General features: G+C 40.5%; 5 protein-coding genes and 2 non-coding genes across 25 annotated transcripts; 4 read left to right on the top strand and 3 right to left on the bottom strand.

Annotated features, from left to right (window-relative positions):
- Positions 1–32,770: 32,770 nt before the first annotated feature.
- On the bottom strand, positions 32,771–141,791 carry NIN (ninein). Of its 10 annotated transcripts, XM_050796859.1 has the most exons (32): positions 141,632–141,764; positions 141,097–141,150; positions 132,602–132,805; positions 118,271–118,352; positions 107,729–107,818; positions 105,962–106,131; positions 92,370–92,409; positions 90,313–90,503; positions 85,948–86,094; positions 85,299–85,466; positions 84,364–84,500; positions 83,884–84,024; positions 83,423–83,597; positions 79,800–79,910; positions 79,328–79,417; positions 77,037–77,175; positions 75,041–75,162; positions 73,104–73,606; positions 69,737–71,878; positions 68,032–68,157; positions 67,854–67,923; positions 65,828–66,043; positions 61,275–61,388; positions 57,463–57,585; positions 56,635–56,748; positions 54,801–54,947; positions 52,213–52,392; positions 51,047–51,190; positions 48,443–48,544; positions 42,470–42,670; positions 38,896–39,009; positions 32,771–36,638 (listed from the first exon to the last, which is right to left on the bottom strand). In XM_050796859.1, exons 3-32 carry the CDS (start codon positions 132,782–132,784, stop codon positions 36,429–36,431), a joined length of 6,492 nt encoding a protein of 2,163 aa, XP_050652816.1. In that variant the 5' UTR covers positions 132,785–132,805; positions 141,097–141,150; positions 141,632–141,764; the 3' UTR covers positions 32,771–36,428. The 10 variants fall into 10 exon arrangements, with proteins under 10 accessions (XP_050652816.1, XP_050652812.1, XP_050652819.1 ...); XM_050796855.1 differs by lacking the exon at positions 107,729–107,818 and having other exon boundaries at positions 141,632–141,791; XM_050796862.1 differs by lacking the exon at positions 69,737–71,878 and having other exon boundaries at positions 141,632–141,699.
- A 13,497-nt stretch (positions 141,792–155,288) lies between these two features.
- On the top strand, positions 155,289–155,370 carry LOC126960435 (small nucleolar RNA U83B). The gene has a single exon (XR_007727982.1). It is a non-coding gene; the product is annotated as a small nucleolar RNA U83B (small nucleolar RNA).
- A 27,491-nt stretch (positions 155,371–182,861) lies between these two features.
- On the top strand, positions 182,862–213,362 carry ABHD12B (abhydrolase domain containing 12B). Its single transcript, XM_050796959.1, has 13 exons — positions 182,862–182,973; positions 188,685–188,812; positions 189,674–189,776; positions 191,379–191,498; positions 194,787–194,817; positions 198,448–198,493; positions 198,600–198,729; positions 199,474–199,511; positions 201,808–201,887; positions 210,162–210,244; positions 211,775–211,853; positions 212,463–212,581; positions 212,732–213,362. The coding sequence occupies exons 1-13, from the start codon at positions 182,870–182,872 to the stop codon at positions 212,757–212,759; spliced, it is 1,089 nt and encodes a 362-aa protein (XP_050652916.1). The 5' UTR covers positions 182,862–182,869; the 3' UTR covers positions 212,760–213,362.
- Positions 213,363–213,611: 249 nt separating this feature from the next.
- Positions 213,612–255,628, bottom strand: PYGL (glycogen phosphorylase L). Its single transcript, XM_050796873.1, has 20 exons — positions 255,078–255,628; positions 247,678–247,779; positions 245,022–245,100; positions 241,616–241,719; positions 234,455–234,586; positions 231,727–231,838; positions 231,311–231,393; positions 225,212–225,355; positions 224,888–224,980; positions 224,068–224,214; positions 223,577–223,740; positions 222,925–223,039; positions 221,391–221,492; positions 220,511–220,658; positions 220,333–220,391; positions 220,086–220,227; positions 218,283–218,490; positions 217,214–217,348; positions 216,659–216,725; positions 213,612–213,947 (listed from the first exon to the last, which is right to left on the bottom strand). The coding sequence occupies exons 1-20, from the start codon at positions 255,318–255,320 to the stop codon at positions 213,783–213,785; spliced, it is 2,544 nt and encodes an 847-aa protein (XP_050652830.1). The 5' UTR covers positions 255,321–255,628; the 3' UTR covers positions 213,612–213,782.
- On the top strand, positions 229,352–562,110 carry TMX1 (thioredoxin related transmembrane protein 1). Of its 2 annotated transcripts, XM_050796936.1 has the most exons (9): positions 229,352–229,355; positions 546,321–546,487; positions 549,908–550,023; positions 551,356–551,401; positions 553,163–553,291; positions 555,390–555,435; positions 555,531–555,632; positions 555,756–555,828; positions 560,396–562,110. In XM_050796936.1, the coding sequence occupies exons 2-9, from the start codon at positions 546,336–546,338 to the stop codon at positions 560,572–560,574; spliced, it is 843 nt and encodes a 280-aa protein (XP_050652893.1). In that variant the 5' UTR covers positions 229,352–229,355; positions 546,321–546,335; the 3' UTR covers positions 560,575–562,110. The 2 variants fall into 2 exon arrangements, with proteins under 2 accessions (XP_050652893.1, XP_050652892.1); XM_050796935.1 differs by lacking the exon at positions 229,352–229,355 and having other exon boundaries at positions 546,193–546,487.
- On the bottom strand, positions 281,790–546,114 carry TRIM9 (tripartite motif containing 9). Of its 9 annotated transcripts, none has more exons than XM_050796881.1 (14): positions 545,956–546,114; positions 399,070–401,190; positions 332,521–332,616; positions 330,083–330,205; positions 317,478–317,588; positions 316,192–316,345; positions 307,818–307,975; positions 304,908–305,046; positions 292,522–292,710; positions 289,950–289,991; positions 289,509–289,532; positions 288,366–288,669; positions 285,948–286,110; positions 281,790–283,873 (listed from the first exon to the last, which is right to left on the bottom strand). In XM_050796881.1, exons 2-14 carry the CDS (start codon positions 399,889–399,891, stop codon positions 283,811–283,813), a joined length of 2,388 nt encoding a protein of 795 aa, XP_050652838.1. In that variant the 5' UTR covers positions 399,892–401,190; positions 545,956–546,114; the 3' UTR covers positions 281,790–283,810. The 9 variants fall into 9 exon arrangements, with proteins under 9 accessions (XP_050652838.1, XP_050652840.1, XP_050652839.1 ...); XM_050796883.1 differs by having other exon boundaries at positions 288,420–288,669; XM_050796882.1 differs by having other exon boundaries at positions 307,818–307,963.
- On the top strand, positions 550,141–550,275 carry LOC126960358 (small nucleolar RNA SNORA70). Its single transcript, XR_007727919.1, has one exon. It is a non-coding gene; the product is annotated as a small nucleolar RNA SNORA70 (small nucleolar RNA).
- Positions 562,111–576,716: the final 14,606 nt, after the last annotated feature.

Below are 576,716 nucleotides of genomic sequence, written 5' to 3'. Positions count from 1 at the left end.
GTTCTAACACATTATCAGATCTAAGAGTTTTTGAAGGTATTTTTAGTTTTTAAAAATATGATTATGTCATCTGCAAAGAAGAATAAGTTGATTTCCTCTTTCCCAACTTGGATGCCTTTTATTTATTTCTCTTGCCTGGTTGCTCTGGCTAGGATTTCCTGTACCATGTTTAATAGGAGTGGTGAAAGTGGACATCCTTGTTCCAGTTTTTAGAGTGAAGGCTTCCAGCTTTTCTTAGTTCAGTATGATTTTGGCTATGGGTAGTCATATATGACCTTTATTATGTTGAAATATGTTTTTTATACCTAGTTTGTTGAGAATTCTTATTAAGGTATGTGGAATTTTATGAAATGCTCTTTCTGCATCTATTAAGATGATCAGATAGTTTTTTTCCTTATTCTCTTGATGTGATGTACCATGTTTGATTTGTGTATGTTGAACCACACTTGCATTCCTGGGATAAATCCTACTTGATCATGGTGTTTGATGTGCTGGGGTTTTGTTTGCTAGTATTTTGTTGAGGATCATTGAATCTATGTTCCTCAAGGATACTAGCCTACAGTTTTCTTTTTTGTTGTTGTATCATTGTCTGTTTTTTTGTACTGGGGCAATGTTGGGCTTGTAAAATGAGTTGGGGAGAACTCCCTCTTCAATCTTTTAGAATAGTTTGAGAAGAATTAGTATTGGTTTTTTGTAAGTTTGGTAGAATTTGGTAGTGAAGACATCTGGTCCTAGACTTTTCTCTGTTGAGAGACTTTTTATTACTGTTCCAATCTTGGTTGGTTGTATGTCCAGGAATTCATTTCTTGTGGGTTTTCCAGTTTGTTGGTATATAGCTGTTCATCATAGTGTCTGATCTTTTTTATATCTGTGGTATCAGTTGTTGTTTTTTTTTTTTTCTACAAGTATGTTTAAGACATCTGGCCGGGCGCGGTGGCTCATGCCTGCACTACCAGCACTTTGGGAGGCCAAGGCGGGCAGATCACGAGGTGAGGATATCGAGACCATCCTGACCAACATGGTGAAAACCCGTCTCTACTAAAAAATACAAAAAAAAAAAAAAAAGCCAGGCTTGCCCGCGGGCACCTGTAGTCCCAGTTACCCAGGAGGCTGAGGCAGGAGAATGGCGTGAACCCAGGAGGCGGAGCTTGCAGTGAGCAGAGAGTGTGCCACTGCACTCCATCCTGGGCAACACAGCGAGACTCCATCTAAAAAAAAGGAACAAGATGACCCAACTTCAAATTGTATTACAGAGATACAGTAACTAAAATGGCATGGTACTAGCATAAAAACAGATACACAGACCAGCCAGGCATGGTGGCTCAGGCCTGTAATCCCCACACTTTGAGAGGTGGAGACAGGGAGATCACAAGGTCAGGAGATTGAGACCACCCTGGCTAACACAGTGAAACCCCATCTCTACTAAAAATACAAAAAATTAGCTGGGTGTGGTGGCGGGCGCCTTGTTTGTTCTTATTATCAAAAGAAACATGATAAATGCCCATGAGGATGTGGAGGAAAGGGACCAGAACAAGACTCCATCTCAAAAAAAGAAAAAAAAAGACAGCTTTATTCTAGTTTTAGGATGAAACTTGAAACAAGTATTTCTGTTAGAAAGGATAAATTGTGCAATATTCAGATGAGTGAATAACCATTACAATGAGTAAACAGTGTCTTAATGCAAACAATATGGATTAATCTTATAAGCATCATGTCACATAAAAGAAGCAATGCAAAATAATGCATTTCACAGTTGCTAACATGAAAAGTAAAGGAATTATAAAAACTAGGCTAATTACTTTCATTTTTAAAAATCTATTTTTATTTTTGTGGGCACATAGATATATTTATGGGGTACATAAGATATTTTGATACAGGCATGCAATGTGAAATAAGTATATCATGGAGAATGGGGTATCGATCCCCTCAAGCATTTATCTTTTGAGCAATCCAACTACACTCTTTAAGTTTTCTTAAAATGTACAATTAAGTTATTATTGGCTATAGTCACCCCATTGTGCTATCAAATAGTAGGTCTTATTCATTCTTTCAATGTTTTTGTACCTATTAACCATCCCGACCTTCCCCCAACCCCCACTTCCCTCCTAGCCTCTGGTAACCATCCTTCTCCTCTCTATCTCCATGAGTTCAATTGTTTTGTTTGTTGGATCCCACAAATAAGTGAGTATATGCAATGTTTGTCTTTCTGTGCCTAGTTTATTTTATTCAACATAATGATTTCCAGTTCCATCCAGGTTGTGGCAAATGACAGGGTCTCATTCTTTTTAAGACGTATATATTGTGTATATGTACTACATTTTCTTTATCTGTTTATCTGTTGATGGACACTGAGGTTGCTTCTAAATCTTGGCTATTGTAAACAGTGCTGCAACAAACATGGGAGTGCAGATATCTATTCGATATACTGATCTCCTTTCTTTTGGGTGTATATCAAAGAGTAAGATTGCTGGATCGTATGGCAGGTATATTATTAGTTTTTTGAGGAACCTCCAAACTGTTCTCCATAGTGACCGTATTAATTTACATTCCTACCAACAGTGTACGCGGGTTTCCTTTTCTTTACATCCCCGTTAACATTTGTTATTGCCTCTCTTTTGGATATAAGCCATTTTAACTGGGGTGAGATGATATCACATAATAGTTTTGATTTGCATTTCTCTGATCAGTGATGTTGAGCACCTTTTTTATGCCTGTTTCCCATTTGCATATCTTTTTTTTTTTTTTTAGATGGAGTTTTGCTCTTGTCTCCCAGGCTGGAGTGCAATGACGCGATCTCAGCTCGCTGCAACCTCTGCCTCCCGGGTTCAAGCAATCCTCCTGCCTCAGCCTCTCGAGTAGCTGGGGTTACAGGCATCCACCACAACACTCAGTTATTTTTTCTTTTCTTTTTCTGTTTTTTGGTAGAGACAGGGTTTCACCATGTTGGCCAGGCTGGTCTCGAACTCCTGACCTCAGGTGGTCCACCCGCCTTGGCCAAGTGCTGGGATTATGGTGAGCCACTGCCTTGGCCACCATTTGTAATCTTTTGAGAAATGTCTATCCAAATCTTTTGCCCATCTTCTGATTGGATTATTAGATTTTTTTTCCCCTATGGAGTTGTTTGAGCTTCTTAAATATTCTGGTTATTAATAGCTTGTCAGCTAGGTAGTTTGCAAATATTTTCTCCCATTCTGTGGGTTATCTCTTCACTTTGATTGTATCCTTTGCCGTGCAGAAGCTTTTCAACTTGATGTGATCCCATTTGTCTATCTTTGCTTTGGTTGCCTGTACCTGTGGGGTATTGTTCAATAAATTTTTGCCCAGATCAATGTCCTAGAGATTTTCCCCAATGTTTTCTTGTAGGAGTTTCATAGTTTGAGATCCTAGATTTAAGTCTTTGATCCATTTTGACTTTTTGTATATGGTGAGATATAGGGGTCTAGTTTCATTATTCTGCATATGGATAATCAGTTTTTCTAGCACCATTTATTGAAGAGGCTGCCTTTTCCCTAATGTATGTTCTTAGCATGTTTTTAAAAAACAAGTTCACTGTATGTGTATGGATCTGTTTCTGGTTTCTCTATGCTGTTCCATTGGTCTATGTCTCTCTCCTTTTTTTTTTTTTTTTTTTTTTTTTTGCTATGGAGTCTGGCTCTGTTGCCCAGGATGGAGTGGAGTGGCACAATCTCAGTTCACTGCAACCTCTACCTCCCGGGTTCAAGCAATTCTCCTGCCTCAGCCTCCCTAGTTGCTGGGACTACAGGTGCCTGCCACCATGCCTGGCTAATTTTTTGTATTTTCACCGTGTTAGCCAGGGTGGTCTCAATCTCCTGACCTCGTGATCCGCCTGCCTCCGCCTCCCAAAGTGCGGGGATTACAGGCATGAGCCACCATGCCCGGCTGGTCTATGTATCTGTTTTTATGCCAGTACCATGCCGTTTTAGTTATCATATCTCTGTAATACAATTTGAAGTTGGGTAATGTTGTTCCTCCAGTTCCTCACCCCTCCTCCATCTTAGGATAAGTATTGCATTAAATCTGTAGCTTTCTTTGGGTAGTATGGACATTTTAACAATATTGATTATTCCAATCCATCAACACAAAATATTTTTTCATTTTTTTGGTGTCCTCTTCAATTTTTTTCATGAGTGTTTTATAGTTTTCATTAGAGATTTTTCACTTCTTTTGGTTAATTCCTAGGTATTTACTTTTATGTGTAGCTATTGTAGATAGTTTCTTTGATTTCTTTTTCCACATTGTTTGCTGTTGTCACATAGAAATGCTACTTTTGTATCCTATAACTTTACTGAATTTATCAGTTCTAGTAGTTTTCTTGTTTCTACTAGTTTTTTCCAAATATAAGATCATATCTGCAAACAAGGATAGTTTGATTTCTTTTCAATTTGGATGCACTTTATATGGTTCTCTTGTCTGATTGCTCTAGCTATGATTTTCAGTACTATGTTAAATAACAGTGGTGACAATGGGCATCATGTCATGTTCCAGATATTAAAGGAAAGTCTTTCAGTCTTTCTCCATTCAGTATGATTCTAGCTGTAGATCTATCATATATGGCTTTTATTATGTTGAGCTATGTTCTTTCCTCAGCTTTTTGGGGGTTCTTATGAAGGGATGTTGAATTTTATCAAATGCTCTTTCAGCATCAATGAAATGATCATATATGGTTTTTATCTTTCATTCTGTTATGATGTTTCACATCGATTTGCATATGTTGAGCCATCCTTGCATCCCAGGGATAAATCCCTGTGCCATGATGAATAATCTAATATATCATTGATTTCAGTTTGCTAGTATTTTGTTGAAGATTTTTGCATCAATATTCAGAGATATTGGTCTGTAGTTTTCTCTTTTCGATGTGTCTTCATCTGGTTTTGGCATCAGGTTAATACTGGCCGTGTAGTACTCCCTGTATTTTTTGGAATTGAGTAGGACTGGTCTTTAAATGTTTGATAGAATGCAGCAGTGAAGCTGTCGGTTCCCAGGTTTTCTTTGCTGGGAGACTTTATTATAGCTTCAAACTTGTTACTTGTTACTGGTCTGTTCAGGTTTTGGAGTTCTTCATGATTCAATCTTGGAAGGTTGTATGTGTCTAGGAATTTGTCTGTTGTAGATTTGCCAATTTATTGGCATATAGTTGCTCACAGTAGCCACTAATGATCCTTTGGATTTCTGCAGTATCAGTCTTAATGTCTCCATTTTCATTTCTGACTTTGTGTCTTCTTTTTTTTTTTTTTTTTTTTTTCCAGTCTGGCTAAGGTTTGTTTTTGTTTTACTTTTCAAAAAAAAAAAAAACAACTTTTGTTGCATTTATCTTTTGTATTGTTTTGTTTCAATTTTATTTCTGCTTGATCTTTATTTTTCAAATTTTGGGTTTGGTTTGCTCTTGCTTTTCTGTTTCTTTAAGATACATTGTTAGATCGTCTGTTTGAAGTTTTTCCTCTTTTTTGATGTAGAACTTACAGCTATAAACTTCCCTCTTAGTACTGCTTTTGCTGTATCCCATAGGTTTTGGTATGTTGTTTCCATTATCATTTGTTTCAAGATTTTTTTCAATTTCCTTCTTAATTTCTTCATTGACCCACTGGTCATTTAGGATGATACTGTTTAATTTCCATATATTTGTATACTTTGCAAAATTCTTCTTGTTCTAGTCTTATTCCATTGCGGTCAGAGAAGATGTTTGATATTTCGATTTTTTGAATGTTTTCAGACTTGTGACCTAATAAATATATGGTCTATCCATGAGAATGATCCATATGCTGAGGAAAAGCATGTATATTCTGCAGCCATTGGATGGCATGTTCTGTAAAGTTCTATTGGATCATTTAGTCTATAGTGCAGATTAAGACTGTTTCTCTGATTTTTTTTTTTTTTTTTCTGTCTGGATGATCTATCCAAGGCTGAAAGGGGGGTGTTGATCTCCAACTATTATTATATTGGGCCCTATCTTCTCTAGCTTTAATGTTTGCTTTATATATCTGGGTGCTCCAGTGTTGGGTGTCTATATATTTAAAATTATTATATCCTCTAGTTGAATTCACCCCTCTATCGTTATACAGTGACCTTCTTTATCTCTTCTTGTAGTTTTGGTCTCTCTCTCTCTCTCTCTTTTTTTTTTTTTTTTCCTTTAAGACAGTCTCGCTCTGTGGCCCAGGCTGGAGTGCAGTGGCGCAGTCTCGGCTCACTGTAAGCTCCGCCTTCTGAGTTCATGCCATTCTCCTGCCTCAGCCTCCCGAGTAGCTGGAACTACAGGCACCCGTCACCACGCCCGGCTAATTTTTTTTGTATTTTTATTAGAGACACGGTTACACTGTGTTAACCAGGATGGTCTTGATCTCCTGACCGCTTGATCCACCCACCTTGGCCTCCCAAAGTGCTGGGATTACAGGCGTGATGCACTGCGCTCGGCCCTAGTTTTGGTCTTAAAATCTACTTTGTCTGATAAGTATGGCAACTCCTGCTCTTTTTAAGGTTCCATTAACATGGAATATCTTTCTCCATCCCTTTATTTTTCAGTCTATGTGTATCTTTATAGGTGAAGTGTTTCCTGTAGGCAACAGATTTGTTTTTTCATCCATTCAGCCATTCTACATATTTTGATTGGAGAGTTTAATCCAATTGCATTCAATGCTACTATTGATAAGTAAACACTTACTCCTGCCATTTTATTTGTTTTCTGGTTATTTTGTGATCTTATTTTCCTTCCTCTTTCCTTCCTTTCTTCCTTTAGTGAAGGTGATTTTCTCTGGTGATATGATTTAGTTTCTTGCTTTATTTTTCTTTTTCTTTTTTAATTTATTTAAAAATACATATAGCTTATTGCTTTCTGCTCCTGTCAGACATAACTTACCTGAAGTTTTTTGCTTTTTATATTTTGTGTATCCATTATATATTTTTTGGTTTGAGATTACCATGAGGCTTGCAAATAGTATCTTATAACCCATTATTTTAACCTGATAACAACAACACTGCACAAACAAGCATGCAAAAATAAAACTAATAGAAATTCTACACCTTAACTCCATTCCCTGCTTTTTAACTTTTTGTTTCTATGTATCTTATTATACTGACTATGTCTTGAAGAGTTGTTCTACTTATTTTCAATTGGTTCATTGTTTAATCTTCCTACTTAGGATAAGAGTAGTTTACACACCAGTTACAGTATATAATCTGTGTTTTTTTTTTTCTGTCTACTTACTATTATGAGTGAGTTTTATGCCTTCAGGTGATTACTTATTGCTCATTAATATCTTTTACTTTCTGGTTGAAGTACTCCCTTTAGCATTTCTTGTAGGGCAGATCTGGTGTTGATGAAATCCCTCAGCTTTTGTTTGTCTGTGAAAGTCTTTTTTCCTTCATGTTTGAAAGATGTTTTCACTGGATATAGTATTCCAGGGTAAAAGTTTTTTTCCTTCAGCACTTTAGCTGTCATGCCACACTCTCCTGGCCTGTAATGTTTCCACTGAAGACTCTGCTGCCAGATGTACTGGAGCTCCATTGTATATTATTTGTTTCTTTTCTCCCACTGCTTTTAGGATCCTTTCTTTATCCTTGACCTTTGGGAGTTTGATTATTACATACCTTGAGGTAGTTGTCTTTAGACACTAAGTCTGCTTGGTGTTCTATAACCTTCTTGTACTTGGATATTGATATTTTTAGGTTTGGGAAGTTCTGTTATTATCACGTCGAATCAATTTTCTACCCATATATTTTACTCTACATCTTTAAAGTCAATAACTAGATTTGCCCTTTTTAAGGCTGTTTTCTAGATCCTGTAGGCATGCTTCATTGTTTTTTATTCTTACTTTTGTCTCCTGTATATTTTCAAATAGGCTGTATTCAAGCTCATTAATTCTTTCTTCTGCTTAATCAATTCTGCTATTAAAAGGACTCTAGGCTGGGTGCGGTGGCTCATGCCTGTAATCTCAGCACTTTGGGAGTCCAAGGCAGGTGGATCACATGAGGGCAAGAGTTCGAGACCAGCCTGGCCATCATGGTGAAACCCTGTCTCTACTAAAAATACTAAAGTTAGCTGGGTGTGGTAGTGCACGCCTATAGTCCTAGCTACTTGGGAGGCTGAGGAGGGAGAATCGCTTGAACCTCGAAGCAGAGGTTGCATTGAGCCAAGATCATACCACAGCATTTTAGCCTGGGCAACAGAGCAAGACTCTGTCTTAAAAAAAAAAAAATCTAAAGTATTCTTCAGTATGCCAATTGCATTTTTCAGCTCCAGAATTTCTGCTTTTCTAATTGTTTCAATCTCTTTATTAAATTTATCTGAGAATTCTGAATTCCTTCTGTGTTGCCTTGAATTTGTTTCCTCAACACAGCTATTTTGAATTCTATTTGAAAGGTCACATATCCCCTTCTCCAGGATTGGTTCCTGGTGCCTTATTTAGCTCATTTGGTAAGGTGATGTTTTCCTGGATGGTATTGCTACCTATTAGATGTTCTTTGGTGGCCAGGCATTGAAGAGTTCAGTGTTTATTGTAGTCTTCATTGGTCTGGGCTTATTTGTACCTGCCCTTCTTGGGAAGGCTTTCCAGATATTTGAAAGGACTTGGGTGTTGGGATCTAAGCTGTGTCTGCTTTAAAGGGCACCCCAAGCCCAGTAACACTGATTCTTGAAGACTTATAGAAATATCACCTTTATGGTCTTGGACAAGATCCAGGAGAATTCTCTGGATTACCAGGCAGAGGCTCTTGTTCTCTTCCTTTACTTTTTCCCAAACGGAGTCTCTGTCTGTTCTGAGCCACCTTAATCTGAAGGTAGAATGGCACAAGCATTCCTGTGGCCACCACCACTTTGACTGTGCCAGGTCAGACCCAAAGCCAGGATAGCACTGGGTCTTGCCCAAGGCCTGCTGTAACCCACTCCCTGGCTACTGCCTATGTTTGCTCAAGGCCCTGGGGCTCTATAATCAGCCAGTGGTAAAGCCAGCCAGGCCTGTGTCCTTCCCTTCAGGGAAGCAATGTTGCCTGGGCCCTGAGTGGGTCCAGTGATACCATCTGGGAGTTGGGGACTAGAGTCACAACTTATTCTACCTGGTGTTCTATTGCACTGCGCTTAGCTGGATAGTAGTCTTTCCCACTCTTTCCTCCCCTTTCAAACATAGAAGAGCCTCTCCCCATGGCCCCCACCACAGGTCCATGAGGAATACTGCCAGACTATAGCTGGGACTCTTCAGTTAGCTTGTGGTGAATGCTGCCTGGCCTGGGACCCACCCGTCAGGGCAATGGACTCCCTTCTGGCCCAGGGCAGGACCAGAAATGCTGTCCAAGAGTCAAGTTCTAGAATCGGGGACCCCAAGAGCCTACTTGGTGCTCTGCCCCTCTGTGGCCGTGCTGGTATTTAAGGTACAAAACCAAGTCCCTCTTACTTTTCCCTCTACTTTTCTCAAGCAGAAGTTTTGTCCCATAGCCACCACAGCCAGGAATGTGCTGAGTTTCATCTCAAGCCAGAGAGTTTTAGGGGTTCACCCAAGGCCTCATCATAGTACCTGGGTAGTACTGCTGGTTATTCAGGCCCAAGGGCTCTTCAGTTAGCAGGTGATGAATGCTGTCAGGACTGGGTCCTTTCCTTCAAGGCAGTGTGTTCCCTTCTTGCCTGGCTTGTGTCTAGAAATGTCCTCTAGGAGCTAGAGCCTAGAACGGGGGCCTCACAACTCTGCCCAGTGCCTTGTCCTGCCGTGGCTGAGATGGTATCCAAGATGCAAGACAAAATTCTCCCCTACTTTTCCCTCTCCTGTCCTTAAGTGGAAGGAAGGGGCCTCTTTTGGAGCCACAAGCTGTGTAGCCTGGGGATGAGAGGGGGTGATACCAGCATTCCATTAGCCATCCTAGCTGGTCTTCTAATATGTCACATGTCCCCCCAGTTCACTGTCCCTGGGCCTAGTTCATCACTAGGACTCACCTAAGGGTTGCAGTCCTTATGTCCTCAACTGCCTTTCAAGTTCGCCTGGAGACAGAGCACTATAGCCCTCGTGGCAAGGTTTGCAGGAACTCAAGTTCCTACCACTGGGATCAGTGATTCCCTCCCCTGGCTAGGGGTATTTAAATGCTCCCTCTGTGGGCAGGTGTCAGCTGAGTTTGGTCCAGTTTTCCTTTCTGCTCTAACAGGACAGCACTGAGTTCAATGCCTCACAATTGCTGTGTTCTCCTTCCCGACTTGCCCAGAAGTGCTCTCTGCACCACACCAGCTGCCAGGGTTGGAGGGAAGGGTGGCATCGGCTATTTGGGACTGCTTTTTCTGTCTCTTCAGAGCCTCTTGCAGTGATGAAGTTAGAACTAGGTATTATGAGGGCTAACCTGATTTTTGGTTCTTATGAAGGTGGTTTTTTTTTTCTTTTTTTTTTTTCTGTGTAGATAGTTGTTAAATTGGTGTCTTTGTTGTGGAATGATTGGAGCCTTCTATTCTGCCATCTTGCTCTGCCTTTCTGTGATCTAGGCTAATACTTTTAGCAGGAAAAGAGTTTTGAATCAAGAGAAGTGAGATGGAACCTGGTAGTACTCCTACCTCCTTAAAAAAAACTGGGGTGATTAATTTTATACTATTTGTTAAATCTTATGCTTAAGTTTTATGTACTTTTTCTGTGTGAATATTACATTTTACAAAGAAAAAGTTAAACATCTATCTGCTGCATTATTTAGCCCGTCAGAGTTAACCGTTAAGTCTCATTGTGATGCTCTCAAGGGAAGAAACTATATCCCTCATTATCCCTTTTCTCTCTCTCCCTTTCTCCCTCTCTCCTTGAACATATTTTATTTACAGAACATATTTTATTTTATTTAAATACAGAACATATTTTATTACTGTACAGTTAATGTACAGATTAAACTCTATACACTGTCCTGTAATCTAATTCCCACTTGTAGGTCTCTTGAGGCACATTCCATATCAGTACATACAAATCTACTTTTTGAAAATTATTACTATATTAAATTTTTACATAGAGATAGCATGATTTAACCACTTCTGCATATGGGCATTTTAGTTGTACCGGGTATTTTTATATCAAATAATGTTGCCATTAATATAGTTTTAAATAAAGTTTGATGCTTTACCAATGTATTTAAAGGGTTTGCACACAAAGTGTACTAATTTTATATTGTGACAAATGTCAATTTGGTGTCTGAAAAGGTGGTACCAATACACTTTCCTGACAAGAAAGGATAAAACCTATGAGATTTTTCAGAAAATTTCCTTGAAACTTTTCATGTTTATAAATACCAAACATTTTAGATTTTCAAACTGATGAATAAATCCATTTTAAAATCAAAATATTTTTATAAAACACTTTTTGCATTAACTATGAAAGCAATACAAAAACATTTCTTAAAATACAGTAAGACAGTTATCTCACAATATCCAATTACAGAGAACCATTGTAAAGCTTAGGAGAATACCACAGGCAGAATCTCTCTGAGAGTAAATAAATAAATATAATAGCGCCTAAGGAGAGACAGCTAGGTAAGAATATTACAGTGAAATGGGATGGTGTGCTGTTTTTAATGATTAAATCTAGACTGTTGTCTTTGAACCCAATAGAAGATAAAAATTTTAGTAGAAATTAAAGGATTTAAGGTACAGATGAACGTGTTATTTTTCTCACCTAAGATACACTAGTTCCTAAAAGATGCTCAGATTTATAATATTATTAAAATATTAAGGTAATTAAGTAATATTTAACTAGTTTTCAATACTCAACAAGATCTATGATTCCTTTAGGTGAAAGATGAGAATAATGGTATTCTAATGCTTTTCCTAGATCTCTGCTATCCATAACCTATGTTCTTATTAGGAATTGACAAGGTTCAAACCATTTTTGTTATACTTTTTTTTTGTTTTTGAGACAGAGTTTTGCTCTTGTCGCCCAAGCTGGAATGCAGTGGCGCGATCTCGGCTCACTGCAACTTCCACCTCCCGGGTTCAAGTGATTCTCCTACCTCAGCCTCCCGAGTAGCTGGGATTACAGCCAAGTGCCACCACACCCAGCTAGTTTTTGTATTTTTAGTAGAGATAGGGTTTCACAATGTTGGCCAGGATGATTTCAATCTCTTGACCTCATGATATGCCTGCCTCGGCCTCCCAAAGTGCTGGGGTTACAGGCATAGGCCACTGCGCCTGGCCCCTACTTTATACTTATGATAAAGACTTTGAGGGGACTTAACTATCTGATTAAATAATTTTGTACATACCACTAATCTTTTTTACCATGGTGTCTTCATTCTTTAGGCCCTTGTTTGAATTCATCTTTTGGATGCTTGTATTTTATTAAGCAGTGTTTTGCAATATTTTACTGTAAATAATCCTACTTGTATTTAAGGGAATATTAAAAGCTGCAGCACATATGGGCCAACAGAATCTAACATTATAGTTGTAAATTTCTCAATAGCAAGAGAAAACTGCAACGAAAATAACTTGGGCTGGGCACGGTGGCTCACACCTGGAATCCCAGCACTCTGGGAGACCAAGACAAGCAGATCATGAGGTCAGGAGATTGAGACCATTCTGGCTAACAAGGTGAAACCCTGTCTCTACTAAAAATACAAAAAACTAGCCAGGCGTGGTGGCAGGTGCCTATAGTCGCAGCTACTCGGGAGGCTGAGGCAGGAGAATTGCCTGAACCTGGGAGGCAGAGGTTACAGTGAGCGGAGATCGTGCCACTGCATTCCGGCCTGGGAGACAGAGCAAGACTTGAAACGTTTAAGGTTGATCATTCTATCTATATTTGCAAGAGTTAAAAATATCTTTTTAATAGGCAGAATACTCACTTTTATACATATTTGGGTTCCTGGCTTGTCCATTAAAAGAAATAAAACCAAAATTATATGTATTGAAGCATAACATAAAACTGTCATACTATTTGTTGACATTATTATGTATACAGAATATCCAAAAGCATCTGTGGGTAATTATTTTAGAACAAATCAGTGTTGTAAGTTTTGTTGGGGACAACTGTGGTATCAGTTTTAATGTCTCCGTTTTCATTTCTGATTTTATTTGTGTCTTCTGTTTCTTTCTTGGTTGATTTAGTTAACAGCTTGGTTGACTTTATCTTTTCAAAAAAACCAAGTTTTCATTTTGTCCTTTTTGTATTGGTTTTTAAGTTTTTTCATTTCGTTCTCCTCTGACCTTGTTTCTTTTCTAATTTGGGGTTTGGTTTTTCCTGCTTTTCTAGTTCTATGGGGTGTATATTGTTTATTTGAAATCATCTTTCTTTTTTGACATAGGGGTTTACTGCTATAATCTTTCCTCTTAACACTGCTTTTGGTGTACCCTATAGGTTATGGTATATTGTGTTTCAACTTTCACTTGATTCAATAAGCTTTATTTCCTACTTAATTTCTTTCTTGACCCAATGGTCATTCAGGAGCATGTTTTAATTTTCATGTGTGTGTATAGTTTCCAAAGTTTCCCTTGTATTTTTTTTCTCATAGAGACAAGGTCTCACTCTATCACCCAGGCTAGAGTACAGAAGCACTATCGTAGCTCACTCTAGCTTCAAACTCCTAGACTCAAGCAATCCTCCCACCGCAGCCTCCCAAAATGCTGGAATTGTAGGAGTGAACCACTGTGTCTGGCTTGATGACAACTTTTTTTTTTTAATTAGTTGACTTGTTTCATGTTGTAACATATGACCTATCCTGGAGAATGTACTACATGCTGATATATTCTATATCTGTTAGATGAAATGTTTTGTAATTGTTAGTTTGGGCTAATGTGCAGTTTAAATGTAATGTTTCTCTGTTAATCTTCTGTCTAGATCTAATACTGAGAGTGGGGCATTGAAGTCCCCAACTACTGAGTCAGAGTCTCTCTCTCTCCCTTTAGACTTAATATATTTACAAATCTGGGTGCTCCAGTGCTGGGTGCATATATGGTTAGAATTGTATCTTCTTGTTGACTTGATCCCTTTATCATATAATGGTCTCCTTTATCTTTTTTTACTGTTTTTAATTTAGTCTGTTTTACTTAAGTATACTGGTCCTACCCACTTTGGGTTTCTATTTGCACGGAATACTTTTTTCCATTCCTTCACTTTCAGTGTACATTTGTCTTTATATGTGAGATGTATCTCTTGTGGGCAGCATATAATTGGGTCATTTAAAGTCCATTTATCCCATCTTTATCTTTTTTGTTGTGTTGTTTCTGAGACAGTGTTTTGCTCTGTCACCCAGGCTGGAGTGTAGTGCCATGATCTCAGCTCACTGCAGCCTTGACCTCCTGGACTCAAGGAATCCTCACACCTCAGTCTCCCAAGTAACTGGGATTACAGGTGCATGCCACTATACCCAGCTAACTTATTAAATAATTTTTATTTTTTGTAGAGACAAAGTCTCAGTATGTTGCCCAGGTTGGTCTTGAACTCCTGAGCTGAAGGGATCCTCCCACATTGGCCTCCCAAAGTACTAGGATAATGGGTGTGAGGTCCTGCAGCTGGCCTCCCTCTATATTTAAGTAGAAAGTTTAATTTGTTTACCTTCAAGGTCGTTATTTATACATGAAGATTATTCCTATCATTTTCTTTATTTTTTTGCATAGCTTTTGTTCCTTTCTTTCTCTTATTTATCATTGTGGTTTGGTGGCTGTGTATAGTGGCAACATTTGAGTCCTCACTTTTCCTTACTTATGTGTTTGTTCTACTAGCGGGTTTTCTACTTTTGTGTCTTAATGATAGTAGATATTGTCCTTTTGCTTCCAGGTGTTAGGACTACCTTAAGTACTTCCTCTAGGACTACTCTAGGGGTGATGAATTCACTTAGCTTTTGCTTGTCTGAGAAATACTTTATTTCTCCAACTATGAAGGATAACTCTTCTGGGTATATTATCTTTGGCTGGCAATTTTCTTTCAGCACATCGAATATCTTATCCCATTCTCTCATGGCCTGTAAGGTTTCTGTTGAGAAATTTGCTGTTAGTCTGATTGGAGTTCTAAGTCACTAGATGCTTTTTCCCCCCTTTCTAAGAATTATCTTTTTATTTGGCTTTCTTTAGACAGTTTGACTAAAATGTGCCATGAGGACAACTGTTTTGAATTCTATTTGCAGATCTCTGAGCTTCTTATATCTGGATATCTAAATCTTTTACTAACCTTGGAAGCTTTCAGCTGTTATTTCATTAAATAGGCTTTCTATCTCCACCTTCTGAAATACCAACAATTTGAATATTTGGTTGCTTTATGGTGTCACATATATCATGTAGGCTTTGTTTTACTTTGCCTGCCTGGATTATCTTAAGATATCTGTCTGCAAGTTTTGAAATTCTTTCATCTGCTTGATCTAGTCCATTGTTGGAGCTTTCAAATTTTTATTTCATTCAATGAATTCTTCTGTTCCATAATTTGTTTGGTTCTTCTTAATGATATCTCTCTTCAGTAGATTTCTCACTCATATCCTGAATTGTTTTCCTTATTCCTTTGCATTGTTTAATCTGTGTTCTCTTGTATCTCACTGAACTTTTAATTCTTTTAAAATTTTTATCTGGTATTCATAAATATCTTTCTCACTAGAATCTGTTACTGGATGTATTAGTTGATTTTCCTGCTATTGATGAAGACATACCTGGTACTGTGTAATTTATACAGGAAAAAGGGTTTAATGGTCTTAGAGTTCCACGTGGCTGGGGAAGCCTCACAATCATGGCAAAAGGCAAGGAAGAACAAGTCACTTCTTACATGCATGGCAACAGGTAAAGAGAGAGGTTGTACAGGGAAACTTTGCCTTATAAAGCTATCAGATCTCGTGAGATTTATTCACTATCACAAGAACAGCACGGGAAAGACCTGTTCCCACCATTCAGTTACCTCCCACTGGGTCCTTCCCATAACATGTGAGAATTCAGGATGAGATTTGGGTGGGGACTCGGCCAAACCATATCATTCCACCCCTGGCCCCTCCCAAATCTAATGTCCTCACATTCAAAACCAATCATACCTTCCCAACAGCCTCCCAAAGTCTTAACTCATTTCAGCATTAACTCAGAAGTCCACAGTTGAAAGTCCCATCCAAGACAAGGCAAGTCTCTTCTGCCTGTGACTCTCTAAAATCAAAATCAAATTAGTTACTTCCTATACACAATGGGGGTACAGGCATTGGGTAAATACAGTCATTCCAAATGGGAAAAATTGGCCAAAGCAAAGGGGCAACAGGCCCCATGCAAGTCTGAAATCCAGTGGGGCAGTAAAGTTTTAAAGCTCCAAAATGACCTTTTTTGATTCCATGTCTCACGTCCAGGTCATGCTGATGCAAGAGGTAGATTCCCATAGTCTTGGGCAGCTCCCTTCTGGCTACTTTCATTGGCGGCATTGAATGTCTGCACTTTTCCAGGCACATGGTGCAAGCTGTCAGTGGATCTACCATTCTGGAGTCTGGAGGATGGTGGCCCTCTTTTCACAGCTCCACTTGATGGTACCCTAGTAGGGACTCTGTGTGGGGACTCTGACCCCATGTAGCCATTCCATACCGCCCTAGTGGTAGCAGAGATTCTCCATGAGAGCCCTGCCCCTGCAGCAAACTTCTGCCTGGACATCCAGGCATTTCCATACGTCCTCTGAAATCTAGGCAAAGGTTCCCCTACCCCAATTCTTGACTTTTGTGCACTTGCAGCCTCAACACCATGTGGCAGCTGCCAAGGCTTGAGGCTTGCACCCTCTGAAGCCATATCCCAAGCTCTACATTGGCCCCTTTCAGCCACAGCAGGAGCAGCTGGATGCAGGGCGCCAAGTCCCTAGGCTGCACATAGCATGGGGACCCTGGGCCTGGGCCACTAAACCACTTTTTCTTCCTAGGCCTCCAGGCCTGTGATGGGAGGGGCTGCCATGAAGTCCTCTGACATGCCCTGGAGACATTTTCCCCATTGTCTTGGGGATTAACATCCAGCTCCTCGTTATGCAAATTTCTACAGCCAGCTTGGATTTCTCCTCAGAAAATTAAATTTTCTTTTCTATTGCATTGTCAGACTGAAATTTTCCAAACTTTTATGCTCTGCTTCCCTTCTAAAACTGATTGCCTTTAACAGCACCCAAGTCACCTCTTGAATGCCTTGCTGCTTAGAAATTTATTTTGCCAGATACCCTAAATTATCTCAATTCAAAGCTCCACAAATCTCTAGGGCAGGGGCAAAATGCCACCAGTCTCTTTGCTAAAACATAGCAAGAGTCACCGGCCGGGCACGGTGGCTCATAACTGTAATCCCAGCACTTTGGGAGGCCGAGGAAGGCAGGTCATATGAGGTTGGGAGTTCAAGACCAGCCTGACCAACATGGAGAAACCCTGTCTCTACTAAAGGAAAAAAAATACAAAATTAGCCAGGCGTGGTGGTGCATGCCTGTAATCCCAGCTACTTGGGAGGCTGAGGTAGGAGAATCTCTTGAACCCAGGAGGCAGAGATTGCGGTGAGCCAAGATCACACCATTGCATTCCAGCCTGGGCAACAAGAGTGAAACTCCATCTCAGAAAAAAAAAAAAAAAAAAAAGGTCACTTTTGCTCCGGTTCCCAGCAAGTTCCTCATTTCCATCTGAGACCACTTCAGCCTGGAACTTATTGTTCATATTGCTGTCAGCATTTTTGTCAAAGTCATTCAACAAGTCTCTAGGAAGTTTGAAATTTTCCCACGTCTTCCTGTCTTCTTCTTGAGCCCTCTAAACTGTTCCAACCTCTGCCTGTTGCCCAGTTCCAAAGTTGCTTCCACATTTTTGGATATCTTTTCAGCAGTCCTCCACTCTACTGGTACCAATTTACTGTATTAGTTCATTTTCATGCTGCTGATAAAGACATACCCGACACTGGGTAATCTATACAGGAGAAAGGGCGTAATGGACTTACAGTTCCACGTGGCTGGGGAAGCCTCACAATCATGGGGAAAGGCAAGGAGGAACAAGTCACATCTTACATGGATGGCAGCAGGCAAAGAGCTTGTACAGGGAAACTCCACCTTATAGAGCCATCAGATCTTGTGAGACTTATTCACTATCACGAGAACAGCATGGGAAAGACCTGCCCTCAGGATTCAGTTACCTCCCACAGGGTCCCTCCCACAACATGTAGGAATTTAGGATGAGATTTGAGTGGGGACACAGCCTAAACCATAACACTGGAGAATTTTTTTTTTTTTTTAATTTTCTTAAAAATTTAGGTTCAGGGGTTACATGTGCAAGAATTATTGTGTTGCTTTGGAGGTATCATATTTCCTTTTTCATATTTTTTGTCTTTATGTTGATATCTGTGCATCTTATACAATGGTCACATCTTCCAATTTTTTGAATTTGTTTTTGGAGGAGAGAACTTTCTTCTGAAGATGTATCTATGGTGTTGGTGGGATAAAGCACTTTGGTTTTGATTCTAGGTGCATGCGGTAGCGTGGTCTCTGTATGAGTTCTTCAGCTGTAAATAGCAATGGTTTCCAATTTCCTCAGTGGAGGTTATGGTGATTTTTGCTAGGAATAGGAATGCCAGGTAGGCCAGTCCACAGGCCTCGATGGTGGCAGTGGTGGACTGAACATGCCTGTTTTTGGGCCTCAGGGTCCAAACATTGGCATTGGTATTAGTGGATACAGGTAAGTTGATTCTTGGGTCTCCATGTGGCCTGCTCAGATGCCACTAGTGGTAGTGGTAGGCTGGGCAGGTAGGTAGGTAGACAGATTCCTGGGTAACAGGTGTGACATGGGCAATGACAGTAACAGTAGTGGGATTACCTCTCTGGTTCCCAAGTGGTTCGTGCTGGTGTTGGTGATGGCTAGGTGGGCTAGTTTCCAGGCCTGCAGGTGGCATGTGTATGTGAGTACCAGCTGTGGTGGTAACAGAAGATTGGATGGGCCAAGTCTGTGGCCCCTGGGAAGAGTACTTATTTGCCAATGGTGATGGATAGGGCTGGGTGATGCCCTAGACTTCTGCACAGAGTGTTTGGTCCTGGGGATATGGAGCAGAGCCAGTCTAAGCAGACCTGCCCTCTGGCTTCTGTGTGGTATGTGTGAGCACTGGCTGTGGTAGGCAGATGTGGGGTGATCCCCAGGTTCCTAGCAGAATGCCTGAGTTGGGGCAGCAGCAGATGTACTGCAGCCCTGTTACAGGGGAAGGGGAGGGCAGGGTTGCTTTCAAGGGCAGCAGCTGTAGGCAGGTGGCTGAGGAGTGTTTCCACCCCAAGTGGCAGTCTCAGGTGAGGTATCCTATATTCAGAGTGCTTGTAAATGTGTTGCAGCTCTGCTGCTCAGGGAAATGAGGTCACTACCAATAGCTTGCACTTCATGCTTCACCCCACAGTGGCAGGCAGAAGCTGTGGGTAGTGGGGAGACTATCCTCAGGATGTATGAATATGCTGTATCCCCACTGATGGGGGCCATGGGGTCACTGCCAGTGGCTCATTTTTAGTCCCGGCAGCAGCAGCCAGCTACAGTGGGGTGGCAACTGCAGGTGGGGGGATATAGGTGGGGCTCCAGGGATGTGGAGATGCAGGGGCTGTTAGACCTTAAGGCAGAATGCAGTCTGGGGTCTGGGCTCCCAAAATGGCACTGTGCTGTAGCTACTTAGGACTGCAGGGTGGGTGGTGTGTGGAACCCAGCATTAGCTCCCTCTCTGCAGCAATGCCATCTCAGTCTCCAGGCAGCTTTCTACATTAGTCCTTGGTTCCATGCAGAGTTAGAAGAGGCTCTCCCATGGTCAGGAATGCAGGAGTCTGAAGTGGGAATGTGGACTGCTGAGGGTCCCTCATTTTCCCTTTCCCTGCACTGAGGAGTCTTTGCAGGCTCCCAGCCATCCTGGCTGAGCAGGCTGTCTTGCTTTATCTCTCTCTCTCTCTCTCTTTTTTTTTTTTTTTTTTTTTTTGATGGAGTCTGGCTCTGTCGCCCAGGCTGGAGTGCAGTGGCGCGATCTCGGCTCACTGCAACTTCCGCCTCCCGGGTTCACACCATTCTCTTGCCTCAGCCTCCCGAGTAGCTGGGACTACAGGCGCCCGCCGCCACACCCGGCTAATTTTTTGTATTTAGTGGAGACGGGGTTTCACTGTGTTAGCCAGGATGATCTCGATCTGACCTCGTGATCCACCCGCCTCGGCCTCCAAAAGTGCTGCTATTACAGGTGTGAGCCACCGCGCCTGGCCTTTTTCTCCTTTCTTAAGGTAAAGCCTGTGGTTATTGGTTTGAGACCTTTCTTCTTTTCTAATATAGATGCTTAGTGGTATAAAATGTTCTATAAGTAATACTTTAAAAGCATATTGATTTTGAAATGCTTTTGATTCAGTTCAACATAGTTTAGTTTCCCTTTAGGGTTTTTTTTTTTCCTGAACCAATGAGATTTGAAATGTCTTCATTAGTTTTTAAATCCTTGTGGGTATTTTCTAGCAATATTCTTGTTCATGAATTTTAATTTGATTTAATAGTGGTCAGAGAATGTACTTTGTATGACTTGAATCCTTCTATTTTTAACTTTAGGTTTGGCGGTACATATGAAGGTTTTTTGCTGTTGCTGTTGTTTTTTTTTTTTGAAATGGAGTCTCACTCTGTCACCCAGTATAGAGTGCAGTGGCACAATCATCTCAGCTCCATATGAAGGTTTTTTACACAAGTAAACTCATGTCACACGGGTTTGTTGTACAGATTATTTCATCACCCAGGAACTAAGCCCAGTACCCAATAATTACCTTTTCTGTTCCTCTCCCTCTTCCACCTTCCACTCTCAAGGAGACCCCAGTGTCTGTTTTCTTCTTTCTGTCCGTGTGTTCTCATCATTTAGCTCCCACTTATAAGGGAAGAAATGTGGGATTTTGTTTTCTGTTCCTGAGTTAGTTTGCTGAGGATAATGGTCTGCAGCTCCATCCATGTTCCCATAAAAGACATGATCTTGTTCTTTTATGGTTGCATAGTATTCCATAGTATGTATATATACTGCATTTTCTTTTTTGTTGTTTTGTTTTGAGACGGAGTTATGCTCTTGTTGCCCAGGCTGGGGTGCAGTGGTATGATATCGGCTCACTGCAACCTCTGCCTCCTGGGTTCAAGCAATTCTCCTGCCTCAGCCTCCTGAGTAGCTGGGATTATAGGTGCCTGCCACCATCCTGGCTAATTTTTGTATTTTTAATAGAGATGGGGTTTCACCATGCTGGCCAGGCTGGTCTTGAACTCCTGACCTCAGGTGATTCACCTGCCTCGGCCTCCCAAAGTGCTGGGATTACACATATGAGCCACCATGCCAGGCCTGTACTACATTTTCTTTATCCAATCTGACATTGATAGGCATTTAGGTTGTGTATTAGTCTGCTCTCATTCTGCTATATAGAACATATCCGAAATTGGGTGATTTTTAAAGGAAAGAAGTTTAATTGACTCGGTTCCACATGGCTGTGGAGGCCTCAGGAAACTTATAATCATTGCAGAAGGGGAAGCAAGCACATCCTCCTTCATATGGTGGCAGGACAGAGAAGTGCAGCACGAAGAGGGGAAAACTCCTCATAAAACCATCAGATCTCATGAGAACTCACTATCACGAGAGCAGCATGGGGTAACTGCCCCTATGGTTCAATTACCTCTCACCGGGTCCCTCCCACGACATGTGGGGATTTTGGGAACTATAACCCAAAATGAGATTTGGGTGGGAACACAGCCAAACCATACCAGATTGATTCCATGTCTTTGCTATTGTGAGTAGTGCTGCAGTGAACATTTGCGTGCACATGTCTTTATGGTAGAATGATTTATATTCCTCTGGGTATATACCCAGGAATGGGTCTGCTGGGTCAAATGGTAGTTCCACTTTTAGCTCTTTGAGGAACCACCATACTGCTTTACACAATGGGTGAACTAATTTGCCCTCCCACCAACAGTGTATAAGTGTTGCCTTTTCTCTGTAACTTTGCCAGCATCTGATATTTTTTGACTTTTAATAATAGCCATTCTGACTGATGTAAGATGGTATCTCATTGTGGTTTTGATTTGCATTTCTCTAATGATCAGTGATAGTGAGCTTTCTTTCATATGCATGTTGGCCACATGTATGTCCTCTTTTGAAGAGCATCTGTTCATATTCTTTGCCCACTTTTTAATGAAGTTATTTCTCTTGTAATTTAAGTTCTTTATAGAGGCTGGATATTTAGACCTTTGTCAGATGCACAGTTTGCAAATGCCTTCTCCTATTCTGTAAGTTAGCTGTTCTGTTTATTCTGCTGGGCAGAAGCTCTTAAGTTTAATTAATCCCACTTGACAACTTTTGCTTTTGTTGCAATTGCTTTTGTTTTTGTCATAAAATCTTTGCCCATTCCTGTGTCTGGGATGGCATTGCCTAGGTTGCCTTCCAGGTTTTTTTTTTTTTTTTTTTTTTAATAGTTTTGAGTTTTACATTAAAGTCTTTAGTTCATCTTGAGTTAATATTTGTATATGGTGTAAGGAAGGGGTGCAGCTTTGGTCTTCTGCATATGGCCAGCCAGTTATCCCAGCACCATTTATTGAATAGGGAGTCTTTTCCCTCATTGCTTGTTTTTGTCAGCTTTGTCAAAAATCAGGTGGTTGTAGGTGTGCGACCTTGCTTCTGGGCTTTCTATTCTGTTCCATTGATCTATGTGCTTTTTTTTTTTTTTTTTTTTTTTTTGGTACCAGCACCATGTTGTTTTGGTTACTGTAGCCGTTTATTATAGTTTGAAGTTAGTGATGTGATTCCTCCAGGTTTGTTCTTTTTCCTTAGGATTGCCTTGGTTATTTGGGCTCTCTTTTGGTTTCATATGAATTTTAAAATGGTTTTTCCTAGTTCTGTGAAGAATGTTATTGGTAGTTTGATAGGAATAGCATTGAATCTGTAAGTTGCTTTGAGCAATATGGCCATTTACATGATATTCTTCCTATCTATGAGCATGGGATGTTTTTACATTCACCTGACTTCTATGAGCAGTGTTTTATAATTCTCATCGTAGAGACCTTTCAAACCTCCCTGGTTAGCTGCATTCCTAGGTATTTTATCTTTTGTGGCAATTGTGAGTGGAATTGCCTTTCTGGTTTGGTTCTTGGCTTGGCTTTTGTTGGTGTATAGGAATGCTAGTGATTTTTATACATTGATTTTTTTTTTTTCTTTTGTATCCTGAAACTTTGAAGTCATTTATCAGCTAAAGGAGCTTTTGGGCTGAGATGATGCAGTTCTCTAGTTATTGAATCATGTTGTCTGCAACAGAGATAGTTTGACTTCCTCTCTTCCTATTTGGATTCCCTCTATTACTTTCTCTAGCCTGATTGCTCTGACTAGGACTTCCAATACTATGTTGAATAGGAGGGGTGAAGGAGGGCATCCTTGTCTTGTGCAGGTTTTTAAGAGGAATGCTTCCAGCTTTTGTCTATTCAGTACAATGTTGGCTGTGGGTTTTTCATAGATGGCTCTTATTATGTTGAGGTATGCTCCTTGAATACCTGGTTTATTGAGAGTTTTTAATATGAAGAGGTGTCGAATTTTATCAAAAGCCTTTTACGTGTCTATTGAGATGATCATGTGGGTTTTGTCGTTAGTTCTATTTATGTGATGAGTCACATTCATTGATTTGTGCATTTTGAACCAAACTTGCATCCTGAGGATGAAGCCTATGTGATCATGATGTATTTGCTTTTTGATGTGCTGCTGGATTTGGTTTGCCAGTATTTCATTGAGGATTTTTGCATCAATGTTCATCAAGGATATTGGCCTGAAGTTTTCTTTCTTTGTTGTTGTTGTGTCTGTGCCTGTTTTTGTATCAGGATGATGCTGGCCTCATAGAATGAGCTGGGAAGAGAACCCCCTCCTGAATTTTTTGAAATCGTTTTCTCTAGGAATGCTACCAGCTCTTTCTACATCTGGTAGAATTCAGTTATGAGTCTATCAGGTCCTGGGCTTTGGTTGGTAGGCTATTTATTGCTGATGCCATTTCAGAGCTCATGATTGGTCTGTTCAGGAAATCGGTTTCTTCCTGGTTCAGTCTTAGAGGCTGTATGTGTCCAGGAATGTATCCATCTCTTCCAGGTTTTCTAGTTTGTGTGTATAGAGGTGTTTATAGTAGTTTCTGATGGTTATTTCTATTTCTGTGAGGTCAGTGGTAACATTCCCTTCATCATTTCTAATTGCATTTATTCAGATCTTCTCTCTTTTCTTTATTAATATAGCAAGTGGTCTATCCGTCTTACTAACTTGTTAAAAAACCACCTCCTGGATTCATTAATTGATCTTTTGGATTTTTTTTGTTTTGTTTTTGTATCTTGATTTCCTACAGTTCAGCTCTGATTTTGGTTATTTCTTGTCTCCTGCTAGCTTTGGGGTTGATTTCTTCTTCTCTTAGTCTGTCAGTTGTAATGTTAGATTGTTAATTTGAGATGTTTCTAACTTTTTTTTTTTTTTTGAGACAGTTTCGTTCTTGTTGCCCAGGCTGGAGTGCAAACAGCATGATCTCGGCTCACTGCAACCTCTGCTTCCGGGGTTCAAGTGATTCTCCTACCTCAGCCTCCCAAGTAGCTAGGATTACAGGCATGCCCCACCACACCCAGCTAATTTTGTATTTTTAGTAGAGACAGGGTTTCTCCATGTTGCTCTGGCTGGTCTGGAACTCCTGACCTTAGGTGATCTGCCTGCCTCAGCCTCCCAAAGTTCTGGGATTACAGGCATGAGCCACTGCGCCCAGTCATGTATATGTATTTCAAAATACATTGTACAGGATATATATGCACAATTTTTATTTGTCAATTTAAAAAAGAATGGAGACTTGAGGACACGGGGTGTTCTTAAAGAGGGGTGTGACATTCAGTGTTGTTTTAGAAGAATCCTGTTTGGAGGCTGTGTGGAGAGCAGGTTGGAGTGGGGCAACTTTAAGAGGTTCATGGTGACCTTGGCAAGTGCAGATTTGATGAAATGATGGGGCAGGGGCAGGGAAAGGCAATCCCAAATCTTGAACTTTCAGGTCATTGACTTTTTTTTCTAATGTCTTGTGATCTTTTTCCTTTACCCACTTCACCATTATGTGAACTACCTCAGAATTGCTTATTTTAAATATCCTACTTTTTGACCATCATTTAAGAAAAAATATTTCCAACAAACCTACTTTAGCATCTCCACTTCAAAAAATCTTTACTCCCAAACACTGACCCTACCACTTTTCATACACGTCAAGCACCTGCCCACATCCGACTCTGGTTCTTGCTGCCTTCTTTGTTGAGCTTAATCTGTGCTCTTCCCCTAAACCTCTACCCAATGTACCCCCAATCCTCTTGCCATTTTCTCCTTTTATTGTGAATATCGTATATGTCATTCCCCCTTTCCATTGGTACCTTCTCACAGCATTTAAACTGAAGTCTCTCCTATCTCCAACAATAGTCAGCCGGGTGTGGTGGTTCATGCCTGTAACCCTAGTGCTTTGGGAGGCTGACGCGGGAGGATTACTTGAGGCCAGGAGTTTGAGACCAGGCTGGGCAACATAGCAAGACCCTGCTTCTACAAAAGTGCTTAACTTATTTATATATTTTTGAGACAGTCTCACTCTGTTGCCCAGGCTGGAGTGCAGTGGTGCAGTCTTTGCTCTTTGCAGCCTCTGCCTCCCAGGTTCTGGTGATTATCTTGCCTCAGCCTCCTGAGTAGCTGGGACTACAGGCACACGCCACCATGACTGGCTAATTTATTTTTGTATTTTTACTAGAGATGGGGTTTTGCCATGTTGGTCAGGCTGGTCTCGAAATCCTAACCTCAAATGATCCTCCTGCCTCAGCCTCCCAACTTGCTGGAATTACAGGTGTGAGCCACTGCTCCTGGCTCAAAAACTTATTTGGATGTTGTAGTGGGTGCCTATAGTTACAGATACTTGGGAGGCTGAGGTGGCAGACTCATTTGAGCCTGGGAGTTTGAGCCTGCAGTGAGCTGTGATTATGCCACTATACTCCAGCCAGGGTAACAGAGTGAGACTCCATCTCTAAAACAAAACACAACCATTACATAACCCCAGTCTTCCTTTCAGGCCATACTCCCCCTATCTCCCACCCTTCCTCCTTCCTTTCACAGCCCTGCTTCTCAAAAGAATTGTCAACCTTTGCTGCCTCAACTGTTTTTTTTTTTTTTTTTTTTTTTTTTTTTTTTTTTTTTGAGACAGAGTCTTGCTCTGTTGCCTAGGCTGGAGTACAGTGGTGCGATCTCCACTCACTGCAACCCTGCCTCCTGGGTTCAAGAGATTCTCCTGCTTCAGCCTCCCGTGTAGCTGGGACTATAGGCACCTGCCACCATGCCCTGCTAATTTTTGTATTTTTAGTAGAGACGGGGTTTCACCGTATTGGCCAGGCTGGTCTTGAACTCCTGACCTAATGATTCACCCGCCTTGGCCTCCCAAAGTTCTGGGATTACAGGCATGAGCCTCTGCGCCTCGTCTGCTGCCTCAACTCTTTACCTCCTCTGGACTCTTGTTTATGTAGAGACTGAAGTCACCGATTATAATGACAAATAGTTGTTGAAGATGATTTAGGTGCTAAACTCTTCAACAAATAGGGTAAAATGTGGCAGTAGCTAAAAGGTCAGTAGTTGGGGACACTTTACAATCTTTAAGAGGAGGACCGTTCAATCATGAGTATTGGACAGCTTATTGACACCAGCGTGAAGATCTCAAAGCCAGATTTATATTGATTTAAGAAAACTAATGTGGGCCAGGCGCAGTGGCTCACGCCTGTAATCCCAGCACTTTGGGAAGGCAAGGCGTGTGGATCATGAGGTCAGGAGATCGAGACTACCCTGGCCAACATGGTGAAACCCCGTCTCTACTAAAAATACAAAAATTAGCTGTGTATGGTGGCATGCACCTGTAGTCCCAGCTACTCAGGAGGCTGAGGCAGAAGAGTCACTTGAATCCAGGAGGCAGAGGTTGCAGTGAGCCAAGATCATGCCACTGCACTCCAGCCTGGTGACAGAGCAAGACTCCATCTCCAAAACAAAACCCCAAACTAGTGGGATATTTCTTCTACGAGAGTTGTGGAGCAAACCATATGTATGTGTGCATATATGTGCATACTATCACTTCTATAACATTGTGTGTATATGTTGTAAGCATAAAACTATGTCTAGAAAGGAGTTCGCAAGTGTTAACAGTGATTACCACTAGGGCCTAGGATTTGAGTAATCTTTACTTTTTTTTTTTTTTTTTTTTTTTTTTTTAGAAAAAAGCTTCAATATTCTTTGAAAATGTATATCATTCTTGAATTCAGGAAGATGTAAAATGATTTTACATTTTTGGGGAAGCTTTTAATGGATTGTTTTAAAGTGACCCTAGTTCTTACCTTGCCTCCATTTTAAACTGCATGTCTAGTAAGAGGGAGAATAGAAATAAAGAAGGGTCAGTGGCTCATGCCTGTAATCCCAGCACTTTGGGAGGCTGAAGTGGGTGGATCATGGGGTCAAGAGATTGAGACCATCCTGGCCAACATTGTGAAACTGTCTCTACTAAAAAATTAAAAAATTAGCCAGGCATGGTGGCGCGCGCCTGTAGTGCCAGCTACTCAGAAAGCTGAGGCAGGAGAATCGCGTGAACCCAGGAGGAGGAGGTTGTAGTGAGACGAGATTGCACCACTGCACTCCTGCCTGGGTGACAGTGCGAGACTGTTTCAAAAAAAAAAAAAAAAAAAAAGGGTGATGGGAAGTGACTTAATCTTCACGTATGGTTGGATCCTTAGGTTCAAGCAGGTAGCTGAAAATCAATTGTAGGAAGACACATCACAGCTAGGCACAAACCCAAGTGCAGAGACCCCTCCTACTGCATGCAGTCAGAACATGAACCTGCTTTTAAGTTTTTGCTTCTCCTAGAAAAAGTGAGAATATTGCAATTTGTTGAATAGCAAAAATTAAACAATTGTAGCAATATGTCAGATAACTTAAGCTTCTCCAGCAAAAAAAAAAAAAAATTGTAAAAGCAATGTCTAATTCGTTACATTGTCTTTACAAACCATTCATTAGTTTATGTCATGAGCTTGCATCTGTTATGGTCAGAGTTTAGTTAGATTGTGAATTATAGGCTTGAAATAGAGATGTATTCTTTTAATTGCTGGAATCCAGCACTTGACTTTTCTCATGCTGAAAGATGATTTTTCCTTATTTAGAAAATTTCCTCAGGCCTTTGCTAAAATATTTTTAAAGCTTTGGTCCTTTAATAAAGAATAAAGAAAAGAGGCCAGGTGCAGTGGCTCATGCCTGTAATCTTGGTGCTTTGGGAGGCCAAGGCAGGAGGATTGCTTGAGGCCAGGAGTTTGAGACCAGCCTGGGTAACATAGTGAGAGTCTGTCTCTACAAAAATTTTAAAAATTAGCTGGGCATGGTAGTGCATACTACTGGAGGCTTAGTGGGAGAATTGCTCAAGTCTGGGAGTTTGAGGCTGAAGTTAGCTGCAATTGTACCACTGTACCCCAGCCTGGGTGACAGAGTGAGACACTGTCTCAAAAAAAAAAAAAAAAAACAAAAAAAAACAAAAAAAAAAACTGAGAAGAACACTATTAAATCATATACAGAAAACAATTAGCATACATATTCTCCTATGAGTGTTACTTCAGGAAGACAAACTTAAAATAGAAATGTACAGTCTTCCATTCACATAATGAATATTTGAGCACCAATTTTGTTTCCAGCATCAAGTTGGGAACTGGGAATAATACCATGCTGAATAAGACATCAGTTCTCATCTTGAGAAAATCTTAGTCTAGTGGAGGTCAGAATGGTCAGTAGGCAGTTACTTATAGAGTAGTACCTGTTTCAACTGGGAATTCACAGGGTGCTTCCATGAGCACAGAGGGGCTGCCACACCAGTATTTGAGGGTAAGGAAGACAACTTGGAAAAGTTCCATAGAACTTCTTTTTTTTTTTTTTTTTTTTTTTTTTTTTTTTGAGACAGAGTCTCGCTCTGTCGCCCAGGCTGGAGTGCAGTGGCCGGATCTCAGCTCACTGCAAGCTCCGCCTCCCGGGTTCCTGCCATTCTCCTGCCTCAGCCTCCCGAGTAGCTGGGACTACAGGCGCCCGCCACTTCGCCCGGCTAGTTTTTTGTATTTTTTTAGTAGAGACGGGGTTTCACCGTGTTAGCCAGGATGGTCTCGATCTCCTGACCTCGTGATCCGCCCGTCTCAGCCTCCCAAAGTGCTGGGATTACAGGCTTGAGCCACCGCGCCCGGCTAGAACTTCTTTAATTTATGCATAACCTTAGTATAAAATTTAAATCCTTACTTTGACCTTCACTGGCAATATTTTAAGTAAGTTGCTACCAGGTCATGCCACTTAAGTAAGATATGGTGGGTGGCATTTATTATACCTACTGTGACTTGCATGGACACTGTTGAACCTTTACATGTGGTATCTGGAGAATACATAGGAATCAGGACAAAGGGGTGGGGAGAGAGCAAGGACAAAAGAAGGAATGATATGAGAAATAGTGCTGAGTGACCACACTTATCACTAGACAGCACTGAATATGGTGCTTATTTTCTTTTTCTTTTCTTTTCTTTTTTTTTTTTGCAGATGAAGTCTCATTCTGTCACCCAGGCTGGAGTGCAATGGTGCGATCTTGGCTCACTGCAACTTCCGCCTCCCGGGTTCAAGCGATTCTCCTGACTCAGCCTCCTGAGTAGCTGGGATTACAGGCACGTGCCACCATGCCTGGCTAATTTTTGTATTTTTAGTAGAGATGGGGTTTCACTATGTTAGTCAGGATGGTCTCAAATCTCCTAACCTTGTCATCCACCTGCCTTGGCCTCCCAAAGTGCTGGGATTACAGGCATGAGCCACTGTACCCGGCCAGTGCTGAACTTTTCATAATAAACTATAGGTGTATGGTTAGGCTAGCATAAATGGTTTCTAGTGAGTTTTTGCTCGGAATACCATCTATTCTTCAGAGTAGCTACGAGGGCAAGGAAGGTTAAGGTGCTTGATACCACACAGTATATTTTTTTATCCATAACACTTCAAACATTTTAATTGGAAATCATTTCAAACTTACAAATAGGGTTACAATGATAATACAAATAATCTTTGCTTCATTGTCTTATTTCTCTCACATTCTCCCTCACACATGTGTGCACATGCCTGGGCAATTTTGTTTCTGAATCATTTAAGAATAATTTGCGTACATCGGCCGGGCACGGTGGCTCACGCCTGTAATCCTAGCACTTTGGGAGGCTGAGATGGGTGGATCACGAGGTCAGGAGATCGAGACCATTCTGGCTAACAGAGTGAAATCCCGTCTCTACTAAAAATACAAAAAAAAAGCCGGGCGTGGTGGCAGGCACCTGTAGTCCCAGCTACTCAGGAGGCTGAGGCAGGAGAATGGCGTGAACCCAGGAGGCAGAGCTTGCAGTGAGCCCAGATCATGCCACTGCCCTCCAGCCTGGGGGACAGAGCGAGACTCCTCTCAAAAAAGAATAAGTTGCATATATCGTAGTCTCTATTCCTAAATACACCAGTGTATACTTTTGTAGAAGATACTTTTACATAAACACAGTAACTAACTTCAGTAGTTTAATATTGATATAATATTCTTTTCTAAGCTACTATCCATACTCCAATTTTGTCAGTTAATTCAATGTCCTTTAGAGCAGTGGTCCCCAACCTCTTTGGCACCAGGGACTGGTTCTGTGGAAGACAATTTCCCACGGACCAGGGTTGAAAGGGGACGGATGGTTTTGGGATGATTCAAATGCATTATGTTTATTGTGCACCTTATTTCTATTATTACATTGTAATATATAATGAAATAATTATATAATTCACCATAATGTAGACTTAGAGGGAGCTCTGAGCTTGTTTTCCTGCAACTAGACGGTCCCATCTGGGGGTTATGGGAGACAGTGACAGATCATCAGGCATTAATTAGATTCTCCTAAGGAGTGCGCAACCTAGATCCCTTGCATGTGCAGTTCACAATAAGGTTTGCATTCCTATGAGAATCTAATGCCACGGCTGATCTGACAGGAGGCAGAGCTCAGGCGGTAATGGGAGATATGGGGAATGGCTGTAAATACAGATGAAGTTTTGCTTGGTCACCGGCTGCTCACCTCCTGCTGTGTGGCCTGGTTCCTAATGCCCAGGAGGCTGGGGACCACCTGCTTTACATTTTCTTCTCTGACACAGAATCTAGTCTAAGATTAGGTACTACATTTAGTTATCGTGTCTACTTAGACTCCTTTAATTTGGAACATTGCCACATTTTTTTTTTTTTGACATTGACAGTTTTAAAGAGTCCCTTTTATTATTCATAGTACTTTAATACTAGATAACCTCTTAGTACCTGGCACAGGGTCAGTACTTACTTATTGCTTGATCTTGAAGACAGATATGCCTTCAAACAGGAAAGAAAAAGGATTGGTAAATGTTCATCTGGGCTGTAAGCACTGTTAAGAGCTGCCTACTTTGCCTTAACTAGTAAAGCATATCTCATGTAATCATTTTTCAGAATTAAATATTATTTTAACGTAAGGATATTCTGCTCTATTTTACATTGTTGCCTACTCACTACAACATTTCACTGATTTAGTTATACAGTTCTCTGCTTTGGAATTTTAACTTTATTTGGAATTTTAAAAAGTCTTTGTCAAAACTAGCCATGTCTCCTGTTTTGCAAGTGAAGCAACCAAACAAAGAATAGAAAGCTCTTCTGGGTGAAATTTAACCTTTTGATCAGGAGATTATATAATAGACATTTCAAAATTTAGGTGAGAATTCCAGTCTTATGGCCAAAACATAACATTATGGGGAAAATGGGTATCAAGTACATATTAGAAAATTACTATTTGTGATTTTGCACAGTAAATAAGACTACAAAACACACAGACTGCACAAATCTCAGTGAAGTGCAGAATTATGTTGAATTCTAGGTTTAGGACCTTACACATTTGACACTAATCCTATCTCGGTGCTCATAGCACCGAGTCCGTCAACACTTGATTGTCTTCCGTATGGATGCAGATTTTCTGATCTTCTTTTCTGTATAAATCTTATCACTTTACCGCAAACAGATGGCAGGAATGTTTTACACAGTACCTTTCAGAGTGCAGTATACATGGCTGCCATTGAACTAATACTGATAAAATGTTCTGCCAGAAGTAGGAATTGATACAAGTATTGCAACTCAGACAAACCTGAGCCCCTAGTCCCAAGTCCCCTACTTACCTGGCAGTGTGGCCTCGAGTGTGCTAAGCTCTATTTTTCTCATCCATAAAATGGGAATACTGGTAGTTTCTGCCACGAAAAGGCAGTGTGAAGTTGGTATAAAAGCTTTGAAATTCAATACAACAGGGCTCACGAGATGGGTCTAGTTTGGGCAACATTTCCAATTCTACATTTCGGTGTTCAGCATATTAACATGCTTTTAAGTTGTTTATGAGTTTCCAACTATGTATATCTCATCATTCATGAGCTGCTCAATTAAAGTCTGAGCCATCCATAAAGATGGCAAGGTGAAATAAAGCCACCTTTGAAGCACCCAAAATCACAAATGGGGCCTTGCCAAGGTTAAGTCATGATTCTGCAGGTAAACTATGCACCGCCACAGTATACAGGGACCCCAAGCTGGCTGGTGTGAAAGTCATCCTTCTAGAATAGAAATGGAATCTCAGTGCTCTAAGTCCTACACAAATCACTTGAGGAATCTCTTTAAAATGAAGATTCTGATTTAGTAGGTCTGGAGTGCGGGCTGAGATTCTGCATTTGTAGAATGTGTTTGGTGAAATATTTTGATATCATTCTAAAGACCAATGAAAAATACACTGAAACTTCATTTAAAAAGTCAGGGTATATAGAAAACAAAAGGCATGTTTGCAAAATTATTTATTTACATTTTAAGCTCACATTAAAATCTTTCTAGGATAGAATGGCTAAGATGAAATATACAAAGCTGATATAAACACATAACTCATTAATCTTTATCTGAACAGAAATATAGAGATGGCTTTAGATAATCTGTTTTCTTCACAAAACCAATGTTCCCTTAAGTCATGCCATGATAATGTCTCCCCATTAAGAACTTGTATTGTCCAAAACAGCTGAGAAGCAAAAAGCTAACTTTGATTTGTTAAACAGCTATTCATATGCCACAAAACCAAAACTACTTCACAGTACTGACAGGTCCAAATAGGTCCAAACTGATGATTTTTAAATGAGTGCTTTGGTTAATTAGGCTTTGACTTGGTTTTTGGCATTACTTGTATAATTATATCATTCCAATGCATCATTACAGGTAATCCATTCAAAACATGACTTGCTTAATACTATCACAAAGCACTTAGCCTTGCCTTGATTGGAAATACCTTTAAGATGCTGACAATAGCAACAATTTCTCTTTTTTTTCACTCAGCAAAAAAAAGAAATCACATAAATCACAAAATAAAAAATTCATTTCTCGCATGTTAAAAAAGCAAAGTCTGCCATAAACCCTTATTCTTGAGAGAAGAAATAGTTTCTCATATCTGCCCTGGGTATTAGTGCATTATTAAAATACTAGACCTGTAATATCGCTTCCTATGCCTTGAAAGTCTATGACTTCATGATCTACTTATGTAAAATATGCAATGCATTGAAGTTTCTGGGAAGAATTCACATTTAAAACAGTTTCAAAACTCTGGATTTAGTAAGAATTTTAGAAAAATAAATAAAACACTGTGGTTCTACCTCTCCCCTTCTACTCTCCCTTCACAAATCTGAGCTTAAGTGCAGGCTTCTAAAGAACAGATGAGAGCAAGATAGGATGAGAAGTGGGTTTTACTATCCACATTTTCCTTTTCTTAGTGTAACGTGTTATCACAAAGGCAAACTTGATTCCCTTTCCTTGAAACGAAGATCCCATCTTCTAAGACGATCTTAAATAATTGTTCTTAAATAAAAAGGCTTAAAAATCAGTGCTTTTAATAAGCAACTAAATGCCTATAATACATATAACTTAATATTTTGAAGAGTGCTATTGTAAAGTTTGAAACAACATCTAAACGTAACTTTAAGTTTACATTTAATTCTTTAAAAGGTCTTTTAAAAGCTATAAGCTGTATTACAAATTGCCAACTAAATTATAAATTGCCACTCACCTTCTCAAAAATTGTTGCACAAATGTATACATTTAAGGTATCTGTATGGGAAAAACCTCAATATGAGAAATATCAATCTCATAAGTGGGGTAAAACGAGAAATTAAGCACCTAGATGTTGGTTAAATTCACTTTCATTTGAGCAGCATTTTGATTTTGAATAGAGATTCTAAATGTAGTCTAAACTTTCCAGAAAGTCATATTTACATTCATTGTACATTTTATATACACATAAATACAAATTTATAGGAAATACACAAATTAACCTACACCTCTCATCGTGTAAAAGACAAAAATTAAAAATACAACAACTGTGATCACATGCTAAGGCCAGCTATCTGGGAAATATTATTGTTCAGTTCCGACAGCAAAAACCTTGAGTAACTTGGCGCATATCACAAATACACTACAGATACTTAGTTTATGTCTGTCCTTAGCCTAGGCCAATCCATAGTTTTAAGTGAAACAATTTTCTGTGAAAGCTAATGCCATACAAGTAGTTAAACACCTACTAGAAATGTTTGCCCGGCAGAAGAAAGATCTAAAGAATGCATGATAGCAGATGTCAAATATTTTGAAGTATAATAATAGGGAAGGATTAAAATTAACTCTATATCCAGGGGGAAGTCAGGGCTTTCTGACAAGAGCTGTGCAAAAATTCAAAGGTCTGCTTCATCAGTGTGAACTCCCAGTCCCACAAAAAACAGTGCCTTGTCAAGGCTCTTGTAGTGAGGCCTCCTGGGTTGACTGGTGAGACTCATAAGCCCCAAGAAACCCTGAAATTCCCTGATGGAAATTATTTTGTTGAGATTGAGTTTCTGACACGATGACTTCTTGGGCAGTTTGCTGTCTCTTGTGTTCCTGCCCATAAAGCAGTGCTTGATTTTGCTGTTACACCTTTTGTAAATAGATGGGCTTGGCCCTCCAGGAATATATCAAAGCGAACTTTTTGGATTATTGTCTCATGAAAACAAGCAGGTTGTTGTGATGAGCTTGGATAGTGCCCTGCACCTAGTAAGTATTCCACCAACTGCTAGCGGAAGTGGCTAGAAGCAGAGATTATAATTGGAAGAAAAAAAAGGTTACCGAATCTAAAATGTGTAACTGTTCTATAAAGTTTTGATCTTGAGCATGAGTGGAAAGTCCTATTTGGCACTCCTTGACCTCAGGTGGCATGCCAATGATTATCACAGTAAAATTCTTAGAATCTGATTTGAGGTATAGAAGGAATAAGAAACACGGAAAATTTTGACCTATATTAAATAAACTCTTCTGTAAGTCAGGTTTTATAACCCTAAAATCAAGGCCTTTTTTCCCCCAGAATATTAAATTTACTAAAAACGTAGAAATAAAAATTCTACTATGGCTGTAAATATATAAGACAAATAAATGAGGTCACATGGTTTATACATTTCAGATTCTTAGAGAGGCCCTACAGTAGTTCAGGAAGACAGTTTACAGTATTGTTCCCTGAGTTCTTGAGGCAACCTCAAGTAAGTTCATGAACTCCAAGACTTGAGAGACAGAAAACCTACATGGTCTGCTTATCCCTCTTTTCTAAGAGTAGCTATTTACTCCAAAGTGGTTTGTTCAGTGCTTTCCCTATAGTTCAACTGCTTTAATTATGTGGCTTTATCCATTTCTTAGAAGACCAGCTCCCCAAATGAAACCTCTAAGAGAAAGAAGAAAAGGCTGTTTAAAGCAAGTAAGCTTTAACATTAGTTAAGAGTGCAATTGAGTAAATCAGTTCTAAATCTATAATACAAAAAGAGTGGTAATACTGCCACAGGTATTAGAAGGTTAGAATTCTACAGATTTGGGTTTGTCTGACCTCAGTGGTTAACAAGTCCTGCCTCCTAACCAAACAATGACACTCTACCAATTAATTGTCTACCAATTAAAAGAACCAAAACTATTACAATAACTTTCCAGTATTTAAATATGTAAGAACACCTACATTTGGTTTTAAAATACAGTTTATAACAACCATTCTCATCAGATCTCAAACTTCAAATATCTAGACTTTACACATAGATTCGTAGTAATGATTTAAAAAAAAAAAAAAAAAAAAAAACCCAAACCACAAAAACTCATTCAAAACTGGTATTTTTTAGGTTCTTGAATTGTTTTCATACGTCCACATTCTTGGTGGCTATTAGAATTTTAAAATAAACTCAAATCTTGGGAATAATTTAAGTAGTGAAATATGTGAGTATTTATTTTCAAACTCCCGTAAGTGTCTATTTAGAAAAACTAATTATGATAAATGGAAACTCCAGTTCTGTTGCTTAATTTTAACTTTAAGCCAATAAAGGTTAAAAAAGTTGAGAACCTACTGAAATGTTCCATCTATTTCAGTAAAGTGCACAAATATGAGTGTACCCTTTGGTTTGGCTATGACCTCAAAGGAGGTGTAGAAGTCAGTGGCGCTGGTGTCAGATTCCTAACTATATTACTGAGGCTGGCAATCTTCTCCTCCAGGAGGTAATTTTTCTTCTCTGCTGTTTTCTGTCGCTGTTCAGTCATTTCCAGAGCTTTCAACAACTGGGCATTTTCAACATACAAGTCCTTCACCATTGCGTCTGCCTTAGTGTTCTTGCAGAGCTAGAAACAGAACCAGAAACATCTTGACTCCATTTCTGTAACTCTTCTTAAACCTTCAGTTTAAGGTCGGACATAAGGACTGTTGTTTTATAAAGGCAAATCACTTCTTCTAATTATTTTATTTTACAATATAGCTTCAACATCAGACTTGGCATCACGGATACCGTTGGAGCAAATCCACTTTTTCCAAGCTATTTCTTTGCATAAGATGTTGATGTAGGTTACTAATAGAACAGATTGATATTAGAGGGCACCAAAACAAAAGGTTTTTTTCTACCTAAATGGGCATTATTTCTTTATTTATTCTTTAAAAACATAAAATACGTTTAAAACTTAAATTCCTGAGGTGTCAGCTGTGGACTGTTTAACTCTGCTTGTAACAGATGCTTGAACTTCCCATTCATAACTACAACTCACTGATTATCTAAAAATATAGCTCACGTATTATAACAGAGATAAGATTTGGGCAGTTACTTTTCCTGAAATGTCTTTGTTTTGTTTTGTTTTGCATGGGGCTTTGTCTAGTCTAATCTTTATAGTTAGAATATATGGTCTAGGTTGGGGTGGGAAAACTTGTTAGCAGCCTTGGGATACTTTCATTGTTGTTCTGGTTAATATTTTCCATACCCCCTTCCCATGTTACCTTTTAAGTGTTCATTTTACACCCAATTTCAAATAAGGCGTCTAAAAGCATAAAGGTTTATGAGAATAAAGAGTAGTTAAAGAGTAACTTAACCACCCATTAGGGCAGGGAGAAGGATGACAGCACTCTCAAGCTCAGAACCTAGATGTTTGGCAGGCATCACATAACATTTCAGAAACTATTCTCTGTTGAACTTCCCAAATACGACTTTTTTTTTCCTTCCTCCCTCCCTTCCTTTCCTTAAAAAAACACTTCGATATTTCTTCATCACCAATAGAATAAAAATCAAGCTCCGTGGCTCAGCACTGGAGGCCTACTGTCCTGTTCCCCCTTCCTCTCCAGTCTCTCCTCCTGCCTCTCCCAGGACAGTGTGAACTGGCAATGCTGAAGTGTTCATACGTGTCCACACCCCACATGTGGTCATAACTCCATGACGTTCCCACAGCCTAGGATGCCCTTCCCCACACTTTCTTAACTGGGTGAAATCTTAACTCTCAAGATGCAGATTACGAGGTCTTCAGGAAGCTTTCTTTAAACTTCCGGGTTGGATCAAATATCTCTTCTCTTGTGTTCCCCTCTACTGAAAACAGGATGGATCCCACTTACTTCTGAACCTACCATTTGGCCAAATGTTTGGCACCTTGTAAGTGCATTCTATATGGGCAGCGACTGTTGTATCCATGTGCCCACGGCAGGACCTGGCCCACAGTAACTATGTGCTGAATGCTTGAATACGTAAAGAACTGAGTGGATAAATGCTTACTAAATGGGACTTTTTCTTCCCTGTGTATTAAGACTCAGAGCAACAGAAAGTTCCTGTCTACAGCTGAATTCAGACCCTCTGTTGGGGTTATTCTTAGGTTTTAAGTATCTAAAGAACTAGGTTGGGCAATTTCTGCCCCCCACCCAACATGTTCATCTCAATTTCCAGAGAGGCTATAACACTGTCCCAGAGGGTAGTACTTTCTGCTTGTCTCTTCAGTGGAAGCACAACTAATTTCTAAACACCAAAGCCATATCTGCCACCAGCAGGTGAAAAGGAGCAGGCTGTTTAGTGGTCCTGGAATCTGGGGTCTAGACTCTAATTCAAACTACATCTTTTTGGAGTCACTGTAGCAATAAGATACTTTTTGAGGTTTTCATAAGCTGTTGGGAACAGGAAAGCTAAGGTTCCATTGATTACCCCCCTATTTTTTTTTTTTAACCAATATCATTTTTCAATTTAAACAGGAGTATTTCCTGTCTCGGGCAGAGAAAAATCTATTGATTCACATGGACCTAAAGCATGTGAATGGATATGCTTTAGGTCCATGTGAATCAATATGTATTTTTTGATCTTTAAAATCTTAGATCCATGTGAATCATGTTAGCAAAGATTTACACTTTTAAATTGTGGACAAACATGCCTTAAACAGAGCTTTGGGAAAAATACACAGTTCATATTTTTGGGGCGGTATGAGGGACAGGAAATCCTAAGTTCTTGTAGACATTTATAATAGAATTTGCCTTTATTAGACAACGTAAGTTAATGAGTTAATGGCAATAAAGGGATGTAAAACTGGCATTAAAGCTGGAATGTGAGGTGGGTGAACAGAGATGACCAGGGAGGCTCACTTGTTCCTTGAGCTGATTCACTTTCTCTTGAAGAAGCCTTTTCACTAGTTTCAGTTTCTGTTCAACTTCTATCATTCGTTCTTCCATGACAGTTACCAGTTGTTCCTGGTTTCCCTGAAGGGAAGAAAAGTATATTATTCGAAAATCATGTCACACTGAAAACAAAACATTGGTTTATTTTCCCCACAAGATGCCTAAAGAAAAGACAGCAAATGTTTTGCCTTTGTAACAGGAAGGATGGATTCTCATGAAATGAGAGTTTTGAGCCCTGCATGGATTGCACAGGTCAGAAAAGTAACTCTATCAGAGAAAGAATCAGATTTAAAATACAAAAGAATCTTACCTGTGTTACCATCATCCCCCTGATATAAAGCAAAATTCTTAAAACCCAGAATTTAATACCTGTGTGTACTTCTAGTAAAATGGAAATCCAAAGTAACTTAAAAGACAGTTATCAACTTCCCATCTGTGATTTGGGACTTTGCAATGTTGTGGGCCTCTCAATACCAAAACAAGCACGGAATAGATTCAGGGTTTCCCAACATTTCCAATAGCTTGCAATATGCATGTCTGTTTTTCCTTTGGTGTGGCTGATAACTGTGAGGGTGGTTTTCTTTCTTCATAATAATCAGCCTCTTCCTGCCAATTTTTCTAGTCATCTGTTTCCCACTTGTAAACATGAAGCACACACCTGGATTGGAGGATGAGTTTACTACCAGAGCAGACTGAAAATTAAAAATCTCCTCACACAACAGTGATGGGTTAAGGAGTAAGTGGGTTTTGGAGAGGAGAGAGGCCTAGAATGCAACCCCCATCCCTCTGCAGTCCACCCAAATGTCCCTATAAGGAATTGCAAATTTAAAAAAGGTGTTAACAGCTGATGGTAGTTAAGAAATACTTTAAAAGACATGCAGAATGACCAAACATGAGTGAAAGGCTACCATCTGTTTGGATACTAAGTAATAACACTTAATCATAAAAGAAACCCTAAATCATTGTAGTAACTATCCTGAGGATAAAAACTGCAATAGGCAAAGGTCTAATGCAGGAAGTAAGTTACAAAAAATTGGGCCTGGAGGAAATCTAGCTTTTAAAAAGGCCTATATTTTAAAAAATAGCTTTTTAAAGTTCAAACATATAAATATAAAATGTCTGATGTCTATTTGCCCAACAACAAAGCAAAACAAAAAAACTTAAGAGATAATTCAAAGAAGAGTTGGCAAAAGAGTAGAAAAACAGGAAAAACAAAGGCAGTCATATACTTAAAATTTATTTTATTGTTTCATCAAAAATTTCCTGTCAAAAACATTTATACATCTTATATAAAACAGTATAAATACCCCTGATTTTCTTCAAATTCCATATATAAAAGTAGTACCTTTTGTTAAAAATAGTTACAACATATGGAATGAGAAAATATATAGACTACATCCTTTCAAGAATCTTAAATCCACACTCTTTAAAGGGTATAAATAAAATGATTTGTAACAAGTTGATGTTTGTGAATTTGATTCACAAGATCTGTCATTTCTACATAAATAAATAAGAGACATAATACTGCAAAGGTTTAACAGTAAAAATAATAATTTAAAAGAGCACTTAATTCCAACACAGCTTATGTCTCTGTGTGTGGTGTGTGTGCATGGGTGGGTGTGTGCATCTGTCTGCCATGGTAAGAAATGCCATCGATAGCAGCCCAGTTTTCACAGGTGCCCAATCCTTCTGTAGGAATCTGCATGCACTGCTCGCTGCTCCGGTAGCAAGGCCTAGAGAAAGAAGGCAAGTGGTACACTTCACCCTCATGTCAGGAGGAGTTTTTAGGGGGAGTCTAAATTCACACATTTCTAATGCAAACAATTGTTAAAAGCATACACATTAACACTACACAGGCAAGCAAAGCAACACAAAATGCAGAAGAGATCACATCACTCCACACACAGAAACGTGCAGATTTAACAATATTCTGTATTCTTAAAATTAGTGTCAGCTCAGCAGCGGGAAGTGAGCCTGCAGTAGCATTCTGGTGGGAGTAATAAGCAGTCCACCCTGTCATCTGGTTGGAGGATTTTTTTTTTTCTTTCAAAAATCTTAGTGTTTGTCTAATCCTGAAGGAATTGGAGGAAAAGGATATTTTTTTTAACATTGGTGGGTGGATTGGAAACAGCAGGCTTTGAAAATAGTGTGTACGAGAGCAATGAGTAGAATCCTGGAGGATCATTTGGTCAGAAGGTCCACTAAAAACCAAGATCAAAGTTTTGTAGTTCAATTATATACTGGAGAGTTAAAGCATCTAACACTCTACCATCACAATTTAAGAACTTTAATATTGGGAAGTTGAAGAAGTGTGTATAAAGCTTCCAAAAACAGATTTTAAAGCTCATAAGACAAAGACCTTCTGAAGTGTATTAGAAATACAGCATAGGTATGGATGTAGAGGGAAAAGTTTATTAGAACTGACAAGTGGTAGGAGTACTTAGTAATTAAGCATAGATGGATACTAGTAGAAACAGAACTGTTCCTATGTAGAGTTCCAGGGCTAATGTGACTTTGCAAAGTCACGCTGAGGGGATTCAAATAAGAGATGGGAAATTCCTTATCAAGCAAGGTATCTGAGAGGCAAGGTATCTGAACACACAAGCACATGCAAACCAGGAAGCATTAACGCAGAATTCCACAAAGAAGGACTTTCTGTTTTATTGCTAATTCTGAATTAACTAAATGGGCAAGCCCCAAGAGTTAAGAAACTTCTGAGAAAGGATGATGAATGAGGCACTACAGAGAAATAACTATGAATACTTGAAAATCTAAGTAATATAAGATTGGATGTGGTGGTGAGCTGGGATCATGCTAATGCAAACAATGAGAAGACTTTTATTTTCTTAAATAGTTTTATGAACTATGTCAACTAGAAAGATGTCACTGACTACATACTCTATTTGTTGTGAAAAGTCCTCACTTGTGATTTTCATGGGATGCAGCAGGCTGCAGGGCTCCGGCACAGGGAAGCTCAGTATACTTTGTTAGTAGGGCATATCCTAGCCACATTTAAATTTTGTAATATTTTTGGCATGGGATGGGAACCTTAGGCCAATTGCACACTATGTTTAAGTGATGCTGATACTTCATTGTCTATTACAAATGGGCAAAGGAGACCCAGAACACTAAATGACTCAGCTTAGAAGCTGAGAATTCAAAAGTAGCACTGCACAGCCCAAAAAACAGCACTGCAGTTCTGTGGATTTGTCATACAGGTGAAATATAACTCTCTGAAAGAAGATTTAGGGTTGTGATTTTGTTTTGTTTTTTAAATTTAAGAGATGGAGTCTTGCTATGATGCCCAGGCTGGAGGACAGTGGCTATTCACAGGCATGATCGTAGCTCACTGCAGCCTTAAACCTCTGGCCTCAAGCGATCCTCCTGTCTCGGCCTCCCAAGTAGCTGGGACTACAGGTGTGTGCCATCAGATTTAGGTTCTTTCTCTCCACCTTTGAACTGGTATAACTTTCAAATAAACAGGTAAAATTAACAGGTGATTAACAGGTGATCTACTACTAGAGAAGAGAGCGCTTCACACCTGTGGTGTGTTGGTTTCGGAGGTCCTGTTTTCAAGTTCCTCCTGCAGGTGCTGGTTTATCCTTTCTGCCTGCAGCAGCTGGTGTTGAAGCTGCAGAAACTGCTCCCTGGGTACCATCGGACAGGCTTGCTGCTGGAGCAGCTGCAAATCCCAAGCATGAGGGGACGGGCTAGGCGTCGCAGTGAACCTCAGGTGCTGCATCTGAAGGACAAGGGCAAAATCCTGGTCAGTTGAGTCCCTTCAATCCCAGAGCTGCCCTTGATGGTGTCAGGCAGTGAGGAATGAAGACTATGAATTCATTAATAACCTCAGATCCACTGAAACTTGGAAACAGGACAGTATATGGGCCTGAGGAAATGAGAAAAGCTATTTCACTTAGCAGAGAATATGCTTAATAAGTAGCCTTTCTTAAAAGTTTTAGGCTTAAAAAAAAAGCCCTTCCCAACTCTGGAGTGATATTAAGGGCATGATGTACATAATGCATCTGAATTCTATTTCATTCTTTCTTAAACTGGAAAAATTACCTCTCCCCCCTTTTAAAAACTGGGGTTGGAGAAAGTGGTTATGCTTTAGGGTTTTACCGCTTTACTTACCATTCATAAAGATTCTTAAATGTTCAATGACTACATTTTTTTCCAACCCCAAGTTAGCAATTTTTTTTGAAGAACCTCATCTTGCATCTAAAATTATTTTAACCTACCTTTAGTTTATCAATATGTAGTTATACCCTTAGATTAAACAGCACAAGACAGACAATTCTGGGGCATAAAGCAATAATATCCTAGAACATCTGGGAACTGGAGAACATGGAGTGGAAGAATTCAAGACAATGAGGAAATGTGTACCAACATGCCAGTCAAAGTGGGGGAGAGGAAAGGGAGGAGGATGCACGGCATTTTGGCCAGTGAGGCAGGCCACCTCACATCTATAAATATGCAGAGCATGCAACAAACATGACCAAGTACTAAATTCAAGAAGCGGCACCTCCAGGCTTGTGAGAAAGGTGGAAAAGAACCTCTAAGACTCGGCTATAACTAAATGTTACCATGAAATGTCAGAGCCACTATCCATTTCCTTATATCTAAATTTCTAGGTGGGGACAGGGGCACTGCCCACTTTGAGATACTTCTAGTTGTAGATTCAGAAAATCACTTTATTTTTATGATTAAAATTATGGAGAATTATCCCATAATTTTATATCAGTGGGATAATTTTCTTCATACATAATGCTTTAAATACTGAGGAAAAGTTTGATGTAAACAGACATACCATTAAAACAAAATGAATACTGGCTCTTAGCTTAAGTACTTATTAATTGTTATAATCAATAGAAATGATAACATGAGCAAGGGGTTTAATGAGATGGCTCCATGCTACGAAAGTTCATTGTAAGTGAATGTTCTACCTTCACACACTATCTCAGGCAGAGAACTGCACCCTTCTCTGCTACTTCCAACCACTGAGTTCTAGGTACAGGTTAGCCACAGACAAAACAAAAAGAAGAGAAAATTACAGGAGTTATAAAAAGAGAAAAGTATGAGTTATAAAAAGAGAAAGAACAGTACTAATTAGGTCTATTATACATGAATAAGAGCATATGAAAGACCAACATTTACATTTTTCTGTATATAAATTTTACAGACATTAAAATGTCCTACAATTCTAATTCTGCAAGTGCATCTTCACTTACTATATCCTATTTGTGCCTCTCCCAATATAATGATGTAGAAGATTCCAGGTCTGGGCCAGGTGCGGTGGTCCACACCTGTAATCCCAACACTTTGGGAGGCCAAGGTGGGTGGATCACTTGAGGTCAGGAGTTCAAGACCAGCCTGGCCAACATGGTGAAACCCCATCTCTACCAAAAGTACGAAAATTAGCCAGGCGTGGTGGCATGTTGCCTTTGGTCCCAGCTATTCGGGAGGCTGAGACAGGAGAATTGCTTGAACCTGGGAGGCAGAGATTGCAGTGAGCCAAGATCACACGAATGTACTTCAGCCTAGGTGACAGAGTGAGATTCCGTCTCAAAAAAAAAAAAAAAAAAAAAAAAAATGCTGGGTGTGGTGGCTCACGCCTGTAATCCCAGCACTTTGTGGGGCCAAGGTGGGTGGATCATGAGGTCAGGAGATGGAGACCATCCTGGCAACTTGGTAAAACCCTGTCTCTACTAAAAATACAACCGGGAATGGTGGTGGGCGCCTATAATCCCAGCTACTTGGGAGGCTGAGGCAGGAAAATTGCTTGAATCTGGGAAGCGTAGGTTGCAATGAGCTGAAATCGTGCCACTGCATTCCCACCTGGTGACAGAGCCAGATTCTGTTTAAAAATAAATAAAAAAGATTATTCCAGGTCCAGTATGGAACGGATCTGACGTTAAAATCTCTTGCCACTTCGAGATGCAGAAAGAAGTATAAACTATAAACCATTTTTGTTAAGTGTCTGAAATGTTGGCTATCAGAGAGGTACACAACAGACTCGAGAACTGCTGATACAGTCTGTAACCCTTCTGTTGAATGTTCAAAACGAATTTATTGAACCGCTCACATTGAAAAAGTCCTGAAGTAGGAGTCAAATTCTAGCCCTAATTTTCCCTTTTCCTAGTCTAGTGACCTGTGATCTTTAATTACAGTGGGGGGGATGTGTTATATTAGAACCGTGACTGTTAAACTAGTATATAGAGATGAGGAGCGACTACTTCCCTCAAGGGAGTGAACATGTCAGGTCAGAACCATGAAGACAGCTTTGCTCAAATCCCGATTCCAGAGATTCTGATGCAGAAACCTGTCCCTGCCCAGCCCTCCACGTGGTGCATTGCTCCAATCAGGTGAGAATCCCTGCCAGAGTGAGAAGGAAGGTACCTATCCCTCAGGTGAGCTGGGACACACTGTACACCCCCCAAATTAACCTGCTCTATAGATATCACACTATAAATAAAAATCCAATTTGTAGGGCTGGAGAGGGGGAATGGTTAATGCTTAATAGCTACAGCTTCTGTTTGGTGTGATGAACAGGTTTTGGAAGTAGTGGTAATGGTTGTAGGATGTTGTGAATTTAATGAATGCCACTGAATTGTACATTTTTAAATGGTTAAAATGGCAAATTCTATGTTAGTTATGTTTATCACAGGTTAAAAATTAATATACTAAAAACCATTGAATTGTACACCTGAAATATGTGAACTACATAGTATGTGAATTATACCTAAATAACACTGTTTTTGTTTGTTTGTTTTGAGATGGAGTCTTGCTCTGTCACCCAGGCTGGAATGCAGTGGTGTGATCTCGGCTCACTGCAACCTCTACCTCCTGGGTTCAAGCGATTCTCCTACCTCAGCCTCCCGAGTAGATGGGACTACAGGTGCCCGCCACCGCACCCGGCCAATAACACTGTTTTTAAAAACTCCAATCTGGAGTAATAGAGGAGAGATCGGAGAACTCCCAACACTTTGGGAGGCTGAGGTGGGAGGATTGCTTGAGCCCAAGAATTAAAGGCTGCAGTGAGCTGTGATCACACCACTGTACTCTAGCCTGGGTGACAGAATCTCAAAAAAATATCCCATTTGTATAAATCTATAGTGTTTTTTTGAGATGGAGTCTTGCTCTGTCACCCAGGCTGGAGTGCGGTGGCGTGATCTTGGCTCATTGCAACCTCTGCCTCCCAGGTTCAAGCAATTCTCCTGCCTCAGCCTCCTGAGTAGCTGGGACTACAGGCGCGTGCCCCCACACCCAGCTAATTTTTGTATTTTTAGTAGAGATGGGGTTTCACCATGTTAGCCAGGTTGGTCTCGAACTCCTGACCTTGTGATCCACCTGCCTCAGCCTCCCAAAGTGCTGGAATTACAGGCATGAACCACCGCACCCAGCCAATAATTTGGTTCCATTTCCTAATGAAAGCTTCATTTGAATAAGCAGGTATGAGATGTTCTTTTCAGTGTTCAAATAGAAAAATCCATGCTTTTTCCTTAGCTATTTGGCTCTAGTGTCAAGACCACTTAATTTTCCTCCTCTGTTAGCAAATATTTACTACTAGGTCAGAAAAAAACATGGGAAAATTGCTTATGATGGCTAATACTGTCAACGGGTGCCTGGTAAGACAGGGGAACAGGCGGGAGAACTGGCCTCTTGGCAGAGCCTCTGGAAAGGCTCTCCGGTGACTAAGTACATACTGCTACTTTTCAGTTTGATACTAGACAATATGGGCTTAGTTTTAGACATCTTATTCCTCAGAGTATATAATTATATTTCATGAGAAAAGCACATCCACATCTAAGTACAGCCCACAGCTCAGTTTTGAATGCATTCATTTTATTGCTGTTAAAAAAAAGAAAAAATGGTTTAGATTTCACTAAAGTTTCATGAATTTCCCCTTTAGCTGACAGATCAGAGAACACAAAATTGACAAACTTCACCGGTGATTTAAATGTTAGTGCTATATGTATGCCCATATTTCACATTAAAAATCAGTGCTTGGTGCTTGGTTTTTAAAAGCTACCTTTGCATGTGGCCAGCTTCATAAAAGAAAAAAATAGCTCCATTTCTTCTTTTTCCTCTTCTTTTTTTGAGATGGAGTCTGGCTTTGTTGCCCAGGCTGGAGTGCAGTTGCGTGATCTCGGCTCACTGCAACCTCTGCCTCCCCGGTTCAAGCAGTTCTCCTGCCTCAGCCTCCTGAGTAGCTAGCATCACAGGCGCCCACCACCATGCCCAGCTAATTTTTTTGTATTTTTAGTGGAGATGGGGTATCACCATGTTGGCCAGGCTGGTCTCGAACTCCTGACCTCAGGTGATCCACCTGCCTCAGCCTCCCAAAGTGCTGAGATTATATGCGTGAGCCTCTGTGCCTGGCCCCATTTCTTCTTATAATTCTGGATTTAAAAATATGTGTATACATAGTACTTTTTAAGAGCACAAAAAGAATTTCTACATGTTCTTCTCTGCCTTACGTAAGTCTTATAGTTCACTAAATGTTAGATTGACTAATTTCATCTACCCAAGGTATATCAATGAAATCCTTAAGAAGGATTTATACATAAGTTTGTTTTCTGAATACTTAGTTTAATTATAGGATATAACAATCTAGAAGACTGGAACCCAAAGTCCAAGCTGACAAGTTAGTTTTACAAATCCAGTTTTTTCTTTCTCTTTCTTTTTGAGACAGGGTCTCTCTCTGTTGCTCAGGCTGGAGTGCAGTGGCGCGATCTCGGCTCACTGCTACCTCCAACTCCTGTGCTCAAGCAATCCTCCTGCCTCAGCCTCTCAAGTAGCTGGGACTACAGGTATATACCACCACACCTGGCTAATTTTTGTATTTTTGTATTTTTTTTTTTGTAGAGACAGGGTTTCGCCATGTTGCCCAGGCTGGTCTTGAACTTCTGGACTTAAGCCATTTGACTGCCTCAGCCTCCCAAAGTGCTGAGATTACAGGTGTGAGCTACCATGCCTGGCCACAAATACATTTTCATAGTTATTAGATGTACCTCTCACAAGGCACTGCTGAGTTCTAAATGTAGTAATGAAGAATAGCAGCACTTGAAATTAAAACTTCCAAATGTTAATGCTCTCAAATTTCCCGCATAGATTTCCCAACTGAAGAGAGTGCTAGAGACCAATCATGTCTATAAAATACTGCAATATAGGAGGGATCAGGGGAACTGGCATAAACACGGTGATGGCAAGAGTGCTCAGGGCCCCGTGGCTAATCAGAGAGTCCCTGCAACCTGGATTTGCAGAGGTACAGGTCTTTGCATTTTAGGTCATCATTATTACTTCCTCTGAAAAGCAGTATGGCTTCCTATGACAGTATAATTAAGCAAAGTTGTCTATAAAACTTGGTAAGACAGACCAAAGAATTCAACTTGGCAGGGTACTTAGATTTTCACAACGGGAATTCAATGCCATGTCTAGTCTCTCCCAACAAATGGCTCATTCATGGATTAAAATATTCTTCATAGCTAAGGCCATCTGCTGAGAAACTTACCTCCATGAGCTGCTCATCCAGTTTTACTTGTTTCTTTTTCAGGCCTTCATTTTCTAAATGAATTGTTTCCAATTCTTGTTCAAGGGAATTCATCTGACTGACCTATTTAAAAAAACAAAATATTCCCTTTACACAAAAACAAAAACACTTGAGTTGCTCTATTTTGACAAATCTGTGGTTGTCAGAAATCTCAACTCTTGGAAGAAATCCAAGTTAATTCAGTGACAGAAAACAAATAATACAATTCAGTGTGCTGCTTACATTTAAGTGATCTAGTTTTAATCACCTGTCCTCACAGAGAATAGATTCCTTAAGGCAGCTGGCTTTTAAACTTGGATGCCACCCACTGTAAGAAATACATTTTATCTTACAGCACAGTACACACCCCCACACATATGCACAGTACATAGGTACATATCACTGAAATATCCTTACCATGGACCATGTACTCTGATATTTTGTATATTTTATTAATAAAAAATGCTGGTTTCCATAAAGTTAATTTCATAATCCTCTACTATGGATCTGCAGTGGGAAAAATACTGTCTTAAGGCAAAGTTAAAGGCTTAAAATTGAGAGTACATAAAACCTGATTTATATAACTTTTCAATTTTAAAGATTTCATGAGTGCTTTTTATTTTTATTTTTTTTGAGATGGAGTTCACTCTGTTACCCAGGCTGGAGTGCAGTGGCATAATCTCAGCTCACTGCAACCTTCGCTTCCCAGGTTCAAGCGATTCTCCTACCTCAGCCTCCCGAGTAGCTGGGACTGCAAGTGTGCACCACTGTGCGCAGCTAATTTTTGTGTTTTTTTTAAGAGATGGGGTTTCACCATGTTGGTGAGGCTGGTCTCGAACTCCTGACCTCATGATCCGCCCACCTTGGCCTCCCAAAGTGCTGGGATAACAGGTGTGAGCCACTGCATCCAGCCTCACTTTTATAACTCTTACTACAGGAAGAACCTAGTGAGCTACAGGACACTAAGTCAGAATATTGCTCAGTAAAAAACATACAACACTATCTTAGAAAGCTGATTTTGCTTCTATCAAAAGGAGCTGAAGAGAACAGCAAGAATTGTGAAGCAGAAGTGTAGTCTTCCAGGTCCGTTTTAAAATTCAATATAAATTAAAAGCCTATCACAGACTTTTTTCTCCCTAATGAGCAGCTAAATGAAACCCATTTTCTTTCTGCAAAGTTTCCTTGAATGTACCTGAAATTAAATGACATTTCGGCTTTAGAGCACAACCAGACCTTCTTACTGCAAATGGTCATAACTTTCACAAAAAACAAATTTTATGAATATTTTATAATGAAGTATTTTTCTCAGATTTCTAAACAAACCATATTTTTTTAATAAAGAGGTAATAGTGAAAACTGAGTTTCAGTTTAGAAAAAGAAAACAACTCTGAGAAGTCTGGTCTAGAACTCTAACTTCATGGGACAAATTACAGAAAGCAAACTGAGTGGCACTACAGAGGGTGTGACCATGGGGTAGCCAGCCTCCAAGAGCCCCAAAGAGCCCCACCTCCGGGTATTCACACCCTTATACAGTCCCCTCCCACACTATACTAGGGTTAGTCTGCGTGACAAATACAATGCAGCAGAAATGTTGGTATGTCACTTGCAGGCTTAGATCATACAAGGGACCACAGCTTCTGTCTTGGTCTTTTGGTCTCAGTGTCTGTTTCATCACTTCTTCTGGGGGAAGCCAGATGCTATGCCCTAAGAAAAGGCCCAGGTAGTGAAGAGCTGAGGTCTCAGGCAAGCAGCCAGCAAAGAACAGGAGCCTCTTGCTAACAGTTGCATGAATGAGCTTGGAAAGTAGATCCTCTAGCCCCAGTGAAGCCTTCAGGCAACTGCAGGCCTGGCCAACATCTAGACTGCATCCTCATGACAGCCTTGAGTTGGACCACCCAGCTAAGCTGCTTCTGAATTCCTAACTTGTAGATAAAGACAACAAACATTGTTTTAATTTGTTACATAACAATAAAATGTACAGCCCATATTAAGATGTTTCTAATATTCGGGTGATATTTTGCCAACTTATAAAGCTTCTAATACTAATAAAGATGATTAACTGCCTTCTTTAAGAAAAGTTAAATTGTTTTTCTTTTCTTTTTTTTTTTTGAGACAGTCTCGCTCTGTCACCCAGGCTGGAGTGCACTGGTGCAATCTTGGCTCACTGCAACCTCTGCCTCCCCGGTTCCAGCAATTCTTCTGCCTCAGCCTCCCGAGTAGCTAGGACTACAGGCACGTGCCACCACGCCCGGTGAATTTTTGTATTTTTTAGTAGAGATGGGTTTTACCATGTTGGCCAGGCTGGTCTCAAACTTCTGACCTCGTGATCTGCCCACATCGGCCTCCCAAAGTGCTGAGATTACAGGTGTGAGCCACTGCACCCAGCCAAATTGTTGTTTTTTTCAACCATTATTCAATCAAAAAGAACTATGATGCTATTTTGACAAGAGAACATCAGCATAAAGGGATATATGCCAAAATATGCCATCATAATCATTTCCTTAGAAGTACACCTGAGAAGAAACACACTTAGGAACATATTATAGTGAGAACACAGACGCACGCCATATAGTCTCAAAAACTCACCTTCCTGTTAGTAGGAGATCGTTCTTTCTGAAACTGATCACACTCTCTCTTTAAGCTCAATTTTTCTTGCTCTGTGGGTTTCATGGTACCTGATGGGTTTAGATGTTTTTGGTGCTTGGGAAGATTGGATTCCAGTTGACGGACCTAAAAAGAACAAATGTAAGAGGAAGAAATGCTAATACAATCACCCAGCCAGCAAAAACAAACATAGGGAAAGTTTTAATTCAGTACGTGAGTCCTGTTATAACTTTCTTTTTCAGTCAAGCCTGTAAATACTCGAAGCTAGCTTTTCTGGATTTCAAAAGACCCTTTCTAGGTAAGTCTGCTTAGGTCTACAAACCCAACACTGTAGGAACAAGACAGGGAAGAGGAGACTTCTGGGTCTACTAACTCTCCAGGAGTCAACAGTGTATGTGATGTGGCTGCCAGGAAAGCAGGCACAGCAGTCCCAGGCCCGTTTTTTTCTGACATGAACACTACTTTTAGGAGAGAATGGGCTGACAGTCCCATCTGCTCTTATTGGACTGTTCACATCTAAAACAGTTCTATGAGGACATGAACCATGTCTGTCCGGCTCACCACTGCAGCGTCAGTGATAGCAGTTTCTGGCATGGAGTAGATGTTCTAAATAAATATCTGCGACTCTTCAGAGTTCCTCCTCAAAAGAGGTGTTAAGCATAGGTTAAATATCATTGGGAGACTATGCACCAGAGGTAAGGAATTCCAGCACCAAGTTGGTGGTTGGAAAAGACCTTTAAAGATGATTTTAACCTTGAAATGCTGTCTTTTAAAGGAGGCACCTTTTTCTCTTGTGAGGAGTTATTTAGACCTGCAAGATCTGAGTCTGGTTTTACCATTTTTGTACACTAGTCTTGGTGGCTGGCCAATGTGAAGAATACATGGTTCACATAATTTCCATGAGTCTACATTTTGGATATGAAGATTAAAGTCAAATATATTTTAATATAAAACTGCTGTAATATTTTATAAACATCAGGATAAAATTATATGTGAGTAAATGATAAATTACACATTCTTAATAAGTCTGCTATAGCAAGATACTCAAATCCGTACCTTAGAACCATTCCAATCATATCCAACATTCATTTTCATATCAAACTAGTCATTTTCAAACATATGCCATGATGTGCAGCTTCTCAAGTTACCTTCTCCCGAGAGTGCGTAAGCTCTGCTTTGGTGTTCTGTACCACGGTCTGGAGCCTCTCATTCTCTTGCCAAAGCAGCTGCTGTTCCTCATTCATCAGATGATCCAACTTGTCCCAGGACAGCCTTTTCTGCTGGTTATGGAGCCCTGATGGATGAGTAGCTGTTTCTGGGGCCCAGCTCTTAAGAGAATTGTAGAGTGTAAGCCTTAAAAACAAGCTATTGGGTAATTTCTGTTTTGAGACAGGTGTCATATTTACCCAATGACAGTGACTCCTAGTAAGTACCTTTCAATTGTCCCCTCAGTCTTCTAATGAAAGTATGTGTATGTATATATAAATATGAATAAAACAATATTCTTGAAGTTTGATTTTAAAAAAAAGGTTTGGAGAGTCTCTGTTTAAAATGGTCTTTGTCAAAACAGCCATGCCATTTCCAATAGTGAATATGACTGAAGGGCAAGGTCCAGTTCCATAAAGGACTCAAGTGTATCGAGATTGGTGGCTTAAAAGTTGCTTCATTCTGGCCGAGCGCGGTGGCTCACGCCTGTAATCCCAGCACTTTGGGAGGCTGAGGTGGGCAGATCACAAGGTCAGGAGATCGAGACCATCCTGGCTAATAGCGTGAAACCCCATCTCTACTAAAAATACAAAAAAATTAGCCGGGCATGGTGGCGGGCACCTATTGTCCCAGCTACTCGGGAGGCTGAGGCAGCAGAATGGCGTGAACCCGGGAGGCGGAGGTTGCAGTGAGCCGAGATCGTGCCACTGCACTTCACCCTGGGCAACAGAGTGAGACTGTCTCAAAAAAAAAAATAGATAAAAATAAAAAAAGTTGCTTCATTCTTAAGAAGTTATCTTTGAGCCCAGAAGATATTCATTTGATTCACAGAGGACATAAAGAGAAAGCTGAGATGCACTGCTAACTCGAAAGCTTTCACAAGCTAAACTCTACTTTCATTTTCACATATGCAATCATATCCTTTTTTTAGAATTCAAAGCACATATTGTCCATGTAATTAACATCTGAATTCAGAAATGTGCTTTCAGCTACCAAAGTGATTTTTTGGATCTTGAAAATGATTTAAAAAATAAAAAAGATAACACAAATAGATAAGCCTCTTGCCTTTTAAACCAAACATGAAAAAAAAAAAAAGGGTACAATCTCATTTTGAGAAAGTCAACCCAGAAGTAATTTCAAAAATGGAAACTTTTTTGAGACAGAGTCTCACTCTGTCACCCAGGCTGGAGTGTAGTGGCGCAATCTCAGCTCACTGCAACCTCCACCTGCCGGGCTCAAGCAATTCTTATGCCTCAGCCTTCCCAGCAGCTGGGATTGGGGGGGCGTGTACTACCACACCTGGCTAATTTTTTTTTTTTTTTTTTGAGACAAAGTCTAGCTCTGTTGCTTAGGCTTGAGTGCACTGGCACGATCTTGGCTCACTGTAACCTCTGCCTTCCAGGTTCAAGCGATTCTCCTGCCTTAGCCTCCCAAGTAGCTGGGATTACAGGCACCTGCCACCATGCCCAGCTAATTTTTGTATTTTTAGTAGAGATGGGGTTTCACCGTGTTGGGCAGGCTGGTCTTGAACTCCTGACCTTGTGATCCGTCCGCCTAGGCCTCCCAAAGTGCTGGGATTACAAGCATGAGCCACCACGCCCCGGCCATTTTTGTATTTGTAGCAGAGACAGGATTTTGCCATGTTGGTCAGGCTGGTCTTGAACTCCTGGCCTCAAGTGGTCTGCCTGCCTCGGCCTCCCAAAGTGCTGGAATTACAGGCATGAGCCACCACGCCCAGCCCAAAACAACTATCTTAATTTTTTACAAAAATTTCACCAAGAGAATTAGTGTCTACTTTTTTTGTGGGACAAAATCTTGACATCTACCCCAAAACTGATATCTATAACATTGTTCTTAATTTATTTGCACACAGATTAGGCAGCATTGTGACTTACTAAAATGAGACACTTTCTACCACACCACCATAATGTGTCAGCCAGCTAACGCTTTAATCAGTTCTTCCTGGACTTTCTCGTGCCACAGCAACCTATCTGTAGCAATGAATTATCTCCTGAAATAATTCTAATACTATTGTTTTATGCCTTTTTAGCAAGTCTGCGTATATGTTCCAGATTGATTTCTTTCAATGTTTTTCTTCACTTGATTTTTTTTAAGGTCACACAAATACTTTTATCTACCATTTAACAAAATGTTTTAGTTTTGTTATTACAAAACTCAATTCAGTCATGGTCTTCTGACTTGCTCAATACAAAAAAAGACCTGTTTTATATCATTATGGTTTCATCTATATGAAGTTTAGAAAAAAGCATCCCTAAACTACAGTGGCAGAGGGTACAAAAGTGGTTCCCTTGGGGTTACCAACTAGAGGGAACGAGAGAGAGCCTGTTGGGTGCTGGAAATGTTCTGCCTTTTTATCTAAGTGATGGTTATACAAACACATACATACAGATACATAAAATATGCATATTTATATATACATGCATATACATATAATAACCAAGTTGTAGACTTAAGATGTGTATGCTTTACTGTAAATAACTTATACCTAAATAAAAAAAGAACAAATCACCTTGCCACCAGCATTCTGAAGTTGCTTATGCAAAGACATCAGTTCTTGTTTTAAAGCCTCCTTTTCCTGCTGAGTCACTCGCAGGTCAGATTTCATCTGGGACATTTGCAGGTTTACATTCTGCAGGGTGTCTTCTAAATTCTGAACCTGTATCATGAGAATGATCTTTTACCACTACACAAACTTGTGGTTTCACCTCTAGCATGTTCAGGAATGAATAAGGACAAAAGAACTTTCAGGTCCCTTTGTTTCTCTTTACTAAATCAGTAGCTCAGGGGAAACCTAGGATAGTATGTATATTTACAGGATGTTAAATTATATTTAGGACAATGATGAACTATGTCTGGAGCAAGGTATTGCTGATAGTCATCTGGTAGATTACTAAATGGTATCTTACAGAACCAATGGGTACCAACTGGTATCACAAAAGATGGTTTCACTGAATTTTGTAGAAATTATGTTTTAGCCTGAGATGTTGGACTATAAAGGGCCCTCTTAGTTGAAAATAAAAATGTATACTTGCAGACTCCTATTCTAGGCTAGGCATGGTGGCTCACACCTGGAATGCCAGCACTTTGGGAGGCCAAGGCAGGAGGATCGCTTGAGCCCAGGAGTTTGAAACTAGTCTAGGCAAGATGGCAAGATCCCCATCCCTACAAAAATAAAAAGCCGAGTGTGGTGGCGTGCGCCTGTAGTCCCAGCTACCTGGAAGGCTGAGGTGGGAGAATCCTTTGAGCCCAGGAGTTTGAGGTGGCAGTGAGCGGTGATCCGGCCTGGGATACAAAGGGAGACCTCATCTCTTTTTTTTTTTTTTTTTTTTTTTTTTGGAGACAAAGTCTTGCTCTGTTGCCCGGGCTGGATGGAGTGCAGTGGCGTGATCTCGGCTCACTGCAACCTCCACCTCCCGGGAGCCATTCTCCTGCCTCAGCCTCCCAAGTAGCTGGGACTACAGGCGCCCACCACCACGCCTGGCTAATTCTGTGTATTTTTAGTAGAGACGGGGTTTCACTGTGTTAGCCAGGATGGTCTCGATCTCCTGACCTCATGATCCTCCTGCCTCAGCCTCCCAAAGTGCTGGGATGACAGGCATGAGCCACTGCGCCTGGCTGAGACATCACCTCTTAAAGAAGAATCCTATTTTACGCTAATATCGCATATAAATTCCAATTTGAAAAATTTAAATTCATAAAAGGAATGTTGATACAGATCTTTAAAATAGGGTATACACTGCCTTAGAAGTCCTATTTATAAATTAGGAACAAGCAGTCACTTTTACGCACTATTCTGAAGCCTTCATAATTAATAAACTTTGAGGGAAATATTATTTAAATTATGCCACAATATATTTGAAATATTTAAATCATTTTGTCACACTACATTTACTTTTTTTTTTTTTGAGATGGAGTGTCGCTCTGTTGTCTAGGCTGAAGTGTAGTAGTGTGATCTCAGCTCACTGCAGCCTCCGCCTCCTAGGTTCAAACAATTCTCCTGCCTCAGCCTTCAGAGTAGCTGGGACTACAGGCACGTGACACCACAACTGGCTTTTAAAAAAATTTTTTAGTAGAGATGAGGTTTCACCATGTTGGTCAGGCTAGTCTCAAACTCCTGACCTCAAGTGATCTCCCCACCTCGGCCTCCCAAAGTGCTGGGATAACAGGTGTGAGCCACCACGCCCAGCCTTGCCACGCTATAAACACATCAAACATTGGTCAAATTGAATCATTTGGAACCCTCTTACGCTACTTGCACCTGGAGCATTCTTTTTCCTGGGATTTTTGGTGGAAGATCTAGGAGAATACTAACTGTGAAGATGAAACAAGAATTGTCCACATACCTTTTCCTGAGAAGCCACCAGCTGTGACTTTAAGCTCGCACTCTCATGTTCCCAGGATTTCTGTTCCTGCTTCATCGTCTCAATTCTGTGCTCTAAAAGACTTGATTTTGCCAACTGTTTCAGGAAGGGGAAAAGAGGTAAGAGGGCATTTTTGCAAACATAGCTAGCCTTAATTTATATGCCTGCACTTACACTGTCAAGAATAAGCACCATCTATTTATGTGGGGGAGCAGGGCAAGGTCAAAGGAAATGGTCTTCCTGGCTCCAAATCAAGACAAACCAAAGACTGTTTTACACGTCTAATTTTGAGGAGTTGCTTCTTTTTGGAAATTTCCTATTTTTCTTTTCTATTGCTTCATGGTTTGAGGGTGGAAGATGGTAAGCTGGAAGGCTATTAAAAATCTCAAGAGCACACCACAGGAAGAAAACACAGAATATCTATTAAGGTAAGTGGGGGAAAAAGGTGGTGGTTTTGGATTTGCTAAGGAAGATACAAGAGAAAAAAAGTGTTTGTCTATAAAATTGACCTCAGATTATTAAACACATATTTATATTATAACAAAATAGTATAAAGTAGCACTGTGATATGATAATGAGCCAAATTTTATATTATCGAGTTTAATAATATAATTAGTAAACAACTAATTTAGACTCCATCAGTCTTGGCTGCAGGAAGTCTAGGGTCACAGAATGCCAAAGAAATGTTGCTCCAGGACACTCTGGAACAACAGACTACCACAGAAGGCCCCTGTGCCACTGTTCACAGAGAAAGGTTCATTATGGTGTGTATTGTATACGATGATGGCAAAGTCTTATTATTTTTACTACCTTATCAATACAGCTATTTAATTCCTCACTCAGAGCTTCCTTTTCTTTCAGCAGTTTTTCATTGTAGCTTAGAACACTAGAGACTTTTTGCTGGAAGTCAGAGAGATCGGGACATCTGTGCAGCTGTAAGAGATAAACAAATGAGCCATCCCATCATATCTCATGGCTGTAAGTACAAAGGGGTGCTTCTCAATAAGGCATTTTCACAGCTGCTGCTATTTGCCTATCTGTAGATATTTCAGAGGACATAAACTCTAGCAGAGACTATAATAAACTTCAAGGATTCCCTTCTGGCTTCTCTCTGCTCCCCAGCTGACTGTTGAAATGTCTGCTTAGGTAGATTCAACCAGACAGACATTGTTAAATAATGATCCTAGCTCTCCATTTTACCTTCAGGGTAAAATAACATACTGCCATTCTGTCATCAATTTAACACATGTAGCATATTACATTTTCCTCATGCTTTTAACTAGAAAAATGTTTTTCAAAAAATCAGTCAAGACTATAGAATTGGGCTGTGGGGGTGGCTCACACCTGTAATCCCAGCACTTTGGGAAGCCAAGGTGGGGAGGATCACTTGACGTCAAGAGTTTGAGGTCAGCCTGGTGAACATGGTGAAACCTCGTCTTTATTAAAAATACAAAAATTAGCCAGACATGGTGGTGCACGCCTGTAATCCCAGCCACTTGGGAGGCTGAGGCAGGAGAATTGCTTGAACCTGGGAGGTGGAGGCTGCAGTGAGCCGAGATGACTGCACTCCAGGCTGCATGACAGAGACCTGTCTCCAAAACAAAAGCACCCTAGAATTGGCACGGACCACATACAGGGTATGTGGCAAAACCCAAAGGCAAGTTTAAAGATAAAACCGTGTTTTCAGCTTGTTCCCTGTACTCTTCCTTTCAGAAGATGCCTACGCTGACTGGCCAGTAAAATGTTGTTGGTGTGAACACACTGGCTTTTCCTCTCTACTTCATGAAATCAAGACAAACCAAATACTGTTTTTATTCCTTTTCAACATCAATGCTGGTACTAATCTCATTTTGGGCTGGATACTTCTTCGTCAGGAGTTGGGGGTCAGGGGACATTCTGGACATTGTAGGATGTTTCACAGCGTCTCTGGCTTTATTCACAAGATGCCAGTAACCCCCCAGCTTCCAGTTGTGAAAATAAAAAATGTGCCCAGACGCTGATAAATGTTCTGGGGTGGGAGAGCAATCCTCACCCCCTCACCCTGTTGAGAACTCATGCTTTAAAGAAGCTATTTCTTATACTTAACCCTTTCCCATAGTTCATAGGTTTTTAACTTTCCTCTATTTCACTTGGCTGTTCAATTCTTTATTATTATGATTTTACGACCATCTTTCTACTTCCTGAACCTGAAATTCTTTCACATTTAGCTGTAGGAATAGACCTTCAGGGATGAATCTTGTCTTCAACTGGTGACAAATCCAGCACAGCTTACAAATCTGAACAAGTCAGAAGGATATAGGAAAATGTATTCTGAAATGCCTGGGCACTGGTTTAATAAAGGACCTTCTACTTTATCCACTGCCTTGCCTCCCCACCCTCCAGACACCCATAAAGCTTGATACCACTTTGGATGTCTGTAGACTGGCATGTGACTTCTGCTAATGCTATTTGTGTTTCCTTTCAGTGCAACAAATAACACACATAGATGTGCTTTGTGAACTCTGAATCACAGTAGCATACACAGTGACACATGCCTTCTAGGTCCACGTTGTATAACAGCAATGATAGGCTGATACTACCCTATTCTTGGCATCCAAAAGGATCCAGGTGCCTGATAAAACAGCTTTCTACCAAAAGCAGACCAGGCTATTTCTTCATCTCACTATACCAATGCCTCTGTTTAAAAAAATAAAATACATAAATAAATGAAAAGATGCTGATGACGTCCTCATCATGTTATTTTTCTCCTAGCTCTGCTCCTTTCCTTCTGTTCTCCAGCTTAGCAAAGCCACAAAGCACACATTTCCCATACTATGAATTTGAAACCAATCATTATCATCTAAAGGCTGAACAACAGATAGGCTTTCAAAAAGTCAAGGAAAAAAGGATGCTCAAGTTAATTAGGATAAAGTTGGTAATAACAGCCTTGGAATACTTCACCCCACAGAAAGGCCCTATGAGTTTTAACTTCTGTTATGTTTATCTGGACAGGCAACTTCTCTAGTCACAGCAGAACATGCATTTTGCATAGCAGTAGTTGACTTGAAAAGGTTCTTATAAAGCATTTATTACCAGTACTGTACTAGGCATTATGAAAGACACACATACCCCGAGGGTTTATAATGCTATTAAGAAAGCCAGACTCATAGGAGTCAATCAGATCCACATAAACATAACACCAGATGGTACAGACTCAATGTTTCCACATTCAGGAAAGGACAACTTTGTGCTTACAGGCTGAAGAGACAGATGTAAGACAGAAAATTTTATATGAGTGCCATCATCTGATGCTGAAGTAAACAAATGGAACAACTAAATTTTCCTACTATAAATCAGTATTGTTCCAATTGAAAGACTCCTGTAAATACTGAAAATTAGGACAATGTTTAGGACACAATTTTTTTTCCAACAATGCATTTCTCCATGGGAGGACATAATTTTTAAGTTGAGATCTCTTTCATATTTTCATATTTAAAAATAAGCCTTTTTTCTTATTTATTTTTTTTTGAGACAGAGTGTTCTGTCGCCCAGGCTGGAGTGCAGGGGCACAGCAGCGCAATCTCAGCTCACTGGAGGCTTGACTTCCTGACTTCAGGTGATCCTCCCATCTCAGCCTCCTGAGTAGCTGGGACTACAGGTGCACACCACTACGCCCAGCTAATTTTTTGTAGAGATGTGGTTTTGTCCTGTTGCCCAGGCTGGTCTCAAATTCCTGGCCTCAAGTGATCTGCCCACCTTGGCCTCCCAAAGTATTGGGGTGACAGGCATGAGCCACTGTGCCTGGTCTAAAGTTAAGCCTTTGAAACTTTGAAATAGGCTTCTGAAAGCCAAATTCCTAAGTGAGACTGCATGCCATCATGCTCTAGAACTGATGCCTCAGTTGCTACAGAAAAAGGCAGAAGGACCGGCTTCATCAGTGTCTCACAAATCAGTGTGAACAGAATTAGAAAAGTTATAAGCAAGATAGTCCCCCTCCTTTTAGACAAACATATGTTACTTTATCTATAACCTGACTGAGTGAAAGAACAACAATTTCTTAAACTGAAGTGGTTGGGATTCATTCATGATAATAGAATTTTAGAGTGGGCCGGATACAGTGGCTCACACCTGTAATCCCAGCACTTTAGGGGCTGACGTGGATGGATTGCTTGAGCCCAGGAGTTCGAGACCAGTCTGGCCAACATGGCAAAACCCCACCTCTACTAAAAACACAGAAATTATCTGGGTGTGGTGGCGGGCACCTGTAATCCCAGCTGCTCGGGAGGCTGAGGCACGAGAATTGCTTGAGCCTGGGAGCCAGAGGTTGCAGTGAGCTGAGATTGCACCACTGCACTCCACCCTAGGCAACAGAGGGAAGAAGGAAACTGTCTTAAAAAAAAGGGGGGGGGATTTTAGAGTGTACAACATATATAAGTTAGATGCATGGATAATTAGCAATAGCCTTTACAAATCTGATTTTGCCCTTTAGGTCCTCAACTTTGCCAAGCAGCAAGTCCTCAGCTACCAAGCTAGTTGATAGGACTCGGTACAAAAGACAACTGGTGGCTAGAAATACCAGCCCACCAGGAGCCCACCAGGTACATATTGTTCTGTGAACCCCCCTAAGCTGCACACAGCCTTACCTGTTTCATTTTCTCCAGTTCATCTTTGAGAAGGAGGTTTTCCTGTTCCACAATATGGGTCTGTATTTTAATTTCAGAGAGTTCTGCCTCTAGAGAAGACACTAAAGTGGAGGACTAAGAGAAAAATAAAAAAGTCAAATAACAGACATACATATTTAGACTGGGGAAACTTACTAAGTTCATTAAAGGCCACAGGAAGGAAATAATATGAACTCAATGACACTGTTTTATGACCATTTTTTATCCTTATACGTAAAAGACTTTCCACTTAAACGGCATGGAAAATTCAACACCACTTCATGCTAAAAACTCTCAATAAACTAGGTACTGATGGAACGTATCTCCAAATAATAAGAGCTATTTATGACAAACCCACAGCCAATATCATACTGAATGGGTAAAAGCTGGAAGCATTCCCTTTGAAAACTGGCACAAGACAAGGATGCCCTCTCTCACCACTCCTATTCAACACAGTGTTGGAAGTTCTGGCCAGGAATTTCTTTCTCAGTCAGGCAAGAGAAAGAAATGAAGGGTATTCAAATAGGAAGAGAGGAAGTCAAATTGTCTGTTTGCAGATGACATGATTGTATATTTAGAAAACCCCATTGTCTCAGCTCAAATCTCCTTAAGCTGATAAGCGACTTCAGCAAAGTCTCAGGATACAAAATCAATGTGCAAAAATCACAAGCATTCCTATATGCCAATAATAGTCAAATCATGAGTGAACTTCCATTCACAATTGCTACCAAGAGAATAAAAATACCTAGGAATCCAACTTACAAGGGACATGAAGGTCCGCTTCAATGAGAACTACAAACCACTGCTCAAGGAAATAAAAGAGGACACAAACAAATGGAAAAACATTCCATGCTCATGGATAGGAAGAAACAATATCATGAAAATGGTCATACTGCCCAAAGTAATTTATAGATTCAATGCTGTTTCTATCAAGCTACCATAGACTTTCTTCACAGAATTAGAAAAAACTACTTTAAATTTCATATGGAACCAAAAAGCCCATATAGCCACAACAATCCTAAGCAAAAAGAACAAAGCTGGGGGCATCACGCTACCTGACTTCAAACTCTACTACAAGGCTACAGTAACCAAAACAGCATGGTACTGGTACCAAAACAGATATATAGACCAATGGAACAGAATAGAGACCTCAGAAATAACGCCACACATCTACCACCATCTGATCTTTGACAAACCTGACAAAAGCAATGGGGAAAGGATTCCCTATTTAATAAATGGTGTTGGGAAAACTGGCTAGCCATATGCAGAAAACTGAAACTGGAACGCTTCTTTATACCTTATACAAAAATCAACTCAAGATGGATTAAAGACTTAAACAAAAGACCTAAAACCCTAACAACCCTAGAAGAAAACCTAGGCAATACCATTCAGGACATAGGTATGGACAAAGACTTCATGATTTCTAAGGTAAGTTTTGCATGTTTCTACACTGTAAAATTACTGTCTTTTTCTTGGAGGAGATACTTTGAGGCTATACAAATCCTGTTTCTCCTCAAACTTCTGCTTATTAATTCTAGCATCTATCAATGCATGTTGTCTACAACTTTTATTACTGGGGTGTTTGCCTAATGATGGTTTTCTATTTTCTTCATTTATTGGAATTAGAGCTGTTGTCTTCCCTCCCCGCTTAATTTTTTTATATCGATATGGACTCATATTTATTTATTCAGTTTTTTTGGTGGCTAGACAAGGTCTCACTCTGCTGCCCAGGCTGAAGTGCAGTGGTGCAGTCTTGGCTCACTGCAGCCTCAACCTCCCGGGCTCAAGCAATTCTCCCGCCTCAGCCTCCTGAATAGCTGGGACTATAGGGGCATGCCACCATGCCCCGCTAATTTTTTTTTTATTCTTTGTAGAGATGGGGTTTCACCATGTTGGCCAGGCTGGCTGCAAACTCCTGGGCTCAAGTGATCCACCTGCCTTGACCCCACAAAGTGCTGGGACTACAGGCATGAGCCACTATACCCTGGCTGGTATTTATTGTAGTCTATGTTTATTTCATAATTATTTTATTGTATACTATCATTTATTTTGGTGATCAAATTGTTCCAGCTTTGGCCATTAGGAGCCCCTTCAGCTAGGGGCCTGTGCCCTTTTGACATGTCCTGTCTTTTTTTCAAAGAAACACCTTTTTCCTTCTGGCCCCATGAGATGTTCCAGGCTTATCCTGTATTTTCTCTGCCCCAGCCCTAGAATCATTTTTCCAAGGAACCCTGGTTCCTTTTATAAGAGAATGGTGCTTACTTAGTAACCAAGATCTGGGCAATCCATGCATATATACACATCTATGTTTCTGTATCTATCTAGCTTTTTATATATGTTAGAAACCATGAATTTATACAAATAGATCTCAATCTAACATCAGAGGGCTCATCTTAGCATTCCCCATTGCCCCCCTTGCAACTTCTTCTCCAACAGTGAGAAATCTAGTTCTTATTGCTCACAACCTATTTACTTATTTGTTCAATTCTAGTAATACATATAGTTTCAGAATTACTAACCCATACCTCTCATGAGAATCCTGTTTACTGACTAGATTATCATAGCATGTAGGTACAGTTCATCTTGTCTTTAGCCCGGATAGTATCCAGTCAAGATACTAATTTCTGAATTACTTAAGATGATTGTTTTCTTCCCCAGTGTGGTTATATTATCCATTTATAATACAGTTAGGCTCATCTGTTCATGTATGTGCTCCCTTTGGGTTTCTTCCTCCACCACTACCATATTGATTAGTTTTACTTGTGTACTTATTTTGGGGGTAAGTGAAGAGTATGTGAAACATCATTGTGGTTCTAAGAGCTATATGAAAAGATAAACTCAGAGAAGTGTCACTGGCCTTTCTTGTCCCTTCTAGCGCATTCTCATTCCTCTGTTCCATCCCTTTCCCATCCGTCCTTTTTAGTTTCTGGTTTATCATTCTTATGTTTCTTTTGCACAAATGAGCAGACATGTATTTTTAATATCCCTTTCTAATACACACAAAGGCATTCTATAGATAACTTTTTTGCACTTTTTTTTCACTTAACAGTATGTCTTGGAAATCATTTCATATAAATAGGGATTTCTTTTCTTCCTTTAACAGCTACACAATATTACTTCATGGTATGGACATACCCCCCACATTTATTCACCTCTTCTCCTACATATCAGCATCTATGTTGTTTCCACAATTTTGCAATTGGAAACAGTGCTGCGGTGAGTAACCCTCTGCGTACGAGTTTTCATATTGTTGGGATAGATTCCTAGAAGTGAGATTTCCAGGGCAAAAGCTAGGTACACATGTAATTTTGTTAGGTATTGTCAAATTCACCTACAAAAAGGCAGATCAGTTTGCATTCTCCCAGCAAAGTATGAAAGAGTATGTTTCCCCACAGCCTTGCCCACAGAGCATGCTGTCATATTTTAAAACTGATGCCGGTCTTACAGGTGAGAAATTATACAACAGTGTTGTTTTAATTTGCGTTTCTCTACTTATGAGTGATTCTGAACATTTTTCCATAGATTTGAGGGCCATTTTAATCATTTTATTTTATTATTTAGAGATAGGGTCTCACCCAGGCTAGAGTGTAGTGGTGCAGCCTCAAGCTCCTGGGCTCAAGGCATCCTCCGGCCTCAGCTTCCTGAGTAGCTAGGACCACAGGTGTGCGCCACTGCACCTAGCCAATTTTTAAACTTTTTTTAGAGATGGAGTCTTGCTATGTTGTCAAGGCTGGTATTGAACTCCTAGGCTCAAGCTATTCTCCTGCCTTGGCCTCCCAAAGTGCTGGGATGACAGGTGTGAGCCACCACGCCTGGCCCATTTTTATCTTCTGTGTGTGATTTATTTGTTCGTATGTTTCTCCCATTTTGCTATCAAATTTTTGGTCCCATGTCCCTCTATTTTTAAGAGTTCTTTACTAATAGGGATATTAGGCCTTTTTACTGTGGTATATGTTGTGAATATTTTCTCCTAGTTTGTCAGTTGTCTTCTAACTTTGTTTATGGTATTTTATTGCCATGTAAATATTTTTTTAACATATAAGCAATTTTTTCTTTTATTGCCTCTGGTTTTTGAGTTACAGTTAAATAGCCTTTCTTTACACCAGGGTTAAAGACAAATTCACCTATATTTTCTTCAAGTATTTGTATAGTTTAATTTTTTTATATTTAGTCTCCCAATCCAATTAAGTTTATCCTTGTGCATGGAATGAAATACAGGTCTAATTTTATCTGCTTCCAAATGTCTACTCAGTTGTTCGGGCACCATTAATGAAAAAGTCCATCTTTACCCCAGTGGGTTGAGAAGCGGCCTTGGCTATATACTATGTTTCCATTTGTATTTGGGTCTAATTCTAGCCTTTCTATTCCACTTATCTACTTGTCTGTTCATGTGCCAGGACCATACTGTTTTAATTACTAAGGCTTTATGTTTAAGGAAGTTTAATACAAACATTTCTTCTATTTCTTGGGATTTCCTCAAAAAAAAAAAAAAAAAAAAAAAAAAAAAAAAGCTGCCGGATGGCTACAGACCATACCTGCACTTTACAACGTTCCAGTTCTTCTTTCAGATTAAACTTCTCTTGTTCCTGTTCCTCCAATGCACTGTTTCCTGGCTCTTTTTCCTTCTGGCATAGCATTTCTGTTAGACGTTGATTAAGTTCTTGCAGTTTTTCCTGGTTTTGAGAGTTCTTTTGGCTAAGTTCTGTATTTTCCAAATCCAACTGTTGGTTTTTGATTTGTAATTCTGAAATCTAATTAAAATTAAAATAAGTTTTTAAAACTTGTTACCCTACTTGTGCTAAAAAAAAACAGATCTAGAGACATAATTGTCTTTTCCCTCTCTATGTAAAGTTTAAAATATATATATATATATTTCAAAACAGAAATAATACACACTCATTATTACAAATTCAATCCATTCAGAAGTGTATGAAGAAGTGAGACACTCAGTCTAACCCCACTCTACAGGGGAGCCCATTGTCCACAGCTGGATACGTGTCCCTCCAGATCATTTTCTATGCATATACAGAACCCATACACACATACAGATTCTTTTCTTCTCTTTAGCAAAAATTTGGAAATTTTATGTTTGGACAGCTTTCTTTTTCTACTTATAATATCTTAAAGACTCTTTCCAGGCCAGGCACGGTGGCTCACGCCTGTAATCCCAGCACTTCAGGACGCCGAGGCAGGCGGATCACCTGAGGTCAGGAGTTTAAGACCAGCCTGGACAATATGATGAAACCCCATCTCTACAAAAATACAAAAATTAGCCGGGCGTGGTGGCGTGTGCCTGTAATCCCAGCTACTCAGGAGGCTGAGACAAGAGAATCGCTTGAACCCAGGGGGCAGAAGTTGCAGTGGGCTGAGATCGCGCCATTGCACTCCAGCCTGGGCAACAAGAGTGAAACTCCGTCTCAAAAAAAAAGACTCTTTCCAAGTCAGTGTGCTCAGCAGCCACCACATACTCTACTTTTGATTGGCTATAGGATATTCCATGTAGTAAGATATTCCATAATGCATTTATCTGTTCCCACATTGATAAAGTTTTTAAAATCATTATTTCTTTTAAATGGATCTTTTAGAAAATCCATTTATACATGGTAGCATTTTGTATTTAGAATTATTTTTTAGAAGTAGGATTGCTAGGTTAGAAGATCTGTATACATACATATGTTCATTACTGTTTCAACAGATACCTCCAATATGTCTTCCTCACAGTGCTACCACCTTATAATCCTAACAACAATGCATGGGCACAGTCATTTCCTCACATCCTTTTAAATACTAGATTACTTTTTGCTAATTCAATAGGTTAAAAAAGAAACACACTGAATTTGCACTTCTCTAATCACTAATAAGGCTAACCATCTTTTGTATTTTTTTTTTTTCCTGTGACTTGACCATTCACATAGACTGCCTATATTTCAACTGGATTTTCCCATTTATTTGTAAGAGTCCAAAATACATTTTGGATGTTAACACCTTGTCTATTTCAAGTGCTGAAAATACTCTTTCCCAATATGTCCTTGTCTTTTGACTGCTTCAGACAGATTCTTAAACGGCCTTCCCTTTTTATAACTGCATGTTGTAAGATTACACAAATTGAGCACTGAATGGCACCAGCTATCTAAATAAATTGTAATTCTGTGAAATGATATGCTGATTAGCTGGCATTCTGTATATGTGAAATTCTGTCCCTTAACTTTCTGCTTTCAATCATGAAGAAAAAGGGAGGGCTAACATTAACTGAAACTGCACAAAGGCTAGAGCTAATATTTCGTAGGTATGGTTTTAGAGGTATCACCTCCCCAACTCTGCTGATTATAAAGCTTTATTAAGCACTTAGGGCCTAGAATAATATATACATTATTTAACATAAAACAGGAAGCTAAGTTTAGAGTTAGTATGAGGTAAGTTTCCATTTTCAAATTCAGAATTTACAACCTTCCCATCATTAGCTATACGTTATTCATTACCGTGTGCTGTAAATTTATAAATTTCAAAAAAAGGGAAAATTTTGGAGTCAAAAAACATTGAGAAATATTAAGTATTCCTTACCTGTTTCTTTAAATTTTCAACTATCTTCTGAACTGCAGCATTTTCTTGTTTTACAGTTTCCGTCTTTTGCCTAAAGGAATGATGAAAATAAAATTTAACGGTTAGACTTTAAAAGTTGATGTAAAAGAATTTTAGTCTTTGCAAAAATGTCTTAGGAAAATGTAAGTATATGTCTTACCACATTTCTTCCTGAGATCCATTTAATTTCCCTAATTTCAGGTTAGAAATGCTATCTTCTTCATTTAAAGTAGTAATTTCATTTCTCAAAATAGAATTTTCCTGTTGAAGCTTTTCAGATTCATATCTGAAGCACAGAGATTGAAAAAAATAGTTACAAGGCAGTCATCTGGCATCTTTGGAAAATATTTTCTAGTAACTTCCAAAAGGATGAGTATTCAATGCCAGTTAAAGAGAAAAGTCTAAATTAGTAGTCTCTTAGTACTTGGAAATCAAGTTATGACATATTGACACATTTCTTTTGGGAAGTAAGAATTTCACTAAAAGATGTTAGAGAAGTGTAACTAAAAAAACCTTAAGCCTGGAGAAATGAATCGAGACTCAATGCTCATTCTGGTTGTTGATTTTTCTCAATGGCAAGCATATTGCTTTGAGCAAATGACTTCATTTATCTCAGTCTCAAGTCCTACCTGTTCTGAATACACATAAGCCACGTTACAAAGCTATATTAGCTTAGTTTTAGGCCCCTGGGTACCTAGGGAAAGAAAATTCTCTATGTAAATCAAAGGGCCATAATGAAATATGTACACTGTTTACTTCGTGATTTTATTCATCTCATTATATTCTGATTTTTAGGACTAAAAATGGTCTGAAGAAGAGGAAAAACTATATTCAGAATTAAATTATTCCAGAGACATTTCAAACATCCTTTAATAGTTTACAAGTTTTTTGTTTTTTTTTAAACAAATTTGCTGGAAGACTATGCAATTATATTTTACAATGTCAAGTGGACAGTGGTTCAAATTAGTTCTACCTTTATCTCTGCTTTTCAAGCATATTTATTAGAATCTGGAGGCTCCTCAAATTATATGTTCTAAGATAAATTTCCACTGTTTTGTTTTGTCTCTTTTTTTTTTTTTTTTAAGAGACAGGGTCTTACTCTGTCACCCAGTCTGGAGTGCAATGGCATGATCATGGTTCACTGCAGCTTTGACCTCTCAAGCTCAAGCAACCCAACCCGCCCACCTCAGCCTCCCAAGTAGCCAGGACCACAGGTGTGCACCACCACACCCAGCAAACATTTATTTTATTTTTCTGTGGAGGCAGTCTTGCTATGTTCCCTAGGCTCATCTGGAAACTCCTGGCCTCAAGAAATCCTCTTGCCTTGGCCTCCCAAAGAGTTGAGATTGCAGACGTAAGCCGTGGTGCCTGGCCATTTGCACTGTTTATGGGTTATCAGCATGTGCTTCAAGTGATATGAGTACAAAACTATAAAGACAGAACATTTTTTCTATATTAGCATAAGAAATGAGTTCTTATCTACTAAGTTAATAATACACAAAAAGTCATTCATTTGTATATAATGTGTTTCCTCAAAATGAGGAAAGTAACACTTAGCCAAATGAAGTAAGTGCTAGAAAAAAGTTAAAGAGGTACATTGAGGATGCATGTGGTTAAATAGCAAACACTGGCCATTGTGAACTTTCACACCCCATATGAACATTTGTTTGCTACAGAGGAAGGGAATGCCTCCTAAACAAGGTTATTTTATTTGTTAATACGGCACAGAAGCAGAAGGAAGTCTAGAGAGTACTGCTCTCTTCTTGAAGACTAATAGGTTAGTTTCTCTAGACACAGCAAGCAACGGAAGTTAGATCTGGTGAGGCTCTGTGGGATTCGTGACGTCTAGAAGGTACATACATTACCTCAGAAGTTCAACTTTTTGCTGCATCTCACTGCAGGTGATCTGCAAGTCATGCATCATGGCCTTCAGCTCTTCCTCCTTTTCTCCTTGAGAAAGTACATCTTTTTGCTTAACTAAAATAGTGACTCTCTCCTTCAACTTCCTAGTCAGCTCCTGTAGCTTTGTTTTCTCCAGTTCTAACTCTGCTATTGTGGCCTGACGCTGAAAATGTTTGTCTTGAAAGCCTAGGAGAGTAGTGTTTTCCTCCAGTATAACTTGATTCTGTACTCTTGGCCTTTCTTGATGTGTCTGAATTGTTCCATGTAACCAGGCAATTTCATGTGCTTTTACTTTTTCCAAGAGCTGTGTATTCCCCTGCTCAAGGTACTGGTTTTCTTGCTTACATTCTTCTATGACATGATGTACACTCCTAACCCTGGGCACACACTCTTCCAGTGTCTGATTGAGCTGGAGTATATTTGCATCAGGTTCGACTTCCAGGTTCTCTAAACTGGCTTCCCATAAGCAGCAGTCACACCGCTGGACCATGCTTTCCTGCAGCTTCTCAATCTTTCCTTGAAGTCTCAAAACCAGAACATTCAGCTCCTCATTTTCTATTTTGACCTCATCGTAACTCTTTTCCAGGCTAAGGAATGTTTCAGTGACCTCCTCCATTTTCTTCAGCTCATCCTGCAACCTGAAAACTTCTGCAGTGAGTTCTTTGTTATTTTCTAGTGCCTCATCATAGCGTGTCTCCATCATTCTCAGCTCTTCCTGAAGGCAGTCATTTTCTTGGCTCACATCTTCATACAACAGCTTATATTTGGGAGAAGCCTCAGGGATTCTCTCAAGCATCTTTAGTTTCTTTTTTAGCACAGAAACATCAAAAAGTAGGTCCTGTTTCTTTTCAGAAGCTCGATCACAGTCCGCACATAACATCATTAGCTGTTCCTGAAGCTGACTAATCTGATTCTTCAGCTCCCAGGATTCAGTCCTCGTCTCTTCACTGTTTTCAAGCTCGGAAAAACCCTCTACTGAAGCTTCAGACTCCTCTATTTTGACTTCCTTCCTCTGAACAGAGCTCGTCCCTGTACTTCCCAGGTCCCGGACCTCATCATCTTCCAGGTCACTTAGGACATGCCGCCTGGTCACACCTTCTACTTGCTTCGTTCGATTTTGCTGCAAAAACGGCTCTGTTTGTTCCGCAGTATCTCCAAAAAACTCAGTAGCTGGTTCATCCAAACAAGAAGACATTACTAACCCTGGCTCTAACTTTTGTAGCCTCTGTTGCAATCTGGAAATTTCAGTAGCCATTTTCACATTTTCCTTTACTGCCTGTTCATGAGCTCTCTGTAGACTTAAGAGGACGTCCCCATTTTCTTCCAACAGCTGCTCTCCTTGCTGAAGCAGGGACAGGGCTCCATCTCCTTCCACCTCCTCCTCTCCTATCACCTGGGAACCACTCTGAAGCGTGGAGAGAGGAGATGCTGCCTGCTGCATTTCCTTTATTTTACTCTTAAGTCTGGAGATTTCTGTGCTCATCTCAGCTCTTTCTCGATCTGCTTTCTCACAGGTTGTTTTGTGAATGTTCTCCATGGCCAGAAGCTTAGACATCATTTCCTGCCTTTCCTGGTCATGTTCCATTTCTAGTCTTTCCAGCCGCTGGCTGGCCAACTGCTCCGAGGCCCCTGCCTGGCACAGGGCCTCCTCGCGCTCCCTCAGTTCTCGCTCGTGACTGCTCTTCAGCTCGAGAATCTGGTCGGACAGCAGGCTTTGCTGGGTTTCAGATACATTCCTTAGGTCTTCCAGGTCTTGGAGTAGCTGCTCTCTTTCGACAACCATGCTGTTCAAATGTTCTTCGTATGTTTTCTCCAGCATCTCTCTCTCCTGCGTTAGGACCAGAGAAGTTGCTTTCTCTCTCTTAAGAGTCTCTTTCAGCAGCTCCTGGGCTTCCGCACACTCCTGGGTGAGCTCGTCCTTCTCAAACTCCCACTGGGATTTCTCCTCGCGCTGCTGTTCCCGGAGGTCCTTCAGCTCTTGGCGGTAGCGCCCTTCCAGGCTTTGCAGAGCGCTTTCACACCTCTCAGTGACTTTCTGACAATCAGACTGAAACTGGGCTTCTATCTGAGAGGTTCTTCTATTACACTCTGTTTCCATTTTTTCCCTAAATATAGTCAACATACAGCATTATTGAAACTGCCGCCAACTCCAGAAGCAAACAAAAACCATTTTCCCATGCACTGAGAAAGCTGCTAAGCAAACAACTGACATACTCCCTAAAAACGGTCTTAACTTACTCCTGTGTGATTCATTTATACTGGAAAGGGATCTCATTTCTGAAAGCTAAGACTGGCAGCCATAATTCATTTAAAAGACTTACCTCTCTCTGGAGCTAGGGGGAAATCTTAGAAACTAATTTCTCTGGCATACTCCCGGATGTATTTGTTTATGGATTTTTAAACCAAAGACAAAAGACCAAATGCATATTAATCTAATCCGTAACTTGGGAAATATATACCATTCCTTCATGTTAATTAAGCATGCATTATAGGATATCAGTCACATAAATGACACATATTAACAAATTCATTCTGCTTTTGCTTCTTATTTAACAAAGTAGCACCAAGTCAATCAGGATGTGATGAAACAAAGTCCTCAAACAAACCTGGGACTTCACATGAGGAAGGTAAGCACGAAGTGCTGTTTCTTAACTCTGGTAGGAAATGTAATCTTGCCTGGGGTCCAGTTTAGCTTTTCTCAGAAAGCAACATGATTGAACTAGGAAGGAGCCACTTTTGGGATAATCTTATCCTCCTCTTGAGCCTTATAAGATACAATAAATCTGAATACAAGGAATACTTTCCTCTTTTACAAACATAACAAAATAAAAACAGTTCCAATCATCCCAAGGTAGGTTCACATCAAAACAATGGCAAAAGTAGTAAAAAATATTTAAAAGAATCTACTCAATCAATGGGCTACTATGCCTTCTGATTTCTCCAAGTCTCTTAAGCGACTGGCACTTTTTTTTTTTTTTTGACACGGAGTCTCGCTTTGTCGCCCAGGCTGGAGTGTAGTGGCACGATCTCAGCTCACTGCAAGCTCCGCCTCCTGGGTTCATGCCATTCTCCTGCCTCAGCCTCCCAAGTAGGTAGGACTACAGGTGCCCACCACCACGCCCAGCTAATTTTTTTTGTATCTTTAGTAAAGACGGGGTTTCACCGTGCTAGCCAGGATGGTCTTGATCTCCTGACCTCATGATCCCCCCACCTCGGCCTCCCAAAGTGCTGGGATTACAGGCGTGAGCCACTGCGCCCAGCTGCAACTGGCACTTCTAATGCCCTGAGGGATGGCAGCACAGGTAGCTCCGTTTCCCTTCACTTTCTTACCTTCCCTCCTGAAGCTCCTTTTGGTGCTTTTCCAAGAGCTCTTTTCTTAACTCCTCTTTCTCAAGAGTGTGCTTCTCTACCAGGCTCGTCAGCTGCTCCTGGTGAAACCGCTCTAGTTCCTGAGTCAAGCCTCTCACCTTCTCTTCTGTCCAGGCGCGACTCTGAAGGCCTTCCCTCTCCTGCTCAAAGCTTGCTTGAGCCTGCGCCAGTCTAGCCTTGAGCTCCATCTCATGTTCCAGCCTCAGCTTCTCCTGCAGGTGAGTCTTTTCCTCCTCAAGCTTCGCTTGCAGTTGTTTCTTCTCCTCCTCATGCCTGCAAGTGGCCTCATGATGTGCCTCCTTGAGTACTGCTGCTTGCCCCTGAAGTTCAGCAATTTCATTTTTAAGGTCACTTATTTGTTTTTCCAAGGTGTGCATTTCATTCTCGTGCCTTTGCTTCATGTTCTCCTGTGCCTTCTTGCAGCTGACAATGGTTTCATCCAGCTGCTTTTCATAATGGTGCACCTGAAGGCAGAGAGTGACAGCACCACAAGATTACTCAGCTCAAGGCCACTGAAAGAACAGTGATGGAGCAGCAAGTACTTTTTTTTTTTTTTTCCTACAAGACATTTCTCATTTCCTGATCTTGTTTTAAAGTAACTGAATTCAACGCTTTAAGTAAGATATTTAAGTCAGGCATGGTTTACATATCTCTTTGAATTGGCTGAATTTTATTAGTCTCTGAACAGCTCTATTAAGAACTGAGCAGCCATTACACATAGCTACCCTCTGTCTTCCCGTGCATCCTTTCCAACTGTAAACTTAAGTCTTGAAACACATATTTTTTGAGACAGGCTCTCACTGTGTCACCCAAGCTAGAGTACAATGGCATGATTATGGCTCACTGCAACCTTCCATCTCCTGGGCTCAAGCAATGCTCCCACCTCAGCCTCCTGAGTAGCTGGGACTACAGGCACACACCACCTTGACCTGCTAAATTTTTTTTTTTTTTTTTTTTTTTTTTAGAGATGGGGTCTCACCATGTTGCCCAGACTGGCCTTGAACTCCTAGGCTCAAGTGGTCTGCCCACCTCGACCTCCCAAAATGTTGGGATTACAGACGTGAGCCACTGTATCCAGCTGTGTCTTAAAATATTTAATTAAATTCAAATATTTATTGAACACCTATCAGGTACTTGCAGGCCTCAGAACATAATACTCTGGGTAAGACATGGTCCCTGCTATCCAGGAGAAACCAGTCTAGACATGGATATGACAACTATAAGTATAGTAGGCGGCAGAAAATAAAAGGTATAGAAAAAACAGCTACCATGTAACCCAGGGATTCAGTGGAGGGAAAAATCACATTTTAGTTGGAGAAATTCAAGAATGGCTTCATGCAAGAGGCAGCATTAGATATAAATCCTGAAGGGTAAGTAGACTTTCAAGAGGCAGAAAGAAACTAATGTCAGCATAGTTTGTAACAGCACAAGCAAAAGAGGACAGAGTTTGATGGACAACTGGGAATTACCCAGTTCAGCTGGAGGATAAGGTAACTCAAAAGAATGGTGTAAGAGAAAACTGGAAACGTAAGTTGAAGCCTCATGGTAAAGAGTTTAGAGGCCAAGGTTCAGAACTTGTACCTAATTTAGTAGGCAATGCAACATCAAAGGGCTGTTTTTGGTTTCATTGAGATGTTTTTAAAAAATAAATTGAGAGATAATATAATGGGTTTCAAGCTTCAAGTTCCACGATTGCCAGGGCTGAAGATATTACATTTTGGAGAAACTCTCCAGAAAACAAAGGGCCTGGCTATCACCCTACAAAACCATCCTGAGCATGTGGGTTCCCAACATAGAATGTGCTGCTCTATGAGAAAAAGGAATTGGAAATGCCCTACACACATAAGGCTGTCAGAGCCAAAAGAAATTAGAGAAGTGGATTGGTGGGAAGGACTTACTTTATCTTCGAGTTCCAGTCTGAGGCAGCATATGTCCCTGTGATGTTGTTCTTTCATCTGTTCAATGACCAGCTCTGCCTCAATGCTCATATTCAATGGATTGCATTCTTCAGAACCGAGCCCTGAAAACACATGGGACGCATTGATCCTGCAGCAGGTTCTTTCAATAACACAATGTGGCATCTGAGGAGGGACATCCAGTTTAACTAAGGAATTGTTTTCAGCCTGAACTGCCATAGATGTGAACTAATAGGAAATCAGGAAAGTAGGAAATTAACAGAGGCCAAGAGAAGTCTTTTCTCTTTTCAAGCATTAGGGCAAACAAGAAGAAATGAAGGTGAACAGATTCTTTCAGCTACAGGCAGTGGAAAAAACCTTAATAGAATCCATCTCTTAGAACAGTAGGTGGTGGTGGGGGTGGAAATTGTTGCTTAAACGTGGCTACCTCCTAATGAAACTGCTGCAAATTGAGGTAATAGCATGAGGTAGTTTGATCAAACCAACCAGACTCCTACCCATCCAACAAATACTGAATGACGATGTGGCAGGAAAATGAATGGCCAGCATACTAGTTGTTATGCCCTGAGGAGTTAGCTTCATGGGTTACACTATCCACAACCTATCACCCAAAATTACAGAAGACTGGCTATTTCCTATGAATTTCCTGGAGTGTGGGTAGATCCCCATTTTAAATTATCAGCTAAATTTTTTAAAAATAGGGCATAGGTTAGGAACCAGGATACAGGCAGTTGTGGGTAGAAATTCTTAACTCACGCATAAGCTCATCTCTGCAACTGCCCATGATGATGACTAAGAATGACACTAAAAATGCGAAGCATAAGTTGGGGGCTGAGCTTGTATATAGAAGAAAAGATTATGACTAATCTCTTAAGGCAGTGGGACCCAAAATAGCTTTGCATGTGGGGATACACAGGCAGATGGGAGAAAGGAACTTTCTTGGGTATAGGTCTAGCAGCTGCAACTGGCAGTCTTGCTTTGGGTCTTCCCTTCATATTTGATGGCATATTCCCAACTGAGAAGTAACACTCAGGGTGTGAGCCACACCACGATGGTACAGCTTCTTGTCCCCATGAGGAACAACCCTAACACTTGGCCATCTATGGAAAAGTCCATAACAGCTGCCGAGATATATCATATTGTGAGATCCTCAGACTAGAATGAGCTAAGAATCAGAAGGGAGGTATTAAGGCCTCTTCGTCCCCTCCCTCCCCAATCTGTTAATTATTCTGCAGTAAGAGGAGGAAAAACAACATGTGTAAGAATGACACTCCTATCCCAAGTAGCACTGGGGAAAGTTATTTATAACAGAATGACTGATTATGAGCTTTCTTTGAAATTTAAACTCAACATCCCCAAGAAAAGAGGCAGGCTATCGGGAGAGAGGAAAGGAACTCATTGTTAATGTGGGAGGCTCCCAAACTCTGCCTTCCAAACTTGCCACTCAAAATCTTCCTCAAAGGCCCAGGAGGCCAGTCTGTAATTTATCTTCTTCGTTCTGCTGAGGTAATACAGACATTCAACACAGCCAGTATAAGAAAACCAGCTTTGGATTCTGTAGTTTCTGGCTGGCCTGCTCTCCAAAGCCGTCTTCATACGAGTGAGGCACTCTCCTCGAAGGGGACAGCAATAGCTCAGTGTCTGAATTCTAATACTCCCAAGGCCTGGATTCCCAGATTTGCAGCCAGTTTTTTGTTTGTTTTGTTAAACAAAGCAAATACCCTTGTGGTTTGATTCTTCCATTCCTTTGTTGATGCATATCAAAATCAGATGGAAATGTTCTCATAAAAACTTCAAGGACAAATGAAAAACCAGACCACAAGTGAAACAGCTCAAGAAAAAAGTATGGCCAAATTCTTTTTTTTTTTTTCTTCTTTTTTCAAGTTGCCAAAGTTTTGCACTTTTATATTGAACCATGGTTCTAAAAACAAGGGTAAAGGGTAAAGTCTTTATCTACAGCCTGTCTGAATGTGTTTACCCTGGTCGGGCTCAATGCCACCGCTGTTAGCATCAAGTTCTTCTGACAGTGAGTTCTTCAAGGGAAGCCTGAGCACTCTGCCTTGTGCACGATATTCTTCCAGCTCAGACTGGAGTTCGTCTACTTGGTCTTGTAATACCTAGGGTTTATAAACCAACACAGGTCTTAGATGTGACACCAAAAGCAAGCAACAACAACAACAAAAACGATAAATTGGATATCATCAAAACAAAATATTTTGTGCTTCAAAGGACACCATCAAGAAAGTAGAAATGTTTTGCAAATTACGTATCTGATAAGGGACTTGTAACTAGAATACACAAAAACTATTATAACTCAATAATAAGAGACAATTTTAAAAATGAGCAAATGATCTGAATTGATATTTCTCCAATGATGATATACAGATGACTAATAAATACATGTAAAAGATGCTCAATATCATTACCTATCAGGGAAATACAAATCAAAGCCACAATAAGATAATATTTCACACTCACTAGGGTGGTGAGAATAAAAAAGACATACAATAATGACTGCTGGTGAAGAAGTGGAGAAATTGGAACTATCATACTAGTGGGAATATAAAATAGTGGAAGAAGAAGTTTAGCAGTTCCTCAAAAGGTTAAACATCGGGTTACCATATAACCTAGCAATTCTCCTCCTAGGTATATGCCCACACAAAAACTTGCACACAAATTTTCATAGCTGTGTTATTCCTAATAGCCAAAACCCACCAAATGTCCATTAACCGGTGAATGAATAAACAAAATGTGGTATATATACACAATGGAATATTATTCAAGAAATGAAGAACTGATACATGCTACAACATGGATGAACTTTAAAAACATTATGTTAAATGAAGGAAGCGGTCACAAGGGCTAATATTGTAAGATTCCATTTATATGAAATGTATGGAATATGCAAATCTGTAGAGACAGAAAGTACACTAATAATTGCCTAGGGCTGGGGGACTTGGGAGAGATTATGGCTAAGTGGAGCAGGGGTTTCTTCCTGAGGAGATGAAAATGTTCTAAAATTGAATGTGGTGATGTTTGCACAATTCTGTCCATACAGTAAAAGACTGAATTTATACTTTCAATGGGTAAAACATATAGTATACAAAGTTGTTAAGAAAACAAGTGGATGAGGCTGGGCACGGTGGCTCATGCCTGAATCCCAGCCCTTTGGGAGGCTGAAATGGGCGAATCATTTGAGGTCAGGAGTTCAAGACCAGCCTGGCCAACATGGTGAAACCCTGTCTCTACTAAAAAAAAAAAAAAAAAAAAAAAAAAAAAAATTAGCCAGGTGTTGTGGCAGGCGCCCGTAATCCCAGCTACTTGGGAGGCTGAGGCAGGAGAATCGCTTGAACCCAGGAGGTGGAGGTTACAGTGAGACGAGATCACACCACTGTACTCCAGCCTGGGTGATAGAGCTAGATTCCGTCTTTAAAGAAAAAAGAAAGAAAGAAAACAAGTGGATGAACTGGGAGAATTTCTGAAGGTAGAGCTGACAGATTTTACTGATTAATTCATTATAGTTAAAGACATTTAGAAAATACCTCTATTTAATTAGAACCAAGAGCTAAAATTTAATTATAAAAGCAGCAGAAATGTTTCTTTCCTTAAACGTGTACATATATTTCCTGAAAAGGAGTAACTTCATAATATGATTGTTTTCCTCATCTCTGCATAATTAAACTTTTTAATCTAAGTAGCCGGAACTCAGTTATATTTGTCTCATTAAAATAAACACGTATTGCTGGTTTAAGAAAAAAATTCAAATTTCTAACTTTAAGGGAATTTTTTTTAAGTCAGAGATTCTTGCTATTTGTAAAAATGTTTCCGTCCCTCCTGGCAGAAATTGGGAATGATTTACTAGCTAAGACTTGAGATGTTTCTGCTTCATTTGCATTTTATAAATAAATGGAGTAAAAAAATGTATTAAGGAAAAAAAAAAACCCACAGGACAAAACCAAATCACATCAGATTAGGTCTGCAATGATCAATCAGGAAAGGCTAATTTTTGAATAATAATATTAATAGCTAACATATGTAAGTGCTTACTCTATCCTTGGCTCTGCTCTAAGCACTTTACATATACTCACTTATGGAATTTTTGCTACAACCTTTTTTGGTGGGTACTTTTATTTTTACCATTTTATGCATGAGGAATTGAAGTACCCACAGATTAAGTGACTTGCTTAGGGTGACAAAGCTAGGGAACGGTGAAGCTGGGGTCTGAACCCAGGCACTCCTGCACTTACTCGATTCTCTTTGTCTACCTACCCTGCACTGCTGCTCATATTCATTTCTCATCTGTGTCAGTCTCTCTTCTTGCAGGAAGAACTCAGCACTGCTGGGATCGAGGTCACCAAACTAGAAGGGGAAAAGGGCAGAGCTGTCATTTTTCCCGAGTGCCCTTCTTTGACCCAACACAGCAAAGGCCCAGTTTCTGGTATTCACCCAGTCTCTTGAGTATGATAGGAATGCGACATTTAAACACAAACACCACCAACTGGGTGATGGGGAGAACGCACTAGAGTGACGTGTTCAATGAACACAGGGATCATTTCTCAGTGCCAGGCATGTTCTCCTTCATAACCAACTTAGTAAATTATATCCTTGCAAAAGTTAGAGCATCCTTTAGCTATCCCAGTAATTCCCTAATAAAAATGTTCTGGTGGCATTGCTTCTGTTCTTTTGAGTAAACTACATAAAGTAGGCTGCCTATCAGGAAATAAGATTTGAACAGGTTTACCTTTTCTGCTAACACATTTTCCAAATTTCGCTGAAGTTTGTTCGTCAGATTCTCATATTCTCCCAACTTCTCTGCATTTTCCAGAAGCTCATTTTCCAGACGACTGTTTTCCTGAACAAGCATGGGGAAATTAAATGCGGCACAGATTAAGAAATTAGCAAACTGTGGTACCATTCTATATACAGCATAAATCAGCACTGTAGATTAAAGATGTTTATCCATCTTAAGAGTTGTAGTAGACTACAGGAGGCAAAAGTAAATATAAAAAGGTTGATATCTATTTTATAACAACAAAATAAGTTTGCCCTTTTGTTTTTGACCACATAGAACTGTGCTGTCCAAAACAGGTAGCTGCTAGCAGCCACACTGGGTACTGAGCCCTTGAAGTGTGTCTAGTACAAACTGTAAGTTTAAAATAGACACCAGACTTTGAATAGCCCCAAAATGGAAACTAGCTCAGTAATATTTTTTGTATACTGATTGTGTATCAAAATGATAATGTTTTAGAGATAACTGGATTAAACAAGATTATTTGAAATTAGTTTCACCTGTTTCTTTTCACCTTTCAATGTGGTTACTTGCAAACTGAAGTTATAATGTAAGCCACATATGTGTATCTATTGGACAGCATTGCAGTAGGATATGAAAATATTCTCCAGCCTGGGTGACAGAGCAAGACTCCGTCTCAAAAAAAAAAAAAAAAAAAAAAAAATCTCAATATATAGTAATGACAAATGAAAGAAAATGATTACAAAATACCTTGTTCAGCTGCCAGCAAAAGAGAACTCAGAAAAAGTACAAAAAGTAGAGTAACTCTAGGCCAGGCATGGTGGCTCACGCCTGTAATCCCAGCACTTTGGGAGGCAGAGGCGGGCGGATCACGAGGTCAGGAGATCAAGACCATCCTGGTTAACACGGTTAAACCCCGTCTCTACTAAAAATACAAAAAATTAGCTGGGTGTAGTGGCGGGAGCCTGTAGTCCCAGCTACTTGGGAGGCTGTGGCAGAAGAATGGCGTGAACATGGGAGGCGGACCTTGCAGTGAGCAGAGATCACGCCACTGCACTCCAGCCTGGGTGACAGAGCGAGACTCCATCTCAAAAAAAAAAAAAACAGTAGAGTAACTCTATAATCAATTTATTGATATTATGATTTGGTATATATTTAATGTATAAATTTATTTTGGTTTAAAGATGTAAAAACTGTACATATACATTGCTCATAATTTGTATATGTTTATATTATAATAAAATAACACATCGACTAAAACCCACAAAAGTTTTTTTTTTAAACTTAAAAGGATCTGTATATATAGTATTTTTAAGGAAGATTTCCAACCACATTTGCTAACACACACAGACAGACATGCCATTTGACATTTTTCTTTTCCCGTGTTAAAGGCTGATTGGAAGAACATCATTTTTTAAGTACATTTTGCCAAAAGAATACAGAGCCAGTATATTTTTAGTATATTCTAGTTCATACCCTCATACAGCAATATAAGTAAAAAATAATGTACTTGGAGCATTTAAAAAATACCACCTTCCCCTAAAATGCCAGTTCTATAACATTAATCTTTCAAAGTACGTCTAAATGGAGAGGCTAGAACAATATGGAGTAATCTGTGTGTATCAGGAAGTGCTGGTGCTCTGGAGATTGACAAATCAGATACTATTGCTATCTTGGGGAGGGAGGCAGATGTGGATACAACTCCGTATGACCCAACAGGAAATGTGCTATCTCTTGGCAAGAAACAAGTAAATGTAATGGGAATGAAAAGGTGATTTGGCCTGCAGTGTTGGGGAAAGCCATGAAGGAGCATAAATGTGCTCTGCCCTCTGGGGCACAGAGAAAACTGAGGTAGGGGCAGTGGGGTGGAGGAGGGCATGGCACTGGGACTTTCTGGCAGCAGCTCAAGTTTGAAAGGTATGAGGACGAGCTGCCTTTCAGGAGCCTTGACTGTTAACACATTGTTTTTGTTGCTTTTTTGCAAAGGGTGGTAACAGCGTGATTGTAACTGATCTTTATTTGAGTAACTGGTAGCCATATGGAGGTGGAAGAAATGGAAGAAAGAACTGTTCAGGATACACATTAATTAGCTGAGACATCATGATGAATTCTGAACCTAATCAGAGGCTGGGGAAATGCAGAGGAAGGAGATAAATCTGAGAGTCACTTCAGAGCATCAATGTAACTTACAGACTGATGAGTAATGATGAGGGAAGATGACGAAGAATTTTAGCTTCTGAGACTTACACCTCATGGTGTTGATGTTGATTAGGGAGAAATTCACGAGATGAAATAGTTGGATGGCTAGGGAGTGATAATTAGCTCAGTTTTTGATGTATGGAGTTTCAAGAACCTTTCATGATAGCAGTAACAGCAAACATTTCGTACGTACTTATTATTTCCCAGACACTGTATGTGCATCATCTCATTTAGTCCCCACATCAATGCGATAGGGTAGGTATTATTATGGTGCCCATCAGGCTGAGGAACCTGATCTAAGTTTTCAGTAAGTGGTGGTACCCAGATCTGAACCAGGCAGCCTGACTCCAGAGCCCCTGCACCTTATTATCTGGTGTAAGAGTCCGGTAAAGAGAAGGATCACTTCTTTCACTGAGGCACAGGAAAGAGGGGAGGATGTTTGAGCGACAAGGCACATTTGGAGGCCAAGGTGGGAGGATCACTTTAGGCCAGGGTTCGATACCAGCCTAGGCATCATAATGAGACCCCGTTTCTATAAATTTTTTTTTTTTGGATGTAGTCTTGCTGTGTCACCCAGGCTGGAGTCCAGTGGCACAATCTCTGCTCACTGCAACCTCTGCCACCCAGGTTCAAGCAATTCTCCTGCCTCAGCCTCCCGAGTAGCTGTGATTACAGGCATGCACCACCACGCCCTGCTAATTTTTTGTATTTTTAGTAGAGACAGGATTTCACAATGTTGGCCAGGCTGGTCTCGAATTCCTGACCTCAAGTGATCCACCCGCCTAGACCTCCCAAAGTGCTGGGGTTACAAAACACATTTTTAATTAGCTGAGCATAATAACATGAGCCTATAGTCCCAGCGACTTGGCAGGCTGAGGCTGGAGGATCACTTGGGGCCAGGAGTTTGAGGCTGTGGTAAGCTATAACTGCACCACCGCGCTCCAGTCTGGGTGACAGAGTGAGACCCCATCTCAAAACAGAGAGAAGAAAAGGCACATTTGGAGGCCGGGAGACACAGGCATCCATGCAGCAGGAGGCAAGACCATCTGCTGAGAATGAGGGGGGCGGGCAGGCGAGGAGACAGGAATCTGAGTGTGAGGGCCAGGTTTGGAGTAGCAGCGGGAGGAACAAAGGGGTCAGCCAGGTGCCAAACAGCCCTGAAGACCTAGTGAACCCGCAGTGGGAGAGAAAAACAAGATATGCTAATCAATACCGTGAGCAAAGCAGCAGCCTGGGTAGCCCTGCTGAAATCCAGATTTTAGCAGCGCCCTGCCAAGTCTGGGTGAAGACTCAGCTGGGCAAACTTAGAGGATTTTTGGACTGAACCCTGTGCAAACATTCCACTTCCAAAGCTGTAGTTTTCCACGTGGTGTTCCCAGCAGGGATGCAGACCACAGAACTAATAAGATGATTACCTTTAAAGAGAGGGCAAGGCGGTCCCGGATATAGTTCTCTTCTGTTTTTGCCTTTTCAATTTCCTGTTCAAGTTCTAAACGCTGCTTGCCTGCCTGCTGCAGGATTTGCTCTCTCTCTTTTCGGAGTTCATTTTTTAAGGCTGCTATTCGCTCCTTGTACTCTTCATCCAGTTTCCTGTAAGGAAGAAAAATGGACAAGCTGCCATCACGTCTTTCAGAGGTCCCAGTATCGATCTACCAAAAATGGAAACACAGAGGCACAGAGATGAAAAGCACCTGGATAAAATGTCTAGTGTACCCAGCTTTCCCTTAGGGCTTGACACATCTGAGTCACTCCAGCCAGGTGTGGCCAACAGGCTGGCCAGCAGAGTCCCCAGTGCACTGTTCTGCCCCTGCAGCTGCAGGCGCCACTGCGCTGGGCTAGGGTGGTGGGTGAGGAGGAGCCTCACTGCTGGCCTCACCTGAGGTTGTACTCATTCCGCCGCTCTATGGCCGCATGGTGATCATCCACCTCCGAGGCCATTAAAGACTTGAGCTTCTCGGCCTTGTCCAGATCTGATCGTAGCTTCTCTTTTTCTCTGACCACCTGATCAACTCGTTCCCTAGGATCATAAGTACACTGAGTTAATGGGAAACTGTTTCTAAGCAACAAGTAGACCCAGAAAAGCTCTCATCTGGCTTGCATCAATGCAGAAGCAAAACCAAGACAACCAAAACCCTCCCAAAGCAAAAAGGCATTCCACCTTTCCCTTCAAAAGCCCACACGTCAATCTAAGTTCTCCTTAATTTTTCTATAGTTTAAGGAAGATGTGTGCAGCAGTTGGATAGAAGATGAGCGCCATTTGCATACAGAATAGAAGGATGTCTATCCAAGGCATCTGAATGACATGCTGGACAAGTAGGAAAGGGAATGGGGCAGGCGAACCTTCTGCTCAACTCACAACAAATGCCGGATTTCAGCCTTAAAGCTGGCCAGAGCCGCCTGGTGAATGCTGTTCTTGGTGACCAAAAGTTCATTTTCAAGGGCCAGTGTTAATTCTGTCAAGTTGATGTTTCCATCGAGGCTGAAATCCAAGGCCTAGAAATCAGAGCAAGGCATAAATTCAAAAACGAATCACTTATTCCATCCTCTGAAAGCAGAAAACGTGAAGGCTATACAAACTCTGAGAGCTGACAATGATCCAGAAACTAGACAATTCCATTGCTTTAGTGATTGCTTAGGAACAGCCATCAGTCTAGAACATAGTTAAGTTTTCTCTAAGGAAAGCATAACATGGTTATTTGTGCTAAAAAGAAAATTATCTTGGCCAGGTGCAGTGGCTCACACCCATAATCCCAGCTCTTTGGGAGGCCGAGGCATGTGGATCATTTGAGGTCAGGAGTTCAAGAGCATCCTGGCCAACATGGTGAAACCCCGTTTCTACTAAAAATACAAAAATTAGCCAGGCATGGTGGTGTGCGCTTGTAGTCCCAGCTACTTGGGAGGCTGAGGCAGGAGAATCGCTTGAACCCCAGGACGTAGAGGTTGCAGTGAGCTGAGATCACGCCATTACACTCCAGCCCAGGTGACAAAGCAAGACTCCATCTCAAAAAAACAAAACAAAACAAACAACAACAAAACCATCTGGCCCTGTAAATAAACGCAATTGTAAGAGTACTTCTCATGTCAATAATCTGGGGATTAAAAACATGGAAAATACTTAACAAAAGGCTCCTAGTTAAAAGGGCTAAAAAAAGTTACCTCTTATCTTTGAGACCTTGTGAACAGATGTACCATTAGGGAGAAATAAAATCAAATCACAGTTTTCAAAAAAAAAAATTGAAAATTTTCAACCCTTCTTCGGTTTGTCATTTTTCTCAATTTTAGCTGCCACACCTTCAGGATCTCCTGGCTGTTCTCAATGCCCTCTTCTTGCCAGGTGTCGAGTATTCTCTCCACAGATGCATGGCCCATCCCATCATCCAGGCAGGAGAAGACCCGAAAGCCAATGGTACTCGTCATTGCTGATGGGGTTGTGGTACGTCGTCCACTCTCATCAAAAGACTGGAAGGAGGAAGAGACTTAAGTAAGCCTGGCTTGATTCCAGGTATTTCAACAAGATATTGGTCAGTCCTGACCACGATGGGTAGAAGGCATGTTCCTCTAATTTACCGTGCCAGGAAAAAAGTCGTGCAGCGTCTCTGATCTCTGTTCCCAAGTGAGTCAAGCCTACAGAGCTTAGCAAGACCAACTGTTTTGGTAGAGAGTTCTATGACATAGACGAGATACATCCCTAATTAACACCAGGTTTCTTCTGACCCAGAGCTGACATGACAAGGCATAATTAGTGGTCTTCCCATTGTAATTTATGGTCATTTCTCAAACCCAACCTTCCCTTCCTAATGGTTAAGGCTTTGTAATTCTTCTTTTGCTTCCCTCTCTTTCTTTAGTATTTTGTTTCAGACAACAGATTAATTTATTAGACATTACTCAAATGGGTTCTAACTTTTATTCACAAAGAAAGCACTTTTGCTTATTTTTTTACCTGCATGGAAAGGTGCCTTTTTAGTTGTCTATATGGAGTAGATGCTGATGGTGTAAGGGATTTTCCATTTTTAAACAAACCATAGAAAAAATCTTCTACACTCATGGTACCGTCAGGATCCAGATTATGGAATACTTCCTCGAGCATCTAGAAAAGAGTCACCACATATTTTAAATACTTCGTTGAAAACAACACAAGACCCAAAGTATACTTCTGGCCAATAGTAATCAGCACCATGGTTGGTCCCAGGACTCCAGAAATATAATTATGCCCCTTTATCCTCATTTTACTGATTTCCATTTCGAGTAATGATATGCCCTCGTCCTTCACACAAACTAAATAAAAGTCAATTTCCAACATCTTCATAATCTTATGCAGTTTAGCAATGAACTATATTCTCTTTTACTCACACTCCTACAATAGGCAGTCTTTAATGTTGTTACACATTATTCTTACAAATTTAAAAAAATTACCTAAATAATACAAAGATACAGCTTTCTGGCTAGGCATGGTGGCTCATGCCTGTAATCCCAGCACTTTGGGAGGCCGAGGCAGGTGGATCACGAGGTCAGGAGATCGAGACCATCCTGGCTAACATGGTGACACCCTGTCTCTACTAAAAATACAAAAATTAGCTGGGCGTGGTGGCGGGTGCCTATAGTCCCAGCTGCTTGGGAGGCTGAGGCAGGAGAATGGCATGAACCCGTGAGGCGGAGTTTTCAATGAGCCGAGATCACGCCACTGCACTCCAGCCTGAGCAACAGAGCGAGACTGTCTTAAAAACAAAACAAAAAAAAAAGATACAGCTTCCCAGTGTCATAACAGCAGAAAGTGGTTAGACATCTGTTACACCTTTACACTGTGGTGACCCTCGGTGATATTTTCTTTATGTTGAATTTTTGAAACTGGTATGCTAACACAGCAGAATTTGGTCTGGGACAGATTACAATGATCTGATTACAATTCAGATTTGGGTTCTGAAATCCATAACCTGGAGTTTAGAACCTTACTTGTAACCATACTGAGTGTGTTGGCTTTTTGCTTTAATGTTTTAGCGCAGGAGAAACAAAGATTTTATGTGTGTGCAATAGATGGGTTCCAAGAGATGTAAAGGCAAGGGAGTTTTGACTGGCTAGTCTGCACTCTCGAATGGTAATCAAATAGCCCCTATCCTGTAATAGGGAAGGGAAGATTGGGCTACAGCCCCATCTAGAAGTTTGCCTGGGAATGGCTGGTTCCCTAGCTCCACAGAGGAATGGGAAGGTGAACAGAGAAACGTGAATCATTGAAGGCACAGAACGAGGAGAAAAGGCAAAACCCTCCCACTAGCAGTCAGATTCTTCTTTATTCTGGGGGCTAAAATGTTTCTACAGGAACGTGCCTCCAATGTACAAAACGGAAATCTCTTGGAGAGCTTGTTAAAATGAAGACTCTAATATAGTAAGTCTGGTGGTGGGGATTCAGATGCAGCATTTTTAACAAGCTTGCAGTTGAGGCCCACGCCACTGAGCAGTAAGGAGACAGAATAAGCAACAAATTGCTCTTGTTGCATTTGAGCCTATAACTGGACTCATTCTAACACAGACCTAAATTCTCTGCAACACATTCTCAAAATTTTAATATTCATTTTGTAAATCTGGACTACTGCTAGGATTTACACAATCTCATTATTGTTGATTTCATTCTTCGTGTAAGGGCTTGAGGCAATTCTTTTATCTCAAATGTTTTTTCCCCCCAATTCATATCCAATAGGAAACATCAGTTTCCATTCTTGCTTTCATACTACTTCCTCTGGAGGGAACTCTAAAACAAGAAAACCATTCTAAGGAGTGGAAACGTTTGCAAGAAGCAACAATCCTAAAAGAGGATCAAATCAATGGAGAGATATTTGGGGCAAGATTCTGAGGTTGCCAAGATCCCTTAACTTTTCTATCCTATTCTTATCAACCAAAATAATACTCTCCTAGAGGACAAGGCTTTCAGGACCATCATACCAGAAATTACAGTCAAGTCCAGGTGTGTTCACTGAAGTTAACAAGGTTAAAAGTTTGGCTCTAACCTTAGATCCACACTGCTTGACCTGTGACATTAGCCAAATCAGTGCACCACTTCCAGACTGCCTAAAGACCTTGCACCTGGGAAGTCCTTCCAGTTATTTTAGGTGGTGGAGTGGGCAAGTGATGAATAAAACAGTGTGGATTCAGAAGACTGGGGGGGCTAGGCAGAAAACAATGCTGGTTAAATGGGCAACTGGGGCACGCTCTACACATCGAGCAGGAGCTGTCTCTGGAACTGTGAGGACATTCTAATTCCCCAGGATACATGGACCAGGTCTTTGGATGGTTGGTTTATGGAAGTGTAAGTTGGAAAATAATCACAAACCCACACACTCAAAGAGGGCCGGAAAATGATGTCAATGAATGAGGCGAGATGGGTTTAAGACATCAGAAAGTAGTGAGTGCTGGGAAACTGAACACAGGCGTGCATGTTCTCTCCAAAGGAGCTGGCTGCATCTTACTGTCCACAAAATGGAGCCAAATCTTTGGATTTTGAGAAAAATCTCCTGATTTTTTTTTTCAATGTAGCAAAAAGTTCAATTTTAAGAACACTGGGCATGACAAATAAAATAGGATTGGGGCCAGATTTGGCATCAAGCATGCTAGTTTGCATCTCTGCCCCGTCACTGTTCTTGCTTTTGGAAAAGAGTGTGCTAGTTACAGGCATAAGACAGTGACTCTACTTCCCCTTCATCAAAGCAGGGAACAGCCATGATTTCACTCTCTCTACCTATAAAATGAGAGGTGACTAAATCTAAAATGGCTTTCAGTTGTAAAATTTTAGGATTCCAAGTAAATGAGATCATCTTGAACTTCCAGCTCCTCTGTGGTTTAGAGCTAGTAATACTAAGTACTACAGTATTTCACTATTTTTCTTTAGCAGGAAAAACACTAAGCAAAAGCTGTATTCACACTGCTTGTCCTCAGGCCAGAGGAAAATAACTAAATGTGCTATTTCTTTTCCTGAGCTTTGGAAACTCCACCACAGAAGAAAATGCAGCTTTCCACAAATGGCTACAATTTATTCCAAGAATTGGTTTTAGATAAATAATCCAAGTTTGTGCAATATTTTTTGGCAAAAACAACCCAAGATTCTGCATACTGCACTGATTTACAATTCAGGAGAATAAATTTAATTTTATGACTCAATAGTCACCAATGAAAAATAAATGACCACTGAGCCATTAAAAAGGTAAACAAAGGGTATATAATGGTCAAATACACACGGAAGAAGGGGAAAACAACAACAAAAAATTTCTGTAAGTCAGGCTACTTGGAAGCTTTTGATAATAAAGCAAAAGCTATTATTTGTTTAGAAAAATACCACTAAACAAATATTTCTATTATTTGTTTAGAAAAATAATACCACTTACCTCCTGAGCAAGCAGAAAGCATGGTTTCAAATATCATCATAATCAAAGATTCCCAAAGCGACAACTGTAGCCCTAACCTAACTCTCTCCAGGACTTATTTTCAGCTCGTTGAAAGGCACATCTTAGAATTATTTCTGTTCTTATGTTTCACGGCTATTCATGCACCCAGTCCTACCAGTTCCTCTCTTAATTTTTTAGAAAACATAAAGCTCAGAGTTTTCCCAAAGAAGAGTCTTTTGGGGGCTCCTTCAAAACTCTTCTTAGTACTTTCAAAACAACCAATCTACCCTTTACCATTTTCTCATTACTAGAATATTGTGATGGCTGCTGGCTGCTCTCACCCAAGGCTCTCTTCATGCCAATATGTAAAAGCAGTTTAGCTCCTCGTCAGCAAGCAAGATTTTTCTCTATATTGCTCAATCTGCTTAAGAACTCAGGGATGATATTGAGATGTTCTTTCCAAAAACTTAAATTTATCCTTCTGGCCTACAAAATACTCCCCCAACTCAAATCTACTGAAATCCTTGCTTAATTCTTCCTCCACATGTTTCCCACATTTTACTCTGCGAATGGCACCTCTACAAATACATGTGACATCATGGCTACACAGAGCTAGTGCCTGACAGTTTCACATGGGGTGACCTGCCTAGCACAGTGAGTTTGCAATAGCTGGGTAAGTGTCAGCCCTTGTCAGTTTTTCTTTTCCACAACACAACAAGAGCTCCTCAATGACAGAATCTGTATGAATGACTTCTTAGGAAAAATGACTTCTTAGGAAAAAAATCTTTATGAATGACTTCTTAGGAAAAAAATCTTTATGAATGACTTCATAGGAAAAAACAAGCTGCAGAGCGCCACACCACAGCTGTTCCTAGCCTGTGGCCAGCTACGCTTTTACCATCACTATTATTCCTGAATTACACTGCAAGGCTCACCTCTCCATCCACACTCTGTAAACCGTACTGCTCACAGATGGAGACCAGCTTCTTCCGGTTCAGGTGACCATCACGGGTAATCCCCAAATCTTCACAAACTTCTTGCAGTTTCTCTTCTATCCAGTCTTGGGGAGGCGAAGATCCACTCTGTGAAGCATTCAAGTCATCTGGGTTCCAAAACCTTAACTGGCCTGAGAGAGAAGCAAATGTTGCACGGTTTCCAAAGGAATTACAAAGAGAGAGTGCCTATTCTTAAAGAAAACTGTGCTTTCTGAAAATCAATATTATATGAAAAAGACAATAAATGTCAATTCCATTTTGATTTGGTCCTGAAGCTCCCATGAAACAGAATCAATGGTTCTAAGGCTGCAACTAGAGTAAATGGGTACTTTTTGGCTCCCTGACAGTCATTACTGTGTAATAAATATAATCTCCTGTGCACTATTGCAAAGTTCTAGGTTTGTTTTATTTCAATACTGAGCACATCACAAGCTTAGGCCACAGTGATCATAAGAGAAGGCTGGTTGAGGGCCATTATCGAGAACTCTATAAGCTCGATCTCAGCTATAGCTACCAGAATGTATTACCTCCACTTTCTTTCCAGTCTAAGTACTACAGCATCTTTTACTGAAAAGAAAATAATCTCATGATAAAAGTCTCAAGATGGCCTGGCGCGGTGGCTCACACCTGTAATCCCAGCACTTGGGAGGCCAAGGGGGGTGGATCATGAGGTCAGGAGATGGAGACCATCCTGGCTACGGTGAAACACCGTCTCTACTAAAAATACAAAAAAATTAGCCGGGCGTGGTGGCGGGTGCCTGTAGTCCCAGCTACTTGGGAGGCTGAGGCAGGAGAATGGCATGAACCTGGGAGGCAGAGCTTGCAGTGAGCCGAGATCCGGCCACTGCACTCCACCTGGGCGACAGAGCAAGACTCCATCTCAAAAAAAAAAAAAAAAAAAAAAGTGTCAAGATTAGCCTGTTCCCAAATCTTTACATATGAATATTCTGACATACAGAAACCAACAGTTCAACTGAAAAAAAAAAAAAAAAATCAATGGTTGCAAGCTGTAAGTTCCCAGTTATCTATACATTAAGGCAAATTTCATTTGAAGACTTAAGGATCAAACTACTTATTTAAAAATCAAAACTGCTTATTTATTCTCTATTAAAAGCCCTCACTTGTAAATTTTGCTTTACACATTAGAGATTCTGTAAAGTCATTACTTAAACATGAGATAATTACTGGCACAATTTTGTGTGCTTGGAAGAACCTCAGAGGGTTGAAAGGCATATTTAGTGCTACTCCCACTCTTTACTGACAGGAATTAAGCCCATTACTGCGGTGGCGTTTCAACCTAGAGAACAGGTTGTAATTACACTTAAGTACAGTTAATCCACAGAGGGTTGTGAAGTGGGCTGAGGTTCTGTTAGCTGAACCACAGTGCCATCTTGTGGCCAGAGGATCAACGTGTTCTGATGCTTCTGAAACACATTTGAAACTTGTCAAAGGATGCATTTTTAAATTAACTAATTAATTTACATTGTTATTTTTATTTTTTGAGACAGAGTCTCTTCTACCTCAGCCTTCTGCGTAGCTGGGATGACAGGCACGTGCTAACCACACCTGGCTATTTTTAGTAGAGACGGGGTTCGCCATGTTGCCCAGGCTGGTCATGAACTCCTGGGCTCAAGTGATCCTCCTGTCTTAGCCTCCCAAAGTGCTAGGATTACAGGCGTGAGCCACTGTGCCTGGCCAAAGGATGCATTTTAATAGGTCACTATTTAGGACTGTTATAAAATTAATCTGAAAGTCTGTGTAACAGAGAAATTAGCCCGTAAGTGAAATTATGTATCTCAGTTACCATCTCTTGCACGATATTAAATGCTAGGATTTTAAAACTAAAAGCTATCAATTGTGAATACATTTTTTTGTTGCTGTTTTTCTTAATGTTAATTCCCAGCTGGCCTCCAGCACAAGAGATCAGAAAGACAGGGTGTGGAGAGCACCTGGCAGCCCTTCCCTTCCAGGCACGTCCTGACACACTCGGCTCTTACCTTCCGCTTCATACTCCTCACTGCGTTGCGTCTTCCAGTGCTAGAGGAGGCAAGAGAAGATTAGTGTGCTTTATAACTTATTCAGAAAGAACTATCCTAGCTTTTCCTAGAGCAGATCACTCTCTGGCTCTGAAATCATCATCTAAGTGAGTCACATAATTTCAGGACTCTCTAGTGTATCCATCTAGATGAGTTCTCTTCAGTTAACCAGCCAGTCAGGATGAGACTCCTAAGAAACACCACACAGCCTTCTGCAGCATTTCACCAATGATTTGTCCTCATTTACTAGGTCACTTATTCAACAGCAAAACCTATCACAACCAATTAAACCCAGCCAAAGCAAATATCCAGTATCATCAACCAACAAGTATCTGTACACATGCATTTATGAATTTATTCTTCAATAAATGTGTACTGAGTGCTTCTTTTTGTGCTAGGTACTGTGCTAAGTCTTGGTAATACAACCACAAACAACCATGAACAGGACAAACATATTTCCTGCCTCAAGAAGTTTATATGCTAATGAAGACAAGCAGACAAGAAAACAGGAAATACAACAGGGTAGTATTTTAAGCGCTATGACAAGGAAGTTCAGGATGCTATGTGGCTACACAGATGGGATACTTTAGACTTGGTAGATCGGGAAGAAGCAATGTCTAAACTGAGACCTGAAGGATAAACTGCAGAGAGCCAAATGAAAAGAAGGGGACAGTTGTTATTTGCTGAAGCAAGAAGGCAAGAATGAGCCTGGTTTATCTGTGGCATAGTGAGGAGAGAGATGCAACTTAAAATAAGTAGGCTAGAGAAAGTGTAAGTAAAATGTACATTATCAGTAAATTACATTAAAGGCAGTTCAATTTATCTGAATTGGACCATTTTGCCACCTTATCATGCTTCATTACTCCTGCCTCTTCTCCAAAGTCACAGCATACAGTTGTAATTTGTGTACTGCACAAAAGTGACCTGCTAAGGGCACAGGTCAGGACCAAAATTCAGCCCTTGCTCCGCTGGCTGGGGACGGTACAGGTCGTCTTTTGACCAGTTGCAACAAGTAGGTCCACGGTGGCTGTGGCTTCCAGCAAATGGCTTTATCCTCTCCAGCAAACTGCCTAAGACTCATCACTGTTACGGGGGGTTACTACAACCATCAAAGAAAACCCTGCTAGAAAAGGTGAATCGCCCTTTCCAAATGCGGCTGCTGTCATAGCAGTGATCCAGCTTTATGAATGAAGCTGCCTTTGATAACAAATAACCAGCACATTTTCTGGGTAGCTGACCTGTACAAGATTACTTGATTTCTTAGCATCCGAAAATAAACTCGACAGGAAAGTCAGCCTAATTAATACCTGTCTCTAGAACTTGGATTCCTCATGACAGACGGTATGCCACGTAAAATTTTTAGATGAAATGTTGTTTTCCAGTAGTTCATTCAAGTTAATATGAGTCGAAATTCTTCTTTCAGGCAACCTACCCTCATCTACTTTATTCTCCACACTCAATAGTGGTAGTTCTCTCCTCTTAAATGAGGTCCAACCACCTATCATGGTTTCACAGGTCCATGCTTTACTTAGATACTTAAGATAGTACCAATTCAGAGAGTTCATTTAATTTGACCATACCAAACTGACAATGCTGAGATGGGTTACTGCGGACAAACGGAAGACACCAAAAGGCCATAACTGAAAATGCTGAAGTTCACTACAATTCATGCAGATTACAATGGAAAGTCACTAATAAACACGGTATCAATGAAAAAGGAATTAGGAATTAGGACACGGTGTGATTTTTGCTTGTGATAACGATTTCATCAGCTCACTGAGCCTACATTTCTACATAAAGACGCCTCTCCAATCCAGTGGGTGTCTGAGGCATGGTGGGGATGGGGAGTGAATGGTAAAGTCAACAGTCCTTCATAAATTTTCTTATATTCTCATTTCTGGTCAGAATTAAATTGTTTTTGCATAAGAAAATTTAAAAGAACAAAATCATCCTGCCTGTCTGTCCCTCCACATTTATTTCCCTGTTCAACACAGCAGACAATTTAAATGCTCATACTACTCTGGCATCCAAAATTATGAAAATTCATTATTTAGCATAGCAGTTGGAAACACCCCAGAACTAAATCCACTAATTCCACCTATGACTAATAAAATAGGGTTTTATGGTCTCAGAACCATTGGTCAAAACCTACCAAATCTCAAACGGGATGATTTCTAACAGCAGAAACAAATGGGAGAAATGGCAGGAGAATGTTATCACTGGCCCCAAAACATAAAGAGAGTCCCAGTTGGAATATACAGCTGTAAAAATGCAACATACACACCTTCGAAAAATCCTTGTCATTACTAAAGCATTGGCTCATTTACTTCTCAGTTCATCTGAAAATAGTGAGCACAGAATTCAGAGATTCAGAGAAGATGCTCCAATATACTGTTTCCAACATCTTATGAGTCTATGGGACTGGGTGCCTATGTCTGATTCACTCTCTGGGACAGCACTTCCCTGCTGCCTTCTTCCCTGGATTCTTACTCCTAACTAATAAGGGATCGAGTACAGGGGCCACTGCGTAGACTTAGGAGCCAGAGTGCCTGGTGCTGAATCATGGCTTCCCTATCAGGTTGGCCTTAGGCAAGCTTCTGACGACTTCTGCCTCAGGTTCTCTGTCTCTAAAATGGGAACGAAGTAGTATGTATTTCATGGAGTTATGGTAAAGTGCTTAGAATTGTGCCTGGCACATAGTAAGCTCTATACAATTTTGTTATTTTTATTGGACATATGTTTATATGATACATGCAGAATTTATTTTAATTTCCATTTTTTAAACTTAACGTATTCAATTGGGTCGGCCTGGGGAGGTATCTGTCATTCATATACATTTGTAAGAAAAATGCTAAGTCTTCCCAGCAGAGAAGCAAGAAACACAGACAATTCACATAAGAGGCTACATAATTAAAAAAAAAAAAACAAAAAAAAAAAAAACGTGTGGGAAGGTTCATCTCAACAGCAATCAAAGAAAGATTAAAACCAAGAAGTCATTTTGTTCCCACAAAAAGGTCATTTTGTTCCCATTAAATTAGCAAAGTATTTAAGATATGACTTCTACTGTCATCAAGGTTATGATTTAAAATAGGTCTGTTTATATGTCATGGGTAGCACTGTATGGTTATTACTTTTAGTAACGTAATGGCTTTATGTATCAAAAGCAATAAAAATGTTCATACTTTTTGGTCCAATAATTTCACTTGGTATTCAAAGACAATAAAATCGAGGAAGAAAAGCCATATGTGTAAATATGTACATCACAGCACTTTTTGTAACAAGAAAGTGTTAAAAACAATTTAAATATTCAACAACAGCCTAAAGTGTAATGATACATTATAATGTAGCCATTAAAAGCATAATTAAAAAACCATATACGAACATGGAAAAGCATCTTATGAAACGTTAAATGAAAGACCATTACAACAATGCTATCTATACAATGAAAAAATATTTATACAATTAGACAAAGGCTGGGAGGAAACGGAGATAATAAAAACAGATGCATCTTGGTTGAAGGATCATGGGAAACAATTTCCTTTTATTCTTTTACTGTTATAAATGTTGTTTATGCAACAGAAACAGGTACAACTCTCACTATTTATTTGCCCACTAAGTTTTCACTACATTCATTTCCTGTGACTTGGGGGTGGGATAAAGGGAAGCTCCCTCCTTTGGGTAAATATTGCTCTGCAGCATCTGCAACATCTCCCCATATTATGACAGATGAGGGGTTTGGTGGGAAGCCCAGGTGCTGCTCAGGCTGGTGAATGTTGGATGCCAAAGCCTCCTAAATTTAGCAGACTGCGGCAAGATCAGAGACACTCAACTGTGACCTGCCTTGTGCACTGAGACCATCCCAAAGAGACATTCTTGAGGAGGTCCAACCCAAAAGTGTCAGATATGGCACAGCCTTCAAAAGCCCAGACAGCATCCTCATCTTCAATGATTTCACACGAAATCTTAAGGCAAGTGGGGGTGGAGGTTGGGGGAAAAGGATAAACATGGTTTTTGTTTGGTTTTGTTTTTAAGACAGAGTCTCACTCTGTACTGCAGCTTCAACCTCCCAAGCTCAGGTGATCCTCTGGCCCTCCCCGCCGACCCACCTACAGGTGTCTGCTACCACACCAGGCTCATTTTTGTACTTTTTTTTGTAGAGATGGGGTTCTGCCATGTTGCCCAGGCTGGTCTTGAACTCCTGGACTCAAGTGACCCAGCCACCTCAGCCTCCCAAAGTGTTGGGATTACAAGTGTGAGTCACCGCACCGAGTCACTTTAAACATGTTTTAAAGTCTTCTGGGAGTAGCGGTATCCCAAGAATTCCTTTGTAAGAAACACAGATCCAGCCAGGACCACCCTGCTAAAAGGAGAAACAGGCTTATACTAATGGCTACATTTTCATTCCAAGACCACCTCAGTTGGAGATGGGGCTTACCACACAGATATGAGGAATTCTGTGCTTCTTCCTACCTAGTCTCCACCAAGGATCTGTTCCCTTAATCAGAGGGAGAAAAGCACAGGGTGGTTGAGCATTTGTTATTAAATTGCTATTTCAGGGGGGTGGGTGGGGGAAGATTCAATTCATTCACAGCTCATTTATTTTCATTCTCACTGCCTGGAGCCAGTAGTTCCAATTAAAACGCAGGGAGAGAAGGAGGTTAGAAGGCTGGGAGGTATTAAATCATTCGGTTACTGGAACACCACCAGTAAAGGGAAGCATCATTCTGGAAGAGGGTCCTTCAATTGCTGATGGCTTTCGCAGCACAGTGGAAGCCTGGCAGGTGGCCTGTAGACACAGATCTGCCATGAGCACTAGAAGGACGATTATCACAAAAATCTTTGGAAAAGTAGAGGGGAAAGCAAGGGACAATGGCTGAGATGTGTTCACAAGACTGAATTCATAAGATTTATTTATTCCCTTGAAATGTATGTAGCCTCTCACTGAAGAATGGCTATTAATACACATAAAAATCATCCTGTGGGACTTCAGTTTCTCCCTACTCTGGAGGCACAGTTGTGGACAAAGAAGCAAAAGGTTTGGCAGAGACACTGTCTGGGTTGTTTGGCTCTACCACTTTCCGTGACCCCTCAGTACCTTACAAAGGGAGGAGGACACTCCAGTGCATCCAAAGGGACATGCAGCCATATGCTTGGCACTTAGGAAACCTTAGCTATTATTATTATTTCAGTCAGAAAAAATGATGTGTTTAGGGGTTTAGACTGCAGAGCCACACTTGAGTTCAATTTCAGCTCTACCACTTACTCGTGGTGTGACCTTGGCCAAGTTACTTAACCTCTGTATGCCTCAGTTTCCTCATGAGTACATGAATAACAACACGTACCTCTGACGGTGTGCTTCACATTTGGAAAGCACTTACAACAGTTCCCGGTAAGTGCCAAGCATTTGTTAATAAATATTACAATTACTATTCTTACTACTTGGATGTGTAAAACTAGGACAAGGGCAGAAGAAACAGCAGACAGACCAGTGCCAGCTTTAAAGAACAAACCCAGAAGAGACTCTCTTTAAAAGCTAGAGCCTTGATATGTTAATTGGTTTGATTTAGTTATTTCACAATATATCCATATATCAAAACATCATGTTGTACACTGTATACGTACATAACTTTTATAATCATCCTTTAATAAAGTTAAGGAAATCCCCCAGAACTACAGCTTTGAGCATGATGATTGTGATGAGGCGATGAATTTCCAATTCAACTTAGGATCAGGGCTTCCCCTGGGGCCCCTCCCTGCAGACAGTGTCCCCTAGGCAGCCACGGCTGGCAGGGGCTGCCTTGTCCTTCCTCATTACCATGCCAGTGTACTGGCCAACAGACCCATTGAGAGTAGGCAGAGGGGAGAAGGTCAGAGGTTGTCCAGCCCCAAAATGGCTGCTCACAAGACAGTCCCCACGCCCTCAGGCAGACAAAGGGAGTCCCCCCAAACCCACTCTGTGGGCCATGCATCTCAATGTCATGCTGGCCATTGTAGCCAGCTCTTGCGTTGTCCTACAGCTGGACAAGGGTGCTCTGCACACGGCGGCTGCACAGGCGGCACTGATTTTTGGAATGCTTTCTTTGGAGGGACATCTGCTTTGCTGGACTGCAGAGCAGATGGCCCGAGCCTCCTGGATCTCCAGCTTCCAGTCCCAAGGCCGGGCCAGCATCTGCAGCCTGTGGTCCTGGTGTGGCCCCTGCCCACAATAGCCCAGCCGCCACCCCCACCAGCCATCTGCTCCAGCGCAGACCTTTGCATCTCGCAGAATGTACGGCTAATTAAAACCATTACGGGGGCAGACGTGGGCCATTCTTTCCCAGCAGAGGTTGCCGAGCTGATCTCAGCAGCCTCAGAGCCTGGGGTAGAGTTTTTTTTTCCTTTGGAAAGGAGAAAGCCCTGTAAACCCGGACAGAAGAGGAAGGAAATGTACTAGAGTAACACAGCTCCCCAAACAAACTGAGCTGTAGTGTGCATTTAGAAGAGCAGCACATTTAGCTAAGCACAGGAAGTCTCTGAAAAAAACCAGAAATCAGTTTAAGAAGAGTGCTCATTAAAGAAACTTTAAGACTTTTTAAAAAATACAGCATCTATGGCGTATTTCACTGACAGTCCTAAGTATTTACAAAGCCTGTGCTCTGAGCTGGGTAGTGGAAGCTGAGTGTGCCTGGCAGGGCTGGCTATTGTTTCTGCAGGGACACACTTCCTGGGACTGTGGTTCATTTTCCACTATGCCACCTTTGAAGGCAAAGGCAATGGAGAGCCTGACAGCCCAGCTCCCAATCTCTCCATTCTGAACTCCGGGACAAGCTCCTAAGGCCAGGGTTGTCACGACTAGAATGCAAATCAGTGCCTTTATCTTTTAAGGCAATTAACTGCTACAAGTGCATGCAGGGAATAACAGGAATTAATACGATTTTTAAATGCACATACATTTAGATGAGTCCTATTACAAATTCACACACATTTAGATAAGTCCTGCCACACTGAAGGCTAAAAGGCCTTTGGTACCGCTGGTTCAAGGAAATGCTGAATTTAAGAGTTTGGGCCTTAAGCCTCTTCTCCTACCAAGCAAGGTTGGGGACTAGTTTTGGTTCACTGGATTTTAAAGTCCTTAAAGGAAAGAGATTAAAAAAATACCTTTCCTGCTCCTCAGAGCTGCTCAGTAAGTAACGAATACTACTTTTCTGTTGGAAAATATTTAATGATATGTAGGACAGAAAATGTTACTGTCATCACGAAAATTAATTCCTGATTTCTTGCCTATTTTAGTTTCTAGTTAGAAAATAAATACTAGAAATTTTTGATTTGGAAGGAGGTGGGGCTGGGGTCTGGTCTCCAAGAGAATTGCGCTGGGATCAAGTCAGCAAGGCTTACCAGGACACCAAAGCCTAAAAGTGTGTGTCAGAAAAAAAGACATTTTATAAGCTTTGAAGGGGCTTCTATCACTTTCAAATGATCTACAATTGCATCTTGAATGAATGTTTCATCTCTGGGAATAGCCATATGATCTGATAAGACTTAAGACAATGAAGGAAAAGACTGGAATTCCATTAAAAAAAAAAAAAAAGTCTATCCTGAAGACATCATAGCCTTTGGTAGAATAAATGGCATCAGCAATAAAACTGCTTGCTTTGTCAAAGACCGGAACAGAAAATTTAACAAGGGAGTAATAGGAAAATAGGTGCATTTCAGCTACAAAAGATCTTAGCAGAACTTCTCTTGGTTATTAAGTTTACTCCAGAATTAAATATTGACTCTGTACGATGTAAATGAATAATTCATAAACTGCCAAGTTATGCATACATGAAAATGAACATAAGGGAAAAGATAAGTCAGTTTCACACTTCTTGAAGAAGTTTCATTTTATGTAGGGTAGTAAAATCAGTTTGTCTTTTTTTAAGCTTTTTAACAACCACCTCCCCATCCTCCTACCCTCATAGTCCCAACACAAAGACTGGATTTGCTTGTAGTGCAGTAATCAGCTTTAACTTTTCTCTCAGGTCCTCACTTAAACCACACTGTGCAAGCCAATGGTTTTGGCTTACACTACTATTGTCTACAGTTGGAAAAATGACTGTATAACACCCCTTGCTGTTGATAAGAATCTTACTAGACCCGATTTATTCCCTGTGGAGGAAAACAGTTAACAAGGTGTACCCTGTTTTCAACCAGGGCAGAAAGCAAAGTGGCCCTGCCCCAATTGTATTAATTGCACAACCTTTTCTACCAGGTCTGAGTAATCGAGAACAGAACTGAGAATTAGTTTAGTTTAGTTTTGTTTTCCCTTCCACCTACCCTCAGAAGAAACATGAGCATAAAATTCAAGGACAGTTCAGTAGCTATTAATATACAAGGCAAAAAATGTACTCTTCTGACTCTCATTTGTTTCTTAACGAAGTAAAGCAAAAACAGTGACAACCAAAATCTTCTCATTAATCACACCGTAGGTTGGAATCAAGAAGGTACCCTTTGTTAGTCTGGATTAATTCAGAATAGAAATGGCCAACTGAATTGACTTGAGCGAAAATGATCCCATAAAAAAAGAAAAATCACCACTTTCTTTTCAATGTCACCCAAGATGAGAGGTCAGACTCCCAAGGGATCCATTTGCCAGATAAACACGTGAAATTGGAAGTCGAACCCTCATGGTAGCCTGATGGTGGGACCTACCTGTCACTTATGAATTAGCACATTCTGCTTTGGGATTTCCAAATGAAATTCTGAAATGCGTATTTTAGTGCTGAAAATCTGGCTATGTTACAGCAGCCTTTCCCTACAGAGTAGCTTTATTGCCTTGTAAACTAAACTTGGTAGAAGAGATATGCTTAATAGCTAGGTTATATATTTTCTGTTTCAGCAGGAAAGAATCAAAGTGCCCAATAGAAGCATGGGGTGGGGGAAGGGACGGAAACTACTAAAATGTTTACAATTTATGTTGGGGCTGTAACGTATACAAACTAAAACAAAAGTAAAACATTGATCAAAAGCAACTTGTAACAAGATGTATTTTCATACATTCTACTCAGGAGAGGAGGCCAAGGTGGCAGAACATTTGCTACCCCCTAGTGCCAACATGGGCTCTCCCACCCGTGCTACCACATCACAGTGGGCACTCTGAATAGGCACCAGATGAGCTCCAAGTCCCTGGTAAGTAATGAAGCCTGAAGCTTCACAGTGGACTTACATTAAATATAAACTTAGTTGCTTCAAAGCAATCTCTATAATAGCCTCCCTCTCACATGCCTGTATTTCTAGATGCTTTCTTGAGTGGGAGATGAAGGGTAGAGTTGTAAGTAGACTGCAGTGAATGATTCTCAGTAATCACTGAGGATGACCCGTAATTTGGATTATGCTTATGGGCAACAGGAGAAGGCCCTCCAAATAAGGACACAGAGAAAACATTGTGAACCACTAACCCAAGAGCCTAGGAAGGAATTCTGGCTGACCTGTAGCAACCTCCCCTACTATGAAATCACCTTAGAGGGCAAAAAAGGAGAAATTATTATTTTATCTTTTCAGATGACTGTCTGCTCACTAATTCCTATAGGATGAGTTCCTAGAAGGAAGCCAGCCCCTTTGGGGACAGTTTTCATAGGAATTGTGACACTGTTCCATTCCACTGCCCACCCCTCCACAATCCTCAGAAAAATAAAATTATTCTTTGATGCAACCTAGAGCTAAAATTAGTCTTCTCTTGAGTAGCAACAGTCAGATTTCCCTCTCTTTAACTTCGGATGATGGGTTTAGGCCCTTTTATTGTCTTCATCACAAACAGAAAAAGTCATTTTAGGAAAAATGAGGCATATCTGAGAGCAGGGGAAACTGAAGTCCAAAAGTGAGCTGAGAATCCCTCCTTTCCCTAAGCTGGGATCCCAAAGTCAAAGGAAAATTGCAATCAAAACAAAGAAGGCCTGGCTCCAACTCCCCATCTTATTACTCCTTATGAAATAGTCACATCAAAGGAGACTCGACCCCAGTCCCTCCTTCCACATTGCCCAGTAGCCCCAAGATTAAGTATGAGCCCAAGTTGGGAGCCCAAATTCCCAACAGCCTCAAAGAGGGGAGACAGAAGGGCTTTCAGCAACCAAAAGGGAGAAAAAAGCAGCCAGTAGTAAAATAAAGAACTGTCAGAGGCCGGGCGTGGTGGCTCACACCTATAATCCCAGCACTTTGGGAGGCGAGGCAGGTGGATCATGAGGTCACGAGTTCAAGACCAGCCTGGCCAAGATGGTGAAACCCCGTCTCTACTACAAATACAAAAATTAGCCAGGTGTGGTGGCACGTGCCTGTAACCCCAGCTACTAGGGAGGCTGAGGCGGAGAATTGCTTGAACCTGGGAGGCGGAGGTTGCAGTGAGCCGAGATTGTGCCACTGCACTCCAGCTTGGGCGACAGAGTGAGACTCCATCTCAAGAAAAAAACAAAACAAAACAAAAACAAGAACTGTCAGATTCAGAACTCATTATAAGAGGAGGAAATCGATTCCACACATCATTGAGAATTTTTTTCCTCCCTACACTCTGCAGCTGGGGGCCACTCTAGAACAGGGAAGATCACTGGGTCTCCTAAGAGACCTGCACAGCTTCTGTAGAAGGAACAGAGGTTTCTAGAGCAATCTTGTGCTGCCCGTTGCATGAACTTCTGAAGGCCAACAGAATGGCCCTCAACTGCTAAGCCTAATATGGAAAGTGGCCAGAAACAGGAATGCTGTCTTGCCATAATAGTAAGTAGCAAGACTGACGCATTGACAAGGCTGTACCACAAGATTCCTGCACACACGGCAGTGAAGGCAGCGAGTGTGACCCATGACCATAGCTGCTGGGCAAAGCTGGGCTTTGCCCTTTTAACTGCCAACAGGAACATCGAAAATGTCTTGTGTGAAGCTATTAACTTTTTTTTTTTTTTTTGAGACAGGGTCTTGCTCTGTCACCCAGGCTGGAGTGCAGTGGCATGATCTCGGCTCACTGCAACCTCTGTCTCCTGGGTTCAAGCGATCCTTCCACCTCAGCCTCCCCAGTAGCTGGGACCAAAGGGCATGCACCACCATGCTCAGCTAACTTTTTTAAGTTTCGTAGATACAAGGTTTCTTTATGTTGCCCAGGCTGGTCTTGAACGCCTGGGCTCAAGTGATCCTCCTGCCTCAGCCTCCCAAAGTGCTGGTAGGCATGAGCCACCATGCCCAGCACTGAAACTTAATTTTTTAAAGAGATGAAGTGATTTGAAAACTGACAGGCACAATTCAGCTTACAAAACACTTTATTTTTAGGCAAGAAAGCAGCTGGATGGGCTTTGGTTTGAGTTTACTTTTGGTAACAAAAAAAGGTGTGATACAAAGGTATTATCTTGTATTCCTACAGGCATTGCTCTGGTGTGGGATATAACAGAATAGCAAAGTTGAGTCAGTTGGAGTCCTTGCTGAGAACAGAAATCCAGAGAAATGACCAGCTCTAGGCCCCTATTTGCAGTTCTGTTGATGGAGGGTGGTGAACGCTACAGCTACTGTGTATAGCATCAAGAGGTCATATCTAAGAGGTTTCTGGAGGAGTTAAGGGAAGTTGTAAGTACATCAAGGGTGACATGATTGTCCCAAAATACCCTTTAACTGAGACATAAGCCACAAGATTTTGCCCAGGCTCAGACCTCAACTCTTATCTTTATTTATACATGAAACCAAAGTCTCACTTTAAAAATAGTAAATCTCCCTGGGCACCAGTAGATAACATATAACAAGGATATAAGAAATATGTTGCCAGCAACAAAGCTCTGCCCAACAGCTTTCTGGGTATTCCTAGATGAGGACTAGAAACTCATGTCAAAAAATAAGTAAGCATTTACTTTCTTAGTACCAAATAATAATACCTTGGGGAGTGAAATAGTTGGGGAAATGAGATATTAAACTTGAAAGTGATTTCCAAATAACGAAAATCTACCCCCTAAAGGACTGAGACATTTGAACCATTTTTTTCATAAAGATGTACATTCCACACCACTCAGGGTTATAGAACAGACTTTATGATACTTTTCCTGACAATAAGAAAATTATTACGAATGCTGTACTAACTGAAGTATGTAAATTACTTGCATCCCTGAGATTATATATGTAAAATTTTTGTGCGTATGAGTATATGTGTTTTACTGGGGAAAGACCCCATCTCAATTCGCAAAGAGACCCAAGAAAGCAGAAGGACTCCTGAAACTGTTCTCAGCTTTTTCTGCTTTTGGCTTTTTCTATTTTCAGCTGTCACTTCTCATCCACACTACTCTTATACCACTTTTGTGGGGTTTTTTTCCCCTCTTCTCTCTTCTAGTTGCTTTTCTCCCTCTCTTCTCAATAACATTTCTGCCACTGCTGCTTCACTTATGGTGAAGGACAAGTGTCATTTGTTTTTTAAAAAAATGATGCAGACCTCTGATCAGCAGACTGGTCATGTGTCCTTACAAATATCCATATTTTTTGCCAACATTTTGGCTCAACACTTGGACTCTTTTTAGTTACTTTTGGATTTTGGGGTATTCTGGAAAGTTGAGGAGGACACCGGATGTCTGATTGCTGGGGCCATTGTTGGGAGCAAGCTTCCTGTAGATTTCAGTAAGCTGAACATAGATGTTAGACTGCAGTGAACACACAGGTGTGCGTGCACAAACACACACACACACAGACACACACACACATACACACACAGAGTCCACTGACAATCTACAGACCACTTTCAGAAAGTTAAGGTGCTTTGTTTCTTTTCCAATTTATATTAGTATCTGAAATATCTGCAGCCCCAGTCTGAGCTGGGATTTGCAAGAAATATTTACAGCTTGCTCAGCATGGCATTTTCAATCATGCTCTATAAATGGGATGCTGGTAAATGAGCCATAAAGAAAGAATAAAGAAAATGTTACTGAACCTCCTTTATTGGTAGATTATGGCAATATGCAAAATGAAAAGATGGAGAATGAGGGAGGCTGGCAACTCTCCGCATGCTGGAGAACGAGACAGGCCTGGGTGCAAGGAAACCAGCAGGAAGAACCATGGCAACTGCTGGGCACTGGAAAGCACCCCTGGCTCAGCATCTTGAGGCAGAAACCAAGTGTTCGAGCTGCTTTATCACACTACGAAAGATAAGATGCAGGCTCTCAAAATGCCTGAACACATTGCTTTCATTTCCTGCTATAGATGCTGTTTTATAGTTTGGGGCAAGGGTAGGGGAGGAGCTGGTTCACCTTTTAAATAGCTAAAAATGATCATGCTATAGAGGAGAGAGATATTCAAGAACTAGAAGTGGGAGACCCCAGATGATGTGGACATACCTGAACTCTAAATGTATACATGACGCATGCACAGAAATGTCAGCTCTCCAAAAGCTGAAACGAGGTAAAAACATTCAAAAGATAGAAACATTATATGTGTCCAAAAGGCAAGTAATAAGATTAGCAAGGAGTTGGTAACTGAGAAAAGCCCACATCGAGCCATCAACCCCCTCAGCTCTCCTGTCTCTGTCCTGCACTGACGTGGGGCTCCACACTCGTGATCCAGATGAACGTGCACGCCCAGCTCCTTACCTCACTGCAGTCACTGGCTGGGATGTGTGAAGGCCGCGCTTCTTCATCCAGTGGCTCAATCACTGTCACTTCGGCAAACTCCTCCACGGACTCTTGGAACTCGGGCAAGGACCTTCGTCCATAACGCTTCCCACCTCTAACATATTTGGGCTGAGCTTCTAGTGAGCAGTCTGAGTGAGGAGACAAGAGTTGAGGCCACATGACATCAGAATCTCAGTTCTTAGCTGCCACTCACAGCCATTGGACACAGCCTCTTATACCAGCCTCAAAATAGACCACCACTGTTTGCCAGTTGTGGTGGCTGTGGGTGTATATGAACCATCAGGTCAGATGCAGAACACGCCTTCTAATTCTGAATGATTTATGGGACCATGAGTATATATCTGCACATGATGGGAGCCATCCAACAATGGCAGCAAGGGATCTGACTTAATAGTAGAGGATTAAGGTCAGGAAAAGGTGAGGGGTCACATTTGTTCTTCTGTTTATTAAGCTGGGTTTTCCAGCAGGGTGGGGAGACATCATATTAACAAAGAATCACCTTGGAGGAAGTCTTAGAAAATGGTAATACAACGGACACCAAATCAGCACTGTAAACTTAGTATCCACATCAATTAGTCTGAAACACCCTCCCTTACCTTAGTGATTCCGCTGTTAACCATTCCACTCTCTGATCTATTAGACAAGCAGGATAACAGAACAAAGAAACGGACACAGCACATTCTAAGTAATTAATGACAGCTAGTTACTTATATGATACCCGGCATCAAGATCTCATTGTAAAATTAAAAGCAGTGAAATAAAATAGCAAATGTGAAACCACGGTAAAAAAAAAAAAAAAAAAAAAACCTGTATTGTTTTATCTCTTTGTAAGCATCGGTGTTGTACAAAATAAAAAGGAATGTGCATGAGGAGCGAGTCATCTCTTGACCTTAAAGAAGGACTTCAGCATTTTGACATCACAGGTCTCAGGTTCAACATTCACCACCTTCCCTGTCACCATCACCACCACTGCTGGATCACCACTGCTGGATCATCACTGCCATCACCACCACCACCACCACCACCACCACCACCTCCACCGCCACAACTACAAGCTAAGCTTTTTCCACAATTGGAGCTTTAAAGCAATAAAATAAATACTTCACTCTATTCAAATGCTATCTCGGATATAGATTTTTTAGCACCTTGTACAGCATTAGAATAAAATGTTTCATTAAAGTACAAAAGATGGCAATGCTTTGATTTCTGTTGTCTGATTGTCCACACAGACATACTCTCTTGAGAACAGATATGTATTCTGTTTGAACATGAGTCTTAGCAAGGTATGTCTGAACTCAGACATGTAGACTTTTAAATGAGATTATGTACACATATTATAAAAACGACAACAGTTGATTAGATAAGAACTAAAAGAATGACTGTTCCTTTACCACCATTGAAACCATGTTGGGGTTCAGCCATTACTTTACAGTTTCCCAGGGAGGACTGGCGACCCTCTTTGACTAACCACCTCCCCGCCATGTCCTTCCACTGGGACAAGCTCAGATTTCACTAACTTCACAAATGTGGCCAGACACATCCTGAAAATGCTCAGCAAAGCTCAGAGTGAAGTATTTATGCTAGCTGTATCATTTCCAGTGATATTTATATCCAGCTTTTAAAAAGTCCCAGTCAAGTCATTTTATTAGGTCGAGTGATTCTCTTACAGGAAGTGTTTAAGCATACAAAATTTATACTGAAAATTGCATGCATATTTGAAGGTACCTTTTATCAGAAGACAGTGTGTCAGCTTGTGACCATTCAGGAGCGGCCCAGACACCCGAGCTACTTGTTGGCAGCTGACACCCACAGATGCTAGTCAGATAAGAGGCAATGCAGAACCATCCTTAATTTATTACCTATTCTTAAATTTTGGTGGCAGACAACAAGATACACCATTAGTGACCATAGGGTTTGGCAAAGATTAAAAGAAACACTTAGAACCTTGGATAATGAACCACGGTATTTTCCCAGTGTAAGAACAAAGTCGTATCCTGGGGATGGAAGTGGTGAAGGAGCTCTTACTGCATGCTGCACTTCATCAGCGGTAAAAAAAAAAAAAAAAAAAAAAGCAGTGGGACAACACAACTATCTTTTAAAAATCCATCGTGATCTAATCCCAAACCTACCAGTGGATGAAATGGTTCCCTAGTTGTTTACTATTCACTACCCCATGTAGTGCATAGTGTAGATGCAGTGGCGGATTCAAAACAGCTCTTTTTCTAAGCAATAAAAGGTAATAGATTGTGAGCCAACAGGGACCCTATGGAGTTTTGGTTTATTTACTCATTTATTTTTGCATTGCCAGGCATTAAAACGTTTATTTCATTATCTTATTTAATATAATAACCAATTTGAGCAAACTTTAAGTTAATATCCTTCATAGAATACACAAACATGATAAAGTCAATTTCTAGAGACATCTACTAAACTGTGTAACCTTTCTGGAATAAAGACATTAGCACACACAAAGAAAAATGCGTTAAAGTTTCTCATTACCACACATGTGACCAATAACGAAGTGGATTAATCACACCATTTAAAAAATAGTCACCTCGTAGAATGACACACTCACACATCCCTCTCCCATTTAGAACATCCACCTCACTGCACTTAACATGATACGAAGGGAACAGAGATGGCAAAGGTAAGGATGTCCAGAGAGAACATTCATGATCCCATGAATGTTCTTTCCCATTTTCCATTTCTCCTATTAGCCCTTCCTGGGTTAAGCATTGAAAACACTGTTTCTCCTTATCAGTCTCAACCAGAGATTTAGAACTGAAAAGCAACAGTTCACGGAACCATGCGGACTCTAAGACACGCTTACCCACTCAAGTTAAAGAATGCCTTGAGCCTTTCTGACCATGCCTAATGGAAGAGATCCAAAACTGCAACCCTGGGGCTAAGTTTACTTACTTTATGAGCACATCCAGATGGAACCTTTATTTTTCAGGGTGTCATTCTGGAACAATCTTACCTATGTCAGATAACATGGAGGCTTTTGGTTTATTAAGAAATGAAATTATCGACATCACAGAGCTTCCTTTAACACAGGTGAGAGTAACTGCTCCAATCACCACCTCCAAGAAGGGACATGAAATGCCTGGCCAGTATGGCGAAACTCCGACTCTACTAAAAATACAAAAATTAGCCAGGTGTGGTGGCTTGTGCCTGTAGTCCCAGATATTTGGGAGGCTGAGGCAGGAGAATCGGTTGAACCTAGGAGGCAGAGGCTGCAGTGAGCTGAGATTGTGCCACTGCACTCCAGCCTGGGCAACAGGGCGAGACTCCATCTCAAAAACAGAAACAAAACAAAACAAAAAGAAATGCTACCAAAGCAAAGTATAAAGGACTGCCATGCTTTCAGTGTTTCAGTGTTTGAGTTCCTTGAAAGTATATTTATGATTCTCCCTGGACTGTCAAAATTCTGAGCCATTTTTCCTTCTTTCCCATTTTCCATTTCTCCTATTTGGCATCACTACAAAAATTAAAATGGGCTTCAAAGGAAAGCAGACAAGCCCGGCTTGCCTAGAGCTGTCTCAGACCCCATCCCTGGAAAGCTTATTATGAGACACACCAATCAGAAGAAGGTGGCTTTGAGGCAGTCCAACCTGACCTAGTTTAATGGTCTAGGTTTTATTCCACAAACCAAATGTTTGGTTATGAGCAGGGGACAACAGAGAAACCTTGTTTCAGTCCTCTGCTGGAGTGATGTGGAAGTGAGTGACAGTCTCTACAGAGCACGTAGGAAAAACATCTGATCCAGGAGTTAAAAAGATGAAGAAAATACTATTCCTTCTGCCCTTGGAAACGACAATTGGGATGCTCACATGCCACATTTGTTATCTCACATCTCATCTGTCCCGAGAAGGGAAACTCCAGAGCTGTGATAATGTTCCCCTTCCAAATCAGGATAAACCACCATGCACATGTATGATGCTTGACCAGAGGTCTTGCACTCATAATAAAAAGAAAGTTAAAATGTGGTGTCAGGGAAAATGACCACTCTGAGTAGATAAGCCAGCTGAAGCCAGGGGAAATAACCAACAGCCGCCTCATTCCTTGCCCAATTCCTTTCCCACTAGCAGTGTGGAGGGGAGAAACACAGCCTCCCCTACTCCAGGTTTCAAGCAACACAGAGTACACTTTTTAAAGCTCTCCCCTAAAACTGACCACTGCATCAGATCACCACATCTGCATCAGATGTGATACAGGTCACTGCTTAAAATGCTCAGCTCTCCTGAAACCACTGCATGAACGGCCAAAGACAAAGCAATGAGGAGCTAAGAGAAGCTAAAATCATTATGCAAAACCTGAACACTAGATATCCAATTGAATGCTTTCTTTGCAAAAAACACAAGCTCAGGACCTGGAATGAAGCAGCCATAGCTGCTTCCTGGAAGTTAAAGGAGATTTTTCAAAGATGCTCCCCAGTGTTAGGCAGATTCGTTTAACGCATAAGCGTATTTACCAAACACCTGCCATAGGCAAAACATTATGTTGTCCCTGTTGAGGAATAAGATGGATATTTTATCACTTTTTTGGAATAAAAAAAATTCCCTGTTCCCAAAATGACCTGAGGCCATTTCCAAGGTTGAAGAAGAAAACCCTGTCCTTAGGGTGCTGGTATTCTCATTTTGGAATTGCTCGCATAGGACTTTGCTTTCTATGTCCCTTCCTGACCCATTTAGCGAGCCTGGGAAATCATTCCCAGAGACACCACCCCCATCCAAAGAACCTCAGCACAGGAGGCCCATGTTCATGTTACATTGCTGCTGAGCTCACAGGAGTGCTGAAATCGTTTGAAAAGGAAAGGTAAAAAAGGAAGCATGCGCAAACCTCAAGGACAGCATCCCCAAGAAGCTTTCTCGGGAAAAGGCAGTCATGCAGCAAATGAGCCTCACCCAGCCCCATTCTGCATCCCACCTCCTTGCCTTTGCTGAATGCACCATCACACAGGGATTACACAGTGAAAACGCAAACCCACGCCTGATTTTAAATAAGAGAAGGGAAGAGAATCCAAGGCAAGACTAAGACCAAGAAAAACACAGACAGAGACCAATGGAGACTGACAGAGAGAGACAGATATGGAGAGAGAATGAGACAGAGACTGAGACCAAGAGAGGGAAAGAAGTGGGTGGGGAAACAGGAGATAATAGGGACCTAGAGGCCTAAGGAGGGGTAGGGAAGGGGAGCGAGAGATATAGATGTGGGAGGACCACCAGGAAGGGAAAGGGTGGAGTAGGAGACTGAGGAGGAGGAGGGGAGAGGTGAGCTGGAGTGGAACAAGAGAAACAAGTAGAAACAAGGGAGTGGGGAGGGGAATGTCTCAAGGATGGGAAGGGAGAAGAGGAGGCCAAGAAAGGTTAAACATTAAAAAGCCATCAGCAAAAGCTTTCTGACATGATCTGCCATTCCTTTTGCTTCCCAGTGCACTCCCTGCCTCTAGGGCCATCACCAGTAAGCAGCCTCACCACACTTCTGTGTGCACTAAGCCCTTTCCAAGGTAGCTGCTTGGAAGGGCATTAGCACCTCCCTCCCCAACTACTCTCTCCTGGAAACTCCACACAAGATACACACACACACACACACACATATATCTCAGACACAACTCCCAAGTAAACTGTTTCATTATCAAAATTCTCACCAGTCCTATTTAATTTTAAATGATATGAGCATGTCTTGCACATATACAATATTTTTAAGTTGCCTTTTACCCTTAGTAAATTTACCACATAAATAAGTATTCTTTCATAGCACAGTTTAATAGCTACTTAGTCACTGATTACATAGATTGATCATGATTTGCGTATGAATACACTGTCCAATTTCTTCACTCGCTTTATACAGGCTGAGTATCCACTATCTGAAAGGCTTGCGATCGGAAAGAAGTGTTTCAGATTTCAGACTTTTTCAGATTTTAGAAAATCTCAAGTGTATCAGTTGAACATCCCAAATCTCAAACTCTGAAATCTGAAATGCTCCAATGAGCATTTCTTTTGAGTATCACGTTGGTGCTTAAAGTTTTGGATTTTGGAGCATTTCATATTTTTGGATTAGGGATGCCCGACATATATATTTTGTCACTATTTTAAATGACTAACCTTATACACACATTTTTATGTACATCTATAATTATGTACATAGCATAAAATCTGAGAGTAGCATGGATTAGCCAAAAGCGTTATTATAGTTCTTGGTGCCTATTATCTTATGTAATCCTAGAAAGGTTCTATCATTTTACAAAACATCAGTAGGCATAGGTGTTTCCAATTTCAGGATTATAAACACAATCCTAATATCCTCTTTTGTTGTTGTTGTTGGCACTGGTGGTGGTAATGGTTTGCTTTTGGTTTTTTTTGAAATGGAGTTTCGTTCTTGTTGCCTAAGCTGGAGTGCATTGGTGCAATCTCAGCTCACTGCAACCTCCGCCTCCTGGGTTCAAGCGATTCTCCTGCCTCAGCCTCCTGAGTAGCTGGGATTACAAGTGTGCACCACCACTCCCAGCTAATTTTTGTATTCTTTAGTGGAGACGGGGTTTCATCATGTTGGTCACATTGGTCTTGAACTTCTGACCTCGTGATCCGCCCGCCTCGACCTCCCAAAGTGCTGGGATTACAGGCGTCAGCCACTGCACCCGGTCTTTTTTTTTGAGACAGTCTCACTCTGTCACCCAGGCTGGAGTGCAGTGGCACCATCTCAGCTCACTGCAACCTCTGCCTTCCGGGTTCAAGTGATTCTCCTGCCTCAGCCTCCCGAGTAGCTGAGATTGCATGCCCCTGCCACCATGTCCAGCTAATTTTTGTATTTTTAGTAGAGACGGGGTTTCACCATGTTGGTCAGGCTGATTTCGAACTCCTGACCACAGGTGATCCACCTATCTCAGCCTCTCAAAGTGCTGGGATTATAGGTGTGAGCCAACGTGCCCAGCCTGTTTTGCTTTTAATTCTTGGAGAAAACTTCTGGTCCTCACTGTTAGCATTTCATTGACGCCAACAGAACAGGGACTAAGTTATTACTTATCTTACTTAACCAAGAGAGGACAACAGAACAAGCCTTTGGGCCATCTGTGTGTAATACCGCCTAAAATCAGGGACTTCAGCCCGACTTCAGTGCCTACCCCAAGGCCTCTGAACATAGTTATAAACACGACTCTTCAATCACCGAAATCAACAGCTAGCCCAGTGACAGGCTATAAGACCTGATTCAAGGCACAATTGCTGAGTAAGTGAAAAAATGTCTGTTAACTGTATGTATCACTTCTTCAAAATATAAAGAAAATAATTACAATTGTGGCAGTCCTTGAAATTAGGAAGGTCTGTTACAATAAAACAATCATCTGCACCAAAACAATGCCTGGTCCTATTTTTTAATGAGTTGGCTTTTTCAAACCTGAGTTTTTGCCACAAATAAACAAAGAGACGTTTCCAATGAATCACATCAAGGAAGAAAGGGCTTCCTGCATTATGCTAACATCTACTAAAGAACAGAAATCTAATGCAAGATGCATCAAACGAGGACAAAATCTCTGGAGACAGGATCCAGCTGGCATGTTGATGCCATGTAGCTTGGAGCTTCTGCCAGCATTTCCATTACAAAAATCCTATAATCCAAAGCCACGGCAAATTGAATAAAAAGCTAATAATTAAGTTGTTGCCCCTCTCCTATTCCAGAAAAACAATTTAAAAATTAAATTGTACACATAGATATGAGAGAATTATGCCACTGGCAATGCTAATCAGTTTGGAATTTACAAAAGACTCCCTACATCCCAATTCATTTTTCTGCCTTTATTTGAATTTCAATATTTTTCACTGTGTTGTTGTTATTATAAAAATTGCTTTTTAGGGGAAAAACTCTAAGAGTCTTAGAATTATAAATATCTGAGTTAAAAAGATGCTGAAAATAATCTAGTCCATATCTCCTGATTCTAAAAATAAAGAACTGTACCTTGGAGGAGTTACAAATGGCAGAGCCCAAGACTATGGAAATAACAACTTCATTTCATCTCCTCTCAAATCCCATGGAGCTTTGTTTCCATAGAATTTGTATACAATTGCCTTTTATTAGGAGGCTATAAAAACATGAGATATACTATGCACTTGTCCTTAGGAAGAAGAACTTTATAGTTTCAATGAATGTTAAGTAAAATCTTACAGAAACACAAGGCTAGCATTTTTCACAGATATGGATAATGCCATTTAGATATTAAGAGGCGACACAATCAAATCTTGGAGCTGAAAGGGATTTTATGTATTTTTTCAGCACAACCACTTTCACATACGAGGTGACCAAAGACCACTAAGGTCATGATATATAAGATCATCTGATTAGAGGGACAGAACCAGCATTTCCTAACTCCTCACTCAAGGGTGGCTCTATTAAATCAAGCTGACTTTTCTATATTAGAGTCTGGTACAATATCTGATATTTATAAAAAGCTTTGGTGTTATAAAATATCAATTCATGACCCTCTTGGTTTCCAAGGCTGTGCACTATGGCCCCCCTATTATTTTCAGTCTCCTTCTATAGTGTAAAGGTAACCTTTTATCTCAAAGACTACCATCTCCATTGATTTCAAAAAGGCAAGACAAAAATAACACAGACCTGCCCGGGCGCAGTGACTCACACCTGTAATCCCATCACTTTGGGAGGCCGAGGCGGGTGGATCACAAGGTCAGGAGTTCAAGACCAGCATGGCCAAAATGGTGAAACCCCATCTCTACTAAAAATACAAAAAAATTAGCCGGGCGTGGTGGTGGGCGCTTGTAATCCCAGCTACCCAGGAGGCTGAGGCACAGAATTGCTTGAACCCGGGAGGCGGAGGTTACAGTGAGCCAAGATCGCACCACTGCACTCCAGCCTGGGCGATAGAAAAACAAAAACACAGACCTGGTCCCTTCTAAGATGAGCTAAGCATGACCAGCCAAATAATGCAGAGGACACACGCATCCCTGTCATCCCTAACGATCAGGTGAAACTTGCTTTTTGTGCATTCCTCCTTGCTGCCTCTGGCCACTTGTCAGACCCTTTTGGCCAGGTTGCAGTGACTGAGGACTGGCTCACCCATCTGAAAGCTAAAATCCTCAACCTAAAGCCTCCTTGAATCACATCCCTTGGTGATATAGTGTAAGCACCCTCCTCGCCACTAGCTGTAAGACTTCAATTAAGCTACGTACCTCTTTGGGCCTCTATTTGCTCATGGATGAAATGGCAGGGTTCTCTCCAGCCCTAAACATGCTATGATCTATGATTTAAGGGATAGTTACTTCCATAAAGGGAGAGAGAGACGTAAATGAAGGTGGCCTCTTGATGTACTGCATTCAAATCCTGATCCTACTTCCTCTGTCTCTGCCCAGCCAAACCAGTCTGCCTGCAGCAGGGCAGAGTCACATTTTTTTTTTTTTTTTTTTTTTTTGAGATGGAGTCTCACTCTGTCACCCAGGATGAAGTGCAGAGGTGTGATTTTGGTTCACTGCAACCTCTGCCTCCTGGGTTCACGCAATTCTCCTGCATCAGCCTTCTGAGTAGCTGGTACTACAGGTGCCTGCCACCACACCTGGCTAATTTTTTGTATTTTCAGTAGAGATGGGGTTTCATCATGTTGGCCAGGCTGGTCTCGAACTTCTGACCTCAAATGATCTGCCCGCCTCGGCTTCCTAAAGTGCTGGGATTAGAGGCGTGAGCCACCATGCCTGGCTAAGAGTCACATTTTAGAGTGGGTGGAAGAATGTCTGAGTGGAAAGAATTGCATGATCCCCACGAACAACTGGAGGGGCCAAGGAGAAATTGGCAAAAGACAGAAAAAGCAGAGATGCTCAGGAACAAAGCAGGGAATGTGGGAGGAAAAGCTGACTCATGTCTCAAAGCGCAGGCTCAATCCTAGATTTTATCCTGCCAGGACAAATGTTAGGGAAGTCATAAATGCTACAAGAAATGCTATCAATAAGTACTTTTCTGCTGCATTACATTGACGTGGGGCAGTTTTGAGACGAAGACTTACTGCCTACTCAAAGGATGGAGCACACAGCAAAACTAGAAAAATCCCTTCCATGTGTCGTCCTGGAAGACTTGTCCAAATTATGATCTTTGCCTGCATAGCAGTGAGGCAGACACATAACTATGAAACCACCATCTGGAGCTAGATTTATCAATTTTACTTCCTGGCTGTGACCAAGCTCAACCAGCCATTGTCTAGCTCAAGGATGTCCAATCTTTTGGCTTCCCTGGGCCACACTGGAAGAATAATTGTCTTGGGCCACACATAAAATACACTAACACTAACGATAGCTGATGAGCTAGAAAAAAAAATAAAGGTCCATGCATAAATGTATAATGTTTTAAGAAAGTTTACAAATTTGTGTTGGGCCGCATTCAAAACTGTCCCGGGCCACATGCAGCCCGTGGGCCGTGGGTTGGACAAGCTTGGTCTAGCCTATCCTACTGCTTGGATCCCAGCAATGTACAACTCTGGGTGAGGACTCTTCACATCTGTAGTCACTATAAATCTGTATATTTATTATGATAAGTTTCTTGCAGGTGACAGCGACAGTACGGGTTTTGAAGAAATGGCAGCAGGAGGATCATGTGGATTAGCAGCAGGATGGCTGGTTCCAAATCCACATAAAAGCACATTATCAGGACACAGAATCCTGAATTTATGCTTATATGACCTATGCTCATGTTAGCTAATATCTACCCTGGTGGTGATATCACCATAGCTCTATTCAGGCCCCCCAGATGTCTCAGGCCCCCCAGATGTTGCACCATTGTTATCAACATGACAGACAACCTTAAAAAAGTGAAAACACTAATAAAATGAGACCACATGAAAAAACAAAAGTCCATGTTCTAGCAGTGGTCACCTGTGGAAACGCCAATGTTTGTCTGGAAAATTTCAAGAATGCAATAACCTCCCTCAGGCTCACTGGGGGCTTCTAAAGAGCTCTATCAAGGGTCAGAGTTAAGAATAACATTGCTAGGGGTGTCACCATTACCGAAAAAGGGGGACACTCAATCCAGAATCTAAAACATTGCTAAAGGTAGGGTCCATCCACACAACACAAATCTAGAGCACTTCAGAGGGCAGGATGAAGAACTAGATCACCCAGTAAGGGTGAGAAATGAGTTTCCATCTGTGCCTCACCTAAATAGGTCACACCGAATGACTCCTTGTAGTGACAAAATGTTAACGATTTATCCTCAGTTTCAAAACTGGACATATTTTTGATGTTCTCTTTTTTAAAGTAGGGTTTATTGAGGCATAATTTACACAGAGTAAATTTAATCCTTTTATTGCACAAGTCTCTGGGTTGGAAAAACTCACACAATCCTGTAACTACTAGCACCATGAAGATATAAAAGTTTCATTGTCCCCCAGATTCCTTCATGCCCCTTTGTAGTCAACTCCTATCCCTACCCCGGCAACCACTAATTTGATAAAACCAGACTGTACTGTAATACAAATTTCCACAGTGTTTAGACTCCCCTTTATACATCTACCATATTTCATTGATTTGAAGACACCCCCCTACACACACACCAGAAACTCTGAAATGAAAATTTACCATTAATGTCATTTTACATTACAATTGGCAACAATTTTTGTTTTTAGATACAGGAAATAACAATGTGTCTTACAACCTATGGTGCTTAGAAGAAAATCAGTGAAATACAATATTAAGTCTTTTATTTTGAAACGTTCATTGAATACTTACTACATGCTAAGCATTCTTCTAGGCACTGGGAATACAAAAATGAACAGCATGGTCCTCAAGGAATTATCACTTGAGAGGAGGAGACAGATAATTATAATGTAATATGATAATGTCTATAGTAGAGCATTATCCACTCACTACGACTAAGTAAAATTATCTCTACACTGGCCACTCTTCTACCTTCGGGAAAAAATTTCCCCAAATCATATCCTTCCACTTAAAAGGAAATAAGGATGAAAGCAGTTACCATTCAGCTTCACTCTACTCATTCCAAGAATGAGTTATTGCCACACCATCTGACATATTGCCTAGAAACAATCCAATTATTTTCTCCATAATACTATGCTGCTGTAGTAGAGAAGTCTCATTTTAGTGTTCAACAGCTGCAAAGCTTTTGATAATATTGAAGAGAAGTCACTGAAAATAACTGCTCAATCTGTGAAAGGCAGATGTCCCCAATCCTTCATAAACATGCTTCAAGGTCCCCAGATTCTTCCCTGGATAACTTTTAAAGGGGAATGCAGAGAAGAAGAGTGAGTGCCCTTACCTGGTTCTTGAAAGTGTTCTTCATTTGATAGAGTTCTGGACAAGATGAGTATTAATGCTTCTTTAAATTGGTCAAAATGTACCTAAAAAAATAAAAATAGATTTAAAGTAATTTCCACAGCTCTAAGCATGCAAACCTATCTACAAGGTACCAGAACTGTTTTCTTCCCATCCTGACAGCCTTGAAATGAGTCAGAACCCAATTTGTTGCCTTTTTCATTTCTCTAAAGACAGAAGGGAAAATAGGCTGATCATTTTGACACCTAGTGCCATAAACACTCATATCAATATTTATTCACCCCCAAGGAAAAAAGTTATATAGCAAAATCCTCTTTATACACCTAGAAAAAGATATATTTTAAACTCTTAGTTCCTTTTATTTTTCTGAACAAGACCAGAAGAGAAAGATGTTAGGCTAGACATTAGAAAAGCCTTCCCAAGCAAATGATCCAATGTAATGGTGTCCCAAAGACGCGGCCATATCTTGAGATATTCTAGAAGGGAGTAAGCTGTCTTTTGAGGATGACTTGAATACAGTCTTCCTTGGGGGAAGGTATATAATATTTATTTCCCAAGACCCCTATGACTCCATAAATAAGCAAAAATCAATAGCAGATGCACAAAGGATAACAGAATCTTAAGAAGTATTTCCCTGAATTCTTAAAAAATAGAGTTATCTTGATTGAAGTTGGAAAGAACCTGAGTTTTATTTAAGTAAATAGTCAGAACTAGGATATGACTTTGTTGAAAAGGTAAAAGCATTTTCTTTATGGCCAAGGATATTCTATAACTTAAATGTATGTAATCTCACCTTGGGTCTTCTCATCACAATTCTAGTTTGATAATGTGGCACCTATTGACACAGAACCCCCATGTAAATGCAAAATTGGTAAATTTGTAATTTGTACTGTTACAGGACGGGTCTCTTTGGATGTCATGACAAAACACTGCCCAGAGGTTTAATATAGGTGACAGATAAACTTCCAAATCAAATTTACAAAAGCAGCAAATTTCATTAGTTATTGAAACAGTGGACAAAAAATCATATCATGTCTTATCTGTGCAAATCAAAACAAGAGAGGAATCCATTGAGATTTATATGTCATGAAATTGTATCTGCTTGCAATTTACCACATTCTCCCCAAAATATATGTGATTTCTCTACTATGTTAGTTTTGATTGATTGGAATTACTGAAATCATTAGATTATATTGCATATATTTAAGGTGTACAACTTGATGGCATGATATATGTATACAATGTGAAATAATTACCACATTCAAGCTAATTAAAATATACATCACCTCACATAGTTACCTTTATACAGACTTAAAAAATCTACATAACCTAAGGAGCCAGAGCAGAAGCCTGTCAAGGAAAACCAGGCACCTGCTAAAGATCCAGGGAGGTACAATCCTTGAAAGGGTAAAAGATTGCGGAAAGGCAGGCTACATTAATTAGGTTTCACATTCAAACAGCCTGGGGGATGGAGGGGAGGTCAGGTCCTGCTACTGTCCCAGAGTCAAAAATAGGCTCCAGTTAACATGGGCAAGGCCAGCTTCCCAATCAGCCAGTTCACAAACATCACACACTCAAGAGCTCTGGCACTCAGGGCCACTTGACAGGCATCTATCAATTTCCACAGAATCATTCATTCTTCTCAGAGCAGCCAGAAGCAGGGTTAGGAGGACACACAAAGGCTCTACAGCCAGGTGGGTCCAGGCTCTAATCCTAGCTCTTCCTTCACTGCCTGATGTGAATTGGCGATGTTACAAAGCCTCTCCAAGCTTTAGTTTGTCTGTCTGGAAAACTGGGGACATCTAACAACTGATATTTATTATTCATTCAATAAATATTTATTGAGCAGCTGCTCTATGCCAGGCACTGTACTTGGCCCTGGTGACACAGTAGTGAATGAGAGTGACAAGTTCCTGTGCCACGATGCTCACAGTCTCAGGAAATGTCACAGAGAGTCCAGGCAGCTGCTAAGAGCACTGCACGTATTTTATGGTATTTATAATACTGCCTCCCTGTGTTAGGAAGATAAAATGAGAATTGGGTAAAGTATCAAGAATGTCCTGGGACTGTAAGATACCCAGCAAGTGGTAGTTAATAGTACCAATAGGTATAGTAATAAGGGTGATTGACTCTTCCCATCACTTTTATAAAGAATCAGGGCCATGGCCGGGCACAGTGGCTCACACCTGTAATCCCAGCATTTTGGGAGGCCAAGACAGGTGGATCACTTGAGGCCAGGAGTTTGAGACCCGCCTGGCCAACATGGTGAAACCCTGTCTCCACCAAAAATACAAAAATTAGCTGGGCATGGTGGCGCACACCTGTAATCTCAGCTACTTGTGAGGCTGAGGCAGGAGAATCGCTTGAACTCAGGAGGCGTAGGTTGCTGTGAGCCGAGGTCGAGCCACTGCACTCCAGTCTGAGTGACAAGAGCAAAACTATCTCAAAAGAAAAAAAAAAAAAAAAAAAATCAGGGTCGTATTTTCAAGCAAAGCTAATGGCTATGAGAGAGACCGAGATAGCCAAGGGTGAGTTGTTGGGGCAGCAGCAGGGAGGTCCGAGGGCCTGCCTTCTCCTCCGGGATCTGTGGAGTTGCCCAGCATCAGAGAAACTGATCCAGTTTGCTATATTTAGGGACCTGTAACTCTAGGTTTCTTCTCTCTTTTAAGGATATTAATGGAGGGGACATATTAATGGATATGAATGAAATGTAAGTCTCTCCTTGCTAGAGTTACAAGTTGAACATAAAGAAGGTTCTCTTTCAAAAGGAAGGTGTTTGGAGGATTTCAGATCCTTTACACTTGACTCTGTGGGTCTCCCCGGGTCTTCTAAAGGTGTAAGTTTTGATGGAGGCCGTTGGAAATCACCTTCCTGAATTTGGTCCTGACATAGTTCAATTCATTGTTCGAAGGTCACTCAGTAGTCCATGTACCTCAATTTTACTTTCCCTGACAAATGACAAAGACATCTATAATCTGGAATTGATTCTAATACACTTCCAGCTTTACATGAGGCCTAAGTACACCTTAAATATGGTATGACAAATACACAAGCTTTTGAGACAGTAAAACCTTCATTTATGTGGAGTTTATTTCACAGCCTCACCTATCTAGAGTACAGCAGACAACCAGGAAAGAAACACAGGGGGTCAAAAGCTGAGGGAGGTGCCATAAAGCCCAGGCACTCTTCCCATAGAAAATGCCACAGGACCAGCTCAGTATTTCTACATTCCTACTCTACCTGATTATTATAAACTGCATAATCCTGCTTCCCAACTCACTAGATTGGAAGCAGCAAATAAAAGACAGGGGCACTCCAAGCTAAAAGTACAAGGAGTAATTATTAACATATTAGCCAGGTATGGTGGCGTGCACCTGTCATCCCAGCTACTTGGGAGGCTGAAATCGGAGAACTGCTTGAGGCCAGGAGTTTGAGACCAGCCTGATAACATAGCAAGACTCCATCTCAAAACATAAAAATAAAAAGAAGCAATTATTGACATATTGAGATTGAAGAAAGACATTAACTATCCTCCTTCAAACAAAAATAAAGTATAATACTTCTTATACTTTACAAACATATTTTTAAAACTCTATTAAAAACTACATAAACTATAAAAAAAGACAACATGTGTATTCAAAAACTTATTAGGGCTGGGGTTGTTTGGTGTTGGGGCATGTATCCATGCTTAGTGTTGAGGCAAGGATTCATTAAGTGAATCCTGAAGCTATTACTTTTTTTTTTTTTCAGATGGAGTCTTGCTCTTGTTGCTCAGGCTGGAGTGCAGTGGCGCAATCTTGGCTCACTGCAACCTCCGCCTCCTGGGTTCAAGCAATTCTCCTGCCTCAGCCTCCGGAGTAGCTGGGATTACAGGTGCCCGCCACTACACCTGGCTAATTTTTTGTATTTTCACTAGAGACAGGGTTTCACCATGTTATCCAGGCTGGTCTCGAACTCCTGACCTCAGATGACCCACCCGCCACGGCCTCCCACAGTGTTGGGATTACAGGCGTGAGCCAACGCGCTCAGCCTTGAGGGTATTACTCTTATAACACAGAAGAAAAACTCATGGGTCAGGAGATTCGAAATGATCATGAACAATCTAATTGTGTTTAATACACTCTTGTATATGATAAAACTAAAATTTTGAATCCCCAGTGGTCAACCTTTTTTGTTTTTGGTCTACCATTAAATGGGGTAAAAGATCCAGCTATTAAACAATTTTATGGGCTTTTGCGGTGGTTCACACCTGTAATCCCAGCACTTTGGGAGGCTGAAGTGGGCAGGTTGCCTGAGCTCAGGAGTTTGAGACCAGCCTTAGCAACACGGTGAAATTCTATCTCTACTAAAAAAAATTGAAAAAAAAAAAAATAGCTGGGCGTGGTGGCAGGTGCCTGTAGTCCCAGCTACTCGGGAGGCTGAGGCAGGAGAATCGCTTAAACCCAGGAGGTGGAGATTGCAGTGAGCTGAGATAGCACCACTGCACTCCAGCTTGGGTGAAAGAGCGAGACTCTGTCTCTGAAAAAAAAAAAAGTTTTTTTTTTATGAATGTGGGTCATGGATAATGCTAGATGAATGACAGTATTATCATAGGTTCAGTCTTTCCTAGACATTTTGTCATTTGAATCTCACCATATCCATGTGACACAGTCAAGGCAGAGACCCTACCTCAAAATTGAAAGGTGAGAGGTAGAGAAGGCATGCACCAGGCCTCTGACCGGACTCATCAGAGCCCAGCAAGCCTGCCTGGCTCAGGCCCACTTCCCTCTTGGTCTGACCCCTCAGGGAAATCCCTTGCTGCTGGAAGTCAAATCCTCAACTTCACACGAAGCCACCAGGTGTAAAGCACACACCAGGTATAAGGCAGGATCAGGAGATACATGATCAAGAAGACATATAACCTCTGCCCTCAAGGAGTTTATCAGTTACCCCATAGATTCCAGAAAGTGGAAGGGTAGAATGGGGAAAAAGAGAGGAAGGTTTATTAGTAACTACAAGATAGAAGCTGGTATATGCCTGAGAGAGACAAAAGCTGGTAGTGGCCTCTGATAAACAAGCATGTCCTACTTGGCCAATACGGAGGAAAAGAGGGACAGTTTTGCAACGCTTGAATTCTCTAAAATCTTCACAGACAGAGATTAAAGGTTTCCAAAATTTACTTATGATGTAGTAAATCGGCCTCATTTTAGATGAAAAGGGGCTCTACAAAAGATTAAACAGGATTATTAACTCAGAGGCTCTTCATAGCCCAATAACGTCTACTTGGTTGAATTCCTCTTTTCCCAACAAAAAGTCCGAAAATTCACACACCACACAGCAGCTGGTCCAAACCATTAGAGCAGCTTAAGTCTTGCATTGATCTTTATTTTCCTTCTTGCAAGTGTAGACACTGGGCCCTTGGATTTAAATAGCAGTAAATGCCTCATCTTTCAAAGAGATAGTTCTGTTGTGGAGGAGGCTACTGCTATTTTCCATCAATGCTCATGAACACTGATGTGGTGGAAAAGCCCCTTAGGGCACAATCCAGAACTGAAATGTTGATGAACGCCCCCCACCGGTGGGCTAACTATGTTCAGTAACTGCAAAGTTTTAAGTACCATTTTTCTCCTCCAAGGCAGCTTTACTACTGCATTTTGTTAAAAATTAGAAATCTTCACACATATACAATACAATTAAGTCTCACAAGGTAACAAGTTTCCGAGTTGTGTATACACTGGTTGGTACCTCTTCATTTGAATAATAATTGCTGCCATTCATTTTGCAAGCATTCCTCTACCTTGTATGCCTCAAAGGGCAGTTTGCAGCAATGGGGAAACTACACGACTGATGAAAACCACACATGACATTTAAACTAAATTAAGAGGAAGACCGGTCAAGTCTGATATTTTCTGTCATGTGTCACCACCTCTTGGGAGAAATTTACCTCATCACTTTTCCTCTCCACATTTCACAGGAATGCTTTTTTTAGAAATGCAGTTTGCTTTTTTTAAAAAAAGAACTTAAGCATCACACAAGAAACAACTTCAAACCATACACACACACAAACCCTGTAACAGGAAGTGGAACAAGGAAACTAATGTTGCATAAACCCATCTCGTGCAATCGTGGAGATCAAATGCAGTTTCCTCATGTGTGCAGGCACTACTGGAAATAGACCCCAGGTGGGAGAACTCAAGCTAGCTCTAAACCAGGTGAGTTTATGAAACGACACAAAGGTCTATGTAACTAATACAAACTTAGTAGGTTTGTCTTTACTAATATAAAGAGAAATTAATGAAAGAAGATTCAAAACATTGTGTTAATTGAAATGGCTACAGAAATATGGACTTATCAGAAGTCAATGCACAGGAAAGTGCTTACAGTATTATGCAAAGAGAAATGACATAGGCTAAAAAAGAGGCAGTTTCGTAATGAAAGATACACCTCTATTTTATTCTAAATCAAGTATTCAGGTTATTGTAACTTGAATTGTTAACTTAATTTTACTGTATTTAATATTCATCTATTAAATTGTAATATTATAACAATATTCATTTACTGCAGATAATGTAGAAAGAGGCAAAGGCTATTTTAAAAGGTAGGTTTATAAAACCTAAAGCAACTATATGAAGCTGTACTCCAAGACTGATCCAAGGAATCCTATTTACAGATGGAAATGAATTCAAACCACCACCATGCAAGAGGAACTTCTAGCAAATCTACTTTTCACTCTAACCATGTTTCCCGGTAAATCATTACTAGGGAGTCACTATTTATCAAAGAGTCATTCTAGGTGTGTAGAGGGTAGGAGAAAGGAGCATACAGCCAGATACAGCAAGTTAACTGTGTCCTTGGCTCTATGATAAGCCTTTGATACACACAAATCTCAGTCCACCTTCATCACATTCTTGTAAGAGAAATAGTCTTCCCATTATACTGATGAAAAAACTGAGGCTCAGAGTATTTAAGATAACATGTTCATATGGTTAAAAAGTGGCAAGAGCCAAATAGCCAAGACAATCCTAAGCAAAAAGAACAAACCTGGAGGCATCATGCTACCCACTTCAAACTGTACTACGAAGTTTCAGTAACCAAAACAGCATGGTTCTGATAGAAAAACAGACACATAGACCAATGGAACAGAATAGAAAACTCAGAAATAAGACTGCACACCTACAACCATCTGATTTTTGACAAACCTGACAAAAAAAGCAGTGGGGAAATGATTCCCTATTTAACAAATGGTGCTAGGAGAACTGGCTAGCTATATGCAAAAAATTGAAACTGGACCCCTTCCTTACACGTTATACAAAAATTAACTCAAGGTAGATTAAAGATTTAAATGTAAAACCCAAAACTATAAAAACCCTAGAAGAAAATCTAGGCAACACCATTCAGGACATAGGCATGGGCAAAGATTTCATGACAAAAACGCCAAAAGCAATTGCAACTAAGCAAAAATTGACAAATGAGATCTAATTAAACTAAAGAGCTTCTGCATAGCGAAATAATCTATCATCAGAGTGAACAGACAACCTACAGAATGGGAGAAAATTTTTGTAATCTATCCATCTGACAAAAGTCTAATATCCAGAGTTTACAAAGAACTTAAACACATTTACAAGAAAAAAACAAACAACCCCATTAAAAAGTGGGCAAAGGACATGAACAGGCACTTCTCAAATGTAGACATTCACACAGCCAACAAACATGAAAAAAAGCTCAACATCACTGATCATTAGAGAAACGCAATGAGATGCCATCTTACACCAGTCAGAATGGCAATCAATAAATAGTCCAGAAACAATAGATGCTGGTGAGGTTGTGGAGAAAAAGGAACACTTTTATGTTGCTGGTGGGAGCGTAAATTAGTTCAACCATTGTGGAAGATAGTGTGGTGATTCCTCAAAGATCTAGAGGCAGGAATACCATTAGACCCAGGAATCCCATTACTAAGTATATACCCAAAGGAATATAAGTCATTATATTATAAAGATATATGCATGCATATGTTCATTGCAGCACTATTCACAGCAGTAAAGACATTGAATCAACCCAAATGCCCATCAGTGATAGACTGGATAAAGAAAATATGGTACATATATACCATGGAATACTATGCAGCCACAAAAAGGGACAAAATCGGCCTGGCATAGTGGCTGAGGCCTGTAATCCCAGCACTTTGGGAGGCCAAGGTGGGCGGATCATGAGGAGTTCGAGACCAGCCTGGCCAACATGGAGAAAGCCCATCTCTACTAAAGACACAAAAAAATTAGCTGGGCGTGGTGGCACGCACCTGTAATCCCAGCTACTCAGGAGGATGAAGCAGAATCGCTGGAACCCAGGAGGTAGAGGCTGCAGTGAGCTGAGATCGCACTATTGCACTACAGTCTGGGGCGACAGGGCAAGACACCATGTCAAAAAAACAAAACAAAACAAAAACGCACAAAATCATGTCCTTTGCAAGACATGGATGGAGCTGGGAGCCGTTATCCTCAGCAAACTAAAGCAGGAACAGAAAACCAAACATCGCATATTCTCACTAATAAGTGGGAGGTGAACAATGAAAACACAGGGACTAATTGGTAGGGATTGGGGGGCAGGCGGGGAACAGCACACACTGGACCTGTGAGGTGTGGGGGAGGGAGAGCATCAGGAAAAATTGCTAATGGATGCCAGGCTTAATACGTGGGCGATGGGTTGATCTGTGCAGCAAACCACCATGGCACACATTTACCTATGTAACAAACCTGCACATCCTGCACATGTACCCCAGAGCTTAAAAGTTAAAGGGAAAGCAAATGTGACAAGAAGGGGAACCTGAATCCAGGACTGACTTCAAAGCCTGTGCTCTAACTATATACTATCCTCATGTGGTGTTGGTAGTGTTTGGGGAGCAGGGTGAGGGAATGGAGATTCACTTTTGCAAATTTGGAGTTTGAGGAAATTGTGGAGATACATATTCAAATGCAGGGGCTGGGAAATCTAGGATCCTATCCTGGTACTGACTCAAATGAGTCATCTGACCTTGGAAAAGCCAAGGTTTCTCTGTCAGACAGATGAACTCTGAGGTCTAAAATCTGAGGCAGATACTGAAGAACTTTAAGTCCCCTCTGTCCAGACAGGAAGCTACTCATAAAAGTATCCATGAAATAATGATGAAATCTAATGAGCGTCCCTAATCGTAGAAATAAGACATTCTGAAACCAGGTCGGTAGAAGAGAATGGTCATTTAGCACTTGTTCCTGCCGTTCTGAGTCCAGGCCTTCCCAGCAGTTCTCCCTTTTGATCTCTGTCACACTAAACATCTCTGACAGACACAGCGATGTACTGTACACAAACACACACTTAATGCTGCAATGAGTTTGATGAGAAAGCATTAATACAGAGTCAAAGCAAGTTGAGCAGTCTCCTAATCAGGTCTTCTTGTCTATAAATGGGAAACCACAGACCCTTAGGAGTTCAAAGTTAGAGATTAGATCCAAGTCTACATATGCAAAAAACCTCCTCCTAGCTATCTTTTCTCTCCCACAGCATAGGCCATTTCCCTCCGCGGGTTTAAGTCTCCCTAGCCTCCCTTCCACAAGTCAGAGACAACCAGTCTGACTTTTGTTTGAGTTATATAATGACAACCCCATCAGCAGGACCACTATTACAAACTAATGGCAGTTAATATTGAATGTAATTTTGCATACAGAGAACAAGTCCAAAGAAGCACTACAAGAAAGTTCTTCTCCATTTTCGATTTACACTTCAAATGATTAAAATGTATATAAGAAAAAGAAATCTTAAAAAGCTTTCGAGTTGGAAACAAATCCACCACCTGAAATTAATCAAGAAATTTATCAAAGAACTTCAAACCCTTTCAGAAATGTAAGAGAATTGAGTTATATATATTTGTACAGCTATTAAATTTTAATACTAAAAATTTCAACACGTCTTTGATTACCAAAGTCGATATATCTATGGTACTCTAGAAACCAATGGTGATTTCTGCTGCCTGGAGGCTTATTCTCACTTTAAAGTGTGCCAGGGACATAACGTATTTCAGCATCCAAATTCATTTTAAGAATATAGCAATGAAACTCTTCAGAACTTCAGGGGGCTGTTTTGTCTCAAAGTTGGTATATTGTGTAAGGAAAGAATGTTTTTTTTGAAACGGAGTCTCGCTCTGTCGCCAGGCTGGAGAATAATGGCGCCATCTCGGTTCACTGCAACCTTCGCCTCCCAAGCAAGCGATTCTCCTGCCTCAGCCTCCCGAGTAGCTGGGATTACCGGCGCCCACTGCCACGCCGGCTAATTTTTTGTATTTTTAGTAGAGACGGGGCTTCACTGTGTTGCCCAGGCTGCTCTCGAACTCCTGAGCTCAGGCAATCCACCCGCCTCAGCCTTCCAAAGTGCTGGGATTACAGGCGTGAGTCACCGTGCCTGGCCAAGAATGCATTTTTAAAACTGGATATGGCCAGGCGCGGTGGCTCATGCCTGTAATCCCAGCACTTTGGGAGGCCGAGACGGGCGGATCACGAGGTCAGGAGATCGAGACCATCCTGGCTAACACGGTGAAACCCCGTCTCTACTAAAAATATTAGCCGGGTGTGGTGGCAGGTGCCTGTAGTCCCAGCTATTCGGGAGGCTGAGGCAGGAGAATGACATGAACCCGGGAGGCGGAGCTGGCAGTGAGCCAAGATTGCGCCACTGCACAGTGGCCGGGGTGGCCTGGGTGACAGCGAGACTGTCTATAAAAAACAACAACAACAACAACAACAAAAAATAAACAAAGAAAAACACTGGATATAACTAAATATTTCAACAAAACCAAGGCAAATTAGCTTCATGTCCTGATTTCTAATAAAGGAGATAGAGAGGTATGCAGAAACACTTCATTTAAGCATCTACAACTAATATGATTGCTTGGATAAAACTTGGTTCATGGTTCCCTTAGATTTTCGTAGTATTTGCTCCCCATGCTACTCATTTGTCATATATATTACCCGACTAGATTGTAAGTTTTTCAGTGTCTTGAGGAGCCCCTTGGGATGAGGCCTCACCTAGCTGACAGGTGCTTAACTGATGACAGAGATATGATGGAACTCTTTTCATAATCTAGTGGTAAACACATATTGGCAATATCCCTTTTCCTTCAAATCAGGGATCCACAAGCTTTAAGCATTTCAAACACCTGTACAGTAACCACCTTGCTCAGGTGAATATGGTTTCAAGCTATAAAGCAAGACAAATGAATCGAAACATAATTTGGAGGGAAATGACCTATCAGTAAAAAACATAGAAATGGCAAGTTGATTTAAGAGTGAGACTTTCATTAACAACTGTTAAACATTAGGCCTTAAAAAAAACCAAGTTCTTGAAGATGGGTTGTAAAATGTAAAAATAAATACACAATGTTTGTATTCCTGGTTGAGCGAGACAATGCTTTTCATCGTACTTCTTTTTCAAGAAAAAAAGGAGTAATTTAGCCCAAGTCCAATAGAGGTAAGGTGGATTTGTATTTGATTTAAAAATTATATTCATTAAGATAATTCAGCCTAAGTCCCATAGAGGAAACTTGGAAGTTGTATTTGATTTAAAAATTATATTCATTAAGATTTAAAAGACAAAATTAAAGCCAGAAGCATCCAGGAAGTTGATGGATACTAATGCAGCCAAAAGCCAACTTAATGGAAAACTGTAGTTTACGGTAAATGTAAATATAAATAACTTAGACCCTGATATCGTTTGGCTGTGTTCCCACCCAAAGGTCATCTTGAATTATAGCTCCCGTAATTCCCATGTGTTGTGGGAGGGAGCTGGGGGGAGATCATTGAACCATGGGGGTGGTCTCCCCCATGCTGTTCTTGGGGTAGTGAATAAGTCTCACGAGAGCTGATGGTTTTATAAGGGGTTTTCCCTTTTGCTCGGCTCTCATTCTCTCTTGCCTGCCACCACATTAGGTGTTTCTCTCCTCCTCTCATTCTCTCTCACCTTCCCTATGATTGTGAGTCCTCCCCAGCCACATGGAACTGGAAATCCCTTAAACCTCTTTTTCTTTATAAATTACCCAGTCTCGGGTATGTCTTTATCAGCAGTGTGAAAATGGGCTAATACAGACCCCATGCCATAAGACTACAGGAATGCCTCACAGGCAGGACATACACAATACATATTTGTTGAATTAATGAATAGATTAATATATACAGATTTGTTATGCTACCATTTCTTTCTTTCTTTTTAATTAAACCAAGCTGCTAACCCTTATAAATTTTTCTAAAGAAATATCTTCTAAAGAGAAGAAAGATGACTGGCAGTAAAAAACACTTATAATTTTACAACTATAATCCCTACTGTATGCATCATGAAAATGATAATACTTGGATGACTCCAGTGAATCCTATGGTATTTTATCTTATAATTTAAAATTATAGACCATATAGAGTATCTTAATAGCATATGGCCAAGTTTGTGTGATCATCTGAGGAGAATAATTTGGTTTCATTAAAAAATGCAAATTTAACAGTAGTGCATTAACTCATGCCAACCCCCGACTCTCAAGACCATCACCAGGGACCTCCCGCATGAAATCAATATGCATCCATCTATTTAACTTTTATCACTGGCTCACTAAGTAAATATCACACTATAGGCCACTTAAGTTTTCATTATTCAGGCAAATAGCAAGCGTCAAAAGCAGGCTGGTAGTGTCAAGTTGTTAACAAATCAATCGATAACTATTCCCTGTTTGAGTCTACCAAATGAAGGTAAAGATGTGCAACATCTGGAGAGCAAACTGTTGACCTGCTGCCAAGGTGCAGTCTGTTTACGGCGTGGCATTCCATACTTACGCAGACTCTAAGAACACCACTCAAGGAAACCTTAGTTGTATCATGCCTTTTCAGGCTTCAACGAGCATTAAAACAGATCAGCCCATTGATACTATCCTTTAGACATCAAAAGTACTGAGATCCCCAAGGACCATACCGGGAGATGCCAGTTTTTTTGCTCCCCACAGGGTCTAAGACTGAGGCAGAACTGGAAACTATGTGACTGCATGACATGCGGAGGAGCAAATGGTTCAATCTTCAAAGCTTCATTTTAAGATTATTAAAGGAAGATTTTTAGCTTTTTATGGGGACCACATGTATTTATAGACAGCTAACCCTCCCTCCCCCATAAGAGGCCAAGAATGGCTCCAGTTTTTGCAAAGAATTCACATTTTTTTCCAAGTGTGAGTCCCATTTAACATCACATTCATGTGCCAAGTGCCTGAGAATATCATCTTTTGCACACTAATTTCAGGATGATGGCTACTCCTGTCTGTCTTAGGTTACAGAAAGCCAATATACGGTACTATATCTGAAGTCACTTACCTCCCTTGTCAGCTAAAAGACAGCGAAAATGAAATGAAGAAAAGGAAGTTCAGTCATTAGAATAAAGTTAAGCCTCACGACTGCTTCCTCAATTTATACGTGATAAAAACCAGAATGAAGCAACAGAGTGTAAAAAGTGTCGTCCATCTTTCTCTCTAATCATTCTAAAATCCAACAGCAAGAGATCTGACTCAAAGCCATATAAACAAAGCTATTGATACTAAATAGCTATTAATTATAAACAAGGCAAAAAATAAAAGCTATTAGTTATAATTATGAGAATGGAAGGCAATCTCAGGTCATGGCAGATCAAATATCCACCACTGGCAAGAAGAAAAAAAAGACCCTCTCTCGCTCCTTACTCATATCTGTGACTTGATCTATGGTAATAACATGACTATTTGTCGTCAAACACAGAGGCTAACACTGGCATGCACACACACATCCCTGCTGGAAGCAAGTCATGCTGGGTTTTAAAGGAACCTGCGCTGCATTTATTTACCCTGCTGTCTTATTTCCTGAGTAGAAGGTTTAATTAATGCTTCACCCAGAAATAATCCACAGAAGAAATAGCTTCATTGGGAGTAAAAGTCATAACAATAGCTTTCTTACTGCATTTTCTTTCTCTTCAATGGAAATCTCACCCTCCTCCTTTCTGTCCCAGTGATGAATGTGGAGTCAATAAAATAAACTACAAAGAACAAGACAAAAGTTGGAAAACATCCTTTCATTATCTCTTTTTCTTTATCTAAGATGCTCACTGTACACCATAACTCCAGAGCACAAATTAAAGCAGGCCCTTGTCACCCTAGCAAACTGGGCTGTGATGCCACGTCCATTACATTCTTCTTTTTATCATGTAACAGCCAGGATGCTAGAAACAAGTTGCAACATGTGTGGTCTGCCCCACCCCCAGCACCCTGGCAGAAACCGCACCCCACTTCCCACAGCCCATGTTCTTCCCCAGACCTTACCCTTCCCAAGAGGTTGTCCTGAAGTAACGTCTGCTGCAGCACTGGGGCCACCTCCTCCAAGCTCAACATGTGGCAAAGGTCGGTGAGTTCTTCCTGCCCCAGGGACCCTGTGCCCGTCGTGTCAAAACTGTCAAACAGCTCCTTGAGTCGGGCCTCATGCTGGTCCTGCTCCACCTCATCCATCCCATAGCCCACAGCGCTCACCTGTGCAGGACAGAGACAAGGACAGGTTGTGGCAGCCTCTCCAGTCCTGCTGTGGTCACCCCCTGGCACATTCCCCTTCTCTGTACCCCACCAGTCCCCAGGGAATGCTCAGGAATACCCAGTTTCTGATGCACCCCACAGCAAGACCTCTGGTCTCTGCAGGACCAGCCCTAGCCAGTGACACTCCCACATGCACTCACACCAGGGCCACATACACAGGGCTAGATCGCACTGGGAGCAACATTACCAGAATGATGGGGTCATGTACAGTAGGAGACACCCTCCTCTCTTGCCTGGTTCTCAGGCGGACAGCCAGACTGCCAAACTCAAGGCTGAAGGTAGTTCTCTCCCAGCTCTTCTAGCCCAGGATTTTAAGAAGGTGAAAAGCCACTTAGACCACAAGACTATTCAAGTGAACTAACTGTTAGCAACAGCAGACTGTATGGTCAGAACTTCCATGCTAGCTGGCAAGCTTTAGATAACCTGCCCCAATGTTGCAACTGATCAGCGTGGCCAAGCTGATTTGTTCTACTTCATTCAGCGTAGATGGCCCCCATCATAGCTAGACTGGAGGGCTGCAGCAAGAGGCTATGCTACAAAACCACCTCCCTGTTTACATGAAACCAAATGCCTTTTACACGAGTTCCTCAAAAAGCAACTCAATTAACTTCACTGGTGCAATTACATGAGGTGTGACGGGAAGAATATTCCCTGAAGATTGCTTTAGTCCCAGCGAGTTTTAGGTAATGCTTAGTTGCCTAGAAAAAAGGGAGGACACTATTTCAACCTTTCAGACAGTGAGGTTTAAAGGAGCCACAGACTGGTTTATATGAATCATACAGCATCTCAGGGAACCTCCACTCACTAGAGCATCTCACCTCTTTATGCCTGGTTAACCTGTCTTCCGTCTCTCTCACCTACCCATACTCCAGGCTTTCCACTTTGCCACCTTCCTTAGGATCAGTAAAAAATTGGAGACATCAAAAACTGAGTCATTTTTGTTAAAAATATACATCATAAAATTCCAAGGAGCTCGTATTTTACAAATGAAATCTTTTTTTATTTTTCTTTGCATGACAATTCATTTTTAATGTGCTGGATTTTCCGATGGAAGCCTGAAACCTGCACATCTGAAGGTGCCTTCACCATGACGCAATGGATGCCAAACACAAAACACACCCTTGGGACGGTGACCTCAGCCATCTGCAACAAGGCTCTCCGAACCAGTCCCTTGACTATAAAAAAGCAGCAGCTTTCACTAACCAAGCGTCTTTAATCCAAGTCAACTAAGAGAAAACTAACTTAGAGGTGATCATCCGTACAGCAGATCATTACAACACGAAAAACGTAAGCTAAGATGTTGAACACAGCCAGAACTGAAAATAAAAGAGCTTTCTAAAACAAATCAGCGTTGCTCTAGGTTGTATTTGCTTTCTTTCCATAGACAGCTGTTCAAAACTTGACAAGCTAGAACAGAGCCATGATCTTGCCAGGGGTTTCAGCAGAACTGGGTGGACACAGAAGATAAATGTGAACAGCTCTGCCACACAGCTCAGTTTTTACTGGGGCCACTCATTAAAGTAAAGCAACATGGCACAATTTTGGTCCAGGTTCCTGGTCTTGGACAGGTCTCTTCTAATTATCAGTTTTTCTGTTACTAAGGTGCTGCAAGCTCTGGCTGTCTTCCCAGGATTGGTCTGCTGGGTTAACTAACCACTATGTAAATGTTTTCAAAATAAGTTGAGAGTGTTATATAAACATCAAAGCCTCAGAAAAGAAATACCAAGTTGTTATGCAAAGCCACAGGAGTTAAGAATTTAGACAAGGCCAACACTTGGCTAACGAGATTCACTTAGAGTTCACCAGTTAATTGTCAACTAAGAGCTGCTGAGAATCCCCAAGGTGCTCCGGGATTTTCAGTGTTGGTAGCTCTCAGTCTCACTCTGAGTTTTACAGTCCCCTGGGCTGTTATCTGACCGATTTCATAAAAGCAAGACTCTTCTTTTGCTTGATTTTGCATATATGTTTAAAAACTCAAAAGTGAAAGAATTCTAACACTTCCCTTTTTAAAAATTACTTTTAAGGGGCGGGGATTTGTCCAATGAAAGAGAGGAATAAAACACTTATGTACTGAGAAGTCCTGATCTTATCCACGGTGTCGAATTTGATATACTATCATGACCGACTCTTTGGGAGGTCATTGGATTTTCACTAAATCAAACCTCTTTCATTTTATGGCAGCTTTCTTTTCTTTATCTCTTCATTTCATCTCCTTCCTTCTCAAAACACTGTGCTTGACTGAAGGGGAGAAAAGCACCACTCCTGTGGAACAAATGCTCACGCTGAAACATCCAGGAGATGTTACTCATGGTGAAAAGTTGTCAGTGGTACAGAAGGCATTTTTACTGGTTGATATTATTTCCCAAATGTTCATCAGTAATTTCATGTGCAAGAATTTTTTTTTTCTCCCCACTTGGCAGAAAGTTCTTTAATGATAAGCTCCACGTTCCTATTTCTTTTACATCTTCCCCCAAATGCATAGTAAAGTCAGTCTGTTCTTCACGCCAGGGATTCAGCAAATATCATGGATTGACTTCCTGTATGGATCACTCCTTGAGAGGAAACGTACCCTTAATAAGGTCTACAGAAGTGGGCATATGAAAACTTTGGAATGTCTATTTCTTCCACCAACACACCTCCACTTCCTCCACCCTATCCTTTCTCAAAGGCATTTTCAGCCTTAGACATAAGCAAGAAGTAGAAAGCCAACACCAACTGCCAATCTGTACCGTGCAGCGCTGTCTGAAGTTTAATTCCATAGGCTAGTAATTAAGTAAATGGATTCACAAACTTTGGCTGCATTGTCTTGCTATGGGATGGAACTTTGGAGGAGAATCTATACTAAAACTTTTCTCAGGTCCCCTCGATTACAGCATGAGAATAACAATGTGCATCTGGAAGGTTTGTTCTGAGAGTTAAATGTGGCAAGCAAGCGAGAGTGGCTAATCCCAGAGAAAGCTGATACAAGAGGGAATTTAAGATAACCAAGAGAATATCTGCAGCTGCAAAGGAGTGGTAAACTGAAGAGGAGGTAACAAGTGAATCATCTACAGATCAACCTCCAAAGAAGCAAAGCAGGAGATGTGAAATGCTGTAGAACAGACTGAGAATGGGCAGGGAGTGTACTATGTACATAAACATCATTATATTACTAAATGATAACGGCAGCAGGTAATGTTCAGAGCTTCCTCTATCTTTAAAAGCAGGTTATTGATAAATTTAACATCAAATAAAAGCAGAAAGCTGAACTGTAATTCGGAATTACTTCTGAACATTTACTATGAGTCTGGCCTAAACTAAGTACTTTATGTATATTATCTCATTTAATCCTCCCAATTCTTAGAAGTAGATATTCTCATTTTCTCCTGCAAGATGTAGAAATTGGGGCTTGACAAAATTAAGCAACTGTCCAAGGATACAGCACTAATCTCCTTGAACAAAATGGAGGTGGAGCCAAGATTTGAACGCTCAATTATATTATCCCTCAATCCTACACATGCACATAGAACACATGAATGAGACCTCTGAAATGATGCCATTGGCAAACCACTCATCTCCACCTTTATGTGTCAGCCGGTTGAACAGTACTAAGCAGCAGAAATCCCCACAGAACACTCCATGGCCACAAACTCTTCCAAATTGGAATTGAGAAGCAGAGTTCCTTCCTCCCCACCTCCCTCGATCCATTTATTGAATAATTATAGCCTACAAGGCACCAGGGATATACAAATAGAACACATATCCCCTTTTTTTTCTAAAGCAGCTTTGGGATTTAGGGCATGAAAGAAATAAATTCTTATATAAAAATGATCATGAAGCGTCCCATATCTTCAATAATGGGCATTGTCTAGGAATTGATAATTTGTAAATTACTTCCCCTAAATAAATACTTAAGTATGTATAATCTGTGCAATCCAATGCTTTTCAGAGTCAAACCCTAACTGGTACCCACCAGAAGCAGGAATCTTACTCAGAGATTAAGAAAGTTACATTTTGAGTGAGAAATTCTCCAAATTGCAAAGAAGAACTCCAGTGTTATGAAGCCTGCCATAATAAACCTGGGCCTCTCCTCAACATCTACCTTTCCAATCAAATTGTTAGAAGGCTTTATGACTCTTTTGGAATGAAAAAACCAGTATGGGCAATATTTTGGAGTTCTAACTGGGGATGGTTAAATACGAAGCAGATGCACAGAACCATTAATCAAAACATTTACCACTCAATAACCACCCATCATGACAATTATTCTGAGCATTTTCCTTCCAAATAACTCAAAATAAGGCTGCCAAAATGCTGCCGACTCTGACAGTAGTGTTCATTACCCCAGCTGATGAAATCACAGTGCCAAATAGGACTGCAAACGAAATAGGTGGAGGTGTGACCAGAATCATGAGTGGATATGTGGATTTATGAACTTTTCAGTGTTCAACCAAGCTCCTTCTCACAAGAAAGGAGCTTGTGAGAATGACACCCCAGCTAAAGGGGATGTCTGTTCTGGGCCAGAGGAAGTAAAAAGGGGACAAAGTCTTGCAAGTGAACACCAAATAATAAATATGCACAATGCCAGAGCCCCTAGCCCAGGCCTTTTATTTCCCCTCCAGATGGTTCAGCAGCTGAAGAGCTGTGCGGAATGTCTGCATGTCCCCTCGGCTCAGCTGCTTTCCTTGAGAGGGCATCATAATAGATGCTTTTGGACCTGTGTGCAGACATAGCTGTTGGGGGTCCACAGACCAGGCAGTGACAACCAGCGACTCATTTACTTACTCTACAGCTGATGTGATGAACACCAACAAACCCCACTTGGGCAAAACTCTCCATTTATGCCTCTAGCTTTCACCATTTGGCAACTTGGAGCCTAATAACGCCAATGATCAAATTAAAGTGTTTCTTTTTATTCTCTCTTTTCCGCAAATACTTTAATTGGCTGCAAAGATTTTCAGGCTCACCATATTGGACTAATTTCAGTATAAAGGAAAGAGTGACAAGGATAAATTCAAGTTTAGTAAAAGCTCAATAGAAAAAGCAGTTGCAGCCATTTATGAGTTTATATAGGAGAATACTTCTGCCAAAAACTAGTGCTGCTTAGCAGCAAACTGATTACTGTCAGAATGCCTCCTCTCTGCTCAGACGGTGTCTCACTCCTAACTGGATACCAAAAGCACAACAATATCACTCTGAATGAAATCATGGTATAAAAATATAACACAAAAGCTTAAATGCACAGGAAAAAAGTCACATTAAATAAATTTGAAAAAATGCCCAGGAATGGTGGCTCACGCCTGTAATCCCAGCAATTTGGGAGGCTCAGGCGGGTGGATCACGAGGTCAGGAGATCGGGGCCATCCTGCCTAACATGGTGAAACCCCATCTCTACTAAAAATAAAAAAAAAAAAAAAAAAAAAAAGCCAGGTGCGGTGGCACGTGCCTATAATTCCAGCTACTCAGGAGGCTGAGGCACAAGAGTCGCTTGAACCCAGGAGGCGGAGGTTACAGTGAGCTGAGATCCCACCATTGCACTCCAGCCCAGGAGACAGTGAGAGACTCCATGTCAAAAAAAAAAGAAAAAGAAAAATAACAACCTTTGTCAACTACACTATAATATTTAACTAAGGGAATCCTACTAGCATTTATTCAAAAATGTAAGCAAGCTTTATTATTTTGCTATTCTGAAGGATGTAATAAACCCATGCTTTTGTTCAAGCTAATAACTGGTAGATTACCCCATCAAATAACTCAGGTTAGCTGCAGGAAAAAAAAACCCATTAGCCTCGCACAATGTGCATTCAATAACCTGTAATCAACTACTAAGTAAATTACAGAAGCAGAAAACAGAGCTTTGTTACTTTAAAAATAAAAAAAAAGAGTTTGTTACTTAAAAAAAAAAAAAGAGAAAGCTTATAACAACTTCCACTTCTTGAGCCATATTGACTCACGTTAATTTAGGATGCCTGAGGCTATGAGTATGGTACCCTGAGGTGTAACTGAAGGTGATCTCTTCTCACGTCTATGAACAATATTTTCCCAACTTTGTTTTTAAAGTGAGCATTAGGGTATAGATAGATGCTTTGTAATTTTTCCTTCCAAAAGCTTGAATAAATGGTTAATTGCTGACTTAAATTGCAATAAAGAAGTGTCCTAATTTCAAACAAGGATGCTCACTTTCAGAATCTCATAATCTTTTCAAAATTCTATTTTATTCATAAATAGGATAAAAATCTTCTTGCAAGCTTCACTAAGTCTCTCCATAAGCCCCTGCCCAACAGATGCAAGTTCAATAGCCAGAATTCAACCCAGATAATTTATTGGCTTACAAATGAATTGGCATCTATAAAAATAAGCTTTCTAAAAAGGCTTTACGCTGTTTAAATCCTTCGAAAATGCTCTAAGCTTGCCCACCCTTTATCAATGTAAGACTGATAAAATGTATGTTCCTTATCATAAAATGGAAGCATCAAGATTGTTGAAATGTTAGTTTAGAAAGTCATTTGCAGTGACATTTAAAACAATTTATTTAAACATTTGACTCATTATAAGAATACTGCCTATTAAATTAAGATTGGCTGTTCAGAATTCACTGGAGCCCTATTCTCCCCCTCTGTGACAGTTAACATCTTTTGATATTAAGGGTCATTACACATCTAAAATTAAAAAGAAATAAGAAAAAAGAACCCCACGCCATTCTGAGCAAGTGCCTGTTAAAATGACTGATCCTCGACATTTTAATGCAAAGACTGTGAGTATGATGGCTTCCTCTCTGTTGCCCCCTGTGAAGCCTTTCTCTGTATTGGCAATAACTTTGCCGATGTCCAACCCTGTGGAACGTTCATATGACCTACCTTTTCCCCACTCTGCAGAATGCTTCCCTCTAAAGAATCACCAGAGAATAGGGAAAATAAACAAATCTGCAAACAAATTCCCAGGCAGTCCACATCACCTCCCAAAGGACACTGACAACAGCTGAAGAGACCACAACACACAAACTCGTTTTTCAGCCAGCCTGTAATGTTCCTCCTATACACACTCTGGAAATCCTCACAGCTCCCTTCAACTCCAGAGCAGCAGCCACCAATATTCCAGGTCAGCCACCTGTATAATATGCTCACCACGAGAGAAGACTCAAGGTAAAATTAAACTGACAGAAAAAAGCAATGTTCCTTGTTAGATCATCAAGCCTCCGGAAGCATGCAAACATATGTGTACGTTACGGTGTTTAAGGCGACCCAACTGAGAAACGTCGTGGTTCCAGGGGCTTCCCTCATGTGTCAGGATGGACTTTATCAGGATTCTCATCCTACAAAGCTACCACGTCAGTCACAAAAGACAACTACGCAATCTGTTTCGATGTAATAAATTCAGGAGTTGAGCTGTATGGCAAGCCCATCTTAGAAGTCCTCAATGCCAGGAGAGGATCTGTTCTAGTTAGGTGCAAAAAGCAGATCTCATAATATCCAAGTTGTCTGGAAACATGATATATGGCAGGGTAGTCTTTCCAGCTCCCATTTTGTTGGTGCCTTCACCTCGGGTTGTCAGGGCTGGGGTTAGGGAAAATGCCTCTTTCCGTCTCTATCTCTTAACTTCGCAGCGAGAGCTGCAAGCAGAGACTGTTCTCATCACCTAGTGTCCTGTCAGGGGCCGCTTCGGTAGCTGCAGAAGCCTAGCCGCTGGAGGCTTCCTTCCCGGACACTCCACACCTCCAGGCCACACCTTTTAGGCAATAACCAAACGTCATTTTGTTCTTTCCCCTTCTCCTAGGCATTACACCGGGAAACTGTTTACGCGCATCGACCCCACACACCTTCCAAAATCTCCACTTTCCGGGCTCCAAGCAGCTCTCTGCTACCCAGACAGCCCAGGCTAACACCTCGGGTTTCCCCACGCAGCTTCCTCTTCAGCGTCTCAATCACAAGACTGTGCGGGCGGCACATGCCAACGGAACCACCACCCCTTCTGCTCCCTCCGGGACTCAAGTCTGCTCTCGGACAGCGCACAGAAGCGGCTTTCAGCTCCGGGCAGGCGGCCGGGGCTTCAGGGGTACTGGGGGTGCCCAAACTCAGGGGTGCCGCCGGACGGGGAAGCGGAGGTGCGGCCACAGGACGGGCGCGCCTCCCAAGTCCCTAGCCACCTGCGATGCGTCCTCAACTCGCCTGCCCATCGCCACCACCAGAAACCTCAGACACCCTATTGTGTGGACAGGCAGCGCGCTCCCCCCCGGCCCCGCCGCCCTCGCCTACCTTCTGTCGGTCTCTCCGGAGCGCCAGCACAGCCGGCCGCCCGCCTCCAGCGCTCTGCAAAGCGAAGGAGGACGCTTTGTTAGGGCTGGAGAAGCGGGACAATACTTCGCAGCCGGCGCCGCGGTTCCGGGCGGGTGTCCTTCAAAAGGACGCGAATGGGGACCCGCGCGAGCGTCATTTCCATATGTAAGGGGCCAGGGCTTACAAAAGCGCTGCTCTCGGGGGCCGCGGGCTGCAGCGCGCATCCTCCCCACCCCCGCCGGCCCGCCCCCCGCCCGCGCCTCCGGGACCGGCCCCTCCTCCCGCCTACGGAGCCGCCCCGTCCCCGCCTCGTCCTCCCGCCTGGCCGCCGCTTCCTCCCGGCCCGCAGGGATTGCGCTCGCCCAGGCCCCGGACCCCAAATGGGAAGCCCCCGCGTGATCTGGTGCCCAGTACGCTCCGGGCGCTCAGGGCCTCGCCGACGGCGCGGGAGCAGCGCGAGGCCTCCGTGCACCCCCAGGCCGTGGGTCCGGGTCCCCGGGGTTGCGCCACTTACTGCTTCCCGGTGCTCAGGCGCCCCGCGCCGCCGCGGGAACCATGGCCGCTGGCGCACTCCGGGCTCGGCGGCGGCGGCGGCGGGACGGCCGCGCCCAGCGCGCTCGGCTGCCGGCTCGGCCGCGGCCACCCGGAGCTCTGGACGCTGGGGAGGAAGGGCCCGGCCCGCGCGGGGAGGAGGAGTCAGGGCGACGCCGGTCCCGGCGCTGCTCCTCCTCTGCGGCCCGCGCGGCTCCGGCAGCTGAGGGAGGAGCAGGCGGCGCCGCCTGGGCCCTCGCGGACGCGCCCTCCCTCTCCGAGTGCCCGCCTCCGAGATCTGAAGTTAGAAACGCCGGGGCTCCTGGTGCGGGTGGAGGAGGCTGGCGCCCCGAGGTCGCCGCCGAGCTGGGGCTGGCGCTGCCACCCTCGCCTCCTGCCTGTCCGCCTCCCTTTCTTTCCCAACACGCCTGCACTCACCCGCACCGCTGACACTCGGGCAGCAACGTCTCAGCGCAGAGGAAGGGCCCCCGCCTTCAGCCAGCGGGACTTTAAGGGGGGGATCCCTGTGCCTCTTTTGCTCTCGGGCGGCCCTGGATTTCCCAGCCCTCGGGTGTCCACTGGCCGTCAACATTGGAAAGGGTGTTCAGGCGGAAGGGCTCTAGAAGTGACTCGGTGTCCTGTAGAGCGAGCGCGACCCTCCTGCCGGGTCTACACTGGCTTCCGCACCTGCCCACCACGTCCTCACAGGCTGCCACCCCTGTGCAGACTTCTCCGGGTGAAGCTAACCCTCGGTCGCAAGCCACACAGGACGGAAACTCCTTAGAGTTGATGGTTCGCAGCCCAACAGTTGCTCGATATTTACCGCCTCCTACCCCTACCCCAGAGTCTCCGTTCTCACTCCCCCATCCCTACACTTCTGATCTCATTGCAGTCAAATAGGATCCCAAGTTCAGGCCATGGTTCTCTTTGAGTTGCAGTGTTAAATGTATTGCCCTTGAAGGATCCGCCTGATGGATTACAACCCTCAAGTGTGGTTATTTTAGCAAGAAACTGGTGATAGCTCCGAGAGAGCAAGCAATAGACAAGAGGAAACCAGCATTCCTTGAGAATCCAGTGTGCTAGAAACTCGACAGAAATTATCTTACCTAATTCTCACATCACCCTTAGGAGGCAGACATTATTTTGCAGATGAGGAAAATGGATCTCGCAGAAGTCAAAGAGCTTCCTCAGGATCACACAGCAGGAACTCCACAGAATTGAGATTCAAAACCAGATCACATATGTGGCAAAATTGCATAGAACTGAATATATACTCACAAATGAGAGCACGTGAAACTCTCATGAAATTTGAATAAGACATTTGGACTACACTAATGTCCATTTCCTGGTTGTAATATTGTTCTACAGTTATGCAAAATGATACCATTGAGAAAAATTGAGTGAAGCGTCTATAGGGGATCTCTATTATTTCTTACAACTTCATGCGAATTTACAGTTATCTCAAAAAAATTTTTTAAATTTTAAACAGATCAATCTTATTCAAAAGACCAGGCTCACTTCTTTCAACACGGCATGTAAGTGTGCCTGCAGAATAAAAGAGAGTTATGCTCCTCTCTCCTTTTTAAACACTCTTGAATAAGTACACACACACACACAAACACACACACTCATATACTGTATGCATGGTTCAGTCATCCAGTAATAATTATACAACACACACACACACACACACGCACGCACGCAGTTCATTAAGAGGATAGCTAACCTGTTACCAGAATACTTACATAGAGATCATCTTGTAAGACAGACAATAATGCTCACTGGGCACTAAAAGAGCCAACAATCTTGGAAGGTAAGAATGAAGAGGTGTCTTTTTTGTTTCACCTAATCTCTGCCATGGAATCGTCATCCTACTGGTTACCTCTCCAAGCATCACTTTTTAACTGGCAAGAATCCTTAAGGATGATATTGCTCATTAGTTTAAAGCAGTGATTCTTGGGGGTCGGGGGATATTGGAAGTGGCATTCACTCCCTGTGCAGGAAGATCAGAATTGCTGGGGGTTGTGTAATTTGAAAAACACAAGATGCGCTTTCTTGAGAGGAGTAAGTGGGTTGGAGTTAGCGCTGGGACTGGGAACTGGGATCACCTCCAGCCTTGCTACAAAGAAGGGAAAGCATGGAACATGGTTACTGCATGGTGTGGGTTGGCAAGAGCAACCCTACCAAGAAAGATCATTTATTCAACACAATGGGCCTGCAATTTGGTTTGCGTTGAGCAAATGGTTAGTCTTAGTCCAGACTGGAGTCACAGGGAAAAAAACCAGAAACTTCCTTTAGAGCTCATCACTTGATCTTTTCTCTATTAAACACAAAATGACAGCAGAAGTAGCAACCAGGCTCCAATTCTACATTATAACCAATATAAGATTTAAAAAAAGTAAATGTTTATTCAGAGTTATTACCCTTTACAAACAAAACTTCACTCTTATCTGTTGCAGCTTATCTGCCTCTGATTTTTACTCTCACTTTACAAAGAAACTTGATCAAGGACCCAGGATCCTTGAAGTATTTGAACATGAAGTTTTTGAAGGGTTTTCTGCCATATTTCACAGGACTGAACTGGCTTTCTCAGATGGTTAAAGCTCTAAAACGTTAACTAAAGAATAATCCAGGGAAGAGAAAGTTACTCTTTGTCTCTTTTCTTTCTTTTTATTTATGTATTTTATTTATTTATTTATTTATTTGAGACAAAATCTCACTGTGTCGCCCAGGCTGGAGTGCAGTGGTGCAATCTTGTCTCACTGCAACCTCTACCTCCTGGGTTCAAGCGATTCTCCTGATTCATCCTCCCAAGTAGCTGGGATTACAGGTGTGCACAGTCACATCTGGCTAATTTTTGAATTTTTAGTAGAGACAAGGTTTCACTATGTTGGTCAAGCTGGTCTTGAACTCCTGACCTCAAGTGATCCTGCCTCGACCTCCCAAAGTGCTGGGATTACAGGCGTGAGCCACTGCGCCTGGCCTACTCTTTGTTTCTTCTTGAAGTAATTTTGAAATTAGCAGTTTAGAGTCAAGACGACAAATGAGAGAGAGAGAGAGAGAGAGTCAGGCTTTGTAAACTTACTGGAACCTGAAAAGTTATTTTTTTTTTCTTAGTCAAAAAAAGGCTCTAACCAAACATGGTCTACCCTCTTCCAAGTCACAGTTGGGTATAAACTATTTTTCATTCACAGAGTAGTCAAACAGCCTGTCACTCATGTAGCAGCTCCTGGCTCCTTTCAAACTTCTTTAATCGATATCTTTCTTATTTCTGTGACCATTTGAACTCAGCAGGACAGTTTTCAGGCAAGTTGCAGAGCTGTGTCAAGGACAGCCAAATTGTTAAAGTAGATGATCAGTTATAGTCTAGTCCAGGAACTCACTGTGTGAAAGAAAGGGACATCAGTGATCCCCCCAAGGCCCTAAGAAAGATGAATGAGGAAAGGAAAAAGGGAGAAATTTGAGTTCCAGACATACAAGTCAAGGACTAAGAGTTCCAGCAGCAAAATGTTGGTGGTTAAGAACCCAGGAAGAAAGAAGGAAAGTATAGAAAAGGGAAGGGAAGGTGACAGAAGGCAAACTGATTTACACTTTTGCCCCTGGGGGACACTTATTAGAAATTAGGATTATCTCTTCATTTTCCTTATGAAGAAAATGAAGGAAGAGGAAAGCAGGATTCCATACAATTTATTTTTTTAAAGTAAGCATTGATTGCCTACCCTGTGCCTAATACTGTCCTGAAAGTCACACGATGTTCAAAATAAACATCAGGTTGGGCGTGACAGCTCACACCTGTAATCCCAACATTTCTGGAGGCTGAGGTGGGTGGATGCCTTGAGCCCAGGAGTTCAAGACCAGCCTGGGCAACACGGTGAGACCCCCCTTCTCTACTCTCCTTTTTTTTATTAGCCAGGCTGGGTAGCACATGCCTCTGGTCCCAACTTCTCAAGAGGCTGATATAGGAGGATCAATTGAGCCCAGGAGGTCAAGGCTGCAGTGAACAATGATTATACCACTGCACTTTAGCCTGGTGACAGAGAGAGACCCTGTCTCAAACAAAACAAAATGAAGCAAAAATCAACCCTGGTTCTTGCCCTTGAGGAATGTATTCTCCTTTTGGAAGGTAAAAATATGCACTCATGAGACAGTAAGGGAATGATGTTAGGTGGCATTGGAGTCTAATTACGTTCTCCAGTTGGGGGACATACACACGCTACAGCAAGGCAGAGAAGAGAGCAATGATTTCCCTAAAACATGGCTTCTATTTGAGCATTCTGAACATTGCTTTTCACATCAGGTCCTAGATCTTTTTCCCGACATTGAAGGTCCTTCCTGATCAATGGAAGGTCAATGGAAGGTCCTTCCAATACAATGTATGTATCCTCAGTGTCTGCAGGAAACCTACCCTCCCTCCACTCTGCTCATGTGGACCTTCTAATCTTCCCTCTGCTGCTCTTTCAGCCCAGATCATCAGTCCTAATGTGTATTGAATGCCTTGTGTCTGTTCATTATTTGGCCCAGCAATTGAAGCATAGCAGGAAGTGGTTTTTGCACGTGTCTTTTGGATCCCATGGGCTGAGCACTTAGGTACTTTCCAAATACTTGGCATTCATGTAGAGAAGAGATGTTGCATATGTATACATGGGATGGGCGGGTGGGGGGTTAATCTTTACTTTTGGAATTATCCCTTTTCATGTGGCTGGATGCAGGCAATGGTGTACTGTTCTGAAGACTGTAAGTGCCAAAGGACTGCCACTCTAGCTTCATTTGAAGGGGGGAGGAAATGAAATGTTAGTTTAAGAAGCATTCGCATTCCCTCCCTCTACACTCTTTTTTTTAAATTTTATTTTTATTTATTTTTGTTTTATTTTTGAGGATGGAGTCTTACTCTGTCACCCAGGCGGGAGGGCAGTGGTGGCATAATCTCAGCCCCTCCACTGCAACCTCTGCCTCCCGGGTTCAAGCAATTCTCCTGTCAGCCTACGGGATAGCTGGGACTACAAGCACGCGCCACCATGCCCAGCTAATTTTTGTGTTTTTAGTAGACATGAGGTTTCACCATGTTGGCTAGGTTGATCTTGAACTCCTGACCTCAGCTGATTGGCCCACCTCGGCATCCCAAAGTGCTGAGATTACAGGAGTGAACCACCATGCCCGGCCCCTCCCTCATACACTCTTAAACACTAAACCAATATGACATAAAATCTTTACGTTTTTATTAGAAGAGTTTTGAATGGAAAATGAAACATTTTTCCCCAAGCAAGACTACTTTGAATCTCTAGAATTTGATGTGCACACAAAAGAAATGGCAACCCAGAAACATACATGTTAAAACATTTCTGTTCAGTAGAAATATAATGTGAGCCACAAATTGTAGTTCAAAATTTTCTAGTAGCCACATTTAAAAGAGTAAAAACATGTAAAATTAATTTTTAGATTTTTATTTAACCCAATATACCCCCAAAACACAATCACTTCAACATGTAATCAACAAAAAAGTAATAATGGGATATTTTACATTTGTTTTTGTTCTAAGCCTTTGAAACCTGGTGTGTGCCTGACACTTGCGGCACATCTCAGTTCAGACCAGCCACACGGGGCTAGTGGCTGCCACAAATGCAGTGTCAGAACAAGAAGAGGATTCAGAATCTGTCCAACCCAATTCCATTACTGTTAAAAGAAAGCTGTGTTCAGGAAGCTTTGGTGCCTTGCTCAGGATCACACCAGGGATCACACACCCCTAGGCCTGACCTGTCCACCTCAGCACTCGCCTCCTGAGAGGGCTTATGACTGACTCAGACAGCTGCCATGGAATGAAACCCAGTGTTTACTAACATTTTAAAACAATCACCATCCTCTAAGTCCATTGGGCCCTCAAAATATGCTTAGACATAAAATTTCTGAAGAAAATAGCCCAATTTATGATATTTTATTTTATTTGTTTTTTCTTTTCTTTCTTTTTTTTTTTTTTTTTAGACGGAGTCTCATTCCGATGCCTAGTCTGGAGTGCAGTGGCGCAATCTTGGCTCTCTGCAACCTCTGCCTCCCAGGTTCAAGCGATTCTCCTGCCTCAGCCTCCCAAGTAGCTGGGACTACAGGAGCATGCCACCTTGCCCAGCTAATTTTTGTTGCTGTTGTTGTTGTAGTTGTTATGGAGTTTCGCTCTTGTTGTCCAGGCTGGAATGCAATGGCGCGATCTGGGCTCACTGCAACCTCCGCCTCCTGGGTTCAAGCGATTCTCCTGCCTCAGCCTCCTGTAATTTTTGTATTTTTAGGTAGAGACAGGGTTTCGCCATGTTGGCCAGACTGGTCTCAAACTCCTGACCTCAGGTGATCCACCCACCTCAGCATCCCAAAGTGCTGGGATTACAGGCATAAGCTACCACGCCTGGCCCCAATATATACTATTTTAATACTTAGAAATGACAACCCCGTAGGCCATTTGTTAAAGCGCACCCCACATGTTTTCGACTCAGCTGTATTGGCGTTTGAAGGGTACCCAGCAGAGAGAGGGTTGGAGGCCAAGGAGGCAGTAACTGCTGGGCCTTGCCTGTCCTCCAGGGATGCGTGGGAGGGGTGCTTCTCTGTCTTCCATCCTCCATCCCACCCACATTGGCTCCTGCCAGCATCCCAAGGACCCATGCTGTCTGCCATGATTAATCTCAAAGGCCTTAAAATAACTGAGTGACCTTTTTTTCTCCACTCTGCACACTTTGTAATGCCTTATATTCTGAATCAAGCCAAAGCCAAAATCCAAGAAAAGTGACCATTTCAAAAACAAAATGAGCCCGCTAGGAAGAGACCCTTACTTTCAATAATGAGAACACTGGGGAGTAAACCGAATAATGAGGACATTGTTGCACCTGCACCGATGAGAAAGCAATTAGATAGGGCATTACAAAAGGCAACATAAAGATCTTTGATTTGCATTTTGTCAGCTGTGAGAGAATGGGTGTAATTCTCTAAAGATGTAGTTTAGACCTCTGTACTAAAATACTGAGGTCAAAGTGATGATAAATCTTATGGCAGTGGGGTCTGTGAGTCATATCTCACTCTACATAAATTGTCTTAGAGGCTGAAGTGCTGGGGCTATGCTGATACCCAAATGCCATACTCACACTTTAATAAAAATCTATTTTGTCACTTGATTTTTGATGTTCCCTTCTCACACATCATGCAGCCTATCTCTGGGTCCCTCAATATGCAAACAAATAATATAGAAGGAAACAAGGGCAGCAGAGAGAAAAGTGATGTTTATTCAGGTGTATCTGGTCACAGGTCAAGATCAAGAACCAGCCAAACTGTGTGTGTGTGTGTGTGTGTGTGTGGTGTGTGTGTGTTTGGGGGTGTGTGTGTGGTGTGTGTGTGTTTGAGTGTGTGTTTGGGTGTGTGTGGTGTGTGTGTGTTTTGGTGTGTGTGTTTGAGTGTGTGTGTTCGAGTGTGAGTGTGTGTTTGGGTGTGTGTGTTTGGGTGTGTGTGTGGGTGGTGTGTGTGTGGGTGGTGTGTGTGTGGGTGGTGTGTGTGTATTTGGATGTGTGTGTGTTTGGGTGTGTGTGGTGTGTGTGTTTGGGTGTGTGTGTTTGAGTGTGTGTGTTTGGGTGTGTGTGTGTTTGGGTGTGTTTAGGGGTGTGTGTGTGTGTTGGGGGGGGTGTGTGTAAGATAGGTAGGCAAGTGTGCTGGAAAGCTTGTTTGTCCCATCAGATCCTCTGCCTACTCTTCTCCACCTGCTGTATTCCCCAAGAGGCGAACCTAGATATACTACATTAGCAGGCTCCCTCAAGCCCTAGTTCCCATTATGTTCAGCTGATGGGGTAGCGCTGACAAAAGATTGGAGGCAAGATGGAGCATAAGGTTGGTGCTTACTCCCTGTAGGGTCTCTGCAGGCTGGCTGCAACCCATAAAGTCACAGCTCCTGTCTCACAGCCTCTCCACACATCTCTGTCACCAGCTTGCAAAGCCACACTCTCCTTTTGCCAGTGAGGCCTAAAGTTGGCAATGGCACCTCCTGCTCCTAGCTTTCAGGTGGGCACTTATCCTTGTTTCTCTGAACCCAGTCCACACCTTTGTAAATAGTCCCTTTATTACTAACCTTTCTCCAAATACCTACTTTGACTTTATCCACTATTTCCTTCTGAGACTTTGATTGATAAAGTGGGTATGCATATGTTCCTTGTTCTAGAAAGAATTTCTGTTTTCTTTATTAGCAGGATATTCCTTGAACTTTTCCATTACCCAGAATCATCACAGGTCAGTTTCCCAGAAGCAGGTCCTGAGAAGAGGATTTGTACATGAGTTATATGAAAGATGTGTTAGAGGAGAGACCTCCAAGGGGGTACATGGGAAGGCAGGAGCAACACAGGGAAAGAAGGAGGGAAAAAAGCCAAGTGCAGGTATTATTCAGGCAGAGTCCCAGTCTCAGCCTATTGCTGACTGGAGCTCTGGAGCGTATACTACACCTCAGAGTTTTCCCACACTTGATTCGGGGGAGCTGGGCTTTCAGTTTCCTGTACCAGTAACTCATTGGCTGTGGGCACCTCATGGCCACAGTAAGCTCCCAGGCACTTTCAGTTCTCTGTGCAAACAGGTGAAACTCCAGTAGTTCAAGGGCAACCCTCTGAAGATAGTTGCAGAAGCTCATCATTAGAAAGCAAAACACACTGAAGCTGGGGTGTGGGCACACAGAACCAGCAAAAGGTATTCCAGGGCATCCGGGCAGAGCAACATCAATTTATGCCTCACATATATCTCCTGGAATTCGAAAGTATTTAGGGAGGAGAGATACACTGAATATCAGTTGACTATCAATTAATTATCAATTAACAATAGAATTATTGGTAGACAGGAAAGCCTTATCTCTGATGCTAAGGGAACACACCCTTTGAAAAAGCACTGCATATTAATCAAATGGTATTTGCTCCAATGGACTTAGTTAATATACTTTTAGTAAAAATCAAATCAGGGTCCATAGACTTTTTAAAAGACAGAGGCATCTTTGTTGGAATTTTAGGTACCAGATGCAGGTATGTTCCATGGTATGTGTGCATGTGGTTGGTGGTGGTGGCAGCAGAGAGGGAGGGTATGAACACTTGCCATTTTCCTCTGAATCTTCTAACGCTTGGAAATTTGTCATAGAAGATTTTCTCATCTGCAGTTCAAACACTTTTCAGCAGGAATTTAGCTGAAGTTGAAATCACCATCTGGCATCTCATATTGAACCAGGTTCTTTGTGTGCCAAGAGCTTCTTCTTTTGGCAATGACGTTGACTGTGATCTTTCAAAAATGTTTCTTGGGTTGGCATTCTTGACTGAACAGAACAAGCAGCCTGTCTTGGAATTTAGGAAGAGATGTGCTGAGCAAGTTTTTGCCCCAGGAATAAAAGTGCGAGGTGAAAAGTTGAAGATTTGAGGTTTTGAAACTCCAGAATTCACATGTTTTATTGTCGTTGACCTAAAATCAGCTAGGGAAAAAAATTTCTGTGAAACGATTAGTAGAAGCAAAATGTTGCACAAGGAATATTCCATTTGAATCAATAAATCCTATTTAAGCAATTTCCAGGTGCAAAGTGATATCCTACCTGCTGTAGGGACACAAGGATGACTAAGAGGCAGTGTTTGCTCCTAAGTGCTTCAGCATCCACTGGCTGGAGGAGGCAGCGGATGACAGTGCGTGATTAGGTGGATACAAGGCACACTATACCAAGAAGCATAGCTGACATCGTCAGCCTCCTCCCAGGTACTCTGGGATTTCTCTAACCATTTCTGTGTGTTCCTCCATCCACTTTGGAGTGCTTTTGCTGCCACTGGCCTGCACCTGTGACTCTGTTTTGGTGGCTGCCCTTGGGCTGCTGTGTACAAATGCATGCAGAGAGCAAGAAGTGCTTGGGAACTGAATCCCTAGCTAGTGACTGCTCAGTATGGGAGAAAGCAAGCTCAGCTCCCTTGTCTTAGAGAAGGACATCAATTAATGTCCAGAGTTCCCCTATGGAATTGAGCTGGGCTACTCGCCTTGGGACTTTCACCAAATTTCTCACCCTTGCTTGATCTCTTTCTCTTCTCTGTCTTACCTCCCTCATTCACTTGCCAGACTCTTTGGGGAGCATTTCCTTAACAAAACCCTTCCCTACAAATCCTCCTCTCATGAACTGCTTCTGGGAACCCAATAAGGGGCATAATAGGAATCTGAACAAAATGCTATGGGAGCACAGAAAGGAGGGATTAATTCTGCCTGGAGAACAAGGAAGTTTCCGTAAACGGAGAGAGCATTTGAGCAAGGCCTTGAAACATAATTTGGAATTTGCCAGACAGATAGAATGAAGAAATGTCATGATAAATCTGGGGGAAATACATTAATGAAGGAATAATCAAAGTAATGATGGGGAGTGATAGGAGATGAGGTTGCTAGAGTTGGTTGGGATGAACTGAGGAAGAGTCTTCAATGACATTAAAGAGTTTGACTTTTAAAGTCTTAAAAAATGGCAATAGTGAGCCATTGTAGGTTTTTGGGCAGGGGAGAAATATGATAAATCTTTTGGGAAAACAGTTGAGCAAAAATACAAAAGATGGATTGGAGAATAAGAGACAAATAGTGGAAGCCAGTTTGAGGGTCATTGCAATATTCTAAGAGGGGATGATGAAGGCCTGACTTAGAGTCCTTGACATGAGAATGAAAAGAAAATGACAGCTCTAGAGATTGAACAATTGGACTTGGCAGCTAACTGGACATATGAGGCAATAACGTGAGAAGTCAAAAGTGGCTGAGGTGTTTGTCTGGATCACGGTGGATAATGGTGCCATTAACCAAGAAAGAAGCCAGGAGGAGAAAATCAGGCTGAAGAAAAGTCAATGAGTTCATTTTTGGAAAAAAAAAAAAAAAAATAAAAAAAACCCAATGGCTCAAATACATTTGAATGGAATCAAAGTAATCTGAGAATGAAGAACAAACAAAAAAAGTCAGAATGTTTGGATACTCTTGACGTTCTTGTTCAATTTTAGAACAAAAGCCTGGGCACGGTGGCTCATGCCTGTAATCCCAGTACTTTGGGAGGCTGAGGCAGGAGGATTGCTTGAGCCAGGAGTTTGAGTTCACCCTGAGCAACATAGCGAGACCTCATCTCTATAGGAAAAAAACAAAATTAGCCAGGTGTGGTGGTGCATTGTGGTCCCAGCTACTTGGGAGGCTGAGGTGGGAGGATCCTGTGAGTCCATGAGGTTGAGGCTGCAGTGAGCAGAATTGTGCCACTGCACTCCAGCCTGGGTGACAGAATGAGACGCTGTCTCTTAAAAAAAAAAAAAATTAGAACAAAAAGATACTTTTAAAAATTAGCTTTCTAGACAGGAATCAAAACGACAAAATTAACAACAGAAACTCAGACATCCTTTAGGAATAGGAACACTTAGAATTCTGAATGCAATGCTTCAGTTTCATCACGACTGTACTTTGCTTACTGAAACTAGAGTAAGGAGTCTGTATGGTCTAAAGATTGAATCTGAAATGTTAAGTCTGTATGGCTGTTTGAAGCAATCTTTGAAAGCAGAGCCCTATGACAATAGTGCTGAAATCAAGGAGAAAAAATAGTGCTTTTAGTGTGTACAGACTATTATCTGGGTAATGTAACCAGTTTTTTGTAGAGAGGCTTTGACAGTAGTCATTTCCTAACCTTTAATCATTGCTGTTCATTTGCTTATGGCTATGGCTCTAATTTTTCTTTTTTTCTTTTTGAGACAGTCTTTTTTTTTTTTTTTTTTTTTTTTTTTTTTTTGAGATAGAGTCTCTGTCACCCAGGCTGGAGAGCAGTGGCACAATCTCAGCTCACCGCAACCTCCACCTCCCAGGTTCAAGTGATTCTCCTGCCTCAGCCTCCTCAGTAGCTGGGATTACAGGCGTGCACCACCATGCCTGGTTAATTTTTGTATTTGTAGTAGAGACAGGGTTTCACCATGTTGGCCAGGCTGGCCTCGAACTCCTGACCTCAAGTGATCTGCCTGCCTTGGCCTCCCAAAGTGCCGAGATTACAGGCATGAGCCACCGCACCCAGCCTGCATTGATTTTTATAAAAATCAATATGCCCATGTGGGAATTGGCATCCCTGCATTGCATTGACATTTTAAGCAGCACACAATTAGAAGAAAAAGCACAAGTCCAAATTGTTAAAAAATGTTTTAGTTTGAGGAAAAGTCTACTTCATACAAGACACATTGTTTCAAAAGCCAAATGAATTAGGGCCCGCAGAGAGGACTTGCTACTCTGTAACAATGTTACATTTAAATTCTCTTTGAGAACACTTAATACTTAGAGCCTCTACCACTTCCTCCTATCCTAGGCAAGAGGTAGATTTCAGAAGTAAAGCTGTGCATGAAAATAATGGAGGGAGAGAAGATAGGAAAAATAGAAAGCAAGATGAAGAGGTCATTGGTTGTGTTTATTCGTGCAGTCTCTTCCTTCCTTTCTTTCATCCTTCCCCCCGCCTCTCCCTTCCTCTGCCACTCCCAGGAATTATTGAATACATACTGTGTGCCAGGGACTGTACTAGAAGCTAGAGATACCGCACTAAACAAGTGAGACATACACGCTCTCTACCCTCATGGAATATAAGTCTATCATACTTGATTTCAGATTCTATGTGTAAATAAAAGATTATCACTTTTTCTTCACCCTTGTTCTCTCTCTCCCCTTCCTATTATGTATTAAAGCATATTGGGTTCACCCATTTGTTGGGCAAATGTCCTAAACATAACCCAATTAGGCTGCCTTCATTTGAAACCCAACTCTCCCACTTAACAGTTACGTACCTTTGGTCAAGGACTTAACTTGTTGACTTTCCATCTCTTCCTTTATAAAACATACATAATAATAACACATGCCTCATAGGATGTTGTGAATATTAAAGAGTCAGTTCATTTAGAACTTAGAATGGGCTCTCGGACACAGTGAGTTATCAATTCATTTTAGCCACTACTGTTTCATATTATGCACAGGAATAAAAAGATGAAACAGATTATATTTTCAAGGAGCTTACAATCTTGCAGGTGGAGACAGACAGGTACACAGATAAAGGCAATAAAGCATGGTAAGTGTGGTGGGTGAAATGATGAAGAATGGAGACTCTAGTCAGGGGGCCACAGAGAAGGGAGTGGTGAATTCTTTTGGTCAACTCTTTTGAGACGGATGTAATATCAACCCAAAGTAGTTTCTTATTTCCCTGACCCTTTGGTAAATGATCCTTCCCTATTAAATGCCTGTTTTGACTGCTTTATTTGCCCATAGTTGTTCCACTGTAAATTAATTACGTAAGCACAAATGAAGGCTTTTCACTAATGGACATTGTGGTCCCTCTTTATTTACACTCTGCAAAAAGGACCTTCCCAAAATTGGTGAAATAAGGTTACATTTACCTGATTCTTATGCTCAGCGCTACATTCTTACAGAAAACAGAGTTGCTCCTACAAAGGGAATATAGGTCTTTTCTTACCCCAGAAGGTAGTCAAGGTAGTCTTATTCCTTTTGCCAACGACTGGCTAAGTCATGAACATACGATTTCATTGCGGCTAATGGGACCCAAAAGGAAGTAAGCTGGGGTTCTGAGAAGGATTTTCTCAAAACTGCAGGAGTAGTTTTGTGATGAGCCACGTGATTAACTGTGATGAGTTTTGGGATGAGGCCGTGGAATAAGTGCTGGGCACAGTGCTTGAACCAGACTGTGGAAATACTAATTTATTTTACTTTTACTATTTATTTATTTATTTATTATTTTTTATTTATTTTAGAGACTGGGTCTTACTCTGTTGCCCAGACTGCAGTGCAGTGGCCCTATCACAGCTCACTGCAGCCTGGAATCCTAGGCTCCAGCCGTCTTCTCACCTCCGTCTCCCAAAGTGCTGGAATTATGGGCATGAACCAATACTCCTGGCTAATTTTTAAATTAAAAACAAAAAACAAAACAATATGAGACTAATGCAGGAAACACTGCTACCCTTCTCTGGATATCACTGGTCTACCCATGATGCCTGGCACTGCTGCAGCCATCTTGTAACTATGAAGGGAGATATTGCTGCCATCTTAAGGATGGTAAAGTAGAAAGATGGAAGTAAAGTGCATCCCTGAAGGCATCTTTGAGATGCCAAATTTACCTCCTTGGGCCTTGATCCACCTCCAGACTTTTTGTTGTGTCAGAAAATAACCCCTCAATTATTTAAGCCACTTTTAGATGGTGTTTTTGCTTTCAGACAAATCTTTCCTACAGAAACCTGTATTATTGTCTCCAAATATTTGGGGCACTTCCTTGCAGGAAGATTGTACATGCTCTCCCTTTTAAGCCCAGGCTTGGCCATGTGACTTGTTCTGACCAATAAAACATGAGCAGTGTGATGGGATATTTCCAGGTAAAAGTTTCAAAAGTCAATATGTGGTTTGACATGCTTCCTTTCCCCTGGCCCTGTGATCAGGGAAGCATGCTGAGGTGAAGCCTCCTTCAGCCTTGTTTCTCAATGACTATAATAAGCAGGGCCTTCTTGTCCCTCCCACAACGGACATGTGGAATAGACAAGAAATAAACTTGATCATTGTTGCTGCTTAAATGTGTTGTTCTTGTTATCACAGATAAACGCAGTCTATATTGACTAGTAGACATCCTGAAAGCTGTAGTACTAAAAACAATGAAGTGAAGGCAAGAGCTTGAGATGCAGGGCCTTAACCCTGAGTTGCCAGGAAACTGATTGGGAGCAGTATATGTCAATGACTAAACAGATATTGGAAAGGACAGACTCATCTCTACCCACCCCATACACTTCCTGGTTAGTGAAATGAGCCTTGGAACAGTAAGTAATTTAATCCAAATAATGCTTTGAAAATGTCTTCACTTCAATGCATTATTCAGAGTAAATTAATCACAACTTATTAAGTGTCTCTTTCGTATCTCTGACAGTCACCTCATCACTGTGCCCCACCAACTTTTTTTTTTTGTAATGACCTTTCTATGCATTACCTTAACAACCTACTCAACAGACACCTACCTAGGGGCTTTTGGTAATGGCTCGTGATCACGTAGCTGAAATTCTGTTGCACGAATATAAAATGAGGGTGATGCGTCAGTGGTTGGGACAGGGGAGTGATGATGATGAGATATGATAGCTAATATTTTATATAAATATTAGCTTGTTGTATACCAGGTTTTATTCTAAACACGTTGTATATAGTAATTCCCTTAGTCCTCACCTATAACGAGGCTGGCATTATGATTATCTCTCTTTTATGGATGAGGAAACAGAGGTGCAGAGATATTAAATACCTTGCCCAAGGTAATGCAACTAAAATGTAGTGACACTCAGATTCCATTCCAGGCAATTTGGCTCCAGAGTTGTGTTTTAACTCTGATGATTAACTAAGCAGGGAGAGAGTTGTTCCTGGGGCAGCAGTTCTTGGAGAAGCAGTTCTCAGAGGGGCCAGAAGTTAACAGTCACATTGAGCTCCACCTGACTTAAATCCTACCTGGGTGTTGTCTCACAATTTGCAAAACATGTCTATGAACTGTTTTCCTCAGCCATAGGCTCTGTTCTCTGAGAGTGGTGAAGAGTTAAGTAAATGAATCATGTAAAAGTCCTACTATTGAGCTGGGCCCTGATAACCATCGACTGCATGTCACTGGGGCTGCTGGAGGTTTATAGAGTAGACCCTCAGAGGTGCAGAAGTCTTGGGCATGCAAAGAGTCATGCACAAGTTTGAAAATAATTTCTCTAGGAGCCTGTAGGAGGGTATGAACCGTAAGGCCTGGGAACAGTTAGCTAGAGAGTTACTTCTGGGCTTTGCAGACACAGCAGTGACTGAGATGCACTTGGTGCCCTGGAATGGATGACTGGGTAAGCCATTTGGACCAATCATGATTTAAGAAGAGTAAGCCAGGCGCGGTGGCTCACGGCTGTAGTTCCAGCCCTTTGGGAGGCCAAGGCAGTTGGATCACAAGGTCAGGAGTTCAAAACCAGCCTGGCCAACATGACGAAACCCCTTCTCTACTGAAAATACAAAAAATTGTCTGGGTGCCGTGGCTCATGCCTATAATCCCAGCACTTTGGGAGGCCGAGGCAAGCGGATCATGAGGTCAGGAGATTGAGACCATCCTGGCTAACATGGTGAAACCCCGTCTCTACTAAAAATACAAAAAAAAAGATTAGCCAGGTATGGTGGCAGGCACCTGTAGTCCCAGCTACTCAGGAGGCTGAGGCAGGAGAATGGCGTGAACCTGGAAGGCAGAGCTTGCAGTGAGCTGAGATCATGCCACTGCACTCCAGTCTGGGCAACAGAGCGAGATTCCGTCTCAAAAAAAAAAAAAAAAAAAAAATTAGCTGGCTGTCGTGTTGTACTCCTATAATCCCAGCTACTCAGGATGCTGAGGCAGGAGACTCGCTTGAACCCGGGAGGTTGCAGTGAGTCAAGATTGCGCCATTGCACTGTAGCCTGGGTGACAGGATGAGCCTCCATATCAAAAAAAAAAAAAAAAAAAAAAAAAAAGCAAAAATTAGGTGGGCATGGTGAAATGCACCTGTAGTCCCAGCTACTCGGGAGTCTGAGGCAGGAGAATCGCTTGAATCCAGGAGATGGAGGTTGCAATGAGCCGAGATCGTGCCACTGCACTCCAGCCTGGGCGACAGAGTAAGACTCCGTGTCAAAAAAAAAAAAAAAAAAAAAAGGGTGAGGGGAATTTTTCTGAGGCACAAGATGGGTATGTGGATGTACATATGAGTAGGGAAGTAAGGGCAAGGGGCTTGGATCTAAAGTTGTTTTGCAAAAGCTTTGAAAATGTAGCTCAAGAGGGATAATATTTAGGCAAAATGAAATGATCTACCAGCAAGTCATATAGGTTGTATCTCTAAAATATATTTTATATCTGAACACTTTTCACCATCTCCACGGTGAGCACTGCCAGCACCTTACCTAAGTGACTACCTTACAGTCACCATAGTGTCTCCTTAGACTCCTGTGTTAGTCTCCTAACTGGTCTCCCTGCTTCCATTCTTGTCCCTTCCTTTACGGCAAAAAGTCAAACTTTTTTCTCTACTCAAACTCAACACAGAACACTTCTGTGTGTCACAATGATGTGTGAATTTTTCCCCACCAACAACCAATTCTCCAATAGCAGCTGAGTGTCCTACAATTCAGTTCAATTCTGCTGCTAACTGGAGTTAGCGCAGATCTCCAAGTTCATGGCACAAATCCACAAGACTGCCCCCACTTCAGATGCCAATTGCAAGTCATAGGTTGCCACGTTCTCCACAACTTCTGCCCAGCTTGGCTGCAAATCAGAGGCCCCTATGACCCCCTTCTTGGGTTCAATAATTTGTAAGAGCAGCTCATAGAACCCAGGAAAACAGCTTACTTACTATTGCCTATTTATTACAAAGGATATTTTAAAGGATAAAATGAGCAACCAGACGAAGACTTACATGGGCAAAGTTCAGAAGCGTCCTGGGTGCAGGAGCTTCTGTCCCTGTGGAGCTGGGGTGCGTTACCTTCTCAGCAAGCGGATGGGTTCACCCACCTGGAAACTTGCCCAACCTCCTAGTTCAAGGATTTTTATGGAGGATTCATCACGAAGGCATGATGGATTATTAACTCAATCTCCATCCCTTCTCCCTTTCCTAGAGTCTGAAGGGTAGGGCTGAAAGTTGCAAGCATCTAATCATGGCTTAGACCTTCCAGTGACCAGCCCTCATGCAGAGGCCAGCAAGAGTCACTTCATTAGAACAAAAGACTGTCCTGTTACCCAGGAAATTCCAAGGGATCCAAGGGATTAGGAACGCTGTGTCAGGAAATTACAAGGGTTTTAGAAGCTCTGTACCAGGAACTAAAAGCAGAAAGTGTGTGTGTGTGCATGTGTGTGTACATATATTATTATTATTATTTTTTTTTTGTAGAGCTGAGGTCTTGCTCTGTGACTCAGGCTGGACTTCTGGGCTCAAGTGATCCTCCCTCTCAGCCTCATGAGTAGCTGGGACTACGGGCATGTGCCACCATGCCTGGATCAAATATATGTATTTTTATTATGTACACTGCCTCTTCCATTTGCCTCATGGTAGACAGAGTGATCTTTTAAAAATGCACTCAGTTCTTGTGGCTTCTTCTCCTTAAAATAAAACCCTAATTCTTTGCTACATAATCTGGCCCTGCCTCACTCCTTGATCTCATCTCTCACTAGCCCCACTCCTGCCTTTTGCCTACACTGTAGTCCCAAGCTCCTTCCTGCTTTAGGGTCTCTGTGTTCTCTGGTCCTTCTTTTGCCTGGAATACTCTGTCCGCGCATCCCCCCACTACCACTCTCAGCTCTTTGCAAGGCTAGCTTCTTCCCCCACTCTGGTCTTGATCCAGATACCACCTTTTCCAATTTCCTGACCACCTTGTTCCCTTTCTCCCCACAACTCTCTCTCGGCCTCTATCCATCCCACTGGCAGATTTTGTTTTCTTCATAGCACTCATCACTATCTGAAATTGTCTTTGTTCATTTGCTTGTTTATGAGTTCGCTTACAGTCTTCTCTATTTGACTAAATAGCCTTTGTTTGCCTGATTCGTGGCTATACCCATCACCTAGAAAAGTTCCCAAATGCATAGATGCTTCATAAATTAAGAATAAGTAGGCCGGGCGCGGTGGCTCAAGCCTGTAATCCCAGCACTTTGGGAGGCCGAGGCGGGCGGATCACAAGGTCAGGAGATCGAGACCACAGTGAAACCCCGTCTCTACTAAAAATACAAAAAATTAGCTGGGCGCGGTGGCGGGCGCCTGTAGTCCCAGCTACTCAGGAGGCTGAGGCAGGAGAATGGCGGGAACCCGGGAGGCGGAGCTTGCAGTGAGCCGAGATCGCGCCACTGCACTCCAGCCTGGGCAACAGCGTGAGACTCCGTCTCAAAAAAAAAAAAAAAAAAAAAAAAAAAAAAGAATAAGTAATTTAGGCCGGGTGTAGTGGTTCACACCTGTAATGCCAGCACTTTGGGAGGCCAAGGTGGGTGGATTACCTGAGGTCAGGAGTTCGAGACCAGCCTGGCTGACATGGTGAAACCCCATTTCTACTAAAAACAAAATACAAAAATTAACCAGGTGTGGTGGCACATGCCTGTAATCCTAGCTACTCAGGAGGCTGAGGCACAAGAATCACTTGAACCTGGGAGGTGGAGGTTGCAGTGAGCCGAGACTGCACCACTGCACTCCAGCCTGGCCAACAAAGCAAGAGTCTGTCTGGAGAAAAAAGAAAAAAAGGCCGGGTGTAGTGGCTCATGCTGTAATTCCAGCACTTTGGGAGGCCGAGGCGGGGGGATCACGAGGTCAAGAGACCGAGACCATCCTGGCTAACACAATGAAACCCTGTCTCTACTAAAAATACAAAAAATTAGCTGGGCGTGGTGGCAGGCACCTGTATTCCTAGCTACTCAGGAGGCTGAGGCAGAAGAATCGCTTGAACCCGGAAGGTGGAGGTTGCAGTGAGCCAAGATTGTGCGACCGCACTCCAGCCTGGGCAACAGGAAGATACTCCGTCTCGGAAAAAACAAAAAAAAAAGAAATAGCAATTTACATTTAATTTCCATCAGTAATAGATTTCAAGCAGGTTACTTACATGTCCCAGTGGAAAAGAGATAAAGGAGAAAAAATAATTTTATTTACATGTAATTGAATTTTGATGCATTCTTTGGATTGTGCGAATAGAATAGTGATATTTGAACATAATTTTGTGAGGTTAATCTACCCCTAGAAAACCTGAAATTACATATGGCTCAAAATAAATTAGTTTTTCATAGAAAATATAAAACCCAGGAGCCACTATGGATAGGTTCCTATGTTAAAATACTATGAAAATATAAAATTAAATATTATGAAAATGTAAACTACAATGTTTCTATAATAAAGAACTTATAGTTAGTAAGGGTAGAGAATACAATGTCCAAATCTAGCTCTCTCTCTATATATATACATCATCAAGTATGTATGTATACAATGATAATATACAATTGTATATATGGCATTGTATACATACACACTTACTAGTTTTTTTGAAAAACTTAATGGTACAGAGTGTTTATTTGGAGTCCAGTAATATATTAACAATATGTGAGCATTAGTTGCATTTGCTGATTTGTCTTATTTCTGTATTTAATTCAGCATTTTTATATTTTAAGATTCTTAATGGAGGTTCCTCTGGGATATACTCATTTTCTAGTTCACATATGACTAAATGTGGTCATATTTGCTGATTGTGTGAAGAAGTAAATATTAATTCTGACTGGTTTTGAAATAAGAGCCCTTGGGGCATCTCTTCTTCTTCCTTCCATTTTTAGATACCTCTGTTAGAGGCTTTAACACTTGGGTGGAAGTGTTTTTAAAGGAGCTTATGAAGATTTGGAAAAGATTTTATTTTTAATATCCCAGATTGCATCCTCTGCATTGGGTTGGTTTTGTTACATGTGCTCCATCTGTCTCAGAGATATGGAAAACTCAGTAGAGGAAAAATGGAAAGGGCAAAATTGTTTCCCTTGTTTCATAAAATTTCTGAAAATTATTTCATATGTAAGCTCTAGTGCATGGATTCCTTCACTTCCAACGTCCACAGCACTACCCAGGTGCCTGTCTACCTGCCAAACGAGATGCATTGGCTCCAGGCGCTTGTGCCTTCCAAAGCAGGGACAGGGGATATTGCTTAGTTGTTTCCTGGTCGGAAAGTCCACAGGATAGAAAGCCTTTTACCCAGCCACTACTTTGAAAGAGTTCAGTAAGGCTTCTTATCACTGCAGGTGAATTTAATGAAATGCACATATTGGTTCTTTTGTTACGAATTTCCTCAAAGGAGAATATAATCAATTTACTTGCAGTTGATTTGGGATTTATGATCTCTTTCTTCAATGTTTCAAGCTAAGTACTGGATTTTTTAAAATATGAAAAATAATTTCTCTCCCTATCCCAGCTATACTTGACAGTGAAAAAAATTGAAATTTTGCTTCTCACTACATATTGCATGTAATTTCAACCTCCTATTATGTTTTTTTTTTTAAGTGACCAGAGAACAAAAAACCACTGATGTTTTTTGTTTCTCTGAAAATCAGCTGGTTGTATCTAATTGGAGCTCAATGGATCAGGTGTCTGGGAGATTTAAGTGCTTTTTTCCACCCTACTGTTGTTTACCATTATGTTTATGTATTTATTGAGTGTCTTGTAGCCTTGCAATGTGAACTTCTGGAGACTAAAGATCTTCTATGATGTATGCAGCACTGAATAAGATATATGGATTCTTCAGTATTATCTCAAAAGGGACTTTAATCTGGAGCTATAAAATTCACACTTTTTTGGTATGTGTTGAATTGCAGATGATTCTTTGAAGAGAATCAACCTTTAACAAGCCTAACTCACAATCTCCAACTTTATGAACCTACCAAACTGAGGTGATGTTACTATCCTGGTTTGTTACTTTTAGGAGGATTACTATTTAGAATCTTTTCTTTTCTTTTCTTTTCTCTTTTTTCACTCTGTCGCTCAGGCTGGAGTCCGGTGGCACAATCTCAGCTCACTGCAACCTCCACCTCCCAGGTTCAAATGATTCTCCTGCCTCAGCCTCTTGAGTAGCTGGGATTACAGGTGACCACCACCAAGCACAGCTAATTTTTGTATTTTTTAGTAGAGACGGGGTTTCACCATGTTGTCCAGGCTGGTCTCGAACTCCTGACCTCAAATGATCCACCCGCCTTGGTCTCCCAAAGTGCTGTGATTACAGGTGTGAGCCACTATGTCCTGCCTAGAATTACTATAAACAGAGTATTTTCAATCAAAAGCAGATTGTTGGAGAAGGTGACATTTAAAGCTGGCGTTACGGTTTGTAGGTTTTACAAATCATGGCTCCAGCTCATAAATGTACACATTAGTGCCTATTCCACATAATATCAAATGTTCTCATGTCCTGTGACTCATCTTAGAGCTCTACTCACTTGTCATCAATATCTCCTATCCTGTTACAAGACCTGGTCATCACCTATAATTGCTTCTCCTCTGAAATCTTGAACTTTGAAATTCCACTCTGTCCTCAACCCCATACCCTTTCCCTCCCCTACACCTTCATCCTACCAACCTTCAGTATTTTTTTTTTTTTTGAGACAGAGTCTTGCTCTGTTGCCCAGGCTGGAGTGCAGTGATGTGATCTAAGCTCACTGCAACTTCTGCCTCCTGGGTCCAAGCAATTCTCACGCCTCGGCCTCCCAAGTAGCTGGGATTGCAGGTGCCCGCTACCATGCTCAGCTAAATTTTGTATTTTTAGTAGAGACTGGGTTTCTCCATATTGGTCAGGCTGGTCTCGAACTCCTGATCTCAAGTGATCTACCTGCCTCGGCCTCCCAAAGTGCTGGGATTACAAGTGTGAGCTACTGTGCCCGACCAAGCTTCAGTCTTAACAAAGCATCTGACCTTCAGCCTTCCCATTGAATGACCTCCAGAGCTCTTGGCTTGAAGGACACTTGTTTGATTTGCTGGCACAGCCCACCAACAAATCCTCAATCTTGGATCCACCTACCCACCTGTTTTCCTTGGCTCTTTATATTACTGGAAAAAAAATCACCTACTTATACAGTCAGGTGCTCATATACATTTTTAATTTCGAACCTCAACTGAACAGCCAAGATCATCTGAAAGTTTTTGATTATCCTTAGTTGGCTTTCTGTACAACTTGCCTGATCTGAAATACGTGGGACTATGAATCACTGACACTTAGGACTGAGCTAACTACCTTCTTAAAAAGTATTTTCTCCCTGGATTTCATGTGAACCAGACTGTTCCCATTTTTTGGTGTGTGTTTTACCCCTCTTATTTTTATTTTCTTTTGCAGTTTTCAGGAAGTAAATAGGTTACTTTCTGGGAGGAGAAGTAAAGCATTTAAGGGAATCACAGCTGGGTGCGGTGGCTCATCCTTCTAATCCCAGCACTTTGGGAGGTTGAGGTGGGCGGATGGATTGAGCCCAGGAGTTTGAGACCAGCCTGGGCAACATGGTGAAACCACCCCACCCCCGCGCTCTCTCTCTCTATGTATATATAGCCAGACATGGTGGCGTGCCTCCTTGGGAGGCTGAGGTGGGAGGATCACCAGAGCCCAGGGAGGCAGAGGCTGCAGTGAGCCCTGATGGTACCACTGGACTCCAGTCTGGGTGACAGAGTGAGACCCTGTCTCAAAGAAGGAGGAGGAGGAGGAGGAGAAGGAGGATGAAGAGGAGCGAGGAAGAGAGAATCACAAAAGATTTACTACATACCTATGATGTGCCAAGCACTGTTCAGGTGCTGGTGATTCAGCAGTGAGCAAAACAAACAGCTCTGTCCTCATAGTCTATATTTTAGTAACAAGGGGTCGATAATGGGCAAATCAGTAAGATGTGTGCTATGTTAGAAGGTGATAGGTGAGACTGTAGAGTCCTGGAATGGTGGTGGAGGCTGTGGGGTTGCTGTGGAAAGTGTATGAGATGCTAGCTTAAGCCAGGCTGCCTGGGTTCAAATTCCAGGTCCAACACTTACTACATGTGTGACCCTGGGCAAGTCAGCTGGCCTTCTCTATCTATAAAATGATGATTATCATAACACCAACATCTTAAGGTTGTTATAAGGATTAAATAACTTAATAACATACAAAGCATTTCCCTTGGTAGGTGCTATGTAACTGTCAGCTACCTTATTTTAAGCCGTGGTTTCACCGTGGCCAACACATCCATAACTGGTGTCCTAGAGGCAGAGGTGGACTCACTGTGAAGGTAGAGCCCCTCACGTGCCAGGCCCCTTCCAGGTCTCTGACAGGGGCCCTCACACTGTGTTCATGTGGTGCTTTAGTCAAGTTTGCAAAAGTAAGATATTTTAACCACAAATTGTTAAGATGCCATCTGTTTCCTTATGTTAGTGGCATTGAGGTGGCCATGGGCATTTGGGGATCCAGCTAAGAGGAAGTTGAGTTGGAGACACTTAGTTTGGGTTTAGTGTGGGAATGTCCGTGTGGTTTGTTCACTTCCCTGCCGATTTCGGCTACAGCTGGTCATGCTGGTGTTGAAACAGCCCCCAGGACTCCCGTGTCCACTGTGCTGCAAGGCAGGACATGGTGATGGTAATGTGTCCCACAGAGCCTCGCAGCAGAGGCATGTGGGTAGACAGGAAAACCAGGCTCCAAATGTGCAGAGCAAGAAGTTAGTCTTTGGAAAACTCTGATAATTCTCTGGCATACAAAATTGTAAGTGGGCTGGGCATGGTGGCTCACTCCTATAATCCTAGCATTTTGGGAGGCCAAGACAGGTGGATTGCTTGAGGTCAGGAATTCAAGAGCAGCCTGAGCAACATAGCAAGATCCTGTCTCTACAAAAACATTAAAAATTAGCCAGTCATGGTGGCCTGCACCTACAGTTTTAGCTACTCAGGAGGCTGACTTGAGCCCGAGAGTTTGAGGATGCAGCGAGCCATTATTGTGCCACTGCATTATAGGCTAGGTGACAGAGTGAGATGCTATAGCTAAAAAGAAAATTGAAAACAAAAAATAATCAATAGGAGGATTTGGCTCTCAGGTCACAGTCAAAGCAGAAGGTCTTTCCCTCTCAGGAACACATTAGAGAAAGCAGAATTTATGACTATAAATGCATGGTTATGGGCTAAATGTTTTTGCTCTTCCCCCAACCCCCGCTTCGTATGTTGAAGCCCGAAGCCCCAGTGTGATGGTGTTTGGAGACAAGGCTGTTGGGAGGTGACTCTGTTTAGATGAGGCCATGAGCGATGGGTCCTCATGTGGAAAGAAATCAGGGAGCCTACTCTCTCTCTCCCTTCCATGTGAAGATATAAGCAAGAAGGTGTCTGTCTACAAGCCAGGAATGGGGCCCTCACCAGAACTCCACCCTGATCTTGAACTTTCAAGTCTTTAAAACTGTGGGAAATAAACATCTGTTGCTTAAGCCACCCAGTGTATGGTATTTTGCTATAGCAGCCTAAGCTAAGACACACATACATTCTTTCTTCCTTTTCTTTTTCCTTTTTCTTTCTTTCTTTCTTTTTTTTTTTTTTTTTTTTTTTTTTGAGATGGAGTCTTGCTCTTGTTGCCCAGGCTAGAGTGCAGTGGCATGATCTGAACTCACTACAACCTCCTCCGCCTCCCGGGTTCAAGTAATTCTCCTGCCTCAGCCTCATGAGTAGCTGGGATTACAGGTGCCCGCCACTACGCCCAGCTATTTTTTTGTAGTTTTGGTAGAGACCAGGTTTCACCATGTTGGCCAGGCTGGTCTCGAACTCCTGATCTCAAGTGATCTGCCTGCCTCGGCCTCCCAAAGTGCTGGGATTATAGGCACGAGCCACCACGCCTGGCCCATTTTTTCTTTCTTAATGGGAATCATGTGAAATAGAATTATAGCATTTCTACAAGCAGCAAGAAGGTCTGTGTGTGAAGTTGCAAGCTGGGACTACAGGTATGTGCTACTATGCCTGGTTAATTTTTAAATTTTTTTTTAGAGGCATCATCTTGCTGTGTTGCCCAGGCTAGTCCTGAGTTCTTGGGCTCAAACAATCTCCTGCCTTGGCCTCCCAAAATGCTGGGATTACAGGTGTGAGCCGCCACACCTAGTAGTGATGAACATAAATGATACCTGAAAATATCTGCAACAACTGAAATGTGAGGTGAAAATATGATGTGAAAAATATGTGATTTCTATTGAAGACAAAGTCATAGATATTGCTAACATTACTATAGTCATGTCTTAACATTAGTAATTGAAGAAGATGATAAACTTTAGTAGGAAGGAAATGAAAATAAAGATACAATGCTTTTCCTACACAAGTGTACAGACCCCTGAGCTCTGGCCAGGTGAAGAACACCTGTTTTAAAGTGATCGCTGGCAATCACCTCCCCTTTTCCATTCCTCCTGCCACTGACCTAATTAGAGTCCCATCTCCATGTGGACTCACCACAGCCACCCAAACTGAGTCCTCCCCTTTCTCCTAAGCCTGCTGTTATTCCACTGTTCCCTGTATACTCGAGAGGAGCTGCTGCCACCCACTCATCTACACCAGAAACTGAGCATCAGGCTTCCCTCTTCACATCCTGTTTGGATGGAGCCCTGACTCCTCAATGGAGCTCAGGTTTGCCACCCTCTCCACCCACCTCCAGTGCCTGCCTTCTTCGTTATGACTACACCAGCCTCCACACTGCTATCCTCGCCCGGCCTCACCAATCCTTCTTGCAAAGGTACAGACCTATCTAGAACCCAGATTGGATCAGGTTGCATGGCTGTTTTCATCCTCCTGGCTGTCTTCGGGATGAAATTCAGGCTCCTCAGTGTGGCATGGCTTTCTGTCCACCTTTCCAACCCAGCTCCTGCAACTCCGTGTTCCAGCCATCCCTCCTTTCTTAAGTTATCCAAACTGCAGGATGATCGAGGGGTTAAAAGTGGGGGCTCGAGAGCCAGCGTGCCTCAGTTCAAATCCCAGCTCCATCAGTCACTTGATGGCCTTGGTAACGTCCCTCGGCTCCTCTGTGCCTCGGGGACCTCAGCTTCAGCATGGGAGTTATGAGAGCACTGGCCATGCAGGGCTGTGGGGATTCAGTGACATACCACATGAGAACCGTGCAGGGCAGGGCCGTGATGTATAGAAAAGCTCAGCACAGGGGCCTTGCTATGAGTTCCTGTTTCCCTGGAGAAATAGCCTTTTCCTGGTCTCTGCTCACCTAATGAGTCCTTTAAGATGCAGGCATCTCCCCATCCTGAGAACTTTCTCTGACCTGGGCTGGGCTGAGCTGGGCTGGCTGCTCTGGACTTCATTGCTCACCTGCCCAACTCACTACAGACTCGTCACTTACCTGTGTCCCGAGTTGAACATGTCATCCTCCAGGCAGGGAATGTGGCACCCTCATTCATAACCCAGATGCCGCCTAGAGCCAGAAATTTACTTCTCACAGTTTTGGAGATTGGGAAGTCCAAGATCAAGGTTCTGGCAGATGTGCCTGGTGAGGGCCCGCTTTCTCATAGATGGAGCTTCTCTCTGTGTCCTCACGGGATGGAAGGGGCCAACGAGCTTCCTCCTGCCTCTTTTATAAGGGCATTAACCCCATTCATGAGGGACCTGATCACCTTCTAATACCATCACCTCTGGGGTTAGGCTTTCAGCATGTGAATTTTGGGGAGACACAAACACTCAGACTACAGCAGAGGCTGAATGGAAAGAAAGAATACAAATCAAAGGACAAAAGTGCTAACGAAAATAAAGAACAACTAGTTCTCTTCCCCTCTCTGGACAATTTGCTTTTCAGAGTATTGTAAATACATGGACTTATCTTACTGTTTCTCTGAGTGGTCCTGTCTGTAGTGAGTCCTTTCCTGGCCAATTCTTGGGCCTGATAGCATCAGTCTTCTGAAAAAGAGAGGGAAAAAAGTCATGGGGGAGGGGGGATGGGCAGAGGAAGGAAACTCTCAGCCTGCTCCTCAAAAGTAGGTCTTTAGGGACACTATAGCCGCTTCAAACTCTTTTAGCTAAAGGGACCACAGCAGTGGGAGCAAGAACTTATATATATATATACACACACACACACACACACACACACACACACACACATATATACACACACACACACACATACACACACACACACACACATATATATATTATTTTATTTTATTTTTTGAGACACAGTCTCACTCTGTTGCCCAGGCTGGAGTGCAGTGGCACGATCTCAGCTCACTGCAACCTCCGTCTCCTGGGTTCAAGCAATTCTCCTGCTTCAGCCTCCCCAGGAACTGGGACTACAGGCGTGTGCCACCATGCCCAGCTAATTTTTTGTATTTTTAGTAGAAATGGAGTTTCACAGTGTTAGCCAGGATGGTCTTGATCTCCTGACCTCCTGATCCATCCGCCTTGGCCTCCCAAAGTGCTGGGATTACAGGTCTGAGCCACCGTGCCCGGCCCAACTTAAGTATATTTTTAAGAACAGAGAAAACCCACTTGCTGTGTCGAGTCCTGGCTGAGGCATGTCCAACATAGCAATGGTCCTGACTTCAGTTAGAGCTGTTCTCTTTCCTTTATTTTTTACATTACAAAATAATTCATTTCTAGCCTGGCATGGTGGCTTACACCTGTAGTCCCAGCTACTGGGGAGGCCAAGGCAGAAGGATCAGTTGAGCCCAGGAATTCTAAGTGACAAAGAGCTATGACTGCACCACTGCACTTCAGCCTGGGCAACAGAGACCCCCATCTTAAAAAAAATAAAAGATACAAAATTAAAGAAATAAACACAATAAATTTATTTCTTGGGAAAAGATTAAACAATACAAAAGGGCCGAAAAGAAAAAGCAAAAATGCCTCATTTCCCTGATCCTAGTACCCAGTGATAGTCCCTGTCTCAGTGTGGATTTTAAATACACATATGGAGGGTCAAAGTTACATATCCAGTATGGCATCAGAAACGTAAAATTATGCCTAGATTTGTCTAGAGAGTCGAGCTGGATGGAAATGCTACAATAAATGCACATTTCTTTTGTAGTGGAAGAAATAAGCCATCTAGAATATAATACATACAAGTAACTCCTTTGATCAGGAAGGGGCTGAGGTTCAGGAGTGGCTGTGCAATTTGACTCCTGGCTCTGAGCTTTCTCACTGGCTACTCAACAGGTCAGTGCCAGGTAAAGTGTCCCACACCCAGACAGAGGGGTAACCAACCACCCAATGCAATGGGACCGCCCCTCCAGGGGGCCCTGGATTGTTTGGTTTTAAAATGCCTGAGTTGGAATTGCATGCTGGGATGGGTGGAAGCAAGCTGTCCCAGGGCTGAGCAGGAAGGGCCCAGAAGCCTGTCCGGGAGCTCACCCCTCCCCAGCCCTTCTCTTTAAAGCCACCATCATTCTTCCAACTTGTCAAGCCACACCAAGGCCAAGTGAAGCCCAGCACCTGTAGGCTAGGGCTTTGGAAAGCAGAGGCAACAGCTGTGCGAGGGAAAAAGCTCCGGGCGGGAGGGCAGCCCTGGCTGAGTCTAAAAATAAAACCCGGCCTGACAGCCTGACAAAGGGCCTCTTGTCAGGCGCAGCAAGAGGGGCTGTCCTGGCCGCCCTTGTGAGGCTGTTCTGGGGCCACGTGGGGAGTCCCTCCCTTTCTGCCTCTGGGGTGTCATTCTCCAACAGCCTCTTCAGGTGGACCGGCCTGTCCTCAGTGAACAAGCCGCCTCAGCTGGGGTTTAAAGAGGGATCGGCCGCACCACTGAACTCCAGCCTCAGCGACATAGCGAGACGCCGTCTCAAAAAAAAAAAAAAAAAAAAAAAAAGGTGGATCGGCTGAGGTACCTTTGTGTACAGACTGTCCTGTCTGCAGTGAAACTGAAACCGGGTACCGGCCCATCTTGCTCTTCCCAGATGGGCGATCCGCCTGTGCCATACTAGAACAGCAGCTCCAGATAGGCAGGGATGAAACACATCCGTCTTTGGGAAGGACGAAGGAGTGCCGCTCTGTTTCCCCGTTTTATAAAAAGGAGCCCTTAGAACCGATTTGCTCTCACAGTGTTGTCAGCTCCAGGCCAAAGTGGGCTACCCACAAAAGCAGTCCTTTTACCCTCCGCACCGCACAGAGCTCGTTTTCGCACAGAGCCTGTGGGGTGGGAATATCCCGCCTGTGCCCCCCGGGTTTCAACTCGGGCTGGTCAGGAGAAAGTTTCTCAGCTTCAAAATGATCAAATTCCTCAACGGATTGAAAAAAAAAAAAATTGTCAATAGAAAAAACAAAAACATCAGGGAAATTAGAACATGAAGCACTAATGAGGAGCAGGAAACATCTGCTAGAAGGAATTCCTCTAGTATTTAATTTTAAAGCTTTTAAAAATGTGTATCTTTTTGGTGTAAATGATTTTAAAGCAGAGCTAACCGGCATCTCAATCTCTAGATTCAAACTTTCTGGCTCCAAGGTGTCACCATTGTTTGTGCTCCTCATCAGCTCACTGCTGCCCCCGCGTGTCTGATCTAAAAATCACAACACAGAGCTCGTTCTCAATTTTATGCTTTGCAAATAAATGGAGAAAAGTCCCATCTCCCCTCCCCGCCCCCAACCTATTAGCTCCCATGACAACAAACGGTATAGAATGAAAGCAATGTTTTGGCTTGTTAGTGACAGCTGCATAACCCAGGTGAATTTTCAACAAGTCTTTCATTCCAGAAGATATCATTAGATTACTCAATTTTTTTTCTTTCTTTCTTTTTTTTTTCCCAATTCATTGAGCCTTTGGTGAAGGGATAAATTTAATTCTTAGAGGGAGTGGTTATGATTATATTAGTGACGTCTTATTAATGCTATGCTCTTCCTGAGAAACCACATGAGTTACTTATTGACCTGAATTAGAGTTTGTTTTATAACATTAAATAAAAACCCTGTATTTAGGATGAAAGTTTGCTTTCAATCACAAAGAGTCTGTGATGTGAGAGAATTTCTGACACAAGGCTCAAACATTCACCAAAGGGCAGCCTCTTTGTGTTCACCTGGCACCTTTGTCTGTAGTGAGCAGATTGGATCACTGTTTTGATGTGAAACTAGGCTGCCTCTGTGATTTCTACTGAGCACCAATTTTTCCTATTTCTTGCTCATCTATGTAGTTTATCTGAGTCACTTTTTGCTTTATAAAAACTGGGACCACACAGAATATCATGCTGCTCTAGATGGAATTTGGAAAGTGCTTTCCATCCTGGATAGATCGGGGGGCCTGCTCCTTTATGCAGAGATGACACAGTCTCCTCTTCAACATTACCTACATGGAAGAAATGGCCACTTGTTCCCAATACTCACACCAGAATCTTCCTATACTTTAGTGAGACTTCCCAAAGTCATCCACTAAAACCCGAGTGCCATTTATGGATCTTAATGATCTTTCACTGTTCAATCCAGAAATACCTCTGGAAGAGAGGGCTGAGGCTTTATCTCCTACCAAAGCAATCAAACAAGTCTGGTTAAAGTCAGTGCCCACATAGGACCTATGGGGGCAGATTCTCTTAGATCCAACCCCAAGTCTACTCCCAAAGGAAAGCTGTGAAGGGCATGGTCTGAATGGGCAGCCGATGTTACTGTAAGAACACCACTTGGTAGAATGTTCACCCTGTCTTGGAATTCCTTCAGTCACCTGTGTGAGGTTCCTGTGAACTAGGTTAAGACCAGCTTTATCACTCTGGAAGGTAAGGCAGAGACTATGGGTCACAGAATGAGATACAGTCCAGTATTTCTTGGCTATTGGCATTGCTCTGACAAAGTGTATTTCTAGTAACATTCCAGGTTCTGCACATCTACAGACATTTAACCCTAAGAGGCAAGGTGCCTGTCAATGTCTGGAAAGGTAGCTGACAACCTTGGCAGCAGGGACTTGAGAATTTCTACATAGGAGGAGTGCTGAGGTGACTGATTGGATGACAGGGCTGGAGAGAATCCCTTGAGGTTGCATTTGCATTCAAGCACACTCTTTTCAATTGTGTATTTATTACGGGCTGCTCTGAGGGTCGCTATTGGAGCTGCTCATTGGAACTGTCATTGAAGAGAATTCAGTTGGTCATTCTTTCAGTTTTTCAATCAATAGACTCATTCTAAGCATAGAAACATGGTGTGAAGCGTTTATTCAGCCTAGGTTGAAGTCTGTTCAACAGACCAGAGGATCCATGGTTGTGTAACAGTTTTAGAAATCTCAGAGTAGGGAGACGCCTGCAATGCCTGCAAGTTTTCAGGCTTGTCAGTTCAGCCTGGAGGGGCCCCCTTCCCTAAGTACTCTCAGGAGGGAAGAAGCAGAGGTCCTGGAGTCCAAGTCTGCCTTAACCTTATGTCTTTGCCTTTGCCACTGACCTCTGCCATGTCCATTCTCCTGACCACCATCCAGTCGGGACCATGCTACTAAATTGCTGTATGTGTGTCTGTAGAGGAGTAGAGGTGAGTGAGGACCTAGTGGGAGTTATTGAAGCTATAGAATAAATATAGCATATCTTCTTGGATTGTTGGTTTTACTCAAAGCTTAGTAACATGTACACTTTTGTTAAAAGAAATGACAATATATCATAGAGTGTGAATTTGTTGGGATTAAATTCGGCTATAAGTAACAGAAAAATCCAAAGTAACAGTGGCTTAAGAAAATGGACATTTCTATTTTTTTCATACTGACAAGTTTGAGAGGGCTGGTGTGGTCATCCACAGGGTCAAAGACACAGCTCCTCTGTCTTATTGTTTTGCATTGAGTAGCTTCCATACTCAAAGATATCTCCCGGGACAAGATAACTTGCCAGAGAAGGAGGCTTTAAATTTGTGTTCCAGACTGCAGGAAGGAGGGAAGGATGTACCTTCAGGGAGACTTCTGAGAAGCCATATATATCACTTCCTTTATGTCACATGGCTACAACTATTTGCAAGAGAGAGTTGGAGAAGTGGCCTTTATTGGAGACAGGTGTTTGCCACCTGAAATTTGATAGTCCTATGGCTGTAAAAGAAGGGAAATGAATGTTGGGGTAATTTAAACAAAGTCTCAGGTGATGCTGATGCAGCTGATCCAAGGACCATACTTTGAGTAGCAAGGGACATGATCTTGCATGATCTGGCTCCTGGCTATATCTGCAACCTTGTCTCCTTTTGCTCCCCCTGTCAGTCCCAATGCTTCAGCCACACCAGCTTTCTTGATGGGTCTTGATTACTTCCAGCTTGTACCCTACCTGGGAGTCCTTGAACTTGCTATTACTTCTGGCTGGAACCCCATTCTTTTTTTCTTTTTCTTTTTTTTTTTTTTTTTTTTGATGGAGTCTAGCTCTTTCGCCCAGCCTGGAGTGCGGTGGCTCAATCTTAGCCCACTGCAACCTCTGTTTCCCGGGTTCAAGCGATTCTCCTGCCTCAGCCTCCTGAGCAGCTGGGATTACAGGCACACCCCACCGTGCCCAGCTAATTTTTGTATTTTAGTAGAGACGGGGTTTCATCGTATTGGCCAGAATGGTTTTGATCTTCTGATCTCATGATCCGCCCACCTCGGCCTCCCAAAGTGCTGGGATTATAGGTGCGAGCCACCACATCTGGCTGGAACCTCACTCTTAAGTCTTGCCATTAAGATCTCAGATGAAGTAGTTTCTCTATTATATGATTTGGTTTTGGTAGCACTAATCTGAATTTCTATTATTTATTTATTTGCATCGTTGCTTTTTGTCTCCCCCTCTAAAACATCAGCATAATGAGAGGAGGAAAATTATTTGTCTTGGTCAACTTTGAATCTCCAACACTTAGAAGAGTATTTAGCACATGTGCTCAATATATGTTTGTAGAATAAATGAGCAATAATAAATAGTCTTTCTAATGATAATATTAGTTCCTGAGATCAGGGGCCACGACTTTTCCCTTTCCTCTACAAGGCTTCATATGATGGAATATGGACAGCTGGCATTTGATGAATGCTTGCTGAGTGGGGATTGCACAAGAGAAGGACTACCTGTCTAATCTCTAGATGGGTCAGGGGTGGGGTGGGGTAGAATCGCACCTTTACACATGACATGATGACTATGCTAAGCACAGAACTTGCCTCTGGGTGGGGGAGGTGAGAACAGGGCAGCAGATCCCAGACCAGGCCAGCTTAGTGCACCTTTCAGCCCTTCCTGCTTTCTTTCCTGGCATCCCGCAGTTCAGAATTGTATAGGTGCAAACTAGAGAATGCCAGAGTGGCCTATGGAGAATGTATGTGATGGAGTTTCGTGGACTGGCTGCAGTACAGATTGAAGTTTTTCAATTATTTACAAAATATGTATTGAGTACCTGCTTTGTACCACACATTATGCTCCGCGCTGGAGATACACACAGCCTGTATGTGTGAAATTTTGTTCCAAACTTAACAAGCAACACCAAAGACAAAAAGGATTCCTGATTTAGATAGTGCAAGACTATCGAATTGCATGTGAAACACTGTAGCTCTTCTGCTGAAAAATTTTTTAAGTGGTCACCTCGCAAAGCTACCTGACACTCACCTCCGGATTAATGAGCTGATATTTGCTAAGTGACTTGTGATTACCGGGTTGGGAGGACTCCTTTGGGAGTTCCCATCCTCTTTGACACTTAGCAGGCAGGAGAAGGAAGAACATTATCCACCCCCACTCTCACACACTCCTTTGTCTCTTGCTCTGCAAGGAGGGGTATGAGTCTCCTCCTGGTATCAATTTTTAATTGCTTTTGGTAGGCGGTGAAGTAGAACAGGATAACTGCATGGACTCCTAGGTATATTTGTGTATCTATTCGTATTTATTAGTAATTAAACTTCTATATTGGTCTATAAGCCATAATGTTGATGAGTGTCTTTGTAAATGAATGCATGCAAATACGCCCAGGAGCCTGACAAAGAGAGTATCAAATACATTCATTAATAAATAATACCAATACTGTGCATTTGTAGGCTGAATTTTTTTTTAACTTCAAAGAAGAGCTTTCATATCTATGATCTCATCTCACACTACATATGATTATTTTAAAACTCCTCTCTAGGGGCAGGTTGTTCCTTGCATGCTAAGTCAGGCCATGTGAAGATAATGAAGTCCCGCCTCGGGCTACCGGACACCATTCGTACCATCAGGCCAGCCTGTCCAAGTCTCCTGGGGTCTTTGCCTGCTTGTTTAAAAACTAAAGGCCAAGATGAAAAAGTACACTAATTTCAAGCTGTGCTGGGAGCACATATACACTCGGACCTGAGCAGGGGAACTGAGGAAATGAAGCTGCTTTCAGGACCATCTTCGGAGATTCTCTAAACGATGAGGAACAGATTAATTCAAACTGATGGCAAGGATTCAGAAAGCCCAAAATTACAGGCCTGTCATCTTTTAGGACTGAAAGCCAGTTCCTGTTTACTTTATCTACAGCTGTGACTTTTTTCCTGTCTTCACAATTTCTTCATGTGCGCTTCTATTAACAGGAAGATATTTTTACATCATCTTGCTGATCTTGTATAATAGCTTCTCCTGTCGAACTTCAATAGGCTAAAAATTCAGTGTCATTATTTATCCTAAGGCTGAAGAACTACACATCTTGGAAACGCCCTTACTCTGAATTTATTAGAGGGGCATTTAAAAAAATAAGGAGAAGTCAAGAAAATAAACAATCCGTGATTGGGAGCCACTCTCTGCCTCTCTGTCTCCATAATCCTAAACCAGCTGCTGTGTTACCACATCACAAACATTCAGGCTTGTGTCCACTGTAAAGATTGCTTCAGAATTTTCTACCTGGATGTCTGTATATCCAGATATGAGGTGACTGGACACTGTAGGTGGTGGTAAATTCTTCCACCCTGATTACTCATGAAGCAGAAATAATTAGTGCCTACCTAACCTTTGAGTAACTATTTGAATTCTACTATTTTTAAGGGTAAGTGGAAGAACTAGTAACCCAGTTTATAACTACCAGTTGGCATGACCACCTTTGCCTCAAAGACCTGCACCTTGGGATGCTGTGATAGTTTTAGTTTCTTGCCAAGTACCAGTGCTATTTGATAGTCTCACCTTGCCTGCTCTTTTGTATAAGTGTAGCCCATTCTGTGCATTGCACGCAGTTGGTACTCAATAAATACTGAATGAATGCAGCTTATCACTCATCATTTGGTCTGTTTCAGTCTCAGTTTCCTCTATGTAAAGTGAGATTATTAGCAAATGAAAGCTTATGTATCTTCTAGCTTTAACATTCTATGGGACTCTCTGGATAGCCATTTTTAATTACCTCCTATCTCCAAGGCTGTTTCTAAGCAACACAATAGTACTTCCCTGGAATCCTTGCCTGACCTCTTCAGCCCACACGGGTGTTTCTCACTGGGCCTTCTTATTATCTGGTGGTACCCCTCAGGTTGTTATTTAGCTTTTCATATATGTAGGTCCTTCCCTTGCAATTAGAGTGTAGGCTTCCAAAGCCAGATACTATATAAAATATACAAATAAAGACATATCACCCGAAGGCTTAATCTTAATGTTTTCTAGAGGGAATACTGGGCTTCAGAAAACAGAAGAATCAAGATAAATGTCAAGTTTGTGGTTAGGGAAATTTGGTGTATGATGATTCTGTTCTTCAAGATAGGAAATTCTGCAAGTGGTACAGGTCTGGAGAAAGAAGGAGAGCACAAGACTTTAGTGAAGTGCCACATTCTATACCTTTTTCTGGGAGACTCTCAAAGATCATTAAACAAGAAAAGATTTTGAGATATGAAATCTTGGCCAAATGAACATATTATTACTGTGTTTAGCCCAGAGCTTCCCAAATGATTAAACACAGTGTTGATCTAAAGAAAGAAACTGAGGCAAAATTAATATAGGTGGCGAGTTTATTTGGGCCAAGGTTGAGGAGTGCAGCCTGGGAAACAAAGGAAGTGCAAAGGACGAATAAGGAGAGGGGGCAGTTATAAAAGTTGTTTGCCGGCAATTCTCATTGATTTGTGATTAGCTATACATTGTTGAACTCTAGGGTAGGAGTTACAGTGTCCAGCATGTGGGATTGTTAGGTTAATTTATGGCTACTTGACATCACTCAGTGTAGAGCCCACATAGCAAAAAGAGATTACTTAGCTCAAGGGAGGAGTGAGAGGTGACTGCTGTCACATTTCAATGCCTCACTGGGCCTGATAATTCAAAGGGGCTCACACTTCTCAGATAAAAAGTTTCCTTTATTTCCCAATAGTTTTAAAATTTTTTATTTTTATTTTTTATTGAGACAGAGTCTTGCTCTGACACCCAGGCTAGAGTACAGTGGCATAATCTCGACTCACTGCAACCTCCGCCTCCTGGGTTCTGGCAATTCTCCCACCTCAGCCTCCTGAGTAGCTGGGATTACAGGCATGTGCCACCATGCCTGGCCAATTTTTTTATTTTTAGTAGAGATGGAGTTTTGCTATGTTGACCAGGCTGGTCTTGAACCCCTGACCTCAAGTGATCCGCCGCCTCAGCCTCTGGAAATGCTGGGATTACAGGTGTGAGCCACTGTGCCTGGCCTCTTTCCCAGTGGATTTTGGAAATGCTGGTGTATACAACACAAGAAGAGAAGCAGAGCTAGGAAGGAACCCTGAGAACAGCTAACTTTTGAGGAGTGGCTGGAGGAATTTGGAAAGGAATACCCAGAGAGGTAGGAGGGAGTTGTAACTGCTGGGGTGTAATCCCAGCTCAGTTATTCCATAGACGTTAGGAAAACCAAGTCTCATGTCTTACTGTAGAACCGCAAGGACCCTATGAGCCATGTCTAGGAATGTGGAGACCTCTTTGGAAGAAATAGTGTACCCAATGTACTCAAGCACTTCCAGTTTCGACTGAAAGGGGCCCCATGACATTATCACTTTCTCTTCTCAAAGAAACCACTCCTTTAGCTAAAAGGAAACCCATATTAACACTCTCAATTTTAAGCACATGAGAATAATCCAACAGCTTCTCTTGATGCTATAATGAATTGTTTTAAATTAGATCTAATATAGAGGAAGACAATCCAAAACTTTAACAACATAGAAAAATAAATATTCTGAGTGAGTGAGTTACATCATTCTTTCACTATCATCTGGGACTAGACTCAAACTTCCCTTTAATAGTTTATTTCAATCTCAACAATATTAGATTAAAAAAAATTCCTACCTGTGCTTGGAAAGCGAGAAAGGGTGAAAAAGGTATATGATGCTTATGCTGGTGGGATTGTATAATGGGGTAGCCACTTTGGAAAACAATTTGGCAGTTCCTCAAAAAAATTAAACATAGAGTTACCTATATGACCTAGCAATTTCACTCCTAGCTGTACAATAAAGAGATATGAAAACATATGTCCACACAAAAACTTGTATGCAAATATTTATAACAGCATTATTTACAATAGACAAAAGGTAGAAACAACCCAAATGTCCATCAACTGATGAGTGGATAAGCACAATGTGGTATATCCATACAAAGGAATATTATTCAGCCACCAAAATGAAGTATCCATTGAGATAGCACATGGATGAACCTTGAAAACATTATACTGAGTTAAAGAAGCCAGACACAAAATGCAACATATTGTTTGATTCATTTATATGAAATGTCCAGAATAGGCAAATATATAGAGCCGGAAAGTACAGTAGTGATTGCTTAGGGCAGGTGTAGGGAAGAATGGTGATTGCTAATAGGTATAGGATTTCTTTTGGGGGGTGGTGATAAAAATGTTCTAAAGTTATTGTAAATAGTAGTGATAGATGCACAACTCTGTGAATATACTAAAATTACTGAGTTGTATACTTTAAAATGGTGAATTTATAGTGTGTGAATTATATGTCTCAATAATGCTTTATTTAAAATAAAAGAAAACACAAGGGCGATGCATACTTTCTTTTCAAGATATCTAGTTCTTCAACACCCAACTGCCTTATTACCAGCAGTTTACATTCACAGCTATGCAGCAGCTGAGAGGTGGTCAGTCTTATTCCCCATTCCCTGTTTTTCCAGAATAATTTTAGGTGGTCAAATTAATCTATCTCCAATCAAGACTTATTTTTCTGCTAGTGCAAATAACATTCAACTGTTGGTTTCTGATGTATTTGTACCATCAGCTTTGTCTTAACATGTATACAACATGACATAGGACATGTTCATTTATACAGTTTATCTGTACATTTCTTAGGTCACTTTTCTAAAAGTCAGGTTTGTTGAGGTTATTCAGTTAAATTCACCTGTGAGTTATATGCGTTTTGGTGGATATTTATAGTAACCACCACCACACTTGAGATGTTGACTATTCCCATCACTCTAAAATGTCTCTTCACACCCCTTTGTAGTCAACCTTCTCTCCCCATCTCCAGTCTCTGCCATCCCCTTATCTAATCTGTACCCTTAAGACACTTTTCATTTCCTGTTCTGTGTTCTCATGGTTCATCCTGAGATGAATCTCTACCAGCTGGGATCCTGGTTTGTATCCCTACAGTGCCCAATGTGGTACCTGGCACCTAAAAGGTGCTCAGTAAATGATCGCTGGATAACTGAACGAATATTTTGTTTTTCAGGTTCTATCAAATCATATTGGAGACTTCGTTCTCTGATTTCCAGGATGTGTCATTTGAAAGGGGCTATTTATGTTGGGAAAGGCCTTCTTTTAAAGTCTTATGCAACCTTTCAAAAAATGGGCCATAGTGATTTCCGACTTCAGAGATTTTTGCTGAGCATTTCAAACACATCCTTAGACTTGGGGCTTACAACTTTCTTTGTTCGTCTAGCACGTAGATGGAAATATCCTCTCTCAACCTGAGCAAGTAGATGGAAATAGACCCTGGGACCATGTGCAGCTGTTCTTCTCTCCTCCTACCTCTCCTCCCCATCTTTGATCCCTCCATCTCCACATGGCATGGCCCCAGAGTCGCATTCAGAGCTTTCCTGAACAAGTTCGGTGAGATTCCAGACCAAGCTTATGAAGAACTCCAGGGGTAGAATCGACATCTGCTTGAAGCTTTCTCATCATGCAGGGTGTGGATCTGTGAAAACCCACCTGTTGCTGGCTCATCAGTCAGGCTTGGATCCTACCGGTCCTTCCTGAGCTAATTCCTCTTCTATCTTGATGTGTGTGAATCAGAAACTGAGCATTCCAGCCAGGTGTGGTGACACAGACCTGTAATCCCAGCACTTTGGGAGGCTGAAGTGGGGGAATTGTTTGAGGCCAGGAGTTTGATAGCCTGGGCAACATAGTGAGATCTCATCTCTATACACACATGTGCCTCCACCCGTGCATGCACACACACACATGCACACACACGTGCATGCACGCCAGGCATTGTGGTGCATGCTTGTAGTCCCAGCTACTTGGGAGGCTGGAGTGGAAGGATTGTGTGAGCCCAGGAGTTGAAGCGAGTTCAAGTACAGTGAGCTATGATTGCACCACTGTACTCCAGCCTCAGTGACAGGGTAAGACCCTGACAGAAAGAAAGAAAGAAAGAAAGAAAGAAAGAAAGAAAGAAAGAAAGAAAGAAAGAAAGAAAGAAAGAAAGAAAGAAAGAAAGAAAGAAAAAGAAAGAAGGAAGGAAGGAAGGAAGGAAGGAAGGAAGGAAGGAAGGAAGGAAGGAAGGAGAGAAAGAAAGAAAGAAAGAGAAAATAAACATTCCCAGAGCAAGTATAAGAGTATAACAGGCAGTGAACAAAATCCCTCTTTGCCCTGACAGTTCCATGAAATGAACTAGTCCTCAAAGAAAACTGCCCTTTCGTGAGAAGCGTGGGTATTTTCCCCCAGACCATCCTACTGTCTTCAAGCAGATGGGTTTCCATGCACTCTCTGGCGCTGACAGCCCCCTGCTGTGCCCTCTGAACACAGGCACTACAAAAAACCCATTCCACCTCTTAAGATTTGCACCTTGCCTCCAAGATGAAGCCTTGATGCTGGCATCCGAATGTATCCAAATAAAACCTCATTCTCTTTCTTCCTCCTTTGTTTCCACACGTGCGTGCCGTGGCTTCCCTAGAGCAGCTGTGGTAGACAGTTCCTGCTCCCAGGAGACAGCTGCACATTGTAAACATGCACCAAGATGTAAACCTGTACCAAGGTCAAAGTTTCAAGGTGTGAACTCCTTGGTACAATGGTGAGGTTTTGTTACATGCTGGTACGTAAACAAAATACCAAAAAGGTCTTAATTTTTTGCTACATAGAATAATTGTGTTCATAACCCCACATGGACAGACACATCATTAGTTAAAGGGAGCCAAAGAAATTATTTCTATAATAAGGGTGACAGGGTGGAGGCTGTGAGGATGTTGGGGGTGGATGGGGAATTGGAGACAGGGAGGCTTCAGAAAAAGAGAAAAAGAAAAAAGTGGGATCTAAGTAGGGGAAAGCTTATAGTCTTCGTGAAAATCAAAAGCTGTGGCTGTCAAACTTTTGTGTTAGTACCATGGTGAAAACATATTTTACTGGGTTGTGCGCGCCTCCCGCCCGCGCGCACACACAGATGTATGATGGAAATCAATCTAAAATAAAATGTTGCATAGCTAGCTATAAGCGTAGGATCTCTCTCTCTCTCTCTCTCTCTCTCTCTCTCTCTCTCTCTCTGTGTGTGTGTGTGTGTGTGTGTGTGTGTGTGTGTGTGTGGACGCGAACAGCGGGCGGATCCGGGCGGAGCGCACCCTGGGGCTGAGTCTCTGGCGTCCCACCAGCCGGCCTGACCGCGCGTGGGAGGAGGGCGGGCGCAACGCCGCCGGGGCTGGAAGGTCGCGGGCGGCTGCTCCGGGCTGCAGCTCCCGCGGCGGTGGCGGCGGCTCTGGACACTGCACGGGATGGACGCGCAGGACTGCCAGGCTGCCGCGACGCTCGAGCCGCCCGGGCCCCCAGCCCATGGCTGCGTGGCCGCCTGGTGGGACATGGTCGACCGCAACCTGCGGTGAGTACGCGCCAGGTCCACCTCTGGCCGTGCCCCGACGGCTCGGGCTGCGCGGGAATGGGGCAGGGGGCGAGGGTGCGGCCGAGGCCTAATCCCCTCTGCCGGCCCGGGCCCAAGGCCCGGCACTGTGGCTCCCGGGGGACCTCGGCGGCCACCTGCGAACTCTAGGGCTCTTTGATTGCCCTCAGTATCCTCAGCCTCAGTCCCAACCTGGACCAGCGATACTCTCAGGTTTGGTATTTCAGGAAGTTATAACTTTTGGGGGCGTCTGAAATACAGATGTCAGGGAGATGGCTGGATTCCTATACCAATCTCTATTATCTGACCATTTAGCTAACATACAAGATGGATCTGAATGACACTAGTAATAGTGACAATAGTAATACATGTTGTAATCTTGGACGGGGTTCTCTTAGGTCAAGGGCCTATCTGTGTAGGTGGAAAAGGATGAGAAAATCCCTACCTAGTTCCCTGAGTGTGAACTCCCTGGCACGTATTTAAAGAACACACCTCCAGTATGCTAAAGACGTATACAGTGTGTTGAAACCATAACTTGGTATTACCTGTACCAAGTTCTTACGTTGTTTAAATCTGAAATGTATCAGTGGGTGTTTTGGTTTTTGTTTCCGTTTTGTTTCTCTCATGGATCCTCAGTTTAAACAGTAATCTTAAATTACCGGAATCCACCAGCAACATATTGCCAATCTTGTTCGCAATGAAGCCAAGTATTGGTTGGGGATCCTGGACCCAGGATATGTGGGTATTTCATTTAGTTTTGTTGGTGTGGGAAGGTATTGGCATTTTCACTTCCCTCTTTCTATTCCTTTTGTTTAATTTGTGCTGATTATAAAATATCCAAAAATAATATCCAGACACAGGAGACCTCACTTTGGAGTGCCCAGACAGAGAGAGTGATGAGGACAAACAGGGATCTTTTCTCTCTCTCTCTTTTTTTTTTTTTTTTTTTTTTGAGGGTTTCACTCTGTTGCCCAGGCTGGAGTGCAGTGGCACAATCTTGGCTCATTCCCAGGGCTCAAGCGATCCTCCCAGGTCAGCCTCCCCAGTAGCTGGGACTACAGGTGCCTGCCACCACACCGAGCTAATTTTTGTATTTTTTGTAGATATGGGTTTTCACTGCATTGCCCAGGTTGGTCTCAAACTCCTGGAGCTCACAGGTTCCACCTGCCTTGGCACCCCAAAGTGTTGGGATTACAGGTGTGAACCACTGCACCTGGCCTCTTTTCTATTCTTTTTTATTCTTGTTGCAGACAACAGAGTGCTGGCAGCTCTGCAGGGGCCCAGTCACGTAGAACCCATGCCTTCCAGCTCTGTGATGGATCTGAACACCTGGCAGAATGTCCTGATTGCACTTGTCAACTGCATATTAACAGGACTTCTCTCCCAGAGGTGGGGATTCTGGGAAAGTTGACATCTAATGTTTCTCACTTTGACGATCTCTGTGGAATTGATGGCCGATTATTTAACATTTATTTGGCAGTAAATGGCATTTATTAGGCAGAGAATCAAAGTTGCACTTCACATTCATAGAGAGTAACCCACTTTGTTGATAATGGAGTGGGAGATGGGGAGTTGGGGACTATCTATTACTTGCCTTACTAACTGGTGAAAAAAGTCTCAAGAGACACTTCCTGAATAAAATACTAGCGCATGTCTTCATCTGAGCAGAAGATTATCGGTCTAATGTAAGATGTGCTGAGGCTGAGGCCCACACCCATTTCCACCATCCCAAGTCCTCTTTGATTCTTGGAGCCGGGTTCGTTTAGATGAGCAAACCTTCATGGAGGGCTTGTCATGCCCCTGGCCCTGATCATGGCCCGGGAACTAGTGGGATGTGTTGTGAGACCTAAGAAGAACATTTTTTCATATGATTTTTTCAATGGCCATTTTTTTAATGCCTTGGGAATCTAGTTATTTATATTATAAAATTTTTTATCAAATCCATTTGCTGCTTAAGGTGGATGGGCCAAGGAGAGTAAGTCTCCACCTTACAACTGGTTTTCTTTAAATTAGAAAAATGGGGCCAGGTGTGGTGGCTCATGCTTGTAATCCCAGAACTTTTGGAGGCCAACGTGGGTGGATCACGAGGTCAGGAGATCGAGACCATCCTGGCTAACACAGGGAAACCCCGTCTCTACTAAAAATACAAAAAATTAGCCAGGCGTGGTGGAACACACCTGTAGTCCCAGCTACTCTGGAGGCAGGAGAATTGCTTGAACCTGGGAGGTGGAGGTTGGAGTAAGCCAAGATCATACCACTGCACTCCAGCCTGGGTGACAGAGTGAGACTCCATCTCAAAAAAAATAATAATAACAATAATAATAAAAACAAAAGTGGAAAAAGTGCTCCAGAAGGAAGCTGGGGGAAACCAAAGGTTTATTTTCCTCCTCATTTCCCCCTATTCCACCCCAAGTCATTACAATCCTAGATAGTGCTCAGGAAATGTCCATGAGTAGGCTGATAAATGTATTCATTCTTTCCACAGGGTTGGTTCTTTATGATCTATTGGACACTATTCTAGTCTTGGTCACACAGCAGTAAATAAAACAGACAAAAGTCCTTGCTCTGTGGAGCTTACATTGATTCATTTGCAATTCTAAGTAAAAAAAAAAAAAAAGAAAATGAAGTCCTTGCTCTTTCCTCCAAAGCTACCAATAAATGTTGCCTCCATTTCCCTCACAAAATAAATGCACTTTCTTTCCATTTTCAACCTACGCGTCAACAAATATTTACTGAGCTCAGCCCTGGGCTGGACAGAGTGAAGTGTAAAGGAAGCATTCTATGCCATGTTGTTCTTGTTGTCTGTGGCCTGATAGAGTGGGGAAGATAGGGCTAATAATGGGAAAGCCATCAGAGAACAATTCAAGGCCAGCTGAGGCCCCGTTATTATTTGTGAGAGGAAAGACAAGAGAGGAGAGGTCACCATAGGATGATGTCTCCAGGAGACTTTGACAAGAAAGAGATACTTCCGCGGCCATGAAGGAAGAGGGTATTTGGTTGGGAGGGTGTCTCCTGGTGGTTGGTGACAAACAAATGTCGACTGAATGAATTGGCACATAGGTTGAAGGTACATGTCTTAATATTTGAAATAGTAAATGTAGTTAGATTTGGGCTTCCCAAAGTTGGTTTGCAGAAACCTCTGAGCATGAGTGATTCACCCTGTAGCAGCTCAGACTCCACCAGCTTCCACCAGTAAGAATCATACAGTGAGGTTCTGAGGCCCCTGCGGGATGCTGTGCAGTTACAGCTGCAGCTGATCAAAGGGCAAGCAAAAGAACACCAAAGCACCAAGGTGGCCGTTTGATGTGGCTGGCCGTTAGTGGGGATTGGGCTGAAACTGCATCCTCTGCTCAAATAAGGTCTATTAGCCACTGGTGACTTTTGATCCCCTACTGATCTAGGGGAAGTCAAATTGACAACCCCTTAGTTAAAAGAAGCTGCTTTGCATTATTGATGCTCGGAGGATCTGGTCACTCTGTTCTCTTCCTGCAGTGCATCTCAGAGAAGTGCCTCGAGCTATTTGAGAGAAGAATTCTGTATGAATTATTCCTTAAAAACAGACACACATTTCCCTCTACTGCCTCTGCTTCCCAAGCAGACTTTCAAAACATAACTTAGCGGGAGACTACCCTGCCTACCTTCAAAAGACAGCTTAGTGGGAGACTAACAGGCAGGGTGGAGGTGAGTGAGGGGAGCTTAGAGGGAAGCCAGCAGGAGCCAGCGGCTGGAAGGAGGCACAGTTCAGCCTCAGGTTCAATTCTGTCCATTTGGGCTTGATCTGTGGCTCAAAGTGGCTTCTCTGGGTTTTGATTTCTTATCTCTAAAATCAGAACAACAATGTCCTCTCCTTCCTGCCGCCTTCATGGCGGGGGTGGTGGGGTGCTATTTTAAGGTATTATGAAACAATCATTTTCATTTCTTTCTTTCTGATTTTATGAGTAGGCAATTGCCTGTGTATGATGTATTTGAAAAATCTATCCATTACCCTTAGCCCACATATCTTTTCCACTTCTTGCAGAACTGCTGGAAATTCATCAGAGATTCATTATCTTCTCTCTTTGTGTCTCTTCCAAACACATATAAGTGCTCTGATTTTTAATTCATTAACACTTTGGGGGAGTTAAGTTTTTTAGAGGTCTTTCTTTGATGACTTTGTTATCAGAGGGCTCCTGAGAATACAGGAGCAGGAAGGAGGAAAGAAGAAAGGACCGGACCCTGGGAGGGCTAAGGGGCAGAAAGAGATCTTAAAACAAGATTGTCTACCAGCAGAATTTTGCCAGAGGTCAGCCTTGTTCCTGGGGTTCATTTCTGCTTACATGGATGTCACCAGGACTGTGACATCCTGGAGATCCTTACAGGACTATGGGATCAGACAGACTTGGGTATGTGCGGCTCTGTCATTCATTGGCTTGCGACCTTGGAAAGATTAGTTAACTTTCCAGTCTCATTTGCAAAGCAAAGGTAATAATTATCTTCCAAAAATACCTCTGGTCTGGCAGAGAAATCAGGGCAGGGGGAGACAATTTATCAAAAAGGCTTTCTAGCCTCTCGACCTTACCATTTGATTATGTTAAACAGTCTTAACAATGACCTCTCACGACATGGAAACGGACTTATTTAATGGCTAATGTGGGCAAAAACTGGAAGCAGGAGGTGATGACATTGACCTCCTGTATCCCTCATTTCTCTAAGACCCTCACAAGAGAGGTGGCTTGAGACAGAGGTGTCCTTAGTGACCCCTCATGGACAAATCGTCACTTGTGTGCTGACAGCTCCTGATTGGGTGGTTTGTGTCACAGGGAACAATAGCGTAGGCAAGATGTGCACGCGCCCATCCCACTCCCTGACCAAGCTCCAGCCCTGTGCCTCATGGGTCCCTCTCTTCCAGGGATCTCATCTCAGAAGTGGGGTCTTCTAACACTGGTTCATTTCTCCTAAGATGCGGCCAGAATATAGAGGATCTAAGGATTATTCCCTCACTGCCTGAGACTAATGATAAGAATAGCTAACACATATAGTGCAGAATTGTGATATAATTAAAAACTGTGGCAGCTGTTAAACTGTCTGAATCCTGTTTACTGGTGACTTTGGGGTCCAGTCTCAGCCTTCTATGGGGCTACAGTAAGGGACCAAACCTGGCTGTGGTGCAAACATTTCCCTTCCCCTCCTGTCCCTGCCGTGTCCTGGCTTTTTCAGCTGCTGGTTGGGGCCCTGCCTTATTGCTCTTCTTACCTGGTTTCCCCTTAGTCCCAGTCTTGACATGCAGTATAGATAATTCCATGTCATTGTGTAAAAAGATTTTGCTTAAATACCAACTGTCCTGGATGGAATTCCCACTGTTAGTCTCTGAAATTTGGGGGCAGATCACCTGAGGTCAGGAGTTCGAGACCAGCCTGGCCAACATGGTGATACCCTGTCTCTACTACAACAATTAGCCAGGCCTGATGGCGGGTGCCTGTAATGCCAGCTACTCAGGAGGCTCAGGCAGGAGAATTGCTTGAACCCAGGAGGCAGAGGTTGCAGTGAGCTGAGATCATGCCATTGCACTCCAGCCTGGGCAACAAGAGCAAAACTCTGTCCAAAAAAAGAAAAAAAAAAAAAAAAAAAAAAAAAAAAGAAAGAGAAAGAAAAAGAAAAAACCAAGACAAATGGATTAATTTCGAAAACCTTGTGTGTTTCCCAATATCTTGCAGATCTTTTCCACACTCCTGTTCAACGCTCGGACGAAAAATTGCTGCTCTGTATGACAGTTTTACTAGTAAATCCTTAAAAGAACATGTTTTCCCTCCTCTGATAGACATGTTAATTTATTTTAATTTTTGTAAGTATGGACCTTCCATAAATTTGCCTATATATTTTTTTTTCCCCAAATAAAGACCTCACTATCCTTAAAGTTGTGACGTAGTGAAAAGACATGTCAGCTGTAAAATTGTGGCTAGACTGAAATGGTCTGAAACTTATTTAATATTGACTTTGAAGTCTAGCAGGAATCCCTGCAAACTGTTGGAAGTAAAGAGAGATGCATGGCCTTGTGGGTGAGGGTTCCATTCAAGAGCTGACTTCAAATTAATTCATTGTTAATATGGTTACCTAACTGCTTACTGTATTCTCTGCCTTTCCCCTTCCTCTTCTTATCTGCATCCCTTAAAGATGAGAGAGAGAGAGAATAGTGCTGAGGTAAGGAATCTATTTTTCCTCTGTTTTTTTTTTTTTTTTTTCCTGCTGAGCTATGTGTTAGTCAATTTAACACAGTCCTTCTAGTTCTTACCTGCTTGCCTCCTGGTGTGTGTGAATTCTGGACATTTCTTGCCTGTTGACTGATGACTAGGTTTCACTGAAGTATCAGAATACTTATTATTTTCTTCTAGGCCTTTTTACCTTCTTAGGAGAATGGTCTCCTCTGCTTTTAGCCAGAGACAAGGATAAGGATTGAATCACTCTGTTTCTGTATTATGAGCTACCACACTGATGCTATTTTAAAATCTAGCTTTTGGGTTTTTGTTTTTTCCCCTCTTCTGCAGGCTAGTCCTAGCTGATAAAGTAAAATACTCTGCTAGGAGTTTAGTGTAGTAGCTTGCAACTTAGAAGCCTGTTAACCTATGTAGGCTAATTCCTTTCTTTGATTGTGATTAAAAGGCATGGAATTTGATTCTTGGAGTTGATAATGATTTTTACTTTCCAGTCAAAGCCCCATTTCTTGTGGATTTAAAGAAACCAGAGTTAAAGATTCCTCACACAGTGAACTTCTACCTGAGAGTTGAACCTGGGGTGATGCTAGGGATCTGGTGAGTGCACGGATGGGACACTGGGTTGCTTGATGGGACAGGTTTTCCTGTTAGGACGCAGAGGAGCAGTGCTGTGTTCCCCGCCCATGGAGAGGTCAGTGCTCCTGGAGGTACCTGGAGGCTGTTTTCTATACCTTCCTCTTCTGTTGATTTGCTTGATTTTGCTTTCTAAGAATTTTGCTTTGGAGTATAGACTTTTAAGTGTTGCCTTGGCTTCTGGCCTCACCCACCCCTTCTGCCTTATTCCATACCACCTTTGCCTTCATGCCTTCAAGTCCAGACACACTGCCTTCCCAGGACATGCTCTGCCCTCAAGGCTTCCTTCTATTTCTCAGCTCCCTGCCTTCCCTCTTCTTGCCTTGCTAACTGTCTACTCATCTATTGGATCTTACTTCAGTTGGTAATTTTCAGGAAAGCCTTTCCTCACTGCCCATTTTAGGTATGTGCTGCCATGGCCACCCATGCTTGTCCCTTTTGACAATTATTCCCATTGTCATGAAATAAATGTTTGTGTGATGATTTGGTTAATATTTGTCTTCCTTACAAGACTATAACTTCAGCAGGTGATAGACTTTGTTGGTGGGTTTTCATTGCTTAGCACAATGCTTGGCACATAAAGGACATTCAGTAAATATGTCAGATGAGGTCATGAACATTCTATTGTCTTACAATGCTAACCTTAACATTTCTTCTGTTTAGTTGTAATACTCATTCTTGGCTGCCAAGTTTCCAGTGATCTGTTTTCTATTTCATCTCCCTGAGTTCAAACCTTTGATCATAAAATGTTTAGGAACCAACACGTAACTTCTTCCTATTCTGCAGGGTACAGTTCATCCAATAGTGCTGGAATTTAGAAATCTTTTTATTCTTTGCTTTTGCCCCACTGGTCCTTGGTTTGGTGAGTCAGCTACCTCGTCAAGATCAGCTCATCCAGCAGGCAGCAGTGCCTGCATTCTGAGTACAGAGGCCCTGGGGATGATGGCAGACTTTCTGCCCTTAAATGATGGAGAGGACAGAAAATTTGTCACCCTTAGCCAGTTCCCCACATCCCATGGTGACATGTCATATGGCAGTGTTCACATTTGCAGCATTTGTTGGTTTAACAAAGTGGAGAAAATGGAACTCACGCAGACATTTAAAATCACAAGGTTACTTGGTTTCTGGAGCAAAATGGTTTAGTGTTTTAGTTCTTTTCTCTTACATAAACGGGTTTCTTTTTAAATTATTTCCTACTTGTCTCTTCAGCCAAATTCACGGCAGATGGTAAATATCTATTATCTTTTACTTGTTTCCCTTTTTTAAAAAACAATTTCAATGTACCTAAGAACAGCAGTCTTGGAAAATTAGCAGGTGCAGAAGTCAGAAGAACTAAAACAGTAAGTCATTAAAAGGCGTCTCTGTGCATGGGGACATGGGGTAGGGCCGTAGTGGTTCTCATCATAAGACATTTTGTGGTGTTAGATTTTTATTTTTACCATGTGCATATATTACTCAGATAAAAAATTAAAATATATGTATATATATCATAAGGAGAGCTTCAGCCTTTGGCAAGGATAGATAATTCCTCTTTCTACATTTGTTTAAACCTCCCTTGCTCTTCAGGCACACAGTCCCCAGCTGCCGGGAGGAGGAAGCCAAAGGGAAGGACCGTTGCTGGTACGAAGCAGCCCTTCGCGATGGGAACCCAATCGTTGTTTATCTTCATGGCAGTGCAGAACACAGGTCAGTGGCTCTGCTTACGTGTTTTTTTTTTTCAAGAGATTGAGCGCATTTCAGCCCCACGGGGGAATGAAGAAGGACAGGGCTCTGTTTTTAACTCTGTAGGCATGCCTTCACATATTTCTTTTCCTTTGTTGAAATCTGAGGGTGTTCTGGCAATAAGCTTCGCTTGAAAAGATTATTCTATATATAGAATAATGTGGATCCCTAATTAAGAAGGAGAAAAGAATAACTCTTCCAAAAGTTGGATGTTGATTTTAAAGAAAGTGATGATTCTTTCGCTCCCTAAGAGTGTCTGAAATGATGGATTTAACCCATGAATGACGGGAAAGGGAATAGGCACGCATTATGGGGGAGAGGAAGAGCCATTTCCAGATGAGAGATTTTTCAGAACACTACAGGGGAGAGTCCTCTATTTAACTTTAATGTTACTAGCTGAAAATATGACTCCTCAAGAGAGGTCACATGGAATTCTGACCACAGGTACTGGGGACCGTCTGACTAATTCTAATCTAGAATAGCCATACCTCAGCCCATTCTCTGTAGTCCCAACCTCGCTTTGTAATAAAGAACATCTCCCAGGAGTCTGGCTCCCCTTTGATGTGCTGTCAGAGCCCTTCTGGGCCTGTGTAATTATGCTGGGTGATGATCACCCGCTGTGACTGTGCCCCTTCAGCTTGGGGCAGGTGCGATGTACCTCGGAAACCCACAGATCTCCTCCACGTGGGGAGGAGCACCTGCTTGTGACTCCCTTCCTCCTCGTCTTTTTCTGGCAGGTGACTCGCCTTTCTCAAGACTCGCCTTTTCTCAAGAGACTTTCTTGATGTGTACATTTTAGAGCCACATTTACTGAAATTTCCTGTGAAACCCAGCATTTTTTTTTTTTTTTTTTTTTTTTTTTGAGACAGAGTCTTACTCTGTCACCCAGGCTGGAGTGCAGTGGTGCAATCTTGGCTCATAGCAAGCTCCGCTTCCCGGGTTCACACCATTCTCCTACCTCAGCCTCCTAAGTGGCTGAGACTACGCTGGAGGTGCCTGCCACCATGCTGGGCTAATTTTTTTGTATTTTTAGTAGAGATGGGGTTTCACTGTGTTAGCCAGGATGGTCTCGATCTCCTGACCTCGTGATCCGCCCGCCTCGGACTCCCAAAGTGCTGGGATTACAGGTGTGAGTCATCGTGCCAGGCCCGAAACCCAGCATTTTTACATAGTTTAACTTTGTATTGATTTTGTAAACTTGGGCATGATGTTACAATGTATTTATTTAAAGGACCTTGTGGATCACACAGCATTTCTGCCCCTCTGTGTAAATCCATAAGTGCCCTCAATGAGCCCAGATTTCCTGGCTCTGGGATCAGACGCAGCTTGCTTTTGTTCTCTGTCCAGAAGTTCAGCTTTCTATCAGCAGTCCTGAGCTGCAAGTAATGAGTACCAGACAGTACTCTCCTCAAATGGGAGATTACAGGGAACCTGTCGAGGCATCAAAAGCAGTGGCTCTAGACTTGAGATCTGTGGAAGCCCCAGAAGGCCCATGAACTCCTCTCCACAATTGTACATAAAATTTGAAGTATGGGTACATTTTTTCCTGGGAAATGGGTTCATAGCCTTAACTAGAAGTTCAAAAGGCTCCATTACATATACATACATATACATACATACATTACATATACATACATATACACACATACATTACATATACATACATATACATACATTCTATCTTAGCCAATGTAATGGCTCTAAGATAGAACTCAAATAAATGACTTTTAAGAATTCTCTGCCTTTTGATGAGTAGTTGCCAGGGCTTGGCGGGTTAGGGAGGAAGGAATAGGCAGAGCACAGAGGATTTCTAGGGCAGTGGAAATCTTCTGGATGACATTACAATGGTGGATACATGTCGTTATACATTGGTCAAAATCCATAGAATATCCAACACCAAGAGTGAACCCCAATGTAAACCAGGTAATTTGGATGATAATAATGTATCCATGTAGGTTAATTGATTGGAACAAGTGTACCACTGTGGTGCTTCGGATGTTTATAGGGAGAGAAGGTTGTGTGTGAGTGAGGACAGGGGTTATATGGGAACTCTGCATTTTGTGTTCAATTTTGTGGTGAACCTAAAACTGTTTTAAAAATAAATTTTATTAATTTTTAAAAAAAATAAACAGGTCACAAAGACCATCAGGCTTCTTCCTGAAAATACAGGTCCAATCTTATTCTGACAAATGTTACACAGAAATCTCAGTCACAATAAAGATTACAACTACTAACTTCTTATTCACAAACTTAAAATAACATCTACAATACAATTAAATTTAAAAATTCTGGAAAGAACCTTGTACTTCATCATAATAAAATTGAATTTGTGAGCCGGGCATGGTGGCTGATGCCTGTAATCCCAGCACTTTGGGAGGCCGAGGTGAGTGGATTACGAGGTCAGCAGTTCAAGACCAACCTGGCCAAGATGGTGAAACCCCATCTCTACTAAAAATACAGAAATTAGCCGGGCATGGTGGCAGGCACCTGTAATCTCAGCTACTCGGGAGGCTGAGGCAGGAGAATCGCTTGAACCTGGGAGGCAGAGGTTGCAGTGAGCCGAGATCATGCCACTGCACTCCAGCCTGGGTGACAGTGAGACTCTGTCTCAAGAAAATAAAATAAAATAAAATAAATAAAATCGAATTTGTGGTTGCATTAGTATGGCGACATAATAAAAGTCTCTGTCTTTTGAATGATCTTTGATGCTTGCTTATTAATGTGGTTAACATAAAGCAGACTATTTTTGGGGAAAAATAATTTTGGTGCCTACAGGGCTGTGAGCCTCTCCCCTTCACTTCGTCTTGCACTTAAATGGCAGAGTGGACAGGGTATAGGCAAATCTTAGTCTAGTGCAGCCTGACGACATCATCCCTTGTTCTGAAAGTCACTTTCTGGAAACTATTTTCCTTTAGCTTCTAAGAGTATTCTTAGAAATAAGTTTTACTGTGTAGAAGTGAAAAAAGGTGGATTATCAGCGCTTCATCAAATGCTTGCATTGAGAAGCGCTACAAAGATCTGGCCAGACCTCACCGAGAGGAACGCCGGCCCAGTGGGGAGCCATTGATCATTCACCCTGACACATCTGAGCTGGCTCTGACACCAGAAAGCATTCCCCCTTCTCCTAGTTATTTATTCCTCCAACCTGAAAGGGAAAGGCGTGAGCTCAGATACCAGCAGCAGACAGTGATTGTTATTGAACTTGTCAACATCATTCCTAATTCTTGCTTTTTTTTTAAACTTCCTTCACAGGGCAGCTTCTCACAGACTGAAGCTAGTAAAGGTATGTCTGAAGCGGCCTCAAAGCACCCATTTCATAAGTCCTCATGAATGCTGTTCGATAGTCATAAGATTGTCCTCAGGCCCTCCGTGTGGTTGTCTTTTGAGAGGTCTCCAGGGTACTGGTCAGGGTGGGTTGTGGTGTCTGGGGCTCAAAGTCCCACCGGTGGACTTCTGCTCCTACACTGATCAAAACAGAACTGAGCTTCTCTAGGTCCCTAAGTACCTTCGTCAACTTAATAATCTCATTGCCAAATGGAGGCGAAGGCATTTTTATTTGCTTTCTCTGAGGGCTGGGGGATGGGTTGAGAGAGCTTTGTTGTTGTTGCTGTTGTTTTTGAGATTCTGTTGCCCAGGCTGGAGTACAGTGGTGCAATCTCCACTTACTGCAACCTCCGCCTCCCAGGCTCAAGTGATTCTCCTGCCTCAGCCTCCAGAGTAGCTGGGATTACAGGCGCCAACCACCACGTCCGGCTAATTTTGTATTTTTTAGTAGAGACAGGGTTTCACCATGTTGGCCAGGCTGGGCTCGAACTCGTGACCTCAGGTGATCCACCCACCTCGGCCTCCCAAAGTGCTGGGATTATAGGCGTGAGCCACCTCACCCGGCTGACATTTTTATTTGCTTTCTCCGAGGGCTGGGGGTTGGGTTGAGAGAGTATTATTAAGGTGCACAATGGTCACTCCTTTTAAAAGAAGCAACCTTTTTAGTTTCTACTGGTTATAGGCTAAAGACACAGAATGTCTGCTCTTAAAAGTCATTCAAGGCTGGGTGCAGTGGTTCACGCCTATAATCCCAACACTTTGGGAGGCTGAGACCGGGAGTTCAAGACCAAGGTCTCAACTTCATGAGACCCTGTCTCTACAAAAAAATTTAAAATTCACCGGATGTGGTGGTACTTGCCTGCAATTCCAGCTACTCAGGAGGCTGAGGCGAGAGGATTACTCGAGACTGGGAGTTTGAGCCTGCAATAAGCTAGGATTGTGCCACCACGCTGCAGCCTGAACGACAGAGTGAGGAGACCCTGACTCAAAAAAGAAGTCATTGAAACCCTGGCTTCAGCCCATGTAAGGCTTTGTAGAGTAGCATCGTGGCCACACTTGCTCTCCTCACTCCCTGCTGCATGACTCTGGCTTGTTGGGACAGCCCCTGTGTTTCCAGGCATGCAGAAGATGGCAGGCTTTCCACTTAGCCATATCTACCTCAGAACTGGTTGAGCAAGCTGCCTGTTTATCCTCTTCCACCCTCTGGTTAGGTCATCTTCGCTGCAGGTGACCGGCTGTTGACCACAGGGACTTGGTCTCTCCTCCCACATGCTGGCTCCCATCTCGGAGTTCTTTCCTGGTCAAACGATATTAGTGGGGCCCAGAATCCTGGCAGTACCAGTATCTCCAGTGCTTTCTTCATCCTCCCTCCCCTGTGCAGACAGGAAGCTCCTCTCCTGTCCCCTCCCCTCATCCCCTTGTGGAGCAGCAGGGGTCTGGGTGCAGCGTTACCCAGGAGGACCATGTTTATTCATTTTTAGTTTTGCTTTCCCCTCTGCACCTTGCCCTTTGCATTCCCCACATGGAACGCGGTAAAGCTGATGCACATGAGAATGTGCGTGCTTTTCCCCTCCCACTCAGAGCTGTCTCAATGTTCCCAGAAAGGAGAAGAGCTGTGGGTGTGAAATGCAGACCGGTGATCCTTGTGGTAGTTAGGATGGGTGGGGGAGGAGAACGGCTGGTACGGCAGGATTTTGCCCTCAGGCAGATTGTGGGTAGCAAATGCCACTGTCATCATTCCCCAACAGGACCAAACTTCCTTAGCCCTTCCTTCCCTCCTCTGGAGAGGAGATTAAAAAAAAATAAATTTTCATTATTAAATTTTCATTCATTCATGTATTCATCATGGCAACAGACTAATACAGCTGTTTTCATTTATTTGCATTCCCACCTAGTTTTTATGTCTCTTTATAAAAAGCTTTTGTTACTATGATTGTATCTATATGCACTTTTATGTTGTGCTCTTTTACTTCAAACTATTTTGTAGACATTCTTCCGTGTTTTCACAGTCATGATAGTTATCCAGTTTAAAGGCTATATCATTCTCAGTTATATTTATAAGCAATTGTTTACTTAACTATTCCACTGCTGTTGTATATAAGATTTTTTTTCTTCCTAACTAGTATTGTTTCAGAAAACTCTAAGCACCTAGCTTTTTCTTCTTTCGCGTCTTTTTCTAGAGATGAATTCTTAGGAGTAGGGTGTGCTGCTGGTATTGTTCTTGGGTTGTGTTGCCTAGTGGTCCTTCAACACGTGCTGCAACACACATGGATATTCCCATTTTCTTGGATGCTTAGCCGCCATGTGCCTTGGCTAACTTTTTTGGAGGGAATGTAACAGATATGTAAAAGCTACATTTAGCTCCTCATTATTAATTCAATTTGTGTTTACAAGTTCCTAATGAGGTTTTGCTACCGGATCTAAGATGCAGTAGGAGAAGCACAGTATTTGGACAGAGGAAGACCCAGGAGTGAATCTTGGTTTTAATTCTAGCGAATTGGACGATCTTAAATAAGTTACTTAAACTCCACAAGACGCAGTTTATCTGTAAAATGGGGATAATGTCTACTTTACAGTACAGTTGTGAAGATTAAATAAAGTTTCAAAAGTGTCGGCACAGTAAAATTTTGTCCTTTTTTATCTCTCTTTTCTTTATCTATCATTGTATTTCTTCTTATTTATTTATTTATTTATTTATTTATTGTTTTTTGAGACGGAGTCTCTGTCGCCCAGGCTGGCATGCAGTGGTGCGATCTTGGTTGCTCACTGCAACCTTAGCCTCCTAGGTTCAAGTGATTCTCCTGCCTCAGCCTCCCTGGTATCTGGGATTACAGGCCTGCACCACCATACCCAACAATCATTGTATTTCATTTCATGACAAATTATGTTTTCATAGTATCTCCTTCTTTACCTACTAAAAGCTTGGCAGTGGTCTCATATATTAGAGTGATCTCTTTATTTTTTTATTGAAATTAACTCTTTTTTCATATTTAATATAAATAGCTTCCACTTTTTGATTGCCTCTACTACAACTCTGTGTAGAGTTCTTATTCTCAAGGAATTTTAAAAAAAAGACATTCGTAGACCTAAAGGCGACTATTATTGTTTCTCAGTTTTCAGAACAATATTTACATATGTAAATGTTAAATAACTTGGCCAAGGTCACACAGCAGGTAAGCGGCAGAGCCAGCGTGAGACCCTGCGTGTCTGACCCTGCTCAGCCTTCCTGCTCTCCATCTCTCCCACTGAGCCTTGGCTTCTCAAGTTGGAAGTTAAACACCAGACTTCAAAAATACATCTTTCCCCACCTGTTAAACTAGTGTATATGCTTTGAATGTACAGATACCTAGAGCATCCTAACTTTAGAGAGTTTCTGACAGTGCAACAAACTTTCTTTTTAATCTTCATCTAATATAAAATACTAGCTGTTTCTCTAGGTTCTGCAGTTAAAAAATAAATACTAATGAACAAGTTAAAATTACCTTTGAAAGAGCCCTCCTTGTGATGTGATATGGATGGATATAGGGAGGAGAAACCTTTTCTGTTTACATCTTCTAATTAAAGTGATAACAGCTCCTTTGTTACCTAGGTGCTGAGTGATGGTGGCTTTCATGTCTTGTCTGTTGACTACAGAGGTATGTGTTAAGAACAGTGTACAAAGATTTTTCAATAAGTGGGGGGCCTCTGATGACCCCTCATTTTGAAGGCAGTGATACTGTGTTTGCCTTTTCTTGCTGCCAGGATTTGGGGACTCTACGGGTAAGCCCACAGAGGAGGGACTGACTACGGATGCCATTCGTGTCTATGAGTGGACCAAGGCAAGAAGTGGCATCACTCCCGTGTGTCTCTGGGGCCACTCTCTGGGTACAGGGTAAGTGAGATCTGCAAATGTGTCCTGAGGCAGGTCCTGGAGGCTTTAGTGTCCTATCAAAGGCAGCAGCCAGTAGTGGAAGGAGCACTGAGCCAGAAGACAGGGACTCTTTGCTGATCACTTTCACACTCTAGAAGTGGCTGAAGATCTTGCCACCTCACCATGCTGTTTGTAAAACAACAGAAGGTCCCTTCAGCTGTATGGTTATCTATTACATTGAAGTCCAAGTCTTTCTGAGGGTTTTAAAGAAAAGGATCCTTGGCCAGACGGGGTGGCTCACACCTGTAATTCTAGCACTTTGGGAGGCTGAGGTGGGCCGATCACTTGAGGCCAGGAGTTCAAGACCAGCCTGGCCAACATGGCCAAACCCCGTCTCTACTAAAAGTACCAAGAATTAGCTGGGCTTGATGGTACATGCCTGTAATCCCAGCTACTCAGGAAGCTGAGGCAGGAGAATCACTTGAGCCCAGGGAGGTGGAGGTTGCAGTGAGCTGAGATTATACCACTTCACTCCAGCCGGGGTGACAGAGTGAGACTGTCTCCCCCGCCAAAAAAAAGAAAGAAAGAAAATGACCTTTAATATAGGGCCTGTGGAAACCTTTGACATAGTGTGCAAATTTTGTATCTATATGCATTTTTCTAACCAGAGAGCCCAGAGCTTTTATCAGATGTTCATACCAGAAGTTGCATTTGTACTGTTAAGTTATTGCTTAACATAATGTCCTAATTCTCATTGCTTTACAGAGTTGCAACAAATGCTGCAAAAGTGTTAGAAGAAAAAGGTAATATAAAATGCTTAAGTGGTATAATTTCCTATCTGAAGATGGGAAAGTAAAAACAGTCAAGAGACTATTGTGTACACTTTGAACATACAGACACCAAAAGCATCCCAACTTTAGATGGTTTCTGGCAGTGCAATGGACTTTCTTTTTTATCTCCATTTAATATAAAATAATAGCTGTGTTTTCAGGTTCTGCAGTTAAAAATAAATATGAAGGAACAAGTTAAAATCACCTTTGAAAGAGTCCTCCTTGGCCAGTGTGGTGGCTCACGCCTGTAATCCCAGAACTTTGGGAGACTGAGGCGGACGGATCACGAGGTCAGGAGATCGAGCCCAGCCTGGCCAAGATGGTGAAACCCTGTCTCTACTAAAAATACAAAAATTTGCTGGGCACAGTGGTGGGTGCCTGTTATCCCAGCTACTCGGGAGGTTGAGGCAGGAGAATTGCTTGAACCCAGGAGGCAGAAGTTGCAGTGAGCCGAGATTGCCACTGCATTTTAGCAAGAATCTGTCTCAAAAAAAAAAAAAAAAAAAAGAGTCCTCCTGGTGATATGATATTAATTTAAATTACAGGATAAAAAATACTGTATCATTAAATGATACACAGAACTGGCTTTCTGCAGTCCTTCTTAGTAATATTTATGTCAGGGTTTCTCAAAGTGATCTAACTGTTTGTATCAGAATCTTCGACCATAGCTGATTTGAAGAATTAGAATCTCTGTGAACAGAGTCAAGTCATTTTTAAAAAATTAAAATTAGAATTTACTCCATATATAGAGATGCTATATAAATGCAAATATTCATTACCCTAATGCCATACAGTTTACATATTTACATTACAATTATCTGCTTTTGTGTGTGTGTGTTTTCCTCATCTTTGTATGGCTATTTTTGATTAAGTGCTACACATGGTTTATGGAAAATCATAGAAATGATTTGAGGCTTGAAGTGATATTATCTTCTTCCAGATATAATTTACTCTTCCCCTGAAAGGCAGTTATGGTAGGGACAGATCACCTCAATCTAATTAGAGATTGAGCTGATCTGAAGCTGGTCTTCAGTCTTTATGATGGCAGGTCTATTTCTAGTTCACATTACTCCTAGAGTGTAGTTCTTTGAGATCATAACCAAAAACTTGAGAAATGTACTTAGGTCCTCCTTCTTGTCAGATCCTGAACTCTAATTTCTGTCGTTTGGATTTTGTGAGAATGCTGAAAGTTTTGTCTTGTTTCTGATCCTCTCAGCCACAATTATTACTTTCAACTGAGTTGAGGGAAAAGGCAGCTGAAACTCTCTGGACTTCTCTCTTTTAGTATTGGTTCTGTAGTTTCTCACTGATCAGTAACTCTAACATCCATTCAAACATATATGTATACATACCTTAACCAACCATACCTTTTCTAATTGTTCTCAGAGGCAGTGTTGACCAAAACAACCCAGTCAACCTCTGGCACATTCTTAGCAATGGACTGCAGAACACTGTCTTCCTGTAGTACTTTTCTTTCTTTCTTTCTTTTCTCTTTCTTTCTTTTCTTTCTTTCCCTCCCTCCCTCCCTCCCTCCCTCCCCCTCCCTCCCTCCCTCCCTCCCTCCCTCCCTCCCTCCCTCCCTCCCTCCTTCCTTCCTTCCTTCCTTCCTTCCTTCCTTCCTTCCTTCCTTCCTTCCTTCCTTCCTTCCTTCCTTCCTTCCTTTGACGGAGTCTTGCTCTGTTGCCAGGCTAGAATGCAGTGACGCAATCTCGGCTCACTGCAACCTCCGCCTCCCGGGTTCAAGCAACTCTCCTGCCTCAGCCTCCTGAGTAGCTGGGACTACAGGTGTGCGCCACCACGTCCAACTAATTTTTGTATTTTTAGTAGAGATGGGGTTTCATCATGTTGTCCAGGATGGTCTCAATCTCTTGACCTCGTGATCTGCTCGCCTCGGCCTCCCAAAGTGCTGGAATTACAAGCGTTAGCCACTGTGCCCGGCCTTTCTTTCATTAGTTATCCAAGCCACGATGACCTGGTTGTGTTCATAGAAGAAGGTAGTGGTTTTCAATTATCATCATGTGCACAGAAACCTGTTGGGGAGGGGAGGGTGGAAGCGTGTTAAAATGCACATTCTCAGCCCTCATCCTGGAGAATCTGACTCATAAATATGAGGTGGGGTCCAGGAATTTGCATTATTAATAACCTTCACAAATAATTTTGGTGCACGTAGCTCATGTACAAGATCTTGAAGACCCCTTATCTAGGAAAGATGGTATTTGAATAGGGGAGGTACTGATTCCTTTCTTTCTTTCTTTCTTTAATTTTCAAGGATGCCCAGTTGATGCTATTGTCTTGGAAGCTCCATTTACCAACATGTGGGTTGCAAGTATCAATTATCCTTTGTTAAAGGTGAGACTCTGGTTCATCTTTACAAGGGATCAAAGCAGGCTATTTTGATACAGTGTAGGCTATTTCTACATGTCTATGTTTATTAACAGTCTTCCTTTTCTTAAGTAGTTTTATATGTTTTTAAGTCATTCTAATCTGAGACAGTTTATTAACCAGTTACCACAGAAGGGAACCCATGGCTTTCGGGTTTGATATTTCTTTTATTTTCTTCTAACGATATCTCTTTTATAATTTTATAGTAGATAGACTTGCCTTAAGTTTATTCTTTATTTTTATTTTCTTCTTAAAAGTGAAAGCAAACATTTCATGCATCATTTTTGAGCCCTATGAATGTCACTTATATATCTTTCATAACTTTATCGTAAGAAACTTTCTAGAGAATTTAAGGAAGCTGCCAAATACTTTTACACAGTATCCCAGAAAAAGAGAACAAACTTTCTAAGAAAATAAGTACAAAGGCTGGGCATGGTGGCTCCCGCCTGTAATCCCAGCAATTTGGGAGGCTGAGGCGGGCAGATCACAAGGTCAAGAGATCGAGACCATCCTGGCCAACATGGTGAAACCCTATCTCTACTAAAAATACAAGAATTAGCTGGGCACGGTGGTGCATGCCTGTAGTCCCAGCTGCTCGAGAGGCTGAGGCAGGAGAATCACTTGAACCTGGGAGGCGGAGGTTGCAGTGAGCCCAGATGATGCCATTGCACTCCAGCCTGGCCACAGAGTGAGACTCCATCTTAAAAAAAAAAAAAAAAAAAGTACAAAGAATTGGGCCACAAGACACAAGATGCAGTTTAAAAATATCTATTGTTGGCTGGGTGAGGTGGCTCACGCCTGTAATCCCAGCACTTTGGGAGGCCGAGGCGGGCAGATCATGAGGTCAAGAGATTGAGACCATCCTGGACAACATGGTGAAACCCTGTCTCTGCTAAAAATACAAAAATTAGCTGGGCATGGTGGCACACACCTGTAGTCCCAGCTACTCAGGAGGCTGAGGCAGGAGAGTCGCTTGAACCTGGGAGGTGGAGGCTGCAGTGAGCTGAGATCACACCACTACACTCCAGCCTGGTGACAGAGCGAGACTTTGTTTCAAAGAAAAAAAAAATCTGTTTTGTAGACTACCCTAACTTTATAATCTTATTCTATATCTAATGCTCAATTGTTTATAGTTGTACATCCATATAAATGTTAGCAAATGAGAGAGGGGGAGAGAGAGAGAGAGAAAGTCTTATAATATGTTTTGATATCTGGTTGTATAAGTTCCTCAGCTTGGTCTTCTTATTCAAGATTGTCTTGGCTATTCTTAACCCTTTCCATTTCTGTATACATTTTGAAATACACTTATGTTCTACAGAAAACTTGCTGGGACTTTGGGATTGCATTGGATCTATTTGGGGGACTTGAGATCAATTTGGTGGACTTGGTATCCTTCTAATATTGAGTCTTCAAATTCATGAGTATTGTGTTTTATTTATTATTTATTTATTTAATTTTACATTTATTTCTCATCTAGGTTTTGTTTAGTTTCAGTTTTAGGTCATATTCTCCTAGAAGCAAAGCCTGAGACAGAGATTTGGTGTGTTTGATTTATTGAGGAAATGTTCTTCAGGAAAAGAATCCCAAAGGGAATGAGGGTAGTAGCACTGGAAAGGGGAAGAGCAGAACAAGGACGTGACCTCAAGCAAAGTCTAGCTTTGGCCTGATTCAGGCGGGGTGCTAAGCTTTGAGGTAAAGGGCCTGCTGTTTCTGCCATCCCCTAGGGTAGGCAGTGGAGGAGGGGCGGGAGGATGGCGTAACCTTTTAGGAGTGATGGCTTCTGTTATCTAAGAATAAGGAGAAGCAGGCAACACTCACAGCAGAAGTTTATTAATTTTGTCAGTCTTTTCAAAGAACCAACTTTGACTTTGTTCATCTTCTGTGTTATGTGGTTTCTATATTTTTAATTTCTGGTTTTACCTGTATTATTCCCTTTCTCATATGTTCTTTGGATTTAATTTGTTACTATTTAAAAATTTCTTCAGATAGTACTTAATACCATCTAATAATTTATTTTTACTATTTTTTTCTAATTTATGCACTAAGGCATACTTCACCTAAACCACACTTCAGCTGCATCCAAATTTTGAAGTGTGTTCTAATTATCATTAAGTTCCAAATACTTTATAATATTATTGTGATTTCCTCCTTGACTATATGGATTATTTAGAAGTATGATTTATAACTTCTATGCATTTGGGCATTTGATTATTTTTTTAGTGATTTTTACCTTAATTATCTCAAGATCCAAGAATATTCTGTGAATGATTTTAGTCTTTTGAAATTTGTTGAGACTCGCTTTATGTACTAATGTACGGTCAATTTTGGCAAATTTTCCATATGCTTGAAAAGAATGTGTTCTGCTGTTTTTCATGCAGTGTTCTATGTATGTCAATTAAATCGGGATTATTAATCGTGTTCAAATTTTGTCTATTGTTACTGATTTTTTGGACTGCTTGTTTTTTCAGTTACTCAAAGAGGATTATTAAAATACCTCATCTTGATTGTGGAATTGTTTATTCCTATTTTAGTACTGTCAATTTTGTTTTAGTTTTTTTGAGGTTATGTTGTTAGGTAAATATGCCTAATAATATTATGATTTAGTTTAGTTTTTTTTTTTGAAATGGAGTTTCACTCTTGTCGCCCAGACTGGAGTGCAGGGATGTGATCTCAGCTCACAACAACCTCTGCCTCCTGAGTTCAAGCTACTCTCCTGCCCCAGCCTCCCAAGTAGCTGAGATTACAGGCATGTGCCACCACACGTGGTTAATTTTTTGTATTTTTAGTAGAGACAGGATTTCACCATGTTGGTCAGGCTAGTCTTAAACTCTTGACTCAGGTGATACACCTGCCTCAGCTTCCCAAAGTGCTGGGATTACAGGCAATAGCCACCATGCCCAGCCTATGATTTAGTTTTCATATCTTCCAGGTGGATTCTCATTTTCATCATAAAATGTTCACTCTTTTTGTGATCGATATTGCTTCTTGACTTAAAGTCAACTTTGTCGAGATATATTTGTATATCTTTGTTTTGATTAGTGTTTGCATGATATATGTTTTTCTATTACTTGATCTCAACTTTTCTAAATTCTTGCATTTAATATATATCTCTTGTAAGTGCCATATAGTAGGCTTTTGATTTCTGACATAATAAACTTTATTAATTGTAGTATTTAGTCTATTTATATTTTATGTAACCATTATATATTGAGGTTCAAATATACTTTCTTATTATGTTCTTTTTTGTGTCATCTGTTCTGTGTTCTTTTGCCTCTAGTTTCTTGCTTTCCTTTGACTTGGCAGCTCTGTCTCAAAGAGAAATATGGTATCAGGCTCACCTCTCTGATCACCCCTTCTCTCTAGGATCTAAATGTTTCCAGGTCTCACTGCCTTGGTAGCTCTCTGACACCTTCAAGAAGAGTTTTAAAGAAATATTTTGTCCAATTTTTCTAGTTGTCTTTGGTGAAAGGTTTAGTCTGTAACAATTCTTCTATTACTAGAAGAGGTAAATTTCCCCATTCTTTCAAATTTGAGATTTAATTTAAAATGTCATAAACTTTAGTTTAATAGGTACTCTAAGGTCTAGAAGTTTAATAGGTACTCTAAGGTCTAGAAGTATAACAGTCCTGTGTATTTCAGTCTTAAAGATTGATGGCTCTAGTGTCAGAGCCATCTGATTTCCAGGATTGTTGTTTAATAGCTGTGTAAACTTACTTTTAATGCTTTGACTACCTCATCTGTAAAATGGGGTAATTATAGTCTATTCAAGATTGCTGTGATAATTAAGTGAATTAATATATGAAACACATCTACAGTTGTGCCTGGCAGAGAGTGAGCCCTCAGTGGATGTCAGCTTTTTTTTTTTTTTTTAATGCTCAGTAGAATGCCGTAACTGATCATTAGTGAATAAGAAGGTGTAAATGGAGTGAGACATACAGATGTAGTAAAAGGCATGTGTTCTCAACCTCAAGAGGCTTTCTGTTTAGTTGGGTAGACAGGACACAAATAGGAGGTATAAAGTAACAGCAGGGATTTCTATGGGTCTCTTTGGAATCAGTTTTGTTACTCAGAATCGAAAGGCAGCATGATGTTGTGGAAAAGAGCATGGGTTGTGGAGCCACTCAGACTTGGGTTCAAATCTGTCCTTGGCCACATACCCTTTATAACCTTGGTAAGTTGTTTCTCGCTCTCTAAGTTTTCCCATTTTTTTACTAAGGGGTTGATGACGCCTACTGCACAGGGTCGTTGTGAAGATTGAATTAAGGAAGATAATGTATGTGAAGTTCCCAGCTGCTAGTAAGCACTAGACAAATACTTGTTCCTTTCTGTCCCCTTCCTGTTACAAATTAGGCTAAGGTGTTATGTATGGCAGGAAAAGACAGGGAGAATTCAAGATAGGGAGAATTACAGAAGAGAGAGGCTTTGCTCACAGGTGTGGCCAGTGAAGACTTCACAGCGTATGGACCTAAGCTGCTTTCTTGAAGGTGAGGGAAAGCAGTTAGGAAACAGCGCAAGGAACAGGTGCATGTGAACGCAGACCCCTGGCAGGAATGGGGCAGTTCTATGTCATAAACGGCCTGAGAGTTAATAGAGGGCTTCCACACAAGCCTTTCATACTCGTTATTCTTTTAAATCCTCACGGCAACTCTGTGAGTTTGTCATCACTGCTTCCACTTAGAGATGAGACAAATGGAGACTTAGAGGCTTGCCTAATTGTCACGTCTTATAAGAAGAAGAAATGAGACTCAAACCTACATCTTCTAATTACAAGCAGTTAGACTGGAAGTGAGCAGGGTTTGGAATGAAAGACTGTGACCAGATGTGGATGGGCTTGCAGGTTAGCTGGGAGTTGTTGTTTTCAGTAGATAGTGTGACATGCCCAAAGCTTTGTAACAGAAGATTTAATATAACTGGTAATTTAAGGATGTTTATCTGGTGGTATTACAGAAGAGAGAGGAAGGTAGGAAGACCAATTAGGAGAGCCCATTGCCATGATCTAGGCTGGAGGGGAAGGTATAACCTGTGAGTCTGAAAGGGCACTCCAGGGTGAGAGGGAATGAGGAATAATGAGAGTAGATTGACCTGGGTTTGCTTTCTTCCTACTCTTTCAGAATTTAAGATGAATTGCTGAAGGACTTCTCTTATTGAATTATCCTCAGGGGATTCTTAGTTCAGGGGGTGAGAGTACCAGAAGACAAAAGAGAAAACAAAACAAGAAATCTTGCCCTTGGCATGGAAGAGGAGGGAGAAGAAAGAGAAGGAAAGGCAGTGTCAGGAAGTCCAGAGCACACCTGAATGCAGTTCAGTTGCTGTGAGACCAGGCCAAAAAGTTCAGGCCAGACAAATCCCACAGAACCAAGGAGATTCCAGCCGGGCGCGGTGGCTCATGCCTATAATCCCAGCACTTTGGGAGGCCGAGGCGGATGGATCACCTGAGGTCAGGAGTTCAAGACCAGCCTGGCCAACATGGCGAGACCGTGTGTGTACTAAAAATACAAAAATTAGCTGGGCATGGTGGCAGGTGCCTGTAATCCCAGCTACTTGGGAGACTGAGGCAGGAGAATCGCTTGAACCCAGGAGGTAAAGGTTGTGGTAAGCCGAGATCGTGCCATTGCACTCTGGCCTGGGCAACAAGAGCGAAACTCCGTCTCAAAAGAACAAAACAAAACTATACAAAACACCAAGGAGATTTCTGGGGAATAGCAGGCCTAAGTCAAAACTATGAAGCAGAAATTTGTGTTTAGTGGTACTGGCTCACCTATTTTATACCCATTTCCTTACCACAGTCCCTAAAATGACATGAATTACTTCCTAAAATCAGAAAAATTATAAGTTTATTCTATTTAGAAAGTCTCTATTCAATTATTACAGTTCATAGTAGGAGACTATTAACAAATGACATTATAGCCATGGGGCAAGTTTTAATTTCTTTTTCTTTTTAAAAAATTGTGAAGCAGAAGTTTGTATTTATTGGGGTCAACCTCCCTATTCTGTGTGTATTTCCTTCCCTTGGCCATGTCCCATTTACTACCCAGTCTACCCCTCCTCTCTCAGGCACAACATGAAAATGTATAATACTTTGCTTATTTTTCCCCTTTGCAAATTTATTGCAAATGTAATCCCAGCACTTTGGGAGGCCGAGGCAGGCAGATCATTTGAGGTCAGGAGTTTGAGACCAGCCTAGCCAATATGGAGAAACACCGTCTCTACTAAAAATATAAAAATTACCTGGGCGTGGTGGTGCATGCCCGTAGTCCCAGCTACTTGGGTGGCTGAGGCAGGAGAATTGCTTGAACCCAGGAGGCAGAGGTTGCAGGGAGCCAAGATTGTGCCACTGCACTCCAGCCTTGGTGACAGAGTGAGACTCTATCTTAAAAAAAAAAAAAAAAAAAAAAAAAGATTTAAAATCTGGGCCAGGCATGGTGGCTCATGTCTGTAATCCCAGCACTTTGGATGGTCAAGACCAGAAGATGGTTTTGAGCCCAGGAGTTCAAGATTAGTCTAGGCAACATGGCAAAACCCCTTCTCTACAAAAAATTAGTCAGCTGTGGTGGCACATCCCTGTAGTCCCAGCTACTATGGAGGCTGAGGTGGGAGGATTGCTTGAACCTAGGAGTTCAAGGGCTGCAGTGAGCCATGATTGTGCCACTGCACCCACTCCAGTCTAGGCAGCAGAGTGAGACCCTGTCTCAAAATAAAGAAACAAATAAATAAAATAAATAATACCTGAAGTTCAATCATTCTAACATGAAAATGACAGATAATAACAAAGTGTACACCAGGGATATTTGCATAATAGACTCATTTTGTCTTTAGCAAATATTTATCAAGTATCTATTATGTACCAGGAACTTTTCTAGTTTCTGAGGATACCACAGGGAATAAGAGAGTTGTGGTCCATTTGCCTATGAAGTTCATATTGTTGGTGGAGAAATAGATAGAAGATAAATACATTTTTAAAAACCCAATAGTGAGAAGTGCTGTGACAGCACCAAAATAATGTGATGGAGAATGACTGGGTGGTGGGGGCAAGGTTTGATAGCTGGTTATGGAAAACAGCTCTAAAGAAATAGCATCTGAGCTGAGACCTGCCTGAGATGAAGCCAGCTGATAGGAAAATCTAGAGATCTCAGGCTGGGGTAAAAGTAAAGACAAGGGCCTTGAGCTGGGATCAGGCCTGACATGTTCCAGAAGCAGAAGCCAGGAGGTAGACAGGAAGGGCCTTAGTGATAGGAGATGAGGCTGGAGAGGGAGGCAGGCAGCTGCCGGATTCTGCAAGGCTTTGGAGGCCAAGGTGATATGTTCAGGTTTAATCCAATTGCCTTTGGAGGGTGTTAAGCAAAAGAGGACTATGATCTGATTTGCACGTTAAAATAGTCATTCTAGCTTTCCTGTGGGAACTGGATTGTGGTAGGGTGATTGCAGCTTAGTATAAGCAAGAGATGAAGGGTGGCTTAGGCTAAGTGATAGTGGGGATGGGGAGAAATGAATGGGTTTGGGATACAGTTTTGGAGGTAGGATTCAAAGTTTGTGAGAAAGGTGCAATATTGCTCAGGGTTTCTATCCTTTACTCCTTCTTTCCAGATGAAATGGATGTTTCTGGGGCATATAAACTAACTTACATGTTGACTATGTGAGTCAAAACATTTGTAAAAGTGGTTTTAGCTAGTATTCTATTTCTTGGATTTTGCTATTAAACAACAAATTTAGTATGTCTAGAATAAGCGTTGTTGTATCTGGAATCCTGCAGTCATTGTTAAAACCTAGAATGTCTTTTGAGGCATTGGCAAATTAAATCATATTTAAAAGTTTATAGTGTTCAAATTCTCTCAAATCAATTTGCCATGTATTGTGTATTTTCATCAGAATTTTTGACTAATCAGAATATTCTGTCCACCAACTAAACCAGTTACGTTCACAGTAGAAGCAATTTTTAGGTTTTGCATACCACTGCTTCTATATAGAAAAGTAAGAGTTAGTGATGCCATTTGTAGGAAGTGAAAACAAAATGTTGACGATGATGATCTATGATGGCAGGATTATGTGTTTCTTCTACGTTCCTTTCTTTTTTTCCAAATTCCCGACGTGCATTACTTTTTGAATCATAGAAGTTTTTTGTTAAGTTTATCATATTTAGAGAGTCACTACTCTCTGTGTTACTCTGGTTCATAGCGAAAGACTATATAACAAATGGCATAGCTATGGGGCAAATATTAATTTTTTTTTCTTTTTTAAAAATAGATTTACCGGAATGTTCCAGGATTTTTACGTACATTTATGGATGCCATGAGAAAAGACAAAATAGTCTTTCCTAACGATGAAAAGTAAGTTAATGATGAAAAGATGTGCATTATTACTGTATCTAAAGGATTCTAGGGGAAGCTATCATGTGACTTACTGGATGGTGACATGAGACATCCTGAATATCATTCTTATTCTTAGAATATTGTTCTGTGCTTCTTAGATGGGCACTAAGATTTGGGTAAAGTATCTATGAATTTTTAGTATTTGCTATTTTCCTCATGTCTAGTTCAATGATTTCACCAATTCAGTACTATCTCTAAATTCATACAGGAAGTTGTATATCTATGGCCTATCAAGCCCTTTTAAAGGGCTGAGAGTATTAGCGTATGCCTATAATTCCAGCACTCTGGGAGGCTGAGGTGAGAGGATAGCTTGAGCCCAGAAGTTTGAAACCAGCCTGGGCAACATAGGGAGACACCATCTCTACCAAAAAGTTAAAAATTAGCCAGGTGTGGGGGCACATGCCTGTCATCCCAACTACATGTGGGGCTGAAGCAGAAGGATCACTTGAACCTGGGAGGTTGAGGTTGCAGTCAGCTGTGATTGTGCCACTGTACTCCAGCCTGTGTGACAGAGTGACATCCTGTAAACAAACCAACATACAACTCCCCCCCAAAACAAAACAAAATGAAACAAAACAAAACAAAACCTTTTAAAGGTCCTCTAGGATCTAGCCTAACATTTCTTGAGGCATCTCTGACTTCTAGGCCCTTTTCCCCATATAACGAAAACTCATCTACCATCTACCTTACTAACGTGACAGCAAATCCAATGACTAGAATTTATCAAGTTAGCCTGTCACAGTTAGAGAATTTAAGAAAGGTTCCAAATAGACAGTTGTTGTCAATACTTTTTTCTATGTCAACACACTTGAGAAAATCCAACATTCTCAGGGGTGTCAGTGAGTCACTGTGGCAGAGATGGATGGGTATCAGGATTTTGGGGGGACAGGGAAGCATTGTTTGAGAAAGTAGCTGGAGCGGGAGACAAGACATTCTTCATGCCATAGCCCTTTTGAATTAGCAAACTAGGGGGTTGACCAGGAAGCTAATCAGACCTGTTAACTGCGTGTCCATTCTCTACATTTATGGAGAAAAGTAAACAAGTTGCTACAAAGAGGTCTCTGAATCTGTCATAATTTTTGTTTTATTGAGGTTTTGAGTTTCGTTTTCTTTTTTAGTCTTTTAATAAAATATTTCAGATGTTACAAAATAAGGTGGAGTAAAGAAGAATATAAGGTTCTTCTTACACTGTACAAAATCAATCTTTCAGTGTTTTTTTTTTTAGTATTTCTAAAAATCATGCAGAAGTAAATTAATTAAACAGCCAATTAAATTGCATGAGTAAATGAGAGAGAGGGAAACTTACATGGAGAAAAAAAGCTACTATGTGAAATTTTAAATGTATGATATTGTTATTCTTTGGAAGGAAGGAAAGATATTTCTTGTAATTTAGACAGACCTTGTGTTTTGCTAAAGCTTTAACTTAGAAGAGGCAAAATCTCGATGTATAATTCTTTAACTGAATGCTTTTCTTCTACTTGTCCCTAGTGTTAAATTCCTTTCTTCTCCTCTTCTCATCTTACATGGAGAGGATGACAGGACAGTGCCTTTGGAATATGCGAAAAAGGTAAACTAAGAGCTCAATGCTGACTGAAATATACTATACTTATTTCGTCATTTTTTTCATTCAGCCAAATTTTGATTAGAGCTGAAAGGAGGGTCTCTGACATTACGGGAGATTCTCTACCCCACTAAATAGCCTCCATAGGTTTATACAATGGGCATCAGTGTCCTTGGCTCCTTAGCTCGAAGGAGTGTTTGTGGCAGAGCCTGGCTCCTCATCTGAGTTGTGTGGAGCTGCAGGTGTAGGGTATCCCAGGCTGCTATGGGAACCTCCGTGTTGTCTATTGCAATGGCTCTAAAATGGAAGATGCAGACTTTTTCCTTTTAAACAAACTTCTACTAGAGTGGGTCCATAGGAATTGCTTGTCATTTTGCAGTGGGGTTCAAGCAGGGAAGGATGAGGTTTTATCAGTAGTCTATATTAGCTGAGCAGCATTCAGATCTTTAGCTGTAGAGACAGCCAACTGGGGATACGGAGAGTTCTTGCGTCTCTGACTTAATGGAACAAACTCCCCAAGTTGGCTGTTTCTGTACACTTTTAGGAAAATTGGACTAGAAAATCTACAGCTTTGAATGGCAAGCTTTTGAGTCTCTGTCTTTCTGTTCCTGGCAGCTCTATGAAATTGCACACAATGCATACAGGAACAAAGAGAGGGTCAAGATGGTTATCTTTCCTCCTGGCTTCCAACACAACCTGCTTTGTAAAAGCCCCACACTGTTAATAACCGTGAGGTAAGAGTTGCTTTGCTAAATGTGAGTATGTTGCCCTTCAAGGCAATTAGGGCTGCTCTGGCTTACTTAGGCCACAACACGAAAATGTATAATATTTTGCTTATTTAGGTAGGGAAAGTGTGTGAGCTGATCTGGGTCCTTTTTCTACAGAGATTTCCTGAGCAAGCAGTGGTCATGAGTCTGGGAGGAGTGGAAATCTTCAATGAAGACTTCGTCCAAACACCACCTGTGATGCGTATTGTTTTAAGTAAAATTGTACTGGGCTGGTCGGATGAGCTGAAGCCATTGACTTCTCTACAAATCACTTGCCATTTTAACAACAGAAATCACGAATGTTAGGCAGTATGGAATGTTCTTGTTTAGTTTATCATAATCTACTTTGTAAAACATGCTGAAATCTCACTGTGGAGAACCAAAATTTGGTAAAATCTAGATCCTATCTAAAAATATGTAGTTATCAAACATCCTATGGATATTTGTGAATAAGGTAGTTGCAATGGTCCGAATGTCTGGGCTTGTCCCCTAAATTATGTTAAAACCTAATCACCAATGTGATGGTTAATAGGAGGTGGGGCTGAGCTCTCATGAATGAGATTAGTGCCCTTATAAATTATGACCAAAAGAGCTCTTCACTCCTCCTACCGTTTGAAGATACAGTGAGAAGGCTTCATCTGTGAACCATAAAGTAGCCCTCATCAGACACTGAATTGGCCAGTGCCTTGCTCTTGGATTTTCCAGCCCCCAGAACTGTGAGAAATAAATTTCTATTGTTTATAAGCTACCCAGTTTATGCCATTTTGTTGTAGCAGCCCACAGGGACTAAGACATTGGTGTTTGGTTTGGACTCAGATAGCAGTGTAAGAAAGTTGCTTCTATGTAGTTACGTTTTTTGTATTTTAGTTTAGTTCATTTAAATGGTATTTGAAAGTTCTAAGGAGTTTTATAATTTTATGGCTAGTTTTGGGGTAAATCCTAGCAGTAGCAAAGCATCACTAGATTTGCTATAAAATAAGTTTTGGCACTCATGTATCCCTTGGAAATTGATACTTTATTTTTAAACTCTATTACATATAATTTCCCTCCCCATTCCCAGAGATACTCAACTATTATAGATTATTAGCTAACAAAACAAAAACCAGTGAATGTTGTAAAAATGTTCAAGTTCAGTAAGAAGCTATGTTTTCTAGAGACATTTTAGAATTCAATTTCCATTGACTTTGTTAGATTCATTGGATAGTGAAATCTTTAGATCTGAAGGTTCCACGTTCCAGATGTTCTGGGCATATTCTTTAATTGTTCGATCACTGGAGAATTTCCCAGAGGCAGCTATATTTTTGAGTACCATCGTGTTCCAGGCCTTTGGATTCTGTAAACAACATATGCATGTATAGCTCAGAGTCCCAGTGCCAAGCGAGCTTTATAACAAACATCAGCCAAGCACATCTAAACACATTTCATGAGGAAAAATGACAGGAATAAATTATAGTAAATTATAAATATTCTTGTTGAGAGGTAGAATAGAATGCACTTTTCTCATATTTAGAGTATTTTTCTCTTAGGAGTGAAAAAAAAGTATTTTTCACTCTAAGAGAAACCGTGGATGTACATTGCCTAGTTGGCAATTCCTGCTATGGTTACAATGTTTTGGCATGTAAGCCTTATTCCCCATGCTTTCTTATGAATGAAGATACTTCCCTTTAAACTATAGGGAAGGAATTCATTGTTTGCTAAATGCCATGTGAAGAGACTTACCCTGTGGCTCACAGAGTTTGAAAAACACTACTCTAAAATGTTAGCTACAATGCAGGCAAACAATTCAATGAGAGGCTTTATTGACCTACTTAGCTTTTCTTGTTCTTTCGGAAGGTATGCACCCTAGTAGGCTTACAATGAGTCCCAAACACTCCACTGGGGCTTCAAAACAGGGTCAATTGAGGCTTTATCCTTATAAAAATATATCAACATCTCATAAATTTTATATAAAAGAATATTATAAGGAGGAATTTATTTTATAGCCTCTTAATTTTGTAAAGAACTCTAAAAGTGTATTGGAAGTGAACAGAACATTATTCAAAATTGTTATCAATGCATTATAGATGCTTATGAGAAATACTAAAACTACCATCATTCCTTAAGGTACAGCAAAACAGCATCTGAGATTTGTTTATTCAGAGTTTGGAAACTTCCTATAATAAGAGGAGGATAAAAGCTTTCTCTCTTCATTTTCTTTAACTATTTAAATGGATAATGAATAGACTTCCCAGCCATACGGGTCATGTTTACTAAGTCTCAACAATACAATAATTGTTAAGAGTAAAAAGCTGCAATTTGCACTAATGAACAAGAAAGACTGAATCAAATGCTGGGCTTCTAGATGAGCATCCTTTGGATTTGGGCCATAATTTTAACAGAGGAGACATTCACATTTGTCCTTGCCCTTGTTCACATTTTTCTTTCCTCCACTGTTTTATTGCTCTATTTTGAGGTGGCCATTCTCTTCCCTGTGTCTTTGCATTGTTGGGGCCTGTATGTGGCTTTTCTCTCCAATGTACAGGAGGCAGGTAGTGAACCCCTGAGTTTAGCTCTAGCACTACCCTGCTTTTTTGTAGCCATTAACTTGAACTTATTCTGGTCTATATGCCATTGGGGGACTGGCCATTATTCTATTAAAAGATAAGGGCCATAAAGCAACACAGGCCTTGAATGATCCTTTTAAAAACCCCAATGGGACATTTAGGATGACTGTAGGAACTACCCTGTTATCTGCCTTGGGAAAGGAATAGAAAGAAATGTTAGTGAAACCCACCCTGGAGTCTTGGCACAGAGCTAGCGCCCTCCTGTATCCATTCCTCTGGGGTATCTGAAATTCACTAAAAGTCTCTCCTATCAGAGATGATCAACCTTTTTACATATTTACAAAACATAGCTAGAGAGGTGTTTGATAAAGCATATAACTTTGCATGGAGGCTTATTCACATGGCTGTACCCATCCCTTTTTACTTTCCTCAGTATAGTATTGTCTTCCTTATTTTTCTCCTTTCTTTTTTTAAAAATTCAAATATGAACCCCTTTCTCTTTCTACTCATTTATATTTTGTTGATGCAGCCCCCTCCACGAGAAATCTAGAAGAGGTACTTATTTTACAACTTTCAAAGAATAGGGGTCAGTGCTTACCTTAATAAACCATGGTTTAGCCTTAGAATCATCATGGCAGGTTTTTCAAATATGGATGGTGACCCCACCCACTACTGGGAAAGAATCTCTCAGTGCGGGGGCTGGCATCTGTACTATGATGAAGCTACCTTGGTGATTCTGATGTGTACCTCTGGTTAAGAACCTCGATGTTCAAACAGGCTCCTTGAGTGAGGGGAGGGAGGGAGAGACCTCGACTTTGCTCATGCTATGTTCTCAGTGCCAGCACAGTGCCTGGCATAAAAAAGACGCCTAATGCCCCTCTGAGGACTTATTTCCTTAGCTTCCAGGACATGCCTGCTACAGAGTGGGTGCTCAATAAATATTGAATTATTTGTGACTTTTAAAAAACTTGGATATTAAAAAATTTACAACTGGCTGGGCATGGTGGCTCACGCCTGTAATCCCAGCACTTTGGGAGGCAGAGATGGGTGAATCACCTGAGGTCAGGAGTTCTAGACCAGCCCAGCCAACAAGGTGAAACCCCATCTCCACTAAAAATACAAAAATTAGCTGAGTGTGGTGGCATGTGCCTGTAATCCCAGCTACTTGGGAGGCTGAGAGGTGAAGGTTGCAGTGAGTCAAGATCACGCCACTGCACTCCCGTCTGGGTGACAGAGCGAGATCTGTCTCAAAAAAAAAAAAAAAAAAAAAAAAAAAAAAAATTACAACAACTGCTGCTGAAATGTCAAATCTTAACCTTGGCCTGAACTTGGGAAAAGTCAAGGTTTGTTGTTGTTGTTGTTGTTTTATTATATTTTATTTTATTGTTGTTGTTGTTTGATTGCTTAATGGGGACCTGCTATTTAGATTTAATTTAAAAACACACATTTTAATGAATCATAGTACACTGGTTTTCTTTATAAATCTTGGCAATTTACTCACCATGTACAGCTGACTCACTTTATCTTGACACTTGACATAGGCTTCATAGTCTGCAAAGACTTTAAACCTTTTATATTGTGATTGGAAGGGAAAAAAAAAACAGTCAAAAGCTTCATTAACAGATATTCGCTAAGATTCCATGTAAAATCATCTTTTGCTTGATATCAGCCATGGCTGGTTTACCAAATTCATATTTCTGTTTGTAAGAATTTTAACCAGCCCTCAACCTTCTTATGGTTCTTCTCACATGTGAGAATGTCATCACTTGGATGCATTTGCAAGTTGGGAATATCAGTGGAAGGAGAAAAACAGAACCGGATTTGTGTGTGTTATTCTTAAACCTTACTGGCATCGTTGGTGGGGAATATCTAACTTTTTTCCCAAGCCTAGATTACCTGAGCAGATCATGCTAATCTATGCTAATCTACATGAGTGGGTTTAAGTTGGTTTAAGATTGGTTTAAGATTTTCTTGTTGGTTTTAGAGTTGGTTGGCTTAAGATTTTCTTGTCCCCCTTTCATGATCCAAATAGCACCATCTTCTTATGGGAACTCACCTGTCATGATAAAATAGCATGTTGATGATATCTTTGAAGAGGTCAGGCTGCTTGGGAGAAAAAAAGCCATTGTCAATTTGATCGATGACCAGCTTCAGCTCTGGAAGTGCCTCATAATATTCTTTTGCCTCATACCTGTGGGGTAGGGGTGGGTGGGTGATAAGAAAAAGGCTCTGTTATTGTGTATGATTAACAACACACTAGACACTGCATTCACTGTGAAAAAATGCATTCAGAAATACTAGCATTCAAATAAGTCATTATAGATTTCACCATGAGTATATATAACTTTTAACTAGATCTGTAAGTTTTTCTCTTTGTAAATTTGATTCCTTATAACCAAAGACACTAAGAACAATAGATAATGAAAACTCTAGTCAAAGAGCAAGAGTCTAATGTGGTAGAATACAGCGAGGTCCATTTCAAAGCAGACTTTATGGCTCTAAATGAACATTGTATTAAGTGGATCAGTTGCTTTTCGGATCCACAGATTCTCAAAAGTTATTGCTACTGAGTGAAACTGACTTCCAAGGGTCAGGAATTATATTCAACATCCTCCAAATGTTGATTCTTTGGGCAGTACTCTTTATTTTGTGCTTGAACTCAGGTTAATAAACCCATCCAGATATTAAATGAAAATAAATGTTTCCAAGTACTTCCGTACACCCATATCCATTCTCTATCACATTTTAGTCCATTTCTTTGATATCTTAAAGGAGCACTAGATCGTGATTTAAATTATAGGTCACCCTTCCAACTAGAAACTAGTTCATCTTTTGAGCAAAGTGAAAATCATACATATGGAGGAAAGAATAGCTCTTTGAGGCCAGCTCTGCAATGGCCAATAACAAATAGCAACTCCTCCGTGTGTCTGTCCTTTTACTTGCTGGGTTTAATAATATGAATCTGTGGCCAGGAGGCTCTCCTGCCTCATCGTGGGAGATGTTCTGCTGCCACCTCGTATGTGATCCAACCTCAATGGGATACCTGTGTGGGCAGGAAGCCCTCTGAGGTCACATACCTTCTTGGGCCGGGGGAGGTGACCAGCAAAGAGAAGCTATTCTCTCACCCTTTCTTGTCCAAAGCAGCCACATCATCTACCCTCATGCCAAAGATGAACAGGTTCTCTTCCCCGGCTTCCTCTGCCATTTCCACGTTGGCCCCATCCATGGTCCCGATGGTTAGGGCCCCATTTAGCATGAACTTCATGTTGCCTGTCCCCGAGGCTTCGGTGCCTGCAGTGGAAATCTGCTCTGACAGATCTGTGGCTGGAATGACTGCAAGAAAGGCAAGTTAATATTAGTAATTTTGTCTCTCTAGATCCGCTTATATTGTATTGAAGCATTTATTAAGTTGGGCTGTTTTGATAATTAAAGTAATACATGCACATCAAGATAAACATTCAAATGGTCTAGAAGGCAGATCACACTCTTTCCCTTTGACTCGGGCAACCACTTTTGTCCATTTTATATGTTGATATTTCTTTCTCAAGCTATAAACTTTGAAGAGTATCTACTGACTGCTACAAACATTGATACTACATTCCTCTTCTTTTATTCCTTCCAATTTTTGTTATGGTTTTATTTCTTCTACTTTATAAAATACATCGAAATTTTTCTTTTTTTCTTTCTTTTTTTTTTGGTACAGGGTCTCACTCTGTCACCCAGGCTGGAGTGCAGTGGTGTGATTATAGCTCACTGCAGCCTTGACCTCCTAGGCTCAAGCAATCTTCCTGCCCTAGCCTCCCGAGTAGTTGCAACTACAGGCAAGCGCCACCATGTCCAGCTAATTTTTAAAATTTTTTGTAGGTATGGGGTCTCCCTATGTTGCCCAGACTGAACGTCTCTTTCTTGATTCAGAGTGTCTCTCCAGGACTCCTCTTTGGCAACTTGAGGAGATTGGATGGTCTGCATTCCTTCTACTTCTCACTTCCTTCCTTCCACTTTCACTGCGGGGGAAATAAGCCACACATAATTGAGGTATGCCTGGGGCTAGACATCAAGCCTCTGACCTTTCAGACTGATTTGAGCTGCCTGAAGCACTTCCTTTGACTACAAAGGTCAGGACCACTTTTCTGCTTTACTCTGAGAGCTTATTTGTGGATTAGATGTATCTTCTTTTGCATCCCTAGGAACCTGGCTCTTTTCTTTTCACGCAGACAGTTCTTAAACAGTAACATCAGAGGACCTAAAAACACCACGAAAAGAAAAAGCTCCCTTTCTACCTTTTCAGTTTGGGAAGTGGGTGAATACACAGTTGGGCATTTGCATGTGGATGGTGCTCTGTGAGCTTGTGACCCAAATAACCAAAGGTCCCAGTGGAAGAGAAAGGGACACTGGCTTCTTGCCCATCTGGCTGTCCCCATGTGGGAGCATCATGCTTGATGCTGGAGTGCCCATGTGAGGCACATCTAAGCCTTGTGCTTTGGCAGCCTGACGTCTGCCCTCATTATTGCTACAAGAGCAAGTGACAGCCCTTCTTCTCACAGGGTGACCAAAGGAATATCTGAGGACTGGGGAATTGGTGTTCTCTTGCAAAACTGGGGCTGGGAACTGAAGACCTTTCCCCTATTTTATAGAGTGGGTTCTGAATGACGTGAAAACCTCAGGGCTGCCTCCCCCAGCACCTAGCTCTCGCTGGCTTGGAAGAAAATGTACTTGCAAGTATAATCCTGTGATATTGACTCCAGGACATCAATTTCATTGTGACTTGGGTCACTTTAAAACCTCTTACCTTAGGCCCTTATTCTGCACAAGAGTGACACCTTTTATCCTAAGTTACTAGTTCCTGGAGGTTGGCTGCCCCATCTTTGATACCATGTAATCTCTAGAGTTTGCCCTGGTCCCTGCATGTTTTGCAATGAGGGTAGTACCTTTTTCAGCAAGAGATACTCTGTAGTTCTCTAAGAAGATGACTTTCAACTTGCTTCCAACCATGGGGTCATTGTTCACCACATCTGCCACTGAAGTGATCAGCTTTATGATCATTTTGGCCATGTGATATCCTGGGGCAGCCTTGGGGAAGAAGGTCAAACGCGTTGACAGAAGGCAGCCATGATGAAGTAGAAGAATGGCAAGAGATTAGAGCCCTCAAGTCCCCACTGAATAGAATCAACTTACTTTACCACCAATGATAACTGTCCTTGGCACGAATAACTTCTTAGGGTCTTTCTTAATGCCTGAAAAAGATGGAGAAGTGGATGGAATGGAAGACAGCTGATGGTCAGGGCAGTGAGACCTACGCTGAGGCTGCTGCTTCCACCTGCAAGAGGGCTTGTTGGCTACAGGACTGACTCACGGTTGTACATCGTGATCACGTGCAGACAGTTCAAGAGCTGTCGCTTGTACTCATGTATCCTCTTCACCTGGACGTCAAACATGGAGGATGGGTTGATCTTCACTTTGTACTCCTTCTCCAGGAACTGAGAAAACTTCAGCTTATTCTCCTGTTGAGACAGTGCATGGTGCCAGAGAGCTCTTTTGGTTTAGAAGCATTGGGTCGTCCGGTGTTTCTTTTTTTTTGAGATGGAGTCTCACTCTTATGCCCAGGCTGGAGTACAGTGGCATGATCTCAGATCACCGCAGCCTCTACCTCTCACATTCAAGCGACTATCCTGTCAGGGATTACAGGTATACGCCCCTACTGCCTGGCTAATTTTTGTACATTTAGTAGAGATGGGGTTTCACCATGTTGGCCAGAGTGGTCTTGAACACCTGACCTCAGGTGATTTACCCTCCTTGGCCTCCCAAGTGCTAGGGTTACAGGGATGAGCCACTGCATCTGGCTGGGTAGTCTGTTTTTAAAAACTACAGGATAGGCCGGACATGGTGGCTCATGGCTGTAATCTCAGCACTTTAAGAGGCCGAGGTGGGCGGATCATTTGAGGTCAGGAGTTCGAGACCAGCCTAGCCAACATAGTGAAACCCCGTCTCTACTAAAAATACAAAAATTAGCCAGGCGTGGTGGTGGGCGCCTGTCATCCCACCTGCTCAGGAGGCTGGGGCAGGAGAATGGCTTGAACCCGGGAGGCGGAGGTTGCAGTGAGCCGAGGTCGTACCACTGCACTCCAGCCTGGGCGACAGAGTGAGACTCTGTCTCAAAAAATCAACAAACAAAAACTACAGGATAAACTCTCCAAGTGAGCACCTGGGAGGGGACCCACACCTGGAAGGCTCACCTGCTTCACTTTGGCGAGTTCCCGGAGGAAGATATCATCACCCAGGAAGCTGTGGAGCTTCGTCAGCTGGCTCAGGTCTTTCACATAGTCTTCTCCAATTTTCTTTCAATTCAAAGGAAAAGGTGACTTCAATTTGGGGATGGTAATCAAGTCCACATGGGCAGTTTCTGTCAGTATTTCTCTCCGTCACCTACCACAGTGTGGTTCACGCATCACACAGAACATGGGATAGTTTGACTCAGAGAAGAGGCTCTAAAGTCTATGTGGGAAGAACACTTTTGATAGTATCTTAAATGTAGTTTCAGTGGTTTGTAAAAATTATTTTTATTTTTATTTCATTTTTTTGGAGACAGGATCTCACCGTGTCACCCAGACTGGAGTGCAATGTCATGATAATAGCTCACTGTAGCCTTGACCTCCTGGGCTCAAGCAATCCTCTTGCCTCAGCTTCCGAGTAGCTAGGATTACAGGTGCATGCCACCACAACTGGCTAATTTTTTTATTTTTGTAGAGATGGGTGGTGGTGGGAGGGGGGTCTCATGTTGCCCAGGCTAGTTTCAAACTCCTGGTCTCAAGTGAGTCTCCTGCCTAGGCCTCCCAAAGCACTGGGATTACATGCATGAGCCATCACATCCGGCCAGCTTCACTGGTATTAAAGTGTTAAAAACAGGAAGTCTACTTAAAAGAGTGACCAGGAACCCAGGTTCTGTTAGTTATTTATATGAGCTTTATTATCCTCTTTTACTAGAGAAAACCATCTTCTTTGGGGGTGTCCTATGAATACTGTTAGCTGCAACTAGCTACATAATTTGCAGTACCTTTTGTTCCAAAATTAAGAATTTCAAGATGACGGCTGGGTGTGATGGCTCATGCCTGTATTCCCAGCACTTTGGGAGGTCAAGGGAGAGTGGATCACCTGAGGTCGGGAGTTCGAGACCAGTCTGGCCAACATGGTAAAACCCCGTCTCTACTAAAAATACAAAAATTAGCTGGGCATGGTGATGTGTGCCTGTAATCCCAGCTACCTGGGAGGCTGAGGCAGGAGAATCGCTTGAACTCGGGAGGTGGAGGTTGCCATGAGCAGAGATTGCACCACTGTACTCCAGCCTGGGCGACAGAGTGAAACTCTGTCTCAATAATAATATTAATAATAATAATAAATAAATAAATAATAACTTTGGCTGGGCGGTGAAACTTCGTCTCTACTAAAAATACAAAAAATTAGCCAGGCGTGGTGGTGGACGCCTGTAGTCCCAGCTACTTGGGAGGCTGAGGCAGGAGAATGGTGTGAACCCAGGAGGCGGAGATTGCAGTGAGCCGAGATGGCGCCACTGCACTCCAGCCTGGGTAATAATAATAATTTCAAGATGACTACAGCAGATAATTAAACCCAGCATGGAGCCCTGTATGACTGCACAAGCCACATGCTGAAGAAGCCGGCCCTGCTGCAGACTGGATTTACAAGTTACAAGTATAGTCACATGCCTCTTGCATTTGAGTCAGGCCTCCTTTCCCCTCAGCACTTCCCAGTTACCTCTGCTATGAGCTCTGCAAGTCCTGGGTTGCAGAGTAGGAGCCAGCGCCTCGGAGTGATCCCATTGGTTTTATTCTGAAACTTGTCAGGTTCTAGTTCACTAAAGTCCTTGAATCTGGAGACAGAGTAGACACATCACTGAATTTGGCTGAAACGGCAAAGGGTCCTGCACACTGGATAAAGTTTGGAATTATATTCAAGAAGCCAAGTGCAGGCTTAGAAAGGTTAAATAAAGGTGGAGGGACAGGCTGACAGTAGCTATGGCTGTCATTTAAATAGAAATTCATTTGCAACTCAAAAGAATTACCAGAAAAATTCCAAATCTAGTCACTTCCATCTGACTTCTTTACACTGACATATATACCACACTTTCAGTAGAATAGTTTTTTGGTATTTTTTTGTTTTTGTTTGTTTATTTGTTTTGGCTCCTATGTCTAGAATTAAGATGACTCTGAGAGGAAAGCATTTTTTTCTTTCCTTTTCTTTTTTTTTAGAGAAGAGTTTTTTTTTTTTTTTTTTTTTGTATAGAAGAAAATACTTTTAAACATTTGAACAAGGCCTTTCCTCATCCCTAAGTGCAACCCTGCATTTAGTAGCATCATTCCATTAATAGATCAGTGTCAGACCCACTGTCAGAGTAATGGAGGCTCACACTTTAGTCTTCACGATGTCTGAGTGGATTTTAGCCACGCCATTCACAGTGTGGGAACCCACAATGCAGAGATGGGCCATGTTGATCCTTTTGCTTCCTTCCTCTTCTATCAGAGACATCCTTCTCAGACGGTCCACATCTTTAGGAAACAAGGCCACAATTTTCTAGCCAAAGGAAGAGAAAGCCCTTGCTGGTCACTCAGGTTTAAAGCAACATTGGGATAACGTTGTTCATGTCTTAAGCAACATCTTTGGTGTACTCAATATAAATTTCACTTCCACGGGGAGGGGGTGAGTTAGTTCTACGGAGGTGCCATCTCTCCATTTCAGCACTTTCAAAAAGCTGCCTTTGCCGGAGCCCCACTGGGACTCAAGTACTTTTGCTGTATCAATGATCGAAAGATGTTTGGTAAGAGGGAACACTGTAGCCATCTGTAACACCTTAAGACCTTACGCTCATGAAAAGAAAAAAAATCTCTCAAAATGACTTACATCTAAATGCTTCTGATTTATCTCATAAATGATTTCCAAATGTCGAGGGAGCAGCTTCTCCACCAGGTCCACGGGCCAGCGCTCCAGGGCTTCTGGGAGCACTGTGTGGTTGGTGTAGGCGAAGGTCTTCTGGGTGAGCTCCCAAGCCTGGGGGAAAGGAAGGAGTCAGCTGCTTGCCCTGAAGGCGGGCACCCCACTGCACAGGCCAAACCCTTCTTCAACCCTGCCCTGCCTGCAACAGGACAATTCCAAGTGTGCATAGTCAGACACACTCAATTCCACTAAGTTCCCGAATAGTCCAGATAATGGAAACATGTTCTGGGTGTGAGGGGGAAGTCATTTGTAAAGCTACCTGATGAAACTTAAGACAGCATTCCGATCAATCTATCTACTATCCTTACATGTCTTTCATTTATTAAATACACAAAAACTGAGGGATAAAACCATAAGCAGTGCTCTTAGCAAGTACAAAGTATGTAAAATGCTGACTTCTAAAACATTGGGGATACTCAATTAGCTGTCTTCTGAGGTTAGAGAACTTAATTTTTAATCTTTTTCCACACAAAAATGGTAAACAATATAAGCCTTAATACAGCTACTGATTTGTGTCCCATTAGGAATGTACTCATTTATTTTATAGTCTTACTCCCTGTAAAACTCTAAGGATGGAGAAATGTCAGCATCAGGGAAAATATACCTTTAACTGTTGAAAGTTAGCAACAATAACTTACTTTGAAAAACTAAAAAGGGAGTTTTTGGCAGTCTTTCACCTGCAGCCATTCTGGTTAATTAAAGGAAAAAGAAGCCAAACTATCCAGACCTTGGACCAGGGCAGTTTTTCAATATCCACAAAAATCCTCATCAGCTCAGGGATGGCGAGTGCAGGGTGAGTGTCATTCAGCTGGATGGCCACCTGGGTGGGGAAAGACATCAATGTGAAGGCAACGGATGGCTCAGGGTCTGGCTTCCTTGTCCTAACACATCTAGAGAAAGCACTGGATGATATGCCCACCTTCTATGAAATGCTTGATGCACACTATTCCTGCTCAACGTTTTTAGCACTGAGAGAGAGGAATTAATCTGATAGGAAATCCCAGTCAGTCCCTCAGTGGACCCCACTTGCATCCACAGACTAAATACTTGCCTGATCCGGGAAGGCATCAAACACAGTTCCTGCACCACGGGTGGAGCCAAACTTGGAAGCTTTGAAACGGCGGATGATATCTTGCAAGGTTGCAGCCACCACAAAGTATTCCTGCTTCAATCTTAGCTCCTTCCCTTCAAAAAACTTCAAGCCAGAGAGATAGAATGAAAGTGGTTCATATTATAGGTGTGGCCAAAATGTGACTGGTGTCTCTTGCCCTGGGAACTTTAGGACTAAGGCCCACTGGACATCTGCTGAGGGGTGGTGGTTTGAATGCCAAACTGTGAGCCTTTGCTCTTTCCTGAGACCCCATGAAAATGGCACTAAAAGGATTCTCTAAAGGCATACAGATAAAAGATAAAGAGGTTGGGATAAAGACAATAGCAACAACCTTTTAGAGGCTGAAAACCAGATGCATGAATGGTAAGTGATTCAGAAGACCTAAGACAGCCACATCCTGACCTGGTAGTGGGGAAAAGCCAAAAGGCAACTCAGTGTGTACATTGGAGCCCCTCAAGGCTCAGGAATTGGTAGTACCAAGTACTTTCGGAAGTAGGGAAGAAGATGAAGGAAAAGGTTAATGACAGCCTAAGGACACTTGGCCTCCGACCTTATCTCCAGTTCCTGCAGCTGAACACAACCAGCACAATGTCCATGACCGCCTTCCTCACTGCAGTCACATTCCTGGCAGGCAATGTATCAGGAAGCACTGGCAGCCGTGGACCGTGTGGAGAACCACGACTGGCTGAGAATGCCCTACACGACTGCGAGACAGGATTGCAGCCAGGCCATGGTGTGCAGGGTGGAGGCCTTAGAGGCCACGATGGCGGCCACCTTCCAAGTTCCTCCCACATAAATTTGCTGTCAGTCAGCAAAACCGTGTAAATGTCACCAATAAACGGTCCTAACCCTGAGCCATTACCCTTCAATTTTTATAGATCATGGAGCTGCCCTGTCTTTACCTGGTCACAGAATTAAAAACTGTAGCTTCTATTAAAAATGTAAGCCTTCACTAATATCCAAAATCTACAAGGAATTCAAACAAATCAGCAAGAAAAAAAAATAATCCCATGAAAAAGTGGCAAAGGACATGAATAGACAATTCTCAAAAGAAGATATACAAACAGCCAAGAGGCATATGAAAAAATGCTCAATATCACTAATTATCAGGGAGATGCAAATTAAAATCACAATGAGATACCACCTTACTCCTGCAAGAACGGCCATAATTAAAAAGTCAAAAAACAATAGGTGTTGGTGTGGATGTGGTGAAAAGGGAACACTTTCTACACTGCTGGTGGGAATGTAAATTACTACAGCTACTATGTTAAACAGTATGGAGATTCCTCAAAGAACTAAAAGTAGAACTACCATTTGATCCAGCAATCCCACTACTGGACATCTAGCCAAAGGAAAAGAAGTCATTATATGAAAAAGACACACGCACGCACACACGTTTATGGCAGCACAATTCGCAGTTACAAAGATATGGAATCAGTCTAGGTGCCCATCAACCAATGAGTGGATAAAGAATATGTGATATATATATATATATATATACACACACACACACATATATACACACACACACATATACCATGGAATACTACTCAGCCACAAAAAGGAACAAAATAATGTCTTTTGCAGCAACTTCGATGAAGCTGGAAGCTATTATTCTAAGTGAAAGTAACTTAGGAATGGAAACCCGAATATTGCATGTTCTCACTTGTAAGTGGGAGCTTAAGCTATGAGGATGCAAAGGTAAGAGAATGATGTAATGGACTTTGGGGACTTGAGGGATAAAAGGCAATTTATTGGGTGTATACTGCTCAGGTAACAGGTGTGTAAAATCTCAGAAATTACCACTAAATAACTTATCCATGTAACCAAAACTACATGTACCCCTAAAACTATTAAAATTAAAATTTTTTAAATGATGAGCACCCCACCCCCCAAATGTAAGCCTTGGACTAAAGTCTTATTAAAACAAATGAATATGAGCATAGAGGTCTGCATATAGAATATCTGGGGCTCTAAACTCCCTAATACTTAAAAGTATAATCACTGACCTAGGCCAGTGATTCTATGTCACTGACCTATGTCACAGTTTCCTTTTTTTAGTCTGATAGGAATATATCAGTGATTTCCTTGATCACAGATAATATAAAACAAATATATGTGTATATATAATAAAAATATTATATTAAAATATATTAAACATATATATTAATATAATATTTATATTTATATTTTTGAGACAGGGTCTGGCTCTGTTGCCCAAGCTAGAGTGCAGTGACGTGATGTTGGCTCACTGCAACCTCTGCCTCCCAGTCTCCAGCAATCCTCTTACTTCAGCTTCCTGAGTAGCTGGGACTACAGGCATGCACCACCATGCCTGGCTATTTTTTTTTTTTTTTTTTTTGAGATGGAGTCTCACTCTGTCGCCCAGGCTGGAGTGCAGTGGCGTGATCTGATTCCAGCTCACAGCAGCCTCTGCCTCTCGGGTTCAAGTGATTCTCCTGCCTCAGCCTCCCAAGTAGCTGGGATTACAGGCATGCGCTACCATGCCTGGCTAATTTTTGTACTTTTTGTAGAGACGGGGTTTCACCATATTGCCCAGACTGGCCTCGAACTCCTGAGTTCAAGCAATCTGCCCATGTCAGCCTCCTAAAGTGTTGGGATTACAGGCATGAGCCACTGCACCAGGCCATAAAGCATATTTTGAATGAAGGCTGCAATAAGCTACAAACTATGATTTGAGGTCTTTGCTTAAGTATGAGATACTTGATGGAGGCTTTATTGCAACATTAGTTAGTGTACCTCCTGTCAAGAATAATTGCCTAAACTTAAATGGAAATATGAGTCTTTTTCAGTTAAACACATTCCTAGAATTAGCATTTTCCTCTGGGATTTAGCTATTAAAAGGGGATATTTAAATGAACTAAAAAGTATTTATCAGAAAAAAAGACTAAGTTAATAGAATAAGTAAAGTGAACATATTGAGAGGAAATGTATATAACTGGGCATAGTATGGGCTAAATTAGGGAAAATTCATCAGAAAACCAAGCAAGCAAAGAAATTAAAATTATTAATTCCAGGATAAGTTAAACATTTTAAGAAAAGGAAAAGTAATCATTATATGAGGACATACATATGCACAGATCAGCTGTCTGTAGCATTACATAGTCATAATAATGTAAATGCTGATTAAGGAGTTAGTGGAAATTATGATGCAAGCATGTTGAGAGAATTGGGGATGGGAAGTATGTGTTCATGTGGTGAGGGTGGGAGTACATGTGAGGATGTGAGCTAGATTCTCATCTTCAATGGTGGGGAGTCAACAAACAATTGTAAAAAAGAAAAAAAAATCAACAAGTAGCAATAACTGCATGTTATTCAGAAATATGGAAGTAAGTACCCAGAAAATCAATTATGTGTATATACAACTTTGATAAAAATTAGAAGTCTGGATTAAAAATTAAAAGTCATTAATAGAAAACTGTCTGGATTGATAGTACAGGTTGAGCATCTCTAATCTGGAAATCCAAAATCTGAAACTTTTTGAGTACTCATGTGACACAGCCAAGTGGAAAATTCTACCCCTGACCTCATGTGACAGGTCATAATCAACACAGAGTCAAAACTTTGTTTCATGCACAAAATTACTAAAAATATTGTACAAAATTGCTTCAGACTGTGTGCATAATGTGTATAATGTGTATATGAAACATAAATGGATTTTGTGTTTTTCCTTGGGTCTCATCCTCAAGATATCTCATTATATATGCAAATATTCCAAAATCTGAAAACATCTGAATTCTGAAACACTACTGGTCCCAAGCATTTTGGATAAGGCATACTCAACCTGTACCAACGGAAATTTATAGGTGGTAGAATTAGGAACCAGCTTTTATTTTATTCTTGGTACTTTTTATGTTACTCGTATATTTTTTCTAATGACATGTATCATTGTAAAAGTTATGAAGTCATTATTCTAAAACATAATAAATAGCACTATGGAATCCACCTCTAATAAACTGTAACATTTATTGAGCCAGGAAAGTTTTAAGGTCCTAGAAATAAAATGATTAATTATGCACAGTCCTTGACTTGAAGAAGTTCAAATTAGTAGGCAAAGGGGGGGTATAAACAAGGCTATAAATATAATGTGATGATTTTTTTAAAAAAAATTAACTTAAGCTAAATATACAGTATTTTGAGAACCTGGGTGATCAGGTAATTCTTAACCTAAGCCCTAAAAGATGAGTAGGAATGTGTCAGAATTGACACACAGGGTCAGAATATTCCCTGCAAACAACGGATGCCGTGCAAGGCATGGAGGTGGGAAGGAACAGGGTCAATAGTCCTGCACAGCTGGGGCCTATTGTTGGGGCAAAATCATGGAAGATGCATCAGGGGACTGGTAACCACATCAATGAAGAACTTAGGTAACATGACTAAGATTCTGTCCTTCTCTTATAGGTGATCCAAAGTCTTTCAAGAGTTTTAAGCAGGGAACAGATATCTCAAAGCTGCAGAGTGAAGAAAGGTGCAGGCTTCCTGGAAGAGAAACTAATGTTTGGACTAGGGCTATGGCCAAGTTGAGAAGAATGAATTTGTTATTGTAATCACAATAAAAAGGATTTATCAGCTCACTCTTAAAAACAAACAAACAAAAACATGATCCTGAGAGCTCCCTTTTACCCAACAAATCTAGTCAACTTTTTGCCCCGTGCTAACTTCGTATATATTGTCAGTTACTGCAGATGATTATTTCCCAGTACAATTAGCTTTGGTCCTTACTGAAGACAGGAAGACGAATTTCAAGCCCCTGCAGCCTGGGTTTAGGTTGGCAGTATGGTCCCAGACTTGGAAGAATTCTTACTTTGACCCTGACATAGAATAACTTTTTGCTTTTGGGTTAGAGATTTCTCTGAAATGTACTGAGGCCACAATGTTTTCCACAAAGGAATAATAACATATACCATTAGGTTCCTAAAAATGCTTCAGCAAAATCCATGTAATCATCTTCCCTTCTGAGGGATTATGATGTAACAGCAGGTGGACATCTGGCATTAAGGACTATTCATGTCCTAGTCCCCCCAGGATCCTTGTTTTCTGCCATCTTTGTAAAGCAGAGTGCTAATTTTATTGCTTCTGAGAAAACTTTAAAAAAATCATTACAGCTTCCTGAAAAGGATTTTACCCATAGAGAAGTTTAGAGTTACGTATATTTAAAACAACTAAGAATCAATAGCAGTTACCTGAGATCCAGTTCCAAGCTCTGTGTGTGTGTGTGTGTGTGTGTGTGTGTGTGTGTGTGTGTGTTGAAACGGAGTTTCACTCTGTCACCCAGGCCGGAGTGCAGTGGTGCAGTCTTGGCTCACTACAATCTCTGTCTCCTAGGCTCAAGCGATTTTCCTGCATGTTGGCCAGGCTGGTCTTGAACTTCTGACCTCAAATGATCTGCCCGCCTCAGTCTCCCAAAGTGCTGGGATTACAGGCATGAGCCATTGCACCCAGCCCCAAGTATTTTTTCTTAACCAAGCTATATTTATAATAAAATTAGAATAATTGAATTGACGACAAGAAAAAGATACAAAAGAAAAAGATACAAGTCAGTGGCAGGAGAAACAGGTGTTTGTTCATGGGACTACCCCAGGGTATCTGACTCCATCCAGCATCAGGGCAGAGGACCAGAAAGGGCCTAGTCAGTGAGAGAAGAGGAGAGGCAGGAAATCTTCACTGTCTTCTGACTTTGCAGATAAACTTTCTATCTGGAAAGGAAGTAGTGCTTCACCAGTGATTTACTTCATCTCTTATATCCAGGTTTTGTTTCAAAATACATCTCTAGAACTTCCCCGTTAGTGATAGGGTCACTAATCAAGGGCAAAATATAAATTCTGATTTCATGAACTATACAGATTTGCTTTCCTTACTTGGTTGGGAGGGGAAATCTAGACAATTCAGGAAGAAATATGGAGCTTCTTCTGCACATGGAAAAACATTGATATTAAATGTGTTTTATAGGTTACTGAACAGGCTCTTGTGAAATAAGCTGCTCCTGTTGCCACTAAGAAAGCAACCTTGATCACTCACATTGTCATTGGGATAGAGGACCCGGGAGATGTTCTCGGCCAGGTTTCGGTCCAGCACAGCCTGAATGTAGTCTCCAACATTAACTAGGGGAAAGTTAGAGAAACAATAAATAGAGAAACCAGCCATTGTTGGAAACCTCTTGATCTCACTGGCTCTGTGCTGTGTGTCATGTGGGATTCCTAAAATTCCTAAAAATCCCAAAGGATTTCAACACACCATCATGCTGGACTTCACATGAGAATTGCTTGAAAAATGCCCTCCCTACTTCCTCCATACAACACCTGCTTAGTCACTGAAGTTCAGATCAGAAACTCAAGGCTTTTTTGTTTGTTTGTTTCAAGCTCAATTTGGTTCTAACTAGCAATCAAAAAGATTAAGCACACGCATAAAGAAACCAAGATCTGTGCTGTACTCACAGTCTCTGAGGTTAAAGTCATTCGGTGCCCGAGCAGACCAGAGGCGCATGGTGTTGACAGTGTTGTTCATGTAGCCGGGCACCGGGGTGTCATATGGCAGAGCCAGGACCACCTGTAGGATTAAACAGAAACAGCTGCTCATTGTTTCCCAAGTGTGATGACATAGGTTGAACATGGGGCTGAGAGACTGCAATGGAATTCTATTCCTGGCTCCATCACCAACTCAAATTGTGTGAGGCCTAAATGGAGAAGAGGGTCCCAGGGCTGCAAAGGGTATTAGAGGAACATGTGGTTCCTCCCCCACCTGGTACAATCTAGTGACTGGAACTATCCACACTGACGGTCCTTTATACTGTTTCTATGTTGACTCTCCATGTGTCCTTGCCCTGATATAAATGCAGTGGAATGGAATGATATGGTATTGGTATTCAAAAAAGTTTATCTTTCATGTTTCATATCAAGCCATTGCTCTAATAATAATAAAATATGATATGCAAACAAAGTGACAATGTGAATCTGTACCCACCAAAAAATAGCACTTAGAATACATTTTGCATAGGTTTTTCAGTGATCTGATTTCAAATATGATGAAAATCAATGGAATAGGAAATTTATGAAGCTATAACATCTCATATAATATTTAAAATGCTGTGCTAGATTTTTAAAGTTGCATAAGGAGTTATTTTAGTGATTCCTATAGTGATCTGCCAAATCAACTGATAATTAGCTGAGTTGAGTCTAAGAGGTAAGTTTTGGAAAATCTAGCTTGATCTTTGTGACAGTCACCGAAATAGAGAAGAGGAAGATGAATTATGTTTCACAGTGCATCGAAAATTCATGTGAGAAATGATTCATTTTTATTCCCTGCCTCATCAGAGTCAAGCTTGAAGGAAGGAGAATGACAGAATAATTGAACTGGAGGATGCTGGATCTTATTTAGTGCAACCCACTTATTTTGGACATGAGGGAGCTGAAGCTGAGAGAGAAGTGACTTGTCCAAGGTCACAGTCATGGCAGCATTGAAACCTAAACACGCATCTCTTTAATTTGGTCTGCCAAATTGTGAATGAATGAAGCATTCTAGTCCATATCAATCACATATATTCAGTCATGCTTTCATGATCACCGTGACCTCAAAGTAATAAATTACCCCCATTTAAATATCTTTCATTAATATATAAAGTCTCTGGACTTTTAAAGCAAGTTGTAATCAATCAGGGAAAGTCATTTGCAGGCTGAGATTGAGTCTCGGTTCAAACAAGAGTTTGACCTTTCTGACCCTTGAAGCATAATTAAGGCAGCCCAGGAAGTGCACAGCTTAGATCTTCTTTCAGAGAACCTCAAAGAGAACTTGCTCCCTCAGAGCTCACACCAAGGCTGTGCTCTCTGGGATGCTCCATGTGGCTGGGACACTAGGGCCGGGACTTCTCTAATGGGCAATCTTTAGTCTCAGGCTCCATCAGCCTGGCCACTTGCTCAGAGTGGCACTGTGGTCTGAGGCTCTCCATGAGAATCCTCTTTCTTTGCACTTCACTTTTCACAGGTGGCACACCCGTGTCACAGTCTGAAGACTTCCTCATCCTGCTCCGTCTCCTCTTTATCTTTCATAGCGTTCCCCCAGTATGTCACTTGCACTTCTTCTCTCTGGTGTCTGTTTCCTAGAGGACCTAAACTGACACATGACTGTGTCATTTGACTTTATTGGAAGCCATCCCATGCATGCACAGAGCACATGTGGCCTCATGCTCTGAGGTCACTGGGTACCAGTTTGGGATTAATTCATGTGATTACTTCAATCTATGAAGCTAAGTTGCATGACTTGGGCCAGCTCACTTATATTACCTCTGTCCCCTAACCTTGCCTCTGTGGGCCCAGAAACACACACTCTCTCTAATTGAATTTCTCGATACTTTATGAAAATATCTAGAGGTGCTTTGTAAATACACGTTAGCTCAGCAGTGGGACCCACAGTGTAAATAAAATGCTTCCAGGATTGATTGTGTAAACTGCATACTTTTATTTTTATTTTATTTTATTTTTTATTTTTTTGAGATGGAGTCTCATTTTGTTGCCCAGGCTGGAGTGCAGTGACATGATCTTGGCTCACTGCAACCTCCGCCTCCTGGGTTCAAGCGATTCTCCTGCCTCAGCCTCCCAAGTAGCTGGGACTACAGGCATAGGCCACGACGCCTGGCTAATTTTTGTATTTTTAGTAGAGATAGGGTTTCACCATGTTGGCCAGGCTGGTCTTGAACTCCTGACCTCAGGTGACCTGCCCGCCTCGGCCGCCCGAAGTGCTGGGATTACAGGTGTGATCCACTGCGCCCAGCCAGGAATGACATTTAAAATTATTCAATTTTGCTATCAACACCTTAATATAAAACCAAAGAGGTAAGCATGCTGGTTACTATAGAACTGACAATTTTCTGGTGCCAAAAAAAAAACCACCAAAAAACAAAAAACAAACAAACAAACAATGATTTTCTGACAAAGTTGATTGCAAAATGACCCTTGTAAAAGTCACTCCTCTCTTGGTCTCAGCTCCCTTGTCTCGAAAATGAGTGGGTTGCACTAAGAGAAGTAGCAGATTTATTTACAAAAACATATTCTATTACTCAATACACAACATGCCCTATACTCAATATCACACTGTATGCTACATAGTCAATGTATTATCTGCTGAACTAAATACTATACAAAATGCTGGCTATGCGAGCACTCTGAATACCTGAGTGTCAATCCACTTGGTCCCAGTATTGGTGTGTTCTACTTTTCCATAGAAGTGCACAGGCAGCATGAATTCTGGGCGGGACTTCTCCCAAGGGTTTCCATATCTGAGCCAATCATCTGCTTCTTCTACCTGCAAAAGGATACAGTATTGCTTAGAATTTATTTGTGAGGAAATGTGAACCTAGCCCTTCAATTATATTAAGTTTAAAACATCTTTAACTGAAACAACTTATGAATACTGAGTACTCTTTTATAATTGTTTTATAGCCTACAATTAACAATAATAATACTTGTTAATACAGCTCTAAATATTTTATATGTATGACTGCATTTAATCCTCACATTATATCAACCATATAGGAGGGAACTATGATTCCTCTTTTAAAGATGAGGAATTGTAACTGCTCAAGGTCAAACAGTAAACGGTACAGATAAGATCTCAAGGTCAAACAGTAAATGACAGAGATAAGATCTGCGCTTAGGTCTCTGTGTTCCACAGCCTGTGTCTGAACATCTGTGAATCCAATTGTCCAGCTTCAGCTAAAGACAGAGGCCTTCCGGGGATGTTTACCATTGGATACCTGGGCCTGTCGAGTCCTACACAATGGGTTCAGTCAAGATTCTTGTGGCTCGAATATACAGAATCAGTTAGAAAATGCTACTTACAGAACACTCTTTTAATCAAGCTTATTGATACAGGTACAGAACATTATTGCATTACGTAGTCTTTGCTTATATTAATCCTTATGTAATTTTGATTTGATAATGAACTATAGATTATAGTTTATTTTGAAAATAACATATTCTAAGAAGTAATGAACTTATTTTATTGACAATTTCAATATTTTCCTAGGTATTTATGTCAATGTATAACAAAATATTTCTTATATACAATTTTAAACTATGGTTTCTATTTAGGATATCCTGGATATCAAATACATTTTCATTTGCAACAAACAAACAAACACATCAAAATAAGAACACCACCACCACCAAACACATTGGAGGGGGATGTATTTTTAAAGTAAATTATTAACCTTTAAAATATTACACATACAGTTGTGGATTGCTTAACGACAGGGATACATTCTGAAAAATGTGTTGTTAGGCAATGTTGTCATTGTGCAAACATCACAGAGTGCACTTATACAAACGCAGATGGTGTTGCCTACTACACACCTGAGCTATATGGTATGGCCTCCTGCTCCTAGACTACAAACCTGTACAGCACGTTACTGTACTGAATACTGTAGGCAATGGTAACACGATGGTAAGTGTTTGTGTATCTAAACATATCCAAACATAGAAATGGTACAGTAAAAATTCAGTATAAGACATAAGAAATGGTACACCTGTAGAAGGCAGCTCCATTACCATCTTACGGGACCACCATTGCATATGTGCTCTATTGTTGACTGAAATGTCGTTATGTGGTGCATGACTATACGTTAAAAAATGGAATTGTGTTCTGGCCAGAAGGGGGTAAAAAAAAAGCAGCTTTGTCAATGAGATCATCTCCGAGATGGTTATTTTACCTATTTGATTCCTCATATCCACCTCTTAGAAAACTCAGCTGTAGTTTTAAAAGATATTGCTTAAGAATTAAACACAATGTTGGACATCTCATGATCACCTAAACATGAGTGTAATGCCTGTTTCAGGAACAGTGTGAAGAGAAAAAAATAAACACTAAAGATTATTGTCAACAGCTAGACAAATGAATACACGTTCACTTATTCAAACTTTGATAATGACTTTTTATCAAGAAAGCTGGTAAGCTTCCCACTAATATTAACTACCAGCATCATGATGAATGGAAATGGGACTCATAGCAACAACATCTTTAGTTAGGAGAGCTAGGAGTTAGCCACTGGAGGAAGGAGGAGGTATCAGATGCAAGATGAAGCCTAGGGAAGGCTGGAGAGAGACCTGAGCTCATCAGAAAGTCACATCTTCTTAAAATTTTAATAAAGAAACAATTGAGGTTTGCCAATTGACAAGAAGCTTGTTAAAGAGTCCATTAACTTGGCCAGGTGTGGTGGCAACTCCTGTAATCGCAGCACTTTGGGAGGCCAAGGTGGGCGCATCATGAGGTCAGGAGTTTGAGACCAGCCTGGCCAACATGGTGAAACCCTGTCTCTACTAAAAATTCAAAAATTAGCTGGACATGGTGGCAGGCACCTGTAATCCTAGCTACTCAGGAGGCTGAGGCAGGAGAATCACTTGAACCCGGGAGGCAGAGGTTGCAGTGAGCAGAGATTGTGCCAACGCACTCCAGCCTGGGCTACAGAGCGAGATTCCATCTCAAAAAAAAAAAAAAAAAGTCCATTAGCACAAGCTTCATAACTAGAAACGCTATAATAAGTAAAATGATAACATCAACAAAGAATCAAAACACCCTGACTTACAAAATACTTTGTTCTGCACTTAGGCAAGGGCCAATTTTGGGTTTTAAAATACTGAGCAATGTGAACACTGCTTCCTGTAACAGGAAAGAACCTTGTTTCAGCACACAGGGCTGTTGTAAAACCCATCTGAAAGCATTATATGAAATAGGAGGACGATGAGGCAGAAACAGTTTTCCTCTGAAAACTCATGACCGTGGGAGAACTGATGACATTTTTTTTTTTGCTGAGAAATGCAGCAGGATCATATACTGTCCTGCCCCCAAGAAGCCTGAAGTGCTCAGATAAGAGAGGATGGGCTCTGAACTTCCTCCTGTGGGTTCACTCCTTGACTCCTGTGGAAGTCAGAGGTTGCATTTACTCTTTTTATTTTTATTTTTATTTTTTTGAGACACAGTTTTGCTCTGTCACCCAGGCTGGAGTCCAGTGGCACAATCTTGGCTCGCTGCAACCTCTGCCTCCCAGATTCAAGTGATTCTCCTGCCTCATCCTCCCAAGTAGCTGGGATTACAGGTGCCCACCACCACACACAGCTAATTTTTGTATTTTTAGTAGAGATGGGGTTTCACCATGTTGGCCAGGCTGATCTTGAACTCCTGACCTCAAGTGATCCGCCTGCCTCGGCCTCCCAAAGTGCTGGGATTACAGGCGTGAGACACTGCGCCCGGCCACATGACATTCTTAATGCCATCAAATATTGGTTGAATTTTTTTCCTGCCAAATAATGATTGGTTTTAGCTTTATGGGGCTAACAACTTGGAGACTTTATTTTCTTGCTGTTCTTTATTGTGAATCTCTCACTGATTCAGTAAAGAATCGGTGAATAATTATATCAATTTTATAAGATTTGTATATAAGGTAGATTGAGAAACAAATGTTTCATAACAATAAGTTGATCTGAGGAGATCTGAGGAGAAGGAGAGAACTATCCCTTGCTGCCTCCACTAAATCCACAGAAGCTGCCATATGGTGATAAACCTTCTCTCTACCTTGCTTTCTTCCAATGAATTGACAAATTGATCTGTAAATTTAGGTTTCCATGTAGCCAGTGATCCCCAAAATGCACTAACATGCTAATCATATGAAGGGGTAGAGGTGGGGGGCCAAGATGGGAGAACTTTCATCTACATCCAAGTGAGCTGTCAGAGCTGTTTCATCGCAGAGGCTGCACAGGGCTGAAGAAAGCAAGTGCGGATCTGTGGAGTAAAAGAGCCAACCTGGGTGCAGGTGGCAGATGGACTAGGCATTTTTTTAGAGGAATGACTCAATGGAACCTGTCCCAGCCAGCAGGGATGGAGAGGTCAGCCCAGGAGACTCTGTTGACCGAATTCTAAGAAATGCTCTTCACCTGTGGGATATAGAGTCCACAAAGAACCAGTGAACAGACATCAGGAAAGCCCATGAACTTGGCTTTCTGATGTTATAAATAGCTGATAAATGTTTCTGTGGCACACCAAGAATTCCACAATGATAATTAGAAGCTTTGCTGAGTAACGTGAATCGTGCATGACTGGCTATCACGAACTAGGTGTGGGTTCTAAGAGGCAAGAGAAGGGCTGCAGAAGCCACCTGGATCCAGCTCCGAGATACATACTGTGAGCGCCTTTCCACCTAGGGCTTTGGTGTGATTGTGAAACTTCTGTGAGGTTGTTACAATCGTCTTTCTCCCCACTTCCTCCTCAGGGCCAGCAATTTTCATAGAGGACTATTACTGCACTCCCCATGAGAGTAGATGGTAAATATAGAATTTTAGCAATACAATTATTTTCCTCAGGGGGTTCATGATGAACACTCTACGACTGCAAATCTTCCTTGAAGAGACTTAAAAATTAAAAGCCCATCAACCTTTAAAAATCTTCCCAGCATGTGGAATTTTCATTAGTCTTCTTCAAATCTGCCTTTGTAAGAACAGTGTTACGTATGAGTGGGGGCATGACTGTACTCCGAAGAGGCCTGCTGCTTTCTTGACAGATGCTTTTTGTTTTTTATGGAAATAATTTCTTTTTTATGGTATGATATATTTTATGTTTGACAGTTAAAATCCCATTCCAGTAAACAATGGAGGTGCTAAGTAAAATCACATACTCTCCTGATTCAATTTCAAGTCATAATGAAAGAAGAAATGATGGTTGATAAGATTAGCTTTGGATTTTATTTTATGTTATTTTATTTGTTTATTTTTTTGAGACAGGGTCTCACTCACTCGCCCAGACAGGAGTGCAGTGGCACTATCTCAGCTCACTGCAACCTCCGCCTCCCAGGCTCAAGCGATTCTCCTGCCTCAGCCCCCAAGTAGCTGGGATTACAGGCATGCACCACTATCTCATGGCTAATTTTTGTATTTTTAGTAGAGACGGGAGTTTCACCATGTTGACCAGGCTGGTCTTGAACTCCTGACTTCAAATGATCCACCCACCTCGGCCTCCCAAAATGTTGGGATTACAGGCGTGAGCCACTGCACCTGGCCAGCTTTGCAATATTTTGAATGAGCAAAACCTATTTGGTCTTTCTTTATTTTTCTTTTTAAAGAACACTGGAATACACGCTTTCTTGGTCTGATAGGAGAGAAAGATAGTTTCCTGGAATAAAGATCATTTAAAAAGAGCAAAGGCAGGTGTGATAATAGTGGTCCTTCATAAAATGTAAGGGGAAAATATACCTGAGACAAAAAAATATTGAGATTTCTTTCCTGAGCTTCTTTTAAATCTTCCATCTGACAGTAGTTAAGAGATAAGAAATGAGATCCTTGGAGATTCTGGAGTATAGTGAGTAGCACACAGTATCCTTTTCAAAGGCTAAAATTAGATACCATGTGTTGTTTGGTTAGATTGTGTCAAAGTTTTGGTTGTCCTGGAAATGCCTGCTAAACTAGGCTCTCAGCATGGAACTCTAGGTTACTCCATTGGGGAGAGGAACAACTTATTTCATTTTTATAACTTTTAATGATTACAAAATACACATTACTTATAGAATATAAAACATGTAGAAGAGTAAATAGAAGATAGTACATATATTTCTTACAGAAAATGGATATGTAGAAGAGTACATAGAAGACAGTAGAAGTTGCCCGTCTTCCAGAGATAACTTCTGTTGAAGCTTTGATGTATTTTTTTCTAGCACTTTTCCTTTATCTTTCTGGCCTCTTCTGGATAGCTGAGGTTATATCACCCTTACAACTCTATATCCTCTACTTATAGCTAACACCAATGATTTCCTATTTTGTTAAAATTAATCAAAACTATAATATGAATGGCTTCACTAATATTTTATTATAGAATACCACAATTTATTAAAGTGTCCTCCTTTTCTTAGACAAAATTAGCATTTTATTGTGTGCTTACTAATATTAGCATTTTATTGTGTGCCAGATATTTTACATGTTTTTATAATAATTCTGTAGAGTTTGTATCTCCATTTTGTCATTGAGAAAACTGAGGTTCAGGGAAGTTTGGTAACCTAATTGAGGCAGCATACCTTATAAAAGTAATCAGGTCTTCTAAGTTGATATTAGGTCTCAAATGAGAAATTGGGACCCAGGCTTCTCTTCTATAAGATGCTGCCTCTCAGCTTTTATTTGTTTGCGGGTAGCTAAACAGCAATGGTCCTTAGCAAAATGTGGAAGTTTGTCTTCTACTCTATCCCCAGTATTCTCCTGAGCCTTTTTCCTTGGCATATTCTCTCATCAAACCAAATTTTTTAGTTCTTCCCTTCCTTGGCTCACAAAGAATCCAAATACTGAGGGAGGGAAAGAGGGCAGTGGTGACACTAAACTCATCCTCATTGGGCCATCTTCCTTTCTCCTGGCATCAGCCTAGGTCTCTGCATCCAGTCCCTGAGCGTTCTCTTGTTGGACTCATCTCATAAGTGTGGGAAAGGCTCAGAGAGCTCAGGGTTTTTGGAAACTGAAGATATATATTTCTGTCAATGGTATATATATGAGACAAAAATAGGGAGAGAGAAAGCCTAAATTACACTTAGTATCAGCAAAAACTGTCCACACTAGGGCAATTGTAGACTCAAACAATTACTAGAGATTAAAAAAAAAAAAGTACCTAACAATCTGGTTTTCTTATATAAAGTAAAAGTAGTGTCATTTGGATAGATTTGTACAAATTTCTATGGAGCAATGTAATTATACATCTTAAATGCGTGCCAGATTTATTTGCTATAACAGTTAACAACACTGTCTGATTTCATCTTATAAAAAAATCAGGACACTTGGCTTGTATCTTGTAACCTTGGCATGTTAAGGAAGGCAAGACTCTGAGTGTAGAAGAGAATACTGAATGTGGTCCTGGGAATCTGGGGATATGGACATGTATCTGCCAGCAGTGTGATCTGAGTAACTTTACTTCCTCAGAGACTCAGTGTTGTCACCTACAAAATGGCATCGTGCTTCCTACCATCAAGGGTTCTTGGCTGAGATCATGAGTCAAAGATGTGCCCTCCATAAGTTCATACATTTTAGTGGTCCACATTCAGGCAGTCAGTGATAAATATTTCAGAGCACCCTGAGAGTCAGCCACTGCACTCGGTGCCATGGATCTGGTGATGAGTGATACTGGAAGGTTCTCTGTTCTTGGGAAACTTACATCCTGAAGCGGGAAGATGGATAGATAGAACTCACTGATACCAACCAAATGCCGGAGAAATTAGTACAGCTCTATGTTAAAGGTCCATATATTATAAATCATCCAGAACACCATGAAAGAGAAGTACCTTAATAACAAAATTTAAAAAGATAGCTCACACACCTGCCATCCATCTCGGATCTTCTGATTGAAAATCCCGTATTCATACCGAATGCCATATCCATAGGCTGCAAGTCCCAGGGTTGCCATGGAATCCAAGAAGCAGGCTACATTCAACAGAGCACAGGCAAAAGATAGAGTCACTAAGCTGAGTCAAAATTTCCAGTCTTTCCCTAAAACACATGGTAGCCACAAAACATTGCTATATGAAGAACCACATTTGTATTCTAAAGCAGAGATACTACTGCACAATGGGTATTGATTTTTTTAAAAATAACTCATTTCTAATTATAAAATTAATACCATACAAAAGTTAGAAAATGTAAAAAATGTATAAAGAAGAAAATGTCATCTATAACCTCACCATCTAGAAATAACCACTGTGTACATTTTGTTTGAGAACAGATAAGGAAGCCAGCCTGCACGAGATAATGTCGATTATTGTTCCCACACTGCCTTTTCTAAGGGAAGCTCTCTCTATCCTCCCCTAAGACTCACCCCATTGGAAAAGACAGTCCCAGGAGAGTATAACTTACATATGTCCCATTCCCTTCCAGCACCTGACTGACAAGATATTCTGTGGCCAGCTCTGTTTCTTCCGGGCTCATGGAATTCTACTGTTGTTCAGATATTAGGTGATCATATGCTTCAGGGAGGCTGAACCAGGAAGTGAATCTTGCTCGATTGTTCTAATCTACTAAGCCAATCATAGCAATTGTATTTCCTTCTCCATGAGCATACAACGACATTCAATCAGATGAGAGGTGCTAGAAAGTCTGTTGGGTATAGAATTCTGGGAAATATTTTCCCTGCTGCCATTATCTTTTTTCCATGAGGGGAAAGACAAAAGGACCAGAGATGTGGAGTCCTGCCGTACTCCTGCTGCTGAACAAACCAGTCTTGGCATGGCCTAACCTCTGGAGTTCTTGTTATGTGATAACACATGTCCTTGTTGACTGAACCATTTTTGCTGGATTTTCTGTTATTTGATGACAGGGCATCTGATCCAGAACAGTGAACCAACAGGCTGGGTAAGGATCTGTCTTGTGGTTGGGTGAGAACTAAGGCGTTACACTAATCAGATTGTCCCTCCCAGGAATTTAAGCTGAGAAATGTACAGAGAATGAGGAAGTGTACAGTAGGAATCAAAACTGACAAGAATATTGAAAGCTGTAGATCAAACAGAAAGGGACTGAATGAGGTTGGTGGTACAGCCCTTAAAACAGAGATCCACAAACACAAATGGTCTAGGCTTTCAAGTTTTTCTAACATTGCCAGTCCCTATGCTCACATACGGCCTGGCTCTGCTCCCATTCCTGTTCTCTTTGAGCTGTGGCTCTTCAGCTTTTCCTGAGTCGTGATCAGATTATCCTTAGAGGGGGTCCCAACTTAGATGAGATCATCTAATGAGAATTCTCAGCTTCATCAGCCTCTTCACTCTGACTTTATCAGTCAACTTAAGGAGCGATGCCATGAATGTCGGGCACAGAGTTAACCTAGCCAACGAAGACTGAGGGCTCGGGCTTCACATAAAAGGTAGGCAGGCTGGTTCTTATTCTTAGATGTGCATTTCATCAGCACTGCTGGCCTTCCTGCAGCCCCATAGAAAGCCTACTAAATTGTCAGATAATTCACTTCACGGGAAGGTGGCAAGTATCCCACAGGCATTGTTTTATTTTGTTTTGCACATTATTAATGGCAATGTTAAAGCACACTGTGACTAATGTACTAAGGATGAAAAAAAATGAAACAGATGCAAACGGATTTCTAGTAATTTGAGTGTATGCAAAATCAGAAGATTTTTGAACAATTTCTAAAAGAGAGGAGATAATTATTTTTCATAGAATACAATCTGATACATGTGTGGTAGTACATTTTTATTATTAAATTTAAATTTCACAGATAATACATTAATGCATCTTCTTAAAAATATTAAGTTACAGACAAAAAAATTTATTATGCCAGCATCCCCTTTGATCCCTATCCCAGTTCTGCACTCCTCCCTACAGGAGGTCATAGGGAACAGTTTAGTATTTAGAATTCCAGACCTTTTATTCTACATATTCACATTATATACCTATGTGCACACACACATATACACACCCATGCACACACATATATGTCTGGAATATATATCTTCCAGATATTTTTCCTACATATTTACACACACACACACACACACATTCACAGAAAATATTTAATTTTTAAAAAACATAAATGGTATCACACTGTATGGCTTTAATGCAATTTGATTTCTCTTTTAATTTGGATATCTATCTAGGAAAGTACATCTAGGTCAATTTTGTTCTTCAACAATCGGTGTAGTACTTTTATAAACTATACTGTAACAATTATTTTCCCCACATGTCTTCTTACGTGTGTTCTTCTTTAGGGTAGATATCAAGTAGAAGTACTAGGTTATAGAGATGGGTATTTTCTAAATTAATGGAGCTGGTATTATATTTTTAGTGCTTTCCTATATATTTGCTGAAAAATTATTCCCTGAAAAAAGCAAAGAACTCAAATTGTATCTATACTCAAAAAGGACATTAATTAAAAACCATACCAATAATATTAGTGTATCATTGCCCACTAGTCAATCAAGCAGTCAAGTGCACAAGGCAAGACAATGGTTGACCAACCGGGGTCATGCCTCTGACCTGGAGTCTACCACTGAAAAAATAAAATAAAATAAAACAACGGCAACTTAACTCAGGTCATGCCACACAAGGATGTGAGTTGAGAATCTTTGAACAAATAACAGTGAAGTAAAGGTGCTACTTTTGACCTAGATGTACTTTCCTGGATAGATCTCCAAATTAAAAAAGAAATCACATTGTATTAAAGCCATACAGTGTGATTATGTTTCTTAAAAATTAAATGTTTTCTGTGAATATATATATATGTGTGTGTGTGTGTGTGTGTAAATATGTAGAAAAAAGGTCTGGAAGATATATATTCCAGACGTTTATGCTTGTGTGTGTGTGTGTGTGTACAAATGTATATAATGTGCATGAATATGTAGAAAAAAAGGTCTGGAATTCTAAATACTAAACTGTTCCCTAGGACCCCCTATAGGGAGGAGTGCAGAACTGGGGTAGTGATCAAAGTGGACGCTAGCATAATAAATTTTTTAGTATGTCAACATTTAACATACCCTTAAGTACATAGGAAGGATCTGGTTAACTGAGTTTTAAGCAGTGTCTCTTTTGTTCAAGTTCCCGTCTCTACTATTTGTGTAGAATTGATCAAACCAAAGTGCGAACTCAAGAACAAATACATCTACAACCAGGTCATACCTTGCCCTTCTTCTAGGAAGCCTGTCTGGTTCTTCCAGGCATGGTGATGCATGGCATCTTAGATGTCTTCAATCGGCCAGACAATATAACACACTCACAATGTCACTTACCAGCAAGTCTCCCAAGACCACCATTGCCAAGTCCAGCATCTTCTTCAATTTCTTCTAACTCTTCTATATCCAGTCCAAGCTGGTAATGCAGGGAAAACAGTATTGGAAGCAGATACAAATTCAGGCCATTCAGAGGGACAGCCATTTCCTACAGCTCTGGGTAAAGGTTTTCAGGTTTAGCTGTGTACTTAAACTAGCGTCAGCTCCCTTGAAGGTTGTTCTGGCATCAGATACTGACTGCAGAGGCAAACTGTATGAGACGGTGCAGCTGCAGCATGGAGGAGAGTGTAGGCTCTAAAAGTCCATTATTGACTCTGTTACTTCCTATATGACCCCGGGCAAGCTACTAACTCTATGCCTCAATTTTCCTATTTAAAAAAAGTGGAGGCTAACAGTACCTACCTCATTGATGATTGCTGTGAATTAAATAACATTATACAAACAAAGCATTTGGAACTATTCTTGGGCAGATATCCCTCAATAAATGTTAGCTATTATCATTGAAAACATTTTTTTTCTGTGTGTGTACAGTAGGGTTAAAACCTCAGAAACAGTCCAGTACCAAGCTGATATTAGTTGGACTGAGGGGTTTTGAAAATGACCAAAAGGCCTGAGGTCAGACGTTCCTGAATGGACTAAAGTTCATCTTTTCATGACCACAGCATATTTACTCAGTAGGGTCAAAAGTTGTTAACTCAAAACCAGCTATTGAGTCACTGCCCCGGAGACCTGGGGCCTGACAGCAGGCAGGGAAACTGCAGTCCTGCAATCCAGCTGGATGGGGTAAAATCCTTTACTTTTCCCTGGGGTAGATAACAGGCTGTGGGAAGTCAAGCAGCATCTGTGAATTTGGACATGGATGGGACTGATTGCCAGCCAGCTCCCTGCCCCAAAGTGCTGGGGATCACATAGCAGAGTCCACAGCGCCACTGTGCACTCGGGACAGAGCTCTGCAGCCCTGGAGATCACACTGCATTGCTCATTTTACAATGAAAGAATTGTTGGTCAGGCAAATGACTTGTTCTATGCTTACTAGATGCAAATCTAGCCCAGGCATGGCTAAAGGTGGTCTGTTGTGAAACAACTGGGTTCTTATCTGAAAGTTAGGCAACCCATGAAACCGGCTATTTTTTTAAATGGAAAAATAATTTGCACATTTAAAAACATATGTGGAATACGTACCAATGCTTGAAGTTGTGCCCCAGTTTCCATGGAGCCACCTATTTGGATCCCTACCTTTATACCAAAAGTTACTTTCTCACATAGGTCTTGACAACTGTATCTTACGAGTTCAACCATGGTTATGCTTCTGTTCAGTGTTAAAGGGGCTTTCAAATTTGCTCTCTGCAGATTAGAGCTTACTAGGTTCCTCATGTAAGCCAACTGCTGGTGCTAACACTCAGCATTTTTAAATTCTAAAAATGTAAGTCTACAGTGTGATACAGGCCGGCACGGTGGCTCACGCTTGTAATTCCAGCATTTTGGGAGGCCAAGGCAGGTGGATCACCTGAGGTCAGGAGTTCGAGACCAGCTTGGCCAAAATGGCGAAACCCCATCTTTACTAAAAATACAAAAATGAGCTGGGCATGGTTGTGCATGCCTGTAATCCCAGCTACTCAGGAGGCTGAGGCTGGGAGGTGGAGGTTGCAGGAAGCCGAGATTGTGCCACTGCACTCCAGCCTGCGTAACAGAATGAGACTCTGTCTCAAAAAAAAAAAAAAAAGTATGATACAAATTTTGAGCAAGTAGACATGGATCACGTCACCCCGCCTGGCTATAGGCTACTCCAAGGGAGGGATGTTATTTTCAGCTGATATTAGGGGAAGGAGAGGGAAGGGACATGGAGAGGACCTGCAGGGGTTCCTTCCCAGGAAATACTCCACCTAACCACATACGTGTGGGTTAGGTATGACCTGGTTGTAGATGTGTTTGTTCTTGAGCGAAGGACACATGAGGGGACAATCCTATGGCAAAGGAAAGGAACAGGTTGAACAGTCTCTCATTTAGAATTTGTCTTTGCAAATACACATTTCTCCTTTCAACCACATTAAAAAGGTTAAGGACTACCTGTTTTGGGTGTGACGGTGCCTGAAGCTCAGGAAAGAAAAAGTTAAATATATTCATGAAAACAACTTAGTACATTAGGGTTAATACTTCAAGCTCCTCCTTTAAGGAGGAAGTGTATTTTACCTCTCATTAAGCAACAGAGAAAGTATGACAACAGAATTTTTAAAGCTGATCATTTTCACAAATTGCCTTGATACATGAATAACAAAGTTTGATCATTTCTTAAAAATGAGATAGAAGCCCAAAGTAAAGCTTGTGATTCTGATAGCAGAAGACTCAAGTACTTTTAAAAGGCTTGTTCAGACATTAATTTCTGAAATGTAATTTGTGGGGAATGCTGTCAAAGACTTTGATTGCAAAAGAAAATTCTCATGAGTCATAATGAGTTCTCTAACTTCTTTTTCTGGTTGTTCCTCTTAAATGAGAGATGACCAGTGATGTATATTTCTAAAAGTTTGTAATAGCCACATCTATAGAGGTGATTTTTCACTCTTATTTCACTTTATTTTTCTGTTTAATGTCCCCAAGTTTCCTGAAGTGCACATGAAATTTAAAGAGACAGGATGAGAGAAATCTAGGAACAATGTACCTGGTAAATGGCTTCATCACAGGCATTTTGCAGACCGAGGTTGATCATGGTGTTCTGTAATGTTCGGCCCATGTAAAATTCCAGAGAGAGGTAATAAACCCTCTGAAATAAAGAAAAGAAAGATAATGTTTCTTCTAAGAGATCAACCTTACTTAACATAAAAACACAAAGTCATGTGTTAGGTCACCAATAATAAACAAATAGGCAGGACTATGTCACCACAGGTTCAAATGAGACTCCTGTCAGAGGTGTTTGAGCCAAAGCGACTCCATTTTGAATAGGAGCTGGGTAAAATAAGGCTGAGACCTACTGGGCTGCATTCTCAGAAGGTCTGACATTCTAAGTCACAGGATGAAATAGGAGGTCCGCACAAGATACAGGTCACAAAAACCTTGCTGATAAAAGGTTTTCTTTGCCTCCTTTTTAATGATTCCAAATTAGCATGGACTTAAGATATTTAAAAATATTTCAAAATCTTTTCTTTTCTTTTTTAAAGACAAAGTCTTGCTCTGTCACCAGGCTAAAGTTCAATGGTCCAATATCGGCTCACTGCAACGTCCACCTCCTGGGTTCAAGCGATTCTCCTGCCTCAGCCTCCGGAGGAGCTGGGACTACAGGCATGCGCCACCATGCCCGGCTAATTTTTGTATTTTTAGTAGAGATGGAATTTCTACTAAGGCCAGGATGGTCTCCATCTTTGACCTCGTGATCTGCCCGCCTTGGCCTCCCAAAGTGCTGGGATTACAGGCGTGAGCCACAGCACTCGGCCTCAAAGTCTTTCTTAAAGACTTCTTTCTTGGTAAAGAAGACAGCCAAAACCCACCAAAACCAAGATGGCAACGATAGTGACCTCTGATTATCCTCACTACTCATTATACACTAATTATAATGCATTAGCATGCTTAAAAAAACACTCCTACCAGTGCCATGACAGTTTACAAATGCCAAGGCAACGTCAGGAAGTTACCCCACGCAATCTAAAAGGGGGAGAAACCCTCAGTTCCAGGAATTGCCCACCCTTTTCCCAGAAAATTTATGACTAATCCACCCCTTGTTTAGCATATAAACAATAAATAACCATAAAAATAGCCAATCAGCAGCCCTCAGGGCTACCCTGCCTAAGGAAGAGGCATTCTTTATTCCTTTACTTAATTTTTTTTTTTTTTTTGACACAGGGTTTCACTCTTGTCACCCAGGCTGGAGTGCAATGGCACTATCTCAGCTCACCGCAACCTCTGCCTCCCGGGTTCAAGTGATTCTCCTGCCTCAGCCTCCCAAATAGCCAGGATTACAGGCATGTGCCGACCACGCCCGGCTAATTTTTTATATTTTTAGTAGAGATGGGGGTTTCTCCCTGTTGGTCAGGCTGGTCTCGAACTCGTTACCTCAGGTGATCCGCCCACCTCAGCCTCCCTAAGTGCTGGGATTACAGGCGTGAGCCACTGTGCCTGGCCCCTTTACTTTCTTAATAAACTTGCTTTCAGTTTACTCTATGGATTTGCCTCAAATTCTTGTGTGAGATACAAGAACCCTCTCTTGGGGTCTGGGATGGTGACTCCTTTCCGGTCACACTCCTATAAAGATATATGAAGGTCTAAATAAAAGTGTTACTGACACCAGGTTTTGACAAAGCACTATTTTTGGCAAAGTAATTCAGTATCTTTTACCCTCAGGGAGAAAAAAAGCAAACTCATCTAACTAACTAGATTCAACGTTTTGTGTTTTTCCCCTCCTGTTCATGAGCCTCATGAATAAAGCATAGGTTTTGGACAAACAGAAGTCAGACTGCCATAGCTCACCATTCATTAATAAAATATTTATTGGGCACCTCAGTGGGTTCTGGTAAGGTGGGTTGGCCATGACTACCTCAAGTCATCCAAGAAACACAAAGATTAACTCCCACACACCCCATGGCTAGAAAATATTCCTCCTTGACTGATTACTGCAAGAAATTTTACAATTTATTTATTTATTTATTTATTTATTTAGACAGAGTCTCCCTCTGTTGCCCAGGCTGGAGTGCAGTGGCATGATCTTGGCTCACTGCAACCTCTCTCTCCCAGGTTCAAGCAATTCTCCCTGCCTCAGCCTCCTGAGTAGCTGGGACTACAGGCAGCTGCCACCATGCCCAGCTAATTTTTGTATTTTTAGTAGAAATGGGATTTTGTCATGCTGGCCAGGCTGGTCTTGAACTCCCGACCTCAGGTAATCTGCTTGCCTCGGCCTCCCAAAGTGCTGGGATTACAGGCGAAAGTCAAGCGCCCGGCCTACAATTAATTTTAGAATCAAATTTTTCTATAAGATCTATTTACTGGCAAATTCCTTATGTACAAGAAGATACCTAAGGTTTACTGGTGTTTGTTCTTATTGAAATTGGAAATTTCTCTATTGACTTAGACATTATTTGCTTTTGACATGGTAAAAGTCAGGCAAATACCATCAGATTTGAAGGTGAGAGGTACAACGGTCAGACCTGCTGAAAACTTTCTTTATATACAAGCACAGTTTACTAATCAAAAAAATAAAATAGAACCAGTGAGTAACTTCATGGTCTCCTTTTACAATATCTTACTCTCCATATCATTTATCCTCTGCTTCTCTACTAGACACAAAACAAAACGGCAAAAATCTGTAAATGCACCAATATAGTTACCTCAAATTTTAGGGATTGCCCCATTTCTGTAAGATAAGAAGTAAAAAAAGAAAAAAACAGAATTTGACCCATTAAAAAAAATTGTGAACAGAATTCAGTATAATAAAGGCCTATTATCATATTTAACACACTAGTTACACATAAATATTTAAAACAAAATATTATTTGAAAATGTCAACTTGGAAATTTCATTCTTTCCCATTTTCCTTTTATGAACAATTGAATTCTAAATTTCACAACAAATAGTCAACATCCATGTCCTAACGGGCCACCTAACACTGCTTTCCAGAACACATCATCTTCGTTTCCATCCAAGCTGTTTGAATGTCTATAATGCTGTTACTAGAACCCTCACCAGCTATTAGATGCCTTCAAATGATTGGATGAAAGTACATTTCTGGGGCAGACATAGGCAATGGCTGGTGCTCTAGTACATGATGACTGCTGTCACAGGAAATAGTATTTTAAGCCACAAATACCCATTTGCATAATATTACCCAGTTAAAAAAAATCCTTCCCTGTGTGTATTTTCATTATCTCTATAACCATGATGTTTTGCCTTTTTCTTTTAAATAATCTATAAAAAGCTTGTTTATATAGTATATGTTCCACACTTGCAACTGTGAGGTCATACCCCCAGGAATAAGGACTACATCTGTATTAAGTTTCTTTGCCTCCCTTTTAATGATTCCACATTAGTACCAAGTTAAGTCTTCTTAAAAATACTTCAAAGTCTTTCTTGAGAAATATGTGGTTGCTCAAAATAAGGCAAATGAGAAAATACTTCCTTGCATGACAGGCTTTATAAGGAAGGAATGTACGGTGATTCCCTGTTTTCTCATAAATAACTTTTTGGAGGTAATCTCTCCTTATATTTGGGAATACATAAGACCTTAAAAAATAGATCTTTGCCATCCTCTTAATTAATGGTCTCTAAACATTTGTTACATATGCCTAATAGTAAAATATATGAGCATCTCCAATATACCTTATAAATTACAAGCATGTACTATGATTACTAGTATTTTATGTAAAAGTGGGTATTTTCAAAAGCCTTGTAAAATAAAATAAAGAAGATATAACAAATATTTTTAAAATATGTTTTATTTTTATCCCCAGCATTAGTCAGAGGGCCTGGGTACTTCTGGGAAGACCTCTGGAACACCGGTCAATAAACTTGAGACTTGCAGGTCAGGCAAGAGTTGACATAGAAATGTGGTAGGAAAGACACTGCAAGTGAGTTGGGGGCCCCGCAGTGGGGATTGGTTTGTTGCGAGAGCAAGGTGGGTACAGAGGGTAATGGAAGATAACAAGGGAAGAACAGGCCCACCTGGACGGAGAAGGGCTTTTGAATACTTGCTTAAGGACTATGGCAGGCAAGAGGAGCCAATGAGAACTGAGCAGGGGGCAAGATGTGTTGCTTCAGGAAGCTTAAGCAAACTACAACGCACAAAATGAGATGGGATGGTATACTCCAATGCCTTCAGGAACTAGGCAGAGAAAATAAATGTGTAACTGAGGTCACATAAAGCAAAGAAGAGTACCGGGCTAAGAAAAGGAGTGTGCAAGTCCTCCCCATAGGTGCTAAAAATTAAACTCCTGAAAAACGTCTTGGCCAACAAAATATGTCTGCTATCCTTATTCAGCCTCAGGCTGCCAGTTTTACCTCTTCTAGAAAGGAAAATAACCACGTAGAAGTCTGCTACAACAAATGGGTAGCTAGAGCCTCACCAAGGCAGGAAGAGAGAAGGGAGGAGAGCAGGTCATTCAGGGGAACCTACAGAAATCAACAGAAATTGGCAAACAGTTGAACGCCAAAAAGTGAGACTAAAGTTCGTGTCTGGATTGTCAAGATGGCAATGGCATTAAAATAAAAAACACAGAGGCCAGGCGTGGTGGCTCACGCCTGTAATCCCAGCACTTTGGGAGGTCGAGGTGGCCAGATCACGAGGTCAGGAATTCGAGACCAGCCTGGCCAACATGCTGGAATCCTGTCTCTACTAAAAATACAAAAATTAGCTGGGCATGGTGGCGCACACCTGTAATCCCAGCTACTCGGAGGCTGAGGCCGGAGCATCGCTCGAACCCGAGAGGCGGAGGTTGCAGTGAGCTGAGATTGCACCATTGCACTCCAGCCTCGGTGACAGAGAGAGACTCCACCTGAAAACAAAACAAAACAAAACACAGAAGATGGGGCAGGATTGGGAGAAATAATGGTTTGAGTTTTTAACATGCTGAGTTTGAGGAAATAGGAAGATATCTAAGTATGTTCACTAAACACTTAGAAATGTACGCATAGAGTTTGAAAAGGAATTCAAACTTGGGATCCATATTTGGGATTCATCTGCACAGTTATTAGAGAGCAAGGGAGGTGGGAAAGGAGCACACACCTACTGGCTCTAATTTATGAGGGGAGGAACCATCCTGTTTAGACAGACGACTGTGATGGAGTAGATATTTGATGAACACGTGTGGAATGAAACATGTTCATTGTTGTATCCCCAGTGTATCACTATCAGAATACCTGGTTTATACACATCAGAATTCCTGGCTTATATCTGCACTCACGTAGAAAAGGAGAGCCCAGTAAAGAAACTAGCCAGAGAACCAGGAAAACCATAAAGCACAGCATAAGCCAGTGAAGGAAAAACATACAAGACTCTCTGGTGCTCTACGATGCTAAATGCTACAGAGGCGTGAGTGTGTGTTTCTAATATATGCTCAGTGTCCCACCCTTCCGCTTAAAATTGTTAAAAATAATTTTTAATGAGAGGCGCAGTATAGTGTACTTAGTAGCATTCCCTTTGTGTAAATATTTTTTTTTTTTTTTTTGAGACGGAATCTCGCTCTGTCGCCAGGGCTGGAGTGCAGTGGCCGGATCTCAGCTCACTGCAAGCTCCGCCTGCCGGGTTTACGCCATTCTCCTGCCTCAGCCTCCCGAGTAGCTGGGACTACAGGCGCCCGCCACCGCGCCTGGCTAGTTTTTTGTATATTTTAGTAGAGATGGAGTTTCACCGTGTTAGCCAGGATGGTCTCAATCTCCTGACCTCGTGATCCGCCCGTCTCGGCCTCCCAAAGTGCTGGGATTACAGGCTTGAGCCACCACGCCCGGCCTGTGTAAATAAATTTTTAAAAGATAGTGGCTGGGTGCGGTGGCTCACACCTGGAATCCCAGCACTTTGGGAGGCCAAGGCTGGAGGATCACTTGAAGCCAGGAGTTTGAGAGCAGCTTGGCCAACATGGTGAAACCTCCTCTCTACTAAAAATACAAACTTAGCCAGGTGTAGTGGCAGGGGCCTGTAATCCCATCTACTCAAGAGGCTGAGGCAGGAGAATCGCTTCAACCCTGGAGGCTAAGGATGCAGTGAGCCAAGATGGCGTCACTGCCCTCCAGCCTGAGCGACAGAGCGAGACTGTCTCAAACAAGACAAAACAAAACAAAACAACAAAAGAGTAAATATATGTATACATAAAGTGTTTTCTAAGGTGCATTTGAATTTTTAAGGATACATTTTAGCAGTTGCTACCTTGGTGGAGGCCTAGGTCTTTGGGGTGAAGAAGAGTTACTTTCCATTTGAAAGCTGTTACAGCTGCGATTTCTTACTATGAGAATTTACATTCATTTCCTTTCTTAAAAATTCTTACGGGGTTTCTTGGGCATTGGGATTATAGTCCATTTTTTTTTCACACCTTTACATATTTAAAAAGTTCTAATAAACGTTTATATATATTTCTCACTGCCCCTGGGATGTATCCCAATATTTTATTCTTTCCAATATGTCTCCACTTGGCTTCTCCAGTTTCCTCTCCCAATACAGACTCACACCCGCCCTCACTCCAGCCTGCACACAATCCCTTTCCCTGCCATGTCGTCCCCAGTCCTTCCCAACTGCCTCTCGCCCTCTTCGCAAACTGTCAGGCAGAGAGTTTGTCCCTCTGTAGGTCCAAAATCACCCTAGGGAGGTCTCTGCTCCCGTCCCCACGCCGTGGATGGAAGTGGTCCCTGACCAGCCTTCCTCAGCAGCTCTGGGGGCAGGCCTCGGGGGTGGAGGGGCTAAGGGTGGGGGGAGTGTGTGTCTTCGGGGAGTACGAGTCCAGGGCACTGCCTGGCCCTGGGCCTTCTTCGCGCAGTACTCACGGAAGTGCGGGAGCTCGGAACGCGACTCACAAGAATGGGTGGGCGGAGCTCTGCGCTTGGAGCGGGACCCTGCCCCTCCTCTGCCCCACACTTAAGCAGCCACTCCGAGAGGCCTGAAACTTACGACCTTTTCCCAGTTCGGTATTTGTCTCCCCTCCCTAAACACCAAGCTCCAGCAAAGCAGGACTTTTGTCCCTTTTGTTTAGGGCTGAGTGTGCAGGGCAGAGAACAGTGTCCCGCACACAGGACAAGAGGCGCCCGTCACCTCTTGATTAAATGCTGAGAGTCAAACTTCCAAAAGTTTGTGAAGGGACAGGCAAGAGGGGCCTGGGCTTCTGCCCACCTGGCGGTTTCTAGGGGCGGACCGCACAGTGTTTGGGCGGGGCGCTGGCGGTGGCACCTCGGGGACATGAGTGCGGCGTCGGTGGGGAGGCCGAATCTGTCCCCCAGGCTGCCCGCCCACAGCCTAGACACGTCTCCTCTGGACTTTCGGGCAAGGACCGGGTGCAAGGGACCGCTCTGAGGGGTCCTCCACCTCGTCGCTCCCGACCGCGACCGCAGACTCCGAGTCCGGGCTGGATCCCGGCCCGTCCGCCCGCCCCCGGGTACCTTGGGACACTTGTCGTAGTAGTGCTGCTGTGTGCGGATCCAGCGCCCCACCAGGTGGTCGCGCACCGTGTGCGCCAGCGCGAAGTAGTAGTCGCGGGGGGTGGCCACGTTGCGGTCCTTGACCAGCGTGAAGTGCAGGTGCCGGTTGAAGCCCTTCTTCAGCTCTGCCACGTTCTCCACGCCCACGATGCCGCGGATGCTGATCTGCCGCCGCTTCTCCTGGTCAGTCAGGGGCTTCGCCATGGCTGGGGCGGCGGGCAGCGCAGAAAGCTGGATGTGCGGCCGGAGGCGCGGGACTGCCGGGCAGGGGTGGAGTCGGCCCTGCAGCGCCTGCCGCTTTCAAGGCGCACGAAAGTTTGGGGCCCGCCCCCTCGGGCGGTGCTGCACTCCCTTGGCGTCCTGGCTCCCGATCCAGGCCGGAGGGCAGAGGAAGTGCCCGGCCCCTCCTGGGGCTTTGGCGCCGCGGGTGGGCTCGGGGGTGGGAGCCGAGGTCCAAGCGCCGGCGAGACCCCTGCCAGCCCGGGACCTGGGTTCGGGGGCTCCCTTCTGGATCTCCAAAATCTGCGGAGGCAGCGTTTGTCCCGCCTCTCCCTTCTAGAGTGTGGAGACACAGGAAGACGTCTCTGTAGGGAAGCACGTCGTTGGCAGACTGCTGTTTTGCAGATGTTTATTTGTTATGCCATTATGACTGTTAGGATTTCTCACCTGGAGTGGCTTCCGCCATAAGCGCCGGGATCTAGAAGGACGGCACGTTTGACTTCTGTTGTCCCAACCTCCCTTGCCAGCCCTTGGCACCGCCCCAGCTTGGATCCTCAGGGCGCCTCTGTTGTTTTCATTCATTTTTTTGAGGACTCCAGGGTTCAGGTTTCTTGACTCCTAGACCCAAGTTCACCCTGCGGGTAGGCACCCTGTCGCTCTTCCTTAGAGGTAGGTTAGTAAGAATCAGAGCAGGTGAGATGAAGCTCTAGGCTCATTATGCGGCAGGGGCTTTTACCTTAGGCTTCTTCTAATCATCTTTTAACCGCAGTGGAGGGTGTGGGGGGGAAAACAGAAGGGTATGTGTGTGGAAAATGAAGGGATTACTCACTGGACTAGTTGCCTTGTTTACAAAAAACAACCCAGTCTGTGTTACTGTGCTGTACAGGCTGATCTTTGCACCTCCAGTTTGGGTGGTATTTGTTTGAATATGCATGTTTATGTATGTTTAAACCTTGGCAAAGGCAAACACTTGGCATTTTAGGATGTCAGAGGTTTTTTCTTCCTCATTAAGTAGTATTAATATATTATTTTAGAAAGAGTCCATTGCCAGAATGAAGTTTTCTTTTTTCTTTTCCTTTTCTTTTCTTCTTCTTCTTCTTTTTTTTTTTTTTTTTTTTTTTTTTTTTGAGATGGAGTCTCGCTCTCTCTCCCAGTTTGGAGTGCTGTGGCGCTATCGATCTCGGCTCACTGCAAGCTCCGCCTCCCGGGTTCACGCCATTCTCCTGCCTCAGCCTCTCGAGTAGTTGGGACCACAGGCGCCCGCCCCCTCGCCCAGCTAATTTTTTGTATTTTTAGTACAAACGGGGTTTCACCGTGTTAGCCAGGATGGTCTCGATCTCCTGACCTCGTGATCCGCCCGTCTCGGTCTCCCAAAGCGCTGGGATTACAGGCGTGAGCCACCGCGCCCGGCCAAGTTTTCTAGAAAAATCTTAGTATACCGATATTAATATGTTTTGCTTTTTATATTGAACCAAAGTTGATTATTTTGAATTCATACATGGTGGTGGGGAGGGGGTGATGGATTAATTGATTCAGACCAAATGTGACCCTCACCATACAAGTGAAAGTTCAAATCTCATAGGTCTGACAAAATTTCCTGAATCCTTGTCTTCCCAGATTCTGAAGTTTGGACTTGAGCCTTTGGGGCAGAGACTGAATTGGGCCTTGTGCAACTCTTGCAATACCGATGACCTGCAAAGGAAAGTATTTATAGAAGAGATGAGCATGAGAGTTTGGATCTGGATGGGGCCAGAAATACCCTGAATTAAGAGTGGGAAGGGGGGCCCATCAAAATCATTGATCTTAAAAATAAGTAAGGCCTGTGGGGTAAAATTTGAAATAAAGCAGAAAGATAAGTTTTTTTTGATAATTATATAACTTTAAAAAGTGTTTATCAGCTTTGAATACCCCCAAGAAGGTCACAGCATTAAGCCAGTTATGGGTCATTCGGACATAGCTGTGAAATTAGTCACTCAACTTTAACAGCTGGATGAAAAAATAGGGTAGCGCCTGGGATGAGAGAATGCCAGGTCTGAGTAGGTCTTCCTCCCAAAAAGGTCTCTGAGCAGGAGAAGGCATCATAATGTCTGCGCACTGGGGAGTGAATAATTAGGGGGCACACAAGAAGGGATGAAAGACACCAAAAGCAAGCTCACTCGGTTTCATAGTTTTGCTTAAGACAGTTTCAAATAGATGGCTCCCAGCTCCACTGCCTACTTTCCTGTACTAAATTCTTGTTGGAAACTCAGGGTAATGATGAACTAATGAACACATTATTTTCTTGATTCGCTATCCAGTCGATGAGCCTGCACCCCCAACTTGAACATTTCTCTAAGCAGAAAAATCATGAACTGTAGAATGCTCAATATATAGAATATGGGGAAGAACCATACATCTCCATGTTAAAAAGAACATGATGGAACCAGGTGATTTAGGGTGCTCCATAGACCCGGTATCAAATGACAATAAATTACATTGCAAGGCCGGGCGCAGTGGCTCACGCCTGTAATCCCAGCACGTTGGGAGGCCCAGAGGGGCGGATCACGAGGTCAGGAGATCGAGACCATCCTGGCGAACATGGTGAAACCCCGTCTCTACTAAAAATACAAAAAAATTAGCCCGGCGAGGTGGCAGGCCCCTGTAGTCCCAGCTACTCGGAGGCTGAGGCAGGAGAATGGCGTGAACCCGGGAGGCGGAGCTTGCAGTGAGCCGAGATCCCGCCACCGCACCCCAGCCTGGGCGTCTGAGCAAGACTCCGTCTCAAAATAAATAAATAAATAAATAAATAAATAAATAACATTGCAAGACAGTTATTCCCCTTTCACTTTTCTTTAAGTCTTTCTGGAAAGTCTTTTGTGTCAACATGTTAGCATTTTTTAATCTATATTTTTTAACAGAATGCAGGTCCAGACTCTAAACGTTCTTAAAGTTTTAGCATCTAACTAGAATTTAATACAATTATCTTCCATTTATGGTAAATGATACTTTTTCAGTTGACATTCTGATATAAATTTTGTTTCATCTGCTTGTTCTGTGCTAGTCTAGGACACTGAGGCCTTGAGAGGGTAAGTTACTTGACTAAGAAAATTACTATCTTTAAAAACCTTTCCTTTAGCCTCTCTTGACCAGAAAGAACCAGAAACTATGGATCCCTGAAAAAGTATCAGATTTCAGTGGCTCACATGTTTATAGCAGCCTTACTCACAATGGCCTATATTATTCCTGCTTCTCATCCACTGCTTCCCCATGGCTGCTGTAACAAAGTGGCATTTGTAGATAGCTGAACAAACTGTCCAGAACTCACAGACAAGTGTAAGTTTCCCACTGTTGGAAATACAAAAGAACATGAGAAAGTAGTGTGTTAGTTTGGGTCTTCAGAGAAGCAGAAGCTAAGGCAGGATTAAACATGTTAGAGTTTTTATTGGGGTAAATGCTTGTGGGAGGGAAAAATAGAGAGTGCTAGCCAGAGACAGCATCAGACTGTGATGCAAGTGTGACCCAGAGTGAAGGGGAGAGAGATGGAAGGGTAGAAGGGCATATTTCAGACAGCCCTGTAGTCCCAGGAAGATCCAGCAGCGCCACTGGGCAGTTCTGGAGCACATCTGCTGTCAGGAGACCACGGTACTCTGCTCAGTCACTGGTGGGAGCATTCCCCAGGAGGCATGGCCTTTGCAGGGCTATCTGGAGCCCCGGGTCGGTTATGCTTCCTGAAGCTTGGGGCGTCTGTGAGGTCTTTTCTAGTGACCACCACAGAAAGAGATGAGATAAACAAATATAGGTTAATATCCACTGTGTTTCAAAGCAGGGCCTATTGTGGTGGCATACCACTTTCAGATTCATCAAAGTGGCTACTAGCATTTTCCAAGGGCTCAGGCAAAGCTCATAATGTGCATTACCTCATTTAATCTTCTCGTCAGCTCTGTGGGACAAGTTCTGTTTTTCTTTCCATTTCACAGATGAGGAAATCGAGGCTTAGAGAAGGTGAGTAGCTTGCTCAAGATCACCTCAGTAAGTGATGGAAGAGGTTTTCAAGTCCCTTAATGTTGTTTCTCCTCCCCTGAAACAGGATTTGTGATCTGTTAAGTAAACCTCTGCCTCCCAGGTTCAAGTGATTCTCCTGCCCCAACCTCTCGATTAGCTGGGATTACAGGCATGTGCCACCATGTCTGGCTAATTTTTTGTATTTTTAGTAGAGATGGGGTTTCACCATGTTGGTCAGGCTGGTCTGAAACTCCTGACCTCAGGTAATTCACCAGCCTCGGCCTCACAAAGTACTGGGATTATAGGCGTGAGCCACCGTGCCTGGCCTGTTTTGTACTGTTTATTGGTTTTTGACCTTCTAATCATTCTGCAATCCAGGGAAATGCCAGAGGTCCACAGTGGCCCCATGGAGAGGTCACTTACACTCTGGAGAGGGGTGGTGTAAAAAATGGGCTGAACTTTACGCTCAGCGAGGGAATTTGAGTACACTGCACTCAGCATATTTAATGTATGAATCTGTTAACCAAGGTTGTTATCTAGGCTCCACTGTTTCAAATATTTAGAAAGACGACTGAGAACCCAGATTTATTTTACTTTTGAATTCCCTTAGTGTCTGCAGAAAATGCAGCTGACTGCATTGCCATCTCTATAATTGGCTATGACAGTGACCATTTACTCATTACCTGAGTATATTTGGCTTGTCTCGAAACAAGTGGATGTTCCTGACACTTTCAGGTCCTGTCATATTTGATCTGCTCATTGATATAGTAGTTTGAATTCTTAGGCATAGTCCAGTGGGAGTTCCTGAACAGATGGAAATACTTCCAGCCTATCTTCTTCTTCTCCCTCAAATCACTGACAGCCTTCATATGCCTATTGTAGAATATGCTGAGATTGGAGAATCACTTACTGCCTTGATTTCAACTTCTGCAAAGTAAAGACAAAGCTCTCTGTCCTTCTCACTCTGTAAAATGGCTAAGCTTGGCTGGGTGCAGTGGCACATGCCTGTAATCCCAGCACTTTGGGAGGCCAAAGCAGGCGAATCATGAGGTCAGGAGTTCGAGACCAGCCTGGCCAACATGGTGAAACCCCATCTCTACTAAAAATACAAAAAATTCACTGGGCATAGTGGTGGGTGCCTGTAATCCCAGCTACTCGGGGGGCTGGAGAATTGCTTGAACCCTGGAGGTGGAGATTGCAGTGAGCCGAGATCGCACCACTGTACTCCAGCCCAGGCAATAGAGTAAGACTCCGTCTCAAAAAAAAAAAAAAAAAAAGATGGTTAAGCTCAAAAAGATATGAGTGGAGAAGGTGGAGAAGTGCCAGGAAATGGAAAAAGCATTATTAAGATGGAAACTTCTGGGTTAGGATTATGTTTTGACATATTAACCAGTGTTTTGATTTTCTCCTGATGGTTTACTTTTTCACTATCTCCCTCCCACTTGAGGTGCTTATAATCTCTGAGGAAGATGTGAGCCTTCCTGGTTTTGAACTCCAAGTTAACATTCAGGAGACACATTAAGCAGTAATGGGAAGATGACACGGAGGTGTGGGGAGTAGAGACGTCACTGGTCTTGGAGTCAGGATCCTGGAGCTGGCTTCCTCGATCAGGTAGCAGAAGTCCCAGGCAGGCTGAGTATCCGAGAAGTGCGCAGGACTTTGCTCTGCTTCCTGAGAAGAGCCCAACGAGGAAGTGACTGCCTGGAGGGTCTCGGTAGTCAGGTCTTGGACAAGGTGCACAAAGGCTCCTCATCCCCAGGGAGGCGCAGGGCAGCTATTGGCCGAATCCCCAGAGCTGAAGACTGATTCAGAGAAGACTGATTCAGAGAACACCCAAGGGAGAGGTATCAAGGCTAGAGGCTTCCCTCCACCAGCTCCTGCCACCAGGGCCTTAGCACAGGGAACCCCTGTTGAGGGGTCCTCGGTTGAATAGACTGGTTGACTGAATTTGAGATCAAATTTCTTCCCTGGAGGAATGAGACCCTACATTAGAAGTTAAACTGAAACTGATACAGGCCAGGGCGAGGTGGCTCACAGCTATAGTCCCAGCACTTTGGGAGGCTGAGGCCGGAGGATTGCTTGAGGCCAGGAGTTTGAGACCACCCTCGGCAACATGGCAAAACCCCAACTCTACTAAAAATACAAAAATTAGCCAGGTGTTGTGGTGCACGCCTGTAGTCCTAGCTATTTGGGAAGCTGAGGCATGAGAATCGCTTGAATCTGGGAGGCAGAGATTGTAGTGAGCTGAGATGGTGCCACTGCAGTCACTCTAGCCTGGTAACAGAACAAGACTCTGCCTCAAAACAAAACAAAACAAAACAAAACAAAACAAAACAAAAAAGAAGTTAAACTAATACAAAAAATATAAAGCTGCATTCCTTGCACATCTGAGCTTATACACTATTTGTATTTGCTTTGCCCACTGGAGTTATTACTAATGCAATAAGACATGTTCCAGAAAAAGCTTTCACCTTTTTTTTTTTTTTTTTTTTTTTGAGATGGAGTTTTGCTGTTGTCACCCAGGCTGTAGTGCAATGACACGATCTCCACTCACTACAACCTCTGCCTCCCGGGTTCAAGTGATTCTCCTGCCTCAGCCTCCTGAGTAGCTGGGATTACAGGCACATGCCATCACACCCAGCTAATTTTTGTATTTTTAGTAGAGATGGGGTTTCACCATGTTGGCCAGGCTGGTCTTGAAGTCCTGACCTCAGATTATCCACCAACTCAGCCTCCCAAAGTGCTGGGATTACAGGTGTGAGCCACCGTGCCTGGCCAAGCTTTCACCTCTGTATGGGAACAAATGAGGAGAGTGATTCTGCACAATTTTGCAAAGCGATATGAACAAATCCTGACCAAGGAAAGGAAGTGCAAAGTGTGCTAAGCACAGGGTTTCAGCAGATAACCGTGATGCGATGTGCACAACGGACAGCCTCTTTGCTGCCTTGTCTCAGGGCCTTTGTCATGCAAACCCTCCACTGAGCCCACATTTTGACTTGCCCTTTGTACATGATTGATTAATTGCAGGCGTTAAGTATATAAAACATATAGACTTCTATAAAAATATTATTGATTTTTAGAGTTTTGTTCCCTTTTGGGGATAAACCTAAGGAATCACAGACCCCAAGTTCTCAGATGCCAAATACTTTAACTTCTCTAAGCTGTTTATCCATCGTTAAAGTTCTAACTAGTAAGGTGCTTAGATAGTGAAAGATAACATGTGTTAGCTTAAAACATACAAAAATACAGGAAGAAAATAACTTCCCTTTCACTTAATATTTCCTAGGATGGACGCTGGGAGTCTGATGATATACTGAAGGCTGATCTCATATACAAATGAGGGCTTTTCTTTTTGCAGTTCTTGTTGTATTAAATAGATTATAGTTCATTGAGCATAGCTTTGCATAGCATAACCTACCTCTGTTTTTCAAATTCAATGTTTCTAATTTATTGATTTATTAGGAAAATATTTGTTAAGTACCTACTATGAGTCCAGCATTGTGCTGGACACTTACAGTGAACTAAATTGACTGTAGAATAACAAAACACCTTGTCTTCCCAGGATCCTATCTTCTGAGAACCACCCTCTTCTCTTTATCTTCCTGCTTCTGGTCTTACCTTTAAGTACAAGCCCGTATACTTACTGTGGGAATGGCTGTTTTACACCCTGACCCAGTTTTTACAACCATGACTATAGGACTTCTGTGGCGTCATGAAAGAAGAACTGGGTATTAGCCAACTTGGAATATCAACAATGCGATCACTGAATGGGTACTCACTGTATACAAGGTACTGTGCTCGCTGCTAATGGTATAAAAAATTCAGTTCATGGCATCTGCCTTACCCAGAACCTTTAAACTAGCTCAAGGCATCATATTCGCATGAAGTTACAAGGCAGACTATGCTAAAGAAAAAACAAGTAGCCCAGATCTTAGATGGTAGCTGAGGTCACAGGAAGAAAAGAATGTCTTGCATTTGTCTAGAAGGCAAATGATAACAGCCATTTCTCTATCTTCCTAGAAGTTCCATTTCCTTCTCCACCTTATTGAATGATAGTTTCTCAGTCTTGGAGTCATCATACGTTTCCAGCTTAAGATGAAAATGTAAAGTTTCTCCCCACTCAGAATTTTCATTTTGTGTTTTTTTTAGGGAGTCGATGTGTGAACTGCAGAGACGGACTGATACCAGCAGGTGGAGGAATTCACCATTTGAACACATCACAGGCTAGTGAATGGTTCAGCAGGATGTGACTACAATTTTAATCACTGCTTCATTTCCCTTTCTTTGTTCCAGATATTTATGCAGCAAAACCCTGTGAGAAGATGAGCCATAATCTGAAGAAGATAAATAAAAATGGATTATTTTTATCACTCTAGACAGAGCATAAAGAGATGGCATTTTCTCCGTTTTAAAATCTCAGATGTACATACATTGAAATCTAAATAAAAAATTATTCTGATAAATTGGAGAAATTTAAAAATTATAAAGAAGTATGGAGTTTCAACATTCTTAGATTTAAAGAACACCTAGCCAGGCGCGGTGGCTCAAGCCTGTAATCCCAGCACTTTGGGAGGCCAAGACGGGGGGATCACGAGGTCAGGAGATCGAGACCATCCTGGCTAACACGGTGAAACCCAGTCTCTACTAAAAAATACAAAAAAATAGCCGGGCAAGGTGGTGGGCGCCTGTAGTCCCAGCTACTCGGGAGGCTGAGGCAGGAGAATGGCGTAAACCCGGGAGGCGGAGCTTGCAGTGAGCTGAGATCCGGCCACTGCACTCCAGCCTGGGCGACAGAGCGAGACTCCATCTCAAAACAAACAAACAAAAAAAGAACACTCAAAGTTTGATGTGCTAGAGACTTGGGCCTCCCAGTGAACCACGAGCTTACAGGATTAGGGTCATGAAGTAGAGGGAGCTGCGCTGGCGTCCAGCAGAGGGTTTCAGGCCTGTCTGGGCACATCTGTGAACCGGTGAGACAGGCCTGGGTGAACTCTATGTGCGTAGGGGAGGTGGAGCCATCTGGGAAAGACATCAGGTCACACCCACTGCTGGGATTTAGATGTATGCGGGCATGTTTAGCAAGCTGTGAGGGCTGAGGAGCTTCCTGGGTGAGAACTCACCCTAAGGGCAGGAGTCTGCTGATTCACTTCACCCAGGAAGAAGCCTTAGTTGTCAGAAGGGGGGAGTAAGTCTGACTATGGCACGGTAGCAGTTTCTGGATTCTGTTCCCTGGTCCGGCTACCTAGAAGCCTGTATACCCTGTGGATGTAGAGGGCTGTCAGCAAACCCTGAATTTTCTCACCAAGCTTTATAGAAAATACTCAGACTCAGAAACAGTGTCATACCTTCTAACTGGAAGAAGTGAGTCATTCTTTTGTATCTTAGAGGAGGATCTGGATGAACTGTGATGACCAGTGGGGCAGGGCGTAGCCAGCAGGACTGGGAGCAGCACATAGAGACACCTCCTGGAGACTCCCAGAAATACAGGACATTATATGCCAGGTTGGCCCCTCAGCCCTGAGTAGCTGGGACTACAGGCGCCCGCCACCACGCCCGGCTAATTTTTTGTATTTTTGGTAGAGACGGGGTTTCACCGTGTTAGCCAAGATGGTCTCAATCTCCTGACCTCGTGATCTGCCTGTCTCGACCTCCCAAAGCACAATTTTATATATCCATTTTGCTGCTGATGGACATTTGGGTTGCACCCAGTTTGGGGTTATTATGAACAAAGCTGCCATAAACATGTTTGTATGTGTTTTTTTTGTTGTTTTTTTTTTTTTGAGACGGAGTCTTGCTCTGTCGCCCAGGCTGGAGTGCAATGGCCGGATCTCAGCTCACTGCAAGCTCCGCCTCCCGGGTTCACGCCATTCTCCTGCCTCAGCCTCCGGAGTAGCTGGGACTACAGGCGCCCGCCACCTCGCCCGGCTAGTTTTTGTATTTTTTTTTAATAGAGACGGGGTTTCACCATGTTAGCCAGGAGTGGTCTTGATCTTGTGACCTCGTGATCCGCCCGTCTTGGCCTCCCAAAGTGCTGAGATTACAGGCTTGAGCCACCGCGCCCGGCCGTTTGTATGTGTTTTGTTTTGTTTCAAGACAGTCTTATTCTTTTGCCCAGGCTAGAGTACAGTGGTGTGATCTCAGCTCACTGCAGCCTCCACCTCCCAGGTTCAAGCAATTCTCATGCCTCAGATTCCTCAGTAACTGAGATTATAGGCATGCACCACCACACCCAGCTAATTTTTTGTATTTTTAGTGGCGATGGGGTTTTACTGAATTGCCCAGGCTGGTCTTGAACTCCTGGGCTCAAGCAATCCACCCACCTTGGCCTCCCAAAGTGTTGGGATTACAGGCATGAGCTACCGTGCCCGGCCTGTGTATGTTCTTTATTGCATGCATATCCTCATTTCTGTTGGAAATATAACTGCTAGATGTGACATATAAGTTTTAAGGCATTTTCTTCTGTATGTGAAAAATGTTGTTTGAGTACAGATGTACTGTTCTTTGGAAGTAAAGTATTTGAAGCAATGAAGAAAGCGAATTTGACTAGAAATCCAGAAAGAAAGAGTTGACATTATTTATAGTGGCTGGGTACTGATACTTTTATTTATGTATTTATGTTATTTATTAATGTCGAATCTTGATTAGTTATCATAAGTTATAATAAGTGGTAACAAGGCAAACCATTTCATTGCTCGTGCTGGATTTAAAAACTTACAGCGTAGTTTTTTACTGCTATCTAGAATCTTTTTAGAATGCCTCATCCTGCAAACTAATTATTAATATTAACCTCAGGACAATAGGCTTGGAAAGTAATTTTTAATTAAAAAAAATTTCTTCCTATCTGTGCAGATGGTTAAAAGCTGATTGTGGCACTCATAGTTTGTAGCATTTACCACTAGAAACCAGGAAAAATCAGTGAATCTTCTAATTTTTTATTTTTAGCTAATAAGTTGGCAAATTTATTGTAAGCATTGACCACTGTGTTTCATGAGCTTAAGCTATGAAGACTGTATGAAAAGGAGCAACACTAAGTCTGAGTCGTAAGAAACAAATGCTTTGTGATGTGGGCCTCACTCAGAATGTCTGTGGCTAAAAATATCCCTGCGGGGGTCAAAGTTATCCAGTGGATCTTGGCTCAACCCTGCGGATTGGGCATCTAATCTACAGGAGCATCGTTTAGCAGATTTCTTGGAAACTACTATTTGTTTTATTTATTTTCTAATAATAAAAATAGAATGTGTTTATTCTAGAAAATTTGGAAAGCGTATACAAATAGAAATAAAAATTGTACGTAATAACGTCATCCTTTGTTAATATTTTGGAGTTTTTCAGTTTTAAAAGTGCCTTTCTTTTTTTTTCTTAACATAGCTCATTTGTTCAACCCATATGTTTCTGAGAACTTCTTGTGTATAAATGGCAAAACTGAACAGAACTAGAAATTCTGCAATCCTTTATAGGGTCTCCAAGACCATAACTTATACAACAGAATCAAGAACAACTCTAAGGTCAGTGGTGGTGATGGAGAAGCTGCAGAGGGGGATCTCTGGGTGACTGTAACATAAAAGTGCTAACATAGCAGCCCCGAGACAGCAGACCTTAGAAAGGCCTACTTGCAAGGTTGACCCACGGCCAGCATCTGGGAACTTGGCTTTCAGGAGTCTTCCTACCATTCTGAGATTGATAAGGATGGTTTACTGTGCCTAGACTATTTGTACAAACCATATGGTTTATGCTGAATACCATTGTCCTGCTGGAAGTCTGAAATTTTATATGTGCTAGGCAGAGGGTTTCTATGACCAGTCCCCAATAAAAACCGTAGGCTCTGAATCTAATGAGCTTCTCTAGTAGAGAGCACTTTGCATATGTTGCCACATGTTGTTGCTGGAGGAGTTAAGTGCATCCTGTGCCATTTTACTGGGAGGATCCTGGAAGCTTATGTCTGATTTCCTTTGGGCTTTGCCCCATGTGCTGATTTTGCTTTGTATTGAATTTTGCTTTTGCTGGTTTTGCTTTGTATCCTCTCACTGCAAGAAACTGTAACTGTGAATACTTTTACTTCTGAGTCCTTTGAGTCCTTCTAGCGAATCATCAAACATGAGGGTGGTCTTGGGGGCCCTTGAAACAATGACCCACTAGGAAATTAAGTTGTCAGATGAGTCATTACCTCTACTTCACAAAGGCCGATAAAGTAAACTTTTTTAGGATAAAGTTGGGCATACAACTCTTTGAGTAGAAAAAATATTAAAGGAAATGTGTTGTTTGGGCGTTGGTTTATTCACAATCAACTCTGCCCATATTGGCTTACTCTCCAATCCCCAAATCACTTACTCTCAATCATACAAGCACTTCTCACTTAAGACTGGCACTGGTTTAGGCTGGGTGCAGTGGCTCACGCCTGTAATCACAGCAGATCATGAGGTCAGGAGTTCAAGACCAGCCTGGCCAACATGGGGAAACACCGTCTCTACTAAAAATACAAAAATTAGCCAGGTGTGGTGGTGCACACCTGTAGTCCCAGCTACTCAGGAGGCTGAGGCAGAAGAATCGCTCGAACCCAGGAGGCGGAGGTTGCAGTGAGCCGAGATTGCGCCACTGTACTCCAATCTGGGTGACAGAGCGAGATTCCATCTAAAAATAAATAAATAAAATTTAAAAAGACTGACATTGGTCTATATAAATTAAGGAAGCCTTTTCAAAAACTTGGCAGGGAGGGAGGTAATAGAAGAGAATAATCTCGCAGAGCAGGAAATGCCTTCAGATAGGATATCAGACATCATTGCAGCAAAAGTCCATTAGACAAACACTGTCCAAGGGAATTCGTTATTGGCTGTTTCTTTCCTTGGGTCTTATTCTGCTTCCATGTTTCTGGTGACCATTGTTTTGGAGCAGAATGGCTTTTACCATGTCCTATTGTCTTGAGAACTCCAACTGCAATCTCTGAGCTTGTCAGGAGTAAAAAGGAGTCCCTTAAAATGAAACCAACCAGGCCTGGCGCAGTGGCTCACGCCTGCAATCCCAGCACTTTGGGAGGCAAAAATAAGTGGCTCGTTTGAGCCCAGGAGTTCAAGACTAGCCTGGCCAACATGGCGAAACCCTGTCTCTACTAAATATACAAAAAAATTAGCTTGGTGTGGTGGCGGGTGCCTATAATCCCAGTTACTCGGGAGGTTGAGGTATCCGAATCACTTGTACCCGCGAGGCAGAGGTTGCAATGAGCCGAAATTGCGCCACTGCACTCCAGCCTGGGTGACAGAGCGAGACTCTGTCTCAAAAAAAAAAAAAAAAAAAAAAAAAAGAAAAAAGAAAGAGAAAAGAATAAAGAAAACAACCGGCCCCCATTCCCAGATGCTATCTACACAAAGTTGAAATACTGCACAGAACAATTTAGTTCCACATTCTCTCAGTCATCTCTGCTGGGCTGGGCTAGGGTTTTCCTTTTGCATAATCAAAGTTTCCATGAAAGCATTTTAACAACAAAATTGGGTGGGGAGAAGAAAATAAGCAGTTTTTCTCTGAAAACACCCTTCTAGTGTCCTCAATGCAGCAATGGCTGGAGCTTAAAAATTCCTGTCCTTCTAGCCATCTTACTCTCAGCTCCCTCTCTTTTGTTCTGCTACACTGAGAAGCATAATTTTTGTTCTCAAGAATGTGAACAAAATGCCCTGAACATGGCTGGCCTTTGAAGATCTTGCATTTCAGCCCTCAGATGCAGCATCACCTCCGCAGCGTGGTGTATCCACTGCCTCCAGCTGTGGTGTCACTGAGACGGACGGTCTTCACAGGATATGAAAAGAGAAGGCAGGGTGCCCTCTTCGCTGCAGCAGATATTCTCATAGCTGCCTGGGTATTATTTTGTGCAGGCTTACATTTCTGAGCTGGCTTCTGATACTGGAGTGACCCAAGCTCCCCTCTCTCTCCTTCCCAGGTGACCATGCTTCTCTGTCCCAGAGGGTGCAGCCTGTTTATTTCAACAAATTTCCTTTGCATCTTGGCCACAGTTGTGTTTCGCAGTCCAGCCTCCTTTATGCTGACATTGACCTAAATGCTTTTTAGGCACTAGTAGGGACATAAGTGACTTTATTTTAAATGCTAATCTGCTGACTAACCCCAAGTCTGGGAATACCTCCAAAATGAATAGGTGATATATTACTGTTTATGTAGGAACACTTATTCATTGTAAGTTTCCCTCAAAACAATCCTTGATAATGTTGCAGAAATCATAGACTGTGATGCTCATAGCCACCTACACATTCCTTCTAGAGTACAGATACTTTTCCCTCAAGAAACACATCCTGGGTCTGGGCGGTTGCAGTGCAGAGATTTACCTGTCTTGTAGCCAGCTGCCTAAGACCAAGCTTCTGTTTGTATGTTCCCCCCAATAAATGACTTTATTTTATTTTTATTTTTTGAGACAGAGTCTCACTTCATCACCCAGGCTGGAGAGCAGTGGTGCGATCTCAGCTCACTGCCACCTCTGCCTCCTGGGTCCAAGCGATTCTCCTGCTTCAGCCTTCTGAGTAGCTGGGACTACAGGCATGTGCCATCATGCCCAGCTAATTTTTTTACCTTTATAGAGTTGGGTTTCCTCATGTTGGCCAAGCTGGTCTCAAACTCCTGACCTCAAGTGATCCGCCCACCTCGGCCTCCCAAAGTGCTGGGATCACAGGCGTGAACCACCATAACCAGCCCCAATAAATCACTTTATATCAACAGACTGAATTTGTCTGCCTCATTCTTTGGCGTCTTGGCTCCTTCGGAATTTGGGGTCCACTTTGCATTTATGACCCTTTCATATATGCACTGTCAAATGGTTGACAGGATTTCTAATGCTATTGAAACTTTTAAATTTTAAGACGCTCTTATGGGTTTCTTAGTGGGAAGTTGTAAGAAATTGTATTAGAGATTATTATGTTGATCAGCAATGACCTGAACATTGAAGACTGGGAAATTTTATTGAGGAAACAGAAGAGATTGAGCTGAGGATGGCTCTGGAGGCGTGGGGTGAGCTGTAGTATCGGAAGCTTTCCACACTTCTGATACTGTATTCCTGGTGAGAATTGTTGGGCACAGAAAGTAAAGTGAGGGGGTGCCAGAGAGGTACCAGAGAGGTACTTGGGAGCTTTGCCTGAGGTTGGCCTTGTTCACTGTCCTCCAGGACACTTGGTGGGGACTAAGACCCTACAGAGAAGAGTCTCTTTTATACCATCTTGGTGATCCTCTGGGAGGGCCAGGGCCAGGGCCAGCTTGCAGGGAGACCAGTTCTCTATCAAAATTTCTCCAGGTCCTGGATATAAACCATTTCCATGTATTCCAGAAAATGGGGGAGAAAGGCTGATTTCCCTCTCCTCCAAAGCCACTCTTTGATCCCAGTTGATAACATCTTCTTTAAGCCGTACATGCCAGTGTAGTGAGCAGATGGAGCTGAGAAACATTGCTCAGTATTAGGTATTAGAGGTGTGTGCATGGGCGGTTGTGGTTGGTTTGTTCATGTGCACATGGAACAGCTTACAGGGAACAATAGGTACATGGAGTCATATTGAAGAAGACATGGTCTCTGCCTCCAGGTAACGCATATTCACAAAAAGTACTGCTAAACAAAATTTAAAACTTGAAAATCATTCAAATCTATGTTTGAGGATCCACAAAACACACATAAGACTGGAATTTTAATTTGTTACTCCAAATCCCAAGTGGAACAACTTTGCATGTGAGGACGGAAGGGAGTTGAGTAGCTCGCTGGGGAATGTGTGGATTTGTGCTTCTCTGCTGTGTGGAAAGTATGGTTAAGAGTGAAGGCCCCAGGGCCGGGCATGGTGGCTCACTCCTGTAATCCCAGCACTCTGGGAGGCTGAGGTGGGTGGATCACCTGAGGTCAGGAGTTCAAGACCAGCCTGGCCAGCATGGCGAAACCCTGTCTCTACTAAAAATACACAAATTAGTAGGGCATGGTGGCAGGTGTCTGTGATCCCAGCTACTTGGTAGGCTGAGGCAGGAGAACTGCTTGACCCCGGGAGGCAGAGGTTGCAGTGAGCTGAGATCGTGCCACTGCACTCCAGTCTGGGCGATGGAGTAAGACTCGGTCTCAAAAAAAAAAAAAAAGTGAAGGCCCTAGAACCAACATGTAAGGGTTTAAATCCCAGCTCTGTCAGTTACCAGCTATGTGGCCTTGGGCAAATACAGAAACGTTAATTGCTATAGTTTCCTAATTTTTACAATGGGGGATAATGGTAATCCAACTACATGACACTGTTGTATACATTAAATGAGTTAATAAATATGAAATGCTTCAAATAGTGCCTGACACACTGAGCACTTCCGTAACACTGGCGGTTACTATTATTATCTGCCCTAAGAAGTATTGGTGGGAACTATATTCAAGGACTATAAATCTTTTTAAGTTACTCAAAATCAAAACCCGTTGTAAATAATTTTACCTCTCCACATCCTCACTGTGAACGTAATAGCAACGTATGTTTAATTATATACTGACCATTCTCCATTGCAAGGATAAACTTAACAGCTTAAACAAAAGGAATCTCCGTGAGCTCCTCCTGCACTAGACACAGTATATTTTCTAACTTACTCCTCACAACCACCTTAGGATGCAGATATTATTATCTCCAATTTATGATAGACTAAAACTATTGTTTAACGTTAATTAACTTGTCTAAGCTCACATCTAGTAGGTGATTGGTCTCGGCTGGGAACTGGGTTTTTGTGACCCCAGAGTCCACGAGACAGATTTTCAGGTGAATAAGATTCAAATAATTAAAAAATTTGTAAAACCAGTTGTGTGGATCTTTATGTCAGAAAAAAATTCCCAGCTCAGTTTCTGGTAGCTTAGAGGCAATAATTTCTTGTGTTCGTTGCTTGGGAAAGATGTGTCAAGTAAAATTGGCTGTGGTCCCAGTTTCTACTGAGTTGTGGAAGCTATGTTGTTTTTTGAGCTAGATCAGTTGTGAGCGTTTGACATTCTGAGACATAAAGTCAATATAGAAGAGAACCTCCCCTCTCGCTGTTTATTCTCTGCTACCATTGTAAATGTCTCCCAGCTTTCTGCCATTTCCAAAACATTTACTTTTGTTAAAAAAAAATCCCAGAAATTAAAGGCCCAGACTAAACAGCATTCATTCATTTAAAACATTACATAGATATAACCTGTCACTTTACTTTGCTTAAACCCGATGGCTTCCTGCTACACTTGGAATAAGCCCAAATACTTCATCATGGTGCAGGGGACCTTGCTCATTTTGCTGCCAAGCATCCATCCCTAGTTTTCTAGATATAGCACTCAAATTGGGTTCAGTGGCTGGAATTCTAAGCGGTGATGTCCTGCCCTCCCTCAGCTAGGAGGCAGACCCAGGACCCAAGCAAAATCAGACACCATCTTTCTGGAATTAAATCTTGAGCAGTGAGACAATAAAATGAGGACGAGCTGGAGCTTTTGCGCTCCCTTGGCAGTCTCTGATAAGACCCAATGTTCATCAGTTCCCACTACCTTGATCCCCAGAGCTGCCCTGGTTCCCATCTTTCTGAGCTACCCCATGTCTTTCTCACATATTCCTTCTATGCCTTTAGGTCAGCCACAGTCAGGTTGGGTGTTTTTGTAGCTAAAGATTCCTACCTGGCACACCTGCCTGGCAGGGCCTCCCTGCGGTGGTCCCTCAGTGTCTGTGGGGGCATTGGTTCCAGGACCTCCTGAGATACTGAAATTCACAGATACTCAAGTCCCTGATATAAAATGGTGTAGCATTTGCATATAACCTCAGCAGGCTGGGCTCTCCACCCTCCTTCCTCTCACTGCACCTCACCCTCACTAACTCTTTGACTTACTGGGGTTGTTCCCACCTCAAGGCCTTTACCCTTTTCCTTGGTCCTGGCTTCTTCAACCCAAATATCACCCCTTTAGAGAGGTGATGGCTGACTTTTCCATATCTCTCTATCTCATAGCCTGTTGGATTTCCTGTGTTCTATTTATTAATACTTAAAATGATCTTGATCTTTGTTTACTTATTATTTGCATTTCCCTATTAGAATATCAGCTGTAAGAACATAGGGACCTTGTCTTTTTTATTCACTGGTATTCCTAGTAATAGCATTGTTATAACAGTATTTAGCACTTAATAGGTGCTCATTAAATATTAATTGAATGAATGAGTGTGTTGTCTGTGGTACATCCTATGTGTAGCAATCATATGTCATATAACCTACTGGTTAAGAGCCTGTGTCCGGGAGTCAGACTGTTCGGGTTCAAATCCTGGCTGTCATACTTGTGTACTGTGTGACTTTGGGCAAGTTGCTTAACCTCTTGTGCTTCAGTTTCTTCATTTCTAAAATGGTAATAATAAAAATGCATACGTAAGATGAAGGGTAAGTAAGATGAATCACTAAAAGCCCTTGGTACCTTGCCTGGAAAACAATAAGATTCAATATTTGGCAACTTATTAGAGCACAGTCATCTCTCTGTATCCATGAAGCCTTGGTTTCAGGACCCCCCTGGGATACCAAAATTCACAGATAGTTAAGTCTCTGATATAAAATGGTGTAGCATTTGCATATAATATATGCAAATCCTCCTATATACTTTAAATCTCTAGATTACTTACAATACTTAATGCAGTGTAAATGCTTTTAAATAGTAGTTATGCTGTATTGCTTTTATTTGTATTATTTTTCTTGTTTTTTTATTTCCTTCTCAATATTTTCAACCCAAGCTTGTTTGAATGCACCCATGTGGAACCTGCGGATATAATGAGTGATTGGATTTCTCAATTGTAAGAAGTTCTAGTTAGAGATTGTACGATGCTCCACCAGTTTAATAGTAGCTCTTTTGACAGGGCGCCGTTGCTCAAACCTGTAATCCCAGCACTTTGGGAGGCCGAGGCGGGCAGATAACCTGAGGTCAAGAGTTCAAGACCAGCCTGGCCAACATGGTGAAACCCGGTCTCCTAAAAATAAAAAACTTAGCCTGGCATGGTGGCGCGCACCTGTAGTCCCAGCTACTCAGGAGGCTGAGGCAGGATAATTGCTTGAACCTGGGAGGTGGAGGTTGCAGTAAGCCAAGATCACACCACTACACTTCAGCCTGAGCAACAAGAGCGAAACTCCCTCTCAAAAAAAAAAAAAAAAAAAAAAAAAAAAAAAAAAAAGTAGCTCTTTTGGAGAAAACCAAAGCCAAGTTCAACATTTAATGTACACCACTTTGAAAAACTCTACTCACAATAGCATGCATTATCTGCCAAAATACATGCCACTTTGCTCTTCAGACTAACAAACACAATTGGGGACCCAAATACCTCTCTGTCAAGCAGGGCCACTGTCAGTTATATGTAATGTAATGATTACCCTTGCACGAGATCTGGACCTTGTTACCATATTTGTGAGGCTGCAGAATAATTTAAAGAATGCAGTGGGATTATGTGTGTTGTTTTTTCTTTTCTTTTTTTTTTTTTTTTTGCATTTCTCTTTTGGCTATTTTGTTTGTATTGCTACTGTTAACTGAATTATAAATAATAGGAAGTAAAGAGCTTCTGGGAAGTAGCTGGAAGCTTTTGACAGATTTAGACATCTGAATGATAGTTCTTGACATATCAGTTGGCCCCAAGAACTTTTCCTAGATTTAAAAAATTTGTGATTTGTTGTCAGCATCTTGACAATTTTATTAATTATATTATCCAGTGTATAACTATTATTTCAATTGTATATTATCCAGTGAATGATTATTAATTTTATGCATGTACAATATATTTTTTCATTTCTATACTGCATTATAATGGAATATTTTAAAAGACCTTTTAAGTGATAATTAAGATGTAAATTTAAGTTTATCAGCTATCAAAGGAAATAACTCAACAGAAGTTAACAGAATGACGAAATTGTCAGCTGGTGTAATGCCTCTGTGACATAGCTGAATTTCTACTCTGCCCTAACACTGCTTTAAGAAACAGGATGCCTGCAATAAAAAGTTCCCTTTGTAACCAGAACAGTTGAGACTGGTTAGAACCAAAATAGCTGAGCAAATGACTTCAAAAAGAACTCAGGCTTCATTATAATCTCATTTCCATGCTTAAACGACACTCTGACCAGCACCATAAAGTGGACAATTGCTAGGACAATGACCAGAAGAAGTTATAAAAGGACAGAAAAGAAGGAAGGAACTCCAGTTCTGGGAAGTTCACTGGCCATTTCCAGAAAAGACCTGAATCTTCCTCTTTTCATTTTTCTTTTTCTTTCTTTCTTTTTTTTTTTTTTTTGAGACAGAGTATTGCTATGTTGCCCAGGCTGGAGTGCAGTGGCTCCATCTCGGCTCACTGCAACCTCCTCCTCCCGGCTTCAAGTGATTCTTCTGCCCCAGCCCCCAGAGTAGCTGGGATTACAGGTGTGCGCCACCATGCCCGGCTAATTTTTGTATTTTTAGTAAAGATGGGGTTTCACCGTATTGGCCAGGCTGGTCTGGAACTCCTGACCTCGTGATCCATCCGCCTCGGCCTCCCAAAGTGCTGGGATTACAGGTGTGAGCCACCATGCCCGGTCCCTCTTTTCATTTTTAATGTCCATCCACTTTGTTAGAGAAACTATTTTCACCCCTCACCCCTCACTAGTCATGAAGTTGATTTGTGAGCCATGCTTCCACTTCTTAATTCAGGGCCATCGAATAAAGTCTGCTCTACTTGACGATTTTATTTTTGTGTATTGGCTTCATGACACTGAACATGGAAAGACTTCACATTTTGGGGCATCGACGTTGTTGGTTATAAGATGATGCCCCCCATCTTATTGTTTTTCCGAATGTGTAAGCAATAACAACTTTGCTGAGTATACACTACTCGCTCATTCCTTACCTCTGGGCTTTCAGCCCTAGGCACGCATTCGAATCACCTTACAAAATTCCAGATTCTCAGGTTGCATCTTAGACCAATTAAATTAGTAACCTGGCATCAGTATTCTTAAAGTTCCCTAGATGATTTCAGTGTGCAGTGGAGGCTGAGAACCACCACTCTATCCATGGCTGATGCGTTTCTTTTGACATATGTTTTAAGATGTTTCTTGATTTGTGAGATGTTAAGGTGCAAAAAACAAAACAAAACAAAACAAAAAGCCTGCTGGACCTGGTGGTTCACGCCTTTAATCCCAGCATTTTGGAAGCCTGAGGCAGGAAGATCCCTTGAGATGAGGAGTTCAAGACCAGACTGGGCAACATAGCAAGATTCCATCCCTACAAAATTTTTTAAAATTAGCCAGTAGTGGTGTGTGCCTGTATGTGCCAGGTATGTGCCTGTAGTCCCAGCTACTCAAGAGGCTGAGTCAGGAGGATGCCTTCAGCCCAGAAGTTTGAGGCTGCAGTGAACTGTGATCACTGCAGTGAACTGTCATCATGCCACAGTGCCCCAGCCTGAGTGACAAGGCGAGACCCTGTCTCTCAAAAGAAAAACACAAAACACAATGCTTGCATCTGAGAAATAAGAAAATTGTAATTGCTATTATGATTCTAGCTCTAGAAGGAGTCAGACCATGAAAAACATCAGATTGGGTCAGATCAATTTTGTGGGACAACTGATGTTCCTTAGTTGTTCTCCTTTTACAGTGTCTTTGACATTGTTTACTAGGAATGTACCCCAGTTATTATAAAGCTTCCTTTGGTTACTGCCAGACACCCGGCAAGAGCTTAGAAATGAAGCTTGATGCCTAAAGGAAAAAAAAAAAGGTAAAAAAGGGAAACAAAACAAAACAAAAAGCATGGTGTGTGATGCATGTGAATCGCCTGGTCACTGGGTGCGCCTGTGTATCCTGTACTCTTTTGGTCCCTGATTTCACATCCCAACTCCCCTTGGAGTTTGAGACCAGCCTGACCAACATGGAGACAATCCACCTCTATCAAAAATACAAAATTAGCTGGGCTTGGTGGCACATGCCTGTAGTCCCAGCTACTCGGGAGGCTGAGGCAGGAGAATCGCTTGAACCCAGGAGGCAGAGGTTGCAGTGAACCCAGATCGTGCCATTGCACTCCACCCTGGGCAACAAGAACAAAACTGCGTCTCAAAAAAAAAAAAAAAAAAAAAAAAAAAAAAAAAAAAAGAAAAGAAAAAAGGAAAAAAAAAAAGACTCAGTGTTTCATCTGATTCCTCGGGATTCTTTCTTTCCCCATCCCTAAGCAAGGAGGGCAGGTGCTCAGATTCTCTTAATATCAAAGCAAAGTGTCCCCTTAACTAGGATGATAGCTAGCTTAGCCTTAGCATATGTGTTAATTCTTGGCATGCCTTGAAATCTTGAAGATGTAGAATTTGATAGTGGCATGGAGGTTTGGCTGGACCTCAGAAATTTTAAAGACTGAGTGATTTCTTTCCTATAAAGAAATTTGTGGTTTTCTGCTGGTATATCAGGTCTCAGTACAACACTACACCTAGATAAAGTTTGCATATTCTGCAAAGCCTCTTATTTCTGCCAAAATGCCAACGATAAAATCAACCTCTTGAGAAGCTACAATTAACCTTCATCTAGTCATTTCAAGCCTGCCCAACCAATAAGCCTGCAGACTTACTTCTTCACATCTGACAGAAAGAGTGCCCGCCAGGCAATTAGGAAAATATATTGAGATCACATATGAAAATCAGCATTACAAAAGGAACAATTAGGATCCTCATTTACTGCAGGTGATTTGCTCATTATAAACTAATTAAACTACTAGGTTGAAAATGCAGTTCAGAAACAGAGAGTAGAGTAGTTCATATTTAATATCTCCATCTTTCCTTAAAAATTGTTTGTTAAATGGCAGCCTAACAGTAAATCAATAAAGTCCATAAATCTTTGGTTCTAGAAGTGGGTTTAGATAAGATAAAGATGGGTCCATTTAATTAGGGAAGAAAACAGAAGGCTATGAGGTATGAACAAGGATAATACAGGAGGGTTTAGAATATACAATATAAGTTAGAGAGGAGCTTTAGAAAATTGAGAAGCTTATTGCATCTGGACAGGTTTAGGGAAATAGGAGCAGACTATTATGGGTAATTTGAGGGAGGCTGGAAGTAGAGAACTCATTAGACTCCCAGTCTCACATGGCCCCACAGTGACCGCATTACAACACAGCCCTGGCAAAGGATGGCATCCTGCCTGATGGGGCCTGAGGCAACGCTCCTGCACTGTCCATACACTTTGCTTCCCACTGAGTGATACTTGAATGTTGTCATGGAATTTTTCTTTTTGTATTAAGATATAATTTACATGTCATGTAATTCACCTTCTTAAAGTATATATTTCAGTGGTTTTTAGTAGATTCACAAGATTACGCAACCACCACCACTATCTAATTCTGTACTGGAAATTTGATAAAATGTTGATCCTTTTTCTTTTTTCCCAGTGGCCCACACATCTGTTTCTATAGTTTCTCTTCACACAGCTATGGTAGGGTGAAGAAGTAACAAATTGAAAGGCCTAGACTGAGGTTTCTGTACATCTATTTAGTTGCTTTTTTTGTTCACTCATATTTAGTACTCCAAATTCTGTGTTTATCCAAAAAGTTGGTTCTTCAGATAAACACAATATTTAGGTAGCCTCAGTTGTATGTGATGTATTATGCCAGATCCAAGCTTCCCTAAGCACCAGCCTTAGTGGAAATGGCCAGCACATATTTTGAGAAATACATACAGGTATCTTTAGTGTGCTCATATAAATAATAAGGTAGTGTGACCAGAGAATTTGTTTGTTTATTATAGTTCCCTTGATTCATAGTCAGAAATCTGGATTCAATAGCAAGCCCTCCTTTCTTCTCAGTGAGTTGAGTAGATAGGCAAAAGATTAATGCCCACAGTAGAGGGAGGAATAAAGGGACCTCATTTCTAGAAAATAAAATGATTTCTTGCAAATCACTTAATCACTCCTATAAGGAAATATGGGGAATCAGAAGTTCCATTAACTTTAGTACCACGAGAAGAGTAAAACATAAGTAATGTGTTCCATTAGGTAGTAAACAAGAGCAGAAAACCAGAAGAGAGAGAGAGAGAAGAGACCAACAGAGGAAGAAGAAAAAAGTATCATGGTAGAGTGGAAATGATGGTGCCAGCGGCCCACCTGGAGCCACTGCTTCAAAGGCTCTGGCTGCAGGGGGCAAGGTGAGCCTGGGGCTGTGTGCTCGTCGGAGCCAGTAGGGGCCGGGAACAGGCGACAGCCCTGCTCTCTACTGAGTTGGCAGGGCGAAAGCCCCATGCTACCAGGCGCAGCTACAGCAGCCCAGCCATAACTCTGGACCTGGGCATCCCTGTGCTCTTGGGGCCTGGGAAACTCCCCTCTACCCATGGGCTTAGAAGTACCTGCTCCTGCTCCCTGGCCTCTCCTTGCTCCTGGTGCCCACTCCGGGCTGGAGCAAAGTTGTGGTCAAGCCCGGGTGCTGTCGGAACCGCCCCTAGGTGTGCGTGTGCACCAGCCTTCTGACGCCTCCGCCCCCTCTGGACTTTGGGTGCTGATGAGCATGGGAGGAAGGCTGAGGTGGAGCTGAAGACAGCTCAGTGCAGGCCTGCAGGCACCCCTCAGCACGAACATCCTGGGTACTGTGGAAGGAATGTTGATGGCGGCAGGAGACAGTCATGCTCCTGGACAGAAAAGGGCAGGTCCCCGGTGAAACTGCTGCCTTCAAGCAAGGGATGGCCTGAAGCCTGGGGGCCAGGCTGCCAGTTTTGGGGCAAGTCCGTGGCCCAGAGTAAGAACTGATGATGCTTTTTCCAGGCCCTTCCATTGCTGCCTATGGATCGATCAGTACACACTTCCTTCCTTCTGAGCCCATAAAAACCCTGGGCTCAGCCAGACGTTGACACTACCAGCAGAAAGGAGTTACCCACTCTGGGTCTCCTCTCTGCTGGGGTCTGCACAGACATCAAGGTCACCTGTCTGTGGAGGGAGCTACCCACTTCAGGTCTCCTGAGAGCTGTTCTGTCACTCAGTGAAGCTCCTCTCTGCCTTGCTCACCCTCCAGTTGTCCATGTACCTCATTCTTCCTGGGTACAGGACAAGAACTTGGGACCTGCTGAATGGTGGGACTGAAAGAGCTGTAACACAAACAGGGCTGAAACCCTCAGCCACCACCCTCAGCTTGCCATGTTGCAGGTGATGAGAAGGAGAGAAGAGGTGTGGCTCTTCTGGGAGCCCATACTCCGGTGTCACAGCCGGAGCCAGGGCTGTGACACCCTCCTTGGGGCTCTGTGGTTCCTGGTGTCTCCAAGCTTCTGGATGCCACCACATACCCTTCAGCCAGATGCATGTTCCTGTAGTGGAGGCTGTGTGCAGTACATCTGGTCCAGCCTTAGCCTTTTACAGAGCCAACATCTGTGCCAGAGCTTGGAGCTGCCTGCCCTCCCGCAGCAATCGGCATGCCTGGCTGTGTGCAGTGGCCAGACCCAGAGTTCACTTGCCCACACATCCCTTGCCATTCTGTGGCTGACTCACCCTTGGCAGGTGTGGAATCCAGGCTGGTAGTGTGAGCCGAGCGCAACCTGCCAGGCTGAGTGGGCAGAACGAGCCCAGCAGGTGCAGGCAGTACTCAGACAGAAGGCACTGCCAGCCACAGAGGTTTTTGGCTGGTGAAGTGACACCCCAAGGATTCTATGACAGAAAGAGGAATGTGCAGAAACTGGAATGAACAGAGAGCAGTAGCAGCTACCAACTGTGTACTCTTCCACTCTGTGAGGTTATAACTCAGACCATATATTTGTAGGTAATGTTTTACCTTTAATCAAGAAACAAAGCGTTCTTTTTAGTGGCTAACAACGTTAGGTAGATGAATAATGTTGTAATTATTTAAAAACAATGGTATTGTTTAACCATTCAAAGAAATGTTAAAGGAGCTAGGTTTGAAAGTTAGTGAAACTCTGTTTTGCAGTACTATAAAATTGCAAGCCAAATTTGTGGCTTTTAAAAAATAAAGTAGACCAGGAACGTTGGCTTACGCCTGTAATCCCAGCACTTTGGGAGGCTGAGACGGGCGGATCACAAGGTCAAGAGATCAACACCATCCTGGCCAACATGGTGAAACCCCGTCTCTACTAAAAATACAAAAAAATTAGCTCGGCGTGGTGGCATGTGCCTGTAGTCCCAGCTACTTGGGAGGCTGAGGCAGGAGAATTGCTTGAACCCGGGAGGTGGGATGGTGGGATTGCAGTGAGCCAAGATTGTGCCACTGCACTCCAGCCTGGTGACAGAGCGAGACTCCGTCTAAAAAAAAAAAAAAAAAAAAAAAAAAAGAAGTAAATCCCCAGTGCTTGTAGGCAGACCCCAAACATCTCCACTGGACATTTCACATGAGGTTAAATTTCAGATGAGTAAAACCAAAAAGCAGTGCCATATGCCCAAGGAAACAGGGGAAAGAACACAAGCCCTCCAGAGCTCTGGCGGCCTTTCCAGTGAGACTGTGCTGAAGAAACATCGCTCTGACAAAGGTGAACTGTCATCCCCAGTAGAAAAAAACTAAGACATTCTAGAGACATTTTGTTCTCTCATAAAAATCATTTATTGGCACACCAGAAATGACAATTTTTTCTAGTATAGTAGTTGTATGCATCTGTAATTGCAATTCAGTGTAAACTACATGTTACAAGTCACTAGAAATCTAATTAGCAGGATGAATTTAATAAAGAACAAGAGGAATTATGAGTCTACCACGGCCCAGCCATCGAGTCTCATTGGAGAGTAAATCAAATATCAAACTAGTGTTGTCCTGCAACAGTTTTTCTGTAGCCACAAGAAAAACCAAGACACACATAAACAGGATAGCACCCATTCCATAAATTAGGTACACTTAACTAGAAAAAGATTGTAACTGATAGAAATAATCTAAATAAAGTAAGCACAAAAGTAAATAATTAGCTATTTACATATATTCCTTTTTGCCAAAATTTTGTTAGCTTTCCCATCCTATCTCTTCCCTTCTATTTGTTATTCTAGGTTTGTCATGGTGAATTTCTTGGCTCACTGAAAAATATTTAGACAACTAATTAGAACTTCTTTCTGGGTCCTACCTTTCCTAAAACTTCACGTCAAACTAACGAATTTCAAGGGTAACCTATGTAAGTCTATCTCTATATAGAAGTAAGATGCATTATTATTCTGCTATCAGTCATAGTAATGACATACAACCCCACGTTTTTCCAAACATTATTTGGACTACTCCAGAAAATTAGGCTGTGAATGGCAGCAGAGTGGATGGATTTTTCATTCAGAACAGGCACAGATAGTCTAATGGAGACAAGCATGTTTATCCTGAGAATGTGAATGCTGTGGACTGCAACTCAAGATCCCCCATTACTGAGAATGGGTCCTTTGCCCTCTGGTCACTCTTTATTTTTTCAGCTCTCAATTTTTAAGGCATGGTATCATAACAGCATCAGCCAATAAGAATGCTGACATCATTTCTACCAAGAAGGGCTCTGCGATGAGTGGCAGCAGGTACCATAATTAAATAGCGCAGCTGAAAGGGCATTGAGTTGGTACATTTCTGGTGCTATGCCCAGAATGTGTGGATTTTTAGCATCATTCTAGGAAGCCTGAAAGATCTTGCCCATGAGCCTCTTTGACCCTTGCCCATTTCCCTTCTAGTACATATGACAATTTGTAATTATTTTATTTTTGCTTTTTCTCCTACTGGAATATAAGCTCTGAAGGGCAGAGACTACACCTGTCTGTTCACCACTGTGTCCCCACAGTGTCTAGAACATAATGTTCTAGTGTCTTGAACAGTGCCTGGTCAATAGTAGGTTCTCAATTAAAAGCTTGTATTAAATAAACGAACCAAATCATTGAGTCCCCTGGTTTGCCTGTGTCTTAGAGACTTTCCAGTTTTATACAATGGCCAGGGTTTCTGGCCTATCCTAATTACAGGGCCATCCTAATGATCCTACCCTGATGTGAACCTGTGTAGCAGATATTTTTGTGCTTCAATGAGTAGTAAAACTTCTCGGTGATAGATTCACTCTCCCAAAGCTGAGCTCTGCAGAGCTAACACTACAGGAGAGGTAACAGGGCAAGAACATTTTAGGAGATAAGCTGTATGCTACAAATTCAGCTCATTCTTCCCTACCTCCCCCATAACCTCATTGTTTGATAGAAAGCTTAAGAAAAAAAGTTAGCAGGAGAATTTTCTCCTGGCAGTGCATGTCCAGTAAGTCACCAAAAACCTGATCAGAAAAGCAAGAAAATATAACTCACCTACATAAAAAATTAAGTTAAATAAAAGCAAAATCTGGGAGTGGGAACCAAGTGACGTGGTGGACTGTCTAGGTCTTTTGTTGGTTAGAATTGTTGGACATGGAAGCAGAAGCAGGCATGACAGCAGAGGAGAGGTTGAAAGGGAAAAAGGCAGAGCTGTGGGTGTGAAGACTGTAGAGGACCAGCTTTTCTCTCCTCCTTCTCCCGCTCCTGCCAACTCTGCACCCCACCACGACTGGCTGAGCTCCTTGCTGTGGTTCTCGCAGGCGGAGGTAAGAACAGGCAGCTGGCGCCTCCACGGCACATCCTTAGGCGATTGATGCTCTGCTGGAGTAGAAGTCGGGGACTGGGAGCCCGGTGTGCAGCGTGACCTGGGGAATGAGACTGTGAGTCCTGAGACACATCATGCATCCCCCTGTCCCTTTACACAGTGCACTGTGGGTGTGTCCCTAACTCAAAAAGTGTTCTGTTTGCTTCTCTTTAAACATCTAGGCTACTGGGCAGTAAAGGGAATTCAAGAAGAATCCTGCCTATGGTAAGAGGCTGCTCACCATGGCGGGCTCTCAAATCCTGGTGACATTTGATTATATGGTTCTCAGTCACCTGCCTCTTTTAAAGGATTCCGGGGAGATTGTGTTCCTTACAACTGAAGACATAGGCTTGGTTTTCAGGTAGTGGAGCCTGCTGGCCACACAACAGTGACCACTGCCAAATCCATGGAGAGAGGACCGATTCGCAGAGACAGGACCGATTCGCAGACCCTTCCCTTATTACTTGTCCACTAGTTATTCCCATTAGGGCAAACATTTCTTTCTGGGGTTGCAGATGATTGCCAGTTGTGAAAAAACATGACATTATACTATTTCACCAATTTCTGTATATCCCCAAACCTCAGTGGATAGCTATGGATACAACAAGAACCATTTCATGCAGTTCTTGTCCCTGTCTTCTCCAGCCCAAGAGTCTTTATCAATAGATAATCAAAAGGTCCTGAAAACCCCTGAAGAGTATCTAGTATAAAATTCTTTGAAAGGGAAATGGCTCATGTGAAAATCCCTGAATGAGGTCTTTCTGAGACTCGCTTCTAGGGTAATTTATGGTTTTCCTTAAAGTGTGGAGGCTGAACTCTGAAAGATTAGATTCCAGCCTTCCAGAAAACCCCATCTCCTTGCAGGAAGAGAGAAGGGCAGGGGCTGCTAGTTTGCAATCAGTGTTACTGCACATACTGAAACACAACGACGAATTTTTATAAATAGTTTCCAAGGCTGGTACTGGGTAGGGCAAAAGTCATCTGTAGTGTTGTAATTCTCAAGCCCTATCTTAAGACAACCATTTGTGGAATGAGGCTCATAGTTGCTGATTAGAGGCCCAGCTCAGGAGGGAAGTGAAACCCTAAGCCCTGACAGCGGCTGGCAGGGCACAGCTCTTCCTCCATGCATGGCTCCGGTCCCCCTCTGGCCCCAGGCCAAGGGTCTCTCCACCATTCCTTGCCCAGGCAAGGACCCTCATGCCTTAGAAACTGTGCACAGGCTATTCCCTCAGTCTGGAAGGCTCCATGCAACTCACTCCCTCACTCCTTTAAGGCTCAGCTCACCGGTAACTGCAATAAGCCCTGCCTACACTGACCATCCTATTTAAGACTGCGGCTGCCCGCCCCAACCCCAGCACTCATGAACCCTTTACCCTACCATTGGTCTTTTCTCCACTGCACTAATCACCTTCCGACACACCATCTGATTAACATTGTGATTATGTTGACTTTTTATTGTCTATCTCCTATCACTAGGATGTAAGTTCTATGAAGGCAAGAGTTTTATCTGTTTTGTTTTGTTTTTTTTTTTTCACTGATGTATCCCAAACACTTATAACTGTGCCTGGCACATTAAAGGCATTCTATAGATATTTCCTGAATGAATAAGAAGCTGTTGTTTTATTCTATAATAAATAATAATTAACTAACTTGTAGGTAGGGACTATGTTTTCTACCCCTTAGGACCTAACAGAGCCAAACAAGAGTGCAGAGAAGATGCTCAGATTTTCTGATAACGATACTAAAGTGTCAGTCTTACAACCTCACCTCTTCCCAGGCACTCCTGGAGCTTTAAGTCATTCCATTTGTTTTCATGCCAGTTGGTTAAAGGCTTTCATTTCTACTTAGAGGTGAAACTAGAGCTACAGGGATGACCATTAGCCAACCATGAAGAGAACTCCAGTTTCCTATGTGCTATTAACCACTCTGTGTCCAAGTATAAAGAAGATGATTATGTTTGGCGTGGAATAATAGCAGTTGTCAAGGCTGATCCCTTTCTCTCCTCCTCTCCTTCATGTCTTGGTCTGGGCCTTACGCTGTCAGCTTCCCTCTCTCCGGTTGGACTGTACGGCCCTGGGCAGCCTTTGAACTAGCAGCCAGCAACAGCTGTTTAACCTCAGGGGCAGGGTGCTTACCTGCACGTTCCTGTTCAGGCTGACCGCAGGGAAGAACAGGCCCTCCACGTTATCAAATGCTATGGGACCTTGTTGTTCATCGTTGATAAAAAATGTCAAGTTTTTTCTATTTAAGTCGAGGAGGACCCCAATTGTGGCCCCTTTTGCGATCCCTCCCTCAGTTCTGTAGGAAAAGAAAAAAATGGGGGTTCACTTGCTTGTGGTCACTCTAGAAGCTCCCCGCTTTTGTGTGGTGAAACCAGTGTCTTGCAACCTGTTTATAATCATCACTACCCCAAAACCTTTTCCTTAATCATCCCTCGCACATAAATTTTAATACTGCAGATATACTGTATACCTGTTGGTACTGTACTGTGTGTATATCTGTGCTTTATATATAAAAAGAGTATGATTTTTTGCTCCCTCCCGCCACCATCAATTTTCACTTCCTAGGGGGAGATATCCGCCCTTGTGAGTTGCTCTGCTGTTGCTGAGCGTGAACTCATTCATTAGGGTCTCTACTACTGAGTCACAGCGGTAGAAAACCAAACATTCAAGACCAGGAAAAAGTCGCCTTTGGGCTATCAGAGCTCTGACTCTAGGAATGTTGCACACTTTGTATAAATGGTGTAAATTAAATATCATTCAATACAAAGTGACTTAATTTGAAAGTCAAAATAAAGAAGCACTTTGGTTGCACCTAAACCACATGCATGAGAAATTGGATTTGGGGCCTTATGTTATCCATTAAACAGAAAAACTCATTCCAGAAGGATAGTAATTTTTTCGCTTGTTGCATTTGAATTAAGAACTCAGAGGCTGTCTGTGAAATGACAGCGCTGAAAAATAGGCTTCCTCTCTGTGCAGTGAAATAATTACACTCTGAGATGCAGTGATTTTAAGGAACCTGCATACAAATGCCATTTTACAAAGAATTGTGTCTTATGCTTCAACTGATGGTTTCACAAAATGCCATTAAACATGGATGATCAGATTTGTCTTTCCTGTTTTCTTGAGATCTAGCAATATTGAACTTCATTCTCATCTCAGCAGAGCACAGGAATTTGTGTCATTCATTTCCTCTTGCGTGCAGGATACAGACTGTACATAGTCATTAAAAGACAGGTTACAACTTGCCTCTTGTTAATTCACAGGTTTAACAATGAAAGCACAAGTGACAAGCAGTTTGCATGCAAGCAGATGTGTTTAGCATTAAGAATGTTTTTCTCTGCACAGTGTGATGGTTATGTCATTATTCACTCCTGCACTTCAAAAAGATGCTAAAAGGGAAAAAGTAAGTGTGGCATTTGGGTGATAGCACTGGGAATCTATTGACAGCGAGTTCCCCAAAATGCCAATCACTGAAGATAACCACTTATCTACATCCAGTAGGATTTGCTTTCATGGTGAAATGGTGTGTGTGTTCACTTCAAGTGACAGCGAATAATACTCACTTGAGCTATAGAAACTATCCAAGGGAAAAGGAGGCTTTAGGAGTCTACAGGCTGGAGAAGGGTCAGTGACGAGCATACAGAAAAAGATAAAACAGTGGAGTCCAATTATCCTACCACTGTCTGACTTGCTTTCCCTTTGATCTGGTTGAACACTACTGTATTTTTTTTTTTTTTTTTTTCAGAGACACTAATGAGAATGTATCCTGGGGAAATCTTGGAGCATAAGGTGGACCAGGGTCCACATTAGAAATTTCTCTGCCTAGGAAATTTGTGAAAAATACATTTGAAGAACACAATCAAATGAGAAAGGAAATCCATTATAGTATGTGTTCAATTATAATTATCTATATTTTGGTGGTAGAAGAAAACTTCAAGGAGATTACTATATTTCCTTTCCTTAGCAAACTGGGTGCTCTGAATTAATACAGTAATAAGAGAGTTCTCTTTAAGTAAAAAGTCATTCAAATTGGCACCCATAAGCTTTAGTTTAATGAATCGTAATAAGAACAATGGCTACTATTTTCAGGTGCTTCCAATGTAAGGCATTTTCACATATTTCATTTAGTCTTCAGAAGATTCCCACATGGAAAAATTTTATTATACGAATTTGATGGATTTGGAAACTGAGGTTCAAAAAAACGAAGTAATTTGTCCAAAAGTGCTTTTCTGATAAGTTGTAGGTCTGCCTGTTTCAGCATCCTGGATTGTTTTCTTATAATGGATATCTATCGGGATTCTTAGTTTCCAGCCATGGGTGAAATACAGCAATGAAGAGATTAGGAAAGTACTCAAGTCTCTATCATCATACAAAAAGTAACCCACCAGCATGGACTCAGCTGAGGCTCATAGACTGCCTGTGCTACTTAATGTAGACCACCTGCTTGATTTCCTTAATATGGTCTATGTAATAGGTTTTTGAACTGGGGCTCTCACTCCTGATCAGAAGCCAACGTGAAGAAGGCTTGGTTTGGGGGCTGCAGGGTACCTGTTGGTGTGCGAGTTGTTGTGCATGAACCAGCTCCGGTTATTGTCCACATACATTGCCCAAGCTTTGTCGTCCTTTCCTAACATCACATCCTTCATCACGTCCATGCGAGCCACGCCAAAGGCAGGATCGGGGTGGTTGTCATAGCGATCCACCGTGAGCTCCCAGTAGTGAACGCCCTTGGAGAAGCCAGTCTTCCCTAGCACCACCCGGTCATCATAGCTACTGCAGGTCACTGTCAGGTTGTCATTGGAGAGGATGATGTCCGAGTGCGCCGAGCCAGGGTCGAAAGCAAACCAGGCCACTGGGAACAACAGAAGGGAATCAGGTTATTAAGACAGACCCAACAAGCTCAGCACCATAACATACTCCTGGGCGGGTGAGGAGCGTTGTGTAGCGTTTTCATGCTGCCATGCAGGAAGGAGGCGTCCAGGGCCAGGGCAGACAGGGGCACGTCCTGGGAGTTGGTACTCTCTGCACCAGAAGCAGACGGAGGACACACGACCGATTCAGCAGGGGTTACCTGGCTCAGACTGCACTCCCAACCAGGTGATCCGGGAGTGAAGTGGCATCGATTTTGGAAGGTGCAAGTCCCTTCACCTGGTGACTGGCAGAACAGTGCACCAGAGACATAAAGGGAGAGGGGATGCGCTAAGATGCCTGTGTAACCCCTGAGGCGGGGAGGCTAGGAGCTAGAGTCCTAGATGGAGGAGGGATAAAACACATGGAGTGAAATCAGGAAATATCCCTTCGGCAGAAGTGCTAACATCTAGTTGCTTTGAAGTTTTCCTTGGCTCTAGTGAAAGCTCATAAGCTGCGAAGCTATAAGCAACATAAATTAATTTTCATGAGTGATTGTGACTCTATGTAGGACAGGTTGCTGTCTGCATAACTTAAAAAACACAGTTTGCGTGCTACTCCTGAAACTAATACACGTCAGAAATTTTGCTGGAGCAGTAGGTATTTCGGACATTAGGTGCAGATAGAATGATGTCTTTGTACACATTGTTACGCCCCAAGTTCTAAATGCCACCTATACATATCACACTCGAGAGATGTAATTGCTGATTTATTGAATCTGTGAGACACCTCACATGCACTTTGATCTTTTCTATTGGGTAACAGAATAAGGTTATTGCATACCTGCCAACAGCTTTTTAATGTCAACTGTTGTCATTCCAAGTGAAAGGCATGGGGGAGAGAGATAGGAAGCAAAATTGACATGGATAAGAAAACGTGTCTCTCCTGACAGACTAGTACCCCAAAAGGACTCAATTTAAAACATCACATATACTAAACAGGTGCTCTCTGACTTGTACCTTTACCCACATTTAGTGCTCATAAAGAGTGCTGTGCATTGATGTATAAGAAAACCGGGGAAAAAGTAAGCTTTGAGGCATCACATTAAAAACTACAGGCATCTTTTCCATTTTTTAAGAGTTTGAGAAACTGCTATAATAGGGTTAGAATGACAACTAGACAATTTTATTGATATAAGACAAGCTGCCGCTATTTATTTTGTGAAGGAAATTGAGCACATCAATCACGTAAGTAAAAGATAACAATTACAATAGGTATACTTGCCTAATTGAGAGTAAGGTGCAGATTGTGTCTCAAAATTGCATCCTACAAAGAGATACTACACATCAACGCTATGAAACAACAACCAGGTTGATAAAAATTACTTGTATACACTTAAAAAGCACCAGTTGAATATAGATACCAGAGGCCTGATCCATGAAAAAACAAAGCCCTTTTTATATTACTTTGTTGGGTAAAAAACTGCCTCTCTGCACTTCTAAAATGAAAAGCACATCTTTTTACCATTTAATAAATCCTCCTCCAGTTGATCCTGAACTCTGTAGCTGAATTTTTCATCTTTCCAAGTTCAATCTTTTCCTCTAAAGTTCCCACAGTAAGAAGGCTAGTTTTAAAAATGAGGAAAATGTGCTTAATTGAAATGGAGAAATCACTGGATTTTGATAAAACTCTGCTCTCACTATTCTAGGCACTTCTGACTCTGGTTATGCCAAAAGGTCTTCATTGTGACTTGAGCCCAAATTAAATATAACTAAATGTGTAATGTAATCCATTTGTTAATATATACATCTTATTATTAATAATTATTAAAAATGATAGGACAAATGTGTTAAAACTACCTCCTCTCCTTCTTAGGAGAGAAGATCCTTCTCACCTGAGGGAGGGGAGGTGGGATGGTAGAAGTGGGTGTGGTCTCAGAGATACATTAGAATCCCCTGTGGAACCTTTTCAACCATCTCCCTTCCCTAAGATTTGGATACCTGTACCCCATGAGAAACTACATTGGGTGGAGGAAGACTGCCTAGTCTTAAAATGTTCAAAGCTGTGTGATCTACAATTTCTAGTGGTGTCGAGGACTGATCTAGAAAATGTGGTTTTGATGAACACTGGGGGATAAAGAAAGGATCATTTAATTTATTTTTCTATCTAGTAAGGCCTTTATATGCTAATTCCTAAAACATTTGCAGGATAATGTGCTGACTTAAAAGAATTTTACAAGAATTAAAAAAGCAACTTACTATAAAAAAGGACTAATGGTTGAGTTAAAAACAAAATACAAAAATTATGATCTTATTTTTGGTTAGTTTGCTTTTCTCTGGGATGAATTCACATGGAAGAGAATCATTTCCTCCCATCTCATGGCTGATTTTTATGTTTCGTTTCTATCAATTATCACTTCAATTCCTATTCATGTGTTAGAGCATAATGAGTATGGAACACCTGGAGTTTTAAAACTGACTCTCATATTCAACTTTGGAAATAAGTTTGTAGAATCTGAATTAGGGCTTTAAAAACTTTTAAATGAATCATGCCTTGTGCAACTCTTTTTTTCAAAACAAATATTCTGAAATCTTTTTACACTATTTAAACACATTATCACACATTTAAGATTCAACAATACAACTAGAATAATGCTCTTAAATACACCCATCAAATATCCCAAAACTCACATTTCATTTTATTCTTGAGACAATATACATTACAAAGACTGTAACAATATTTCAGTACATTAGACACAAGGGAAAAGAGTTTCATAACAAAGCATGTTGGGAAGCCATAGTGCACAGAAAAACAATAAGAAACATAAAAGCACAAAGAAAAATGTCATTTTAAAGAGAGCTTGAAGTCCCTGCATCCTTTTTGCACTGTCATGCTGTGGCCTTCTTCATTCCAGAATGTGGGATGAGCAAAAAGAATAAAATAAAAAACAAAAGAAACCTTTGGAAATGTGAAATGTGCATCATGTGTATCCATGATTACAATATAGTCCTGAAGAGATCATATAGGTCTGCATCTTAGATATTTTAAGATTCTATTTGCTAGGCAGTGTTCGCTACAAAGGAACATGAGTCTAGCTTTGCTGCAATCAGCCTTAGGCTCTGTCACAACTGGCTTGGCTGTGGGAAACTTCCAGGAGGCCAGACTTTTTGATTACTCAGATCTTTGGTCATTAGGCATTAGGAGTTAAGGGTTTCTAATTCAGCCAGCAGTGATCCCACCCCGTTGCTAGGAAAACACTCAGCCAGGAGCCCCACTGTCCTAGCAGTGAGCACAGGCTTTTGCAGAGAATGCTTTCACTTTCCGCTCTTTGGATTGCCTGCTTTATAGGATGCTTTCTGCTGTTGGTGTGTTTTTACTTTTATTTTACTTTGTCAATAAAGATCTCTTGAGTCTATGTTTAATCAGACCACTCCAGGCTGGATGCACTGATCCAGTCTCCCAGACACCGCTGGTTTCCTGGATACAGAAGGGCTGCAAACATTACTGCCACGGCCTCCACTCAGCCAGCACCTGTGCCGTGCTATGCCACTGCATGTGATGACAGAGCGGGTTATCCATGGTGGTACCAGCTTGTGCAAAAAGAGTAACTTCACTCATCACTTTCCGATGCCGTTATACATAGACCACAGCTCCATGGTTGCTCCTTGCACCACACAAACAAGAACACCACAAAGCTCCACCATCCCGATGCTCCTCATACTGGAAGCAGGCCACAGACACAGAGACTAGCTCATCCCCCTCACCACAAACATGAATGGCAAGAACAAAACACGCATTTCAGAGATGCCTTCAAGGCACAGAGATCAAGGGGAAAGGTCTGAGGAGCTCAGCTCACCCGGTGCATTGAGAGACTGTAAAGAGGAATGCAAGCTCAGCTGGTGGGGTGAGGATCGGAAATCAAAGTAGGATCTCCCAGGGAAGCTGGGTTGTAGATTAAGGGTGGAGGAGAAAGGACTCATTCTACGGAGCGGCAATCTTTCCGAAGGCACTGGAAAAGGGAGGGTCTGTTCTTCTGAATCTGTGTCTAAATGTAAGATCAATGCAAACTAGAGATCAGAAGTCTGCTATGTCCCGGTGCATGGTTCCCCAAGACCTGCCTTAACAATGCATTCATACAAAGCCTCATCTTTCCCACAGGGTGCCACACTCAGGCATTTACAAAGCCAATGTGCCTGGGGGCAGGGAGGGAATTTGCGGCAGATCAGGACCCAAGACCAGAGGACACCTCCAACATCATAGGCGATTGTTGTCATTTTCTCCCAATTTTTAGTGGTAGAAAATTGGAAGGTTTCCTTTTAATTAAATAAAATATTTTTAGTGAATGTACAAAATGTAAAGGCAAATTTTACCTATTGATGACCAAGGGGATATTATTTTACCTTCAGTTGTCCTGGGAGTTACTACCTACTCAACAATGGTCTCTTAAAAGGTTTCTATTTAAGAGATGGGGATTTTTTACAAACTGTTTCCTATTCCATATTTTCCCCTTTCTCTCCTAATGTGTATTTTTCTGTTAGATGGATGAGCTGATTTTTCTACACTAGCACACTCCAGACTCTGTCTTTGAATAGGGGAGGAAATGTGGGGTGGTCTAAGGAAGACAGGACTGGACAAGTAAGCAGGGAAGGAGCCTTACCTTTGTTTCTGAATTAGGATCAGACTCTAGGGATGTCACTTGACCATCTTTGTTTCTCTAATGATAAACAGACTGTAGGCAGTGGTGAGGTGCACTGGTGGCAAAATGTCTGTTTCTGTTCAGATGGTCAGGTTTGGCCTGAAGATCATTATTATATCAGACTAAAGACTTAACAATTACTTGATCCGGTTTTAGAAGGGCATGAGTTAGTTTCTCTAAATTACTAAAATTGCTCCTTTCTATTTTGTCAAACAATAGCTGGTTCTATGCATGGTGTGGTCTAGTCAGAGATGGATCTTTCACCAATTGAAGCCTTCTTAATATTCAGTCTAATAGCAATAATTTAGGAAATACAGATGGTAGGAAGGTAATATTCTATGTCCACAATCACAAAGGAACTTTCTTCTCATTGAAATAATAATTTCGTTTTTGTGACCAGAGGGTATTTCTGTGAATGTTTTTCTGGTTTGAATCAGTTACCAGCAATTCTTTGCTGGACATACACTTCTATCAAAATGCTACTCTGCATGTTCAAGCAAAAATAACCGGAGTGTGTATGTGTGTAGAACATGATCCTATGTGAAGAACTCAGAACGAGGGCGTTGGCAAGTTTTAATTTAATACCTCCAAGAGTCAGCCTCTGCACTCACAACACTAAAGTTAGCTTTTCAGGCTTTAGACTTATCTGTGGGGGGATGACTTTTAAAAAATAAAAGTATAAACCAGATCTCCCAGAAAAGGAATTGCTATTTATGGAGTTAAGACTTTGTGTTCCCACTAAGAATACATTTAAGTTTTCTTCTACCTAAACTTCATACGGTTTGAATGACTTAATATCATGTATTATCATTTCTTTCTTCAGATATGATAAATCAAAAATTATTTGTTGTGATCATCTTAAGGGGAAATTAGCCTTTGAGTGTAATAGAAAAATTGAAAATACAACACCCAAGCGCCACAAACCGGCATGGGCTTCTTTTAAGGAGCTAAGGCATTTACAACCATATTTATGTCAATACAAGATTTTATTTATTTATTTATTTATTATGCATTATTTATTATTTTTTGAGACAGGGTCTCACTCTGTTGTCCAGGCAGGAATGCAATGCCACGATCTCAGCTCATTGCAACCTCTGCTTCCTGGATCAAGTGATTCTTCAACCTCAGCCTCCAGAGTAGCAGAGACTACAGGCGTGAGCCATCATGCCCAGCTAATTTTTCTAGTTTTTGTAGAAATGGGGTTTTGCCATGTTGTCCAGGCTGGTCTTGAACTCCTGAGTTCAAAGCGATCTGCCTGCCTCGGCCTCCCAAAGTGCTGAGATTATGGGCGTGAGCTACTGCACCCGGCCTAAAAAATTTTTTTATTAACAAGAATTTGCTTGGAAATGTATTTTTCACTAGGTGTGACAGTCAATTCATTATATTGAAAATATTTGTTGCTTTACAATTTAATGGAAAGGACATATAAAATAAGATGAATTTCAGAGTGTATTGAATTCCCAAGCAGTTATCTGAAAACCAGTGAAGAGATGTTTACTGAACGCAGACCTTGGGGAGTGTATCCAAACCCATCATAAATTGTACTCACCTTTTCTATTCTCAGCACCAAGAAGAACTTAGAGGAGGTGATGGCACCCCTTTGTAGGGTGGGGAGTGAGGGTAGCTATGGTTGTTCACGGGATTAGTAACTCGACACTAAGATAGTTATGGCTCTTCCTATCCTTCCATTTGGATCCACTGTTTACTGATGACCCAATTTTCCTTGACTCCTCTCACTCTTGAATTATGCCCTCTAATCAGGCAAGTTTATTTAACATCCATATTGAACAACCATTTCATTTTTGTTTTTGAGTTTTTTCCCCATCTATGACCTCCCATTCCCTACCAGCTGGGCTTTTACCGTATTTTCTCTAAGTAGCTCTTAACAACAACAAAAAATCCTACCTTGCAATGAGAACTTTCCAAATGAATTACAAGAGAGATACATTTTCCAACTGATCCCAGCTTGATTAAACAAGCAATTCTCCCCTCATACCCTTCCCCATGGGCGTGTAGTGCACACGCTGGGTCAGCTGCCTATAAGTCATCTATACCACTCCACATTACCTTAGATTTCAGAAGTCTTAGAGAGAAGACACTTAATATCAGAGGAGCTGCCATCAAGCTTCCCCTTGAAGTTCCCTGGGATGAGGAACTCATTGCTTCCAGCCAGCTCCCTCTAGTTGGCAGTTATTGCTTATATTGATCTAGACATACCTCTTTGGGAGCTCCACTCTCCAATTGTAGCGTTACTATCTGGGGCCACATGGAACAGATCACTAGTTCTTCAAGTATTTGAGGCCAGTCACCAATCCTCTTTAAATCTTCCCTTTTCTGGGCTAAATAGAGTCAATGTCCAACCATTTCACTATGTATGGATTCCAAATCCTTTACTCTCCTGGTCATGCCCTCTGGACATGTTCAAAGGCATGAATCAAAGACAATATGACAACATTGAGAAGAGTATTGCCACTCCCTGGTTTAGCCAAATCACACTTAACTCACATTGAATGTGCACACACCTACTTAAGTGTGTATTCTGCGTTATGCCCATGGGATGCAGGAAGAATGCACACACTACTTCCTCACCTCCCCTTCAAAACACAACTATCACAATATGGAGAAGGCTTCTCAGCCATTCATATTCTATTAGTAAAGACAAAGAGGAATGAGGTTGTCATTTTTTTTCACAATACATGATACAAAGCTATGTTTCAGGTCACAGCTAATATGCAGGATAGTAATTATTATTAATTTTTAACTTTATAGTTCATTAGAGAAAAATGAGGAGCTCCTGAAGAGACTTTTAACATCACATCATGTTTCATCACATGCAGGGATCCCGTGTGGTTGCCGAGCTTTGCTGAGTGAAAGCAGTTTAGCAGGAAAGAGCAATGGAAAACAGTATGTCAGTGGCTGAATGTGGTGACTCTAGGCATAACTATAACTCTAGGATGGGACTGTGTTCATAATGAATACGTATCAAGACATGCTTTCCATCAACTCTGTCAATGACCATCGTTTTCCTCTTGCTCTTTCCTGGACTTCTTTCCCTTCCCCGCTAGGACTGGCTGGAGTCTGGAGTTAAGGTCTAGATAAGGGCAGAGACCTGTGCTTAAAAAAAGCAATCAAGAATCAACAAAGCAGATTGGCCGGAGACCACTTGTATTGTTGACTGAGAATATCTAGGTGATGTACTCCTGTTTGGCCACCATATATTTCTTTTGTTTCTTTATTTCTTTTTTAGAGACAGGGTCTCATTTGGTCACCCAGACTAGAGTGTACTGTGTAGTGGTGATCACAGCTCACTGCAGCCTTGAACTCCTGGACCCAAGGGATCCTCCTCCCTCAGACTCCTGAGTAGCTGGAACTACAGGTGCATGCCACTACACCTGGCCAATTTTAAATTTTTTTTGTAGAGACAAAGTCTTTTTATGTTGCCCAGGCTGGTCTCAAACCACTGGCCTCAGGCAGTCCTCCCACCTCAGCCTCCCTAAAGTGTTGAGATTACAGGCGTGAGCCATGGCACCCAGCCCGTATATTTCTTTCATTTGTTCATTAGCCAACGCTATTGAACACCTATCATGTGCCAGACAGTGTAGTAGAATTGAGCAGTTGGGAAACATAAAGTTGGCAGGAGACTCAACCATAAGAAAAACAATAATTTAGAGAAAATCAGTGTTATATATTATTGATTGGTTTTTACACTTCTGGGGGTGGAATTTCTTGACTGACTCCAAGTACAGAGTACTAAAGATTTTTGCAGATGTTGTAGAAGATTTGAAAAGGTAGTCTTTGGGGTGTTATTTTTGGAATCTAAAGAGAAAAAGCAAATAGATTGTGGTTGCTTATGATAGTGTATACTAATCCAGCATCCTTTGTGTCTGGGAGAAGTCTGGGTTGTCCTCTTGTCTGTAGTGAACAACTCTGTAATTTAAGCAGTCCTTGAACACAGGTCCAATAAGATGGTTGTATTTTGGAGCACGGTAAGGCAAGACATGTCACTAAGAATTGTACAGTGTTAAAAGATGAGTTTCAACTCAATTATAAACCAGCTGTAAAGTAATTTGCTTTTGTTGGGAAGATTTTAAAAGAGACAAATGAATGAAGAATGGGGCTGTTTTCGTAAATGGTCTTATAAGCAGCCAAAGTCACAATTACGTCCAACTGGTACATAATTTATAATAAAAGGTGGTATTTTAAGCTTTCTTAAGTGTGGCATTAATTGCAATTGAGAAGTGAGAAACAAATCTGTTTTGAAAACTGTCTTTTAGAAGAATGAAACAGCCTTTGCCACCCCAAGGACAGCGGCATACTTCATCACCAGGTTCTCCATTCCAATTTAGAATACAATGGCATTATTTATAAGGAACTATCATCAGGAGAACTGAAAATTCCTGTATTTCAATTAGATACAGAGGATTCCAAAGGACTAAAATGCTTTCCAGAGTATCAGTTGCAAAGCACACTTCCCAGAACCAAAAATGGGGTTCTGAATCTAATTCAGTCCTATGGAAAAATGCAAGAAATTCCCTGGGATATCATGCATGTGTCAAAATTTAAAAGAACAAAGTATCTCTCTTTTCTGGGCTCTGAAACCTATCATTATGCCTCTCACCTTGGATTTTGTAAAATTTACCCAAATATGGTCAGGTATGATTACCTACCTTGAGAACTTTGTCCTGGAAATGCATGTTCTTCTAACTATTTTTGGAGAGGCCCAGATGCTCTGGGTCAGGAAAAGCAGAGACAGAAAAACCATCTTTCAGTAGACCAGATACATTTCCTTATGTGATCCTTTATCAATCATTTTCTATTAGTGTTGAATTTTCAGTATCATAGGCATAACTTTAAGACTCATCATGACCCTTGGAGGAGGCAGGAGGTATCTAATGCTGCTTCATAGCATTTTCTGAAACAACTTTCAACAGTAATTTTAGAGAGAGAAGCCACAGAGGTACTAATTGTAAAGACTTAGAGGTCCTCAGCTCTAAGTCCGTGGTTTTAGAGATGACAAAACTGAAGTTCAGAGAGGCTAAGGGACATATCCAAGTTACACCACGGCTGTGGAGAGATACAATAGAGACTCAGGTAGGATCAATTCCTGGCGGATAAAATTTTGGGGTGATGAGACTATTGCCGCTCCTTTGTAACCCAGAAATATACAAAAGGTAAAGTTTATGCCACTGGCCCCAGAGCACATTCCAGTGGTCTCAGTGGGGACCAAGGTTTGTGTAGAGGACCTAATAAACCTCAACTGTGTTAAGGATAAATCTTTTCTTCTCTAAATAGAGTGGTTAGTTTATGTAGTGGTTAGGGATTGGAAAGGCACACACATCACTGTCCTCCTTGGAACTTTGGCCAGAGGGATTAGATGGGCTGAGGTGTTGCCTGTAGTTGTTCTTCTGACAGGTTCTTTGTTGCTCACAAGGTCACAGCATTTCTGTAGGTCTCAGCACATCAGGGTGCAGTACTTATGCTGGATCAAAATCACTATTAAATATGGGCAAAGGAGCTGGGTACAGTGGCTCATGCCTGTAATCACAGCACTTTGGGAGGCCAAGGCATGAGGATCACTTGAGGCCAGGAGTTTGAGACCAGGCTGGGCAACATCGTGAGACCCTGTCTCTAAGGAAAAAAAAAAAAAAAGCCAGGTGTGGTGGCATGCCTATAGAGCCAGTTACTTGGGGGGCTGATGCAGGAGGATCACTTGAGCCCAGGAGGTCAAGGTTACAGTGAGCTACGATCGTGTCACTGTACTTCAGCTGGGTGACAGAGTGAGACTGTCTCTGGAAAGATAAATGAATGAATGAATAAATAAATAAATAAGTAATTGCAAAAAGATTCTGGACAGATGCATCTGAGGCCAATTTGCATTCAGACAAATGGAAGCATAATTCTTTTTTTTTTTTTTGAGACGGAGTCTCACTCTGTCCCCCTGGCTGGAGTGCAGTGGCGCGATCTCAGCTCACTGCAAGCTCCGCCTCCTGGGATCATGCCATTCTCCTGCCTCATCCTCCTGAATAGCTGGGACTACAGGCGCCCGCCACCGCGCCCAGCTAATATTTTGTATTTTTAGTAGAGACGAGTTTTCACCGTGGTCTCAATCTCCCGACCTTGTGATCCGCCCGCCTCGGCCTCCCAAAGTGCTGGGATTACAGGCTGGAAGCATAATTCTATATTCTGTCTGCACCATTAAATCTTTTCTGGGTAGTTTCCTTTGATGCACAGAAGAAGGAGCCACCACACTGAAAGGGGCAGTGTGATGCTGAGAGTCTAATCAGGGAGAAAGACATTTTAATCTTTATGAGTAACATTGTCTAGGCCCACTTTTTAGAAAGCAATTTTTAAGATGTAGTTTCAAGAATCCCAACCTATTTGTCATTAGATAAAACAATCCTGAAAAATGCTGGGCAGATGGCTTGAGAGCCAGCCTTCTTTTCTTGAATTATTGCTGACTACCTTCTCTCCACTTTCCCTCCCAGTTAGGACAGGCAGGGCTGGAAAGCTTCTGTGAATAAACGGCTCTGTCATGTCAACCCAAGCAGGGCTCTGAGTGCCAGACCTCATTTGGTAGTAACTTTCAAAGGCCTCAGAGATGTAGCTCTGATATTCCTTTTCCTTCCTGGGCAAATCTTGTCACTGCCAGCCAAGAGCATCCACTGGTACCAGTGGGCGAAGGGCCTCTCTAGGTGACCTGCTCACCTGGGATGGGAGGGAGCTGGAGGAAATTTCTGCAAAGACATGAAAATGGGCACAGGACCTGATAAAGAGCTTGGATATGATGCTAGAAATGATGGCCACTCCCACATCTTCTTAAAGCTGGAATGCTACTGTTTTCAAAAAAACTTTTTTTTTTTTTTTGAGATGGAGTTTCACTGGAGTTTCACTTTTGTGGCTCAGGCTGGAGTGGAATGGTGTGATCTTGGCTCACCGCAACTTCTGCCTCCCAGATTCAAGCGATTCTCCTGCCTCAGCCTCCCAAGTAGCTGGGATTATAGGCGCCCACCACCACACCCAGCTAATTTTGTATTTTTAGTAGAGATGGGGTTTCTCCATGTTGGTCAGGCTGGTCTCGAACTCCTCACCTCAGGAGATCCGCCCAACATGTTGCAAGTACTAAAGTCCTACTTCTAGCTGGGATTTCTGGATGAGCACTTGAGGCAGCTACCCAGTGCTGCTTCATTTTGACAAGGTATTTTCAGTCACCTTGCAGACAGACTTTGGATAGTTTTCCCTCTCTTTCCATTTGGTTGAGTGCAAATAGCACTTTTCTAATGTTAGCATCACAGTGGACTGTGCTGAGCACTGGGGGCTTAAAGTCCTGGATCTAACATATTATTATACTTAATCTCTCAGCAGCTCAGTTTCCCATAAGTAGAGAAAGATGACGAAAATAATACCTTCCTCATAAAGTATAGTACTAAGAATAATGGGCCATCTAAAAATATTCACATCCGAATCCCCAGAACCTGTGAATACGTTATTATCCATGGCAAAGGGGACACTGCAGAGGTGATTACACTAAGGATTTTGAGATGGGGGAATTATACTGGATTATCCAGGTGGGCCCAAGGTAATCACAAGGGTCCTTATCAAAGGCAGCTAGGGGCTACATGGTGGCTCATGCCTGTCATCCCACTACTTGGGGAGGCCAATGGAGGAGGATCACTTGAGGCCAGGAGTTTGAGACCAATCTGGGCAACACAGCAAGACCCCACATCTACAAAAAATTTTAAAAATTAGCCAGACTTGGTGGCACATGCCTGTAGTCCTAACTACTCAGGAGGCTGAGATAGGAAGATCCCTTGAGCCCAGGTGTAGGAGGCTGCAGTGAGCTATGACTGTGCCACTGCACTGCAGCCTGGGTGACAGAGTGTGACCTTGTCTCAAAAAAAAAGGAAGGTAGAAAGGTCAGAAAGAGATTGGAAGATGCTACATGTCTGGCTTTATAGCCACAAAGTCTATTTAAATAGACTAAATAGATAGAATTTGTCCTACAAAGTCAAATGTCTAGCCCCTACCTAAATAGACTTTGTAGGCAGAATCTATTTAGGTAGGAAGAGGGAAACTAGAGAAAAATAAACAGAAAATGTCTCATCCTGTTCTCAACCCTGTATGATTTTTTTAAACAGGAGTACAGCTTGTCTCACACATAGCATAAACCTCAGAACTCTGAGTATTAAGATGGTCTTGTTGTATAACGTTTTCAACAGATACTCTTTTGCAGATGGTTTCGAAGACTGTGGCACAGCCATGATGGCTATTAGATGAATTAATTTAAAGATATACATGGCCAAGTTTTGGGGTTTGAGGGCCTTATTTTAAAATTTCATTAAAATTCTTAATTGCTTACAGTTATATTTCATCTTAAGTCAGTATAATTTAGTTTAGATATGCAACTGGCATTTTTTCCATGGGTGTCTTTGATACATCTCCAGGAACTTTGCTTTCAGAGAACTAACCACAGTTGAACTCATATAATAATGCATTCTCCTTTCCTTTTCTCTCTCTCTCTCTCTTTTTTTTTAAGATGGGGTCTCACTATGTTGCCCAGGCTAGATTCAAACTCCTGGGCTCACAGGATCCTCCCGTCTCAACCTCCCAAGTATCTGGGATTACAGGCATGAGCTATGGCACCTGACTCCTTTCCTTTTCTCTTAATAGTACGTTCTTTATAATTTCCATTGAATTTAATTTGTACTGTTTTCCTAATTCTCCTATAAAAGTTTTATCTTCCTGCTAATCCTTTTTCCCTTTTTTTTTCAGTGTTTATCACAATGTGTAAGAATGGAACTATTTATATGTTTATTTCTCTAAGGCTTGTCTCTTTTTCTAGCTTGTAAACTCCAGGACAGCAGGGATAACATCTGTTCAACACTCTATACCCACAGCCTAGCGCACAGTGGTCACTTATCAAGCACTGCCCAATAAATAGACAGATAAATTTGCTTTTGAAGAAAAATACCAATCAGAATTTATAGTAATGTAGACATTTGACCTCCCCTGCATAATGTTGCCTTTAGATCCATAGGTTTTGTGAAAGCTCACAGAGTACAGATTATAAATGATGAGCAATTTAAACCTCAGACTAAATCCATGTCATTACAAGTTAGACTTGTTACTGCATATGAAATTTTACCCTTCTGTGATACAGAATTTTTGTTTTGAAGTTTGAAAAGGGATTAACTCTTGCTAAGAAGAAGGTGACAGATTTTGTTACACTAGAAAGCCAGAATGCACCACCCCACCACCCCCAATACCAGCAAAGAAAAAAAAATCTCTAAAGCAAACCTTTCCGGAAACTGTAGGAAATAAGATTAATAAAGTGTAAGTGCAGTGAATGTACCAAAACTCTGTTAATAGCATTTTTCTCACTGATTTCTAAAAAGCAAACGAAAAAGAGATAATTATTTAATCCTATAGGCTTTCTCTATTGTTACAGATCGATCAAACCTTTTTTTTTTTTTTAAATAAGCTATTCACTACATCTTTTCTTGCTTTCTAAATCTTGTCTCACTGGATGTATTAGAATGAGGGAGAAACAAATAGAACAAACCAAAGTTATGGAGAAAGTATGTGTGTGAACTTTATTTCATTATGAGAAAATTACTTCTGTGCAGTAACAGAGAATACTGATATCTATATGATGATAGGCTTTTCTTTGTATTCAGATACATACCTTATATTTGTACACAATATATAAAATTCATGGAGGAAATTAATTTCTACAGTACAGTTTCTTTGTTGGAAGAGAACTTGTTCCGTTTGTTTCATCTAGAAAATGACCCCCAGTTCTGTGACTGTGGTACCAAGGATCGCAGTTCCAATCCTGTAATTTATTAAATTAGACACCATAATCTTATGAACATTAAGATAAACTGAGGCGCTACATCCTCCTGCAGGATGAAACGAGAGACATAAGTGCTCAGGCTGTTATGCTAATAACTGATTTTTAGCAGAATAGTATGATTCCCATGATGTATTATGAATAGAAATAGTTTTCCCGTAGATCTGATAACACATATTAGCAACATTGCTACAAATTTCTCTCTGCTCTGCAGGCATGCACTTCACTCTTCAATCAAACCACCTTGTACACACATGGGAAATGAGGCCATCACCAGCAAGGGCCTTCTGCATTGCATCTAGGAAAGACTCTCGGAGGGCTTTAGCAGTTAGCATGGTATTTTGAGAAAAGAGGCAACTGCTCTCAAACTGATAGGTCCTCCCTGAGAGAAGTTGCTAAAATGATAATTCTGGGGGAAGCTGTAGCTGCCACATCACTGTACTCCAAACAGGAACAGGTCATGTGGGCATTTTCCCTCAGCATATCCTTCTCTTGGAATAGCATCATTTAGACTGACAACTGCTCCCCAAAGCACTGTTTTCATGGCTAGGGGCCTTTCATCCTTGCTGTGGGATTCGAAATTGTGCTTGTTTTTAACCATGTGAAGCATTTTAGGGTGACCGGCACATGTTGAGGTTTGTGGGAAGTGGGAGAAAACACCACCATAGTTCTTTTAGCTAACATCTTGAACTTGAACAAAATCAACATAATTAGTTCTACAGAGGGAAGTTATGGAGAATCCTGGTGAAGTGGCGGGTGACTTCTTTGATTAAAATGACACCCCAAAGTGTCAGAATGCTTCGGCACCAGCCACAAATACCTCTTTGTAGGTTTAATTTCATGTGTCTTGCTTACTCTTAACATGAAAATGTTAAAAGCCTCAGAGGTTGTATCTGGTCATCAAATTCAAGCCTCTTATCTGAGACACATTACATGTCTCTGATGACCAAAATATTTAAAATATAGCTAAGAAGCAAAAATTCTCTAGAGATGAACTTTGTACGGTGGCTCTAGGCAGCCTAGCCAAGATTGGAGGGGCTGGCAAAGATGAAAATGGTGGGTAATGCGAAGTTGCTGGTCTCTTCCTGTTTGGTGCCACAGGAAGTCTCAATCCTGGTGCTGACAGCCTCAGTTTTAGGTATGAAACGGAGGCGGTCTAAGTGGGTAAGCCAGGAGCGGCCAACAGACTCTCTCTGAACAGCTCTAGCACCCCACACCCATTTGAAACACATTCAGTCATACAAATCCACAGCTGGAAAGAACCTAGGTCCCACCCTCAGAACAAGCAAGTACTACAGAGTAACTTAGAATAATCTGGGCAAAACTGGCACATGATGTGTATCGGTGGAGAATGGGAGCCTGCTCTAGAGCCTAGATACATTCGTCTTACACACCGGGGGCACATTCAGGCCTTCATTTTTCAGCTTCTTCAACTGCAGCTTAGTTAAGAGTGTTATCAAAGGAAGCCGCCGGCCCAAGCCATTTGAACTGCCGATGTGGAATCTTTGGTTTGATCACATCCACATACCATAGGCTCTCTAAAGGCAGGAGAGGAACAGCGGCTCTGTGCAGAATGCAGAGCGAGTCATGGAAACACTGCAGGAATGTGGGCAGTGGTGGGGTTACCTCCGGGCTTGCCAGCCACTTTAGATGCCACGCAGTTCTCGCTCTGAGGGATACTGCTGAAGGGCCTTACCCTCAGACGTTTGGAGGACCAGGGTCTTGCTGTACGGGCTGACTCCTGTTTTGTTGAAGGCCTTGACCCGAGCGTTGTATGTGCTGTTGAAGTGAAGACCATCCACAGTGCACATCGTCTCCTTCCCCACATACACCTCCTGAGAGTCAGCAAAGAACAGGACAGCACTTAGCCTGCAACCTTTTGAGGGGGGAAGAAGGCAGTGTCGCTCAGTGGTTAGGAGCAAGAGCCCTGGTGTCATTCTAATCTGGATTTGAATCCTGTGAGATATTGGGCCACTTAATTTACCTTTTTAGCCTCAGTCTCCTAATCTGTAAAATGAGATAACAATATCCACCTTATGAGGTTGGTGTGAGGATTACTTAATGTTGTATATGCAGATTAGCACCATGCCTTGTATTTAGCATGGGCCAGGCAGCTAATGAATGGTCGTTATTAGCAGCTAGGGCTTAAAAAAAATAAAACTGAGAGCTTATAGTTCAGATTACACTTACTAACTTGGCATTGATACAGTATATGACCCCTACTGAGCTCCTTATCCATAGTATGGTTTGTAAAAAACATGTTTGAAACCATGAAAACAGGAAGGTGGTCTCTGTCCTATGTTTAGAACTCCTCTGATGACTTCAGAACTGTCACAAAGATTACACTCCAAGCCACAGGGGGATAGATTTTCATCACAGTACAGAGGGAAGGCGGAGGAAACAGGGAAAGGAGGAAGAATGACATTTCAAAGGCTTAAAATAAATCCTAGCATAATGTGTCTTTAGCATAGGTTAGGCATTTGCCTCCCTCTTCAGCTGTACACACTGCAAAATTATGCTGATGTAATGAATAAAAATAATTTGCATTCAAAGCACAGCCTTAAAATGACAACTCTCTGGTAGGATACTAAGAAGACCGGGGTCTTGGATCGCCCATCAATTCATTACTCCTGCTGGAATAACAAAAATCAGAATATTATGCCCTCTCATTCAGTGCATCTCAAACTTTACGTGCATATGAATCACCTGAGGATCTTGTAAAAATGCAGTTGCTGATCCAGTAGGTGTCTGGGGTGGGGTCTGGGATTTTGCATTTTTAACAAGTTCCCAGGTGAAACCAATGCTGCTGGGGGAGGACCGCACTTTGAGTAGAGGAAAAAGTCAAGACAAAATAAGAGAATTAATTTATTTAAAGAATTGGGAAAACCAGGAGAGTTACTTTCCCAGGAGAAAAAAAAAAGATAATAAATGGCAAAGAAACGCTCTGAAAATGACACAGGAACTGAAAAGGCAAAGTCAGGAATGAGAAACTGACAAATAGACAGGATTTTACACACATACAACACACGCTGCAAAAGACATGAAATGGAACCTGAGGCCCTTATCTTGGAAAGAAAGAAATTAGATTTTATCATGCCAATAAATCAACATATATGTAAATAAGGCTTCTCTATCAAAAGAGAGAACCTTTGTCCTTGAGAACTGTAGAAGACACGGTCCCTGCTCTCAAGTACTTAAACTTACTGGGGATCAAAAACACATTCAGGAAAAGGGGGCCTTGAGAGGCTTTGCTCTTGAAAGCTAGTGGCCCAGGTTTGGCCATGGGTGACCAGAAGAAAGCCTCATCCTCATGGGCCTGAGGTTTTTTTAGAAAGGGGTCTCCTCTTCTTCAGTGCAGGAACTGGCCTCAGTCCCCAGAAGGGCTGCTCCCTTGGGAAGCTCCAAGCATCAGAACTTCCAGGCAAGACTAGGGCGGAGAGGATGGAAAGTAAGGTGGCAGGGAAAGGATGCATGAGAATGAAACTCTGTATGAGAGAGAAGCAGACACATGCCGACAGGTGGTGGCACATGAATCATCAACCTGGAGGTACCACAGCCGTGTCTTACCAGGAGGCCATTCTGTCCTGCCTTCAGAGGGCAGCATGAGCTTCTCAATGGGGATAGGGCTCCCTTGCCTTGGGAAGGTAGCAATCTTCTAGTACCAGTTCTATCTGGTGAAAGGCCCAGAATAAAACTACAGAACTGGGGAAACCTTTGCTAGAAAGGCTTCTTAGAATAGGGAAGCTGTAACAGGAGATCATGTCAATTAAGAGGAATGCCAGTCAAAGACATTAGAAGCTGTGGATTGTAGAAATAAATCTTGGACAACGGTTAATTATATTATTAGCAATAAACAATGATGGTAATAATAATAGCTAATAATGCACACTTGCCATGTTTTAGGCAGCACGCTAAGAATTTTGTATGAATTATCTAATGGACTCTTAGCAACAAGGCATGAGATTCACGCTATTGTTATCATCCCTCTCGTTAATAAATGAGGACCTGAAGACTCAAAGGGGTGATAATTAGGCATTGTCCACATAGCTAGGGTGGAGGAGACCAACTTGAATGCAGGCAGTGTGACTCCAGTACTGCATGTCCTGTCTCTCTTTTTTTTTTTTTTTTTTTTGAGACGGAGTCTCGCTCTGTCGCCCGGGCTGGAGTGCAGTGGCCAGATCTCAGCTCACTGCAAGCTCCGACTCCCGGGTTTACGCCATTCTCCTGCCTCAGCCTCCCAAGTAGCTGGGACTACAGGCGCCCGCCACCTCGCCCGGCTAGTTTTTTGTATTTTTTAGTAGAGACGGGGTTTCACTGTGTTAGCCAGGATGGTCTCGATCTCCTGACCTCGTGATCCGCCTGTCTCGGCCTCCCAAAGTGCTGGGATTACAGGCTTGAGCCACCGCGCCCGGCCTGCATGTCCTGTCTCTTAAGAAGGGTAGGGCAGTTTCAGAGACTGCTCCATCCACCTTCATGGTAGAGGGAGAAAGCAAGCTTCAGGTATGGCCTGTCCCTGGGAGAGACGGGGAAGCCTGAGACTCCCTGGCAGGTCCTCTGACAGATCACTGGTTTGGGTTAACAAGTACGTAGTGGGCTCTCTACTGACCCGGAACTGACCACCGTTGCCATCATCCAGCTCCAGAATGTATCCATCGGCGGGCACCGTGGACAGAGGTGGCTGTTTCCAGGACAATGTAGCGCTGTTGTTGTGGGTACAACATTCCTCCAGCTGTAGGATAGGGGTTGCTGGGACTGGAGAGGAAGCTAAACAGAAATTAGTGTAACTGGCTTCTGTTAAGCTGCAGATATTCCAGTATCTTAGAATGACAAACATCCCCCTGATAAACACGTGGTTAGAAGTAGCCAGCCTGGGGTGCACAAGGGAACTGAACAGAATCCTTCACAGAGTCCCCAGGAGTCAGACTGGCTCCTGATTTGCGGTTAGGCCATTTCCTAAGCACACAGTGGCCCTTCCCACCTTCATTGTGGCTGTTGGAGGGGAGACAGGCTGATTCACAGAACTGCTCTGTTCTCATCCCCTTGAGCACTGAAGACATTATCCCTAAAGGAAATGTCTACATGGAGGCTGGGTTTCCAGTCCAACTCACTAAAGCCCATTTAACTCATAATGTGCCTGAAGCTGTGCTAATTATTTTATCATAAAACTTATTCTGAGATTTAAACCCAAGTTAATAAACCAGAGACTGCCTATTCTGAGAAATAGCTCTGAAACCACTACATTTCCAATATTCTATCATTTTTTTTAAAACCAGTGATTCTACTCCAGGTCTTGTGCACATAAGTAGCTACAACAGTGGATTTTTGAAAATTTGGTTCCCAGTGAGATCACAGTGATCTTTCCATTTCAAAACTTCCGAGGAACCTGACGTCATTATCTCAAGGTAGCTATACCTCAAAAACAGCACTAGGTCAAGTCGACTCATTTTCAGGTATAGCACACCCACTGTGAGCCTGGCATGCGGACTAGGGGCCTGGAGCATGACGAGGAGGCTCAAGATGTGTTTGCAGCCACGTGAGAGTCTGTCGTGCTGTTATGAGTCATAACAGCCCCCTCCACATTTTATACTGTGACTCTTTTCTAGTACTTAAAACTGCAAATTAGTTGAGCCTTCAGACACACATAGAAATATTAGTTACTGAATAATCCCAGTTCTTCATATATAAACTTAATATATGCACTTGGGAACCATGGTTTATTTTTATTTTATTTATTTATTTATTTTGAGACAGAGTCTTGCTCTGTTGCCCAGGCTGGAGGGCAGTGGCGAGATCTCAGCTCACTGTAAGCTCTGCCTCCCGGGTTCACACCATTCTTCTGTCTCAGCCTCCTGAGGAGCTGGGACTACAGGCGCCCGCCACCATGCCCGGCTAATGTTTGTGTGTGTGTGTGTGTGTGTGTGTGTGTGTTTTTAGTAGAGATGGGGTTTCACCGTGTTAGCCAGGATGGTCTCAATCTCCTGACCTCATGATCCACCCACCTCAGCCTCCCAAAGTGCTGGGATTACAGGTGTGAGCCACCGCACCTGGCTGGGAGCCATGTTTTTACTAACTGTTTAAAAAATTTTTTTCAGCACCAAAACATTGATTTATTATTGTTATTATGTTAGCACTTTAATAACAGGAGAGAACAGCTTGGACCATATCCAGGGACATTTAGATGAACAAATGTTCATCATGGAACACCTGGTATGCTGTACCAAAACTGGACTCTGTGTCTTGTGCACTGAATTAAATCTATGCCTTGTCAGTCATCCCAACCAAAACAGTGTTTAATTTTACAGCAGTTTAGAAAACAGGTTCTATGGTAGATAATCTAGAAAACAAAAGCAGCGACTGTAACATATGAAATGCAAAGGTGAAGCTGATCAATTGTCTTATACTTAAGAAAAGACTGTAGACATTACAATAAAATCATGTCTGAGCTACTAAATCAAACACAGCTAAATCAAAATTCGTGCCTGTTAAAACTGCAGGCAATCGGTTTAGGAGAAGAAATCATGTTTCAAGTTTCAATGGCACAGGATTTGGGTGAAATCTCATCAAAGAGCTACAGCTACTACAGGCTCAGAAGCCCCAGAAATCCATATTTGGAGGAAAGGAAATAAACTCATTGTCTTGCTCACTAAATAAACTACAGGACTGGTTGGAAAGAGATGGACACAGAAGACATAACTCCTTTCAATGAGAGTATCTAAATATAAATAGGCATCACCCAGGAGTTGTAACTACAGGATTAATTTTAGGTCATTTTAACTACTAGGGACTTTCCTTTTTATTTAAAATTTGTTTCCTTTATTAAAATGCATTTTTAACATATTTACTATGGAAGAAAAATATAACAGGTTTAGGGAAACCATTCTTCAAAGGGCTTGTGGAGACATGAATGATTCCCCCCGGGGGGTATTTATTCTTAACTGTCCTTATTAGTTAGTGCCCACCATGAAACGATTCCTTATGCTCTTATTTCATTAGCTCCATATTAGTCTTTCTTTTTCCCTTTGTTCATGTTTCAGGCAAGTCTGCATTTCATCAGTTACAAAAATCAAAGAATAAGATCACAGATGGTTTCAACTTAAATCATGCAAATGCTTACAACGTCTCTGATAAGAAACTCAAATGTACCTGTGTAGCCATAGGTATAATTAAAAGAGTAACTGAAATACATGATGTCATGTGTAATTAAAACATCAGAACTTAATTTATAAGTCCTTGGTGGATACAGTTTAAAAGACCAAAAGGATATAAAAAAGGCTAGACTCAATAATCTTCAGATCTTGATATTGTCCCAGATTTAGACAAATTAGCAAATGGACAAAAAGGCAAAGGGAGTGGAGAGGAAAAAAAAACACAGAACTAACCCAGAGATATTTGCATCTGTCTAAATTTATTCCTCCATGTGCTGAGAATCAGTTTTCCCTTTTCCTTATTTACCCCCAGTGATGCTGTACATAAAAGGTAAATGTGCCAAAATTACAGCCTCATTAGCAGAGACTCAGGCTGACATTCTAGAAAAATATATTTTATAGTGGGTGTTACGTTATCCTATTTAACTTCATTAGGCACAAAATCAATGGTCTACTAGAAATCCAAAGTACTTTCCAATTAATCTATCTTTTATGATTCGGAAAAGGATAGCATTACTGTTTCTGCACTAAAATCTAAGGAAGAGCATTGTATTTTACTGAAACTCCTGTTATTGGGGCTTTCCTAGCTATCTTGATTTTTACATTTCATGATCATTCTGGGGCAGCTGTTGTTCTCTCCTTAAGAATGAATTTCTCCTGACCTGATCAGGGTTCTAGCATTCATCCTTCTTTTAGCCTGTAAAATCAAGCTTTAGGCTAAAAATTCTCCTCTTAAAATACAAGGGGGCAGCTATTCTTACTAACTTCCTTGAAGAGGTCTGGCGGAGCTGCGGTTCAAAATTAAATTTTCCAGCATCATCTTCTTATACCAATGTTTTCAAATGTCTTCCCTTTTTATTTCAAATTCTATCTCACATTTTGTTTATTTATTTATTTATTTTTCACGAATCCTTCAGATTGTGAACACTCACAACCATCCAGAATTCCTCTGTGAAAGTACACAGGAGTGTGGTGGGGAGAAGTGAGAAGAGAAGCTGGGCTCCCGACCTCAACAGGGAACACTAATCATCAGGGATGCTTTCAAGCACTTTACTGAATGCTAGAGAATGTGGTGAGAGGTTTACAGGTATTCACTCATTTAATTTTCACAACAATCCTAGAAAGAAGATATTGCTACTATCTTTATTGTGCAGCTGAGGAAATGGAAGCACAGTAAGGTTTTATAGCTAGTAAGTGGCAGGACTGGCATCTGAAACCAAGCAGCCTGGCTCTGGAGGCTGTATGCTTAGCATTGCATCATACTGCCCCTCTCCAGTCTAGTGTCTAGAAATAGTGTACTGGAGGAAAGCCTCCATGTCTAATTCCCATAGTTTCTTTCTGTTTCCTATAATGTGAACAATAAAGATTCCCCAAATAAAGATTCTACCTTCACAACTATGGTGGTTGGGAATGCAATTTTACTGCGTTATCTTCTCTGAAGGCTCATTTGTAGACTGGCATTCCTCTTTACGTGGCTGAACAATACAAATGGCATCTGAGAAAAGTTTAGACTTTAGAAGAACTACAAGCTGTTTCTGGAAAGCTATTATCGGTACACTGTTAAAGATAACCCTGAACGCATGTTTTGAGTCCGTGCATTTCAGGCTATCAGCACGAACAGATTACCTGCAAGCGTGTGTGCTCATTCCTTCCCCGCTAACCCTCTGGCAGCTTTCCCCCTATGATTTATAGGAGACTCTATTCAGATCACACTGTCCTTGCCCATGACCTTGGTGCATACTCAGGGCTTATATTCAACTTGTGTCAATAAAAATAAATACACCCTTACGTGAGTAGAGACACTTAAAGGGATTAACAGCCAGTGGTCTATGTGCTAAAAAGGCTTGGTGAACTGTTAGGTCATTGTTTCATCCTGGTTCAGAATGAACAAACTGGCATTTCATTTCAGTACCATGACTCATGAATTTTGGGATTCTTTGTGTACTTAGACAATTTTGGGTTAATATTTATTGGGGGAGGAAGTAGGTATCTGAAATCTATTCTCAACCAAACAGTAAAGCCCTTGGCTGACTAAGAAGAGACTTAAAATTTCCTTCCTATAACCTGGAAAAGAGCTGATTATACAACCTTAGAATTAAGTGGAAAATATTTTTTAAATTACTCTCTAATAAAAATAAAAGACAAAGCTTAATATGTTGTTTTCTATAAAAGAAAAGTCTAAAAGATCAAACGCCACTTCCAGTATTCTGGAAAGAGGGTAAGATGATTTTCTAATCAAAATAAAACCAGAAAATGTGCCATTACAATTTAGGGATATTTGAAAAAAGGTACCAAATAGATCTCCATTGCTTGAGGGTGGTGTGGAATCAGAATGGGCCAGTTAAATCCTTAGCTAACAAGAGAGTAAAACTTTAGATAGTGCATTGTTGCTGAATAGCAGCTGGTCTGAGTGTAAATATGTAAAAGCCAACTGTAAACCTATTTTCTTTGGTATCAACAACAATGGCAACAACAATGGCATCTATGATGAGCTTTTGAAACCAGAGATGTTTGATAAAATTCTGAGTCAAGAAGTAAACAGATCTTTTAGTTATCATTTTGAGTCAGATCTTTAAATGCATACTTTAAGTGAATTTGAAAATATTTTAACTTCCTCCTGTAATCAACTTAGCACAATTGGAAAATATATATTGAATTACACATGTTGTTAGTTTCATAAAGGACAGATTACGGCCGGGCGCGGTGGCTCACGCCTGTGATCCCAGCACTTTGGGAGGCCGAGGCGGGCGGATCACAAGGTCAGGAGATCGAGACCACGGTGAAACCCCGTCTCTACTAAAAATACAAAAAATTAGCCGGGCGCGGTGGCGGGCGCCTGTAGTCCCAGCTACTCAGGAGGCTGAGGCAGGAGAATGGCGTAAACCCAGGAGGCGGAGCTTGCAGTGAGCCGAGATCGCGCCACTGCACTCCAGCCTGGGCGACAGAGCGAGACTCCGTCTCAAAAAAAAAAAAAAAAAAAAAAAAAAAAAAAAAGGACAGATTACTTTAACACCACTCCAAATGCTACGGTCTTTGAGGTGCAGTTTCTTGACATATTTTTTACTGACGAGTTGTGAAAGTGCAGTTTATTAAACTGACTAAGAATATCTTTAAAAAAAATGAAAAGATTAACACCACAACAGGAAGAGTTGTGTATATATTAACAGATATTACAGAGGCCAATAGAAGTCTGAACTCCAGCCAATCAAGTTCTATTGTGTCATGACCTTTGGCTTTTTCTTTCCATCACAAGCATCTGACAGATGAAAATTATTCAGATTCTAAAGAAGACTAGGCTCTCACTGAATTAATTAAACTCAGTGAGCACAAAGCAAAGCATATAAATTAACCAGGCAGAGTGATAATAATCAGAAGTAAATTAAATTAGACAAAGTGTTAAAAAGAAAATGAGAATGGAAGACTATAATCCAGTATTACACCAAATGGCCTGTTAGGTTAACTTCATGAATCATTGTTCTGGTTGTTGTGTGGTTTCAGATGGATTTGCGCTGGGAGAGTGTTCTGCGTTTTGGCCCTGAGAGTACTTGGTATTCTCCGCTGTGTGTGCAGACTTGAACAGACTGGACAAACAGCCTTGTCCCTCTTACTTTTGTGTGCAGTCCTAAGTGGCCAAGTGACAGTGCTTTAGAAATGTGGTCTGTGATGCAGAGAGCATGAACTCGCAGTTCCCATACCCAGTGAAGGGCCTGTTCACTCCAGCTCAATCTTTACCATCCTGCCAACTGGCCTGGACTCCACCGTGGGCAGATGGACATGACTCAGGAGGGCAATGAATGGGGGAGGAGAGGGTTTTGACAGCTGATTAAAGCATTTCAAAGCCCTGAGGCTTTTATCCTCTAACTGCCCCCTCCTCCTGCCCCTCACCAAGGCTAATTGGGTTAGCTCATTTTTTCCTCTACCACCAAAAGTCTTTCTATTGCTCTTTTGTGACATATTTTTTCCTCCAAGTTACTTGTGACATACCTTTCAGGGATTTTTATCTCACTGAAAGAATTGAGAACAGAGAGAGGCTGATCCAGGGGGATTTATCTGGGGCTCTATATTTTATTAAGGATGGGTTTATTTTACAGGCTACCACATTGGTATTAAAAATATTTTTTTAAACAGCAAGAAAGAATTGCTGCAACAAAAATGTAGATTTGTTAATATTAAGAGATGAATTCACTTATTCTTTGAAGAAGCTGCTCAGTGTGCAACCAGCTTTACAGCACAAACTAGAAGTTGTAGGAGCTGATTCTCTACCCATGCTCCCTGACTTTGAATCCTGGCCTTGCCACTCACTAGCTGTGTGAGCTCAGACAAGTAACCAGTCTTCCTGTGCCCCAGTTTCTTCAACTGTCTACTAGGGTTACGAGAATAAAATGAGCTATACGTAAAACACTTCGGAGAATGTCTGGTTTGGTTAGCACTCAATAAATGTTAAACATTTTTCTTACTGTAACAAAGCATACTTATTTCCAATCTATGCACTACTTCAAAAATTTATGAAGACATCTTCCCAAGGCAACACATATTAAACCCAAAAAAAGGAGAAAGTTCAAAATAAAAGAGAGCAAAAATCCATTAAAAGGCTGAGAGACGTATACGTACCAAGTACAGGAACACATTTAACTGCCTGATGTGGACCCTAAGTAGATAGCCCTAAAACTTACTGATTTATATAATCTCTCTTTGATAAAAGGATGCAGGTATATTTTTCTTAAGAAACAAAACTTTTAAAGCACTGAATGCTAAGAGTCATTTACTACGTGGATGCTTAAATCAGGAGTTGCAAAGAGCAAATCAATTTCAATTAAAAAAATCAGCAAATGACAAAACTATAGAGATGGAGAAAAGATTAGGGGTTGCCAGAGATTAGGGGTGGTGGAGGGGAGGGGTATGACTTTAGAGGTGTGACAGGAGGGAGATCTTCGTGGTGATGAAACAGTTCTGTATCCCGATGCAGTGGTGATTATATGAATCTGTACATAGGATAAGATGGCATAGAACTATACACACACACTTTTCAGTGTCAACTTCCTGGCTTCGATATTATATTATAGCTACAAGATGTAACCATCAACGGAAGCTGGGTAGAGGGTGAATAAAACTTCTTACTATTTTCGTAACTTCTTGTGTATTTCAAAACAAAAAGTTAAAAAGAAATATTTTTCAAATGGGTATTACTTACACTGCCATAAAAATGCTGTTGCATGGTTGGCTTGATCTGTTATTTTTCTTTGAAAGAGTTGTTTTCCTTAAAATATTTTCAGTCCCCACCCAAAATCTCAAAGAGATCTTGCCATATCCCTTAATCATATAATCTAATTTTAAAGTTTATATCAAATTTCCATTTTCCTTCCAGGCTTGCGTTTTTCTGCCAGTATTGGCAGGCCAACTGTGATCCTCTCAAATTCCCACTGATCCATGCTCAACCATTTGCTTACTATCTCTATCCATGTGGAAGCAGTCATTTCAATTCTGGACTCCTCCGATTTATATCAATATTTCTGGATTCCTTTCTGTACCAAGATTTTATTTATGTATAGTGATGATCTCTTTCTCTCTCTGCCTTCCTCTTTTCATGTCAGCTGTTCTCTGGTGCTGAACACTTGAAATCTCTTAAGACTCTCAAAGAGGCAAGCATTGAGTTGATCTGAATTTATCCAGCTTGCTGAAAGGTAGGTCACACATTTATAAAGAGACATTTTCATTACATAAGTTAGGAGCCACTCCAGATTCTTGTAACATTAGCCAAAGGGGTACTGATCCTGCTTCAAGCACCAGCATCCACTCAGGATGTTGCTTTCTGACTTGGGGGATGCAAGGACATACCTTTCACCTGCACGAAGTCGAGCTGGTGGATGGATTGCAGCAGAGGGCTGTTGTCCAGACTCAAGTCAAAGTCCGTGGTCATCCTTGGAGTGAGTGTGCCTTTACCCCACTGATCCTCAGTCAGGTGCACTCTCCTTATGAGGGCGTCAGAAATCTAATCAGATAAAAAAGACCACAGCCTAAGAAATACACCACCACAGTCAAAACACAACACTGCCCCTTGGCTCTCCAGGAGCGTTACTCCCAAAATGCCTTGAGAACTCATATCTTGACAGCTTCAGTGCAGTTGGTGAGGAACACCCCATTAGGACTAGGGTGACTCATAATTTATCAAGCAAATCTGAACACTTTCGTGAGTCGGGGGGCACTATAAGAAATTAGAAGGTGTTAACTGATTTAATAGACAAATCTGAATATATGATCATGCTATTTATGATAGATTTACTAAATGCCAACAACTTTAAAGGATGATATGTTGGAAACTAGTTAATTTCTATTAGAATCAGTAGCTCAACCCTTCTAATTTAAAGTGTGGGTATCCTATCAAGACTTGGAAATGAGTTTCATAAAATAGTTTAGTGAGGGTGCAGATGGAATTTCTCACAATTTAAGCACATCATCTTCATGTGATTATCACTGTATTCTTTGGTAGAAAGCTCTTTCATTTCTTATATTCAATCTCTCTCTGTCACTCTTGGCCAGTTTAGTAGAGTGTGACTTGGAAGAGATCTACATGTTCCTTAACAAAACGTTCCTTATAATTGGGATCAAAGCTTAAGTAAAATCCAGCTTACACCATAGCATCTCACTAAAACAATTAACACTGAAGAATAAGAAATCTCTGCATTTGAGAAATCACTGACTTTCTGGCCAGTAGAAGGTGTCAAGAAGGTAGACATCTTACAAACTTAGACACTTAGACATCTGACAAAACTGTCCAAGAGATATTAATGAATAAGGACCGAATTCTTGGGCAAGGCAATAACTCCACTTCGAAAGAACTTACAGATAATTATGTTTTCATGATTAAACACAAGAATAAAAAGAAGCAAAAAAGAAAAAAAAGGCCATGCACCTCTCAAACTTGTAGTACATGGTAGCAGTGACTTCCGGGAAGTCAGTGGAGTTTATTTAGCAGGCACTTCCGTGTACACTGCAGTGTGAAGGTAGGTTCTGTTACTGAGGGACCCAGGCCCAGCCAGGGCTGTTGGAAGTCTGACTTAAGCATCCTAGACTATGTCCTATGGGACATTTAGAATCTGAAGCAGAAACTAGTTAACTCTTACCTGCAAAAAGCCACTAGGATCATTTTCCTTAATCACTTCCAAGCAGTACTCCATGAGACCTGTGGTCTGGCGCAATTTCACTGTGCAGTGAGAGATCTGATCTCGAACTACCTAGGATTAAAAAGACAACAGAGCAGTCCAAGATGGCAGAGGGTAGAAGAGAAGCAAACTGGACCATTGGAAAGCTTCTTCAAACCAGAATCCATTCCATCCTGGAATGGAACTAAATTTATGAGAATATTTTCTGGGAATGTCTGCTGTGGATAAGGACTCTGGAAGACAGATGTGATAAGATTCTCAAAGGAAATTGGTAACAGGATCCATCAGAAGGGAAGGCAGGTAGATTTTAGAACCCTAGATCTGGTGACCTTGGTGCATCAACGAACACCTTCCAAAGGTCCCCCTGCCCTGCGCTTTTCTGTGAAGCTAACTCTCCTGTGCGGTTTGCCGGGGGACTGTGGAGGAGCTATAGCTCCCCAAGATGTGGCTGCAGCTGTGCTTGGTGACACTGTCCACCTTCAGTGCCCTCTACGTTACTTTTGAAGAGCAGACATCACCATCTGAACCCAATTCCTTTCCCTTCCTGCCCCTCCACACAGCCAATTGTTCTGCATCTTTTTCCCTGCGCGGTTGGTGGGGGGATCTGGAGGGCCAAGGTGGAGCTTGGGAGAGAGAATGAGCTAATGACAAGCTGGAGAGAGAAGACGGATGCATAATTAAGTTTTAAGAATAACTCACTGAAACCACTGCCTCTTTCAGAGAGCAATTGTAAAGGCTGCTCATTTGCCAAGCTGAGTCTGCTTTAACCTAAATAGGCATCTCTCTGAGCAAGCGGTTTTTGCTTCTAAGAAGCTGTCTGTGCTTAGTGATGAATGCATGACATTCCTTGAAAAGTTTTCTTCTTCAGAGGCATTTGTCATATGTGTCCGCTGCTCAGTAACCCAAATCTTGAATGCCTATATGGTTTTTTTTATTTCCAAAGATGGGGTCCTGCCATGTCGCCCAAGCTGGTCTTGAATTCCTGGGCTCAAGCAATCCTCCTACCTTAGCCTCCAAGTAGCTGGGACTACACTGCACCTATCTTTAAATGGTTTTCGAAGTGTAAAATTGAAGAAGGGTTTTCCAGGAGCCATAATTACTCACATCCTCAATATTTATACTACTTTGCAAAAGCCTAAAAAATATCTAGTATTTTGGATTGTATGGATAATAGCCAAAAGAGAATCTAATAATAATTATTTAAAAATGTTCCTTGTTCCTTCTTTTCATTTTTGGTTATAAATTTATTTTCCATTAAAGATTATTTCATCCACTTTCCAAAACAAACAGGAAATAGATGAGAAAAAGCAAATACTCTTATCATTCTAATGTAAATTTTTAAAGTACTTTGACATTTCTTTTTAGTTTTTCTCTGGAACCAGACTTATCGTTGCAGTCCTTGTATATGACAATTTTACCTTCCCTTTCCCCCAATTTAATACTGTATCACAGGCATTTTTCATGTTGCCACCATCAATGGTTACCAAAATATCCCATTGAATGGGTAATCTTAATTTGCTTAATCATTCCTGTTCTCTTATTATTGGACATTTAATTTCTATCTAATATTTTGACAACTCATTCATTCACTATTTCTGATTTTTTGTTCCTAATGTTTTACTGTAGCAAAATATACACAGCATGACATTTTCCTTGTAACCATTTTCAAGTATGTAATTCTGTGGCATTAAGTACTGTCACACTACTGTGGAACTATCACCACCATCAATCTCCAGAACTTTTTCATCTTCCCAAATTGAAACTCTGAACCCATTAAACAACATCCCCATTTCCCCTTCCTCCCAGCCCCTGGCAACCACCATTCTACTTCCTTTCTCTATGAATTTCACTATGCTAAGAAACCCTTACATAAGTGCAATCATATAATATTTGTCCTTTTGTGACTGGCTTATTTCACTTAGCATAATGTCTTTGAGATTCAACCATGTTGTAGCATGTGTCAAAATTTTCATCTTAAGAGCAAATAACACTTCGATGTATGTATACCATATTTTCTTTATCCATTCACCCATTGATGAATACTTTTGGCTACTGTGAATAAAGTTATTATAAACATGAGTGTACAAATATCTTTGTAAATCTCTGCTTTCACTTCTTTGCGGTATTATACCCCGAGGTGGAGTTGCTGGATTGTGTGGTAATGCTACGTTAAGTTTTTGAAGAATCACCGTACCATTTTCCATGGCAGCTGTACCATTTTACATTCTCACAGCAATGCACAAGGATTTCAATTTCTCCACATCCTCACGCACACTTATTATTTTCTGATTTTTTAAAAATACAGCCATTGTAAATGTGTAAAGTGGTATCTCATTGTGGTTTCAATTTGCATTTCCCTAATGATTGGTGATGCTGAGCATCTTTTCATATATTTATTGGCCATTTGTGTAGCCTCACTGCTAATCAGGTCTTTGTACATTTTTAAAATTGGGTGTTGTTGTTGTTGAGTTGTAGGAGTTCCTTATATATTCTGGATATCAATCTCTTATCAGATATATGATTTTCAAATATTTCTTACTGTTGCGTGGGTTGCCTTTTCACTGCTTGTGTCCTGTGAGACATAAATATTTCCAACTTACTTATATTTTGTTTCCTTTGCTTTTGGTGTCATATCTGAGAAATCATTGCCAATTCCAGTGTCCCAAAGGTTTCCCCCTGTGTTTTATCCCAAGAGTTTATAGTTTTAGGTTTTGTATTTAGTTCTTTGATCTATTATGAGGTAATTTTTGGATATGGAGTTAAGTAAGTGTCTAACTTCATTTTTTTTTTTTTTTTTTTTTTGGCATGTGGATATCCAATTTTCCCCACACCAATGATTAAAAACACTGCCTTTTTCCCATTGGCACCCTTGTGAAAAATTATCTGAGCCAGTATGTAAGAGTTTATTTCTGGATTCTATTCTATTACAGTGGGTCTATATATGTGTCTTTAGCCAGCATCCACTATTTTGATCATTGCAGCTTTATAATAAGTTTTGAAGTTAGGAAATGTAAGAACTTCAAGTTTGTCCTTCTTTTTCAAGATTGTTTTGGCTATTTACATCGCCCAATTTTCTGATAGATGATTTGTTACTGCTTTTTAACTTTTAATAATAATTAAAAAGGAAAATAAAATGTAGGATTTAAAAATCTCTTTATTGCCACTGGTGAAAGGAACCAACTTTGATGGAAAGATTATTTTTGTGAGTTTTGGGGGGATCAAATTTAAAATTCACTAGTTGATTTATTTTCTTCTGACATCCAGTATGCCTGACAACCACCACCACCATGGTCTGGGCTCAATAAATACAAATTATTTTATTTTTTTATTCAGAAAATAACAGGAAGATTAAGCTTCCATTTCTTGGGGAGGAAAACCCCACAAGTAAAACACTTAAAAATTAAAGAGAGGTGACCTACAGCTAATATGCTATTCCCCTCTGCCGTGTGAGGCTGAACTAACTTGTTTCCAGGATGACATTTTTATATTTTGGTAGCCAGTGTATTGGTGCTGCTAGGTAGCAGACACCTCCACAGCCATCATTTCATTATCCAAATGATATCTGCCCTTGACTACTGCCCTGGAAGTCTGAATAACAAGGACAGATCAAATCTGAGCACTATAACCCAGAGTCAGTCTGCTCTTGAGATAAAATAGACTGAATGGTGGTGTTTCCTTTCCAGAGAATTCAGTTCAATGATGTATTAATGTACTGAAATAAATACATTACTCAGTCCTTATAAAATTCCATGTTTGCTTCTATAAATTTCCTTATCAAGTATGGTTTATTGGGTGCTGAAGGAGCTATCTGAGTGTTGGGGCTCTCTGCTGACTCTTAAGAAGCTTAATTGTTGCACTGCCAAAGAGCCGGGTTTCAGCAGGGGTTTGTCCTTGGCTCCTGCATTCTATGACTCAAGCTCCTTGGAAGGACTCAATATTCTTGAGTTCCTGGCTCTCAACCCCTCACTCTTGCTACAGTTGATTTTGGTCCACCTTTTTACATTTTAATCAACCATTCACAATGATCACAATAGCCTGTGATAAAATCACTGCTAAAAATTGAACTATAGGGTTCCCAAAGAAGCATTTTGGGTGCCCTGTAATTAACTTAGAGTTCCTGAATTAATTTAGCAAGATTTCCCACATTATAGAAATCAGCCGGATTATCTTAAATCAGATCTTTTAAGAGTATAAATACTTTCTCTCTAGCTGTCTTTATCAACTCTCTTACTTGCTACCTTCTTCAACCTGCGTTATTCATGCCACATTTTGTGATCATTTATTTCTACACTGAGTTTTTCATAGAAAATGATTCCTGGAAGCCAGGCCACCTCACTGTTGTCTTTGAATGACACATTTCTGTGCTTTGGCTCTGACGTGCCAGCGAACCCCTTGGCATCATGTGTGCAGCGGGCTGGATTCAAGAGGTCCTTTTCTCAGGGACAGAGCAAGTTGCAGAAATGACACAAATAGGGCCTGGGAGAACAGTTTTCCTGTTTTCATCTGCACTAAAGCCTAAACCAGCTCCCACAGGACAGTGAATTAATCTGTAGTCCACAGTTTCAGAGAAGGCTTTTAAAATTTTATCAGCAGAGCAACCATCTGTTCTGGATGGCAAATGCCTACTGATCATTTGAACAGTTTTATTTTGTTAAGTGGCAAATTTATAAGGTCATTTCTTGGGTCAGGATATGACACTGATACTTATTTGTTAAAGGAGAGTCTGAAGGACAGTTGTGTCCCTTTGAATTCTTGACATTGTCAGTAGCACAGAGCAACCCAGGAGAGAGTATACAACAAGTTTTGTCCTGCCTGTCCACAATTACATTTCCATCACTAACAGACCAATCTCCTTCCTCCAGGCAGTTCATACGACACAACCAGAAGCAAGACCTGAGGTTAATTAAGGGGAATTTCATTCTTAACCCAACCATGACCTTCCTCCACCTCCATTTACCTCTCCATTTTACATGTGGTTCTTTTAACATTTTTCTTTATTTATCCTTTTTAAATAAATGCTTTTTTTCTTTCTTTTCTTTTCTTTCTTTCTTTTTTTTTTTTTTTGAGAAAGGTCTCACTCTGTCACCCAGGCTGGAGTGCAGTGGCACACTCACAGTTTACCACAGCCTCAACCTCCTGGGCTCAAGTGATCCTCCCACCTCAGTCTCCCTAGTAGCTGGGACTACAGGCACATGCCATCACACCTGGCTAATGTGTATATTTTTGGTAGATATGGGGTTTTGCCATGTCATCCAGGCTGCTCTTGGGCTCAAGTGATCCTCTTGCCTTGGCCCCCCAAAGTGTTGGGATTACAGGGGTGAGCCACCGCACCTGGCCAATGCTTTTTCCTATAGTACTCTCTCTCATCATAGGCTTTGTTGGGATATCACTAATGAACTACAGCCTAAGTAAACACTAACATTCTTTCTCTATTTCAAAAAGTTCTTTCTTAAATATAAGCTGTGCCTTCCCATTATAGTTTAAAACAATTTCCCCTAAGCATAAGGTAATCCTTTAATCCTTTTCGTTTAAGGTCCAGTACAGTTGTGTTCTCAGTATCTGTGGGGGATTGATTCCACGATTCCCTGAGGATGCCAAAATCCACAGATGCTCAAGTCCCTGATATAAAATGGCATAGTATGGGCACATAACCTATGCACATCCTTCTATACACTTTAAATCATCTCTAGATTATTTGTAATACCTAATACAATGTAAATAGGTATTATGTTGTATTGTTTAGGGCAGGGGTCCCCAACCCCCGGGCCATGGACTGGCACTGGTCTGTGGCCTGTTAGGAACTGGGCTGCACAGCAGAAGGTGAGTGGCGGGCCACCTCCTTTCAAATCAGCAGCGGCATTAGATTCTCATAGGAGCAGGAATCCTACTGTGAACTGTGCATGCAAGGGATCTAGGTTGCCCGCTCCTTATGAGAATCTAATGCCTGATGATCTGAGGTGAAACAGTTTCATCCCCAAACCATTCCCCCCACCCCCCACCCCCCTGCAGCTCTCTCTCTATTAATAATAACATCATATTATTAATAACATTAATTATGTTAATTAACACAATATTAATTATATTATTACTAATAACATAACATTAATGATACTATGACATTTTATATCAGGGATTTGAGTATCTGTGGATTTTGGCATCTGCAGGGAATTGTGGAATCAATCCCCCACAGATACTAAGGAGACAATTGTACTCCATGGAAGACAATTGTCTTCCATGAAACTGGTCCCTAGTGCTGAAGAGGTTGGGAACCACTGGTTTAAGGAATAATAAGGAAAAGTCTATACATGTTCAAGAGAGACTTTTGTTGTCAAACATTTTCAATCCATTGTTGGTTGAATTCATGGATGCAAAACCCATGGATATGGAGGGCTGACTGTACTTTTAAGATGCAAGCTTGAAGAGTTTGTTCTCCATGGGTCCTTTTGATCAGGAGGGAGTTTCTATGGGTCCTGTCGTGTCCTAAAGCATGATGACCAACTGATGCTTTGAATTAACTGTGTGAATTAAAGGTGAAGTGCTTTGGCTGTTAGATCTTTCTGGTAAAATAAAGAATTCTCCTATTTTTTTTCCAAGAGTAGAACATTATCTACCATATCATTGTCACATTCACTAAAACTTACAGCATTTAACTTAAGAAAGAGCATCTTAAATTTCTCACATGCCACCACTCTCCCCCATAGTTTAAGGCAAATATTTTCCCCATTCTCTGGATACCACCTTCTATACTAATGTTATTAATTTACCCACACTGGCAACTCATCATTTCAAAGGCAAGTCTGAGGCTTTGAGTTTTTAATCAAGAAAAGGATCATTTAGGCCTTTAAATAAAACACACACCTGTTTTTAGGAAGTCTTGAGGTTTTTAACAGTAAAGCTGTGAAATTTCTGTTCTAGAAGTGTGAATATCATCAATGCTTTATCAATAAACATGGAGTGAAATATGCAAAGCATGCTCTTAATGTATAGAATACTGTATCCCCGTACAGAGAAGTTAATGAAAGAAGAAATTCAAGACATTGGGAGAGAGAAGCATATTGGGCAGTCCCAACCACACAGGAGAACATTTACCACTGAAGGCGCGTTGCAATAAGAGTGAAGCAGTATGATGTGTTGTAGGATGTGAAGTGTAGCAAAGTATAGTGGATTACTCCATCCTCCTCAAAGTATGAGTTAGGTGCCTTCTGGAGGTAAGAGGTGTCACCCGTATCTGGGTTGAGGCAAAGAGTACTAAGGAAGTTCTGAGACTGACTTTGATTGGCATTGCCAAAGTGAGTAGGGAGCTGTTCAGGGGTGTGACCCCTAACTAAGAGGAACTCCAGCTGTGTGTGGAGCTTCCTCGTGATTCCATGGGTAGCCTGGGAACCCTATCCCATACAGTCTCTCTTGTGATTTTTGCTCCTACATGGTGGGAAGCAGAAGACTGCAAAATAATGCCAAATGAAACTCTGAAAGGAATTCATCATTCATGATGGGCTTGTAATCAATCATAATTGTGGTTAAATAATTAGAATTGGTTTCTACAGACTTCTGCTGAGGGCAACAGAAGGCTTCAAGTTGTTCCAGTGTGCCTAATTTTTCCAAATGTCTTCATTGTAATGGAATAACTGAGTTATTTGCCATTAGTTTTACAGGGATTGAGGTGGTTCTTGGCTTGAATTAGTTGCTTTTTCTTTCTAGTAATGACTGTAGCCAGTCAAATGGTATATATTTTTAATTTTTTTGTGAGCTGGAATTGTCTTCCTTCCTTCCTTCCTTTCTTTCTCCCTCTCTCTTTCCCTCCCTCCCTTTTTTCTTTCCCTCTTTCTTTCCTTCCTCCCTCCCCCTTTCCTTCCTTTCCTTTCCTTTCTTTTCCTTTCTTTTCCTTTCCCTTCCTTCCCTTTTTTCTTTCCCTCTTTCTTTCCTTCCTCCCTCCACCTTTCCTTCCTTTCCTTTCTTTTCCTTTCCCTTCCCTCCCTCCCTCCCTCCCTCCCTTCCTTCCTTCCTTCCTTCCTTCCTCTCTCTCTTTCTTTCTTTTCTTTCTTTCTTTCCTCTCTCTCATCTGAATCAAAGGATGATTTGCCTGTTATAAAACAATGACAAAATAGCTGCAGTAAGCAGTTCATATGCCAATAATATCCATAATGTAAATTTGTGTTCTTAATATGCAATATAATTAATTTTTGGCAAACATAATGGGATCATAACAGGCAATACATGATAAATAATAACAAAGATAATGGTGAAAATAATGATAATTATTTTAACAAAATGCAAAGGTTACATTAGGCCTCAAAATCAAGCATTCTACAGGTAACTACAATTGGCATACGGAGGTCCTCAGTAAATATTAATATGAAGACTGTGTAACACGGTAAGCTTTATCATCAGCCCTCAGCATCCTTGCTGAATAATTTTGTTGGTATGTTAAATTTACCAACCACACATGGTAACTGAAAACTAGAATTTTTCCCCAGAATCATTTGGAATAACTGTAACATTTTTTTTAAAGATCTTTCAGGATCTTAGTGTTCAAAGGTAATCAAGAAAATACATATCGCCTCTTACTATTCAATGTGTGAATTCATTCTAAAATATTAGAGAGCACACATTTAAGACAATTTCAGAGTTACGCCAAATTGTGAATGTTACATAAACAAAAATAATTTCTAGATATGTCTTTGGGCTTATCAAGAGAAAGTGGCATATGTAAAGTTTCTGAAGAAAGCATAGATCTCATTAATGGCACAATTTAGTTTAAGTGTTGTCATAAATCCCCTGTGAGGAGCACAGATAGGAAATTTAAGGCTTTCTTCAGCTACAGCAGACCTGGGAAGGATGTTAACACAATGGACAGACCAAGACAAAACACCCGGGGGTCCAGTGTGCTCTGCTGACTGTTGGAATATTGCCCAAGTAGCTCCAAATAAGAGTTAGTAATATTTTTCTTGGAAGCTCAAAAACACTTCTTCCCTCAGTAGCTTTCTGACATTCGCATTAGTTCACTACATTTGGAAAACAGATATTTGGTTCCCAGCATTTTATCAAACCACAGAGTAGGATTAACTATAATTTACATTTCAAACCGTTTTCCTCAAACATGCCCACATCTGCATATGTCTCAGAAGCTGTTTTGTTTTTGTTAGCTCACCAAACTTTGTGAACTATTTTATACAATGATCAATTACGAATTCATGCCACTAAAGAATCTCCCAGGTTCATGGATAATAACACCAGTGTATGGGCTAATTCTAGACTATGGACTATGGTATCATAGAAAACAAGCCCCTGGAAACTTTTCTTCAGTGTGTTGAACGAAACCATATTTCCAGTCATTCTCTCTCGATCACAACATAATAGTTAATACACATTAAAGATCGTGCTAAGTGCTTTGCAATGCCCTGTGAGGTACCACTTCTAGCCTTATTTTACAGACAGATGAAATAAATTTTTGAGTCAAAGACTTGCTCAAGGTGAGAAACCTAGTAAGTGAGAAAGTGTGTCCTCTCACTCCAGCCTCTATGACACAGAACATGGGCTCTTTACTACTCAGTTCCATCTTACTTCAGAACCAGAACTATTAAATCTGTTCAAGCAATCAGTGCTTTCAGAGAGGGACATGAGTAGATTATAAAGACTGTGTAAATACACACTCACTTTCCAGCATCCTTAGTTTTTTGGATTGCTCTAGGAGAGAGATGCCAGAAAAATACACACACAATTCCTCTCTTTGTCAGGAAAAAGCAGGCCCTCAGAGAACTCAGCCAAAGGGAAGCGGAAGAACATAAGATTACCCCTGCAGGACAGTGAGTGATGGGTTAGCCAACAAAGATAGAAAGAAGTACTGTGCTTGGCAAGTGATGTCTATAAAAGGCCAGTGTTTTCTCACAAACCTGAGTAGCAACAGAAGTGACAAGAAAGGGAAAAGGCAGGGGGAGAGAAGGAGAGCGAGCGAGCCGTGGAGGCCTGTATCAGTGGTCATGACGGTGTGAGTGGCACTGGTGGCTGTTTTTGGAAGCAATGACAGATATAATCAGCTGAAAACAGCAGAGAAACAAATCACTCGTGACAGAAGACAGAACAGCTTTGCTGCTGTGGGGGATGGCCAGCCACCTGTCTCTGGTTTCTGCAGTCCTTTGAGGTCTGGGCAGGAAACTCCAGCCTGGGCAGGGTGGAATGAGGGCAGGCAGCTGCCTCTGCTCAGCAGCCCCCAAATGCATCCGCATGCCCTGCCGGGGCAGCCCAGCCAGTACAGATGGACCATCAGAGGAGGGAAGAGGACATAGTCACGCGATGTGGCATCCCAGGGATGCGTGAAAGCCATTCCTGGGCAATGACATCTGCAGCTACAGCACAGTCCTTAACTGATTTTCTCACAGTCCTGTTCTGCAGAGGCAGCACGGAGCAGGAGGGCAAAGGGGGCTTCTCATGCCTTCTGCCATTCTTTGATAGGGATAAATGATGCATTCTCAATCGTCAAAAAATTCCCCCTTCCCTCCAGATTGCTGCCTTTATGTCTCTCCCATATAGAAAAACTGGAGTTGCCCTACCATCACCATGGGACTGTCCCAAACTGTTCACCATATTCTTTTAAAAAGTGCCGGGAAGTGTTTTCGATGTTTCAAAAAAGACATTTCCATTAAGAAAAAAGTTAAAATGTTATGGCTAGGTACTTAAATAGTTGGTCCACTATTTAGTGGGGCAAACTGTTCAGTTTCATTTCCCAAAGACATTTGTGGTTTTATTTTATACAGTTCTATGTGATTCAAATGATATTTTGAGGACTGCTATAACAATAAAAGTTTGGGTTTCTGAAGGGTGCTCAAATTGAAGGGCTACAGTGACAGTTTTTTAGCCATGTTAGGCCAGGTGCTGGATACAGAAAACATCCATTGGTCCTCAGGCCTAACCGGATGGACCAAGACCACAGTGCACATGTGCTAATCACCCTCTTCTTCCCTGACAGCTTTGCCGATTCCTGCAGGTAGGAATGTAAGTGGTCATTAACACACACTTCCTATAATTTGGACTGCTCAGGTGCCAGCTCTTGTTACTCTGTGACCATTTTAGCTGCATGTAATTTTGCCCTGTCACAACTTCTGTGACATTGGGCACCTCTCTGTGACCATTTTAGCTGCAAGTAATTTTGCCCTGTCACAACTTCTGTGACATTGGGCACCTCTCTCCTGGAAGCCCACTCTCTACCTGTGTTGGGGTCAGCTGTGGGTATAACTTATCTCTTCCATTGAACTGTAAACTCCATAAGGGCAGGACTCCTTCTGAGCCACCTTCATTTCCCTCCCTCCTCCTGCTCCCCTGCCCAGCACTATGAGCATATGGTCAGACCTCATTTCCCCCTTCATCCTAAGCCATGCCAACACTGCACACTACATACCCACCACCCGCCAGTAGCCACTCTGAGGCCTGCTGGCCACATGTGTGGGCCTCAGCTGATTGTCTACTGCTGGACCCCTTCTGGTTGGCTCTTCTCATCCACTCATCCTTCCTCTCACATCTTGTTGCCCTGCACCAATGGGGCGATAGATGGAATATCAGATGTCTCCTAGAGGACCAGTCCTGCCAATAGGGTCCCATTCTTATAGCCAATTGATTCCACCGTGTCATGACAAAATTCTGTGCAGCTTCCAACTATAAAGTTCACTTGAGAAGTTAAGACAAATCATGTTGATTTTCTAGAAAGTACAGATTCTATTTCTCAATTCAAAAGTATATTTTTGCCTCTGTATGGTCACTCTATCTAAAATTTCCACCCCCATCCCCAGTACACACTATCCTCTTATTCTACTTTTAAAATTTTTCTTAGCACTTTTTTACTAATGTACTCCACATTTTACTTACTTATTGCTATGGTTTCAATATATCCTCCAAAACCCATGTTGAAATTTAATTGCCATTATAAAAGTATTAAGAGGTGGAGCCTTTAAGGAGTGATTAGGACATGAGGCCCCTGCCTTCATGAATGGATGAATGCTATTATCTTGGGGGAGGGTTAATTATCATGGGAGTGGGCTCCCACTTAAAGGTTGAAGTTTGGCCCTTATTCTCTTGTTTCCCATGCTCGCCTGTCCTTCTGCCTTATGCCATGGGACGATGCAGCATGAAGGCCCTCACCAGAAGCCAACACCATGCTTTTGGACTTCCCCGCCTCCAGAACCAAGAGCTAAATATAATTCAATTATTTATAATCACCCAGTCTGTGGGATTCTGTTATACCAACATAAAATGGAGGAAGACACTTATTTATTATTTATCCCTCCTGATAGAATGTAAGTTGCATAAAGGCAAGAATTTTGATTTATTTATTATTCCTATGTCCACAGCAGTTCCTGGCTGAGAAAAGTCACTCAACGAACATTATTTGGGTAAATGAAGGAGTAAGCAGTGAATGAAGAGATGTGCCTGCTCCTTTCTGGCCAGACCACTGGCTACCCAAGGCTGTGGGCATCCTCTCCTTCTGTCCATGGGAAGGAATTCTCCCAGCCTGTCCATCATGCCTCCCAGGAGCCTGGCTTGTTGGCTTTATGCTCTTCCCATGATGCAGTACTTACCTTCAGCTTGTGCTCATGCTCCTTGTTGACGCGGGCCAGCAGCTGGGCTTTTCTTCTGTTGAGGGCATCGATGAGGGCATCGCATTGGGCCACCAGACAGGCTTCAAACTCCACACTGTTCTCCTGTGTAATAGAGCACATTTCTCAACTGCAAGGTGCTGGGTGCCTCAGGCTGCCAGAGAAAACAGAGCTCCCCCATCCTGCTGAAGGGAATGAAAAGGAACTCTGTCCACAATGCACATTTGGTAATTTTTTAAAAAATAACTGGACAAACTTTATTCTACACTGGTCATGTTTTGCTTTAAATTTAGATTAAAAGGATAAATATTTATCGCTTAAATTTATCAAAAGGAAGTCATCTCCACAATTTGAATTATATTAAGTAAAACAAAGCTATAGTTTATAGAGTTGTGTATGAATGCTTTTGAAGGCCACATATGTCCAGCTACGTATGATGGAAGCTGGCATTCAAAAAGGCAATGAGGAGGGAGTGGGGCATTGCTGAGGTATGAGAAATCATTAAATTCAAAGGAATAAAGAAGAAAAAGGATGGCACTGGTCTTCAATGTTAACAATAATCCAATGAGAACAGAAGTTTATAAGATACAAGAATAATGGGTAAAAGTACTTGCCCCTTTCATTAAGGAAAGCAAATAGTAGGCAGACAAAAACAATCAATGTGTGTAACAGGGATCACCCTGCCATAAAAATCAGATATGACCCAACACCTTGCAGGAGAAAGGCAACTTCATGCTAAATGAATTATAGCTTCCCTTTGATGTTTAAATTAAATGCTGGATATAACATTTTTATTTGATTTAAATCTGTACATGCCATAAACATTTATTTCAAGCAATTCTTTCGATGAGTTATACTCTGTTATTAAGGATAAGCCTTTCAATGAGTAACATATGCAATTGTGATTCTTAAACCATAATCTGAAAAAAAAGTAATTTACAGTAAATGAAAGCTAAATACTCACATATACATTAGTAGTACTTAAAAAGCACCACCCAGTTGAGGAAACTGTAAACTTTTGGGGGCTGGCAAGGAAGGCACAAATTTAATTTATTTAAGGCACAAATTTTAATTTATTACCAAAGTCATAAAGAACTGTGTCTCTTTATGTAATAATCAACTGGTAGGCATTTAGTAATTGTTTTCAAATGCAAGGTCTTCGTATAAGGAATGTGTTAGTAATTGCTTGAGCAATGCTAAATTTTGGCTTTCAGGGCAATTGCTTTTGAACTCTCAGAGAAGGCCCTTGGAAAACATCATTTAAGAGCTCTCTGTGCCACATGAAGGGTAATATTGGAGGGTGGGGTGAGGGCAAACCTTCCCCTTGTAAGCTCTGTCACTGATTTAGAGCAGAAAGAAAGCTTTGCTCTGATGAAGAGGCCTGGGCAGAAGCAAGCCTGGGGCTGCACATTTTATGCCAGCAGAGTAAAGAAAGAACTGATTGATAAACTCTATTGCTTTGGAAAACAGAAGGAAGTATACAAAACTGCTAGGCTGTTAGGGAATCAAAAGTTTAACATGGGCATGTGTGCCAAAAAAAGGCAAAGAAATTAGTGTGTAATTCTTTGAAAGGGTGGCTTACATTTAAAAATCCATTTCTGCCTTGACATGGTTAAATATGAACTTAGTCAACTTACTGGAGGCCAGGTTATTTCTGTGAGACAAACCTCAAAACATAAGAATGCTAAACAGTACACAGGGTCATTATTTTAGTGTTTCATACAGTCTATGGTTTTTCTCCTTCAGCTATAGTGGAGAATTTATGAGCTCTTAAATGCTGGTTGAACTGCTGGTCATTGTGTCTAGATAAAGCAATCTGAAATTGGAGTTGCCAGGGGATCGTGGTTGAAAAATATTTAAATGTCTAAGCAGAGGAGAAGCATTATTGTGTGTCAGGGAAGAAGAAAAGAAGAAAGAAAGGCAGAAAGGGAGGAAGAAAAAAAGAGGAAGAAGGAACAAGGGAGGAATGAAAAAGAAAACAAAGGAAGGCAGGAAGGAAATAAAGGAAGGAAGAAAAAAAGAGAAAACCGTGACCTGTTACCATTAAATGATACAATTATTACAAGGTGTTTTGGAAACCTACAGGGCTTTACCAACTTAGCAATAAGGATCCTGAATTTACAAAGAAACAGGCCTCTTTCTGAATATTCAGTAGTAGAGAATTAGGACCTCAGTGTGGAAGACAGGAACCAGTTGGAAAATCAGGCTGTGTTTCCGGCTTGTTGGCAAAAAGCAACTACCTTAAGAAGGGGTATCTTTGAAGCTGATCTCTGTGTGTGTTTGTATGTAAAGAACAACAACAACAACAAAGTAGGAATTTTCCCACAACACATAAAAGTCAAAAAGGAGAAGGAAACTCTCCCGCCACACAGTTACGTATTAACCCACGGGTTTCCTTGTGTCCCAGGTAACACCCGTACCTGGATCTGCTGGACCATGTTGCGGAGCTGCACCAGAAACTCCTTGGCTTCTTTGGCCCTGTCTGACAGTCCGTTCAGCGCCTGGGAGAGCTGGCTCTGCAAAGACAAAGAAGGAAGCCATGAAGCTATAATCACAGGAAGCAGCAACAAGGCCACACAGGTGTTTTCAGTGAGACTCAAAACTGGAGAGTCATCAGCCTCCTCAGATTCCTCTTGTCTGACGTTAGACCTTTTTGCTGGCATTTGTATGGGTAGATTCCGGTGTCCAAACTCCCTGGGCTCCTGAGTAGTTTCTCCTTGGAAGCAGTGAACACTTCTGGCCACAGCAGTCAAAGGCCCTCACCAGCCAATATCAACCTAGAATTTCTTCATCTCCTTCACTGATTAACTAAGCAATCATTTATTGAATACATATTATTTGCTAAGGACTAAAAAAGAAAAACAAAATAGTGAGTCAGATGATCTAATTCTTATCAACGTTACTTAGCACCAAGGGCTATTGGTCTGGGATTAGGGCAGAAAGAATGAAGAGAGTCAATAACAGGATGAAGGAAGGGGTAGGTATTGGTGTGATCCTCTGTGATCACTTAAATATAATCACAAATTCAAAGGGCAGGACGACATTCCACTCCCGCCTCACCCATGTCCTCTTCCTTCTCCCAAGTACAGCCCTACTGCCCTAGCACATTTGTGTCCTTTCCACACTAGCCTCCTACACCAAGGCTTACTCTCTTTCTTTCTTCCCACACCACCCCATCCATATGAGGAGGCAGTTCTGCTGGGTTGGCAAGGTGTCCAGGTAGGTACTTGCTCTTCCAGCCTCCTCGTCTGCTGGGGTGGCTGTGGTACACAATCCTGATGGACGAGACCTCAGTGGAAGTCTGCTGGGGACTGAAGGGGTCTGGGAAAGCTTTTGTGTTTCTGCTGATACGGAACCACTGTGATTGATGCAGCCTCTCCCCTGTGGTTCCTGACTTTAGGATGGATGTAATGTCTTCTGGCTCACATGAGGAGAAGGCCAATAGGGTATGGGTGGAGGGATGGGAGGGGAAGGAGCCGGGTTCTGACGACATCTTTGAGCAGCTGAGCCAGCACCTGAAACCTTCACCACTAGCTTTCTTGTTATGCGAGAACAATTAACTCCTATTTAAGTCACTGTTCTGGAGTTTTCTATTGCTAGCAGGAATTTATATCAAGTATCACTGTACTTGATACAAATTCCTTCCCCTCCTAGCAGTCTGGGTCTACCCTTCCGTACCTCAGGTACAGAGACAGACTCCCTTTCCTGCACTGCCTTCTTTGCAAACTAAAGCCTATTCTCCTTGCCAACACAATGATTCATCTACCCTTTCCTTTCTGTAAAAGGACAGAACCTTAAAATTATATCTCTTGGTGCTGTGAATGCTTTTCTCTTATATTTGTCTTTTAAATACAAAGTTGGACACTGACTGTCTAAAAATATGCACACCAAATGCTTGGTTGAGGCAATGTAGGATGGTAGAAAGAACATAGGCTTTGAAAGGTTGCAGATTCTTGCTCTATCCCCTACTAAGTGTGACCTTGAGAAAGTTACCTTTGTCTGAATTACTCCAATGGAAAAGATGGAAAGAATAGTAATACTTTGTAGTTGGGTTATGGTAAGGGTTGAATGCATTAATCAATGTGAAAGCTCCTGCTAGTTAAAGGAATAATTCTGAATTCAGAAATGCCGCCAGTTACTGGCTGTTCAACCCTTTATACATAGTTTTACCTCATCCATAAAATGAGAGGAAGAGTACTATTCTTGGGTTTTGTGGGCATTGCATAAGATACTATATCTAAAGCCCAGAACTCTACTACCCTACTGGTGCACAGTGCATGATGCTTGCTGATTGTTAACTCTTTTTTTTTTTTTTTTTTTTTTTGAGACAGAGTCTCACTCTCTCACCCAGGCTGAAGTGCAATTGTGCGATCTTGGCTCACTGCAATCTCTGCCTCCCGGGTTCAAGCAATTCTCCTGCCTCAGCCTCCTGAATAGCTAGGATTACAGCAGTGCACCACCACACCGAGTGAATTTGGGTTTCTCCATGTTGGCCAGGCTGGTCTCGAACTCCTGACCTCAGGTGATCTGCCCATCTCGACCTCCCAAAGTGCTGGGATTACAGGTGTGAACCACCGCGCCTGACCAGCTGTTAACTCTTATTTGCTTTCTTCATTCTTGCTCACACAAACACCTGCTGACTGGGGGGATTCGCAGGACAGATTCCTGGAACATGGTCTATTGGAGAACATTTTTGATCACCTGTACTTGGCTCTGTGTATTCAGGCTCCAAGAGGCAAGACCAACACAAGTAAGATAAAGCTCAAAGTGAGCCTACAGCTGCAAAATTCTTTATGATTGGGTCTCAGCTACAACACTATTTGCAGTAAAAGTTTCTCCTCAATAACTATTAATATTTCCAGGAGCCCAAGGGATAAAAGAGGGAAAATGGGTCTCATTTGGAAGAGCAGGCAATAACATGAGATACATATTTTAAAGAAAAAAATTTTTTTCATTGTTACTTTAGAACTCATATCTTTTTTTTCCTGAATGAGTAAAAGTTTGCTGGACTACCATAGTTTTCTTCCTCTTTTTATTATAACCTATGTTTAGTAACCACACTTAGATGTTTCAGTACAGAAGCAAAATTGACTTGGTTACACAGAAGCAAGGCTGCCTGGCATCTTGTATTCCAACCTTGCAATTAATTGTGTCTGTATAAGTCAGACTTGATACCCATAAAGATTTTTTGACCAGGTGCTGCTGTATACTTAGAAATACAATTATTCCTAGTAGTAGACAAAGAGTTCTGGTCCCATTTAGTCCCAGGATTTTATATGACAAAGCAATAAGTGAACTGCATAAATCAATTTATTTCCAATTTCCTCTTTGTGTTTATGTTCAGTCCCAAGAATGCCTTCTACCTGGCTGTTGATTGTTCTGGTATTTGATAAACAATTGCATTATAAGATAAAGATCTAGAAATCATTCTCTTAAGCTTTGTCCACTTGTAGAAACTGAGGAGACAATGAAAAATCCTGGAAGACTATCAGTAGAAAGTGCTCTTATTGTAAGGATTTATATGCACATTGTTTTTATAGGATGGTGTTTTGATCACATTTATAAGCTCCATCTGATGTAGAAGAACATTATTATTGACTGATTTTGTTTCCCAGATGCATTTAAATTCCTACTCTGTGCTAACAAAGATGTTCTGTATTCAGGACCACAGAGCAGCGCTGGAAATTTATGACCAGAACAATGAAGATGCAAATATGTAGTACGTGTTTTCATCACGGCATCTTTGGCGGTACAAGCAGTCATTTAAGGGAGAAAAGTACAGTTCTAAAGCTGTTTATAATGCCTAAGCAGTGACATTCAGATGTCTTGGATATTCATTTTCTAGGTACTGAAAAGGTGTCACGATCTGAAGGTGAGTGAGAGGAGAAAAATGACGCAGCTGAAGCCCTGATCTCGTCAAGTTGTTCTCGGCTGGGAGCATGCTGAGGATCACCGAGGTCTCCCAGAAAGATGACAAGTTGTTCAAGCCTGAAGGAGAGAAACAAAGAACTCTGCCTCCTCCTTCCCTCCTTGTGTGGCTTTCACTCTCAGCTTCCACCCTGACCCTGGCTCCCCTTGCCTCCCCAGGAGGGAGAGATCAGGCACTTACCCTGGGAGAGACTGTGGAGGACGTTTCAGGACCTACTTCTCACTCTCAGCAAATGGGTAATGCAATTCAATCCATCCCGCCCAGCGCCTCACTTGCCCAAGCTGCTGAGCATGCTCAGGCAGAAGACAGTGTCTTCTTTCCATTTCCCACTGTAAACACTCTTCACCTGGCCTTTTCCCCTCAATTCACCATGAATATTGGATAGAGATAAACTGGGACAAATGAAAAGAAGCTTTCTGGCTGTCTGGGATCTGAAGTTACAGGCTCAGGATGGGTCAAAAAGGGTCACTGGAAGAGTTGGTACAGAACAGATGAGGCGGCAAACAAGCACCGGCAGCTTGATGGCCCAGAAAACGACCCAGCTGTCTCCCTGGGCGTGGAGCACCTTCTGGTGCTGTATCACAGTGCACGCCATTCAGGCACCGCAACACCGCTGGGCCCAGGAGCCAAAGCCCACTCCCGCTCCTTCCCAGGTTCAAAGGTAAACACAACACTCACGAAAACAGTGACCATTGATGTAGTGGGACTTTGAGGGAAGGCTGCCCAGGAGAATAACAGTTTTTCTAATGAAATATTGATCTCTGAGTCACATTACTCAGTGATTACTCATTGCCGGTTACTCAGTACATTACTGACATGGCACAATTAAAAAGTGTAAGAAAGAAATTCTAATAATTCTAATACATTGGTCATTTCTTATGAGCCAGGAACTCTGATGAGTGCTTTCAGTGCAATCCCAATCACCTCCCTGCCATTTTGCAGAGGTGCCAAGAGGATACCCCTGAGTGAAGGTTTCACCATTCACTTACGGAACAGCTGGAACACAAACCCTCATGTGATGGCAAACTCATGCTCTTTGCTCCAGCCTCCCAAAAAAAGAGAATTCTCTCACCCTCACAGGCCAAAACAATTGTTTAATGGTTTAATCCATGGTGAGGGCATGTACAACCAGAGAAGGTGAGTGGATGACTATGATTGATTATGAGGGGGTCTGATTATGCTTAGCAGCCAGATAGTATGGACATTACAGCATGACTAGTTAGCCTATGAAACGTTCAACTTTTTTCCTGCATGAAGTTTTCTGGTGAATTTGAAAAAGTCCCCTGACTGAGAGAGGAGTCTCATGGAGAAGGGAAAAAGCTTTGAATTCAGGTCCACTGCCAACTTTTTCAACTACTGGCCTAAGATCTTGGGCAGAAATTGGGTGAAGTGGGAATGAAGTAAAGGAAGGAGACCTCACAGAGTGACTGGTACTTGGGGAACCATCAAGCTGAGCTGCCCAAGGGGCCTGATTCCCCTTCTAGGAAAAATTTCTATTCCTTCTGCCTGCACCTTTAGTGCCTGCAAGAATGGATCCCTTCTCTGCTTTCTCTGGTGCTGGAAGATCCTGGATATATCCCAACCCCAGTTCACTACAGTCAGATGGACAGGAGTCCTCCAAGACCAGCTGGTCTGGAGATGTCAACTTATCTCTAAGCCCAGCAAAGAGCTGGGGCAGTGAACAGGCTATGATTTGCAAAAGAGTAGCTGGGCCTGGGAATGGAAGCACACAGTATAGGGACAAAGGGTGTGTGTGTGTATGAGTGTGCATATGCATGTGAGTGTGTGAAAGTCTATGTATATGTGGGTAAGAATGTGAGTTTATGAGTGTATAAGTGTGTAAGAATGTGTATGCGTATATATGTGATTGTATGTGAGATACGCCATCAGTGGAGTATGGTGAGGCTCTTGGCTTTGGGCAAGGCTGGTATCAGAGGAATCTTATGGGTAGGGATTTGCTCCATTAAACTGTTGCTTACTGTTAATTGGTTGTAAGAAAGATTCAAGGCTGGCCGCGGTGGCTCATGCTTGTAATCCCAGCACTTTGGGAGGCAGAGACAAGCGGATCATTTGAGGCCAGGGGTTCAAGATCAGCCTGGCCAACATGGTGAAACTTTGTCTCTACTAAAAATACAAAAAATTATCCAGGCATGGTGGCGGGCACCTGTAATTCCAGCTACTCAGTAGGCCTAGGCTTGAGACTCACTTGAACCCGAGAGGCAGAAGTTGCAGTGAGCTGGGATTGCACCATTGCACTCCAGCCTGGGCAACAAGAATGAAACTGCTTCAAAAAAAAGAAAGGAAGGAAGGAAGGAAGATTCTATCCTTGACCAAGTTATAGCCAGGGTCCTCTGGGCCCTCTTCTCACTTAGGCCTCAACCTTGGCCTATAAAGACTTGAAGAAACACTGACACAGTTTCTAACAGATCAAGGCTGAATTCCTAAGATGACCGCAGCCTCCCTTAAAGTACCTGCCTGAAAAAATCCAAGGCTGCCAAAAGAATTTGATGTTGTTCCATTGAACACCTGAAGAAAGGGACTCTATCTGCCAGTCTCTGTGAGGGGGTAGGGGTCTAACTTCAATAAGCAGACGTTAGCAAACCCAGATGGATTTCATACAGACCAATTTTCTCCTTCCTCATTTTTGGAATTTTTTCACTTCTGTGACTCTGAGCCCCTGCCCAATCCCTTTCCTATTCCCTCATTCCTCTGGTAAAGTGCCCAGTTACCTCTGTACAAATCGAAGTTGAGTTCAGTTCATGATGTACTCTTTTCCCTGTTGCAACAATATACTGATTAAAATCTGTCCTTTTTATGCATTAAAATCTGTCCTTACCACTTTAACTAGTGTCCAACTAGTTAGTGACAGTTGCTACCCCTGCCTCTGACCCAGGGAGAGCGGGGCAATCTCTGGGCAATGAGCTGACCCTTCAGCAGGCAAAAGTTACCTTGAAGGATAAGTGAGGTAGCACATCACTAAGGATGCAAATGTTGATAGATTACACTAGGAATTGCTCTTGTCCACAGGGAACTAACTGCCTTACTCAAAGCTACGTCCCCTTCTGGGGATGTCCCATGGCAAGTAAATGGCTGGGGCCCCCTTGTTTCAATTTTGGGACAACCCTGAAGAACCATCCCAGATCTAGAACTTCTAGTTGGATTGGTTGAGGTCACTGCAGGTTAGCTTCAGCCTCAGTTCAATCCTGGCTTCCTCACTTCCAGGTGAATCTACCAAGAGCACTCAACAACTAACCATCTCTCAAGAGTCTGTGTCCAGGGAACCCAATCTAAAATATTAAGTTTCAGTTTCCTCGTCTGCAACATGGGGATAATAACAGAACCTACATCATAGGACTACCATGAGGATTACATGAAATCACATATATAAAGTTCTACACAATGTCTAGCATATTGTTAAAATTCAATAAGTAGTACAGGTTGAATATCCCTGTTTTGAAAATCCAAAATCTGAAATATTTCAATGAAGTTTTCCTTTGAGCATCTTGTCAGCATTCAAAAAGTTGGGAATTTTGGAGCACTTCAGATTTTAGATTTTTGGATTAGTGATCCTCCACTGGTAAGTAAAATGTAAATATACCAGAATCTGCAAAACTCAAAGTCTGAAACACTACTGGTCCTAATCATTTTGGATAAGAGATACTCAACCAATGTTACTTTTATTTATTTATTTTTGAGATGGAGTCTTGCTCTCTTGCCCAGGCTGAAGTGCAGTGGTATGATCTCAGCTCACTGCAACTTCCGCCTCCCAGGTTCAAGAGATTCTCCTGCCTCAGCCTCTTGAGAAGCTGGGACTACAGGTGTGTGCCACCGCACCCAGCTAATTTTTGTATTTTTAGCAGAGACGAGGTTTCACCATATTGGTCATGCTGGTCTTGAACTCCTGACCTTGTGATCTGCCTGCCTCGGCCTCCCAAAGGGCTGGGATAACAGGTGTGAGCCACTGTACCTGGCCCAATGATATTTTTGTAGTAAGAATAAAGTTAAAATATACATACATAAATCAGTAAAACACTCTTGTCATACCACATCTTGACTTAGGGTTTGGTCAACTACAATTATTCAAACAGTGAGGTAGACTGTAGTATTGTTCAGAACAATTTGCTCTGGCCCCATTTTGTCACATGACTTGCAGTGCCTCCTGCAGATGGAGCATGTGTCCCTACCCCCTTGTCATCCTTGGCCATATGGCTTGCTTTTTAGCCTAAAGAGGCACTGTGATTTTCTGCTAGCTCTTTTGCTCTTCCTCTTTGTCACAAGAATCAGTGGTGTGCTGATAAACCAGCTCTCAAAAAACAAAAATCAAAACAAATTTTTATTTGTAGAAATCATCTATTTATTTTAGAATATTATAGATCCAGCAGATAAATAATAAACAAGAATACAGGTTATCTGGATAATCCAATTAACAAGTTCAGTTGTATTTATATGAATGTGTTCCAAAGGTTTATATTATGCATATTCTCTTTATATTATATATAGAAGAGAATACACCCCTTGAATGTTTACCAAAAGCTATCATATACATGTATCTGTCCACAAAATAAGTATAAATGCTAAAGAATAGAGATTCTGTGAACTAGATGCTCTGACCATAATCTATTAAAACTGGTAATCCATGACTTTTCACTTCCTATTCAACAGGCCACCTGAATTTTCTGAATTGTTTTCCAGTTTTTGCTTCTAAGGCTTCTTGGTGGTAAAGCCCACCTTGATTACAAACAGTCATCAACAGCGAGAAAATCCACATTTGTTTAACACACACTTAGATAGCACTCTATGTGCCAGGACCACTTCTAAGTGCTTCACAAATAAACCCTGTGAGAATTTAGGCCTTAATTAGGAAAAAAGCAATAAGAAGTTTTTGAAAAAGGGTCCCTTCTCCCCCACATACTGATAACTTTAAGAGGTAAAAATTTAAACATGAGATTCCATTCTTTGCTTATCAGATTACAAAAACAAAACACAAATGAAAATATTCAGAGTGACACACAGGAAAGAAGTACTCTCATCACTTTCAGCAGGAGTGTGCATTGGATTGACCACTCAGAGGGACATTTTGGGAGTAGGATTTTTTAAAATCCTCTATTTTGAAAGTTTAATGCAGTTTCACTTCGGGAAACAGGAATAATCAAGAATGTTTTCAAATCTTTGCTACATGAATTTCATTTCAACTCTTTGCAACAAGAAGGAAACAAATTATTCTAAAATAGGAGATTAATTAAATAAATTATAGAGAACTATACAGTGACTTACACTACAGTTTAGCAGTTAATAGCATGAATTCTGGCCCCAAACTATCTAGGTCTGAATCTCTGCTGTGTTTCTTAACAGATTCGTGACTTTGGACCACTTAACTTTCCTTTCCTTAACTTTCCTTGTCCTATTCTATCACCTATAAAAATTTTGAATAATAATAGTATGCATCTTGCTGGATTGTATATGTATAAAGCCTGGCAGGCCGTCCTGGCACATAGTAAGTGTTATCTGAGTATTATATAGCTATTGAAAGGGGGTAGTAACGTATTTAGTCATATGGGAAAATATTTATAACACATTAAGTGAAAAGAACAGCAAGATAGCAATAGATATATGACATGACTCAAATTTTGTTGCCATACGTTATATAGAGACATGCATTATCTCCATATAAATGTATAAGATATTTCAAAGGATACACATTAAGAGTTAATTATCAAGGCTATTCGTAGTGTATCTCTGGTGAAATTGAGGGCTTTTTTTCTTCTTTTTAAAGTTCTTTTGATTTTCTGATTTTTCTGAAATGAGAATGTTCTGCTTGTGAAATAAAGAATAAAAAGTCATTTCTTAAATAAAAAAGTCTTATTGACTATACAGATCTAAGTGGAAACTTGAGGGGTGAATAAGTCTATCCTTTCTTAGCACTAATATTTGAGTCTTTGAAAGAGTGCAGTCAAATCATTTTTACATGAAAAATATCTGATTTTTCACTTTAATACACACATTTCTAATAGCATGTTTTAAATTATTTAGTGAAAAAACACTACTTGTAGAACTGAAATTTTCTATCTAGAGAATTGAGAATAATTGGATCTCAAAACTGTTTTTCTTATCTTAAAACTGTTCCCTGGTAGTTTCAGATAAAGGAGAAAGCTATACCACCTGGAAGAACATGGTGGCCCAGAGTGGACGTGAAGGCAGCCAGAGAGATGTGTAGAGAAAACAGCTTTCTGGAAAAAGGACTCCTAGAGTGCTGGTTAGGGCTCCTCGAAAAGTGAGGGTAGCATGTGCAAAAAGGAGATCTCTTCTGTAGTCCATCTCTGGAATGTAAAATCCAATATTTACACAAAGGCTTAGCCCAAGGAAGGCATATTTTTGATCCTCAGTTGTAAATTCGTGGTAACTGCCTAACAACGCACATATAATGGTTTAGAATACCCACAGGAAAGCATATTCTCTGACGGAGCCTTGCGCAGAGTGCTAGTGACTTCACAGCCTGTATCTCTGCCACCGTATTAAAGTTTCATGCCTTCAGTCACAATTGCTTGCAAGAATTCTATGGCTTCCAGCACTCCAGGTAAAAGCCAGAGGCTTCGCAAATCAATTTTCCCCCAATAAATGATGAATATTGTGTGAGGCAACAGTTCCTTTTTGCCGTGCCCTAAGGCAAAAAGTGGCTCTTCCATCTCATTGCAGTAAAAACCTGCCATGTTGATGAGCCAGCCCACAGCACAAAAGAGCCAACATCTTTTCCATGTTAGCAATGTCATGTTGGTAGCGTAAAATCAACTATGCATTTACACCACAGACACTGGAAAACATTACAAATAAAAATTTGTTTTTGCTTTTTTTGAGAGCCGGTTTGTCAGCACACCACTGTATATACTTCATGCTTGTCTGACCCGCCTTATTTTGTTATTGTCCGTTTTGTTTTGTTTTAGGCTTTTAGCAGCTTGAAGCCATAGATTTTAGTTTCTGTCTCTAGTAATAAGTGGAAAAGGGGAATGGGAAAAGGGGCTTTACTGGCCCAACCAGAAACAGAAACTAAGAACCCATGCCAGTATTCCCTTCCTTGGACACCCCTAAATCATCTCTGGATTACTTATAATGCCTAATACAATGTAAGTACTATGTAAATAATTGCTATACTATACTATTTAGGGAATAATGACAAAGAAAAAAGTCTTGACATGATCAGTACAGGCTCAATTATTTTTTTCTCAAGTATTTTCGATCCAGTGTTGGTTGAATCTGTTTCTGCAGAACCGATGCATACAGAGGGCTGACTGTGTATCCTCTCTCCCACTTTCTGGTATAACTGCCCATCATTTATTTTAAAACTAGATTTGTTTTTAACTTAATCTGACAGTTTTCCCCTTATCACAGGGAAATTTGGACTATCTACATTTATTGTGTTAACTGACGTAGTTGGCTTTATTCCATCCACATTGTATATATTCCTAGTTGTAATAAATCATTTTTTTCTTTTTACCTTTTACAGATTTATCATATTTCCTTTAATAACTTAATCCCAAATCGCCAGTTAATTCGGATATTTTGCTATGCTTCTCCATTTTGCAAACTGTTACCTTACTATCTTTCATCCCATGTAAACTAAGATTTGTCCATGATTAAGTCAAAATTAAATAACTTTGATTCCCCATCACCTCACTACATTCCTCAAAATGCTTTACTTACTATTTACTATCTCTTGGAAATTAAGAAGCACCATTCTAAATAACTCTGAGATTAAATAGGAAATTAAATTTATAAATTATCTAGATATTAATACAGACAGCCACTTTATAAAAATATATTGCTTTTTAATATGATTGTGTAGGTCAGCTAGGAAACCCAAGCACTCTTTGTAACATGGTTCCCACTAGGAATACTACTCTTAGATGGAATTTGGGAAAACAGGAAAAATTATTTCCCTTTTCCTTATCCTGCATGCATGACCTAAACCCTTGATAAAACAAAAACAAAAACAGAAAACCTTCCAACCTCTCATACACTTTAAAAGTTAGCTCACAATGGTGATCAGATCAGAAAAGAAAGAGGGGGCTTTTTTTGCACTTAAGTGCATACATCCAGGATGGCTCTGGTGGACTGTTGTGAAGTTCTGAATGTCCAATAATTTTAGGGTGTCTTTATTCCAGTATTAAGTTAGAAATTTCATTTGGAAATTATTAATTAATAATGAAATTTCTAACTTATTACTGGAACAAAGACACAGAGTCTCTTTGGCTCTTTAAAAAAATTTTTTTTCAAGAACATAAAAGCAACTCCTGTATCTAAGATTAAAGTCACAAATTGCCTTTAAACTTTACTGGAAGGTGAATACAACCAGCAGCGTTACCATCTATTCCTTAGCCTGCAGGATGCCTCGGGAGGGTAAAAGCCGTACTTGTTACACGTACACCATTCAGCAGCATTAGTACATGTTCACTTCAAGGGAGCACCTGTGGGTCAGCAGCATCACTGAGAGTCAGGCTCAGCCAATGGAATCAGGGTGACGGGGTTCAATCACCTGCATGTGAATTCTGCTTCTTGATGCCGTAGACAAAATAATGGTCCTCTACAATGTCCATGCCCGAATCCCCAGAACCGGTGATTTTGTAGATGTGATTAAAGTTACAGACCTTGAGATGGAGAGATTATCCTGGATTATCTAGGTGAGCCCAATTTAATGACATGAGTCCTTAAAAGCAGAGGAACTTTCCTGACTGTGGTCCAAGGGAGATGTGATGACAGAAGAAGGATCAGAGAGAAGCCACATTGCTGGTTTTGAAAACGGAGGAAGGAAATGGATTTTCCTTTAAAGCATCCGGAAAGGAACTCAGCTCTGTTTGTTGGACTTCTGATCTATAGGAGTGTAAAATCTATGTTGTTTTAAGTTGCTAAGTTTTTGGTACTGTTTCATGGCAGCAATAGAAACCTAACACACCTGAGAAGGCAGTCGGTTAAGAGCTGAATGCTTACCACCTTTGGCGGTGGTCGGATTGCTTCACTCGATATTTTGTAAACCTGTTCTGAATATGCATCTCCTGGTCTCCTTTTGAGTTAGAGAGAGGAAAGCCTTAGAGGAAAGGCAAAATGACCACAAAGAATAAAAAGAATCTGGTCCACTGCAACAATGTGAACACATTTCAAGGTTAAGAAACAAGAATGGGGTATTCAGTCTTTTCATCCACATGTGAAGTATGTAAAGCATCTGACCACCTGATAAACTAGGAATTCTGTGAGACTGAGCTGGTTCAACAGCCCTTCCTGCCAATCACCAAGAGTGAAGCTTCTCTATCAGTCTGCAATAAACTACTAAGTTTTAATAACGTCTTAAAAGTAGGGACAGGGAGGAGATTTTAAGTTTCTTCAGAGAAAGTGGCTATTGTTCAGTTTAGAAGCCAAAAGTGATGTATGTTTTGGATACTAAAGTGGTTCATTCCAGCTTAACTGTTCAGATCATCAGTTAATGTCTTCCCTGAAATATCAGCTTATTTAAACTTTTACTTACATTAGAAAAAGCTACAGTTTTCTCAAAGGCAAGAGGTCATTAGAAATGACTAGGAAATGTTAATCATGAGATCTGAATTTAGAAGGCCTTACCAGGCCTTTACAACACTGATGCAAAGATTGACACAGCTTCTTAAAAACAAAGGGGGCACAAGTGAGAGACCACTACCCAGTAGTGGACTGACAATTTGGAGTGCTGGTGAGGACATGGAACATCTGGAGCCTCACATGTTGCTAGTGAGAGAGTTAAAATGGTAATACCAATTGGGAAAACTGGCTCTTCCCAATAAAGTTAAACATATCCCAACTCTATATGATAGCATATGTCCACAAAAGACTTGCATACAATGTTCATAATAGTTTTATTTATAATAGCTCCAAGCCGGAAACAGCTCAGATGTCTACCAACAGTAACATGCATAAATAAACCGTGTGTATTCATGCAATTCAATACTGCTCAGCAACAAAAAAGTGGAAGCTAATGATACACGCAAAACGTGAATGTTTTTAAAAACACTGTGTTGAGCAAAAGAAGCCACACAGCCAAATAGTACGTGCTGTATTTAAATGAGGTTCAAGAACAGTTTCACGGCGATGGAAGTCAGGAAAGTGGTGACCTTTGGAGGCAGCAGGTTGACTGGCAAGTGTCATGAGGGGATTCTCTGAGGTATGGAATGGCCTATCTCTTGATCTGAGTGGTGGTTAGATGAATAATTTTTTTTTAAATTTATGCAACTGTAAACCTCAGAATTGTGTATTTTATTATAAATTATATTTTTAAATAAACTTTTATATATATAACAGGATCAAGTATATGAGGATAAAGTCTCTTTATTAAGACCTCCACTGTGTAAGAAAAAGTAAATATCTCCTCGGATGGTTTTATATTTTCAGTTGGACCTCTGAATTTAAACAGATATCCACAAAATCCTCAAGCCACTTATAACTGACCAATAGAAATAGTTGAGCGAATTTTTTAAATATTTGATACTGGGACGCCTCACTCAGAGGCTATTACTGCATTTGCTGAAGACTCTACCATCTCTCATGCCCCTCTCCTCTGGTTATGTTGTCAGCTTTTCTTCTACTGCCTGTACCCGGCAGCACCCCACATCTAGTCCCACGATAACTGCTCACTCTGGTCTGTGTGCCCTCCCACGATAGCACAATTTTATCTATGCCTACTTTGAGAAGTGGCAGTTCCTCAGAGGGAGTAGGAGTGACTGGAGCCCTGAAGTGAGGGATTGGACAACATGTACCCTCTGCTCATACTTTCACCCACTCTGAGAAGTGTCCTGCTTTTTAGAAAGGTTCAAATGCCATAAGGCTTGTAGTACACATCTCCCCTTTCTAGTCAACTCACGATGCCGTAAGTTTTTACGAACTTGTGAGTAGATGTGCGTGGTTTCTTTACTTTGATTAAGAGTTTGAGAAGCGTGTAATCCTTTCATATTAATGATGAACCACAGATTCCTTCTCTGATAGTACTAACGTTACATTTACAAAGCCTGAATTTAAATGACCCTTAACTCTTCTGCTTACTACCACTGCTTCAATTATTCTGAAAATAAAATACAATCTTATTCTAATATCTGATCATTTTCACTGGCAAAAGAGAAACTCTCTGAGAGATCTCAAATAGCTTCTATAATAGATTTAGGTTTTTTCATACCTAGTGTTGAAAGGCTTATTATGATTCAGTATTTATAGGTCAATTTCCTTCCGCTACAAAATTAGTAATGACTGTCAATATTATTAAGAAAAAAGAATTTAAGCCACATCTGATTTCTTTTCACCCTTTCCCTCAGCATCATTGTCAATCCATTTCCACACAGTGAATTGCAGCTCCAGCCTAGTGAAAATAGGAATGGTTTCCATGACAACAGTTTTCTCTCTGCTAGTTAGAATCTAAGATTTGACTCCCATGAAAATAAATCTCACCATGAGAATTAGTTGATTTTGTAAACGACAAAATAACTGTGAAATCATTTCCAAAGAAAAGGCTGTGATAAGCTTGCACACGCAAGGGCGGGTTACACAAGGTGATTGCTGAAGCTGCCGCTAACATCACACACCCAGAACGAAGTGCAGGGAAATGCCTGCTTTGAGCTGCAGCCCACTCTGCTCCTCACCCAAGTGTGAGCCCACAACCTGGCCCTCTTATGAATGTCAACGATGTTTCAATCCCAGGTGTAGGGAATAGGTTTTAAAGCATCTCATAGCAAATGACAAGGATTAACCCCCAACTGCCTTTCGTCTGATTTCCAGCGACATTAGTCCCTTGAAAAGATGAGAGTCCCAGAGCAGTTCTTAAGCCAGCCAGTATGGGAATTTAATTTCTCATTATTTATTTCTCTGTTAAGATTAGGTGCTGCTATTGTACAATAACACTTGTTTCTCTTTACTATTATTTCTTCTTCTTAGTAATCTGTCTTATTTTATTGCTTAAAAATACATAGAACCATTTTGTCTTAAAAAATTTTAAAGCCTAATATGATGTTAAGTCTTTCAAATAATGTTTAATAAATATGTTTTCCCAGTAACATTTATGTAAAGAATAATGCCTACTTGTAAGAAAAAATTGCTATCAATCTAGGGGTATAAAATTAATAAACTGAATTCCATGTAACCTTGTATCCCCGAATCCATTAAGCCAGGGTTTTCTTCTGAACAATATGGCTCACTGCTGGAGCAGGAAGCTCTGTCGGAGTGAGGTGGCGTCCTCAGCACAGGTCTGAGAGGGGGATGAGTGCACAGTTTTCAATAAGGATGTGAATATTCAAGACCATGATGCAGGCCCTCTGCAAAATGCAAACTTGATAGCTAAATCAACTCCCTCACTCCAGCATGATGATGCATTATGCTAAGTGAGCTGGTTTTTCAAAGCCGTTGCAAGTATGTGACAGAAATCACTCAAGACCCAGCCTGTCATTGTCCCTACCCAGCAGAAGATAGTTATGGCAAAATCTGGTAAAGCCTGCATCTCCATTTGGGGCGCTTCCCTTGTCCCCTTAGCCTATCCTCTGGTGCCAGTCTCCTCTTCCTTCCTCCTCGCAAAGCTTAGGAAGGATCTGAAACCTGTCACTTAAGAATGATTGGCCAAATATTCCATTCTCCTTCCAGGGAAATTCATTCACATTAAAATTTTAGCTAAACCAAAGATTTCCATTTTAAATCTTTTATTTCTAGTTGTAAAGTGAAATACTTTGTCTGTAGTTAAAGAAGTAATTTTCCTTAATGCTGAGAAGAGTGGGAACAGTTTTGGTCAGGAAAGGGGACCTTAAAATGACATTAATTTTATACTGATGGTTACAAAGGTAAACCTGATATTATCTTTTTAAGGTGAAGTCTCTCTTTTCCCATCCCTTACATTGAACATCTTCCTTGGGGGAAGAGAATTCCTCTAAGGTCACTGGAGGCTTTGTCCTATTTGCAGGTAGGGGTGGAGGAACTGGTGTCCCTTCTTCATGAGCTTTGCCCAGGACCCCAAGACTAACCTACTCTGGTACAGACCTGCCTCCTGGCAGTTCCTCTTATTGCAGATCCATTCTCAGCCTTCTCTGGGTAAACACAACCTCCCCTGCCTCCTTTAATCTTCGTTGTACTCTGTTCTAGGAATACAGGTATATAAATATATACATACACATACATGTCTCTATATATCTATTCCTGGCATAAAATGTTATCCAAGCTGGTGGTTAATAATGTTCATAGCATAACTTGCTTATAAGAGGTCCTAAAATGTATACATGATATATCTTATAGTGTTTCTTCCTCTGAATTTCTAAGAATGGTGTTACTGGAGTGCTTCGGTTTTGTGACAATCGTTTTCCCAAATGTCTTATACTTAGAATATCACCTTTTCCTCATTTCTGTTATATAGTTTGAATGACAGAACCCAGATATGCTAATGGCCAATTAACTGGAGTTATGTATAAAAAGAGGAGAGGAAGAAGGAAAAATGGGGAAGGAAAGAAAGCCCAGAGTGTATAGACTCTATGGCCTTGTGAGCAGAGGGTCACTGAGACATGAAGCTGGAGGAAGGAGTTTCCAAAGGGGGTTGGCAGGGAATAGTGGGAACAATGGAGGGAAGAGAAAGGTCAAGAGATACATAGAGGATGGAGAACAAATTGGAATCAAGTATTAGGCCAGCTGGGGTAGTGCTGAAATGCCTGTTGGCCCCATAAACACACTTGAGCAGTTCTATCTAAGGCCTGTCTATGGCCCAGAAAGCTAATTAGTGTGTCCTCACCTAGGGCCAACTCTGAGGGACTACGGAAGAGTGATGCCACAGAAGTTTACATAAAATTTGAACAGGAAATCAAATATTAGGATTCATGACCTAGAGTACTTTTATCCCTTTTTATGAGATATGCACAAAGTTAACAGAACTGTGCAGCTCACTAATTATATGAATACTTTTTAGTTCTCTAGCAGCAGAATGAAACTGAGAAGAGGTGGTAGCTGAGATATGTGTCAATGTAGGAATTTTCCAGAATTTCCTTTCTAAAGGCATAGGGCACTGTTCTAACTTTGGTCCTGTTTGGTTTAACATTTTTATTTTAATGCAGTATAGAAAGCTTAAAGCTCAAGAGGCCAAATACATGTGCATATATTTAAATTATTATTATAATATTAAATCTGGTCATATTGATTCTTACTGAATCAATGCATATATTTAAGTTAAATGACATATTTAGGATCCAAAGAGATTCTGGTAGATTGCAGCAATGGTCTAAACTGAATCAGCTTACATGTTCTGTCCTTGAGGAAATTAAATTAAAAAATTTTTTAATTTGTTTTTAATTTTTAAAAATTTTAAAAATCTGTACAACATGTGATTTTACAGAAACATGTAAGAAGATTTAGTGATTTCAGACAGCAGATTCAACAGGGGTCCACAGAGTGATATGGATGCAGAAAAAAATGAGGTTGCACTGATGAAGGAAATATCCTTTGGAAGGGTCAACAACCCAAATTGTTCCAGGGGCTACCAACTGCCTTCTAAATATCCAGGAAGAAAGGCGTCTCTTCTTCCATCCTAACCCATCCTATATTATTCCAAGCAGTAATGTACCTGGCTAAAAATAATTTCTGAACCTCCTCTGCAGCTAGGATTAGCCACTGAGATGTAGCTGATGTTTTTGAGAGGGGTTTCTGAGAAAGTTCTTTAAAGGAAACTTACTCAGATGGGTGGTGTTGGTGCCATTTTGCCCTTTCCCTCATTTTGTTCTTTCTACTGTCTGGGTCATGGCCTTAACGACTGGAACTCAAGCAGCCATTTTGAACCATGAGGCAACTCAGAGAGTGGAAACTTCAGGCCAAGGATGGCGGACCAGAAAGAAGTAATCTAAGTTCTGAATGACAGTGCAGCCACTGTATGCTGACTGCCTTTCTTTGTATTTATATTATGTGAGTGAAGAATAAATCTTGATTTTAAGCCAACTTTGTTTTGTTATATGGCTAAACCTAATCTAACTTGCACGAGAGGCCAGTAAAAAAATGAGTGAGATGGGCTAGATAAATAACTGTCACTACCACCACTCCCTATCATCTCCACTAAGTGAGAGTTTCTGTTGGCAGTCATTTTTGTTTTGTTTTTTTCTTTTAAGAAAGAACAATCCAGGCTATCCTAACATTAGCCTAATATTATAGCTGTAGTATATAGGGTTGGTGAGGACGGTGTTGAACTGGAAAGTTTGTCTAAGAGGGCAGTTGGTTCTCAACTTCTGTTGATTGTCATGTGAAAATATGGAAAAAAATTTAAATACTGCATAGTCTGACATTGTTGGGAGCTATTCAAGACTCATCTGTGGGCTTGCTTCAGCCTGCAAGCCACCAGCAGCTCAGCTGGTGAGACTCCTTCCCCTGTGAGCATCACATCTGGTCCTGGCGATCCTCCTCTGAGAGGAACTGAGAGATATGGGACAGAGTGAGATATCAGAGTCGTCTCTAAATATTTGAAGAACACAAAATTTATCTTGTGTGTCCCTGTGAGGGTGGCACTCAGACACATAAAACAATCTTTTTTATGACAAGACAGATTTCATTTTAGTGTAAAATAGAACTTTCACCTTTTAGAGCTCCCAGGATGGGCTGCCTGAAGAGGGGCTGAGTCACCTGACCCTGGAGGTTAGGGACAGGATGTCAAGTTTCAGCTGGAGCATTGTAGAGGGCATTTAAGACCTCGCTGGTGTGGGTTACCTGGAAGGTCCCTTCCAACTGGATGTCCTATGATTCAAGGAATAATGTAGCAAAAATCCACATTGGTAAAGAGTAAATGTGAGGTTATTATCGTTATTGTTGCATTGTTTGCTTTGTCTTTAATACCTTCATTAAAAGTGAAAGGGCAGATCTAGTAATTTGGATGTTTGTCAGAAAAAGGAAATTCAATGGCCCTGATCAGATTCTTCTGCGAGCTTGTTTCTAACAAATAGGTCCATTATTTGTAATAAATAATTTTTTCATTCACCTTTCTTTGGTCATTAAAGGCAGACCCCAATTCAAGTGCCAAGAAGCAACAGTATGCGCAAGGAGGCATGTTCATGGATTGTTTGTAATGGTGAAGAAAATCCACTTCAATTCCATCAACAGAAAAAAAAAAAAGATAATAAATTGGAGAATACCCAAACAGCAGTTACAACAAATGAACCAGTGCAACACACAATGACATAATGTATAATACTTGAAAATATAAAGTTCATTGGAAAAAAAAGCAAATTGCAATATGATAGAGAGGTAAAAATGCAGGCTTTGGAATGACCACATTTTAGAAATGGAGGACAGTTTAGTAGTAGCCAGGGATTAGGGATAGGGACAGTGGTGATGGGGTGGGGGCTGGACCAGGTTGGGTGGGCTAGAGAGAAGTAGGTGTGGTTACCATAGGGAAATACAAGGGATACTTATGGGGCTGGGCCTAGTTATTACCTTGACTGTGTGGTGGCTACACAAACTTATACAGGTGATAGAATTGTTTTGAACTCTCTCTCAACACACACGTGCAAATGGGTACAAGGAAAATTGGGAAATGGGAATAAAATCAGCGTACTTTATCAATGTCAGTATCCGGCAATACTATCATACTGTACTATGGTTTTGCAAAACGCTACCATTGGGAGAAACTGGGAAAAGTGTCGAAGGGATTTCGGTACATTAATTCTTACAATGGCATATGAATCTACAGTCATCTGAATTCAAAAAGAAAGAAACACCACTTCAAATGTGAAAAGCCTGGAAAATATTCTTGGTCTTCCATTCTATAACAGAGAATTTAAAAAATTTCATTCTCACAGAAGAACAAGGTGAATTTCATTAATAAAATGACTTTAAAAGTCAAGAATAAAGAATGCAGACTTTGGAACCAGACTCCTGAAACTAAATTCTGGCTTTCCCATGTATTACCCGTGAAACCTTGGGCAAATTAAAAACTCTATACCTTCGTTTCCTTCTTAGTAAAATGGAATAACATTAGAAGCCACATTATGGAGTTGTGAGGATTAACTGGCTCAATATATGTATGATGTTTTCAACAGTGCTTAGCACATCTTAAATGCCAGGAAAACCGTTGGCTCTTATTATACGAACATTATAAAGTTTGAAACAGGTGATACTAGAATATGGAAACATGTATGTACAGTAAGACTATAAAGAAATGCATAGGAGTGATAAATATAAACTCAAGATAGAGTCACCTCTGAGGATGGGGACGGGGAGTGTCATTTGTCTGCATAGTGTATTGTTTCTCAAGTCCTGTGATGGTATGTGCCTCTGCTTGAGCTGGGGTTGGCACTTGTGTTTACCCTGAAGGTCCTATGTGGCTTTAAATTTCTGGGCCTTTTCACATTCAGTCTCTTTTTTCCTAGAATTCCCTTTCCCTGTCTTCTCAGCAACTCCAATGTCATCTTTCAAGTCCTAGCTCAAGCATTACCTCCTCTGAAACTCTGCCCCTGACTTGCCCCGCCCCAGGTAAGACAGTCAGTTATCATGCTGACAGCATCTTCATCCACCTGGGCCATAGCATTCATCCCACCATGGCTGTTTCCCACTGGAGCTCCTTGAGGACAAGGACAGGTATGTTGACCCATAGGTGACGTTTGAGGAGTGAACACAGAGCTTAGAAAACCATTCGGTGCAGGACTGTAGGACTGATTTGTTCCCAGAGATATTATAAAGTTAGAAACCAAGAGAGGACACTCTGCAGCAAGTTATTTGACTTACCTCTGATGTAAATGTTCATGATGCACCTAACACTTGCAAGGCAGTGATCCAGACTCTGCAGTACAAAGATAAGTAGGATAAGGGCACATATTCAAGGGAGGTTTGGTCTAGTGCAGGAAAGAAATGCATATAACAATTTGTATCAAGTAAAAAAAAATGGCCAATGAAGAAGTGCCCACCCAATGCTATGGGTAATGCATCTTAGAAAACAAAAACAAAGCTTTCAATTGGGGGAACACACAGCTTTTTAACACAAATTTATACTTCATTCACATGAAAAGAACAATCCATTTTTAGTATATATATTCTCATATAGTTTATATTTTTAGAAATCTCCTTAGCAGTGAGCTGAGATCGCACCACTGCACTCCAGTCTGGGCGACACTGTGAGACCCTGTCTCAAAAAAAAAAAAAAAAAAAAAAACTATCCCCTTACCAAATCTGTTAAGTGCATAGTGAATGCCCTCATTTAGGTACCTAAAAGTAATGTTTTTGTCTCTAATTAATAGCTTGCTCCAAGGTGCCATTTCTTAAATTTTACTCATGCAAGACTGTTCTTAATGTTAGAACAATGAATATACAGCTACACCAAGTTAAACCCCCACTGTCTGAAAGTGCAGAGGTTTTCAAGGTTAAACAGTTTCCTAGAAGCTTCGGGAAAACTCAGTGCCTAGGCAATCTCTGCCTTGTGAATGTCTATCTGTATAGCTTTAGAGGCTGTACTGATACCATGCAGCTCTGTTCCTGAGACCAGTCCTGACAGTTCTCAGCTTACAGACCCTGTGGATAGGAGTCACATTCACTGTGATGGTCTAAGAAAAGACAGTGAGCATGGTATCAGGATGCTGAATGAGCGTTTCTTTATGCTTTCTTCCTGATGGAGTACAGTTAAGAAAGTTCATGCGTTTGTCTGCCTGTCCATCCATCAAATCCTGAATGTGTCCTAGTGAAAGTCATTGGTTAGTTACTAGGGACATAAAGGCCAATACGACCCAGACTCTGCCCTCAAGAAGCTGGGGATCCAGAAGAGGGGACAGGCACATAAACAAATAAAAGAGCTACTGTGCTTTGATAGGTGTGTGTCTAGGGTGCTGTGTAATCAATGAAAGGAAGCACCTGGTTCTACTTTAGGTGAGGTGGTTTAACAAAACATCCCATCTCGGCCTTATCATTTACATGAACATAGTTTAGTGTAAGCATCATTGTGGGCCTTTCTTGCTCTTTTTGAGAAGGAGTCTTGCTCGGTCACCCAGGATGGAGTGCAGAAGCGTGATCCCGGTTCACTGCAGCCTCTGTCTCCCAGGTTTAAGTGATTATCTTGCCTCAGTCTCCCGAGTAGCTGGGACTACAGGTGTGCACCACCACACCTGGCTAATTTTTTTTGTATGTTTAGTAGAGATGGGGTTTCGCCATGTTGACCAGGCTGGTCTTACTTTGTTTTGCAGATTGAAAAGATTATACTAGGTCTCACTGTGACTTGCAGTACTGTGAATGCTTCTTAGCAGTTAGGGTCTGTGCGTGCTGTGGAGTCTTGCCCTACCTAATCCTTTCAGGCACATCTATTACAGGGCTGCCACAATTGCTCAGCACAATTTGGGAATGGCCTTCAGAAAGAGTTACCATCCATTTGTTTGTTCATTCCTTCATTCAACAAATATATGTATGTGTAAGTGTAATAGTATATAATATAGGCCGGGCACGGTGGCTCATGCCTGTAATCCCAGCACTTTAGAAGGCTGAGAGGGGTGGATCACAGGGTCAAGAGTTCAAGACCAGCCTGGCCAAAATGGTGAAACCCTGTCTCTACTAAAACTTCAAAAATTAGCCAGGTATGATGGTGGGAGCCTGTAATCCCAGCTACTTGGGAGGCTGAGGCAGAGAATTGTTTGAACCTGGGAGGCGGAGGTTGTAGTGAGCTGAGACTGCACCACTGTACTCCAGCTTGGGTGACAGCACAAGACTCTGTCTCAAAAAAAAAAAGTGTATATATATTATATATTGTACATATATATTGTATATATAATACATAGTATATATAGTTAAATATAATTATATAATTATTTATAATAATCTGGGCAGAGGAAATGACTCTGGTATGTGTAAAAGGTGACAAAAAATGTGTGGCTGGAGGGGTTGGGTATATTAAGAGTGGAAAGAAGGGAATTCACAGTGACAAGCTAAATCGCATAGGGATTTGTAGGCAAGAAATTTTGGAAGTAAATATGCAGAGCCATGAGACAGTCTTTAGTTGGGGATTGATAATGATCTGATTTACTAGTTACATATAAAGAGTTATTGGATGACTACATGGCCATAGGACACCCTTCTTACAGAAGACTCAATTTTCCAAAGATGGCCATACCTATGTATTTATCCCTTTCCAAATGTGCCTGATATGGTTTGGCTGTGTCCTCACCCAAATCTCATCTTGGATTGTAGTTCCCACAATTCTCATGTGTTGTTGGAGGGACCCGGTGAGAGATAATTGAATCATGGAAGCAGTTTTCCCCATACTGTTCTCATGATAGTGAATGAGTCTCACGAGATCTGATGGTTTTATAAGGGGAAACCCCTTTTGCTTGGTTCTCATTCTCTCTGCCTGCCACCATGTAAGACATGCCTTTCACCTTCCACCATGATTGTGAGGCCTCCTCAACTACGTGGAACTCTGAGTCCATTAAACCCCTTTTTCTTTATAAAATTACCCAGTCTTGTGTATGTCTTTATCAGCAGCATGACAACAGACTAATACAATGTCTTTAAAAATGTGACCCTCCAACAGGAGAGGGTCTATGTTCCCTCTCCTTGAAACTGGGCAGGGGCTTGGGACTGTCCCAACCAAAAGAATATGACAGATATGATCCTATGTGCCTTCTGAAGCCAGGTCATACATAACAAGAATACAGCTTCTGGCTGGCTTCTTTTCCCTCACTCTCTGTTTTTCCCTCCATCCCCCCTCCACCCCTCTTCCTTTCCCTCTCCTTTTCTCCCTTCCATTTTTTTCTCCTTGGATGCTCCCCATTGGATCTCAGCCAGCACCAACCACCTTGCCAGCCACATTAGTGAGCCACCTTGGAAAGAGATTCTACAACCCTACTCAAGCCTTCAGATAACTATAGTGGTGACTGATATCTGAATGCAACCTCACGGGGGACTCTGACAGAACCACCAAGCCAAGCCAAGCTGCTGCTGATTCCTGAGCACAGAAACTGTGAGAGATAATGAGTTGTTTTTAGTTATTAAGTGTCTGAGATCTAGATAATAGGAAGGCTTTGTAGCTCAGGATAAGGATCTTAGATTTAACTCTAAGCATGATGGAAAGTCATTGGAGAATTTTAGTAAGGAATTCATATGTTCTGGTTCACCAGTTACAAAAAAAAATATCATACTCAGATAACTATAGGAAACCTTCATTGTTCCTGAAAATTTCATATATATTTTGTCATTGCAAGAAAGGAAGGGAACAGTGAGGGGGGGGAGGAGAGAAAGAGAGCTCAAAAGACACAGATTGAAAAGAGAGCAAGGAAGGAAGAGATGAGACAAAGAAGCAGGAGCAGTTATTCTTCATTCCCTCTCTCTTTGGCCTGCCCAAGGACCTGCCCAAGAGAAGAGAAGAGAAGAGAGGAGACGAGACGAGACGAGACGAGACGAGACGAGACGAGACGAGACGAGACGAGAAGAGAGAAAAGAAAGGAATAGTCGAACCATCCAGACTTAGTGTCTTTTATATGACAGGCACAATGATCCAGCTACTAGATTCCATTAATATCATTATCTGACTTAACATTAAATTAATTCTCTCAATATGTATTTTTCCAAAATCATTAATATGGGAAAAAAGACCTATAAAGAAATGTTGTAAAGCAAACTACTAACTCCCCATCACTTGAAGGGACTCCTTAAAAATAACAAAAGAGTCAAGGTCTGTGAACATAATAAGAAATTACTTTACAGTTAGTAACACCTCTTCAAAAACCTTTTTACCTCCTATTGTATGTCTGCAGGAATTCCTCTTCTGCTGGGAATTAAATTTGATTATCAACAACCCCAGCCATTGAGTTATTTATTTTTGGCTATTGTTGCTATTAGCATCATTTAATTTATGTTTAACCCCTATGGATTTGATGCTAAGTGGGAAGGACACAGTGATCCTGATTGCCTGAAGCAGCACAGTCTGCCTGACATTTCATCTTTTCAGTGATATGAGCCCCTGATTTAAAGTAGGAATTCTGATGCAGGCAGAGGTGGCCAAGATTCTATAACATTCAGTTTAGCTGCTGGCACTCTGCATGCAGACCTCATGACTTACACAGATTCCTTGTTAGCCCCCTCTTTTTGACTCCAGATATAGACGTCATTGCCCATAAACCACTAGTTGTTGAGAGTTAAGAGTTCAGTAGGTCTCCTTAATTTACTGGTGCACTCTACAAACCCCATACCTCATTGCTGGCACTGATGGAGAAAATTTCCCATTAGGCCAAGCACGGTGGGAGGCTGCGGTGGACAGATCACTTGAGCTCAGGAGTTTGAGACCAGCCTGGGCAACATGGTGAAACCCTATCTCTACAAAAACATACAAGGAAAACAGCCAGGTGTGGTGGTGGGCAACTGTAGTCTCAGCTACTACAGAGGCTGAGGTGGGAAGATCATTTGAGTCCAGGAGTTGGAGATTACAGTGAGCTGAGATTGCACCACCACCTTCCAGCCTGGGCAACAGAGAAAGAGACCCTGTCTCAAAAAAAAAGAAAAAAGAAAAAGAAAACTTGTCATTTTACCATCTGCAGAGTAAAAACAAAAGAAAAACTCAAAAAGAATCTTAAAAAATGTCTTACACAGAGCACTTTTATTTCATATTTATGAAATGTTTTATTAATGATAATAAAATGAGTTTTATTTTAGGCCCTCTCACAGTATTTATCAAACCTTAAGAGTTCTAAGATCAATCAGTGCACGCTCGTGATAGGAGATGCTTCAACTCAAATGCAGAACAGTTCATTCAACACTAAGTTTGTATCAGTTTATAGTTCACACTCTGAGAATGTCTCAGACACACAAGCTCAACTATAAAACTGATCAGAACAGGTATTCTTATGGATGGTAAGAATTATAAATTATTGCCCAAAAGTAAAGACTAATTGACCATAAAATGAAAAGGAAATATATTATGGGTAAGAGTGAATCTACAATGGTTTTGCTGTCTTAAAATCACTAATAAAGCATATTATCAGTTTAATCAGCTATCCTCTCTAAAGATAGATGAGTGGCCAACATTAACTTTTAAAATTGATTATCTTAAAACTTAGTAACTGAAGTCCAGAGGCTATCACAGAATTAATCTTTCTCTAGAAATCATTTTGACATCATTAAAAAGTTTAAAAAATATTTTAGAGACAAGATGTCACCAGGTTGGCCTGGAGCTCCTGGGCTCAATCCTCCAACCTCAGTCTCCCCAGTAGCTCGGACTATAGGTGTATAGCACTACGCCCAGTCATTGATATCATTTGACAGCATGATTTATGACTCATACAGAGGAGAAATAATTTAATCCTATTTATACTCACTTTGTTGTTGTTATTGTTGTCCAGGCTGGAGTATAGTGGCTCCATTTTGGTTCACTGCAATCTCTGCCTCTTGGGCTCAAGCCATACTCCCACCTCAGCCACCCGAGTAGCTGGGACTACAGGCATGCGCCACCATGCCCAGCTATTTTTTGTAGTTTTTGGTTAAAGATGGGGTGTCATTATGTTGCCTAGGCTAGTCTTGAACTCCTGGACTCAAGCAATCCGCCTGCCTCAGCCTGCCAAAGTGCTGAGATTGCAGGTATGAGCCACTGTAGCCGGCCAATACCCTTTTGTTTTGTTTTGTTTTGTTTTGTTTTAAGAAGGAGTCTCGCTCTGTAGCCAAGTTGGAGTGCAGTAGCACGACCCACTGCAAACTCCGCCTCCCGGGTTCAAACTATTCTCCTGCCTCAGCCTGCCGAGTAGCTGGGACTACACGCGCATGCCACTACGCCCAGCTAATTTTTGTATTTTTGGTAGAGATGGGTCTTGACCTCGTGATCCACCGGCCTCGGCCTCCCAAAGTGCTGGGATTACAGGTGTGAGCCACTGTGTCTGGCGTCTTTTTCTGAGACGGAGTCTTGCCCTGTTGCCCAGGGTGGAATGCAGTGGTGCTATCTCGGATCACTGCAACCTCCGCTTCCCGGATTCAAGTGATTCTCCTGCCTCAGCCTCCCGAGTAGCTGGGACTACAGGCGCGCGCCACCATGCCCAGCTAATTTTTCCATTTTTAGTAGAGACAGGTTTCATCATGATGGCCAGTATGGTCTTGATCTTGACCTCGTGATCCGTCCGCCTCAGCCTCCCAAAGTGCTGGGATTACAGGCTTAAGCCACTGCGCCAAGCCCCAAACTCATTTTTATATTCATTTGGTTTATTACTTTGAAGTTATGATATTGTTATTTCATTAAATCTAAAAGTCATCAACTGTAAGGCACACCATTATTTTATATTCCAATAAGAAATAAAAGCATGACCAACTGAAGCATGAAACAGTGTTTTCTTATCACATTGATTACAAGGAATATCCTTGTATTCCACATTGATTGCAAAGATTATAAAATGTGTGTGGTAGGTAGAATAATGGCACCCCAAACATCATGTGCACATCCTAATCCCTGGAACCCATAAACAGGTTACATGGCAAAAGAGAATTAAGGTTGCAAGTGGAATTAAGGTTGCTAACCAGTAAACAGGGAGACTATCACAATGTAATCACAAGGCTCTTAAAAGTGGTAGAGGGAGGCAGAAGAGAGTCAGGAGGAGATGCGACTATGGAAGAATGGTCAGAGAGAAACAAGTTTGCTGACTTTGAGGATGGAGGAAGAGGCTATGAGCCAAGAAATGTGGGTGCCTTCTAGAAGGTGGAAAAGGCAGGAAAATGGATTGTCTCCTAGAGCATTCACCTCTACTGACACCTCGATTTTAGCCCAGCAAGACCCATGTCAGACTTCTAGCCTACAGAATTGTAAAACAGGATAAATTTGTGTTTGTTCAAGCTACTAAGTTTCTGTGATTTGTTATGACAGGCATAAGGAAACGAATACAATGTACATTTTAGAACCCACGAATACAATATAACTTGCACAAATTTGAAGTTACAATATTTATGTTTTACTAGATATATAAATTCATAACCTTTATTAAGCTATTATTCATATAAATGTTTTAGACAATCTTGAAAAAATGTAATAATGCAATCCTCTGCCATAGAAGACAACCTTCATTGGAATATATAAATTCAGATAAGTATGTCCAAAAACTAACCTCACTACTCAACACTCCACCCATGTCTCTGATGTTTAGTTCACTTCTATTTATCACAGATGTACAAAAGCAAACCTCTATAATGGTACAAAAATTATGTATATGGATTAATAATCTTTCATAAGAAATTAGAATAATAAGAAATGCAAATATTCTAAAACTTTCAAAGCCTCTGTAACCAGACCAGAAATTAGTCTATAATCAGCAATTCTTTATCCTGCAAGATAATGAAAAATATTAATTGGTATTTATTTGTTTTTCGAATTAAAAAAATAAATTCATTGTGTTAGCCTTGGGTCCAACCCACTAGACTGTAAGTCTATACAAACATATAGTTTGCAACTATACTACTAAATACAAAGGTGAATTTCTAAAAAAAAACAAATGAAAAAAGCAAATTCATCATGAAATAATCCCCAGTGGCAGATATGCTATACTCTAGATCCCAGATCTCATAATCTCAAATATAAAACCTGACATTCAACAAATGAGTCCAGCATTTTCTAGGCCGTTTGGAAATGTCACTTCAAATGTGCACAGTGAGCTATCCATCAGAGGGCAACCACTCTGAATACAAAATGAATGAACAAGGCAGGCGATTTGCATCAACAGTTCAGCAAATCATCTAAGAAAGCTATTCTTTTGCTATTCTTAGGCCATTATCCTTACTCCCAGTTTCACAATTCCAGGATCATAATTGCAACTGGCCCAAGATCTTGATTTTTCTAACAGTTTTTCTTATATCTTTGTTTTCTCTATCATTGCCATCTTGTCACACAAATACAATTTGCTGGAACCTTTCCCTTATCTTCCCTCAAATCAAAGGTCACTGTTTCCAGCTTCTGGAATCACGAGGCAGATATTTATTAAGGCAAAACAGAGATTTCAGGCAATATCTTGTACCTGTTAATATTCATCTGATTAGTTTTAGCTTCTGCCCATCAGAAAAAAGATTGAATAAATGAACCCATCTCCCATTCATTAACAAAATCATACTGGAGCCTTCTTTTTAAAGCATTCATTTGGGTAGCCAGCATAGGGCCTCAGACATATTATATCTGCATGGCCACAGATGCTGTATTCTCAGCTCTCCAATTCTTATTTTCATCACCCTAAATCCCCACAATCCTTTGGTAGACATTGCTGCTCACCATTTCAATGAGAAGCAGATTATCTGAGTGGCTATTGAAGCAAATGACTGAGCTAATGAATTGTTCTATTACTGCTATTAGCCTGATTATTATGAGTGCTGCTTTTTACAGAATTAAAATGTTGCTTTTGTCTTCTAAAATAATCCAAATTACCAAAGTAATTTACAGATATTTCCTTAATTTTCTTCAAGAAGGTTATAATGGAAGTAATATTATGTCCTCTTGTACATAAAAGGATTTGTTTTCTGGAAGTCACCATAATTAGTATTATTAAAACTTGAGTTTCCTATCTTTTATAGTATATTATATCTGCTAAAATAAAAGACACTAAATTGAAAATACTTTTTTGTCATTCAGCAATTTTCTAAAAATTTTTAATCTTTAAAATCTGCTTGCCAACTATTTATGGTCTACCCAAAATATGAAATACATGGGCAAAAATATTACTGTACATTATAAATTTCAGAAGCTATGAAAATCACGTTTTATTTTCTTCTCTATTTTTGTGGTAAAAATCAAAATCATGGCCTTTTAATCTGAATGTATTCCTCTTTCTCTAGTAATGTAGCCTATTGACTAGAAAAGTAGGTCAAGCTTATAAAATCCGTATGTTTTGATTTTTGAGATGAAAACATTCAATAAGAAACAGGAGGTAAGTGGAAAAGATGTCTACGAACCAAGTCTATACACAAGTTTATCCACTAAAGATCAATTAAAGACAATTTATTGAAAGGATAGACTTTTGGGCTCTTATTCCAAGTCAGTTTACTCTGATTTTAAATTAAATTCTAACAAACATCATTATTTAGCTTCTAAGTCTTCAACTATTGAAAATAGTACTTCTATAAACAGATTATAGTAAGAACAACAACTGACAGCCTATCAGTAAACAGATTGAAAAACAAATGAAAAATTAAAAGTCCATGGTAATCTAGCAGCCTAAGCCAGCATTAGTCAATCTCCCAGAGTAGTCCTGAGAGCCGCCCTGCATTACAGGATGGCACAATCGTGGAACTCAGAGCCAAAACCAAAGTTCATTCCAGACATGACCCCTTATTATCCAAACATCCTTGAGCTAGTTACTCAGGTGATGTGAGGCTCACATCTACAGAATACAAAGAGGTATTTCTGCCTTGCATACTCTAACGACATTCTTGGTTGGGAAGCCTAAATGAGATCTAGTAGATATTAGCTAGGTTACTGATTAAGCTACTTGAGAATTGTCTTCACCCAGAATAAAGACTGCATTTCCTAGCTCCTCTTCAGCTGGGTGTGGCCCTGAAACTGACTTCTGGCCATTGAGATGTGGAGTGGGGAGTGGTACACGCATCCTCCAGGCCATACCCTCCCATCACCTGTTCCCACTGTGGTAGTGAGAAGGCCACTGGGGTGGTACATTGGAGAGCCACCCTGGGCCAGAGGATGGCCCCAAGACCACAGCTGCCTAGACCTCCAAGGATGGCTTCAACAGAACAGATATACTCAGCTGTCTTTTATGTGAAAGAAAGAAATTTCTATTATGTTTAAGCCCCTTCAATTCAGCTGCATATGGTGTGACTCACTCTATCACACTAATTCAAAATGACAAACGCTCTGAAGATTACGGATGGGATTTGTTATAAGCTTTTGGAAGAATAAGAAAAATATTGCTGATTCTTAAACTTAATGAGTTATATTCTTAGCTCTCCACATACAAGCAAGAATTCTCATGTAATATTTTGCATTTTTCTTCAGGGACTATAGAAGGCAAGAAGGGTGCAGAATCTTGGGTTGCCTACACAGGTTTCTCTAAGTTCTCTAGGGCAAGTTAGGGAATAAGCCTGTAAAGGAAGAGCTAATGAAAAGGAGGCTTAGTCTGCCAGGCCTACGACCAACCCCAATACCAGCACAAGCTTCCCTGCTTTGCCCACCTCCACAATGGTCCTGGGAAATCAGTTCTTTCCTCCAACGAGGGAAACAGTGAAACACAGATCAGAAAACAGAGGAAGGGCAGAGATTTTTCATTCCCCCAAACAGCACTTCGATAACTTGCCCTCATGTTACTATGGTTACCACATGACTTCTGAATTAGTTTCTACAAAAACAGCAATTGTGGAAGCAGATAGGCCAGCATTTACCCAGGTGCCTTCATTAATAATAGGAAATGCAGGCCATCTGTTAAAATATATAGATGATACGGTAGTCTATTCTTTCAACATTTACTTTTTTTTTCTATTGTTCACCAATTTTCAAATTGGAAGCATAGCATTGGGAGCACAATGAAGAGAATGGAAAAAAAAAAAAAAAAAAAAAAAAAACCTGCTTGACCGGGCACAGTGGCTCACGTCTGTAATCCCAGCACTTTGGGAGGCCGAGGCAGGTGAATCACGAGGTCAGGAGTTCAAGACCAGCCTGACCAATAGGGTGAAACCCCATCTATACTAAAAGTACAAAAATTAGCCGGGCGTGTGGCGCACACCTGTAGTCCCAGCTACTCGGGAGGTTGAGGCAGGAAAATTGCTTGAACCTGGGAGGCAGAGGTTGCAGTAAGCCAAGATCGTGCCACTGCACTCCAGCCTGGGCGACAGAGCAAGACTCTGTCTCAAAAAACAAACAAAAAAACAAACAAAAAACAAAACAAAACAAAAAAAACCCCTAAAACAAAACAAAACAAAAACCTGCTCTATTCTTCTACTAGGAATATCTGACCATCAGTGAAACTTCTTTAGAATACTGGCTACTACCAAGGCCCTAAAACCAGGTTCCAAATAATGCATTAAGTGGAAAATGTGATGCAAATTGTTTTTTAAAAAAGTGTTTTAAGGTTCTTGTAGGTCATTCATTCCAAAAGTAGATTCCACAAAACTGGGAGTCACAGATGAATCACCTCTTACCTGGAACACTTCAGAATTTATAATAGGCTTTCTAGTTTCCTGGTGTTTCTTTCCACAAACTGTAGTTGGCTTCTAGGATAATATTTCAGAAACAGCATTTTCATCGTATTATTTACCTGGTGAGAATCTAAATATTCTTATTTTGTAATTGGTCACTTCTTACCACCTTAGCCTAGCTGTCAAAGTCTTACATCAGCCTATCTTCCTATGACCATTTAGCTAACCCTTTACTCCCTCAGTATTCCTTAGGGCAGCATCCTAACATTCTCTCTGTATGTCATAATTTTCTTATATTTATACAACCACACAGTATGTATTTTGTGTCAGCTGCTGTCACTCCACATAACGTATTTGAGACTCATTCTTATTTATTCTCTTATAAAAGCAGATTCATTCTAATATGATTACATATACCATGAGAGCATTTGTATTGCTGAATAGTATTCCATTAACTTTACAAAAAATTATCAGTTTTCCAAAAATCATTTTATTCTCCCACTAGCAATGGTAGAAAATTCTAGTTACTTCACATCGTTTCTAACATTTGCTACTGTGAGTCTTTTTCATTTTAATAAGTTATATAAAATGGCATCATATTATGGGTCTAATTTGCATTTACTTGATAAGCAATGATGCTGAGTACATGTTCATGTCCTTAATGGCATTCCTACATTTTTTGTGAAGTGCCTGCTCAAGTGTTTTGTCATTTTAAAAAATTGGACTGTTGGCTGGGAGTGGTGGCTCATGTCTGTAATCCCAGCACTTTGGGAGGCTGCCATAGGTGGATCACCTGAGGTCAGGAGTTTGAGACCAGCCTGGCCAACCTAGTGAAACCCTGTCTCTACTAAAAGTATAAAATTAGCTGGGCGTGGTGGCAGGCACCTGTCATTCCAGTTACTCGGGAAGCTGAGGCAGGAGAAACACTTGAACCCACGAGGTGGAGGTTGCAGTGAGCAGAGATCGCACCATTGCATTGCAGCCTGGGTGACAGAGCGAGACTCTGTTCCAAAAAAAAAAAAATGGATTGTTGGCTTTTTATTATAAGAATATACATATTGATTTTAAGTCCTCTGATACATGTAAAATGTTTTCTTAGTCTGTATCTTGATGCTTTTTAAGCTGTAATTTCTTTTTTGTGTGTGTGGTTAGCACCTTTCGTGTCCTGTAAGAAATTTTTGCTCATTCCAAACAGAAAATACATTCCCCTATATTTTCTTCTAGGAGCTCAATGGTTGTAGCTTATACTTTTAGGCCTATGATCCAATAAAAATTAATGTTTGTATATAAATTGATACAGTGGTTGAGGTTCTTTTGTTTTTTATTATGTATTTATTTATTTTTACAAACACAATCCAGTTGTTTTAGCAACATTTATCCTACTCAGGGTTCTGTAAGCTTTTTGGATCTGTGAGTTGAAGTAACTCTTCATCTTTGGAAAATTCCCAGGCATCATATCTTCAAATATTTCTTCTGTCTTATGCCCCCTCCCCCACTATTACGGGACTCCAGTGATATGTATGTTAGGCCATATGATATTATCCCACACACGTCAGACCCTCTATTCTTTTGTCTTCACTTTTCTTTCCTCTTACTGCTTCAGATTATTTCTGAAGTGCTTTAGATTATTTCTTCTTCAAGTTCATTGATTCTTTCTGCTGCTATATCCAGTCTGATATTAAGCCCAATAAATAAATTCTTTATTTATGATATTGTGCTTTTCATTTCTAGTATTTACATTGGTTCTTTTTATGGTTCCTCTCTCTGCTGAAATCACTCAACTGTTTATGCATGTTATCCAACTTTTCTACAACGTCCTTTAATATGCTTACTATATTTATTTTGAAATCCCTGTCTGATAATACCAACATCTGGGCCATCTTTGGGCATGCTGTGCAGACTGCTTCGGTCTTGATGAGGTGGTCAAATTTTTCTCAAATTTTTGTATGTCTCACACCTTTTTATTGTATACCAGAAATTGCACCGTAAAGAACAACAAAAGTGCCAGTTTCACTCATGGTGGAGTAGCCTTTATTGAAATTACCCTCATATAAGTATCAATTATAAACCCTGGGGAATATATATAGATATTTGAAGGCATTGGAGAGCAACCCAAATCGGGCATAAATGAAAGAAATGATATGTAGATCTACATTTATAGGGATTTTTTTGGGAGAAGGGATATCAAGGATAGCCAGGAAAACCTGAAGATTTACTGGCCAGTGGTGAGGGAAGGCAGAATTTTAGCTGCAAGACTGGCTAGAAATTGAGAGGGGAATCCTTCAAATCTATATTTAAATTCCACCTGAAATGTCTGGCTAATCCCTGAACTGTGGATGCATGGGAGAGACTCCAAGGAGCTCAGCAGAAAGAAACAGCTGTTAACAGTAAAATAAATAAGCAGAGATATCTGCATCTGCCCAGTGAAGAGAAGTTAGAGTTTGAGTCCCATCAGTATGAATTACTTTATAGATACCTTGGAATTTCCAAAATTCACCCTAACAAAGTAGAACACTAAGCCACCATGAGATATGTGGAGAAACAGAAAATGAAATCCATAGTTTCAAAGAAAAAAGGAAGAAAAATCAAGCAAGAGAAACACCCTGAGATGAGCCAGATGTTGGAATTAGCAGGGAAAGGCTTCAAAAGAGCTATGTAAAGATGTTCAATGACTTAAAGGAAAAAATGATCATCATGTATGAACAGATGGGGAATTTCAATGAAGAAATGAAAGCTATAAAAAAGGCATCAAATGGAGATACTAGAACAGAAAAGTATATCTACAATAAACATCAATTTAATGGGCTTAACAATATACTGGAGTAGGCAGAATAAAAAATTCTGAAGGCATCAAAAATAATTATTCAAACTGAAGAGAAAAAAAGTTTAAAAATGAACAGAGATCCAGTGGCCTGCAAAAAATAATCAATCAGCCTAATATACATTTAATTAGAGTAGAACAAAGAAGGGAAAGCAAGAATCATGCAGAAAAAAATATTTGAAGAGATTGTAGTAAAAATGCTCCCAAATTTGGTTCAAAATCATAAATCCAAGAAGTTCACTGCACTCCAAGCAGAATCAAATTTTCAAAAAACAGCAGAACTACACACACATGATAGTCAGTCATAAAAACTAAAGATAAAGATAATATTATGAAATTAGTCACAAAAAGACACATATATAGGGGAGTGACACTACAAGTAACAGCTGACTTCTCACCAAAAACAAAAAAGGAAAGTTGGTAATGGAATCAAATTTTTTAAATATAAAAATAAAAATAAAACTCAGAATTTTACATCCAAAAAAATATCCTTCAAAAATTAAGGGAAAAGAAATACATTTTTAGATAAACAGAAGCTAAGACAATTTGTTTCCAGGAGACTTATACGCCTGGAATATACTACAGGAAATGTAGTATACTACATTTACTACAGGAAATGTTAACAGGAGTATTTACATATACTACATTATACTACAGGAAATGTTAACAGGAGTATTTTTAGGGTCAAGTGGATTGAAACAAGATTGCAACTTGAAACCACAGAAAGGAATAAAGACCATCTGAAATGGGCATAAATATATATATGTGTGTGTGTGTGTGTGTAATATATAAAAGATTGTATACTTTCTCTCCTTAATTTATTTAAAAGGCATATGATTATTAAAGGCAAAAATTATAGCACTATATTATGGAACTTATAACATATGAAGATTTAATATATATGATAATAACAGCACAAAGTTAAAGGTGGGAGAAAGAACTGAATGGTTGCAAGGTTCTGATATTTGATGTGAATGTTAGCTGTAGGCAGACTGTGATCAATTAAGAACATATAATAGACTGTGTATCTTGACTATGATCAATTAAGAACATATAATCTCTAGGGCAGCTAGAATAAATACTGTAATATGTAAAATACTGTAATACATAAAAGTTGTAACTAAAAACTCAATAGATAAATTATAATTAAATAGTAAAAATTACAAACAAGCAATAAGCAGGTGGAATAAATGGAAAAATGGCAGACTTAAATCCAACCTTAGCAATAATTATATTAAATTCAAAAGTCTAACTACCCCAATTAAAAGGTAAAGACTAGCAGACTGAATAAATAAGTCCCAACTATAATTACCTATAAAAAGTGTATTTTAAATATAAAGAATCAAAAGTTAAAAGTAAAGGGAAGAAAAAGGAAAGGATATAATGATATAATAAAGACTAGAAATCAATGAAATTGAGAACAATAGAGAAATATTTCAAAGTTGGTAGTAGATTTTCTGAAAAATACTAACCAAGAAACAAAAAGAAAATACACAAACTGCTAACAAGAATGGATATCATTCTTGTTATAAGAATGGATATAACAAGAGAGGATATCACACACACAAAAATCCTATAGATATTAAAAGGATAATAATATTATTAATAGCTTTATTACAATGAAATCAACAACAGCCTAGATTTTAGAAAGGCCAAATTCTTGCAATATAATGAACCAAATGGAGACAAGAAGCAATACAACATCTGAATATCCGATATCTATTAAAATATTGAAATCATTATAAAAAGGCTTCTCATAAATAAAGCTTAAGGCACAGATGATTTTACTGGTGAACTCTGACTGGTCCCTCACGTTGGGCCACTGCAGCAGGCTTTATGATCCAGCCAGCTGGCTTTATAGTCCTTTGAAACCTAGGGTATCAAGAAGTTAAGAAATTCTTCTCAATAATATTAACAATATAAAAAATAGCTCAACATTTTGTGGGCTAGTTTCCTCAGAGCTTTGTGTTACAGTAGGATCCATAAATTTAATCCATAGGATTATGTATATGAATCCTTATGTGTATATGTACACGTGGGCACGCGCATATTGCTTCAATATGTGTGAAATGTTCTAGGAAAATGAAATCAGCCTCTTTAAGAAGTCAATTTTGAAATGGTTGAATGTCAACAATGGTGGAAAACCTGGTGTTGACTACATTTTACTGGCTGCTTGGTAATTTCAGTTGCTCTTTAGAGAGAAGGCTTTGGTAAAACCAATAGTCCAGAAAACTCTTCTTGATGGATAATGGATGCTTAAGAAGGTCCAGAAAGTGCAGTGTATGGGGCAGTCACAATATGTCATCTTCCAGCCAAAATCTAGCTACATGGAACACAAAGTCAAGGTTCATTTCTGAAAAGGGACAGGGAAAAATAAAGACAAACCCTGAACTAAGTGGAAGAAGTAAGGACATGCATTTCTGCCCTCCTTTGACAAGTGTAGACAGTCTAACTGCTGAGTTGAGATGAAGGCTAGATTTAAGCTGATGAGGGCTTTTAACACCAAAGCTGCTGTAGAGACCTGGAGCTGGGATTCACTTCATGAGCATCAGATTTTAAGACAGCATTCAAATAAGTGGCTGCTATATTGTTCTGGCAGGGAAAACAGTTTGATTAAATAGCAATCATTTCGCATTAGCTTGGCTCCTTTAAGCTGCTATGCCTTTCAGAGTAACACATAAGGCCCATTTGAAGGGGTGCTTTGACATTTATAAGTGAGTTTACACAACCGAAATGATCCAAAGAGTTTGTTAAAGTGAAGGGTAAAGAATTTTGAATCTTTCCTGATTTTTCTGAGACGTTATCCCCAGCATCAAACATAGGGCCTGTGCCATCAACTTCTCTGTCACTTATTGATTCTTTTCATTGGCATGCAAGCAGGCTTGAGCATCTCTTCCTTTTAGAAGGAAGGCAGGCAGGAAGGAAGGGAGGGAGGGAGGGAGGAAGTGGAGGAGAGGGGGAGGGGGAGGGGGACAATTTTCCTTTTCACCATATCTCTTCCAGTTACTGCCCCATTTCTCTGTTCTTGATGGCAAAACACCTTTAAAGGCCTGACTAAACGTAGTCTCTGTGTTTCATTGTTCATTCTCTCTTCAACCAATTCCCATCAGACTTTTATTCCTGTTGCTTCACTGAACCACTCTTGGAAAGGTTCTCATTCATCTCCATCTTGGCAAACCCAAAGGTCAGTGCTTTGTCTTTGTCTCATACAACTTCCCAGCAGTCCTTTGCACAGAGAACATTCTGCTCTTCTTCAAACTCCTTCACTAGGTCCTGGAACACCACATTCCTGATTTTCCATCCTGTGTCACTGGCTGTTGCTTCTCAGTATCTTCACTGGTTCCTCACTTGGCTCAACCTCTACACTCTTTCCAACATGCTCTTATCCCATGGCTTCAAATCATGTATATGAATTGTTAAAAGACAAAATGACAAATCTAGTTTAAAGATCTTAACTGGCTTTTAGTCACGATTCTGGAATTGGACAGCTCTCCAAACCAGAGCACGTTCAAAGCACTTCAGTCTGCTGCGTGGTCAGACAGCACTTATGGATAGAAAATGGAATGAGGTGCAGAAAACGGAAGTGAGGTATAGAGATAGCTCCACTGGTTGCAGCTTGGCATTTGCCTTATTTGAACACAGTTTGAACAGGTGGCCGCCTGCGATTGACTGAAGCTCTGCTGTTGTGATTGGCTGAGACTTAGCTATTTATTACAAAAGTATACTCTTAAATTAGGCTTTCAGTTAGTTTACATACTAAATTAGGCTGCAGTTCCTTACATAAGGACTCATGTATGGAGGCGTCCACCGGCCAAATTTAGTTTAATTTAACAGGACTGATGACTTCCAAATTTATCACCCACATCTGACTTCTTCCTTGAGCTGTAGACCAGGGCATTAGATTTTGTACTCTTCATCTTCACCTGTATGTCTATGAGCACCTCAAATTTAACTTGGACAAAAAGGAACTATTAATATTTCCTCCCTCACCATGTTAAGCCAGTTCCCTCCCCAATATTCTTCATCTTAATACATAGTGCTATTATTTAGCCCGTTTCTGAGGCTCCCTTGTAGTAGTCATCCTTGATTTCTCTCTTTTGTACCGTAAGTTTCTTCCAAATATAAGAGTTTCTTACCATCTCCACTTCTAAAATCCTAGTCCTAGCCACCATCACCTCTCTCCTGGACCACTGCAACAGCCTACTAACTTCTACATTCTGTTATTGCCCTGACAGCCAGAGTACTCTTTTAAAAATGCAAATCAGATGACATCATTCTCTTGCTTAAGACACTCCCATGGCCTCCTACTACAACTAAAATAACATTCAAACCCTTTGCCAGGATGTACGTAATTAGACCCCCATCTACCTCTCTGGCCTTATCTCTTATCACATCTCCTACCTCCCACTTTGCTGTAGCCCACTGGGCTTCTTTCATTCCTGCCTAAGGATCTTTGCATGTGCTATTTCATCTGTCCGGCTGGCCCTTCCTGCAGATCTTCACATAGGGCTGCCCCTTCTCATCACCATTTAGGCTCAGTTCAGTGTTCCTTCTCAGAGAGGCTTCCCCTGACCACCTGAGACAAAGCAACCTCCTTACCACCTCCTTCTAATCACTCTCCATTCCATTTTATCATTTACTTTTCCTCACAGCAGCAGCCCTTACCTGAAAATATTCTGTTTATTTTATTTTGTGTTATGTCTATTTCTTCCAACATAATTAAGCCCCAAGACAGCAGAGAAAGTCTTGTGTATTGTATGCCAAATTCCTAAAAATTACCGACACATGGCAGACATTCAATTGACACTTGCTGAATACATGAATTAAAGTTTTCAAACTTTAATGTGCATCGAAATCACCTAGAGAGCTTGTTAAAACACAGGTTGCTGGACCCCAAACCCAGAATTTCTGATTCATAGGTCTGGAGTGGCTCCCAAGTCTTCGTATTTTTAACAAGTTCCCAGGTGATGGTCTGCAGACCACATCTTGAGAACCACTGAACTAATATTTATTAATTGCCAAGTATCTTCTTAACACTATGCCAGGACCATGGGGACGAAAAAAAAGTAAACACCTGTGTCTGGCCCCCAGTAAGCTCACACTCAAAGCAGAAAAATAAATAGTATATGTACATGGTGTGCACCAAAAACAAAAATAAAAACAAAAACAAAAAACAAACCCAAATCAATATACGTGAAGTGTCAAGTAGGCAGCACAGATGATAAAATCTGTAAGATCTCACAAGGGGAAGATACAATAAGAATAAATATCACACGACATTTATTAAGAGCTGCCTGAGTGCCTGCAATGTGCCAAGTACTTTCTGTGGAAAACATCAGTTAATTCTCACCATAACCTTGTAGATGTTATTTTTATCCCCATTTTGCATATGACAAAAATGGGGCTCAGAAAGGTTAAGGAACTTCTTAGGAATTTTAATATCAGTGTGCATATCTTGGAGCCTAAGCTCTTGGCCAGACACTGTTTTGCCACTATGGGTGGGTTATGAGTTGAGAAGAATAAGGATGGAAAGTTGGGTAGAATTAGAAGAGGAGAGGTGATGAGACCAGCGCATGTTGCAGAACCAAGGTTTAAACCAGGCACCTGGCACTCTAGAGCACCTGTTTGTTCTACTGCCATGATATCTCTTCCGATAAGCTCCTGCATGAACTGTTGGATGCTTAGCAATGATTTGTTAAGTGAAGCATTAATTAACATTTTTGAAAGAAAGTCGGGATGGTATGAGGTTAACAACATGATTTTTTAAAAGTGTCTTGAAATATCATTTGGCAATGATTGGTCTGATAGAATATAGAAGAGGGAGACGAGTGTGGGGTGCCAGTTAGGAGATTATTTCAATAGTATAGGTGAGAGGACATAGGGGACTATGGTAAGGCTTTTAATAAGAATAAAGGAAGAACTGAATGTGAGAACTAATGGATTCTAGAAATGGAATCGGTCTGAGAGAGTTGGGCTTTCTTCCAAGTGCGTGAATCGACCTTTCTTAGATCAATTCCATTTCCAGAGCCCATGCAGCAGTCTCCAGCAGTCCCAGGAAGAGAGAAAGATGAGTCATAAAGTGCCCTTAAGTGGTTCATCTGTGTTAATCTAGACCACTGGTTCTCAACTGGAGGTGATTTTCCTCCTAGAGGACACTGACAATGTCTACAGGCATTTTTAGTTGTCACAACTCAGAGGTGAGTGGTGTGGTGGAGGGATGGATACACAGTTATCTAGAGGCCAGGGATACAGTTCAACATCCTACAATGCATAGGGTGGCCCCCTAGAACAAAGAATTGCCCATCCCCAAATGTCAACAGTGCTGAGATTGAGAAACCCTGCTGTAGGCCGCACTGAGAAACTGCAAACCCGAGGCCCTCAGGACAAGCCAGGCACAGTGAAGGCATGTGTTCGATTTGTTTCATGGCATTGTTGGTGTTTTTAATTTAAAGCAACACTTAAAATCAGGAGAGGTCATATTGGAATGATCCAAATGTCAGTTTTCTCTTGGAAGATCTGCCAATCCTATGCCTATACTGGACCAAGGCTACACTGGACTATAACTGACCCCATATTCCTTGGTTTGCCAGTCTATGCCATTTGCTGCCCAATTACCGAGAGCAATCTTCAGCTGCCATTTATCTTTGTTCTTATCTTTCCCAAGGTAGGAAAATACAGTCAATCTCTATTATTTGTGTATTCTGTATTTGCAAATTTGCAAACTTGCTAAAATTTATTTCTAATTTCCAAATCAATACTTACTGCACTTTCATGGTCATTCACAGAATGGCAAAAAATGAGTTGTCCAATACATACCTTCATAGCTGAGGTTGATTAGGGTGATGCTCCTTGTTTCAGCTCTAATTCAATAAACAAGCCTACTTTTCATGGTATATTCGGTGTCATATTTTTGCATTTTGGTGCTTTTTGGTGGTGCATTTGCTGCTTAAATGGCCCCAAACACAATCCTTAAATGCTGTCTAGCACTCCTAAGTGCAAGAAGGCTGCAATGCTTGTGGAGAAAATATATGCATTAGATAAACATTGTTCAAGCATGAGTTACAGTGCTGATGGCTGTGAGTTCAATGGTAATGAATGAAGAATATATATTAAATAAGGTATCTTTAAACAGAAACACAGATAAAACAAGTTTATGCATTGATTGGTTGACAAAAATTCTGTGACCAGAGACTCACAGGAAGCTAACCCTCTATTTCCCCTAGAAGCAATATTCAGTATTCATTAATTCAGTGTTCTTGGTGACTTAATAGAACATAACTACAGGTTGAGTATGCATTATCTAAAATGCTTGGGACTGGCTGGAAGTGTTTCAGATTTCTTTTTTTCTTTTTTACCTGGATTTTGGAATATTTGCATTATACTGGTTCAGCATCTCTAATCTGAAAATCTGAACTCTGAAATGCTTCAATGAGCATTATCTCTGAGTGTCATATTGGTGCTCAAAAAGTTCCAGATTTTGTAGCATTTTGGATTAAGAATACTCACCCTGTACTGGGAATAACAAAGATTGACTAAATATCTTTTACAGAAGTGGATAAACCAAAGACAGACTGAGGGCCACATGTTATTAGAAAAATGGCACTGTGTATTTGTTTCTGAAGGTAAAAACTATTCCTGTTATTCCTGTGGACCAAATACGCACACCTTACTTGTATCATCTCGCCCCTGTAGGCATTTGACTCACATTCCTAAACGTTTTCTTTCTTTCTTTCTCTCTCTGTCTCTGTCTCTGTCTCTGTCTCTGTCTCTCTCTCTCTCTCTCTCCCCCTGTCTCTCTCTCTCTCTCTCCCTGTCTCTCTCTCTCTCTCTCCCTGTCTCTCTCTCTCTCTCTCTCTCTCCCCCCACCCCACCAACTTTCTTTCTTTTTTGGTGGAGATGGGAAGCATGCAGAACCAGACAAAACAATGAGTCAGAGATTCAACAGACCAGGGACTACCATATAAGACAATGTAAATGACCCTGGAAAAAGGAATACATTTACATTTCGGGGTTTTGGTGGACTGATGGGGAAGACAAAATAAGAATCCTGTCGCCTAAGAAAGCGGAGGTGGCCAGGCATCCCAGCATTTTGGGAGGCCAAGGTGGGAGGATCACCTGAGGTCAGGAGTTCAAAACCAGCCTGGAAAACATGGCAAAACCCTATCGCTACTAAAAATAGAAAATTAGCCAGGCATGGTGGCATATGCCTGTAATACCAGTTACTCAGGAGGCTGAGGCAGGAGAATTGCTTGAACCTGGGAGGCGGAGGCTGCAGTGAGCCGAGACCACGTCATTGCATTCCAGCCTGGGCAACAAGAGTGAAACTCCATCTCAAATAAATAAATAAATAAATAAAAGACAAGAAAAGAAAAGAAAGTGGAGACAAATCGATTTCATTTGAAATGCCAACTCTGATACCTAGGTACTAGTTGCTCAGTTTGCTGTGATAAACATTCTGAGCTGCAGCTGGGTACAGCGGTTTACCCCTGTAATCCCACCACTTTGGGAGGCCAAGGTGGTAGGATCACTTGAGCTCAGGAGTTCAGGGCCAGCCTGGGCAACATGGCGAGACTTTGTCTCTACTAAAATAAAAAAAAAAAGATTTTAGCCAGGCGTGGTGGTGTTTGCCTGTAGCCCCAGCTACTCAGGAGGCTGAGGTGGGAGGATTGCTTGAGAGCGGGAGGTCAAGGCTGCAGTGAGCTGCGGTCACACCACTGCACTCCATCCTGGGTGACAGAGCGAGCCCCATCTCAATAAATAAATAAATAAATAAATAAATAAATAAATAAATAATTTTTTAAAAAGAATTCTGAGCTGTATTTAGGTCACACCTGGAGTCAGTGGGAAAAGTGCCATGACTGACAGTGCTGTTTGCCATGGGCCCAGAAGAGAGGGGTGGTAAGGTGCTATATACATTTGCCAATCCTGGACTCAGCAGCGTGAGGGAGCAGCATGAAGGGGAGGCACAAGGGAAGTAAAAGGAAGGGAAGGGAAATTTTCCTTCCTTCCCAGTGTTTTCTGGGCTGCCCATGCTGTGGGCAGTGAAAAGGCACACGTGGCAGGATTGGGCCACCTGGGCTTCAGGGAAATCTGTCAGAGCCTTCAGGAGGTTTCAGGAATAGCCTCAGTTCTTTCTGGAACATTCCAGGAAATTCATTACTTTTTTTTCCATAGGGAGACTTAAGTCTGTCTCCTGAAATAGTAGTCTTAATACTTTATGTTATTATTTTATTACATTAAAAAAAAAAAAACACTGAAGGAAGGGAAAGCAATTATTCTTCTGTGAAAATCCAGCCATCCAATGAGAGTTCCTAAACCTCTGAAATGTGAACTGTCCTTTAAAGTAGTCTACTTTCTTGCATAGAATCAGTTACAGATTAACAGACTGCATCCAGGTATCTAAATATGAATTTTTAAAGTAAGACAGCTTACACAATACACAGGGGGAATTCAATTTTAGTGGATAAGGTTTTTAAAAAGAGACTTACCAATAAAAAACAAGGTTTTTCTATTGAGAAAATGGAAAGGAAAAAGAATAATCACTCCTCGAAACTTTCTAAAATTCATATTTAATATGAAATCACAATTACTTTCTTGAGGTTGTTGAGTTTCAATTTACTACTTTTTTTTTTTTTTTACTTAGAGACTATTTGAATAGCTCTTACTTTCATTTAAGAAAGAATTGTTCTCTTTTGAAAATCTATTTGCATTTGTACTGTTTGCACTTAAGAACCTCTCTCCCTAAATTGCTTTATAATATTTCTAAATGAAGTTCTGAAATATGCACAATATCTGATAACAATTTGATAGAGAGCAATGTACGGTGTAAGAGACGATTTGCACTGAGAAAAAAATTACAAGGGAAAGCAGAAGTGATAAACTGTTCCTGATTAGTACCTCTGGCTCTCAAGACAAAACCACAAGGAAAAGGCAGCTTATTTCAGAATTAAGGTTGTTTTTTTTTGTTCTGTTTTGTTTTTTTTGTTTTTTTGTATTTGTGGATAAAGAAGAAATTTAAAAGACAATGAGTTTAAAAGGGCAGTCAACTCAATGGAAAAGCGGGTAAATGACTTAGCAGACACCACACCAAAGATGATATTCAAATGACCAGAAAATATAAACACATGCTTAATACCATTAGTTATCACAACACTGTGATACCACTGTATACCCGCCAGGATAGGTAAAATGAAAAGGCAAATAATAGCAAGTGCTGGTGAGAATGAGGAGTACTACTGGGAGAGATGTACCATGGCACCACCATCATCTGCTAACTTTTGCAGCATATACTAACAGAGCATTTGTGTACCCGAGCACCCAGTGATTGCCCTCTTAAGGATACAACCAACAGAAATGTTTACATTTATGTACCAAAAGACAGGTGCTATAATGTGTATAGCTGCACTACTCTTAGTAGCTCAAACGTGGAAACTATCAAAAGGCTCACCAATGACAGAATGGATAAATTGTGAAACATTCATAAAAATGGAATATTATACAACAGTCAGAATGATCTAAAGCTATATGTAACAATATGAGTGAATCCAAAAAACATATCTTTGAGCAAGAGAAGACATGCATAAAAGTGCATACTGTATGATGACATTTATATGAAATAGAAAAACAGGCAAAGTTACCATGCTGCTAGAAGGTTATCCTTGGCAGGGGTGTGGTGTGGGTGCTGTGGACTGGAAGGGAGCATGCAGGGAGCTTCTGGAGGCTGATGATATTCTGATATTCTGTTTTTCTGATTTATTGCTAATTACACAGGTGTGGTCAGTTTGTGGAAACTCATTGAAATGTACATTCATGATTTCTTCACTAAAAATTTCTGTAACATATCTTTTCTTGTTGTTTTTTGCAGCTGCAGGCTTACATCATTTTAGAAATAATTTTAGAAAACTTGGAATTTGGCAGTTCCTCCCATCGGATATAAAGCCAAAGAACTGACAACATGCATTGGTACACTGGGACTGGCTTGTACTGACATCCAGACTTCAAGGTCAGCAACCTCAGGTAGGTAGCCTGAAGTCAGCCATGGAGAGTGCTACAAATCAGAGCTTTCCATGTTTGCCAGCACACCACTGAATAGCAAGAGAGACAAAAACAAAACAACCACTGAACAATAGTAATGATGATAACAACGAAACCAAACATCTGCGTTTAAAACTCTAATAGTCGGGTGCGGTGGCTTACATCTGTCATCCCAGCACTTTGGGAGGCTGAGGCAGGAGGATCACTTGAGCCCAGGAGTTCAAGACCAGCCTGGGCAATATAGCAAGACTCCATCTCTACAAAAAAAAAAAAGAAAAAAAAGTAATGGAAAAAAATTCAAATTCAAATAATAATAACAGTATGTAAATAATGCTATGTAAAAATCTAACAACCACTTGAAATTGAAGAATTGGGCATCTAAAATGAATAATACTTTCTTCCCCCAAGAAGTTTAGCACCAAACTGGCTCTTGCCCTGAGATAAGGAATTTCAGACCAGGCTGACAAACCAACTCAGTCCTCAAAATCCTTCTCTTGCAGAATGAGAAGGCACAAGTGTATTTACCCATATTCGTCCATTTTGTTTTCACCTTTCATCTCCCTCAATCAAATCTTATTTCTTATTTTAGGAAGTAAATAGTCCAAAATGGCCTTTTAATTACTCCTTGACCCTTCCACCCCACCCTGCCCTTTTCTTTCCCAGCAAGGAAATGACAATGAATGTGGCCTATAGACGAGGGTGATTACAGACCCACCAGTGGGTTGTTCCACCCAGGATGGGGAGGCAGAGCTCAAAGCTGGTCAGTGTGTGTTCTCCTGTCTCCACTTAGCTGTCATTCCGCCCTGTGCTTTTCTGCCTCCCTCTTTCAAGGGGCCAACAGGGCTGTGGAGCCCCCAGGGCACTTCCAAGGCCCAGGTAAAATAAGGGGAATGAAAGATGCTGCAGCTGCATGGTTCATCTCCTTTTGATCTCACAATGTTCAAGCCCCAACTGAGAAGCTTGAAAGAGGAGGGAATTTAAAGTGTCTCTTCACAAAGGCACAAGCAACAGGCAGCGGACATTTTTATCTAAAGAGACTCTTGTCAGGAACTGAGTCAGAGAAACATCAGTAAGTTTAGATCCTAATTAAATTTGCCGCTAACTGGGACCTTAGCTCTCACATGTAATCCTGCATTCTTATTTTATACACGAGAAGTTGGAGGTGCAGAGGAGTTAAGTGGGTCGCCCAAGGAGGTAGGCACAGGATCCAAACAGAGGCCTCAAACTCTGCATCTCCAAGTTTGTCTACCCTTTTTGGCCACTGCTATTTTAGGTTCCTTGATGGAGCCCCACCCCCACTCCTACTTCACGTTAATGTTTCTGAAATTGGGATGTACTTTACAATTATTTCATGTAATTCTTTTTCTTGTTTATTGCTTTTTCTTAAAAAAAGCTTTTAAAGCCTGTTAGTAACTCCTTGATGTACTGGAATCTAGGCAATGTGGATTTGCAACATGTATGTACATTTGAAAATTATACACCAAAGTTTTTTTTATTAAAAATATCTCTAGGACATTTAAAATCCAATCTAGTTTACACAAAGTTTTCAGGAACTCATCCCCACTGAGGGCTGCATTTTGGAAGCACTGCTGTGCAGCTTGCTGCTTGTCCACCATTTTTTCCTTATTTTTCCTGCTCTCCTTGAAGTTACGGGCTGAATTCTTTGCAGACTCCCAGAGGGGAGAGTCAGAAGGCCTTGAAATAAAATGGAATTAAAAGTGGCAGTGGGGATGCCTGAGCTACTTTACTTCTCAAAACTTCCCAAGGCAGGGAATGGGTCTGATTGATCTGAATTTCTCATTGCTCTTGGCCACCTTCTGACTAACCCAACTTCTGCCTTTGTTTGGTGTAAAACCCACTGAATGCAAAAAATCTGTTGTGGGTTCTCTGTGTAAGAGAACACAGGAATTCAACAAATGTTTCACTAAATACATTTTTATTTATTATTTAAAATTTTTTTTTCCACTGCTGTATTCCCAATACCTACAAGAGTACTGGAGCACCAATACAAATGACTAAATGACCTTTGAATAATAAAAGCTATTGTTATTAAATACCTGTGAATGCTGGGCAACTTTTCAAAGACAATCTCATTGATTCTGCTCTATAACTATAGGAGGTGATGTGTTGCCTATTTCACAGATGAGGAAACCGAGGTACAGACAGGATAAATAACTGACCAAAGACACACTCAAGGGGAAGAAGTTGAGGTTTTCAGGCTCCAAAGCCTGGGTTCTTTCTCAGAATGTACTGGTCCCCCTTTTCCAAAGAATAATAGGTCCTCAAGTTGAGGGGTGACTCTAAGGGACTGTCAACTCCTTGCTAGAGATTTTGTCTCTCAGACTTCCTTTCCTCCATTCCTTCATCTTTGCCTGCTCTGTGAAAGGCACTGTGTCTTTGGCTGCTTGACTTTCCCTCGTTCCCAGGGGAGGGACCTACATGTGAGGGGAAGCAGCCATAAGCATTTCAGCTACTCTCTCCATGCTTCAGGTACCCTTTCTATCTGTATAGATACAGAATCATAGTAAAAACTTGGGTTTACTACAAAAGACTTTCTCACACATTCATTCTGCCATCCAGTCCTCATCACCACCCTGGGTCTAGTCAGAAATTCCATTTAACATGTGCCAAAAACTCACATTAATTAGGAGGTTATTCTGGCCAGGCTCTGTGTTAAGGGCTTTGTGTCTATCATTCCTCTCATCCTTGCAAAAATCCTTGATGGATGGTCTGATTATCTCAATTTTCCAGATGAGAAAATTAAAGCACAGAGAGGTCAAGCAACTAACCCAAGTTCACAGCTTACCATCGTCCGTCCCCCTATGAGATACAGGTCCCTATTCCTAAGCCCTCAATTGTGTTGCCTGAATAGCAGTAGACCCCGGAACAGAATCTAGTTTTCCTGACCCTATACCAATAAACTGCCCAATGCCATTTGGGCAGTCCCCACTACGGTTTTATTAGGAGATGGCCTCTTCAGACGCACTCTAGTCCTTTGGCTTCAACTCTCATTTTAGCGCACGCTATAAATAGCTTAATAGAGACTGGTTAAGCCCTCTCTGCCATGCTCATTCTATTTCCTGTTCCTCCTATTTTATTGTCTGTTAACTTGAATTTCTGCTGTGCATCTTGAATTCTCCTAACTTATGTACAGTGTCAAAATGCTTGTCATCCTTTACAGTCAGCCAACAAGCACTGATTTGGCTACAGTGTAATGGCATATATATTCAACTGCTTTTAGGAGCTGGGAGGATGCAGCCTCATGTTTCCCACAGGTGACACAGTGGCCAAGATAGGGTGTTTTAAGGTTTGAGGTAAGGTGATCATGAGCTGTCAAACTTTAGTCCTGGTCCTCAGTCTCACCTCCAATTCTTTTTTTTTTTTTTTTTTGAGACAGAGTCTTGCTCTGTTGCCGAGGGTGGAGTGCAGTGTCGCAATCTTGGCTCACTGCAACCTCTGCCTCCTGGGTTCAAGCAATTCTCCTGCCTCAGCCTCCCCGAGTAGCTGGGATTACAGGTGCACACCACCATGCCCGGCTAATTTTTGTATATTTAGTAGAGACAGGGTTTCGCCATGTTGACTATCCTGGTCTCAAACTCCTGTCCTCATGTGATCTGCCCGCCTCGGCCTTCCAAATTGCTGGGATTACAGGCATGAGTCACCACTCCCAGCTGTCCTAAACCAATTCCAATGAGTCTCCCTGTTAAATCAACATTCCTGGTGGAAAAGACACTGATATGAAATCACATCTCACAGCATAGTTCAAACAGGAAGTCTTTCAGCAACAGCTGTTCCATACTTTGGTTTCAATACATTATAAAAACCAGTTTGTCTCAGAGGCATCATGGAATTACAATAGTCACACACCATTATCTGTGTAATGATTATCCATTCTTCTTTCTGGGCATATAAAAGCATTTTGGATATGCAATCATACTAGAAATCTCCCTCACTGTGTGAATGTCCCAATTGAGCAACCAAGTAAACCTGAAGCTCTGTGCTGCTGAACAGCTCATGGTCTTATCAATGGTCTTATCAGATGAGCCAGTGGTCTAATCACCAGTATCCTGAACTTGAATCAGCAACAGTAAGGGCCTCACTCAGCCTATGTCAGGCCTTGAGATAGTTACAGTGAGGATGGAGCTCTAAATACGGATCTTCTAAATTCGTTAACATGGCTGGGAAGATAAAAGAACAGTAGGACAGGAAGGAATGTAGTGGGTATATTGTGCCACTGATAAATATGATTTAATACCTAAAGAAAATTATGAGATATGAACAAACACTAAATGAAATTAATTTTCAAATCCAATATTTATACAAATTTTACAGAAATCTTTTCAGATATACTAATTAAATAATTTCTCCAAAAACACTCTTGGATTCACAATAGCCAAGATATGGAAACAACCTAAGTGTACACCAACAGACAAACAGATAAAATACGGTATGTATATATGTATAAATACATATATACACAATGGAATGCCATTCAGCCCTAAAAAAGAAGAAGATCCTGCCACTTGCCACAACGTGGCTTATGCTAAGTAAATGAGGAAATTATGCTATGTGAAGTAAGCCAGACACAGACAGAAAAATATTGTATGATATTTACTGTACAACATACAATGATATTGTATGATATTTTAAAGTATTACTTATGTGGAATCTAAAAAAGCCTAATATACAGAGATAGAGAATAAAATAGTGGTTACCACAGTGGGGAGAAAATGAGGGAGATGTAGGTCTGATAATGCAAAGGAGGAGATATATAGGATAAACAGGCCTAGAGATCGAATGTATAACATGAGGACTGTAGTTAATAATATTGTATTGTATTAGGGATTTTTGTTAAAGAAGTAGATTTTAACTGCTCTTGTCACACACAAAAAAGTAACTATGTGAGATGATAGATATGTTAGTCTGCTTTACTATAGTAACCATTTTTCTATCTGTATCCCATAACATCATGTTGTAAACCTCAAATATGCACAATACAATTTATTTTAAAGTAAAACAAAATAAAAATGCTCGTTTAATTTTTGATGGCGCTTTCACAATAATCTTTTGTACATATAGTTTCAGAAAACTTAATAATAGGCACTAATCCAAAAGCCATCATAACATGCAAATTAAATAATGTGAATGGAAAATTGATGACTTTGTTCTCAAAAAAGGGAATAGACGACTGTAGAGAGTGAAACTGTAATAATAATTGAACTATTTGGCTCCACTCAGAAGAGAATAATTAGCCAATCTTTGGCTAGTCTCCAAATTGAATAATAATCTGTGACCTACTAATTCACTCCTTCCCTGTTTTACAGATGGAATTTATAAATTATTCTTTACTTCCTGCCCTCAGTGTAAGTAGAACTTCCAGGTTCTACTAAGTATCTGACCTATTTCATTTCCATGTTGGCTATATGTCAATGGATTCTGTGTTTACATAGAGTTTAATCATTTTATGGCATGTTTCAAAAAAAAAGAATTATGTGAGTGCATTTTTTATATAGCCCAGATGTGTATGTTGTAATCTTATTTTAACATTACAGGTTATTGGGCAAGTGCATTACAATAATCTATTGTTAGGATCAGTGCCAGCCCTAAAGCTGCTACACATGAGGTATAATTCAAGGAACCGTCAGCACTGGGATCTTCACTGGGAAAGACGCCAGGGCTGGGCAAGTCAATGTCAGGCTGGAGTAAAGGGTGCACACACCAGGTGGGCTAGGTAAAGAGACTTCCTCAGTTTGTGGTCAACGACTTAGAGCTAGATGAAAAGACTGTACACAATGGTCAGAACAAGCCATAGAGATGACCAGGAGGGAAGTCACATACCTTGGAACCAAAGCCGTGCTTGCAGACAGGAAGGCAGAAACTAGAAGATATACAGGACACTACGGAGGGAGAAGGAAAGAGTGGAGAGTGGTAGTGGTAAGATGCCAAAAAAGCTAGCAAGTAGTGCAAATGAATGGGGAGGGGAGAATTTTGCCTCATCCCAGAAACTTCTTTTGTGCTTTTTGCTAGGGCAGGAACCAACCAGACAGCCAATCCAAGGGAACAGTCATACTGCTATGTGTTTTCTGTGTGAGAGGCACAGCAAAACCTAACATCAACAATTTTTTTTTTCTTTTCTAGACTCATGTGGGAACTTCTATCAACAGATTGATCTTTGGGGCAAAGGTAATGTCTATTGAAAGCCAATGTTAAAAAAGAGAATATATTACTTATAATAAGGGAAAATTCATGTAATAGTATAGACATATATAATGTCCCCTTAAAGAGAGAAAACAAAGTCAATGTAAACTTTGATAGTTGTAATGTGGAATATAGAAAAAAATGTGATTATGCATATCTGAGGGCATGGAAGAGTCCCCAAAAGGGAGAATAGGTGTTTCAATTGAGCTTCATTGAACACACACACACACACAGACAGACATGTACACATACAGAGAAACAACTAAAAAATCGGTCTTTGGATGTTCAGAATTCTTAATGTAAATAATAATAAAAAAAGATTTTTCGGCAATATGTACTGTGTCATTTGGGTGATTTAATGTTCTGGGATTTTTCTAACTTTGAAGAGGGTTGAGTAAATGATATTCAAGATCCAGTGTCCCAGTTCTATCCATTTATAACTCTCAAATTTAGGGGAAGAACTCACCTTTTCGACACCTGGAAGTGACTTTTTGGAATACTGCCATGGTAACCCTTAGTAACAAGAGTCATAGACCACAAGAACCTCATGATATTATACTGAGGTAGACTCCATTTCCAAAGCCAGGAGAAGTGGAAGTTGGGTAAGGAGGATGAGGAACAGCTGCTATATCCAGGGACCCTGATAAAGAAATGTTTTCCTCCTGCTTTTGGACTTTTCCATGTTTCCTGTTTGTTAAAGCCAATCTAGATGGCCTTTATCCAAGTTCTGTCTCAGAATTGGCTTATTTTGAGATATGATGCAAATAATTTGCAGTAGGTCCTCATAGGCCAGTCTTGATAAGATTTCCTCCCACGCAGGTCTATGTCTGCTTTTTCCCTCCTGTGAGTGTCTGAGAATTGAGAGGCTCACACCTATGTCTCTTCCATTTTAAAAGTGAATAAGTATGCAGCATAAAGAACTCTCATAACTCAACAATAAAAGACAACCCAATTAAATGACAGCAAAGACTTTAAATAGACATTTCTGTTAAAAAAGACATAAAATAGTCAATAAGCACATGAAAAGATTCTCAACATCACTAGTCATTAGAGAAATGCAAATCAAAACCACAAGACTTCACCTCATATCCACTAGAATATAATAAAAAGGACAGACAATTACAAGTGTTACTGAGGATGTGGAGAAACTGGAACACTCATACACTGCTGGTGGGGATGTAAGATGGTACAGCTTCTTTGGAAAACAGCTGGACAGGTCCTCAAATTTTTAAACATGAAGTTAGCGTATAATTCAACAATTCCACTCCTGGGTATGTACTTCAGTGACTCCAATTCTCTGACACCAGTAGGCATCCTACAATTCAATCCTATTCTGACACAAACTACCAGAGTTAGACTCCACAGCTTTAAAGGATCAGTCCCACAGGATTGCCCTCACTTCGGATTCCAGTTGCAAGTCCTGGGTCCCCAGGCTACCTGAACTTCTTTCTGACTTGACTGCAACCTTGGATCATCCCCTTCTCAGGTTTGATAATTCACTACAATGACTCACAGAACTCAGGAGAACACTTTGCTTATATTTACTGGTTCATCACAGAGGATACAACTCAGGAACAGCCAAATGGTAGAGATGCATAGAGTAAGGTACTGGGGGAAGGGTTGCGCTTCCATACCCTCTCTGTGTGCCACTCTCCCAGCACCTCCACGTGTTGTCTAACCTGGAAACTTTCCAAATCTTGTTGTTAAAGAGTTTTTATAGAACTCAATCTCCAGCCACCCTCCCTGCCCTAGGGGTCAGAGGTCAATGGGTGGTGCTGAAAGTTCCCACCCCTAGAGCTCATATTTGGTCTTTCCGGTGACCAAAAGATTCTCAACATCATTAGTCATTAGAGAAATGCAAGAGTTCACATTTGGGCTTCCCGGTGACCAGCCCCCATCCTGAAGCGACCTGGGGGCCCACCCTGATCACCTCTGGTCAAAAGACACTTCTAACTCAGGAAATCCCAAGGGTTTTAGGAGCTCTGAGCCAGGAACCAAGGACAAAGACCAAACATATTTTTTACTATATCCCAATACTCAAGGTAATTGAAAACATGACCACACAAAAAACTTGTATGTGAATGTTCATAGTAGCATTATTAATAATAGCCAAAAAGTGGAAGTAACCCAAATGTCCATCAACTGATGAATGGATAAACAAAATGTGCTATATCCAACACAATAGGATACTATTATAGGATAATTAGTCATAAAAAAGAATGATGTACTGAGGCATGCTACAAGGTGGATGAACTTTAAAAACATTATGTGAAGTAAAAGAAGCCAGATGCAAAAGGCCACATATTTTATGATTTCATTTATATGAAATACCCTGATTACACAAATCCACAGAGTCAGAAAGTACACTAGTGGTTGCCAGGAGTTGTGGGGGTTGAGTGGTGACTTAATAGTTGAGGTTTCTTTTTGGGATGATAAAAATATTCTGGAATTAGATTCTGTACTGGTTGCACAACTCTGTGAATGAATCTAATAAAAACTATTGAATTACATACTTTAAAAAGGTAAATTTTATGGTATGTGAGTTACATCTCCAGGAAAAAAAAAAAGTGACATGTAGTCCCCATATAAGAGCAAGCAACCTCAACTTTGTCAGGAGGAGTGTGACCAACCTATATGTAGCATCTCTTCTGTGCAGTAATGGTGGGTATAGTGGTTAAGACACAGAATATGGAGTCTGGCTCTTTAAGGGGAAAGCTTGGTCTTGGCACTTGGGAACTGTGACTTTGGGTTTCTTAGTTTCTTAGTCTCAGTTTCCTCATCTGTAAAATGAGAATAGTAATGGTTCTTGCCTCATAGAGTTGTGGGAATTCCCTCCCTTATCACACAGAAATTACTTAGATTAGTGCCTAGACCACTGCGTACTTGAAATATAACAGATTCCTACATCTTGCTTCCTTTGATAGACTAGAACTTGATACTTTTCTTCATGAAGTGAATCTTTGTCTAGTTTTCTAATACCTAGGTTTTGAAATACGTATGGGGTTTATGTAGTTTATTTGAAATCCTTAGTTTTTTAAATTAATTAATTAATTTATTTATTTATCTAGAGACAGGGTCTCACTTTGTCACTCAGGCTGCAGTGCATTGGTGTAATCATGGCTCACTGTAATCTCGAACTCCTGGGCTCAAGTGATCCTCCTGCCTCAGGAGGATCCTCAGTAGCTGGGACTACAGGCATGCGCCACCATGCCCAGCTAATTAAAAAAATTTTTTTTTATGGACCAGGTCTCAGTATGTTGCCCAGGCTGGTCTCAAACTTCTTCCGCCTCGGCCTCCCAAAGCACTGCGATTACAGGCGTGAGGTACCATGCCCAGCCGAGATCTCTGGTTTTAAAATACTTTGCAGCAACATTCTTCACACGTCTGTGGAGTTAAGATGCTTGCATTCATTGACTCCTAGTCAAAAAGTAGGAGAAGGAAATCTTTGAGTTACAAAATGGGGAGAGATGATGAATTCAGATCTGGGCATCCTGAATGTGAGGGAGTTGAGAAACATACCCAAGTGGAGATGCCAGCGAGCTTTAGGGTTCAATGCAAAATGTTTGATTAATGGCTATGACTTCAATAACAAAAAATGTGAACTTGTGACATTTTGAAATACATTTTAACCAAAATAGTATTTAGTGTGGTACAATGGACTTGAGAGTTAAACAGGGGCTAGGTTCAAGCCCTGCCTTTGTCAAGCTATATGATTCTAGGCCATCAATCAATCCCTTGAAAATAATAATAGCAATCTCAAAATGTTGTGTTAATATCACATCAAATAATGAATGGCAAGTAAACAAAAATTGAGGATATTCTAAATGCTAGAAGCATTCATTTTCTTTTTAGCTTGATAGTATTTAAAAATATATGTGAAATATTTATGTACTGATTTGACAATTAATACCAACACTTTTAGTAAGAGTCTTTATATCTAAATAGCAACAGCTTACTATCAATTCAAACTTTTCCACACTTTTTAAAATACGTAGTGACCAGAGCAACCAGAAATCCATGTCCTAGTTCAGGTGTAAATATGCCATTTTTGAATTCTTGCTTATTGAGCTTGGTGAGGCCAGTCTGGAAATTCAGTGCTCACACAAGTTTCTATATTCCATATTTCTTGATCCTTAAAGTAAAAAGTGGAGAAAATTCCATTTAATACTGAATAATGTTTTACTTCCATCCATGATAGATTCACTTCCATAATGGCAGAAGGCAACCGGATGACACAAGGTAGCGTGTAAACATCATTCAGCTTCATACTGCATTGATTATGTGCTGAAAGCTGTTTATCATATTTCCTTGCTAAGTCTTGGCAGATGACTGGTGGTCAATAAAATCAATAATAACTGTTTGTTAAAAGCACCATAGATTTATCTATGCCATGTTAGACTTACTAGATTGGATGAATGTCCAGTTTTACATATGATTTTATGTGACTAATGCTCTTGGGATAACATTATTCCAAGATAATGGGACAGCATAAGTGACACCATTTTATTAGTTTTATGAATTGATGTGCTTCATGAATGCATAAATATCAGCAGTGCTATGTAATGGACTATACATATCTGTAGTAAAATAAGCTGTTGAGTATTTGCACTGATGAAAAGAAACTAAAGTACAGACAATCAAAAGAGGTAGACTATGTCATAGAGTCATATGGCTTTGGATGAGTTGGGCTTACAGTTGAGCCTGTGTAAAATTGACCATCCAAGAATTTGCTCCCTACAAAATCACAAAGCCTGTTATAAAGACCTGCTCTAGACAGAAAGTGTTTAATTCCCCATATTGCCATTTACTCCTCTCTGCAAACTGCTGTGTTCAGAGACTAATAATGCCTTAGACTGACAGAGAGTGCGGGCCAGAACAGTGTATTCTCTCAAGCTCTCCTGGACCATGGGAGTGAGTGATGAATATTTGGTGCCACACAGTTACTTCTTAAAGTGCAGGCTGCAAGCAAAGTAAGAGTAAGAGGAGATGAGCAAAAACCTCAATAAAGCTGAACTGATGCTTCCCGGCTAGAAAGTCAGCGTCGCATGAATAAATCAGCGGTGGATGAGAATTAACCATCTATGTGTACTCCTGACAGAAGGTGGCTATTCCCGCACCAAAGAACAATGTTTCTATTTCCAAAGCCAGCTCTTTAAAAGGAACAGTTTCTTCTTTGATCAGAACTGTTAATATAAAACACACAGTTCTGCTTCTGTGCAAGGCTTATGAAAAACAATTTTATTTGGCAGTGTTTAACTCCATTCTTACACAATATCCTCTTCTAGTTCACATATTCCTTTTTATACTTACGGTGAAAGCTGCATCAGCTTTCCATTCTGAACTGGAATACGCATATTTTCTCTTAATCACATAGGCGAAAGGTACAAGAAAAAACTGAAAATAAACAGATACTTGCTTACAGATTTAAACTGTGTTTTATTTTTGTGTTTTCAAAAATGGACTTATAAATGTTTAGATCTGTAGAAATAAAGATACTTAATGCCTATGGACTTTTATTTTGAAAATCTACATATTAGTTTATGAGTTTTTTTGCCGTAATTATTAATATCTACTTATTCGTTTGTGGTTTTTTATGTCTGTAAATGTTGAGATGCATTATTTTGTTAGAAGAAGGAAAACGCTCCATGGCTAAGCTGGTAGAATCTTACTGCCTACTTGTTACTTAGTTCTGACAGGCAGGATGAACCCCCTACAAGGTAATTAGGCCTGTACCTCCGGTGATCTGGTCTCTGGAATATTCAACATACTTGTCACCTCTTTCCTTCTGCACCAGAATTTCTTTTCTAAATTTATTTTGTCACAAGGAATCTTAGGAGAAAAATGACTCAATTTCTCAGTAATTTTCATACACGAGAACTGAAGGAGTCCAGCTATCTGTTATGTCATTGAAGTTTTTGTAAGTTCATAAAACTGTGCTTTATAGGTAAACTTCCTGGGCTTATCAGAAAGTGAACAGAACAGCAGTTAAACATGTGAGCTGTAGAGTCAGACAGCCAGGATTCAAACCCTGACCCTGCCAATTACAATGGGTGTGACTTCATAATCTTCCTGTGTCCCAGTTTTCTCACAGGAAGATGTGTGGATTATGAAGACTAAATGAGAAAATGCTGTAAAAATCTTAGAGCAGTGCCTGGCATGTAGTAAGTGCCCAGTACATTTTAGCAAAAAGTATAAAATATAGGATTTAAAATTTAATGATTACTGTCAGGCTAATTTGAGAAATTTGAAATACCGGGTTATATTGCTAGTTATTAGTCTTCCTCTACTGATTATTTTCTTCATTGAACCAACGTTTATCTAACTTCTACTAAGTACAGAAACAGAGTGAAAGAAGGTAGATAAGAAACAGTCTATGGCATTGAGTTATTAGGGCTCAGTGGAAGATTTCTCACAGGAGCAGTTATAATAGAGTGGCAGGATGCTCAGGGTTACAGCATAGCTATGGGCGCTATGGAGGAGGCTGAGGAGAACAGGTGATAGGGCTGGGAAAAGAGTCTGGGACCAAACTGTGAAGAGGAAGCGGATTGAGATGAACAGATCTGTTTTGGATAATCAGGTACAAACAGGAATTGAAACCACGGAGTGGATGAGTTTCTTGAGACAGGTGTGTTGAAGATTGGCGGGGAGGGGGAGTAAATGATGTTTATTTATTCATGACTAGACACTCAAAAAAAGTTTTATTGCTTTTTCAGCTTAAACTGAATCAGCCAAAATGAAGAAAACTCCCTCTCTACAGTTATTTAATAAAAAGAATGTCTGCAATTAAACACAGCTGGGGTGGGGGGAGGTGGCGGGCATTGCTGGTGCAGGTGTAATTCTGGTGGGTGGGGTAGCAGCATCAGATTCCCCATTGGCAGGCTGGTCTGGTCAGCTGTGGAAGCTGACTCATCTCAACTGGGTGTGGCCAGGTTAGTTGGTCTGGTGATCTGAAGGTCTGGTCTAAGAAACTGGGGGAGGGCAAGCCTAGTGGACAGGAAGGGAGGGGCTCTATGGAGAAGGTCAGAGGGTGTCAAGGAGAAGGTAGCTAAGCGGGCAGATGGGACTGTGACTAGACCCATGGCCAACATGCTGCACTTTAGGCCTGGATAGTTTAAAAAGAAGGCAAAACCAGGGCCAAACAAAAGTGAAATGATGTCAATTTCCCTGACACAGATGCAGTTAGAAAAAAAGAAAACCTGCTGTTAAATATATTTTGCTTGGGTTTTCTTGGGTAATCTCACTTGGAGTTAGTTCTCAGTTTAGGATAGAGGCCCAGTTTAGGGTTGTGAGAACAGCACAGGGGAATGATTTTGGCTTTGAGATGTCCTTTGGGCTGAATTAGATATGCTGCTTAACAAAACCTAGATGGTCTCTGATAGTGTAGATACACTGTGGTGGCCATTCTATAGATAACTCTTGTTCTAAGGTTAAAAATTGACCCCAAATGTCAATACAAAAATATTAGCAAAACCTGGAATGTATTAAACAAGCATTTACCTTCATAAGTTGTTTGCTATGTTGTCCCCAGAGCAATATTAAAGTTTTAAGCTTTTAATATTGTCTTTTTCTGCTTATCAAAAGTATCTTTAAAACAATCTATTTTTATCTACCACAGATTAATGAAAAACTCAATTAGACCAGTCATTTGGTATCGTGTATACAAGACCTAAAAGCAGTCTAAAGTAGAATGAAGTGATTTTTTTATTATATTACATTAATATTCCTCATGCCTAAAATCATTTTTTGTCATTTACAATAAAAAGGGGGACAACATGTATTCCAGTCATACATATAAATACTACAAAACTTATGTTAATTATTTTTACCCCTTTGACTTTCAATGTTTAAAAAATAAAATAAATTTAACTTTTAACATTTGCTTTAAGAATTAAAGCAAGATTTAAGATGTGAGGATAGGTTTGCTGCAGACATAGTTTTAGGTATTCTAATCTACATAGACAAAAAATGAATAAAAATTACTAACTTATTCACTAATAACTGCCTGAACTAGTGTTCTCCAAACTTGTGTGGCACTCTAAGGGAGTTTCCAAAGTTGGACAAATTTGGAAAAATGCTACATTGAATCAAGTGGCTTTGTTTGCTGCAGGATGTGTATATATAGGTGTATTGATACAATGTACAATGTGAACTACCAGCAGCCTATTCAGAATGGAGAATCTCAAACTTATTTAACTATGGAAAATTTGTGGAAGCAGAGTTTGAGAAATGCTGACCTAGAGTATAGATAAAACAAAAAGAATCGTGGAGTGCTCATACATATCTTCAGAAGTTTTCTTGCCTTTGAAAACAAACAAATCAATTATTGGCAGAAGTTCGATTTCAGAACCTTCTGGTCTGGCCTAATGTTCTTAAAAGTGTCATCACTACATACATGGAGTAATTTCAAGTTGGTTAAAAAAAAATTCTCTTCGGCCTCTTTGTGAACAACCTCACAATAAAAATGGCTGAAGAAAACAACCAAACGGCTAATAAAAGCTACCCAGTGATGAATGGGTAGATAGCATTGAATACGATATGATTTCTGCTTCATTAAATCAAAAACTGCCCCTCTATTTGTATTTATGGCATCAGAATGCAGCCTTCTAAGCAAAATATTCTAAAGACAATATCTAGGATGAATAAAAATTAGAATCTTCAAATAAAGTATTTACATGTGTTAATTCATATGCTTTTATAAGTCAGGACTTCTTGGTTGCAAGTGGCAGGAAACCAACACAAACAAGCTAAAGCAAAAAAAAAAAAAAAGACTCTCAGTGGACACTAACATGAATAAGTAAGAAATTAGATGCTGTTATAATTAACTGAGATTCAAAGATTTGTGACTGGAGCATAGTCCAACCTGACTGATACAGAGAGTGAACTTAGTTTCTAGCTTTATAGTTCCATTCTTCTTGTGAGTTGATTTTATTTCAGTTCCCATGAAATCCTCTGAGATCACTTAAGTGGGTTTCTGATCCTTTCAATGAATAATACCTGATAAAACTGATAAACAAATGATATTTATTTATAACTATTTGGTTTCTTAAACATTTATCTTGTAATAGGTTCTTCTATCCTTCTCTATGCCAAAGTTAAGTTGTATGCATATATACACTTTGAAAAGTCCATCAACTTGTTTAGGTGAGGAAAGTGCAATGTATTATACTGATGGTAAGGACAAATGTTCCCTGTACATTATTCTCATTACACAAGAACAGATGGCTGTGATAATTGTCTCTTACTTTATGCAAACTGTGATTTGACCTGAAATTCCAGTTAATAGCATCTTTTCATGGCATATACAGGAGAAACAATTTCTGCTACTTTAAACTGGTAACAATATCTTTATTGGAGAATATGAAAAAAACTAAGCCTTAACAGCTATTCTAGCTTTCTTATAGAGAAACAGAATACTTTTGTTTAATATATAAATCTTTGTATAGTATTCTTATTTCTCGAGCTTAATTCAACTGAATATTCTCTCTGGACCCATGAGGAAGAGGCTCACTCTTTTAGGCCACCTTTCAGAGCAGCTTTGGACTGTACCCTATGCTCTGAAAGGATCCAGAAAAGCACCCCAAGTTGGGGGATGAGATTTTTACGCAGTAATTGTTGACTGGTGAGACACTGACTTCTGTTTTACATGAATAGTTTATGGTTGTGTTGAACTGAAATAGTAAATTATAAACATTTAAATTACCTTATCAAAATCCTTTCACAAATATAGTTTTAACTCCCTTACATCTTTGTAGGTGGGAAGTACGGACAGGTGATGACACTTGTAAGAAGTTTCCTGCAAGTAAGTGGCAGCATCGGTTCTCAAATCTGGATCTCCTGTTATCTAGTTATTTCCATTATGCCTAGGTACAAAAAGGAGTAACTGTCTTCTCTGTAACATTTTCCTTAATATCTGTAAAAATGTTTACATGGCACACAGAATGTTCTAATTGTACAAAAGAAATGTAAAAACATGAACATATGCTGCCTGTTACATTTACCACAGGAATATATAGACTATACTGTGTTTACTGCTGACATAGAGTTAACTGAATATCATTTTAGTGGCATTATATAACACATTTTGCTACATAAATCTTTAATGAGATGCCACCATAAAGCTAAGCAGATATTTTTTTCCAGAATATTTTGGAATTGAAGACATATTAACTGACAGTTTATTTTAAAATACTATTTAAATTGCACATTTTCATTTATAAAAACAAAGGTAAGAGAAAAATAACATCTGAGACAAGATTAAGAATGAATAGTGTTTAGAATAGAAAGGAAAAGAAAATCTTTGCTCCATAGCATGAACACAAAAGGATCATTACAATTATATTACTGATTCAGTGACTTCTTTTTTTTTATTTTGAGACAGTCTCACTCTGTCACCTAGGCTAGAGAGCAGTGGTGAGATCTCGTCTCACTGCAACCTCTGCCTCCCAGGTTCAAGCAATTCTCCTGCCTCAGCCACCCAGGTAGCTAGGACTACAGGCATGCGCCACCACGCCCAGTTAATTTTTGTATTTTCAGTAGAGATGGGGTCTCAACATGCTGGCCAGGCTGGTCTTAAACTCCTGGCCTCAAGAGATCTGTCTGCCTCAGCCTCCCAAAGTGCTGGGATTACAGGCGTGATCCACTGCACCCAGCCCTGATTCACTGACTATTGAAACACCAGGAATTCAAGGATAATATCAGGATTTACGTAGGTGAACTCCTTAAAATCACAAAGTAATAGTAGTGGTTTCAATTGTCCATTTTAAAGTATCTACAAAATCACTTTTTTGGTGTTATAATTCTTTTAATGAGTTAAGTTGAATAAAGGAATATAGCAAGTACTGATACTAAATAAAAACTGCTACCAAATATTTGACTTATAAGACCAGTATTATTATTATTATTCATGTGTTATTATTTTTCATGGATTTTTGAAGGCCACAAATATCTGAAAAACATTTTAATCTGGCCAGTTGAAAACTAGTGAATTTCAACCAGATGTTTTTAATACCACTTTAAAAATAAACTTCAGCCATTTTACTGTATCTTGAGTGTGTAAGATGATGATTTACGCCTGTGGGAAATACTTCTCTGCAGGACTTGCTTTATCAGTAGAAATGACTAATATGATAGAATATGAATGAAAACTTTTCAGGTCTAGTAATAACCTGTGTTGATAACTAACTGCCCAACTTTGGGCAGTTAGTATAATTCTTTGCTGTCCTATTAGTATAGTTAGTATAATTCTTTGCTGTCCTATTCTTGCAGGGCATAGAAATTCTGAACCGTGAGTTTTTGTGGAGATAGAAGTACCATTAACTAAAACATAAACTATATGAGAAAACTGGCTGCTAACACATTAACTTCCTTATTAAGTAAATAAGGTGGAGGAGTAATGTTTGTTGTTCATCTAACAGATGACAAGTGAATGTTAAAATATGTCATCCTTCTGTCTTATTTTTTTCTTGGCAGTTTAGTAATCCTCATATTGACTGAACAAAAATTATGTGTACTTACTGTTTTGGAAAGAATGTGCAAAAGATCAGAGAATAAATGGTCTTCTAGCCTACTTACGTCATGTCTCAAGGGTTTTAACATTCTTTTTCTGTAGGTAGATATCTAAATTTCAACTCAGGCAGCACCAGTGTCTGTCTACTCATAATTTCTATTGCCAATAAAACAAATGATTTAACATTTCAAATTGACAAGGGGCTTGACAAAGATTTAAAGGTTTCTTTTGGTCTTAATAGATCAAGGATAGGCTCATCATAAAAAAATAATAATGTTGTGGTTTACCCATCCTAATTAGCTTGTGACTCTAAATTCTTTTTCCAGAGTGATTAGTTTTTTAGTTCCAAGGATACTTTGTAGGGCAATTTAACAGGGACTATAATTAGCAGTTTAAAAGTGAAATCAAAATATGAATAAAAAACTGGCTGCGAACTCAAGTTTTGAAAACTTTCAAAATTAAATGTCATTTTCAAAAATTTAAATTCAACTGTTCTGAAAATAGTGGTGTGTGCCCAGTTAGGCTTCAATTTGTGCTAAATGAAATCTCCATCAGTACTAATATGATTTAATAGGTTATATGTGAGAATAGAATGACTGTAAACATGGATCACATTCAACTGGGTTAAGGAGTTGAGAAAACTTTCACTGATTGCTGAAAATTAATGACTTTTTTCCTTGCTGTAAACAAAATATCAATGTTCCAGCCTTAACTCCAGGGTTGGCAACTTGCAAAAGCTACCCTTTCTAGTCTCCAAGGTATTCTGGGAGACTGAGTGAGGCCACAGATGAGGCCTGGGCACCATCTTCACTACTCTATCTCATCCTTGGGTATGCAACTCAGTGATGTAAAGAAAAGCTCCTTCCAATCATCCTGAATCCCTGCCCTGCACTCCACAGCTCCAACTAAATGGGTCATCTAAAAAAATGAAAAGCAAATTCATACACATCTCTTCAAGAGTGGTTCCCTTCCTTCTAAGCAGTGTGGGCATATTATAAGAATCTTCCTCATGAGGCTTATTTCGTTTATGCCTGTGTGTGTACAGGGAGCAATAGATAAATACAAAAATAACATAATTAAAATATATAGCATGCCACACAAGGATAAATACTACTGAGGAAACCAAAGCTGAGAGGGAACTAGCGGGTGTCTGGGTAGGTGGTGCTGTAAAGATGATACCTGAGCAAAGAGCTGAAGGATGCAAGTAAGTGACTCATTCGGATGTCAGGTAACTGGGGAAGAGAGCTTCAGGCTGAATGAACACTAAATGCAAGGGCTCTGGGGTGGGGAGGTGCCTGGTGTCACTTGAGGAACAGCAAGAAGCAGTGTGGCTACAGCAGAGGGAGTAAGTGGGAGGCAATGAGGTCGAGGGGGCCAAAATGGAAAAGAGGTCATGTAGGTCCTCATAGACCATTCCAAGGACAGGCTGAGAAGCGTAGGAACAATTGGAGAGTTTTGAGCAGAGGAGTGGCACGACCTAACATGTTGCTAAAACCTCTTAGTGTCTAGCCATGTGGAAATATCATTAAAAGAGACTGGAAAGATAAATCTGGTAACAGGTGTCCCAAAGTTTGCACATATTTGCACATATAACTACTGAGAGGAAAGAGGTTGAATTCTGGAGAAGTGGGTGTGTGTGTAGTTGGGAGGAGGAGGTTTCCCTAGGAGATGCACCTTGGCTTCCAGGCCGCGACTTCGCAAATTCCGGTCCTTACACTCTAGTCCCAGGTCCCAACTCCAGAAGGGTTCCGGACCAAGTCTGCACGTCGCGTTGCCATGGCGACCGCTGGCTGCCCTCTCCAGTCTGTCTTTTGAGCACGTGGCACCAGGACCCCGCGTTCTCTCCAGCTCCAGAGCCAGGTCTGGCCCACAGCCGGGCTCATTAGTATTCCGCCCGCGGCGTCTCCCCTACCCTCCGCCGTGCCTCACCAGGTCTGCCTATCCAGCAGCGACAGACTCCCGCCGTCCGCGCGACCTCACCGCCCCCACTCCAGTCCCTCCCCGGGGGTTCGCAGCCCGCCCTACCCTCGAGCGTGCCTAGCGGCCCCGGGCACTGGCGCGGCTCTACCCAGCTACGCAGTGCTTTCCAACACACTGGCGGCGGCCACTGGCTACAGAACAGCCGTGGAGAGGGGGCGTCCTGCGTCCCGCTCGCAGGCAGCGCGCTCCGAGAGACCCGCTCTAAGACATCCCCGCAACAACTCTGTGGGGGCATTCAAGTCCCCCGTGCGCCGGTTAAGATTCCCCCGTGCCTCCTGCAATGCACCAGACCGGGGAGGTAAACATCGAAGGCACCTGCATTGCGCCCCCACTGGGATGCGCTGTGCGCAAGAGACGGGGACCGTCTGCTGCAAAACCGGATGATGGAAGACGCAGCGAGTTAGGAGTGGGTTTTTCTCAGGACTTACCTTATGTAGTTTCCACATGGCCCCCAGAGCCTTGACTTCGTGGCTGGAGTGTTTGCCCTCCTCCAAGCACTGGTAGCACACGGGCATCTTGCACTGCACGCAGTACATGCTGTGGTTCTCCAGCTCGTGGTCTGTGCAGGTGGAGACCTTGCGCGGGCTCAGCCTCCGGCTCACACGACCCTGGGCCGGGGGCACCAGGCGGTGCTTGGCTAGGGGCCCCCGGGGCGGGTGGCAGCGCAGGCGGCACGGATCGCAGTAGAAGACATCGCACTGTTCGCACATGACGGTGGCCTCCTTGGGCGCCTTCTCACAGAGCTGGCACTTGAGGGCCGCAGCTTTGCTCTGCTGGTAGCGGTCAATTACCCCTTCCAGTACGCGATTCTTGGGGAAGCCGCGGAGCCCCCGGTCATCCAGGATGAGGCTGCGGTGACACTGGGGGCAGGTGATACAGGAGTTGCGGGGCACCGGGGCCAGTGCCGGTGACAGGTGGGTGGCCGGTGGCGGCATAGCCGGGGGAAACACGCGGACGCCGTTGGGGGACTTCTGGCACGGGGTAGTGGGGGCGCTGGCGAAACCCCCGTAGGAGCCATAGCCGCTGTCCGCCTCGCTGTATAGGCTCATCTTGTCCAGGTCGAGATAGTCATAGTCGGAGACCCCGGAGCCCGAGGCCCGACGACTCTGGGGGGACTCAGACTCCGGGGTCTGCACCAGGATGTTGCGGGCGCACGCCTGGCACAAATTGTGAGAGCAGGGCAGGATGATGGGCTCCCGATAGAAGGAGCCGCACACCGGGCATTTCAACTCCTCTTCCATCTCCTCCATGGGGACCGGTCTGGGAGGAGGCAGCGACAGCTGCAGCGGGTGCCTGAGCTGGCTAGGTGGTCGACGGGCCCGTCTTGTCCAGCACCCTGGCCAGCGGCGGCGGCGGCGGTGGTGGTGGCGCCTTCCCGCGCAGTGCTGGCGAGGACACCCGGAGAGGCGCTAGCTCTGTGAGTCGCTGCAGCGGAGCCGCCGCGCCGCGCGCCAGCCCGGACCGCCCCCTCCTGCCCTCCTAGTCCCGCCCCGGCCCATGAGCCGCGGCCCATTGGGCGGCGGGCACGAGATCGAAGCTCTCATTGGCCAAGAGACCCGTCCGTCTCCTCGTCTCCGCAGGCCGCAGGGGGTTCGGTAGAGTCTGAATATAGGGGAGTCTTCGCTCGCGGTTGCATGATCTCTGGAGGGGGCCGGCGTGCGGAGGCTAGGGGGACCGGGAAGGAGGAATTAGGCGGGATGACTCATCCTCGCTCCGCTTCCTTCCGACCTCCGGTGCAGTCTCCCAGGAGCTGAGGGCGTGAGAAACCCCTCCCCGCAGCGAGTGGGCTGGCGGAGGGGGCTGGGGCTTCTCGCCAGCGTTTGCGTTTGGCTCCCAGCTCTGAGCTCCGCGCCCACCTACCGCGGGCGCATGCTGCGCAACACGGAGGACGCCCCTTCTCTTCCGCTGTTGGCAGCCTTCGCAGGCGCCTCACCCGGGCCTAGGCTTCTGCACGGCAGTGGGGCTTTTCTCCCTCTCAGTAAATCCGCTGACTCCGTGCCCTGGAGCTCCCCCATCCCGGGAGTCTGACGGCGCTGGTGCAAGCCCTGGCGACACTCTTGACTTCTTTCATCCTGCGTCCCTCGTTTCCTAAAGAGCATGTATAAAGTCGATTTCCTAGTGTCGCCATAAGATTCAGCTGGGTAACCGATGGAAATGGTCAGCATTAGTCAGAATCTATGACCCCTTCGTTTCATGCTTTAAATTATACCTCGGCCCGGAGGCCTCAGTGACATGGTGTGAACGTGCTTCCTTCCACGGATCTCTCTTCCTCCTCCCGGCCTCCCAAAGCACCTGGCTTGAGCTTTCACGAGGCCCGCAAGGCCTTTGGTTTTATTGAGGCAAGAATAGTTTGTCTATTTCTGAGTGCCCGTAGTTTAGTAAAGCTCTGTAAATGAATCACTGTGTGGCTGCGGAGTCTCAGTGTTTGACTCCAAACAGCATTATTCAACCCCACGTGCCCTGAGCATCTGCCATAGCTTACAGCATGGTGTGCCTTTCTGTTTCCTCCAATGAGGGGCGTGGTGAGGCGGTGGTTCTAGTGTTAGTCCCTGTAAAAGGAGGGAGGGAGGGAGGAAGGAAGAGAGGGGAAAAAGGAAAGGCAGAAGGAAGGGAAGAAAGGGAGGGAGGAAGAAGAAAAGGAAAGGAAAATCTTTGAGTCAAGTGACATTCTGAGGTAGTAACATTTGAAATAGTACATAGCTGGCTTTTGCTGAGTGATTCATGAAGTAAAGGACAAAAACTCTTTGCAAGTTCTAGAAATGTTCCAATTTTCCACCTTCCAGACGAGATAACTTCATTATATGCAGCTATGTTGATAATTTAAAAGTACTTTATTGTCCAGAAAAAAAAAATGGACATTTTATAACACTGCCCTTGTAGAAATTGTCCCATAAACTAGGTTATCTTTTCGACATCTTTAGCTGCAATGAGAACAGTAGGATCATTGTGTGGGGGAATAAAGTCCCCATTGTTATTTAAAGCCATGTTAATCATACATGTGATATGATTTATTTTTAAGCTGGCTTTCAACTAGTGGAGACCAGAGCATCCAAAGGTATATGTACTCTGTTTACAGACACAGATAAAATTTCTTCAGGTATGGTTGGGACATTAGCTGCACTTGTAGGATACACTTCATTCATAGGTCCCAAGATAAATTACTTATACTTAATTTAATATAGTATAATTTAATTGAATTGTAATGAAAATTAATTATTGAGAAAATATTAGAAAGGAGTGTCCTTTTATGGCTTTTGTATGCATTTGACCACAAATCACAATACCCTGGACCAGCAAGGTGAGCAGCTGTTACACTTCGTATGAGTTTGAACTCTGCTTATGATAGTATATCATCTAAGAGATCTTATTAGCAGAAAGTTTATGCTTAGTTCAAAGTAAAGGAGAATCTTAGAGGATGTCTCATGGTGTAATGCAGTGTTGGGTTCACAAAAAGAACAACACAGATTTATAATATAGTCAATATAGTAAGATTTGGTCTATTATGAAGTCGCTTGAGATGATTTTATTAGATCTGTTTGGTTAGGAATTAGCTAAATCAGTCAATCTTAGGAGAGCTCTTAAAATGACTCATTTGTTGAGAGTTCACCCTGTTCCAAACAGGGGGTTTATTTATTTGTATACATTACTTGGTTAAATCCCTATAATTACAAGAAGAGATAGGCACAATTATTCCCATTTTACAGATAAATAAACTGAGGATACACAAAGACAGTTAAGTACTCAAGGTCAAATATGGTGAGGCTGGGATTGGAACCCAGGCACATATAAGTTTGTTCCTTTGTTCATTCATTCATTCAACAAGTGCTGAGTTCTACTCTCTTCAAGCTCTGAATGTGATAAGTACACAAAATGCTCTTTGTTAACTTCTATGATAGTCTGCTTACCTTCCCTGAAAGTTTACTTTTTTTCCTCTTTTTTTTTTTTTTTTCGTTGAGATTGGAGTCTTGCTCTGTTCCCCAGGTTGGAGTGCAGTGGCACAATCTCGTCCCACTGCAACCTCCATCTCCCAGGTTTAAGCGTTTCTCGTGCCTCAGCCTCCCGAGTAGCTGGGACTACAGGTGTGCACCACCATGCCTGACTAATTTTTGTATTTTTTTTTTAGTAGAGACAGAGTTTCGCTATGTTGGCCAGGCTGGTCTCAAACTCCTGACCTCAAATGATCCACCTGTCTCAGCTTCCTGAAGTGCTGAGATTACAGGTGTGAGCCACCACGCCCGGCCAAAAGTTTACTATTTTTCTTGAATTCATTTCTTTAAAATATTTTTGAAGGCCTTTGAAGATTTTACCCTCAGGTTGCACTATTTGGCCATAATGTGCTTTATAGCATCCCAATGACTTGTTTAAAGGGGAATAAAAATTGAAATGTAATTGATAATATTATAGAAATGTACCATTGAGGGAATATCTTCTGTCTTCCAGCTGGTGATGAGTCCATGCCCTGAAGCACAAGGATTGATAACCCTGTAATTTCATCATTCCTGGGATGACTGCAGATGTTCTCTTTTGTGTAAAGTGCCTAATTATCCTCTGAAACTTCCTATTCACCCAAATTATGTTCTTTAGCAATGAGAGCAATTACATTTAAAATGCAGTAACAGCTTTTGCATTTTTTAAAACAGATAAATGTTTTTCTTTTTTTGATAAATGTTTTTCAATGAAAAATTGAGTTGCTTTCCTATTTGCTTTTGACTACAATACTTGATTATTAACAAAACAGTCTCTGTGAGTCTAAAGAATGAACTCAGAGAAGAAAGGTTTTTCTTTCCACATTCTGTCCTAGAGCAGTCTATCCTTAGTTGTGGGGGGGGAGGGGTGGCGGTAAATCAGGGGAAAGGAGCTGATCTTAGGCTCTAACATTTTAAGATTATCTGACATGTATGTACACATATTTTATTAACATATTTGAATAAGGGTCTTGCTGCATGTGGTTTGTAAAAGTGCATCACTTGAAAAGTGATAAATGTGATGTTTCTATTCTCAATAGAAATTCTGAAGAAACTTCTTTTTATGTAATAATTTACCCCATTTAGTCCATTAATATTAAATTTTATCCTTGTAATTTTGTACTATTCTTTAATAACATATATTTATTTATTGTTGATATTCTTTGGTAATTTTAATTATGTGATTATTATAGTGAATTATGAGCTTTTTCCCATTTAGTACTACTGGAAGATGGCCATATTCAAATTCTGTAGTATTTCTTATTGTAAGTAATATATTACTGATGCTTTGGGAACGGTAGACTGGAGAATCAGAGAAAATGAAGATTTAATGAATTCTATATGGAGGTAAGAGAGCTGGAGGATAAATCCAGAAGACCTAACTTGTGAATAACAGGAATCTCAGAATGAGGAAATAACACAGGTAGAGGAAAAAATCATAGTTGGAAAACATTTCCCTGAACCAAAAAAAGATATAAAATTACAGATTGAAAGGATTTTAGAATTATAGATGACACTCATGAAAAAAGACCCCATTATATACGGACACAATTCTTAACTCAGAAGGAAAAAAAAAAAAAGATCATTTTATAAGCTCCCACACAGAAAGAACAGCTTAATTGTAAAGGAAAAATAATCAGATTGGCATTGGACTTCTTTCTACAACCTTACAGGTGAAAATAATGTGAAACAAATTCTACAGCCTACTAAAAGTAAAAGAAGTCACCCTGTCATAGTCCATTTTTGTTGCTGTAACAGAATACCACAGACTGGATAATTTATAAGGAACAGAAATATATTGGTTCATGGTTCTGGAGGCTGGGAAGGCCCAGATCAAGACAGTGGCATCTGGTGAGGGCCTTCTTGTTGCATCATCCCATGGTGGAAGGGCAGAGAGAGGGCAAGATGAGAGGGCAAGAGGGGGCTGAACTTGTCCTTTTATAAGAAACCCACTCCCGCGATAAGAAACCTGTTCCCATGGTAATGGCATTAACCTGCCCATGTGGGTGGCGCCCCTGTGACCTGAACACTTCTTTTTTTTTTTTTTTTTGAGACAGAGTCTGGCTCTGTTGCCCAGGCTGGAGTGCAGTGGCCGGATCTCAGCTCACTGCAAGCCCCGCCTCCCGGGTTCACGCCATTCTCCTGCCTCAGCCTCCCGAGTAGCTGGGAGTACAGGCGCCCGCCACCTCGCCCGGCTAATTTTTTTTGTATTTTAGTAGAGACGGGGTTTCACCGTGTTAGCCAGGATGGTCTCGATCTCCTGAACTCGTGATTCGCCCGTCTCGGCCTCCCAAAGTGCTGGGATTACAGGCTTGAGCCACCGCGCCCGGCCTGACCTGAACACTTCTTAAAGGCCCCAACCCCTGACACCTTCTCACTGGGGATCAAGTTTCTAACACATGAACTTCGGGGGACACAGTCAAACCATAGCACAGCTTCAATATTTTATAGCCTGCCAAAAGATCATTTGCTTGTCTGGTCAAAGAAGAATATTTGCAAGAATTTAAAGAATAGAGCACTCTCACATTCCATCTGAGAAAAATACTTGAGAAGACTTTTAAATAACAAATAAATCTTAACAGAGTCCTCAGAATGGGTTAGGAGTGAGTGAGTGGTGACCTGAAAGCATCCTAAGGACCTGATTCTGGAGAGAAAGAAGAAATGAGAAAGGAAAGGTGGGGAATAAAATGTTTCTGTTGGAGGGATTACTTGGTATCCTTTTTTCTCACATAATATTAAAACATTACATGTATTATGAGGCCTGGGAAAGGAATATAACTATTTATTCCATGGAAAGTAAAATAGAACTTGCAAATTAACACACATTGGGAAAATATTCTGTGAAACTCTACGACAGTTTTTAAAACCTAAAGGAAAGGGATACTTTCTGGCAAAATTATATTAATTGAATTAATCCCTCAAAGTAGAAAGATTGAATAGACCAACCTCCATAAAAGGGATGTGAAAGATAATTTCAGATTTATCATTAAAAAGGAGAGGATGGTTGCACTGATGAGTTCTAGTTAATTTTTTTAAAACAAGCAACTTTAATGTATTGAAATAATCAAAACTAAAGAAAAATATGTACTATTTCCCAGTCTACTTGATGAAGTCATCATAACTTTAATAACAAAACATGATCATATAGTTAATAGAGAACACAATAAATCAAAAACTATGGCCCAAAAACTAAGTGTTAGATGTAAAAGTGCTAAATAGGATGTTGGCAAATAAATTTCAGATTTGTATAAAAAGATTAACAAACTATGACCAAGTAGGGCTTTTCCTAGGACTGCAAATATAGTTGAGTGTCAGGAAAACTATCAACAGAATTTATTACATGAAAAATTAAAGGGGAAGAATTTCCTCTTTTGTCCATATGGGAGTAATCTTCCTTCCATCAATGACTAAAAAGCAGGAATAACTATAAGAAACAACCATTGTCAGACACTGGCAGGACGTGTAGGACTTTAATTCCTTGGAGAAGGCAACACAGAGATGAGCCCTACCTTCAGCCAGGATTTCTACCAGATGACAATTTCCAGACTTTGGAACACAGAAGAGGAACCCAAATGAAGCTCACCAGTCTGCCCTAGTTGAAGAGACAGAGAATTTTGGGAAGGCCAAGAGAACTAGAATTTGCAGAGAGTGAAGAGATAGAGTTTCAGATATCTGTGTGAGAGTTTGCTTGGACTTTTGACTGAACACAATATGTGCATGTATAGGGTGAACCTCCACCAGATTGGACAATAACAACTTCTGAGGAAAGAGCACTTATTGGAATTGTAATACAAACAATTCTAAGAGTACACACAGAACCAGGAATTATTCATATTCCCTTCAGCCAGAATGAAGATAACTCATTGAATGTACAAAACTCAACTGTATCTCTATGTACTAACCATGCACATTGAGCAGTTGATATTAAAAACTGTACCATTTACATTAAGAAAATCAACTCCACAAAATATGTGCAAGATCGCGGCACTGAAAACTATAAGACATTCCAGAGATAAATTAAAGATGACCTCAATAAGTGAAAAGATATACTATATTCAAAAAATGAAAAGATACATATAAATGGAAAGATACACACCCGAGCCCCTGTGGGGTCCCCACCCCAGCAGTGTGAATCTTCTCCCAAGGGGACCCTGAGGTAGGGGCATGCAACATTCCTAGACCGGGGAGTCCCACACGTGCCCCAGAGACAGCTGTAGCAAACAAGCTGCCCTCCCCATTCCTGACAGCTTGGGCCTCAAGGTTGGCCAGGGGCAGATTTAGCTGTCACAATTCCTGTCAGTCCATGGCAGCTCCACACTGGAAGCAAAACAGATGGAGGTGAAAGTGGAATGTGAGAGGGGCTGCAGCTCACTCCTTCCTCTTCATGTGGGATGGAGGCAGGGGGGTGAGCCCTCCTTCTTGCCTCTTACCCACACAGGCCCCCTACTTCTCCTTCAATAAGCAGAAAAATATGCTATATTCAATAAATGGAAATATATACTTAGACTGAATATGGCTAAAATGGTAATTTCCTCCAAATTGATCTATAGATTCAATATGCTTCCAGTAAAAATTTCAGAAGGTTTGTTTTTGGTGGAAATTGATAAATTGATTCTAAAATGTACATGAATATGCAAAGAAGCTAGAACAGCTAAAACTATTTTGAAAAAAAGATAATACTTGAAAGAGTCATACTAACTGATTTTAAAACTTATTTTGAAGCTGTAATAATTAAGGTATTGTGTTAATGACTTAAGGATTGACATATAGATCAATGAAAAAGAATAGAATCCAGAGATAGACTCACATATCTATAATCATAAAGATTCTAAATAAGCTGTATGGAAACATCTATTGAAGTAAAAAATATACCCACTTTTCAACTCACCAATTCCATTGCTAGAAAACTACATTATAAAAAAAATCAATATGTAAGAAGACTTGTAGAAAGATGTTTATGTTGTTCCCAAACTAGAAAAAAAATCAGCTTCCACTGATAGTGTCATGGTTGAATAGATTATATTGCATCCATGCCATTGACTATGATAAATCCATTAAAAATAATGAATTCATTAGCATTTGATTTAGAGGGATTTTCATCAAATATTGTTATTGGTAAAAATAAGATACATAGGAGGGTATATAAGATAATTTCACTTTTGTTAGGCTGACAGTGCCCCTCCTTAAAGCACCTCTGTGTACATATGTTTACATATGATTATATGAAGATATAGAAACTTATTAAAGCATGCTCACCAGGTTGTAAACCATGGTTACTTGGAAACATCAGGGGGTAAATTATAGGTGGAGATGGAGGGGTAGAGTATAAGCCGTTTAAAAGGTGCCAGTTTTACTTCCCCAGCATATGGGATATTTTACTTATGTAAACTAACTTTATGAGTGACTACGCGTTTCTCTCTCTCTCTCTCTCTCTCTCTCTCTTTCTCTCTCTCTCACACACACACGTCTATTTTAAAAGAAAAACACCTAGATTTATATATACTGTTATATATGGTTATTCTAATACCTTATCAAATGAAAAAGACCAAGTTGCAGGCTAATGTGTGTATTATGATTCTCTTTTGTTAAGAAGCCACCAACCAACCCATCTACCCCTAGACACAAATATATTAGTTGAATTTACACGTATGAACAAGGAGAAAGAGGGTGTCACAATACTATGTTGTTAGCACTGCTATGGAGTTAGGGTTGGGAATGCAGCGAAAAGGGAGATGATTGGCTTTCTACATGATTGTACATTGTTTTATAACAAGTGTATGTGATTAATGTGTTGTAAGTTGAAAAACATCTAATACATAATTTTTTAATAGATTTTCGAATTAATTTCTGAAGGACCGTGAGCACTTCTACTTTGGGATTCTCATTCTTCTATCTAATCTTCATGGTTACACACTGGAATTCTGAAGCCCCTCTTATGTTTCTAATCTTTTATTTTGGAATTCTATTTTATGTGTGCTATTATAGTGTTAATCTGATTCATATCATTTGCTCTGTCCTTCTTAGAAATCGTAGCTACTTTCTTCTTAAGCCTCCCAATACAGTCCCAATGCCATTGTTCCCTATATTGTTCTCTGGATCTGTCTTCCTGGTGAATTTCTCTACATTCTGTAAGTTTTAAAATATTTTTCCCTGCCTTTAAGATGAAGATAATTTGCCAGAAAAATAATGTTTTTTGGTAGAATCTCTTTTCTTTAGGTGGTTAGTAAATGTTTCCCCAGGCTCTTCTGTAATGTTTAAGTCTTAAAGTCAGAAGTCATTCACACCACAATTTCTTTTAAATTTAATGGTTACTGCTTTGGATAATGCTGGAAGACTCTGAGTATAGGAATTCTACTCTTAGGATTTTGAAATTGGGAAATTGAAAGACTAAGCATGTTAGTTGGAGGGCTAGGCAAAAAGGTAATGAGGTACTAGAAGCCAAATTAGCCAATGTGGTTATATGGAAGCTAGTTTCAAGGTGTGGTAGAATTAGTAGCGCTTAGCAGTATATTGGTGTCTTTTCCTTCCTGGACATGTGAGAGACTATACATCCTAACTCTTTGTTATTAGGCAAGACCTTGTGACCAGTTCTGGCCAAAGAAATGTGTGCGGAAATGATGTGTTACTTTTAAACCAAATCAGAAAATAGTTCCTGCACAATGTTGTGGAGAATGTACTGATATTTTGTTTCACCACAAGATCAAAGCTGCTTGGACAGCTGAATCTCCACATGGAAAGCAGTTGTCAGAATCATTGAGTCACTGCTTGGAGAACAACAGAGGAGATATTAACTTTGGTTGTGAAGGTATGAGGGATCAGTATTGCTGTAATATAGTATAGCCTAACCTGACTAAAACAGTAGTAAAGAGATGAGGACTAAGTTCTGATTTTTTATCTCGCCCAAATTCCTATCTAAGGAGTCTGGGGAATCATGCCCTACAAACCATAAATTCTCATCAGATGAGTTTTATTTAGCCCTGTATATCGTGACTCACTTTCCAATCTGACTCTGGCATAACAAGGAAGAAAATAAAAATGTTTTACCCAAACTATATTTCCTTGCCATACCATGAAATTGCCCTGCAAAGTCCCTTGTGGGAAAAATCCACATTCTATAGTGAATCTCCTTTCCCCTTTGTTTTCCTTCTTTCCTTTCCAGATCCAGGAGATAATCAACTAAGAGCCAAGCACCCTTTTAAGTCTGATAAGAAACATTTCACAACCTGCTTTCTCTGAAGTCTCCCATCTGAGAGCTTCCTCTGCACAATAAAACTTGGTCTCCACAATCCTTTATGGAACATAACCTGAACATTTCATTTCTATTGATCCCAGGTCTTCAGATAAACTCCATCAATTGTCAACCAGAAAACGTTTAAATTTACCTATAGCCTGGAAGCACCCTGCTTTGAGTTGTCCTGCCTTTCTGAATCAGACCAACGTGTTTCTTAAATGTATTTGATTGATGTCTCATGCCTTCCTAAAATGTATAAAACCAAGCTGCACCCTGACCACCTTGGGCACATGTTCTCGCCATTGTCACTCATATTTCGCTCAGAATAAATCTCTTCAAATATTTTACAGAGTTTGACTCTTTTTGTCAACAGAGATGCATGGAAGAAATAGGCAGAGACAAGTCATGAGTGTGTCCCTTGTAGAAGACATGGTAGCTACATTGCTTCTTAATGGTTTATTAGTTTCAATTCCCATTAGGCCTGGCATTACCTTGGTTTCTGTAGTTGTATGCCCATGAATCTATTAGTATCTTTACAATAACCTTAACTTTTCTTGGTTAGCTTAAGTTTGCCTTTTTTCCTTGCAATCAAAACACCCAAATCAAATTACTTAGCTACTCATATTTTAACCACTTAACATATTCAGATCTCCATTGTGCCAGATGCTATTGGTGCCTTGTCCAGATTTCCTTAGCATGTACTTCTTCACACTGAAGGCCACTTGGTGCAAAATCCTATGACTCTTGGAGGGATTTTCCTAGCTAAGAGAGCAAGCTCAGCCCACACACCAGTCAAATCAGAAGATCCAGGGAGTTAATCCTGTTGGAAGTAGCCCAAGTGTATTAGGCCATTCTTGTACTGCTATAAAGAAATACCTGAGGCTAGGTAATATATAGAGAAGGAGTTTAATTGGCTTATGGTTTTGCAGGCTCTATAAGCATAGTGTCAGCATCTTCTTTGCTTCCAAGGAGGCATCAGGGAGCTTTCACTCATGGTGGAAGGTGAAATGCAGCAGGCACATCATGTGGCCAGAGCTGGAGTAAGAGAGAGGGAAGGGGGAGGTGCCATACACTTTTAAACAACCAGATCTCACATGAATTCACTTATCACCAAGAAGATGGTGCTAAGCCATTCATGAGACAGCTGCTCCCATGATCCAGTCACCTCCCACCAGGCCCTCCAATACTGGGGATTACAGTTCAACATGTAACATCCAAACTATATCACAAACCAATTATACTGGATAGGTGATGGTTTGAGTGGATAAATACCTAGATTCTTTGTCTCTTGAGTGAGATATTTTTGAGATATGTTCCACATTGTCTCCCAGAACAATGAACTCATGTCTGCCATGAACTCAAAGTGGCTTGCCCCAAGTGCCACTAGTTGCTCACAGTGGCTTGAAAACTCACTCTTTATTAGCCACCTTCTCATTTTTTTGTACTTCGCTTCCTTAATGGTCTTATTTGAGATTATCCTCAAATGAAATGTTTACACTTTAATTCATGTCTCAGGGTATACTTCTTGGAGAAATCCAAACGAATAAACTATTGATTGTGTGCATAAATAGGCCATGAAGAGAAGCTTTATCTCATGGAGTTGTCATTTCTTTATCTATTTTTCGTGATGTTCTATACAGTCTTCCTTTTGTATTAGTTATTTTGCTTTCATGATGATACCACCACTATGCTTTGATTATATTTTTCAGAGTGCCAATTTCTTCCATTTTCTTCTGATCTGATAGAAGCCTAAATGGTCATTTGTAATTTGGTACTCTTCATTCTACTCACTCTGATATATACATTTCTGTGCTGCTTTTGACTAATTTTGTTTACATCTGTCTTGGCCTCAGGGATCTGTGCTTTAGAGATCATTATAGAATGGAGTCAAGAATTGTGCCTATCAGAGTCCATTAGTCAGGCTTTACCCTTGGCATGAATGAAGACACAAATTAATATATAATTCATACATTTATGGTTGGTCTATAAAAATTTAGTTATCATCAACAACAAACTCTTAGAATGAGTAGTTGATTATGGTAACATTGCAGGATACAAGGTTAATATACAAAAGTCAATTGCTTTCCCATGCACTGGCAATGAACAACTGAACAACTGGAGGTTGAAATAAAAACACACCACCATTTACATTAGCAGCAAAAAAAGAAAGAAGGAAAAAGAAAACAAGGAGAAGGAGGAGAAGGAAGAAGAAGAAAGAAGGAAGAAGAAGAAGGAGAAGGAGAGGGAGAAGGAGAAGGAGGAAAAAAAGAAAAGGAAGGAAGGAGAAAGAAAAGAGAAAAGAAAAGAAGGAGAAAGAAGAGGAGGACAAGAAGGAGGAGGAAGAGGTGGCGGCGGCGGCGGCAGCCAGGTATGATGGTATACGCCTGTAGTCCCAGCACTTTGGAAGGCTGAAGTGGGCAGATCACTTGAGTCCAGAAGTTCAAGACTAGCCTGGGCAACATGGCGGAACCCTGTCTCTACAAAAATACAAAAAGTTAGCTAGATGTGGTGGTGTGTAGTCCCAGCTACTCGGGAGGCAAAGGTGGGAGGTTGGCTTGAGCCCAGGAGACAGAGGTTGCAATGAGCTGAGATTGCACCACTGCATTCCAGCCTGTGTGACAGAGTGAAAACCTGTCTTACAAAAAAAAAAAAAAAAAAAAAGAAAGAAAGAAAAAAGGAAGACAAGGAAGGAGGAGGAGGAGAAACACTTATGTATGAATCTAGCAAGATATATATAAGATCTATATGAGGAAAACCAAAAACCTTTGATGAAAGTAGTCAAAAATATTGAAGTAAATGGAGAAGTGTTCCATGTTCATGGATAGGATGATTCAATAGCATTAAGATATTTGTTCTTTCCAGCTTGATCTATAGATTCAATGCAATCATGACCAAAATCCCAGCAAGTTGTTTTGTGGATATCAACAAATGGATTCTAAAGTTTAAATGGAAAGTCAACACAGAATAGTCAACAAAATGTTGAAGAACTGACAAAGTTGGAGAACTGACACTACCGACTTCAAGACCTACTACCAAGCTACAGTAATCAAGACCATGTAGTATTGGCAATGAATAGACAAGTCACTCAATGGAAAAGAATAGAGAGTCTAAAAATAGACCCACACAAATAGAATCAACAGATTTTTTACAAAGAAGCAAAGTCAGTTCAATGAAGAAAAGACAGTCTTTTCAGTAATTGATGATGGAACAGCTAGATATTTGATGCAAAAAAAAAAAAAAAAAAGAATACAGACAGACTTTACACCTTTCACAAGAGTTAACTCAAAATGGATCATAGATCTAAATACAAAATGCGGAACTCTAAAATTTCTAGAGGACAATGTAGGAGAAAATCTTGGTGACCTTAGCTTTGGTGATGAGTTTTTACATATAACACCAAAAGCATGACCCATGAAGAAACATTGATAAGCAGGACTTCATTAAAATTAAAAACTTCTGCTTTTTGAAAGACACTGTTTGAGAATGAAAAGACAAACCACGGACTGAGAGGAAATATTTGTAAAACATATCCAACAAAGGACTTACATCCAAAAATACAGAAGGGACTCTACAAAATTAGAAAAAAAATGAGCAAAAGATCTTAATGGAAATACCATAAAAAATAAATAATATATTTTCATATGCTTAGCAATATATGTCATTAAGAAACTGCAAATTAAAACAACAGTGAGGTACCACTACACACCTATCAGAATGGTTAAAATCCCAAACATTGACAACTCCAATTGCTGGTCTAGCAATTATGCTCCTTAATATTTACTCAAATGAGTTGAAAACCTATATCCACAGAAAAAGCTGCACATAAATTGTTCTTGTCCATTTTGGGCTGCTGTAATCAAATACCATAAACTGGGTAGCTTATAAACAAGAAAAATTCATTTCTCACAGTTCTTGAAGCTGGGAAGTCAAAGTCCAAGATCAGGGTGCCAGTCTATTTGGTGACTGGTGAGAGTCTGCTTTCTGGCTGACAACATGTTCTAGCTGTGTTCTCACATGGTAGAAGGGGTAAACAAGGTCTCTAGGGGTCTCTTTTTTTTTTTGAGACAGAGTTTTGCTCTTGTTGCCTAGGCTGGAGTGCAGTGGCACGATCTCGGCTCACTGCAACCTCCACCTCCCGGGTTCAAGCCATTCTCCTGCCTCAGGCTCCTGAGTAGTTGGAATTACAGGCACCTGTCACCATGCCCAAGACAGGGTTTTGCCATGTTGGGCAGGCTGGTCTTGAACTCCTGACCTCAGGTGATCCACCCACCTCGGCCTCCCAAAGTGCTGAGAGCAGGCGTGAGCCACCGCGCCCGGCCTTAGCTTTTCCTTTTTTAAGTTATATGAGGCCCTGGGTAACTTGCCTTGCCTCCCTAGGCCTCAATTTATCCTTCTATAAGATGGGGATAAACATGGTTTCATTTTCTTGGATTTGTTAGGAAAAGCTGAGATTAATGCATATAAAGTTTGTCTAGCTAAAGTCTTGTCAATATTGTAAATCTTGTTTCAAAAATCCAACTCTTAGTTTTGTTGATTTTTGTATTGTTTTTCTATTCTCTATATTGTTTATATATGTTCTAATATTTATTATTTCTTTCCTTCTGCTAACTTTGGGTTTAGTTTGCTCTTCTTTTTCTAGTTCTTTGAGATGTAATGTTAGGCTTTTGATTTGAGCTCATTTTTCTTTTTTAATGTAGGATTTTTCTACTACTAATTTTCCCCCAGTACAGCTTTGTTGCATCCAGTAAGTTTTGGCATGTTGTGTTTTTAGCTTCATTTGTCTAAAATTATTTTCTAATTTTCTTTGTGATTTATTATTTGACTCACTGGTTGTTCAAGAGTGTGTTGTTTAATTTCAAGTTATTTATGAAATTTTCAGTTTTCCTTTTGCTATTATTTCTAGTTTGATGAAAGTAGATATGGTAGTTGGAAAAGATACTTGGTATCATTTCAGTCTTCCAAATTAAGATTTCTTTTGTGATTTAACACATTATTTCTCCTGGGAAATGTTCTGTATGTGCTTGAAAAGAATGAGTATGCTGCTGCTGTTGTGTACGTAATTCTGTATATCCATTAGGTCTATTTGGTCTATAATGTTAAATCCACTATTTTCTAACTGATATTCTTTCTGGATGTTCTATTCATCATTGATAGTGGAGTTATTGAAGTCCCCTACTATTACTGTATTGCTATTTGTCCCTTCAGAACTCCCAGTGTTTGCATTATGTATTTTGGTGCTCTAATGCTGTGAGAACTGACCTTTTTATCTTTATAAAAATATTTCTTTGTTTATTGTGAGTTTGTGAATAAATATTGTCAATAAATATTTCTTTGTATATTGTGACTTTTTGACTTAAAGTCTATTTTGTGTCATATAAGGATAGCCAGCCTTTTTTTTTTTGGTTTATGATTTGCATTGAATATGTTTTTCCTTCCATTCACTATTAGCCTATGTGTGACCTTAAGTCTAAAACGGGTCTCGTGTAGGCAACGTATAGTTGAGTCTTGATTTATATTCATTTAGCCACCCTATGTCTTTTGATTGAGGAGTTTAATACATTTACATTTCAAGATTGATAGGGAAGAACATACTATTGCTATTTTGTTATGCTTTCCTGAGTTGTAATTATTTTCTCCTTTTCCTTTCTTGCTGTTTTCTTTTTTGTGTCATTGATTGTTTTGTAGTGATATATTTTAATTTCTTTCTCTTTTTCTTTTGTGTATTTTCTATAGGTATTTTCTTTGTGGTTACTATAGGCTTACATAAAACATCTTATATTCTTTTTTCTTTTTACTCTTCTAATTCAGTAATTTCAAATAACCTGTCTTTACAGATAATTTCTTCTGCCTGAAGAAACCTGCCGTTGGACCGGTGTAGTGATTTTTTTCAACTTAGTTATTGTACTTTTCAGCTCCAAAATTTGTTTCATTCATTCTCTCTCTCTCTCTCTCAAAGTTTATACCTCTTTGTTGATATTTTCATTTTGTTCATATGTTGTTTACCTGATTTCATTCAATTGTGTTCTATTTAATATGGCTATTTTGAATTCTTTGTCACATAATTTACAGATCTCTACTTCCCTATGGTCAGTTTCTGGAGATTAATTTAGTTCCTTTATTTGGGCCATGTTTCCCTGTTTCTTCATAAGCTTGTGATTTTTTTTTTTTTTTTTTTTTTTTTCGAGACAGAGTCTTGCTCTATCACCCAGGCTGGAGTGCTATGGCATGATCTTGGCTCACTGCACCCTTTGCCTCCCAGGTTCAAGCAATTCTCCTGCCTCAGCCTCCTGAGTAACTGGGATTACAGGCACCTGCCACCACGCCTGGCTAAATTTTGTATTTTTAGTAGAGATAGGGTTTCATCATATTGGCCAAGCTGGGTCTCAAACTCTTGACCTCAAGTGCTCTGCCCACTTCAGCCTCCCAAAGTGCTGGGATTACAGGCATGAGCCACTATGCCTTGCTGCTTGTGATTTTTTTTTTTTCTTGAGACTTGGGAGTTTAAAAAACCAGCTACTTCTCTTTACCTTTTTTGAGTACCTTCAAGAGAAGGGGGAGATTGTCACCAATCAGCCTGGATCAGAATTTTGAGGGGCTCTCTCTCAATCTTTTTCTGGAGATGTGTCTTCTCTAGCCTTGTGCATGTAATTTCCCAGTTACAGAGGTTTGTGAATTTCTTTTTCAGGAGCTTGTAATCTCTTGCTATCTCTGGTGCCTATCTGTTGTACTGAAGGTTATTGGTGCTGCAACAAGTTGCTAAGCTCTCCTTTGCTCTCTGTAGCTCTCAGATATCCAAAGTATGCTATTTCTTTCACCACTCTGAGCCAGGTGCGACAGAAACCAGTCCCTCAGGCAGCCCCCACACCCTCTGCAAGATGGAAAATTAGATGCACATTCCACACTTCTCTTTCAAGCCAAGAACTGAGCATCATCTCCTGATAGCACTGAGCTGTGCTGGCTTCTGACTGTGGTGCTGCAGATTCTCTCATGCTCCAGCAAAGGAAGCCACTTTTATTCTCTGAGTTCTATTTTATTCTCTGAGCTCCTAGGTATCTAGAGTATGCAGGTTTCATCAGGACTAAGTTAGGCAAGAAAGAAACCAGTCCCTTGACCAGCTTCTGAAAAGCTGGAACATTGTATGCATGTTCCACTCCCATATTCTCTTCTCTCCTGAGGAGAAACCACAAATTGGACACTTTCTCCCAACTGTGCTGGGCTATGTCAAATTGGGTAAGGGGTAATTGCAGGTAGAAGGCAATGGCTTACCTTCATTTCAATGCAGCTGTTCTCAGCTTTGTGCTTACCTGGGGTACTCTGACTTCTTAAACAGTTCTTGGAGTTCCTGTAAAGACATTTTGGACTGTACATTCTTGTTAAGTCTCTTAACAAGGGTGTTACAACTGGAGCCTCCTACTCCACCATCTTGCTGATATCACCCTTCTTTCTTTCTTTTTTTTTTTTTTCCAAGACAGAGTCTCACTCTGTCGCCCAGGCTGGAGTGCATTGGTGCAATCTGGGCTTACTACAACCTCCGCCTCCCGGATTCAAGCTATTCTGCCTCAGCCTCCCGAGTAGCTGGAACTATAGGCACTCGCCACCATGCCCAGTTAATTTTTGTATTTTTAGTAGAGACAGGGTTTCACCATATTGGCCAGGCTGGTCTCGAACTCCTGACCTTGTGATCCACCCACCTCGGCCTCCCAAAGTGCTGGGATTACAGACGTGAGCCACTGTACCCGGCCCACCCTTCCATTTTTAAATAGAATTCAGTTTATTGTATTTCTATCATGTATAATATAATTTCTCATTTTAAACTTTAAAAACATTTTTGGACATCACAGGATATATAACAAGAGTGCCTGTGTTCATTCAGGACTGTATAATATATAGAAAATATGCCTATTCATTATCTAACCTGTTACATTGTGGGAGGTAATCAATGCAGGCATCTTAGTTTTACAGGTGCAAAAATCTTATGACTTCTCTAAGGTTACATAGTAACAAGCAGAGCCAGGTCCAAACCAGGACTTTTGACATGCAGTCCAGTTTTCTTTCTACTACATTGAGCTAGCAGAAAAGCAAGAATACATTTTTTTTTTTTTTTTTTTTTTTTTAAGACGGAGTCTCACTCTGTCGCCAGGCTGGAGTACAGTGGTGTGATCTCGGCTTACTGCAACCTCTACCTCCCAGGTTCAGGCGATCCTCGTGCCTCAGTCTCCCGAGTAGGTGGGACTACAGGCGCCTGCCACCATGCCTGGCTAATTTTTTGTATTTTTAGTAGAGATGAGGTTTCACCATGTTAGCCAGGCTGGTCTCAGTCTCCTGACCTCGTGATTCGCTTGCCTAGGCCTCCCAAAGTGCTGGGATTACAGACATGAGCCACTGCGCCCGGCCTAAAATTATTATTTTTTAATGGTTAAAAAAATGTTCATGAGAAAAAGAATAAGGTAAGAGAATTTGTAAATATCTTGGACTTGAATATAAAGATTTATTTATTTATTTATTTTTGAGATGGAGGTCTTGCTCTGTCACCCGGGCTGGAGTGTAGTGGCACAATACTGGCTCACTGCAGCCTCAACCTCCTAGGCTCAAGGGATCCCACCTCAGCCTCCCATGTAGCTAAGACTACAGGCATTTGACACCAGGCCTAGCTAGTTCTTTGTATTTTTTGTAGAGACAAGGTATCCCTATATTGCCCAGGCTGGTCTAAAACTCCTAGGCTCAACTCATCTTCTTTCCTTGGCCTCCCAAAGTGCTAGGATTACAGGCATGAGCCTAAAGAATGGACTGATTCTTTTAACTTGAATGGACTGATTCTTTTAACTTGGCCATTCCTTAAACAGGGAAAGCACCGATTATGTTTCTAAAACTAGATTTCTCATAATCATATGAGCTGAATAATCTTGTGCAAGTCCTGTACCTTTTGGGTCTTAAGTTTCCAAGTCTTAAGAGTACCTAGATGGTTCCTCAGGTCCCTTGAAGCTTTGTCAATCTCTGACTTTAGTACATACATTGTATTTCTGGGAATAAGGAGGAAGAGGAAGAGGAGAAGGAGGAAAATGAAGGAATGAAGAGGGAGGAAGAGGACAAGGAAGAAGAGGAGAAAGAGAATCTGCTCTGTAGTCTCCAAGGAAAAAATGTTCAGATTATTTTTCCTCCAGCCTGATGAGAATGAGGATGGGCTCTGGGGTCCACCTAGTGCTTGAAACATCTTGGGTATATTCTTGCACAGATGAATGGTCAAATTTACTTGCTAAGTGACATCTAAATAGGATAAAATAGAGTTCAAGCTCATTCAGGAGAGGAAAATTGCTAAAATATGGCTATAGTATTACTAGCCATTTTATTATTACTTTCTGTTCTTTGCTATAAATTTGTATTCAATTTGTCAAGCAGTGAATATCTATTTATGGTTAAAAATAAAACCCAAGTTTAATGTAATAAAATATTAGCTTGATAATGCAAGCAGACATGAAAAACATTAAAATACTTTTGGTATGGTACCTAATTTTTCACTAACACTTATGTATTAGATCTCATTTGGTCCTCACTATGCTGGCAGTAAGTGACATTAAAGAAATGGAGGCTCTGACAAGTTACATAGTGTGTTCAGGGTCATGCAGACAACAGTGGAGGAGCCAAATCAAATTTGTAAGATAATTTTTATTGTCATATTTTTTAGAAGTGGCATTCTACTATGTAACATTTTCTCAGCTTCAGCAATATGTATAGGTAGTTATATAGTAAAATGAAATGCCAAATTTTATGAGATGGCTAATATTTACTGTTCCATATTTCTCTTCCATGATGCCACTAATAAACATTATACTAGAATGGCTTTATGTAGATTTTTGGATAGTTTCATTTCATTGCTGGTTTTGGAACTCCTAGCTTTTTAAATTTTACTAAACTTCTAATTTTACTTCTGATGAGAACCTGAATGAGAATGATCATTTTTCTTGCCCCAAATCCACAATTTAAATCTCTTTGAGTTGCTGACAGTCATCTCTTAATTAATTCACTGCTGAATTATTTTATACTACCTCACAAATTTGGCTGTACATTTGGTTCTTAACTGTGACCCTCAATTCTCCTTGAATAACTCCTTGCACAGTATAGGTAATAAATAATTATTTATGGGTCAAACTAACATCCTCTTTTATATTCTTACAGATTCAAATTAACTGCAACATGGGGCTTTTATGCAAGTTTCTTTGTGGTTTTGAAAATAGCTGGTTCTCTAAAAGAGCAGTTCAAAACACCCAAGTAAAGATAATTACGGCCTTAATTTTTTAAAATAACACAATTCAATTTAAAAATATTTATTGCTCACTTTTTGATTGTGAGATACATAATGAAGTCACCCTGCCCTGTCAGAATTGCTTTATTAGAGAGTGTAAGACAAGCCATTTATGATCAGAGTATAAGACCACGAGTGCCAGGAAAGGGGTCCAGAGTGTGGCAGGAGTCAGAAGAGGGAAAGCAGCACATGTGGAGGAGGTTCGCAGTCTTCATGGGTAGGATTCAAAACAAGGAGCTGGGGAAGGGAAAATTGTCTAGTAGGGCATGCAGTAAGCAGAGAAACTGCAGCCTGGGGCATTTGACCATGTAATGTAGTAAAGGGGCATCAGCCCTGAGTTATTATTTTGGTCGTATATGGCATGAGATCATAGGGATGGTAGAAGGAGCTGGACTTCAGGGCAGAAACATGTCTGAGTTTTAGCATCCTCTGACAGACTTGGAGTAACTCCTTGCTAACTAGTGAAAATCGGATATTCTCCAGGATCTAAAGAGGGAAAAGGGGCTGGATGCAGTGGCTCACACCTGTACTTTCAGCACTTTGGGAGGCCAAGGCAGGAGGATCACCTGAGGCCAGGAGCTCAAGATCATCCTGGAAAACATAGGGAGACTCCATCTCTACAAAGAATAATAATAATAAAATTGTCCAAGTATAGATGGCACATGCTTGTGGTCCTAGCTACTTGGGAGGCTGAGGCAAGAGGATCACCTGAGCTCAGGAGGTTGGGGCTACAGTGAACTGTGATCGCACCACTGCACTCCAGCCTGGGTGACAGAGCAAGATGCTGTCTCAAACAAAACCAACCACAAAAAAAAAAAAAAAAAAAAAAAAAAAAAACAAAAAACCACCACGAAAACAACAACAAAAATAAATAGGAAAAAATGATCTTTAACAGTATGCTTTTTAATGACTAAAATAATATACATTCATTGTTTAAAAAGACAAAACAATTTAGAATCAAGAACTAAAGTATCTTCACTTTTTTGGTACTATTCTCTTTTGGTGAAGAGGGCAGCTGAGGCGGGGCCAGATAGCATCTATTCAGGTTACTCAAATATTGCAGTCTTCTTTGTTTGAGATCCTCCATTCCAGTTACCACATGTAGTGAAAAAAGCATGAATACTGAGATTTGGTAGATCTGGATGTAAATCCACTAACTAGCCACATGAACATAGGTATAAATTTCATGAGGATTTTGTTTCATTTGCTACTATATTCCCAGTAACTAGAACAGTGCCAGGAACTTACCATCCTCAGATAAAGATTACACTTAACTACATATTTCAATAATTAATTCCTTTTTTGTTTTTATGACTATTGTGTTAGTCTGTTTGCATTGCTATAAAGGAATATCTGAGACTGGGTTATTCATAAAGAAAAGAGGTTTACTTTGGCTTATTCTTCTGCAGGCTGTACAAGAAGCGTGGCACCAGCATCTGTTCCTAGTGAGGACCTTAGGAAGCTTCCAGCCATGGCAGAAGGCAAAGGGGGAGCAGAGACATCACATGGTGACAGTGGGAGCAAGAGAGGCATGAGGAGGAGCAAGAGACAGGGGAGGAGGAGCCAGGCTCCTTTAACAACCATCTCTCACATGAACTAATAGAGTGAGAACTCATTACCATAGGGAGTGCACCAAGACATTCGTGAGGAATCCACTCCCATGACCCAAACACCACCCACCAGGCTCCACCTCCAGCATTGGGGATCACATTTCAGCATGAGATTTGGAAGACACAAGTATCCAAACCATAACAACTATATACTTGGCTTTTAAAAAATATGTGATTTAGTATCTGTAGAGCTAAGAACACGATGTTTTCACAACATGGCTTGGGAAAACAAACCAGTATTCGCTTTGATGCATTTTTTTTGGGGACAGAGTCCTGCTCTGTCACCCAGGCTGGAGTGCAGTGGTGTGATCTTGGCTCACTGCAACCTCTGACTCCCGAGTTAAAGCAATTCTCCTGCCTCAGCCTCCCAAGTAGCTGGGATTACAGGCTTGCACCACCACGCCTGGCTAATTTTTGTATTTTTAGTAGAGATGGGGTTTCACCATGTTGGTTAGGCTGGTCTCAAACTCCTGACCTCATGATCCGTCTGCCTTGGCCTCCCAAAGTGCTGGGATTACAGACATCAGCCACCACACCCGGCCAGCTTTGATGCTTTTTGCTAGCTCAGCTGAAGTCTGCCCTGTGTGAATTGGAGACAGGGCATGGAATGAATGGTGGGATGATGCAGTGACGCGTTCCTTGGTGTTTCTCTGGGAACACTAATAGGTTCACCTGTTTTCAATGACTTGACCCACAAAATTCAGTTTACAGAGTGAAAACAGAATAGTGGAACAGGACCTTGTCCATAGATATAGCTCAAGTTAGAAATCTAAGTCACACAAAGGCTAGCTTCCTTTATTCAAGATAGGTAAATTTCCTATACTGGTAATTCCATAGAATTTTATAAAAATTCAATCCAGGCCAGCATGGTTGCTCATGCCTATAATCCCAGTGCTTTTAAAGGCTGAGAAGGGAGGATCACCTGAGGCCAGGAATTTGAGACCAGTGTGGGCAACATAGTGAGAGGTTTTCTCTACAAAAGAAAAGAAGAAGAAGAGGAAGAGGAAGAGGAAGAAGAAGGAGAAGGAGAAGGAGAAGGAGAAAAAGAGGAGGAGGAGGAGAGGAGGGGAGGGGAGGGGGAGGGAAAGAAAAGAAAAGAAAAAAGAAAAGAAAAGAAAAAGAAAAGAAAAATTATCTGGGCATGGTAATCCTACCTACTTGGGAGGCTGAAACTGGACAATCACTTGAGCCCAAGAGTTTGAGGTTGCTGTAAGCTATGATCATGCCACTACATGCCAGCCTAAGACACAGAGTGACACCCTGAATATTAAAAAATGCAATCCAACAAAATGTGTACCAAGAACTATGCTAGATGCTAGGGATACAAAGTTGAATAAGAAATTTCATTTCTTATTTCATTTCAGAAATTTCATTCTGTTTTTAGATTCAGAATAGGATTTGCAAGTGACAAAGAAGATAGTGTACTGCCTCATGCGTGTCACTTGGCTTTTGAGACTAGCTTAGATACAACATGCAAAGTGGTACTCTTAGGCTCATAACTAAATAGGCCTCTAAGTAGTAGAGGTTGGCTCAAACTCAAAAAAAAAAAAAAAAACAACTCCACCAGAAATATCATTTGACCCAGCAATCCCATTACTGTATATATACCCAAAAGATTATAAATCATTCTACAATAAAGACACATGCACATGTATGTTTTATGTTTATTGCAGCACTACTTACAATAGCAAAGACTTGGAACCAACCCAAATGCCCATAAATGATAGACTGGATAAAGAAAGTGTGACACATATACACCATGGAATACTATGCAGCCTATAAAAAAGAACGAGTTCATGTCCTTTGCAGGGACATGGATGAAGCTGGAAGCTATCATTCTCAGCAAACTAACACAGGAACAGAAAACCAAACACCACACGTTCTCACTCATAAGTGGGAGTTGAACAACGAGAACACATGGACACAGGGAGGGGAACACCACACACCGAGGCTTGTCAGGGAATGGAGGGCAAGGGGAGGGAGAGCATTAGGACAAATACCTAATGCATGCGGGGTTTAAAATCTAGGTGATGGGTTGATAGGTGCAGCAGACCACCATGGCACATATATACCTATGTAAGAAACCTGCACATTCTGCACATGTATCTCGCAACTTAAAGTAAAATTTAAAAACAAAAACAAAAACGAAAACAAAATTGGCAATGACCAATAAAAACATTTCCTCTTTGAATAAATAAATAAATAAAATCGCCAACCCCTGTCATATCTTAGATAGCCAGTATAACCTCTGACCCTCGAGAAAGAGAAAAGTCCTGCCTCATGGTCATTGCAAGGCCCACCTCCATTCCCATTCAGAGATGACTGGCAGGAGTGTGTCCTTTCTTCTTGCCAGAGATTGACAGGGGAAACATCCATTCCTTTTAGGAGTGAGTCCACATCAGTCAGAGCTTTTAGACAGTCCAGATAGTTGATGGTACCTTTCCTAAAGTCTGGATTATTCAGTTTTACAATACTTTTCAAAGACAGTACAGACTGGGGCTAAACTTAGTTTAAAATTTTCTTCTACTTAAAAGGGCAAACAAAGACCCAATACATTATGGAACAGAACACTGAACATCTCAACTGGAAATCTGTGCATTGTTGTTAACAATGACCAGGTACAGTTTTCTACCAAACAAAAGGTGAGAATTTCTTCAGTCGGGTGATTTTCACTAAACAAAAGAAAGCTGATTTATTGATATTACCATTGCTAAGGACAAAATCCTTTCCCTTTTAAATGACACTTACCTCCATGCAAGTTCCCCATCACCTGCTTCAGGGACTGATGAAGCCTCACATCATGAGCATCTGTGATTTGTCAGTGACTGCAGCCACTGACAGTGTAGACCTGAGTTACATTTTCATATCTTCTTTGTCTCTTACTCTGTTAGTAAATATCTACCAAATGCTTATGGGGAACAATGCTGCTTTTTGTATTTGCTGCTTATAATTTCATTTTTAATCTCTGCTTTTATTCTTTTATTTACTATTCTTGGGGAATTCTGTGATTAAGCTAATCATAAATATATGGTCTAGTATGTTCTTTTGCATATACCATGCATAGATCTGTTCATGAGAGCATATGAAGATTTTATCAGGTTCTGCAAGTGACATCACAGAACATTCATGGAAGCTAGCATGCCAGTAGTATTAATGCAAATTCTTATGTGAACCACTAGAAAAAAAAGAAACTGGGAGGATTAAAACATTATCAGCTTTTGTCTTCTTTTATCAGTACAGATTAAAATAATTTTAAAAAGAAAAACACACTGATTTGTTGATAAAATTGATTGACAAATTACAATGTGATGAAAGGAGAGACAGTCAGTATACTCAACTCAGTGATGCTGGGAATCACTGCATCAAAGACTATGGGTGTACACTTGCAAACCAAGTTTACCTGTGATTAGCTAAGGAGCCTAGGGAGTGAGGTCATCTTAACAGTCAGGAAAGCTTCTTGGCGATTGAAGGATGTAATACAAAGGAACCAAGTGTGGTCCTGTCTTCCACTTCCATGATTTACCATGAGACATAAATGTCAAGAGGCTCAGCTGAATGAACGAATTGATTTGTCATTAGTTATGAAAATTGGAAAATAAATACTGACATCTTTGCTGGGTTCAGATATTTTGTGAGCAAAAATATATATTATATACAACCAAGATTTAGTTATATCATTTATAAAACCACAAATCAGCCTTTACTCTCTCCTGCTGGACAATGGGGTGATGTCTAACAGGAGCTAAGGGAACATGTCATGGTGGTCATTCCTGTTCGGATGCAGATGTTGAGAAATGGTTTTCTGCAAGTCTCATGTAAATAACCATTTACTACAGAGAATTTCACTTCAAAGGCAATTATCTTGTTTATATTCTTTTTGAAGAGGTCATTAATTACAAAATAAGTCTAGAAAAATCAGACCTTTGTCTGATTTTTTTGTTAGACTACATCTCCAAAGATTTTAATGCATATTCATTAAATTCATCATTGGGTCAATTCTAGATTTGGGGAGATGTTGAATTATCAGGCTAATGATAATTTTTTTTAAGAGAGATGGTCTTGCTCTGTAGCCCAGGCTGGTATGCAGTGTGACTATAGGCACATGCTACCACACCCAGCTAATTTTACTAATTTTTGTAAAGATGCGGTCTAGCTATGTTGCCCAGGCTGCTCTTTAACTTCTGGAATCAAGCAATCTGCCTGCCTCAGCCTCCCAAAGTGCTGGGATTAGAGGAATGAGCCACCGTGCCTGGCCTAATGATATACTCTTAATAGTTATGCTCCAGAAACTCCTAGAGGCCTGAAAGGAGAATAGCAGCCAGTTTTCCCCTCCTCTAAGCCTCTTTGCTCAAGATTCCTTGATCTGTGGCACCATGCTAGCAGCTGTATTACAAAGGATATAGGCAAGGGGGAGATCTTGAGAAGAGGAGGCATAGTAGGCTCTGAGTACCAGAGAGTAGAGGAAAGGGCCTGGCAAGAGGGACAACAAGTGCAGAATAGAATGTATAGCTACAGAACAGGTAACATTATGGACTCAAGACTAATGAATGGAGACATCTCTTGCCAGAGTTGGGAGAGACAAAGAAGAGACAGCTCATTGCCACTGGGAAGGAATGGCCAGGCATAGGCTGTCTGTGCACATCAATGATGTGACTCGGAAGGAAAGCTGTATCCAGGTTTTATATTTTGATGTTGTGTGCCTGGCTGGTTCAACCTCAGCTTTATGTCCATTTGTTGATAAAACCATGAGAAAAGTCTTAGAACATGCAGTGGATGTCAATGTACTCATTTCTAAAATTCCAGAGCCCAGAGGCCAAAGCTGTTCTGTTCCTGCTTCCTGGGAGTGGGGGAGGGGGATAAGGGAACATGACATATTTATAATGATTGTGTATAATGCCTGGTGGGTTACTAGCTTTGAGTAATCCATTTCATAATGTTTTTGTAAAACAGTGGTGTAGGAGAAATACTGTAAGTTTTAGTGATGTATTCGCTTCCCAAGTTGAAAGTTTTGTTTGCTAGGGAAATGATTTATTAGTAAAAGTAATTTAAATATCAAAATTCAAAGTGTTTGTTTGAAATTTAATGTACCTGACCTGAAGCCATAATTATTAGACACCTTTTCTCCAAATTAAGACATTTACCTGAGAGCCTATGTTTAACTGCCTTTCCCAGAAAATTAATTAGAAACAAACTACTTCCTTATTAGTGTGAATGGTTTAATAAGCTCTTTTTAAACTATAATCATTCATAGTTTGATAAGTTTAAAATTCTTCTGTTGGTGCAGGCATTTTCTCACAGATTAGACTCTTCTCTGCCTCTTTTATTTATTACTGGGCTTTGCTTCTATTCTTTCACTATTCTTGTCTACATTCTGGATACCAAGGCCATACCTGTAGCTTTTGATAGCACCTGTATAGGAACTAAGGGCCCCTTAGGAGTAAAAAGCCATCAGCGAATTTGTTCATAACAGTAATTTGTTAATAAATATCTTTTAGTTTCTACTGTGTGAAGATAAGTGATGGTGCAGAAGTACTGATTTCACCCATTTGTATCCAGCTAAAATTCTAACATAATAGTAATAGCAGTAGTAATGACGATACTTTATGAAGAGCTAAGTGTCAGGTACCATGCAGGCACTGTGCTAACCAATAACATGCATTGCCTCATTTAATCCTCACAGCCTCCTCATGAGGTAGACATTATGGTTTCCATTTATAGTTCAGGAAACTGAAGTTCAGATAGTTAGCTGCCTGAGATCTCACAGTTACTAAATGGAAGAGTTGGGATTCTAATGTTAACGACTTGTTTTAGTTGGCTAAGGTTACCATAACAAAGTACCGAAAACTGGGTTCTTAAACAACAGAAACTTATTTCCTTGCAGTCCTAGAGACTAGAAGTTGAAGATCAACGTATCAGCAGGGTGGGTTTTTTCTGAGGTCTCTCTCCCTGGTTTGTACATGGCCATCTTCTCCCTGTGTCTTCACGTGAGCTTTCTTCTGGGCCTGTGTATGTCCTGATCTGCTCTTCTTATGATGACAACACTTATTTTGGATCAGGGCCCACCCTAATGAATTTATTTAAACTTGATTATCTGTTTAAAAACTTTATTCCCATATACAGTCACATTCTGCAGTAGAGAAGGTTAGGGCTTCAACATATGAATTTGGGGGGAACACAGTTCAACCCATAAAAGTCCTGAAACCATGAAGTCTGTGTATTACCAGTAAGAGGAAATATCAAGTCAGCTAGACATTTCTACTCTGATATAAATTAGTTTTCCCCCAACTAATTTCCTACAGGAAGATTTGGATGGTGAAACGTATCGAGAAACTTGGGGGCTCTGGGTCCTTTAGGGAATGAAGAAAAGTCATCAAAAGTGGGAAGAAGGAAGGAAACTAGAAGGACAGAATCTCCTAATTTGCTGTTTTGGGTAGGACCAAACTTCTGGAAGTAAATTAAACACAGCATCATTTTCTAATTTTGCTTCTATATTTCATCTTTCTAGCTTCTCATTTTTGTTCTGAAAGCATCATTGCTCTCCAATCAAGCTGGCAGGCTCCTCATCTCTTGGAAAAGGTCCTGAACAAATCCCATTGCCACTTTTGAAATAGGACCAAAAAAATAAAAGAAAGTAATAATCTGCTAGATTCTCTATCATTTAAAAATATTATTAAAAATTATAGACATCTGCTAATATAGATTGGAATCCAGAAATTATTAGTGGGTATCTGGAAAGTTTAATAAGAATTCACAGGAAGCCAATCAACATCAGGGATGGTTTTTCCTGGTGAACTCCCAATTTCCATCATAGCTATTTCATCTAAAGGAGTATATCAGAAAGTAAACCACAGCACTGCTCACATCCTGCCTTCCAAGAGTTCTTATTTCTATAACCTCTTGGGAGCCAAAGCTAATGAAGAAAGCAGGGCCTTCCTTCTGCCCTAATCTATCAAGAGTCAGATTCTCCCATTACTTTTTCTCTTCCTATGCCAGTGAGTTTGTCCATGGGGCATACTGCAGAATTTGCCACTTGTCTAGAGGCAAAATTAACTACCAAGTTCCTTTTGGACACTCAGCTCATTATGAATAATCCTGCTTGACAGCCTGTTAAGTGCCTTCTGAGTCAGGAAGGGCTAATAAGTTTTAGTTTGTACACCAACTCCAAATGACTGATGGGTAATGACTGTCTAGGTAAGGGCAGTGTTGAGAAGGTTGTGAGGCCATTTTTTAAAAAAGAAAAAAAAATGTCATAATCAATTAGTGTGGTCTACCATGGGAGAGGGAATAGTGGCATAAATATAAATGATCTTTCATCAGTAATAAATTCAAAGCTACAATTTATAGTGAGCTTACCCTGTGCCAGGCACTGGGCCAAGCCTGGTACATGCATTATTTCAGTGAATGTTCACAACTCTCCAGGATAAGTGTTATATATCTCTATTGCAAGGAGAAAGAAACTTGCAAGGATAAAGAAACTTGGGCACAGTGGGTTTAAATAGACAGCTCAACGTTATCCATCTAGTAAGATTCAGAGCAGGGCAGTCATGATATAGATTCTAGGAAAAAATGCACTGAATATGTGGATTAGGATTTGAGCTGAGGCTGCTGCAGGCAAAGCTACAGTGCTGGTATCACTGTGAGACTGCAGGGCATCACCAAGGACCCAGGAGGGGAACTTCCTTAGATGTGTCCTCAATACAGCCTTCCTAACTTGGAGCTGGCAGGCTTGTCTCCTCATTATTGAGTCCACAGATACTTACTGAGCATCTATACTGTGCCAAGCATCCGGGAATGCAGCGAGCACAATAGGGTTCCCTGTCCTGGAGGAGCTTATGCTCAAGTTGAAAGAGGCAGACAACAAACACATTAACAAGTAAGATCACTTCAGGCCTAGATAAATGCTGCAGAGTTGCTTAAAGAGGGTTACTGGATGGAACCATGTGGGAACAACTACTTTAGCCAGGGATGAAGATCTCTCTGAGAAAGGGATCTGAAAGGTGAGAAGAAGGCAGTGTGGGGAAAATATGGGACAGAAAGAAGGAGGAGTAAATGCAAACACCCTGACACATTAGGACCTTGTCATATTTGCAGGAAAAGGCTCAGTTATTGGCCATTCCCTCACTGTTATTTGAAGACTGAAAATCATGGCCATGCTTCTGTGATTGTCTGAATTTCAGTTCCCCTGCACAAACTTACTTGGTGGGGAAAATAGAATAAAGTGATCTCCCTTCTGTTTTTCTTCTCTTTCTTCTGCCCTCTAAATGTTTATGTCAATAAGTCAGTAAGGAGTTACACACATGACCAAACCTTCAGCATTTTGAAGAATTAATTTGCTTAGGGAAGAATATGAACTTACAGCATGTCTTGTAGAGAATGTCTATTGATAATATACATAATAGTCACACATCAAACAAACTAATATTAGGGAGAATCCTTTCATTAACTCAATCTAGAGAGTTTATCTTTGAACACTAAGAATATGTTAGAAAACTCAAGAAAAAGTAAAATCCTTTTCACGAGTTTTGATACAATCATCATGTATTTCCTGCAGAGTGGACTCTCCTTGTTCTAACCACATGATCCTTTGGGACAGCTGTTGTGGAGAGGACACCTCAGAATAAGGGGTATCGTGCCATGACACTGTTTTTTTTTTTTTCTTGGAGTTTTTTCTGACATAGATTTGAGATTGATTTACATTAGTTTATGTAATATTTTAAATGAAAATAATGGGCATGCATTTCATGGTTATTACAATATAAATAGGACAACTATTAGCTAAAAGCCTGAATTAACCTTTGCAAAGTGGCCCAACAAAGATTCCTCCTGAGACAAAACCTCTGGCATTTCTGTCTCACATATCTATACTTATTTAGTAAACATTTATCAAGTGTACCCAGAAAGTGCCAAATTCTATGAGAGGTAAATAAAAAGCAGAGAAGTCATTGTTTCTACCTTTGAGAAACTTGTATTTCATTGGGGCTAAATATTTGAAAGAGCTAAGGAACAAAGCTAGAGCAATTCAGAAAAAGAAATAGGTAATTAAGATTTGCACAGAGCATCATAGATCATCTTTATATGCCTTTCTTTGTTTTGCTTGCACAATGGTCTTTTGAGATAGTTATTGATATTATCCCCATTTCCCAGATGAAGAAACTGAAGCTTAGAGAGGTAAAATACACAAGACAACTAGTAAAGGTCAGGAGCAGGCACTGTAGTAGTTAAGACCAAGGGCTCTGGGGTCAGACAAACTGAATTAGCTTTACAAACTTTGGCAAATTTTTTACCCTCAGCCTCAGTTTCCCTATTTTAAAGGATAATAATGGTATTCACTTTCCCCACTGTTGTATTGAATGAGAAATCTATTGAAGATGCCTAGCACAGAGCTGGGACCACAGCATCCACTCAGTGAACGCAACCTTTGTTATGAGGAAGTGGCAGAGCCAAGATTGGATTCCAGCATCTCTGCTGTCCAAATACAAGACCCTGCATGTCATGTGGACCTTAGCACTCTCTGCTTAGGTTAAAAACGTGGCTCAACCACTTATAAGCATGACCATGGGCAAGTTCCTTGATGGCTCTGTGTCTCTGTTTCCTCATTTGTGAAATGGAGATGATACAGTGGCTACCTCACAGGCTATGTAAAGATACAGTGCTTTACTACACATAGAGCACTTAGAACAGTGCTTGGCCACATTAAGCTCCCTAAAGAACTTTACCATCAAGGATCAAAGATGCAGGTGGGGTGTGTTTAGGAAGGCTTCTTCCAGGCAGAGCATGTCACTTATATCCTGATGGAACAAATGCCAACAGGAATTGAATCGGCACACCCTGCTGATTGATCATCACCCTCACACAGTTGGAGGAGGCATCATGGCTAGATTTGAAAACCTACCTTCACCGCCTCTCTTGCACCTGTCAAAACTGCAGGGGCTGCTCAGCAACACATGAGAAATCCAATTTGCAATAAAATCATTTTTTTCCAAATACATCTGTCTACAGTTGAAGGTGGCAAAACACATTTGAGAATTTGCAATCCCGCATAGAGGATATGAACTTGTCAACTTGTTCTGTCAACAGGCTTGATGTCTGAGCATTGTTGTTTGTCATCACAGAACTGCTTGCTATCTGCCAAGCTTGATTGTTTCCCTCTCAAGTGGGAATTGGAAGGTTCTCTAACAGAAGAAAGCTTTACAAGCCCCGGATATAATGCAAAGCCACAGCCCTTGACTTTGTAAAGTGGAAGGTTTAGTCTCTGTGTGCTCTTAGCTGTGTTTTGCTCCATGGCCCTGAGAACCTTCCCCTTCTCCCTCTTTCCCTCCCCTTCACTTTTTATTCTTTTTCTCCCCTTCTATGAACCAGTGTTTCTAATGGGGGCAGGAATAGGTCAGCTATGTTTGCCACTCTGGAAATATTCCTTAAATTAATTTACCATTTAGAGTTTGTTTATCAGGTGCTTACTATATGCATGACCTTGTTTAGTCCTCAAACAAGCCCCTGGAGGATTTGAACATAGGATTACTTGATGAGAGAGCCGGGACTTTAAAGCATGATGTTTCCTCTGAGTATGCGCAGATTTGTCTTTCTTGCCTGTGAGTCAAGGGAATTTTGGTTTTTGCCATAGGGGACTGCATTTTAATTGTGTTACTTACATTTTTGACAGTTAAAAAGGGTAAAACATAAGAAAGTTGTAGATTAAATTAAAAAGATGAGGAAATAATCCTAGCTCCAGAAATTAAATCAGTTGAATCTTGGTGAATTTATAAATGTCATTCCAATAGATTTCATTAAAAATCCAACGGGGAAAAAAGAAGTGAACAGATCACTGACTTTGGAGTCAGATTTCATGTGGGACCAAATTCTGATTCCATATATGGCCTTGGGCAAGTAATTTACTATCCTTAAGAGAGGGCAAGCCCGGTGGCTCACGCCTTTAATCCCAGCACTTTGGGAAGCCGAGGCAAGAGGACGGCTTGAGCCCAGGAGTTCAGGCCAGCCTGGACAACATAATGAGACTATCTCTTTAGAAAACACACACACACAAAACTCTCTCTCTCTCTCTCTCAAAGCCCCTTGATTTTCTTGACTATAAAACAGGAATGATAATACCTCAATTACAGAGTGGGCAGCTAACATATATGAAGCACTTGGTTCACGGTTAGTATTAAGTTAGTCTATATTTCCCTCTCTTTAAGTTGTACCTCTCTTTAGCAGAAATAGAAGGAGGAATTTCTCAGCAACTTGAAGAACCACAACATAAATGCAATTTTATTATAAAAGAAACAACAGTCTTGCCATGTTTTCCCCGGACAAGTTAAAAAAAAAAACCTATTAAAAAATTGAGACAAAGGAGACTAGGAAGGCAAAAATATATATATTTAATAGTGACATTCTTCCATTCCAGGACCCCTGTGAATACTAAAACCTGAAGATGTCCAAGTCCCTTATATAAAATGGCATAGTATTTGCATGTAACCTATTACACACCTTCCTGTATACTTTAAATAATACCTAGATTACTTATAATACCTAATACAATGCATACACATCACCTCACTTGCCTGGATTCAATGTAGTATTCAGTGCATGGTAAATTCAAGTTTAGTTTTTTCAAACTTTGTGTAATTTTTTTTCCCCAAATACTTATGCTCTGTGGTTGGTTGAATTTATGGATGCAGAGCCCATGGATACCAAGGGCTGACTGTATATATACATACATAATATGTATCCCTTTGAAGAATAAAGGATTCAAATATTACATGTTTTATGAGATGACTGAATTTAGTGGTTGGAATTTTTGGGTCCAATCTCCCATGGATAATGAGGAATCATTTTTCGGGTGTTTTTAAGTCAAGTTACATTATTTTCAATAGTGTGTGAATCAAGAGGATAGTGATTATAAGCAAAATAAAGAGAAAAACCTTTGGAGACGATTTCCTAAGGTCACCAGTTTTGGCTTTTTTTCCTTCCATCCTGTCCTAGTTTCATCAGTGACTCAGGACCTCAGTTGACACAGAACTGGTTTCAAGTATAGGAAAAAGATGTGAACCCACCATCAATTATCAGTGGTAAGAGAATTAAAAAAAAAAAAATCAGGAGCTGTTCAGATCAAGATGAATATGCCTTTGTTTTCATCTTGAAAAAACTTCAGTCATTTTTACAATGCTATAAACAGAAATTAATTTAACCCACTGTCCTCACTTTTACGTTTTAAAAGCCTGTGGAAGAAAGATGTGACAAAAAGAAAGATGCAAACATTATTATTTTAAATCCCTAACTTTTACATCCATCAGCTTTTCTTTCTGCTTAGTGCCCTGTCTGGAAACCGTCTTTTCCTTGTATTCTGTTTTTTTGTTTGTTTTGTTTTTTAAAAAATAGTCTTTAATTTCCCAAAACAAAGGGAGATTGATTAGGACTTTCATTCACATGCTTCAGGCACTCCTTTCTATGAAGATGGATTCCTTCTTCAATAATCCTTTCCAAACAAGTTCTTAAGTCAGTTTCTTTCTTCTTTTTTTTTTTTTTTTTTTTGATAATGTAAAACAAATTGTACCATTAGTCATTTAACACAAGCAAAACATCTCCCTTTGTGAAAACCACCAAGCCATTTGGTTAATAAATCATGTTTACCTAATGGATGGAACTTGATAATTTCTCCATATGTTACTACTAAAACTGACAAGGCAGAAGTTGCCAAGAAGAAGGGCTACACAGTACTCTAAAGAAAGAAAAATAGTTCTTGAGCTTTCATTAAATGTTTCTTTGTCTTAAAGTTTGGTTCTGTTTCCACCAGGAAATTAATTGCTATTTCACTTATACCTATGCCTGTAATTAAACAACGTTAAGAGAGTAGCTTTCAGAATAACTATTCCCAAAGCTAGTCTATGGAAAAAGCAACATTCCCAAGTAACTTTTTATGATATTTAGGATACCAACGAATAGTTTGTGAGTATGGCCTGTTTATTTCTAACAAAGCAACAAAAAATGCCTGAATCTGCACCATTTATTTGCTAAGATAAATAGTCCATGTGATTTTTGCCTGTCATTACAGCCTTTTTCAATTTTGGGGGGAAACATTGCCAAATAAGAAAAAAATCCATATATGGCCTTGGGCAAGTGAAATGAATAGAATTTTTCAACTGCTTAGAGAAAGCTCCTTTGACATGCAGTATAAATTGCCAGAGGAACTGAGTGCATCTAAACAGACCATACAAATTTATACTTCTACCAACAGTGTATGAGATCTGTTTTCCTTACATTTATATTAGATTTTTATCAAACTTTTTAAACTTTGCCAGTCTGATAGGTAAGAAGTAGTGTTGTGATTTTTATAAATATCTCTTCAGTTATAAGGGAAGTTGAACTATAATATTTTTGGACAGGCATGGTGGATCATGCCTGTAATCCCAGCATTTTGGGAGGCTGAGGTGGGTGGATCGCTTGAGCTCAGGAGTTGGAGACCAGCCTGGGCAACATGGCAAAATCCCGTCTCTACAAAAAATACAAAAATTAGTCAGGAATGGTGGCATGTGCTTGTAGTCCCAGCTACTAGGGAGTCTGATGTGGAGGATGGTTTGAGACAAGGGGGTGGACATTGCAGTTAGCTGAGATGGTGCCACTGCACTCCGGCCTGGGTGACAGTCTGGATACCCTTTATTTCTTTCTCTTGTCTGATTGCTGTGGCTAGAACTTACAGTACTATGTTGAATAGAAGTGGTGAAAGTGGGCATCCTTGTCTTGTTCCAGTTTTCAGGGGGAATGCTTTCAACTTTTCCCCCGTTCAGTATAATGTTGGCTGTGAGTTTGTCACAGATGGCTTTTATTACCTTAAGGTATGTCCCCTCTATGCCAATTTTGCTGAGGGTTTTAATCATAAAGAGATGCTGGATTTTGTTGAACGCTTTTTCTGCATCTATTGAGATAATCATGTAATTTTTGTTTTTAATTATGTTTATGTGGTGTATCACATTTATAGACTTGCAGATGCTAAGCCATCCCAGCATCCCTGGTATGAAACTCACTTGATCATGGTGGATTATCTTTTTGATATACTGTTGGATCTGGTTAGTCAGTATTTTGCTAAGGATTTTTGCATCGATGTTCATCAAGGATATTGGTTTGTAGTTTTCTTTTTTTGTTTTGTCCCTTCCTGGTTTTGGTATCAGTGTGATACTGGCTTCATAGAATGATTTACGGAGGATTCCCTCTTTCTCTACCCTGTGGAATAGTATCAATAGGATTGGTACCAGTTCTTTGAATTTCTGGTGGAATTCAGCTGTGAATCCATCTGGTCCTGGACTCTTTTTTGTTGGCAAGTTTTAAATTACCATTTCAATCTCACTGCTTGTTATTGGTCTGTTCAGAGTTTCTATATCTTCCTGGTTTAATCTAGGAGGGTTGTATATTTCCAGGAATCTATCCATCTTCTCTAGGTTTTCTAGTTTATGTTTTGACTTTTAATTGTTTTCATCATGACTTTTATTTACTTTTATGTTTTTCATATTTTATTAATATTTTTCCTCTTTACTTCCAACTAACTAATCTATTGGTTTTATACCATGTAAATTGCTTTATTTTATTCCTTTTAATTTTCTTATTTTATAATTATCCTCTTGGTTTTAAAGTCTCCTCCACCTATCTTTGAGCTTTTACTATTTGAGCCTGGGCACAAAAGCACAGGCTGGAGGCTGCCTCTGTGCAGTGGCCGTGTTTTCACCTCTTTTTCCCCTTACTGAATCTCTTATCTGTTTATCGTCATCTTAGCTGCCTCAGAAAACTAAATAACTTACTTGGCCTAGGAGAACTCCTGTTTTTGTTTGTATGGATGGTGCTCTTGTTATACTGAAATGGTGATAATCTTGATAATTTGCACTATCCGGAAACTATTTCCAAAGATTACTCATGGGAAGTAGAACCAGGTGACTGTGAATGAGAAAAGACATAGAGAATCTTTACTTTATACTTATACCTATCTGTACTGTTTGGAATGTTTCCATAGTCATGTAGTACTTTTATAAAATACACAAGTGAAAACTAGTAAGTTTTATGTTCTCCAACATTTATGGGCAATGGCTATGGGACAAATTGTATCAACAGCATGCCAAAGGTGAGATGGGAAGTTGTCACCCTGCTCTGGCATGGTTGAGGAAGCTGTTGATAAATAGTCCCAGGATAGCAACATAGAATGTCTGTATCCAGATGGTGGCCAGCAGTGGACAGACCCTAAGGTTACTCCCAATGACCCCTGCCTTCTAATATTCAAATCCCCTCCCTTTGAGAGTGAGTAGGATCTGCAACCTACTTCTTTTTTTAATTATTATTTTTTATTTTTTTGAGACAGGGTCTCACTGTGTTGCCCGGGCTGGAGTGCAGTGGCGCAATCTCGGCTCACTGCAAACTCCACCTCCCAGGTTCACGCCATTCTCCTTCCTCAGCCTCCCGAGTAGCTGGGACTACAGGCACTTGCCACCACGCCCGGGCAATTTTTTTGTATTTTTAGTAGAGACAGGGCTTCTCTGTGTTAGCCAGGATGGTCTCGATCTCCTGACCTCGTGATCCTCCCGCCTCGGCCTCCCAAAGTGCTAAAATTACAGGCATGAGCCACCCCACCCGGCCGGATCTGCAACCTACTTCTAGTTGGGATATCACCCCTATGATTATGCTATAATACATTAGAGAAGACTCCATGCTACTAGCACTCACTGTTGCTTTCCTGCTGGCTCTGTAGAAGCAAGTGGCCATGATGTGACCTGGATATGAAGAGGGCTGTGTGCTGGGAGCTGCAGGCAGCCTCTAGGGGCTGAGGGTGGTCTCTAGCCAATACAGCGAGAAACCAAAGCCCTCAGAAATACAGATGCAAGAAAGTGAATTCTGCTAACAACCTGAGTGAGATTGGAAGCAAATTTTCCCCAACTGAGCCTCTAGATGAGAACATACCCAGATGACACTTTGATTGCAACCATTTGAGAGCAGAGGACCCAGCTAAATGGTTCCTGGAATCATGACCCATGGAAACTGTGACATGATAATGTGTGTATGTATGTGTTAGTGTGCGTGTTTAATTGCTTTATTGAGGTATAATTTGTATACTATATAATTCACCTATTTAAAATGTACAATTCAATGAATTTTAGTATATTCACTGAGTTTGTAAGCATTACCACAATCTTAGAACATTTCATCTCCTCCCAAAAAACCTCCACACACATTAGCAGTTATTCCCCAACCCCTCAGCCCTAGACAATTTCTAAACTACTGACTGTCTCTATAAATTTGCCTTTTCAAGGTATTTCATATGAATGAACTTGCATAATATGTGGTCTTTTTTGATTGACTTTTCACTTAGTGTTGTTTTAAGCCACTAAATACGTGGTAATTTATTACATAGCATAGAAAACTAATACACATTCACAGCAGTTTAACTCTAATATTTATTTCTCAATTGCTCCTCTTCCCTTCTAATCAGGGTCAAAAGAATCCTCATCCATTGTGTCCCTCGTGAGAACTGCTCATTTGTTAGAACTTTTATTCATCATTCAGGATTCACATAAAAGGTAAGATCCCACACAGGAGGGAAGCACTCTTCACTTCCATATCATGGATCTTTGTTCCTTTTGAGAAAGTGCTTCAAGGGTTTAGGTTGTGGCTGAGGATCCTGTAATGTTTGTTTGGTTTCCCCAAGGACAAGTAGAATGTTAACTATGATATTCAAATCTAAACCTTGACTTTTTGTCTGCTTGAACTTTCAGTAACAGAGAGGTGTGTTACAGTCTCACTATGATTGTGAATTTCTTGATTCCTCCTTGTAAACTTCCCCTCCACTATCCATCTGCATCCCTTATCCCCGAACTACCCTGGCCTATGGTTTCAGGTCACTTCTGTGGTTTCCAATGACCCATTTTCTGGCACTTGGAGATGTTTCCTGTTTTAAGTATGTATGAATTTGGCTTTGCATTTAAAATAATTTGTATTATATTTTAAAAATCTTTTCTAGGCATTGCAGTGGGAGGGTTTTTACATTTCTCAGTCTGCCATATTGCTGAAATTGGATCAATCAAAAGTTGATTTTTCTAAAGTCCTAAATAGGACATATTTCCTATCCCCAGGTATCTTATAATTTTGTTTATTAACAATCATCTCAATTCCTCAAGGAGTCAGGTGTCACCCTGCAATCCCTTTCCTAACACAGCATCACTAGGCTCCCGCATTTGACCACAACTCACAAGATTCCAGACACCGCCTTGTGAAATGCCACCACTTCCTACCCTCAGATTCAAGTGCAGAGATGAACACATGCTTACACACATGCATGTCTTCCTGCCCTCTCCACAGAGTTTCTGAGGGGGTGCCAATAGGCCAGAAGCCAGGCAGTAAGCTCTGGCCACAATGAACCATGCTCAGTTCCCTGAAAGTGCGATGTTCCCATGGATATGCTTTGCACTTACTTTTCCCTTGTGCTATTTTCCTTATTCCCACCTGGCAAACTCCTGTTCATCACTCAAAATGCACCTCAATCCATTCGTTTTGCAAAGCTTTCCCTGCCCTTTTATTGCTTTGCACATCCTTCAACTATTGGATTCATTATACTATATTTTTGCATTTAAATGTCTGTCCACCTCACCAGCCTATGAGCTCTTTTTATCTCTAATGCCTGGCATGTTGCCTGACTCATACCAGGTACTCAACCAATGTTTATTGACTTTAACTTATCAGGATTTCAGGGTGATATCAGGGAAATGTACTGACACTGACTCCCAGAATTGGGTTTATTGGCAGTCTACCCCTGGACCTTGAAATTTGAGAAACTGACACAGGTTATACCTTCTCAAAGGCATTTAAAGGGGGAACTTGGGCCAGGAGTGGTGGCCCATGCCTGCAATCCAGCACTTTGGGAGGCCGAGGCAGGCAGATCACTTGAAGTTAGGAGTTTCAGACCAGCCTAGCCAACATGGTGAAACCCTGTCTCTACTACAAGCCTCTTCAGTGTAACCCTGACCCATCCTTCCTTAGTGGGTGGGGCTTCCTTGCAGGATCTCCAATAACTCCAGCCAGAGGCTCAGGGACAGAATTCAGATCTCCCTGGGCCTGAGCCTCTAGGGGGAAGGGTGGCTGCATTCTCTGCAGACCAGCAGACTTAGCCACTCCTCCTGGTAGTTTTGAGAAATCTGGGCAGCCCAGATGAGTGGGTTTCCCCCCAATGAAACATACCCTTTCCACCAACGGACAAAGTGCTTCATTAAATGGGTCCTGCTCCCCATGCCACCCAACTGGGTGAGACCCTCCAACATGGGTTGTCAGACACCATATACAGGAGCAATCCTACTCGCATCAGGTTGGTGTCCTTCAAGGTCAGAGGTCCCAGAAGAAGGATCAGGTACCCATCTTTGCTGCTCTCCAGCCTCCTTGAATGACATCTCCAGGCACAGAGCAAATCAGATTAATAGGGCCTGAAGTGAACCCCTAACACACTGCAGTAGCCCTACAGAAGAGGGACAGGACTATTGAAAGAAAAATAAGCAAAAAGCAACAACAATAGCATCATCAACAATCACAAAAACAACAAAAAGGCCCCCACAAAAACCCCATCCAAGGGTCAGCAGCCTCAAAGACCAAAACTAGACAAACTCACAAAGATGAGAAACAATCAACAACAAAAAAAATGCCGAAAACCCAAAAGGCCAGAGTGTCTCTTCTCCAAATGATCGCAATGTCTCTCCATCAAGGTCACAGAACTGGATGGAGGATCAGATGAACGAATTGACAGAAGTAAGCTTGAGAAGATGAATAGTAAAAAACTATGATGAGCTAAAGAAGTATGTTCTAACCCAATGCAAAGAAGCTAAGAAGCTTGATAGAAGGTCAGAGGAATTGCTAACTAGAATAACCAGTTTAGAGAGGAACATAAATGACCTGATGGAGCTGAAAAACACAGCACAAGAACTTAATGAAGCACATACAAGTATCAACAGCTGAATTGACCAAGTGGAAGAAAGGATATCATAGTTTTAAGACCACCTTACTGAAATAAGACATGCAGACAAGAATAGAGAAGAAAGAATGAAAAGAAATGAGCAAAGCCTTTAAGAAATATGGGACTTCATAAAAAGACCGAACCTACGATTGACTAGAGTACCAGAGGAGGTGGGGAGAATGGAAACAAGCTGGAAAACACACTTCAGGATATTATCCAGGAGAACTTCTCCAACCTAGAAAGACAGGCCAACATGCAAATTCAGGAAATACAGAGAACACCATTAAGATATTCCATGAGAAGATCAACCCCAAGACACACAATCGTCAGATTCTCCAAGGTTGAAATGAAGGAAAAATGTTAAGGGCAGCCAGAGAGAAAGACCAGGTCACCTACAAAGGGAAACCCATCAGACTAACAGTAGACCTATCAGCAGAAACTCTATAAGCCAGAAGAGAGTGGGGGCCAATATTCAACATTCTTAAAATAATTTTCAACCCAGAATTTCATATCCAGCCAAACTAAGCTTCATAATCTAAGGAAAAATAAAATCCTTTACAGACAAGCAAATGCTGAGGGATTTCATTACCACCAGACTTGCCCTGCAAGAGCTCCTGAAAGAAGCACTAAATATGGAAAAGAAAAACTGGTACCAACCACTGCAAAAACACAGCAAAATATAAAGACCAATGACACTACGAAGAAACTCCATCAACTAGTGTGCAAAATAACCAAATGGCATCATGATGACAGGATCAAATTCACACATAACAATACTAACCTTAAATACAAATGGACTAAATGCCCCAATTACAAGACACAGACTGGCAAACTGGATAAGGAGTCAAGACCCATCGATGTGCTGTATTCAGGAGACCCAACTTATGTGCAAAGACACACACAGCTCCAAATAAAAGGTTGGAGGAAAATTTACCAATCAAATGGAAAGCAAGAAAAAGCAGGGATAGCCAGGCATGGTGGCTCACACCTGTAATCCCAGCACCTTGGGAGGCTGAGTGGGGCGGATCACCAGAGTTCAGGAGTTCAGCTCATGATCAGGCTGGTCAATATGGTGAAACCCCGTCTCTACTAAAAATACAAAAATTAGCTGGGTATGGTGGCAGGCCCCTGTAATCCCAGATACTAGGGAAGCTGAGGCAGGAGAATCACTTGAACCCAGAGGCAGAGGTTGCAGTGAGCTAAGTTCGTGCCCCTGCATTCCAGCCTGGGTGATAGAGCAAGATTCTATCTTAAAAAAAAAAAAAAAAAAAATGCAGGGTTGCAATCCTTGGCTCTGACAAAACAGACTTTAAACCAACAAAGATCCAAAAAAAAAGGACAAAGAAGGGCATTACATAATGGTAAAAGGAACAATTCAAGAAGAAGAGCTAACTATTATAAATATATGCACCCAATACAGGGGCACTCAATAAAACAAGTTCTTAGAGACCTACAAAGAGACAGACTCCCACACAATGATAGTGGGAGCCTTTAACACCCCAGGCAGTGTTAGACAGATAAACGAGACAGAAAATTAACAAGGATATTCAGGACTTGAACTCAGCTCTGGATCAAGTGTACCTGGTAGACATCTACAGAACTCTACCCCAAATCAACAGAATATACATTCTTCTCAGTGCTCATGGCACTTATTCCAAAATCGACCATACAATTGGAAGTAAAATACTCCTCAAAAAATGCAAAATAACTGAAATCATAACAGCTCTCTTAGACCACAATGCAATCAAATTTGAACTCAAGATAAAGAAATTCACTCAAAAGCACACAATTTCATGGAAATTGAACAACCTCCTCCTGAATGACTCTTGTGTAACTAATGAAATTAAGGCAGAAATCAAGAAGTTCTTTGAAACGAATGAGAACAGACAGACAACACAGCGGAATCCCTGAGACACCGCTAAAGCAGTGTTAAGAAGAAAATTTGTAGCACTAAATGCCTACATCAGAAAGCTAGAAAGATCTCACATTGACACTTTAACATCACAAGTAAAAGAGCTAGAGAGGCAAGAGCAAACTAATCCAAAAGCTAGCAGAAGACAAGAAATAGTGAACTAAGATCAGAGAAGAATTGAATGAGATAGAGACATGAAAAACCCTCCAAAAATTATATGAATCTAGGAGCAGGTTTTTTAAAAAAATTAGCAAAACAGATAGACTGTTAGCTAGACTAATGAAGAAGAGAGAGAAGAATCAAATAGACACAATAAAAGATGATAAAGAGGATATCACCACTGATTCCACAGAAATACAAACTACCATAGGAGAATACTATAAACACCTCTATGCAAATAAACTAGAAAATCTAGACGAAATGGATAAATTCCTGGATGCATACACCCTACCACGACTAAATCAAGAGGAAGTTGAATCCCTGAATAGACCAATAACAAGCTCTGAATTTGAGGCAGTAATTAATAGCCTACGAATCAAAAAAAAAAAAAAAAAAAAAAGCCCAGGACCAGACGGATTCACAGCTGAATTCCACCAGAAATACAAAGAGAAGCTGTATCGCTCCTTCTGAAACTATTCCAAACAATTGAAAAGGAGGGACTCCTCTCTAAATCAGTTTATGAAGCCAGCATCATCCTGATACCAAAACCAGGAAGAGACACAACAAAGAAAGAAAACATTAGGCGAATATCTCTGATGAACACAGATGCAAAAATTCTCAATAAAATACTGGCAAACAAAAATCCAGTAGCACATCAAAAAACTTATCCATCATGATCTAGTTGGCTTCATCCTTGGGATGCAAGGCTGTTTCAACATATGCAAATCAATAAGTGTAATCCATCACATAAATGGAACCAAAGACTAAACCACATGATTATCTAATAGATACAGAAAGGCCTTTGATAAAATTCAATATCCCTTCATGTTAAAAAATCTCAATAAACTAGGTATTGATGGAACATATCTGAAAATAATAAGAACTATATATGACAAACCCATAGCCACTATCATATTGAACGGGGAAAAGCTGGAAGCATTCCATTTGAAAACCAGTACAAGAGAAGGATGCTCTCTCTCACCACTCCTATTTGACATAGTATTAGAATTTCTGGCCAGGAAATCAGGTAAGAGAAAGAAATAAAGGGTATTCAAATAGGAAGAGAGGAAGTCAAATTGTCTCTGTTTGCAGACGACATGATTTTATATTTAGAAAACTCCATCATCTCGGCCCCAACACTTCTTGAATTAATAAGCAGCTTCAGCAAAGTCTCAGGATACAAAGCCAATGTGCAAAAACCATAAGCATTCCTTTACACCAACAATAGACAAGCACACAGCCAAATCATTAATGAAGTCCCATTCACAAGTGCTACAAAGAGAATAAAATACCTAGGAATACAGCTAACAAAAGATGTGAAGGACCTCTTCAAGGAGAACTACAAACCACTGCTCAAGGAAATAAGAGAGGGCACAAACAAATGGAAAAATATTCCATCCTCATGGATAGGAAGAATCAATATTGTGAAAACGGCCATACTGCCCAAAGTAATTTATATATTCAATGCTATTGCCATCAAACTACCACTGACATTCTTCACAGAATTAGAAAAAACAATTTTAAATTTCATATGGAATCAAAGAAGACCCCATATAGCCAAGACAATACTAAGCCAAAAGAGCAAAGCTGGAAGCATCACACTACCTGACTTCAAACTATAGTAGAAGGCTACGGTAACCAAAACAGCATGGTACTGGTACCAAAACAGACATGTAGACCAATGGAGCAGAACCGAGACCTCAGAAATAATACCACACATCGACAATCATCTGATGTTCGACAAACCTGATGAAAACAAGGAATGGGGAAAGGATCGCCTATTCAGTAAATGGTGCTGGAAAAACTGGCTAGCCATATGCAGAAAACTGAAACTGACCCCTTCCTTACACCTTATACAAAAATTAACTCAAGATGGATTAAAGACTTAAATGTAAATCCACAAACCATAAAGACCCTAGAAGAAAACCTAGGCAATACCATTCAGGACATAGGCATGGGCAATGACTTCATGACAAAAACACCAAAAGCAATTGCAACAAAAGCCAAAATTGACAACTGTGATGTAATTAAACTAAAGAGCTTCTCCACAGCAAAAGAAACTGTCATCAGAGTGAACAGGCGAACTACAGAATGACAGAAAATTTTTGCAATTTATCCATCTGACAAAGGGCTAATATCCGGAATCTACAAGGAACTTAAACATATTTACAAGAAAAAAACACAACCCTATCAAAAAGTGGGCAAAAGATATGAAGACACTCCTCAAAAGAAGACATTTACGCAGCCAACAAACATATTTAAAAAAACCTCAAAATAAAATAAAATAAAATACAAATAAATAAAAATTTTATTAAAAAAAGAAAAAAAACCCCTCAACATCACTGATCATCAGAGAAATGCAAATCAAAACCACAATGAGATACCATTTCACACCAGTCAGAATGGCAATTATTAAAAAGTCAAGAAACAATAGATGCTGGCGAGGCTGTGGAGAAATAGGAATGCCTTTACACTGTTGGTGGGAATGTAAATTAGTTCAACCATTGTGGAAGACAGTATGGTGATTCCTCAAGGATCTAGAACCAGAAATACCATTTGACCCAGCAATCCCATTACTAGGTACATACCCAAAAGATGATAAATCATTCTACTATAAAAATGCATGCACAAGTATGTTTATTGCAGCACTATTTACAATAGCAAAGACATGGAACCAACCCAAATGCCCATCAATGATAGACTGGATAAAGAAAATGTGGTACATATACACCATGGAATACTATGCAGCCATAAAAAGGAATGAGATCATGTCCCTTGCAGGGACATGGATGAAGTTGGAAGCCATCATTGTCAGCAAACTAATGCAGGAACAGAAAACCAAATACTGCATGTTCTCACCCATAAGAGGGAGTTGAACAATGAGAACATGGACACGGAACAACACACACCAGAGTCTGTTGGAGGGTGGGGGTTAAAGAGAGCGAACATAAAGGACGGGTCAGTAGGTGCAGCAAACCACCATGGTACACGTGTACCTATGTAAAAAACCTGCATGTTCTGCACATGTATCCTGTTTTTTTTTTTTTTAAGGAGAAATAAATTTTAAAAGAGGGGGTGCTGGAGGACTTTGTAGGAATGTAAAATATCATGCAGCCATGGTGGAGGAAAGTTTGACGGCTCCTCAAAAAGTTGAATAGAATTACCACATGACCCAATAATTCTATTCCTGGATATATACAGAATAGAATTGAAAGCAGGTTCTCAAACAGATACTTGTACACCAATGTTCACAGCAGCATTATCCACATTCACCAAAAGATTGAAACAATTCAAATGTCCTTCAATAGATGAATGAATAAACAAAATGTGGTATATCCATATAATAGAATACTATTCAGCTTTAGAAAGGTCTAAGATTTTTACACATACTACAACATGGATGAACCTTGAACAGGAGAATAGGACACACACACACACACACACACACGGACATTTATTGGAGGAAGTGGCACATGTGATTATGGAGGTTAAATCCCATGATCTGCCATCTGCAAGCTGGAGACTGAATAAAGCCAGTGGTGTAATTCAACCTGAGTCCAAATGCCTGAGAACCAGGGAGCTGACCAGTGGAGCAATCCCAGGGCAGAAGAGGTTAGATGTCTCAGCTCAAGCAGTGAGGTAGGAATAAAAGGGTGAATTCTCCCTTCTTCGACTTTTTGCTCTATTCAGGCCCTCAATGGATTGGGTGATACCCACTCACATTGAGGAAGGCAAACTACTCTGCTGAGTCCAACAATAGACTCAATTCAAATGCTAACCTCAGCCAGAAATACCTTTGCCGCACATCCAGAAACAATGTTTAATCTGGGTAACCTGTGGCCTGCTCAAATTGACACATAAAATAAACCATCACAGGAATCAAGAGAAAAAGAAATGTCCTCTTGTTGCTTTTTCTAAAATAAATTCAGAGTCAAAGAAGGAACATTCCCTTGTGGCATCTGGATTAGCTTAGTATTTCCAAATAGTATAATGATAATTGAATCTGTTTTGTGATTAGATCAGCCACTCTGCATTTAGAGGCTGGTAAAGGTTACAGTACAACCAGAAATTTCAGCCGACTGAGCTAAACATACATCAGTGATAGCTCATGCCTGCATTTCCTGCACAAGCTGGAAAGAAAGGGCCTAAGCCTTCTTTGTTACAGTAACTTGAAGACCTGTGTCTGGGAACTGCCTCATGGACTTGCCTCTCCAGAATTTCACCAGATAATGCAAACTGATGGAGGGAGTCGGGAAACAGACTGAATCTGTCTTCATTCGGCATGTGTTAGACAGAGACAGCATATGGTTGCATTATAAACTCTTGAGACAGACTTGCTTCTGGAAACCTTTCATTGCCCTATTGCTGTTGCCATGGCAACTGCTGGGACTTTTGATTCTGTCTTGTTCCTTCCTTCAGCACTTGACCACTGGGGTGTGACTTCTGTTGAGCACTCTAGGAAAGCTCAGCTATGACTGCAAAGACTGCATTGTAATTTATGAGTGTCATAGGGGAATTGTATCCTCTTTTTGCTGCTCAGGGCAAAGCTACTATTTTGGGTCTGAACCTTCTCTCTGTGGGTGCTGCTCAGAGGATCTGGGTTGTTCCCTTCAGGCTGGGTGATTATGTAACCTGGAGGTGTGATGGGAACTGCTCCTCTTCCATTGTGTGACTCTTACAGTGGAAAAATAATTACAGTCATGGCGGTGAGTAAGTAGGGGGCAAAGCAAAGAACTGAATGATGTGCAACTACTTGCTGCTCTGGTGTCATGTGACAGTCTTGTTTTCAGGGGGAGGCTCTCAAGCAGTGGTGTCTTACAATGCTTCAGGATAGAAGCAACCACCAACACTGAAGAATATCAGGCAACAATACAGAAAATTTTGCTTTCAATTTCCAATTGCATTAACCTAATTGTCTAGGTTACTGGATTAAATAGATAAGCTAACAAATCTATTTAAAAACTTTGTTAGGCTTTGTTTTAATACGAGACATTTTTAGATCATTGAATTATGTGATTCTGACAATTTTTCATGTTGGAGAACTACTGTTCACCAGCTCTTCTTTATAAACAGAGATAATTTTGTAAGAAATTAGAAATAAATCCTTATATTTAAAATGACTCTTTTCCTCATATTTTAATTATTTACATAATGAAAATTCATAGAACTACATAAAAGGCACTGGGTCTGTGGCTGGTCAGATCTCAATGTAGTAAGAACAAATTAGTTTTCTGCATAATAAAGGCTTAGGAATTTGTAATTCATGGCCATTATCACTCTGCTGGCCTTCATATTTTTGCATTGCTTATCGCAGTATATTAACAAATATTCATTAAATCCCTGTGAGCAAAATCCAGTAAAAGATTGATATCATCACTATCTTACCCATTTTGTCAGAGGAGAGAAATGAAGATGAATTGAGTTTATTCTTTCCTTCCTAGAGTAATTTGGCTAGAATAATAATTCACTTGGCTAAAACTGGCTGGAAAACATGGGAGGGAGAAGAAAAAGAGGCTGGAAGGGAAGAATAAAGCATATATATTTTTAAATTTTAGTTATATTCCAATATGCTAGAGCTTTGAAGGCAAGGCTCTTGGCTTCATCTTGACTTTAGATCACGTTCTTCCTCTGGTGACTATGTAAATGAATTCATAATATTTAACACATCTCAACGCACGTGCCCCTTCTGTTTTCTTTGCACCACGTTGTAGATCTGCTTGTTTGTGTTCTCTCAGTCTCTCTGAGGCATTCGCCTTAAATGCCATAACACCAATGAGTCCTTTGATCAGAATGGAAGAGGAGGGGGCCCAGAGGCACAGACATCCTGGCTGCAGGGAATGCTCAGCAAGGACTTCCCAGAGTCCCTGTTCCCAGTCCAGAGGTCACTTCACCTACTCCATAATGGACCTTCCATCATGTGGTCCCTGGGAACCACAGCAATGCCCTTTAAAGCAGCTGCCATCATTTACCAATTCACCAAACCCTCTAAAGTCACCATGGTTCTCCCTGGTTGGCCGCCTTCTTTGAATTCAACTTTTTGTTGTTGCCGTTGTTCAGTAAGCCTTTATTAAAGATGTTTTTATTACAGTCTGTATTTGAGTAGAATATCTGTTTTGAAATTGAAGTTCAATTTCACACTTTTCTTAAAACATATATTGACACAGAAAAGATATGTATAGATGCATGCGCATATGTAGCAGGAAGAGCATTTGCTATTTTGAGGCTTGACAGAGAAATTAAGGAGGTGCAGGGAAAAGAGAAGGGAGAGAGATCTCTTTATAAAGAGTGGAGAAAAAGCAATCAGGCCTGTCAAGGATGGCTGGTGCCTTCAGAACCAGTGATGTCTGAGATATATATATATAAAATCATTCACATGGTTCAAAAGTTAATAATTGAAATCTTCCTCCCACTTTTATCTCCAATTCATACAGACCACCTCTCCAGTTTTCCCTACTCTATCAACAAATGTTATTATTTTCTCAAGAAGGTTTCCAGAGTTTCTCTGTGCATATACAAATATGAATAAATTGTTCCAGGCACAAAACAAAGCTCCCTGACCCCAAAAGATTACATTCTAGCTGGAAGAGACAGATGATATACAATAAATATAATAAATTTGAAAATAATATTTTCCATTAGATCAGTGGGTCTCAGGAAGAAAAAAACAGAAAATGTAAGGAAATAGAATCAGGATGAGGAGACTGGTTGCTGTTTTCAAGATGGCGGTCAAATGAGGCCTCATTGAGGAGGTAACATGTGAGCAGTGACTTCAGTTCAGAAAAGACCATGGGGTGGAGAAAGTTTTTTTTTTGTTCTTTTTGGAGATGGGAGTCTCACTCTGTCACCCAGGCTGGGGTGCAGTAGTGCCATCTTGGCTCACTGCAACCTTCCCCTCCCGCGTTCAAGAGATTCTCGTGCTTTGGCCTCCGCCAGTAGCTGGGACTACAGGTGCTCACCACCATGCCCAGCTAATTTTTTTGTAGTTTAGTAGAGACTGGGTTTCATAATGTTGGCCAGGCTGGTGTTGAACTCCTGGCCTCAAGTGATCTGCCCACCTCGGCCTCCCAAAGTGCTGGGATTACAGGTGTGAGCCACCGCGCCTGGCCGGGGTGGGGAAAGTTTAGCCCCACTTATAATAAGGAAAACGGTTTTCACCTGTGTTTTCTATGGGCACAGTGGTATTGATGAAAAAAGCCTAACTCTGTAAAACATTTAAAGAGATTTATTCTGAGCCAAATATGAGTGACATGGCCTGAGGCACAGTCTCAAGAGGTCTTGAGAGGAGGTTGGGTTGTAGCTTGGTTTTATATGTTTTAGAGAGACATAAGATATCAATCAACACATGTGAGGTATATATTGATTCTGCCTGGAAAGGCGGGACAACTCAAAGGGAGGAGGTGCAGGATGTAGTGCTTATAGGTCACGGGAGCATGCAAAGATTTTCTGATTGGCAATTGATTGAAACAGTTAAGTTATTATCTAAAAACCTGGAATCAATAGAAAGGAGCGTCTGGGTTAAGAAAAGTGGTTGTGGAAACCAAGGTTTTTATTATGTAGATGAAGTCTCGTAGGTGGCTGCCCTTAAAAATAATAGATGGCAAATGTGTCCTACTTAGACCTTTAAAAGGTGGTAGACTCTTAGTTACCTCTTCAGGACTGGGAGGGGCTAGGAGGGGAAAGATCTAGTTATGTTATTAGAGATTCTTTACAGATACAAATTTTCCCCTGTAAAAGATGGCTTTGCAGTGCCATTTCAAAATATGCAAAGAAACATATTTTGGGGTAATATATTTTTATTTCCTTCTGTATCTGCCATGTGATACTAGAGGCAGGTTGGAACTTGGTATCTTATTGCTACAAAGAGTCTGCTTTGTCAGTCTGAAGATCTGTTTTTAATGTTAATGCTGGTCAGTTGTGCCTGAATTCCAAAAGAAGGAGATCCCCCTTCCTTCTCATCATGGCATAAACTAGGTTTTTTCAGGTTTCCTTGGGTCCCTTTGGTCAAGAGGAGGGGGTCCATTCACAGTCAGTTAGTTGGGGGGGTTGGAAATTTATTTTTGGTTTATAGTGGCATTACAAATTACATTGGATGGCCCCAACACAGAAGTGGATACACATATTCCCCTCCATCGATCCTCCTCAGGAAAACAACCTCTCTGTCAGCATCTCATCAATGTCAACAAGGGGGACTCACATACATTATGTCATCAAATGTATAATTTTTGTCCTCTAGGAAGAAACCAGAAGAAGCTGCTGTAGTTCTACTTTGATGACATTTGTTAGGCAAAGACAAAGCAGCATCTAGAAGGGGCAGCTCGTTCCTTTGCTTCCAGCAGCAGTGGAGGGTGGGGGAGTCACTCTAACTCCTCTCATTTGTTGGGCACTTAATATCTACCGGCACACTGCTAAGGATATGATCTAATTTGACCCTACAACAACAAACCCTGTGTTGTTGTGGGATAAGTATTTTTATTCCATTTTGACAGATAATAATTTATTAATGTTATAGGTAAAATGTTAGACTCAGGTTATGGAAACTGGCCAAGGTCACATAGATCCCAAGTATCCAGTTCTGAAGCCCATGGTTCTGGAGTGGGATGGACTCATTGCAGTCCTTGTCTTTCAAAGCAAATATCAGGCAGTGGAGTATCATCTGCCTTCTGCTGTTCACGATTGGAGCAGCTTGTAGTGGCTTTGAGCAGTGCAGGTAAATATATATGCTATCTCCCTAAAGGTCATTCTGTGGTTTCTTACAGAATCCATGATGCTTGGCATTTGGCTTGATTTTTTTCCCCTTCTATAATAAAATACCATATCAAGTCCACTCCTGTCAAATGTCATCATTGGTTTCACATCTCTAAGTCTACCTGTAGATTACTGAGGCAGTTTCAAAATTAATCACAGGATTCTCATATAAAACTCACAGTCATTGTTTCATCACTTTTTATTATAAAATAGTGCAGTGTCTCTTATCATTTAAAAGTTAATGGTAATTCTGTGCAGTCTTAACAATATATCTCACATGGCTTCCAGAACACTTGTTCAGGTTACCAAATTCCTTGGCTTGTTGCTGACAGAGTTTACAGAAAAAGGAGTAAGTTTTTCGTTGAGCTGATCTATTTTAGGACAAAAGGGAGTGGATCTTACATACACTAATGTTTACTTAAAATTATATCTCTATCCAGGTGTGTGGTGGCATGTGCCTATAATCCCAGCTACTTGGGCAGCTGAGGTGGGAGGACTTCTTGAGCACAGGAGTTCGAGGCTGCAGTGAGCTATGATCACATCATTGTACTCCAGTCTGGGAGACAGAGTGGAAGACCCTGCCTCAAAAAAAAATCACATATTCATATATATATATATATGTGTGTGTGTGTGTGTGTGTGTATATATATATAAGACTATCAGCTATATATAGTCTCAATCTCAATCTGAATTCTAAATATTCACTAAAAGTAAAAAGTACATCACTTTTTTGGGATAAAACCCATTCCTATGCCAATGCCAGAGTGAGTGTGACTGCAGCTGGATTGTCAATTCTATAATTAAAATGTCAGTTTTGGCCCTTCAAAAATGTGGCTCTATTTCTATTCTTCTATTATTCTCTTTGATTCTCAGAAAGCAAGAACAAAAATAAACTTAAAGTTTGTACGCTTGATGAAGAATTGACCCAAACACTTCTTTCTGTTGCAGATGAAATGTGTGATTTGTATTTTAGTTACTGAAGTGTCAGCCTTGGAAGTATTCTATTTTGTAGAAATTAAAGGTCTCAGAAGTTGCTCAGTTAGGATCCTTTTATTTGTGACTGATTTATTGATCAATTACAAATGTGATTTAAAAGACATACTTTTGAGATCTATTAATTTGTTATTTATCAATATACTTCATATTTACTTCTCATTTTAAGATGTTTTAACCATAAGTGATGCTGACATAGGAATGATATAGGGGAGACAGGGATAGAAAATAAATTTCTGACATTCTGATGTGTTTTTAAAATTAATTGGAAGCAGTATTCAGAAATATTCTCTAATTAGCTGTCAGCTTTCAGCCTGCATTCTGTAGCAATCTTTAATTTGACATCCAAAGATACTTCTTTATAGAAGAAAAACACAAATCATAAGTATAGATCTACCTGGCACTTTCTGGAAATTCTTGTAAGCTGCCAAATGGTTCTATTCTGGAACACAAGAAACAAAACAGCAGAAATCAGTTATGTCACTGCAAAAACAAAAAATGTCTTTGTTTTACTATCACCATCATCATCATCATCATCATCATCACTATGATCATTAACTCTGAGTTTAGGAAAACTTTGCTTTCCATTGGCTTTAGGTGTATCTTTTGCAACATATCCATAGTAGATGCTTGATAACCATTTTTTGAATGAATGAATGAATGAGATGTTTACATTTATGGCTGCAGTGGGGCAAGAGTTGGAAGATCTTAAACATTTCTGAGCTGTTACATGAGTCAGCACTGCAATACTTGTGCTAAAGAGAATCTTTCAGAGTTCATCTTTTCCTAAGTTGTTTTCTGCATGAATCGTCCTAAAGTTCTTCCAGACACACTGGGACTCCCAAATGCCTATGATGTAAGGCCTCTGCAATGTGTGAATGTGTAGGAAGTGTTTTTAAGATTTTCTTTCCCAATCAATTTGCTTTTTGGCAGATGACACAATTAAGGTGCAATATGTAGGTGGACACTTGCTAAATTATAAAATAAATGAGGCTAGTGGGTGAGTGCAGAGGCAATGACATTAATAAAGTGGAGAAGATAAGAATCAGATAATTAGAAAAGGCAATTTTTTTAACAATTTATGAAGAGCCATGAAATGTTATACTAACAGAAAGAATTAAGGAACCAAAAACATATACCAGCCCTCTGCAGGAAGGGGAGACTACAAAGACAAATATTTTATTATTTTATTTTATTTTATTTTTAATTTTTTGAGATGGAGTCTTGCTCTGTTGCCCAGACTGGGGAGTGCAATGGTGCAGTCTTGGCTCACTGCAACATCTGCCTCCCCGGTTCAAGTGATTCTCCTGCCTTGGCCTCCAGAGTAGCTGAGATTACAGGTGCACACCACCATGCCCAGCTAATCTTTTTGTATTTTTAGTAGAGACAGGGTTTCACTATCTTGGCCAGGCTAGTCTCAAACTCCTGACCTCAGGCAATCCACCCACCTCGGCCTCCCAAAGTGCTGGGATTATAGGCATGAGCCATCGTGCCTGGCCAATAATTTTATTTTTGACCTGAAATTTTTATATGCTCTTCTACCAACTTAGTCTCTCATTTTCTGATTTTTTCACACACACACACACACACACACACACACACACACATCCCTACATATAAAAATATAATGTTGTAAAGCAAATGTGATTTATAAAACAAAATCAGCGCATGAAATACCTTCTGAATACAGAAATACAGTTTAGAAAAGTTCAGTTTGTAGAGGATTTCATATGGTGACATTTGGCAGGTCAGTGCCAAGTCATTTTACCAGAGAGCACAATCACTGTGAATTTAGTAGCAACTACATTGCTGTTTTGACTCTCAGCCTTGAAGACCAGTGCTTGGTTTTGTGCACACACCAAGAATGAATCCATCTCTTGAAGGCTGGCTTACTGGAGACTGATCAGTAAAATCAAATTGCCAGTTTGTTTGTATAGTTTCATGGCACATAAAACTGTTAAATCGGCAAGAGTCCTCACATCAACATGACTAGCACATTATCTTGCTGTAGAAGACCAAGAAAAGAAGTCAGGCCAGCCCTAGAAGGCTGTATGATGAACATGGACTCAGGATACAGGAAGTGAGAGCAGCTGAGTGGCTGAAGGTATCCAACCTGAAGTGGCCAATAGATGCTCACAGGAGCCAGACAGGTAGGAGAAGTGGGTGAAGGTAACCTCTGAGGGCTTTGGACAGGCAGAGAGCAGTCTGCAAGGGACAACTCTCATTAGTTCCGATTGTTGCTACATGGGAATAAGAGCTTTTTCAAGTAAAGTAATAAATGGGGAATCTGATATAAAACGTTTTTATTTAAAAAACATTTCCAGTGTGGCTGGGCACCCTAGCTCACACCTGTAATCTCAGCACTTTGGGAGGCCAAGGCGAGCGGATCACTTGAGGTAAGGAGTTGGAGACCAGCCTGGTCAACATGGTGAAACCCCGTCTCTACTAAAAATACAAAAACGAAAAAAGAAAAATTAGCCAGCCATGGTGCCACGTGCCTGTAATCCCAGCTACTTGGGAGACTGAGGCATAAGAACCGCTTGAAACTGGGAGGTGGAAGTTGCAGTGAGCCGAGACTGTGCCACTGCACTCCAGCCTGGGTGACAGAGCAAGACTGTGTCAAAAACAAACAAACAAAAAATGTCCAGTGTGAAAGAAGATAAAGAAACCAAGGCTACAGCTTTCCAAAGTAGAGGCAGGAGATTGTGTAATCCTTTCACAAAGGTCAAACCACAAAATGTTCTAATAGATTTGAATAAACAACCAAAGTCAGTATCCACCGCTTTCAACATCTATCAGTTGGGAGTGCCTTCATTAACTAACCAATCGGAACTGGTTTGCAATTTAGGATTTCTGCCTAGCCAATGAATTGCCTATGTAAACAACTTTTCATGGAAATCCCCTATAGAAAACCTCTCCTGCATTTGCCTTACAAGACGCTATTGGGGGCTGCCCTGATTCAGTGTACCTGAATTGCAATTCTTGGTTTCCCAAATAAATGTTATTTATTTTGACCTCGTGTTGATCTTTTTTTTTTTAGTTTTTTTTTTTTTTTAAGCTAATGTCAGAAGTGGGACCTGAAGTGATCTTACCCAGTGGTCCACAGACCAGCGTTCTTTGGAGTACGGTAAAGTCCACAAAACAAAGCCACTTGTACTCTCTGCTTCCTCGGATCACAGGCCCCCTTGCTCACGAGTCCTCTCAGACTCTGGCCTCCTTCCCTTTGGTTTTGGTCAATGTCTTTATTTGGGAATTTGAAAATGGTTGTCCCATCTGTGCCCACAAAGACTTTTAGCCTGTGCAAGAGTTTTTCCAGTTTATCAAGAGTTTGCCAATGTTTACGTTTTCCTATTAGTGAGTATTATTACTAGTGTTATAAGTATGGGATTCTTTAATTCTAAACCTTGTAATGATTGTTCCCCTACTGGAACTCCTGATGGTTTTATGTTAAAAAAAAAATTATTAGCCCTGCACCTGCATTTATCTAGAATCCTGGAGCTTCTATACAAAAGATACTTTCAAATTACAACAGCCAAAGTACAGTTCCTTTGATATATCAAAACTAGATTGTCTCCTAACTAAATTAGAAGACCAGTGGTCTAAAACAAAACAATTTGAATGGGGTGCATATTTTAATTGACATTTAGAGGTGTCCAAACACATTGAGGACTCTAAAAATTGCCTCTCTCCAAAACACAGTCTCTAAACTCACAGAGGCTAATAAAAATTTTAAAAAGAAAGAAAATGTCTTCGAGGCTCAGATTTCTTCCTTCAACTCTCATTCCCTGACTTCTTTCTCTATATACTGGACTTGTTGAACTTCCTTTCTACTTTTCTGACACTGAAACTTCTCTTGATTCCCTTGTTTATGTTAAACCTGTTCAAATTCATCATTTCAATCTCCATCCACATAATGAAGGCACTCACAAATATTTCTTACATACCCTGGACAAAAGTCAAACCTAGGGATACGCCTAAAGAGTTTCCCAAGGCTTCTGAGGGAATTTGCTAAAGAATTTCAAATTGTTATCCATACTTATGAACCTAGTTTCTCTGACCTTTATCAATTAATACATATGCTTGTTGAAGAAAGTCAGGAACAACATTGAACAGCAAAAGCAGGCTGGAACAATCTTCTAAGAGACTTCCAATGCAGTATGCCTCCTGATAAGGAAAAAGCCCATGAAAGAATCAAAACTTTACACAAAGCCATTTTTTTTAACTATTCCCTAAACCAATAGATTGTAACAAGAGTCAGGCCTACACCCAAAAGGAAGGTGAGGCAGTACATGACTATTACAATAGACTTGAAATAGTCTTCAAGAAAATCTGAATGCTCCCCCTTGGATGCTGAATCTACCAAACTGGCTTTTAATTATATGTTCACAAGTGGCTTAGATGAAGATCTTGCAATTCTAGTTAAACAGCGTTAACTTAATTGGAAACAATGCCCACCTCTGATTTAGTTAACCTGTACAACCAATTATCCCCCAAAATTTCTAAGATCAATAGTGTGAGGCAAATAAGATGATGATGCTATAGCTTTAGCAACTTTCTACCTTCATAATAAAAGATAGCAGTCTAACACCAGAAAATCAAATCTTAAAGGGGTCTGTCACTGTTACAAAAAGCCTGGACATTTGGAAAAAAAATATGTACAATGAAAACCTGTTGAACAACCCCTTAATAAGCTGGCTTCTATGTCCCTCATGGACTGAGGGTACTCCCAGGAAACAAGGTGATCTTTCAGATCTTGCTTCTTTATCATTTGGGTGAAACTTTCCTGATTATTGGAAAGGAGGTTCTCACTGTCCTTTCTGACCCTGGAGCAACCTTCTCTGTGCTTACTCTCACCAGTCTCAAGCAGCCCCTTCCTTGAGTACTGAGTACTGAAAAATTTCAAATGGCAGGAGTTTCTAATTACCATTAACACTTTACAAATCTTTACCCTTGCTTTTTCAATTGGATCCTCTCTGGGACAGTCATTATTTTACACTAGTTCCCTCAGCCACAGTTCACTTACTTGGAAGGGACTTAGAAAGTTTCATGCTGCCATTTCCTTTTCCGAAAAGGGGGAGGTAATTTTTGAAAACCACTCAACCCCCTCTTTATTTATTAATTTAATTTAATTTTTTTAGAGACAACATCTCACTCTGTTGTCCAGGCTGGAGTGCAGTGGCATGATCATTGCTCACTGCAGCCTCAAACTCCTGGGCTCAAGCAATCCTCCCACCTCAGCCTCCTGAGTAGCTGGAACAACAGGCACGCACTACCACACCTGTCTAATTTTTAAATTTTTGTAGAGATGGGGGCTTGCTATGTTGCCCAGGCTGGTCTTGAACTCCTGGCCCAATTGATCCTCCTGCCTTGGCTTCCCAAAGTGCTGGAATTACAGACATGAGCCACTGTGCCTGACCTAACCCCTGCTTTTACTAACAACAGTAAGAATTCTTCAACATCTTGGGGAATTTCTGCCCTTAACTTAAATAATGAAGATGCTGAGTTTTTCAAAAGAGTTTCCTGAGGAACTGTGGGCTAAGTCAATAACAAACATTGGATGAATCCATTTGGCTCCCACATTAAAGATTAAAATGGACCCAAAGAAACCCCCAACTAACCAGACAATACTCCCTACGCCTTGAAGCTCTTGCAAGAAAATAAACCAATTATAAAAGAAAATAAAGCCAATAATCTTATAATGCCTTGTACTAGTCCTGTAATACTTCTATCCTTCCTGTAAAGAAACCTCACAAATGAGGATGAATATTTGTACAAAACCTAAGCGCCATTAATAACAATGTCATTCCTTGACACCACGTTGTTCCAAATCTGCATACCCTCCTGGCTTGACTTTCATCCCCACAGATGGTTAGTTTCTTCACAGCGATAGACCTTTGTAGTGCTTTTTTCCCTTTAGCATTCCTGTGTGTGCTGATCATAATTCTAAAACACACAATCTCAAATGCCATAGCCTGAATGTTGAAATTCTGAAAGATCAAAATCCCTAAAGTTTAAAATCCTGAATGTATAAGATCCTGCCAAAAAAAAAAAAAAAAAAAATCCTGAATGTTGAAATCTTGAAAGCCGAATTCTGGGGAAGATATTAGTCCTTTTCTGGTTGTACACATTATGTTAATTGTGTCATATTAGGTGAAACTATTTCCTTGTTATTGTCTTTATTTGGAAATTAGGTATGGTTTAAGGAGATACATATGGGTGCCAAGTTGACAAGGGGTAGACTTGTGGACTTAATTTTAAGTGTCAACTTGACTGGATTAATGAATAGTTAGAAACCTGGTAAAGCATTATTTTGGATGTGTCTGTGAGGGTGTTTCCAGCAGAGATGAGTGTGTGAGTGTGAGTGGACTAGGTGGGGAAAATCTGTCCCCAGTGTTGATGGGCACCATCCAACTGACTGAGGGCTCAGAGAGAACAAATACAGAAGGTGAATTGGTCTCTCTCTCTCTGAAAGCTAGGACAGACTTTTTTTCCTGCTGCCTTGCACATCAGAATTCCAGGTTCCAGGATTTACACCAGTAGCCCCTTAGGTCTTGAGGCTTTTGGCCTTGGACTGAGTTATACCATCAGCTTCCCTGGTTCTGAGGCCTTTGGACTTGGACTGAGCCACACTAATGACATTCCAGGGTCTCCAGCTTTCAGATAGCCTGTCGTGGGACTTTTCAGCTACCACAATTACACGAGCCAATGTTCCTAATAAATCTCCTCTCATATGTCTATGTATACATATCCTATTGGTTCTGTCTTTCTGAGCACGCTGACTAATACAGATTTGATGTTGGGGAAACAAATATCGTTCCTTCTTACTGTGTATGCAAGAAATCTGTGAAATTGTTCCCTTGCCAAAAAGCTAGTTTAGTGTATGAGTCTACTTCATGGTGAAAGATAAAGTTTAAAAGCTAATTATTACTGGTGCTGCAAAATCAGAAAGTCATTTACTTGTAATAGCCAAGCAAACACTAGACCTTCAAATTTGTACAACCACTCTCCAAATACAAGTGCAGTAAGTGTTTTGAAGACCATAGAAGACATACAAACACAGGGAAAATTACAAGAGATTTCCCCTGTCAAATTATTCAAGCATGTGCAAATTCTGACCCTTCTCATATAGTGCCAATTTGTTATGCTATATATTTTATCTTCACATCACTTTTAATACTGGAGATATAAATGGTGTAAAGACTTTTAGAGCATTCTAATTTGTTTTATTCACTTTTTGCAAATTTGGCTCCATAAACATGTATTATCACAATGTTGCACATGTATATAAAAATGTTGAAACTTCCTCAATAAATAAAGAGATGTCATTTTGGTACACCTGCACTTATGAAAGGTTAAATTTATTGAACTTGACTCTGGACAACAATCTTAGTTTCTGATTGATCTCATCAAAAAACTTAGGTTGTCTCATCACAGTATTTCAGGTGACTACAGTTATAAAATTGAGTGCACACAGTTACCAACCATAGTGATATGGATTTATATATTTTGCCTTTTGATCTTTTTTTAATGAATATGGTTCATCTTCTTATAACTATTATACCCACGCAATTGTTGTTAGTGTACCTGTTCATGCTTGGAAAATATGTATATTATTATATGATTGCTATTTTATTGTGTTAACTAGCCTATGAAGTGTTCTGTCATGTTTTTATGTTTCTCAAATAAACCCCCTTTTGGATGCCCCATTCTCCATGATGTGCTTATTTCACATTGCATGCTTGTATCAAAACATCTCATGTACCCCATAAACATATACACCTACTATTTACCCACAAAAATAGAAAATTAAGGCCAGGCGTGGTGGCTCACACCTGTAATCCCAGTACTTTGGGAGGCCGAGGTGGGTGGATCACAAGGTCAGGAGATCAAGACCATCCTGGCTAACACGGTGAAACCCCGTTTGTACTAAAAATACAAAAAATTAGCTGGGCGTGGTGGCAGGTGCCTGTAGTCCCAGCTACTCAGGAGGCTGAGGCAGGAGAATGATGTGAACCCAGGAGGCAGAGCTTGCAGTGAGCTGAGAACATGCCACTGTACTCCAGCCTGGGCAATAGAGTGAGACTCCATCTCAAAAAATAAATAAATAAATAAATAAATAAAATCTAATTTAAAAAGTACATAAATGTATTTTTAAAAATTTTTAAATTTATTTCTTCCAGAATTATATTTTTGGGATTTTGATCTTTCAGTATTTCAACATTTAGGATTATGACATTTGGGATTGTCTTTTGGGATTATGAACCAAACCCTTCCTTTTATTTGCCTTCATGTGTGAAGGACAACAATATACCTGGAAAATAATGCTGTAAGAATATACTGAAAGCCTCTCTTTTTTTTCACAGAGACTGAAGGCAGATTTAACAGACATGTCTTTCCCTCAAGGTTTGACTCTCTCGCAGTATGTTGGTGATGTTGTTTCCCTTCTAAGGAGGCTTATGAACATGATAGTGTTCATCCCTTAACCTACTAGCAGACAAAGGCCATAAAGTTTCTAGAGGAAAGACTCCAGGTTCATGTTAAATATTTAGGATTTTTAAGATCAAAGATATTCTCTTGGATATCAAGAATTTCTCTTAGATCCTGACAGACTAAAGGGTATTTTAAACTTTCCTCAACCTCGGACTAATATACAATTTATGGGCCGGGCGTGGTGGCTCACGCCTGTAATCCCAGCACTTTGGGAGGCCGAGGTGGGTGGATCACTAGGTCAGGAGATCGAGACCATCCTGGCTAACATGGTGAAACCCCATCCCTACTAAAAATACAAAAAAATTAGCCGGGCGTAGTGGCGGATGCCTGTAGTCCTAGCTACTCGGGAGGCTGAGGCAGGAGAATGGCGTGAACCTGGGAGGCAGAGGTTGCAGTGAACCGACATTGCGCCACTGCACTCCAGCCTGAGTGACTGAGTGAGAGTCTGTCTCAAAAAACAAAACAAAACAAAACAACAACAACAACAAAAACAATTTACGAGAGTTTTGGGGCCTGGCAGGTACTGTTGAAACTAGATGCTTAATTTTTCCTTGATAGGACAGCCCTTATATGCCCTTCTAACATTTGACAAACTAGATCTCCCAGACTGTGAAGAGAATGCTTGAATAGCATTCTAACAATTAAAAGAACTCCTAAGTCCTCCTGCCTAGGGCACCTCAATTAACAGCTCTTATTCTCTCTTTTTGTGCATGAAAGATGTCAACCTAAATAACAGACAGAGAGAGACTCTTTAAGGGAAATTGATATTTATTTGAGAATGGGCATTGCAACGAAAATACAAGCTATAGTAAACTATACCCTGGGGGCAAGAAGTTTTTAAAGGCAAAACGAGTAGAGTTATAAAAATTGTTTTGAAATAACAGTCCTTGGCTACAAGGATCAGTAACCAGAGTCCAAGGTTGGACAGGCAGTTGCTGGGTAGATATCCTTGCAGAAGTAATTTTCTGTGTGTGAAACTGCATACACAATGAGATGAGATTTGGAGGGAAGAAAACAAGGTTGTAGTGTTTGTAGAGTCTTTTATGATAGTTCTTGTTATCAAGCATTCATGCATATGAGCTCTTCGTGGCCTTCCTGGACTTCATTTGTCAGAGTTTTAACACAAATTACTCTATTTTGATTGTGATTTTACATTTTACACTTCCCCTTTAGATCGAGATCTTTTTCCAAAAGCATCACTGATGAATCATTTTGTAGTTAGATTTCCATTATCCTTTGGTGCTGGAATATATCAGTCCCAGTTTGTTGGTCTGGTCCTACATCAGAGGGAGTGACTGGTAACATGGAGTCAATGTCAAAACCCTTTTAGCCACATCTGAGCAACAAGGTAGGTTTGGAGGGAGTGGCTTTCAGGCTCAGTCTACCTAGAGCCCATTGTTAAGTTCAATTTTGTCTCTTCTGTAGGCACTGGCTATCATCTCAAATTGCTGGTCCAACATTATTCTGTTAGGAGCTGTACTTCTGCAGAAATTTAACAAGGGTAGTGTTATGGTTTGGATGTTTTGTCCCCTCCAAATCTCATGTTGAAATGGAATCCCCAATGTTGGAGGTGGGGCATGACAGCAGGTATTTGAAACGGGGTGGATCCCTCATGGACAGCTTGGTGCCATCCTCACACTACTGAGTCTTACTCTATGAGTTCACACGATTTCTGGTTGTTTAAAAGAGCCTGGAACCTCCTCCTCACTCTCTTGTTCCCTCGCTCAGCATGTGACATGCTGGCTCCCCTTCACCTTCTGCCATGATTGTAAACTTCATGAGGCCCTCACCAGAAGCAGATGCTGAAGCCATGCTTGCATAGCCTGCAGAACTGAGCCAATTAAACCTCTTTTCTTTATAAATTACTCAGCCTCTGGTATTCCTTTATAGCAATGCAAATGGACTAACATAAACAGGTTTTCTTAAAAAAGAAAACATAAAGTAAAATTACTAGTAATATGAAAATCTCAGTTCACATAGTGGTTTTTAGCCACGAACCTCGGCTTAAAGGCAATTGAATGCATAAATCAAATAACCGTGGGTAACTAGGTGAGACCTGTTGTAACTATATGACCTGTTTTCTTATTTTGTGTATGTGGGTCACAACTTCTCCAGAGGAATTTATCCAGGTACAGCATGTAATATTAGCTGTATCATAGACATTTTCTTATTTAACAAACAGATAATATGGAACAATTTTATCATCCAGTATCCCATGATTGGGTTGAATTAAAGCAGAGGGTGAGCAATAGTCCTATTAGGGATATTGCCAAAGTTACCCACTAGGTGGCCTAAAAGATCTCTTAGGTCAAGGTCTGTCAAATGTCCAGTAGAAGCTACTGAGTGAGAAATTTCTATTACACTATTCTCCTGCCAAGTGGAAAAAGTCCTACCTTTTACCATTAAAAGGGATAAGAGTCTCATCATAATATGGTGTCTTGTTCCAATGTTTTGGGAAAACCTGTTTACGGCATAAAGCCATCAACTTCTTGTTCTGGTTTGCATGCCTCTGGTTATGGCATTGGGTCTCTAGTTATGGCATTGGGTAGTTTGAACTTTCTATGTGGCCCATATATCAGATGAGATTTGTTTCTTAAAAATTATCTAGTCTCAGCCTATAGGACTCCAGGAACAGGGAATATTTCCATTGTTAGTGGTATTATGGAAGAAAGTCGGATTGGAGGAACATAGAAGAATTCAGGATCCAGTCTAACCTATGGGTAGATAATGAAAAAAGCAATACAGAGGGCTACAATCTAATAATGGGTGTATTGTAGCTTTTTTGGGGAAACATATAACTTTTCTCTCCACAGTCTTTTTAATTTCTACCAAAGATAATAAGAGTGAGGAAAATTTGTTTGTAAAATAAGTTTAGTCTCATCGATTTTGGTCTGATTATTTCACAAGTACAGCAGGACTAGTAATTCATTACATAATAATTTTAGATTTAAAAACGTCTCAAGGCTAAGAAGGCAAATCAAAGCAGACTTCATATTTTGTCTGCTGTCTTGAGTTTCCTGAGCCTGTTAGAAAGTGACCATTTTTACTCACTCACCGTAAGGCTGACAACCCTTGAAGCCAGGCATTCTACGTACCTTCTCAAGTATGACATTTCAGTGAAAACCTGGGTAATATAAGCAATGTTTCCAATGGTAGGGAGGAGACTTTTATTGAAATTACGCAGACATTTGTATTACCATAAAAATAAGAATACTCATGAATAGTATCCAGACTTTGGAGGGATCAAGTAGGAGAAGAAGTAAATGCTTATACTTTTGTTCATATGAGTATACTTCACCAAATTACTATAAACTATAGATAGCTTAAGATAAAAAGTTTTCTTACGCCTGAAAAACACTAAAGACCAACAATGTCTCAAATAAAAGTCATAAAACATTATCTTTATCAGTTATTCAATCTCATGTAATTTTTTGTTTTGCTTGATCCTGATTAGCAGCTTTATAAGTTCATCAGTTTCTTCACCAGAGTTCTGGGAATTTGTTTTAGTCCACTGATCTTAAAATTACTAGAAACCTTAATTTAAGAATACTTGTTAGAGCCTTTTCCATGAATCTGATGCTTTTAGAGAAGAATCAAAACTGTGAATGACAGAGACTTAGAATAGCTATGATTAAAAATTTGATAAAAGTATATTATAATCAGCAATTGATATGGAAATTTGGTTATTTCTGTGGTATACAACATTTTAACATAACAACTGAAATTATGACTGATACCATTAGATTCCTATGAATCTACACAATTTTTGAAATACATACCTATAAATGTAACTGAAAAAAGATCTAGCATCATTGATCATTTGATAAGGCTTTCAATATAATTCAACATCCCAAATAAGCCTGATTTAGTATAATCTCTCTCCTTTTTTTTTTTTTTTTTTTTTTTGACACAGTCTTGCTCTCTCACCCAGGCTAGTGTGCAGTGGTGCGATGTTGGCTCACGGCAACCTCTGCCTCCTGGGTTCAAGTGATTCTTCTGCCTCAGCCTCCCAAGTAGCTGGGATTACTGGCATAAGTCACCAAGCTCAGCTAATTTTTGTATTTTCAGTAAACACAGGGTTTCACCATGTTGGCCAGGCTGGTCTCAAACTCCTGGCCTCAAGTGATCTGTCTGCTTTGGCCTCCCAAAGTGCTGGGATTACAGGCTTGCGTGAGCCACTGTGCCTGGTCCAATATCTCACTTTTATGAGCCTTTAAGAAGTTCTGGGGCCCCTGGAACATCCCAAAATTAGTTCAAGGTAAAAAAAGACTTAATTTAGAACTTGATTCTTGGGAAGTCTAGCAAGGATATCAAAAAGTTCAAAACACTTGATAAAAATAGGAACACAGGTCACTGTGAAATAATTGTCATTTATTTAACAGAGTGGTAATCAAAGGCTTCAAAAGTAATACAGAAAGTTACATAGATGTAAAAACAAAACAAAACCACTTAACCCTTTCAAAACTCAGTTTTCCTAAGTAATCACAAAACTAATAAAGACAACATGAAACACAGGAAATTATCTTGATAAAATGTAAAATTTTTGTTTCTTAGACCAGTTACCAAAAAGGTAAAGAAAGCCTCCTGCAGTGTGATGGTTTCTCCTAATGGAAAGCCCATTTAGCTAACCTGGAAGTTGAACCTGATGAGAAAGCAATTGAATTTAATCAAACACAGGAAGAATATGTGTTCAAGGCTATGAGTGTACCCCATATTACAGAGGAATGTAAATAAGAAAACTAGTACCTCCAGCAGGAAAATACATGGCTTTTAGTAAGAGCATGGGAAATTTCCTGGTTACATGGAACAATTTGGACACATCAGGAAAAGCCAAGAGTGCAGAATCAAGTTATATTGGAGGAAAACATTGTTCTAAATTGTAAATCTCAGTCCAGATGACTGAAAATGTAAAGAAACAGATTTCAGAATTAAATGAAAACCTCTTGCAAATTTTACCAAGAACAGATCAATTCTTCAAAGAAACCAAGGACATCTTCTTGTAACATGGAGAACCACATTTTAGTTTCATACCAGTATATTTTTAATATCGAAGCTCAATCTTTTTTTCTTTTTTTTTTTTTTTGAGATAAGTTCTTGCTCTGTTGCCTAGGCTGGAGTGCAGTGGCATGATCTTGACTTACTGCAACCTCCACCTCCCAGGCCTGAAGCGAAAGTGATCCTTTCACCTCAGCCTCCCAAATATCTGGGACTACAGGCATATGCCACCACACTGAGCTACTTTTTTAATCTTTTTGTAAAGATGGGGTCTCACTATCTTGTCCAGGTTGGTCTTGAACTCCTGGGTTCAAGTGATTCTCCTACCTCAGGCTCCCAAAGTGCTTGGATTACAGGTGTGTAATCTCCACCCAGCCTCAAAGATCAATTTTTAGAAAGACATAAATAATTCCCTTCTAATTATAGTTAACTTGATCATGCACAAAACTCCTTTCATAAATTCATGTTTCACAAGCCTTTCATGGCTTACTCAGACCTTCCACAACCTACTTAGACCTTCTGCCTTGTCCTATACTTCCCCTTTCTAAAATAATCAGTCATTTTACTTTAGGAGAAAAAAATTACTTTCCTTTTCCTCATCGTTTTGAAAACTATTCTCTTTTTAACCTTCCTCATCAAAAATACATGTTCATACTTAATAACTTACTTTGCAATGCTCTTTCCTACTTACTGATTCCTTTCTATCTTGTTTCTCTTTTCTTCCTGCTGTAGTTTGAATGCTTGTCCCCTCCAAAACTCATGTTAAAACTTAATCCCCTATGTGTTCCTATTGAGAGATGGGGCCTTTAAGAGGTGATTGAGTCATGAGGGCTCTTCATTCATTCATGGATTCATGGATTCATAGATTCATGGATTAAGTATGGCAGTGGACTGGTGGCTTTATAAGAGAGAACTGAGACAGCATGCTTGGCCTCCTCACCATGTGCTACACAGCACTGCTTTGGGACTTTCCAGAGGGTCCCTACTAGCAAGTAGATACTGAACAGATGTGACCCCGTGACTTTGGGCTTCTTGGGAGTAAACTTATTTTCTTTATTAATTACCTAGTTTCATGTATTCTGTAATAAAGCAATAGAAAATGATACTAAGGCTCTGTAGACTCCACCTCTGGGGATAGGGCATAGCTAAACAAAAAGCAGCAGAAACCTCTGCAGATGTAAATGTCCCTGTCTGACAGCGTTGAAGAGAGCAGTGGTTCTCCCAGCACGGAGGTTGAGATCTGAGAACAGACAGACTGCCTGCTCAAGTGGGTCCCTGGCCCCTGAGTAGCCTAACTTGGATACATGCCCCACTAGGCGCAGACTGACACCTCACATCTCACACGGCTGGGTACACCTCTGAGACAAAGCTTCCAGAACAAGAATCAGACAGCAACACTCGCTGTTCAGTGAGTGTTGAGAGTGGGGGTCAATATTCAACATTCTTAAAGGAAAGAATTTTCAACCCAGAATTTCATATCCAGCCAAACTAAGTTTCATAAGTGAAGGAGAAATAAAATCCTTTGCAGACAAGCAAATGCTTAGAGATTTTGTCACCACCAGGCCTGCCCTACTAGAGATCCTGAAGGAAGCATTAAACATGGAAAGGAACAACTGGTACCAGCCATTGCAAAAACATGCCAAAATGTAAAAACCATCGATGCTAGGAAGAAACTGTATCAACTAACAAGCAAAATAACCAGCTAACATCATAAGGACAGGATCAAGTTCACACATAGCAATATTAACCTTAAATGTAAAGGGACTAAATGGTCCAATTAAAAGACACAGACTGGCAAATTGGATAAAGAGTCAAGACTCATCAGTCTGCTGTATTCAGCAGACCCATTTCACATGCAGAGACACACATAGGCTCAAAATAAAGGGATGGAGGAAGATCTACCAAGCAAATGGAAAACAAAAAAAGGCAGGGGTTACAATTGTAGTCTCTGATAAAACAGACTTTAAACCAACAAAGATCAAAAGAGACAAAGAAGGCCATTACATACTGGTAAAGGGATCAATTAAACAAGAAGAGCTAACTATCCTAAACATATATGCACCCAATACAGGAGCACCCAGATTCATAAAGCAAGTCCTTAGAGATTTACAAAGAGACTTAGACTCCCATACAATAATAATGGGAGACTTTAACACCCCACAGTCAACATTAGATGGATCAACGAGACAGAAAGTTAACAAGGATATCCAGGAATTGAACTCAACTCCGCACCAAGCGGACCTAACAGACATCTACAGAACTCTCCACCCCAAGTCAACAGAATATACATTCTTCTCAGCACCACATTGCACTTATTCCAAAATTGACTACATAGTTGGAAGTAAAGCACTCTTCAGCAAATGTACAAGAACAGAAATTATAACAAACTATCTCTCAGACCACAGTGCAATCAAACTAGAACTCAGGACTCAGAAACTCAATCAAAACTGCTCAACTACATGGAAACTGAACAACCTGCTCCTGAATGACTACTGGGTACATAACAAAATGAAGGCAGAAATAAAGATGTTCTTTGAAACCAATGAGAACAAAGATATAACATACCAGAATCTCTGGGACACATTTAAAGCAGTGTGTAGAGGGAAATTTATAGCACTAAATGCCCACAAGTGAAAGCAGGAAAGATCTAAAATTGACACCCTAACATCACAATTAAAAGAACCAGAGAAGCAAGAGCAAACATATTCAAAAGCTAGCAGAAGGCAAGAAATAACTAAGATCAGAGCAGAACTGAAGGAGATAGAGACACAAAAAACCCTCCAAAAAATCAATGAATCCAGGAGCTGGTTTTTTGAAATGATCAACAAAATTGATAGACTGCTAGCAAGACTAATAAAGAAGAAAAGAGAGAAGAATCAATTAAACGCAATAAAAAATCATAAAGGGGATATCACCATTGACCCCACAGAAATACAAACTACCATCAGAGAATACTAAAAACACCTCTACGCAAATAAACTACAAAACCTAGAAGAAATGGATAAATTCCTGGACACATACACTCTCCCAAGACTAAACCAGGAAGAAGTTGAATCCTTGAATAGACCAATAGTAGGCTCTGAAATTGAGGCAATAGTTAATAGTCTACCAACCAAAAAATGTCCAGGACCAGACGGATTCACAGCCGAATTCTACCAGAGGTACAAGGAGGAGCTGGTACCATTCCTTCTGAAACTATTCCAATCAATAGCAAACGAAGGAATCCTCCCTAACTCATTTTATGAGGCCAACATCATCCTGATACCAAAGCCTGGCAGAGACATAACAAAAAAAGAGAATTTTAGACCAACATCCCTGATGAACATCAATGCAAAAATCCTCAATAAAATACTGGCAAACTGAATACAGCAGCACATCAAAGTTTATCCACCATGATCAAGTGGGCTTCATCCCTGGGATGCAAGGCTGGTTCAACATATGCAAATCAATAAACATAATCCAGCATATAAACAGAACCAAAGACAAAAACCACATGATTATTTCAATAGATGCAGAAAAGGCCTTTGACAAAATTCAACAGCCCTTCATGCTAAAAACTCTCAATAAATTTGGTATTGATGGAATGTACCTCAAAATAATAAGAGCTATTTATGACAAACCCACAGCCAATATCATACTGAATGGGCAAAAACTGGGAGCATTCCCTTTGAAAACTGCCACAAGACAGGGATGCCCTCTCTCACCACTCCTATTCAACATAGTGTTGGAAGTTCTGGCTAGGGCAATCAGGCAAGAGAAAGAAATAAAGGGTATTCAATTAGGAAAAGAAGAAGTCAAATTGTCCCTGTTTGCAGATGACATGATTGTATATTTAGAAAACCCCATCATCTCAGCCCAAAATCTCCTTAAGCTGATAAGCAACCTCACCAAAGTCTCAGGATACAAAATCAATGTGCAAAAATCATAAGCATTCTTATACACCAATAGCAGACAAACAGAGAGCCAAATCATGAATGAACTCCTATTCACAATTGCTTCAAAGAGAATAAAATACCTAGGAATCCAACTTATAAGGGATATGAAGGACCTCTTCAAGGAGAGCTACAAACCACTGCTCAGTGAAATAAAAGAGGACACAAACAAATAGAAGAACATTCCATGCTCATAGATAGGAACAATCAGTATCATGAAAATGGCTGTATTGCCCAAGGTAATTTATGGATTCAATGCTATCCCCAACAAGCTACCAATGACTTTCTTCACAGAATTGGAAAAAACTGCTTTAAAGTTCATATGGAACCAAAAAAGACCCCGCATTGCCAAGACAATCCTAAGCCAAAAGAACAGAGCTGGAGGCATCACGCTACCTGACTTCAAACTATACTACAAGGCTATAGTAACCAAAATAGCATGGTACTGGTACCAAAACAGATATAGACCAATGGAACAGAACAGAGCCCTCAGAAATAATACTACACATCTACAGCCATCTGATCTTTAACACACTGGACAAAAACAAGAAATGGGGAAAGGATTCCCTATTTAATAAATGGTGCTGGGAAAATTGGCTAGCCATTAGTAGAAGGCTGAAACTGGATCCTTTCCTTACTCCTTATATGAAAATTAATTTGTGATGGATTAGAGACTTAAATGTTAGACCTAAAACCATAAAAACCCTGGAAGCAAACCTAGGTAATACCATTCAGGACATAGGCATGGGCAAGGACTTCATGTCTAAAACACCAAAAGCAATGGCAACAAAAGCCAAAATTGACAAATGGGATCTAATTAAACTAAAGAGCTTCTGCACAGCAAAAGAAACTACCATCAGAGTGAACAGGCAACCTACAGAATGGGAGAAAATTTTTGCAATCTACTCATCTGACAAAGGGCTAACTTCCAGAACCTACAAAGAACTCAAACAAATTTACAAGAAAAAAATAAACAACCCCATCAAAAAGTGGGCAAAGAATATGAACAGACACTTCTCAAAAGAAGACACTTATACAGCCAACAGAGACACGAAAAAATGCTCATCATCACTCACCATCAGAGAAATGCAAATCAAAACCACAATGAGATACCATCTCACACCTGTTAGAATAGCAATCATTAAAAAGTCAGGAAACAACAGGCGCTGGAGAGGATGTGGAGAAATAGGAATACTTTTACACTGTTGGTGGGACTGTAAACTAGTTCAACCATTGTGGAAGACAGTGTGGCGATTCCTCAAGGATCTAGAACTAGAAATACCATTTGACCCAGCGATCCCATTATTGGGGATATACCCAAAGGATTATAAATCATGCTGCTATAAAGACACATGCACACATATGTTTATTGCGGCACTATTCACAATAGCAAAGACTTGGAATCAACCCAAATGTCCATCAGTGACAGACTGGATTAATAAAATGTGGTACATATATACCATGGAATACTATGCAGCCATAAAAAAGGGTGAGTTTGTGTCCTTTGTATGGACATGGATGCAGCTGGAAACCATCATTCTCAGCAAACTATCGCAAGGACAGAAAACCAAACACCACATGTTCTCACTCATAGGTGGCAACTGAACAATGAGATCACTTGGACACAGGAAGGGGAACATCACACATTGGGGCCTATTGTGGGGAGGGGTGAGGGGGAAGGGATAGCATTAGGAGATATACCTAATGTAATTGACGAGTTAATGGGTGCAGCACACCAACATGGCACATATATACATATGTAAGAAACCTGCACGTTGTGCACATGTACCCTAGAACTTAAAGTATAATAAAAAAAAAAAAAAAAGAAAATCTCGTTTTTAAAAAAAAAGAAAATGATACTAAGATACTTTGTAAATTTACTCTTTTGAAACAACCTTAAATAATGTCTGAATTTAGAGAAAATTATACTCCTCAATACAGAACACATTTTTATGCCTTTCTTACAATTTTTCTTACCAAAAACACATCTTATTTTGGGGACATATTTTGTACATTGAATTATATACATTAATTAGAACTTTTAATTCTTAGTTACCTTAATTTCTAGCAAAAACTTAGGAATTAAGCAGTTCTGAACTATCTATTACATATCAGTATTTTATAGATGAGAACCATTTAATAATTTTTAGAAACATGTTTCACATAACGTAATTTTTATGTGTGTTAATACACCAAAATACATTTAGTTTTTCTATGAAATTTAAGAAGCCAAGAACGAACTTATATTTATGTCCAGCAATTTGTTTCAGTATTTTATCTTATTTGAAAATTATCCATATATTTAATGAGTATCTATTACTTAATTTAATATCACGTAATTTTAGGATTTCAAATTATGTGAAAAGTTTATTTATAAACATTTATCCCATTTGCAGTTATCTAATTTATTCATTTTTAATAATTATACCTAGATTATGAAAATTGAGCTATTCTATTAGATAAAGCTAGTCATGATTTCAAGTTATTTCCCAGTTAACCATTTTTACAGCATGTGACTGTCAGGTGAATCACCTAAGTAAGAACCTTAAAATTAAATATATAAGTATCTTGCTGATAACTCGGAAAATACAGCTGTGTTCATTATACCAACAATATTAAATTAGTCTTATCAAAGACTCACACAAAGATCGCTCTGTTTTTAGGTTGGGTTTATAGTTTTAAGACCTTAAAACATCCAGCAGAGACAAATATGATCTCACCAGTAAACCTAGGTGAAAATGTATGCTGACAATTCTGAAGACATTTCTATTTTTATTTTATCAACACATTTAAAACCAGATTATTTATCAAAGATTGACTTAAGTCACATGAACTAAAATGCATTTGGGTTAATTACTGTATATTTTAGCAATTTATATGAGGACTCATTTAAGCCAATCTGAATAGAATTCTGTAAAGGGATTTCTGGCTGACTACACCAGATTCTACCATATGGACACATCATACAACATAATACATATACATACGTGTAAACACAGCTAAACACATATACACACAAAGATAATGTTTTCCTTTTAGAATTTTAGTCATGATACAGTACAACATGGTAATATAAACTCACTAGTATAAAAGGAGAGTTAGATCCAAATTGTGTTTTTGACAAAATGGGATCCCTTCACATAGCTAAACTTTACTTGATCTGATAGGTAATCTTATGAAGACTGTGGACCAAAATGTTGGGTAAAGTAGTTTGAACAAAAAAAAAATATATTTTACCCTCCCCACTCCCCTTTAGTTTTAAATGAGAGTGAGGGTTAAATTTTCAAATGTTAACATTTTGTCTAGCTCTGGCTGAACTGTATTAATAAAAAAAAAAAGCCCCAAGTAGTCTTGAATTTTTGTTATGAATTTATATTTTGTTTGCTGAGTTGGTTTGCTTGATTAGTCAATGAAGGCATGGAAGCATTTTAGAAAGGTATTTGCAGTTTTTCTTTTTGGCTTTTTCTGGCTTCTGCATGACAGGCAAAGTAGTTTTTATGCTGGACAAAGATACCTTATATTATTGCTCTAAGCACAAGATTTTGATGTGTTGTTCTGACAGCCTAACTTTTATAAACATTTACCAAGTTATTTTCTTTTACACTACCATTCCTTCAATTAACTGTTCTATCACCCTTACCAACTGTTAGCCAGGCAAACCTACATTTACATTTCCAAAAGAATGACTTAGGTTTCTAGGATGCTGGTTACTAGGGAGTTTTTGTAAATTATAAAGCCATTAATGTGGAAGTCATTTAAGATTTTATTTTTCTATCTTGCCTGGAATGCCATAGCATATCTTGATACTAGCAGAAAAGTCATCAGATTCAAAGTCAGTAGAAAAAAAAAAAATAGAGAACTTAGAGGGTTCTACATGTTAGCTCTAAAATTGAAGTTTCTAATCCAATTCTAAGAAAAACAGGCCTCGGGAGTTCAAATGATCTCCATAATGGCCACTGATTTAAAAATATGCCTGAAGAAAAGTCATGTAGGTGTCCCAGAAAGCTTGGCATGCCTTAATGTCTGAAAATCCCATTCTGTTTCTTATTAATCTCTTAGGAACAATGAAAATCCTATAAATCCTGTCAGAGAATGTCAAAAGTTTGGACCAGTGTCTTAGATGGTGACAATCATCCTAGTGGCTTTTAGCCAGCCATCCTGTGCCCATCATTTAGAAGGCTTTCCCCCTACCCTCTTTCAGCAGACATCTGTCAGAAACAAGCAAGGGAAAACATAGTAAAAGAGCAAATCATTTACAGCTGCAAGTAACTAAACCAAAATGAAACAAAAATAAGACTGCTCACAAAAACTTTAATCCAGACATGCAGGCCAAACAAAATATTAAACTACATGCACAGAAAGAACCAAAAATGAATTGGCCCGAAAGACATGCCTCACAGACGGAATGTAAATTCTGCAGAAACCAGAAGGGCACTTGTCTCTACACTAGAAAGGGCTTGTCAGAAAAAACCTTTACAGTCCCAAGAAGAAGGCATGGTCCTTTATTTAAGAAGGCAGCCTTAAAACCAAATCGGGTCCCGAATAAAGTCAAAAGAACTCACCAAAAAGGAGTCTGAGAATCTGAGAGGAGATTCACAGGGGCAGAAAAGGCAACTTCATGGAAGCAGAGAATGCAGAGGGTTCAGTAAGTAGTGCACTGGATTACAGGGGCCACTGATTTGTACAAGGTGAGCTTACTTTGGCTCCACTTCTGAACACAAAATGATGTTAACCTAAATAACAGAGAGAGGCTCTTCAGACCTCATGACTATCTAAATCTAACTGACCAGCTACTAAAACCTACAGCTGACTTACAAGAAACCCTTATACCAAATGCAAAACTTTCATGGTTTAAGATGGATCATTTATGACAGACAATGGAGAGAAATATCTTGCTGAATATACTATTATCACCTTATTCTGAAGTAGTTGAAGCAGCCCCACTGCAAATGACTAGTTTGGCCCAACAAGAAAAACTTTATGCCTTAACCAGGCCTTGTATTCTGGTGAAAGATAAAACTGCAGATATTTACTCCCACAGCCATTATGCCTTTGTGGTTGTTCATGATTTTAGTATGCTTTGGAAACAGGATTTTTAACCTCCAAAGGAAACAAAATTTAAAATGAAATTTTTATCAATAATTTATTAGGTTCAATTCAATCTCCCTCTTCCTTGGCCATAATGAAAATTTCTGGGCCCTCAAAATTGGATTCTGATAAAGCTAAAATGAAAAATTCTATTGGACTCATAATGGTTGCATTTTTTGCCCAGCATGAAATTTATGTGGTATGGTCTCAATAATAAAGTGGTATTGCCAGAATCAATGAAAAAAAAAAATCCCCACTCAAAATGACACATTAGATGATTCATTGGGCAACTGATAAACTTGTAAGTTTTATAACATAGTATTGGTGGGGAAATATTTCAATGACAGCCAAAAGGGCACAACTGTCTTGTGTTGTTTGTCCAAAATTCAACCACAGAAAGACAAGTCAGACAGTTCCAGGTCATTTTCGCATGCCTAATGGACCCTTTGAAGTTTAGCAAATAGATTTCATCTAGCCACCTCTCAAGATTCTAAATAGATTTTATTTTATTTTATTTGTTTTATTTTATTTTAGAACAGAGTCTCACTCTGTCACCCAGGCTGGAGTGCAGTGGCACCATCTCGGCTCACTGCAAGCTCTGCCTCCTGGGTTTACGCCATTCTCCCGCCTCAGCCTCCCAAGTAGCTGGGACTACAGGCACCCGCCACCACACCCGGCTAGTTTTTTGTATTTTTTAGTAGAGACGGGGTTTCACTGTGTTAGCCAGGATGGTCTCAATCTCCTGACCTCGTGATCTGCCCACCTTGGCCTCCCAAAGTGCTGGGATTACAGGCGAGAGCCACCGTGCCAGCCAATATGTTTTAGTTATGACTTGTATGTCTTCCTATTGGGTAGAAGCATTCCCTTGCCAATATGCCACTGCCTCAGCCATTTCAAGACTATTAGAAAAGATTATTCCTCCATAGGGCATACCTTCAGAGTTACATAGTGACTGAGGAGCTTACTTCACTGGCCATGTCATAAAACAAATCTGTGAACTCTGGTCCATATTACAACACTTTCATTGTACCTACCAGTTCCAATCTTCAGGATTGGTTGAAGGAACAAATAGCATTATCAAAACTCAGCTGGTAAAATTTGTGGAAGCACTGAAGTTGTCTTGGCCAGTGGTACCTCCTCTGGTCCTATTAAATCTAAGGTCCGCACCTTTTGGAAAACGTAAGTTGTCACCTTTTAAAATTATCACTGCACAGCTGATGCATTTAGCCCACTCTGCTTTTAATGTTAAATTGATTAAAGGAGGCATTCTCCAATATTATAAGGGAATAAGTAAGGCTACAGACATAAGCCATACCCTGGTAGAACAATATTTCCATAGTGAACTCCCAGGAGATAAAGACACCAGACATCATACCCTTCAGCCTGGTGATTTGTCTATTCAAAGAGGTATTTATAAAATAACTTCCTTCAATCTTGATGGGAAGGTCCGTATCAGGTACTCCTTACCAATTCCTGCACTGTCGAACTGAAAGGCATAGACTCTTAGATTCATGTTCCTCATTTAAAGAAAGCTCCTACCCCTGCTGGAATTTGGAAACAACCAGAGATTTGAAGCTAAAACTGACCCAAAGTGAAGCAGATGACAGCTGAAGTTGACTGCTTACCCAAGACACCTGGACCAGGCCTCTGTATTATTAAGCTCCCTGAAATATTTGGCCTTTCATTTGTTGCTGTCTCTATACTCTTGGTTTTTGCCTTTTAATCCCTTGCACAACAGAGTTACACTGAATTATATCTTGGCTGAGCAAGGAGGTGTTTAGATTGCAGCCAATATCTTCTGTTACACCTGGATAAATACTTCTAACAAAGTAGAAACCATGTTGGAAAGATCTGTGCACATGTTAATCAATTCGCTAGAGTACCCACCGTTAAAGTGTTTGGCTTTTTATCTCTTCAGTTGACTACCTTCTAAAGTCAGAAGTGGATAAATTTCAGTCTTCAACTTTTGCTACTCACTATTGTGGTTATTGTTGCTATTGTAATATTTAAGTTACTTACGTAACTTCTTACCCAGGTTTGCTTAGAAATAAAAGTTTAAACAAAATAATAGTTTAGAAGCTCAACATGATCAATTAAGCCTATAATTGAGAAAAGACAGCCAACCTGACAACTTTTTGGGGGAACCTAAGAAGTCTGGAGAGCTCTCCTCTCAAAATCTCCTTGTTACTCAGATGTGGCCCATTGTAGCCTTACACTCCCTTAGGATGTGAATCTCTCCCAGGGAGAGACATGATTCCTGGGACAGGTTATCCCAGTGACAAAGAACAAAATTAAACTTGCCAACTGATCTGTAATGCTTTCTGTAGAAATATCTTGATCAAAAGGAGGACATGTGAAAGAAAATGAAGTAACTAAGGCTGAGGCTTTCTAAAGTGCAGTTGGCAGATTGTGAGAGGACTGCACTCATACTTGCTAAAGGTCAAACCACAAGATGTTCCAGTAGACTCAGATTAACACTGGCCTTCAACATCTCTCAGCTGGGAGTACACTGGCTAACCAATCAAAACAGATTTGGGATTTAGTATTTCTGTGCCTCTGAAAACAACTTTTAGTGAAAATCCCCTATTTAAAAACCTCTCCTGTTCTTGTTTTATGAGATATTGTTCAGGGCTGCCCTGTTTCAGTGTACCTGAATTACAATGCTTTGTTTCCCAAATAAAGGCTGTTTCCTTTGACTTCCGTGTCAATCTTCTTAGCTAACACCAGTTAATTTGATTATTAAAAAGAAAACCTACAGGAGTCAGACAAATCCATCTGTGAACTAGGTTAGGTATACAGTGCTCCAGTTTGTAACTTTTGCCTTGAGTTTCCGTAGCTTGATGCCTCTGGCTCAGGTAAAAAAAAAAAAAAAAAAAAAAAAAAGTCTTGCTACAATACTGTGAGCAGCCTTTAAAGCTCCTTGTCCCCTAAATAATGTTTAAATGCACACAGCCAACACTTCCTTAGTGACACTCATTTTCCTATGTTTCTATGTTTTTATGATGGATTAACATACTTTGGATGAACACACTCTTTAGATACTATAGTTATTATTTTATTGTCCATCTTGCTGACCTAACAGCTGTTCTATTCTATCTCTAAATAGATGTGCATTCTTGGCTCTGATTGTTATCTACTGATTTCATGGTTTAACTCTCATTTCTCTTGCTTTTAAGTTCCAGGGGGACAAATCACTGTACCTCCATGAACTGACCATATTGCCTGGGAAAATGTAAGCCTTTTTGTCAACATCATAATTTATTTCAGTTCTGCCCATTTGACCTGGAATAAACTATTTTCCTACATTTTTATAAAAACAATAATCTCCCAGTTGGCCTGTTTAAAATAGAACCTATTAAATGGGCCATCTGTATGATATCTGTATTACAGTTTTGAAAAAAATAATGTTTGAGAACTGTTTAGGATGAAATAAACTGCAGAAATGATTCTTAATGCTTTTTTGTCTAATCACAGCTGGTTCATTAGATATGTTATTTTTAAAATCAGCAGCATGGTCTTCTTAATTTGCCACACCAGTAGGCATATGGTGCTGATGTCAGCATGAAATTGAGGCAGTGAAGTCTTGAAAAAACCCCATAACATTATGTTTTACTTTGGGTACTAACTTGAGATTAAGCAGCTGTTAAATAAGTGAAGGGGGCATTTTAGAGACAGATTTTACGGCCTGGACTTTAAACTCCGCATAATGGAATGGAAGGCTGTGTCCTATAAAGTGCACCTATTGGGGCATCAGGTCTGGATGGAACACTCACTGCAGCCAGCATAGCCTGTGCTTCATGGCTCCAAAGAGAAGCCAGCTCTCCAAAGAGAAATCAGAGCATGTTTTATTTTGCCAGTCTGATCTTAAAGAGGCATTGAAATATTTGGTATTCAGGAACATTATATCTGGCACCTGGCCCTGAAGTTTCGGTTTACTTAAACAAATGTATGATAATGAATTTTTATAAAGGTGAACACCTTTATAATGACCACCCATATCAAAAAACAAAATATTGCCTTTCCTTCAGAAGCCCTTCCCATGTGCACCTATCCCAATGATAATTATTACTTTCTTTCTCCAGTGACCTTTATAGTAATTGCTGCTTTAAAAATACTTTTATCATCCAATAGTGCATCCCTGAATATTATGGTTTTAGTCCTGCTCATTTTTTAAAAAAAGATGTCTTTAAGTTTTAATCTGATCATCCACTTCTTTTCCTCATATATATATGTATATATACACACACATTTTTATATATATAAAATATATATTTTTATATTTATATATACACACATAAATTATATTATATATACACGTGTATATATACACACACAAATATATATGGATTTTCACTAAAAGTTGTTTTCAGAGGCACAGAAATACTAAATCCCAAATCTGTGTGTGTATATATATATATATATACACACACACACATTTTTTTTTTGAGACGGAGTCTAGCTCTGCTGCCCAGGCTGGAGTGCAGTGGCATGATCTCAGTTCACTGCAACCTCCACCTCCCGGGTTCAAGCAATTCTCTGCCTCAGCCTCCTCAGTAGCTGGGATTACATACCCAGCTAATTTTTTGTATTTTTAGTAGAGATGGGCTTTCATGCTCTTGGCCAGGCTGGTCTTGAACTCCTGACCTTGTGATCCACCCACCTCGGCCTCCCAAAGTGCTGGGATTACAGGCATGAGCTACCGCGCTTGGCCCTTTTCCTCATATTTTATCTGGGTGCTTGAACCTATAGAGTTTCTCACAGTCTGGATTTTGCTGATTGCTGATTGCACAACTCAGGATGCAGTTCTGTCCCTCTGTCCTCTGGTATTTCCTGAAGGAATCAATGAATTGGTACACTGTAACATTCTGAAGGTAATCAGTTATTTTGTAGATATATCACATGAGCTCATAGATTTAAGCATATTTGATTAGTTTCAATTCATCAAAATTACTATTACCATTGTTGAGCTCCAGTTGTACCATCTTTGGCCAACAGGAGCTTAGGTTGGCTCCTGAGTCGTTTTAATGTGACTCTAGTAGTCTTTGATAACTTGTTTGGTACTTGGTACACAATATATTCCAGGCTCATTTGATCACTTTCTGCCTCAGACCTGGAATCTGCCATTTCTTCTAGAAGCTCTGGTTTCCTTTAGTGAGAAATAGTATTTTAAGACCACAATTTGGGTACTGGGGATCCCCTTCCTACTAGGTTGGTCATTGTCTCTAGGCGTTCTCTGTCTCTACTTGTCTCTCTGTCTCTATGCATTTATATTTATCTATGAATATAATCTCTATATGTTACATATATGTAAAAATATATATTTCTAAATCATTTAAAAAAAACTTGCAAACATCATGACACTTCATCCCAAATGACGTTCTTACTGAAATCTCACCCCGTTATCATTTACAAGAAATTTAACATCATCTGATAATATAACCATCTATATTTAAAGATCAATATTTAAATCTCCATTATCCCCAAAATGGCCTTCACATGTATTTTTAAAATCCAAGATTAAATCCAGGCTTGTGCATTACATTTCATTGTTACACTCTCTTATTTCTCTTTAATTTAGAACAGTATCCACCCCTCCCCACCACACACCCTTTATCGTCTCTGACACTGACATTTTGAGGAGCTTGAGCTGTTGTCTTTCAGAATGTGCCACAATTCTGAACCGGCCCTTATGATTACATTCAAATTAAACATTTTGACAAGAATAATACATAGGTGATATTTTGTATTTCCCCTTTGTAGTATATAAGGAGAAGGTAGAGAATATCAATTTATTCTTTTATTAGTGAGAAACAGTTTGATCCCTTAATTAATGTGTGTCTGCCTGATATAGTCATTGTAAACCTCTTTTTCTTTTTTAATTAAAAAAGAATCTATGTGATGATAATTTCAGATAATGTAACTACCTTATTTTTCAAACTTTCACCCAACGGTTTTAGTATCTTTTTCTAATCCTTACCTAAATCAATATTCTATAAATGCTGTAAAATGATTTTCTAATTAAATCATTTCTTCTATCTTAATTAGCTTTCCTTTTTATGTAAAGAAGATCTTTTCCTCTTTTCCCTTTTTCTGTCTCTCCGAGTATCATTGTGGATATCACAGATTTAAAAATTTATTATATTACTTCAAGCTGGCTCCTTTAAAGAAAAGGAAATATTTTGTGTACTTAGGTTCCTCGTCACAATCAGAAGGGCATTTTATAAAATCTATGGGAATACGTACTGTAAGGTCACACACCACATACCAGTTTCCAGGACAGTGACCAGCATCCTGTCACTTTTGTTGAAATGAACTTAACTTGCATGTGCCTGAACCATGTCCCCTCTTGGTGGAAGTCTGGCCAGCAAAGAGCCTTGCAAGTGGTTATCTAATAAAAGAGAGGGTGGTATAGTGATTCTCAAATCAGGCACAGCCTGGTCCAAATGCTGCTTCTATCTTATTAGTAACTTTATGGACCCAGGATATGATACAACTTTTCTGAGTCTCAGTTTATTAATTGGTTAAAAAAAAAAGACATGCGATAGGAGTGACTGTGAGGTTTCTAGATCAACCCATTCACTGGAGGCATTCGTATATGATAGCAAACACAGAGCAGCCAGAGTTTGAAAAGATGCAATGGCATGAAAATCTAATTTATACTCCCGGTTTTTTCTTTTCTTTTTTTTTAAATCTTCTATATAAGGAGAAAAGACTCACTAGGGAAGAAGCCTGCTCTGGGGTGCTTCAGAATATACACTTGGATGAAATCCATCTTGTTTTATCCCATCAATGACTGAAAGAAGGGGTTCTGATTCGTGAGTGGGATATTTTTCTTTCCAAAAGAAAATGCTTGTCTTATCTCTGGGTTTTTTATTATTATGATAAGATATATGTCACATAAAATTTTCCATTTTAACTATTTAAAAAGATATAGCTCAGTGGCATTAAGTACATTCACACTGTTGTGCAACTATCACCACCATATATCTCCAGAACTTTTTCACCTCCGCCAACTAAAACTCTGTACCCATTAAACAGTAACTCCTGATTCTCACCTCCCTCCAGCCCCTTGCCACCATCATTCTCCTTTCTATCTCTGTGAACTGACTACTCTAGGTAACTCACATAAGAGGAATCATAAAGTATTTGTCTTTTTGTGACTGAATTATTTCACTTAGCATGTTGTTAAGGTCATACATGTGGTAGCATGCATCAGAATTTCTTTTTTATTGTGGTAAAAAAACAACATAAATTTTTCCATTGTAACCATTTTTGGGGTGTACATTTCAGTAGTGTTAAGTGTACTTACATTGTTGGGAAACAGATATCTAGAAGCTTTCCATTTAGCAAAACTTAAACTCTATATCTACTAAACAACTCTTATTTTCCTTCTTCGTCCAGCCCAATAACCACCATTCTACTTTCTGTTCTTATGAATTTGACTACTTTAGATACTTGCTATAAGTGGAATCAAACAGTCTTTGTCGTTTGTGACTAATTTATTTCATTTAGCAAGTTTAGTCTATGTCGTAGCATGTGATAAGATGTCCTTTCTTTTGAAGGCTGAACAATATTCCATTGTATGTACATACTACATTTTGTTTATCCATTCATCTATTCATAGACATTTAGGTTGCTTCTAACTCTTGACTATTATGAATAGTGCTGCTATGAACATGGATGTACAAATATCTCTTCAAGGACCTGCTTTCAATTCTTTGGGATATATACCCAGAATTGGGATTACTGGATCATTTCCTTCATTTTTAAGGCTGAATAATATTCCATTATATGTATACATCATATTTTGTTTATCCATTCATCCATCAATGAATATTTGTGTTATTTCTACCTCTTGCCTGCTGTGAATAATGCTGCTGCTATGAATATGGGTGTACAAATACGTTTCTGGATTTTTTTTGATGAGTGCCTGTGGCTCCCTGTTCATTCATTCATCATATCCATAATAGCCTATCCTAATACTTATCCTATCCTAACACATAGTTGAACTCAGCTAGAAGCTATTTCTTTTCAAGTTCCACATAAAGCAAACATTCTAGATTGAGTCCTAATTAGATAGCTCCATTGGAAAGGTGCTGTTGCTGCTTTTCTTTGACAACTTTCTGCCACTACCACCTGAGGTTTGCTGGCAGCAAGAGAACGAGGCCTTCTTTATTGTGAAAAAGACCCTAGATTCACAGCTGTTTGATGCTGTGAATGCTTTACTCCTCTGCAAAGAGCCTCCCATACACAGTACCACAAGCCCTATATTCTCCTGAGTTGGGAGAAGCAATCTTTTCTACCTTGCGAAAGAAGAGTAGCCCTCTTTGCCAATAGATGACATGAAGACCTGAGATGTAAGATGATGCTTGTCCTTTTCCAGATCGACCTCCACCTTCTATCATTACCACTGGATTAACAATTAGAATCATCTCTCAGCACAGCCCAAGCAGTCCCTGCTGCAGGAGCAGCCAGCTTTCTTCTGAAAGAACTGTAGGATCTTACCAATATGTACTGGCAGGAAACTGAGAACATATGTGGTACTGGATCTTGACAGTGTTGGACAGAGTAAGGTGGAATGTACAGTTGTATAGAGGGGCATTTATTGACCTGGGAGCAGCACCCTCCCATGACTCAGGATTTAACTCTCTGGCAAGGACATTTAATAGGTTGCTGGCCAGGTTCTCTGGTCAGCAGAGAACTCTCTGCTTAGACATGACAATTTACAGTAAAGGAGACAAAGTATGGAGAGAAGAGTAAAAGGGCACATCAGAATTGCTGTATTGCATGATATCAGAGAACTTAACAAATACCCATGTTCCCCAGGAAGGTCCAGAAAACAGTCCTTTTACTAAGACAACAAGGAATGCCCCCGAGGGAGGTGCTGACATCACTGAGTAGTCAATGGTGGCTGTCTCCTGTAGGTTTAAGGACCACAGCCCTTTAGCCCATCTGATTCCAGCACAGATTCAGTATTTTTGCCTTAGGACATTCTCCAAAATTTGCTCATCCTGTATAGATAAAATCTAGAAGTGTGGGGAGCTTAATGTCTCAGGGGACGGTGATGGTTAATATTATGTCTCAATTTGACTGGGCTAAGGGATGCCCAGAGAGCTGGATAAACATTATTTCTAGGTGTGTCTGTGAGGGTATTTCCAGAAAAAATATAGCATTTGAACCAGTAGACTGAGTAAAAAGATCCACCCTCACCAATGTAGGTGGGCATCATCCAATGCATTGAGAGCCCAGATAGAACAAAAAGGCAGAGGAAGGGTGAATTCTCTGTTTCTCCCTGAGCTGAGGCATCTTCTCCTGTCCTTGGACATTGGAGTGCTTGGTTCTGAAGCCTTCAGACTTCAATTACATTACACTATCAGCTTTCTTGGTTCTCTAGCTTACAGACAGCAGATCATGGGACTTCTCAGCCTCTATAACTGTGTGAGCCAATTCTCATAATAAACCTCCTTTTAAAAGCATGCGTGTGTGTGTATATATATTTATATATGTGTGTATATATATTTATATACACTATATACAAGCTATATATATGTGTATATATATTTATATACGAACTATGTGTGTGTGTGTGTATATATATATATATAGTTTGAATATTTGTCCCCTTTAAATCACGTTAAAATTTGATCCCTAATGTTGGAGGTAGAACCTGGTGTGAGGTATTTGGGTCATGAGGGCAGATCCTTCATAAATAGCTTGGTGCTGTCTTCATGGTAATGAATGAGTTCTCCCTCTATTAGTTACCAAGATAACTGATTGTTAAAGAACCTGGCATCTCCTTCCCTCTCTTGCTCCCTTTCTCACCATGTGACACACTTTCTACCTCTTTACTTTCCACCATGACTGGAAGCTTCCTGAGTCTCTCCGCAGAAGCAGATGTTGGTGGCATGCTAGTTGTACAGCTTGCAGAACCATAAGCCACATAAAACTCTTGTAAATTACCCAGCCTCAGATACTCCTTTATAGCAACACAAATGAACTAAGAACACACACAACACACACAAACAACATATAAACACACACAGATATACACAGATATAATTTTTCCCCCTTTGTTGGTTCTGTTTCTCTGGAGAACCCTGATTGATACAGGGGCTAACTTCAGTCTTCAATGAATGAGTAACAGAAGTTAGCAAATAACTCCCCAGTTTCTCTGTTCTTCAGTGGAACATTCTGAGGCACATTCTCCACAGTTCTTTTAAGGGTCTGTGGTGAGACTGAGTCCCTGATGTCCATAGCAGTAACAAGTCACCCTACCTTGGCCTTTCTCCTGTTCTGTCTCACACTCTTAGTGACCTCACTCCTTTTCCCTGGGATCTCCTCCCAATTTAACTACCATATCCCAGTCCTTGTCTAGGTTTTGCTGTCAGGAGAGCCCAAACTAAGGCTTTTCTGAACTAGAATTTCAAGTTACTAAAATTCATGTCTGGATAGCATGGTATGCTGAATACCCATTAGTCTATAAAGATATGCTCATTCAGAAAACATATCCTAGCCCAGAGTCAACTGATTAACGTTAACATTTTCACAACTCTACAACCCACTCCCTCTACTTCAAATCCATTTAGAGGAGAGGCTGAATTTTTCCCATATTTCCCCAAAGTTCTGATGGAGTACTTGATGGCAAAGCCAGGTAAAGCTTACAATATGTGTGAGCAAATAGCCAGAACTACAGTATTTCATAAGGAGTGATTGTTATTGAAAGCAGTAAGGGGGGCCTAATTAGAGATCTAGGGCAACTAGCAGTAACTGCATTTTCTCGTGTAAGCATCTTAGCATATCTAAGTGCTTAGCCTTAATTCTCCACACTAACTCCCATTAAATGTTTGTACTGTCCTTTGCTAAGACTTGCCTTTCCTAAGTTATTGTCATGCTTATTCTGTAGCTCTTTTTTCATTCTGTGAAACATTAGCTGGCTCTTTTCCCCCCATTTATCAGGGAGAAATTTTCATATATTTAGGTCCCAGATCTTGAAATGTTCTTTCTCTGGTAGACGCTAAGCCTTGCTACTTCATTTGAAAAGCTTCCAAATCTCATTTTCTTCACAGGTCTTCTCTCTGAGGAGCATGATATTGCACCAACTCCAGCCTCTTTAAATTCAGAATTCCTCAGAGATCTTCTTTCCCGACCTCCCACGCGGGGAGCCCTTGGCAGGCACTGAGGTTCAGACTGGTTCCTCAGATCCCTCTTTGTCCTTTACACCTCTCCACAAAACACTGTGGCTCTTCAGTTGGAAATTCCTTGACATCAAAAAATAATGGCTTTGTAATTCAATTCCTGGCACAAGGACATGCATGGAGAAACACTTATAGAGTCGTTTTACAATGATTGAGCCAGATGTAAATGCAGGGAACACAGTTATTTTGCTTTGAGTTAATATTAGAAGGCTCAGTGAGCAGGTTCACAAGGCTATAATATAAGTGCTATACTTCACAGCACTTAGGAGCCAATGGCAATTTAAAAACACACAGACAATAAGTTATATGAGGTGGAGAGCCGCAGAACCAACCACATTCCAATATAATGTTGAGTGTTCTTTGGGGCCTAAAGCATAGTAATATCCTAGTTCCACTACCAGTGGTATTCCTTGTGTCTATATAGCCCTAAGGGTGTATAAAAATGATGGCACTGGGTAGGAGACAGGTCCACTATGCAAATCCAGGAATATTAAACATGGACAGGATGATAGGGATTATCTGATTCAGCCCTCTGTGCACTTGTGGACACTGTCATAAAGAGGCTTGCTTAATGCACACAGGTAGGTAGTGGAACAGTGAATCTTCTGACTCTAAGTCTGTGTCTTTCTAACAACACGCTATGTGGATGTGGGGAGTGAGCCTGTTGATTCTTTTCAAACTGCAGACTTATCAGGAAGCCAGGAAGCACTTCTAATCTAAGGACCTATATAAAGGAAAAAATTATAAAATGAAGAGTAAAGTTTTATATATAAGGATATTCAGGCCAGGCATGGTGGCTCATGTCTGTAATCCTAGCACTTTGGGAGGCCAAGGTGGGCAGATCACTTGAGGTCAGGAGTTCGAGACCAGCCTGGCCAACATGGTGAAACCCTGTCTGTACTAAAAATACAAAATATTAGCCAGGTTTGATGGTGCACACCTGTAACCCCAGCTACTCCACAGGCTTAGCCAGTAGGATTGCTTGAACCCAGGAGGTGGAGGTTGCAGTGAGCCGAGATTGCGCCATTGTACTCCAACCTGGGTGACAGAGCAAGACTCCATCTTAAAAAAAAAAAAAAATCATTATGGGCTGTTTTCAATAGCTAGAAATTATCTAAATGTAGATAATAAAGTAATAGTTAATAATGGGATGATTATACAATAAAATAGTGTGCAATCATATAAAGTGCTCTACTAAAAAATCTTAATGCCATAGGGAAAGTAGAATACCAAATTTGTATATGTCGTATTACCTTAACTGTGTAAACATATATATACATACATAGGAGAAAACAGACAGAAGCATACTGTTTTTAGTATGCTTATTGAAATGGTAACTGTGATAATTATGTATCTTTGAGGGCTGAAACTAGGTGGTGATTTTTATTTTTAAAATAACATTCACACAGTTATGATAATGATTTCCCTACAGGAAAAAGAAGTAAGTAAGATAACCTAAAATATACTAGTAAGAGTAATCAAATGTTATAAATTTTTACGTGAAAGACAGTTTTCAATGACTCTCTATCAATCTCTGAATAGGGGGAGATGCATTATCAGGACAAGCCAGACTCAATGTGCTACCTTGGATTTTTGACATGTCAAGTACAAATGATATAACATCAGAAAACATCAACTGTATTTAATTTGTGTCTCTGACAAGAAAGCTATTAAACTTTCAAATTTCCTTTTTTTCTTTAGTTTATGACCAGCATTATTTTTCCTGTTACTTAAAATTTATTTATAAACTAAAGGTTATCTTAAACTACATAAACTATCTATCTATATCTATATCTATTTAAAAGTTATCTATAAACTAAAGGTTATCTTAATTTTCTTTTTTGTGCTGCTATAAAAATCATGGTCATTGTGTTAGTTTGAATCTTTTGAGATGCAGGTGTCAAGATTAGATGTGCAAGATATTTATTGAGGTAATGCAGGCAAACAATAAATGGAGAGAGCAGGAGTGGGTAGGAAGTGCCTTCAGACAGAAACAAAAGTCTGACCCCTGTGGCAGCAAGGGTCATTGGGCAGTTCTTAAACCATAGTACCCACTGAAAGACAGACTTAGTCCATTTGTGCTGCTATAACATAACATCTGAGACTGGGTAATTTATAAAAAAGGAAATTTATTTCCTCATGGTTCTGGAGGATGGAAAGTCCAAGATTAAGGCACCAGCATCTGGTGTCTGGTGAGGACCTTCTTGCTGTGTCCTCACATGGCAGAAGAGCAAAAAGCAGCAAACCCACTCCACAAGCCCTTTTTATATGGGCCTAATCCAATCACAAGGGAAGAGTCCCTCATGACATAATCATCTTGCAGAGGCCCCATCTTCCAATACCATCATCTTGGTGATTAGGTTTCAACATTAATTTTGGAGGGGGCAGCACATTCAAACCATATCAAGAACACTGTGTCTCACAGGAATGGAACTGTATTTGTGTCTTCATTGTGGTCAATCATTGGCTCAGGGCAGCCATGGGAATTGTCCTCTTGGTACAAATGATGGTGGTGCATTCAGAAGGTCATTCATTAGGGCCCCAATCAATTATGCCCATTACATTAGGATATATGAGTGGCACAAGTTCAGGGTTATCATAGTCATAAGATGCATATTACAAGAAGACAGATAGATGGGTAGTTCCATAAGCCTTTGAAACACAGAATGAGTGACCTTGACATTTTCTTCAAGTTCATTGCCATATGCTGCAGTGCCAAGAGGCAATGCCTAGAATAACTTGGAAGCATATTTGAATTTGTAGGCTGATAATGTATATCATTTTAAAATCACCTCACAGATACAGAAATAGTTATTGTGTGCATATTTAATCTCTAGATGAACTTTGGCTGGGGACAGGCAACTCACAACTCATCTACTCTAATGTACTTTTGTTTTTGCTAATTCCCTATTTCAGGTAAATATAATGAAGACAATAATATATTGTAAATGTGATATCAATTCAGAACATTTCACAGTACGTCCTTTGAAAGTACTGGCTCAACAGAAACTATAATTACTGGAAAGCAAAAAATGTAAAGCTGTCATACAAACTGAAGTGTTTCTACTATTTCTCTGAGGAATTCAATCAATTCAGCCAAAGCAATCAACAAAACCAGTTGTTTATTATTAAACATTCCAAATCATTTAATGACTAACTAGGTTTCTTCAGATTTAATTGACTAGATGTTGAACTGCTGGGATAACATAAACTAACATGCCCAAAAGGCTCTTCAGGTGGCAAGATTTCAGAAAATTCACTAGAGCTATTAGTGAGTAAAACCCCATCTTCTCTCAATTATTTTACACTTGAAACAAAAACACTCTTGAATTGTTAAATGGTCAAAACAACCAGGGGGCCGGATAATATCATACATTCTTATTGATTTTTAAAAAAATTATCTTGCTCTGAGGGGTGGCTATATTTTTAAATTTTGCCTCTGGGATCCACTTTATTAGAGTGTCTTTGTGTTTCTAGGATAGAACAGACCCTGTATACCCTGCTCGTGGGATAAGCTCACGACTACTTCTTGATTTGATTTGTGTTACTCTAGAAAGACAAATGAGGAACCAGACTATTTCAGTCTGTGATTCATTCTCAAGTCAAGTGTGGTTCCTGAACCTAGCAGCAGCAGCATGCTCCCAGGAACGTGTTGGAAATGCAAATCCACAAGCCCACCTCAGACCTACCGAAACTGGCACTCTGGGAATGAGGCCAGCAATGTGAGTTCTAACAATCCACCCAGGTGACTCTGATGCATGCTAGGAGGAGGTCTGGCTGACACCACTCCCCATGGTATATTCTTCAGAAGGGTATTCTGTGGCATATTAGCACGTGTCACGCAATGAAGGGGTTCCTCATTTGAATAATTTTGGGAAATTCTGAGATAAAAAAATTAAATAGAGCAAATGTACCACACTCCTCCACAGTTTCCCCATGGGTTATCATATGCAGATACCTGCTTAATGTCCCACAAATAGGATATCCCATGCTCTTTCTCCCAAGAGCCTAGTTCTCCATCCCTCTCAGCCATTCAGAGAGAGAAAGGATTCTCCTTCTTTCAGTACAAAGTCCACCTTTTTTCTACCCAAACATGACTGACAGGGGGAAAATTCAGTGTGGTTTGATGCCTCATTCCCTCTACTGCAAGGCAATCATGATAAATGGGCGACATGCTAAACAAAGTCTGAGTTATTCGGTCTTAAATAATTACCCCTTTGGGACAATGTTCAATTTAGTCCACATATATATTTGGAGAAAAGACACTTCTTCAAGGTCAAAGTCTTGCTAAAAACATAGCAAATTCCTATTACTAAAATGAATGAAAACATCTTGGTCTGAATCATCTATATTTGTATTATTTCAGTGGTTCAGGGCTTTCCCAAAATTAATGTGGGGTCATTTGCTTTCCATCTATCTTCAGTGTAAAACCTAACAAGGAGATGCCCACAGAACGGATTCTAGTTTCCACTTTAGCACACAGAAATAGGTGATGAACCCCAGGGTGGTAGTTTTTCAGTTTCAGTAATTTGCACTGCAAACTCTACCACTAACAACAGGAAGAAGCTGCAGGCAACTTAAATTATACTGGTTTTCACTGACACAGGGGCTACTAAATAAGACTTAAATGAAAGAGTTCAAATTACTTCTTTACTTAAAAAAATTTAATATACTCCAATGCTGTAAAATTTTAGTTTAATTTAATAATGAAAAATAGAGAATTTAAAAAGTTCATTGTTGGTTCAATATTGTACACTAGAGAGCAGGAGGACAAGCATGCAAAGGAGATTACTCCGGCCTCTACAGAAAAAACATTGCATTTTTTGGTTGCCTTTGCTTGAGTCAAGATATATTCCCATACAGCCAACTACAAACATCTAATGGCCATGTAGAGAAGAAGCTTTCCAAAAACTCAGACCCTAATGAAAGCTGATAAAATCTGGGTGAGACAAAGCTTAGAGAATAACTCAAGCATGACTTCAGACTTAAAACCTCTTAAAGGAACACGTCAAATTATGTCAAGTTGCTTGTGCCCAGTTGTAATGAGAACAATTCAGTGCTATAGGAGAAAGGGCACTAATTTAAGAGTTGTTGGCATGGCAAACAATAGATGACGTCTCATCCCTTTATATCCTGTAATAAGTGCGTGTCATCCCAGCCTTTCCTCTAGTTCCTCTGACTCAAATTCATGTATTGTTAAAAAACTTACTAAAATGCACTGAATCAGAGCACTGCAGACAATAAAAATAGAGGCAGTTTTTGATGCCAAGCCAAATAATTTTGGCATTTATTCTCAATATGCATGTAAACAAACTGTCAGGCACCCTTACGTATGAAAGGAAAATTATTCATAAAGGGGAATGATGACTGAGGTTCTGAGAACAGTTACCACTGCAGGGAATTAATTCACTGACACATGTTCTGTGGAGGGCTGTTCCTTCCTTTAGTGTCATGTCACATTAGCAAACATTTTATTTCATGTTGTATACCACTAAACACAAAACTCTATGTAAACCACCATAATTAAAACCCAAGTCTTTCAAAACAAAAATGTTAAGGCTCTCTAATGTTCTGTTTTTTCTTTCTCCATAAAAAAGGAGGGAAAGAGGTAGGATTACTAACCTGAAAGCTGGAAGGTCAGACCTTAGAAAATGGCCATCAATAAGGCAGTCACGTCTCTTAAATAAGGGATGTAATGGAGAGATAAAAGCAGTACAGATGGAACTGGATTTTAAATGCGCTAATATAGGCTAACAGTTTTGTTTTGCTTGGATGAGAGGTCATAGACTCTGATTAATTCTTATAGAAAATCAGAAAATCAAAGTTTTAGTTGTAGCAGAGACTGCTAGATACCCACAACTATTTATCCTCCCCATTCTATAGTCATATGATTTGTAACTGGGTACATGGCCTTCAAATGTGTCTACATATTCCAGGATCCCTTATAAGCCAAGTGTGGCCTATGACTAACTTCTTGCTGCAGGGAAGGATATAGAAATGATTTGTGCATCTTCCAGGGTGTGCCTCTAAAGAGAAGGGGCATGCTCTCCACTTCCCCTTCTTCCTTTTCACTGACTGAAATGTGGATGAAGATGTAGATACAGGTGAAGGCAGTACCTTAGTGACCAGGACCAAGAAGAAAGGATCCTGGGTCCCAGGACCATCGTGTTGCCATAGCAACCCTGACCACTCACACATAATTTAAAAAACCTATTTTTATAAAGTCATAGTATTAGATTATCTGTTATTGAAGTTAAATGTATATTCTAATAAATATATGTTTTTAAAAATGAAGGATGTAAGTCTTCTAGTCCTCTATAGCAATTGTTGGTAAATTTTAGCCATAGGTCAAATCTGGCCCAATGCTTGCTTTCATAAGCAAAGTTTTACTGAAACACAGCTGTGTTCATTCACTTATGTATTGGCTGTTTTCCGAGTATAATATCAGAGTTGAGGTGTATGACAGCGACTGTATGACCCAAAAAGGCTAAAATCTTTATTATCTGGCCCATAACACAAAAGACATCGCTGCTATAGAGAGAAAGAAAAAGAAAAAATGGTTCATCCAGTAAAAGAAGAGAGAAATAACAGCAAATAGGAAATAATACAAAATAGGGGCAATTTAAAATAAAAAGTCAAGAATATGACTAAATATACCAGTAATTGAAATAAACGTGAGTGGACTAAGTTCCCCCATCAGTATGTTAACATTATTCAGGTAAGACAATGAGTCAAGTCTGGAATTATTGTCGTGTTTAGATAAAGAATAAGAACTTTGGAGGGGCAACAACAGAAGGGATTTGGTGTGAGTAGAATTTTCCTAGAAAATGAGGAACTTTACTTTCAAGAAATTCTGTGTGCAAAATTCTAGGTAACTCTTAGTAAGCTGACTAAGAGAATCAGTAATCATTTCTGCAAAAAAATGAGAGACTGAGAAAAGCCAGACTTGCTCCTTGAATGATCCTAGGGACTCTTGGTGAAGTATTCTCAGGGAAGTGTGGCTATAGGAGAGGCAGGAGTGACAAAAGTCAATTCTGGCTGGATGTCCTGGCTCATGTCTGTAATCCCAATGCTTTGGGAGACTGAGGCAGGGGGGTCGCTTGAGCATAGGAATTCGAGACTATCCTAGGAAACATACTGAGACTCTGTCTCTACTAACTAACCAACCAATTAACTGAATTAATTAATTAATGAGTCAATTCTACTGTTCTTGTGTTGTTCTGGTGTTCTTGGGCTGTTTTGTGTTGCTATAAAGAAATACCTTGCCAGGTGTGATGACTCATGCCCAACTGTTCAAGACCAGCCTGGGCAACATAGTGAGACTCTGCCTCTAGAAAAACATAAAAAATAAAGAAAGAAATACCTGACACTGGATAATTTATAAGGAAAAGAGGTTTCATTGGCTAATTCATAAAGAAAAGAGGTTTAGTTGGCTCACAGTTCTGCAGGCTATACAGGAAGCATTGCACAGGCATCTGCTGGGCTTCTGGTGAGGCCTCAGGAAGCTTTCGATCATGGTGGAACACAAAGTAGGACCCAGTGTCTCACATGGTGAGAAGGCGAGAAAGAGAGAGAGTTGTGGGGAGGTGCCACACACCTTTAAACGACAGGATTTCAGGAGAACACACTTACTATTGTGAGGACGGCACTAAGCCATAAGGAATCCACCCTTATGACCCAAACACCTCCCACCAGGTCCCACCACCAACACTGGAGATTACAATTCAACATGAGATTTGATGGGGACATATATTCAAACTATATCATCTACCAAAGAACACAGGCCAAGTTCAATTGAATAAGATCAAGTGCTTGGAAATCACCTAATTAGTATATGATGTCTACGGTACTCTTACATTTGTTAAACAAAAATTAACTATATGCCCAAGTATCTTATGAAATTCTTACCACTGGAGAAATAGAGAAGGGCCCATGATTCCAGTTGTGTGTAAAAGAGAAACACTTATCCTTTGGGGCTACCCAAGGACAGAAACAGTGAAGAGATCTTTAGTCTTTGGGCTTCTCTGTGCGTATTCTGTTTGTGTGGAGTCCAAGGGAGCCTACTATCTTTTTATTACTCACTCCAGTCTTGGTCATACCTTCTTTCTGGGGCATTTAGTGGACTGTCTTTCATTGCCAGCACCTGTTATGATGTCATGCACCTCAGCCTCAACTACTTTTCCAGAAGACTACACAAATCCTTCAATTATCTACAGAGCCTACTAAGAGAAGGCTGACATGAACTGAGCAAGTGCTGGGCAGGCACAATGAGGGGGATGAAGATGCAGAAATGATACACTGACTCTTCTCATATCCCCATAGAATTAGAAATATTTCTTTTCACTTCCAAAATTGTGAATAGAGTACCACTCTTTTAAAATTATTATTATTATTAAAAAAATTAGAGACAGGGTCTCCCTCTGTGGCGCAATCATAGCTCATTATAACCTCAAACTCCTAGGCTCAAGTGATCCTCCCACCTCAGCCTCCCAAGTAGCTAGAACTATAGATACATGCACCACGCCTGGCTAATTTTTTAAATAATTTTTTGTAGAGACAGGGTCTCACTATGTTGCCTAGGCTGATCTCAAACTCCTGACCTCAAGTGGTTTTCCCGCTTTGGCCTCCCAAAGCTCTGGGATTACAGGCGAGAGTCATCTCGCCCAACCAAGTAACATTCTTTAAATCTAGAACCAGGGTTAATCCAGAGCCAGATTTTTTTTTTTTTTCTGGGATGTTATAGGCTATACTTTGAGTAACTGGTCTTATTAACAGTTCATTAAATAAATATTTCCTGTCACCTGTATGTAAGGTATTGTTTTAGGTACTCTGGATTCCAGGATAGGTCATAATGTGTCCTCTGCCTTTGATAAATTTACATCTAATAAGGAGGAAAAAATTCAAGGATAAACTACCCTCATTTCTCCCCTTACCACTTTCCCCTAATACACTAATATAGACAAATACTATGCAAAATGGTATGCCAACTATTGGTCATCAAATTTAGTTCTACAGCTATTACAATAATTATATTGGAGTGGACCCTAGAGACTATGGGTTCATTTCTGCTCCTAAAATCAACTGCCTTTGAAAGCAAAAGGACAGAAAATAAAGGTCTGTATTAGTTTGTTTCCACATTGCTAAAAAGAACTACCTGAGACTGGGCAATTTATAAAGAGGAGAGGTTTAATTGACTCACAGTTCCGCATGGCTAGAGAGGTCTCAAGAAACTTATCATCATGACGGAAGGCAAAGGGGAAGCGAGGCACACGGTGGCAGGAGACAGTGAGCAAGGAGGGGAACTGCCAAACACTTTTAAACCATCAGATCTCATGAGAACTCACTATCACGAGAACAGCATGGGGGAAACCGGCCCCAAGATGCAATCACCTCCCACCAGGTATCTCCCTCAACATGTGGGGATATAGAACCAAACCACATTAAGGTTTTTTGCTGATATAGGCTAAATCCATTTTGCTGATATCTGAGTATTACCAAAATTTGGGGGTAAAGAGAAAATTTAGGCTGAGTTTTTAAAAAACTCATTTTGTTGGTGTGTCTCTTAAAATTAGTATTTAATTTGTGCTGGTCTTTTGAAACAGGTTTAATATTTTCTACAGCCCAACACATACTGCCTGAGTAATACACTAATGAAAAACTGCAACAATGCAGTATGGAAGTGACTTGAACTCAGTTTTCACGTATTTGTTTCTGGACTACTAATGGCTTTCTGAAACCAAACCAAAACAAAATCACTCTATTTTTAAACTTCCAATGAAAGAAAGGACGGTTAAGAAGTTTGGGGACAAATTTTCTTGTCCTAGAGAGGCAATTTTGAGACCACAGTTTTCATTTACCACTTTCAGAGACATTTTACCACGACAAATGTGTTTTGTGTGTCATAGAACCACATGAAAGTCACTGGAGTTGCGGTTGTCCCTTTGCTGGTAACTGCCAAATCTGGTCATCAAAGAGTTGCATGTTCTAGGACCAGCCTTAGGCAAAATTACCAAGTAGGTATAGTTGTCTTTGACACCTCTCACTTCCTATTTTCAGGCCTCCTTCTACCCTTTCTGTAATTACCCTTCTACCTTCTTTAAACAATCAGTTCCTCATGCTTAATTCTCAGTCTCACTCCCACTACATTTTATGATCCTATAATGCAGGGGTCCCCAACCCCTGGGCCATGGACTGGTATTATTAGTCCATGGCCTTTTAGGAACTGGGCCGCATAGTAGAAGACGAGTGATGGGCAAGCAAGCAAGGCTTTATTTGTATTTACAGCCTCTCCCCATCACTCGCATTACTGCCTGAGCTCCGCCTCCTGTCACATCAGCAGTGTCATTAGATTCTCATAGGAGTGCCTATCGTGAACTGTGCACGTGAGGGATCTAGGTTGCATGCTCCTCATGAGAATCCAATGCCCGATGATCTGTCACTGTCTCTCATAACCCCCAAATGAGACCATCTAGTTGCAGGGAAACAAGTTCAGGGCTCCCACTGATTCTACATTACGGTGAGTTGAATATTATGTCATTATATATTACAATGTAATAATAATAGAAGTAAAGTGCACAATAAATGTAATGTACTTGAATCATTTTGAAACCATCTCCTTCCCCACAGTCTGTGGATAAATTATCTTCCATGAAACTGGTTTCTGTTGCCAAAAAGGTTGGGGTGATGTGATTGTTAGTGTATGTATCAGCTTGACTGGGCTAAGGGATGTCCAAATAGCTGGTAAAATTATTTCTTGGTGTGCCTGTGAGGGTGTTTTTGGAAAAGATTAGCATTTGAATCAGCAGACTGAGTAAAGAAAATGCCCTCACCAGTGTGAGTAGGCATCATCCAATCTACCAAGGGCCCAAAGGGAACAAAAAAGAAGAGGAAGGGTAAATTACTTCTCTCTTCTTCAGCTGAGACATCCATCTTCTCCTACCCACAGATGTTAGAGGTTCTAGGGTTTTCAGACTCCAGGACTTACATTAGCACCCAACACCCCAATCCCAGCCCAGGTTCTTAGGGCTTAGAGTTGGACTGAATTACATCACCAGCATTCCTATTTCTCCAGCTTGCAGACAGATCATGTGACACATGTTGGCCTCCATAATCATGTAAGTCAATTCCCATAATAAATTATCTATTTATCTACCTACCTAGCTACCTATCCATCCATGGGTGTATCCTATTGACTCTGTTTCTCTGATGAATCTGTAATACAGACCTTATAGGTTGACAATCATTGCCACTTGTTACTATCAAAATCTAGCTTTTTATGTCACACTCCCTTAGACTCTTTTTTCCTTCAAAACATTCCTGGAGCTAATCTGCTTAAGTAGATTGAGTTAATGTATTCTGACTGTTAAATGTTTTAATGAATTACACTGGTGGCTTCACTGTGTGTTATTTTGAGGTTATAATATCAGATTTCTCAAAAGTTAATACAACAGCTGGCCATATGAAGAATAATTTTCATCTTTTCTTGACTGTTGAACAAAAGTTTATTCTTTTGTTACCTACATACAATAATCTCTTTTAAGAATTTAGTACTGGAAAAATCTCTCTTTCCTAGGACTAGCCTTAAGCAAAATTACCAAGTAGGTGTAGTAGGTATAGACAAACTGATGTCTTTTCTTTTAATAGACATGACGTCTTTTCTTTTAATAGTGACAACTGTATAATAAATTCTAATAATAATTTTATTTGGCCAGCTTCAGGAAACTTAGAGCTCAATTAATGTTTAAGCGTAGTAATAACATTAGTACGGGTTTGAGGCATATTTAACTCTTTCTGTGGTCTCTATACTAATGGTCTAAGGGTACAGATCTTTTTAAATATGGGCTACCTCATGTTTTCTTAGAAGCAAACAAAAATAAATATAGATTTGATTCTAAAATATTACTCCTTGCAGAAGCATATTCACAATTTCCTAGAATCATACGGAAGCAAATCATACGGTTACAATGATAACAGACATGACAAGGCCTTGAGGGGATTATTTTCATAGTCTGTTGGTGTCCGCCCAATCGCACTCTTAGGGAGTTGCTTTTATAGGCCCACCTTTAGGCCTGGCCCAGGAAGACAATCCCTGTGTTGGCTGTGCTAGGGAAAGGGAAATGGGTGAGCTCCTCCTGGTAGCTGGGATAGTAGCTTGAAAGAGCTATTCAAGAGAAGATGAGAAGCATGTCAATTTGTAATCTGGTCTAGCCTAGAAGGTTATGCAAGAAGACCCCATGAAGGGAGGGGATGAGAGGGAACTTATCAATAAACTCTTCTGATATAAATATTCAAACCTAGTTTTCATTGGTCTAAATGCTATTTTTGTTTCTGAAATGATGTCCTGTGGAAAAAAATCAGGGCAACTAGGGCATGCCTGTGCACACCTGGGATTTTATAAGAGTTCGAGTTCTAAGTAAAGGTTCCATTTCTTTTATTCAACCACCCACCCCCCAACCTAATTCCCATCTAGTTTCCTCTTAACTTAGAAGAACACCTTCATCTAAAGAGAACCTTCACTGTGGATCTCCTTTACATGATGTAAAATGGCCTCTTTTAGAATTTAATTCTGCACAGCTGGACAAGCAAGGGGGGCGATGCAGGTTGCCACAGAAACTGCTATTGGTGCTGGGATTCTTTATACTTTGTTCCTAAAAATAAGATGTGAAATGTACCGAGGGTGTGATTAGTGCAGCACAGAAGGGAATTTCTAAAAGGAGAGCCAAGCCTCCCGCCCCCACAGGAACGGGGGTGTTCTTCATAGCTGGAGGACAGGACATAAATCTGGGAGCAGATGCTCAACACGGTTCCTCCCTCAAAGGTGCAGGGAAAGACAAGTGGGAAAAGTGGCTTTTAAAGAGGAAAACCATCTTCCATCAAGCAAAATTCATATAAATTTGGGTGGTTTAGATGTCCTGAAATTACCCAGGAAGTAAATAGAACTGTTCTCCCCAGTCTACAAAAAAGCCATAGAAATTTGGCAAGGACACTAGATCAGATTATTGTAGTCCAATATCCAGCACAGCACAGGATCCTGTCACATCCCACCTTGGCCAGATGGCTCCCTGGTCAGCCTGGACACATATTCAGTGACCTTTGCTTTTTTGGGGAACATGTGACAACTAGAATGTCTCTCTAAATATTGTTGGAGTCTGCCTTTCTATAACTTCCACTTATTTGCCCTTGTTTACCTTCTGGGGCAACAAAGAAAAGTCAACTGTTACATTATTTTGTTTATTTGCTTTTTCTTTTTTCTTTCTTTTTTTTTTTTTTTTTTTTTGAGATGAAGTCTCACTCTGCCGTCCAGGCTGGAATGCAGTGATCTCGGCTCACTACAGCCTCTGCCTCCCAGGTTCAAGCAATTCTCCTGCCTCAGCCTTCCAAGTAGCTGGGATTACAGGCATGGACTACCATGCCCAGTTAATTTTCGTATTTTTAGTAGAGATGGGGTTTCATCATGTTGGCCAGGCTGGTCTCGAACTCCTGACCTAAGGTGATCCACCTGCCTCAGCCTCCCAAAGTGCTGGGATTACAGGCATGAGCCACCATACCTGGCCTGTTTTTTTTTCTTTATACTTCTTCAAGGTAGATGTCACCTTTTCTTAAACTTAATAGGATAATTCTTCACTTAACACCACAATGGAGCAATTGGCCTAGGGTGTCCACTCACAGTGCAGGGAGCCTGATCAAGCAGGCAAATCAGTTTCATGGATCTTTGGCTTCAGTGCAAAAGGAAACACCATTAAAGCTTTATCTTTTCGGCCCGGCGCGGTGGCTCAAGCCTGTAATCCCAGCACTTTGGGAGGCCGAGACGGGTGGATCACGAGGTCAGGAGATCGAGACCATCCTGGCTAACACGGTGAAACCCCATCTCTACTAAAAAATACAAAAAACGAGCCGGGCGAGGTGGTGGGCGCCTGTAGTCCCAGCTACTCAGGAGGCTGAGGCAGGAGAATGGCGTAAACCCGGGAGGTGGAGCTTGCAGTGAGCTGAGATCCGGCCACTGCACCCCAGCCTGGGCGACAGAGCAAGACTCCGTCAAAAAAAAAAAAGCTTTATCTTTTCATGGTTACACACAGAAAATTCTTACGTGTTTCCTAAGCAGGGCCACGTGTGTGATTCAACATCTACTATGTGTCAGGCACTGTACTAAATGCATACATTATTTTATTTGATCTGGTTATATGAGGTTACCTTTGACATCCCCAGAATTTTATAGAGGAAGTTTAATTCGGTCTGAATGGCAGCATCCTCATGGGTGTGTCCACCAAGTAGAGTGGCAAGGGCGTAGACCTGCTAAATCTGTGATCTTGGATAAGTTATATAATCTCTTTGAACTTCAGGTTTCTCATTTCTAAAAACTGGTATAATAAACTCTCATGAGTTATTAGAAGTAAAGAAAATTACATGCTCAAAATGTCAAATGTATAGTGGGTATAAATGTATAAACCCTAGTTCTCATCTTCTCTTCCCTTGTAATCCTATAGGTCTCCCACTATTGTTGTACAGCAGAGCTGTCAATCAAATGTCACCTCAGAGCCATAAGCAAGTAAGCCTGGAAAAACTACCTGTACAGGTATTAAGAGTCAATCTCAGCAAATAAACCATTAAATGAATAAACCCCTTTGTAAGCAGAATATAGTGAAGTGGTATGAGCTGCTAACATGAAAGAACTTACTTCCCCCAAGGAAGTGATACCTAGATCTCATTAACAATCAAAATGAAAGAAAAAAATAGATATATACATACCATCAAGGAAAAGGTTGAGACAGACTTGTGTTAAGTCTGAAATTCCCTGCTGTGACTATCACCTCCTACCCCTCTATCCTTCCCAGACTTCAGTGCCCCTCACCTATTATTCTTCATATCCTTGGAGGATATAAAGCCCTTTAGTTATTTTACCCTCATGCCTTCCTGCCCAGATGGACCTCATAGACAGTCTTTCAGTGAGACTCAGACCCCTTTTCTCATGGTCATCTCTCTCCTTAGTACCCAACTCCAGATAGACAATACCACCACCACCCACTTCCCTATTCTGCTGATAGTTCATCTTAGTGTTGGTAAGATGATAAAGGAAACCTGGGAAAGAAAGGATACCTCTTGACCTTCAAGGAGGCTGAATAAATATAAGTTCTCAGGGATAAGATTGGTTAGGGCCTCATTATTTTTACATAATTGTGAAACTTGTATAAAATAATATATACGTATAAATAGCAAAGAAACTTCGGGTATCTATGTAGCACCAACTTACCTGGGTCACCAGGTTATGCAATGAGGTGTTGCATGAGTATGCTTGACTGGGGGGACCTCAGTCACTTGCTGGTGCCTGGTTGCATGGGAGGTAGGAAAGAGTCCTGGCTTCTGTCATGGGAATGCCAGGACTCACAAAATAGATAATTCTTCACATAGGAAGGGCAGCCAAAAATATATTAATCATCTACCCCATAGGGGCTTGAATAAAGTGTCTTTTTCCTCTTAACATTTCTAAATCCCCTCCTCTTGACCAAGAAGTGGAGTGCCTGAATACTGTAGCTACTAAGAAATTTTTAGAGTTCAAACAAACCCTCAGAACTTTCCAATTCTAGAGCAGTTTTTATGCAGTGATTTAGTAGGACACAGGCAAAGGTAACCTAGTCCATTTAGCTGCTATAAGAAGTAATTAGCAACTTCAATTATGCCAGAGTCCTTAAATGGACTCCAGGCTCTTCCATGTCTGCCTCGCCTCACTTTTTTTTTTTTTTCCAAAAGTAGTTTTGTTTTTCTTCTTGTTTTTCCTTAAGGGTCTAGTGATAGCTATCTACTAATAGTAAAGTTTCACTTTTCTTATCAGTTGATATTTTACTAATTCACAAATTCATCTAAAAAATATATAAGTGGGCCAGACGTGGTGGTTCACGCCTGTAATCCCAGCACTTTGGGAGGCCAAGGCGGGCGGATCACTTGAGGTCAGAGTTTGAGACTAGCCTGGCCAACACAGCGAAACCCTGTCTCTACTACTAATAGAAAAAGTAGCCAGCTGTGGTGGCGGGCGCCTGTAATCCTAGCTATTCAGGAGGCTAAGACAGGAGAATCACTGGAACCCAGGAGGCGGAGGCTGCAGTGAGCTGAGATCATGCACCACTGCACTCCAGCCTGGGCAACAGAATGAGACTCTGTCTCAAGAAAAAAAAAGCAAAAACATATCCATATATATATGTATATACACACACACACGCACACACACACACACACACACACACGCACACACACATATACATATGAATGAAAACCCCGAGTTAAGGTACTATCTATAAAAGCTCATTGGAAAAAAAAAAGTGAAATTGTTATAATGCACAATAAAATATTACCAAAGTATAACAAAATGAGATTGATTAACAAATTGCATTCTAATAATATAATACATTAGTCAGAAATTTGTAGATACAGCAAACTTCCAGAAATCTGACTGAGTTCATTTGGGTTCCCCAGTGGCAGGCGATTCAAGTGCAGGTAGTTTATTTGGGAGGTGAAAGGAGCACTGATAAGAGAGTGAGGAAATGAGACCAAGAAGGGTTAGGTAGCCAATACAGGGTGTGTTACCACACCAGTTATCGATGTGGGAGGCTGAGCTCAATCCCACGGCCACTGGAGGACCTTTGGGAGCCAGCATAGATCCCACTCCTCAGAGTTGTCCCAGCTAAAGAGTGAGGGAGGACTTGAAGGCTGCTCCTGGGGGTGTTAATTTTCAGGCCTGCTGACTTCACAAAGTGGGTTCTAGCAGCAAGAGTTCTGGCCCTCGGATAAAGAAAAGAAGATGCTGCTGGTTGGAAATCATGCTAGAGTAAACTGGTGAGAGTCTGCAACCACGGTTTCCTAACTGACCCAAGCCTCCTAACACTTGATCTATATAAGATTTGACCTAGTAGTTAGTCTCTTTATCTGCTAAAAGAACTATTTGGATCAGATGTTTTGTAAAGTTTCTGTGATTGTCTTCAGTTTCCTCATTTGCTTGAACTCCCTGCCTGGAGTTACACATTTATTTATTGTTACTATTATAATACAAATGAGATGTCTAATGCTTCTGCTATGTAGGAAAATTAAGTTCTAGGATATATTTGTGATATGTGGTATCAAAATCTCTGATTTCCTTGTAAGATCTTTTGGGGTGTTATTACTCTACTCTGGTACATTTTATTGCAATAGTTTCCTAAAGCCTCGAATAAGAAAAGATGTTTGTTATACATCTACAGAAGCTTATATCACAGAAGATGAATACAGGGGATACTGCAGAAGCCTTTTCCCTTAACAAAAAAATCACTCTGGGCCTATGGCTTGAATATGACATGCAGATATAAATGTTTGTCCAATACTCTTTCTTTGAAGACAGGATGTTAAGTTTACTAGAGTCTTCTTCTGATAAGCATCTGATCACGGTTCTTGAGATTGAAGATATTTTTGCTTTGGAGCTGGAGCTGGCATGGCCACGTGGTTTCCTTCTGATGGGCTTTGGCTCCATTCTGCTCCTGCTGAGCTGGTGACAATGGCTGTGTCCTCTCCTATGTGGTTGTGTCTTCCTTCTACTCTTCTCTTCTTTCTCTCTTCCTGTGTCCTCTCTCTTTCTTGCTCTTTTCTCTTCCTTGTATTTTCTTCTCTTCTGTCTTCTTGGTTTCTCCCTCTTTCTCTCCCTCTTTTTCTCCTAGGGTTGGGACATTTCCCTAGTCTGTTTCTCTCATCTTTTATCAGTTAATTTTGGTCCTCATAAAATTAGGAAGAACCCCAGCTCAGCGACAGTTGTTTTTATCTGGGTTACATTCTCTTTTCTGGGTAAAGTGGTTGGGATTGTTCCATGGCTTTAGAAAAATAAGTAGATGAGATTTTTTTGGCTTCTTTTCTTACCTATGGTTGCCATATTTAGCAGATAAAAATATAGGACACCCTACTAAATTGTAATTTCAGATAAGCAACAATTTTTTTTATCAAAAATATATCCCAGATATTACATGGGACATACTTACACTAAAAAATTATTTAATAAAGTGAAGAATGCAGTTATTATCATGGTAAGTTATAGAATAGAAATTAAAAAGCTATTACTAAAGGAAGTTCTCATCCATCATATACAGCCTTTGTGATTAACCTGTATGTGATTTATTAAGTTGAATATTTTGATATGTACTCAGGGAGTTCTGTGTGGTGTTTGTTATAATGAAGAGAATTTAATATGTCTCATATATTGGCATACAACAATGATAATTCTGTGTTTCTCTATTTTTCATTATATCCCTATCACTTGGGCTTAATTTTAGGGGCATAATAATTAACGGTGTGGTAATTTTCAAATTCTGCGCTCCCAATCATTCTTTCCTCTTGGCCTGTCCCTGTCATGGATGATTCTAGGGAGAGCTGTACATGAAAGAAAAACAAACACACAAATGGAAAACAATGTAATATAATCTCATTATCTGTGACAATGTCTCCCTGTTGAGCTGTAGTAAAGATGGCATGGACCATATGGTTTAGGGTCAGGGACTGTGTGAGGCCCCTACTTCCCTCTGAGGGGTGCCAAAATGTGAATAGAGTGAGGAAGACATCCATGCAGGAGAGCAGATCTGGCATGAGGTATCAGAATCTTAGCAGCATGAGGAGAGCATCCACTTGGAAAGAAGAACCGGGGGTAGGATATTATAGCCCAAGTAGAGTGAGATGGATATCCACAAAAGATAGGGGACAATAGCAGCAATGTGAAATGTTACATACAGGGAAACTGATCAAGTAAATAAATGCATTAAGGAGAATGGGGCCAGGTGCGGTAGCTCACGCCTGTAATCTCAGCACTTGGGGAGGCTGAGGCGGGCAGATCACTTGAGGTCAGGAGTCTGAGACCAGCCTCGCCAACATGGTGAAATCCTGTCCCTACTAAAAATACAAAAATTCACCAGGTGTGGTGGCATGCACCTGTAATCCCAGCTACTTGGGAGGCTGAGGCAGGAGAATCACTTGAACTGGGGAGGCGGAGGTTGCAGTGAGCCGAGAATGCACCACTGCACTCCAGCCTGGGCGACAAAGAGAGGCCTTGTCAAAAAAAAAAAAAGGGATAATAGGAGACAGGTTTCTCACTGTTGGAGATGGAAGATATAAATATGAAAATGGAAAAAACTTGAACGAGCACAATGGTGCTCATGGTGTTGGACTGGAATCAAAGATATTGGTGTGAACTCATGAATTTCAATAAATACGGATGAATATAGAAATATACATGAAAATGAGAATATATATGTGTGTATATATATGTATATATGTGTATATATGTGTGTGTATATATATCCTAGCTCAGTCCATTGAGAGGGCATGGGAACAAAAATGTTCTGGGAAGGAGGTATGTGAATGGATCTATTAGAGTGGGAATGAGTGTGAGATCTTTGTTCACCAGACAGCACCCACTGTAGAAGCATTAATAACCACGTGGACAGGATGACTTGGCTAGTAGATGTCAGCCAGCTTCTGTCACCAGCCATCCCAGTACTTACCCAACTTGCTCAAGAACAGGGTAGTCATAAGCAGAGATGGATACTACATCTAGGTCCAATAACAGATAAAGCTTTTCCTGTCACTGAAGTCTGACCTTCCAGCAGAAAAATAAAAACTGATCCCCTGACTTGGTACTATCCCTTGAGGAGACATACCAAGTACCTGATAGCAAGGTGATTCCATCAGACACCTCCTACCTGAAAAAAGTCAATGATTCATTCTGCTCAGGATTGATGCACAATGCAGGTATGGGTTTGCCTTTCCTACCTACAGTGTCTCTGCAAGCACCACTTGCATCTTCCACCTCCAAGTCCCAGGCCTAGGATGTTTGGGAGGTTTTATGCTCCCCTCCCAAGGGTGGACAATGATGGTCTGTCACAGGAAGGACAGTTCTGTACTGTGATTTATGCCCTAGAGCATACCTTCCAACATACACACACACACACACACACACACACACACTCTCTCTCTCTCTCTCTCTCTCTCTCTCTCTCTCTCTCTCCAGTGGATCAGGCCAAGGCTAGACTTTACCAGAGACCATAAACCATGCTCAGTTCCCCTTCCCTATTCTGCCTCTCTCATCCTTTACAAGTTTTTTTCCTGAAGAATATTCACTAATAACACACATGCCCCAAACCCTCTTACAGGATCCTAGTATAAGGCTATGACATTGCTTTCTCTCTGGGAGGCAAAAACAATTTTCAAGTTTACTTAGACCAACTGGAAGACTAATTCAACAATGGGTGGATTTCAGAAGAGATGAAAATCCTATAGTATATTTAGGGGAAATTAAAAAATTTCTCCAAATAGAAATTTATGATACCAAAGTACTAGTTAAGACTAAACATGGAGAAAAAAGATCCAGCCTCAATTGATTTCATAAACCAAGCATTAATTAGCAATGACGGTGCCACTGTTAAAAGCAGAAGTACTCTGAAGAAATATAATGTCTGAACATCCAAGAATAAGTCTTCCATTATTTTCTGAATTGGTCAAACTCTTAATATAGTAGCATATCCTATTTGATAAAAGAGAGTGTGAAGAAGGCTGGGTATGGTGGCTCATGCCTGTAATCCCAGCACTTTGGGAGGCAGAGGTTGTGGTGAGTCGAGATTGCGCCATTGCACTCCAGCCTGGGTAACAAGAGGGAAACTTCGTCTCAAAAAAACAAAACAAACAAAAAAAAAAAAAAAAAAAGAGAGAGAGAGAGCAAGAGAGTGTGAAGAAACTAGACTATGTGGGGGTATAGCAACACAATTGATTAAAGTGCAAACAGTAGGTTCTATGTGCAGAAGCTCTTTGAGAGGAGAAGAATTTTATCATTGACATTGTTAGGAATTACTGGTGAATGCTGATAAAAAGTAGACTGATTTTTAGTCAATTATATGATTGTTTTAAAATTCTCTACAGACAATACAACTTCCTACTGCCTGTGCCCATGGAGACTGCTTCCTGCTCTTTGCTCTTGGTATAATACAATAATGATTTTGTCACCTGACAAAAGACTGGAGAAAAGTAACAAGAATGTTTTAGAACATTGCTACGCAAGACAGGGTCTATGGACCAGAACTGATCTGTGACAAGGTAAGTATAGACATCTAGAGTAACCTCTTAGACATTTTTTATAGCAATTTTATTTTCCTGATATCCAGTATCACCTTCTAATAACTCATTTCCACTGTATTTTATAAAACCTATTGGGCTGTGACAGAAAATTTTAAGAGACTGCCCTTCACCATGAGTATTTTGAGAAATATTAGTTTATAAGTGTCCTGTTGATACGCTCTGGAGTATCTTGATGAAACAAGATTGTGACTTCTCATGAATCTATGAATCTGAAAACATACCAAATGGCTAGGCTTGGGAAAAGAATGGACTAGATGTCACCAAAGCTGAATATTAGAACATAGTGCTATTACATTAGGACAATTTTAAACATCTGTTTCTATCCTGGGACAAACTTACTATGGTTCTCCTAGTATAAAGCTCATTAATACTGAGGAGATAAAGATGTGAATTTCCTTTCCTGAAGGTAACAGACTGAAATGCGAACAGTGCTCACCTTGAATTCTTTCATAGGGCAGAATACAGGCAATTGGAAGGATGCCGTGAATATGATTAATAATATATGGATGACTGTGTGCAAAAAAGAGTAGGAGGGATTCACTGTTTGATCTCAGAGCAGTGATAGCTGGGCTCACTAAGGCAATATATAATGGAAGACATTTCTGACTGAAATAATTAGGGGAAGAATGAAAACATCAATCTGTTAGTGACAAGAATTTCTTTTTACTCCAATTTTAGTTATGATTCTCCCCTCGGTTCTTCTGTCATTTGAAATCTTCTTAAAGTAGTTTGGCATTTCCTTTTCAAAACGCCACCACCAGTCATGATTCAGGTAGCAATTTAGCTTCACAATCCTAGCTTTTTCTATGTTAGAACACAGAGTAGAAAGAAGGAATATTTATCTCACAGGGGATTTTAAATGTGACTTTAAAAATTCTACTATAGATATTACAGAGTATAATTATAAGTTATCTTCAACTTCGTTATTCATCCATTCACTTCAAACTTTATGGCGTAATAGGAAATAATCTTTTGGCAAATGAATAGAGTAAATGAATAGAAAATAGACTGGAATAAATGTAAGTCAGAGGAATGCAAGATATTCTTGCCTATAGGGGGAAAAATTATTTTTTCTTTTTGAATCTATTATGTTTGAAAAACAGTCTAAAAAACATCCATTGTTCAATTCATTCCAGCAGTCAATGAAGCTAAAACATGTAGATATATCAGCGTCCAAATGCTTTATTCTTACAATGTTTCTTATAAAACACAAGCATGTTTTACTGTTTTTAAAAAGACAGATCAAAGATATTTCTTAGATTACCACAGGCTCTATAGAAAACATTTTTGATCCAATAACCATCATCCAATTTAGAGTTCTGCCTATAGTCAAATGGCTACTACTAACCAACAAATATACTATCATATTTTTAATAAATGTACAAAAAGCCCTAATATTAAATATCTATCTCAGGACCTTGTTCAACATCAAGTTCCAGTAAATAATCAGTCTTGCCTTTTTGAAATTCTTTATATGTCTTATTTGAATTTTTCCTGTAACCATTTAGCCCCTCTTTCTAATAGCTTTATAGTGTATAGGTTATTTGAAGAATTACTTTGGTAAAATTGGACAATGCATGAAACTCATATTCACAACTACTTGGTAGTTTTCTGATTGAACTTGAAACTTGCTGGATTTTTCTTTTCTTTTTTCAACTTTTTAAATTTAGGGAGTGCGTGTACAGGTTTTTTTGTTAAAAGGGTATATTGTGTGATGCTGAGATTTGGGGTACAATTGAACCCATTTCCCAGTTAGCGAGCACAGTACCCAATAGGTAGTATTCAACCCTTGCCTCCCTCCCTCCCCACTCTAGTAGTCCCCAGTGTCTACTGCTCCTATCTTTATATCCATGAGTACCCAATGTTTAGCTCCCACTTATAAGTGAGAACATGTGGTATTTTGTTTTCTGTTCCTGTGTTAGTTAACTTAGAATAATGGCCTCCAGCTGCATCCATGTTGCTGCAAAGGACATTGATTTCATTTTTCTTTTATGGCTGTGTAGTATTTAAGTGTATATATACCACATTTTTTTTCTGTATCCAATCCACCATTCATGAGAACCTAGGCTGGTTGGTTCCACGCTTTACTATTGTGAATAGTGCTGCAATGAACATACAGGTACATGTGTTCTTTTGGTAGAACAATTTATTTTCTTTTGGATATATACCCAGTAATAAGATTGCTGGGTTGAATGGTAGTTCTAAGTTGTGTGAGAAATCTCCAAACTGCTTTCCACAGTGGATGAACTAATTTACCTTCCTACTAACAGTGTATAAGTGTTCAGTTTGAGATCTTTCTAACTTCTTGATGTGGGTGTTTAGCACTATAAACTTTCCTCATAACACTGCTTTACTACATCCCAGAGCTTTTGGTATGTTGTGTCTCTGTTTTTATTTTTATTTTTATTTTTTGAGACAGAGTCTCACTCTATCACCCAGGCTGGAATGCAATGGCACGATCTCCGCTCACTGCAACCTTTGCCTCCCGAGTTCAAGTGATTCTCCTGCCTCAGACTCCCGAGTGGCTGGGACTACAGGTGTGCACCACCACGCCCAGCCAATTTTTGTTTTTAATAGAGACGAGGTTTCACCATGTTGGTCAGACTGCTCTTGAACTCCTGACCTCAAGTGATCTACCCACCTCGGCCTCCCAAAGTTCTGGGATTACAGGCATGAGCCACCACACTGGGCTATGTCTCTGTTTTTACCCATTTCAAATAATTTTTTGATTTCTGCTTTAATTTCATTGTGTACTCAAAAGTTACTCAGGAGCAAGTTTTTTAATTTCTGTGTAATTGTCTGGTTTTGAGAGATCTTTCTGGTATTGATTTCTATTTTTATTCCCCTGTGGTCTTACAGTATGTTTGGTATGATTTCGATGTTTTTGAATTTATTGAGACTTGCTTTATGGCCGAGCATGTGGTTGATTTAGAGTATGTTCCCTATGCCAATGAGAAGAATGTATATTCTGTGGTCGCTGGGTGGAGTATTCTGTAGATATCTATTAGGTCCAAATGGTCAAGTGCCAAATCCAGAATTTCCTTGTTAGTTTTCTGCCTTGATCTGTCTAATGCTGTCAGTGGAGTGTTGAAGTCCTCCACTATTTTTATGTGGCTAAGTCTTTTCACAGGTCTAGGAGTACTTGATTTATGAATCTAGGTGCTCCAATGTTGGCTGTAAATACATTTAGCATAGTTAAGTCTTCTTATTGGATTGAATCCTTTATCATTATGTAATGTCCTTCTTTGTCCTTTTTTACTGTTGTTGGTTTAAAGTCTGTTTTATCTAATATAAGAATAGTACCTCCCGCTCTTTTCTGAATTTCATTTGTGCAATAGATCTTTCTCCATCCTTTACTTTGAGCCTATGGGTGTCATTACATGTCAGATGGGTTTCTTAAAGACAGCAGCCCTTTTTTTTTTAATCCAACTTGTTACTCTGTGCCTTTTAAGTGGAGCATTTAGGCCATTTACACTCAAGGTTAATGTTGACATGTGAGATTTTGCTCTTGTCATGGTATTTTAGCTAGTTACTTTGTAGTCTTGACTGTGTAGCTGCTTCATAGGGTCTTTGGGTTATGTACTTAAGTGTGCTTTTGTGTTAGCACGTATCATTCTTTCATTTCTATGTTTAGAACTCCCTTAGGATCTCTTGTAAGACTGGATTTGTGGTAATGAACTCCCTTTGTATGTGCTTGTATGGAAAAGATTTTCTCTTTCACTTATTAAGCTTAGTTTGGTGGCGTATGAAATTCTTGGTTGTAATTGCTTTTCCCTAAGGGTGTTGAAAATAGGCCCCCATCTCTTCTGGCTTGTAAGGGTTCTGTTGAGAAGTCCCCTGTTCCCTGGGTTCCCTTTGTAAGTGACCTAACCCTTTTCTCTGTCTGCCTTTAAGATTTTTTTCTTTTGCTTTGAACTTGGAACATCTGATGACTATGTGTCTTGGGGACAGTCATCTCGGATAGTATCTTGCAGGGGTTCTCGGAATTTATTGAATTTGCATGTTGATCTCTAATGAGACTGGGAAAGTTTCCTGTTCCCTGGGTTCCCTTTGTAAGTGATCTAACCCTTTTCTCTGTCTGCCTTTAAGACTTTTTTCCTTCGCTTGTACCTTGGAACATCTGATATGACTGTGTGTCCTGGGGACAGTCATCTTGGATAGTATCTTGCAGGGGTTCTCGAAATTTATTGAATTTGCATGTTGATCTCTAGTGAGACTGGGGAAGTTCCCTGTTTCCTGGGGTTCCCTTTGTAAGTGATCTAACAGTTTTCTCTAAGATTTTTTTCTTTTGCTTTGACCTTGGAACATCTGATGACTATGTTTTTTGGGGACAGTCATCTTGGATAGAATCTTGCAGGGGTTCGCAGAATTTACTGAATTTGCATGTTGATCTCTAGTGAGACTAGGGACATTCTCTGTTCCCTGGGGTTCCCTTTGTAAGTGATCTAACCCTTTCCTCTGTCTGCCTTTAAGAATTTTTTCTTTTGCTTTGATCTTGGAACATCTGATGACTATGTGTCTTGGGGACAGTCATCTTGGATAGAATCTTGCAGGGGTTCACAGAATTTATTGAATTTGCATGTTGATCTCTAATGAGACTAGGGAAGTTCCCTGTTCCCTGGATTCCCTTTGTAAGTGATCTAACCCTTTTCTCTGTCTTTAAGATCTTTTTCTTTTGCTTTGACCTTGGAACATTTGATGACTATGTGTCTTGGGGACAGTCATCTTGGATAGAATCTTGCAGGGGTTCACAGAATTTATTGAATTTGCATGTTGATCTCTAATGAGACTGGGGAAGTTCCCTGTTCCCTGGATTCCCTTTGTAAGTGATCTAACCCTTTTCTCTGTCTGCCTTTAAGATTTTTTTCTTTTGCTTTGACCTTGGAACATCTGATAACTATGTGTCTTGGGGACAGTCATCTTAGTATCTTGCAGGGGTTCTCTGAATTTATTGAATTTGCATGTTGATCTCTAGTGAGATGGGGGAAATCTTCATGGAATATATCCTCAAATAAGTTTTCCACATTGCTTACTGTATCTCCTCAGGAATGCCAATAAATTGTAGGTTTAGTCTCTTTACATAATCCCATATTTCTCAGAGGTTTTGTTTAATTTTTAAAGTTATTTTTTCTTTATTTTTGTCTGACTGGGTGATTCAAAGGACCAATCTTTGAGCTCTGAAATTCTTTCCTCAGCTTGGTCTAGTCAGTTGTAAAGGCTTCCAGTTGTATTTTGAAATTCCTATAGTGAGTTTTTCAATTGCAGAAGTTCAGTTTGGTTCTTTCTTAAAATGGCTGTGTCATTTTTCCACTCTTGGATAGGTTTACTGGCTTTCTTGGATTGTGTTTCAGCTTTCTTTTGAATCTCATTGAGCTTCCTTGCCATCTAGCTTCTGAATTCTATGTTTGTCACTCAGAAGTTTCAATTGGGTTAGGATCCATTGCTGGGGAGCTAACGCATTCCTTTGGAGGTAAGGAAACACTCTGAATTTTTTAACTGCTGTAGTTCTTGCACTGATTCCCCCTCATCTGAGGGTTGATGTTTCTTTATCTTTTTGAAGTTGCTATCATTTGGATGGGGCTTTTTGTGTTATATTCTTTTATTCCCTTGAGGGTTTGACTGTGGTGTGTACTATGTAGTCAACTGGCTTCATTTCTAGGGGATTTCAAAGGGCCAAAGCTCTGTATAGGTTCCTCAGTTGTGGCTAGTTTCCTACACTGCATTTTGCAGATGTGTGCTGAAGACATTTTTCTTTGGTGGTATAATTCGGTCTGTGATCCTAGAGATGGTGCTTAGGAGGGAGGACTGGCAGACAGGCGGCTTTTACTCAGCCATGAGCTTCTTTTATATTTCAGTGCCTTCACAGCAGTGCTCTGGGGAGAAGGAGACAACAGGAGGTGACAAGACATAACCTCCTCACCAAGTCCCTTTCGTGGCCTTGGGCAAGTACCTTCCAATCATTGGTGCTGCACCCACATTTCCTTAGTCCCAAGGGAGGCCCTGGCAGGCTACACTGCCCCCTTCCTTGAGTGTGGCCTGAGCCAAAGGCTAGGTCACCAGAAAGCCTGCAACTTCCTGGGGACCTGCTGTTCCTCTGTGCCTGGCAGAGTCATAGCAAGTTATGGGGTATGTCTGTGAGTGGTCTCATGATGCAGCAGGTCAAGGGTGACGGATCTCTGGGCAGGGTGGTGGTGCTGGGTGTGCAGCTAGTGTGGCGTCCATGGCTCAGGGTTTTTTTGCCCAGCAACAGCTGTGGGGCCCTCCCAGTTCACACTGCCCTGAGCAGATCTCCCTCCAGTGTCTGCCCCAGGAGCAAGCCCACTCAGCTAGATTTGCAAACCCTGAGACTTCTGTGGCAGTCTATGGGGCTCCCTTGGGCAGAAGCTATAGCTGGTCAACAGGCTACAACCCTCCCAGACTGGTCTTGCAAAGGGAAAGATGCCGTGCTGGCTCATGAACCTGTGCCTCACTTTTCTCAGTATTCTGAGACTGGGGGCTCCTCCTCTACTTGAACTCAGACCACAGATTTCAGCTTGATACTCCTGGGCAGTGTGCTAAACCCTGCAGGGTTGGGACCAGGCCCACAACTTTGTCTTCTCGCCCCTTGGGGTCGAGCACCAGTTGTGCTGGGGGTGCCAAAATACTCCCAGGCCACTGGCAAAACATTCAGGCAGAGCAGTAGAGGCTCTGCTTTGTGTGCCTGCTTACAGTGGTGTGGCCACAGACAAGGGGGCAGACAGATCAGATATGCCTTGGTCCCATGGGAAAGGCAATCCTGCTGTCTTCCAGCCCAGTAGTCAGCAGGGACTAGAGCCTCTCAGAGCAAGATGGAGAGCCCTGGGGGATGGGTGCCTGTGGCTGTTTTGCTACAGCTACCCCATATTTGAAACCTTTGTTGGTTTCATGTTGCATGTTGTGCATGTGGGAGCTCTGTGTATGTTGGAGCTCTGCCTTTGCCCACTCTCCAGGCAGTCCCCTTGCCAATTCAAATGTCTATGGGGGTCAGATCTCTTGGAGCTAAAATCCCAGAGTTCCATAGTGGGAGTGTGGTGCCCGAGAGGTCCTACACTAACCCCTTCCTTAGGACCTGTTCAGGTCTGGGAGCCAGTTCTGGCATTTGGCAATTTTGTGCAGGCTTCCCAGCTTCCTCATTCTTCAACCTTGGTGTCTGCATTGCCGTTCAATGAACTTTCAGTATTTTCTCTCAAAAGATCTGTTCAAAGTGTGATGGTTTACTCAACATTTTGTTTTCTGTCAGGTGGAAGAGGGGTTTCCTGGCTGCATCTAGTCAGCCATCTTGCCCCATCTTGTCTCTCTCCTTGAGATTAGCCTGGACTCTTCTTACCCCTCCATATACCACAGGAGGCAATGCAGGACTCTCCTGACTAAAGCAAAGCAGAATCTACAGGGGAAACAGAAAGAAATAAAGCAGGTGGAGGAGTCTCCTGGGAGTTTGTTCCCTATGGAAGGTTTTAGATCTCCAAGGCTTCCTATTTGTAATCCAGTTCCCTCCTGTGGCTAATAATTTCTGGCTGTTTATTATTTCCAGAGGGAACATTACCCTTAACAATAAATACCATACTATATCAGAAGAAAGACCAAACAAAAATGGCAAGTGGGTGAATGTAGAACTTACCAACTCACACATTAATTATCCCTGGTGAGATAAAGGGTGGGAAAGCTCAAAAGGCTTTTCAAAGCTAAATTTCAAATGGCTGGTAGATCTCCACAGGCCTTGTGAGGCAGAGGGCAGAATGGGGAAGAAACTATTGCATATTGCTTTTATTATATTTGTAAAAAATGGAACCATTTGTATTAGGAAATTTTGGAAAACTTTAATATTAAAAATCTAAAATTTTATGTTTTATAAATATAAAATAGAAAAAGAAATCTCATTTCTTTATAAAAATCTCAAACAGAAAGGCATGCCAATGGAAAATTAAAGTTTAATCTGTATAAATTTCCTTTGTCATTTAAGAAAAATTAATGATCGAGCCAGTCCACGCATTTATCACATTTGAAGTCTAAAACTCTTTTTCCATAACGAGAAAGAAATACTCATTTTTCTTGGCTACACCACTTTGAATAGTGTACATTTTTAAAAAATCAGAAATTCGGGACTCTGAGGCATAATTAGCATACTGGTGGTCAGCTGTTAGCTGTGCATGTTCTTCGGTTTCAATAGTGCATGGTTCAGCAGCCCTCTCTCAGTAAAAATGGGGGGAAACATGACCTTCTAAAGCCATGGTTGGAAGAGTATGCCCCTCTGCCTCGAATGAATATGTCCCAGCAACCAGAATGCACACCAGAGGGCAGGGAGGCCAGAGCCCACCTGCTGCCCTGGGCTGGAAGGAGGCATGCCACAGGCAGGTCACGAGTAGGGGCAGATCTTGTGGTGAAGAGCAGTCCACTTCCATCCCCCACCAGAACAAATTCCCCATTCCTCTTGACTGCTTTTAATATCATGTGAACATATGCTGTGCCAGAGCCCACATGGGCGGCTAGCTGTTGCAGGCAAGAAGGCTGTGGCAAAAGGAGGTGAGGGGGAAGTGATGAAGGGCTTGCATCTCTACTCTGCCCAGGAAATATGCCACCAGGGGCCTTGTTTTAGATAGAAAAAAAAAAGTCAACCAACTGTTTGTTCTCTCATGCTCACCACACAACATACTGTCAATACTTCACTTCTAAAACCAGATGTGTGGCTTTTTCACCACTTACCAAGAAATTGTCCAGTGGACACCACGTAGGTGTATAATTCATTCGGACACTAGCTACCTGGAGTTACAGTCAGATCCCTCAGGTTAAGGGCTCAGTCCCACAGGACTGTCTCCACTTCAGATGACAATCCTAAGTCTGGGTCCCTGAACCTTCTGACCAGCTGGCCCTAAATTAGGGTTCCCACGGCCTGCTTCTTCGGTTCAATTAATTTGCTAGAGCAGCTCACAGAACTCAGGGAAACTGTTTACTTACATTTACTAGCTTATTGTCAAGGACATATACAAAGGGTACAAATGAACAGCCAGATGAAAGAGATACATAAGGCAAGGTATGAAGGAAAAGGCATGGAGTTTCCATGCTCGCTTTGGATGTGCCATCCTCTAGGCACCACCTGTTCAGCAACCAGGAAGCTCTCTGATCGCTGTAGTTCAGAGATTTTTATGAAGGCTTCATCATGTAGGCATGATCGATTCACTCAGTCTCCAGCCCTCTTCTCTCTCTGAAGGATGGGAAAGGGGACAGAAAGTTCCAAGCTTCTAATCATGGCTTGGTTTCTCTGGTGGATGGCCCGCATCCAGGAGACCACAAAAAGTCACTTCCTTAGAACAAAAGACACCCCTATCACCCAGGAAATTCCAAGGGATTAGGAGCTCTGTGTCAGGAACCAGGCACAAAGACCAAAATTGGAGTAAAAGATGCACCTAGCACCACTATTGCTCAGGAAATTACAAGGTTTTAGGAGCTCTGTGCCAGGAACTGGGGGTAGTAACCAAATATGTATTTTTCTTTTATTTCATAGCCCTATTCATAAAAATGGTGATTAGCTCAGCATTTTCTATGTTTAATATCTGATGCAATATTAGATACACCCATCTCTTGTGATAGCTCAGAAGTTACCACTAGTATATAGCACTTCCCTACTCCTGAATCCCAGCTTCTGGAGCAATGAAAACTACCGTATACTTAAAGATGAATTCAGATACCTCAATTTTTCTAAACTTGAAGGTTCTAGGTGTCTAAGAGACCTCCTTTTGGCGGATAATTTTTTCTTTGAGATTTTTATTGTTTGTTGTTAAATACACTGAACACATACAAAGACAAAATTGCTTCAAATTCAGGTCAGGGAAAGCCATAATTTATCTATGTTGGAAAAATAAAAAAGCTACAATTTACTTGGTTATGGTCATTTGAGTACAAAGAGCCTGATAAAAGGATTGACCCTAAGTTTTCTCACCTATTCATCTCACACTCATGTTTCAATTTATATTGGTCCAGATTTTCTTTCCTGAATTTTAATCAATAAAACACTGTTTACAGCTGTTTCATTGATTATCTCCCATTTGTTTCCCAGAAGGCATGTTTTCTTCAAAAGTACCTCATAAATCACTTTTGCCCATTCTCCCATTCAGGGAGGATATGTTCTTTTTAAGGATAGCTATGGTGGCACAATTGGTTCTCAAATCCAAATGATATAAAATTGTCTGTGAGCCACTGCTCAAATTTCTATTTTTACATCTCTCTCTGCTTTTGTAAAAGACACCTCCTCTGAACACAACTCAGATTTTTCTTCTTTTTGGTAACATGTATGCAACATCATCAGTTTTTTTTAAAGAACTATTTTTAGTTTATCTAATTTTAATAATCCCTGCGTTTCATCAGGGGGAACCGGAATTTCTGTTGAATCATGTGCTATAACAAAGGAGTGGGTAACAAATCCTTAAAATGTTATCTTACTTCTTATGAATGATAATTATCTTGAATGTTGATTATCGTCATAGGCTATTGCTCAAAAGGAAGCCCAACTTACTTGCTGACAGATTGTGGCATTTTATGAAGAGGAAAAGGTCTTTAGCTTAGGGGTTGGGGTTTTTTTTACTTGGGGAGTTACTAATGTGCCAACATCCCTCATGTAGGTTTTTTGTAGATGAGGCCTCCCCTGGGGCACGTCTGTAAGAACTCCCCTTCCCTCTGGTTCTGGGTAGGGCTCTTCCCATGGAATGTGGCTGCTCCCTCCCTTCTTCTCCTTTCCCTCCTCTTCCTCTATCCCAACTGCTGCTGCCTGAAGGTCTGGACTGATTCTGTCTTAACGCTCAAACTGACCAAACTAGAGCCAGGAAGCATTTGAACAGATTGATAAAATATCCTTCCCAACTTGCCAGAACCCCCAAGGGTCTGATTCCAGCTCTTGGGCCCTTTTTGAGAGGAAAGCCCCAGAATATGACTTGAGTTTTGAGATGGAAGTTGCAATAAATGTTCACAAATCAACAATGTTATCAATGATGCATCTAGGACTATTAGCACGTTATTGCAATTCATCTGTTTAATTCCTACGAGAATTGGAAAAGTCTGACAAAGGAAAACACAGGAGATGATACACTGTTTTCATATAAGACTTCCTTCATGGAGAAGAGATTTCTAGTTTCACTGGAGATTACCAAGAGCTATCAATTTATTACAGATCCAGTTGTTTCTGCTGCTCAGTTTATATTTCCCAGCCTATTTCCAGTGGCTAGACAGTATGTTCCCTCTGGGAAGGAAACTTATAATCCAAGTACAGCATTTCCCTCTGGTACTTGTAAAGTGTTTCCTTCAGTTTCTGTCAGCTGTATTTTAAGATGGGGAGCACTGGTAATTTGGAGCTTGTCTGAAAGATGTAAGATTAGTAGACAGATCACTCAGATAACACAAAAACATAGTTCAAAAAAGTAGATAATGGCTGTCTACACCTACTCCCCTCAAAAATATGAACAAGAACTTCCAGAAGACAGAAACATATCCAAAGGAAGTCAAGACAAAGTAATGCATTTTGGATATATACTACCAATATATATATTCATGAAATGGAATTTAATATATTCATCAAATGGAATTTAATTCTGGTAATACTTTATTCAGATTAGAATGGAAAAATCTTTTACTAAAGAGAGAGTCTGATCTTTGCGAGATGTGCTTTTGGGTAGAATATTATTTGTTTGTATGATATTTGTGAAGAAGAAATCTGACATTTTGAAAGATTAATATCATTGGATCTTCATAGTATAAAAGAGAAATAACAGGTTGTCTAAGTGAATGGAAAGCATAAACTCCCAAATATGACACACTTTAAGTCTCATTTTGACACACTAAGTTTCACAAAAAGTGTAACAGGTTACAGATCTACCTTTAAAATTTCAGCTACACATCATACTGGGGTGCTATTTCCTATGACTATGGTGTTAATACATTTCATGTAATGTATTAATCAGTGACACCCTGATGTGTCAGGCAGCCAGCTGTACCCAGCAGGTTCTCACGACCTAGCAGATGGCCCAGGATTCAAACACACTACAACACCTGTTCTTCAGGAGACTCCTAGCCCAGCCTTTTCCTTAAACTCAAAGAGCTTTTTTTTCCAACTATGTGTGGAAATAATTATATTGTCTTATATTACACAAGAACAGAATTTATATTTCGGGTTTCTGTTGGTGGTTGGGAAGGCAGAGATGAAAAGGAATATTTTTGAGCCCACAGTAGCAAATAAATGGAAGTAAATATACGTGTAAGGAGAGAAACGGAAGGAAGGAGACAGAAAGATTTGTGGCCTATAAGCAATGAAACCAGGGGGCAGGACCAATGCAGCTGCCCTCTGCTCACTGTACCATCTGCTTTGCAGCTGGGACAATACCAGGGGCTGCACAGACAATTAACTTACTGCCGCAGAGGGCCACTCATGTGCCAGATGCTGAACCACCTTCAACCTAAAAAGCAACCCAATTGTCCCAGAGGATGGATTAATGCCAATCCATAGCCTATTGAAGATGATTTGGGCAGCAAAATCTTGAGATAAAACGTTTAATTTTTTTTTATTTTAAGGCACCAGATCATTAAGAGAAAAGTTTCATCTTTGAATTTCATTTCTTCATCTACAATTATCTGATGGTACACGTTTTCATATTTAGATAAGTTAGTACCAGTGGCATAAATAAAAGAGCTGGTTATAGATTCCTGAGCTCTTGATCACAAGGAGCACTAGGAAGGTCAATGAGGATTGTGGCAAAAGTCATATGCATAAAAATCCAATGGGTAGTTCTCCTTAAATTTTAGAATCTATGAAGGACTCTGTTCACTAAAAGTGTAATTATCGGTAAATGAACTGCAGCAAATTGGTATTTTTATCTACTTAATAGCAACTCAGAATTCAGGTGTTACTGTTACTTTGAATTAGGGCAAAATAGTAACCTATAATTTTTTTTAAAATGCAACCAAGACATTATAAAACTAAATCTCAAAGTTCATCATTAAAAGGCAAATTAATAAACTGAATTAGGACACAGAAAAGAGGGATTTCTTATTGTAAAATGAGCCAAAGCAAGTCATTAAATTGACAAACAGGATGAATATCTGATTCTGAAAACCAGAGTCAGTGTGATAACAATTACTACATTACTATGTAGGAAAGCTCTTGACTAGGCCTATAAAATGGAAGAAGGGCCAAGATGAAGAGTTTCCAGAATTGGGGGCAAATGAAAACCTTAGTAAGTCCTTATATTTGCATACTTCTTCACTGAATAGTCCACTGCTATTTACAGTTGCTTGAAATTACTTAATCTAATATGCTCTCTAGAACATTTTCTAAAACCTTTTTAGTAATCTTGGGGGTGGTCTTGGAAGGGCAACATTGCTTGAAGGAAGCAATTCCTAACTGAAGCTTTGACTTTCTAGAGCCAAATGGGGCATATGAGAAACTAGTGCACAAAAGGAAGACTCTGCGTGTCTTGTGTCTGCACAGCCTCTTGCTGCCTGCCCTCAGGTGGATCTGGGGAGCAGGGACCAGTTGAGGGCTGGGCAGGCTTACTGCTCAGTGCTGGGAATCCAGTGCTACATCAGATATACATAGTCTCAGATCAAGTCAGTAGACATTAGGACGAAAGAAAGGGGAACTAGAATAATTTCCAGCTGTTCTCCTATTTTCCTATACCCACTGTTTTAGGTTTGGGGCTGGAGGAAGGGAAAGGAGAGGAAAAGAAATAGAACTGAAAGAGAAAGGGAGGAAAGAATATAGAAATGAAAAAGGAAATAAACACAACTCAGAAGTAATAATGGCTAATACATCTTGAGAATTTACTCAAAACCATGCTGTTTTTTTTTATACACACACACAAAACACATATGTACATGTTAATATATATATATTATATATTACACATTTACATAACATAGTTATATTTAACATATTTTTCAAGGATGATAAATACTAAAAACACTATGAGCAATGGTTTACTGGTAAAAGTTTAACAACCAGCTCTCAAAAAAAAAAAAAAAAAAAAAGCCTGATTTGTAGTGTTTGTCTATTTCCACCATTACTAGTTTCAAGCTACCAACCTGATGTCACTGAACATGGGAGCTGGGCCGAGATTCACAACAGCCCAGTAAGTAGCTCACCATTATATGCTATTTGCACTACACACATACAACAGATATGAATAACCCCCAAAACATAGGTAACAGTAAAATATAGTCAAATAATTAGGAAATAAGTTTTGAGTATTTATTGTCTTTAATTTGATATAATTTATTTAATAAATTATATAATAATTTAAATTTTTTTAAATTCCTGAAAATTTAACAATTGGTTTTTGCAATAGTAATAAGCCCTCATACCATTGCCCATAAAATAAATAGTATTATTATCCCCATTTTACATTAAAGGGAAACTGCGGACGAGAGAAGTTTAGAAATTTGCCTAAGATACCATAATTTGTGAATGGTGGAGCTGGGATAACAAACTCAGGCTCCAAAGCTGTTCTGCTACTATGATGGAGAAGTACAGACTTAAAACAGGTCCCAGTGACTGAATTCACCTCTGTTTACATTCTAATTACTAGCTGTGGCTATTCTGGTGGAGAGGGTAGCTTTACGGAGAGGTGGGTTATTCTCTAGCCTGGATGGGTAGAATGCTGGTTGGAGACCCTACCAAGCTAAAAAGGACTGATGCTTCCCTCCATGTATCCCAGGAGGAAGCTGCATCAGAACTCAAGCTCAATATGCAGAATATTGTTGAATATACTTTGTGGAGAATAGCAATGTCAATTTACTTTTCTTCTTAAAGTTATCATAAGATGTCATTTCTGGCTAAGATAAGTGAATTGATCGAAACTTTAGTCATTGGGCTGAATCCATATTTTCTCCAGAATCCCCACAGAGATTTCTGAGTAGGTCATAATTCTAAATGAGAAAGACACAATATTTAGGGGAAAAAACATTATCATTCAAACAAAGTGTTATCTATGAGAGTTAACTGGTTATAACCATCACTAACACTACACTGACAAACAGCAAATTACTTTCTGTCATGACTTTAAGCAATTTTCATTTTATGTATATATTTTGAAATAATTATTATTATTTGAAAATTTAGAACAGAATAACATATATACTATAAACCTATAAATTAATTCATCCTATATGAATTAATTTTATGCTTATAACCTATAGTTTTGGGCTGCATCTTTATGAAATTCAAGCAAGTAAAACAATCCATATTCATTTTTGACAAAAAATGTAAATCATTTCAAAAGTCATTTAAAGCAACTAAATATATAAAAACATTAATTGCTTGGAAGCTAATTCATTTGGGTTATGAATTTACAAAGATTGTGCTTCCTGTGGCCTCCATGGTAACAATAATAAAACAAGTTAAAATTAAATTTACATTCAGTTTCAAAGATTAAAAAGTTGATCGATACACTGGAATGTAATTTTTAATAACCAAGTAAACCACTTACCAAATTCAGTGCTAGGCACAAGAGTCCTTCACAGCAAAAAATAAAAATAATGTTTTTTAATCTATTTCAAATATGACTGAACAATTCAATAATACATCTGCTGAATGAACCTATACAACCTCATTAATTTTCTTGTTCAATTTTTCCTGGAGCCAATTCTACTAATGAATACTGGCCACACTGATCACGAGTTCACTGCCTGCCAGAAGTGGAGTCCAGGTCATTCTAAAGACAGCGGGGAAACAGGAATCAGCGGGGAAACAGGAATCAGCGGGGAAACTTGGAGGGATAGTGGTCGAGCTCTTACTATAGGATTTGGGAAGTAGCTTCAGCAGAGTCAGGTAAATCTGAACCCCTGTTTCAGCTACTGCATGTCCATTTTCCGTCTTTCATGCCTATACACAACTCCTGTCAGCCCCTAACTCCCTCAGAGCAATGTAACATTTGAGATCTGTCAGTAAAAGACTTCAAGATAGTCTACTCCAAAGGTTCAAAGATTAAGAGTGGTAGTAGGGCACGGATGTGGCTTGAAAATCCTGCAGCCCCAAACGAAAAGACTTCTGCATAAGGAAGACATGACAGTTGCCTAAGGAATCTCTTCCATAGGAAAACCACCACGGGCTTGGCAATAACTGCTAGATGTTCAACAAAACCTTTTCCTTTACCTCCTGGCCACATAGCTAAACAACATTTAACTGCTTCCTTTGCACGTGACTGAGTTATAAACAATAGAATGAGGACAGAACAATGTCAGCCATTTCCAGGCTTGGAAGTTTCATACAAACTTCCTATGTGATTCTTCGTATTTTCTTAGATCCCATTTGCCAGCTAGATGCAGAGGATCCATCAGCAAACTCTGATATCCTTAGCAGATGGGCTCTACTACCCCATCTTAAAGGAACAAGACAGGTTCCCCGACTGCCCACATTGAAGGCTGTTATCCAACCCAGAATATCATCATTAGACTGCACAAGAGCAAAAAGTAAACTTCTGTTGTATTAAGCCACTGACATTTTGAGATCTGACTGTCACAGCAGCTAGCCTTACTTATCCTAGTACAATGAGGAAAGGGAAGCAGTTTTACACAATATGAAAATTTTTAAACCTTTATACCTTTGCTAAGGCTGCCCCCTTTTTGTTTAAACTACTTTCAACAGAATGAGGGCTCTTGGTACTTACTGGATAGCTGAAAACAGCTATTCTTAGCAGGAAAACAAAAGACATTAAGGAGGTTCAGGGGAGAGAAAGGTACAGACAAACATAAAATGTCTGACTCTTTATGATTTTATTGTACCATGATACACATACAAATCATGTAAAACCTAAGTACGTAGGCAGTAATTATTTTCTAAACAATAAAGGGATAGAAGAGAATATGACACAACAGAGGAAATAAATAGGCTAAAATAATATCATACAGGATTACATTTTACAGGTACACCATTTTAAATTATAAAATTAGAAGAGATCTCTTTTAACAATTATTCTGATAAGCCTCTCAAACTTGCTATGGGTAAATATAATTCCTTTTTTAAAATAGCAAAAAAGGAGTCGGCAAACAACATATGAAAAATCAATTAATCAATAAACTGATAGTAAATAGCATTAAACTGCTAATCCCTAACATGTACTTCTACAGCCTAAGGAAATAATAATATTAAAAAGTTATTTGTCAGTAAAATCTCCAATCAGTATGATAGCAATTTTTTCATCTAAAATTCCTAAGACATTGGATTCTTGAATGTTTTATTTATTTATTTTTGTTCTGTTTTTCAGAAAAGTTCTTAGTTACATAAATTCACAATTTCTTGGCACATCTAAAATATACAGCCATAGTAAATATTTAAGTTTGACCAATATAAAGTGTGAATATGTAAAAGGAAACAAAATGGAAGAAAAGTATTTCTGAATTGTCATTTAATTCTATTATAATTTGAAGATGTTAATGAAAAATTGAAAAACCACTAAATTATAATACAAATAAGTTTCATATTTAATAACCAACAAACTCCAATATCCAATGAGCTACTAATTTTGAATTGAATCTGTTTACTTCTCTATTTAAAAGCATGGTATTAAAGATTTAAAAAGCTGATGTTTTACACCTGTAATGCCAGCACTTTGGGAGGCCGAGGCGCGTGGATCACGAGGTCAGGAGTTCAAGACCAGGCTGACTAACACGGTGAAACCCGTCTCTACTAAAAATACAAAAATTAGCCAGGCGTGGTGGGGCGTGCCTGTAATCCCAGCTACTCAGGAGGCTGAGGCAGGAGAATAGCTTGAACTCGGGAGGCGGAGGTTGCAGTGAGCCAAGATCGCACCATTGTACTCCAGCCTGGGCGACAGAGCGAGACGCTGTCTCAAAAAATAAAAAAAATAAAAAAAGAAAAGCTGATGTTTTTTGGAAGCATCTTCTAAACTAGAAAGTATTATATGAATATAGTATAAGATATCATTCAGCACTTTGGGAAGCTGAGGCAGGAAGACTGCTTGAGCTCAGGAATTCGAGGCCAGTCTGGGCAACATGGCAAAATCCCGTCTTTACAAAATACATAAAAATTAGCCAGGCATGGTGGTGCATGCCTGCAATCCCAGCTACTCAGGAGACTGAGGCACGAGAATCACTTGAACCCAAGAGGCAGAGGTTGCAGTGAGTCATAATTGTACCACTGCACTCCAGCCTGGGAGACAGAGGGAGACTCTGTCTAAAAAAAAAGAAAAAAAAAAAGAAGCATTCAATCTAGATGATTTGAGGACAATTTCATAACTTAACATGTAATAAAGATAAATGAAATGTAAACTTCCTACTTTTACCCCACAGTCCTATCTTCACATCTGGGAACATGAAGATTTGGAGATGCTGTTTCGTTTATTCAAATAACATCTGTGTAGGTATGGCATATCACCTACTCACTCCTTCTCACTTTTTCTTTTTCCCCAAAAAAGAGAAATAGAAAGGAACCACAAGGATAAAGATACTAAGTAAATCTTTACTAACTAACAAAATGAGAATTAGCCCTGTGAGATTTCCTAAGAGTCACATAGTCCTGTGAAACTTCTTCATGTTCGCTGCCCTGTTTCACATGTATAAAACAGTCACATATTGTCACAAAACTTCTTAACATTAACCAATTGTGTGTGTGTGTGTGTGTGTGTGTGTGTGTGCGCGCGTGTATGTAATGAGTCTCGCTCTGTCACCCAGGCTGGAGTGCAGTGATGCGATCTCAGCTCACTGCAGCCTCCACCTCCTGGGCTCAAGCAGTTCTCCAACCCCAGCCTCCCCATTAGCTGGGACTACAGGCAAGCGCCACCACGCCCAGCTAACATTAACCAATATTGTCTCCATAATCTCTCACTTTTTCCATTATATTAAGATAGTTATTAAGTATTATTTAGGAAATAAAGAAAAATGTCTTTTTGTTATCGTGGATGCCTCTGTCAGCTTGAAGCTTTAGAATATGATATACTTTTCTGAAGATGAGCACATTGGACTTGTTAAAACTAATTTTTTTAACAGCTCTGTCATTGTATTTTATTTTATTTTTATACATGTACATTGACACCATCATGATATTGTTCTTGCCAATTACACTGTTGCAGGGATCTTAAAGTTTTTGGCTAGAGAAAGATCAATGGGAAAAACTGGCTTTCACTGATGAATTATCTCTTACAGGCATACAAATATAAGGGAAAGAGGTTCTGAGGGAATAAACATGATGATTAGATAAAAGATTAGAAGTTGGCCTATATAACTGTAAAGACCTTAATAAACTCTAATGTTTCATAAGGACTTTAAGGATTAAGCTCATTGATATTACATGACATTGAAAATATGACAATATGCCTGAAACCAATACATGTCTAAAATTAATTCCATCATAACATGGTTCAGCCTTCCAAAAAGAAAAAATTAAAAAAAAAATGTTCCCAGTTCTGAGTTTGTGAAGTGAGGTTGTTAATCACTCAGGCTCTGATGTCCATCAGACCTGTTCTGAATCCAGCCTCTGCTACTTATCAATGACCTAGGCACCACTTGACCTCTTCAAGACTAGGCTCACTCCTCTGCATAATGAAGATTAACAGTGTTTGCCTCATTGGGCTGCAGTGAGGATTAAATAGCATAATCTATGAACACCTCTTAGTCTGGTGTCTGGTACATAAGAAGCACTCAGTAAGTGTTCGTGGTTTATCTATTATTGTTGTTGTTTTTTGTCATCATTATTACTACAATACAGCCAATAGATCAAATCTGCTGATATCAGAGCCATGAGATACTAGTGCAAATGTATTTATGAAGTCTATAATGTGATTTTTAAATTTTTTTAAAACCTGTTTTCCACTGAATTATTTTAAAGTTATTTTCTCATTGTAATCAAAAGAAGCAACCTCTGCCACCTAGTGGCTCCTTAAGACCAGTCAAGAAAAACATAAAAAGACATGAGAATGAAACACAAAAAACAAAATCCATATTATATTTACTTTAAAAAAAGAACCCATGCTGTAGATAAAAAGGAGCAATACATGGAAGAAAAAATATACATTTAAAATAATGAAATCCTATTATTTTCTCCATAGTACTATACTGTTCAAATTGCATTTGACTAATTCTTAAGAGCACCCCTGCAGAGTGACTAGGAACCTTTATAGCTTTTAGGTTACAGTTAAGTTCCTTCGTCTCTTCGAGTCAGAGGTGATACAATGATTTTATCCTCTATGCTTTTAAAATACAAACAAAAAATACTGATTTAAAAAAAAATAGAGAGAGTGGTCAAGGGCCTTCTATTTGTTTCTTAAATTGGAAGGTCAGTACATGTTTATTTTATTGTTATTCTTTAAACTAAATACATATGTTTACATAAGATTGAATGAAATTTGCTGGACAAAGGCAGCAAGAAGGGTTGTCCAGAGAGAGGGAACATTGGATGTAAAGACAGATGTATCAGTCAGGTGTCTCTAGAAAAACAGAACCTATAGGATGCACACATATATATGTACATTCATATACATATACATATATAGAAAGATAAATCTTACAAGAAATTGGCTCAGGTGGTTACAGAGTCTGGCAGATCCGAAGATCTGCAGAGTGAGTCAGCAAGCTGGAACTCAGGATAACTGATAGTCTCAGTTTGAGTTCTAAGGCCTGATAACCAGCAGAATTGGTGCTGCAGCTTTAGTCAAAAGGCCTGCAGGCTTGAAACTCTAGAAGAGTTGATGTTTCAGTTCAAGTCTGAAGGCAGAAAAAAATCCTATTTTCTACTTGGAAGTCCATCAGGCAGAAAGAATTGTTTCCTCCTCAGGGGAGGGTTCGTCTTTTTGTTCTATTCAGGCCTTCAACTTATTGGCTGAAGCTTATTCACATTAGAAAGGACAATCTGCTTTGCTCGATCTACTGATTTAAATCTTAATTTCACCCTAAAATACCCACAGAAGCACCCAGAATCATGTTTGAACAAATATATCTGGGCATTCCATGGCCCAAATTGATACACAAAATTAATCATCACAGCAAAGGATCTGTAATGGCAGGTTCTGGAACTTGCAAGACGCGCCATGTGTTGGGGCTCTAAGGTTACGGGGTTAGGGGAGTGGATAGAAGATGTATTAGTCTGCTTCCACACTGCTGATGAAGACATACCCAAGACTGGGCAAATTACAGAAGAGAGAGAGGTTTAATGCTCTCACAGTTCCATGTGGCTGGGGAGATCTCATAATCATGGTGGAAGGCAAGGAGAAGAAACTCACGTCTAAATGGATGGCAGACAAGAAAAGAGTTCGTGCAGGGAAACTCCCATTTTTAAAACCATCAGATCCATGAGACTTATTCACTATCACGAGAATAGCATGGGAAAGACCTGCTCCCATGATTCAATTACCTCCTACCAGGTATCTCCTACAACATGTGGGAATTCAAGATGAGATCTGGGTGGGGACACAGCCAAACCATATCATTCTGCCCTGGCCCCTCCCAAATCTCATGTCCTCACATTTCAAAACTAATCATGCCTTCCCAACAGTCCCCCAAAGTCTCAACTCATTTCAGCATTAACTCAAAAGTCCACAGTCCAAAGTCTCATCTGAGACAAGGCAAGTCCCTTCTGCCTATGAGCCTGTAAAATCAAAAGAAAGTTAGTTACTTCCTAGAAACAATGTGGATGCAGGCATTGGGTAAATACAGCCATTCCAAATAGGAGAAATTGGCCAAAAAAAGGGGGCTACAGGCCCCATGCAAGTCCAAAATCCTAGCTAGGATTAGAGGGATGTGCCACCACGCCTGGCTAATTGTTTGTATTTTTAGTAGAGACAGGGTTTCTCCATGTTGGTCAGCCTGGTCTCAAACTCCCACCCCAGATGATCGGCCCTCTTCGGTCCCCCAAAGTGCTGGGATTATAAGCATGAGCCACCGCACCCAGCCAGGGCAGTCAAATCTTAAAGTTCCAAATGATCTCCTTTGACTCCATGTCTCATATCCAGGTCATGTTGATGGAAGAGGTGAATTCCCATGGTCTTGGGCAGCTCTATCCCTGTGGCTTTGCCAGGTACAGCCTCCCTCCTGGCTGCTTTCATGGGCTGGCATTGCGTGTCTGTGGCTTTTCCAGGTGCATGATGCAAATTGTCAATGGATCTACCATTCTGGGGTCTGGAGGACAGTGGCCTTTTGTCACAGCTGCACTAGACAGTGCCCCAATAGGGACTGTGTGTGGGGCCTCCGACTCTACATTTCCCTTCTGTACTGCCCTAGCAGAGGTTCTCCATGAGGGCCCTGCCCCTGCAGCAAACTTCTGCCTGGACATCCAAGCATTTCCATACATCCTCTGAAATCCAGGAGGAGGTTCCCAAACCCCAATTCTTGACTTCTGTGCACTCGCAAGCTCAACATCACATGGATGCTGCCAAGTCCTGAGGCTTGCACACTCTGAAATCACGGCCCAAGCTCCATGTTGGCCCATTTCAGCCATGGCTGGAGTGGCTGGGATGTAGGGCACCAAGTCCTTAGGCTGCACACAGCACGGGGACCACTTTTTCCTTCTAGGCCTCTGGGCCTGTGATGGGAGGGGCTGCTGCAAAGACCTCTGACATGCTCTGGAGACATTTTCCCCACTGTCTTGGGGATTAACATTCGGCCCCTCATTACTTATGCAAATTTCTGCAGTGGCCCTGAATTTCTCCTCAGAAAATAGGATTTTTTTTTTTCTATTGCATTGTCAAGCTGCAAATTTTATGAACTTTCATGCTCTGCTTCCCTTATAAAACTGAATTCCTTTAGCAGCACCCAAGTCATCTCTTGAATGCCTTGCTGCTTAAAATTCCTTTTGCCAGATACCCTAAATCATTTATCTCAAGTTCAAAGTTCCACAAATCTCTAGAGCAGGGGCAAAATGCTGCCAGTCTCTTTGCTAAAACATAACAAGAGTCACCTTTGCTCCAGTTCCCCACAAGTTCCTCATTCCCATTTGAGTCCACTTCCGTCTGGACATTATTGTCCATATAATTATCAGCATTTTTGGCAAAGCCATTCAACAAGTCTCTAGGAAGTTCCAAACTTTCCCACATTTTTCTGTCTTCTTCTGAGCCCTCCAAACTGTTCCAACTTCTGCCTGTTACCCAGTTCCAAAGTCGCTTTCACATTTTTGGGTGTCTTTTAGCAGTGCCTCACTCTACTTGTACCAATTTACTGTACTAGTCCTTTTTCACACTGCTCATAAAGACATACCAAGACTGGGCAATTTACGGAAGAAAGAGAGGATTAGTGGAGTTACAGGCCTCTGCAGAGGCCTCACAATCATGGTGGAAGGCAAGGAGAAGCAAGTCACGTCTTACATGGATGGCAGATAAGAGAGCTCATGCAGGGGAACTCCTGTTTTTAAAACCATCAGATCTTGTGAGAATTATTCACTAACATGAGAGCAGCATGGGAAAGACCCACCCCCATGATTAAATTACCTCCTACCGGGTCCCTCCCATGACACATGGGAATTCACGATGAGATTTCGGTGGGGACACTGCCGTATCAGAAGGGAAGGTGGGGGCCAGATTCTCAAAGGTATTGAATGTTATGCATCTGGACTTTAAGCTGTGGACTATTGGGAGTCACCATAGTTGTCTACAAAGGAAATTAGATGGTGATAATAGAAAATATTGATAAGGACAAAAGCTACCATTGATTAAGTATCTCCTATGTGCCACAAATATTTTTGTTTCCAAATATTATCTCAATCCTTACAATAATGCTTGAAACTTTTGTTTTACTTTATTTTACCATTTAGGAAACTGAGGCTCAGAGAAGTTAAGTAACTTATTTGAGGTGTCTTAGCCAATAAGAGAGGGAGGCTGGATTCAAAGATGATCTATTGCTAAAGCACATGTTCATTCTAGAAAACCAGAAGGCCTATGCCATGCTTCCTGATATGATCACATTTTAGGACAATAAATAATGTTCTCTTATTTTGATTGTTTTGAGAATTGGGGAACATATTTTGAAGGGTGAACATTGTCTCTTAAAATACTTTTGTCTACCATTGTGCACAGTAAGTGTTCAAATGCTTGCTGAATGATTCAGTGCTCTCTGCCAGCTTCCAGGAAGGGTGGGTGGAAAGTAGTAAGCCTTCTCAGATGGAATTACACTTTCATCTAGTTGCTCATAACTGCATGAGGAAGCAATATTTGAACAGATTTTGTGTGCTATCATACATTAATAAATAATGTGTATTGAGTATGCATTATAGATATTAACTCATGTTAGCCTCACAACCCAAGACTGAAGCACAGAAAGATTGCATAACTAGCCTAAGATCTCAGTCTATTAGTTGGTAGAGGCAAGATTCAAAGCCAAGACATTTGACTTTAGAATTCCCACTCCTAAGCACTTTACTATGCAGTTCCACTGCACTAGACTGCCTCTCAGTGAATATTTGTTATATCCTATATGATTTAGCAGGGCTGTCATCTCCTAGGACAGTATTGGAGACACCAGCAGCCTATGGGCAACACAGAGAGAAGAGAGACTTTTGATACATGCTACTGTGCTCTGGGGCCTCCAGCCATTGGGTGAGTGGGGGCTCAAATTCAGTCTGTGCTCTGCTAGCAAAGTGCTGTGCTCTGGCCACTGTTCTTACCAAATCAGGTGCCCTGCAGGGCTGCCTCTGCCATGAGGAAAGAATGCCCTTTCCTAATATATATGAAGGTACCATACAGGCATAGCAGCCCTGCATGGGGATCTTATTTGACAGGGGCAGTAAGGGGAAAATGGAGGGGACAGTGAGAAATTAATAACCTTATAGGAGAACCCCAAAAGTTGGAGAGTTCATAAAACATGATCCTCGGTTTCGGAGGTTGACCTAGAATGATCCAGCACACTGTTCAACCACTAAAGACTCAAGAGTCAAGCCTTAAATAATTTAAAATGACCAGTTTATAATATATGGTTTTCCCTGAAAACTGCTTGTCTAATAAGTGTTATCCAAATTGAAAAAAGTTGGAAAGGTTATATTAATATTCAGTTTGTCTGAAAACAGAAATAATCATAACTAGAATACAGGTAGGAGTTAATTTAGGAGATTCTCATAATCCTGCATTGCCTAAATTTGAAAACAAACAAACATAAAACTGTAGCAAACCACGATTATTTATTAAGACCACCATCATTATTTAACTGTTGCAAATTTTCTGCCTTGGTACATTCCTTGAACATCGGTCATTAGAGGTGTGCATCTGTTAGATAACAAACTTTAATGTAATAAGAGTCAAATATGTGAACAGTTTGTGGTCATGATGTTCACTTCAAGAAAAGGCTGAAATTCAAATAACAGAATAATGAAAATTGCATAATCAAATAAACAGATGGGAACATGTAACTTATCCAGAACTGTTTCTAGCTAGGACAAGGTTATTCAAGGGATTCTTCTACCCCAACCCCTGTCCTATCTCTCAGATGCCAGATTCCTGACTATGATTTTCATTTGAGGCAGGCACTATTGCAGAATCTATCTTTAAAGGGTTCTTTCACTATGTATTTTATGAATAAAGTGAAATGACTAATTGAAAATTATCAAACTCTCACTATGCAATGAGAACTTAAAGTTTATTAAAGTTTTAATTTGACTAACACAAACATACACATGCATGGTAGTTGATACTTTTTAAATCTCCCTTCTCCCCATGTGTTGTTTGCATCTGATTTACATTATAGTCTCTCAGAGGTTACTGTGTTCTAACTCAATGGACAACTCTTCAGAAAGTATCACTCATTTGTCCTGAGGAAAGCATGGTTATTTGGTTGAAAAAGACCAATTTTTAGAGAGGGCCCTCTGAAAAAAAGAAGTCACTTATAGGAGATAAATCCTTCCCTTGCACTTCTTAGTTTCATTTCTTATCAGAGCATGCCCAACTATAGCTATATCCTTACAGCTCTTCTTTTAAAAGCATTACTACTTACTCCTTGTAAATGACAAAAGTATCATAGACATGTGAGATATTAGGTTAGTAAGGAGATGATAAGGATGATGTTGATAGAGAGCATTTATTGAACTCTTGTGATGGTGTGGATCAAGCAATGGGCTAATTTATACGCATTATTTAACTTTTAAACAAATATGTATGGAGCACCGACTGTAAGACTGGCAACACTTCTAGGCACTAGAAGTGATGAATGAGACAAGGTCCACATGGAACTGACATACTAGTGAAGGAGGGCAACAATAATCAAAATTAGTAAACGATTACAGTTATCCCTCAGGATATGCAGGGGATTTGTTCCAGGACTCCCTCAATACCAAAATCCTCGCATACTCAGGTCCCACAGTCAACCCTGTAGAAGTTGGCCCTCCGTGTATGCAGATTTTGCACCTTGTAAATAGTGTATTTGATTGAAAAAAATCCATATATATGTGGACCCATGCAGTTCAAACCTGTGTTGTTCAAGGGTCAAAATACTGGGTAGTAATAAGTGTTATGAATTTTAAAAAATGGATAAACTAATGAAAGGAGTAGTCAGAGAAGAACTCTGAAGAGGTAAAATTTAGGTAGAGACCTGAACGAAGTGGGCAAATGACCCATGAAAACATATAGGGAAAAACATTCCAGGCAGAGAGAAGAGCAGGTGGAAAGGCTGAACTGGGAGTGGCTTTAGAAAGTTTGAAGAACAAGGAGGCCACTGGATGGAGCAGAGTGAGGAAGGGAGACATTGAAAATAAACAAGATCAGCATAGCAGTTACTTGCTAGATCAGGTTCTGCTAGACCTTAAATTTCTAAGTCTGATGGGAAGTCACTGGAGAATTTTGAGCTGTGAAATAACATGATCTGGCAGAAAGGATCATTCTTTGTGCGCTAACTTATTTACTTCTTTAAGCAAACTTACGAGGTGGATCCATCATTTCCATATAACAGGTAAGGAAACTGAGGATTAGAAAGCGTAAGTAGGTGGTGAAATCAAGATTGGAAAGCTGTTCCATCTGACTCTAGAACCAGATGCTTGACTACCAGACTTAAGTTAGCATGGCCCTCAAAATGGAGCTGTTAGGTGTGGTAGCCAGTTTCCGTGATGGCCTCCAGTGATTTTTGTCTGCTTGCGTCATATGCTTGTGTGGTCATCTCCCACAATCAAAAGGTGTAATTGTTCAGACCAGTAGGACTGATGGCGAGTGGCTTCTAACACTAGGCCATAAAAGACATTGCTACTTCTTCATTGCTCTCTCAGATGGCTTGCTCTGGAGGAAGCCAATCATGAAGACCTCAAGCAACCCTGAGAGAGAGGCCTATAAGGAAAGGTGCTGAAGCCTCCCACCAACAGTTCTCACTGACTTGCCAGTAGTATGAGATCCACTTTGGAAGTGGATCCTCTAGCCTCAGTAAAGCCTTCACATAACTGCATCCTGACTGACATCTTGACAACCACCTCATGAAACACTTCGAGCCAGAACCACCAGGAATTAAGCCACCCCTGACTTACTGACACACAGAAAGTGTGAGAGATAATTGCTTTAAATTACTAAATCTTAAGAGAATTTGAGGCAGCAATAGATAACTAATATATTAAGCTTTTGTAAAAACAGATGGCCCTTATACTATTGGGTCCAAACATTATATACAATGGGAATACTAAAAATCTAAAGCATATTGACTTGTTGCCTTTAATTTTTTTAAATGATTAAGTGGTCATTTTTTATAATTATTGAATTTCCAAGACATCTACTATAATTAGTATATGTAACTATAAATTAATATGCAATGTTGTTCTTTATTAACTGCTAATACTCATGGGCAGGGAAGCAATGCTATCCAGATTACCATCCCTGTCCTGGTCCAGTTCAAGCATTTCATGTCTTGGCTCTGCATCATTTATTATCCACTTCTATGCCTCAGGCCATCTGCATGGGAAGAGCTGCTACTTGTGCCAGAGATTTTAATGCTATGTGCACACACTTCTCATTCTCCTGAAACTGACCAGACTTCATAATTTAATTCTGATGTCTATAGCTTTAGTTTTCTTCATGCTTTTTTGACAATTACAATAATACATATTAAACTAATCTTGAGCTCCAAATCCCTGTAACTTGCCACATAATTACAGCAGTGATTTAGTAACCTTTCGGATGGCCATATGTTGTTTATATACTTTAATTCAGGGTTTTAAATGATAAGATCCCTTTCAACATCTAGATTTTTCTCTAGTTATGTTTAAAAATTTTATGCATGAACAAGAACATTAAAAAATATTTAAAGCTTCTTTAAAGTTAAATTTTAAAGCCAGTCTCATAAATTCAGAATGACCCTTACTTTTGCCTTTCTGCATTTAGATGGGAGAGGAGACTAGTCAATAATCCTAATCTTGGCCTATGGAGCTGTGAGATTGTCTGAAGAGCTATGTCCTTTTGTGATGACATATGGCATCATACTTCTCCAGTTGTATTTTGTTTCTAGTTTTAGTGACAGTCTTTTGCTGCCACTAACTATATAATAGAAAGAATTTCTTTTCCAAGCTGATATACAAAAGGCTTTCCCTTTTCAGGATATCAGTGATACTGTTAACTACGATATCTGTGAGATAATACCTTTTCTCTTATTCACCTGTAATTGTAAACATACATGAAGACCTTTTCACACATATGTTGGAAAAAGGTCCCACTTTTCAGTTCATTCCATGTGATAAAGTACCTAGAGTAGGGTTCCAGAGTGTATGAACTTTTTTTTTTTTTGAGACAGGATCTCACTCTGTCATCCAGATTGGAATGCAGTAGCACAATCTCGGCTCACTGCAACCTCTGCCTCCCAGGCTCAAGTGATTCTCCTGCCTGGGCCTCCCAAGTAGCTGGGATTACAGGTGCACACCACTACCACCCAGCTAATTTTTGCATTTTTAGTAGAGACGGGGTTTCACTATGTTGGCAAGGCTGCTCGAACTCTTGACTTCAAATGATTCACCCACTTCAGCCTCCCGAAGTGCTGGGATTGCAGGCATAAGCCACCGCACCTGGACTGTATGAATATATTTCTAATTCTTAAAATATATTGCCAAATTATTTCCAAAAGTGCTGTTCTGATTTATCAGGCTAACAGTCATGTTTGATCACTAGTGTTCAAAGTATTGGTTACCTTCTAAATTGTAAAAACTTAAAAGGTAAAAGATATTCATACTTTCCATTTATGTTTATGTTATAAATATATAGAAAAATTTCACTACATTGACTTTATATGTGTATGTATCTATGACTTAATATATGTATATATGTGTCTGTGTGTGTATACATACAGAGACATTGATGTCTGTTGAGTTAAGAACATAGGACTTCTATGTTTTTATGTAATCTTGGTGTCTCTAACACTTTGGGCTGTAGATTTAATTAGCCCGCAGAATCTGGTAATACCAATGACCTATAGGTACTGAAGAAAAAATTATAAACATGATAGACACAGTTCATAATTGGGAGTCACAATCCCGTGGGGGAGACACAAGTAAATAGGCAAATACAATACAGTATACTAAATGTGAAGTTAGAAGTTCAGGGTTCAGAAGGTATACCCGGGAAGACATCATACCCAAACTAATTGGCTTAGGAAAGACTTTCTGAAGAAAGGGATGTAGAGGTAAAATCTGAAGATTGAATAGTTATGTGGCAATGAAGCAGGGCAGTTGGGGAATGAAAGGAGCAGTAATCCTTCCACAAAAACCTAGAAGAGAAAATATAGCTTGGTCAAGGTACTGTAAGAAACCTAGTACGACTTTATCAGACAGTATAAAAGAGGTCAAAAACTAAGACTTGGTCATTAGAAAAGGCCAGATACAGTACGACTTTGGAGACTATATTAAGAAAGTTGAACTTTATGCTAAGGATAATAGAAAGCATGTTACCCAGCCATTAAACAGTTTTAAGTAGGGAATGACATGGTCAGCCTTGTGTTTCAGGAATATCACTTTGGTTTTAGACAGGAAAATATACTTGGTAAGCTGGGAGGATGCAAGTGTAAAAGCATTGAGACTAGTTAAGAACTTTGCACATTATAATAATCCACATGAGACAAGATGATGGCTTGGGTTGGGCTTCCAGATGGCAGTGTGGACCCACCCCAGCAAAACAAGCATAATTGGTTGTATGAGTTTGCTGGGACTGCCATAACAAAGTACCAAAAACTGGGTGGCTTAAACAATAGAAATTTACTTTCTCATAGTTCTGAAGGCTAGAAGTTTGAAATCAAGATTTTGACAGGGCTGGTTTCTTCTGTGGTGTTTCTTTTTGGCTTGTAGATGGTAATCTTCTCTTTGTGTCTTCACATGGTCTTCCCTCTGTACTGTACATGTCTGTTTTCTAATTTCCTCTTCTTACAAGGATACCAGTCATTCTGGATTAGGGCTCATCCTAATGACCTCATTTTAACTTACTTAACTCTTTATAGACCCTATCTCAAAATACTGTTACATTATGAGTTACTAGGGGTTAGGACTTCAACACATGAATTTGGAAGGGGCACACAATTCATCCCATAATACTGTTGAAAACTATAAAAACAAAAACACTATCTAAAGTCTGTGGAAACTGTCCTAAGGGCATATAGCAAATGAAGAAGCTTTTTTTTTTTTTTTTCAAGAAAATCTACTAAAACTGAGTAAGAACAGTAAGAGTCTATGGCATCTGAGCCATATACTTGATTCCTACCCATCTTCCCCACCCCCTGAGCTCATCTTGGTCAAAACTGTACTCTGGGTTAGCGTGACCAAGAACATGGGGCTCCTGATCTCCTCAGCTCTCAATCAAGAGAGACAATATCTCACCAGGAGGAAAAGGCCACCAGCATTTTTCATCCCTTCCAACTCTGAGTTGCAGAGGCTAAAGTCCTGGTGAGTTTGGCCCCACACAGGGTACAAAAGTTCTAAGGCAGGCGCAGCAGAGTGAGAACACTGGGGACTCCAATCACCCTTAACCCAGCTTGCTCACATGGCAGAAGTTCCACTACAGAAGCAAGTCCAGAAGATCAGGGCCACTTGTTCTACCCAGTGCCCAGAATAATCACTAATAATAATAATAACATGGGCAAAATGTTACTGCCCATGAGGAGAGGCAGTCCATAAAAACAGAGAGCCCTGAAGCTCTCCCCAAAGGACTTACCTTTATTTGAAACAGAGTGTGGATGATGGTCAAGCCTTGGGTTGCTCTAAAAAAAACAATAGTTTCCTGTAATAAAACGCAACAAGCTAAACCATAAGCTAGCTAGTTTACCAGAGAGAACCAGGGAAGGAGACAGCTAAGAAGAGCCCCCTTGAGGTTAGAGGAAACCTCCAAGACTGGCCTCAGAAACTACCAATGCCTGAATTTTACTGGATTAGACTGTGGAGCAATATAAGCCCCAGGGGATATCTTCTTAAATAGAGAAATCATCCTACACTTAGTGTAGCACAACAGCTAGAGGTAATACCAAATGAGGCAGAAAGTTTAACAGAGAGATCAAGGAAAGAGACAGTAAAAGAGAGCCCTGCTAGAACCACTGATATCCCCTGGTGACTGTGCACATGTCCAAGGCTGCACTCTCTGAAATGGGAGCAGAGGCCTTCCACTACTGGAGAAATAGATTTCACTTAAATAGCCTAGCCAAGTCACTAAACAAACCACAATCAAATAACAACAAAAAACAAGTTCAAACCATACAGAGGGAATCAGTACTCAGAATCGCTACAATATATTACCTAAAATGTCCAGTTTTCAACAAAAAAATTATGAGTCATGCAGTGAAACAGCAAAGTATGACCCATAGATTGGAGAAAAACGTAGGCAACAGAAACTACCTGTGATAGAGCCAAAATGTCAGACTTAACAAAGATATCAAAGCATTCATTATAAACATATTCAACAAACTTAAATAAATCATGATTAAAGAACTTAAAGGAAGGTATGATGACAACGTTGCATCAAATAGAGCATATCAATAAATACAAATTATTTTTAAGAAGCACCAAATGGAATGTCTAGAGTTAAAAAGTACAATAACTGTAATAAAAAAAAATCACTACAGGCACTCACCAGTAATTTGGAGGCAGAAGAAAGAATCTGTCAACTTGAGATAGATTCACAGAGATTATGCAATCAGAAGAATGGAAGAAAAAAGAATAAAGAAAAATGAGCAATAAATATGGGACATCATTTAGTTTACCAACATATGCTTAATGAGATTACCAGAAAGAAAGGAGGAAGAAAGGAGTGAAAAATACATGTATTTGAAGAAATAATGACTGAAACCTTCATGTTTTCCAGAAAACATTAATATAAATGTACAAGAAGTTCAACAAATGCAAAGTATGACAAATGCAAAGAGCTCCCCACCCAGATACATCAGAGTAAAAATGCCAACAAACAAAAAAAATCTTGAATGCAGCCACAGAAAAACAACTTGTCATGTACAAGCGAACCTCGATAAAATTACTAGATACCTCTCATCAGAAATAATGGAGATCAGAAGGCAGTGGATGACATATTCAAAGCACTGAAAGAAAAAACTATACACCAAATATCTTAAATAGAACAAAATCATCTTTCAAAAATGAAGGTTACCCAGATAAACATAAACTGAGAAAAGTTGTTGCAAACAGATCTTCCTTATAAGAAATACTAAAGTAAGTTTCTCAAATTAAAAGCAAATGTGCCTAGATGGTAATTTAAAGCCACAAGAAAAACAAAGAGAATGGGCAAAGGTAATTATGTAATTATAAAAGGCAGTATAAATGTATATTTATTTTCCTTTTGTCTCTTAGCTGATTTAAAAAGCAATTGTATAAAACAATTTTTTATAATTGTATTGTTAGGCCTATAACATACAGAAATGTAATATAATTAACAACAACAGCACAAAGGTGGTGGATGGGAGCAAAGTTGTATTAGAGGAAGGAAATCATACCAGATGATAATTTAAATCCAAAGGAACAAATGAAGATAACCAAAAATGATAATATGAATATTAATATAATAAACACTAAATATATACTTGCTCTTCTTTCTTTCCTCAGCTTCTTTATTAAACATAAAAGTACATAAATTAATAATTATAACAATATATTATTGAATTTATAACATAGATACAATATATATAACAATAATAATGCTAAAAGTAGAAAGAGTAAACAGTTACATAGGAGTAATGTTTCTGTATCCCACTAGAATTAAGTTAGTATAAATCTGAAGTAGATTTTGATAAATTAATATATATAGTAAACTTTAAAGAAAATGCTAAAAAAACTTTTGAAACATATACTATAAGAAACTCTTATAGGATTAAATGTCATACTACAAAGTATTTATTGTAAACGACAGCAGTAAAGGAGGAATAGAGGAATGAAGTAGTCATAAAACATATAGAAAACATAAAGCAAAATGACAGAAATCCAACCATATTAACAATAACATGCTGGTTGTGGTAGCTAACGCCTGTAATCCCAGCACTTTGGGAGGCTGAGGCAGGCGGATCACTTGAGGTCAGGAGTTCAAGACCAGCCTGGCCAACGTGGTGAAACCCATCTCTACCAAAAATACAAAAATTAGTTGGGCATAGTGGCACATGCTTGTAGTCCCAGCTACTCGGGAGGCTGAAACAGGAGAATTGCTTGAACCCGTGAGGCAGAGGTTGCAGTGAGCTGAGATTGCACCACTGCACTCCAGCCTGGGCGACAGAGCAAGACTCTTTCTCAAAAAGCTAAACAAATAAACAAACAAACAATAACATTACCAGTAAGTGGAGTGTCCAGGCACTCCAGCCTGGATAACAGAATGAGACCCTGTCTCAAAAAAAAAGCAAATGGATTAAATATGTAATCAATCAAAGGGCAAACATTGTTAGACTAGATAGAAAGAAATAAAAACAAAAACCCTCAAGGTCTAGTTATATTCTGTCTACAGGAGACACACTTTTCAGATTAAAAAATACAAATGGTTGAAAGTAAAAGGATGGAAAAAGATATATCATACAAATAGCAGCAATACAAAAGCTGAAGTGGTTATGCTAATATCAGGCAAAATGACTATAAAGCAAATAGAAAATTCTAGGTATAAAGAAGGAAATTTTATGAGGAGAAGGGTCAATCCATCAGGAATATATAACAATTATAAAGATATATGTCAGAGCCCCAAAATACATGAAACACAAACTTTCAGAATGAAGAGCAAAATAGATAATTCAACAATATTTGGAGAACTTCAATATTCCACTTCCAATAATGGACAGAACAAGCAAGCAGAATATCAACAAGAAACTAGAAGACTTGAACAAAACTATACACCAATCAGACCTAATAGACATTTAACTTTAGAACACCCAGTGATGGAAGAATGCAAATTCTTCTCAAGTGATGGAATATTCTCTGGATAGACCATATATCCGGCCATAAAACAAATCTCAATAAATTTTAAAAAGATTGAAATCATACAAGGTATGTTCTCGGACCACAATAGAATGAAATTAGAAATTAACAACAAAAATAAATTTGGGAATTCACAAACATGTGAAAATGAAAAACACACTCCTAAATAGCCAATTGACAAAAAGGGGTATCAAAAGAGAAAATTAGTACATGCTTTGAGATGAATGAAATGACAATACAACATAACAAAAGTTATGGGATATAGCTAAAGCAGGGTTGGGAAATTTAGAGCTTAAACACATATATTAAAAAAAAAAAGAAAGATGTCAAATCAATAATCATAACTTTCATCTTAAAACAATGAGGGTAAAAGGGGGCATAAACCCAAAGCATAAAGAAGAAAGGAAATAATCAAGGAGAGAATAGAAAAATGGTAGAGAAAACCAACAAAACTAAAAGTTGGTGCTTTGGAAAGGTCAACAAAATTGAGAAACCTTTAGCTAGACTGACTTTGTTTTGTGTTGCTATAACAGAATACCCGAGGCTGGGTAATTTATAAATAAAATAGGTCATGAGTATTAGCTCATGGTATAAACGGCGGGGAAGTTCAAGGGCATGGCTGTGGCTTCTGGTGAGGTCTACTGTGCTGGGTCATAATATGGCGCAGAAGGTCAAAAGGGAAGCAGACAAGTACAAAGAGAGAAAACCTAAGGGGTATTCTGGCTTTATAACAACCCACTCTCAAGGGAACTAATCCATTCCCAAGAGAATTAATCCAGTCTCATCAGAGTGAGAACTCACTCACTACGAGAACACCACCAGGGACAGCATTGAGGCTATCACCTTTACTTGGGAAGCTGAACTGGAGGAGCACTCGAGACCAGGAGTTTGAGGTTGTAGTGAGTCATGATTGCACCACCTCTCTCCAGCCTGGGTGACAGAGACCCTATATATTTTTTTAAAGAAGAACAGCACTAAGCCATTCATGAGATCCACCCCCTTTATTCAAATTCCTCCCAACAGGCCCCACCTCCCAACATCATCACATGGGGGATCAAATTTCAACATGAGTTTTGGTGGAGACAAACTCAAACCATATCCAAACCATAACACTGACCAATAAATAAAAGAAAGAAGACTCAAATTACTAAAACCAGCAATGAAAGAGAGGACATTAATATCAACCTTACAGATATAAAAAGGATTATAATACTATGAACATTAGGCCAACAAATTAAGACAACTTACATGAAATGGACATATTCCTAGAAAGATGCAAACTAAACTACCACAACCAACTCAAGAAGAAACAGAAAATCATAGTAGACTTATAAGAGGTTGAATTAGTAATTTAAAAGCTACCTAAAAAGAAAAGCCTAGGCCTAGGTGACTTCACTGCTAGATTCTATCAGACATTTAAAGAAGAGTTAATACAAATTCTTCACAAACACTTCCAAAAAACAGAAAAGGAGGGAACATTTCCCAACTTATTTTACGAGGCCAGTTATATCCTGATAGCAAAACCAAAGACATTACAAGAAAACTACAGACCAATATCTCTTAAGAATATAGATGTAAAAATATGCAACAAAATACTAGCAAACTGAATGTGGCAATATATAAAAAGAATTATACACCATGGCTAAGTGGGATTTATACCAAGAATGCAGGGTTGATTTCATGTCCCAAAATCAATCAATGTAATACACCATATCTTTGGGATGCCGAGGCAGGCGGATCATGAGGTCAAGAGATAGAGACCATCCTGGCCAACATGGTGAAACCCTGTCTCGACTAAAAATATAAAATTAACTGGGCGTGGTGGCACGCGCCTATAATCCCAGCTACTTGGGAGGCTGAGGCAAGAGAATTGCTTGAACCCAGGAGGCGGAGGTTGCAGTGAGCTGAGATCGTGCCACTGCACTCCAGCCTAATGACAGAGCAAGACTCCGTCTCAAAAAAAAAAAAAAAAAAAAAGAAAATACACCATATCAATAGAATAAAGGACAAAAACATATGGTCATTTCAATAAACGCAGAAAAAGGATTTGTCAAAATTCAACACTTCTTCAAGATAAAAACAGACAACCTTCTAGGAATATAAGGAAGCTTCCTCACCTGTATAAAAGGCATCCATTTAGAATTCACATTAACATCATACTTAGTGGTAAGAGATGATGCTTTTCTCCTAAGAACAAGACAAGCATGTTTGGCCACTCTTGCCATTTCTATTCAACATTGTAATGAAGGTCTAGGGTCTTAGCTTGGGCGGCCATAATAAAATATCATAGACTGGTGGCTTAAACAATACAAATTTATTTTCTCACAAATTTAGCAAGTTCTCATTGTACTCAGGGCAAGAAAACCCTGGCCTAGGATGTTGGCTGTTGATATGGAAATTGGTGGTCAGATTCAGGATATGTTTTGAAGGTAAAGTTTACTAGATTTGCTCATAGGGTCCAAGAGGAGAAGGTGAAGAGAGAGAACAATTAAGAATTAACATGTACATGTTTGGCTAGAGCAACCTGGTGAACCTCGGGGCTCTTTAGTGGATGGAAGACCAGCAGAGGGAGAATCAAGACTTATCTTTTTTGGCCATTTGATGTTTCAGCTTGTGAACCCCCAAAATCTGAGACAGGTCTCAGTCAATTTAGGAAGTTTATTTTGCCAAAGTTAAGAATGCGTGCCCATGACATAGCCTGAGTAGGTGCTGAGGACATGTGCCTAAGGTGGTTGGAGCACAGCTTGATTTTATATTATATATTTTAGGGAGACATGAGACATCAATCAACATATGTAAGATGAACATTGTATTGGCCTGGAAAGGTGGGACAACTCAAAGCAAAGGTGGGACAAACTCGAAGCCGGGAAGGGGCTTCCAGGTCATAGGTAGATAAGAGACAAATGGTGTCATTCTTCTGAGTTTCTGATTAGCCTTTCCAAAGGAGGCAACCAGATATGCATTTATCTCAGTGAGCAGAGGGATGAGAAGCAGGTTTGCCCTAAGCAGCTCCCAGCTTGACTTTTCCCTTTAGCTTAATTATTTCGGGGCCCCAAGATTTCTTTTGCTTTCACCAGCCATTACATATCCAAGAGATGTTCAGCAAGGAGTTGAATACATATGCCAGTAGTTCCCAGAAAGATCAGAGCCTGATGATACAAAGAGAAAGGTGGCGAGGGTGGGGGTTGGGGGGCAGTAAAGCATCCTGGGGACGCCAATGTCCACAAGTTAAGTAAAGGAGGACCAGCCAAGAAGTTTGAGAAGAATCAGCTAGTGTAGGAAAGAGAAAAAAAAAGGGAGCTGCCCAGAAAGCAAGATAGTAAAGTGTTTCAAGGTGTGTGGTAGAATGGGGCTAGCAGTCACGCTAGACGCATCGAGAAGAAATGATTGGGTTTTATCGTGCTGGTTGCTAGTGTCCTTGAGAGGGCTATTCAGTGGAAGGGTGAGGAAGGGGACTAATTGGGGTGAGTTAAGTTGAAAAGGTGAGGTAAGATAGTGGAGTGGCAACTATTTCCCTTTTTTGTTTTTTTTTGAGACTTAGTCTGTCTCTATAGACCAGGCTGGAGTGCAGTCGAATGATTTCGGTTCACTGCAACCTCTGCCTCCCGGGTTCAAGCGACTCTCCCGCCTCAGCCTCCCGAATAGCTGGGACTACAGGCACCTGCCACCACGCCGGCTAATTTTTGTATTTTTAGCAGAGGCGGGGTTTCACTATATTGGTCAGGCTGGTCACAAACTCCTGACCTCAAGTGATCCGCCCGCCTTGGCCTACCTTATTTTTGCTAGGATTACAGGCGTGAGCCACCGCGCCTGCAACTATTTTCATTTGACTGATGGGGCAGTGCACATTTTGGTTTGCATTTGTATTTACGAGTGTTTGAGAGGAAAAAACTCAAATATATGTTACAAGCCTATGTGTCTGGTTCCATTTTGAAGTACTGACCTAGGATCTCGGTACCTACTGAATTTTTTTGAGTAATAACACACACCTGAAAGTGCATAAAGTGCACCGTCTTAAAATGTACAGCTTGATCCTTTTTTAAAAAAAAATCATATACGTACGCCTGTGTAACTACTGTTCATATCTACATGTTGAACACATCCAACACATCCAACATAACCATAAGGTTCCTCTGCACCTTTCCTGTCTATAATCTCTCAGAAGTAAACCAATATTCCGACTCCTATAAAGATCCATTAGCTTTACTACATGTTTCAAAGAAAACAAATGAGAACTCTGAAGGACATTTAATTGGAAAACTGCTTTAGCACATTATAGACTTACCAGTTTGCTTGTAAACGCTAACCATTTGGCGCCAAAATCCTGGGAGCTAATTTTAAGCGGTTCTTCCTCAAAGCACCGCCCCACTTTTTACACCACGCCTCCTTTTGCTCTGTTCCTTCCCCCACATTATTGGGGCACCCTAGGCGGTAGAAGAAGCGGCTTTTCTGTCATGCGCATTGTGGAGAGGCGTTCTTCCCACTTTCCCGACTTCACCACTCACTGGGATCAGATCCGTGTCATGCGCATTGAGAGTCCTCTAGACAGGCGCGCCTCGCAGCGCCGTCGTGCGCTTGCGCTGAGCAGCCCGCAAGGGCGGAAGTGGGAGCTGCGACCGGGAGGAGGGGCCGCCGCGCTCGCTGTGAGGTGGGCAAGCGGCGGAAATGGCGCCCTCCGGGAGTCCTGCAGTTCCCCTGGCAGTCCTGGTGCTGTTGCTTTGGGGTGCTCCCTGGACGCACGGGCGGCGGAGCAACGTTCGCGTCATCACGGACGAGAACTGGAGAGAGCTGCTGGAAGGAGACTGGATGATAGAATTGTGAGTGCGGTGCGGCCGGGGTCCTACGTCAGTGCCTGGACAAGACGACTTCACCCCGCACGTTCCTCATGCAGGTCCCAGACTCCCCAGGGCTGCGCCTCCGAGTTGCGGAGCTAGCGTCCCCGACTTCTGCAGCTCCCCAAACTCCTGGGATCTGCCGCCGGCTTGGTCCCACCCCCTCGTCTCTTACCCGTAAATGTTAAGTTTCTTCTGGGGTGCACCCTCGTTTCGTTTCTGTGGCTGTGGTGCGCCCCGAGGCGCACAGTGCGAATTCGCCAGTGCGAATTCTGACATTTTTCATGACTTTGAGGCTGCGATTGGGGCGCGGGGAAGGAGGTGTCTGACTAGTGTCTAAGTAGTTAGAGTGATTCTTCACACACTTCTACACTTATTTTCACCACATTTTACAGAAAAGAATATTGAGCAAAATCTCTCCTCTCCTTTTGTCTGTCCTTAAAATATAGTCTATTTATGGTGTTGGAATTTGGGGCTTTTAAGCTTTTTAAAAATGGATTAGGTACGTTTCTTTTTTATTGTAAATGCTGAGTCAATTCAAGTCGGGTTATTTTTAAGTTTTCGTTTTCTCTTTTTCCCTTCTTTTTTGCTTTCGCTTTTTCACTCATCTCCTTTTTCTTTTGGGTGTGTTTGCAGTGTAGAGAATACCTTGGGTTGTGACTCCTAGGTCTTTGTAAATGGCATTACATTAAAAGATAATGCATTAATGTATACACTCTCAAGAGCGCCAGGTCATCATTTATTGCTCGAACGAAATCATGTGTCTCGTGTGGTGATTTCAATTTAATAATGTCTGTTCTGCAGCGGTGGGAAATAAAGTATCTGCCTTTGCTTTAGATGCTGAGTTGTTGTTGATGGTGGTATTATACATATTAGCGGTATTACTGATAATAGTAAAAGCATGATTACTGAGTATTAACTGTAGTGGACACCACTAAACACCTTTACACACATACTATATTTAATTCCCTACAAATTCTCTGTGACAGGTGTTTTTCACATTTTACAAGTGAGTAACAAGGTACCTAAATACTTTAGTCAACCATCCAGATATTGCTGCGGCTTTCTTTGGGTCTTCAGAGTAGGCATGCAGTAATTGTTGTTAGAACACCTTCTTTAAAAAGGTTCAGCTGGAAGTGGCGTAGGCTACTCAGGAGATTGAGGTATGAGGATAGCTTGAGCCCAGGGGTTCAAGAGATCGTGGGCAATGTAGCGAAATAAATAAGTAGATAAATAAAAATGAAAAGACAACAGGGTTCAGGTGTTTTCTTGTGTCAAGAATGCAACAAGGGTTGTCAAGGAGACCAGCGAAAGTGACATCCCCAAGGGAGAACCCAGAAGGCTAAATCAGTAAGTCCTGTGTTATTTAAAACAAACAAAACTGGCTGGGCGCAGTGGCTCACGCCTGTAATCCCAGCACTTTGGGAGGCCAAGGCGGGCAGATCACGAGGTCAGGAGATTGAGACCATCCTGGCTAACACGGTGAAACGCCGTTTGTACTAAAAATACAAAAAATTAGCTGGGCGTGGTGGCACGCGCTTGTAGTCCCAGCTACTCGGGAGGCTGAGGCAGGAGAATCGCTTGAATCCGGGAGGCGGAGGTTGCAGTGAGCCGAGATCATGCCACTGCACTCCAGCCTGGGCGACAGAGTGCGACTCGATCTCAAAAAAAAAAAAAAAAAAAAAGTAGAACATTTATATGGAGGGTAAAATAAAGGGGAATATTCATAGTATGCATATAATCTGCAACTCTGAAATGAATTTTCATTCAGGCACCATCGAAGGCTTCAGAGGAGAGGAACTATGACAAGTGACACTTTGTTTTTCAGTCATCGTCACAAGTAACTTTAGATAGTGCCTGTAAAATAGTGTTATAAGCAATATATTAAACAATAGTTATCATGTATGTATATGCAAAATACAGTCAAGTATTACTCAAGGATATTTTTAAATTCATTATGGTCCAACTACATAAATACAGCAGTCAGAAGTAGTATTAAAGAGAACAAGGCTAACAAAACATTGAGTATGAGGTAAATCCACATTGGAGCATCTATCTATAGGGTAGTAGTTTTTCTTTTTCCTTAAGTAGAGATTCTAAAGTAAGTCTTTAGAAAGCAACTGACAGCCTGGGCAACATGGCAAAAACCAGTCTCTACAAAAAAATACGAAAAATTAGCTGGGAGTGTGGGCAGGCATCTCTAGTCCCAGCTACTTGGGCTGAGGTGGGAGGATGTCTTGAGTCTGGGAGGTTGAGGCTGCAGTGAGCCCAGATCGCCCCACTGCCCACCAGTCTGGGTGCCAAAGCGTGACCCTGTTTCAAAAAATAAAAAAGCAACTGAGCAACAAAACGAACCTGAAAAAAAAGGAATCTAGAAGTTTTAGTAATAGTCTGCTCCTAATTACAAGTGAATTATCTACAGTAAATCCATTTCTGCTCAGAAGTTTTGTCATGGAGATATTTTCATTGTAATACAATTTATTGTTAGGAGCTTGGCTTTTATAGTACCAGTTTGTCTTGTTCTACAGTGTCTATTTTAGGAGTTTGGTTTTCATAAAACAAGTGAAGAAAATGTGAAGTACAGAAACTATAGTTTTGTGTTTAACTGGTTTAGGTTTTATTCTTCCTGGTTCTGTTAAAAAAAAAAAAAAGAAAGAAACAACCCTGTGCTGTTTTATAAGATAAAATACAATAAAGTATAAAAATAAGATCCTTGGGAGATAATGAATACCAGAGGAGTAATTTAAATGCTAATATGCTTGCATTTGTAAATCCAAGGACTTGGAAACAGGATGACCTAACTGGCCAAGAGTTTTGTTTGGCCTGCTTAGTATTTTTATGTGGGTTATTTTTTGAGGTAACAGTCTCATATAAAAATGCAGATCTCCATCTTCTTTTAAATATGAATAGCCAGCCTTAGTGTGCCAGCATCCTTTGTGGCAATCCTACTTAGTAATGGTTGCCACCTTAAGATGGAATATGTGCTTTCTTATTCACCACAGCCCAGAACACTTCTGTGTTTCCAACACTTTGCATTTGTGACTCTGCAGTGTAAATTATTAAAATTGGTAAGCTCTAACTTTGGTCCTGAACTTTCTGGTGGCCACACATTGATAAAGAAATGCAAAGGTTTTTTGAAGAGCTGTTTTGCATGTGAAAAAATCCTGTGTCTTATTCTCAGAATTTCATTTGATTAGCATCATCAGTTCATCATTCTTGATTTCCGGATTGTTAGATCTACCCTTAAAAGTTTTTTATCTGCATGAAATTAACCACCTTGTCGTCTTCAGTGTTTTTATGTAAAATATTCTTCATAAATTATACATTTAAATTTTTTATCCCAAGATAAATAGTCATACTAATGTGCTTAACTTTTTTTTTAAAAAAAAAATCTGTATTTCTTAGTTACGCCCCATGGTGCCCTGCTTGTCAAAATCTTCAACCGGAATGGGAAAGTTTTGCTGAATGGGGAGAAGATCTTGAGGTTAATGTTGCAAAAGTAGATGTCACAGAGCAGCCAGGTACTGTAAGTCTTTGGTTAGTTTTGTTTCTTTGCTGTTTGGGTTGATATGTTTATCCTATTTTCTACTTACATAGTCTTAATTCTACCTTTCATTAGGTTTTCAAAACCTAACAATCTGCAGCTAGTTAACCTGACTTGTGCACCTCCCTCATGGGGGCTCAGTGTGCAATGGTTGCAAAATGGAGATTCCCTAGTTGTGTAAACACCTCATTTCTTGAAAGCATTGCTTTAAGGATTCTTGAAGACATTACCCTCTTTTTATCCCTCCCCATATAACTGCCTCTGATTTGTTTTTCTTTGCATCCCAGGCCCCAGACTAGTATGTAAGATGTCTTTGAGGAGTCCTGGAACACTGTGGTTCAGGTGAACATTGGCCAAGCCACATTTGCATCCATACCAGGCTTCAGAATAAGGAGCATGCGGTTGAGTGTTTTTCTAGAGTCAAGGTCACGTTCCCTGACAAAAGAAGATCTGAATCTCTGAAACTGAGTTTTAAATTTAGTACCTATGATTTGAGGATGTGGGCTTCTGAATATAAAGCCCTCGTGGTTGTGAGGTCAAGTGCATTCCTGACTTGGTCCCTGGACAAGTGGCAGGTCCTGCCCTTAAGGAGGTTCCTTCCACAGACCAACCTCATCTTACCGTTCTCAGTAGTCACATTACTCTTGGGTTCTTGGCTACCCCATCTCAAATGGTAATAATAAGTAATATTTATTGAGCGCTTACCTATTATAGCACTCTTCCAAGTATCTTGTGTTTATTATTTAATCCTTATACAACCCCATGAAATATGTAATGTCCCCATTTCACAGATAAGAAAACTGAGGCACAGGTCAATTCTCTATAATATCAGTGCTTGACACCTGGCTAATAATAAATGTTAGCTGCTTTTATTTTTGCCTGTCTTATGAAAGATTCACATTATTTTCCATTTTTAGCAGCACCATAAACTGCCTTTGTTTGTTGAATGTCAAGTGCAATTCCATTTGATTTTAGATCTAAGAACCTACTACCTTGTGCTCTCCCAAGACTTATTACTACTAGTCTTAATTTTGACAGTGGTATAAATAATGAAGTGTTTTTATTTATTTAAAAACGTATTCAGTACTCTAGTTCTACATACTTTTTAACTGAGATAATGTGCAGTATTGTGTTTTTTAAAGTTGCTTTAAGTACGTAATTCATTTTTAAATTATGTATTACAAAGCTCAACTATTATGTATAATTTCATATTCTTTCCTATTAGTATGTATTTAAATAATTCAAAGTCACCTTTTAAGTAGTCAGTGATTGGCCCATGTAAAACCTGCTGTGTGTTCTTTATTTGTAGGACTGAGTGGACGGTTTATCATAACTGCTCTTCCTACTATTTATCAGTAAGTATTTGAAGATTCTCAATTATGGAGAAAGATGCATTATAGTGTAATCAGAAGTAGTAGGCCTCTAGCTTGGATCATGTTGGAAGAGCTGAGGTAATCTCATTATATTCAGCAGGTGTTTTAGAGGGCTTGTTTTGCTTAGTGTTATCCTAAGTGCCTTTAGGAAGTTGAGTGATGTATGAAACAGTCTCTGTTCTCAAAGATTTACAGTTGTTTTGAAAGTGATGTTCTTGTGAAATGTTGTGATCCTCTTCAGCGTGTTGAGTCATTATGAGTCCAAAGTAGTGGTGAGTCCTGTAGGAAATTGGGTAAAGGAGAAATCACAGTTACCTGGATTGATTCCCAGAGAATATGGGGTTTAAATGAAACCTTGGAAGTAGGATTTTAAGAGTGCAGGGTAAGCATTTTATTCTGAGGACAATCTCATAAACAGTGATTAACAGGAACATGATACGTCTAAAAAGTAGCTATGAAAGTGCTGTTGTACAGCCTTGGGTACAGTAGTAGGTGACAGTTGGGTGATAAATCAGAATGAGGAAGATTATGTAGTCTTCAGTGTCAGGTCTATTAGTTTGGCTTTATCTTCTAATTTGGGGGTATGAAATCTCAAGTCTGTGTACCTGCTGTGTACCCTAACATCATGTAGCTGGTAGGTTAAATATCAGGAGGTACTGAAAACAAGTTGACACTTCTTTGTGTTTATAGCTTGCTTTTCTTTGCCCTTTTTTCTTTTTTTTTCATGTTTTTAAAATTCACCCCACTCCCTTTACATTTATGTAAATTTCTGTTCTCTGTCTCCATAAGAGCTTCTGTCCTGCCCTTCTCATTCAGTCCTTTTTCCCACATGCCCCTTCAGTCTCTCCCCTTTCCTTTTCACTTCTTAGTGCCTCCTGACCTTATTTGGAATTTCCTGCCCTTTTTCTTTTAGTCAAAATTGTTTACCATGTCCTTTCTCCTGTTTCCTGCCTGTCGAAATCCTACCTATGCTTCAAAGAATAGCTCAGATGACACTTCACAAAAACTTTGTGTTTTGGGGTGGGGGGCTTCCTCGTGGTCTTTACCTCTGGGTGAATAAAGGGTCTCTTAACCCTTCTTAACAGGTCCCTAGTAGGGAGCCGATGAGTTTTTTAGTTAGATGAGTTTTTGCACTTAAAGATGTTGGAGCCAAGAGAACATTTATGACTCTGACAGAACTTTCTACATTGGAAATGGGAAGGAGGAGGTGGATCTAAGGAAGGCTGCAAAACTGACTGTAAATGGTCACTGAAATGAGAGGAAAGGAAACACTGTACCAAATGCCTCCAGTGATTTAAAGCAGGGTGGCTGAGGTGATGCTATTATAGCCAAAAGTACTAGAAAAATGCCTTAAAATTTTAAGTTACAGATTAACAGCTAATAATTACTATGTGCCAAGCACTATTCTAATACTTTTTATATAATTCTTTTAATATGTGTATTACACATAAGGTTTAAAAGTACTTTTCTGAGATTTATCTACTTACTATATTTCATAGTTTTATTATTTGGTAGAATAACAGTAATTTTTTAAGACTTATCATTTAAAAAAATGTAACCTCATTGTTAAATTGGGGGCTAAAATGTCATGAGTAGGTAAATAGTATAATTTGCTATTAATACTTGTACATTGCTAATGCTTTTGAATGTTAGAAGTGACTATAAAGTGAGGTGAAAAAATAGCAAAATAAATATTAAATTATTTCTCAATGCTGGATGATATTTAATTCTGATTCTCTTTAGTTGTAAAGATGGTGAATTTAGGCGCTATCAGGGTCCAAGGACTAAGAAGGACTTCATAAACTTTATAAGTGATAAAGAGTGGAAGAGTATTGAGCCCGTTTCATCATGGTTTGGTCCAGGTTCTGTTCTGTAAGTATGAGGGCTTTTTCTCTTACCCATTTCATAATTAATTGGAACAGATAATTATATTTTATGTAAAGCATTTCATACTCTTTTTGTTTCTTGAGCTGTTAAGGTGTATCCACATTTATTACATGTTCTTTTTTTTTTTTTTTTTTTTTTTCCTGAGATGGAGTCTCACTCTGTCGCCCAGGCTGGGGTGCAGTGGCGTGATCTTGGCTCACTACAAGCTCTGCCTCCATGGTTCACGCCATTCTCCTGCCTCAGCCTCCCAAATAGCTGGGACTACAGGCGCCCGCCGCCACGCCCGGCTAATTTTTTTGTATTTTAGTAGAAACGGGGTTTCACCGTGTTAGCCAGGATGGTCTCAATCTCCTGACCTTGTGATCCACCCGCCTTGGCCTCCCAAAGTACTGGGATTACAGGCGTGAGCCACCGTGCACGGCCTACATGTTTGATCTTTTTAGTTTGACCTTCTAAGTCAAACAGTTTCATGCTTCTTGAGTTAGAGAAGACATTTTATAGAAGTAAGTTGTACACCTTTTCAGGAATATTGTAGCTTGCTAGATTTAGTCACATGTATCATCAAAAACTAAATGCCTCTAAGGTTGTTCACAGCATAATGGGTAAAGCTATCACTCGAGTGTAACAATTTGAATGAGTAGGCTCAAACTTGTACTCATGCTATCTCCAGACTTCAGTTTGTTTCGTAATGTTCTGTCTCCATAGAGACTGTCAAAAATTGCTGATACCAACTAAATTACATAAACTTCGACTCTTGATGTAAAGCGATTGAATTATGTTTGGTTGGTTGTTCCACCTATCTGATAACTTCTTATATGAATAGTGTGTATAAGCGTTGACCATAATAGCGTGCCTAGGCACTGAGCTTTATAGATATCTAGAGGGTAGATGAATTTCTTCATAGCAACTGGCAATGGAGTGATAAGGATTGGAAGTAGCAAGCATGCTTTCTGCTTTGCTGTTGGGGTACAAGGCCTCACTGGTAATGTGAGAGACCTCTGGTAATAGTGAGTTTTGCTGAGGTACCATGGACTGATCCCGTGTGGCCATCTGTATCTTCCTATCCTCTTACCACACTTACCTTTGGAGGATAAGGAGTTGACACAGTAATCCCATAAGAGAAAAATGCTCTAGATTCTGGGAATGGGAGAAAGATCAGCCTGTCAACACTCACCCACTGAACTACTATGCCCAACTCAATTTTGGATCCTACTGTTCCTGAAATAAATTACTGCAGACTACAGTGAGGCTATACAGTGCTTTATATTTCAGTTCCTTGTTTCTCTTCTCACTTGGCTTTTAAACAACAAAAGCAACATGATTAAAGTACCTTTCTATGTCGACTTAAAAGTATAACTGATTTTTGTTCTCTGAAATCTCATCTCATAAATGAATCTTGTCCTTTTCCAGTAGAAGAAAGTAGTTGCTTGTAAGTGTATTTTCAAGCTGCTACAATTGGGAACTCACAGACCTTTCTTATTTCTGAAGCATGCCTTTTTAAAACTGGCCATTTAATTATGTAAAATACTAATTTTTGCTTATATGATGACTTAGCATTTATTTACCTATGTAATTTGTATATCATTAAAAGATGTCAAACTAATGCTCTTAGAAATTTTAATTAATTTCAATATAAAAGAGGAATAGTTCTTAAGTAGGAAGAATTGGCTTGACAATTGTTTCTAGTCCTTCCTTGAGCGTCCCTTTGGTCATGCTTTAAAGGCTTTTAAGGGTAAGTAAGAGTTGCCTTTTCCAACTGGTTTCATGGAACTTGTAACCCTTTACTCAGTGTATTGGAGAAATGATCAGATGAAAGACAAAATATTAACATCAAAACAGTGGGAGAAAAGGAAAAAGTTACTGTCAAGTATGTTTATTTACGAGGCTGTCACATGGTAGTATCAATTTAGAAACAGTTTTCATGAACAAGCCTTATTATAGGCATGAAATCAGTGATGTATCTCTAGTCTTGATTAACAGCAATAAAATCTGTCATATTGGGGAAATTATGGAGTAGAAAATAGTATATATAGACAAAGCTGTGTATGTTATTCAGTTTTTTAATCATCTCTTTTATTTTTAGGATGAGTAGTATGTCAGCACTCTTTCAGCTATCTATGTGGATCAGGGTATGGACTAAAATATTTTTATCTTAAACATTTATACCACTATCACTTTAACAAAAATGAACAGATTTTTAGTTTTTTTTTTCTTTTCATTTTAGGCTTGCCATAACTACTTTATTGAAGACCTTGGATTGCCAGTGTGGGGATCATATACTGTTTTTGCTTTAGCAACTCTGTTTTCCGGACTGTTATTAGGACTCGTAAGTATTTCATTTTTGGAGTGCTAGGAAGAAAGATATTTAAAAACGTGATAATTTAAAATAGTTACATTAGCTGTGGCATATATTCTACATTCAGATTTCTTACAATTTTTATTTTTACAGTGTATGATATTTGTGGCAGATTGCCTTTGTCCTTCAAAAAGGCGCAGACCACAGCCATACCCATACCCTTCAAGTAAGTATATTTTAAAATGTTTATCTTTTATTCACTATAGTCCTATTCATTTCTGTAATCACAATCACATTTCACAGGTTGCTCTTCCAGCTTAGAATTCTAACTGTGGATTGTTGGTCTTTATCAGCTATGGCATAAGGGAAGGTAGAAGAAATGTATATTTCGTGTAAGAATGTAGCCCAGTGGATTTTGAACACTGTTATTTTCTTGACTCGTATATTATGGGGAATTTTAACATGGCATATAGCATGTAGCTATTTAATAATATTTATTTGGTGTCAATTTATAAGTGGAATATATTCTACTCTTGAAGTCTTTCATTAGTATAGTGGCCGCCACAGTTGAAGAGTATTCTTTGAATGCCAGTCAATTGTAGGTTTTTTCTGGTAGGATATTAGGAAAAGCAATCCCTATGGTTGATGTAGGGTGTCACTGACACTGAACTGTACTACGGATCAATTTAAATAATTACAAGCATTTACCAGTCTTGTAATTGTACTGTTAATGGAAGTGTTTATATTTGCAGTTCTTAAAGAACTTTTACTTATCTGTTACCTCATTTGCCTTTTAGCCATTCTGTAGTAGAGTGCATAGGTGATACTGCTCCCATTTTGTACTTGAGGAAACTAAGGTTCACAGTCACACAGAAGTGACAAAGCTTAGTGTTTAACTAAATCAGACTTGTGGACTGATACTCCTTCATTTATGATATCTTTTGTTTGTTTGTTTGTTTTCGAGACGGAGCCTCGCTCTGTTGCCCAGGCTGGAGTGCAGTGATGTGATCTCGGCTCACTGCAACCTCCACCTCCCAGGTTCAAACTATTCTCCTGCCTCAACCTCCTTAGTAGCTGGGACTACAGGTGCGTGCCACTACGCCCAGCTAATTTTTTGTGTTTTTAGTAGAGATGGGGTTTCACTGTGTTAGGATAGTCTCAATCTCCTGAACTTGTGATCTGCCCGCCTCAACCTCCCAAAGTGCTGGGATTACAGGTGTGAGCCACTGCACCCGGCCATGATGTCTTTCTTAACTTAGGGCTTATTGAGATCAAAATTTCCAAAATGAAGTCTATGGAGATTAGATTTATAGTGTACCTTGTCCTTTTATACTGGTAGTTCATCTTTTCATTTCTTAGATAGTTGCATTGATACTAAAAAGGACATGCATAGGGGAAGGAATCATCTTATCCAAAAAGGGCCACTGATGTCTAGGAAAAAAGCGTAAGCACAGATTACTTAAATGTATTATTAGGTTTAAGGTTTTTGAAGCGAAATGAATATAAAATGTTTACTCACCAACTTTTAAATTGTGAATAAAACGTAAGATTTAATTTAGTAGATACAAAAGATACATATATAAAAGTAGTTATACAGATGGTCCCTGACCTACAGTCATTCAACTTAAAATTGACTTTACAATAGTGCAAAACGAATATGCGTTCAGTAAAAACTGTACTTTAAATTTTGAATTTTGACCTATTCTGGGCTACTGGTATGGAGTACTTTTGTGATGCTGGGCAGATTAGGTTAGGTTAGGTGTATTAATGTATTTCAACTTATGTAAGGATAGGTTAGTTGTATTAATGCCTTTTTGACTTATGATATTTTCAACTTATGATTTATCAGGGTGTAACCCCATCATAAGTCAAGGAGCATCTGTATTATGTTTGGTTTTCTTATATTCTGTCTTCACCCTCACATAAATCATATAGCCTTCAGAAAGTCTGTAGGGTGATCAGTGTGCAACTAGTATTGGATCCCATAAAGGTACCAAAGTATGTACTAAGTCATGTGATGTGCAGGCTGTTATTGCCACTGTTGCCAGATTGTCCTCTCGTCTCCCAAGAGTTTACTTTGGTAGTCTGCATAGATTGATTTCTCTGAGGATGTAGGTGTTGGAGTCTAAGTCATCTTACCACTTAGAGCAAACTTGAGAGTGTCTGAGACTTGCCTGGAGAACTTGTTGAAACAGATTGCTGATTCCCCCCCACTGGGTTTTGGACTCAGAAGTTCTGTATTGGGGCCAGGAATTTCCATTTCTTACAATTCCCAGGTGAAGTTGATGTTGCTGGTCTGAGGACCACTATTTGAGAACTCTTGTCTTAGAGAAAGTGGTTACCAATAGGAAAATCTACAGGCCCCGGCACATGAACTTACTTGTCTTTTGGTGTTGACCGTACAAACTTTTCAAAAGAATACTGACTCTGATAGAATCCTTTCTGTGCAATACTGTGGAATACATAACTGGTGTTCACAAAGAAGTAAGTGTTCGCAGACAAGAAGGGCAAGTCAGTGAATAGGCACAATTTTAGCAACTTTAAAAGAGTTGAACCTAAGGAAATGACAGATAATACTCTACCTCTTTTAGGAAGTTACAAGGGAATTCATTTCTTGGAAATGAAATTTTTAAAATGACTTGGTTAATTAATGTCAAGCTACTTAAGTTTTTCTGTCCTCTATTATAATCCACTGTAAAAGTCACTAAAGAAATCTTTACCTTTAAATATCTGTTAATTTGGAGGGATTGAAAGGCATAAAGTAAAGGGTTTTTTGAATGCCTTTCCAAATCATTCAAAAAGAAGGCAAGCATGGTCTCTGAGCCAGAGAGATCTGATTGGGCATCCCATCTCTACCACTTAATAGCAAAGCAGTATGACAGACATTTTCTACCCTCTGAGCATGTAACCTCCTTTGTGAAATGAAAGTAATTATACTTGCCCCACCGGATCATTATGACACTTAGGAGATAGGTATGTAATGCTCACATTATCCTAGTTACTAACATATAATAAGCATTCAGTAAGTAATCACTATGCATATGATTGTGTAATTTATTTTTCTTTAGTAATACAACTGATATTAATCCAGACTTTAAAGTGATATTGCCATGCCCCTTCCATGATGGAACACATGATTTGAGTTGTTTTCCAATATGTGTGCTTGTCTTGATTTTGAGTTGCTAGGGGTGCTAAAGAAACCCAACTCAATCTACTGTTAAGCAAAATTGGAATTTATTGGTTTATGTAGCGATGGAGTCTGAGGTCAGGGTTGACTAGATCCTTAAGGCTCAAATGATGTTGTTAAGATGCTGTTTCTGAGTTACTCAGTTCTCCACACCTTGACTTGTTCAATTCTCAGTTGAGTGCTTTTTAGAATTTTTTTTTATTTTTCTATTTTTTCTCTGCTCACAAGGGCATCTGGATCAACTTGGCCCTTTCCAGTCACTAGCGTAAGGTGGTTAGAGAAAACTAGTCACAATCTAAGAATAAGAAGGACATTCATATTTTTTTTCTACACCCACCTCTTTTTTGGAGAAATTCTGGTGCACTCCGCTGGTGTAGAGGTCTCACTTTTTGGAAACAAGGGTTCCGCAACCTTGACACTATTGACGTTTTTGGCCAGATGATTCTTAGTTGTGACGGACTGCCTTTTATACACTGTTGAATATTTAATAGCATTCTACTTACCAATAGCACTGCCCTTCTCAGGTGTGAAAAGCAAAAATATCTCTAGACATTGTGAAGTGTTCCTTGTGGAGGGGGGAAACTCCCTTGGTAGAGAACCACTGCTGTAAACTAGGATATACCAGGACCACCTGGGGTGTGGCATAGGGAAGGGGCTGTTAGCCCAAAATGAAGATGGATGCCAGGCAGACTAAACAACAGATTGTTCATTACTGGTAATTTTTCCCCATGGTTTGTTCTGCTTTATTAACCCACTCCTTCCTTGCGGGTCCCCCCGCCCTGGCCCCACCATTCTCGATTGCCTAGGATTGGGGGCAGTCTGAGATCACTGAACAGAGTAAAGCTCTTTGACCCAATTCTGTCTCCTGTATCTCACCATGGTGTTCTCTAAGTTTAAGTTAACTAGCAGCTGGCCATAAAAAACATCGAAAGGGTGTGTATGTGTGTATGTATGTATTCATTGAGATGTACACTTAAGATTTTTACATTTTACTGTTGTAACTATATTGTAATAAAATACTATATATGGGGGATGAGTAAGGGGAAGCACATTTATAAGACCAGAAGAAGATATGGACAGAAATACAACCTTCAGCTGTAAATGTGTGATTTCTGTTCCCCTGGGAACTGAAACAAGGATACTGACTTTTTGACCAGAAGATTAATAGCAAATAAATATGAGATAGTTTTTTTTTTTTAAAGCCAGTCAAATTTAGCAGTGGGGGTTATCACCGTTAGTGACAGTAATATTAGTAAGTTCTGATAACCTACTACCATTGGACCAACAAGTTCTTTTTAATGCTGTATATTTTCGTGCAACTTCCATATTGACAACATTAATGCTGATTCATTAATTTCAGTTCAGTTTATAAATAGGTGGGTAATTAGAATGACTTTGATAACTAAAATGGCTCATACCATTTATATTTTTATAATATTCATAGTTTTTTGGATCTAATCTTGAATAACTTTTTCCTTTTGGAAATCCAAACATGATAAATTTATGCCAAAGCGGTTTTTGGGCATATGAGACATTGCATCTTGATTTTACTCTAGAGCAAATCTAATAGATCTACAAAAATACATTTTTGGTCTTTGTCTTTAAGAAAAATTATTATCAGAATCCGCACAACCTTTGAAAAAAGTGGAGGAGGAACAAGAGGCGGATGAAGAAGATGTTTCAGAAGAAGAAACTGAACGTAAAGAAGGAACAAACAAAGACTTTCCACAGAATGCCATAAGACAACGCTCTCTGGGTCCATCATTGGCCACAGATAAATCCTAGTTAAATTTTATAGTTAATATTATGATTTTGATAAAAATAGAAGATTGATCATTTTGTTTGACGTGAACTGTGACTTTCTTGTATATTGCAGAGTTCAGTCTAGATTGTCATTAAATTGAAGAGTCTACATTCAGAACATAAAAGCACTAGGTATACAAGTTTGAAATATGATTTAAGCACAGTATGGTGGTTTAAATAGTTCTCTAATTTTTGAAAAATCATGCCAAGCAATAAGATTTATGTATATTTGTTTAATAATAACCTGTTTCAAGTCTGAGTTTTGAAAATTTACATTTCCCAAGTATTGCATTATTGAGGTATTTAAGAATATTATTTTAGAGAAAAATATTTCTCATTTGATATAATTTTTCTTGGTTTCACTGTGTGAAAAAAAGAAGATATTTCCCATAAATGGGAACTTTGCCCATTGTCTCAAGAAATGTGTATTTCAGTGACAATTTCGTGGTCTTTTTAGAGGTATAATCCAAAATTTCCTTGTATTTTTAGGTTATGCAACTAATAAAAATGAATTTTTATTAATTACAGTTACATTAATTACAGTTTTCTACACATGGTAATACAGGATATGCTACTGATTTAGGAAGTTTTTAAGTTCATGGTATTCTCTTGATTCCAACAAAGTTTGATTTTCTCTTGTATTTTTCTTATTTACTATGGGTTACATTTTTTATTTTTCAAATTGGATGATAATTTCCTGGAAACATTTTTTATGTTTTAGTAAACAGTACTTTTCTGTTATTTCAAACTGAAGTTTACTGGGAGAGCCATCAAGTTGAACAATCTGTTGTAATTTAAAATTTTGGCCACTCTTTTCAGATTTTACATCATTCTTGCTGAACTTCAACTTGAAATTGTTTTTTTGTTTGTTTGTTTTTGAATGTGAAGGTGAACATTCCTGATTTTTGTCTGATGTGGAAAAGCTGCGGTATTTTACATTTTGAAAATTCACAGAAGCTTAATATAAAACAAAGTTTGCATTCTACTCAGGAAAAAGCATCTTCTTGTATATGTCTTAAATGTATTTTTGTCCTCATATACAGAAAGTTCTTAATTGATTTTACAGTCTGTAATGCTTGATGTTTTAAAATAATAACATTTTTATATTTTTTAAAAGACAAACTACATATTATTCTGTGTTCTTTCCTGACTGGTAATATTCTGTGGGATTTCACAGGTAAAAGTCAGTAGGATGGAACATTTTTGTGTATTTTTACTCCTTAAAGAGCTAGAATACATAGTTTTCACCTTAAAAGAAGGGGGAAAACCATAAATACAATGAATCAATTGACCATTATGTAGTAGACAATTTCTGTAATGTCCCCTTCTTTCTAGGCTCTGTTGCTATGTGAATCCATTAGATTTACAGTATCATAATATACAAGTGTTCTTTAAAGGCCTCTCCTTTAGAATATAAAATATTGTACCATTGAAGAGTTTGGATGTGTAACTTGTGATGCCTTAGAAAAATGTTCTAAGCACAAAATAAACTTTTCTAACCACTTCATTAAAGCTGAAGACCAGTATGATTTCTAGTTGCTTTTTGAAGGTATGCTTTTTTACTTTGTATTTAACGATGTTCAGATGAGTAGTTGTGTGTTACTATATATGTACTTGATATGTGTAATCAAACGACTGCTGCTTTTGCTATTGAGATGTCTAAGGACAGTAATACTCATTAATCAAGCATTTTTTTTTAGTGTTCTAGTATATGTGACATTGCCAGTTTTTTTATTAGAAAATATGTGACCAGAAAGATTCTACAGAGTAAAAAATCAAAGCAAAACAAAAACCACAGAAAGACCCCTGTACTACAGAAAATTTAAAGTTGGCTGAACAGATAGGGTCTTGAAATTTCAGGCAACATGTAATCTCACAGGTCTTAAAGATTGTCACTGTAGACCTCTGAGTAATTAATTTTCAGTTGGTAGCAGGCTCATAGAAACTCTTTGGGATTATTTACAAATGGTTCAGGAAGGAATAAGGTAAAGTAAAAGTAATATCCTGGAGAATTCTGGGCCACCTACCCACTATAATCAGTTCAGCTCTACTACTGAAGTATTGTAAAATCTGATCTTTAGAGGAAAATACAGTATTCTACCCTACGTTGTGTAAATTCTTAATGATTATCAGAAAAACCGAAAAAAGTTTTAATGAAGAATTCTGGCTACATCTAACAGCTGCCATTTACTGAGTACCTACTGCAGCTTTGTTGTTTTCCTGTATTTATTCATTTAGTCCTAATGACGACTGCAAGACAGGTAAGCATTGCACATCTTTCAGGTGAGTCAGCTCAGAGGTGTGGTACAAATAGGTAAAATTTTAATCTAATTCTTGCTCCAAATCTTTTTGTTTGCTTTTGTTTTTGTTTTGTTTGGTTTTTCTTCAGTATGGGTACATGAAATTCAACAATCTCTTATTTTGGTCTTTTTTTTTTTTTTTTTTTTGAGACAGAGTTTCACTCTTGCCCAGGCTGGAGTGCAATGGCATGATCTTGGCTCACTGCAACCTCCGCCTCCTGGGTTCAAGCGATTCTCCTGCCTCAGCCTCCTAAATAGCTGGGATTACAGGCATGTGCCACCGTGCCCGGCTATTATTTTGGTCTTAAAATTTCACTCCTATCAGAGTATAGGAGTGAATAAGTGCTATTCATAAATAACCATAATTATTCAGTATTTGCAGTCTCGTGATATTGCTTATTGCATAAAGTAAGCTATTGCAGTAAATGATGCGTTAGGAAGCAATTTTCTCTCATCAGTTGTGTCCTTATTCAGCCTTACACACAAAAAAAGGCATAGTTCTGGACTTAATTGTGATGTAATTAAAATTATTGAGTGAACATTTTGGCTCATATTTTATGACATTGTAGTTCATCCCCATGGTCAGTTTAAGGTAGAGTTCTTACAATATATTACTTTCAATATAGGTATTTTGTTAATAACAATTTATTTCGATTGGACTTTAAATGAGTGGTTTTACTGAGTGATTGCATGATTCTATAAATAAAATTTTAATTGAATATCATTGGAGATTTAGATAGGTTGGTACTGCTTATCTAGCAACTTTTGTATTTGTGAAACCATTAAAGCTAGAGTAACAATAAATTTAAGTTGGAATTTTGGTAATATGTAAGTAGCAAGGTTAGATTATATACTTGAACAGGTATAACATATCCCCTTTTTTCTCTATTTATTTATTTTTTTGAGACGGAGTCTCACTCTGTCGCCCAGGCTGGAGTACAGTGGCATGATCTGGGCTCACTGCAATCTCCGCCTCCCGGCTTCATGCCATTCTCCTGCCTCAGCCTCCCGAGTAGCTGGGACTACGGGCGCCTGCCACCATGCCCGGCTAATTTTTTGTATTTTTAATGGAGATGGAGTTTCACCGTGTTAGCCAGGATGGTCTCGATCTCCTGACCTCGTGATCCACCCACCTCAGCCTCCCAAAGTGCTGGGATTACAGGCGTGAGCCACCGTCCCAGCCTTTCTTATTTATTTTTAATTGACAGGAAATAATTGTGTATATTTATGGGATACAATGTGATATTTTCATCTGTGTATATGTAGAAAGATTCGACCAAGCTAATATATCCATCACTTCACCAGTTTATCATTTTTTTTATGGAGAAAATGTTAAAAATCTGAGTTAGCTATTTTGAAATATACATTATTATTAACTGTGGTCACCATGCCATGCAATAGATCGCTAAAACGTATTCCTGTGGTCTAACTGAAACTCAGTACTGTTTGATCAACATCTTCCCTTTCCCCATTCTTCCCTTACTTCCCAGCCTCTTGTAACCATCTTTCTATTGTTTCTATGAGATTAACTTTTTTAGGTTCTACATACAGTATTTCTTTCTCTTCCCGGCTTATTTCACTTAGCATAATGTCCTTCAGTTCTGTCTATGTTACTGCAAGTGACAGAATTTCTTTCCTTTTTTTAAGGCTGTGTGGTATTCCAGCATGTATACTACATTTTCTTTACGCATTCATTCATTGACAGAAACTTAGGTTACTTGCCCATCTTGGCTACTGTGAATAATGCTGAAATGAACATGGGAGTGCAAATATCTCTGCAACCTACTGATTTCAATTCCTTGGATACATATCCAGAATTGGGATTGCTGCGATACAGGGTAATTCTGGTTTTTTTAGTTTTTTGAGGAAACTTCATACTATTTTCCAAAATGGCTATACTAATTTACATTCCCACCAAGAGTGTACAAGGGTTCCCTTTTCTCGAAATTCTCACTAATACTTATTTGTCTTTTTGATCTCATAACCATTGTTAACAGGTGATCTCTGGATTTTAATATGTGTTTCCTTGATAATTACAGATGTTGAGCATTTCTTGTATTTGTTAGCCATTTGTGTGTTTTGAGAAATATCTGTTTATCTTTTGCCCATTTAAAAAAGTTATTTTTCTTAATAAATAGAATTGATTTATTACTAAATGTTTAGAAATTATTAGAAATTAATATGAAACTATTTCTAGAGTTGAGTTCCTTATATGTTTTAGATATTGGCTCTTTACCAGTTATATGGTTTGCAAATAATTTTCTCCCAATATATGGATTATGTCTTTTCCTGTGCAGGAGCTCTTCAGTTTGATGCAACCCCATTTGTCTGGTTTTGCTTTTGTTGCCTGTGCTTCTGGAGTTCTGTTAAAAAAATCATTGCCCAGATGAATGTTGTAGAGCTTCCAGTAACTTTATAGTTATAGGTCTTAGGTTTAAGTCTTTCATCCATTTTGAGTTGATTATGGTGTGAGATAAGAATTCCATTTCATTCCTCTGCATGTTGGTAAAAAGTTATTCCAAACACCATTTGTTGAAGAAACTCTTTCCCATTGTGTGTTCTTGGCATCCTCTTTGGAAATCAATTGAGTATAAATACTTGGGTTTATTTCTGTGCCATCTATCCTGTTCCATTGGTTGATGTGACTGTTTTTATGCCATTACCATACTGTTTTGACTTTTTGCTTTCCATTTTCATGGAATATCTTTTTTCATACCTTCACTTTCAGTCTATATATGTCCATAGAAGTGAAGTGAGTCTCTTTTAGGCAGTATGAAGTTGGGTCTTTTTTTTTTTTTTTTTTTTTAATCCATTCATCTGCTCTGTTTTTTGATTGGAGTGTTTAATCCATTTATATTTAATGTAACTTTTGATAGGTAAGAACTTAATATTGCCATTTTGTTAATTGTTTTCTGGTCAATATTGTGGATCAGTTGTTCCTCTCTTCCTCTGTTGCTGTCTTCCTTTGTGGTTCCTTGACTTTTTATAGTGGTATGCTTTAATATTTACTTCTGATTTTTTGTATATCTACTAAGGATCTTTGCTTTGTGGTTACCGTAAGGCTTGCATAAAACATCTTATACTAATAACAGACTATTTTAAGCTGATAACACCTTAATTTTGATTACTTGCACAAATTACATTTTTACTCCCTACTAGTGTTTTTGCTGGCCGGTTTTGTGTATTTTATAGTTTGTGTTCCTTAACAAATTATTATAGCTACAGTTGTTTTTAATAGTTTTGTCTTTTAGCCTTTGTACTAGATATATAATTGTTTTTTATATCACCATCAGAGTATGAGTGTTCTAAATTTGACTGTATGCTTTTACCAGTGAGTTTTCTGTCTTGATGTATTTTCATGTTGCTACTTAGTGGTATTTTTTGAAGAGTCCTTTTGGCATTTCTTGTAAGGCAGGTCTAGCGGTGATAAATCATTAGCTTTTGTTTTTCAGGTAAAGTTTTTGAAAGACAGGATTGCTGGGTAGAGATAGTATCTTGGTTGGTAAGGTTTTTTCCTTTCAGCTTTTTAAATATATCATCCTATTTCCTTCTGGTTGGCAGGGTTTCTGTTGAAAAACCCAGTGGTAGTCTTATGGGGCAGCCCCTTTGAATGCAGCAAGTCACTTTTTCCTTGCAGCTTTCAGTATCTTCTCTTTGTCTTTAACTTCTGACAGTTTGATTATAATATGTTTTGATGTTGGTCTCTGGATTCATCCTGCTACATCGTTGAACTTCCTGGACCTGGCTTTCTATTTCCTTCTCCAGACTTCGGAAATTTTCTGGCATTATTTGTTTGAATATTTTGTCCCTTTTTCTCTCTCTTTTCCTGGTACACTGATAATGCATAAATTCTGCTTGATGATGCCCTGTATGTCCCTTAGGCTGTCTTCATGCTTTCTTATCCTTTTTTTTTCCTCTCTTCAGATGGAATGATTTCAATGACCTGTCTTCAAATTTGCTAATCCTTCTGCTTGATCTAATTTGTTGTTGAACCATTCTGTTGAGTTTTTTAGTTTAGTTATTGTATTTTTCAGCTTGATGATTTCTATTTGGTACTTGTTAATATTTTCTATCTTTTTATTGAATTTCTCTCTTTATAAATGGCTCTCCTTACCTCAGTGAGCATCTTTATGACTGTCCTTTTGAATTTTCTGTCACGCAAATGACATATCTCCATTTCATTAGGGTTGGCTTCTAGAGATTTATCTTGTTTTTTTTTTGTTTGTTTGTTTTTTACTTGGAGTACATTTCCCTTTTTCTTCATTGTCCTTGACTTTTTGTGTTAGTTTCTGCTCATTAGATAAAAGAATCCCCCTCCAAGTCTTGGTAGACTGGTCACATGTAGCTGTTCTTCCTCATTCAGCCCCACCAGAGATTCTAAGTGCCTCTAAACTCTTTGTGCTTGTCCAAAGAATCTTTATTCTTAGTGGGCCACAACAAATTAGAGAGCATCAAGTCATACTATTGCCTTGTAAGAGGCAGGATAGAAGGCAGTCCTTTGGAATGCAACTGCAGAGGTTGGAGTGTGAGATATGATTCACTTATTTCCTTGCAGAGAAGCTGAGAGCCACAGTTTCTCTCTGACTCTTTCCGTCTTACATCAAGGACAGGTCAGTAGCAGATCCTTAAAGTCTTGTTCAGGCTGCACACTTTGAACCTGGGGAGCTACCTGCTGAACGTGTACAAGTTTAGAAGTCATCTGTTTGTTCTCTATGGTCCAGAAGACTCAGGAGTACAGAGCTCTGTCAGTTTCCAGAACTAGGTAATGTAGGTGCCAGTAAAGGCTTGAGTGAAGGCTTTACAAGTTGGGGTGCTAGATGCATGTGGAAACTTTCCACAGAGTTTGCAGGTTGGATTTGTTGATGGAACAAGCCAGAGAAGATGATGTGGGGAGTGCTCACTCTCCTGTTAGAGCAAACAGAAGTTTCACAACCTCCTAGCGGGGGGAGACTCTTCTGGAGTTGTCACTGAAGTAAGCCAAGGATGAAGGCAGGGAGTGTCTGCTTTCCCTTTTAGACATAGAGAGGTACCCCTTGCTGGTCAAGAAGGTGCAGGGGATGCTATTGCTCCCATTCTTGCTGGTAGAGGTCTCCCACCTCTTTCCCTGGAGAGCTATAGCAAGTTAAGGAAGGTGACACAGGGAGTGCCATGCTTCCTATTTAGACTTGAAGAGGTGTATTTATTTATGTATGTATATATTTTTTGAGATAGGGCCTTACTATTGCCCAGGCTGGAGTGTAGTGACATGATCATGGCTCACTTCGGCCTCAACATCCTCGGGCTCAGGTGATCCTCCACCTCAGCCTCCCGAGTAGCTGGGACTACAGGTGCACGCCACCATGCCCAGCTAAATTTTGGGTTTTTTTTTTTTTTTTAGAGATGAGGTCTGAACTATGTTGCCTAGGCTGGTCTTGAACTCCTTGGCTCAAGCAATCCTACTGCCTTGGCCTCCCAAAGTACTGAGATTATAAGTGTGAGCCACCACACCTAGCCATATATATATATATATATATTTTATATATATATATAATAATTATATATATATATATATATATTTTTTTTTAAGAGACAGGGTCCTGCTCTGTCACCCAGGCTTTAATGCAGTGGCAGCATCATAACTTACCGCAACCTCAAACTCCTGGGCTCGAGTGATCCTTCTGCCTCAGCCTCCCAAGTAGCTAAGATTACAGGCACACACCACCACGCCCAGCTAATTTTTGAATTTTAAGTAGAAACTGCATCTTGCTATGTTGCCCAGGCTGGTCTTGAACTCCTGGTTTCAGCCTCCTGCCTCAGCCTCCCAAAGTGAGGTTTATTCTTTATTTTGCTATGTAGGTTACCAGGTACAGGTTTGTCAGAAGCCAGAATCTCAGGGAGCTGCTGGAAAAGTGTGTGTTCAAACCCTTTCAGGAACAAGTTGGGAGCTGAGCTGATCCTGGGGACTGCAGTGACTGGGAGTGTATGGTTGGTTCAAAAGCCCCCTTTATTCTTTGTGCTTGAGGGAAATCCGATGCTGTGCCCTCCTCTTTCCCAAGCAAAGTAATTTTAAGTGTCAAACTCTAAGGCAGGGACTGTAAATGTTGAGCACATGTGGTATAAGTCCCTCACCCATCAGGAAGAAGCTAGGAGTTGGAGTTTCCTTTCCTCTTTTAAGGTGCCATGCTCAAGGTAGGGTTAGTGTGCTGGTGTATCTCCACTTTTCCTACCTGTTTTGATGTGGATATTTTCTCAGTCATACGGTGTGTAGGTGTTTTTCAGCTGGATTCTGGCTTTCTCTTGAGAGAGCTGATCTATGTGTAGGTGTTTTTACTCAGTGTGTCTGTGGGAGGAAGGACAGTCAGGAGGCTTCTATTGTGCCCTGTTGCTGACATCATTCCTATCCCTGTCTTTTAAAGTAATTGTTTGTTTGGATTCGTTAATTACAAATGGTGATAATATCAGTATTTTGCCTGGTAATGAAATCAGCTTGTGTCTTCTACCCACTTGGGTGTGTGTGACATTACTTTTAAGCCTATTTTCCTAGTGATATTATAACTCAGACTGGTTGTGTCTAAAACATGAAAACATGAGAAATGAAAACACTGGAAGTAAATTGACCAAATAGAGGTTTGACTTATCTGAAACTTCTTTTAAATGTAAATATAATTAAGAGAGTCACCGTTTTAAATTCAGTGGAAACATACTTAATTTTTAAGAGTAACTTAAGCAATGTATGTTTTTGAAGCCTTCCTATTTTCAGTGTTTTTAATAAAGCATGTCAGAAATAAGGTTACCTAGTGGATTAGAGTATATCAGTTCAGGTCCTTAGGGTGATTCGGCATATTGCTACCTGGGCTTTTATTTATTTATTTATTTATTTATTTATTTATTGAGACAGTCTTACTCTGTAGTCCAGGCTGGAGTGCAGTGGTGCAATCTCACCTCACTGCAACCTCTGCTTCTTGGGTTCAAGCGATTCTCCTGCCTCCGCCTCCTGTGTAGCTGGGACTACAGGCGTGCGCCACCACACCTGGCTAATTTTTTTTTTTTTTTGAGATAGCAGGGCATTCTTAAGAAACATTCTCTAAACTTTAGATATCTCCCATCTTCCACAGATTCAAATATACATTTCTTGGCTGGAAATTTTAAATGTTGTTAACTATCTGCCAACCATCTACCTCAGTTAATATTCTTGAGACCACTTTTAACAAATCAGTTGTTCAGTGAATGTTCCTCACATTGTCTGTTGGTTCATAAGTCAGCTCAAATCTGTTTAAAGTCCTTCCTGGCCCACAAATGGAGGTTTTGTCATCCTCTGGCAGTTAAGTCACAGTTTGTCTTGTAATGTTTCTTCTCTTGCATTTATTATACCAGTTAGCTAAGTGACATTGAGCAAAGACCATCCATCTCTTGTCCTCAATTTATGTGTAAAATGATTACTGAAATTTCTTCTCTACCTTTAAGAAGACAATTATTAGATTCATACTTGTCTCCAAAACCTGATTGTCAGCTCCTTGCGGCCTGAAACTTGTTAGTTTGAAACAAACTGTAGTGATGTAGTGGGACACTTCAGAGCACTGATGTTCACATTTGTAAAATGAAACAGGTCACTAGGAAATAATTCATACCCTGAGTGCTGAGATGGGGGAGCCAGAAAAGAAAAAGGCTGCCCTGCCCTTTACTCTCATAGTCAACACTGTTGTGTTGTGTCACTGTACTAGCATCATCCCATCCTTCACTGCAAAAGCCAGATTTTAAGTCATCCATCTGTGTCTCCCCTGGATTCATATGCTTCAGGGGCAGTTGACTCCATCCTTGCCTGCTAGGATTGAGTTTAGATTATGGACACACATGCTCGTCCAATCCAGCAATTAACATGGTCAATGGACATGTGCTCCAAAAGGAGCCATTGAGATGTTGTGGTCTTCTGGCAAGGCCTCTTAAAAATGAGACTCAGAAAATAGATAGTTCTCTCTCTTCTGGAGTTTGACATTATCTTAAAGTGATGCACAGAATTTTGAGGTCATCTCAAAGCCTGAGGATGAAGCCAATAAACAGGATGGCATAGCCAAGAGACTCTCAGAAAAGCAAAGGGAAAGTCCTCACGTAACACCCCTTACCTCTGGACGTCTTACTTGAGATAATTTTTCTTACTGCCTAACCATTTTGAGTAAGACTTTTCGTCGAAATTATGAGCGTGGCTGTTACCTCGCTGGACTTTGTGAACAATGGTGTCTTGATTTAACTTCACCCAGCTCATTCCATGTGTATTTCATTATCTGAGAATGCTCATTTCAAGCCTATGGTTTACTTCTCTCACTGTGACATTCCAAGGTCAGAGGGAACAAAGAGTACATGTATGTGGCCGAAAGTAATTCCTGGGCCAAATCAGACACAACAAACACACTGGGTAATGAAAGGTGAAATGAGTATAGTTTTCCTTTCAGGGATCTATTTTTTATTATAGCTCATAATTCATTACACCAATGTTATGCTCTGTAAGCATCAGAGTTGAAATCCTGGAACTTAAAAATAGTATGTATTGGGTTCAAATATAGCTGTTTCGTGTGAAAGCAGGCTGAGTCTAAAAGAGCCTTGTTTGGCTTGTTTAATGTAACTTTTATATTTGGATTTTATGTTTAGTGAGCAAATTCTTATAAATCGTTTTAGACAGTTACTTTAGTTGTCTACTGAGAATGGGGACAATTTAAGTTTGACGGTTGTAAAGAGGAATTATTTTGCCATTTTGTTTCCTTTGAGGAGGAGGAAGGAAAGGATGAGATATGTTTATGTTGTTGCAAATGTTTCTTAGTCTAATGTTCATAAAGGTGGATTCCGGTTGAATAACCCTACTGCTTAATAGTCTGTAACTTGCACTATAACTGGAACCATTTTTTAAAGTATTATTTTGCAAACCTGTCAAGAATGTGATTCCTTTTATTTATTTATTTATTTTTTTGGTGTGATTTTCAAGCTTCTTGTCAGTGCATGCTTTGACACCTTATTGCTGGAGAAGCCAAATTGCTTGGTAACTTTTAGTAATATATTGCATATAAACAGTTTTAGTTACATTCAATGTTAATATGTAAATTCCGGTTGTTAAATGATCCCAGTTTTCAGGCTGATTTTTAGCTGAGTACATACAAACTGCATAAAATGATCTGTTACTTATTCTCATCTTGGATATGAGTTTCCAAAGAAATTAAGTCCACAAAAATAGGACATTGTGGTATATTTTTATTAATCTTTAGAGCAGCCCTTTATTCTGAGATTACATCTTTCTACTACTTAGTGTTTCTAAAATGAAAAATGATAGTAATTTTTAAAAATGACCTTAGTAAAGTTAGAAGTTGACAGTTTCTTGTATCTAATAACCTTTTGAAGTCTGGGAACATTACGTCTAGTGGGAGGTGAGTAAACTGAAGTTTCCTCATTAGACAGCTCATGTAAAGGCAGATAGATAGAAAGCAAGTATTAGAGTCTCCTCTCAATCAATAGATTTCTTCTTCCTCCACAAAGTTTTGTTTGAGTGGAGTTACTGGAAGCCATGTTATATGATATAACTGTAAAGTTAAATGCTTTAGTCACATTGTTAAATAGAACTCATTTTTGATCAAAAAGGGCTATTGACTTAAGAGATCTATCAGGTGACAGTTTGTATTATTGTGACACCCATGCCTATAGTAATTTCATTACTCTTTGTGTTAAGAAAAGATAGACTCACAAGGTGGATGATTATCTTGGCATTTTGGTTACATCAGTGACACTTCTTTCTGTACATATGGGGAGATCAGATTTAATCTGATGCTTGACACTCACTAAGGAATAAGAAGGTCAGTTGGGTTACTGAAGGTTTTTGTTTTGTTTTGTTTTGTTTCAGAAGCATCAATATAAAATTTATCATAGCAAGGAGAAGTGTCCAAATTCAAAAGGAATCATACTAGTGTCTTGGCACTGTCATCTTAATAAATTCTTTTTTGCTGAATGTATTTTTTCATTCTGTTGTTTACCACGAATCTTGAGTTAAGCCACCAAAGAAGGCCCCAATTATGCTAGTTATCCAACTTTGCAAAAAACAACTTTTTTTTTTTTTGAGACAGTCTCACTCTGTCACCCAGGCTGGAGTGCAGTGGCAAGATCTCAGCTCACTGCAAGCTCCGCCTCCTGGGTTCACGCCATTCTCCTGCCTCAGCCTCCTGAGTAGCTGGGACTACAGGCTCCGGCCACCATGGCCGCCTAAGTTTTTATATTTTTAGTAGAGATGGGATTTCACCATGTTAGCCAGGATGGTCTCGATCTCCTGACCTCGTGATCTGCCCACCTTGGCCTCCCAAAGCACTGGGATTACAGGCATGAGCCACCGCGCCTGGCCGCAAAAAACAACTTTTAATAGAATATTTTCTATTTTATTTCACTAATAATACTGTCTCATGATACCCATGGATTTCCCTTATCTCTAATGTGAGATATTGTAAAAACCTTTTGTTCAGTGCATACACCTGTAATCCCAGCACTTTGGGAGGATGAGGCAGGTGGATCACTTGAGGTCAGGAGTTTCAGACCAGCCAGGCAACATGATGAAACCCCATCTCTATTAAAAATACAAAAATGAGCCGGGCATGGTGGTGTGTACCTGTGGTCCCAGCTACTGAGGAAGTTGAGGCAAGAGAATCGCTTGAAGCCAGGAGGTGGAGGTTAAAGTGAGCCAAGACCAGACCACTGTACTCCAGCCTCGGCAACAGAGCGAGACTCCATCTCTAAAACAAAACAAAACAAAACAAAACAAAAAAAGCCGTTTTATTCATGTGTTTGTTGCTTTAGAGTTTACAAAGAGTTTTCCTGTTCTTTATCTCATGTGACTCTAACAACAACCTTTAATTAGTGGGTGGGAAGAGCACATATTTTTTATTATGAATATTTTTATTATTTTACAGATAAGGAAACTGAGAGACTAAAACACTTGGGTGAGGTTACACCACAAGTAAGTGTTGGAATGAAGACTTGAACCTAGGATCATTGCCTTTAGTAGAGTTCAATGTTTCTCAAATTATTTTCTGTAGAACACTAATCCCACAAGATATTTATGAGGACGATGCTCATGGTCAAATGAGTTTCACATATATGTCAATACAGTATGTTCCGGTTGGATGTTTACAGTACCTGTTACCAATAAGACCAGTTTACCTTTGTTCAACCTGGTATTAATCAAGTTTGTTTTAATGTAGAATCCCTTTTGAAAGCAACAACTTTAAATATCCTAAGAGATCAGTATTTCTTAAAGTACACTTTGGGAGAACGTTAGTGTAGTAACTTCTATGCTATGCTGCACTAATCTTACATGGGACTTTTCTGTATGGCACCTTGTAATTTAAACTTCCTACTATATTGTAAAATCCTGTCTTCCTGAAATACACCAACATAATCCTATTGATCACTACATTGACAGCATCTTGATAATATCTTAGAGGGAGAGCAAAGACAGGATATTTTCGGTTCCTTGAGGGTCTGGCTTATGTTGGGTCTTTTCATTTGGGAGCTTATGATTGGACAAATTTGTGGATAGGATTTTAAAGTGAATCTTGGCTGGGCACAGTAGCTCACACCTGTAATCCCAATACTTTGGGAAGCCAAGGTGGGCACATCACCTGAGGTCAGGAGTTCAAGACCAGCCTGGCCAACATGGTGAAACCCGGTCTCTACTAAAAATACAAAAATTAGCCAGACGTGGTGGCATACGCCTATAGTCCTACCTACTTGGGAGGCTGAGGCTGGAGAATCCCTTGAACCCAGGAGGTGGAAGTTATACAGTGAGCTGAAATCGCACCACTGCACTCCAGCCTGGGCAACAAGAGTGAAACTCGGTCTCAAAAGTAAAATAAAATAAAATGAAGTGAATCTTGAGAAGTAGACATTCAATGCTATATTCTGAGAAAGGAGTATATACTTTGATGAAGGTGAGATCAGTAGTTTAGTGTTCAGATAAATGATTATGATATGTTCAGTAGTTTGGTATTCAGGTAAATGATTATGACTATGTCTTGAAATGAACAAATAAAATTATTTGCAAATTTACCTTCCGGGTAAATTTCCTAGAATATTAATGCTATGTGAATGAAGGCAGTTGTTGATATTGACAGTAAGCTGTGTGGGTGCAGATGGTTTCAGTTCTTAGTATATCCCCATATAACATAATATGAAATATATATTTGGTCTTAGCCCCCCAGTTCCTGACACAGAGTTCCTAAAACTCTTGCAATTTCATTAGTGATGGGGTGATAGGAGTATCTTTTTAAATCTTACTCCTTGTTCTTGACACAAGAGCTTCTCAGAAACTTGAGATCTCCGGAGTGAATAGTGAGTGTCTTTTTATATTTTAATGAAAAGAGTGGTGCTGAAAGCCCCTAAATATTATAGCTTCAGGATAGGGACTGGTTACCAGGGGAATCAACCTTGTGATGAGAAGACTGAAACTTTGAACCTTACCCCCTGACCAATGATTGAGTTAATCATACCTATGTAATGGAACCTCCATAAAAACCCTTAATAAAGGGGTTCTAGGAGTTTCTGGGTTGGTGAACACGTGAAGGTACAGGGAGGGTGGTATGCTTAGAGAGCACATGGAAACTTATATCCCTTCCCACATTCCTTGCTACCCTATGCATCTCTTTTCTGGCCGTTCCTGAGTTGTATCCTTTATAATAAGCCAGAAGTAATAAGCATTTCCTGAGTTCAGTGAACCATTCTAGTAAGTTACTGAACCTTAGGAGGGGTTCATAGGAACCCCTGATTTATAGATGTCAGAAATATGGGAGGCTTGGGCTTTTGATTGGCATTTGAAGTGGGGAAAGAGGGGCAGTCTTGTGGGAATGAGCCCTTAACCTGTGGGGTCTGCACTGTCTCTGTATAGTCAGTGTCAGAATTAAATTGTAGGACACCCTGCTGGTATCCACAGAGAAATGGAGAATTGCTTGGTGTGGAAAGCTCCCATACATTTGGTGTCAGAAGTGATGTGAATATAGAGGAAACAGTTTTTCTTTTTCACCCCCTTATTGCCATTCTTTGGCCTGAGCTGATGGATTCACTACTGGGGATGTGATCAGTCTAGATATTCACTGCTATTTATAGTCTCATGATCATGTATCATTTCCCAGATGGTTGTTTCAACATTCAAGTGTTAGGTTTTTCTGTTCTTTTTGTTGGATGATCATTTGTTTAATCATGTAGTAAGACAACAGTTGGACGGCAGCATTTAAAACTTGAGAACACACCATCTGAGCCCCTGTAACTAAAATATACCAAGAGAAGGATTATGATCAGTTTGTTGTCTTCCTGTAAGCCGTGAGTCAAGAGTGTCCAAATTAAGCTAGAAGAACAGATTTTATCTCCTATATAATGAGATGCAGTACCAGGTATGGGATTATTAGTCAAATCATAAAGTTAATTAATTTTATGATTTTTTGGTTAGCTTACCAGATCTCTTTAGTATTGTTAAAGATGGCAGAGACATCTGCAGGGCTTTAAGCACACCGTTTCCCCCTAAAAGCACATTTTCTCTCAAGACACCAATATAACTAATGGGCTCCTTTTGAGTTCCATTTTCTGAACTTCTTGGGCAAAGAGTTCTATAGTTGTGGTTGCATTGTTTATTATAGCTTTCCTGCTTTTCTCATTCTGAACCATAGCATGCAGGAGCTTCTCTACCTCTAGGCCTCTTATAAAGTGAAGAGGCTTGAAGACAGCAGAAAGCAATCCAAAATTTGAGTGATTAGGGTTTCTATTCTTAAACCAAGACCCATTTTCTCTCCTTTCATGAAGATATCTCTTTTTCCAAGAGGGTAAATTGAT

Source organism: Macaca thibetana, chromosome 7 (genome assembly GCF_024542745.1).
Source record: "Macaca thibetana thibetana isolate TM-01 chromosome 7, ASM2454274v1, whole genome shotgun sequence".
NCBI lineage: Eukaryota > Metazoa > Chordata > Mammalia > Primates > Cercopithecidae > Macaca > Macaca thibetana.
Note: the sequence above shows the minus strand (reverse complement) of the source record. Positions and strands in the feature narration are given on the sequence as shown.

Bases quoted from the DNA above. Each gene is read 5' to 3' on its own strand.
- TRIM9 (XM_050796880.1), bottom strand. From the start codon at position 399,891: ATGGAGGAGATGGAAGAGGAGTTGAAATGCCCGGTGTGCGGCTCCTTC. The intron at 289,533-289,949 runs GCAAGTATACCT...GAATGACAACAG, and splicing joins TGCACCTTACTCTCAATTAG to TTGACATTAAAAAGCTGTTG. The intron at 286,111-288,365 runs GTACCCTGCAGC...CTTTTCCTACAG, and splicing joins AACAACTCGCACACCAACAG to AACTGAGGGAGGGATCGCAA.
- NIN (XM_050796859.1), bottom strand. From the start codon at position 132,784: ATGGATGAGGTGGAGCAGGACCAGCATGAGGCCCGACTCAAGGAGCTG. The intron at 77,176-79,327 runs GTAGGTAGACAA...TATAAACCCTAG, and splicing joins AATATGAGCAGCAGTGCAGG to GTATTACAAGACCAAGTAGA. The intron at 39,010-42,469 runs GTGTGAAGCGCT...TCTTCCCTTCAG, and splicing joins CCGAAACCAACACACCACAG to GGAAACCAGGAACAACTGGT.
- PYGL (XM_050796873.1), bottom strand. From the start codon at position 255,320: ATGGCGAAGCCCCTGACTGACCAGGAGAAGCGGCGGCAGATCAGCATC. The intron at 234,587-241,615 runs GTGTGTGAGCTA...ATCCTTTTGCAG, and splicing joins AGATCCGAGATGGATGGCAG to GTAGAAGAAGCAGATGATTG. The intron at 224,215-224,887 runs GTCTGGATAGTT...CCTTTCCCCCAG, and splicing joins AAAAACTGCCCTGGTCCAAG to GCTTGGGAGCTCACCCAGAA.
- TMX1 (XM_050796936.1), top strand. From the start codon at position 546,336: ATGGCGCCCTCCGGGAGTCCTGCAGTTCCCCTGGCAGTCCTGGTGCTG. The intron at 551,402-553,162 runs GTAAGTATTTGA...GATTCTCTTTAG, and splicing joins GCTCTTCCTACTATTTATCA to TTGTAAAGATGGTGAATTTA. The intron at 553,292-555,389 runs GTAAGTATGAGG...TTTTATTTTTAG, and splicing joins TTTGGTCCAGGTTCTGTTCT to GATGAGTAGTATGTCAGCAC.
- ABHD12B (XM_050796959.1), top strand. From the start codon at position 182,870: ATGGACGCGCAGGACTGCCAGGCTGCCGCGACGCTCGAGCCGCCCGGG. The intron at 194,818-198,447 runs GTATGTCTGAAG...TTTGTTACCTAG, and splicing joins ACAGACTGAAGCTAGTAAAG to GTGCTGAGTGATGGTGGCTT. The intron at 198,494-198,599 runs GTATGTGTTAAG...TCTTGCTGCCAG, and splicing joins CTTGTCTGTTGACTACAGAG to GATTTGGGGACTCTACGGGT.